The sequence below is a fragment of the Astatotilapia calliptera genome, chromosome 19 (genome assembly GCF_964374335.1).
Source record: "Astatotilapia calliptera chromosome 19, fAstCal68.1, whole genome shotgun sequence".
NCBI classification, from domain to species: domain Eukaryota; kingdom Metazoa; phylum Chordata; class Actinopteri; order Cichliformes; family Cichlidae; genus Astatotilapia; species Astatotilapia calliptera.
The window spans coordinates 21,021,184-21,499,248 of NC_137440.1; the positions used below are offsets into that span (position 1 = coordinate 21,021,184).

At 41.6% G+C, this 478,065-nt stretch overlaps 10 protein-coding genes and 3 long non-coding RNA genes across 24 annotated transcripts; 6 read left to right on the plus strand and 7 right to left on the minus strand.

The window, feature by feature from the left end:
• Positions 1–183,057: 183,057 nt before the first annotated feature.
• Positions 183,058–187,143, minus strand: LOC113012123 (uncharacterized). 3 transcript variants are annotated; one of them, XR_013903866.1, is made up of 5 exons: positions 186,827–187,143; positions 186,065–186,130; positions 185,559–185,714; positions 185,014–185,106; positions 183,058–184,715 (listed from the first exon to the last, which is right to left on the minus strand). It is a non-coding gene; the product is annotated as an uncharacterized LOC113012123 (long non-coding RNA). The 3 variants fall into 3 exon arrangements; XR_013903867.1 differs by lacking the exon at positions 186,827–187,143 and adding an exon at positions 186,671–186,815; XR_013903868.1 differs by lacking the exon at positions 186,065–186,130 and having other exon boundaries at positions 186,827–187,139.
• Positions 187,144–189,531: 2,388 nt separating this feature from the next.
• Positions 189,532–190,437, minus strand: LOC145422557 (uncharacterized). The gene is made up of 2 exons (XR_013903869.1): positions 189,860–190,437; positions 189,532–189,728 (listed from the first exon to the last, which is right to left on the minus strand). It is a non-coding gene; the product is annotated as an uncharacterized LOC145422557 (long non-coding RNA).
• Positions 190,438–192,374: 1,937 nt separating this feature from the next.
• Positions 192,375–195,069, minus strand: LOC145422558 (uncharacterized). The gene is made up of 2 exons (XR_013903870.1): positions 194,535–195,069; positions 192,375–194,110 (listed from the first exon to the last, which is right to left on the minus strand). It is a non-coding gene; the product is annotated as an uncharacterized LOC145422558 (long non-coding RNA).
• A 184-nt stretch (positions 195,070–195,253) lies between these two features.
• On the plus strand, positions 195,254–201,658 carry LOC113012395 (endophilin-B1-like). Of its 2 annotated transcripts, none has more exons than XM_026152567.2 (11): positions 195,254–195,473; positions 195,686–196,076; positions 196,235–196,376; positions 197,380–197,508; positions 197,754–197,887; positions 198,036–198,128; positions 198,242–198,325; positions 198,432–198,455; positions 198,734–198,823; positions 198,962–199,062; positions 200,017–201,658. In XM_026152567.2, the coding sequence occupies exons 2-11, from the start codon at positions 196,020–196,022 to the stop codon at positions 200,585–200,587; spliced, it is 1,425 nt and encodes a 474-aa protein (XP_026008352.2). In that variant the 5' UTR covers positions 195,254–195,473; positions 195,686–196,019; the 3' UTR covers positions 200,588–201,658. The 2 variants fall into 2 exon arrangements, with proteins under 2 accessions (XP_026008352.2, XP_026008353.2); XM_026152568.2 differs by having other exon boundaries at positions 195,766–196,076.
• Positions 201,659–208,768: 7,110 nt separating this feature from the next.
• Positions 208,769–210,824, plus strand: LOC113012545 (uncharacterized). Its single transcript, XM_026152822.2, has 2 exons — positions 208,769–209,069; positions 210,007–210,824. The coding sequence occupies exons 1-2, from the start codon at positions 208,880–208,882 to the stop codon at positions 210,609–210,611; spliced, it is 795 nt and encodes a 264-aa protein (XP_026008607.2). The 5' UTR covers positions 208,769–208,879; the 3' UTR covers positions 210,612–210,824.
• A 1,953-nt stretch (positions 210,825–212,777) lies between these two features.
• Positions 212,778–217,880, minus strand: slc35g2a (solute carrier family 35 member G2a). Its single transcript, XM_026152821.2, has 2 exons — positions 217,583–217,880; positions 212,778–214,369 (listed from the first exon to the last, which is right to left on the minus strand). Exon 2 carries the CDS (start codon positions 214,345–214,347, stop codon positions 212,986–212,988), a length of 1,362 nt encoding a protein of 453 aa, XP_026008606.1. The 5' UTR covers positions 214,348–214,369; positions 217,583–217,880; the 3' UTR covers positions 212,778–212,985.
• A 7,742-nt stretch (positions 217,881–225,622) lies between these two features.
• stag1a (STAG1 cohesin complex component a) lies at positions 225,623–264,546 on the plus strand. Its single transcript, XM_026151215.2, has 32 exons — positions 225,623–225,838; positions 250,869–251,063; positions 251,544–251,664; positions 251,871–252,026; positions 252,180–252,276; positions 252,363–252,439; positions 252,682–252,886; positions 253,231–253,382; positions 253,503–253,576; positions 253,668–253,791; positions 253,969–254,067; positions 254,231–254,310; positions 254,719–254,826; positions 254,918–255,032; positions 255,163–255,280; positions 255,517–255,620; positions 256,880–256,972; positions 257,318–257,611; positions 257,709–257,779; positions 258,044–258,212; positions 258,668–258,760; positions 258,930–259,104; positions 259,233–259,372; positions 259,717–259,818; positions 259,930–260,078; positions 260,543–260,671; positions 260,870–261,072; positions 261,197–261,365; positions 261,482–261,598; positions 261,739–261,853; positions 261,954–262,034; positions 263,027–264,546. Exons 2-32 carry the CDS (start codon positions 251,035–251,037, stop codon positions 263,048–263,050), a joined length of 3,783 nt encoding a protein of 1,260 aa, XP_026007000.1. The 5' UTR covers positions 225,623–225,838; positions 250,869–251,034; the 3' UTR covers positions 263,051–264,546.
• A 1,025-nt stretch (positions 264,547–265,571) lies between these two features.
• On the minus strand, positions 265,572–271,351 carry pccb (propionyl-CoA carboxylase subunit beta). The gene is made up of 15 exons (XM_026151216.2): positions 271,082–271,351; positions 270,418–270,537; positions 270,257–270,325; positions 270,108–270,164; positions 269,866–269,979; positions 269,542–269,652; positions 269,250–269,358; positions 267,916–268,036; positions 267,756–267,837; positions 267,535–267,658; positions 267,340–267,447; positions 267,031–267,131; positions 266,615–266,713; positions 266,429–266,528; positions 265,572–266,317 (listed from the first exon to the last, which is right to left on the minus strand). The coding sequence occupies exons 1-15, from the start codon at positions 271,325–271,327 to the stop codon at positions 266,196–266,198; spliced, it is 1,683 nt and encodes a 560-aa protein (XP_026007001.1). The 5' UTR covers positions 271,328–271,351; the 3' UTR covers positions 265,572–266,195.
• A 2,827-nt stretch (positions 271,352–274,178) lies between these two features.
• On the plus strand, positions 274,179–280,120 carry msl2a (MSL complex subunit 2a). The gene is made up of 3 exons (XM_026152277.2): positions 274,179–275,195; positions 276,407–277,812; positions 278,181–280,120. The coding sequence occupies exons 1-3, from the start codon at positions 275,054–275,056 to the stop codon at positions 278,481–278,483; spliced, it is 1,851 nt and encodes a 616-aa protein (XP_026008062.1). The 5' UTR covers positions 274,179–275,053; the 3' UTR covers positions 278,484–280,120.
• A 1,126-nt stretch (positions 280,121–281,246) lies between these two features.
• LOC113012218 (tumor necrosis factor ligand superfamily member 10-like) lies at positions 281,247–285,790 on the minus strand. Of its 8 annotated transcripts, none has more exons than XM_026152278.2 (6): positions 285,508–285,790; positions 284,426–284,557; positions 284,110–284,149; positions 283,935–284,006; positions 282,584–282,825; positions 281,247–282,045 (listed from the first exon to the last, which is right to left on the minus strand). In XM_026152278.2, exons 1-6 carry the CDS (start codon positions 285,619–285,621, stop codon positions 281,836–281,838), a joined length of 810 nt encoding a protein of 269 aa, XP_026008063.1. In that variant the 5' UTR covers positions 285,622–285,790; the 3' UTR covers positions 281,247–281,835. The 8 variants fall into 8 exon arrangements, with proteins under 8 accessions (XP_026008063.1, XP_026008065.1, XP_080150175.1 ...); XM_026152280.2 differs by having other exon boundaries at positions 284,110–284,146; positions 284,447–284,557; positions 285,508–285,764; XM_080294049.1 differs by having other exon boundaries at positions 284,447–284,557; positions 285,508–285,764.
• A 4,977-nt stretch (positions 285,791–290,767) lies between these two features.
• On the minus strand, positions 290,768–295,491 carry nceh1a (neutral cholesterol ester hydrolase 1a). The gene is made up of 5 exons (XM_026152720.2): positions 295,201–295,491; positions 293,724–293,979; positions 293,467–293,536; positions 293,168–293,339; positions 290,768–291,660 (listed from the first exon to the last, which is right to left on the minus strand). The coding sequence occupies exons 1-5, from the start codon at positions 295,339–295,341 to the stop codon at positions 291,040–291,042; spliced, it is 1,260 nt and encodes a 419-aa protein (XP_026008505.2). The 5' UTR covers positions 295,342–295,491; the 3' UTR covers positions 290,768–291,039.
• Positions 295,492–306,165: 10,674 nt separating this feature from the next.
• Positions 306,166–369,782, plus strand: ppp2r3a (protein phosphatase 2, regulatory subunit B'', alpha). The gene is made up of 13 exons (XM_026153017.2): positions 306,166–306,383; positions 338,664–342,191; positions 360,911–361,195; positions 361,456–361,559; positions 361,656–361,758; positions 364,851–364,925; positions 367,011–367,254; positions 367,480–367,528; positions 367,625–367,714; positions 367,826–368,001; positions 368,143–368,261; positions 368,524–368,630; positions 368,734–369,782. The coding sequence occupies exons 2-13, from the start codon at positions 339,423–339,425 to the stop codon at positions 368,825–368,827; spliced, it is 4,215 nt and encodes a 1,404-aa protein (XP_026008802.2). The 5' UTR covers positions 306,166–306,383; positions 338,664–339,422; the 3' UTR covers positions 368,828–369,782.
• An 18,122-nt stretch (positions 369,783–387,904) lies between these two features.
• On the plus strand, positions 387,905–472,719 carry fndc3ba (fibronectin type III domain containing 3Ba). Of its 2 annotated transcripts, none has more exons than XM_026152459.2 (27): positions 387,905–388,069; positions 409,665–409,810; positions 413,279–413,354; positions 432,212–432,288; positions 434,410–434,641; positions 434,814–434,973; positions 435,646–435,776; positions 447,451–447,509; positions 448,513–448,664; positions 448,769–448,828; positions 448,953–449,091; positions 449,517–449,570; positions 449,860–449,984; positions 450,689–450,863; positions 451,515–451,601; positions 452,558–452,693; positions 453,090–453,164; positions 453,939–454,057; positions 454,613–454,718; positions 455,412–455,578; positions 456,209–456,322; positions 457,090–457,239; positions 458,878–459,158; positions 462,079–462,297; positions 466,078–466,244; positions 467,830–467,957; positions 470,105–472,719. In XM_026152459.2, exons 2-27 carry the CDS (start codon positions 409,694–409,696, stop codon positions 470,414–470,416), a joined length of 3,618 nt encoding a protein of 1,205 aa, XP_026008244.1. In that variant the 5' UTR covers positions 387,905–388,069; positions 409,665–409,693; the 3' UTR covers positions 470,417–472,719. The 2 variants fall into 2 exon arrangements, with proteins under 2 accessions (XP_026008244.1, XP_080150162.1); XM_080294036.1 differs by lacking the exon at positions 387,905–388,069 and adding an exon at positions 388,345–388,473.
• The last annotated feature ends 5,346 nt before the right edge of the window (positions 472,720–478,065 follow it).

A 478,065-nucleotide genomic window follows, 5' to 3' on the forward strand; every position in this document is an offset into this window, starting at 1 on the left:
GTGTACTTTGTAAAAACCATGAGAAGGGCGGGCTGGCTGGCTGGCTGGCTGGCTGGCTGGCTGGAGAAGAAATGATAAATGTCCTTTTTTTTAACCGTTCTCTCGGCCGGCCGTTTGGCGTATGATGTGTGGCAGAGCACTCTGGTACAGAGCGCCGCCAGTTCGAACCCCCACGATCTCGCTGCCACGGCCCTAGCTTGGGGGGCGGGGATGCGCATTCGCGTTTCCCCTTTTGCCTTTTCCTGCTCCAGCCAAGTCCTCCGCCTGCTCCACATCTCTCCTATTACCTTTTATTAGGCTTGCACTCATGCCTTTGCCTTTCACCACTTCAAAACTGCGCCTACTTCAATATTACCTTCATATGCTCTCTTTGCTTTTCGCCTTCCTCACTACACTAAGTACCATTTTTTAACGCTGTGTACTCACTCTTGCTAAGTACATGTGAACAGATCTTGAAGAAAAAAAACAAAACAAAACATACTTTTCTTTTCTCTTTAATTCAAACCACTTTACAGAAAGTACAATTGTTTACAATGAACAAAGAAGTAGGTAGGTTTCCAATGCTTAATTAGTGTGTAAGAATATTGCAGAATCTGCTGTGCTGTGTACTTTGTAAAAACCACGAGAAGGACTGGCTGAAGAAGAAATGATAAATGTCCTTTTTTTTTCAAGCCTTCTCTCGGCCTGGCTTGGGGGGCGGGGAGACGTGCACTCGCCTTTCCCTTTTGCCTTTTCCTGCTCCAGCCAAGTCCTCCGCCTGCTTGACATCTCTCCTATTACCTTTTATTAGGCTTGCACTCATGCCTTTGCCTTTCACCACTTCAAAACTGCGCCTACTTCAATATTACCTTCATATGCTCTCTTTGCTTTTCGCCTTCCTCACTACACTAAGTACCATTTTTTAACGCTGTGTACTCACTCTTGCTAAGTACATGTGAACAGATCTTGAAGAAAAAAAACAAAACAAAACATACTTTTCTTTTCTCTTTAATTCAAACCACTTTACAGAAAGTACAATTGTTTACAATGAACAAAGAAGTAGGTAGGTTTCCAATGCTTAATTAGTGTGTAAGAATATTGCAGAATCTGCTGTGCTGTGTACTTTGTAAAAACCATGAGAAGGGCTGGCTGAAGAAGAAATGATAAATGTCCTTTTTTTTTCAAGCCTTCTCTCGGCCTGGCTTGGGGGGCGGGGAGACGTGCACTCGCCTTTCCCTTTTGCCTTTTCCTGCTCCAGCCAAGTCCTCCGCCTGCTCCACATCTCTCCTATTACCTTTTATTAGGCTTGCACTCATGCCTTTGCCTTTCACCACTTCAAAACTGCGCCTACTTCAATATTACCTTCATATGCTCTCTTTGCTTTTCGCCTTCCTCACTACACTAAGTACCATTTTTTAACGCTGTGTACTCACTCTTGCTAAGTACATGTGAACAGATCTTGAAGAAAAAAAACAAAACAAAACATACTTTTCTTTTCTCTTTAATTCAAACCACTTTACAGAAAGTACAATTGTTTACAATGAACAAAGAAGTAGGTAGGTTTCCAATGCTTAATTAGTGTGTAAGAATATTGCAGAATCTGCTGTGCTGTGTACTTTGTAAAAACCATGAGAAGGGCGGGCTGGCTGGCTGGCTGGCTGGCTGGCTGGCTGGAGAAGAAATGATAAATGTCCTTTTTTTTAACCGTTCTCTCGGCCGGCCGTTTGGCGTATGATGTGTGGCAGAGCACTCTGGTACAGAGCGCCGCCAGTTCGAACCCCCACGATCTCGCTGCCACGGCCCTAGCTTGGGGGGCGGGGATGCGCATTCGCGTTTCCCCTTTTGCCTTTTCCTGCTCCAGCCAAGTCCTCCGCCTGCTCCACATCTCTCCTATTACCTTTTATTAGGCTTGCACTCATGCCTTTGCCTTTCACCACTTCAAAACTGCGCCTACTTCAATATTACCTTCATATGCTCTCTTTGCTTTTCGCCTTCCTCACTACACTAAGTACCATTTTTTAACGCTGTGTACTCACTCTTGCTAAGTACATGTGAACAGATCTTGAAGAAAAAAAACAAAACAAAACATACTTTTCTTTTCTCTTTAATTCAAACCACTTTACAGAAAGTACAATTGTTTACAATGAACAAAGAAGTAGGTAGGTTTCCAATGCTTAATTAGTGTGTAAGAATATTGCAGAATCTGCTGTGCTGTGTACTTTGTAAAAACCATGAGAAGGGCGGGCTGGCTGGCTGGCTGGCTGGAGAAGAAATGATAAATGTCCTTTTTTTTAACTGTTCTCTCGGCCGGCCGTTTGGCGTATGATGTGTGGCAGAGCACTCTGGTACAGAGCGCCGCCAGTTCGAACCCCCACGATCTCGCTGCCACGGCCCTAGCTTGGGGGGCAGGGATGCGCATTCCCGTTTCCCCTTTTGCCTTTTCCTGCTCCAGCCAAGTCCTCCGCCTGCTCCACATCTCTCCTATTACCTTTTATTAGGCTTGCACTCATGCCTTTGCCTTTCACCACTTCAAAACTGCGCCTACTTCAATATTACCTTCATATGCTCTCTTTGCTTTTCGCCTTCCTCACTACACTAAGTACCATTTTTTAACGCTGTGTACTCACTCTTGCTAAGTACATGTGAACAGATCTTGAAGAAAAAAAACAAAACAAAACATACTTTTCTTTTCTCTTTAATTCAAACCACTTTACAGAAAGTACAATTGTTTACAATGAACAAAGAAGTAGGTAGGTTTCCAATGCTTAATTAGTGTGTAAGAATATTGCAGAATCTGCTGTGCTGTGTACTTTGTAAAAACCATGAGAAGGGCTGGCTGAAGAAGAAATGATAAATGTCCTTTTTTTTTCAAGCCTTCTCTCGGCCTGGCTTGGGGGGCGGGGAGACGTGCACTCGCCTTTCCCTTTTGCCTTTTCCTGCTCCAGCCAAGTCCTCCGCCTGCTTGACATCTCTCCTATTACCTTTTATTAGGCTTGCACTCATGCCTTTGCCTTTCACCACTTCAAAACTGCGCCTACTTCAATATTACCTTCATATGCTCTCTTTGCTTTTCGCCTTCCTCACTACACTAAGTACCATTTTTTAACGCTGTGTACTCACTCTTGCTAAGTACATGTGAACAGATCTTGAAGAAAAAAAACAAAACAAAACATACTTTTCTTTTCTCTTTAATTCAAACCACTTTACAGAAAGTACAATTGTTTACAATGAACAAAGAAGTAGGTAGGTTTCCAATGCTTAATTAGTGTGTAAGAATATTGCAGAATCTGCTGTGCTGTGTACTTTGTAAAAACCATGAGAAGGGCTGGCTGAAGAAGAAATGATAAATGTCCTTTTTTTTCAAGCCTTCTCTCGGCCTGGCTTGGGGGGCGGGGAGACGTGCACTCGCCTTTCCCTTTTGCCTTTTCCTGCTCCAGCCAAGTCCTCCGCCTGCTCCACATCTCTCCTATTACCTTTTATTAGGCTTGCACTCATGCCTTTGCCTTTCACCACTTCAAAACTGCGCCTACTTCAATATTACCTTCATATGCTCTCTTTGCTTTTCGCCTTCCTCACTACACTAAGTACCATTTTTTAACGCTGTGTACTCACTCTTGCTAAGTACATGTGAACAGATCTTGAAGAAAAAAAACAAAACAAAACATACTTTTCTTTTCTCTTTAATTCAAACCACTTTACAGAAAGTACAATTGTTTACAATGAACAAAGAAGTAGGTAGGTTTCCAATGCTTAATTAGTGTGTAAGAATATTGCAGAATCTGCTGTGCTGTGTACTTTGTAAAAACCACGAGAAGGACTGGCTGAAGAAGAAATGATAAATGTCCTTTTTTTTTCAAGCCTTCTCTCGGCCTGGCTTGGGGGGCGGGGAGACGTGCACTCGCCTTTCCCTTTTGCCTTTTCCTGCTCCAGCCAAGTCCTCCGCCTGCTCCACATCTCTCCTATTACCTTTTATTAGGCTTGCACTCATGCCTTTGCCTTTCACCACTTCAAAACTGCGCCTACTTCAATATTACCTTCATATGCTCTCTTTGCTTTTCGCCTTCCTCACTACACTAAGTACCATTTTTTAACGCTGTGTACTCACTCTTGCTAAGTACATGTGAACAGATCTTGAAGAAAAAAAACAAAACAAAACATACTTTTCTTTTCTCTTTAATTCAAACCACTTTACAGAAAGTACAATTGTTTACAATGAACAAAGAAGTAGGTAGGTTTCCAATGCTTAATTAGTGTGTAAGAATATTGCAGAATCTGCTGTGCTGTGTACTTTGTAAAAACCATGAGAAGGGCTGGCTGAAGAAGAAATGATAAATGTCCTTATTTTTTCAAGCCTTCTCTCGGCCTGGCTTGGGGGGCGGGGAGACGTGCACTCCTTTTGCCTTTTCCTGCTCCAGCCAAGTCCTCCGCCTGCTCCACATCTCTCCTATTACCTTTTATTAGGCTTGCACTCATGCCTTTGCCTTTCACCACTTCAAAACTGCGCCTACTTCAATATTACCTTCATATGCTCTCTTTGCTTTTCGCCTTCCTCACTACACTAAGTACCATTTTTTAACGCTGTGTACTCACTCTTGCTAAGTACATGTGAACAGATCTTGAAGAAAAAAAACAAAACAAAACATACTTTTCTTTTCTCTTTAATTCAAACCACTTTACAGAAAGTACAATTGTTTACAATGAACAAAGAAGTAGGTAGGTTTCCAATGCTTAATTAGTGTGTAAGAATATTGCAGAATCTGCTGTGCTGTGTACTTTGTAAAAACCATGAGAAGGGCTGGCTGAAGAAGAAATGATAAATGTCCTTTTTTTTTCAAGCCTTCTCTCGGCCTGGCTTGGGGGGCGGGGAGACGTGCACTCGCCTTTCCCTTTTGCCTTTTCCTGCTCCAGCCAAGTCCTCCGCCTGCTCCACATCTCTCCTATTACCTTTTATTAGGCTTGCACTCATGCCTTTGCCTTTCACCACTTCAAAACTGCGCCTACTTCAATATTACCTTCATATGCTCTCTTTGCTTTTCGCCTTCCTCACTACACTAAGTACCATTTTTTAACGCTGTGTACTCACTCTTGCTAAGTACATGTGAACAGATCTTGAAGAAAAAAAACAAAACAAAACATACTTTTCTTTTCTCTTTAATTCAAACCACTTTACAGAAAGTACAATTGTTTACAATGAACAAAGAAGTAGGTAGGTTTCCAATGCTTAATTAGTGTGTAAGAATATTGCAGAATCTGCTGTGCTGTGTACTTTGTAAAAACCATGAGAAGGGCTGGCTGAAGAAGAAATGATAAATGTCCTTATTTTTTCAAGCCTTCTCTCGGCCTGGCTTGGGGGGCGGGGAGACGTGCACTCGCCTTTCCCTTTTGCCTTTTCCTGCTCCAGCCAAGTCCTCCGCCTGCTCCACATCTCTCCTATTACCTTTTATTAGGCTTGCACTCATGCCTTTGCCTTTCACCACTTCAAAACTGCGCCTACTTCAATATTACCTTCATATGCTCTCTTTGCTTTTCGCCTTCCTCACTACACTAAGTACCATTTTTTAACGCTGTGTACTCACTCTTGCTAAGTACATGTGAACAGATCTTGAAGAAAAAAAACAAAACAAAACATACTTTTCTTTTCTCTTTAATTCAAACCACTTTACAGAAAGTACAATTGTTTACAATGAACAAAGAAGTAGGTAGGTTTCCAATGCTTAATTAGTGTGTAAGAATATTGCAGAATCTGCTGTGCTGTGTACTTTGTAAAAACCATGAGAAGGGCGGGCTGGCTGGCTGGCTGGCTGGCTGGCTGGCTGGAGAAGAAATGATAAATGTCCTTTTTTTTAACCGTTCTCTCGGCCGGCCGTTTGGCGTATGATGTGTGGCAGAGCACTCTGGTACAGAGCGCCGCCAGTTCGAACCCCCACGATCTCGCTGCCACGGCCCTAGCTTGGGGGGCGGGGATGCGCATTCGCGTTTCCCCTTTTGCCTTTTCCTGCTCCAGCCAAGTCCTCCGCCTGCTCCACATCTCTCCTATTACCTTTTATTAGGCTTGCACTCATGCCTTTGCCTTTCACCACTTCAAAACTGCGCCTACTTCAATATTACCTTCATATGCTCTCTTTGCTTTTCGCCTTCCTCACTACACTAAGTACCATTTTTTAACGCTGTGTACTCACTCTTGCTAAGTACATGTGAACAGATCTTGAAGAAAAAAAACAAAACAAAACATACTTTTCTTTTCTCTTTAATTCAAACCACTTTACAGAAAGTACAATTGTTTACAATGAACAAAGAAGTAGGTAGGTTTCCAATGCTTAATTAGTGTGTAAGAATATTGCAGAATCTGCTGTGCTGTGTACTTTGTAAAAACCATGAGAAGGGCTGGCTGAAGAAGAAATGATAAATGTCCTTTTTTTTTCAAGCCTTCTCTCGGCCTGGCTTGGGGGGCGGAGAGACGTGCACTCGCCTTTCCCTTTTGCCTTTTCCTGCTCCAGCCAAGTCCTCCGCCTGCTCCACATCTCTCCTATTACCTTTTATTAGGCTTGCACTCATGCCTTTGCCTTTCACCACTTCAAAACTGCGCCTACTTCAATATTACCTTCATATGCTCTCTTTGCTTTTCGCCTTCCTCACTACACTAAGTACCATTTTTTAACGCTGTGTACTCACTCTTGCTAAGTACATGTGAACAGATCTTGAAGAAAAAAAACAAAACAAAACATACTTTTCTTTTCTCTTTAATTCAAACCACTTTACAGAAAGTACAATTGTTTACAATGAACAAAGAAGTAGGTAGGTTTCCAATGCTTAATTAGTGTGTAAGAATATTGCAGAATCTGCTGTGCTGTGTACTTTGTAAAAACCATGAGAAGGGCGGGCTGGCTGGCTGGCTGGCTGGCTGGCTGGCTGGAGAAGAAATGATAAATGTCCTTTTTTTTAACTGTTCTCTCGGCCGGCCGTTTGGCGTATGATGTGTGGCAGAGCACTCTGGTACAGAGCGCCGCCAGTTCGAACCCCCACGCTCTCGCTGCCACGGCCCTAGCTTGGGGGGCAGGGATGCGCATTCGCGTTTCCCCTTTTGCCTTTTCCTGCTCCAGCCAAGTCCTCCGCCTGCTCCACATCTCTCCTATTACCTTTTATTAGGCTTGCACTCATGCCTTTGCCTTTCACCACTTCAAAACTGCGCCTACTTCAATATTACCTTCATATGCTCTCTTTGCTTTTCGCCTTCCTCACTACACTAAGTACCATTTTTTAACGCTGTGTACTCACTCTTGCTAAGTACATGTGAACAGATCTTGAAGAAAAAAAACAAAACAAAACATACTTTTCTTTTCTCTTTAATTCAAACCACTTTACAGAAAGTACAATTGTTTACAATGAACAAAGAAGTAGGTAGGTTTCCAATGCTTAATTAGTGTGTAAGAATATTGCAGAATCTGCTGTGCTGTGTACTTTGTAAAAACCATGAGAAGGGCGGGCTGGCTGGCTGGCTGGCTGGCTGGCTGGCTGGAGAAGAAATGATAAATGTCCTTTTTTTTAACCGTTCTCTCGGCCGGCCGTTTGGCGTATGATGTGTGGCAGAGCACTCTGGTACAGAGCGCCGCCAGTTCGAACCCCCACGATCTCGCTGCCACGGCCCTAGCTTGGGGGGCGGGGATGCGCATTCGCGTTTCCCCTTTTGCCTTTTCCTGCTCCAGCCAAGTCCTCCGCCTGCTCCACATCTCTCCTATTACCTTTTATTAGGCTTGCACTCATGCCTTTGCCTTTCACCACTTCAAAACTGCGCCTACTTCAATATTACCTTCATATGCTCTCTTTGCTTTTCGCCTTCCTCACTACACTAAGTACCATTTTTTAACGCTGTGTACTCACTCTTGCTAAGTACATGTGAACAGATCTTGAAGAAAAAAAACAAAACAAAACATACTTTTCTTTTCTCTTTAATTCAAACCACTTTACAGAAAGTACAATTGTTTACAATGAACAAAGAAGTAGGTAGGTTTCCAATGCTTAATTAGTGTGTAAGAATATTGCAGAATCTGCTGTGCTGTGTACTTTGTAAAAACCATGAGAAGGGCTGGCTGAAGAAGAAATGATAAATGTCCTTTTTTTTTCAAGCCTTCTCTCGGCCTGGCTTGGGGGGCGGGGAGACGTGCACTCGCCTTTCCCTTTTGCCTTTTCCTGCTCCAGCCAAGTCCTCCGCCTGCTCCACATCTCTCCTATTACCTTTTATTAGGCTTGCACTCATGCCTTTGCCTTTCACCACTTCAAAACTGCGCCTACTTCAATATTACCTTCATATGCTCTCTTTGCTTTTCGCCTTCCTCACTACACTAAGTACCATTTTTTAACGCTGTGTACTCACTCTTGCTAAGTACATGTGAACAGATCTTGAAGAAAAAAAACAAAACAAAACATACTTTTCTTTTCTCTTTAATTCAAACCACTTTACAGAAAGTACAATTGTTTACAATGAACAAAGAAGTAGGTAGGTTTCCAATGCTTAATTAGTGTGTAAGAATATTGCAGAATCTGCTGTGCTGTGTACTTTGTAAAAACCACGAGAAGGACTGGCTGAAGAAGAAATGATAAATGTCCTTTTTTTTTCAAGCCTTCTCTCGGCCTGGCTTGGGGGGCGGGGAGACGTGCACTCGCCTTTCCCTTTTGCCTTTTCCTGCTCCAGCCAAGTCCTCCGCCTGCTCCACATCTCTCCTATTACCTTTTATTAGGCTTGCACTCATGCCTTTGCCTTTCACCACTTCAAAACTGCGCCTACTTCAATATTACCTTCATATGCTCTCTTTGCTTTTCGCCTTCCTCACTACACTAAGTACCATTTTTTAACGCTGTGTACTCACTCTTGCTAAGTACATGTGAACAGATCTTGAAGAAAAAAAACAAAACAAAACATACTTTTCTTTTCTCTTTAATTCAAACCACTTTACAGAAAGTACAATTGTTTACAATGAACAAAGAAGTAGGTAGGTTTCCAATGCTTAATTAGTGTGTAAGAATATTGCAGAATCTGCTGTGCTGTGTACTTTGTAAAAACCATGAGAAGGGCGGGCTGGCTGGCTGGCTGGCTGGCTGGCTGGCTGGAGAAGAAATGATAAATGTCCTTTTTTTTAACCGTTCTCTCGGCCGGCCGTTTGGCGTATGATGTGTGGCAGAGCACTCTGGTACAGAGCGCCGCCAGTTCGAACCCCCACGATCTCGCTGCCACGGCCCTAGCTTGGGGGGCGGGGATGCGCATTCGCGTTTCCCCTTTTGCCTTTTCCTGCTCCAGCCAAGTCCTCCGCCTGCTCCACATCTCTCCTATTACCTTTTATTAGGCTTGCACTCATGCCTTTGCCTTTCACCACTTCAAAACTGCGCCTACTTCAATATTACCTTCATATGCTCTCTTTGCTTTTCGCCTTCCTCACTACACTAAGTACCATTTTTTAACGCTGTGTACTCACTCTTGCTAAGTACATGTGAACAGATCTTGAAGAAAAAAAACAAAACAAAACATACTTTTCTTTTCTCTTTAATTCAAACCACTTTACAGAAAGTACAATTGTTTACAATGAACAAAGAAGTAGGTAGGTTTCCAATGCTTAATTAGTGTGTAAGAATATTGCAGAATCTGCTGTGCTGTGTACTTTGTAAAAACCATGAGAAGGGCTGGCTGAAGAAGAAATGATAAATGTCCTTTTTTTTTCAAGCCTTCTCTCGGCCTGGCTTGGGGGGCGGAGAGACGTGCACTCGCCTTTCCCTTTTGCCTTTTCCTGCTCCAGCCAAGTCCTCCGCCTGCTCCACATCTCTCCTATTACCTTTTATTAGGCTTGCACTCATGCCTTTGCCTTTCACCACTTCAAAACTGCGCCTACTTCAATATTACCTTCATATGCTCTCTTTGCTTTTCGCCTTCCTCACTACACTAAGTACCATTTTTTAACGCTGTGTACTCACTCTTGCTAAGTACATGTGAACAGATCTTGAAGAAAAAAAACAAAACAAAACATACTTTTCTTTTCTCTTTAATTCAAACCACTTTACAGAAAGTACAATTGTTTACAATGAACAAAGAAGTAGGTAGGTTTCCAATGCTTAATTAGTGTGTAAGAATATTGCAGAATCTGCTGTGCTGTGTACTTTGTAAAAACCATGAGAAGGGCGGGCTGGCTGGCTGGCTGGCTGGCTGGCTGGCTGGAGAAGAAATGATAAATGTCCTTTTTTTTAACTGTTCTCTCGGCCGGCCGTTTGGCGTATGATGTGTGGCAGAGCACTCTGGTACAGAGCGCCGCCAGTTCGAACCCCCACGATCTCGCTGCCACGGCCCTAGCTTGGGGGGCAGGGATGCGCATTCGCGTTTCCCCTTTTGCCTTTTCCTGCTCCAGCCAAGTCCTCCGCCTGCTCCACATCTCTCCTATTACCTTTTATTAGGCTTGCACTCATGCCTTTGCCTTTCACCACTTCAAAACTGCGCCTACTTCAATATTACCTTCATATGCTCTCTTTGCTTTTCGCCTTCCTCACTACACTAAGTACCATTTTTTAACGCTGTGTACTCACTCTTGCTAAGTACATGTGAACAGATCTTGAAGAAAAAAAACAAAACAAAACATACTTTTCTTTTCTCTTTAATTCAAACCACTTTACAGAAAGTACAATTGTTTACAATGAACAAAGAAGTAGGTAGGTTTCCAATGCTTAATTAGTGTGTAAGAATATTGCAGAATCTGCTGTGCTGTGTACTTTGTAAAAACCATGAGAAGGGCGGGCTGGCTGGCTGGCTGGCTGGCTGGCTGGCTGGAGAAGAAATGATAAATGTCCTTTTTTTTAACCGTTCTCTCGGCCGGCCGTTTGGCGTATGATGTGTGGCAGAGCACTCTGGTACAGAGCGCCGCCAGTTCGAACCCCCACGATCTCGCTGCCACGGCCCTAGCTTGGGGGGCGGGGATGCGCATTCGCGTTTCCCCTTTTGCCTTTTCCTGCTCCAGCCAAGTCCTCCGCCTGCTCCACATCTCTCCTATTACCTTTTATTAGGCTTGCACTCATGCCTTTGCCTTTCACCACTTCAAAACTGCGCCTACTTCAATATTACCTTCATATGCTCTCTTTGCTTTTCGCCTTCCTCACTACACTAAGTACCATTTTTTAACGCTGTGTACTCACTCTTGCTAAGTACATGTGAACAGATCTTGAAGAAAAAAAACAAAACAAAACATACTTTTCTTTTCTCTTTAATTCAAACCACTTTACAGAAAGTACAATTGTTTACAATGAACAAAGAAGTAGGTAGGTTTCCAATGCTTAATTAGTGTGTAAGAATATTGCAGAATCTGCTGTGCTGTGTACTTTGTAAAAACCATGAGAAGGGCTGGCTGAAGAAGAAATGATAAATGTCCTTTTTTTTTCAAGCCTTCTCTCGGCCTGGCTTGGGGGGCGGGGAGACGTGCACTCGCCTTTCCCTTTTGCCTTTTCCTGCTCCAGCCAAGTCCTCCGCCTGCTCCACATCTCTCCTATTACCTTTTATTAGGCTTGCACTCATGCCTTTGCCTTTCACCACTTCAAAACTGCGCCTACTTCAATATTACCTTCATATGCTCTCTTTGCTTTTCGCCTTCCTCACTACACTAAGTACCATTTTTTAACGCTGTGTACTCACTCTTGCTAAGTACATGTGAACAGATCTTGAAGAAAAAAAACAAAACAAAACATACTTTTCTTTTCTCTTTAATTCAAACCACTTTACAGAAAGTACAATTGTTTACAATGAACAAAGAAGTAGGTAGGTTTCCAATGCTTAATTAGTGTGTAAGAATATTGCAGAATCTGCTGTGCTGTGTACTTTGTAAAAACCACGAGAAGGACTGGCTGAAGAAGAAATGATAAATGTCCTTTTTTTTTCAAGCCTTCTCTCGGCCTGGCTTGGGGGGCGGGGAGACGTGCACTCGCCTTTCCCTTTTGCCTTTTCCTGCTCCAGCCAAGTCCTCCGCCTGCTCCACATCTCTCCTATTACCTTTTATTAGGCTTGCACTCATGCCTTTGCCTTTCACCACTTCAAAACTGCGCCTACTTCAATATTACCTTCATATGCTCTCTTTGCTTTTCGCCTTCCTCACTACACTAAGTACCATTTTTTAACGCTGTGTACTCACTCTTGCTAAGTACATGTGAACAGATCTTGAAGAAAAAAAACAAAACAAAACATACTTTTCTTTTCTCTTTAATTCAAACCACTTTACAGAAAGTACAATTGTTTACAATGAACAAAGAAGTAGGTAGGTTTCCAATGCTTAATTAGTGTGTAAGAATATTGCAGAATCTGCTGTGCTGTGTACTTTGTAAAAACCATGAGAAGGGCGGGCTGGCTGGCTGGCTGGCTGGCTGGCTGGCTGGAGAAGAAATGATAAATGTCCTTTTTTTTAACCGTTCTCTCGGCCGGCCGTTTGGCGTATGATGTGTGGCAGAGCACTCTGGTACAGAGCGCCGCCAGTTCGAACCCCCACGATCTCGCTGCCACGGCCCTAGCTTGGGGGGCGGGGATGCGCATTCGCGTTTCCCCTTTTGCCTTTTCCTGCTCCAGCCAAGTCCTCCGCCTGCTCCACATCTCTCCTATTACCTTTTATTAGGCTTGCACTCATGCCTTTGCCTTTCACCACTTCAAAACTGCGCCTACTTCAATATTACCTTCATATGCTCTCTTTGCTTTTCGCCTTCCTCACTACACTAAGTACCATTTTTTAACGCTGTGTACTCACTCTTGCTAAGTACATGTGAACAGATCTTGAAGAAAAAAAACAAAACAAAACATACTTTTCTTTTCTCTTTAATTCAAACCACTTTACAGAAAGTACAATTGTTTACAATGAACAAAGAAGTAGGTAGGTTTCCAATGCTTAATTAGTGTGTAAGAATATTGCAGAATCTGCTGTGCTGTGTACTTTGTAAAAACCATGAGAAGGGCGGGCTGGCTGGCTGGCTGGCTGGCTGGAGAAGAAATGATAAATGTCCTTTTTTTTAACCGTTCTCTCGGCCGGCCGTTTGGCGTATGATGTGTGGCAGAGCACTCTGGTACAGAGCGCCGCCAGTTCGAACCCCCACGATCTCGCTGCCACGGCCCTAGCTTGGGGGGCAGGGATGCGCATTCGCGTTTCCCCTTTTGCCTTTTCCTGCTCCAGCCAAGTCCTCCGCCTGCTCCACATCTCTCCTATTACCTTTTATTAGGCTTGCACTCATGCCTTTGCCTTTCACCACTTCAAAACTGCGCCTACTTCAATATTACCTTCATATGCTCTCTTTGCTTTTCGCCTTCCTCACTACACTAAGTACCATTTTTTAACGCTGTGTACTCACTCTTGCTAAGTACATGTGAACAGATCTTGAAGAAAAAAAACAAAACAAAACATACTTTTCTTTTCTCTTTAATTCAAACCACTTTACAGAAAGTACAATTGTTTACAATGAACAAAGAAGTAGGTAGGTTTCCAATGCTTAATTAGTGTGTAAGAATATTGCAGAATCTGCTGTGCTGTGTACTTTGTAAAAACCATGAGAAGGGCTGGCTGGCTGGCTGGCTGGCTGGCTGGAGAAGAAATGATAAATGTCCTTTTTTTTAACCGTTCTCTCGGCCGGCCGTTTGGCGTATGATGTGTGGCAGAGCACTCTGGTACAGAGCGCCGCCAGTTCGAACCCCCACGATCTCGCTGCCACGGCCCTAGCTTGGGGGGCGGGGATGCGCATTCGCGTTTCCCCTTTTGCCTTTTCCTGCTCCAGCCAAGTCCTCCGCCTGCTCCACATCTCTCCTATTACCTTTTATTAGGCTTGCACTCATGCCTTTGCCTTTCACCACTTCAAAACTGCGCCTACTTCAATATTACCTTCATATGCTCTCTTTGCTTTTCGCCTTCCTCACTACACTAAGTACCATTTTTTAACGCTGTGTACTCACTCTTGCTAAGTACATGTGAACAGATCTTGAAGAAAAAAAACAAAACAAAACATACTTTTCTTTTCTCTTTAATTCAAACCACTTTACAGAAAGTACAATTGTTTACAATGAACAAAGAAGTAGGTAGGTTTCCAATGCTTAATTAGTGTGTAAGAATATTGCAGAATCTGCTGTGCTGTGTACTTTGTAAAAACCACGAGAAGGACTGGCTGAAGAAGAAATGATAAATGTCCTTTTTTTTTCAAGCCTTCTCTCGGCCTGGCTTGGGGGGCGGGGAGACGTGCACTCGCCTTTCCCTTTTGCCTTTTCCTGCTCCAGCCAAGTCCTCCGCCTGCTTGACATCTCTCCTATTACCTTTTATTAGGCTTGCACTCATGCCTTTGCCTTTCACCACTTCAAAACTGCGCCTACTTCAATATTACCTTCATATGCTCTCTTTGCTTTTCGCCTTCCTCACTACACTAAGTACCATTTTTTAACGCTGTGTACTCACTCTTGCTAAGTACATGTGAACAGATCTTGAAGAAAAAAAACAAAACAAAACATACTTTTCTTTTCTCTTTAATTCAAACCACTTTACAGAAAGTACAATTGTTTACAATGAACAAAGAAGTAGGTAGGTTTCCAATGCTTAATTAGTGTGTAAGAATATTGCAGAATCTGCTGTGCTGTGTACTTTGTAAAAACCATGAGAAGGGCGGGCTGGCTGGCTGGCTGGCTGGCTGGAGAAGAAATGATAAATATCCTTTTTTTTAACCGTTCTCTCGGCCGGCCGTTTGGCGTATGATGTGTGGCAGAGCACTCTGGTACAGAGCGCCGCCAGTTCGAACCCCCACGATCTCGCTGCCACGGCCCTAGCTTGGGGGGCGGGGATGCGCATTCGCGTTTCCCCTTTTGCCTTTTCCTGCTCCAGCCAAGTCCTCCGCCTGCTCCACATCTCTCCTATTACCTTTTATTAGGCTTGCACTCATGCCTTTGCCTTTCACCACTTCAAAACTGCGCCTACTTCAATATTACCTTCATATGTTCTCTTTGCTTTTCGCCTTCCTCACTACACTAAGTACCATTTTTTAACGCTGTGTACTCACTCTTGCTAAGTACATGTGAACAGATCTTGAAGAAAAAAAACAAAACAAAACATACTTTTCTTTTCTCTTTAATTCAAACCACTTTACAGAAAGTACAATTGTTTACAATGAACAAAGAAGTAGGTAGGTTTCCAATGCTTAATTAGTGTGTAAGAATATTGCAGAATCTGCTGTGCTGTGTACTTTGTAAAAACCATGAGAAGGGCTGGCTGAAGAAGAAATGATAAATGTCCTTTTTTTTTCAAGCCTTCTCTCGGCCTGGCTTGGGGGGCGGGGAGACATGCACTCGCCTTTCCCTTTTGCCTTTTCCTGCTCCAGCCAAGTCCTCCGCCTGCTCCACATCTCTCCTATTACCTTTTATTAGGCTTGCACTCATGCCTTTGCCTTTCACCACTTCAAAACTGCGCCTACTTCAATATTACCTTCATATGCTCTCTTTGCTTTTCGCCTTCCTCACTACACTAAGTACCATTTTTTAACGCTGTGTACTCACTCTTGCTAAGTACATGTGAACAGATCTTGAAGAAAAAAAACAAAACAAAACATACTTTTCTTTTCTCTTTAATTCAAACCACTTTACAGAAAGTACAATTGTTTACAATGAACAAAGAAGTAGGTAGGTTTCCAATGCTTAATTAGTGTGTAAGAATATTGCAGAATCTGCTGTGCTGTGTACTTTGTAAAAACCACGAGAAGGACTGGCTGAAGAAGAAATGATAAATGTCCTTTTTTTTTCAAGCCTTCTCTCGGCCTGGCTTGGGGGGCGGGGAGACGTGCACTCGCCTTTCCCTTTTGCCTTTTCCTGCTCCAGCCAAGTCCTCCGCCTGCTCCACATCTCTCCTATTACCTTTTATTAGGCTTGCACTCATGCCTTTGCCTTTCACCACTTCAAAACTGCGCCTACTTCAATATTACCTTCATATGCTCTCTTTGCTTTTCGCCTTCCTCACTACACTAAGTACCATTTTTTAACGCTGTGTACTCACTCTTGCTAAGTACATGTGAACAGATCTTGAAGAAAAAAAACAAAACAAAACATACTTTTCTTTTCTCTTTAATTCAAACCACTTTACAGAAAGTACAATTGTTTACAATGAACAAAGAAGTAGGTAGGTTTCCAATGCTTAATTAGTGTGTAAGAATATTGCAGAATCTGCTGTGCTGTGTACTTTGTAAAAACCATGAGAAGGGCGGGCTGGCTGGCTGGCTGGCTGGCTGGCTGGCTGGAGAAGAAATGATAAATGTCCTTTTTTTTAACCGTTCTCTCGGCCGGCCGTTTGGCGTATGATGTGTGGCAGAGCACTCTGGTACAGAGCGCCGCCAGTTCGAACCCCCACGATCTCGCTGCCACGGCCCTAGCTTGGGGGGCGGGGATGCGCATTCGCGTTTCCCCTTTTGCCTTTTCCTGCTCCAGCCAAGTCCTCCGCCTGCTCCACATCTCTCCTATTACCTTTTATTAGGCTTGCACTCATGCCTTTGCCTTTCACCACTTCAAAACTGCGCCTACTTCAATATTACCTTCATATGCTCTCTTTGCTTTTCGCCTTCCTCACTACACTAAGTACCATTTTTTAACGCTGTGTACTCACTCTTGCTAAGTACATGTGAACAGATCTTGAAGAAAAAAAACAAAACAAAACATACTTTTCTTTTCTCTTTAATTCAAACCACTTTACAGAAAGTACAATTGTTTACAATGAACAAAGAAGTAGGTAGGTTTCCAATGCTTAATTAGTGTGTAAGAATATTGCAGAATCTGCTGTGCTGTGTACTTTGTAAAAACCATGAGAAGGGCTGGCTGAAGAAGAAATGATAAATGTCCTTTTTTTTTCAAGCCTTCTCTCGGCCTGGCTTGGGGGGCGGGGAGACGTGCACTCGCCTTTCCCTTTTGCCTTTTCCTGCTCCAGCCAAGTCCTCCGCCTGCTCCACATCTCTCCTATTACCTTTTATTAGGCTTGCACTCATGCCTTTGCCTTTCACCACTTCAAAACTGCGCCTACTTCAATATTACCTTCATATGCTCTCTTTGCTTTTCGCCTTCCTCACTACACTAAGTACCATTTTTTAACGCTGTGTACTCACTCTTGCTAAGTACATGTGAACAGATCTTGAAGAAAAAAAACAAAACAAAACATACTTTTCTTTTCTCTTTAATTCAAACCACTTTACAGAAAGTACAATTGTTTACAATGAACAAAGAAGTAGGTAGGTTTCCAATGCTTAATTAGTGTGTAAGAATATTGCAGAATCTGCTGTGCTGTGTACTTTGTAAAAACCACGAGAAGGACTGGCTGAAGAAGAAATGATAAATGTCCTTTTTTTTTCAAGCCTTCTCTCGGCCTGGCTTGGGGGGCGGGGAGACGTGCACTCGCCTTTCCCTTTTGCCTTTTCCTGCTCCAGCCAAGTCCTCCGCCTGCTCCACATCTCTCCTATTACCTTTTATTAGGCTTGCACTCATGCCTTTGCCTTTCACCACTTCAAAACTGCGCCTACTTCAATATTACCTTCATATGCTCTCTTTGCTTTTCGCCTTCCTCACTACACTAAGTACCATTTTTTAACGCTGTGTACTCACTCTTGCTAAGTACATGTGAACAGATCTTGAAGAAAAAAAACAAAACAAAACATACTTTTCTTTTCTCTTTAATTCAAACCACTTTACAGAAAGTACAATTGTTTACAATGAACAAAGAAGTAGGTAGGTTTCCAATGCTTAATTAGTGTGTAAGAATATTGCAGAATCTGCTGTGCTGTGTACTTTGTAAAAACCATGAGAAGGGCGGGCTGGCTGGCTGGCTGGCTGGCTGGCTGGCTGGAGAAGAAATGATAAATGTCCTTTTTTTTAACCGTTCTCTCGGCCGGCCGTTTGGCGTATGATGTGTGGCAGAGCACTCTGGTACAGAGCGCCGCCAGTTCGAACCCCCACGATCTCGCTGCCACGGCCCTAGCTTGGGGGGCGGGGATGCGCATTCGCGTTTCCCCTTTTGCCTTTTCCTGCTCCAGCCAAGTCCTCCGCCTGCTCCACATCTCTCCTATTACCTTTTATTAGGCTTGCACTCATGCCTTTGCCTTTCACCACTTCAAAACTGCGCCTACTTCAATATTACCTTCATATGCTCTCTTTGCTTTTCGCCTTCCTCACTACACTAAGTACCATTTTTTAACGCTGTGTACTCACTCTTGCTAAGTACATGTGAACAGATCTTGAAGAAAAAAAACAAAACAAAACATACTTTTCTTTTCTCTTTAATTCAAACCACTTTACAGAAAGTACAATTGTTTACAATGAACAAAGAAGTAGGTAGGTTTCCAATGCTTAATTAGTGTGTAAGAATATTGCAGAATCTGCTGTGCTGTGTACTTTGTAAAAACCATGAGAAGGGCGGGCTGGCTGGCTGGCTGGCTGGCTGGAGAAGAAATGATAAATGTCCTTTTTTTTAACCGTTCTCTCGGCCGGCCGTTTGGCGTATGATGTGTGGCAGAGCACTCTGGTACAGAGCGCCGCCAGTTCGAACCCCCACGATCTCGCTGCCACGGCCCTAGCTTGGGGGGCAGGGATGCGCATTCGCGTTTCCCCTTTTGCCTTTTCCTGCTCCAGCCAAGTCCTCCGCCTGCTCCACATCTCTCCTATTACCTTTTATTAGGCTTGCACTCATGCCTTTGCCTTTCACCACTTCAAAACTGCGCCTACTTCAATATTACCTTCATATGCTCTCTTTGCTTTTCGCCTTCCTCACTACACTAAGTACCATTTTTTAACGCTGTGTACTCACTCTTGCTAAGTACATGTGAACAGATCTTGAAGAAAAAAAACAAAACAAAACATACTTTTCTTTTCTCTTTAATTCAAACCACTTTACAGAAAGTACAATTGTTTACAATGAACAAAGAAGTAGGTAGGTTTCCAATGCTTAATTAGTGTGTAAGAATATTGCAGAATCTGCTGTGCTGTGTACTTTGTAAAAACCATGAGAAGGGCTGGCTGGCTGGCTGGCTGGCTGGCTGGAGAAGAAATGATAAATGTCCTTTTTTTTAACCGTTCTCTCGGCCGGCCGTTTGGCGTATGATGTGTGGCAGAGCACTCTGGTACAGAGCGCCGCCAGTTCGAACCCCCACGATCTCGCTGCCACGGCCCTAGCTTGGGGGGCGGGGATGCGCATTCGCGTTTCCCCTTTTGCCTTTTCCTGCTCCAGCCAAGTCCTCCGCCTGCTCCACATCTCTCCTATTACCTTTTATTAGGCTTGCACTCATGCCTTTGCCTTTCACCACTTCAAAACTGCGCCTACTTCAATATTACCTTCATATGCTCTCTTTGCTTTTCGCCTTCCTCACTACACTAAGTACCATTTTTTAACGCTGTGTACTCACTCTTGCTAAGTACATGTGAACAGATCTTGAAGAAAAAAAACAAAACAAAACATACTTTTCTTTTCTCTTTAATTCAAACCACTTTACAGAAAGTACAATTGTTTACAATGAACAAAGAAGTAGGTAGGTTTCCAATGCTTAATTAGTGTGTAAGAATATTGCAGAATCTGCTGTGCTGTGTACTTTGTAAAAACCACGAGAAGGACTGGCTGAAGAAGAAATGATAAATGTCCTTTTTTTTTCAAGCCTTCTCTCGGCCTGGCTTGGGGGGCGGGGAGACGTGCACTCGCCTTTCCCTTTTGCCTTTTCCTGCTCCAGCCAAGTCCTCCGCCTGCTTGACATCTCTCCTATTACCTTTTATTAGGCTTGCACTCATGCCTTTGCCTTTCACCACTTCAAAACTGCGCCTACTTCAATATTACCTTCATATGCTCTCTTTGCTTTTCGCCTTCCTCACTACACTAAGTACCATTTTTTAACGCTGTGTACTCACTCTTGCTAAGTACATGTGAACAGATCTTGAAGAAAAAAAACAAAACAAAACATACTTTTCTTTTCTCTTTAATTCAAACCACTTTACAGAAAGTACAATTGTTTACAATGAACAAAGAAGTAGGTAGGTTTCCAATGCTTAATTAGTGTGTAAGAATATTGCAGAATCTGCTGTGCTGTGTACTTTGTAAAAACCATGAGAAGGGCGGGCTGGCTGGCTGGCTGGCTGGCTGGAGAAGAAATGATAAATATCCTTTTTTTTAACCGTTCTCTCGGCCGGCCGTTTGGCGTATGATGTGTGGCAGAGCACTCTGGTACAGAGCGCCGCCAGTTCGAACCCCCACGATCTCGCTGCCACGGCCCTAGCTTGGGGGGCGGGGATGCGCATTCGCGTTTCCCCTTTTGCCTTTTCCTGCTCCAGCCAAGTCCTCCGCCTGCTCCACATCTCTCCTATTACCTTTTATTAGGCTTGCACTCATGCCTTTGCCTTTCACCACTTCAAAACTGCGCCTACTTCAATATTACCTTCATATGTTCTCTTTGCTTTTCGCCTTCCTCACTACACTAAGTACCATTTTTTAACGCTGTGTACTCACTCTTGCTAAGTACATGTGAACAGATCTTGAAGAAAAAAAACAAAACAAAACATACTTTTCTTTTCTCTTTAATTCAAACCACTTTACAGAAAGTACAATTGTTTACAATGAACAAAGAAGTAGGTAGGTTTCCAATGCTTAATTAGTGTGTAAGAATATTGCAGAATCTGCTGTGCTGTGTACTTTGTAAAAACCATGAGAAGGGCTGGCTGAAGAAGAAATGATAAATGTCCTTTTTTTTTCAAGCCTTCTCTCGGCCTGGCTTGGGGGGCGGGGAGACATGCACTCGCCTTTCCCTTTTGCCTTTTCCTGCTCCAGCCAAGTCCTCCGCCTGCTCCACATCTCTCCTATTACCTTTTATTAGGCTTGCACTCATGCCTTTGCCTTTCACCACTTCAAAACTGCGCCTACTTCAATATTACCTTCATATGCTCTCTTTGCTTTTCGCCTTCCTCACTACACTAAGTACCATTTTTTAACGCTGTGTACTCACTCTTGCTAAGTACATGTGAACAGATCTTGAAGAAAAAAAACAAAACAAAACATACTTTTCTTTTCTCTTTAATTCAAACCACTTTACAGAAAGTACAATTGTTTACAATGAACAAAGAAGTAGGTAGGTTTCCAATGCTTAATTAGTGTGTAAGAATATTGCAGAATCTGCTGTGCTGTGTACTTTGTAAAAACCACGAGAAGGACTGGCTGAAGAAGAAATGATAAATGTCCTTTTTTTTTCAAGCCTTCTCTCGGCCTGGCTTGGGGGGCGGGGAGACGTGCACTCGCCTTTCCCTTTTGCCTTTTCCTGCTCCAGCCAAGTCCTCCGCCTGCTCCACATCTCTCCTATTACCTTTTATTAGGCTTGCACTCATGCCTTTGCCTTTCACCACTTCAAAACTGCGCCTACTTCAATATTACCTTCATATGCTCTCTTTGCTTTTCGCCTTCCTCACTACACTAAGTACCATTTTTTAACGCTGTGTACTCACTCTTGCTAAGTACATGTGAACAGATCTTGAAGAAAAAAAACAAAACAAAACATACTTTTCTTTTCTCTTTAATTCAAACCACTTTACAGAAAGTACAATTGTTTACAATGAACAAAGAAGTAGGTAGGTTTCCAATGCTTAATTAGTGTGTAAGAATATTGCAGAATCTGCTGTGCTGTGTACTTTGTAAAAACCATGAGAAGGGCGGGCTGGCTGGCTGGCTGGCTGGCTGGCTGGCTGGCTGGAGAAGAAATGATAAATGTCCTTTTTTTTAACCGTTCTCTCGGCCGGCCGTTTGGCGTATGATGTGTGGCAGAGCACTCTGGTACAGAGCGCCGCCAGTTCGAACCCCCACGATCTCGCTGCCACGGCCCTAGCTTGGGGGGCGGGGATGCGCATTCGCGTTTCCCCTTTTGCCTTTTCCTGCTCCAGCCAAGTCCTCCGCCTGCTCCACATCTCTCCTATTACCTTTTATTAGGCTTGCACTCATGCCTTTGCCTTTCACCACTTCAAAACTGCGCCTACTTCAATATTACCTTCATATGCTCTCTTTGCTTTTCGCCTTCCTCACTACACTAAGTACCATTTTTTAACGCTGTGTACTCACTCTTGCTAAGTACATGTGAACAGATCTTGAAGAAAAAAAACAAAACAAAACATACTTTTCTTTTCTCTTTAATTCAAACCACTTTACAGAAAGTACAATTGTTTACAATGAACAAAGAAGTAGGTAGGTTTCCAATGCTTAATTAGTGTGTAAGAATATTGCAGAATCTGCTGTGCTGTGTACTTTGTAAAAACCATGAGAAGGGCTGGCTGAAGAAGAAATGATAAATGTCCTTTTTTTTTCAAGCCTTCTCTCGGCCTGGCTTGGGGGGCGGAGAGACGTGCACTCGCCTTTCCCTTTTGCCTTTTCCTGCTCCAGCCAAGTCCTCCGCCTGCTCCACATCTCTCCTATTACCTTTTATTAGGCTTGCACTCATGCCTTTGCCTTTCACCACTTCAAAACTGCGCCTACTTCAATATTACCTTCATATGCTCTCTTTGCTTTTCGCCTTCCTCACTACACTAAGTACCATTTTTTAACGCTGTGTACTCACTCTTGCTAAGTACATGTGAACAGATCTTGAAGAAAAAAAACAAAACAAAACATACTTTTCTTTTCTCTTTAATTCAAACCACTTTACAGAAAGTACAATTGTTTACAATGAACAAAGAAGTAGGTAGGTTTCCAATGCTTAATTAGTGTGTAAGAATATTGCAGAATCTGCTGTGCTGTGTACTTTGTAAAAACCATGAGAAGGGCGGGCTGGCTGGCTGGCTGGCTGGCTGGCTGGCTGGAGAAGAAATGATAAATGTCCTTTTTTTTAACCGTTCTCTCGGCCGGCCGTTTGGCGTATGATGTGTGGCAGAGCACTCTGGTACAGAGCGCCGCCAGTTCGAACCCCCATGATCTCGCTGCCACGGCCCTAGCTTGGGGGGCGGGGATGCGCATTCGCGTTTCCCCTTTTGCCTTTTCCTGCTCCAGCCAAGTCCTCCGCCTGCTCCACATCTCTCCTATTACCTTTTATTAGGCTTGCACTCATGCCTTTGCCTTTCACCACTTCAAAACTGCGCCTACTTCAATATTACCTTCATATGCTCTCTTTGCTTTTCGCCTTCCTCACTACACTAAGTACCATTTTTTAACGCTGTGTACTCACTCTTGCTAAGTACATGTGAACAGATCTTGAAGAAAAAAAACAAAACAAAACATACTTTTCTTTTCTCTTTAATTCAAACCACTTTACAGAAAGTACAATTGTTTACAATGAACAAAGAAGTAGGTAGGTTTCCAATGCTTAATTAGTGTGTAAGAATATTGCAGAATCTGCTGTGCTGTGTACTTTGTAAAAACCATGAGAAGGGCTGGCTGAAGAAGAAATGATAAATGTCCTTTTTTTTTCAAGCCTTCTCTCGGCCTGGCTTGGGGGGCGGGGAGACGTGCACTCGCCTTTCCCTTTTGCCTTTTCCTGCTCCAGCCAAGTCCTCCGCCTGCTCCACATCTCTCCTATTACCTTTTATTAGGCTTGCACTCATGCCTTTGCCTTTCACCACTTCAAAACTGCGCCTACTTCAATATTACCTTCATATGCTCTCTTTGCTTTTCGCCTTCCTCACTACACTAAGTACCATTTTTTAACGCTGTGTACTCACTCTTGCTAAGTACATGTGAACAGATCTTGAAGAAAAAAAACAAAACAAAACATACTTTTCTTTTCTCTTTAATTCAAACCACTTTACAGAAAGTACAATTGTTTACAATGAACAAAGAAGTAGGTAGGTTTCCAATGCTTAATTAGTGTGTAAGAATATTGCAGAATCTGCTGTGCTGTGTACTTTGTAAAAACCACGAGAAGGACTGGCTGAAGAAGAAATGATAAATGTCCTTTTTTTTTCAAGCCTTCTCTCGGCCTGGCTTGGGGGGCGGGGAGACGTGCACTCGCCTTTCCCTTTTGCCTTTTCCTGCTCCAGCCAAGTCCTCCGCCTGCTCCACATCTCTCCTATTACCTTTTATTAGGCTTGCACTCATGCCTTTGCCTTTCACCACTTCAAAACTGCGCCTACTTCAATATTACCTTCATATGCTCTCTTTGCTTTTCGCCTTCCTCACTACACTAAGTACCATTTTTTAACGCTGTGTACTCACTCTTGCTAAGTACATGTGAACAGATCTTGAAGAAAAAAAACAAAACAAAACATACTTTTCTTTTCTCTTTAATTCAAACCACTTTACAGAAAGTACAATTGTTTACAATGAACAAAGAAGTAGGTAGGTTTCCAATGCTTAATTAGTGTGTAAGAATATTGCAGAATCTGCTGTGCTGTGTACTTTGTAAAAACCATGAGAAGGGCTGGCTGAAGAAGAAATGATAAATGTCCTTTTTTTTTCAAGCCTTCTCTCGGCCTGGCTTGGGGGGCGGAGAGACGTGCACTCGCCTTTCCCTTTTGCCTTTTCCTGCTCCAGCCAAGTCCTCCGCCTGCTCCACATCTCTCCTATTACCTTTTATTAGGCTTGCACTCATGCCTTTGCCTTTCACCACTTCAAAACTGCGCCTACTTCAATATTACCTTCATATGCTCTCTTTGCTTTTCGCCTTCCTCACTACACTAAGTACCATTTTTTAACGCTGTGTACTCACTCTTGCTAAGTACATGTGAACAGATCTTGAAGAAAAAAAACAAAACAAAACATACTTTTCTTTTCTCTTTAATTCAAACCACTTTACAGAAAGTACAATTGTTTACAATGAACAAAGAAGTAGGTAGGTTTCCAATGCTTAATTAGTGTGTAAGAATATTGCAGAATCTGCTGTGCTGTGTACTTTGTAAAAACCATGAGAAGGGCGGGCTGGCTGGCTGGCTGGCTGGCTGGCTGGCTGGAGAAGAAATGATAAATGTCCTTTTTTTTAACCGTTCTCTCGGCTGGCCGTTTGGCGTATGATGTGTGGCAGAGCACTCTGGTACAGAGCGCCGCCAGTTCGAACCCCCACGATCTCGCTGCCACGGCCCTAGCTTGGGGGGCGGGGATGCGCATTCGCGTTTCCCCTTTTGCCTTTTCCTGCTCCAGCCAAGTCCTCCGCCTGCTCCACATCTCTCCTATTACCTTTTATTAGGCTTGCACTCATGCCTTTGCCTTTCACCACTTCAAAACTGCGCCTACTTCAATATTACCTTCATATGCTCTCTTTGCTTTTCGCCTTCCTCACTACACTAAGTACCATTTTTTAACGCTGTGTACTCACTCTTGCTAAGTACATGTGAACAGATCTTGAAGAAAAAAAACAAAACAAAACATACTTTTCTTTTCTCTTTAATTCAAACCACTTTACAGAAAGTACAATTGTTTACAATGAACAAAGAAGTAGGTAGGTTTCCAATGCTTAATTAGTGTGTAAGAATATTGCAGAATCTGCTGTGCTGTGTACTTTGTAAAAACCATGAGAAGGGCGGGCTGGCTGGCTGGCTGGCTGGAGAAGAAATGATAAATGTCCTTTTTTTTAACCGTTCTCTCGGCCGGCCGTTTGGCGTATGATGTGTGGCAGAGCACTCTGGTACAGAGCGCCGCCAGTTCGAACCCCCACGATCTCGCTGCCACGGCCCTAGCTTGGGGGGCAGGGATGCGCATTCGCGTTTCCCCTTTTGCCTTTTCCTGCTCCAGCCAAGTCCTCCGCCTGCTCCACATCTCTCCTATTACCTTTTATTAGGCTTGCACTCATGCCTTTGCCTTTCACCACTTCAAAACTGCGCCTACTTCAATATTACCTTCATATGCTCTCTTTGCTTTTCGCCTTCCTCACTACACTAAGTACCATTTTTTAACGCTGTGTACTCACTCTTGCTAAGTACATGTGAACAGATCTTGAAGAAAAAAAACAAAACAAAACATACTTTTCTTTTCTCTTTAATTCAAACCACTTTACAGAAAGTACAATTGTTTACAATGAACAAAGAAGTAGGTAGGTTTCCAATGCTTAATTAGTGTGTAAGAATATTGCAGAATCTGCTGTGCTGTGTACTTTGTAAAAACCATGAGAAGGGCGGGCTGGCTGGCTGGCTGGCTGGAGAAGAAATGATAAATGTCCTTTTTTTTAACCGTTCTCTCGGCCGGCCGTTTGGCGTATGATGTGTGGCAGAGCACTCTGGTACAGAGCGCCGCCAGTTCGAACCCCCACGATCTCGCTGCCACGGCCCTAGCTTGGGGGGCGGGGATGCGCATTCGCGTTTCCCCTTTTGCCTTTTCCTGCTCCAGCCAAGTCCTCCGCCTGCTCCACATCTCTCCTATTACCTTTTATTAGGCTTGCACTCATGCCTTTGCCTTTCACCACTTCAAAACTGCGCCTACTTCAATATTACCTTCATATGCTCTCTTTGCTTTTCGCCTTCCTCACTACACTAAGTACCATTTTTTAACGCTGTGTACTCACTCTTGCTAAGTACATGTGAACAGATCTTGAAGAAAAAAAACAAAACAAAACATACTTTTCTTTTCTCTTTAATTCAAACCACTTTACAGAAAGTACAATTGTTTACAATGAACAAAGAAGTAGGTAGGTTTCCAATGCTTAATTAGTGTGTAAGAATATTGCAGAATCTGCTGTGCTGTGTACTTTGTAAAAACCACGAGAAGGACTGGCTGAAGAAGAAATGATAAATGTCCTTTTTTTTTCAAGCCTTCTCTCGGCCTGGCTTGGGGGGCGGGGAGACGTGCACTCGCCTTTCCCTTTTGCCTTTTCCTGCTCCAGCCAAGTCCTCCGCCTGCTTGACATCTCTCCTATTACCTTTTATTAGGCTTGCACTCATGCCTTTGCCTTTCACCACTTCAAAACTGCGCCTACTTCAATATTACCTTCATATGCTCTCTTTGCTTTTCGCCTTCCTCACTACACTAAGTACCATTTTTTAACGCTGTGTACTCACTCTTGCTAAGTACATGTGAACAGATCTTGAAGAAAAAAAACAAAACAAAACATACTTTTCTTTTCTCTTTAATTCAAACCACTTTACAGAAAGTACAATTGTTTACAATGAACAAAGAAGTAGGTAGGTTTCCAATGCTTAATTAGTGTGTAAGAATATTGCAGAATCTGCTGTGCTGTGTACTTTGTAAAAACCATGAGAAGGGCGGGCTGGCTGGCTGGCTGGCTGGCTGGAGAAGAAATGATAAATGTCCTTTTTTTTAACCGTTCTCTCGGCCGGCCGTTTGGCGTATGATGTGTGGCAGAGCACTCTGGTACAGAGCGCCGCCAGTTCGAACCCCCACGATCTCGCTGCCACGGCCCTAGCTTGGGGGGCGGGGATGCGCATTCGCGTTTCCCCTTTTGCCTTTTCCTGCTCCAGCCAAGTCCTCCGCCTGCTCCACATCTCTCCTATTACCTTTTATTAGGCTTGCACTCATGCCTTTGCCTTTCACCACTTCAAAACTGCGCCTACTTCAATATTACCTTCATATGCTCTCTTTGCTTTTCGCCTTCCTCACTACACTAAGTACCATTTTTTAACGCTGTGTACTCACTCTTGCTAAGTACATGTGAACAGATCTTGAAGAAAAAAAACAAAACAAAACATACTTTTCTTTTCTCTTTAATTCAAACCACTTTACAGAAAGTACAATTGTTTACAATGAACAAAGAAGTAGGTAGGTTTCCAATGCTTAATTAGTGTGTAAGAATATTGCAGAATCTGCTGTGCTGTGTACTTTGTAAAAACCATGAGAAGGGCTGGCTGAAGAAGAAATGATAAATGTCCTTTTTTTTTCAAGCCTTCTCTCGGCCTGGCTTGGGGGGCGGGGAGACGTGCACTCGCCTTTCCCTTTTGCCTTTTCCTGCTCCAGCCAAGTCCTCCGCCTGCTCCACATCTCTCCTATTACCTTTTATTAGGCTTGCACTCATGCCTTTGCCTTTCACCACTTCAAAACTGCGCCTACTTCAATATTACCTTCATATGCTCTCTTTGCTTTTCGCCTTCCTCACTACACTAAGTACCATTTTTTAACGCTGTGTACTCACTCTTGCTAAGTACATGTGAACAGATCTTGAAGAAAAAAAACAAAACAAAACATACTTTTCTTTTCTCTTTAATTCAAACCACTTTACAGAAAGTACAATTGTTTACAATGAACAAAGAAGTAGGTAGGTTTCCAATGCTTAATTAGTGTGTAAGAATATTGCAGAATCTGCTGTGCTGTGTACTTTGTAAAAACCATGAGAAGGGCGGGCTGGCTGGCTGGCTGGCTGGCTGGCTGGCTGGAGAAGAAATGATAAATGTCCTTTTTTTTAACCGTTCTCTCGGCCGGCCGTTTGGCGTATGATGTGTGGCAGAGCACTCTGGTACAGAGCGCCGCCAGTTCGAACCCCCATGATCTCGCTGCCACGGCCCTAGCTTGGGGGGCGGGGATGCGCATTCGCGTTTCCCCTTTTGCCTTTTCCTGCTCCAGCCAAGTCCTCCGCCTGCTCCACATCTCTCCTATTACCTTTTATTAGGCTTGCACTCATGCCTTTGCCTTTCACCACTTCAAAACTGCGCCTACTTCAATATTACCTTCATATGCTCTCTTTGCTTTTCGCCTTCCTCACTACACTAAGTACCATTTTTTAACGCTGTGTACTCACTCTTGCTAAGTACATGTGAACAGATCTTGAAGAAAAAAAACAAAACAAAACATACTTTTCTTTTCTCTTTAATTCAAACCACTTTACAGAAAGTACAATTGTTTACAATGAACAAAGAAGTAGGTAGGTTTCCAATGCTTAATTAGTGTGTAAGAATATTGCAGAATCTGCTGTGCTGTGTACTTTGTAAAAACCATGAGAAGGGCTGGCTGAAGAAGAAATGATAAATGTCCTTTTTTTTTCAAGCCTTCTCTCGGCCTGGCTTGGGGGGCGGGGAGACGTGCACTCGCCTTTCCCTTTTGCCTTTTCCTGCTCCAGCCAAGTCCTCCGCCTGCTCCACATCTCTCCTATTACCTTTTATTAGGCTTGCACTCATGCCTTTGCCTTTCACCACTTCAAAACTGCGCCTACTTCAATATTACCTTCATATGCTCTCTTTGCTTTTCGCCTTCCTCACTACACTAAGTACCATTTTTTAACGCTGTGTACTCACTCTTGCTAAGTACATGTGAACAGATCTTGAAGAAAAAAAACAAAACAAAACATACTTTTCTTTTCTCTTTAATTCAAACCACTTTACAGAAAGTACAATTGTTTACAATGAACAAAGAAGTAGGTAGGTTTCCAATGCTTAATTAGTGTGTAAGAATATTGCAGAATCTGCTGTGCTGTGTACTTTGTAAAAACCACGAGAAGGACTGGCTGAAGAAGAAATGATAAATGTCCTTTTTTTTTCAAGCCTTCTCTCGGCCTGGCTTGGGGGGCGGGGAGACGTGCACTCGCCTTTCCCTTTTGCCTTTTCCTGCTCCAGCCAAGTCCTCCGCCTGCTCCACATCTCTCCTATTACCTTTTATTAGGCTTGCACTCATGCCTTTGCCTTTCACCACTTCAAAACTGCGCCTACTTCAATATTACCTTCATATGCTCTCTTTGCTTTTCGCCTTCCTCACTACACTAAGTACCATTTTTTAACGCTGTGTACTCACTCTTGCTAAGTACATGTGAACAGATCTTGAAGAAAAAAAACAAAACAAAACATACTTTTCTTTTCTCTTTAATTCAAACCACTTTACAGAAAGTACAATTGTTTACAATGAACAAAGAAGTAGGTAGGTTTCCAATGCTTAATTAGTGTGTAAGAATATTGCAGAATCTGCTGTGCTGTGTACTTTGTAAAAACCATGAGAAGGGCTGGCTGAAGAAGAAATGATAAATGTCCTTTTTTTTTCAAGCCTTCTCTCGGCCTGGCTTGGGGGGCGGAGAGACGTGCACTCGCCTTTCCCTTTTGCCTTTTCCTGCTCCAGCCAAGTCCTCCGCCTGCTCCACATCTCTCCTATTACCTTTTATTAGGCTTGCACTCATGCCTTTGCCTTTCACCACTTCAAAACTGCGCCTACTTCAATATTACCTTCATATGCTCTCTTTGCTTTTCGCCTTCCTCACTACACTAAGTACCATTTTTTAACGCTGTGTACTCACTCTTGCTAAGTACATGTGAACAGATCTTGAAGAAAAAAAACAAAACAAAACATACTTTTCTTTTCTCTTTAATTCAAACCACTTTACAGAAAGTACAATTGTTTACAATGAACAAAGAAGTAGGTAGGTTTCCAATGCTTAATTAGTGTGTAAGAATATTGCAGAATCTGCTGTGCTGTGTACTTTGTAAAAACCATGAGAAGGGCGGGCTGGCTGGCTGGCTGGCTGGCTGGCTGGCTGGAGAAGAAATGATAAATGTCCTTTTTTTTAACCGTTCTCTCGGCTGGCCGTTTGGCGTATGATGTGTGGCAGAGCACTCTGGTACAGAGCGCCGCCAGTTCGAACCCCCACGATCTCGCTGCCACGGCCCTAGCTTGGGGGGCGGGGATGCGCATTCGCGTTTCCCCTTTTGCCTTTTCCTGCTCCAGCCAAGTCCTCCGCCTGCTCCACATCTCTCCTATTACCTTTTATTAGGCTTGCACTCATGCCTTTGCCTTTCACCACTTCAAAACTGCGCCTACTTCAATATTACCTTCATATGCTCTCTTTGCTTTTCGCCTTCCTCACTACACTAAGTACCATTTTTTAACGCTGTGTACTCACTCTTGCTAAGTACATGTGAACAGATCTTGAAAAAAAAAAACAAAACAAAACATACTTTTCTTTTCTCTTTAATTCAAACCACTTTACAGAAAGTACAATTGTTTACAATGAACAAAGAAGTAGGTAGGTTTCCAATGCTTAATTAGTGTGTAAGAATATTGCAGAATCTGCTGTGCTGTGTACTTTGTAAAAACCATGAGAAGGGCGGGCTGGCTGGCTGGCTGGCTGGAGAAGAAATGATAAATGTCCTTTTTTTTAACCGTTCTCTCGGCCGGCCGTTTGGCGTATGATTATGGCAGAGCACTCTGGTACAGAGCGCCGCCAGTTCGAACCCCCACGATCTCGCTGCCACGGCCCTAGCTTGGGGGGCAGGGATGCGCATTCGCGTTTCCCCTTTTGCCTTTTCCTGCTCCAGCCAAGTCCTCCGCCTGCTCCACATCTCTCCTATTACCTTTTATTAGGCTTGCACTCATGCCTTTGCCTTTCACCACTTCAAAACTGCGCCTACTTCAATATTACCTTCATATGCTCTCTTTGCTTTTCGCCTTCCTCACTACACTAAGTACCATTTTTTAACGCTGTGTACTCACTCTTGCTAAGTACATGTGAACAGATCTTGAAGAAAAAAAACAAAACAAAACATACTTTTCTTTTCTCTTTAATTCAAACCACTTTACAGAAAGTACAATTGTTTACAATGAACAAAGAAGTAGGTAGGTTTCCAATGCTTAATTAGTGTGTAAGAATATTGCAGAATCTGCTGTGCTGTGTACTTTGTAAAAACCATGAGAAGGGCGGGCTGGCTGGCTGGCTGGCTGGAGAAGAAATGATAAATGTCCTTTTTTTTAACCGTTCTCTCGGCCGGCCGTTTGGCGTATGATGTGTGGCAGAGCACTCTGGTACAGAGCGCCGCCAGTTCGAACCCCCACGATCTCGCTGCCACGGCCCTAGCTTGGGGGGCGGGGATGCGCATTCGCGTTTCCCCTTTTGCCTTTTCCTGCTCCAGCCAAGTCCTCCGCCTGCTCCACATCTCTCCTATTACCTTTTATTAGGCTTGCACTCATGCCTTTGCCTTTCACCACTTCAAAACTGCGCCTACTTCAATATTACCTTCATATGCTCTCTTTGCTTTTCGCCTTCCTCACTACACTAAGTACCATTTTTTAACGCTGTGTACTCACTCTTGCTAAGTACATGTGAACAGATCTTGAAGAAAAAAAACAAAACAAAACATACTTTTCTTTTCTCTTTAATTCAAACCACTTTACAGAAAGTACAATTGTTTACAATGAACAAAGAAGTAGGTAGGTTTCCAATGCTTAATTAGTGTGTAAGAATATTGCAGAATCTGCTGTGCTGTGTACTTTGTAAAAACCACGAGAAGGACTGGCTGAAGAAGAAATGATAAATGTCCTTTTTTTTTCAAGCCTTCTCTCGGCCTGGCTTGGGGGGCGGGGAGACGTGCACTCGCCTTTCCCTTTGCCTTTTCCTGCTCCAGCCAAGTCCTCCGCCTGCTTGACATCTCTCCTATTACCTTTTATTAGGCTTGCACTCATGCCTTTGCCTTTCACCACTTCAAAACTGCGCCTACTTCAATATTACCTTCATATGCTCTCTTTGCTTTTCGCCTTCCTCACTACACTAAGTACCATTTTTTAACGCTGTGTACTCACTCTTGCTAAGTACATGTGAACAGATCTTGAAGAAAAAAAACAAAACAAAACATACTTTTCTTTTCTCTTTAATTCAAACCACTTTACAGAAAGTACAATTGTTTACAATGAACAAAGAAGTAGGTAGGTTTCCAATGCTTAATTAGTGTGTAAGAATATTGCAGAATCTGCTGTGCTGTGTACTTTGTAAAAACCATGAGAAGGGCGGGCTGGCTGGCTGGCTGGCTGGCTGGAGAAGAAATGATAAATGTCCTTTTTTTTAACCGTTCTCTCGGCCGGCCGTTTGGCGTATGATGTGTGGCAGAGCACTCTGGTACAGAGCGCCGCCAGTTCGAACCCCCACGATCTCGCTGCCACGGCCCTAGCTTGGGGGGCGGGGATGCGCATTCGCGTTTCCCCTTTTGCCTTTTCCTGCTCCAGCCAAGTCCTCCGCCTGCTCCACATCTCTCCTATTACCTTTTATTAGGCTTGCACTCATGCCTTTGCCTTTCACCACTTCAAAACTGCGCCTACTTCAATATTACCTTCATATGCTCTCTTTGCTTTTCGCCTTCCTCACTACACTAAGTACCATTTTTTAACGCTGTGTACTCACTCTTGCTAAGTACATGTGAACAGATCTTGAAGAAAAAAAACAAAACAAAACATACTTTTCTTTTCTCTTTAATTCAAACCACTTTACAGAAAGTACAATTGTTTACAATGAACAAAGAAGTAGGTAGGTTTCCAATGCTTAATTAGTGTGTAAGAATATTGCAGAATCTGCTGTGCTGTGTACTTTGTAAAAACCATGAGAAGGGCTGGCTGAAGAAGAAATGATAAATGTCCTTTTTTTTTCAAGCCTTCTCTCGGCCTGGCTTGGGGGGCGGGGAGACGTGCACTCGCCTTTCCCTTTTGCCTTTTCCTGCTCCAGCCAAGTCCTCCGCCTGCTCCACATCTCTCCTATTACCTTTTATTAGGCTTGCACTCATGCCTTTGCCTTTCACCACTTCAAAACTGCGCCTACTTCAATATTACCTTCATATGCTCTCTTTGCTTTTCGCCTTCCTCACTACACTAAGTACCATTTTTTAACGCTGTGTACTCACTCTTGCTAAGTACATGTGAACAGATCTTGAAGAAAAAAAACAAAACAAAACATACTTTTCTTTTCTCTTTAATTCAAACCACTTTACAGAAAGTACAATTGTTTACAATGAACAAAGAAGTAGGTAGGTTTCCAATGCTTAATTAGTGTGTAAGAATATTGCAGAATCTGCTGTGCTGTGTACTTTGTAAAAACCACGAGAAGGACTGGCTGAAGAAGAAATGATAAATGTCCTTTTTTTTTCAAGCCTTCTCTCGGCCTGGCTTGGGGGGCGGGGAGACGTGCACTCGCCTTTCCCTTTTGCCTTTTCCTGCTCCAGCCAAGTCCTCCGCCTGCTTGACATCTCTCCTATTACCTTTTATTAGGCTTGCACTCATGCCTTTGCCTTTCACCACTTCAAAACTGCGCCTACTTCAATATTACCTTCATATGCTCTCTTTGCTTTTCGCCTTCCTCACTACACTAAGTACCATTTTTTAACGCTGTGTACTCACTCTTGCTAAGTACATGTGAACAGATCTTGAAGAAAAAAAACAAAACAAAACATACTTTTCTTTTCTCTTTAATTCAAACCACTTTACAGAAAGTACAATTGTTTACAATGAACAAAGAAGTAGGTAGGTTTCCAATGCTTAATTAGTGTGTAAGAATATTGCAGAATCTGCTGTGCTGTGTACTTTGTAAAAACCATGAGAAGGGCGGGCTGGCTGGCTGGCTGGCTGGCTGGCTGGCTGGAGAAGAAATGATAAATGTCCTTTTTTTTAACCGTTCTCTCGGCCGGCCGTTTGGCGTATGATGTGTGGCAGAGCACTCTGGTACAGAGCGCCGCCAGTTCGAACCCCCACGATCTCGCTGCCACGGCCCTAGCTTGGGGGGCGGGGATGCGCATTCGCGTTTCCCCTTTTGCCTTTTCCTGCTCCAGCCAAGTCCTCCGCCTGCTCCACATCTCTCCTATTACCTTTTATTAGGCTTGCACTCATGCCTTTGCCTTTCACCACTTCAAAACTGCGCCTACTTCAATATTACCTTCATATGCTCTCTTTGCTTTTCGCCTTCCTCACTACACTAAGTACCATTTTTTAACGCTGTGTACTCACTCTTGCTAAGTACATGTGAACAGATCTTGAAGAAAAAAAACAAAACAAAACATACTTTTCTTTTCTCTTTAATTCAAACCACTTTACAGAAAGTACAATTGTTTACAATGAACAAAGAAGTAGGTAGGTTTCCAATGCTTAATTAGTGTGTAAGAATATTGCAGAATCTGCTGTGCTGTGTACTTTGTAAAAACCATGAGAAGGGCGGGCTGGCTGGCTGGCTGGCTGGCTGGAGAAGAAATGATAAATGTCCTTTTTTTTAACCCTTCTCTCGGCCGGCCGTTTGGCGTATGATGTGTGGCAGAGCACTCTGGTACAGAGCGCCGCCAGTTCGAACCCCCACGATCTCGCTGCCACGGCCCTAGCTTGGGGGGCGGGGATGCGCATTCGCGTTTCCCCTTTTGCCTTTTCCTGCTCCAGCCAAGTCCTCCGCCTGCTCCACATCTCTCCTATTACCTTTTATTAGGCTTGCACTCATGCCTTTGCCTTTCACCACTTCAAAACTGCGCCTACTTCAATATTACCTTCATATGCTCTCTTTGCTTTTCGCCTTCCTCACTACACTAAGTACCATTTTTTAACGCTGTGTACTCACTCTTGCTAAGTACATGTGAACAGATCTTGAAGAAAAAAAACAAAACAAAACATACTTTTCTTTTCTCTTTAATTCAAACCACTTTACAGAAAGTACAATTGTTTACAATGAACAAAGAAGTAGGTAGGTTTCCAATGCTTAATTAGTGTGTAAGAATATTGCAGAATCTGCTGTGCTGTGTACTTTGTAAAAACCATGAGAAGGGCGGGCTGGCTGGCTGGCTGGCTGGCTGGAGAAGAAATGATAAATGTCCTTTTTTTTAACCGTTCTCTCGGCCAGCCGTTTGGCGTATGATGTGTGGCAGAGCACTCTGGTACAGAGCGCCGCCAGTTCGAACCCCCACGATCTCGCTGCCACGGCCCTAGCTTGGGGGGCGGGGATGCGCATTCGAGTTTCCCCTTTTGCCTTTTCCTGCTCCAGCCAAGTCCTCCGCCTGCTCCACATCTCTCCTATTACCTTTTATTAGGCTTGCACTCATGCCTTTGCCTTTCACCACTTCAAAACTGCGCCTACTTCAATATTACCTTCATATGCTCTCTTTGCTTTTCGCCTTCCTCACTACACTAAGTACCATTTTTTAACGCTGTGTACTCACTCTTGCTAAGTACATGTGAACAGATCTTGAAGAAAAAAAACAAAACAAAACATACTTTTCTTTTCTCTTTAATTCAAACCACTTTACAGAAAGTACAATTGTTTACAATGAACAAAGAAGTAGGTAGGTTTCCAATGCTTAATTAGTGTGTAAGAATATTGCAGAATCTGCTGTGCTGTGTACTTTGTAAAAACCATGAGAAGGGCTGGCTGAAGAAGAAATGATAAATGTCCTTATTTTTTCAAGCCTTCTCTCGGCCTGGCTTGGGGGGCGGGGAGACGTGCACTCGCCTTTCCCTTTTGCCTTTTCCTGCTCCAGCCAAGTCCTCCGCCTGCTCCACATCTCTCCTATTACCTTTTATTAGGCTTGCACTCATGCCTTTGCCTTTCACCACTTCAAAACTGCGCCTACTTCAATATTACCTTCATATGCTCTCTTTGCTTTTCGCCTTCCTCACTACACTAAGTACCATTTTTTAACGCTGTGTACTCACTCTTGCTAAGTACATGTGAACAGATCTTGAAGAAAAAAAACAAAACAAAACATACTTTTCTTTTCTCTTTAATTCAAACCACTTTACAGAAAGTACAATTGTTTACAATGAACAAAGAAGTAGGTAGGTTTCCAATGCTTAATTAGTGTGTAAGAATATTGCAGAATCTGCTGTGCTGTGTACTTTGTAAAAACCATGAGAAGGGCGGGCTGGCTGGCTGGCTGGCTGGCTGGCTGGCTGGAGAAGAAATGATAAATGTCCTTTTTTTTAACCGTTCTCTCGGCCGGCCGTTTGGCGTATGATGTGTGGCAGAGCACTCTGGTACAGAGCGCCGCCAGTTCGAACCCCCACGATCTCGCTGCCACGGCCCTAGCTTGGGGGGCGGGGATGCGCATTCGCGTTTCCCCTTTTGCCTTTTCCTGCTCCAGCCAAGTCCTCCGCCTGCTCCACATCTCTCCTATTACCTTTTATTAGGCTTGCACTCATGCCTTTGCCTTTCACCACTTCAAAACTGCGCCTACTTCAATATTACCTTCATATGCTCTCTTTGCTTTTCGCCTTCCTCACTACACTAAGTACCATTTTTTAACGCTGTGTACTCACTCTTGCTAAGTACATGTGAACAGATCTTGAAGAAAAAAAACAAAACAAAACATACTTTTCTTTTCTCTTTAATTCAAACCACTTTACAGAAAGTACAATTGTTTACAATGAACAAAGAAGTAGGTAGGTTTCCAATGCTTAATTAGTGTGTAAGAATATTGCAGAATCTGCTGTGCTGTGTACTTTGTAAAAACCATGAGAAGGGCGGGCTGGCTGGCTGGCTGGCTGGCTGGAGAAGAAATGATAAATGTCCTTTTTTTTAACCGTTCTCTCGGCCGGCCGTTTGGCGTATGATGTGTGGCAGAGCACTCTGGTACAGAGCGCCGCCAGTTCGAACCCCCACGATCTCGCTGCCACGGCCCTAGCTTGGGGGGCGGGGATGCGCATTCGCGTTTCCCCTTTTGCCTTTTCCTGCTCCAGCCAAGTCCTCCGCCTGCTCCACATCTCTCCTATTACCTTTTATTAGGCTTGCACTCATGCCTTTGCCTTTCACCACTTCAAAACTGCGCCTACTTCAATATTACCTTCATATGCTCTCTTTGCTTTTCGCCTTCCTCACTACACTAAGTACCATTTTTTAACGCTGTGTACTCACTCTTGCTAAGTACATGTGAACAGATCTTGAAGAAAAAAAACAAAACAAAACATACTTTTCTTTTCTCTTTAATTCAAACCACTTTACAGAAAGTACAATTGTTTACAATGAACAAAGAAGTAGGTAGGTTTCCAATGCTTAATTAGTGTGTAAGAATATTGCAGAATCTGCTGTGCTGTGTACTTTGTAAAAACCATGAGAAGGGCTGGCTGAAGAAGAAATGATAAATGTCCTTTTTTTTTCAAGCCTTCTCTCGGCCTGGCTTGGGGGGCGGGGAGACGTGCACTCGCCTTTCCCTTTTGCCTTTTCCTGCTCCAGCCAAGTCCTCCGCCTGCTCCACATCTCTCCTATTACCTTTTATTAGGCTTGCACTCATGCCTTTGCCTTTCACCACTTCAAAACTGCGCCTACTTCAATATTACCTTCATATGCTCTCTTTGCTTTTCGCCTTCCTCACTACACTAAGTACCATTTTTTAACGCTGTGTACTCACTCTTGCTAAGTACATGTGAACAGATCTTGAAGAAAAAAAACAAAACAAAACATACTTTTCTTTTCTCTTTAATTCAAACCACTTTACAGAAAGTACAATTGTTTACAATGAACAAAGAAGTAGGTAGGTTTCCAATGCTTAATTAGTGTGTAAGAATATTGCAGAATCTGCTGTGCTGTGTACTTTGTAAAAACCATGAGAAGGGCTGGCTGAAGAAGAAATGATAAATGTCCTTATTTTTTCAAGCCTTCTCTCGGCCTGGCTTGGGGGGCGGGGAGACGTGCACTCGCCTTTCCCTTTTGCCTTTTCCTGCTCCAGCCAAGTCCTCCGCCTGCTCCACATCTCTCCTATTACCTTTTATTAGGCTTGCACTCATGCCTTTGCCTTTCACCACTTCAAAACTGCGCCTACTTCAATATTACCTTCATATGCTCTCTTTGCTTTTCGCCTTCCTCACTACACTAAGTACCATTTTTTAACGCTGTGTACTCACTCTTGCTAAGTACATGTGAACAGATCTTGAAGAAAAAAAACAAAACAAAACATACTTTTCTTTTCTCTTTAATTCAAACCACTTTACAGAAAGTACAATTGTTTACAATGAACAAAGAAGTAGGTAGGTTTCCAATGCTTAATTAGTGTGTAAGAATATTGCAGAATCTGCTGTGCTGTGTACTTTGTAAAAACCATGAGAAGGGCGGGCTGGCTGGCTGGCTGGCTGGCTGGCTGGCTGGAGAAGAAATGATAAATGTCCTTTTTTTTAACCGTTCTCTCGGCCGGCCGTTTGGCGTATGATGTGTGGCAGAGCACTCTGGTACAGAGCGCCGCCAGTTCGAACCCCCATGATCTCGCTGCCACGGCCCTAGCTTGGGGGGCGGGGATGCGCATTCGCGTTTCCCCTTTTGCCTTTTCCTGCTCCAGCCAAGTCCTCCGCCTGCTCCACATCTCTCCTATTACCTTTTATTAGGCTTGCACTCATGCCTTTGCCTTTCACCACTTCAAAACTGCGCCTACTTCAATATTACCTTCATATGCTCTCTTTGCTTTTCGCCTTCCTCACTACACTAAGTACCATTTTTTAACGCTGTGTACTCACTCTTGCTAAGTACATGTGAACAGATCTTGAAGAAAAAAAACAAAACAAAACATACTTTTCTTTTCTCTTTAATTCAAACCACTTTACAGAAAGTACAATTGTTTACAATGAACAAAGAAGTAGGTAGGTTTCCAATGCTTAATTAGTGTGTAAGAATATTGCAGAATCTGCTGTGCTGTGTACTTTGTAAAAACCATGAGAAGGGCTGGCTGAAGAAGAAATGATAAATGTCCTTATTTTTTCAAGCCTTCTCTCGGCCTGGCTTGGGGGGCGGGGAGACGTGCACTCGCCTTTCCCTTTTGCCTTTTCCTGCTCCAGCCAAGTCCTCCGCCTGCTCCACATCTCTCCTATTACCTTTTATTAGGCTTGCACTCATGCCTTTGCCTTTCACCACTTCAAAACTGCGCCTACTTCAATATTACCTTCATATGCTCTCTTTGCTTTTCGCCTTCCTCACTACACTAAGTACCATTTTTTAACGCTGTGTACTCACTCTTGCTAAGTACATGTGAACAGATCTTGAAGAAAAAAAACAAAACAAAACATACTTTTCTTTTCTCTTTAATTCAAACCACTTTACAGAAAGTACAATTGTTTACAATGAACAAAGAAGTAGGTAGGTTTCCAATGCTTAATTAGTGTGTAAGAATATTGCAGAATCTGCTGTGCTGTGTACTTTGTAAAAACCATGAGAAGGGCGGGCTGGCTGGCTGGCTGGCTGGAGAAGAAATGATAAATGTCCTTTTTTTTAACCGTTCTCTCGGCCGGCCGTTTGGCGTATGATGTGTGGCAGAGCACTCTGGTACAGAGCGCCGCCAGTTCGAACCCCCACGATCTCGCTGCCACGGCCCTAGCTTGGGGGGCGGGGATGCGCATTCGCGTTTCCCCTTTTGCCTTTTCCTGCTCCAGCCAAGTCCTCCGCCTGCTCCACATCTCTCCTATTACCTTTTATTAGGCTTGCACTCATGCCTTTGCCTTTCACCACTTCAAAACTGCGCCTACTTCAATATTACCTTCATATGCTCTCTTTGCTTTTCGCCTTCCTCACTACACTAAGTACCATTTTTTAACGCTGTGTACTCACTCTTGCTAAGTACATGTGAACAGATCTTGAAGAAAAAAAACAAAACAAAACATACTTTTCTTTTCTCTTTAATTCAAACCACTTTACAGAAAGTACAATTGTTTACAATGAACAAAGAAGTAGGTAGGTTTCCAATGCTTAATTAGTGTGTAAGAATATTGCAGAATCTGCTGTGCTGTGTACTTTGTAAAAACCATGAGAAGGGCTGGCTGAAGAAGAAATGATAAATGTCCTTTTTTTTCAAGCCTTCTCTTGGCCTGGCTTGGGGGGCGGGGAGACGTGCACTCGCCTTTCCCTTTTGCCTTTTCCTGCTCCAGCCAAGTCCTCCGCCTGCTCCACATCTCTCCTATTACCTTTTATTAGGCTTGCACTCATGCCTTTGCCTTTCACCACTTCAAAACTGCGCCTACTTCAATATTACCTTCATATGCTCTCTTTGCTTTTCGCCTTCCTCACTACACTAAGTACCATTTTTTAACGCTGTGTACTCACTCTTGCTAAGTACATGTGAACAGATCTTGAAGAAAAAAAACAAAACAAAACATACTTTTCTTTTCTCTTTAATTCAAACCACTTTACAGAAAGTACAATTGTTTACAATGAACAAAGAAGTAGGTAGGTTTCCAATGCTTAATTAGTGTGTAAGAATATTGCAGAATCTGCTGTGCTGTGTACTTTGTAAAAACCATGAGAAGGGCTGGCTGAAGAAGAAATGATAAATGTCCTTATTTTTTCAAGCCTTCTCTCGGCCTGGCTTGGGGGGCGGGGAGACGTGCACTCGCCTTTCCCTTTTGCCTTTTCCTGCTCCAGCCAAGTCCTCCGCCTGCTCCACATCTCTCCTATTACCTTTTATTAGGCTTGCACTCATGCCTTTGCCTTTCACCACTTCAAAACTGCGCCTACTTCAATATTACCTTCATATGCTCTCTTTGCTTTTCGCCTTCCTCACTACACTAAGTACCATTTTTTAACGCTGTGTACTCACTCTTGCTAAGTACATGTGAACAGATCTTGAAGAAAAAAAACAAAACAAAACATACTTTTCTTTTCTCTTTAATTCAAACCACTTTACAGAAAGTACAATTGTTTACAATGAACAAAGAAGTAGGTAGGTTTCCAATGCTTAATTAGTGTGTAAGAATATTGCAGAATCTGCTGTGCTGTGTACTTTGTAAAAACCATGAGAAGGGCGGGCTGGCTGGCTGGCTGGCTGGAGAAGAAATGATAAATGTCCTTTTTTTTAACCGTTCTCTCGGCCGGCCGTTTGGCGTATGATGTGTGGCAGAGCACTCTGGTACAGAGCGCCGCCAGTTCGAACCCCCACGATCTCGCTGCCACGGCCCTAGCTTGGGGGGCGGGGATGCGCATTCGCGTTTCCCCTTTTGCCTTTTCCTGCTCCAGCCAAGTCCTCCGCCTGCTCCACATCTCTCCTATTACCTTTTATTAGGCTTGCACTCATGCCTTTGCCTTTCACCACTTCAAAACTGCGCCTACTTCAATATTACCTTCATATGCTCTCTTTGCTTTTCGCCTTCCTCACTACACTAAGTACCATTTTTTAACGCTGTGTACTCACTCTTGCTAAGTACATGTGAACAGATCTTGAAGAAAAAAAACAAAACAAAACATACTTTTCTTTTCTCTTTAATTCAAACCACTTTACAGAAAGTACAATTGTTTACAATGAACAAAGAAGTAGGTAGGTTTCCAATGCTTAATTAGTGTGTAAGAATATTGCAGAATCTGCTGTGCTGTGTACTTTGTAAAAACCATGAGAAGGGCTGGCTGAAGAAGAAATGATAAATGTCCTTTTTTTTTCAAGCCTTCTCTTGGCCTGGCTTGGGGGGCGGGGAGACGTGCACTCGCCTTTCCCTTTTGCCTTTTCCTGCTCCAGCCAAGTCCTCCGCCTGCTCCACATCTCTCCTATTACCTTTTATTAGGCTTGCACTCATGCCTTTGCCTTTCACCACTTCAAAACTGCGCCTACTTCAATATTACCTTCATATGCTCTCTTTGCTTTTCGCCTTCCTCACTACACTAAGTACCATTTTTTAACGCTGTGTACTCACTCTTGCTAAGTACATGTGAACAGATCTTGAAGAAAAAAAACAAAACAAAACATACTTTTCTTTTCTCTTTAATTCAAACCACTTTACAGAAAGTACAATTGTTTACAATGAACAAAGAAGTAGGTAGGTTTCCAATGCTTAATTAGTGTGTAAGAATATTGCAGAATCTGCTGTGCTGTGTACTTTGTAAAAACCATGAGAAGGGCTGGCTGAAGAAGAAATGATAAATGTCCTTATTTTTTCAAGCCTTCTCTCGGCCTGGCTTGGGGGGCGGGGAGACGTGCACTCGCCTTTCCCTTTTGCCTTTTCCTGCTCCAGCCAAGTCCTCCGCCTGCTCCACATCTCTCCTATTACCTTTTATTAGGCTTGCACTCATGCCTTTGCCTTTCACCACTTCAAAACTGCGCCTACTTCAATATTACCTTCATATGCTCTCTTTGCTTTTCGCCTTCCTCACTACACTAAGTACCATTTTTTAACGCTGTGTACTCACTCTTGCTAAGTACATGTGAACAGATCTTGAAGAAAAAAAACAAAACAAAACATACTTTTCTTTTCTCTTTAATTCAAACCACTTTACAGAAAGTACAATTGTTTACAATGAACAAAGAAGTAGGTAGGTTTCCAATGCTTAATTAGTGTGTAAGAATATTGCAGAATCTGCTGTGCTGTGTACTTTGTAAAAACCATGAGAAGGGCGGGCTGGCTGGCTGGCTGGCTGGCTGGCTGGCTGGAGAAGAAATGATAAATGTCCTTTTTTTTAACCGTTCTCTCGGCCGGCCGTTTGGCGTATGATGTGTGGCAGAGCACTCTGGTACAGAGCGCCGCCAGTTCGAACCCCCATGATCTCGCTGCCACGGCCCTAGCTTGGGGGGCGGGGATGCGCATTCGCGTTTCCCCTTTTGCCTTTTCCTGCTCCAGCCAAGTCCTCCGCCTGCTCCACATCTCTCCTATTACCTTTTATTAGGCTTGCACTCATGCCTTTGCCTTTCACCACTTCAAAACTGCGCCTACTTCAATATTACCTTCATATGCTCTCTTTGCTTTTCGCCTTCCTCACTACACTAAGTACCATTTTTTAACGCTGTGTACTCACTCTTGCTAAGTACATGTGAACAGATCTTGAAGAAAAAAAACAAAACAAAACATACTTTTCTTTTCTCTTTAATTCAAACCACTTTACAGAAAGTACAATTGTTTACAATGAACAAAGAAGTAGGTAGGTTTCCAATGCTTAATTAGTGTGTAAGAATATTGCAGAATCTGCTGTGCTGTGTACTTTGTAAAAACCATGAGAAGGGCTGGCTGAAGAAGAAATGATAAATGTCCTTATTTTTTCAAGCCTTCTCTCGGCCTGGCTTGGGGGGCGGGGAGACGTGCACTCGCCTTTCCCTTTTGCCTTTTCCTGCTCCAGCCAAGTCCTCCGCCTGCTCCACATCTCTCCTATTACCTTTTATTAGGCTTGCACTCATGCCTTTGCCTTTCACCACTTCAAAACTGCGCCTACTTCAATATTACCTTCATATGCTCTCTTTGCTTTTCGCCTTCCTCACTACACTAAGTACCATTTTTTAACGCTGTGTACTCACTCTTGCTAAGTACATGTGAACAGATCTTGAAGAAAAAAAACAAAACAAAACATACTTTTCTTTTCTCTTTAATTCAAACCACTTTACAGAAAGTACAATTGTTTACAATGAACAAAGAAGTAGGTAGGTTTCCAATGCTTAATTAGTGTGTAAGAATATTGCAGAATCTGCTGTGCTGTGTACTTTGTAAAAACCATGAGAAGGGCGGGCTGGCTGGCTGGAGAAGAAATGATAAATGTCCTTTTTTTTAACCGTTCTCTCGGCCGGCCGTTTGGCGTATGATGTGTGGCAGAGCACTCTGGTACAGAGCGCCGCCAGTTCGAACCCCCATGATCTCGCTGCCACGGCCCTAGCTTGGGGGGCGGGGATGCGCATTCGCGTTTCCCCTTTTGCCTTTTCCTGCTCCAGCCAAGTCCTCCGCCTGCTCCACATCTCTCCTATTACCTTTTATTAGGCTTGCACTCATGCCTTTGCCTTTCACCACTTCAAAACTGCGCCTACTTCAATATTACCTTCATATGCTCTCTTTGCTTTTCGCCTTCCTCACTACACTAAGTACCATTTTTTAACGCTGTGTACTCACTCTTGCTAAGTACATGTGAACAGATCTTGAAGAAAAAAAACAAAACAAAACATACTTTTCTTTTCTCTTTAATTCAAACCACTTTACAGAAAGTACAATTGTTTACAATGAACAAAGAAGTAGGTAGGTTTCCAATGCTTAATTAGTGTGTAAGAATATTGCAGAATCTGCTGTGCTGTGTACTTTGTAAAAACCATGAGAAGGGCTGGCTGAAGAAGAAATGATAAATGTCCTTATTTTTTCAAGCCTTCTCTCGGCCTGGCTTGGGGGGCGGGGAGACGTGCACTCGCCTTTCCCTTTTGCCTTTTCCTGCTCCAGCCAAGTCCTCCGCCTGCTCCACATCTCTCCTATTACCTTTTATTAGGCTTGCACTCATGCCTTTGCCTTTCACCACTTCAAAACTGCGCCTACTTCAATATTACCTTCATATGCTCTCTTTGCTTTTCGCCTTCCTCACTACACTAAGTACCATTTTTTAACGCTGTGTACTCACTCTTGCTAAGTACATGTGAACAGATCTTGAAGAAAAAAAACAAAACAAAACATACTTTTCTTTTCTCTTTAATTCAAACCACTTTACAGAAAGTACAATTGTTTACAATGAACAAAGAAGTAGGTAGGTTTCCAATGCTTAATTAGTGTGTAAGAATATTGCAGAATCTGCTGTGCTGTGTACTTTGTAAAAACCATGAGAAGGGCGGGCTGGCTGGCTGGCTGGCTGGCTGGCTGGCTGGCTGGAGAAGAAATGATAAATGTCCTTTTTTTTAACCGTTCTCTCGGCCGGCCGTTTGGCGTATGATGTGTGGCAGAGCACTCTGGTACAGAGCGCCGCCAGTTCGAACCCCCACGATCTCGCTGCCACGGCCCTAGCTTGGGGGGCGGGGATGCGCATTCGCGTTTCCCCTTTTGCCTTTTCCTGCTCCAGCCAAGTCCTCCGCCTGCTCCACATCTCTCCTATTACCTTTTATTAGGCTTGCACTCATGCCTTTGCCTTTCACCACTTCAAAACTGCGCCTACTTCAATATTACCTTCATATGCTCTCTTTGCTTTTCGCCTTCCTCACTACACTAAGTACCATTTTTTAACGCTGTGTACTCACTCTTGCTAAGTACATGTGAACAGATCTTGAAGAAAAAAAACAAAACAAAACATACTTTTCTTTTCTCTTTAATTCAAACCACTTTACAGAAAGTACAATTGTTTACAATGAACAAAGAAGTAGGTAGGTTTCCAATGCTTAATTAGTGTGTAAGAATATTGCAGAATCTGCTGTGCTGTGTACTTTGTAAAAACCATGAGAAGGGCGGGCTGGCTGGCTGGCTGGCTGGCTGGAGAAGAAATGATAAATGTCCTTTTTTTTAACCGTTCTCTCGGCCGGCCGTTTGGCGTATGATGTGTGGCAGAGCACTCTGGTACAGAGCGCCGCCAGTTCGAACCCCCACGATCTCGCTGCCACGGCCCTAGCTTGGGGGGCGGGGATGCGCATTCGCGTTTCCCCTTTTGCCTTTTCCTGCTCCAGCCAAGTCCTCCGCCTGCTCCACATCTCTCCTATTACCTTTTATTAGGCTTGCACTCATGCCTTTGCCTTTCACCACTTCAAAACTGCGCCTACTTCAATATTACCTTCATATGCTCTCTTTGCTTTTCGCCTTCCTCACTACACTAAGTACCATTTTTTAACGCTGTGTACTCACTCTTGCTAAGTACATGTGAACAGATCTTGAAGAAAAAAAACAAAACAAAACATACTTTTCTTTTCTCTTTAATTCAAACCACTTTACAGAAAGTACAATTGTTTACAATGAACAAAGAAGTAGGTAGGTTTCCAATGCTTAATTAGTGTGTAAGAATATTGCAGAATCTGCTGTGCTGTGTACTTTGTAAAAACCATGAGAAGGGCGGGCTGGCTGGCTGGCTGGCTGGCTGGAGAAGAAATGATAAATGTCCTTTTTTTTAACCGTTCTCTCGGCCGGCCGTTTGGCGTATGATGTGTGGCAGAGCACTCTGGTACAGAGCGCCGCCAGTTCGAACCCCCACGATCTCGCTGCCACGGCCCTAGCTTGGGGGGCGGGGATGCGCATTCGCGTTTCCCCTTTTGCCTTTTCCTGCTCCAGCCAAGTCCTCCGCCTGCTCCACATCTCTCCTATTACCTTTTATTAGGCTTGCACTCATGCCTTTGCCTTTCACCACTTCAAAACTGCGCCTACTTCAATATTACCTTCATATGCTCTCTTTGCTTTTCGCCTTCCTCACTACACTAAGTACCATTTTTTAACGCTGTGTACTCACTCTTGCTAAGTACATGTGAACAGATCTTGAAGAAAAAAAACAAAACAAAACATACTTTTCTTTTCTCTTTAATTCAAACCACTTTACAGAAAGTACAATTGTTTACAATGAACAAAGAAGTAGGTAGGTTTCCAATGCTTAATTAGTGTGTAAGAATATTGCAGAATCTGCTGTGCTGTGTACTTTGTAAAAACCATGAGAAGGGCGGGCTGGCTGGCTGGCTGGCTGGCTGGAGAAGAAATGATAAATGTCCTTTTTTTTAACCGTTCTCTCGGCCGGCCGTTTGGCGTATGATGTGTGGCAGAGCACTCTGGTACAGAGCGCCGCCAGTTCGAACCCCCACGATCTCGCTGCCACGGCCCTAGCTTGGGGGGCGGGGATGCGCATTCGCGTTTCCCCTTTTGCCTTTTCCTGCTCCAGCCAAGTCCTCCGCCTGCTCCACATCTCTCCTATTACCTTTTATTAGGCTTGCACTCATGCCTTTGCCTTTCACCACTTCAAAACTGCGCCTACTTCAATATTACCTTCATATGCTCTCTTTGCTTTTCGCCTTCCTCACTACACTAAGTACCATTTTTTAACACTGTGTACTCACTCTTGCTAAGTACATGTGAACAGATCTTGAAGAAAAAAAACAAAACAAAACATACTTTTCTTTTCTCTTTAATTCAAACCACTTTACAGAAAGTACAATTGTTTACAATGAACAAAGAAGTAGGTAGGTTTCCAATGCTTAATTAGTGTGTAAGAATATTGCAGAATCTGCTGTGCTGTGTACTTTGTAAAAACCATGAGAAGGGCTGGCTGAAGAAGAAATGATAAATGTCCTTATTTTTTCAAGCCTTCTCTCGGCCTGGCTTGGGGGGCGGGGAGACGTGCACTCGCCTTTCCCTTTGCCTTTTCCTGCTCCAGCCAAGTCCTCCGCCTGCTCCACATCTCTCCTATTACCTTTTATTAGGCTTGCACTCATGCCTTTGCCTTTCACCACTTCAAAACTGCGCCTACTTCAATATTACCTTCATATGCTCTCTTTGCTTTTCGCCTTCCTCACTACACTAAGTACCATTTTTTAACGCTGTGTACTCACTCTTGCTAAGTACATGTGAACAGATCTTGAAGAAAAAAAACAAAACAAAACATACTTTTCTTTTCTCTTTAATTCAAACCACTTTACAGAAAGTACAATTGTTTACAATGAACAAAGAAGTAGGTAGGTTTCCAATGCTTAATTAGTGTGTAAGAATATTGCAGAATCTGCTGTGCTGTGTACTTTGTAAAAACCATGAGAAGGGCGGGCTGGCTGGCTGGCTGGCTGGCTGGCTGGCTGGCTGGCTGGAGAAGAAATGATAAATGTCCTTTTTTTTAACCGTTCTCTCGGCCGGCCGTTTGGCGTATGATGTGTGGCAGAGCACTCTGGTACAGAGCGCCGCCAGTTCGAACCCCCACGATCTCGCTGCCACGGCCCTAGCTTGGGGGGCGGGGATGCGCATTCGCGTTTCCCCTTTTGCCTTTTCCTGCTCCAGCCAAGTCCTCCGCCTGCTCCACATCTCTCCTATTACCTTTTATTAGGCTTGCACTCATGCCTTTGCCTTTCACCACTTCAAAACTGCGCCTACTTCAATATTACCTTCATATGCTCTCTTTGCTTTTCGCCTTCCTCACTACACTAAGTACCATTTTTTAACGCTGTGTACTCACTCTTGCTAAGTACATGTGAACAGATCTTGAAGAAAAAAAACAAAACAAAACATACTTTTCTTTTCTCTTTAATTCAAACCACTTTACAGAAAGTACAATTGTTTACAATGAACAAAGAAGTAGGTAGGTTTCCAATGCTTAATTAGTGTGTAAGAATATTGCAGAATCTGCTGTGCTGTGTACTTTGTAAAAACCATGAGAAGGGCGGGCTGGCTGGCTGGCTGGCTGGCTGGAGAAGAAATGATAAATGTCCTTTTTTTTAACCGTTCTCTCGGCCGGCCGTTTGGCGTATGATGTGTGGCAGAGCACTCTGGTACAGAGCGCCGCCAGTTCGAACCCCCACGATCTCGCTGCCACGGCCCTAGCTTGGGGGGCGGGGATGCGCATTCGCGTTTCCCCTTTTGCCTTTTCCTGCTCCAGCCAAGTCCTCCGCCTGCTCCACATCTCTCCTATTACCTTTTATTAGGCTTGCACTCATGCCTTTGCCTTTCACCACTTCAAAACTGCGCCTACTTCAATATTACCTTCATATGCTCTCTTTGCTTTTCGCCTTCCTCACTACACTAAGTACCATTTTTTAACGCTGTGTACTCACTCTTGCTAAGTACATGTGAACAGATCTTGAAGAAAAAAAACAAAACAAAACATACTTTTCTTTTCTCTTTAATTCAAACCACTTTACAGAAAGTACAATTGTTTACAATGAACAAAGAAGTAGGTAGGTTTCCAATGCTTAATTAGTGTGTAAGAATATTGCAGAATCTGCTGTGCTGTGTACTTTGTAAAAACCATGAGAAGGGCTGGCTGAAGAAGAAATGATAAATGTCCTTTTTTTTTCAAGCCTTCTCTCGGCCTGGCTTGGGGGGCGGGGAGACGTGCACTCGCCTTTCCCTTTTGCCTTTTCCTGCTCCAGCCAAGTCCTCCGCCTGCTCCACATCTCTCCTATTACCTTTTATTAGGCTTGCACTCATGCCTTTGCCTTTCACCACTTCAAAACTGCGCCTACTTCAATATTACCTTCATATGCTCTCTTTGCTTTTCGCCTTCCTCACTACACTAAGTACCATTTTTTAACGCTGTGTACTCACTCTTGCTAAGTACATGTGAACAGATCTTGAAGAAAAAAAACAAAACAAAACATACTTTTCTTTTCTCTTTAATTCAAACCACTTTACAGAAAGTACAATTGTTTACAATGAACAAAGAAGTAGGTAGGTTTCCAATGCTTAATTAGTGTGTAAGAATATTGCAGAATCTGCTGTGCTGTGTACTTTGTAAAAACCATGAGAAGGGCGGGCTGGCTGGCTGGCTGGCTGGCTGGCTGGCTGGAGAAGAAATGATAAATGTCCTTTTTTTTAACCGTTCTCTCGGCCGGCCGTTTGGCGTATGATGTGTGGCAGAGCACTCTGGTACAGAGCGCCGCCAGTTCGAACCCCCATGATCTCGCTGCCACGGCCCTAGCTTGGGGGGCGGGGATGCGCATTCGCGTTTCCCCTTTTGCCTTTTCCTGCTCCAGCCAAGTCCTCCGCCTGCTCCACATCTCTCCTATTACCTTTTATTAGGCTTGCACTCATGCCTTTGCCTTTCACCACTTCAAAACTGCGCCTACTTCAATATTACCTTCATATGCTCTCTTTGCTTTTCGCCTTCCTCACTACACTAAGTACCATTTTTTAACGCTGTGTACTCACTCTTGCTAAGTACATGTGAACAGATCTTGAAGAAAAAAAACAAAACAAAACATACTTTTCTTTTCTCTTTAATTCAAACCACTTTACAGAAAGTACAATTGTTTACAATGAACAAAGAAGTAGGTAGGTTTCCAATGCTTAATTAGTGTGTAAGAATATTGCAGAATCTGCTGTGCTGTGTACTTTGTAAAAACCATGAGAAGGGCTGGCTGAAGAAGAAATGATAAATGTCCTTATTTTTTCAAGCCTTCTCTCGGCCTGGCTTGGGGGGCGGGGAGACGTGCACTCGCCTTTCCCTTTTGCCTTTTCCTGCTCCAGCCAAGTCCTCCGCCTGCTCCACATCTCTCCTATTACCTTTTATTAGGCTTGCACTCATGCCTTTGCCTTTCACCACTTCAAAACTGCGCCTACTTCAATATTACCTTCATATGCTCTCTTTGCTTTTCGCCTTCCTCACTACACTAAGTACCATTTTTTAACGCTGTGTACTCACTCTTGCTAAGTACATGTGAACAGATCTTGAAGAAAAAAAACAAAACAAAACATACTTTTCTTTTCTCTTTAATTCAAACCACTTTACAGAAAGTACAATTGTTTACAATGAACAAAGAAGTAGGTAGGTTTCCAATGCTTAATTAGTGTGTAAGAATATTGCAGAATCTGCTGTGCTGTGTACTTTGTAAAAACCATGAGAAGGGCGGGCTGGCTGGCTGGAGAAGAAATGATAAATGTCCTTTTTTTTAACCGTTCTCTCGGCCGGCCGTTTGGCGTATGATGTGTGGCAGAGCACTCTGGTACAGAGCGCCGCCAGTTCGAACCCCCATGATCTCGCTGCCACGGCCCTAGCTTGGGGGGCGGGGATGCGCATTCGCGTTTCCCCTTTTGCCTTTTCCTGCTCCAGCCAAGTCCTCCGCCTGCTCCACATCTCTCCTATTACCTTTTATTAGGCTTGCACTCATGCCTTTGCCTTTCACCACTTCAAAACTGCGCCTACTTCAATATTACCTTCATATGCTCTCTTTGCTTTTCGCCTTCCTCACTACACTAAGTACCATTTTTTAACGCTGTGTACTCACTCTTGCTAAGTACATGTGAACAGATCTTGAAGAAAAAAAACAAAACAAAACATACTTTTCTTTTCTCTTTAATTCAAACCACTTTACAGAAAGTACAATTGTTTACAATGAACAAAGAAGTAGGTAGGTTTCCAATGCTTAATTAGTGTGTAAGAATATTGCAGAATCTGCTGTGCTGTGTACTTTGTAAAAACCATGAGAAGGGCTGGCTGAAGAAGAAATGATAAATGTCCTTATTTTTTCAAGCCTTCTCTCGGCCTGGCTTGGGGGGCGGGGAGACGTGCACTCGCCTTTCCCTTTTGCCTTTTCCTGCTCCAGCCAAGTCCTCCGCCTGCTCCACATCTCTCCTATTACCTTTTATTAGGCTTGCACTCATGCCTTTGCCTTTCACCACTTCAAAACTGCGCCTACTTCAATATTACCTTCATATGCTCTCTTTGCTTTTCGCCTTCCTCACTACACTAAGTACCATTTTTTAACGCTGTGTACTCACTCTTGCTAAGTACATGTGAACAGATCTTGAAGAAAAAAAACAAAACAAAACATACTTTTCTTTTCTCTTTAATTCAAACCACTTTACAGAAAGTACAATTGTTTACAATGAACAAAGAAGTAGGTAGGTTTCCAATGCTTAATTAGTGTGTAAGAATATTGCAGAATCTGCTGTGCTGTGTACTTTGTAAAAACCATGAGAAGGGCGGGCTGGCTGGCTGGCTGGCTGGCTGGCTGGCTGGCTGGAGAAGAAATGATAAATGTCCTTTTTTTTAACCGTTCTCTCGGCCGGCCGTTTGGCGTATGATGTGTGGCAGAGCACTCTGGTACAGAGCGCCGCCAGTTCGAACCCCCACGATCTCGCTGCCACGGCCCTAGCTTGGGGGGCGGGGATGCGCATTCGCGTTTCCCCTTTTGCCTTTTCCTGCTCCAGCCAAGTCCTCCGCCTGCTCCACATCTCTCCTATTACCTTTTATTAGGCTTGCACTCATGCCTTTGCCTTTCACCACTTCAAAACTGCGCCTACTTCAATATTACCTTCATATGCTCTCTTTGCTTTTCGCCTTCCTCACTACACTAAGTACCATTTTTTAACGCTGTGTACTCACTCTTGCTAAGTACATGTGAACAGATCTTGAAGAAAAAAAACAAAACAAAACATACTTTTCTTTTCTCTTTAATTCAAACCACTTTACAGAAAGTACAATTGTTTACAATGAACAAAGAAGTAGGTAGGTTTCCAATGCTTAATTAGTGTGTAAGAATATTGCAGAATCTGCTGTGCTGTGTACTTTGTAAAAACCATGAGAAGGGCGGGCTGGCTGGCTGGCTGGCTGGCTGGAGAAGAAATGATAAATGTCCTTTTTTTTAACCGTTCTCTCGGCCGGCCGTTTGGCGTATGATGTGTGGCAGAGCACTCTGGTACAGAGCGCCGCCAGTTCGAACCCCCACGATCTCGCTGCCACGGCCCTAGCTTGGGGGGCGGGGATGCGCATTCGCGTTTCCCCTTTTGCCTTTTCCTGCTCCAGCCAAGTCCTCCGCCTGCTCCACATCTCTCCTATTACCTTTTATTAGGCTTGCACTCATGCCTTTGCCTTTCACCACTTCAAAACTGCGCCTACTTCAATATTACCTTCATATGCTCTCTTTGCTTTTCGCCTTCCTCACTACACTAAGTACCATTTTTTAACGCTGTGTACTCACTCTTGCTAAGTACATGTGAACAGATCTTGAAGAAAAAAAACAAAACAAAACATACTTTTCTTTTCTCTTTAATTCAAACCACTTTACAGAAAGTACAATTGTTTACAATGAACAAAGAAGTAGGTAGGTTTCCAATGCTTAATTAGTGTGTAAGAATATTGCAGAATCTGCTGTGCTGTGTACTTTGTAAAAACCATGAGAAGGGCGGGCTGGCTGGCTGGCTGGCTGGCTGGAGAAGAAATGATAAATGTCCTTTTTTTTAACCGTTCTCTCGGCCGGCCGTTTGGCGTATGATGTGTGGCAGAGCACTCTGGTACAGAGCGCCGCCAGTTCGAACCCCCACGATCTCGCTGCCACGGCCCTAGCTTGGGGGGCGGGGATGCGCATTCGCGTTTCCCCTTTTGCCTTTTCCTGCTCCAGCCAAGTCCTCCGCCTGCTCCACATCTCTCCTATTACCTTTTATTAGGCTTGCACTCATGCCTTTGCCTTTCACCACTTCAAAACTGCGCCTACTTCAATATTACCTTCATATGCTCTCTTTGCTTTTCGCCTTCCTCACTACACTAAGTACCATTTTTTAACGCTGTGTACTCACTCTTGCTAAGTACATGTGAACAGATCTTGAAGAAAAAAAACAAAACAAAACATACTTTTCTTTTCTCTTTAATTCAAACCACTTTACAGAAAGTACAATTGTTTACAATGAACAAAGAAGTAGGTAGGTTTCCAATGCTTAATTAGTGTGTAAGAATATTGCAGAATCTGCTGTGCTGTGTACTTTGTAAAAACCATGAGAAGGGCGGGCTGGCTGGCTGGCTGGCTGGCTGGAGAAGAAATGATAAATGTCCTTTTTTTTAACCGTTCTCTCGGCCGGCCGTTTGGCGTATGATGTGTGGCAGAGCACTCTGGTACAGAGCGCCGCCAGTTCGAACCCCCACGATCTCGCTGCCACGGCCCTAGCTTGGGGGGCGGGGATGCGCATTCGCGTTTCCCCTTTTGCCTTTTCCTGCTCCAGCCAAGTCCTCCGCCTGCTCCACATCTCTCCTATTACCTTTTATTAGGCTTGCACTCATGCCTTTGCCTTTCACCACTTCAAAACTGCGCCTACTTCAATATTACCTTCATATGCTCTCTTTGCTTTTCGCCTTCCTCACTACACTAAGTACCATTTTTTAACACTGTGTACTCACTCTTGCTAAGTACATGTGAACAGATCTTGAAGAAAAAAAACAAAACAAAACATACTTTTCTTTTCTCTTTAATTCAAACCACTTTACAGAAAGTACAATTGTTTACAATGAACAAAGAAGTAGGTAGGTTTCCAATGCTTAATTAGTGTGTAAGAATATTGCAGAATCTGCTGTGCTGTGTACTTTGTAAAAACCATGAGAAGGGCTGGCTGAAGAAGAAATGATAAATGTCCTTATTTTTTCAAGCCTTCTCTCGGCCTGGCTTGGGGGGCGGGGAGACGTGCACTCGCCTTTCCCTTTTGCCTTTTCCTGCTCCAGCCAAGTCCTCCGCCTGCTCCACATCTCTCCTATTACCTTTTATTAGGCTTGCACTCATGCCTTTGCCTTTCACCACTTCAAAACTGCGCCTACTTCAATATTACCTTCATATGCTCTCTTTGCTTTTCGCCTTCCTCACTACACTAAGTACCATTTTTTAACGCTGTGTACTCACTCTTGCTAAGTACATGTGAACAGATCTTGAAGAAAAAAAACAAAACAAAACATACTTTTCTTTTCTCTTTAATTCAAACCACTTTACAGAAAGTACAATTGTTTACAATGAACAAAGAAGTAGGTAGGTTTCCAATGCTTAATTAGTGTGTAAGAATATTGCAGAATCTGCTGTGCTGTGTACTTTGTAAAAACCATGAGAAGGGCGGGCTGGCTGGCTGGCTGGCTGGCTGGCTGGCTGGCTGGCTGGAGAAGAAATGATAAATGTCCTTTTTTTTTAACCGTTCTCTCGGCCGGCCGTTTGGCGTATGATGTGTGGCAGAGCACTCTGGTACAGAGCGCCGCCAGTTCGAACCCCCACGATCTCGCTGCCACGGCCCTAGCTTGGGGGGCGGGGATGCGCATTCGCGTTTCCCCTTTTGCCTTTTCCTGCTCCAGCCAAGTCCTCCGCCTGCTCCACATCTCTCCTATTACCTTTTATTAGGCTTGCACTCATGCCTTTGCCTTTCACCACTTCAAAACTGCGCCTACTTCAATATTACCTTCATATGCTCTCTTTGCTTTTCGCCTTCCTCACTACACTAAGTACCATTTTTTAACGCTGTGTACTCACTCTTGCTAAGTACATGTGAACAGATCTTGAAGAAAAAAAACAAAACAAAACATACTTTTCTTTTCTCTTTAATTCAAACCACTTTACAGAAAGTACAATTGTTTACAATGAACAAAGAAGTAGGTAGGTTTCCAATGCTTAATTAGTGTGTAAGAATATTGCAGAATCTGCTGTGCTGTGTACTTTGTAAAAACCATGAGAAGGGCGGGCTGGCTGGCTGGCTGGCTGGCTGGAGAAGAAATGATAAATGTCCTTTTTTTTAACCGTTCTCTCGGCCGGCCGTTTGGCGTATGATGTGTGGCAGAGCACTCTGGTACAGAGCGCCGCCAGTTCGAACCCCCACGATCTCGCTGCCACGGCCCTAGCTTGGGGGGCGGGGATGCGCATTCGCGTTTCCCCTTTTGCCTTTTCCTGCTCCAGCCAAGTCCTCCGCCTGCTCCACATCTCTCCTATTACCTTTTATTAGGCTTGCACTCATGCCTTTGCCTTTCACCACTTCAAAACTGCGCCTACTTCAATATTACCTTCATATGCTCTCTTTGCTTTTCGCCTTCCTCACTACACTAAGTACCATTTTTTAACGCTGTGTACTCACTCTTGCTAAGTACATGTGAACAGATCTTGAAGAAAAAAAACAAAACAAAACATACTTTTCTTTTCTCTTTAATTCAAACCACTTTACAGAAAGTACAATTGTTTACAATGAACAAAGAAGTAGGTAGGTTTCCAATGCTTAATTAGTGTGTAAGAATATTGCAGAATCTGCTGTGCTGTGTACTTTGTAAAAACCATGAGAAGGGCTGGCTGAAGAAGAAATGATAAATGTCCTTTTTTTTTCAAGCCTTCTCTCGGCCTGGCTTGGGGGGCGGGGAGACGTGCACTCGCCTTTCCCTTTTGCCTTTTCCTGCTCCAGCCAAGTCCTCCGCCTGCTCCACATCTCTCCTATTACCTTTTATTAGGCTTGCACTCATGCCTTTGCCTTTCACCACTTCAAAACTGCGCCTACTTCAATATTACCTTCATATGCTCTCTTTGCTTTTCGCCTTCCTCACTACACTAAGTACCATTTTTTAACGCTGTGTACTCACTCTTGCTAAGTACATGTGAACAGATCTTGAAGAAAAAAAACAAAACAAAACATACTTTTCTTTTCTCTTTAATTCAAACCACTTTACAGAAAGTACAATTGTTTACAATGAACAAAGAAGTAGGTAGGTTTCCAATGCTTAATTAGTGTGTAAGAATATTGCAGAATCTGCTGTGCTGTGTACTTTGTAAAAACCATGAGAAGGGCTGGCTGAAGAAGAAATGATAAATGTCCTTATTTTTTCAAGCCTTCTCTCGGCCTGGCTTGGGGGGCGGGGAGACGTGCACTCGCCTTTCCCTTTTGCCTTTTCCTGCTCCAGCCAAGTCCTCCGCCTGCTCCACATCTCTCCTATTACCTTTTATTAGGCTTGCACTCATGCCTTTGCCTTTCACCACTTCAAAACTGCGCCTACTTCAATATTACCTTCATATGCTCTCTTTGCTTTTCGCCTTCCTCACTACACTAAGTACCATTTTTTAACGCTGTGTACTCACTCTTGCTAAGTGCATGTGAACAGATCTTGAAGAAAAAAAACAAAACAAAACATACTTTTCTTTTCTCTTTAATTCAAACCACTTTACAGAAAGTACAATTGTTTACAATGAACAAAGAAGTAGGTAGGTTTCCAATGCTTAATTAGTGTGTAAGAATATTGCAGAATCTGCTGTGCTGTGTACTTTGTAAAAACCATGAGAAGGGCGGGCTGGCTGGCTGGCTGGCTGGAGAAGAAATGATAAATGTCCTTTTTTTTAACCATTCTCTCGGCCGGCCGTTTGGCGTATGATGTGTGGCAGAGCACTCTGGTACAGAGCGCCGCCAGTTCGAACCCCCACGATCTCGCTGCCACGGCCCTAGCTTGGGGGGCGGGGATGCGCATTCGCGTTTCCCCTTTTGCCTTTTCCTGCTCCAGCCAAGTCCTCCGCCTGCTCCACATCTCTCCTATTACCTTTTATTAGGCTTGCACTCATGCCTTTGCCTTTCACCACTTCAAAACTGCGCCTACTTCAATATTACCTTCATATGCTCTCTTTGCTTTTCGCCTTCCTCACTACACTAAGTACCATTTTTTAACGCTGTGTACTCACTCTTGCTAAGTACATGTGAACAGATCTTGAAGAAAAAAAACAAAACAAAACATACTTTTCTTTTCTCTTTAATTCAAACCACTTTACAGAAAGTACAATTGTTTACAATGAACAAAGAAGTAGGTAGGTTTCCAATGCTTAATTAGTGTGTAAGAATATTGCAGAATCTGCTGTGCTGTGTACTTTGTAAAAACCATGAGAAGGGCGGGCTGGCTGGCTGGCTGGCTGGCTGGAGAAGAAATGATAAATGTCCTTTTTTTTAACCGTTCTCTCGGCCGGCCGTTTGGCGTATGATGTGTGGCAGAGCACTCTGGTACAGAGCGCCGCCAGTTCGAACCCCCACGATCTCGCTGCCACGGCCCTAGCTTGGGGGGCGGGGATGCGCATTCGCGTTTCCCCTTTTGCCTTTTCCTGCTCCAGCCAAGTCCTCCGCCTGCTCCACATCTCTCCTATTACCTTTTATTAGGCTTGCACTCATGCCTTTGCCTTTCACCACTTCAAAACTGCGCCTACTTCAATATTACCTTCATATGCTCTCTTTGCTTTTCGCCTTCCTCACTACACTAAGTACCATTTTTTAACGCTGTGTACTCACTCTTGCTAAGTACATGTGAACAGATCTTGAAGAAAAAAAACAAAACAAAACATACTTTTCTTTTCTCTTTAATTCAAACCACTTTACAGAAAGTACAATTGTTTACAATGAACAAAGAAGTAGGTAGGTTTCCAATGCTTAATTAGTGTGTAAGAATATTGCAGAATCTGCTGTGCTGTGTACTTTGTAAAAACCATGAGAAGGGCGGGCTGGCTGGCTGGCTGGCTGGCTGGAGAAGAAATGATAAATGTCCTTTTTTTTAACCGTTCTCTCGGCCGGCCGTTTGGCGTATGATGTGTGGCAGAGCACTCTGGTACAGAGCGCCGCCAGTTCGAACCCCCACGATCTCGCTGCCACGGCCCTAGCTTGGGGGGCGGGGATGCGCATTCGCGTTTCCCCTTTTGCCTTTTCCTGCTCCAGCCAAGTCCTCCGCCTGCTCCACATCTCTCCTATTACCTTTTATTAGGCTTGCACTCATGCCTTTGCCTTTCACCACTTCAAAACTGCGCCTACTTCAATATTACCTTCATATGCTCTCTTTGCTTTTCGCCTTCCTCACTACACTAAGTACCATTTTTTAACGCTGTGTACTCACTCTTGCTAAGTGCATGTGAACAGATCTTGAAGAAAAAAAACAAAACAAAACATACTTTTCTTTTCTCTTTAATTCAAACCACTTTACAGAAAGTACAATTGTTTACAATGAACAAAGAAGTAGGTAGGTTTCCAATGCTTAATTAGTGTGTAAGAATATTGCAGAATCTGCTGTGCTGTGTACTTTGTAAAAACCATGAGAAGGGCGGGCTGGCTGGCTGGCTGGCTGGAGAAGAAATGATAAATGTCCTTTTTTTTAACCGTTCTCTCGGCCGGCCGTTTGGCGTATGATGTGTGGCAGAGCACTCTGGTACAGAGCGCCGCCAGTTCGAACCCCCACGATCTCGCTGCCACGGCCCTAGCTTGGGGGGCGGGGATGCGCATTCGCGTTTCCCCTTTTGCCTTTTCCTGCTCCAGCCAAGTCCTCCGCCTGCTCCACATCTCTCCTATTACCTTTTATTAGGCTTGCACTCATGCCTTTGCCTTTCACCACTTCAAAACTGCGCCTACTTCAATATTACCTTCATATGCTCTCTTTGCTTTTCGCCTTCCTCACTACACTAAGTACCATTTTTTAACGCTGTGTACTCACTCTTGCTAAGTACATGTGAATAGATCTTGAAGAAAAAAAACAAAACAAAACATACTTTTCTTTTCTCTTTAATTCAAACCACTTTACAGAAAGTACAATTGTTTACAATGAACAAAGAAGTAGGTAGGTTTCCAATGCTTAATTAGTGTGTAAGAATATTGCAGAATCTGCTGTGCTGTGTACTTTGTAAAAACCATGAGAAGGGCTGGCTGAAGAAGAAATGATAAATGTCCTTTTTTTTTCAAGCCTTCTCTCGGCCTGGCTTGGGGGGCGGGGAGACGTGCACTCGCCTTTCCCTTTTGCCTTTTCCTGCTCCAGCCAAGTCCTCCGCCTGCTCCACATCTCTCCTATTACCTTTTATTAGGCTTGCACTCATGCCTTTGCCTTTCACCACTTCAAAACTGCGCCTACTTCAATATTACCTTCATATGCTCTCTTTGCTTTTCGCCTTCCTCACTACACTAAGTACCATTTTTTAACGCTGTGTACTCACTCTTGCTAAGTACATGTGAACAGATCTTGAAGAAAAAAAACAAAACAAAACATACTTTTCTTTTCTCTTTAATTCAAACCACTTTACAGAAAGTACAATTGTTTACAATGAACAAAGAAGTAGGTAGGTTTCCAATGCTTAATTAGTGTGTAAGAATATTGCAGAATCTGCTGTGCTGTGTACTTTGTAAAAACCATGAGAAGGGCTGGCTGAAGAAGAAATGATAAATGTCCTTATTTTTTCAAGCCTTCTCTCGGCCTGGCTTGGGGGGCGGGGAGACGTGCACTCGCCTTTCCCTTTTGCCTTTTCCTGCTCCAGCCAAGTCCTCCGCCTGCTCCACATCTCTCCTATTACCTTTTATTAGGCTTGCACTCATGCCTTTGCCTTTCACCACTTCAAAACTGCGCCTACTTCAATATTACCTTCATATGCTCTCTTTGCTTTTCGCCTTCCTCACTACACTAAGTACCATTTTTTAACGCTGTGTACTCACTCTTGCTAAGTACATGTGAACAGATCTTGAAGAAAAAAAACAAAACAAAACATACTTTTCTTTTCTCTTTAATTCAAACCACTTTACAGAAAGTACAATTGTTTACAATGAACAAAGAAGTAGGTAGGTTTCCAATGCTTAATTAGTGTGTAAGAATATTGCAGAATCTGCTGTGCTGTGTACTTTGTAAAAACCATGAGAAGGGCGGGCTGGCTGGCTGGCTGGCTGGCTGGAGAAGAAATGATAAATGTCCTTTTTTTTAACCGTTCTCTCGGCCGGCCGTTTGGCGTATGATGTGTGGCAGAGCACTCTGGTACAGAGCGCCGCCAGTTCGAACCCCCACGATCTCGCTGCCACGGCCCTAGCTTGGGGGGCGGGGATGCGCATTCGCGTTTCCCCTTTTGCCTTTTCCTGCTCCAGCCAAGTCCTCCGCCTGCTCCACATCTCTCCTATTACCTTTTATTAGGCTTGCACTCATGCCTTTGCCTTTCACCACTTCAAAACTGCGCCTACTTCAATATTACCTTCATATGCTCTCTTTGCTTTTCGCCTTCCTCACTACACTAAGTACCATTTTTTAACGCTGTGTACTCACTCTTGCTAAGTACATGTGAACAGATCTTGAAGAAAAAAAACAAAACAAAACATACTTTTCTTTTCTCTTTAATTCAAACCACTTTACAGAAAGTACAATTGTTTACAATGAACAAAGAAGTAGGTAGGTTTCCAATGCTTAATTAGTGTGTAAGAATATTGCAGAATCTGCTGTGCTGTGTACTTTGTAAAAACCATGAGAAGGGCGGGCTGGCTGGCTGGCTGGCTGGCTGGAGAAGAAATGATAAATGTCCTTTTTTTTAACCGTTCTCTCGGCCGGCCGTTTGGCGTATGATGTGTGGCAGAGCACTCTGGTACAGAGCGCCGCCAGTTCGAACCCCCACGATCTCGCTGCCACGGCCCTAGCTTGGGGGGCGGGGATGCGCATTCGCGTTTCCCCTTTTGCCTTTTCCTGCTCCAGCCAAGTCCTCCGCCTGCTCCACATCTCTCCTATTACCTTTTATTAGGCTTGCACTCATGCCTTTGCCTTTCACCACTTCAAAACTGCGCCTACTTCAATATTACCTTCATATGCTCTCTTTGCTTTTCGCCTTCCTCACTACACTAAGTACCATTTTTTAACGCTGTGTACTCACTCTTGCTAAGTACATGTGAACAGATCTTGAAGAAAAAAAACAAAACAAAACATACTTTTCTTTTCTCTTTAATTCAAACCACTTTACAGAAAGTACAATTGTTTACAATGAACAAAGAAGTAGGTAGGTTTCCAATGCTTAATTAGTGTGTAAGAATATTGCAGAATCTGCTGTGCTGTGTACTTTGTAAAAACCATGAGAAGGGCGGGCTGGCTGGCTGGCTGGCTGGCTGGAGAAGAAATGATAAATGTCCTTTTTTTTAACCGTTCTCTCGGCCGGCCGTTTGGCGTATGATGTGTGGCAGAGCACTCTGGTACAGAGCGCCGCCAGTTCGAACCCCCACGATCTCGCTGCCACGGCCCTAGCTTGGGGGGCGGGGATGCGCATTCGCGTTTCCCCTTTTGCCTTTTCCTGCTCCAGCCAAGTCCTCCGCCTGCTCCACATCTCTCCTATTACCTTTTATTAGGCTTGCACTCATGCCTTTGCCTTTCACCACTTCAAAACTGCGCCTACTTCAATATTACCTTCATATGCTCTCTTTGCTTTTCGCCTTCCTCACTACACTAAGTACCATTTTTTAACGCTGTGTACTCACTCTTGCTAAGTACATGTGAACAGATCTTGAAGAAAAAAAACAAAACAAAACATACTTTTCTTTTCTCTTTAATTCAAACCACTTTACAGAAAGTACAATTGTTTACAATGAACAAAGAAGTAGGTAGGTTTCCAATGCTTAATTAGTGTGTAAGAATATTGCAGAATCTGCTGTGCTGTGTACTTTGTAAAAACCATGAGAAGGGCGGGCTGGCTGGCTGGCTGGCTGGCTGGCTGGCTGGAGAAGAAATGATAAATGTCCTTTTTTTTAACCGTTCTCTCGGCCGGCCGTTTGGCGTATGATGTGTGGCAGAGCACTCTGGTACAGAGCGCCGCCAGTTCGAACCCCCACGATCTCGCTGCCACGGCCCTAGCTTGGGGGGCGGGGATGCGCATTCGCGTTTCCCCTTTTGCCTTTTCCTGCTCCAGCCAAGTCCTCCGCCTGCTCCACATCTCTCCTATTACCTTTTATTAGGCTTGCACTCATGCCTTTGCCTTTCACCACTTCAAAACTGCGCCTACTTCAATATTACCTTCATATGCTCTCTTTGCTTTTCGCCTTCCTCACTACACTAAGTACCATTTTTTAACGCTGTGTACTCACTCTTGCTAAGTACATGTGAACAGATCTTGAAGAAAAAAAACAAAACAAAACATACTTTTCTTTTCTCTTTAATTCAAACCACTTTACAGAAAGTACAATTGTTTACAATGAACAAAGAAGTAGGTAGGTTTCCAATGCTTAATTAGTGTGTAAGAATATTGCAGAATCTGCTGTGCTGTGTACTTTGTAAAAACCATGAGAAGGGCGGGCTGGCTGGCTGGCTGGCTGGCTGGAGAAGAAATGATAAATGTCCTTTTTTTTAACCGTTCTCTCGGCCGGCCGTTTGGCGTATGATGTGTGGCAGAGCACTCTGGTACAGAGCGCCGCCAGTTCGAACCCCCACGATCTCGCTGCCACGGCCCTAGCTTGGGGGGCGGGGATGCGCATTCGCGTTTCCCCTTTTGCCTTTTCCTGCTCCAGCCAAGTCCTCCGCCTGCTCCACATCTCTCCTATTACCTTTTATTAGGCTTGCACTCATGCCTTTGCCTTTCACCACTTCAAAACTGCGCCTACTTCAATATTACCTTCATATGCTCTCTTTGCTTTTCGCCTTCCTCACTACACTAAGTACCATTTTTTAACGCTGTGTACTCACTCTTGCTAAGTACATGTGAACAGATCTTGAAGAAAAAAAACAAAACAAAACATACTTTTCTTTTCTCTTTAATTCAAACCACTTTACAGAAAGTACAATTGTTTACAATGAACAAAGAAGTAGGTAGGTTTCCAATGCTTAATTAGTGTGTAAGAATATTGCAGAATCTGCTGTGCTGTGTACTTTGTAAAAACCATGAGAAGGGCGGGCTGGCTGGCTGGCTGGCTGGAGAAGAAATGATAAATGTCCTTTTTTTTAACCGTTCTCTCGGCCGGCCGTTTGGCGTATGATGTGTGGCAGAGCACTCTGGTACAGAGCGCCGCCAGTTCGAACCCCCACGATCTCGCTGCCACGGCCCTAGCTTGGGGGGCGGGGATGCGCATTCGCGTTTCCCCTTTTGCCTTTTCCTGCTCCAGCCAAGTCCTCCGCCTGCTCCACATCTCTCCTATTACCTTTTATTAGGCTTGCACTCATGCCTTTGCCTTTCACCACTTCAAAACTGCGCCTACTTCAATATTACCTTCATATGCTCTCTTTGCTTTTCGCCTTCCTCACTACACTAAGTACCATTTTTTAACGCTGTGTACTCACTCTTGCTAAGTACATGTGAACAGATCTTGAAGAAAAAAAACAAAACAAAACATACTTTTCTTTTCTCTTTAATTCAAACCACTTTACAGAAAGTACAATTGTTTACAATGAACAAAGAAGTAGGTAGGTTTCCAATGCTTAATTAGTGTGTAAGAATATTGCAGAATCTGCTGTGCTGTGTACTTTGTAAAAACCATGAGAAGGGCGGGCTGGCTGGCTGGCTGGCTGGCTGGAGAAGAAATGATAAATGTCCTTTTTTTTAACCGTTCTCTCGGCCGGCCGTTTGGCGTATGATGTGTGGCAGAGCACTCTGGTACAGAGCGCCGCCAGTTCGAACCCCCACGATCTCGCTGCCACGGCCCTAGCTTGGGGGGCGGGGATGCGCATTCGCGTTTCCCCTTTTGCCTTTTCCTGCTCCAGCCAAGTCCTCCGCCTGCTCCACATCTCTCCTATTACCTTTTATTAGGCTTGCACTCATGCCTTTGCCTTTCACCACTTCAAAACTGCGCCTACTTCAATATTACCTTCATATGCTCTCTTTGCTTTTCGCCTTCCTCACTACACTAAGTACCATTTTTTAACGCTGTGTACTCACTCTTGCTAAGTACATGTGAACAGATCTTGAAGAAAAAAAACAAAACAAAACATACTTTTCTTTTCTCTTTAATTCAAACCACTTTACAGAAAGTACAATTGTTTACAATGAACAAAGAAGTAGGTAGGTTTCCAATGCTTAATTAGTGTGTAAGAATATTGCAGAATCTGCTGTGCTGTGTACTTTGTAAAAACCATGAGAAGGGCTGGCTGAAGAAGAAATGATAAATGTCCTTTTTTTTTCAAGCCTTCTCTCGGCCTGGCTTGGGGGGCGGGGAGACGTGCACTCGCCTTTCCCTTTTGCCTTTTCCTGCTCCAGCCAAGTCCTCCGCCTGCTCCACATCTCTCCTATTACCTTTTATTAGGCTTGCACTCATGCCTTTGCCTTTCACCACTTCAAAACTGCGCCTACTTCAATATTACCTTCATATGCTCTCTTTGCTTTTCGCCTTCCTCACTACACTAAGTACCATTTTTTAACGCTGTGTACTCACTCTTGCTAAGTACATGTGAACAGATCTTGAAGAAAAAAAACAAAACAAAACATACTTTTCTTTTCTCTTTAATTCAAACCACTTTACAGAAAGTACAATTGTTTACAATGAACAAAGAAGTAGGTAGGTTTCCAATGCTTAATTAGTGTGTAAGAATATTGCAGAATCTGCTGTGCTGTGTACTTTGTAAAAACCATGAGAAGGGCTGGCTGAAGAAGAAATGATAAATGTCCTTATTTTTTCAAGCCTTCTCTCGGCCTGGCTTGGGGGGCGGGGAGACGTGCACTCGCCTTTCCCTTTTGCCTTTTCCTGCTCCAGCCAAGTCCTCCGCCTGCTCCACATCTCTCCTATTACCTTTTATTAGGCTTGCACTCATGCCTTTGCCTTTCACCACTTCAAAACTGCGCCTACTTCAATATTACCTTCATATGCTCTCTTTGCTTTTCGCCTTCCTCACTACACTAAGTACCATTTTTTAACGCTGTGTACTCACTCTTGCTAAGTGCATGTGAACAGATCTTGAAGAAAAAAAACAAAACAAAACATACTTTTCTTTTCTCTTTAATTCAAACCACTTTACAGAAAGTACAATTGTTTACAATGAACAAAGAAGTAGGTAGGTTTCCAATGCTTAATTAGTGTGTAAGAATATTGCAGAATCTGCTGTGCTGTGTACTTTGTAAAAACCATGAGAAGGGCGGGCTGGCTGGCTGGCTGGCTGGAGAAGAAATGATAAATGTCCTTTTTTTTAACCATTCTCTCGGCCGGCCGTTTGGCGTATGATGTGTGGCAGAGCACTCTGGTACAGAGCGCCGCCAGTTCGAACCCCCACGATCTCGCTGCCACGGCCCTAGCTTGGGGGGCGGGGATGCGCATTCGCGTTTCCCCTTTTGCCTTTTCCTGCTCCAGCCAAGTCCTCCGCCTGCTCCACATCTCTCCTATTACCTTTTATTAGGCTTGCACTCATGCCTTTGCCTTTCACCACTTCAAAACTGCGCCTACTTCAATATTACCTTCATATGCTCTCTTTGCTTTTCGCCTTCCTCACTACACTAAGTACCATTTTTTAACGCTGTGTACTCACTCTTGCTAAGTACATGTGAACAGATCTTGAAGAAAAAAAACAAAACAAAACATACTTTTCTTTTCTCTTTAATTCAAACCACTTTACAGAAAGTACAATTGTTTACAATGAACAAAGAAGTAGGTAGGTTTCCAATGCTTAATTAGTGTGTAAGAATATTGCAGAATCTGCTGTGCTGTGTACTTTGTAAAAACCATGAGAAGGGCGGGCTGGCTGGCTGGCTGGCTGGCTGGAGAAGAAATGATAAATGTCCTTTTTTTTAACCGTTCTCTCGGCCGGCCGTTTGGCGTATGATGTGTGGCAGAGCACTCTGGTACAGAGCGCCGCCAGTTCGAACCCCCACGATCTCGCTGCCACGGCCCTAGCTTGGGGGGCGGGGATGCGCATTCGCGTTTCCCCTTTTGCCTTTTCCTGCTCCAGCCAAGTCCTCCGCCTGCTCCACATCTCTCCTATTACCTTTTATTAGGCTTGCACTCATGCCTTTGCCTTTCACCACTTCAAAACTGCGCCTACTTCAATATTACCTTCATATGCTCTCTTTGCTTTTCGCCTTCCTCACTACACTAAGTACCATTTTTTAACGCTGTGTACTCACTCTTGCTAAGTACATGTGAACAGATCTTGAAGAAAAAAAACAAAACAAAACATACTTTTCTTTTCTCTTTAATTCAAACCACTTTACAGAAAGTACAATTGTTTACAATGAACAAAGAAGTAGGTAGGTTTCCAATGCTTAATTAGTGTGTAAGAATATTGCAGAATCTGCTGTGCTGTGTACTTTGTAAAAACCATGAGAAGGGCGGGCTGGCTGGCTGGCTGGCTGGCTGGAGAAGAAATGATAAATGTCCTTTTTTTTAACCGTTCTCTCGGCCGGCCGTTTGGCGTATGATGTGTGGCAGAGCACTCTGGTACAGAGCGCCGCCAGTTCGAACCCCCACGATCTCGCTGCCACGGCCCTAGCTTGGGGGGCGGGGATGCGCATTCGCGTTTCCCCTTTTGCCTTTTCCTGCTCCAGCCAAGTCCTCCGCCTGCTCCACATCTCTCCTATTACCTTTTATTAGGCTTGCACTCATGCCTTTGCCTTTCACCACTTCAAAACTGCGCCTACTTCAATATTACCTTCATATGCTCTCTTTGCTTTTCGCCTTCCTCACTACACTAAGTACCATTTTTTAACGCTGTGTACTCACTCTTGCTAAGTGCATGTGAACAGATCTTGAAGAAAAAAAACAAAACAAAACATACTTTTCTTTTCTCTTTAATTCAAACCACTTTACAGAAAGTACAATTGTTTACAATGAACAAAGAAGTAGGTAGGTTTCCAATGCTTAATTAGTGTGTAAGAATATTGCAGAATCTGCTGTGCTGTGTACTTTGTAAAAACCATGAGAAGGGCGGGCTGGCTGGCTGGCTGGCTGGAGAAGAAATGATAAATGTCCTTTTTTTTAACCGTTCTCTCGGCCGGCCGTTTGGCGTATGATGTGTGGCAGAGCACTCTGGTACAGAGCGCCGCCAGTTCGAACCCCCACGATCTCGCTGCCACGGCCCTAGCTTGGGGGGCGGGGATGCGCATTCGCGTTTCCCCTTTTGCCTTTTCCTGCTCCAGCCAAGTCCTCCGCCTGCTCCACATCTCTCCTATTACCTTTTATTAGGCTTGCACTCATGCCTTTGCCTTTCACCACTTCAAAACTGCGCCTACTTCAATATTACCTTCATATGCTCTCTTTGCTTTTCGCCTTCCTCACTACACTAAGTACCATTTTTTAACGCTGTGTACTCACTCTTGCTAAGTACATGTGAATAGATCTTGAAGAAAAAAAACAAAACAAAACATACTTTTCTTTTCTCTTTAATTCAAACCACTTTACAGAAAGTACAATTGTTTACAATGAACAAAGAAGTAGGTAGGTTTCCAATGCTTAATTAGTGTGTAAGAATATTGCAGAATCTGCTGTGCTGTGTACTTTGTAAAAACCATGAGAAGGGCTGGCTGAAGAAGAAATGATAAATGTCCTTTTTTTTTCAAGCCTTCTCTCGGCCTGGCTTGGGGGGCGGGGAGACGTGCACTCGCCTTTCCCTTTTGCCTTTTCCTGCTCCAGCCAAGTCCTCCGCCTGCTCCACATCTCTCCTATTACCTTTTATTAGGCTTGCACTCATGCCTTTGCCTTTCACCACTTCAAAACTGCGCCTACTTCAATATTACCTTCATATGCTCTCTTTGCTTTTCGCCTTCCTCACTACACTAAGTACCATTTTTTAACGCTGTGTACTCACTCTTGCTAAGTACATGTGAACAGATCTTGAAGAAAAAAAACAAAACAAAACATACTTTTCTTTTCTCTTTAATTCAAACCACTTTACAGAAAGTACAATTGTTTACAATGAACAAAGAAGTAGGTAGGTTTCCAATGCTTAATTAGTGTGTAAGAATATTGCAGAATCTGCTGTGCTGTGTACTTTGTAAAAACCATGAGAAGGGCTGGCTGAAGAAGAAATGATAAATGTCCTTATTTTTTCAAGCCTTCTCTCGGCCTGGCTTGGGGGGCGGGGAGACGTGCACTCGCCTTTCCCTTTTGCCTTTTCCTGCTCCAGCCAAGTCCTCCGCCTGCTCCACATCTCTCCTATTACCTTTTATTAGGCTTGCACTCATGCCTTTGCCTTTCACCACTTCAAAACTGCGCCTACTTCAATATTACCTTCATATGCTCTCTTTGCTTTTCGCCTTCCTCACTACACTAAGTACCATTTTTTAACGCTGTGTACTCACTCTTGCTAAGTGCATGTGAACAGATCTTGAAGAAAAAAAACAAAACAAAACATACTTTTCTTTTCTCTTTAATTCAAACCACTTTACAGAAAGTACAATTGTTTACAATGAACAAAGAAGTAGGTAGGTTTCCAATGCTTAATTAGTGTGTAAGAATATTGCAGAATCTGCTGTGCTGTGTACTTTGTAAAAACCATGAGAAGGGCGGGCTGGCTGGCTGGCTGGCTGGAGAAGAAATGATAAATGTCCTTTTTTTTAACCATTCTCTCGGCCGGCCGTTTGGCGTATGATGTGTGGCAGAGCACTCTGGTACAGAGCGCCGCCAGTTCGAACCCCCACGATCTCGCTGCCACGGCCCTAGCTTGGGGGGCGGGGATGCGCATTCGCGTTTCCCCTTTTGCCTTTTCCTGCTCCAGCCAAGTCCTCCGCCTGCTCCACATCTCTCCTATTACCTTTTATTAGGCTTGCACTCATGCCTTTGCCTTTCACCACTTCAAAACTGCGCCTACTTCAATATTACCTTCATATGCTCTCTTTGCTTTTCGCCTTCCTCACTACACTAAGTACCATTTTTTAACGCTGTGTACTCACTCTTGCTAAGTACATGTGAACAGATCTTGAAGAAAAAAAACAAAACAAAACATACTTTTCTTTTCTCTTTAATTCAAACCACTTTACAGAAAGTACAATTGTTTACAATGAACAAAGAAGTAGGTAGGTTTCCAATGCTTAATTAGTGTGTAAGAATATTGCAGAATCTGCTGTGCTGTGTACTTTGTAAAAACCATGAGAAGGGCTGGCTGGCTGGCTGGCTGGCTGGCTGGAGAAGAAATGATAAATGTCGTTTTTTTTAACCGTTCTCTCGGCCGGCCGTTTGGCGTATGATGTGTGGCAGAGCACTCTGGTACAGAGCGCCGCCAGTTCGAACCCCCACGATCTCGCTGCCACGGCCCTAGCTTGGGGGGCGGGGATGCGCATTCGCGTTTCCCCTTTTGCCTTTTCCTGCTCCAGCCAAGTCCTCCGCCTGCTCCACATCTCTCCTATTACCTTTTATTAGGCTTGCACTCATGCCTTTGCCTTTCACCACTTCAAAACTGCGCCTACTTCAATATTACCTTCATATGCTCTCTTTGCTTTTCGCCTTCCTCACTACACTAAGTACCATTTTTTAACGCTGTGTACTCACTCTTGCTAAGTACATGTGAACAGATCTTGAAGAAAAAAAACAAAACAAAACATACTTTTCTTTTCTCTTTAATTCAAACCACTTTACAGAAAGTACAATTGTTTACAATGAACAAAGAAGTAGGTAGGTTTCCAATGCTTAATTAGTGTGTAAGAATATTGCAGAATCTGCTGTGCTGTGTACTTTGTAAAAACCATGAGAAGGGCGGGCTGGCTGGCTGGCTGGCTGGAGAAGAAATGATAAATGTCCTTTTTTTTAACCGTTCTCTCGGCCGGCCGTTTGGCGTATGATGTGTGGCAGAGCACTCTGGTACAGAGCGCCGCCAGTTCGAACCCCCACGATCTCGCTGCCACGGCCCTAGCTTGGGGGGCGGGGATGCGCATTCGCGTTTCCCCTTTTGCCTTTTCCTGCTCCAGCCAAGTCCTCCGCCTGCTCCACATCTCTCCTATTACCTTTTATTAGGCTTGCACTCATGCCTTTGCCTTTCACCACTTCAAAACTGCGCCTACTTCAATATTACCTTCATATGCTCTCTTTGCTTTTCGCCTTCCTCACTACACTAAGTACCATTTTTTAACGCTGTGTACTCACTCTTGCTAAGTACATGTGAACAGATCTTGAAGAAAAAAAACAAAACAAAACATACTTTTCTTTTCTCTTTAATTCAAACCACTTTACAGAAAGTACAATTGTTTACAATGAACAAAGAAGTAGGTAGGTTTCCAATGCTTAATTAGTGTGTAAGAATATTGCAGAATCTGCTGTGCTGTGTACTTTGTAAAAACCATGAGAAGGGCTGGCTGAAGAAGAAATGATAAATGTCCTTTTTTTTTCAAGCCTTCTCTCGGCCTGGCTTGGGGGGCGGGGAGACGTGCACTCGCCTTTCCCTTTTGCCTTTTCCTGCTCCAGCCAAGTCCTCCGCCTGCTCCACATCTCTCCTATTACCTTTTATTAGGCTTGCACTCATGCCTTTGCCTTTCACCACTTCAAAACTGCGCCTACTTCAATATTACCTTCATATGCTCTCTTTGCTTTTCGCCTTCCTCACTACACTAAGTACCATTTTTTAACGCTGTGTACTCACTCTTGCTAAGTACATGTGAACAGATCTTGAAGAAAAAAAACAAAACAAAACATACTTTTCTTTTCTCTTTAATTCAAACCACTTTACAGAAAGTACAATTGTTTACAATGAACAAAGAAGTAGGTAGGTTTCCAATGCTTAATTAGTGTGTAAGAATATTGCAGAATCTGCTGTGCTGTGTACTTTGTAAAAACCATGAGAAGGGCTGGCTGAAGAAGAAATGATAAATGTCCTTATTTTTTCAAGCCTTCTCTCGGCCTGGCTTGGGGGGCGGGGAGACGTGCACTCGCCTTTCCCTTTTGCCTTTTCCTGCTCCAGCCAAGTCCTCCGCCTGCTCCACATCTCTCCTATTACCTTTTATTAGGCTTGCACTCATGCCTTTGCCTTTCACCACTTCAAAACTGCGCCTACTTCAATATTACCTTCATATGCTCTCTTTGCTTTTCGCCTTCCTCACTACACTAAGTACCATTTTTTAACGCTGTGTACTCACTCTTGCTAAGTGCATGTGAACAGATCTTGAAGAAAAAAAACAAAACAAAACATACTTTTCTTTTCTCTTTAATTCAAACCACTTTACAGAAAGTACAATTGTTTACAATGAACAAAGAAGTAGGTAGGTTTCCAATGCTTAATTAGTGTGTAAGAATATTGCAGAATCTGCTGTGCTGTGTACTTTGTAAAAACCATGAGAAGGGCGGGCTGGCTGGCTGGCTGGCTGGCTGGAGAAGAAATGATAAATGTCCTTTTTTTTAACCGTTCTCTCGGCCGGCCGTTTGGCGTATGATGTGTGGCAGAGCACTCTGGTACAGAGCGCCGCCAGTTCGAACCCCCACGATCTCGCTGCCACGGCCCTAGCTTGGGGGGCGGGGATGCGCATTCGCGTTTCCCCTTTTGCCTTTTCCTGCTCCAGCCAAGTCCTCCGCCTGCTCCACATCTCTCCTATTACCTTTTATTAGGCTTGCACTCATGCCTTTGCCTTTCACCACTTCAAAACTGCGCCTACTTCAATATTACCTTCATATGCTCTCTTTGCTTTTCGCCTTCCTCACTACACTAAGTACCATTTTTTAACGCTGTGTACTCACTCTTGCTAAGTACATGTGAACAGATCTTGAAGAAAAAAAACAAAACAAAACATACTTTTCTTTTCTCTTTAATTCAAACCACTTTACAGAAAGTACAATTGTTTACAATGAACAAAGAAGTAGGTAGGTTTCCAATGCTTAATTAGTGTGTAAGAATATTGCAGAATCTGCTGTGCTGTGTACTTTGTAAAAACCATGAGAAGGGCTGGCTGAAGAAGAAATGATAAATGTCCTTATTTTTTCAAGCCTTCTCTCGGCCTGGCTTGGGGGGCGGGGAGACGTGCACTCGCCTTTCCCTTTTGCCTTTTCCTGCTCCAGCCAAGTCCTCCGCCTGCTCCACATCTCTCCTATTACCTTTTATTAGGCTTGCACTCATGCCTTTGCCTTTCACCACTTCAAAACTGCGCCTACTTCAATATTACCTTCATATGCTCTCTTTGCTTTTCGCCTTCCTCACTACACTAAGTACCATTTTTTAACGCTGTGTACTCACTCTTGCTAAGTGCATGTGAACAGATCTTGAAGAAAAAAAACAAAACAAAACATACTTTTCTTTTCTCTTTAATTCAAACCACTTTACAGAAAGTACAATTGTTTACAATGAACAAAGAAGTAGGTAGGTTTCCAATGCTTAATTAGTGTGTAAGAATATTGCAGAATCTGCTGTGCTGTGTACTTTGTAAAAACCATGAGAAGGGCGGGCTGGCTGGCTGGCTGGCTGGCTGGAGAAGAAATGATAAATGTCCTTTTTTTTAACCATTCTCTCGGCCGGCCGTTTGGCGTATGATGTGTGGCAGAGCACTCTGGTACAGAGCGCCGCCAGTTCGAACCCCCACGATCTCGCTGCCACGGCCCTAGCTTGGGGGCGGGGATGCGCATTCGCGTTTCCCCTTTTGCCTTTTCCTGCTCCAGCCAAGTCCTCCGCCTGCTCCACATCTCTCCTATTACCTTTTATTAGGCTTGCACTCATGCCTTTGCCTTTCACCACTTCAAAACTGCGCCTACTTCAATATTACCTTCATATGCTCTCTTTGCTTTTCGCCTTCCTCACTACACTAAGTACCATTTTTTAACGCTGTGTACTCACTCTTGCTAAGTACATGTGAACAGATCTTGAAGAAAAAAAACAAAACAAAACATACTTTTCTTTTCTCTTTAATTCAAACCACTTTACAGAAAGTACAATTGTTTACAATGAACAAAGAAGTAGGTAGGTTTCCAATGCTTAATTAGTGTGTAAGAATATTGCAGAATCTGCTGTGCTGTGTACTTTGTAAAAACCATGAGAAGGGCGGGCTGGCTGGCTGGCTGGCTGGAGAAGAAATGATAAATGTCCTTTTTTTTAACTGTTCTCTCGGCCGGCCGTTTGGCGTATGATGTGTGGCAGAGCACTCTGGTACAGAGCGCCGCCAGTTCGAACCCCCACGATCTCGCTGCCACGGCCCTAGCTTGGGGGGCGGGGATGCGCATTCGCGTTTCCCCTTTTGCCTTTTCCTGCTCCAGCCAAGTCCTCCGCCTGCTCCACATCTCTCCTATTACCTTTTATTAGGCTTGCACTCATGCCTTTGCCTTTCACCACTTCAAAACTGCGCCTACTTCAATATTACCTTCATATGCTCTCTTTGCTTTTCGCCTTCCTCACTACACTAAGTACCATTTTTTAACGCTGTGTACTCACTCTTGCTAAGTACATGTGAACAGATCTTGAAGAAAAAAAACAAAACAAAACATACTTTTCTTTTCTCTTTAATTCAAACCACTTTACAGAAAGTACAATTGTTTACAATGAACAAAGAAGTAGGTAGGTTTCCAATGCTTAATTAGTGTGTAAGAATATTGCAGAATCTGCTGTGCTGTGTACTTTGTAAAAACCATGAGAAGGGCTGGCTGAAGAAGAAATGATAAATGTCCTTATTTTTTCAAGCCTTCTCTCGGCCTGGCTTGGGGGGCGGGGAGACGTGCACTCGCCTTTCCCTTTTGCCTTTTCCTGCTCCAGCCAAGTCCTCCGCCTGCTCCACATCTCTCCTATTACCTTTTATTAGGCTTGCACTCATGCCTTTGCCTTTCACCACTTCAAAACTGCGCCTACTTCAATATTACCTTCATATGCTCTCTTTGCTTTTCGCCTTCCTCACTACACTAAGTACCATTTTTTAACGCTGTGTACTCACTCTTGCTAAGTACATGTGAACAGATCTTGAAGAAAAAAAACAAAACAAAACATACTTTTCTTTTCTCTTTAATTCAAACCACTTTACAGAAAGTACAATTGTTTACAATGAACAAAGAAGTAGGTAGGTTTCCAATGCTTAATTAGTGTGTAAGAATATTGCAGAATCTGCTGTGCTGTGTACTTTGTAAAAACCATGAGAAGGGCGGGCTGGCTGGCTGGCTGGCTGGCTGGAGAAGAAATGATAAATGTCCTTTTTTTTAACCGTTCTCTCGGCCGGCCGTTTGGCGTATGATGTGTGGCAGAGCACTCTGGTACAGAGCGCCGCCAGTTCGAACCCCCACGATCTCGCTGCCACGGCCCTAGCTTGGGGGGCGGGGATGCGCATTCGCGTTTCCCCTTTTGCCTTTTCCTGCTCCAGCCAAGTCCTCCGCCTGCTCCACATCTCTCCTATTACCTTTTATTAGGCTTGCACTCATGCCTTTGCCTTTCACCACTTCAAAACTGCGCCTACTTCAATATTACCTTCATATGCTCTCTTTGCTTTTCGCCTTCCTCACTACACTAAGTACCATTTTTTAACGCTGTGTACTCACTCTTGCTAAGTACATGTGAACAGATCTTGAAGAAAAAAAACAAAACAAAACATACTTTTCTTTTCTCTTTAATTCAAACCACTTTACAGAAAGTACAATTGTTTACAATGAACAAAGAAGTAGGTAGGTTTCCAATGCTTAATTAGTGTGTAAGAATATTGCAGAATCTGCTGTGCTGTGTACTTTGTAAAAACCATGAGAAGGGCGGGCTGGCTGGCTGGCTGGCTGGAGAAGAAATGATAAATGTCCTTTTTTTTTCAAGCCTTCTCTCGGCCTGGCTTGGGGGGCGGGGAGACGTGCACTCGCCTTTCCCTTTTGCCTTTTCCTGCTCCAGCCAAGTCCTCCGCCTGCTCCACATCTCTCCTATTACCTTTTATTAGGCTTGCACTCATGCCTTTGCCTTTCACCACTTCAAAACTGCGCCTACTTCAATATTACCTTCATATGCTCTCTTTGCTTTTCGCCTTCCTCACTACACTAAGTACCATTTTTTAACGCTGTGTACTCACTCTTGCTAAGTACATGTGAACAGATCTTGAAGAAAAAAAACAAAACAAAACATACTTTTCTTTTCTCTTTAATTCAAACCACTTTACAGAAAGTACAATTGTTTACAATGAACAAAGAAGTAGGTAGGTTTCCAATGCTTAATTAGTGTGTAAGAATATTGCAGAATCTGCTGTGCTGTGTACTTTGTAAAAACCATGAGAAGGGCTGGCTGAAGAAGAAATGATAAATGTCCTTATTTTTTCAAGCCTTCTCTCGGCCTGGCTTGGGGGGCGGGGAGACGTGCACTCGCCTTTCCCTTTTGCCTTTTCCTGCTCCAGCCAAGTCCTCCGCCTGCTCCACATCTCTCCTATTACCTTTTATTAGGCTTGCACTCATGCCTTTGCCTTTCACCACTTCAAAACTGCGCCTACTTCAATATTACCTTCATATGCTCTCTTTGCTTTTCGCCTTCCTCACTACACTAAGTACCATTTTTTAACGCTGTGTACTCACTCTTGCTAAGTGCATGTGAACAGATCTTGAAGAAAAAAAACAAAACAAAACATACTTTTCTTTTCTCTTTAATTCAAACCACTTTACAGAAAGTACAATTGTTTACAATGAACAAAGAAGTAGGTAGGTTTCCAATGCTTAATTAGTGTGTAAGAATATTGCAGAATCTGCTGTGCTGTGTACTTTGTAAAAACCATGAGAAGGGCGGGCTGGCTGGCTGGCTGGCTGGAGAAGAAATGATAAATGTCCTTTTTTTTAACCATTCTCTCGGCCAGCCGTTTGGCGTATGATGTGTGGCAGAGCACTCTGGTACAGAGCGCCGCCAGTTCGAACCCCCACGATCTCGCTGCCACGGCCCTAGCTTGGGGGGCGGGGATGCGCATTCGCGTTTCCCCTTTTGCCTTTTCCTGCTCCAGCCAAGTCCTCCGCCTGCTCCACATCTCTCCTATTACCTTTTATTAGGCTTGCACTCATGCCTTTGCCTTTCACCACTTCAAAACTGCGCCTACTTCAATATTACCTTCATATGCTCTCTTTGCTTTTCGCCTTCCTCACTACACTAAGTACCATTTTTTAACGCTGTGTACTCACTCTTGCTAAGTACATGTGAACAGATCTTGAAGAAAAAAAACAAAACAAAACATACTTTTCTTTCTCTTTAATTCAAACCACTTTACAGAAAGTACAATTGTTTACAATGAACAAAGAAGTAGGTAGGTTTCCAATGCTTAATTAGTGTGTAAGAATATTGCAGAATCTGCTGTGCTGTGTACTTTGTAAAAACCATGAGAAGGGCGGGCTGGCTGGCTGGCTGGCTGGCTGGAGAAGAAATGATAAATGTCCTTTTTTTTAACCGTTCTCTCGGCCGGCCGTTTGGCGTATGATGTGTGGCAGAGCACTCTGGTACAGAGCGCCGCCAGTTCGAACCCCCACGATCTCGCTGCCACGGCCCTAGCTTGGGGGGCGGGGATGCGCATTCGCGTTTCCCCTTTTGCCTTTTCCTGCTCCAGCCAAGTCCTCCGCCTGCTCCACATCTCTCCTATTACCTTTTATTAGGCTTGCACTCATGCCTTTGCCTTTCACCACTTCAAAACTGCGCCTACTTCAATATTACCTTCATATGCTCTCTTTGCTTTTCGCCTTCCTCACTACACTAAGTACCATTTTTTAACGCTGTGTACTCACTCTTGCTAAGTACATGTGAACAGATCTTGAAGAAAAAAAACAAAACAAAACATACTTTTCTTTTCTCTTTAATTCAAACCACTTTACAGAAAGTACAATTGTTTACAATGAACAAAGAAGTAGGTAGGTTTCCAATGCTTAATTAGTGTGTAAGAATATTGCAGAATCTGCTGTGCTGTGTACTTTGTAAAAACCATGAGAAGGGCGGGCTGGCTGGCTGGCTGGCTGGAGAAGAAATGATAAATGTCCTTTTTTTTAACCGTTCTCTCGGCCGGCCGTTTGGCGTATGATGTGTGGCAGAGCACTCTGGTACAGAGCGCCGCCAGTTCGAACCCCCACGATCTCGCTGCCACGGCCCTAGCTTTGGGGGCGGGGATGCGCATTCGCGTTTCCCCTTTTGCCTTTTCCTGCTCCAGCCAAGTCCTCCGCCTGCTCCACATCTCTCCTATTACCTTTTATTAGGCTTGCACTCATGCCTTTGCCTTTCACCACTTCAAAACTGCGCCTACTTCAATATTACCTTCATATGCTCTCTTTGCTTTTCGCCTTCCTCACTACACTAAGTACCATTTTTTAACGCTGTGTACTCACTCTTGCTAAGTACATGTGAACAGATCTTGAAGAAAAAAAACAAAACAAAACATACTTTTCTTTTCTCTTTAATTCAAACCACTTTACAGAAAGTACAATTGTTTACAATGAACAAAGAAGTAGGTAGGTTTCCAATGCTTAATTAGTGTGTAAGAATATTGCAGAATCTGCTGTGCTGTGTACTTTGTAAAAACCATGAGAAGGGCGGGCTGGCTGGCTGGCTGGCTGGCTGGAGAAGAAATGATAAATGTCCTTTTTTTTAACCGTTCTCTCGGCCGGCCGTTTGGCGTATGATGTGTGGCAGAGCACTCTGGTACAGAGCGCCGCCAGTTCGAACCCCCACGATCTCGCTGCCACGGCCCTAGCTTGGGGGGCGGGGATGCGCATTCGCGTTTCCCCTTTTGCCTTTTCCTGCTCCAGCCAAGTCCTCCGCCTGCTCCACATCTCTCCTATTACCTTTTATTAGGCTTGCACTCATGCCTTTGCCTTTCACCACTTCAAAACTGCGCCTACTTCAATATTACCTTCATATGCTCTCTTTGCTTTTCGCCTTCCTCACTACACTAAGTACCATTTTTTAACGCTGTGTACTCACTCTTGCTAAGTGCATGTGAACAGATCTTGAAGAAAAAAAACAAAACAAAACATACTTTTCTTTTCTCTTTAATTCAAACCACTTTACAGAAAGTACAATTGTTTACAATGAACAAAGAAGTAGGTAGGTTTCCAATGCTTAATTAGTGTGTAAGAATATTGCAGAATCTGCTGTGCTGTGTACTTTGTAAAAACCATGAGAAGGGCTGGCTGAAGAAGAAATGATAAATGTCCTTATTTTTTCAAGCCTTCTCTCGGCCTGGCTTGGGGGGCGGGGAGACGTGCACTCGCCTTTCCCTTTTGCCTTTTCCTGCTCCAGCCAAGTCCTCCGCCTGCTCCACATCTCTCCTATTACCTTTTATTAGGCTTGCACTCATGCCTTTGCCTTTCACCACTTCAAAACTGCGCCTACTTCAATATTACCTTCATATGCTCTCTTTGCTTTTCGCCTTCCTCACTACACTAAGTACCATTTTTTAACGCTGTGTACTCACTCTTGCTAAGTACATGTGAACAGATCTTGAAGAAAAAAAACAAAACAAAACATACTTTTCTTTTCTCTTTAATTCAAACCACTTTACAGAAAGTACAATTGTTTACAATGAACAAAGAAGTAGGTAGGTTTCCAATGCTTAATTAGTGTGTAAGAATATTGCAGAATCTGCTGTGCTGTGTACTTTGTAAAAACCATGAGAAGGGCGGGCTGGCTGGCTGGCTGGCTGGCTGGAGAAGAAATGATAAATGTCCTTTTTTTTAACCGTTCTCTCGGCCGGCCGTTTGGCGTATGATGTGTGGCAGAGCACTCTGGTACAGAGCGCCGCCAGTTCGAACCCCCACGATCTCGCTGCCACGGCCCTAGCTTGGGGGGCGGGGATGCGCATTCGCGTTTCCCCTTTTGCCTTTTCCTGCTCCAGCCAAGTCCTCCGCCTGCTCCACATCTCTCCTATTACCTTTTATTAGGCTTGCACTCATGCCTTTGCCTTTCACCACTTCAAAACTGCGCCTACTTCAATATTACCTTCATATGCTCTCTTTGCTTTTCGCCTTCCTCACTACACTAAGTACCATTTTTTAACGCTGTGTACTCACTCTTGCTAAGTACATGTGAACAGATCTTGAAGAAAAAAAACAAAACAAAACATACTTTTCTTTTCTCTTTAATTCAAACCACTTTACAGAAAGTACAATTGTTTACAATGAACAAAGAAGTAGGTAGGTTTCCAATGCTTAATTAGTGTGTAAGAATATTGCAGAATCTGCTGTGCTGTGTACTTTGTAAAAACCATGAGAAGGGCGGGCTGGCTGGCTGGCTGGCTGGCTGGAGAAGAAATGATAAATGTCCTTTTTTTTAACCGTTCTCTCGGCCGGCCGTTTGGCGTATGATGTGTGGCAGAGCACTCTGGTACAGAGCGCCGCCAGTTCGAACCGCCACGATCTCGCTGCCACGGCCCTAGCTTGGGGGGCGGGGATGCGCATTCGCGTTTCCCCTTTTGCCTTTTCCTGCTCCAGCCAAGTCCTCCGCCTGCTCCACATCTCTCCTATTACCTTTTATTAGGCTTGCACTCATGCCTTTGCCTTTCACCACTTCAAAACTGCGCCTACTTCAATATTACCTTCATATGCTCTCTTTGCTTTTCGCCTTCCTCACTACACTAAGTACCATTTTTTAACGCTGTGTACTCACTCTTGCTAAGTACATGTGAACAGATCTTGAAGAAAAAAAACAAAACAAAACATACTTTTCTTTTCTCTTTAATTCAAACCACTTTACAGAAAGTACAATTGTTTACAATGAACAAAGAAGTAGGTAGGTTTCCAATGCTTAATTAGTGTGTAAGAATATTGCAGAATCTGCTGTGCTGTGTACTTTGTAAAAACCATGAGAAGGGCTGGCTGAAGAAGAAATGATAAATGTCCTTTTTTTTTCAAGCCTTCTCTCGGCCTGGCTTGGGGGGCGGGGAGACGTGCACTCGCCTTTCCCTTTTGCCTTTTCCTGCTCCAGCCAAGTCCTCCGCCTGCTCCACATCTCTCCTATTACCTTTTATTAGGCTTGCACTCATGCCTTTGCCTTTCACCACTTCAAAACTGCGCCTACTTCAATATTACCTTCATATGCTCTCTTTGCTTTTCGCCTTCCTCACTACACTAAGTACCATTTTTTAACGCTGTGTACTCACTCTTGCTAAGTACATGTGAACAGATCTTGAAGAAAAAAAACAAAACAAAACATACTTTTCTTTTCTCTTTAATTCAAACCACTTTACAGAAAGTACAATTGTTTACAATGAACAAAGAAGTAGGTAGGTTTCCAATGCTTAATTAGTGTGTAAGAATATTGCAGAATCTGCTGTGCTGTGTACTTTGTAAAAACCATGAGAAGGGCTGGCTGAAGAAGAAATGATAAATGTCCTTATTTTTTCAAGCCTTCTCTCGGCCTGGCTTGGGGGGCGGGGAGACGTGCACTCGCCTTTCCCTTTTGCCTTTTCCTGCTCCAGCCAAGTCCTCCGCCTGCTCCACATCTCTCCTATTACCTTTTATTAGGCTTGCACTCATGCCTTTGCCTTTCACCACTTCAAAACTGCGCCTACTTCAATATTACCTTCATATGCTCTCTTTGCTTTTCGCCTTCCTCACTACACTAAGTACCATTTTTTAACGCTGTGTACTCACTCTTGCTAAGTGCATGTGAACAGATCTTGAAGAAAAAAAACAAAACAAAACATACTTTTCTTTTCTCTTTAATTCAAACCACTTTACAGAAAGTACAATTGTTTACAATGAACAAAGAAGTAGGTAGGTTTCCAATGCTTAATTAGTGTGTAAGAATATTGCAGAATCTGCTGTGCTGTGTACTTTGTAAAAACCATGAGAAGGGCGGGCTGGCTGGCTGGCTGGCTGGAGAAGAAATGATAAATGTCCTTTTTTTTAACCATTCTCTCGGCCGGCCGTTTGGCGTATGATGTGTGGCAGAGCACTCTGGTACAGAGCGCCGCCAGTTCGAACCCCCACGATCTCGCTGCCACGGCCCTAGCTTGGGGGGCGGGGATGCGCATTCGCGTTTCCCCTTTTGCCTTTTCCTGCTCCAGCCAAGTCCTCCGCCTGCTCCACATCTCTCCTATTACCTTTTATTAGGCTTGCACTCATGCCTTTGCCTTTCACCACTTCAAAACTGCGCCTACTTCAATATTACCTTCATATGCTCTCTTTGCTTTTCGCCTTCCTCACTACACTAAGTACCATTTTTTAACGCTGTGTACTCACTCTTGCTAAGTACATGTGAACAGATCTTGAAGAAAAAAAACAAAACAAAACATACTTTTCTTTTCTCTTTAATTCAAACCACTTTACAGAAAGTACAATTGTTTACAATGAACAAAGAAGTAGGTAGGTTTCCAATGCTTAATTAGTGTGTAAGAATATTGCAGAATCTGCTGTGCTGTGTACTTTGTAAAAACCATGAGAAGGGCGGGCTGGCTGGCTGGCTGGCTGGCTGGAGAAGAAATGATAAATGTCCTTTTTTTTAACCGTTCTCTCGGCCGGCCGTTTGGCGTATGATGTGTGGCAGAGCACTCTGGTACAGAGCGCCGCCAGTTCGAACCCCCACGATCTCGCTGCCACGGCCCTAGCTTGGGGGGCGGGGATGCGCATTCGCGTTTCCCCTTTTGCCTTTTCCTGCTCCAGCCAAGTCCTCCGCCTGCTCCACATCTCTCCTATTACCTTTTATTAGGCTTGCACTCATGCCTTTGCCTTTCACCACTTCAAAACTGCGCCTACTTCAATATTACCTTCATATGCTCTCTTTGCTTTTCGCCTTCCTCACTACACTAAGTACCATTTTTTAACGCTGTGTACTCACTCTTGCTAAGTACATGTGAACAGATCTTGAAGAAAAAAACAAAACAAAACATACTTTTCTTTTCTCTTTAATTCAAACCACTTTACAGAAAGTACAATTGTTTACAATGAACAAAGAAGTAGGTAGGTTTCCAATGCTTAATTAGTGTGTAAGAATATTGCAGAATCTGCTGTGCTGTGTACTTTGTAAAAACCATGAGAAGGGCGGGCTGGCTGGCTGGCTGGCTGGAGAAGAAATGATAAATGTCCTTTTTTTAACCGTTCTCTCGGCCGGCCGTTTGGCGTATGATGTGTGGCAGAGCACTCTGGTACAGAGCGCCGCCAGTTCGAACCCCCACGATCTCGCTGCCACGGCCCTAGCTTTGGGGGCGGGGATGCGCATTCGCGTTTCCCCTTTTGCCTTTTCCTGCTCCAGCCAAGTCCTCCGCCTGCTCCACATCTCTCCTATTACCTTTTATTAGGCTTGCACTCATGCCTTTGCCTTTCACCACTTCAAAACTGCGCCTACTTCAATATTACCTTCATATGCTCTCTTTGCTTTTCGCCTTCCTCACTACACTAAGTACCATTTTTTAACGCTGTGTACTCACTCTTGCTAAGTACATGTGAACAGATCTTGAAGAAAAAAAACAAAACAAAACATACTTTTCTTTTCTCTTTAATTCAAACCACTTTACAGAAAGTACAATTGTTTACAATGAACAAAGAAGTAGGTAGGTTTCCAATGCTTAATTAGTGTGTAAGAATATTGCAGAATCTGCTGTGCTGTGTACTTTGTAAAAACCATGAGAAGGGCGGGCTGGCTGGCTGGCTGGCTGGCTGGAGAAGAAATGATAAATGTCCTTTTTTTTAACCGTTCTCTCGGCCGGCCGTTTGGCGTATGATGTGTGGCAGAGCACTCTGGTACAGAGCGCCGCCAGTTCGAACCCCCACGATCTCGCTGCCACGGCCCTAGCTTGGGGGGCGGGGATGCGCATTCGCGTTTCCCCTTTTGCCTTTTCCTGCTCCAGCCAAGTCCTCCGCCTGCTCCACATCTCTCCTATTACCTTTTATTAGGCTTGCACTCATGCCTTTGCCTTTCACCACTTCAAAACTGCGCCTACTTCAATATTACCTTCATATGCTCTCTTTGCTTTTCGCCTTCCTCACTACACTAAGTACCATTTTTTAACGCTGTGTACTCACTCTTGCTAAGTACATGTGAACAGATCTTGAAGAAAAAAAACAAAACAAAACATACTTTTCTTTTCTCTTTAATTCAAACCACTTTACAGAAAGTACAATTGTTTACAATGAACAAAGAAGTAGGTAGGTTTCCAATGCTTAATTAGTGTGTAAGAATATTGCAGAATCTGCTGTGCTGTGTACTTTGTAAAAACCATGAGAAGGGCGGGCTGGCTGGCTGGCTGGCTGGCTGGAGAAGAAATGATAAATGTCCTTTTTTTTAACCGTTCTCTCGGCCGGCCGTTTGGCGTATGATGTGTGGCAGAGCACTCTGGTACAGAGCGCCGCCAGTTCGAACCCCCACGATCTCGCTGCCACGGCCCTAGCTTGGGGGGCGGGGATGCGCATTCGCGTTTCCCCTTTTGCCTTTTCCTGCTCCAGCCAAGTCCTCCGCCTGCTCCACATCTCTCCTATTACCTTTTATTAGGCTTGCACTCATGCCTTTGCCTTTCACCACTTCAAAACTGCGCCTACTTCAATATTACCTTCATATGCTCTCTTTGCTTTTCGCCTTCCTCACTACACTAAGTACCATTTTTTAACGCTGTGTACTCACTCTTGCTAAGTGCATGTGAACAGATCTTGAAGAAAAAAAACAAAACAAAACATACTTTTCTTTTCTCTTTAATTCAAACCACTTTACAGAAAGTACAATTGTTTACAATGAACAAAGAAGTAGGTAGGTTTCCAATGCTTAATTAGTGTGTAAGAATATTGCAGAATCTGCTGTGCTGTGTACTTTGTAAAAACCATGAGAAGGGCGGGCTGGCTGGCTGGCTGGCTGGAGAAGAAATGATAAATGTCCTTTTTTTTAACCGTTCTCTCGGCCCGTTTGGCGTATGATGTGTGGCAGAGCACTCTGGTACAGAGCGCCGCCAGTTCGAACCCCCACGATCTCGCTGCCACGGCCCTAGCTTGGGGGGCGGGGATGCGCATTCGCGTTTCCCCTTTTGCCTTTTCCTGCTCCAGCCAAGTCCTCCGCCTGCTCCACATCTCTCCTATTACCTTTTATTAGGCTTGCACTCATGCCTTTGCCTTTCACCACTTCAAAACTGCGCCTACTTCAATATTACCTTCATATGCTCTCTTTGCTTTTCGCCTTCCTCACTACACTAAGTACCATTTTTTAACGCTGTGTACTCACTCTTGCTAAGTACATGTGAACAGATCTTGAAGAAAAAAAACAAAACAAAACATACTTTTCTTTTCTCTTTAATTCAAACCACTTTACAGAAAGTACAATTGTTTACAATGAACAAAGAAGTAGGTAGGTTTCCAATGCTTAATTAGTGTGTAAGAATATTGCAGAATCTGCTGTGCTGTGTACTTTGTAAAAACCATGAGAAGGGCTGGCTGAAGAAGAAATGATAAATGTCCTTTTTTTTTCAAGCCTTCTCTCGGCCTGGCTTGGGGGGCGGGGAGACGTGCACTCGCCTTTCCCTTTTGCCTTTTCCTGCTCCAGCCAAGTCCTCCGCCTGCTCCACATCTCTCCTATTACCTTTTATTAGGCTTGCACTCATGCCTTTGCCTTTCACCACTTCAAAACTGCGCCTACTTCAATATTACCTTCATATGCTCTCTTTGCTTTTCGCCTTCCTCACTACACTAAGTACCATTTTTTAACGCTGTGTACTCACTCTTGCTAAGTACATGTGAACAGATCTTGAAGAAAAAAAACAAAACAAAACATACTTTTCTTTTCTCTTTAATTCAAACCACTTTACAGAAAGTACAATTGTTTACAATGAACAAAGAAGTAGGTAGGTTTCCAATGCTTAATTAGTGTGTAAGAATATTGCAGAATCTGCTGTGCTGTGTACTTTGTAAAAACCATGAGAAGGGCTGGCTGAAGAAGAAATGATAAATGTCCTTATTTTTTCAAGCCTTCTCTCGGCCTGGCTTGGGGGGCGGGGAGACGTGCACTCGCCTTTCCCTTTTGCCTTTTCCTGCTCCAGCCAAGTCCTCCGCCTGCTCCACATCTCTCCTATTACCTTTTATTAGGCTTGCACTCATGCCTTTGCCTTTCACCACTTCAAAACTGCGCCTACTTCAATATTACCTTCATATGCTCTCTTTGCTTTTCGCCTTCCTCACTACACTAAGTACCATTTTTTAACGCTGTGTACTCACTCTTGCTAAGTACATGTGAACAGATCTTGAAGAAAAAAAACAAAACAAAACATACTTTTCTTTTCTCTTTAATTCAAACCACTTTACAGAAAGTACAATTGTTTACAATGAACAAAGAAGTAGGTAGGTTTCCAATGCTTAATTAGTGTGTAAGAATATTGCAGAATCTGCTGTGCTGTGTACTTTGTAAAAACCATGAGAAGGGCTGGCTGGCTGGCTGGCTGGCTGGCTGGAGAAGAAATGATAAATGTCCTTTTTTTTAACCGTTCTCTCGGCCGGCCGTTTGGCGTATGATGTGTGGCAGAGCACTCTGGTACAGAGCGCCGCCAGTTCGAACCCCCACGATCTCGCTGCCACGGCCCTAGCTTGGGGGGCGGGGATGCGCATTCGCGTTTCCCTTTTGCCTTTTCCTGCTCCAGCCAAGTCCTCCGCCTGCTCCACATCTCTCCTATTACCTTTTATTAGGCTTGCACTCATGCCTTTGCCTTTCACCACTTCAAAACTGCGCCTACTTCAATATTACCTTCATATGCTCTCTTTGCTTTTCGCCTTCCTCACTACACTAAGTACCATTTTTTAACGCTGTGTACTCACTCTTGCTAAGTACATGTGAACAGATCTTGAAGAAAAAAAACAAAACAAAACATACTTTTCTTTTCTCTTTAATTCAAACCACTTTACAGAAAGTACAATTGTTTACAATGAACAAAGAAGTAGGTAGGTTTCCAATGCTTAATTAGTGTGTAAGAATATTGCAGAATCTGCTGTGCTGTGTACTTTGTAAAAACCATGAGAAGGGCTGGCTGGCTGGCTGGCTGGCTGGCTGGAGAAGAAATGATAAATGTCCTTTTTTTTAACCGTTCTCTCGGCCGGCCGTTTGGCGTATGATGTGTGGCAGAGCACTCTGGTACAGAGCGCCGCCAGTTCGAACCCCCACGATCTCGCTGCCACGGCCCTAGCTTGGGGGGCGGGGATGCGCATTCGCGTTTCCCCTTTTGCCTTTTCCTGCTCCAGCCAAGTCCTCCGCCTGCTCCACATCTCTCCTATTACCTTTTATTAGGCTTGCACTCATGCCTTTGCCTTTCACCACTTCAAAACTGCGCCTACTTCAATATTACCTTCATATGCTCTCTTTGCTTTTCGCCTTCCTCACTACACTAAGTACCATTTTTTAACGCTGTGTACTCACTCTTGCTAAGTACATGTGAACAGATCTTGAAGAAAAAAAACAAAACAAAACATACTTTTCTTTTCTCTTTAATTCAAACCACTTTACAGAAAGTACAATTGTTTACAATGAACAAAGAAGTAGGTAGGTTTCCAATGCTTAATTAGTGTGTAAGAATATTGCAGAATCTGCTGTGCTGTGTACTTTGTAAAAACCATGAGAAGGGCGGGCTGGCTGGCTGGCTGGCTGGCTGGAGAAGAAATGATAAATGTCCTTTTTTTTAACCGTTCTCTCGGCCGGCCGTTTGGCGTATGATGTGTGGCAGAGCACTCTGGTACAGAGCGCCGCCAGTTCGAACCCCCACGATCTCGCTGCCACGGCCCTAGCTTGGGGGGCGGGGATGCGCATTCGCGTTTCCCCTTTTGCCTTTTCCTGCTCCAGCCAAGTCCTCCGCCTGCTCCACATCTCTCCTATTACCTTTTATTAGGCTTGCACTCATGCCTTTGCCTTTCACCACTTCAAAACTGCGCCTACTTCAATATTACCTTCATATGCTCTCTTTGCTTTTCGCCTTCCTCACTACACTAAGTACCATTTTTTAACGCTGTGTACTCACTCTTGCTAAGTACATGTGAACAGATCTTGAAGAAAAAAAACAAAACAAAACATACTTTTCTTTTCTCTTTAATTCAAACCACTTTACAGAAAGTACAATTGTTTACAATGAACAAAGAAGTAGGTAGGTTTCCAATGCTTAATTAGTGTGTAAGAATATTGCAGAATCTGCTGTGCTGTGTACTTTGTAAAAACCATGAGAAGGGCGGGCTGGCTGGCTGGCTGGCTGGCTGGAGAAGAAATGATAAATGTCCTTTTTTTTAACCGTTCTCTCGGCCGGCCGTTTGGCGTATGATGTGTGGCAGAGCACTCTGGTACAGAGCGCCGCCAGTTCGAACCCCCACGATCTCGCTGCCACGGCCCTAGCTTTGGGGGCGGGGATGCGCATTCGCGTTTCCCCTTTTGCCTTTTCCTGCTCCAGCCAAGTCCTCCGCCTGCTCCACATCTCTCCTATTACCTTTTATTAGGCTTGCACTCATGCCTTTGCCTTTCACCACTTCAAAACTGCGCCTACTTCAATATTACCTTCATATGCTCTCTTTGCTTTTCGCCTTCCTCACTACACTAAGTACCATTTTTTAACGCTGTGTACTCACTCTTGCTAAGTACATGTGAACAGATCTTGAAGAAAAAAAACAAAACAAAACATACTTTTCTTTTCTCTTTAATTCAAACCACTTTACAGAAAGTACAATTGTTTACAATGAACAAAGAAGTAGGTAGGTTTCCAATGCTTAATTAGTGTGTAAGAATATTGCAGAATCTGCTGTGCTGTGTACTTTGTAAAAACCATGAGAAGGGCGGGCTGGCTGGCTGGCTGGCTGGCTGGAGAAGAAATGATAAATGTCCTTTTTTTTAACCGTTCTCTCGGCCGGCCGTTTGGCGTATGATGTGTGGCAGAGCACTCTGGTACAGAGCGCCGCCAGTTCGAACCCCCACGATCTCGCTGCCACGGCCCTAGCTTGGGGGGCGGGGATGCGCATTCGCGTTTCCCCTTTTGCCTTTTCCTGCTCCAGCCAAGTCCTCCGCCTGCTCCACATCTCTCCTATTACCTTTTATTAGGCTTGCACTCATGCCTTTGCCTTTCACCACTTCAAAACTGCGCCTACTTCAATATTACCTTCATATGCTCTCTTTGCTTTTCGCCTTCCTCACTACACTAAGTACCATTTTTTAACGCTGTGTACTCACTCTTGCTAAGTGCATGTGAACAGATCTTGAAGAAAAAAAACAAAACAAAACATACTTTTCTTTTCTCTTTAATTCAAACCACTTTACAGAAAGTACAATTGTTTACAATGAACAAAGAAGTAGGTAGGTTTCCAATGCTTAATTAGTGTGTAAGAATATTGCAGAATCTGCTGTGCTGTGTACTTTGTAAAAACCATGAGAAGGGCTGGCTGAAGAAGAAATGATAAATGTCCTTATTTTTTCAAGCCTTCTCTCGGCCTGGCTTGGGGGGCGGGGAGACGTGCACTCGCCTTTCCCTTTTGCCTTTTCCTGCTCCAGCCAAGTCCTCCGCCTGCTCCACATCTCTCCTATTACCTTTTATTAGGCTTGCACTCATGCCTTTGCCTTTCACCACTTCAAAACTGCGCCTACTTCAATATTACCTTCATATGCTCTCTTTGCTTTTCGCCTTCCTCACTACACTAAGTACCATTTTTTAACGCTGTGTACTCACTCTTGCTAAGTACATGTGAACAGATCTTGAAGAAAAAAAACAAAACAAAACATACTTTTCTTTTCTCTTTAATTCAAACCACTTTACAGAAAGTACAATTGTTTACAATGAACAAAGAAGTAGGTAGGTTTCCAATGCTTAATTAGTGTGTAAGAATATTGCAGAATCTGCTGTGCTGTGTACTTTGTAAAAACCATGAGAAGGGCGGGCTGGCTGGCTGGCTGGCTGGCTGGAGAAGAAATGATAAATGTCCTTTTTTTTAACCGTTCTCTCGGCCGGCCGTTTGGCGTATGATGTGTGGCAGAGCACTCTGGTACAGAGCGCCGCCAGTTCGAACCCCCACGATCTCGCTGCCACGGCCCTAGCTTGGGGGGCGGGGATGCGCATTCGCGTTTCCCCTTTTGCCTTTTCCTGCTCCAGCCAAGTCCTCCGCCTGCTCCACATCTCTCCTATTACCTTTTATTAGGCTTGCACTCATGCCTTTGCCTTTCACCACTTCAAAACTGCGCCTACTTCAATATTACCTTCATATGCTCTCTTTGCTTTTCGCCTTCCTCACTACACTAAGTACCATTTTTTAACGCTGTGTACTCACTCTTGCTAAGTACATGTGAACAGATCTTGAAGAAAAAAAACAAAACAAAACATACTTTTCTTTTCTCTTTAATTCAAACCACTTTACAGAAAGTACAATTGTTTACAATGAACAAAGAAGTAGGTAGGTTTCCAATGCTTAATTAGTGTGTAAGAATATTGCAGAATCTGCTGTGCTGTGTACTTTGTAAAAACCATGAGAAGGGCGGGCTGGCTGGCTGGCTGGCTGGCTGGAGAAGAAATGATAAATGTCCTTTTTTTTAACCATTCTCTCGGCCGGCCGTTTGGCGTATGATGTGTGGCAGAGCACTCTGGTACAGAGCGCCGCCAGTTCGAACCGCCACGATCTCGCTGCCACGGCCCTAGCTTGGGGGGCGGGGATGCGCATTCGCGTTTCCCCTTTTGCCTTTTCCTGCTCCAGCCAAGTCCTCCGCCTGCTCCACATCTCTCCTATTACCTTTTATTAGGCTTGCACTCATGCCTTTGCCTTTCACCACTTCAAAACTGCGCCTACTTCAATATTACCTTCATATGCTCTCTTTGCTTTTCGCCTTCCTCACTACACTAAGTACCATTTTTTAACGCTGTGTACTCACTCTTGCTAAGTACATGTGAACAGATCTTGAAGAAAAAAAACAAAACAAAACATACTTTTCTTTTCTCTTTAATTCAAACCACTTTACAGAAAGTACAATTGTTTACAATGAACAAAGAAGTAGGTAGGTTTCCAATGCTTAATTAGTGTGTAAGAATATTGCAGAATCTGCTGTGCTGTGTACTTTGTAAAAACCATGAGAAGGGCTGGCTGAAGAAGAAATGATAAATGTCCTTTTTTTTTCAAGCCTTCTCTCGGCCTGGCTTGGGGGGCGGGGAGACGTGCACTCGCCTTTCCCTTTTGCCTTTTCCTGCTCCAGCCAAGTCCTCCGCCTGCTCCACATCTCTCCTATTACCTTTTATTAGGCTTGCACTCATGCCTTTGCCTTTCACCACTTCAAAACTGCGCCTACTTCAATATTACCTTCATATGCTCTCTTTGCTTTTCGCCTTCCTCACTACACTAAGTACCATTTTTTAACGCTGTGTACTCACTCTTGCTAAGTACATGTGAACAGATCTTGAAGAAAAAAAACAAAACAAAACATACTTTTCTTTTCTCTTTAATTCAAACCACTTTACAGAAAGTACAATTGTTTACAATGAACAAAGAAGTAGGTAGGTTTCCAATGCTTAATTAGTGTGTAAGAATATTGCAGAATCTGCTGTGCTGTGTACTTTGTAAAAACCATGAGAAGGGCTGGCTGAAGAAGAAATGATAAATGTCCTTATTTTTTCAAGCCTTCTCTCGGCCTGGCTTGGGGGGCGGGGAGACGTGCACTCGCCTTTCCCTTTTGCCTTTTCCTGCTCCAGCCAAGTCCTCCGCCTGCTCCACATCTCTCCTATTACCTTTTATTAGGCTTGCACTCATGCCTTTGCCTTTCACCACTTCAAAACTGCGCCTACTTCAATATTACCTTCATATGCTCTCTTTGCTTTTCGCCTTCCTCACTACACTAAGTACCATTTTTTAACGCTGTGTACTCACTCTTGCTAAGTGCATGTGAACAGATCTTGAAGAAAAAAAACAAAACAAAACATACTTTTCTTTTCTCTTTAATTCAAACCACTTTACAGAAAGTACAATTGTTTACAATGAACAAAGAAGTAGGTAGGTTTCCAATGCTTAATTAGTGTGTAAGAATATTGCAGAATCTGCTGTGCTGTGTACTTTGTAAAAACCATGAGAAGGGCGGGCTGGCTGGCTGGCTGGCTGGAGAAGAAATGATAAATGTCCTTTTTTTTAACCATTCTCTCGGCCGGCCGTTTGGCGTATGATGTGTGGCAGAGCACTCTGGTACAGAGCGCCGCCAGTTCGAACCCCCACGATCTCGCTGCCACGGCCCTAGCTTGGGGGGCGGGGATGCGCATTCGCGTTTCCCCTTTTGCCTTTTCCTGCTCCAGCCAAGTCCTCCGCCTGCTCCACATCTCTCCTATTACCTTTTATTAGGCTTGCACTCATGCCTTTGCCTTTCACCACTTCAAAACTGCGCCTACTTCAATATTACCTTCATATGCTCTCTTTGCTTTTCGCCTTCCTCACTACACTAAGTACCATTTTTTAACGCTGTGTACTCACTCTTGCTAAGTACATGTGAACAGATCTTGAAGAAAAAAAACAAAACAAAACATACTTTTCTTTTCTCTTTAATTCAAACCACTTTACAGAAAGTACAATTGTTTACAATGAACAAAGAAGTAGGTAGGTTTCCAATGCTTAATTAGTGTGTAAGAATATTGCAGAATCTGCTGTGCTGTGTACTTTGTAAAAACCATGAGAAGGGCGGGCTGGCTGGCTGGCTGGCTGGCTGGAGAAGAAATGATAAATGTCCTTTTTTTTAACCGTTCTCTCGGCCGGCCGTTTGGTGTATGATGTGTGGCAGAGCACTCTGGTACAGAGCGCCGCCAGTTCGAACCCCCACGATCTCGCTGCCACGGCCCTAGCTTGGGGGGCGGGGATGCGCATTCGCGTTTCCCCTTTTGCCTTTTCCTGCTCCAGCCAAGTCCTCCGCCTGCTCCACATCTCTCCTATTACCTTTTATTAGGCTTGCACTCATGCCTTTGCCTTTCACCACTTCAAAACTGCGCCTACTTCAATATTACCTTCATATGCTCTCTTTGCTTTTCGCCTTCCTCACTACACTAAGTACCATTTTTTAACGCTGTGTACTCACTCTTGCTAAGTACATGTGAACAGATCTTGAAGAAAAAAAACAAAACAAAACATACTTTTCTTTTCTCTTTAATTCAAACCACTTTACAGAAAGTACAATTGTTTACAATGAACAAAGAAGTAGGTAGGTTTCCAATGCTTAATTAGTGTGTAAGAATATTGCAGAATCTGCTGTGCTGTGTACTTTGTAAAAACCATGAGAAGGGCGGGCTGGCTGGCTGGCTGGCTGGAGAAGAAATGATAAATGTCCTTTTTTTTAACCGTTCTCTCGGCCGGCCGTTTGGCGTATGATGTGTGGCAGAGCACTCTGGTACAGAGCGCCGCCAGTTCGAACCCCCACGATCTCGCTGCCACGGCCCTAGCTTTGGGGGCGGGGATGCGCATTCGCGTTTCCCCTTTTGCCTTTTCCTGCTCCAGCCAAGTCCTCCGCCTGCTCCACATCTCTCCTATTACCTTTTATTAGGCTTGCACTCATGCCTTTGCCTTTCACCACTTCAAAACTGCGCCTACTTCAATATTACCTTCATATGCTCTCTTTGCTTTTCGCCTTCCTCACTACACTAAGTACCATTTTTTAACGCTGTGTACTCACTCTTGCTAAGTACATGTGAACAGATCTTGAAGAAAAAAAACAAAACAAAACATACTTTTCTTTTCTCTTTAATTCAAACCACTTTACAGAAAGTACAATTGTTTACAATGAACAAAGAAGTAGGTAGGTTTCCAATGCTTAATTAGTGTGTAAGAATATTGCAGAATCTGCTGTGCTGTGTACTTTGTAAAAACCATGAGAAGGGCGGGCTGGCTGGCTGGCTGGCTGGAGAAGAAATGATAAATGTCCTTTTTTTTAACCGTTCTCTCGGCCCGTTTGGCGTATGATGTGTGGCAGAGCACTCTGGTACAGAGCGCCGCCAGTTCGAACCCCCACGATCTCGCTGCCACGGCCCTAGCTTGGGGGGCGGGGATGCGCATTCGCGTTTCCCCTTTTGCCTTTTCCTGCTCCAGCCAAGTCCTCCGCCTGCTCCACATCTCTCCTATTACCTTTTATTAGGCTTGCACTCATGCCTTTGCCTTTCACCACTTCAAAACTGCGCCTACTTCAATATTACCTTCATATGCTCTCTTTGCTTTTCGCCTTCCTCACTACACTAAGTACCATTTTTTAACGCTGTGTACTCACTCTTGCTAAGTACATGTGAACAGATCTTGAAGAAAAAAAACAAAACAAAACATACTTTTCTTTTCTCTTTAATTCAAACCACTTTACAGAAAGTACAATTGTTTACAATGAACAAAGAAGTAGGTAGGTTTCCAATGCTTAATTAGTGTGTAAGAATATTGCAGAATCTGCTGTGCTGTGTACTTTGTAAAAACCATGAGAAGGGCTGGCTGAAGAAGAAATGATAAATGTCCTTTTTTTTTCAAGCCTTCTCTCGGCCTGGCTTGGGGGGCGGGGAGACGTGCACTCGCCTTTCCCTTTTGCCTTTTCCTGCTCCAGCCAAGTCCTCCGCCTGCTCCACATCTCTCCTATTACCTTTTATTAGGCTTGCACTCATGCCTTTGCCTTTCACCACTTCAAAACTGCGCCTACTTCAATATTACCTTCATATGCTCTCTTTGCTTTTCGCCTTCCTCACTACACTAAGTACCATTTTTTAACGCTGTGTACTCACTCTTGCTAAGTACATGTGAACAGATCTTGAAGAAAAAAAACAAAACAAAACATACTTTTCTTTTCTCTTTAATTCAAACCACTTTACAGAAAGTACAATTGTTTACAATGAACAAAGAAGTAGGTAGGTTTCCAATGCTTAATTAGTGTGTAAGAATATTGCAGAATCTGCTGTGCTGTGTACTTTGTAAAAACCATGAGAAGGGCTGGCTGAAGAAGAAATGATAAATGTCCTTATTTTTTCAAGCCTTCTCTCGGCCTGGCTTGGGGGGCGGGGAGACGTGCACTCGCCTTTCCCTTTTGCCTTTTCCTGCTCCAGCCAAGTCCTCCGCCTGCTCCACATCTCTCCTATTACCTTTTATTAGGCTTGCACTCATGCCTTTGCCTTTCACCACTTCAAAACTGCGCCTACTTCAATATTACCTTCATATGCTCTCTTTGCTTTTCGCCTTCCTCACTACACTAAGTACCATTTTTTAACGCTGTGTACTCACTCTTGCTAAGTGCATGTGAACAGATCTTGAAGAAAAAAAACAAAACAAAACATACTTTTCTTTTCTCTTTAATTCAAACCACTTTACAGAAAGTACAATTGTTTACAATGAACAAAGAAGTAGGTAGGTTTCCAATGCTTAATTAGTGTGTAAGAATATTGCAGAATCTGCTGTGCTGTGTACTTTGTAAAAACCATGAGAAGGGCGGGCTGGCTGGCTGGCTGGCTGGAGAAGAAATGATAAATGTCCTTTTTTTTAACCATTCTCTCGGCCGGCCGTTTGGCGTATGATGTGTGGCAGAGCACTCTGGTACAGAGCGCCGCCAGTTCGAACCCCCACGATCTCGCTGCCACGGCCCTAGCTTGGGGGGCGGGGATGCGCATTCGCGTTTCCCCTTTTGCCTTTTCCTGCTCCAGCCAAGTCCTCCGCCTGCTCCACATCTCTCCTATTACCTTTTATTAGGCTTGCACTCATGCCTTTGCCTTTCACCACTTCAAAACTGCGCCTACTTCAATATTACCTTCATATGCTCTCTTTGCTTTTCGCCTTCCTCACTACACTAAGTACCATTTTTTAACGCTGTGTACTCACTCTTGCTAAGTACATGTGAACAGATCTTGAAGAAAAAAAACAAAACAAAACATACTTTTCTTTTCTCTTTAATTCAAACCACTTTACAGAAAGTACAATTGTTTACAATGAACAAAGAAGTAGGTAGGTTTCCAATGCTTAATTAGTGTGTAAGAATATTGCAGAATCTGCTGTGCTGTGTACTTTGTAAAAACCATGAGAAGGGCTGGCTGGCTGGCTGGCTGGCTGGCTGGAGAAGAAATGATAAATGTCCTTTTTTTTAACCGTTCTCTCGGCCGGCCGTTTGGCGTATGATGTGTGGCAGAGCACTCTGGTACAGAGCGCCGCCAGTTCGAACCCCCACGATCTCGCTGCCACGGCCCTAGCTTGGGGGGCGGGGATGCGCATTCGCGTTTCCCTTTTGCCTTTTCCTGCTCCAGCCAAGTCCTCCGCCTGCTCCACATCTCTCCTATTACCTTTTATTAGGCTTGCACTCATGCCTTTGCCTTTCACCACTTCAAAACTGCGCCTACTTCAATATTACCTTCATATGCTCTCTTTGCTTTTCGCCTTCCTCACTACACTAAGTACCATTTTTTAACGCTGTGTACTCACTCTTGCTAAGTACATGTGAACAGATCTTGAAGAAAAAAAACAAAACAAAACATACTTTTCTTTTCTCTTTAATTCAAACCACTTTACAGAAAGTACAATTGTTTACAATGAACAAAGAAGTAGGTAGGTTTCCAATGCTTAATTAGTGTGTAAGAATATTGCAGAATCTGCTGTGCTGTGTACTTTGTAAAAACCATGAGAAGGGCTGGCTGGCTGGCTGGCTGGCTGGCTGGAGAAGAAATGATAAATGTCCTTTTTTTTAACCGTTCTCTCAGCCGGCCGTTTGGCGTATGATGTGTGGCAGAGCACTCTGGTACAGAGCGCCGCCAGTTCGAACCCCCACGATCTCGCTGCCACGGCCCTAGCTTGGGGGGCGGGGATGCGCATTCGCGTTTCCCCTTTTGCCTTTTCCTGCTCCAGCCAAGTCCTCCGCCTGCTCCACATCTCTCCTATTACCTTTTATTAGGCTTGCACTCATGCCTTTGCCTTTCACCACTTCAAAACTGCGCCTACTTCAATATTACCTTCATATGCTCTCTTTGCTTTTCGCCTTCCTCACTACACTAAGTACCATTTTTTAACGCTGTGTACTCACTCTTGCTAAGTACATGTGAACAGATCTTGAAGAAAAAAAACAAAACAAAACATACTTTTCTTTTCTCTTTAATTCAAACCACTTTACAGAAAGTACAATTGTTTACAATGAACAAAGAAGTAGGTAGGTTTCCAATGCTTAATTAGTGTGTAAGAATATTGCAGAATCTGCTGTGCTGTGTACTTTGTAAAAACCATGAGAAGGGCTGGCTGAAGAAGAAATGATAAATGTCCTTTTTTTTTCAAGCCTTCTCTCGGCCTGGCTTGGGGGGCGGGGAGACGTGCACTCGCCTTTCCCTTTTGCCTTTTCCTGCTCCAGCCAAGTCCTCCGCCTGCTCCACATCTCTCCTATTACCTTTTATTAGGCTTGCACTCATGCCTTTGCCTTTCACCACTTCAAAACTGCGCCTACTTCAATATTACCTTCATATGCTCTCTTTGCTTTTCGCCTTCCTCACTACACTAAGTACCATTTTTTAACGCTGTGTACTCACTCTTGCTAAGTACATGTGAACAGATCTTGAAGAAAAAAAACAAAACAAAACATACTTTTCTTTTCTCTTTAATTCAAACCACTTTACAGAAAGTACAATTGTTTACAATGAACAAAGAAGTAGGTAGGTTTCCAATGCTTAATTAGTGTGTAAGAATATTGCAGAATCTGCTGTGCTGTGTACTTTGTAAAAACCATGAGAAGGGCGGGCTGGCTGGCTGGCTGGCTGGCTGGAGAAGAAATGATAAATGTCCTTTTTTTTAACCGTTCTCTCGGCCGGCCGTTTGGCGTATGATGTGTGGCAGAGCACTCTGGTACAGAGCGCCGCCAGTTCAAACCCCCACGATCTCGCTGCCACGGCCCTAGCTTGGGGGGCGGGGATGCGCATTCGCGTTTCCCCTTTTGCCTTTTCCTGCTCCAGCCAAGTCCTCCGCCTGCTCCACATCTCTCCTATTACCTTTTATTAGGCTTGCACTCATGCCTTTGCCTTTCACCACTTCAAAACTGCGCCTACTTCAATATTACCTTCATATGCTCTCTTTGCTTTTCGCCTTCCTCACTACACTAAGTACCATTTTTTAACGCTGTGTACTCACTCTTGCTAAGTACATGTGAACAGATCTTGAAGAAAAAAAACAAAACAAAACATACTTTTCTTTTCTCTTTAATTCAAACCACTTTACAGAAAGTACAATTGTTTACAATGAACAAAGAAGTAGGTAGGTTTCCAATGCTTAATTAGTGTGTAAGAATATTGCAGAATCTGCTGTGCTGTGTACTTTGTAAAAACCATGAGAAGGGCTGGCTGAAGAAGAAATGATAAATGTCCTTTTTTTTTCAAGCCTTCTCTCGGCCTGGCTTGGGGGGCGGGGAGACGTGCACTCGCCTTTCCCTTTTGCCTTTTCCTGCTCCAGCCAAGTCCTCCGCCTGCTCCACATCTCTCCTATTACCTTTTATTAGGCTTGCACTCATGCCTTTGCCTTTCACCACTTCAAAACTGCGCCTACTTCAATATTACCTTCATATGCTCTCTTTGCTTTTCGCCTTCCTCACTACACTAAGTACCATTTTTTAACGCTGTGTACTCACTCTTGCTAAGTACATGTGAACAGATCTTGAAGAAAAAAAACAAAACAAAACATACTTTTCTTTTCTCTTTAATTCAAACCACTTTACAGAAAGTACAATTGTTTACAATGAACAAAGAAGTAGGTAGGTTTCCAATGCTTAATTAGTGTGTAAGAATATTGCAGAATCTGCTGTGCTGTGTACTTTGTAAAAACCATGAGAAGGGCTGGCTGAAGAAGAAATGATAAATGTCCTTATTTTTTCAAGCCTTCTCTCGGCCTGGCTTGGGGGGCGGGGAGACGTGCACTCGCCTTTCCCTTTTGCCTTTTCCTGCTCCAGCCAAGTCCTCCGCCTGCTCCACATCTCTCCTATTACCTTTTATTAGGCTTGCACTCATGCCTTTGCCTTTCACCACTTCAAAACTGCGCCTACTTCAATATTACCTTCATATGCTCTCTTTGCTTTTCGCCTTCCTCACTACACTAAGTACCATTTTTTAACGCTGTGTACTCACTCTTGCTAAGTACATGTGAACAGATCTTGAAGAAAAAAAACAAAACAAAACATACTTTTCTTTTCTCTTTAATTCAAACCACTTTACAGAAAGTACAATTGTTTACAATGAACAAAGAAGTAGGTAGGTTTCCAATGCTTAATTAGTGTGTAAGAATATTGCAGAATCTGCTGTGCTGTGTACTTTGTAAAAACCATGAGAAGGGCGGGCTGGCTGGCTGGCTGGCTGGCTGGCTGGCTGGAGAAGAAATGATAAATGTCCTTTTTTTTAACCGTTCTCTCAGCCGGCCGTTTGGCGTATGATGTGTGGCAGAGCACTCTGGTACAGAGCGCCGCCAGTTCGAACCCCCACGATCTCGCTGCCACGGCCCTAGCTTGGGGGGCGGGGATGCGCATTCGCGTTTCCCCTTTTGCCTTTTCCTGCTCCAGCCAAGTCCTCCGCCTGCTCCACATCTCTCCTATTACCTTTTATTAGGCTTGCACTCATGCCTTTGCCTTTCACCACTTCAAAACTGCGCCTACTTCAATATTACCTTCATATGCTCTCTTTGCTTTTCGCCTTCCTCACTACACTAAGTACCATTTTTTAACGCTGTGTACTCACTCTTGCTAAGTACATGTGAACAGATCTTGAAGAAAAAAAACAAAACAAAACATACTTTTCTTTTCTCTTTAATTCAAACCACTTTACAGAAAGTACAATTGTTTACAATGAACAAAGAAGTAGGTAGGTTTCCAATGCTTAATTAGTGTGTAAGAATATTGCAGAATCTGCTGTGCTGTGTACTTTGTAAAAACCATGAGAAGGGCTGGCTGAAGAAGAAATGATAAATGTCCTTTTTTTTTCAAGCCTTCTCTCGGCCTGGCTTGGGGGGCGGGGAGACGTGCACTCGCCTTTCCCTTTTGCCTTTTCCTGCTCCAGCCAAGTCCTCCGCCTGCTCCACATCTCTCCTATTACCTTTTATTAGGCTTGCACTCATGCCTTTGCCTTTCACCACTTCAAAACTGCGCCTACTTCAATATTACCTTCATATGCTCTCTTTGCTTTTCGCCTTCCTCACTACACTAAGTACCATTTTTTAACGCTGTGTACTCACTCTTGCTAAGTACATGTGAACAGATCTTGAAGAAAAAAAACAAAACAAAACATACTTTTCTTTTCTCTTTAATTCAAACCACTTTACAGAAAGTACAATTGTTTACAATGAACAAAGAAGTAGGTAGGTTTCCAATGCTTAATTAGTGTGTAAGAATATTGCAGAATCTGCTGTGCTGTGTACTTTGTAAAAACCATGAGAAGGGCTGGCTGAAGAAGAAATGATAAATGTCCTTATTTTTTCAAGCCTTCTCTCGGCCTGGCTTGGGGGGCGGGGAGACGTGCACTCGCCTTTCCCTTTTGCCTTTTCCTGCTCCAGCCAAGTCCTCCGCCTGCTCCACATCTCTCCTATTACCTTTTATTAGGCTTGCACTCATGCCTTTGCCTTTCACCACTTCAAAACTGCGCCTACTTCAATATTACCTTCATATGCTCTCTTTGCTTTTCGCCTTCCTCACTACACTAAGTACCATTTTTTAACGCTGTGTACTCACTCTTGCTAAGTGCATGTGAACAGATCTTGAAGAAAAAAAACAAAACAAAACATACTTTTCTTTTCTCTTTAATTCAAACCACTTTACAGAAAGTACAATTGTTTACAATGAACAAAGAAGTAGGTAGGTTTCCAATGCTTAATTAGTGTGTAAGAATATTGCAGAATCTGCTGTGCTGTGTACTTTGTAAAAACCATGAGAAGGGCGGGCTGGCTGGCTGGCTGGCTGGAGAAGAAATGATAAATGTCCTTTTTTTTAACCGTTCTCTCGGCCGGCCGTTTGGCGTATGATGTGTGGCAGAGCACTCTGGTACAGAGCGCCGCCAGTTCGAACCCCCACGATCTCGCTGCCACGGCCCTAGCTTGGGGGGCGGGGATGCGCATTCGCGTTTCCCCTTTTGCCTTTTCCTGCTCCAGCCAAGTCCTCCGCCTGCTCCACATCTCTCCTATTACCTTTTATTAGGCTTGCACTCATGCCTTTGCCTTTCACCACTTCAAAACTGCGCCTACTTCAATATTACCTTCATATGCTCTCTTTGCTTTTCGCCTTCCTCACTACACTAAGTACCATTTTTTAACGCTGTGTACTCACTCTTGCTAAGTACATGTGAACAGATCTTGAAGAAAAAAAACAAAACAAAACATACTTTTCTTTTCTCTTTAATTCAAACCACTTTACAGAAAGTACAATTGTTTACAATGAACAAAGAAGTAGGTAGGTTTCCAATGCTTAATTAGTGTGTAAGAATATTGCAGAATCTGCTGTGCTGTGTACTTTGTAAAAACCATGAGAAGGGCGGGCTGGCTGGCTGGCTGGCTGGCTGGAGAAGAAATGATAAATGTCCTTTTTTTTAACCGTTCTCTCGGCCGGCCGTTTGGCGTATGATGTGTGGCAGAGCACTCTGGTACAGAGCGCCGCCAGTTCGAACCCCCACGATCTCGCTGCCACGGCCCTAGCTTGGGGGGCGGGGATGCGCATTCGCGTTTCCCCTTTTGCCTTTTCCTGCTCCAGCCAAGTCCTCCGCCTGCTCCACATCTCTCCTATTACCTTTTATTAGGCTTGCACTCATGCCTTTGCCTTTCACCACTTCAAAACTGCGCCTACTTCAATATTACCTTCATATGCTCTCTTTGCTTTTCGCCTTCCTCACTACACTAAGTACCATTTTTTAACGCTGTGTACTCACTCTTGCTAAGTACATGTGAACAGATCTTGAAGAAAAAAAACAAAACAAAACATACTTTTCTTTTCTCTTTAATTCAAACCACTTTACAGAAAGTACAATTGTTTACAATGAACAAAGAAGTAGGTAGGTTTCCAATGCTTAATTAGTGTGTAAGAATATTGCAGAATCTGCTGTGCTGTGTACTTTGTAAAAACCATGAGAAGGGCGGGCTGGCTGGCTGGCTGGCTGGAGAAGAAATGATAAATGTCCTTTTTTTTAACCGTTCTCTCGGCCGGCCGTTTGGCGTATGATGTGTGGCAGAGCACTCTGGTACAGAGCGCCGCCAGTTCGAACCCCCACGATCTCGCTGCCACGGCCCTAGCTTTGGGGGCGGGGATGCGCATTCGCGTTTCCCCTTTTGCCTTTTCCTGCTCCAGCCAAGTCCTCCGCCTGCTCCACATCTCTCCTATTACCTTTTATTAGGCTTGCACTCATGCCTTTGCCTTTCACCACTTCAAAACTGCGCCTACTTCAATATTACCTTCATATGCTCTCTTTGCTTTTCGCCTTCCTCACTACACTAAGTACCATTTTTTAACGCTGTGTACTCACTCTTGCTAAGTACATGTGAACAGATCTTGAAGAAAAAAAACAAAACAAAACATACTTTTCTTTTCTCTTTAATTCAAACCACTTTACAGAAAGTACAATTGTTTACAATGAACAAAGAAGTAGGTAGGTTTCCAATGCTTAATTAGTGTGTAAGAATATTGCAGAATCTGCTGTGCTGTGTACTTTGTAAAAACCATGAGAAGGGCGGGCTGGCTGGCTGGCTGGCTGGCTGGAGAAGAAATGATAAATGTCCTTTTTTTTAACCGTTCTCTCGGCCGGCCGTTTGGCGTATGATGTGTGGCAGAGCACTCTGGTACAGAGCGCCGCCAGTTCGAACCCCCACGATCTCGCTGCCACGGCCCTAGCTTGGGGGGCGGGGATGCGCATTCGCGTTTCCCCTTTTGCCTTTTCCTGCTCCAGCCAAGTCCTCCGCCTGCTCCACATCTCTCCTATTACCTTTTATTAGGCTTGCACTCATGCCTTTGCCTTTCACCACTTCAAAACTGCGCCTACTTCAATATTACCTTCATATGCTCTCTTTGCTTTTCGCCTTCCTCACTACACTAAGTACCATTTTTTAACGCTGTGTACTCACTCTTGCTAAGTACATGTGAACATATCTTGAAGAAAAAAAACAAAACAAAACATACTTTTCTTTTCTCTTTAATTCAAACCACTTTACAGAAAGTACAATTGTTTACAATGAACAAAGAAGTAGGTAGGTTTCCAATGCTTAATTAGTGTGTAAGAATATTGCAGAATCTGCTGTGCTGTGTACTTTGTAAAAACCATGAGAAGGGCTGGCTGAAGAAGAAATGATAAATGTCCTTATTTTTTCAAGCCTTCTCTCGGCCTGGCTTGGGGGGCGGGGAGACGTGCACTCGCCTTTCCCTTTTGCCTTTTCCTGCTCCAGCCAAGTCCTCCGCCTGCTCCACATCTCTCCTATTACCTTTTATTAGGCTTGCACTCATGCCTTTGCCTTTCACCACTTCAAAACTGCGCCTACTTCAATATTACCTTCATATGCTCTCTTTGCTTTTCGCCTTCCTCACTACACTAAGTACCATTTTTTAACGCTGTGTACTCACTCTTGCTAAGTACATGTGAACAGATCTTGAAGAAAAAAAACAAAACAAAACATACTTTTCTTTTCTCTTTAATTCAAACCACTTTACAGAAAGTACAATTGTTTACAATGAACAAAGAAGTAGGTAGGTTTCCAATGCTTAATTAGTGTGTAAGAATATTGCAGAATCTGCTGTGCTGTGTACTTTGTAAAAACCATGAGAAGGGCGGGCTGGCTGGCTGGCTGGCTGGCTGGCTGGCTGGAGAAGAAATGATAAATGTCCTTTTTTTTAACCGTTCTCTCGGCCCGTTTGGCGTATGATGTGTGGCAGAGCACTCTGGTACAGAGCGCCGCCAGTTCGAACCCCCACGATCTCGCTGCCACGGCCCTAGCTTGGGGGGCGGGGATGCGCATTCGCGTTTCCCCTTTTGCCTTTTCCTGCTCCAGCCAAGTCCTCCGCCTGCTCCACATCTCTCCTATTACCTTTTATTAGGCTTGCACTCATGCCTTTGCCTTTCACCACTTCAAAACTGCGCCTACTTCAATATTACCTTCATATGCTCTCTTTGCTTTTCGCCTTCCTCACTACACTAAGTACCATTTTTTAACGCTGTGTACTCACTCTTGCTAAGTACATGTGAACAGATCTTGAAGAAAAAAAACAAAACAAAACATACTTTTCTTTTCTCTTTAATTCAAACCACTTTACAGAAAGTACAATTGTTTACAATGAACAAAGAAGTAGGTAGGTTTCCAATGCTTAATTAGTGTGTAAGAATATTGCAGAATCTGCTGTGCTGTGTACTTTGTAAAAACCATGAGAAGGGCTGGCTGAAGAAGAAATGATAAATGTCCTTTTTTTTTCAAGCCTTCTCTCGGCCTGGCTTGGGGGGCGGGGAGACGTGCACTCGCCTTTCCCTTTTGCCTTTTCCTGCTCCAGCCAAGTCCTCCGCCTGCTCCACATCTCTCCTATTACCTTTTATTAGGCTTGCACTCATGCCTTTGCCTTTCACCACTTCAAAACTGCGCCTACTTCAATATTACCTTCATATGCTCTCTTTGCTTTTCGCCTTCCTCACTACACTAAGTACCATTTTTTAACGCTGTGTACTCACTCTTGCTAAGTACATGTGAACAGATCTTGAAGAAAAAAAACAAAACAAAACATACTTTTCTTTTCTCTTTAATTCAAACCACTTTACAGAAAGTACAATTGTTTACAATGAACAAAGAAGTAGGTAGGTTTCCAATGCTTAATTAGTGTGTAAGAATATTGCAGAATCTGCTGTGCTGTGTACTTTGTAAAAACCATGAGAAGGGCTGGCTGAAGAAGAAATGATAAATGTCCTTATTTTTTCAAGCCTTCTCTCGGCCTGGCTTGGGGGGCGGGGAGACGTGCACTCGCCTTTCCCTTTTGCCTTTTCCTGCTCCAGCCAAGTCCTCCGCCTGCTCCACATCTCTCCTATTACCTTTTATTAGGCTTGCACTCATGCCTTTGCCTTTCACCACTTCAAAACTGCGCCTACTTCAATATTACCTTCATATGCTCTCTTTGCTTTTCGCCTTCCTCACTACACTAAGTACCATTTTTTAACGCTGTGTACTCACTCTTGCTAAGTGCATGTGAACAGATCTTGAAGAAAAAAAACAAAACAAAACATACTTTTCTTTTCTCTTTAATTCAAACCACTTTACAGAAAGTACAATTGTTTACAATGAACAAAGAAGTAGGTAGGTTTCCAATGCTTAATTAGTGTGTAAGAATATTGCAGAATCTGCTGTGCTGTGTACTTTGTAAAAACCATGAGAAGGGCGGGCTGGCTGGCTGGCTGGCTGGAGAAGAAATGATAAATGTCCTTTTTTTTAACCGTTCTCTCGGCCGGCCGTTTGGCGTATGATGTGTGGCAGAGCACTCTGGTACAGAGCGCCGCCAGTTCGAACCCCCACGATCTCGCTGCCACGGCCCTAGCTTGGGGGGCGGGGATGCGCATTCGCGTTTCCCCTTTTGCCTTTTCCTGCTCCAGCCAAGTCCTCCGCCTGCTCCACATCTCTCCTATTACCTTTTATTAGGCTTGCACTCATGCCTTTGCCTTTCACCACTTCAAAACTGCGCCTACTTCAATATTACCTTCATATGCTCTCTTTGCTTTTCGCCTTCCTCACTACACTAAGTACCATTTTTTAACGCTGTGTACTCACTCTTGCTAAGTACATGTGAACAGATCTTGAAGAAAAAAAACAAAACAAAACATACTTTTCTTTTCTCTTTAATTCAAACCACTTTACAGAAAGTACAATTGTTTACAATGAACAAAGAAGTAGGTAGGTTTCCAATGCTTAATTAGTGTGTAAGAATATTGCAGAATCTGCTGTGCTGTGTACTTTGTAAAAACCATGAGAAGGGCGGGCTGGCTGGCTGGCTGGCTGGCTGGAGAAGAAATGATAAATGTCCTTTTTTTTAACCGTTCTCTCGGCCGGCCGTTTGGCGTATGATGTGTGGCAGAGCACTCTGGTACAGAGCGCCGCCAGTTCGAACCCCCACGATCTCGCTGCCACGGCCCTAGCTTGGGGGGCGGGGATGCGCATTCGCGTTTCCCCTTTTGCCTTTTCCTGCTCCAGCCAAGTCCTCCGCCTGCTCCACATCTCTCCTATTACCTTTTATTAGGCTTGCACTCATGCCTTTGCCTTTCACCACTTCAAAACTGCGCCTACTTCAATATTACCTTCATATGCTCTCTTTGCTTTTCGCCTTCCTCACTACACTAAGTACCATTTTTTAACGCTGTGTACTCACTCTTGCTAAGTACATGTGAACAGATCTTGAAGAAAAAAAACAAAACAAAACATACTTTTCTTTTCTCTTTAATTCAAACCACTTTACAGAAAGTACAATTGTTTACAATGAACAAAGAAGTAGGTAGGTTTCCAATGCTTAATTAGTGTGTAAGAATATTGCAGAATCTGCTGTGCTGTGTACTTTGTAAAAACCATGAGAAGGGCGGGCTGGCTGGCTGGCTGGCTGGAGAAGAAATGATAAATGTCCTTTTTTTTAACCGTTCTCTCGGCCGGCCGTTTGGCGTATGATGTGTGGCAGAGCACTCTGGTACAGAGCGCCGCCAGTTCGAACCCCCACGATCTCGCTGCCACGGCCCTAGCTTTGGGGGCGGGGATGCGCATTCGCGTTTCCCCTTTTGCCTTTTCCTGCTCCAGCCAAGTCCTCCGCCTGCTCCACATCTCTCCTATTACCTTTTATTAGGCTTGCACTCATGCCTTTGCCTTTCACCACTTCAAAACTGCGCCTACTTCAATATTACCTTCATATGCTCTCTTTGCTTTTCGCCTTCCTCACTACACTAAGTACCATTTTTTAACGCTGTGTACTCACTCTTGCTAAGTACATGTGAACAGATCTTGAAGAAAAAAAACAAAACAAAACATACTTTTCTTTTCTCTTTAATTCAAACCACTTTACAGAAAGTACAATTGTTTACAATGAACAAAGAAGTAGGTAGGTTTCCAATGCTTAATTAGTGTGTAAGAATATTGCAGAATCTGCTGTGCTGTGTACTTTGTAAAAACCATGAGAAGGGCGGGCTGGCTGGCTGGCTGGCTGGCTGGAGAAGAAATGATAAATGTCCTTTTTTTTAACCGTTCTCTCGGCCGGCCGTTTGGCGTATGATGTGTGGCAGAGCACTCTGGTACAGAGCGCCGCCAGTTCGAACCCCCACGATCTCGCTGCCACGGCCCTAGCTTGGGGGGCGGGGATGCGCATTCGCGTTTCCCCTTTTGCCTTTTCCTGCTCCAGCCAAGTCCTCCGCCTGCTCCACATCTCTCCTATTACCTTTTATTAGGCTTGCACTCATGCCTTTGCCTTTCACCACTTCAAAACTGCGCCTACTTCAATATTACCTTCATATGCTCTCTTTGCTTTTCGCCTTCCTCACTACACTAAGTACCATTTTTTAACGCTGTGTACTCACTCTTGCTAAGTACATGTGAACAGATCTTGAAGAAAAAAAACAAAACAAAACATACTTTTCTTTTCTCTTTAATTCAAACCACTTTACAGAAAGTACAATTGTTTACAATGAACAAAGAAGTAGGTAGGTTTCCAATGCTTAATTAGTGTGTAAGAATATTGCAGAATCTGCTGTGCTGTGTACTTTGTAAAAACCATGAGAAGGGCTGGCTGAAGAAGAAATGATAAATGTCCTTTTTTTTTCAAGCCTTCTCTCGGCCTGGCTTGGGGGGCGGGGAGACGTGCACTCGCCTTTCCCTTTTGCCTTTTCCTGCTCCAGCCAAGTCCTCCGCCTGCTCCACATCTCTCCTATTACCTTTTATTAGGCTTGCACTCATGCCTTTGCCTTTCACCACTTCAAAACTGCGCCTACTTCAATATTACCTTCATATGCTCTCTTTGCTTTTCGCCTTCCTCACTACACTAAGTACCATTTTTTAACGCTGTGTACTCACTCTTGCTAAGTACATGTGAACAGATCTTGAAGAAAAAAAACAAAACAAAACATACTTTTCTTTTCTCTTTAATTCAAACCACTTTACAGAAAGTACAATTGTTTACAATGAACAAAGAAGTAGGTAGGTTTCCAATGCTTAATTAGTGTGTAAGAATATTGCAGAATCTGCTGTGCTGTGTACTTTGTAAAAACCATGAGAAGGGCTGGCTGAAGAAGAAATGATAAATGTCCTTATTTTTTCAAGCCTTCTCTCGGCCTGGCTTGGGGGGCGGGGAGACGTGCACTCGCCTTTCCCTTTTGCCTTTTCCTGCTCCAGCCAAGTCCTCCGCCTGCTCCACATCTCTCCTATTACCTTTTATTAGGCTTGCACTCATGCCTTTGCCTTTCACCACTTCAAAACTGCGCCTACTTCAATATTACCTTCATATGCTCTCTTTGCTTTTCGCCTTCCTCACTACACTAAGTACCATTTTTTAACGCTGTGTACTCACTCTTGCTAAGTGCATGTGAACAGATCTTGAAGAAAAAAAACAAAACAAAACATACTTTTCTTTTCTCTTTAATTCAAACCACTTTACAGAAAGTACAATTGTTTACAATGAACAAAGAAGTAGGTAGGTTTCCAATGCTTAATTAGTGTGTAAGAATATTGCAGAATCTGCTGTGCTGTGTACTTTGTAAAAACCATGAGAAGGGCGGGCTGGCTGGCTGGCTGGCTGGAGAAGAAATGATAAATGTCCTTTTTTTTAACCATTCTCTCGGCCGGCCGTTTGGCGTATGATGTGTGGCAGAGCACTCTGGTACAGAGCGCCGCCAGTTCGAACCCCCACGATCTCGCTGCCACGGCCCTAGCTTGGGGGGCGGGGATGCGCATTCGCGTTTCCCCTTTTGCCTTTTCCTGCTCCAGCCAAGTCCTCCGCCTGCTCCACATCTCTCCTATTACCTTTTATTAGGCTTGCACTCATGCCTTTGCCTTTCACCACTTCAAAACTGCGCCTACTTCAATATTACCTTCATATGCTCTCTTTGCTTTTCGCCTTCCTCACTACACTAAGTACCATTTTTTAACGCTGTGTACTCACTCTTGCTAAGTACATGTGAACAGATCTTGAAGAAAAAAAACAAAACAAAACATACTTTTCTTTTCTCTTTAATTCAAACCACTTTACAGAAAGTACAATTGTTTACAATGAACAAAGAAGTAGGTAGGTTTCCAATGCTTAATTAGTGTGTAAGAATATTGCAGAATCTGCTGTGCTGTGTACTTTGTAAAAACCATGAGAAGGGCTGGCTGGCTGGCTGGCTGGCTGGCTGGAGAAGAAATGATAAATGTCCTTTTTTTTAACCGTTCTCTCGGCCGGCCGTTTGGCGTATGATGTGTGGCAGAGCACTCTGGTACAGAGCGCCGCCAGTTCGAACCCCCACGATCTCGCTGCCACGGCCCTAGCTTGGGGGGCGGGGATGCGCATTCGCGTTTCCCTTTTGCCTTTTCCTGCTCCAGCCAAGTCCTCCGCCTGCTCCACATCTCTCCTATTACCTTTTATTAGGCTTGCACTCATGCCTTTGCCTTTCACCACTTCAAAACTGCGCCTACTTCAATATTACCTTCATATGCTCTCTTTGCTTTTCGCCTTCCTCACTACACTAAGTACCATTTTTTAACGCTGTGTACTCACTCTTGCTAAGTACATGTGAACAGATCTTGAAGAAAAAAAACAAAACAAAACATACTTTTCTTTTCTCTTTAATTCAAACCACTTTACAGAAAGTACAATTGTTTACAATGAACAAAGAAGTAGGTAGGTTTCCAATGCTTAATTAGTGTGTAAGAATATTGCAGAATCTGCTGTGCTGTGTACTTTGTAAAAACCATGAGAAGGGCTGGCTGGCTGGCTGGCTGGCTGGCTGGAGAAGAAATGATAAATGTCCTTTTTTTTAACCATTCTCTCGGCCGGCCGTTTGGCGTATGATGTGTGGCAGAGCACTCTGGTACAGAGCGCCGCCAGTTCGAACCCCCACGATCTCGCTGCCACGGCCCTAGCTTGGGGGGCGGGGATGCGCATTCGCGTTTCCCCTTTTGCCTTTTCCTGCTCCAGCCAAGTCCTCCGCCTGCTCCACATCTCTCCTATTACCTTTTATTAGGCTTGCACTCATGCCTTTGCCTTTCACCACTTCAAAACTGCGCCTACTTCAATATTACCTTCATATGCTCTCTTTGCTTTTCGCCTTCCTCACTACACTAAGTACCATTTTTTAACGCTGTGTACTCACTCTTGCTAAGTACATGTGAACAGATCTTGAAGAAAAAAAACAAAACAAAACATACTTTTCTTTTCTCTTTAATTCAAACCACTTTACAGAAAGTACAATTGTTTACAATGAACAAAGAAGTAGGTAGGTTTCCAATGCTTAATTAGTGTGTAAGAATATTGCAGAATCTGCTGTGCTGTGTACTTTGTAAAAACCATGAGAAGGGCGGGCTGGCTGGCTGGCTGGCTGGCTGGAGAAGAAATGATAAATGTCCTTTTTTTTAACCGTTCTCTCGGCCGGCCGTTTGGCGTATGATGTGTGGCAGAGCACTCTGGTACAGAGCGCCGCCAGTTCGAACCGCCACGATCTCGCTGCCACGGCCCTAGCTTGGGGGGCGGGGATGCGCATTCGCGTTTCCCCTTTTGCCTTTTCCTGCTCCAGCCAAGTCCTCCGCCTGCTCCACATCTCTCCTATTACCTTTTATTAGGCTTGCACTCATGCCTTTGCCTTTCACCACTTCAAAACTGCGCCTACTTCAATATTACCTTCATATGCTCTCTTTGCTTTTCGCCTTCCTCACTACACTAAGTACCATTTTTTAACGCTGTGTACTCACTCTTGCTAAGTACATGTGAACAGATCTTGAAGAAAAAAAACAAAACAAAACATACTTTTCTTTTCTCTTTAATTCAAACCACTTTACAGAAAGTACAATTGTTTACAATGAACAAAGAAGTAGGTAGGTTTCCAATGCTTAATTAGTGTGTAAGAATATTGCAGAATCTGCTGTGCTGTGTACTTTGTAAAAACCATGAGAAGGGCTGGCTGAAGAAGAAATGATAAATGTCCTTTTTTTTTCAAGCCTTCTCTCGGCCTGGCTTGGGGGGCGGGGAGACGTGCACTCGCCTTTCCCTTTTGCCTTTTCCTGCTCCAGCCAAGTCCTCCGCCTGCTCCACATCTCTCCTATTACCTTTTATTAGGCTTGCACTCATGCCTTTGCCTTTCACCACTTCAAAACTGCGCCTACTTCAATATTACCTTCATATGCTCTCTTTGCTTTTCGCCTTCCTCACTACACTAAGTACCATTTTTTAACGCTGTGTACTCACTCTTGCTAAGTACATGTGAACAGATCTTGAAGAAAAAAAACAAAACAAAACATACTTTTCTTTTCTCTTTAATTCAAACCACTTTACAGAAAGTACAATTGTTTACAATGAACAAAGAAGTAGGTAGGTTTCCAATGCTTAATTAGTGTGTAAGAATATTGCAGAATCTGCTGTGCTGTGTACTTTGTAAAAACCATGAGAAGGGCGGGCTGGCTGGCTGGCTGGCTGGAGAAGAAATGATAAATGTCCTTTTTTTTAACCATTCTCTCGGCCGGCCGTTTGGCGTATGATGTGTGGCAGAGCACTCTGGTACAGAGCGCCGCCAGTTCGAACCCCCACGATCTCGCTGCCACGGCCCTAGCTTGGGGGGCGGGGATGCGCATTCGCGTTTCCCCTTTTGCCTTTTCCTGCTCCAGCCAAGTCCTCCGCCTGCTCCACATCTCTCCTATTACCTTTTATTAGGCTTGCACTCATGCCTTTGCCTTTCACCACTTCAAAACTGCGCCTACTTCAATATTACCTTCATATGCTCTCTTTGCTTTTCGCCTTCCTCACTACACTAAGTACCATTTTTTAACGCTGTGTACTCACTCTTGCTAAGTACATGTGAACAGATCTTGAAGAAAAAAAACAAAACAAAACATACTTTTCTTTTCTCTTTAATTCAAACCACTTTACAGAAAGTACAATTGTTTACAATGAACAAAGAAGTAGGTAGGTTTCCAATGCTTAATTAGTGTGTAAGAATATTGCAGAATCTGCTGTGCTGTGTACTTTGTAAAAACCATGAGAAGGGCGGGCTGGCTGGCTGGCTGGCTGGCTGGAGAAGAAATGATAAATGTCCTTTTTTTTAACCGTTCTCTCGGCCGGCCGTTTGGCGTATGATGTGTGGCAGAGCACTCTGGTACAGAGCGCCGCCAGTTCGAACCCCCACGATCTCGCTGCCACGGCCCTAGCTTGGGGGGCGGGGATGCGCATTCGCGTTTCCCCTTTTGCCTTTTCCTGCTCCAGCCAAGTCCTCCGCCTGCTCCACATCTCTCCTATTACCTTTTATTAGGCTTGCACTCATGCCTTTGCCTTTCACCACTTCAAAACTGCGCCTACTTCAATATTACCTTCATATGCTCTCTTTGCTTTTCGCCTTCCTCACTACACTAAGTACCATTTTTTAACGCTGTGTACTCACTCTTGCTAAGTACATGTGAACAGATCTTGAAGAAAAAAAACAAAACAAAACATACTTTTCTTTTCTCTTTAATTCAAACCACTTTACAGAAAGTACAATTGTTTACAATGAACAAAGAAGTAGGTAGGTTTCCAATGCTTAATTAGTGTGTAAGAATATTGCAGAATCTGCTGTGCTGTGTACTTTGTAAAAACCATGAGAAGGGCGGGCTGGCTGGCTGGCTGGCTGGAGAAGAAATGATAAATGTCCTTTTTTTTAACCGTTCTCTCGGCCGGCCGTTTGGCGTATGATGTGTGGCAGAGCACTCTGGTACAGAGCGCCGCCAGTTCGAACCCCCACGATCTCGCTGCCACGGCCCTAGCTTTGGGGGCGGGGATGCGCATTCGCGTTTCCCCTTTTGCCTTTTCCTGCTCCAGCCAAGTCCTCCGCCTGCTCCACATCTCTCCTATTACCTTTTATTAGGCTTGCACTCATGCCTTTGCCTTTCACCACTTCAAAACTGCGCCTACTTCAATATTACCTTCATATGCTCTCTTTGCTTTTCGCCTTCCTCACTACACTAAGTACCATTTTTTAACGCTGTGTACTCACTCTTGCTAAGTACATGTGAACAGATCTTGAAGAAAAAAAACAAAACAAAACATACTTTTCTTTTCTCTTTAATTCAAACCACTTTACAGAAAGTACAATTGTTTACAATGAACAAAGAAGTAGGTAGGTTTCCAATGCTTAATTAGTGTGTAAGAATATTGCAGAATCTGCTGTGCTGTGTACTTTGTAAAAACCATGAGAAGGGCGGGCTGGCTGGCTGGCTGGCTGGCTGGAGAAGAAATGATAAATGTCCTTTTTTTTAACCGTTCTCTCGGCCGGCCGTTTGGCGTATGATGTGTGGCAGAGCACTCTGGTACAGAGCGCCGCCAGTTCGAACCCCCACGATCTCGCTGCCACGGCCCTAGCTTGGGGGGCGGGGATGCGCATTCGCGTTTCCCCTTTTGCCTTTTCCTGCTCCAGCCAAGTCCTCCGCCTGCTCCACATCTCTCCTATTACCTTTTATTAGGCTTGCACTCATGCCTTTGCCTTTCACCACTTCAAAACTGCGCCTACTTCAATATTACCTTCATATGCTCTCTTTGCTTTTCGCCTTCCTCACTACACTAAGTACCATTTTTTAACGCTGTGTACTCACTCTTGCTAAGTACATGTGAACAGATCTTGAAGAAAAAAAACAAAACAAAACATACTTTTCTTTTCTCTTTAATTCAAACCACTTTACAGAAAGTACAATTGTTTACAATGAACAAAGAAGTAGGTAGGTTTCCAATGCTTAATTAGTGTGTAAGAATATTGCAGAATCTGCTGTGCTGTGTACTTTGTAAAAACCATGAGAAGGGCGGGCTGGCTGGCTGGCTGGCTGGCTGGAGAAGAAATGATAAATGTCCTTTTTTTTAACCGTTCTCTCGGCCGGCCGTTTGGCGTATGATGTGTGGCAGAGCACTCTGGTACAGAGCGCCGCCAGTTCGAACCCCCACGATCTCGCTGCCACGGCCCTAGCTTGGGGGGCGGGGATGCGCATTCGCGTTTCCCCTTTTGCCTTTTCCTGCTCCAGCCAAGTCCTCCGCCTGCTCCACATCTCTCCTATTACCTTTTATTAGGCTTGCACTCATGCCTTTGCCTTTCACCACTTCAAAACTGCGCCTACTTCAATATTACCTTCATATGCTCTCTTTGCTTTTCGCCTTCCTCACTACACTAAGTACCATTTTTTAACGCTGTGTACTCACTCTTGCTAAGTGCATGTGAACAGATCTTGAAGAAAAAAAACAAAACAAAACATACTTTTCTTTTCTCTTTAATTCAAACCACTTTACAGAAAGTACAATTGTTTACAATGAACAAAGAAGTAGGTAGGTTTCCAATGCTTAATTAGTGTGTAAGAATATTGCAGAATCTGCTGTGCTGTGTACTTTGTAAAAACCATGAGAAGGGCGGGCTGGCTGGCTGGCTGGCTGGAGAAGAAATGATAAATGTCCTTTTTTTTAACCGTTCTCTCGGCCCGTTTGGCGTATGATGTGTGGCAGAGCACTCTGGTACAGAGCGCCGCCAGTTCGAACCCCCACGATCTCGCTGCCACGGCCCTAGCTTGGGGGGCGGGGATGCGCATTCGCGTTTCCCCTTTTGCCTTTTCCTGCTCCAGCCAAGTCCTCCGCCTGCTCCACATCTCTCCTATTACCTTTTATTAGGCTTGCACTCATGCCTTTGCCTTTCACCACTTCAAAACTGCGCCTACTTCAATATTACCTTCATATGCTCTCTTTGCTTTTCGCCTTCCTCACTACACTAAGTACCATTTTTTAACGCTGTGTACTCACTCTTGCTAAGTACATGTGAACAGATCTTGAAGAAAAAAAACAAAACAAAACATACTTTTCTTTTCTCTTTAATTCAAACCACTTTACAGAAAGTACAATTGTTTACAATGAACAAAGAAGTAGGTAGGTTTCCAATGCTTAATTAGTGTGTAAGAATATTGCAGAATCTGCTGTGCTGTGTACTTTGTAAAAACCATGAGAAGGGCTGGCTGAAGAAGAAATGATAAATGTCCTTTTTTTTTCAAGCCTTCTCTCGGCCTGGCTTGGGGGGCGGGGAGACGTGCACTCGCCTTTCCCTTTTGCCTTTTCCTGCTCCAGCCAAGTCCTCCGCCTGCTCCACATCTCTCCTATTACCTTTTATTAGGCTTGCACTCATGCCTTTGCCTTTCACCACTTCAAAACTGCGCCTACTTCAATATTACCTTCATATGCTCTCTTTGCTTTTCGCCTTCCTCACTACACTAAGTACCATTTTTTAACGCTGTGTACTCACTCTTGCTAAGTACATGTGAACAGATCTTGAAGAAAAAAAACAAAACAAAACATACTTTTCTTTTCTCTTTAATTCAAACCACTTTACAGAAAGTACAATTGTTTACAATGAACAAAGAAGTAGGTAGGTTTCCAATGCTTAATTAGTGTGTAAGAATATTGCAGAATCTGCTGTGCTGTGTACTTTGTAAAAACCATGAGAAGGGCTGGCTGAAGAAGAAATGATAAATGTCCTTATTTTTTCAAGCCTTCTCTCGGCCTGGCTTGGGGGGCGGGGAGACGTGCACTCGCCTTTCCCTTTTGCCTTTTCCTGCTCCAGCCAAGTCCTCCGCCTGCTCCACATCTCTCCTATTACCTTTTATTAGGCTTGCACTCATGCCTTTGCCTTTCACCACTTCAAAACTGCGCCTACTTCAATATTACCTTCATATGCTCTCTTTGCTTTTCGCCTTCCTCACTACACTAAGTACCATTTTTTAACGCTGTGTACTCACTCTTGCTAAGTACATGTGAACAGATCTTGAAGAAAAAAAACAAAACAAAACATACTTTTCTTTTCTCTTTAATTCAAACCACTTTACAGAAAGTACAATTGTTTACAATGAACAAAGAAGTAGGTAGGTTTCCAATGCTTAATTAGTGTGTAAGAATATTGCAGAATCTGCTGTGCTGTGTACTTTGTAAAAACCATGAGAAGGGCTGGCTGGCTGGCTGGCTGGCTGGCTGGAGAAGAAATGATAAATGTCCTTTTTTTTAACCGTTCTCTCGGCCGGCCGTTTGGCGTATGATGTGTGGCAGAGCACTCTGGTACAGAGCGCCGCCAGTTCGAACCCCCACGATCTCGCTGCCACGGCCCTAGCTTGGGGGGCGGGGATGCGCATTCGCGTTTCCCTTTTGCCTTTTCCTGCTCCAGCCAAGTCCTCCGCCTGCTCCACATCTCTCCTATTACCTTTTATTAGGCTTGCACTCATGCCTTTGCCTTTCACCACTTCAAAACTGCGCCTACTTCAATATTACCTTCATATGCTCTCTTTGCTTTTCGCCTTCCTCACTACACTAAGTACCATTTTTTAACGCTGTGTACTCACTCTTGCTAAGTACATGTGAACAGATCTTGAAGAAAAAAAACAAAACAAAACATACTTTTCTTTTCTCTTTAATTCAAACCACTTTACAGAAAGTACAATTGTTTACAATGAACAAAGAAGTAGGTAGGTTTCCAATGCTTAATTAGTGTGTAAGAATATTGCAGAATCTGCTGTGCTGTGTACTTTGTAAAAACCATGAGAAGGGCTGGCTGGCTGGCTGGCTGGCTGGCTGGAGAAGAAATGATAAATGTCCTTTTTTTTAACCGTTCTCTCGGCCGGCCGTTTGGCGTATGATGTGTGGCAGAGCACTCTGGTACAGAGCGCCGCCAGTTCGAACCCCCACGATCTCGCTGCCACGGCCCTAGCTTGGGGGGCGGGGATGCGCATTCGCGTTTCCCCTTTTGCCTTTTCCTGCTCCAGCCAAGTCCTCCGCCTGCTCCACATCTCTCCTATTACCTTTTATTAGGCTTGCACTCATGCCTTTGCCTTTCACCACTTCAAAACTGCGCCTACTTCAATATTACCTTCATATGCTCTCTTTGCTTTTCGCCTTCCTCACTACACTAAGTACCATTTTTTAACGCTGTGTACTCACTCTTGCTAAGTACATGTGAACAGATCTTGAAGAAAAAAAACAAAACAAAACATACTTTTCTTTTCTCTTTAATTCAAACCACTTTACAGAAAGTACAATTGTTTACAATGAACAAAGAAGTAGGTAGGTTTCCAATGCTTAATTAGTGTGTAAGAATATTGCAGAATCTGCTGTGCTGTGTACTTTGTAAAAACCATGAGAAGGGCGGGCTGGCTGGCTGGCTGGCTGGCTGGAGAAGAAATGATAAATGTCCTTTTTTTTAACCGTTCTCTCGGCCGGCCGTTTGGCGTATGATGTGTGGCAGAGCACTCTGGTACAGAGCGCCGCCAGTTCGAACCCCCACGATCTCGCTGCCACGGCCCTAGCTTGGGGGGCGGGGATGCGCATTCGCGTTTCCCCTTTTGCCTTTTCCTGCTCCAGCCAAGTCCTCCGCCTGCTCCACATCTCTCCTATTACCTTTTATTAGGCTTGCACTCATGCCTTTGCCTTTCACCACTTCAAAACTGCGCCTACTTCAATATTACCTTCATATGCTCTCTTTGCTTTTCGCCTTCCTCACTACACTAAGTACCATTTTTTAACGCTGTGTACTCACTCTTGCTAAGTACATGTGAACAGATCTTGAAGAAAAAAAACAAAACAAAACATACTTTTCTTTTCTCTTTAATTCAAACCACTTTACAGAAAGTACAATTGTTTACAATGAACAAAGAAGTAGGTAGGTTTCCAATGCTTAATTAGTGTGTAAGAATATTGCAGAATCTGCTGTGCTGTGTACTTTGTAAAAACCATGAGAAGGGCGGGCTGGCTGGCTGGCTGGCTGGCTGGAGAAGAAATGATAAATGTCCTTTTTTTTAACCGTTCTCTCGGCCGGCCGTTTGGCGTATGATGTGTGGCAGAGCACTCTGGTACAGAGCGCCGCCAGTTCGAACCCCCACGATCTCGCTGCCACGGCCCTAGCTTTGGGGGCGGGGATGCGCATTCGCGTTTCCCCTTTTGCCTTTTCCTGCTCCAGCCAAGTCCTCCGCCTGCTCCACATCTCTCCTATTACCTTTTATTAGGCTTGCACTCATGCCTTTGCCTTTCACCACTTCAAAACTGCGCCTACTTCAATATTACCTTCATATGCTCTCTTTGCTTTTCGCCTTCCTCACTACACTAAGTACCATTTTTTAACGCTGTGTACTCACTCTTGCTAAGTACATGTGAACAGATCTTGAAGAAAAAAAACAAAACAAAACATACTTTTCTTTTCTCTTTAATTCAAACCACTTTACAGAAAGTACAATTGTTTACAATGAACAAAGAAGTAGGTAGGTTTCCAATGCTTAATTAGTGTGTAAGAATATTGCAGAATCTGCTGTGCTGTGTACTTTGTAAAAACCATGAGAAGGGCGGGCTGGCTGGCTGGCTGGCTGGCTGGAGAAGAAATGATAAATGTCCTTTTTTTTAACCGTTCTCTCGGCCGGCCGTTTGGCGTATGATGTGTGGCAGAGCACTCTGGTACAGAGCGCCGCCAGTTCGAACCCCCACGATCTCGCTGCCACGGCCCTAGCTTGGGGGGCGGGGATGCGCATTCGCGTTTCCCCTTTTGCCTTTTCCTGCTCCAGCCAAGTCCTCCGCCTGCTCCACATCTCTCCTATTACCTTTTATTAGGCTTGCACTCATGCCTTTGCCTTTCACCACTTCAAAACTGCGCCTACTTCAATATTACCTTCATATGCTCTCTTTGCTTTTCGCCTTCCTCACTACACTAAGTACCATTTTTTAACGCTGTGTACTCACTCTTGCTAAGTGCATGTGAACAGATCTTGAAGAAAAAAAACAAAACAAAACATACTTTTCTTTTCTCTTTAATTCAAACCACTTTACAGAAAGTACAATTGTTTACAATGAACAAAGAAGTAGGTAGGTTTCCAATGCTTAATTAGTGTGTAAGAATATTGCAGAATCTGCTGTGCTGTGTACTTTGTAAAAACCATGAGAAGGGCTGGCTGAAGAAGAAATGATAAATGTCCTTATTTTTTCAAGCCTTCTCTCGGCCTGGCTTGGGGGGCGGGGAGACGTGCACTCGCCTTTCCCTTTTGCCTTTTCCTGCTCCAGCCAAGTCCTCCGCCTGCTCCACATCTCTCCTATTACCTTTTATTAGGCTTGCACTCATGCCTTTGCCTTTCACCACTTCAAAACTGCGCCTACTTCAATATTACCTTCATATGCTCTCTTTGCTTTTCGCCTTCCTCACTACACTAAGTACCATTTTTTAACGCTGTGTACTCACTCTTGCTAAGTACATGTGAACAGATCTTGAAGAAAAAAAACAAAACAAAACATACTTTTCTTTTCTCTTTAATTCAAACCACTTTACAGAAAGTACAATTGTTTACAATGAACAAAGAAGTAGGTAGGTTTCCAATGCTTAATTAGTGTGTAAGAATATTGCAGAATCTGCTGTGCTGTGTACTTTGTAAAAACCATGAGAAGGGCGGGCTGGCTGGCTGGCTGGCTGGCTGGAGAAGAAATGATAAATGTCCTTTTTTTTAACCGTTCTCTCGGCCGGCCGTTTGGCGTATGATGTGTGGCAGAGCACTCTGGTACAGAGCGCCGCCAGTTCGAACCCCCACGATCTCGCTGCCACGGCCCTAGCTTGGGGGGCGGGGATGCGCATTCGCGTTTCCCCTTTTGCCTTTTCCTGCTCCAGCCAAGTCCTCCGCCTGCTCCACATCTCTCCTATTACCTTTTATTAGGCTTGCACTCATGCCTTTGCCTTTCACCACTTCAAAACTGCGCCTACTTCAATATTACCTTCATATGCTCTCTTTGCTTTTCGCCTTCCTCACTACACTAAGTACCATTTTTTAACGCTGTGTACTCACTCTTGCTAAGTACATGTGAACAGATCTTGAAGAAAAAAAACAAAACAAAACATACTTTTCTTTTCTCTTTAATTCAAACCACTTTACAGAAAGTACAATTGTTTACAATGAACAAAGAAGTAGGTAGGTTTCCAATGCTTAATTAGTGTGTAAGAATATTGCAGAATCTGCTGTGCTGTGTACTTTGTAAAAACCATGAGAAGGGCGGGCTGGCTGGCTGGCTGGCTGGCTGGAGAAGAAATGATAAATGTCCTTTTTTTTAACCATTCTCTCGGCCGGCCGTTTGGCGTATGATGTGTGGCAGAGCACTCTGGTACAGAGCGCCGCCAGTTCGAACCGCCACGATCTCGCTGCCACGGCCCTAGCTTGGGGGGCGGGGATGCGCATTCGCGTTTCCCCTTTTGCCTTTTCCTGCTCCAGCCAAGTCCTCCGCCTGCTCCACATCTCTCCTATTACCTTTTATTAGGCTTGCACTCATGCCTTTGCCTTTCACCACTTCAAAACTGCGCCTACTTCAATATTACCTTCATATGCTCTCTTTGCTTTTCGCCTTCCTCACTACACTAAGTACCATTTTTTAACGCTGTGTACTCACTCTTGCTAAGTACATGTGAACAGATCTTGAAGAAAAAAAACAAAACAAAACATACTTTTCTTTTCTCTTTAATTCAAACCACTTTACAGAAAGTACAATTGTTTACAATGAACAAAGAAGTAGGTAGGTTTCCAATGCTTAATTAGTGTGTAAGAATATTGCAGAATCTGCTGTGCTGTGTACTTTGTAAAAACCATGAGAAGGGCTGGCTGAAGAAGAAATGATAAATGTCCTTTTTTTTTCAAGCCTTCTCTCGGCCTGGCTTGGGGGGCGGGGAGACGTGCACTCGCCTTTCCCTTTTGCCTTTTCCTGCTCCAGCCAAGTCCTCCGCCTGCTCCACATCTCTCCTATTACCTTTTATTAGGCTTGCACTCATGCCTTTGCCTTTCACCACTTCAAAACTGCGCCTACTTCAATATTACCTTCATATGCTCTCTTTGCTTTTCGCCTTCCTCACTACACTAAGTACCATTTTTTAACGCTGTGTACTCACTCTTGCTAAGTACATGTGAACAGATCTTGAAGAAAAAAAACAAAACAAAACATACTTTTCTTTTCTCTTTAATTCAAACCACTTTACAGAAAGTACAATTGTTTACAATGAACAAAGAAGTAGGTAGGTTTCCAATGCTTAATTAGTGTGTAAGAATATTGCAGAATCTGCTGTGCTGTGTACTTTGTAAAAACCATGAGAAGGGCTGGCTGAAGAAGAAATGATAAATGTCCTTATTTTTTCAAGCCTTCTCTCGGCCTGGCTTGGGGGGCGGGGAGACGTGCACTCGCCTTTCCCTTTTGCCTTTTCCTGCTCCAGCCAAGTCCTCCGCCTGCTCCACATCTCTCCTATTACCTTTTATTAGGCTTGCACTCATGCCTTTGCCTTTCACCACTTCAAAACTGCGCCTACTTCAATATTACCTTCATATGCTCTCTTTGCTTTTCGCCTTCCTCACTACACTAAGTACCATTTTTTAACGCTGTGTACTCACTCTTGCTAAGTGCATGTGAACAGATCTTGAAGAAAAAAAACAAAACAAAACATACTTTTCTTTTCTCTTTAATTCAAACCACTTTACAGAAAGTACAATTGTTTACAATGAACAAAGAAGTAGGTAGGTTTCCAATGCTTAATTAGTGTGTAAGAATATTGCAGAATCTGCTGTGCTGTGTACTTTGTAAAAACCATGAGAAGGGCGGGCTGGCTGGCTGGCTGGCTGGAGAAGAAATGATAAATGTCCTTTTTTTTAACCATTCTCTCGGCCGGCCGTTTGGCGTATGATGTGTGGCAGAGCACTCTGGTACAGAGCGCCGCCAGTTCGAACCCCCACGATCTCGCTGCCACGGCCCTAGCTTGGGGGGCGGGGATGCGCATTCGCGTTTCCCCTTTTGCCTTTTCCTGCTCCAGCCAAGTCCTCCGCCTGCTCCACATCTCTCCTATTACCTTTTATTAGGCTTGCACTCATGCCTTTGCCTTTCACCACTTCAAAACTGCGCCTACTTCAATATTACCTTCATATGCTCTCTTTGCTTTTCGCCTTCCTCACTACACTAAGTACCATTTTTTAACGCTGTGTACTCACTCTTGCTAAGTACATGTGAACAGATCTTGAAGAAAAAAAACAAAACAAAACATACTTTTCTTTTCTCTTTAATTCAAACCACTTTACAGAAAGTACAATTGTTTACAATGAACAAAGAAGTAGGTAGGTTTCCAATGCTTAATTAGTGTGTAAGAATATTGCAGAATCTGCTGTGCTGTGTACTTTGTAAAAACCATGAGAAGGGCGGGCTGGCTGGCTGGCTGGCTGGCTGGAGAAGAAATGATAAATGTCCTTTTTTTTAACCGTTCTCTCGGCCGGCCGTTTGGTGTATGATGTGTGGCAGAGCACTCTGGTACAGAGCGCCGCCAGTTCGAACCCCCACGATCTCGCTGCCACGGCCCTAGCTTGGGGGGCGGGGATGCGCATTCGCGTTTCCCCTTTTGCCTTTTCCTGCTCCAGCCAAGTCCTCCGCCTGCTCCACATCTCTCCTATTACCTTTTATTAGGCTTGCACTCATGCCTTTGCCTTTCACCACTTCAAAACTGCGCCTACTTCAATATTACCTTCATATGCTCTCTTTGCTTTTCGCCTTCCTCACTACACTAAGTACCATTTTTTAACGCTGTGTACTCACTCTTGCTAAGTACATGTGAACAGATCTTGAAGAAAAAAAACAAAACAAAACATACTTTTCTTTTCTCTTTAATTCAAACCACTTTACAGAAAGTACAATTGTTTACAATGAACAAAGAAGTAGGTAGGTTTCCAATGCTTAATTAGTGTGTAAGAATATTGCAGAATCTGCTGTGCTGTGTACTTTGTAAAAACCATGAGAAGGGCGGGCTGGCTGGCTGGCTGGCTGGAGAAGAAATGATAAATGTCCTTTTTTTTAACCGTTCTCTCGGCCGGCCGTTTGGCGTATGATGTGTGGCAGAGCACTCTGGTACAGAGCGCCGCCAGTTCGAACCCCCACGATCTCGCTGCCACGGCCCTAGCTTTGGGGGCGGGGATGCGCATTCGCGTTTCCCCTTTTGCCTTTTCCTGCTCCAGCCAAGTCCTCCGCCTGCTCCACATCTCTCCTATTACCTTTTATTAGGCTTGCACTCATGCCTTTGCCTTTCACCACTTCAAAACTGCGCCTACTTCAATATTACCTTCATATGCTCTCTTTGCTTTTCGCCTTCCTCACTACACTAAGTACCATTTTTTAACGCTGTGTACTCACTCTTGCTAAGTACATGTGAACAGATCTTGAAGAAAAAAAACAAAACAAAACATACTTTTCTTTTCTCTTTAATTCAAACCACTTTACAGAAAGTACAATTGTTTACAATGAACAAAGAAGTAGGTAGGTTTCCAATGCTTAATTAGTGTGTAAGAATATTGCAGAATCTGCTGTGCTGTGTACTTTGTAAAAACCATGAGAAGGGCGGGCTGGCTGGCTGGCTGGCTGGAGAAGAAATGATAAATGTCCTTTTTTTTAACCGTTCTCTCGGCCCGTTTGGCGTATGATGTGTGGCAGAGCACTCTGGTACAGAGCGCCGCCAGTTCGAACCCCCACGATCTCGCTGCCACGGCCCTAGCTTGGGGGGCGGGGATGCGCATTCGCGTTTCCCCTTTTGCCTTTTCCTGCTCCAGCCAAGTCCTCCGCCTGCTCCACATCTCTCCTATTACCTTTTATTAGGCTTGCACTCATGCCTTTGCCTTTCACCACTTCAAAACTGCGCCTACTTCAATATTACCTTCATATGCTCTCTTTGCTTTTCGCCTTCCTCACTACACTAAGTACCATTTTTTAACGCTGTGTACTCACTCTTGCTAAGTACATGTGAACAGATCTTGAAGAAAAAAAACAAAACAAAACATACTTTTCTTTTCTCTTTAATTCAAACCACTTTACAGAAAGTACAATTGTTTACAATGAACAAAGAAGTAGGTAGGTTTCCAATGCTTAATTAGTGTGTAAGAATATTGCAGAATCTGCTGTGCTGTGTACTTTGTAAAAACCATGAGAAGGGCTGGCTGAAGAAGAAATGATAAATGTCCTTTTTTTTTCAAGCCTTCTCTCGGCCTGGCTTGGGGGGCGGGGAGACGTGCACTCGCCTTTCCCTTTTGCCTTTTCCTGCTCCAGCCAAGTCCTCCGCCTGCTCCACATCTCTCCTATTACCTTTTATTAGGCTTGCACTCATGCCTTTGCCTTTCACCACTTCAAAACTGCGCCTACTTCAATATTACCTTCATATGCTCTCTTTGCTTTTCGCCTTCCTCACTACACTAAGTACCATTTTTTAACGCTGTGTACTCACTCTTGCTAAGTACATGTGAACAGATCTTGAAGAAAAAAAACAAAACAAAACATACTTTTCTTTTCTCTTTAATTCAAACCACTTTACAGAAAGTACAATTGTTTACAATGAACAAAGAAGTAGGTAGGTTTCCAATGCTTAATTAGTGTGTAAGAATATTGCAGAATCTGCTGTGCTGTGTACTTTGTAAAAACCATGAGAAGGGCTGGCTGAAGAAGAAATGATAAATGTCCTTATTTTTTCAAGCCTTCTCTCGGCCTGGCTTGGGGGGCGGGGAGACGTGCACTCGCCTTTCCCTTTTGCCTTTTCCTGCTCCAGCCAAGTCCTCCGCCTGCTCCACATCTCTCCTATTACCTTTTATTAGGCTTGCACTCATGCCTTTGCCTTTCACCACTTCAAAACTGCGCCTACTTCAATATTACCTTCATATGCTCTCTTTGCTTTTCGCCTTCCTCACTACACTAAGTACCATTTTTTAACGCTGTGTACTCACTCTTGCTAAGTGCATGTGAACAGATCTTGAAGAAAAAAAACAAAACAAAACATACTTTTCTTTTCTCTTTAATTCAAACCACTTTACAGAAAGTACAATTGTTTACAATGAACAAAGAAGTAGGTAGGTTTCCAATGCTTAATTAGTGTGTAAGAATATTGCAGAATCTGCTGTGCTGTGTACTTTGTAAAAACCATGAGAAGGGCGGGCTGGCTGGCTGGCTGGCTGGAGAAGAAATGATAAATGTCCTTTTTTTTAACCATTCTCTCGGCCGGCCGTTTGGCGTATGATGTGTGGCAGAGCACTCTGGTACAGAGCGCCGCCAGTTCGAACCCCCACGATCTCGCTGCCACGGCCCTAGCTTGGGGGGCGGGGATGCGCATTCGCGTTTCCCCTTTTGCCTTTTCCTGCTCCAGCCAAGTCCTCCGCCTGCTCCACATCTCTCCTATTACCTTTTATTAGGCTTGCACTCATGCCTTTGCCTTTCACCACTTCAAAACTGCGCCTACTTCAATATTACCTTCATATGCTCTCTTTGCTTTTCGCCTTCCTCACTACACTAAGTACCATTTTTTAACGCTGTGTACTCACTCTTGCTAAGTACATGTGAACAGATCTTGAAGAAAAAAAACAAAACAAAACATACTTTTCTTTTCTCTTTAATTCAAACCACTTTACAGAAAGTACAATTGTTTACAATGAACAAAGAAGTAGGTAGGTTTCCAATGCTTAATTAGTGTGTAAGAATATTGCAGAATCTGCTGTGCTGTGTACTTTGTAAAAACCATGAGAAGGGCTGGCTGGCTGGCTGGCTGGCTGGCTGGAGAAGAAATGATAAATGTCCTTTTTTTTAACCGTTCTCTCGGCCGGCCGTTTGGCGTATGATGTGTGGCAGAGCACTCTGGTACAGAGCGCCGCCAGTTCGAACCCCCACGATCTCGCTGCCACGGCCCTAGCTTGGGGGGCGGGGATGCGCATTCGCGTTTCCCTTTTGCCTTTTCCTGCTCCAGCCAAGTCCTCCGCCTGCTCCACATCTCTCCTATTACCTTTTATTAGGCTTGCACTCATGCCTTTGCCTTTCACCACTTCAAAACTGCGCCTACTTCAATATTACCTTCATATGCTCTCTTTGCTTTTCGCCTTCCTCACTACACTAAGTACCATTTTTTAACGCTGTGTACTCACTCTTGCTAAGTACATGTGAACAGATCTTGAAGAAAAAAAACAAAACAAAACATACTTTTCTTTTCTCTTTAATTCAAACCACTTTACAGAAAGTACAATTGTTTACAATGAACAAAGAAGTAGGTAGGTTTCCAATGCTTAATTAGTGTGTAAGAATATTGCAGAATCTGCTGTGCTGTGTACTTTGTAAAAACCATGAGAAGGGCTGGCTGGCTGGCTGGCTGGCTGGCTGGAGAAGAAATGATAAATGTCCTTTTTTTTAACCGTTCTCTCAGCCGGCCGTTTGGCGTATGATGTGTGGCAGAGCACTCTGGTACAGAGCGCCGCCAGTTCGAACCCCCACGATCTCGCTGCCACGGCCCTAGCTTGGGGGGCGGGGATGCGCATTCGCGTTTCCCCTTTTGCCTTTTCCTGCTCCAGCCAAGTCCTCCGCCTGCTCCACATCTCTCCTATTACCTTTTATTAGGCTTGCACTCATGCCTTTGCCTTTCACCACTTCAAAACTGCGCCTACTTCAATATTACCTTCATATGCTCTCTTTGCTTTTCGCCTTCCTCACTACACTAAGTACCATTTTTTAACGCTGTGTACTCACTCTTGCTAAGTACATGTGAACAGATCTTGAAGAAAAAAAACAAAACAAAACATACTTTTCTTTTCTCTTTAATTCAAACCACTTTACAGAAAGTACAATTGTTTACAATGAACAAAGAAGTAGGTAGGTTTCCAATGCTTAATTAGTGTGTAAGAATATTGCAGAATCTGCTGTGCTGTGTACTTTGTAAAAACCATGAGAAGGGCTGGCTGAAGAAGAAATGATAAATGTCCTTTTTTTTTCAAGCCTTCTCTCGGCCTGGCTTGGGGGGCGGGGAGACGTGCACTCGCCTTTCCCTTTTGCCTTTTCCTGCTCCAGCCAAGTCCTCCGCCTGCTCCACATCTCTCCTATTACCTTTTATTAGGCTTGCACTCATGCCTTTGCCTTTCACCACTTCAAAACTGCGCCTACTTCAATATTACCTTCATATGCTCTCTTTGCTTTTCGCCTTCCTCACTACACTAAGTACCATTTTTTAACGCTGTGTACTCACTCTTGCTAAGTACATGTGAACAGATCTTGAAGAAAAAAAACAAAACAAAACATACTTTTCTTTTCTCTTTAATTCAAACCACTTTACAGAAAGTACAATTGTTTACAATGAACAAAGAAGTAGGTAGGTTTCCAATGCTTAATTAGTGTGTAAGAATATTGCAGAATCTGCTGTGCTGTGTACTTTGTAAAAACCATGAGAAGGGCGGGCTGGCTGGCTGGCTGGCTGGCTGGAGAAGAAATGATAAATGTCCTTTTTTTTAACCGTTCTCTCGGCCGGCCGTTTGGCGTATGATGTGTGGCAGAGCACTCTGGTACAGAGCGCCGCCAGTTCAAACCCCCACGATCTCGCTGCCACGGCCCTAGCTTGGGGGGCGGGGATGCGCATTCGCGTTTCCCCTTTTGCCTTTTCCTGCTCCAGCCAAGTCCTCCGCCTGCTCCACATCTCTCCTATTACCTTTTATTAGGCTTGCACTCATGCCTTTGCCTTTCACCACTTCAAAACTGCGCCTACTTCAATATTACCTTCATATGCTCTCTTTGCTTTTCGCCTTCCTCACTACACTAAGTACCATTTTTTAACGCTGTGTACTCACTCTTGCTAAGTACATGTGAACAGATCTTGAAGAAAAAAAACAAAACAAAACATACTTTTCTTTTCTCTTTAATTCAAACCACTTTACAGAAAGTACAATTGTTTACAATGAACAAAGAAGTAGGTAGGTTTCCAATGCTTAATTAGTGTGTAAGAATATTGCAGAATCTGCTGTGCTGTGTACTTTGTAAAAACCATGAGAAGGGCTGGCTGAAGAAGAAATGATAAATGTCCTTTTTTTTTCAAGCCTTCTCTCGGCCTGGCTTGGGGGGCGGGGAGACGTGCACTCGCCTTTCCCTTTTGCCTTTTCCTGCTCCAGCCAAGTCCTCCGCCTGCTCCACATCTCTCCTATTACCTTTTATTAGGCTTGCACTCATGCCTTTGCCTTTCACCACTTCAAAACTGCGCCTACTTCAATATTACCTTCATATGCTCTCTTTGCTTTTCGCCTTCCTCACTACACTAAGTACCATTTTTTAACGCTGTGTACTCACTCTTGCTAAGTACATGTGAACAGATCTTGAAGAAAAAAAACAAAACAAAACATACTTTTCTTTTCTCTTTAATTCAAACCACTTTACAGAAAGTACAATTGTTTACAATGAACAAAGAAGTAGGTAGGTTTCCAATGCTTAATTAGTGTGTAAGAATATTGCAGAATCTGCTGTGCTGTGTACTTTGTAAAAACCATGAGAAGGGCTGGCTGAAGAAGAAATGATAAATGTCCTTATTTTTTCAAGCCTTCTCTCGGCCTGGCTTGGGGGGCGGGGAGACGTGCACTCGCCTTTCCCTTTTGCCTTTTCCTGCTCCAGCCAAGTCCTCCGCCTGCTCCACATCTCTCCTATTACCTTTTATTAGGCTTGCACTCATGCCTTTGCCTTTCACCACTTCAAAACTGCGCCTACTTCAATATTACCTTCATATGCTCTCTTTGCTTTTCGCCTTCCTCACTACACTAAGTACCATTTTTTAACGCTGTGTACTCACTCTTGCTAAGTACATGTGAACAGATCTTGAAGAAAAAAAACAAAACAAAACATACTTTTCTTTTCTCTTTAATTCAAACCACTTTACAGAAAGTACAATTGTTTACAATGAACAAAGAAGTAGGTAGGTTTCCAATGCTTAATTAGTGTGTAAGAATATTGCAGAATCTGCTGTGCTGTGTACTTTGTAAAAACCATGAGAAGGGCGGGCTGGCTGGCTGGCTGGCTGGCTGGCTGGCTGGAGAAGAAATGATAAATGTCCTTTTTTTTAACCGTTCTCTCGGCCCGTTTGGCGTATGATGTGTGGCAGAGCACTCTGGTACAGAGCGCCGCCAGTTCGAACCCCCACGATCTCGCTGCCACGGCCCTAGCTTGGGGGGCGGGGATGCGCATTCGCGTTTCCCCTTTTGCCTTTTCCTGCTCCAGCCAAGTCCTCCGCCTGCTCCACATCTCTCCTATTACCTTTTATTAGGCTTGCACTCATGCCTTTGCCTTTCACCACTTCAAAACTGCGCCTACTTCAATATTACCTTCATATGCTCTCTTTGCTTTTCGCCTTCCTCACTACACTAAGTACCATTTTTTAACGCTGTGTACTCACTCTTGCTAAGTACATGTGAACAGATCTTGAAGAAAAAAAACAAAACAAAACATACTTTTCTTTTCTCTTTAATTCAAACCACTTTACAGAAAGTACAATTGTTTACAATGAACAAAGAAGTAGGTAGGTTTCCAATGCTTAATTAGTGTGTAAGAATATTGCAGAATCTGCTGTGCTGTGTACTTTGTAAAAACCATGAGAAGGGCTGGCTGAAGAAGAAATGATAAATGTCCTTTTTTTTTCAAGCCTTCTCTCGGCCTGGCTTGGGGGGCGGGGAGACGTGCACTCGCCTTTCCCTTTTGCCTTTTCCTGCTCCAGCCAAGTCCTCCGCCTGCTCCACATCTCTCCTATTACCTTTTATTAGGCTTGCACTCATGCCTTTGCCTTTCACCACTTCAAAACTGCGCCTACTTCAATATTACCTTCATATGCTCTCTTTGCTTTTCGCCTTCCTCACTACACTAAGTACCATTTTTTAACGCTGTGTACTCACTCTTGCTAAGTACATGTGAACAGATCTTGAAGAAAAAAAACAAAACAAAACATACTTTTCTTTTCTCTTTAATTCAAACCACTTTACAGAAAGTACAATTGTTTACAATGAACAAAGAAGTAGGTAGGTTTCCAATGCTTAATTAGTGTGTAAGAATATTGCAGAATCTGCTGTGCTGTGTACTTTGTAAAAACCATGAGAAGGGCTGGCTGAAGAAGAAATGATAAATGTCCTTATTTTTTCAAGCCTTCTCTCGGCCTGGCTTGGGGGGCGGGGAGACGTGCACTCGCCTTTCCCTTTTGCCTTTTCCTGCTCCAGCCAAGTCCTCCGCCTGCTCCACATCTCTCCTATTACCTTTTATTAGGCTTGCACTCATGCCTTTGCCTTTCACCACTTCAAAACTGCGCCTACTTCAATATTACCTTCATATGCTCTCTTTGCTTTTCGCCTTCCTCACTACACTAAGTACCATTTTTTAACGCTGTGTACTCACTCTTGCTAAGTGCATGTGAACAGATCTTGAAGAAAAAAAACAAAACAAAACATACTTTTCTTTTCTCTTTAATTCAAACCACTTTACAGAAAGTACAATTGTTTACAATGAACAAAGAAGTAGGTAGGTTTCCAATGCTTAATTAGTGTGTAAGAATATTGCAGAATCTGCTGTGCTGTGTACTTTGTAAAAACCATGAGAAGGGCGGGCTGGCTGGCTGGCTGGCTGGAGAAGAAATGATAAATGTCCTTTTTTTTAACCGTTCTCTCGGCCGGCCGTTTGGCGTATGATGTGTGGCAGAGCACTCTGGTACAGAGCGCCGCCAGTTCGAACCCCCACGATCTCGCTGCCACGGCCCTAGCTTGGGGGGCGGGGATGCGCATTCGCGTTTCCCCTTTTGCCTTTTCCTGCTCCAGCCAAGTCCTCCGCCTGCTCCACATCTCTCCTATTACCTTTTATTAGGCTTGCACTCATGCCTTTGCCTTTCACCACTTCAAAACTGCGCCTACTTCAATATTACCTTCATATGCTCTCTTTGCTTTTCGCCTTCCTCACTACACTAAGTACCATTTTTTAACGCTGTGTACTCACTCTTGCTAAGTACATGTGAACAGATCTTGAAGAAAAAAAACAAAACAAAACATACTTTTCTTTTCTCTTTAATTCAAACCACTTTACAGAAAGTACAATTGTTTACAATGAACAAAGAAGTAGGTAGGTTTCCAATGCTTAATTAGTGTGTAAGAATATTGCAGAATCTGCTGTGCTGTGTACTTTGTAAAAACCATGAGAAGGGCGGGCTGGCTGGCTGGCTGGCTGGCTGGAGAAGAAATGATAAATGTCCTTTTTTTTAACCGTTCTCTCGGCCGGCCGTTTGGCGTATGATGTGTGGCAGAGCACTCTGGTACAGAGCGCCGCCAGTTCGAACCCCCACGATCTCGCTGCCACGGCCCTAGCTTGGGGGGCGGGGATGCGCATTCGCGTTTCCCCTTTTGCCTTTTCCTGCTCCAGCCAAGTCCTCCGCCTGCTCCACATCTCTCCTATTACCTTTTATTAGGCTTGCACTCATGCCTTTGCCTTTCACCACTTCAAAACTGCGCCTACTTCAATATTACCTTCATATGCTCTCTTTGCTTTTCGCCTTCCTCACTACACTAAGTACCATTTTTTAACGCTGTGTACTCACTCTTGCTAAGTACATGTGAACAGATCTTGAAGAAAAAAAACAAAACAAAACATACTTTTCTTTTCTCTTTAATTCAAACCACTTTACAGAAAGTACAATTGTTTACAATGAACAAAGAAGTAGGTAGGTTTCCAATGCTTAATTAGTGTGTAAGAATATTGCAGAATCTGCTGTGCTGTGTACTTTGTAAAAACCATGAGAAGGGCGGGCTGGCTGGCTGGCTGGCTGGAGAAGAAATGATAAATGTCCTTTTTTTTAACCGTTCTCTCGGCCGGCCGTTTGGCGTATGATGTGTGGCAGAGCACTCTGGTACAGAGCGCCGCCAGTTCGAACCCCCACGATCTCGCTGCCACGGCCCTAGCTTTGGGGGCGGGGATGCGCATTCGCGTTTCCCCTTTTGCCTTTTCCTGCTCCAGCCAAGTCCTCCGCCTGCTCCACATCTCTCCTATTACCTTTTATTAGGCTTGCACTCATGCCTTTGCCTTTCACCACTTCAAAACTGCGCCTACTTCAATATTACCTTCATATGCTCTCTTTGCTTTTCGCCTTCCTCACTACACTAAGTACCATTTTTTAACGCTGTGTACTCACTCTTGCTAAGTACATGTGAACAGATCTTGAAGAAAAAAAACAAAACAAAACATACTTTTCTTTTCTCTTTAATTCAAACCACTTTACAGAAAGTACAATTGTTTACAATGAACAAAGAAGTAGGTAGGTTTCCAATGCTTAATTAGTGTGTAAGAATATTGCAGAATCTGCTGTGCTGTGTACTTTGTAAAAACCATGAGAAGGGCGGGCTGGCTGGCTGGCTGGCTGGCTGGAGAAGAAATGATAAATGTCCTTTTTTTTAACCGTTCTCTCGGCCGGCCGTTTGGCGTATGATGTGTGGCAGAGCACTCTGGTACAGAGCGCCGCCAGTTCGAACCCCCACGATCTCGCTGCCACGGCCCTAGCTTGGGGGGCGGGGATGCGCATTCGCGTTTCCCCTTTTGCCTTTTCCTGCTCCAGCCAAGTCCTCCGCCTGCTCCACATCTCTCCTATTACCTTTTATTAGGCTTGCACTCATGCCTTTGCCTTTCACCACTTCAAAACTGCGCCTACTTCAATATTACCTTCATATGCTCTCTTTGCTTTTCGCCTTCCTCACTACACTAAGTACCATTTTTTAACGCTGTGTACTCACTCTTGCTAAGTACATGTGAACAGATCTTGAAGAAAAAAAACAAAACAAAACATACTTTTCTTTTCTCTTTAATTCAAACCACTTTACAGAAAGTACAATTGTTTACAATGAACAAAGAAGTAGGTAGGTTTCCAATGCTTAATTAGTGTGTAAGAATATTGCAGAATCTGCTGTGCTGTGTACTTTGTAAAAACCATGAGAAGGGCTGGCTGAAGAAGAAATGATAAATGTCCTTATTTTTTCAAGCCTTCTCTCGGCCTGGCTTGGGGGGCGGGGAGACGTGCACTCGCCTTTCCCTTTTGCCTTTTCCTGCTCCAGCCAAGTCCTCCGCCTGCTCCACATCTCTCCTATTACCTTTTATTAGGCTTGCACTCATGCCTTTGCCTTTCACCACTTCAAAACTGCGCCTACTTCAATATTACCTTCATATGCTCTCTTTGCTTTTCGCCTTCCTCACTACACTAAGTACCATTTTTTAACGCTGTGTACTCACTCTTGCTAAGTACATGTGAACAGATCTTGAAGAAAAAAAACAAAACAAAACATACTTTTCTTTTCTCTTTAATTCAAACCACTTTACAGAAAGTACAATTGTTTACAATGAACAAAGAAGTAGGTAGGTTTCCAATGCTTAATTAGTGTGTAAGAATATTGCAGAATCTGCTGTGCTGTGTACTTTGTAAAAACCATGAGAAGGGCGGGCTGGCTGGCTGGCTGGCTGGCTGGCTGGCTGGAGAAGAAATGATAAATGTCCTTTTTTTTAACCGTTCTCTCGGCCCGTTTGGCGTATGATGTGTGGCAGAGCACTCTGGTACAGAGCGCCGCCAGTTCGAACCCCCACGATCTCGCTGCCACGGCCCTAGCTTGGGGGGCGGGGATGCGCATTCGCGTTTCCCCTTTTGCCTTTTCCTGCTCCAGCCAAGTCCTCCGCCTGCTCCACATCTCTCCTATTACCTTTTATTAGGCTTGCACTCATGCCTTTGCCTTTCACCACTTCAAAACTGCGCCTACTTCAATATTACCTTCATATGCTCTCTTTGCTTTTCGCCTTCCTCACTACACTAAGTACCATTTTTTAACGCTGTGTACTCACTCTTGCTAAGTACATGTGAACAGATCTTGAAGAAAAAAAACAAAACAAAACATACTTTTCTTTTCTCTTTAATTCAAACCACTTTACAGAAAGTACAATTGTTTACAATGAACAAAGAAGTAGGTAGGTTTCCAATGCTTAATTAGTGTGTAAGAATATTGCAGAATCTGCTGTGCTGTGTACTTTGTAAAAACCATGAGAAGGGCTGGCTGAAGAAGAAATGATAAATGTCCTTTTTTTTTCAAGCCTTCTCTCGGCCTGGCTTGGGGGGCGGGGAGACGTGCACTCGCCTTTCCCTTTTGCCTTTTCCTGCTCCAGCCAAGTCCTCCGCCTGCTCCACATCTCTCCTATTACCTTTTATTAGGCTTGCACTCATGCCTTTGCCTTTCACCACTTCAAAACTGCGCCTACTTCAATATTACCTTCATATGCTCTCTTTGCTTTTCGCCTTCCTCACTACACTAAGTACCATTTTTTAACGCTGTGTACTCACTCTTGCTAAGTACATGTGAACAGATCTTGAAGAAAAAAAACAAAACAAAACATACTTTTCTTTTCTCTTTAATTCAAACCACTTTACAGAAAGTACAATTGTTTACAATGAACAAAGAAGTAGGTAGGTTTCCAATGCTTAATTAGTGTGTAAGAATATTGCAGAATCTGCTGTGCTGTGTACTTTGTAAAAACCATGAGAAGGGCTGGCTGAAGAAGAAATGATAAATGTCCTTATTTTTTCAAGCCTTCTCTCGGCCTGGCTTGGGGGGCGGGGAGACGTGCACTCGCCTTTCCCTTTTGCCTTTTCCTGCTCCAGCCAAGTCCTCCGCCTGCTCCACATCTCTCCTATTACCTTTTATTAGGCTTGCACTCATGCCTTTGCCTTTCACCACTTCAAAACTGCGCCTACTTCAATATTACCTTCATATGCTCTCTTTGCTTTTCGCCTTCCTCACTACACTAAGTACCATTTTTTAACGCTGTGTACTCACTCTTGCTAAGTGCATGTGAACAGATCTTGAAGAAAAAAAACAAAACAAAACATACTTTTCTTTTCTCTTTAATTCAAACCACTTTACAGAAAGTACAATTGTTTACAATGAACAAAGAAGTAGGTAGGTTTCCAATGCTTAATTAGTGTGTAAGAATATTGCAGAATCTGCTGTGCTGTGTACTTTGTAAAAACCATGAGAAGGGCGGGCTGGCTGGCTGGCTGGCTGGAGAAGAAATGATAAATGTCCTTTTTTTTAACCGTTCTCTCGGCCGGCCGTTTGGCGTATGATGTGTGGCAGAGCACTCTGGTACAGAGCGCCGCCAGTTCGAACCCCCACGATCTCGCTGCCACGGCCCTAGCTTGGGGGGCGGGGATGCGCATTCGCGTTTCCCCTTTTGCCTTTTCCTGCTCCAGCCAAGTCCTCCGCCTGCTCCACATCTCTCCTATTACCTTTTATTAGGCTTGCACTCATGCCTTTGCCTTTCACCACTTCAAAACTGCGCCTACTTCAATATTACCTTCATATGCTCTCTTTGCTTTTCGCCTTCCTCACTACACTAAGTACCATTTTTTAACGCTGTGTACTCACTCTTGCTAAGTACATGTGAACAGATCTTGAAGAAAAAAAACAAAACAAAACATACTTTTCTTTTCTCTTTAATTCAAACCACTTTACAGAAAGTACAATTGTTTACAATGAACAAAGAAGTAGGTAGGTTTCCAATGCTTAATTAGTGTGTAAGAATATTGCAGAATCTGCTGTGCTGTGTACTTTGTAAAAACCATGAGAAGGGCGGGCTGGCTGGCTGGCTGGCTGGCTGGAGAAGAAATGATAAATGTCCTTTTTTTTAACCGTTCTCTCGGCCGGCCGTTTGGCGTATGATGTGTGGCAGAGCACTCTGGTACAGAGCGCCGCCAGTTCGAACCCCCACGATCTCGCTGCCACGGCCCTAGCTTGGGGGGCGGGGATGCGCATTCGCGTTTCCCCTTTTGCCTTTTCCTGCTCCAGCCAAGTCCTCCGCCTGCTCCACATCTCTCCTATTACCTTTTATTAGGCTTGCACTCATGCCTTTGCCTTTCACCACTTCAAAACTGCGCCTACTTCAATATTACCTTCATATGCTCTCTTTGCTTTTCGCCTTCCTCACTACACTAAGTACCATTTTTTAACGCTGTGTACTCACTCTTGCTAAGTACATGTGAACAGATCTTGAAGAAAAAAAACAAAACAAAACATACTTTTCTTTTCTCTTTAATTCAAACCACTTTACAGAAAGTACAATTGTTTACAATGAACAAAGAAGTAGGTAGGTTTCCAATGCTTAATTAGTGTGTAAGAATATTGCAGAATCTGCTGTGCTGTGTACTTTGTAAAAACCATGAGAAGGGCGGGCTGGCTGGCTGGCTGGCTGGAGAAGAAATGATAAATGTCCTTTTTTTTAACCGTTCTCTCGGCCGGCCGTTTGGCGTATGATGTGTGGCAGAGCACTCTGGTACAGAGCGCCGCCAGTTCGAACCCCCACGATCTCGCTGCCACGGCCCTAGCTTTGGGGGCGGGGATGCGCATTCGCGTTTCCCCTTTTGCCTTTTCCTGCTCCAGCCAAGTCCTCCGCCTGCTCCACATCTCTCCTATTACCTTTTATTAGGCTTGCACTCATGCCTTTGCCTTTCACCACTTCAAAACTGCGCCTACTTCAATATTACCTTCATATGCTCTCTTTGCTTTTCGCCTTCCTCACTACACTAAGTACCATTTTTTAACGCTGTGTACTCACTCTTGCTAAGTACATGTGAACAGATCTTGAAGAAAAAAAACAAAACAAAACATACTTTTCTTTTCTCTTTAATTCAAACCACTTTACAGAAAGTACAATTGTTTACAATGAACAAAGAAGTAGGTAGGTTTCCAATGCTTAATTAGTGTGTAAGAATATTGCAGAATCTGCTGTGCTGTGTACTTTGTAAAAACCATGAGAAGGGCGGGCTGGCTGGCTGGCTGGCTGGCTGGAGAAGAAATGATAAATGTCCTTTTTTTTAACCGTTCTCTCGGCCGGCCGTTTGGCGTATGATGTGTGGCAGAGCACTCTGGTACAGAGCGCCGCCAGTTCGAACCCCCACGATCTCGCTGCCACGGCCCTAGCTTGGGGGGCGGGGATGCGCATTCGCGTTTCCCCTTTTGCCTTTTCCTGCTCCAGCCAAGTCCTCCGCCTGCTCCACATCTCTCCTATTACCTTTTATTAGGCTTGCACTCATGCCTTTGCCTTTCACCACTTCAAAACTGCGCCTACTTCAATATTACCTTCATATGCTCTCTTTGCTTTTCGCCTTCCTCACTACACTAAGTACCATTTTTTAACGCTGTGTACTCACTCTTGCTAAGTACATGTGAACAGATCTTGAAGAAAAAAAACAAAACAAAACATACTTTTCTTTTCTCTTTAATTCAAACCACTTTACAGAAAGTACAATTGTTTACAATGAACAAAGAAGTAGGTAGGTTTCCAATGCTTAATTAGTGTGTAAGAATATTGCAGAATCTGCTGTGCTGTGTACTTTGTAAAAACCATGAGAAGGGCTGGCTGAAGAAGAAATGATAAATGTCCTTTTTTTTTCAAGCCTTCTCTCGGCCTGGCTTGGGGGGCGGGGAGACGTGCACTCGCCTTTCCCTTTTGCCTTTTCCTGCTCCAGCCAAGTCCTCCGCCTGCTCCACATCTCTCCTATTACCTTTTATTAGGCTTGCACTCATGCCTTTGCCTTTCACCACTTCAAAACTGCGCCTACTTCAATATTACCTTCATATGCTCTCTTTGCTTTTCGCCTTCCTCACTACACTAAGTACCATTTTTTAACGCTGTGTACTCACTCTTGCTAAGTACATGTGAACAGATCTTGAAGAAAAAAAACAAAACAAAACATACTTTTCTTTTCTCTTTAATTCAAACCACTTTACAGAAAGTACAATTGTTTACAATGAACAAAGAAGTAGGTAGGTTTCCAATGCTTAATTAGTGTGTAAGAATATTGCAGAATCTGCTGTGCTGTGTACTTTGTAAAAACCATGAGAAGGGCTGGCTGAAGAAGAAATGATAAATGTCCTTATTTTTTCAAGCCTTCTCTCGGCCTGGCTTGGGGGGCGGGGAGACGTGCACTCGCCTTTCCCTTTTGCCTTTTCCTGCTCCAGCCAAGTCCTCCGCCTGCTCCACATCTCTCCTATTACCTTTTATTAGGCTTGCACTCATGCCTTTGCCTTTCACCACTTCAAAACTGCGCCTACTTCAATATTACCTTCATATGCTCTCTTTGCTTTTCGCCTTCCTCACTACACTAAGTACCATTTTTTAACGCTGTGTACTCACTCTTGCTAAGTGCATGTGAACAGATCTTGAAGAAAAAAAACAAAACAAAACATACTTTTCTTTTCTCTTTAATTCAAACCACTTTACAGAAAGTACAATTGTTTACAATGAACAAAGAAGTAGGTAGGTTTCCAATGCTTAATTAGTGTGTAAGAATATTGCAGAATCTGCTGTGCTGTGTACTTTGTAAAAACCATGAGAAGGGCGGGCTGGCTGGCTGGCTGGCTGGAGAAGAAATGATAAATGTCCTTTTTTTTAACCATTCTCTCGGCCGGCCGTTTGGCGTATGATGTGTGGCAGAGCACTCTGGTACAGAGCGCCGCCAGTTCGAACCCCCACGATCTCGCTGCCACGGCCCTAGCTTGGGGGGCGGGGATGCGCATTCGCGTTTCCCCTTTTGCCTTTTCCTGCTCCAGCCAAGTCCTCCGCCTGCTCCACATCTCTCCTATTACCTTTTATTAGGCTTGCACTCATGCCTTTGCCTTTCACCACTTCAAAACTGCGCCTACTTCAATATTACCTTCATATGCTCTCTTTGCTTTTCGCCTTCCTCACTACACTAAGTACCATTTTTTAACGCTGTGTACTCACTCTTGCTAAGTACATGTGAACAGATCTTGAAGAAAAAAAACAAAACAAAACATACTTTTCTTTTCTCTTTAATTCAAACCACTTTACAGAAAGTACAATTGTTTACAATGAACAAAGAAGTAGGTAGGTTTCCAATGCTTAATTAGTGTGTAAGAATATTGCAGAATCTGCTGTGCTGTGTACTTTGTAAAAACCATGAGAAGGGCTGGCTGGCTGGCTGGCTGGCTGGCTGGAGAAGAAATGATAAATGTCCTTTTTTTTAACCGTTCTCTCGGCCGGCCGTTTGGCGTATGATGTGTGGCAGAGCACTCTGGTACAGAGCGCCGCCAGTTCGAACCCCCACGATCTCGCTGCCACGGCCCTAGCTTGGGGGGCGGGGATGCGCATTCGCGTTTCCCTTTTGCCTTTTCCTGCTCCAGCCAAGTCCTCCGCCTGCTCCACATCTCTCCTATTACCTTTTATTAGGCTTGCACTCATGCCTTTGCCTTTCACCACTTCAAAACTGCGCCTACTTCAATATTACCTTCATATGCTCTCTTTGCTTTTCGCCTTCCTCACTACACTAAGTACCATTTTTTAACGCTGTGTACTCACTCTTGCTAAGTACATGTGAACAGATCTTGAAGAAAAAAAACAAAACAAAACATACTTTTCTTTTCTCTTTAATTCAAACCACTTTACAGAAAGTACAATTGTTTACAATGAACAAAGAAGTAGGTAGGTTTCCAATGCTTAATTAGTGTGTAAGAATATTGCAGAATCTGCTGTGCTGTGTACTTTGTAAAAACCATGAGAAGGGCTGGCTGAAGAAGAAATGATAAATGTCCTTTTTTTTTCAAGCCTTCTCTCGGCCTGGCTTGGGGGGCGGGGAGACGTGCACTCGCCTTTCCCTTTTGCCTTTTCCTGCTCCAGCCAAGTCCTCCGCCTGCTCCACATCTCTCCTATTACCTTTTATTAGGCTTGCACTCATGCCTTTGCCTTTCACCACTTCAAAACTGCGCCTACTTCAATATTACCTTCATATGCTCTCTTTGCTTTTCGCCTTCCTCACTACACTAAGTACCATTTTTTAACGCTGTGTACTCACTCTTGCTAAGTACATGTGAACAGATCTTGAAGAAAAAAAACAAAACAAAACATACTTTTCTTTTCTCTTTAATTCAAACCACTTTACAGAAAGTACAATTGTTTACAATGAACAAAGAAGTAGGTAGGTTTCCAATGCTTAATTAGTGTGTAAGAATATTGCAGAATCTGCTGTGCTGTGTACTTTGTAAAAACCATGAGAAGGGCGGGCTGGCTGGCTGGCTGGCTGGCTGGAGAAGAAATGATAAATGTCCTTTTTTTTAACCGTTCTCTCGGCCGGCCGTTTGGCGTATGATGTGTGGCAGAGCACTCTGGTACAGAGCGCCGCCAGTTCAAACCCCCACGATCTCGCTGCCACGGCCCTAGCTTGGGGGGCGGGGATGCGCATTCGCGTTTCCCCTTTTGCCTTTTCCTGCTCCAGCCAAGTCCTCCGCCTGCTCCACATCTCTCCTATTACCTTTTATTAGGCTTGCACTCATGCCTTTGCCTTTCACCACTTCAAAACTGCGCCTACTTCAATATTACCTTCATATGCTCTCTTTGCTTTTCGCCTTCCTCACTACACTAAGTACCATTTTTTAACGCTGTGTACTCACTCTTGCTAAGTACATGTGAACAGATCTTGAAGAAAAAAAACAAAACAAAACATACTTTTCTTTTCTCTTTAATTCAAACCACTTTACAGAAAGTACAATTGTTTACAATGAACAAAGAAGTAGGTAGGTTTCCAATGCTTAATTAGTGTGTAAGAATATTGCAGAATCTGCTGTGCTGTGTACTTTGTAAAAACCATGAGAAGGGCTGGCTGAAGAAGAAATGATAAATGTCCTTTTTTTTTCAAGCCTTCTCTCGGCCTGGCTTGGGGGGCGGGGAGACGTGCACTCGCCTTTCCCTTTTGCCTTTTCCTGCTCCAGCCAAGTCCTCCGCCTGCTCCACATCTCTCCTATTACCTTTTATTAGGCTTGCACTCATGCCTTTGCCTTTCACCACTTCAAAACTGCGCCTACTTCAATATTACCTTCATATGCTCTCTTTGCTTTTCGCCTTCCTCACTACACTAAGTACCATTTTTTAACGCTGTGTACTCACTCTTGCTAAGTACATGTGAACAGATCTTGAAGAAAAAAAACAAAACAAAACATACTTTTCTTTTCTCTTTAATTCAAACCACTTTACAGAAAGTACAATTGTTTACAATGAACAAAGAAGTAGGTAGGTTTCCAATGCTTAATTAGTGTGTAAGAATATTGCAGAATCTGCTGTGCTGTGTACTTTGTAAAAACCATGAGAAGGGCTGGCTGAAGAAGAAATGATAAATGTCCTTATTTTTTCAAGCCTTCTCTCGGCCTGGCTTGGGGGGCGGGGAGACGTGCACTCGCCTTTCCCTTTTGCCTTTTCCTGCTCCAGCCAAGTCCTCCGCCTGCTCCACATCTCTCCTATTACCTTTTATTAGGCTTGCACTCATGCCTTTGCCTTTCACCACTTCAAAACTGCGCCTACTTCAATATTACCTTCATATGCTCTCTTTGCTTTTCGCCTTCCTCACTACACTAAGTACCATTTTTTAACGCTGTGTACTCACTCTTGCTAAGTACATGTGAACAGATCTTGAAGAAAAAAAACAAAACAAAACATACTTTTCTTTTCTCTTTAATTCAAACCACTTTACAGAAAGTACAATTGTTTACAATGAACAAAGAAGTAGGTAGGTTTCCAATGCTTAATTAGTGTGTAAGAATATTGCAGAATCTGCTGTGCTGTGTACTTTGTAAAAACCATGAGAAGGGCGGGCTGGCTGGCTGGCTGGCTGGCTGGCTGGCTGGAGAAGAAATGATAAATGTCCTTTTTTTTAACCGTTCTCTCGGCCGGCCGTTTGGCGTATGATGTGTGGCAGAGCACTCTGGTACAGAGCGCCGCCAGTTCGAACCCCCACGATCTCGCTGCCACGGCCCTAGCTTGGGGGGCGGGGATGCGCATTCGCGTTTCCCCTTTTGCCTTTTCCTGCTCCAGCCAAGTCCTCCGCCTGCTCCACATCTCTCCTATTACCTTTTATTAGGCTTGCACTCATGCCTTTGCCTTTCACCACTTCAAAACTGCGCCTACTTCAATATTACCTTCATATGCTCTCTTTGCTTTTCGCCTTCCTCACTACACTAAGTACCATTTTTTAACGCTGTGTACTCACTCTTGCTAAGTACATGTGAACAGATCTTGAAGAAAAAAAACAAAACAAAACATACTTTTCTTTTCTCTTTAATTCAAACCACTTTACAGAAAGTACAATTGTTTACAATGAACAAAGAAGTAGGTAGGTTTCCAATGCTTAATTAGTGTGTAAGAATATTGCAGAATCTGCTGTGCTGTGTACTTTGTAAAAACCATGAGAAGGGCTGGCTGAAGAAGAAATGATAAATGTCCTTTTTTTTTCAAGCCTTCTCTCGGCCTGGCTTGGGGGGCGGGGAGACGTGCACTCGCCTTTCCCTTTTGCCTTTTCCTGCTCCAGCCAAGTCCTCCGCCTGCTCCACATCTCTCCTATTACCTTTTATTAGGCTTGCACTCATGCCTTTGCCTTTCACCACTTCAAAACTGCGCCTACTTCAATATTACCTTCATATGCTCTCTTTGCTTTTCGCCTTCCTCACTACACTAAGTACCATTTTTTAACGCTGTGTACTCACTCTTGCTAAGTACATGTGAACAGATCTTGAAGAAAAAAAACAAAACAAAACATACTTTTCTTTTCTCTTTAATTCAAACCACTTTACAGAAAGTACAATTGTTTACAATGAACAAAGAAGTAGGTAGGTTTCCAATGCTTAATTAGTGTGTAAGAATATTGCAGAATCTGCTGTGCTGTGTACTTTGTAAAAACCATGAGAAGGGCGGGCTGGCTGGCTGGCTGGCTGGCTGGAGAAGAAATGATAAATGTCCTTTTTTTTAACCGTTCTCTCGGCCGGCCGTTTGGCGTATGATGTGTGGCAGAGCACTCTGGTACAGAGCGCCGCCAGTTCAAACCCCCACGATCTCGCTGCCACGGCCCTAGCTTGGGGGGCGGGGATGCGCATTCGCGTTTCCCCTTTTGCCTTTTCCTGCTCCAGCCAAGTCCTCCGCCTGCTCCACATCTCTCCTATTACCTTTTATTAGGCTTGCACTCATGCCTTTGCCTTTCACCACTTCAAAACTGCGCCTACGTCAATATTACCTTCATATGCTCTCTTTGCTTTTCGCCTTCCTCACTACACTAAGTACCATTTTTTAACGCTGTGTACTCACTCTTGCTAAGTACATGTGAACAGATCTTGAAGAAAAAAAACAAAACAAAACATACTTTTCTTTTCTCTTTAATTCAAACCACTTTACAGAAAGTACAATTGTTTACAATGAACAAAGAAGTAGGTAGGTTTCCAATGCTTAATTAGTGTGTAAGAATATTGCAGAATCTGCTGTGCTGTGTACTTTGTAAAAACCATGAGAAGGGCTGGCTGAAGAAGAAATGATAAATGTCCTTTTTTTTTCAAGCCTTCTCTCGGCCTGGCTTGGGGGGCGGGGAGACGTGCACTCGCCTTTCCCTTTTGCCTTTTCCTGCTCCAGCCAAGTCCTCCGCCTGCTCCACATCTCTCCTATTACCTTTTATTAGGCTTGCACTCATGCCTTTGCCTTTCACCACTTCAAAACTGCGCCTACTTCAATATTACCTTCATATGCTCTCTTTGCTTTTCGCCTTCCTCACTACACTAAGTACCATTTTTTAACGCTGTGTACTCACTCTTGCTAAGTACATGTGAACAGATCTTGAAGAAAAAAAACAAAACAAAACATACTTTTCTTTTCTCTTTAATTCAAACCACTTTACAGAAAGTACAATTGTTTACAATGAACAAAGAAGTAGGTAGGTTTCCAATGCTTAATTAGTGTGTAAGAATATTGCAGAATCTGCTGTGCTGTGTACTTTGTAAAAACCATGAGAAGGGCTGGCTGAAGAAGAAATGATAAATGTCCTTATTTTTTCAAGCCTTCTCTCGGCCTGGCTTGGGGGGCGGGGAGACGTGCACTCGCCTTTCCCTTTTGCCTTTTCCTGCTCCAGCCAAGTCCTCCGCCTGCTCCACATCTCTCCTATTACCTTTTATTAGGCTTGCACTCATGCCTTTGCCTTTCACCACTTCAAAACTGCGCCTACTTCAATATTACCTTCATATGCTCTCTTTGCTTTTCGCCTTCCTCACTACACTAAGTACCATTTTTTAACGCTGTGTACTCACTCTTGCTAAGTACATGTGAACAGATCTTGAAGAAAAAAAACAAAACAAAACATACTTTTCTTTTCTCTTTAATTCAAACCACTTTACAGAAAGTACAATTGTTTACAATGAACAAAGAAGTAGGTAGGTTTCCAATGCTTAATTAGTGTGTAAGAATATTGCAGAATCTGCTGTGCTGTGTACTTTGTAAAAACCATGAGAAGGGCGGGCTGGCTGGCTGGCTGGCTGGCTGGCTGGCTGGAGAAGAAATGATAAATGTCCTTTTTTTTAACCGTTCTCTCGGCCCGTTTGGCGTATGATGTGTGGCAGAGCACTCTGGTACAGAGCGCCGCCAGTTCGAACCCCCACGATCTCGCTGCCACGGCCCTAGCTTGGGGGGCGGGGATGCGCATTCGCGTTTCCCCTTTTGCCTTTTCCTGCTCCAGCCAAGTCCTCCGCCTGCTCCACATCTCTCCTATTACCTTTTATTAGGCTTGCACTCATGCCTTTGCCTTTCACCACTTCAAAACTGCGCCTACTTCAATATTACCTTCATATGCTCTCTTTGCTTTTCGCCTTCCTCACTACACTAAGTACCATTTTTTAACGCTGTGTACTCACTCTTGCTAAGTACATGTGAACAGATCTTGAAGAAAAAAAACAAAACAAAACATACTTTTCTTTTCTCTTTAATTCAAACCACTTTACAGAAAGTACAATTGTTTACAATGAACAAAGAAGTAGGTAGGTTTCCAATGCTTAATTAGTGTGTAAGAATATTGCAGAATCTGCTGTGCTGTGTACTTTGTAAAAACCATGAGAAGGGCTGGCTGAAGAAGAAATGATAAATGTCCTTTTTTTTTCAAGCCTTCTCTCGGCCTGGCTTGGGGGGCGGGGAGACGTGCACTCGCCTTTCCCTTTTGCCTTTTCCTGCTCCAGCCAAGTCCTCCGCCTGCTCCACATCTCTCCTATTACCTTTTATTAGGCTTGCACTCATGCCTTTGCCTTTCACCACTTCAAAACTGCGCCTACTTCAATATTACCTTCATATGCTCTCTTTGCTTTTCGCCTTCCTCACTACACTAAGTACCATTTTTTAACGCTGTGTACTCACTCTTGCTAAGTACATGTGAACAGATCTTGAAGAAAAAAAACAAAACAAAACATACTTTTCTTTTCTCTTTAATTCAAACCACTTTACAGAAAGTACAATTGTTTACAATGAACAAAGAAGTAGGTAGGTTTCCAATGCTTAATTAGTGTGTAAGAATATTGCAGAATCTGCTGTGCTGTGTACTTTGTAAAAACCATGAGAAGGGCTGGCTGAAGAAGAAATGATAAATGTCCTTATTTTTTCAAGCCTTCTCTCGGCCTGGCTTGGGGGGCGGGGAGACGTGCACTCGCCTTTCCCTTTTGCCTTTTCCTGCTCCAGCCAAGTCCTCCGCCTGCTCCACATCTCTCCTATTACCTTTTATTAGGCTTGCACTCATGCCTTTGCCTTTCACCACTTCAAAACTGCGCCTACTTCAATATTACCTTCATATGCTCTCTTTGCTTTTCGCCTTCCTCACTACACTAAGTACCATTTTTTAACGCTGTGTACTCACTCTTGCTAAGTGCATGTGAACAGATCTTGAAGAAAAAAAACAAAACAAAACATACTTTTCTTTTCTCTTTAATTCAAACCACTTTACAGAAAGTACAATTGTTTACAATGAACAAAGAAGTAGGTAGGTTTCCAATGCTTAATTAGTGTGTAAGAATATTGCAGAATCTGCTGTGCTGTGTACTTTGTAAAAACCATGAGAAGGGCGGGCTGGCTGGCTGGCTGGCTGGAGAAGAAATGATAAATGTCCTTTTTTTTAACCATTCTCTCGGCCGGCCGTTTGGCGTATGATGTGTGGCAGAGCACTCTGGTACAGAGCGCCGCCAGTTCGAACCCCCACGATCTCGCTGCCACGGCCCTAGCTTGGGGGGCGGGGATGCGCATTCGCGTTTCCCCTTTTGCCTTTTCCTGCTCCAGCCAAGTCCTCCGCCTGCTCCACATCTCTCCTATTACCTTTTATTAGGCTTGCACTCATGCCTTTGCCTTTCACCACTTCAAAACTGCGCCTACTTCAATATTACCTTCATATGCTCTCTTTGCTTTTCGCCTTCCTCACTACACTAAGTACCATTTTTTAACGCTGTGTACTCACTCTTGCTAAGTACATGTGAACAGATCTTGAAGAAAAAAAACAAAACAAAACATACTTTTCTTTTCTCTTTAATTCAAACCACTTTACAGAAAGTACAATTGTTTACAATGAACAAAGAAGTAGGTAGGTTTCCAATGCTTAATTAGTGTGTAAGAATATTGCAGAATCTGCTGTGCTGTGTACTTTGTAAAAACCATGAGAAGGGCTGGCTGGCTGGCTGGCTGGCTTGCTGGAGAAGAAATGATAAATGTCCTTTTTTTTAACCGTTCTCTCGGCCGGCCGTTTGGCGTATGATGTGTGGCAGAGCACTCTGGTACAGAGCGCCGCCAGTTCGAACCCCCACGATCTCGCTGCCACGGCCCTAGCTTGGGGGGCGGGGATGCGCATTCGCGTTTCCCTTTTGCCTTTTCCTGCTCCAGCCAAGTCCTCCGCCTGCTCCACATCTCTCCTATTACCTTTTATTAGGCTTGCACTCATGCCTTTGCCTTTCACCACTTCAAAACTGCGCCTACTTCAATATTACCTTCATATGCTCTCTTTGCTTTTCGCCTTCCTCACTACACTAAGTACCATTTTTTAACGCTGTGTACTCACTCTTGCTAAGTACATGTGAACAGATCTTGAAGAAAAAAAACAAAACAAAACATACTTTTCTTTTCTCTTTAATTCAAACCACTTTACAGAAAGTACAATTGTTTACAATGAACAAAGAAGTAGGTAGGTTTCCAATGCTTAATTAGTGTGTAAGAATATTGCAGAATCTGCTGTGCTGTGTACTTTGTAAAAACCATGAGAAGGGCTGGCTGGCTGGCTGGCTGGCTGGCTGGAGAAGAAATGATAAATGTCCTTTTTTTAAACCGTTCTCTCGGCCGGCCGTTTGGCGTATGATGTGTGGCAGAGCACTCTGGTACAGAGCGCCGCCAGTTCGAACCCCCACGATCTCGCTGCCACGGCCCTAGCTTGGGGGGCGGGGATGCGCATTCGCGTTTCCCCTTTTGCCTTTTCCTGCTCCAGCCAAGTCCTCCGCCTGCTCCACATCTCTCCTATTACCTTTTATTAGGCTTGCACTCATGCCTTTGCCTTTCACCACTTCAAAACTGCGCCTACTTCAATATTACCTTCATATGCTCTCTTTGCTTTTCGCCTTCCTCACTACACTAAGTACCATTTTTTAACGCTGTGTACTCACTCTTGCTAAGTACATGTGAACAGATCTTGAAGAAAAAAAACAAAACAAAACATACTTTTCTTTTCTCTTTAATTCAAACCACTTTACAGAAAGTACAATTGTTTACAATGAACAAAGAAGTAGGTAGGTTTCCAATGCTTAATTAGTGTGTAAGAATATTGCAGAATCTGCTGTGCTGTGTACTTTGTAAAAACCATGAGAAGGGCTGGCTGAAGAAGAAATGATAAATGTCCTTTTTTTTTCAAGCCTTCTCTCGGCCTGGCTTGGGGGGCGGGGAGACGTGCACTCGCCTTTCCCTTTTGCCTTTTCCTGCTCCAGCCAAGTCCTCCGCCTGCTCCACATCTCTCCTATTACCTTTTATTAGGCTTGCACTCATGCCTTTGCCTTTCACCACTTCAAAACTGCGCCTACTTCAATATTACCTTCATATGCTCTCTTTGCTTTTCGCCTTCCTCACTACACTAAGTACCATTTTTTAACGCTGTGTACTCACTCTTGCTAAGTACATGTGAACAGATCTTGAAGAAAAAAAACAAAACAAAACATACTTTTCTTTTCTCTTTAATTCAAACCACTTTACAGAAAGTACAATTGTTTACAATGAACAAAGAAGTAGGTAGGTTTCCAATGCTTAATTAGTGTGTAAGAATATTGCAGAATCTGCTGTGCTGTGTACTTTGTAAAAACCATGAGAAGGGCGGGCTGGCTGGCTGGCTGGCTGGCTGGAGAAGAAATGATAAATGTCCTTTTTTTTAACCGTTCTCTCGGCCGGCCGTTTGGCGTATGATGTGTGGCAGAGCACTCTGGTACAGAGCGCCGCCAGTTCAAACCCCCACGATCTCGCTGCCACGGCCCTAGCTTGGGGGGCGGGGATGCGCATTCGCGTTTCCCCTTTTGCCTTTTCCTGCTCCAGCCAAGTCCTCCGCCTGCTCCACATCTCTCCTATTACCTTTTATTAGGCTTGCACTCATGCCTTTGCCTTTCACCACTTCAAAACTGCGCCTACTTCAATATTACCTTCATATGCTCTCTTTGCTTTTCGCCTTCCTCACTACACTAAGTACCATTTTTTAACGCTGTGTACTCACTCTTGCTAAGTACATGTGAACAGATCTTGAAGAAAAAAAACAAAACAAAACATACTTTTCTTTTCTCTTTAATTCAAACCACTTTACAGAAAGTACAATTGTTTACAATGAACAAAGAAGTAGGTAGGTTTCCAATGCTTAATTAGTGTGTAAGAATATTGCAGAATCTGCTGTGCTGTGTACTTTGTAAAAACCATGAGAAGGGCTGGCTGAAGAAGAAATGATAAATGTCCTTTTTTTTTCAAGCCTTCTCTCGGCCTGGCTTGGGGGGCGGGGAGACGTGCACTCGCCTTTCCCTTTTGCCTTTTCCTGCTCCAGCCAAGTCCTCCGCCTGCTCCACATCTCTCCTATTACCTTTTATTAGGCTTGCACTCATGCCTTTGCCTTTCACCACTTCAAAACTGCGCCTACTTCAATATTACCTTCATATGCTCTCTTTGCTTTTCGCCTTCCTCACTACACTAAGTACCATTTTTTAACGCTGTGTACTCACTCTTGCTAAGTACATGTGAACAGATCTTGAAGAAAAAAAACAAAACAAAACATACTTTTCTTTTCTCTTTAATTCAAACCACTTTACAGAAAGTACAATTGTTTACAATGAACAAAGAAGTAGGTAGGTTTCCAATGCTTAATTAGTGTGTAAGAATATTGCAGAATCTGCTGTGCTGTGTACTTTGTAAAAACCATGAGAAGGGCTGGCTGAAGAAGAAATGATAAATGTCCTTATTTTTTCAAGCCTTCTCTCGGCCTGGCTTGGGGGGCGGGGAGACGTGCACTCGCCTTTCCCTTTTGCCTTTTCCTGCTCCAGCCAAGTCCTCCGCCTGCTCCACATCTCTCCTATTACCTTTTATTAGGCTTGCACTCATGCCTTTGCCTTTCACCACTTCAAAACTGCGCCTACTTCAATATTACCTTCATATGCTCTCTTTGCTTTTCGCCTTCCTCACTACACTAAGTACCATTTTTTAACGCTGTGTACTCACTCTTGCTAAGTACATGTGAACAGATCTTGAAGAAAAAAAACAAAACAAAACATACTTTTCTTTTCTCTTTAATTCAAACCACTTTACAGAAAGTACAATTGTTTACAATGAACAAAGAAGTAGGTAGGTTTCCAATGCTTAATTAGTGTGTAAGAATATTGCAGAATCTGCTGTGCTGTGTACTTTGTAAAAACCATGAGAAGGGCGGGCTGGCTGGCTGGCTGGCTGGCTGGCTGGCTGGAGAAGAAATGATAAATGTCCTTTTTTTTAACCGTTCTCTCGGCCGGCCGTTTGGCGTATGATGTGTGGCAGAGCACTCTGGTACAGAGCGCCGCCAGTTCGAACCCCCACGATCTCGCTGCCACGGCCCTAGCTTGGGGGGCGGGGATGCGCATTCGCGTTTCCCCTTTTGCCTTTTCCTGCTCCAGCCAAGTCCTCCGCCTGCTCCACATCTCTCCTATTACCTTTTATTAGGCTTGCACTCATGCCTTTGCCTTTCACCACTTCAAAACTGCGCCTACTTCAATATTACCTTCATATGCTCTCTTTGCTTTTCGCCTTCCTCACTACACTAAGTACCATTTTTTAACGCTGTGTACTCACTCTTGCTAAGTACATGTGAACAGATCTTGAAGAAAAAAAACAAAACAAAACATACTTTTCTTTTCTCTTTAATTCAAACCACTTTACAGAAAGTACAATTGTTTACAATGAACAAAGAAGTAGGTAGGTTTCCAATGCTTAATTAGTGTGTAAGAATATTGCAGAATCTGCTGTGCTGTGTACTTTGTAAAAACCATGAGAAGGGCTGGCTGAAGAAGAAATGATAAATGTCCTTTTTTTTTCAAGCCTTCTCTCGGCCTGGCTTGGGGGGCGGGGAGACGTGCACTCGCCTTTCCCTTTTGCCTTTTCCTGCTCCAGCCAAGTCCTCCGCCTGCTCCACATCTCTCCTATTACCTTTTATTAGGCTTGCACTCATGCCTTTGCCTTTCACCACTTCAAAACTGCGCCTACTTCAATATTACCTTCATATGCTCTCTTTGCTTTTCGCCTTCCTCACTACACTAAGTACCATTTTTTAACGCTGTGTACTCACTCTTGCTAAGTACATGTGAACAGATCTTGAAGAAAAAAAACAAAACAAAACATACTTTTCTTTTCTCTTTAATTCAAACCACTTTACAGAAAGTACAATTGTTTACAATGAACAAAGAAGTAGGTAGGTTTCCAATGCTTAATTAGTGTGTAAGAATATTGCAGAATCTGCTGTGCTGTGTACTTTGTAAAAACCATGAGAAGGGCTGGCTGGCTGGCTGGCTGGCTGGCTGGAGAAGAAATGATAAATGTCCTTTTTTTTAACCGTTCTCTCGGCCGGCCGTTTGGCGTATGATGTGTGGCAGAGCACTCTGGTACAGAGCGCCGCCAGTTCGAACCCCCACGATCTCGCTGCCACGGCCCTAGCTTGGGGGGCGGGGATGCGCATTCGCGTTTCCCCTTTTGCCTTTTCCTGCTCCAGCCAAGTCCTCCGCCTGCTCCACATCTCTCCTATTACCTTTTATTAGGCTTGCACTCATGCCTTTGCCTTTCACCACTTCAAAACTGCGCCTACTTCAATATTACCTTCATATGCTCTCTTTGCTTTTCGCCTTCCTCACTACACTAAGTACCATTTTTTAACGCTGTGTACTCACTCTTGCTAAGTACATGTGAACAGATCTTGAAGAAAAAAAACAAAACAAAACATACTTTTCTTTTCTCTTTAATTCAAACCACTTTACAGAAAGTACAATTGTTTACAATGAACAAAGAAGTAGGTAGGTTTCCAATGCTTAATTAGTGTGTAAGAATATTGCAGAATCTGCTGTGCTGTGTACTTTGTAAAAACCATGAGAAGGGCTGGCTGAAGAAGAAATGATAAATGTCCTTTTTTTTTCAAGCCTTCTCTCGGCCTGGCTTGGGGGGCGGGGAGACGTGCACTCGCCTTTCCCTTTTGCCTTTTCCTGCTCCAGCCAAGTCCTCCGCCTGCTCCACATCTCTCCTATTACCTTTTATTAGGCTTGCACTCATGCCTTTGCCTTTCACCACTTCAAAACTGCGCCTACTTCAATATTACCTTCATATGCTCTCTTTGCTTTTCGCCTTCCTCACTACACTAAGTACCATTTTTTAACGCTGTGTACTCACTCTTGCTAAGTACATGTGAACAGATCTTGAAGAAAAAAAACAAAACAAAACATACTTTTCTTTTCTCTTTAATTCAAACCACTTTACAGAAAGTACAATTGTTTACAATGAACAAAGAAGTAGGTAGGTTTCCAATGCTTAATTAGTGTGTAAGAATATTGCAGAATCTGCTGTGCTGTGTACTTTGTAAAAACCATGAGAAGGGCGGGCTGGCTGGCTGGCTGGCTGGCTGGAGAAGAAATGATAAATGTCCTTTTTTTTAACCGTTCTCTCGGCCGGCCGTTTGGCGTATGATGTGTGGCAGAGCACTCTGGTACAGAGCGCCGCCAGTTCAAACCCCCACGATCTCGCTGCCACGGCCCTAGCTTGGGGGGCGGGGATGCGCATTCGCGTTTCCCCTTTTGCCTTTTCCTGCTCCAGCCAAGTCCTCCGCCTGCTCCACATCTCTCCTATTACCTTTTATTAGGCTTGCACTCATGCCTTTGCCTTTCACCACTTCAAAACTGCGCCTACTTCAATATTACCTTCATATGCTCTCTTTGCTTTTCGCCTTCCTCACTACACTAAGTACCATTTTTTAACGCTGTGTACTCACTCTTGCTAAGTACATGTGAACAGATCTTGAAGAAAAAAAACAAAACAAAACATACTTTTCTTTTCTCTTTAATTCAAACCACTTTACAGAAAGTACAATTGTTTACAATGAACAAAGAAGTAGGTAGGTTTCCAATGCTTAATTAGTGTGTAAGAATATTGCAGAATCTGCTGTGCTGTGTACTTTGTAAAAACCATGAGAAGGGCTGGCTGAAGAAGAAATGATAAATGTCCTTTTTTTTTCAAGCCTTCTCTCGGCCTGGCTTGGGGGGCGGGGAGACGTGCACTCGCCTTTCCCTTTTGCCTTTTCCTGCTCCAGCCAAGTCCTCCGCCTGCTCCACATCTCTCCTATTACCTTTTATTAGGCTTGCACTCATGCCTTTGCCTTTCACCACTTCAAAACTGCGCCTACTTCAATATTACCTTCATATGCTCTCTTTGCTTTTCGCCTTCCTCACTACACTAAGTACCATTTTTTAACGCTGTGTACTCACTCTTGCTAAGTACATGTGAACAGATCTTGAAGAAAAAAAACAAAACAAAACATACTTTTCTTTTCTCTTTAATTCAAACCACTTTACAGAAAGTACAATTGTTTACAATGAACAAAGAAGTAGGTAGGTTTCCAATGCTTAATTAGTGTGTAAGAATATTGCAGAATCTGCTGTGCTGTGTACTTTGTAAAAACCATGAGAAGGGCTGGCTGAAGAAGAAATGATAAATGTCCTTATTTTTTCAAGCCTTCTCTCGGCCTGGCTTGGGGGGCGGGGAGACGTGCACTCGCCTTTCCCTTTTGCCTTTTCCTGCTCCAGCCAAGTCCTCCGCCTGCTCCACATCTCTCCTATTACCTTTTATTAGGCTTGCACTCATGCCTTTGCCTTTCACCACTTCAAAACTGCGCCTACTTCAATATTACCTTCATATGCTCTCTTTGCTTTTCGCCTTCCTCACTACACTAAGTACCATTTTTTAACGCTGTGTACTCACTCTTGCTAAGTACATGTGAACAGATCTTGAAGAAAAAAAACAAAACAAAACATACTTTTCTTTTCTCTTTAATTCAAACCACTTTACAGAAAGTACAATTGTTTACAATGAACAAAGAAGTAGGTAGGTTTCCAATGCTTAATTAGTGTGTAAGAATATTGCAGAATCTGCTGTGCTGTGTACTTTGTAAAAACCATGAGAAGGGCGGGCTGGCTGGCTGGCTGGCTGGCTGGCTGGCTGGAGAAGAAATGATAAATGTCCTTTTTTTTAACCGTTCTCTCGGCCGGCCGTTTGGCGTATGATGTGTGGCAGAGCACTCTGGTACAGAGCGCCGCCAGTTCGAACCCCCACGATCTCGCTGCCACGGCCCTAGCTTGGGGGGCGGGGATGCGCATTCGCGTTTCCCCTTTTGCCTTTTCCTGCTCCAGCCAAGTCCTCCGCCTGCTCCACATCTCTCCTATTACCTTTTATTAGGCTTGCACTCATGCCTTTGCCTTTCACCACTTCAAAACTGCGCCTACTTCAATATTACCTTCATATGCTCTCTTTGCTTTTCGCCTTCCTCACTACACTAAGTACCATTTTTTAACGCTGTGTACTCACTCTTGCTAAGTACATGTGAACAGATCTTGAAGAAAAAAAACAAAACAAAACATACTTTTCTTTTCTCTTTAATTCAAACCACTTTACAGAAAGTACAATTGTTTACAATGAACAAAGAAGTAGGTAGGTTTCCAATGCTTAATTAGTGTGTAAGAATATTGCAGAATCTGCTGTGCTGTGTACTTTGTAAAAACCATGAGAAGGGCTGGCTGAAGAAGAAATGATAAATGTCCTTTTTTTTTCAAGCCTTCTCTCGGCCTGGCTTGGGGGGCGGGGAGACGTGCACTCGCCTTTCCCTTTTGCCTTTTCCTGCTCCAGCCAAGTCCTCCGCCTGCTCCACATCTCTCCTATTACCTTTTATTAGGCTTGCACTCATGCCTTTGCCTTTCACCACTTCAAAACTGCGCCTACTTCAATATTACCTTCATATGCTCTCTTTGCTTTTCGCCTTCCTCACTACACTAAGTACCATTTTTTAACGCTGTGTACTCACTCTTGCTAAGTACATGTGAACAGATCTTGAAGAAAAAAAACAAAACAAAACATACTTTTCTTTTCTCTTTAATTCAAACCACTTTACAGAAAGTACAATTGTTTACAATGAACAAAGAAGTAGGTAGGTTTCCAATGCTTAATTAGTGTGTAAGAATATTGCAGAATCTGCTGTGCTGTGTACTTTGTAAAAACCATGAGAAGGGCGGGCTGGCTGGCTGGCTGGCTGGCTGGAGAAGAAATGATAAATGTCCTTTTTTTTAACCGTTCTCTCGGCCGGCCGTTTGGCGTATGATGTGTGGCAGAGCACTCTGGTACAGAGCGCCGCCAGTTCAAACCCCCACGATCTCGCTGCCACGGCCCTAGCTTGGGGGGCGGGGATGCGCATTCGCGTTTCCCCTTTTGCCTTTTCCTGCTCCAGCCAAGTCCTCCGCCTGCTCCACATCTCTCCTATTACCTTTTATTAGGCTTGCACTCATGCCTTTGCCTTTCACCACTTCAAAACTGCGCCTACTTCAATATTACCTTCATATGCTCTCTTTGCTTTTCGCCTTCCTCACTACACTAAGTACCATTTTTTAACGCTGTGTACTCACTCTTGCTAAGTACATGTGAACAGATCTTGAAGAAAAAAAACAAAACAAAACATACTTTTCTTTTCTCTTTAATTCAAACCACTTTACAGAAAGTACAATTGTTTACAATGAACAAAGAAGTAGGTAGGTTTCCAATGCTTAATTAGTGTGTAAGAATATTGCAGAATCTGCTGTGCTGTGTACTTTGTAAAAACCATGAGAAGGGCTGGCTGAAGAAGAAATGATAAATGTCCTTTTTTTTTCAAGCCTTCTCTCGGCCTGGCTTGGGGGGCGGGGAGACGTGCACTCGCCTTTCCCTTTTGCCTTTTCCTGCTCCAGCCAAGTCCTCCGCCTGCTCCACATCTCTCCTATTACCTTTTATTAGGCTTGCACTCATGCCTTTGCCTTTCACCACTTCAAAACTGCGCCTACTTCAATATTACCTTCATATGCTCTCTTTGCTTTTCGCCTTCCTCACTACACTAAGTACCATTTTTTAACGCTGTGTACTCACTCTTGCTAAGTACATGTGAACAGATCTTGAAGAAAAAAAACAAAACAAAACATACTTTTCTTTTCTCTTTAATTCAAACCACTTTACAGAAAGTACAATTGTTTACAATGAACAAAGAAGTAGGTAGGTTTCCAATGCTTAATTAGTGTGTAAGAATATTGCAGAATCTGCTGTGCTGTGTACTTTGTAAAAACCATGAGAAGGGCTGGCTGAAGAAGAAATGATAAATGTCCTTATTTTTTCAAGCCTTCTCTCGGCCTGGCTTGGGGGGCGGGGAGACGTGCACTCGCCTTTCCCTTTTGCCTTTTCCTGCTCCAGCCAAGTCCTCCGCCTGCTCCACATCTCTCCTATTACCTTTTATTAGGCTTGCACTCATGCCTTTGCCTTTCACCACTTCAAAACTGCGCCTACTTCAATATTACCTTCATATGCTCTCTTTGCTTTTCGCCTTCCTCACTACACTAAGTACCATTTTTTAACGCTGTGTACTCACTCTTGCTAAGTACATGTGAACAGATCTTGAAGAAAAAAAACAAAACAAAACATACTTTTCTTTTCTCTTTAATTCAAACCACTTTACAGAAAGTACAATTGTTTACAATGAACAAAGAAGTAGGTAGGTTTCCAATGCTTAATTAGTGTGTAAGAATATTGCAGAATCTGCTGTGCTGTGTACTTTGTAAAAACCATGAGAAGGGCGGGCTGGCTGGCTGGCTGGCTGGCTGGCTGGAGAAGAAATGATAAATGTCCTTTTTTTTAACCGTTCTCTCGGCCCGTTTGGCGTATGATGTGTGGCAGAGCACTCTGGTACAGAGCGCCGCCAGTTCGAACCCCCACGATCTCGCTGCCACGGCCCTAGCTTGGGGGGCGGGGATGCGCATTCGCGTTTCCCCTTTTGCCTTTTCCTGCTCCAGCCAAGTCCTCCGCCTGCTCCACATCTCTCCTATTACCTTTTATTAGGCTTGCACTCATGCCTTTGCCTTTCACCACTTCAAAACTGCGCCTACTTCAATATTACCTTCATATGCTCTCTTTGCTTTTCGCCTTCCTCACTACACTAAGTACCATTTTTTAACGCTGTGTACTCACTCTTGCTAAGTACATGTGAACAGATCTTGAAGAAAAAAAACAAAACAAAACATACTTTTCTTTTCTCTTTAATTCAAACCACTTTACAGAAAGTACAATTGTTTACAATGAACAAAGAAGTAGGTAGGTTTCCAATGCTTAATTAGTGTGTAAGAATATTGCAGAATCTGCTGTGCTGTGTACTTTGTAAAAACCATGAGAAGGGCTGGCTGAAGAAGAAATGATAAATGTCCTTTTTTTTTCAAGCCTTCTCTCGGCCTGGCTTGGGGGGCGGGGAGACGTGCACTCGCCTTTCCCTTTTGCCTTTTCCTGCTCCAGCCAAGTCCTCCGCCTGCTCCACATCTCTCCTATTACCTTTTATTAGGCTTGCACTCATGCCTTTGCCTTTCACCACTTCAAAACTGCGCCTACTTCAATATTACCTTCATATGCTCTCTTTGCTTTTCGCCTTCCTCACTACACTAAGTACCATTTTTTAACGCTGTGTACTCACTCTTGCTAAGTACATGTGAACAGATCTTGAAGAAAAAAAACAAAACAAAACATACTTTTCTTTTCTCTTTAATTCAAACCACTTTACAGAAAGTACAATTGTTTACAATGAACAAAGAAGTAGGTAGGTTTCCAATGCTTAATTAGTGTGTAAGAATATTGCAGAATCTGCTGTGCTGTGTACTTTGTAAAAACCATGAGAAGGGCTGGCTGAAGAAGAAATGATAAATGTCCTTATTTTTTCAAGCCTTCTCTCGGCCTGGCTTGGGGGGCGGGGAGACGTGCACTCGCCTTTCCCTTTTGCCTTTTCCTGCTCCAGCCAAGTCCTCCGCCTGCTCCACATCTCTCCTATTACCTTTTATTAGGCTTGCACTCATGCCTTTGCCTTTCACCACTTCAAAACTGCGCCTACTTCAATATTACCTTCATATGCTCTCTTTGCTTTTCGCCTTCCTCACTACACTAAGTACCATTTTTTAACGCTGTGTACTCACTCTTGCTAAGTGCATGTGAACAGATCTTGAAGAAAAAAAACAAAACAAAACATACTTTTCTTTTCTCTTTAATTCAAACCACTTTACAGAAAGTACAATTGTTTACAATGAACAAAGAAGTAGGTAGGTTTCCAATGCTTAATTAGTGTGTAAGAATATTGCAGAATCTGCTGTGCTGTGTACTTTGTAAAAACCATGAGAAGGGCGGGCTGGCTGGCTGGCTGGCTGGAGAAGAAATGATAAATGTCCTTTTTTTTAACCATTCTCTCGGCCGGCCGTTTGGCGTATGATGTGTGGCAGAGCACTCTGGTACAGAGCGCCGCCAGTTCGAACCCCCACGATCTCGCTGCCACGGCCCTAGCTTGGGGGGCGGGGATGCGCATTCGCGTTTCCCCTTTTGCCTTTTCCTGCTCCAGCCAAGTCCTCCGCCTGCTCCACATCTCTCCTATTACCTTTTATTAGGCTTGCACTCATGCCTTTGCCTTTCACCACTTCAAAACTGCGCCTACTTCAATATTACCTTCATATGCTCTCTTTGCTTTTCGCCTTCCTCACTACACTAAGTACCATTTTTTAACGCTGTGTACTCACTCTTGCTAAGTACATGTGAACAGATCTTGAAGAAAAAAAACAAAACAAAACATACTTTTCTTTTCTCTTTAATTCAAACCACTTTACAGAAAGTACAATTGTTTACAATGAACAAAGAAGTAGGTAGGTTTCCAATGCTTAATTAGTGTGTAAGAATATTGCAGAATCTGCTGTGCTGTGTACTTTGTAAAAACCATGAGAAGGGCTGGCTGGCTGGCTGGCTGGCTGGCTGGAGAAGAAATGATAAATGTCCTTTTTTTTAACCGTTCTCTCGGCCGGCCGTTTGGCGTATGATGTGTGGCAGAGCACTCTGGTACAGAGCGCCGCCAGTTCGAACCCCCACGATCTCGCTGCCACGGCCCTAGCTTGGGGGGCGGGGATGCGCATTCGCGTTTCCCTTTTGCCTTTTCCTGCTCCAGCCAAGTCCTCCGCCTGCTCCACATCTCTCCTATTACCTTTTATTAGGCTTGCACTCATGCCTTTGCCTTTCACCACTTCAAAACTGCGCCTACTTCAATATTACCTTCATATGCTCTCTTTGCTTTTCGCCTTCCTCACTACACTAAGTACCATTTTTTAACGCTGTGTACTCACTCTTGCTAAGTACATGTGAACAGATCTTGAAGAAAAAAAACAAAACAAAACATACTTTTCTTTTCTCTTTAATTCAAACCACTTTACAGAAAGTACAATTGTTTACAATGAACAAAGAAGTAGGTAGGTTTCCAATGCTTAATTAGTGTGTAAGAATATTGCAGAATCTGCTGTGCTGTGTACTTTGTAAAAACCATGAGAAGGGCTGGCTGGCTGGCTGGCTGGCTGGCTGGAGAAGAAATGATAAATGTCCTTTTTTTAAACCGTTCTCTCGGCCGGCCGTTTGGCGTATGATGTGTGGCAGAGCACTCTGGTACAGAGCGCCGCCAGTTCGAACCCCCACGATCTCGCTGCCACGGCCCTAGCTTGGGGGGCGGGGATGCGCATTCGCGTTTCCCCTTTTGCCTTTTCCTGCTCCAGCCAAGTCCTCCGCCTGCTCCACATCTCTCCTATTACCTTTTATTAGGCTTGCACTCATGCCTTTGCCTTTCACCACTTCAAAACTGCGCCTACTTCAATATTACCTTCATATGCTCTCTTTGCTTTTCGCCTTCCTCACTACACTAAGTACCATTTTTTAACGCTGTGTACTCACTCTTGCTAAGTACATGTGAACAGATCTTGAAGAAAAAAAACAAAACAAAACATACTTTTCTTTTCTCTTTAATTCAAACCACTTTACAGAAAGTACAATTGTTTACAATGAACAAAGAAGTAGGTAGGTTTCCAATGCTTAATTAGTGTGTAAGAATATTGCAGAATCTGCTGTGCTGTGTACTTTGTAAAAACCATGAGAAGGGCTGGCTGAAGAAGAAATGATAAATGTCCTTTTTTTTTCAAGCCTTCTCTCGGCCTGGCTTGGGGGGCGGGGAGACGTGCACTCGCCTTTCCCTTTTGCCTTTTCCTGCTCCAGCCAAGTCCTCCGCCTGCTCCACATCTCTCCTATTACCTTTTATTAGGCTTGCACTCATGCCTTTGCCTTTCACCACTTCAAAACTGCGCCTACTTCAATATTACCTTCATATGCTCTCTTTGCTTTTCGCCTTCCTCACTACACTAAGTACCATTTTTTAACGCTGTGTACTCACTCTTGCTAAGTACATGTGAACAGATCTTGAAGAAAAAAAACAAAACAAAACATACTTTTCTTTTCTCTTTAATTCAAACCACTTTACAGAAAGTACAATTGTTTACAATGAACAAAGAAGTAGGTAGGTTTCCAATGCTTAATTAGTGTGTAAGAATATTGCAGAATCTGCTGTGCTGTGTACTTTGTAAAAACCATGAGAAGGGCGGGCTGGCTGGCTGGCTGGCTGGCTGGAGAAGAAATGATAAATGTCCTTTTTTTTAACCGTTCTCTCGGCCGGCCGTTTGGCGTATGATGTGTGGCAGAGCACTCTGGTACAGAGCGCCGCCAGTTCAAACCCCCACGATCTCGCTGCCACGGCCCTAGCTTGGGGGGCGGGGATGCGCATTCGCGTTTCCCCTTTTGCCTTTTCCTGCTCCAGCCAAGTCCTCCGCCTGCTCCACATCTCTCCTATTACCTTTTATTAGGCTTGCACTCATGCCTTTGCCTTTCACCACTTCAAAACTGCGCCTACTTCAATATTACCTTCATATGCTCTCTTTGCTTTTCGCCTTCCTCACTACACTAAGTACCATTTTTTAACGCTGTGTACTCACTCTTGCTAAGTACATGTGAACAGATCTTGAAGAAAAAAAACAAAACAAAACATACTTTTCTTTTCTCTTTAATTCAAACCACTTTACAGAAAGTACAATTGTTTACAATGAACAAAGAAGTAGGTAGGTTTCCAATGCTTAATTAGTGTGTAAGAATATTGCAGAATCTGCTGTGCTGTGTACTTTGTAAAAACCATGAGAAGGGCTGGCTGAAGAAGAAATGATAAATGTCCTTTTTTTTTCAAGCCTTCTCTCGGCCTGGCTTGGGGGGCGGGGAGACGTGCACTCGCCTTTCCCTTTTGCCTTTTCCTGCTCCAGCCAAGTCCTCCGCCTGCTCCACATCTCTCCTATTACCTTTTATTAGGCTTGCACTCATGCCTTTGCCTTTCACCACTTCAAAACTGCGCCTACTTCAATATTACCTTCATATGCTCTCTTTGCTTTTCGCCTTCCTCACTACACTAAGTACCATTTTTTAACGCTGTGTACTCACTCTTGCTAAGTACATGTGAACAGATCTTGAAGAAAAAAAACAAAACAAAACATACTTTTCTTTTCTCTTTAATTCAAACCACTTTACAGAAAGTACAATTGTTTACAATGAACAAAGAAGTAGGTAGGTTTCCAATGCTTAATTAGTGTGTAAGAATATTGCAGAATCTGCTGTGCTGTGTACTTTGTAAAAACCATGAGAAGGGCTGGCTGAAGAAGAAATGATAAATGTCCTTATTTTTTCAAGCCTTCTCTCGGCCTGGCTTGGGGGGCGGGGAGACGTGCACTCGCCTTTCCCTTTTGCCTTTTCCTGCTCCAGCCAAGTCCTCCGCCTGCTCCACATCTCTCCTATTACCTTTTATTAGGCTTGCACTCATGCCTTTGCCTTTCACCACTTCAAAACTGCGCCTACTTCAATATTACCTTCATATGCTCTCTTTGCTTTTCGCCTTCCTCACTACACTAAGTACCATTTTTTAACGCTGTGTACTCACTCTTGCTAAGTACATGTGAACAGATCTTGAAGAAAAAAAACAAAACAAAACATACTTTTCTTTTCTCTTTAATTCAAACCACTTTACAGAAAGTACAATTGTTTACAATGAACAAAGAAGTAGGTAGGTTTCCAATGCTTAATTAGTGTGTAAGAATATTGCAGAATCTGCTGTGCTGTGTACTTTGTAAAAACCATGAGAAGGGCGGGCTGGCTGGCTGGCTGGCTGGCTGGCTGGAGAAGAAATGATAAATGTCCTTTTTTTTAACCGTTCTCTCGGCCCGTTTGGCGTATGATGTGTGGCAGAGCACTCTGGTACAGAGCGCCGCCAGTTCGAACCCCCACGATCTCGCTGCCACGGCCCTAGCTTGGGGGGCGGGGATGCGCATTCGCGTTTCCCCTTTTGCCTTTTCCTGCTCCAGCCAAGTCCTCCGCCTGCTCCACATCTCTCCTATTACCTTTTATTAGGCTTGCACTCATGCCTTTGCCTTTCACCACTTCAAAACTGCGCCTACTTCAATATTACCTTCATATGCTCTCTTTGCTTTTCGCCTTCCTCACTACACTAAGTACCATTTTTTAACGCTGTGTACTCACTCTTGCTAAGTACATGTGAACAGATCTTGAAGAAAAAAAACAAAACAAAACATACTTTTCTTTTCTCTTTAATTCAAACCACTTTACAGAAAGTACAATTGTTTACAATGAACAAAGAAGTAGGTAGGTTTCCAATGCTTAATTAGTGTGTAAGAATATTGCAGAATCTGCTGTGCTGTGTACTTTGTAAAAACCATGAGAAGGGCTGGCTGAAGAAGAAATGATAAATGTCCTTTTTTTTTCAAGCCTTCTCTCGGCCTGGCTTGGGGGGCGGGGAGACGTGCACTCGCCTTTCCCTTTTGCCTTTTCCTGCTCCAGCCAAGTCCTCCGCCTGCTCCACATCTCTCCTATTACCTTTTATTAGGCTTGCACTCATGCCTTTGCCTTTCACCACTTCAAAACTGCGCCTACTTCAATATTACCTTCATATGCTCTCTTTGCTTTTCGCCTTCCTCACTACACTAAGTACCATTTTTTAACGCTGTGTACTCACTCTTGCTAAGTACATGTGAACAGATCTTGAAGAAAAAAAACAAAACAAAACATACTTTTCTTTTCTCTTTAATTCAAACCACTTTACAGAAAGTACAATTGTTTACAATGAACAAAGAAGTAGGTAGGTTTCCAATGCTTAATTAGTGTGTAAGAATATTGCAGAATCTGCTGTGCTGTGTACTTTGTAAAAACCATGAGAAGGGCTGGCTGAAGAAGAAATGATAAATGTCCTTATTTTTTCAAGCCTTCTCTCGGCCTGGCTTGGGGGGCGGGGAGACGTGCACTCGCCTTTCCCTTTTGCCTTTTCCTGCTCCAGCCAAGTCCTCCGCCTGCTCCACATCTCTCCTATTACCTTTTATTAGGCTTGCACTCATGCCTTTGCCTTTCACCACTTCAAAACTGCGCCTACTTCAATATTACCTTCATATGCTCTCTTTGCTTTTCGCCTTCCTCACTACACTAAGTACCATTTTTTAACGCTGTGTACTCACTCTTGCTAAGTGCATGTGAACAGATCTTGAAGAAAAAAAACAAAACAAAACATACTTTTCTTTTCTCTTTAATTCAAACCACTTTACAGAAAGTACAATTGTTTACAATGAACAAAGAAGTAGGTAGGTTTCCAATGCTTAATTAGTGTGTAAGAATATTGCAGAATCTGCTGTGCTGTGTACTTTGTAAAAACCATGAGAAGGGCGGGCTGGCTGGCTGGCTGGCTGGAGAAGAAATGATAAATGTCCTTTTTTTTAACCATTCTCTCGGCCGGCCGTTTGGCGTATGATGTGTGGCAGAGCACTCTGGTACAGAGCGCCGCCAGTTCGAACCCCCACGATCTCGCTGCCACGGCCCTAGCTTGGGGGGCGGGGATGCGCATTCGCGTTTCCCCTTTTGCCTTTTCCTGCTCCAGCCAAGTCCTCCGCCTGCTCCACATCTCTCCTATTACCTTTTATTAGGCTTGCACTCATGCCTTTGCCTTTCACCACTTCAAAACTGCGCCTACTTCAATATTACCTTCATATGCTCTCTTTGCTTTTCGCCTTCCTCACTACACTAAGTACCATTTTTTAACGCTGTGTACTCACTCTTGCTAAGTACATGTGAACAGATCTTGAAGAAAAAAAACAAAACAAAACATACTTTTCTTTTCTCTTTAATTCAAACCACTTTACAGAAAGTACAATTGTTTACAATGAACAAAGAAGTAGGTAGGTTTCCAATGCTTAATTAGTGTGTAAGAATATTGCAGAATCTGCTGTGCTGTGTACTTTGTAAAAACCATGAGAAGGGCTGGCTGGCTGGCTGGCTGGCTGGCTGGAGAAGAAATGATAAATGTCCTTTTTTTTAACCGTTCTCTCGGCCGGCCGTTTGGCGTATGATGTGTGGCAGAGCACTCTGGTACAGAGCGCCGCCAGTTCGAACCCCCACGATCTCGCTGCCACGGCCCTAGCTTGGGGGGCGGGGATGCGCATTCGCGTTTCCCTTTTGCCTTTTCCTGCTCCAGCCAAGTCCTCCGCCTGCTCCACATCTCTCCTATTACCTTTTATTAGGCTTGCACTCATGCCTTTGCCTTTCACCACTTCAAAACTGCGCCTACTTCAATATTACCTTCATATGCTCTCTTTGCTTTTCGCCTTCCTCACTACACTAAGTACCATTTTTTAACGCTGTGTACTCACTCTTGCTAAGTACATGTGAACAGATCTTGAAGAAAAAAAACAAAACAAAACATACTTTTCTTTTCTCTTTAATTCAAACCACTTTACAGAAAGTACAATTGTTTACAATGAACAAAGAAGTAGGTAGGTTTCCAATGCTTAATTAGTGTGTAAGAATATTGCAGAATCTGCTGTGCTGTGTACTTTGTAAAAACCATGAGAAGGGCTGGCTGGCTGGCTGGCTGGCTGGCTGGAGAAGAAATGATAAATGTCCTTTTTTTAAACCGTTCTCTCGGCCGGCCGTTTGGCGTATGATGTGTGGCAGAGCACTCTGGTACAGAGCGCCACCAGTTCGAACCCCCACGATCTCGCTGCCACGGCCCTAGCTTGGGGGGCGGGGATGCGCATTCGCGTTTCCCCTTTTGCCTTTTCCTGCTCCAGCCAAGTCCTCCGCCTGCTCCACATCTCTCCTATTACCTTTTATTAGGCTTGCACTCATGCCTTTGCCTTTCACCACTTCAAAACTGCGCCTACTTCAATATTACCTTCATATGCTCTCTTTGCTTTTCGCCTTCCTCACTACACTAAGTACCATTTTTTAACGCTGTGTACTCACTCTTGCTAAGTACATGTGAACAGATCTTGAAGAAAAAAAACAAAACAAAACATACTTTTCTTTTCTCTTTAATTCAAACCACTTTACAGAAAGTACAATTGTTTACAATGAACAAAGAAGTAGGTAGGTTTCCAATGCTTAATTAGTGTGTAAGAATATTGCAGAATCTGCTGTGCTGTGTACTTTGTAAAAACCATGAGAAGGGCTGGCTGAAGAAGAAATGATAAATGTCCTTTTTTTTTCAAGCCTTCTCTCGGCCTGGCTTGGGGGGCGGGGAGACGTGCACTCGCCTTTCCCTTTTGCCTTTTCCTGCTCCAGCCAAGTCCTCCGCCTGCTCCACATCTCTCCTATTACCTTTTATTAGGCTTGCACTCATGCCTTTGCCTTTCACCACTTCAAAACTGCGCCTACTTCAATATTACCTTCATATGCTCTCTTTGCTTTTCGCCTTCCTCACTACACTAAGTACCATTTTTTAACGCTGTGTACTCACTCTTGCTAAGTACATGTGAACAGATCTTGAAGAAAAAAAACAAAACAAAACATACTTTTCTTTTCTCTTTAATTCAAACCACTTTACAGAAAGTACAATTGTTTACAATGAACAAAGAAGTAGGTAGGTTTCCAATGCTTAATTAGTGTGTAAGAATATTGCAGAATCTGCTGTGCTGTGTACTTTGTAAAAACCATGAGAAGGGCGGGCTGGCTGGCTGGCTGGCTGGCTGGCTGGAGAAGAAATGATAAATGTCCTTTTTTTTAACCGTTCTCTCGGCCGGCCGTTTGGCGTATGATGTGTGGCAGAGCACTCTGGTACAGAGCGCCGCCAGTTCGAACCCCCACGATCTCGCTGCCACGGCCCTAGCTTGGGGGGCGGGGATGCGCATTCGCGTTTCCCCTTTTGCCTTTTCCTGCTCCAGCCAAGTCCTCCGCCTGCTCCACATCTCTCCTATTACCTTTTATTAGGCTTGCACTCATGCCTTTGCCTTTCACCACTTCAAAACTGCGCCTACTTCAATATTACCTTCATATGCTCTCTTTGCTTTTCGCCTTCCTCACTACACTAAGTACCATTTTTTAACGCTGTGTACTCACTCTTGCTAAGTACATGTGAACAGATCTTGAAGAAAAAAAACAAAACAAAACATACTTTTCTTTTCTCTTTAATTCAAACCACTTTACAGAAAGTACAATTGTTTACAATGAACAAAGAAGTAGGTAGGTTTCCAATGCTTAATTAGTGTGTAAGAATATTGCAGAATCTGCTGTGCTGTGTACTTTGTAAAAACCATGAGAAGGGCTGGCTGAAGAAGAAATGATAAATGTCCTTTTTTTTTCAAGCCTTCTCTCGGCCTGGCTTGGGGGGCGGGGAGACGTGCACTCGCCTTTCCCTTTTGCCTTTTCCTGCTCCAGCCAAGTCCTCCGCCTGCTCCACATCTCTCCTATTACCTTTTATTAGGCTTGCACTCATGCCTTTGCCTTTCACCACTTCAAAACTGCGCCTACTTCAATATTACCTTCATATGCTCTCTTTGCTTTTCGCCTTCCTCACTACACTAAGTACCATTTTTTAACGCTGTGTACTCACTCTTGCTAAGTACATGTGAACAGATCTTGAAGAAAAAAAACAAAACAAAACATACTTTTCTTTTCTCTTTAATTCAAACCACTTTACAGAAAGTACAATTGTTTACAATGAACAAAGAAGTAGGTAGGTTTCCAATGCTTAATTAGTGTGTAAGAATATTGCAGAATCTGCTGTGCTGTGTACTTTGTAAAAACCATGAGAAGGGCTGGCTGAAGAAGAAATGATAAATGTCCTTATTTTTTCAAGCCTTCTCTCGGCCTGGCTTGGGGGGCGGGGAGACGTGCACTCGCCTTTCCCTTTTGCCTTTTCCTGCTCCAGCCAAGTCCTCCGCCTGCTCCACATCTCTCCTATTACCTTTTATTAGGCTTGCACTCATGCCTTTGCCTTTCACCACTTCAAAACTGCGCCTACTTCAATATTACCTTCATATGCTCTCTTTGCTTTTCGCCTTCCTCACTACACTAAGTACCATTTTTTAACGCTGTGTACTCACTCTTGCTAAGTACATGTGAACAGATCTTGAAGAAAAAAAACAAAACAAAACATACTTTTCTTTTCTCTTTAATTCAAACCACTTTACAGAAAGTACAATTGTTTACAATGAACAAAGAAGTAGGTAGGTTTCCAATGCTTAATTAGTGTGTAAGAATATTGCAGAATCTGCTGTGCTGTGTACTTTGTAAAAACCATGAGAAGGGCGGGCTGGCTGGCTGGCTGGCTGGCTGGCTGGCTGGAGAAGAAATGATAAATGTCCTTTTTTTTAACCGTTCTCTCGGCCGGCCGTTTGGCGTATGATGTGTGGCAGAGCACTCTGGTACAGAGCGCCGCCAGTTCGAACCCCCACGATCTCGCTGCCACGGCCCTAGCTTGGGGGGCGGGGATGCGCATTCGCGTTTCCCCTTTTGCCTTTTCCTGCTCCAGCCAAGTCCTCCGCCTGCTCCACATCTCTCCTATTACCTTTTATTGGGCTTGCACTCATGCCTTTGCCTTTCACCACTTCAAAACTGCGCCTACTTCAATATTACCTTCATATGCTCTCTTTGCTTTTCGCCTTCCTCACTACACTAAGTACCATTTTTTAACGCTGTGTACTCACTCTTGCTAAGTACATGTGAACAGATCTTGAAGAAAAAAAACAAAACAAAACATACTTTTCTTTTCTCTTTAATTCAAACCACTTTACAGAAAGTACAATTGTTTACAATGAACAAAGAAGTAGGTAGGTTTCCAATGCTTAATTAGTGTGTAAGAATATTGCAGAATCTGCTGTGCTGTGTACTTTGTAAAAACCATGAGAAGGGCTGGCTGAAGAAGAAATGATAAATGTCCTTTTTTTTTCAAGCCTTCTCTCGGCCTGGCTTGGGGGGCGGGGAGACGTGCACTCGCCTTTCCCTTTTGCCTTTTCCTGCTCCAGCCAAGTCCTCCGCCTGCTCCACATCTCTCCTATTACCTTTTATTAGGCTTGCACTCATGCCTTTGCCTTTCACCACTTCAAAACTGCGCCTACTTCAATATTACCTTCATATGCTCTCTTTGCTTTTCGCCTTCCTCACTACACTAAGTACCATTTTTTAACGCTGTGTACTCACTCTTGCTAAGTACATGTGAACAGATCTTGAAGAAAAAAAACAAAACAAAACATACTTTTCTTTTCTCTTTAATTCAAACCACTTTACAGAAAGTACAATTGTTTACAATGAACAAAGAAGTAGGTAGGTTTCCAATGCTTAATTAGTGTGTAAGAATATTGCAGAATCTGCTGTGCTGTGTACTTTGTAAAAACCATGAGAAGGGCTGGCTGAAGAAGAAATGATAAATGTCCTTATTTTTTCAAGCCTTCTCTCGGCCTGGCTTGGGGGGCGGGGAGACGTGCACTCGCCTTTCCCTTTTGCCTTTTCCTGCTCCAGCCAAGTCCTCCGCCTGCTCCACATCTCTCCTATTACCTTTTATTAGGCTTGCACTCATGCCTTTGCCTTTCACCACTTCAAAACTGCGCCTACTTCAATATTACCTTCATATGCTCTCTTTGCTTTTCGCCTTCCTCACTACACTAAGTACCATTTTTTAACGCTGTGTACTCACTCTTGCTAAGTACATGTGAACAGATCTTGAAGAAAAAAAACAAAACAAAACATACTTTTCTTTTCTCTTTAATTCAAACCACTTTACAGAAAGTACAATTGTTTACAATGAACAAAGAAGTAGGTAGGTTTCCAATGCTTAATTAGTGTGTAAGAATATTGCAGAATCTGCTGTGCTGTGTACTTTGTAAAAACCATGAGAAGGGCTGGCTGAAGAAGAAATGATAAATGTCCTTATTTTTTCAAGCCTTCTCTCGGCCTGGCTTGGGGGGCGGGGAGACGTGCACTCGCCTTTCCCTTTTGCCTTTTCCTGCTCCAGCCAAGTCCTCCGCCTGCTCCACATCTCTCCTATTACCTTTTATTAGGCTTGCACTCATGCCTTTGCCTTTCACCACTTCAAAACTGCGCCTACTTCAATATTACCTTCATATGCTCTCTTTGCTTTTCGCCTTCCTCACTACACTAAGTACCATTTTTTAACGCTGTGTACTCACTCTTGCTAAGTACATGTGAACAGATCTTGAAGAAAAAAAACAAAACAAAACATACTTTTCTTTTCTCTTTAATTCAAACCACTTTACAGAAAGTACAATTGTTTACAATGAACAAAGAAGTAGGTAGGTTTCCAATGCTTAATTAGTGTGTAAGAATATTGCAGAATCTGCTGTGCTGTGTACTTTGTAAAAACCATGAGAAGGGCGGGCTGGCTGGCTGGCTGGCTGGCTGGCTGGCTGGAGAAGAAATGATAAATGTCCTTTTTTTTAACCGTTCTCTCGGCCGGCCGTTTGGCGTATGATGTGTGGCAGAGCACTCTGGTACAGAGCGCCGCCAGTTCGAACCCCCACGATCTCGCTGCCACGGCCCTAGCTTGGGGGGCGGGGATGCGCATTCGCGTTTCCCCTTTTGCCTTTTCCTGCTCCAGCCAAGTCCTCCGCCTGCTCCACATCTCTCCTATTACCTTTTATTGGGCTTGCACTCATGCCTTTGCCTTTCACCACTTCAAAACTGCGCCTACTTCAATATTACCTTCATATGCTCTCTTTGCTTTTCGCCTTCCTCACTACACTAAGTACCATTTTTTAACGCTGTGTACTCACTCTTGCTAAGTACATGTGAACAGATCTTGAAGAAAAAAAACAAAACAAAACATACTTTTCTTTTCTCTTTAATTCAAACCACTTTACAGAAAGTACAATTGTTTACAATGAACAAAGAAGTAGGTAGGTTTCCAATGCTTAATTAGTGTGTAAGAATATTGCAGAATCTGCTGTGCTGTGTACTTTGTAAAAACCATGAGAAGGGCTGGCTGAAGAAGAAATGATAAATGTCCTTTTTTTTTCAAGCCTTCTCTCGGCCTGGCTTGGGGGGCGGGGAGACGTGCACTCGCCTTTCCCTTTTGCCTTTTCCTGCTCCAGCCAAGTCCTCCGCCTGCTCCACATCTCTCCTATTACCTTTTATTAGGCTTGCACTCATGCCTTTGCCTTTCACCACTTCAAAACTGCGCCTACTTCAATATTACCTTCATATGCTCTCTTTGCTTTTCGCCTTCCTCACTACACTAAGTACCATTTTTTAACGCTGTGTACTCACTCTTGCTAAGTACATGTGAACAGATCTTGAAGAAAAAAAACAAAACAAAACATACTTTTCTTTTCTCTTTAATTCAAACCACTTTACAGAAAGTACAATTGTTTACAATGAACAAAGAAGTAGGTAGGTTTCCAATGCTTAATTAGTGTGTAAGAATATTGCAGAATCTGCTGTGCTGTGTACTTTGTAAAAACCATGAGAAGGGCTGGCTGAAGAAGAAATGATAAATGTCCTTATTTTTTCAAGCCTTCTCTCGGCCTGGCTTGGGGGGCGGGGAGACGTGCACTCGCCTTTCCCTTTTGCCTTTTCCTGCTCCAGCCAAGTCCTCCGCCTGCTCCACATCTCTCCTATTACCTTTTATTAGGCTTGCACTCATGCCTTTGCCTTTCACCACTTCAAAACTGCGCCTACTTCAATATTACCTTCATATGCTCTCTTTGCTTTTCGCCTTCCTCACTACACTAAGTACCATTTTTTAACGCTGTGTACTCACTCTTGCTAAGTACATGTGAACAGATCTTGAAGAAAAAAAACAAAACAAAACATACTTTTCTTTTCTCTTTAATTCAAACCACTTTACAGAAAGTACAATTGTTTACAATGAACAAAGAAGTAGGTAGGTTTCCAATGCTTAATTAGTGTGTAAGAATATTGCAGAATCTGCTGTGCTGTGTACTTTGTAAAAACCATGAGAAGGGCTGGCTGAAGAAGAAATGATAAATGTCCTTATTTTTTCAAGCCTTCTCTCGGCCTGGCTTGGGGGGCGGGGAGACGTGCACTCGCCTTTCCCTTTTGCCTTTTCCTGCTCCAGCCAAGTCCTCCGCCTGCTCCACATCTCTCCTATTACCTTTTATTAGGCTTGCACTCATGCCTTTGCCTTTCACCACTTCAAAACTGCGCCTACTTCAATATTACCTTCATATGCTCTCTTTGCTTTTCGCCTTCCTCACTACACTAAGTACCATTTTTTAACGCTGTGTACTCACTCTTGCTAAGTACATGTGAACAGATCTTGAAGAAAAAAAACAAAACAAAACATACTTTTCTTTTCTCTTTAATTCAAACCACTTTACAGAAAGTACAATTGTTTACAATGAACAAAGAAGTAGGTAGGTTTCCAATGCTTAATTAGTGTGTAAGAATATTGCAGAATCTGCTGTGCTGTGTACTTTGTAAAAACCATGAGAAGGGCGGGCTGGCTGGCTGGCTGGCTGGCTGGCTGGCTGGAGAAGAAATGATAAATGTCCTTTTTTTTAACCGTTCTCTCGGCCGGCCGTTTGGCGTATGATGTGTGGCAGAGCACTCTGGTACAGAGCGCCGCCAGTTCAAACCCCCACGATCTCGCTGCCACGGCCCTAGCTTGGGGGGCGGGGATGCGCATTCGCGTTTCCCCTTTTGCCTTTTCCTGCTCCAGCCAAGTCCTCCGCCTGCTCCACATCTCTCCTATTACCTTTTATTAGGCTTGCACTCATGCCTTTGCCTTTCACCACTTCAAAACTGCGCCTACTTCAATATTACCTTCATATGCTCTCTTTGCTTTTCGCCTTCCTCACTACACTAAGTACCATTTTTTAACGCTGTGTACTCACTCTTGCTAAGTACATGTGAACAGATCTTGAAGAAAAAAAACAAAACAAAACATACTTTTCTTTTCTCTTTAATTCAAACCACTTTACAGAAAGTACAATTGTTTACAATGAACAAAGAAGTAGGTAGGTTTCCAATGCTTAATTAGTGTGTAAGAATATTGCAGAATCTGCTGTGCTGTGTACTTTGTAAAAACCATGAGAAGGGCTGGCTGAAGAAGAAATGATAAATGTCCTTTTTTTTTCAAGCCTTCTCTCGGCCTGGCTTGGGGGGCGGGGAGACGTGCACTCGCCTTTCCCTTTTGCCTTTTCCTGCTCCAGCCAAGTCCTCCGCCTGCTCCACATCTCTCCTATTACCTTTTATTAGGCTTGCACTCATGCCTTTGCCTTTCACCACTTCAAAACTGCGCCTACTTCAATATTACCTTCATATGCTCTCTTTGCTTTTCGCCTTCCTCACTACACTAAGTACCATTTTTTAACGCTGTGTACTCACTCTTGCTAAGTACATGTGAACAGATCTTGAAGAAAAAAAACAAAACAAAACATACTTTTCTTTTCTCTTTAATTCAAACCACTTTACAGAAAGTACAATTGTTTACAATGAACAAAGAAGTAGGTAGGTTTCCAATGCTTAATTAGTGTGTAAGAATATTGCAGAATCTGCTGTGCTGTGTACTTTGTAAAAACCATGAGAAGGGCTGGCTGAAGAAGAAATGATAAATGTCCTTATTTTTTCAAGCCTTCTCTCGGCCTGGCTTGGGGGGCGGGGAGACGTGCACTCGCCTTTCCCTTTTGCCTTTTCCTGCTCCAGCCAAGTCCTCCGCCTGCTCCACATCTCTCCTATTACCTTTTATTAGGCTTGCACTCATGCCTTTGCCTTTCACCACTTCAAAACTGCGCCTACTTCAATATTACCTTCATATGCTCTCTTTGCTTTTCGCCTTCCTCACTACACTAAGTACCATTTTTTAACGCTGTGTACTCACTCTTGCTAAGTACATGTGAACAGATCTTGAAGAAAAAAAACAAAACAAAACATACTTTTCTTTTCTCTTTAATTCAAACCACTTTACAGAAAGTACAATTGTTTACAATGAACAAAGAAGTAGGTAGGTTTCCAATGCTTAATTAGTGTGTAAGAATATTGCAGAATCTGCTGTGCTGTGTACTTTGTAAAAACCATGAGAAGGGCGGGCTGGCTGGCTGGCTGGCTGGCTGGCTGGCTGGAGAAGAAATGATAAATGTCCTTTTTTTTAACCGTTCTCTCGGCCGGCCGTTTGGCGTATGATGTGTGGCAGAGCACTCTGGTACAGAGCGCCGCCAGTTCGAACCCCCACGATCTCGCTGCCACGGCCCTAGCTTGGGGGGCGGGGATGCGCATTCGCGTTTCCCCTTTTGCCTTTTCCTGCTCCAGCCAAGTCCTCCGCCTGCTCCACATCTCTCCTATTACCTTTTATTGGGCTTGCACTCATGCCTTTGCCTTTCACCACTTCAAAACTGCGCCTACTTCAATATTACCTTCATATGCTCTCTTTGCTTTTCGCCTTCCTCACTACACTAAGTACCATTTTTTAACGCTGTGTACTCACTCTTGCTAAGTACATGTGAACAGATCTTGAAGAAAAAAAACAAAACAAAACATACTTTTCTTTTCTCTTTAATTCAAACCACTTTACAGAAAGTACAATTGTTTACAATGAACAAAGAAGTAGGTAGGTTTCCAATGCTTAATTAGTGTGTAAGAATATTGCAGAATCTGCTGTGCTGTGTACTTTGTAAAAACCATGAGAAGGGCTGGCTGAAGAAGAAATGATAAATGTCCTTTTTTTTTCAAGCCTTCTCTCGGCCTGGCTTGGGGGGCGGGGAGACGTGCACTCGCCTTTCCCTTTTGCCTTTTCCTGCTCCAGCCAAGTCCTCCGCCTGCTCCACATCTCTCCTATTACCTTTTATTAGGCTTGCACTCATGCCTTTGCCTTTCACCACTTCAAAACTGCGCCTACTTCAATATTACCTTCATATGCTCTCTTTGCTTTTCGCCTTCCTCACTACACTAAGTACCATTTTTTAACGCTGTGTACTCACTCTTGCTAAGTACATGTGAACAGATCTTGAAGAAAAAAAACAAAACAAAACATACTTTTCTTTTCTCTTTAATTCAAACCACTTTACAGAAAGTACAATTGTTTACAATGAACAAAGAAGTAGGTAGGTTTCCAATGCTTAATTAGTGTGTAAGAATATTGCAGAATCTGCTGTGCTGTGTACTTTGTAAAAACCATGAGAAGGGCTGGCTGAAGAAGAAATGATAAATGTCCTTATTTTTTCAAGCCTTCTCTCGGCCTGGCTTGGGGGGCGGGGAGACGTGCACTCGCCTTTCCCTTTTGCCTTTTCCTGCTCCAGCCAAGTCCTCCGCCTGCTCCACATCTCTCCTATTACCTTTTATTAGGCTTGCACTCATGCCTTTGCCTTTCACCACTTCAAAACTGCGCCTACTTCAATATTACCTTCATATGCTCTCTTTGCTTTTCGCCTTCCTCACTACACTAAGTACCATTTTTTAACGCTGTGTACTCACTCTTGCTAAGTACATGTGAACAGATCTTGAAGAAAAAAAACAAAACAAAACATACTTTTCTTTTCTCTTTAATTCAAACCACTTTACAGAAAGTACAATTGTTTACAATGAACAAAGAAGTAGGTAGGTTTCCAATGCTTAATTAGTGTGTAAGAATATTGCAGAATCTGCTGTGCTGTGTACTTTGTAAAAACCATGAGAAGGGCTGGCTGAAGAAGAAATGATAAATGTCCTTATTTTTTCAAGCCTTCTCTCGGCCTGGCTTGGGGGGCGGGGAGACGTGCACTCGCCTTTCCCTTTTGCCTTTTCCTGCTCCAGCCAAGTCCTCCGCCTGCTCCACATCTCTCCTATTACCTTTTATTAGGCTTGCACTCATGCCTTTGCCTTTCACCACTTCAAAACTGCGCCTACTTCAATATTACCTTCATATGCTCTCTTTGCTTTTCGCCTTCCTCACTACACTAAGTACCATTTTTTAACGCTGTGTACTCACTCTTGCTAAGTACATGTGAACAGATCTTGAAGAAAAAAAACAAAACAAAACATACTTTTCTTTTCTCTTTAATTCAAACCACTTTACAGAAAGTACAATTGTTTACAATGAACAAAGAAGTAGGTAGGTTTCCAATGCTTAATTAGTGTGTAAGAATATTGCAGAATCTGCTGTGCTGTGTACTTTGTAAAAACCATGAGAAGGGCGGGCTGGCTGGCTGGCTGGCTGGCTGGCTGGCTGGAGAAGAAATGATAAATGTCCTTTTTTTTAACCGTTCTCTCGGCCGGCCGTTTGGCGTATGATGTGTGGCAGAGCACTCTGGTACAGAGCGCCGCCAGTTCGAACCCCCACGATCTCGCTGCCACGGCCCTAGCTTGGGGGGCGGGGATGCGCATTCGCGTTTCCCCTTTTGCCTTTTCCTGCTCCAGCCAAGTCCTCCGCCTGCTCCACATCTCTCCTATTACCTTTTATTGGGCTTGCACTCATGCCTTTGCCTTTCACCACTTCAAAACTGCGCCTACTTCAATATTACCTTCATATGCTCTCTTTGCTTTTCGCCTTCCTCACTACACTAAGTACCATTTTTTAACGCTGTGTACTCACTCTTGCTAAGTACATGTGAACAGATCTTGAAGAAAAAAAACAAAACAAAACATACTTTTCTTTTCTCTTTAATTCAAACCACTTTACAGAAAGTACAATTGTTTACAATGAACAAAGAAGTAGGTAGGTTTCCAATGCTTAATTAGTGTGTAAGAATATTGCAGAATCTGCTGTGCTGTGTACTTTGTAAAAACCATGAGAAGGGCTGGCTGAAGAAGAAATGATAAATGTCCTTTTTTTTTCAAGCCTTCTCTCGGCCTGGCTTGGGGGGCGGGGAGACGTGCACTCGCCTTTCCCTTTTGCCTTTTCCTGCTCCAGCCAAGTCCTCCGCCTGCTCCACATCTCTCCTATTACCTTTTATTAGGCTTGCACTCATGCCTTTGCCTTTCACCACTTCAAAACTGCGCCTACTTCAATATTACCTTCATATGCTCTCTTTGCTTTTCGCCTTCCTCACTACACTAAGTACCATTTTTTAACGCTGTGTACTCACTCTTGCTAAGTACATGTGAACAGATCTTGAAGAAAAAAAACAAAACAAAACATACTTTTCTTTTCTCTTTAATTCAAACCACTTTACAGAAAGTACAATTGTTTACAATGAACAAAGAAGTAGGTAGGTTTCCAATGCTTAATTAGTGTGTAAGAATATTGCAGAATCTGCTGTGCTGTGTACTTTGTAAAAACCATGAGAAGGGCTGGCTGAAGAAGAAATGATAAATGTCCTTATTTTTTCAAGCCTTCTCTCGGCCTGGCTTGGGGGGCGGGGAGACGTGCACTCGCCTTTCCCTTTTGCCTTTTCCTGCTCCAGCCAAGTCCTCCGCCTGCTCCACATCTCTCCTATTACCTTTTATTAGGCTTGCACTCATGCCTTTGCCTTTCACCACTTCAAAACTGCGCCTACTTCAATATTACCTTCATATGCTCTCTTTGCTTTTCGCCTTCCTCACTACACTAAGTACCATTTTTTAACGCTGTGTACTCACTCTTGCTAAGTACATGTGAACAGATCTTGAAGAAAAAAAACAAAACAAAACATACTTTTCTTTTCTCTTTAATTCAAACCACTTTACAGAAAGTACAATTGTTTACAATGAACAAAGAAGTAGGTAGGTTTCCAATGCTTAATTAGTGTGTAAGAATATTGCAGAATCTGCTGTGCTGTGTACTTTGTAAAAACCATGAGAAGGGCGGGCTGGCTGGCTGGCTGGCTGGCTGGCTGGCTGGAGAAGAAATGATAAATGTCCTTTTTTTTAACCGTTCTCTCGGCCGGCCGTTTGGCGTATGATGTGTGGCAGAGCACTCTGGTACAGAGCGCCGCCAGTTCGAACCCCCACGATCTCGCTGCCACGGCCCTAGCTTGGGGGGCGGGGATGCGCATTCGCGTTTCCCCTTTTGCCTTTTCCTGCTCCAGCCAAGTCCTCCGCCTGCTCCACATCTCTCCTATTACCTTTTATTGGGCTTGCACTCATGCCTTTGCCTTTCACCACTTCAAAACTGCGCCTACTTCAATATTACCTTCATATGCTCTCTTTGCTTTTCGCCTTCCTCACTACACTAAGTACCATTTTTTAACGCTGTGTACTCACTCTTGCTAAGTACATGTGAACAGATCTTGAAGAAAAAAAACAAAACAAAACATACTTTTCTTTTCTCTTTAATTCAAACCACTTTACAGAAAGTACAATTGTTTACAATGAACAAAGAAGTAGGTAGGTTTCCAATGCTTAATTAGTGTGTAAGAATATTGCAGAATCTGCTGTGCTGTGTACTTTGTAAAAACCATGAGAAGGGCTGGCTGAAGAAGAAATGATAAATGTCCTTTTTTTTTCAAGCCTTCTCTCGGCCTGGCTTGGGGGGCGGGGAGACGTGCACTCGCCTTTCCCTTTTGCCTTTTCCTGCTCCAGCCAAGTCCTCCGCCTGCTCCACATCTCTCCTATTACCTTTTATTAGGCTTGCACTCATGCCTTTGCCTTTCACCACTTCAAAACTGCGCCTACTTCAATATTACCTTCATATGCTCTCTTTGCTTTTCGCCTTCCTCACTACACTAAGTACCATTTTTTAACGCTGTGTACTCACTCTTGCTAAGTACATGTGAACAGATCTTGAAGAAAAAAAACAAAACAAAACATACTTTTCTTTTCTCTTTAATTCAAACCACTTTACAGAAAGTACAATTGTTTACAATGAACAAAGAAGTAGGTAGGTTTCCAATGCTTAATTAGTGTGTAAGAATATTGCAGAATCTGCTGTGCTGTGTACTTTGTAAAAACCATGAGAAGGGCTGGCTGAAGAAGAAATGATAAATGTCCTTATTTTTTCAAGCCTTCTCTCGGCCTGGCTTGGGGGGCGGGGAGACGTGCACTCGCCTTTCCCTTTTGCCTTTTCCTGCTCCAGCCAAGTCCTCCGCCTGCTCCACATCTCTCCTATTACCTTTTATTAGGCTTGCACTCATGCCTTTGCCTTTCACCACTTCAAAACTGCGCCTACTTCAATATTACCTTCATATGCTCTCTTTGCTTTTCGCCTTCCTCACTACACTAAGTACCATTTTTTAACGCTGTGTACTCACTCTTGCTAAGTACATGTGAACAGATCTTGAAGAAAAAAAACAAAACAAAACATACTTTTCTTTTCTCTTTAATTCAAACCACTTTACAGAAAGTACAATTGTTTACAATGAACAAAGAAGTAGGTAGGTTTCCAATGCTTAATTAGTGTGTAAGAATATTGCAGAATCTGCTGTGCTGTGTACTTTGTAAAAACCATGAGAAGGGCTGGCTGAAGAAGAAATGATAAATGTCCTTATTTTTTCAAGCCTTCTCTCGGCCTGGCTTGGGGGGCGGGGAGACGTGCACTCGCCTTTCCCTTTTGCCTTTTCCTGCTCCAGCCAAGTCCTCCGCCTGCTCCACATCTCTCCTATTACCTTTTATTAGGCTTGCACTCATGCCTTTGCCTTTCACCACTTCAAAACTGCGCCTACTTCAATATTACCTTCATATGCTCTCTTTGCTTTTCGCCTTCCTCACTACACTAAGTACCATTTTTTAACGCTGTGTACTCACTCTTGCTAAGTACATGTGAACAGATCTTGAAGAAAAAAAACAAAACAAAACATACTTTTCTTTTCTCTTTAATTCAAACCACTTTACAGAAAGTACAATTGTTTACAATGAACAAAGAAGTAGGTAGGTTTCCAATGCTTAATTAGTGTGTAAGAATATTGCAGAATCTGCTGTGCTGTGTACTTTGTAAAAACCATGAGAAGGGCGGGCTGGCTGGCTGGCTGGCTGGCTGGCTGGCTGGAGAAGAAATGATAAATGTCCTTTTTTTTAACCGTTCTCTCGGCCGGCCGTTTGGCGTATGATGTGTGGCAGAGCACTCTGGTACAGAGCGCCGCCAGTTCGAACCCCCACGATCTCGCTGCCACGGCCCTAGCTTGGGGGGCGGGGATGCGCATTCGCGTTTCCCCTTTTGCCTTTTCCTGCTCCAGCCAAGTCCTCCGCCTGCTCCACATCTCTCCTATTACCTTTTATTGGGCTTGCACTCATGCCTTTGCCTTTCACCACTTCAAAACTGCGCCTACTTCAATATTACCTTCATATGCTCTCTTTGCTTTTCGCCTTCCTCACTACACTAAGTACCATTTTTTAACGCTGTGTACTCACTCTTGCTAAGTACATGTGAACAGATCTTGAAGAAAAAAAACAAAACAAAACATACTTTTCTTTTCTCTTTAATTCAAACCACTTTACAGAAAGTACAATTGTTTACAATGAACAAAGAAGTAGGTAGGTTTCCAATGCTTAATTAGTGTGTAAGAATATTGCAGAATCTGCTGTGCTGTGTACTTTGTAAAAACCATGAGAAGGGCTGGCTGAAGAAGAAATGATAAATGTCCTTTTTTTTTCAAGCCTTCTCTCGGCCTGGCTTGGGGGGCGGGGAGACGTGCACTCGCCTTTCCCTTTTGCCTTTTCCTGCTCCAGCCAAGTCCTCCGCCTGCTCCACATCTCTCCTATTACCTTTTATTAGGCTTGCACTCATGCCTTTGCCTTTCACCACTTCAAAACTGCGCCTACTTCAATATTACCTTCATATGCTCTCTTTGCTTTTCGCCTTCCTCACTACACTAAGTACCATTTTTTAACGCTGTGTACTCACTCTTGCTAAGTACATGTGAACAGATCTTGAAGAAAAAAAACAAAACAAAACATACTTTTCTTTTCTCTTTAATTCAAACCACTTTACAGAAAGTACAATTGTTTACAATGAACAAAGAAGTAGGTAGGTTTCCAATGCTTAATTAGTGTGTAAGAATATTGCAGAATCTGCTGTGCTGTGTACTTTGTAAAAACCATGAGAAGGGCTGGCTGAAGAAGAAATGATAAATGTCCTTATTTTTTCAAGCCTTCTCTCGGCCTGGCTTGGGGGGCGGGGAGACGTGCACTCGCCTTTCCCTTTTGCCTTTTCCTGCTCCAGCCAAGTCCTCCGCCTGCTCCACATCTCTCCTATTACCTTTTATTAGGCTTGCACTCATGCCTTTGCCTTTCACCACTTCAAAACTGCGCCTACTTCAATATTACCTTCATATGCTCTCTTTGCTTTTCGCCTTCCTCACTACACTAAGTACCATTTTTTAACGCTGTGTACTCACTCTTGCTAAGTACATGTGAACAGATCTTGAAGAAAAAAAACAAAACAAAACATACTTTTCTTTTCTCTTTAATTCAAACCACTTTACAGAAAGTACAATTGTTTACAATGAACAAAGAAGTAGGTAGGTTTCCAATGCTTAATTAGTGTGTAAGAATATTGCAGAATCTGCTGTGCTGTGTACTTTGTAAAAACCATGAGAAGGGCGGGCTGGCTGGCTGGCTGGCTGGCTGGCTGGCTGGAGAAGAAATGATAAATGTCCTTTTTTTTAACCGTTCTCTCGGCCGGCCGTTTGGCGTATGATGTGTGGCAGAGCACTCTGGTACAGAGCGCCGCCAGTTCGAACCCCCACGATCTCGCTGCCACGGCCCTAGCTTGGGGGGCGGGGATGCGCATTCGCGTTTCCCCTTTTGCCTTTTCCTGCTCCAGCCAAGTCCTCCGCCTGCTCCACATCTCTCCTATTACCTTTTATTGGGCTTGCACTCATGCCTTTGCCTTTCACCACTTCAAAACTGCGCCTACTTCAATATTACCTTCATATGCTCTCTTTGCTTTTCGCCTTCCTCACTACACTAAGTACCATTTTTTAACGCTGTGTACTCACTCTTGCTAAGTACATGTGAACAGATCTTGAAGAAAAAAAACAAAACAAAACATACTTTTCTTTTCTCTTTAATTCAAACCACTTTACAGAAAGTACAATTGTTTACAATGAACAAAGAAGTAGGTAGGTTTCCAATGCTTAATTAGTGTGTAAGAATATTGCAGAATCTGCTGTGCTGTGTACTTTGTAAAAACCATGAGAAGGGCTGGCTGAAGAAGAAATGATAAATGTCCTTTTTTTTTCAAGCCTTCTCTCGGCCTGGCTTGGGGGGCGGGGAGACGTGCACTCGCCTTTCCCTTTTGCCTTTTCCTGCTCCAGCCAAGTCCTCCGCCTGCTCCACATCTCTCCTATTACCTTTTATTAGGCTTGCACTCATGCCTTTGCCTTTCACCACTTCAAAACTGCGCCTACTTCAATATTACCTTCATATGCTCTCTTTGCTTTTCGCCTTCCTCACTACACTAAGTACCATTTTTTAACGCTGTGTACTCACTCTTGCTAAGTACATGTGAACAGATCTTGAAGAAAAAAAACAAAACAAAACATACTTTTCTTTTCTCTTTAATTCAAACCACTTTACAGAAAGTACAATTGTTTACAATGAACAAAGAAGTAGGTAGGTTTCCAATGCTTAATTAGTGTGTAAGAATATTGCAGAATCTGCTGTGCTGTGTACTTTGTAAAAACCATGAGAAGGGCTGGCTGAAGAAGAAATGATAAATGTCCTTATTTTTTCAAGCCTTCTCTCGGCCTGGCTTGGGGGGCGGGGAGACGTGCACTCGCCTTTCCCTTTTGCCTTTTCCTGCTCCAGCCAAGTCCTCCGCCTGCTCCACATCTCTCCTATTACCTTTTATTAGGCTTGCACTCATGCCTTTGCCTTTCACCACTTCAAAACTGCGCCTACTTCAATATTACCTTCATATGCTCTCTTTGCTTTTCGCCTTCCTCACTACACTAAGTACCATTTTTTAACGCTGTGTACTCACTCTTGCTAAGTACATGTGAACAGATCTTGAAGAAAAAAAACAAAACAAAACATACTTTTCTTTTCTCTTTAATTCAAACCACTTTACAGAAAGTACAATTGTTTACAATGAACAAAGAAGTAGGTAGGTTTCCAATGCTTAATTAGTGTGTAAGAATATTGCAGAATCTGCTGTGCTGTGTACTTTGTAAAAACCATGAGAAGGGCGGGCTGGCTGGCTGGCTGGCTGGCTGGCTGGCTGGAGAAGAAATGATAAATGTCCTTTTTTTTAACCGTTCTCTCGGCCGGCCGTTTGGCGTATGATGTGTGGCAGAGCACTCTGGTACAGAGCGCCGCCAGTTCGAACCCCCACGATCTCGCTGCCACGGCCCTAGCTTGGGGGGCGGGGATGCGCATTCGCGTTTCCCCTTTTGCCTTTTCCTGCTCCAGCCAAGTCCTCCGCCTGCTCCACATCTCTCCTATTACCTTTTATTGGGCTTGCACTCATGCCTTTGCCTTTCACCACTTCAAAACTGCGCCTACTTCAATATTACCTTCATATGCTCTCTTTGCTTTTCGCCTTCCTCACTACACTAAGTACCATTTTTTAACGCTGTGTACTCACTCTTGCTAAGTACATGTGAACAGATCTTGAAGAAAAAAAACAAAACAAAACATACTTTTCTTTTCTCTTTAATTCAAACCACTTTACAGAAAGTACAATTGTTTACAATGAACAAAGAAGTAGGTAGGTTTCCAATGCTTAATTAGTGTGTAAGAATATTGCAGAATCTGCTGTGCTGTGTACTTTGTAAAAACCATGAGAAGGGCTGGCTGAAGAAGAAATGATAAATGTCCTTTTTTTTTCAAGCCTTCTCTCGGCCTGGCTTGGGGGGCGGGGAGACGTGCACTCGCCTTTCCCTTTTGCCTTTTCCTGCTCCAGCCAAGTCCTCCGCCTGCTCCACATCTCTCCTATTACCTTTTATTAGGCTTGCACTCATGCCTTTGCCTTTCACCACTTCAAAACTGCGCCTACTTCAATATTACCTTCATATGCTCTCTTTGCTTTTCGCCTTCCTCACTACACTAAGTACCATTTTTTAACGCTGTGTACTCACTCTTGCTAAGTACATGTGAACAGATCTTGAAGAAAAAAAACAAAACAAAACATACTTTTCTTTTCTCTTTAATTCAAACCACTTTACAGAAAGTACAATTGTTTACAATGAACAAAGAAGTAGGTAGGTTTCCAATGCTTAATTAGTGTGTAAGAATATTGCAGAATCTGCTGTGCTGTGTACTTTGTAAAAACCATGAGAAGGGCTGGCTGAAGAAGAAATGATAAATGTCCTTATTTTTTCAAGCCTTCTCTCGGCCTGGCTTGGGGGGCGGGGAGACGTGCACTCGCCTTTCCCTTTTGCCTTTTCCTGCTCCAGCCAAGTCCTCCGCCTGCTCCACATCTCTCCTATTACCTTTTATTAGGCTTGCACTCATGCCTTTGCCTTTCACCACTTCAAAACTGCGCCTACTTCAATATTACCTTCATATGCTCTCTTTGCTTTTCGCCTTCCTCACTACACTAAGTACCATTTTTTAACGCTGTGTACTCACTCTTGCTAAGTACATGTGAACAGATCTTGAAGAAAAAAAACAAAACAAAACATACTTTTCTTTTCTCTTTAATTCAAACCACTTTACAGAAAGTACAATTGTTTACAATGAACAAAGAAGTAGGTAGGTTTCCAATGCTTAATTAGTGTGTAAGAATATTGCAGAATCTGCTGTGCTGTGTACTTTGTAAAAACCATGAGAAGGGCGGGCTGGCTGGCTGGCTGGCTGGCTGGAGAAGAAATGATAAATGTCCTTTTTTTTAACCGTTCTCTCGGCCGGCCGTTTGGCGTATGATGTGTGGCAGAGCACTCTGGTACAGAGCGCCGCCAGTTCGAACCCCCACGATCTCGCTGCCACGGCCCTAGCTTGGGGGGCGGGGATGCGCATTCGCGTTTCCCCTTTTGCCTTTTCCTGCTCCAGCCAAGTCCTCCGCCTGCTCCACATCTCTCCTATTACCTTTTATTAGGCTTGCACTCATGCCTTTGCCTTTCACCACTTCAAAACTGCGCCTACTTCAATATTACCTTCATATGCTCTCTTTGCTTTTCGCCTTCCTCACTACACTAAGTACCATTTTTTAACGCTGTGTACTCACTCTTGCTAAGTACATGTGAACAGATCTTGAAGAAAAAAAACAAAACAAAACATACTTTTCTTTTCTCTTTAATTCAAACCACTTTACAGAAAGTACAATTGTTTACAATGAACAAAGAAGTAGGTACACTCAAAAAAATGAAACGTTGACTTTAATTAAAATTATTTTGTCAACAGGTTCCACGAAATTGAATTATGTTAGTTTAAAGCAAAAATCTTTAGTTCATCTAATTTAAAAAAAACTACTTAAGATTAACAAGACATATTTAAGACTAACTAAATCAAGTTATGTTGTATGAACATAGATGATATATTTTCAGGTTAGATAGTTTAGATTAGTTACTTCAACACATTTCTTATTTGTGGCAGTGAAATGTTAAATTTAAGTTAGATTAATTCAAATATTATATTTTCAGCCACCTTGTGCTTTATTAATTAGTTTTACATAAATCTATTTTGTCAACAGGTTTCACACAAATGAATTAAGTACATCCAACTTATTTTTTAAAATTTATTTTATTGCCAACACATTCAGTGAGCATTTGTGTAAATCCAGTCCAAAATAAAACACAACAGCTCATTAGGGTTAGTAATTAACAGTATGTAGACAGATGCAACATCAAGACTTTAAATTAAATGTCTGTATCTACCAGAAATAGAAGAAAAAAAAAAACAACACATTGAAGATCACATAACACATTGATAAGATGACACTTGAGTTAGGCACATGTGATGCTAGTAAGGTCTGTGAGTGTTTTTTTTCTTTTAGTGTCTAAAATGGATAGCAAAGTTGCTATTTGCAATGATTGCTTAGGGTCAGTCCAGTAACACAATGCCAATGAAGTGCTTTCCTTTAACAATGCAAAGTGAAGTGTCCACCTCAACAGCCACAATTTAAAAAAAAAAAAAATTATGTAACAACAACAACAACAATAATAATAATAATAATAAATAGTCCACTGATATTAGCAATCAAAGAAAATTACATCACCATCCCAAATAAAACTTTAACAAAACATGCCAAGATTATGGTCTAACAATAAAACAGCTTGTCAGCGTTCAGTTTTTTTGCAACAGCACAGCAGTAACCATTTAACACTTGCCACTGTCAACATTTATTTTACCAGTGTTTGGGCAAAAAACTTCAGATGTAAACATTTTAACATGGAAACAATTGTTCGTCTTTAAAAGTCCACAAAATATACATTCATCCTGCATTCCCAACTTGGATGATCTGATATCCTCGTGTTGGTGTTGTTCCCAGACCATCATGAAAATGTTGTTCCAGGTTCAACATTGCAAGTGACCAATCACATTGTTGTGACGTTATTCTATTCCAAGCCATTTGTGCATTTATGAAATTCCAATGTTGCAAGGACAATATCAATTCTGCTTACTGTTTATTAAAGGGTTAGGGTTAGGGTCAGTTGATCGGCGGACAGAGGCGGTTTCACGCAGCTTAAGTACAGTTTTTTGTTTTACGCCGGTTTTTCCCGAAGTCGCAAAAGTATGACGTCACAACATTCTGATTGGTCACTTGCAATGTTGATCCTGGAACAACATTTAGTATGATGATCTGTGAACAACACCAACACGGGGATATCAGATCAACCTCCTAACTTACCCTTATTTTTAGTATGTATTGCAATTACCTTTACAATGCACACAATGTAACACAAACTGAATATGAACATATTTCCACCTCATAACAATATGCCTTGAACGCTAATATACACACCACCCTTCAACATTTCTGGTGCAGTATCATCTCTCAATTAAATCCTTTAAATCTCAATACTTTTGATTGTCTCTTAGCTTTCAGTCTTGAGGTTAACTGAGATTCAGTGCATATATCCCACCCATTAAGAGTGCACATGCAGAGGCCAGGTCTTCCAGGTCATGCAGGACACACTAGATGGTTATACCCACATCGGCTGGAGGAGTGCTGGCATCAGCTCTTTCGATGGTAAAGATAGCAAGGGTAATTTGTTCCAGCTCCCTCTGAACAGCTGTAGCTTAGACACAAAAACATAGAAAAATGGCATCCAGTTTTAAAAAAAAGAAAGAAAAAGGGCCAAAGCTACCCTTTAATGACGTAAACACAATATTAGGAACATGCACCCCAGTGCGCCACTATTTCAGACTACAGATTCAACGATAAATATAAATAGTTTGGGTATACAAGAAGATTTCCCAAAACATTTAAACAGGTTCCATGCAAATTACAACAACAACAACATTACAACATGCAACAACATTAGTTATTCAAAATTAGTTTTTTATCTGTATTAAACCAAAACTAAAATTACCAACCAATTATTCTTTGAAGAGGATGCTTGGGTCTTCATTCAGGTAAAAAGGTAGTGCCCTGAGGACACACTCCCTCCCCTTTTCAATGGTTTCCTTCTGTAGAGAGTGGCAGAGATACAGGAAGAGAAAACAGAAATACTTTAGGATGACAGAAACTCACATTATACGCAAAATGAATGACATAGCCACTGCACAGATAGACATGTACACAAGACCAACTAATCATCACATGGACATGAATAGTTAACCTGTTGGGAAGGGTTTCCACCACATTATATATGTCCATAATGGAGGTAAAGACAAACTAATACATCATCTTTTTTGCATTCAAAACATAACATAAAAACATTCACTTCTGGTTTAACCTAAATCAAGGGATCAGATTTTACATATGTTTAGGTAATTTAAATTTTCCAACGTTTTGAGTACCAAACTTTGTCTTGCTTAATATAAATGTAAGTGCACTGTGCAGCTACCATACACTAGCTGTTTAAATTTGAAAATGATCTTATTAGCCATAATATTTTGCTACCAACAGAATAACGCACCTGTGTGGCTGGGGCCAAAGTTTGTCTAATTTTCTTCCCTGCAACGCCTCCTTTTTTCTTGAAGACTTTTATGAGCTGGTCAGTGTATTGGTCAAGTTGTGTAAAAAGCCTTGGAACATGTGCAGCAGTAGTAATCCTCACATATTCTGCTTCCACCTGAAAATATGTCAACAAACACAACATACTGTACTGTAAATATACATACTATATGTACACATATACAAACTAAAACTAATGTAGAAAGACCTCATTAAAGCTATAATTTTAACACAAACATTTACACAAAATGCTAATGGAGCCATTACAGCTTTTATTGTTATTTATCAAGTTCCAAAAAATATTGATCACAGCTGATCTGAAAAGAATTTCATGCCTCAGGCCCTTGAACTGCAACCTTTACCATGGTTCAGATGTGGAGACGAAATAACAGGGGCATGGGATGGGTCACAAAAGAAAACTTAACTTATAAAACAGTTTTGTTTTTAAAAGTATAACAGTTCACATACCACATACAAGCTCAGCAGTACCACATACACCACATCAGTATAGGAGGGAGCAGGTAAAGGCAGGATCTGAGATTTATAAAGTAAAACAAGAAATTCATTACTTAATTTCAAGAAGCAAATTGTTTGAATTACAACTAAATAAAATACTACTCAGAAGAAAAGCAAGAGATTGACACTGCCATGTGCTAACTTTCTATAGAAGCAATTATCACCAGGTCTGTCGTCCTCCATTGTCTGTCCACTCATATGTCTTGAATAATTTTATTAAAAAAATTAAGTGTGTACTTTCACAAACTGTAATTTATAACTACATTGATATGTATAACTCCGCTAGGAAACATGCTGTATTTACAGACCATTTTTACATAATACAGATTACTGATAGAGCAGAACAATGGTGTCACAGTGGCTTTCGCCCTTGACTTTTTGGATTTTAAATGTCACTTTATGCTATCCTTGCTATCCTATTCGATATTTCCGACTCTCGGATTACAGAAAAGGAATCCCAAGAAAGCAAATGGAAAAATAACCCCTTGAAAGAATAACCCCATGAACCCCTGTAGCTAATCCCTTAATAAAACAAAAAACAATAAAAATGTTTCTTACACAGTCCACAAAATAAGCATGTCCAGGACCCAGTAAAACTAATGTAAAACAAGCACACGCAAACGATATAACATGTCTTGTAAGACAAACGCAAAATATAACCATGCTGGACATATAGATACTACACAACATAGTCAAAGAAAAAAGTGGTCTTACCTCTCAAAGAAACAGCAGCTTGGCGCCAAAACAGCCTTTTTCAGTTAAATTTGAAGTCTTGCGCATGAGCAGGCACAAGCCGTGAAACCTTCTTGTTCTGCGCGGTTTCATTACAACTGTTTTTGCATTACTGCCACCTTGTGGATATACAAGGTATATCGATCCTCATTGACTTAACTTAAATGTTATGCGATCAAGTAACACATTAGTATTATGTACGTTGAATAATAGACACAATTACGTAGACTTGATTAGAAAAACATATGTTAACTTAACAAAAACATATATTTTAAGTAAAATGAAAATAAATAATTAATATACACTGAACAATCCACCTCATTCATTTTTTTGAGTGTGTCTTTCTGGAGATGCTGGTCTAGAATGACAGGGTGTTCTAGATTCTCTGCCACTTTTTTGAGAAGAGTCTGACTCTGTATCTTTTGCCCGTGTCTGTGCTGTTGCAAGGAAGTTTTGGATATCTTTAATAGCATCGGACACTTTTTCGCTCTGAATAATTACATCAATTGCTTCATCATCAACCAAGAGCAGAATCTTTTGCAAAAACTTTGCAACTGCGTCTTCTATGATTACATAGAGGACTTCGGGAGAAAAGGAAACTCTTGATTCAGCTGCTGTCAGTGGTGTACTGGAGATAACAGAGTCTGATAGACTTCTACCCATAAAAGTATTGGGAATTTGGTATATACGACTTGTCATTAAATGGTCGTACATTTTCTCTGTTAATTCCCTTGAGAAATTTTTGATGTCCTCGCTTATTCTAATGTTCTCAAAGGTTTTTTGGATAATATAATGTTCTTCCTCTTTTGTGAACTTGTATATGTCAATAATTTCAGATCTGATGACATTAAAGTTAGCTGGAGTAGAACATTTTACCATGGTTTCCAGAGTAAATGAGCTTCTTGAAGGGGAACCCATTCCCTCAGTTTCAGGGGAGTGGCTTAGGTTTAACAGACTAATCAAATGTCTTTTGCTCTCCTCCACTGTGTTTTTCAGCCCCTCTTTCATCTTTTCATAATGTTTTTGTGCGAACTTCAAAAAATGGTGTTTGCGGGATTTTTCTGGTGCGCAAGGAGCACGTGAGTTGAAAAACTCTCTCACTTTATCGAAGATATGGCTCCCATAAATCCAGATTTGGGTGAGATACATTTCTCACTGTGGGAAGAAGAATCAGTGTCAGAAGAAAGGAGATTGTCAAATATAATATTTGACAATGTCAGCTGCAAATTTTTCTACTGTGGCATCAGGTTCCAAACGTGCCTGCCTTTCAGCTTCTGCACATTCCCCACTTTCTGAACTTTCTTTCTTTTCTGAAAGTTGCTCTATTTTAGCAGGTGACTCAGTTTCTATATCTTCGTCGTCATCTGATAATTCATCATCTGCAGAATATGATTCTCGACTATATCTGGTCAGAATATCACTAACCTCCCTGATGGCGAATTCGCGTGAGATGCCGGACTCACTGCTGTCTGTGCTGGATTCAGATTGACTTGAATCGCTTACCGATATAATGCGTGAGCTTCGCCGTTTTATTGCGCATAATTTCAAGCATGAGAGAGCAAGAGAAACCATGACACGGAGTCTTCCAATATTCGGAATTTTTCCGCTGATGTAAACAGCAGGGTTTAGCGGTAAATTGCTCTGCCTGACCACGGTGGCAATCGACTTTACCTTATCTGAAATCTCCCTCTCAATCATCATTGTCAGCTGTGTAACACTCACACAGTACTGCTCAGGGATGCTGAGCGCTTTAGCAAAAGTGACTGAGATGGAGTCACCAAGAAATGGATTTTTTTCTAAATCTGTAGATGCACCACGCTGAATGGCGGGAAGCGCAAGTATCAAGATTTTGGCTGTGGCGATCTGTATGATTTCAGAAATCATGTCGGCCAAAACTGCTTGAACATCAGAATCCAAAAGTCCATTTTCTATTAAGATCCACTGTTCGTCAGAGAGCTTGTTGAAGGCATTATTGATAGTCGGTAACTGTCATGGTCCTGCGGCCATGACTGAGTGACTTTGTGTTTGTGTCCCTTATTGTTATTATTCTCTTTATTATTCATGGGCTGTTTTGGGATGGTTTGTGTTTTGGGATTTTAGATACTGGGTTCTGGGTTTGTGCTCCCTCTGTTGGTCCCTGGTGTTAGTGTTCCCCTGTCTCGTCAGGTTAATCAGGTCCAGCTGTTTCCCCCACCTGTGTGTGATTTCCCAGTGTCTCTTTGTGTACTTATAGTGTGTGATTTCCTCTGCTCCTTGTCGCGTCGTCTGTGTTCATACCTGGTGTAATCCCCTGCGTGCGCTCCCTAGTGATGGGCAGATGAAGCCCCATGAAGCACTGAAGCTTTTCATCCAATTGGTTCACCCCAACGCGAAGCTTCATGAAGCTTCATTTGCTCTAGCAGGACACCTACTGGACGTAAAAATAATAGCTGGCATGAATTTGAAGAGTGTGGCATTTTGCACACAGCCTGTAAATGTCGACAACAAAAGGAGTGTGTAAAACATGTATATTGTAGTGATGGCAGTATACTGTGTATATTTATAGTGGCAGTATGGGAAATGATTATTTGGAAATGCTTGAAATGGAAATGATCATTTACTGTGAGGTGAGGTGTGGTTGGGGTGTGGACAGTAGTTGTGCTTTTGTAACGTTGAGGTATGGACAGCTACACACTGAGGCTTTGAGCCTCAGTCCTGCCTGTTCACATTTTATTCTGTAAAAACGAAATTTTCACTGCTTTTATGACCTTTTTAGTGGGGAGAACATAGCTAGGATTTAATGATTTAACAAATCTTTTGAATCCTTTGTCCTCCACAATGCTAAATGGCTGGAAGTCCTCAATCACCATGCTGACCAGGTCTTCATCTATTTGAGATTGTTCTCCTGAGGAAAGACAATAAAGATAAAGCACAAATATAAATATCACACACGTAACTTATAACAGTTGTATAATATTGTTATATCATTTAGTAACATTACTGCATCCTATATTATCATTGCATTTGATGGCTCACCTGGTCTTGCTCCACAATCGGTGTCCCCCTTATTCTCATGCAAAGCTCTGTAGTGCCTAAGCATGGATGAGGTGTTGTTATATCCCAGCTCCCTGGCACATAGCAAACACTTCACCTTGTACAAAAGTCAAGACAGCTCAACATAAATTGTATTGCACCATCAGTATCATGAAAATACATCTTCTGTAGAAATTTACATACCTTGTTGGGAGGAATAAGATCAAAATGTTCCCACACATGGGAGGACATCCTCCTCTTCTTAGCTGGCTCCATTCTCTCCTGACTTTCTCTCCTCACTCTCCTAAACCTCCAAACTGTCTCCAAACTCTCACTAACAACTCTCCATCAAACACCCACATTTTGAATGAAGTCTGAGGGGTTTATATCGCTGTCATATCTCGCGGCAAAGTTCGAACCACTTCATGAACCAGTCACGTGGTACAGCCGGGCAGCGAGGCTTCGGACGTCATCATTTTCAGCTCCTCCCATAAATGAAGCAAGCCTCGATACGCGCTTCGCGGAAACGCCCCCTCCATTACTCGACACACGCTCCGAAGCCTCGATACAGAACGTCCCATCACTAGCGCTCCCTGCTGTTCTCCCTTCATGCTCAGGTTTGCTATTTCTTTGTGTAGTTTCTCCCAGTTAGTTCATCCTTAGTTCTGTTTTACCATCACTTTATATTTGATATTATCAATAAATCACCCTCACACCTGAATAAGTGCTGCGTTTTGAGTCCTCCTTCCACTCTCCACACGGCCGCTGCCCCGGACCGTGACAGTAACAGCTCATCTGGTGATAGGACCAGAGGAATATGAAAATTAGAATCCGGTGTTTGAGACATTGTTGTTCCACAGGGATTCCCTCTGTTAAAATCTTCCTGAAATGCTAAACTTTCTGATTTGAAAGACTGGGGAACGTTTCACGTGTATAAACTGCCAGGCGAACTCTGGAAGCTGTAACCTTTTGACTTAGCTTGGGTCCTATTTGAGGACTGTCCCGGATCAAAGGCAGATCAGACTTTTTTTTTTTTTTTAATTAAACTTTATTTACAAACAACAGTTTAACATACAAGGCACCATCATTAATCCGATTATGTTACATCCTCGGTTGAGCATTATAGCAAAACAAACAAACAAACAAAACGAACAAAAAAAACCCCCAAAAACAACAACAATAAGCACAAAGTTAAAAGAGTTAGCACAAAAATAAAGAACAGTCATTGAAGGATTCGAACCAAAGGCAAAAACTAACGTGCAAAAAAAGGGCAGTCGTGATTATAAAATAGGGAGTTTTTTGTTTTTTTTAACATAGGTTAAACTCTTTAAATAAAACAACAAGTTTATGGGCTTTCTTGTTATTCACAAGTTTCAGCGATTTAGCCCAGAGTCTAAAGTCATTCAGCCATCTGTTTATACATGGTTTAGCTTTAAAGTATCTGCATTTGTGAATAAAAAATTTTCCCATTAACAAAATCGTCCTAATCAACAGGTCAAAATCTGCATTCTCAGCAAGTATTCCAAATTTTATTACTGTCACCGTCAAATGTGGTAACTGAATTCTCCTGGACTGTAGCCAGCTCCACATGTCAGTCCAGAAGGAGTGCACTGATTCACAGTTGAAAAACAAGTGATCCAGACTTTCAATATCATTTTCACAAAATGTGCAGGCGTTCACATCTAAATTAAATTTCCGTCTTAAGAATTCATTGGTTGGATAAACCTCATTAATGATTTTAAAGTGAACCTCTTTTGCTTTAGGGGAAAGAGGAAGTGAAATATACTTTTTTCTTATCAAAGGCAGATCAGACTTCTTCTGTGACGGCACTTGTTCGAATGCACGAATATTCACGCATGCGCAAAAGCACCCGAGTTCCAGACACGTCATAAAGGGTGCGCAATCTCGGCAGATCATCGCGCAAATAAATCTGCAACTGACAATGAAGTCCATTTTCTGAGAATGAGAAACTATGGTGCAGTGAGCTCTCAAGCCAGCCGCACTTTGGATTTTGTTGAATTTTTTTTTTTCCTTAATACGGTATGCGAGTTACTCTGAAACTACGGAGCTCCGCAGGGGACATGGGAGAAAAAAAATTAAGACGGACTTTTGCGAGATCCCGAGTTTGTTTTGCGAGATCTCGCAAAAGTCCTTAATTTTTTTTTTCTCCCATGTCCCCTGCGGGGCCCCGTATGAATGAAACACAGCAGAGGTCGTTTTTTTTTTTTTTTGTTTTTTTTTTAATCCTGCAAGTCTTTTCCTTATTTACTCCGGAGTGCAGCAGATGTTTTGCTGTGTTAACAAACACAATAGACTATAACCCTTACTTTAAATATTATATATATTTAAAAAACTATGTTAAAAATTCTTTAAGAGGTGACACAAATTTCACATTTTTGTAACGTGGCAATATGCTGAGTGGCAGCTTTTTCCTTCATCACTTCACAGTTTTTCTTAATAAGTTAGGACTGTAACAACTTCCAGAATAACCACTGCCAATTTTATCTATAAAAAAAGGAATGTCACATAAATCAATCTTTATTTGTATTTATTGACAACATCAAGTAATAAAACACAGCTTTAGTGGTTTGCTGTGGAAATTAAAACATTTTTGTCACTGTATACAGAAAACCAAACAAAATGCAGTCCTTTGCTCAAATTACTGCAGCAGTTCAGTACCGCAGCTGTACATGTGTTGAGTTTGTCGAGTATGCCTTTGTGCTTGTCCTTTTCTTTCCATCAAGTTTGCCAATACGAACACACACACACTTGATTTAAGATGGTGTGTGCTCAGTCTTCTAGCAGTATGTCCAGTTCTTCTAAAGGCAGTCGCACACTCACTTCTTTCTCTGTCAACAGGTCTACAAACCCCTCAGCTGATCGGGAAACAGCTGAATTGTATGTACCAGTATACATACATACTGATTTAGTTTGCAGAAGCGGTAACTACAGCAGGGTGATAAGTGTAATTGGTCAATTTGGTAAATATGTGCTGAGCAAGGCAGGATATTGATCAAGTGGCACCATCTTTATTTTTTATTTCTTTTATTTAACCAGGAAGATTCCAATGAGATTAAAAACCTATTTTTCAAGGGAGACATTTAATGAAATCATCTAACAAATAGTGTCGCCTACTGTGTGATTATTTGTTCTAATGTACCATCAAAGAAGTGCGTTTCAGTAAAAGTTTAAACCCTGTCTCATCTATAGTCTGTTCATCTTTTATATACAGGTTATCTTTTTACTGAATTGTAACCAAAAAAAAGATAAGGAGGAGTGGCTATCAGCTACTGATTCTTGTTATGCTCCTGTTTTCTCTTCACCTCTCTCAGTTGTCCGTCCCTAAGCTTAGTCCTTTCACAGGTTTCTTCCTCTCAACAGTCGCCAAGTGCTACTCACTAGGGATCCTCTCTAACACTGTTGAGATTTATACATATACACATTCAATGGTTGCACCCTTAACGGTTACTGGTATATGTAACATGACCACTTCTGTTTTCTTAAAAGTAAAATCATAGTCCTCAAAACACTAATGTTAAGGTTTCAAAGCCATTTCCTCTTTTTTACAAATCTGAGCACCCCTGTATAAAGTCAGTTGGTTGGTAAAACGAGCTGTTGTTCGTTATTAATTAGCTCAGTTTCTCTCGTATAACCGCACCTAATGAGTCTGCAGGGACTATAACTATAAATTGAGTTTTGGGAAATATCACTTTCACAGTATGTGTGTGCCTCACCAGGGGACCAGGGGATATTCTGTAAGGCCTTGAAGAAGATTACTGTGGCTTTATCCACTTTTCCTTCAGACACCTACAAATTCAAACTTACACACTTTACATATACAATGTAATCACTGTGATATTTGTGTATCCACAGCCACAGAAGCTGTTCTACACTTCTGTCTCCATGTTCAATATTTGTAAACTGCGGACAATTCAGTCGTTATTCCTGAAATGCACATATTAATATTCTCCTTCTTTTTTAATGATACTGACGCTTTCAGAGGCATCATTTCTTTTTCTTATTTAAGCAAGATCAGGTCTCTACTTTCTTCCTAACAGGTTTAGTGCTCCAGAGCAGAAAACAGCATCAACGTGAGTTTGTATGACCGGTCTCAACTAGAAGGTGTACATCCTCCAAAGTAAAGAGCAAAGAGCCCCGGTTTCTGTTGCTATGGCATTTTCAAAAAGTCCACGGATGCGGTTGCTGAGGCCATTCTCTGGCCAGACAGATAAGGGATCATCATGGAAATGTGATCTATAAATATTGCAGACATGTACAGTAAGTGCTAAGTATCGTTTGATAATGTGCAACCCTGTTTCTATGAAAGCTGTATTAAGTAAAACTAAAAGCAAGACTGCAAATCACTTAAATCTGCATTTAAACAACATTAAACACTGGGACTTTTTGAGATGCTCATCTTTCATCATGCTACTAAATCTTATTTGTGTTGTGATGTTCCATCAGATGTATTTATTTAATGCTTTTGAGCATTAAACAACTTTTCCAATTTTTGTTGTCCCTCACTGGACTTTTCTGAAATGTAGTTTTTTGTAAATACTTTCGAAATCATCACCTTCTGTTTTTATTTGCAGTTTTTTGGGGAAACAAGGATGTAAATTATGTGAATTTTGATGTGATCCTGCTATCTGATGCTTGTGATTATCGTCTGTTACCTTACCTCTGAGCTGCATCTACCAGCTGCTTCCTTTGCTATTCAGCAACTATGGCAAAGAGGCGCGGCACCAACTGCTGCAGTCTCTGGTTACAGAGTGAAAAAAAACGGCGAGCCCAGCGAGCAGTATGGCAACGGTACTCCACCTGAAGCACACATCACATGGAGGTCAGCCAGACCAAAATAAACAAATAAGCTTAGGGCTCAAAAAGCTTTGAGAAACACATCTAGAGAAGAATGGGGGAAAGGAGCTTTTATTAGCCTGGCCTGTACATAAATGCTTCAAAGAAGGGCGCTGGTGGTCCAGACTGAGAGGGCCGATGGCAGTACTAACACCTCACACTGTGCCAATGAGACAGGAGAGATTGTTAATAAAAAAGTGGGCATGTTTCTTGAATTTGAGTTATCTAGAAAAACATTGAAAAACGCAGCACTGTTGTACATTCCCTTGTAATAAAGCCATTTAGTTGGTAAACGTGCCGTAGTGTGTATCTTCTAATCTCTTAACCCTCCTTAGACTCACAGAGCTAGACAGGCTTGTCAGCTGATTGTTTTAATCCCGTCTCCCGCTGCTTCTTCACTCCTGATTACAGCCAACTGGTTCAACTTTTTACATAAAAAGAAATCGCCACTAAGAAATGTCTGCTTAAAAGGCTGGGTGAAGGCGTGAGTATAGCAGTAGTTTCCTTTTCAGCTAGCAATATTTTTCTTATCTAGTAATGAGTTCAGGCAGTCAGAAAATCACTGTATTTGTAATTATTACTTTTCTTCTTTTTGTTAATGCTTGGCTGTTGTTTCAGCTGGCTTTGGGATAGATCAGGATGAGCTTGGCTGTATTTATGTATTTACATATTTATAGTGGGAAAGCAAGATACATACATAGGAATATGCTTTTATTTTGAATGATCTGAACCGGAAGTGTGGATAAAGGCGCTCTCTTATCAGGTAAATCTTTTCTTTTTTTTAATATACTAATAATTTTACTGAATTTTCGACACCTATAAATGTCCAGTTTAATTTATGTAAAAGCTTAATATTATTTAAACCTGTCGGTATTCAAAATAATCCGTTTTATCGTTGTAGTGAAGCTTTGAAAAAAAAATCAAAAACGCTAGCTAATATTTAATATCACTGTGAATCTGTTGCTGTTGTCAAAGCCGACCGTTTTGGATAGCCGATGCGATGCTGTTATTTTCCAGGGTTCTGAAACACATGTTAAAGACATCCAACTCGACAGAAGACGCGCTCAGGATGCGGAGGAGGCTAAACGGTCAACATACGCACTTGCTTCGTCCTCTTGGGCTCGGCTGCTCGGTGTTAACGGACCGTAATCTTGCCAGCAGAAAGTGGGGCGGTTAGCCGGGAGGCTATGGCGAGGTCTTCCTCTTGTTGTTGGTTAGCTGTCTTTTCATAGCGTGGTTACCCCGGTCCTGCTTGGCCGCTGATTGTCAGTTGGTCCGCCGGAGACGACGCGACCTTGGGGACGCTGTCATGGATTTGACTCGGTTGGCCGTGGATGCTGGTCAGTTCATCAACCGCGCTGTTCAGGTAATAATAATAATAATAATAATAATAATAATAAAGGAAACTATTATGTGTTTTTCCTGGGCTTTAATCTCAACCCCAAATCAGCGACTGCCCTTACTAAAAGAAAAGTGCGCAGTTAAGCAGTTTGTTAATCAATGTTACCCTGAAATTCGCTCCAGTACACTGGAGAGAGTCTAGGACAGGCCGAGAGGACTGAGTTGGATCCCGGACTGGAGGAGCTTTTATCACGGGCGGACGCCACCAAGACGTGGACGGACCAGATAATCTCCCAGACTGAGGCTTTACTGCAGCCAAGCCTCGGTAGGAGAACATGAATTGATTTAATGAAGCTGCCCTGATTCATTGAGCAGTTACAGATGTATACATACCCACTTCACTAACAGTTGGTCCTGTTTTTGCCACAATTAGCCCTGTTTTTATGATCCTGAACTCTAACCTGTTCACTGTATCCAAATATATAAAAGGTGAGAAAAAAGATCTGAGCATTTACTCTTTTAAAGTAAAACATCATCTCATTAAGAGTAATGGAGATGGTTTCCCTCTTCCGAGGAAGGTATTCTATGGAGTATTTTTAAAGACATTTACAGTGAAGATGAGAAATATTTAGATGACCTGTAAATATTTATGAAGAAAATGCATCTGGGATGATATCAAGCAATTTCCAGCTGCCAACATACAGATAAAAGCAGAGTCATCAAATCCCATCAACTTACTGTTGTGGTCCTGAGTTAGCTGAGAGTCTTTACCTCTGGGACCAATCGTTTCAGCTCTCTTTGTCCTCCCACAGTACATGCATACATCTTCCTTGATGTCTCTTGTTTACTTTGGTAGCAATTGGCCTGTTCGGATGAATAGAGATGCTTATTCTTTAGCCTGTTTGAATCCAATTACGTTTTCTAATGGAGTTATGAGTGGATGTGGTCTGCAATCTATCAAATAAAAGGTACATTCAGCTGCCAGATGCATCCAGGATACATTTTCAGGTCATGTCTCGCTGAATTTATCTTCCAAGGGTTTATAGTCTTCTTGTAAAATCATTTTTACAATGATATTTATTATATGAAACAATATTTTAGGACCTTCTCCTTGTGGAAGAAACTATGAAACCAATGCATTACAGTTTAAATCACAGGGATGAACTATGTTTTGAGAGGTGTTGTGTGTGTATTGTTTATTACCATTTTTATTAATTGTATTGTCACAGGTGCATCCTTTAACAAATGTACATGATAAAAATTGTCACATGGTGTATAGAAAATGTAGCCACTGAATTTTGATGTGACCTTTGACCTCTGATACACAGGAGTGCGGTTAGAGGACCGGCTGTATCAGCATCTGGAGTGGAGCGTCCCACCCCGGCCTCGTGCCGTTGAGTTACTGGGAGATCAGATGACTCAGGCCGGGCTGGAGATTGGATCAAACACACCTTATGGTGAGTACACACTCACCAGCCATTTTATTAGGTACATGCAGTTTGCCAATACAGGGTTGGTTACCAAGCAGTTGAGCAGGAATACCTAATAAAGTGGCTAATGAGTACGTGCATTTTATTGATCTGCGAGGAGGATCTCAACTATTTTCACATGTTCATTTCTTTGCTTATTCTTGTCTTTTTTGTGTTATGAGTATATATTGAAAAGTTGTCACTGTGTTGTATTTTTATGTTTCTCTGCTCAGGTACTGGATTGATAAGGTGTGGAGAGGCTCAGAAGCAGCTCGGCGAGGCAGAGAGGAAGTTTGTCCAAAGCACTAACGTTTACTTTCTCACTCCCCTGCGGAGTTTCACTGAGGGGGAATACAAAGCCATACAGGTAAACACATGCCTCTGTATCACATGCACACAAACTCGCACCTTTATTGTGATTATCACAGCAGTGATTAGGTTATTTTACGCTGTCACCCAAAATAATATTTAGTTTATAGGTTATTTGTAAAGTAAACAAGATTGCTTGTTCCTAGAATGAACGCAAGATGTTGGTGAATAAACGTTTGGACTTGGATATCACTAAGGCCAGGCTGAGAAAAGCCCACGAGGCTGAGCAAGAGGCCAGAGTGAGTTACACCTTTACATTATTACATACTTTTCAGTTAGTCATACTCTGACTAAAAGCTAAACATGTTGATATTTGACATTACAGTTCTTGTATCTTCTGTCTTTTTGTCAGAACCTAAATGCCAACCCACTGGAAGATGACTACTTGTCTCATGTCTCCTACATGTTCAGCTTCCTGCGTGTTAAATGGCTAAAGGTCAGCAGTTCTGTGTAGGAACGTGCATATTAACAGACGCAGATGAAATTGTTGTTCAATCTTCAAATAAGGCATTGGTCTTCTTATGTCTCTTTCATGCAAACAGATCTGGGCTCAGGAAATCTCACAGGTGAGTTCCTTATCAGTTTAAAGAACACAGGATCTGAAATGGTCTTCATACAGTATATCAGTGAGGCTCTCAGCAGTAATTGATATGAATATGGAGCTGCTGTTAGCACAGACAATATTTCCTTTCTGTAGTTTTCTGTTTGTTTAGACTTGAGCTCATTTTAAATGTTGTATTATTTCGGCAGCCATTTTTAGAAAAATAAGAGAAAAACCATACGTGTGTGTGTGTGTGTGTGTGTGTGTGTGTGTGTGTGTGTGTGTGTGGGTTTGTATGTGTAGGCAGAGATGGAGCTGAGGATTTGTCAGAGTCTTTACAATCGACAGTCAGAAATCACAAGAGCTGTTGTGGAAGGACTCAGCAACACACATGTACGTACACTTAACGAGTTCAAATTTGTGTTTGTTTTTTTTTACTATCTGTTTCTTAAAGGAACTGTTGCTTTTTATATTTAATGCTTGTGGCTCTTTACCTTGTTGGATATGTTTTCCTGCTATCTACCTCTACAGACCAACCATATGCGGAGCCTCACTGACTTTGTGGATGCTCAGGCTAGCTACTATGCTCAATGCAACCAACATGCTCAGGAGCTGCAAAAACAGCTGGCCAGGTCTGTGTAGTCTCATTTCCATCTTCAGAAGAGGAAGAAGAATAGCTTCATTTGTATAGCGCTTTTTAACACACAGTTCCAAAGTACTTCACAGTTCGAATTAAACCATACATGTACATGTTTCAGCATACAGACACACAGTCAGGCATACAGTCTTATGCCCGACTGGCCAAAAATAATGGGAGAAAGCTTAAGAAAAAGCAGTTTTTTAAAACAAATGACTCTTTTGCCTGACCTGACAGGGCGAGGAAGACTGTTCCAAAATTTAGGCTCTCCAACATCAGAAGTATGGTCCCCTCTGGATTTAAAATAAGAGCAAGGAGCAGTTAAGATACATTGATAAGATGATTAGAGAGGCCAACTAAGGTTATAAGCTCTTGGTAGCTGAGCTGTATATACAGGAGCCTGGCCACGTAGGGCTCTGTATGTTATTTATTTCACTAGAAGCCAGTGAAGGAAAGCAGAAAGGTTGCATAAAAGGTTTCAAGATTTCATTTTTGCAGTGTTTCCTAGAAAAAAGATTGGATGAGCCTTCTGGTGTGAGATTAAATTTCTGTTTTTATTATATTTATACCTTGAGCTGTTTAGGTTTGTAATTTTTCATACAGCACAATGAATCTCCAAATCATGGCTGTCTAAGAAAACATGTATTTTCAGTTTTGGTGTTTAACAGTTATTTTATAACTACAGTGTGAATAAAACAGGTTATTTGCAAAATTTCTTTAAAAAAATACAGTTTGTAGTGAGATTTGGGTCAAATCCATTATATTTTTGTATCGTTTTTCTTTTAATTGAAACTGAATAAATTAGAAGTTTTAACGAGCAGATTATATAACTTCAGTACAAAGTAGAAAATATTCAGGACATTTGGTCTTCTAAAGAAACCAGGACTACAAAGAATACTTTATGATTTGAACATGAGTGGATTATATTTATGGTTTTATTTCTCTGCAGCATTTCAGCTGTCTTCTGTTCCAATAACTGGCAGTCTGCAATTAGTAATCCCGTTGGTCAGCCATCAACAAGCAACCACGAGGCGAATGAACCCATCAGTGCAAATCACGTCACTCCGTTACCTGTGCTTGTCCACCAGCTTCCAGATTTCGACCAGGACTCGTGGACTTTAAACTCACCACCCCAAACTGTGAAAACCACAGCAGATTCATCTTTCAGTGCACTTCTGACTCACCAGACAAATAACAACAATAACAACATCATCATCTCCACCACCAGACAAACACCCAGCAACCATGCACCAATCTACAGCCAGTCAACAACTGTTCGAGCGATTGATTGTGTCTCTACACCAAACCAAACGGATCAGCTCCAAGCACCCGGCAGGACGGCCAGGATGTCTGATGCTTCTCCTGCTTCTACCCAGGTACTAACATTCAATACAACATCTTCAATAAGCAATGGTGCAGCAACAGCAGCCTCCCCGCCTTTACAACCCAGTGCAACCTGTAGCATCAATGAAGGAGATGTCCAGGAGTCTTCGTCAGGCCATCAGGATGTGGGCCAGTAGAGACGGCAGGTTGGGAACATGGCATCAACCCAGAGTATTTCAGCTTTGACTTTAGGAATATACACAGTGATTATATCATGTTCCAGTTTAATTAATCCCTTAGGGATTATAATGTGAAGTTGTTGAAGTTGCTTATTTTTTAAAAGCGTAATATAGTGCCACAATCATTTTAGACTTGAGCTTTATCCATGTATTATTCATGCTGTGTGAACATGATGATGGTAGATGTAAAGTCTGTTCTGTGTGTAACATTTCTTGGTTTCAGGCTGGAAGACGAAGCTAACAGACTGTTATCATTTTGCAGTGTAAAGTTGTTTTCAGTTAGTGTCTGTGAAACTGATCTTTTTTTCTTTCTTTTTTTTACGTTCTGGTCAGTGAGAACTAAGCAAGCTCTGTGCCAAGTGTATGTGTTGGTGTGAATACATGAATTTTACTGTGTCTCAGTGACCGTGTGAACTTGTGGTAATACTTTGGCCCAAACATGTGACACCTTTAGAAAGAAGTGTATGTGCATATATGTGACTGCCACCTTCTGACTCTTGTTTGTTAAACATGAGGTCATTTTCCATACGAAACACAGTTTCACTTCTGTCTGAGCGCATTTGCATTGGGGAACCCAGAGGTGACTGGACCTTTGTGCTTCTTCATACGCGCGCTGGGTGTTTTCCCACGCATACACTCATTTTTCACCCTTTACCTTCTTAAAGCCCCCATTTGGTCAAATGGGTGGAAATTTCCACGTCCAGATGTTGTTAATTTTCTTCATGAGGGCAGACCTGCCTAACGTGGGTCTACTCTGGAGGGACTCTGGATGGAAACAAATATTAATGTAGCACTGGCTGTACTGAAATAATTGCCTACAAGCTCAATGCTTTTGTCCCAGTATGTAAAGATGTGTGTGGGTTTGTGTTGTCTTCATATCAGAGCTGCTGCCAGTTTCAAACTACACGCACGCAGTCATGATTCAGCCACGAGTCGTTGAGCTGACGTCAGTGTGGGTTTGAGTTTGCGCTTGATTCATGTGAAGATGTGGAAATAAATATGCAAACAGTGATGTCATGCCGGTCTAAATCAAGTGTGGCGTCTATCTTTGTTCTCCAGTCAAGGTGTTTCTGTAATTTCCTTGTTAAAACCACAGTTCATATAGCTCACTTTCCCATCATACCAGCCATCTGTCTTAGATTTACACGCAGTGACAATATTTTCAGACTGAGGTCTTGATCAAGCCTCCAAAAAATTCTGTTTGTTTCACTGTTTCTGACTCACTGCCAAGCTTGCAGTTAAGCTGGATTCGCTTCACTTTTTCTTTTTTACACAAGAGTGAGATCTCCTTTTGTTTTACATGAATCACAGCCTTTCAACACATGCACACAAGCTGTAATAGTTACCCAGAATTGCTGACAAAAGTGTGCATATGTGTGTCTGTTTTTCACTCCCACTTAACCTTTTTCCTGTCTAGAGCTGTCCAAATAGATTAGATCAATTAAGAGCAGTTGGTGTGATACTGATCAAAGCAGAGCCTGCGGTTCATTAACACTATAAACAGTTATATCTTACGTCTTTACAGGGGCTGAGGTGCAGCCATCGCTGAATGCAGATTCAGTTCTTGCTATTTTTTCCCCTACAACTCAGCAAGGAAAAATAAATCTGTCCCTAAATGTTCATGAGCGTTCTTCCTCTGCACCGACAAAACAAGTCCCTGTCACAATTCCAGCATATTTTTATATTTCCGGTTCGCACTTTGTCCTTGAGCAGATCTCTCATAAGTCTTGGTATGAATCTTTTGTTTGATACAGGAAGGAAAGGGACGCTTTGTTCATGATGAGTGAGTTGGGGAAATGGATAAAGGAAATTTTTATTTTTTTTATTTTTTTTTAGCTTATTTGGTTTCTTCTGATGCTACCTGAGGGGCACATGTTACAGATGGGTGCAAACCCTCATAGTTTAGTCTGTAAAGGCCTCATGCTAATGCATTGTTATTCAAAAATATAATTGAAATTCACTAAAGATAAAGGCCAGATTTTCCTACCCATGCTTAATAAAATAACAATAAAAAGAAAACAATCTGCATAATACATTTATTATCTTGTTATTTCTATCACATGATTTGTCTTCCCTTAAAAATATAAATGTCCCCAGTGTCTGTAAGAGCCCTCCTTATCTACATTCACCACGAGTTTGATTGCGAGACCAAGCAGAGAAAAATAATGAAGGTGGACTGATGTTTATTAGAAGATGTACTGATATTCAAAGCATCATGTCATCTGTGCAGTAAGAAAATCTAAGTGGACTGAGCTCATAACCTGGAACTACTCACCCAAGTACAGTAAGGTGCTCTAATTACTTTGATATTATTTTTAAACTATCTTAGCTATAAAGAAGATTGTTAGATAACCTATACATTAAAAAAAAAACCTTTTAAAACAAATTCTAATGAAACCCCATCTACCTTGTTTTACATTTAGATAACTACACCTTCAGGTGAACTACAAAACATGACATATTGTTCAGCCATTGTTTATCCAAAAAATAAGCCAAAATGCAGAAGCAGTGTGTGGAGAAACTAAGTACAGCCTTAAAGCTTACACAGCAATTAAGACCGTAAACAGCAGCCAGGTGCTGTTAATAAAATGCACTTGATTATCGATCATTAGCTGCTCTAGAAACGCAGACGTTTTGGCAGCTTGCATGTCTGAAACATTAAGGTCTGTGTCAACACGGTGCCCTGAGGAAAGACATGAGCAGTGATCTTAGACATTTTTTGCCCGTTATTCTGGAAGAGTTATTTGAAGTCCATCATTCTATAGTAACAAAGATTATTCACAAGTGGAAAACATTCAACACAATTGCCACCATTCCTTGGAGTCGACCTCAGAGCAAATTCACCCTGAAGCCAGACCATGTAATGCTCAAAGAAATAAAATAAAAAAATGAAATAAGAGTAACATCTCAGACTCTACTGGCCTCGGGTAGCATGTTAAATATTAAAGTTCATGACAGTACAATTAGATAAAGACCAAACAAGGATGGCTGTCAAGAGAAAACCTCTTCTCTTTTTAAAAAGAAGCAGCAGAACATCTGAAGTCTCCAAAGTTGCATCTGAAAAAAGACTTCTGTAACAATGATCTTTGGACAGACGGGACCAAAGAGGTCATAATGTACAAAAGCAAACACAGCACATATAAATGCTCTATCATGGTAGAGCAGGAAGGAATGCTGAGCGTGCTTTCTTTTTCATTCAATGCTTCTGTATTTTGGCTTAGTAAATATTAACATGGTGTAATATGTCGCATATTTTTGTTCACGCAAAATTGTATTTACCTAATTTTAAAACCCGCTAAGGACCAGATATTTTTTTATTATGTCCTGATATGTAAACCCTTGGATCTAGTTTATTTTTAGCATCACTGTATCCTGTGCGGTGTTTTATTAAATCATGCAATGATGACTAATGCAATCATTTTAAATGATTAGACACTATTATAAGTCTGCTATATGATTTCAAGGACTCTACTGTTTTACGGCATGCTCTATTTTAATAATAGCGCCATATTTGCATGTTTTCCTTCCCTCCCTGTCCCACATATTGGTAACAAAAAGCGTGTACACCCAATAATAACACTCAGTTCTCATAAAATGGTCTGTGTGATTTTGCACTGTTACCATGTGGTTTGCGCAACAGTGAAGTCCTGTTGCTGTTTTACATTGCCTGTTTAATGCAAGCTTAGCTGACAACACCCATTGTCCCATTTTCCCTAACAGCCCTGTTTCGTCAGAATGAGCCAAATCACAGGATCTGTTTTCTTCTAATTTCCCGGCTCTGAAAATTAGAGTCAGGAAAATTAGAGTGAGAAAAGCAAAAAAATGGGGGGAAAATGCTTTAGAAATCTAACTCATCACCATCTTTCTCTCACTCTCTCCCTTCCTTTCCATCTTTTCCCACATCTCTGTATTTTTTGTCCTCCCTTCATCTCTCATCACCCCCCCTCCCCCGTTGCCAGCTGGGAGTGTTTTACATGACAGCTAAACTGTCAGTGTGGTACGCATGTTGGGGTGGTAAACAGCATCTGGCAGTTGCTGATAAATGTAACTCCTTTCTGATGATTCATGTGATGGCTTACATGGAAAGATGACCTATAAAGAGGAAAAAAGAAGTGGAAATCCTTTAGATGGGATCGAAGAAGGAAGATGAAAATAGCGACACTATCGGTTTCATAAAGCTCAGTTGTTAGTTCTAACATGTAACTCTTCCAGGGAGCTTATTCAGTTCTGTTTTACAGAAATGGGACAAGGAATTGCATACGCAATAATGACGAAAGACAAACCTGACCTTCTGTACGTTTCCTCGCCCACAACTCAAAGTCTTTCATCTTTTTCTAAATCTTCAATCCATCTTTTCCTGCAGGTTCTCTGTTTTCCTGAAATAAATGTGCCAGCTTCACAGTTGTTGCTCCCACTGCTACAATTATAGCCGCCCAGACAGAGACTATCAGGAATAGAGACCGGCAGACGTGCTGACATGTGCAGTAAAGCGGTCACTCTGGAGGTCTGCAGGGAGAAGAGTCAGGGTTTTTCCTTTGACCTTGACCTGTCCTACTTCTGCTGTTTAGCCACAACACCTGTTGATCAGAGACCTGAACATGCAGCTGGTTTTACTAAGAATGCAATAATGCTATTTCACAAGCATATAATGAAATCCAGACCATTCAGTGTTGCAACTTTTCCACGTTAAGAGGTCTGATGGTTGTGCAAACTGTACATGGGGACTCAGTCTATCCATAAAAAAGGTACGTTTTACTAAAAAACACAGAGAAGCAAGTTTCTAGGAATGCCTTCTTCCACTTGCTCAAGGTCCCTGGGGGGGTTAACTCATTTAACTGGTGAGGCACTGAAAAAGGTTAGTCTCTGTGGAGCCTTGTTGGCTAAAATGACCTGTTCTACAGCCCAGCTGCTGTTGTAGACATGTTGTATATGCTTATCTGGACAGTTGTTATTGTGAGATTAAAATTTAATACATATGTTTATGTATTCATTGTTAATAGGATGTCCTTATAGGTCCCTGATGAGCTCCAAAATGCTGCAATGTTGGAATACTGACCGATCGCAAAGAGATCATGTTTGTCCAGTAGTAGTGTCTCTTCACCAGCTGCCTGAAAATCAAAATAGAATTTGCAATTTGTGGTCTTACATACAAAACTCTTATTGACAAAACTCTGTATTTCAGAGACATCATAGTACATTACCCTGATCTATGAACCTGTTAAAGCACCAAGGGCAATAAGGGAGGCAGAATCCTCTTCAGTGAAATCGGTTTTCAATCTGTGTTCAGAAGATAGCTATTGGAGGTAATTTAAGATTAAAACTTTAGGCTTATCTTAGTTGACCCTGAATTCCCCCTTAGTCGTGCTGCTATAGATGTTCAGGCATCTGGATACCTGCGCTGAGCACCTTCCCTCTGCTCTGCTTTGCATTTATGTCTCACTACTGCACACTTTCATCTCTATGCTTTCTCTCTGATTGTACCTGATATTTACCATGCTGTGTTTACTACATTTAAGCCATTTAAATTTTGTTTTGCTAGTTTAGAAATATTTACAGTGGGGCAAAAAAGTATTTAGTCAGCCACCGATTGTGCAAGTTCCCCCACTTAAAATGATGACAGAGGTCAGTAATTTGCACCAGAGGTACACTTCAACTGTGAGAGACAGAATGTGAAAAAAAAATCCATGAATTCACATGGTAGGATTTGTAAAGAATTTATTCGTAAATCAAGGTGGAAAATAAGTATTTGGTCACCTCAAACAAGGAAAACCTCTGGCTCTCACAGACCTGTAACGTCTTCTGTAAGAAGCTTTTCTGTCCCCCACTCGTTACCTGTATGAATGGCACCTGTTTGAACTCATCTGTATAAAAGACACCTGTCCACAGCCTCAAACAGTCAGACTCCAAACTCCGCCATGGCCAAGACCAAAGAGCTTTCGAAGGACACCAGGAAAAGTATTGTAGACCTGCACCAGACTGGGAAGAGTGAATCTACAATAGGCAAGCAGCTTGGTGTGAAAAAATCAACTGTGGGAGCAATCATCAGAAAATGGAAGACATACAAGACCACTGATAATCTCCCTCGATCTGGGGCTCCATGCAAGATCTCATCCCGTGGGGTCAAAATGATCATGAGAACGGTGAGCAAAGATCCCAGAACCACACGGGGGGACCTGGTGAATGACCTGCAGAGAGCTGGGACCAAAGTAACAAAGGTCACCATCAGTAACACACTACAACGGTAGGGAATCAAATCCCGCAGTGCCAGACGTGTTCCGCTGCTGAAGCCAGTGCATGTCCAGGCCTGTCTGAAGTTTGCCAGAGAGCACATGGATGATACAGCAGAGGATTGGGAGAATGTCGTGTGGTCAGATGAAACCAAAGTAGAACTTTTTGGTATAAACTCAACTCGTCGTGTTTGGAGGAAGAAGAATACTGAGTTGCATCCCAAGAACACCATACCTACTGTGAAGCATGGGGGTGGAAACATCATGCTATGGGGCTGTTTTTCTGCCAAGGGGACAGGACGACTGATCCGTGTTAAGGACAGAATGAATGGGGCCATGTATCGTGAGATTTTGAGCCAAAACCTCCTTCCATCAGTGAGAACTTTGAAGATGAAACGAGGCTGGGTCTTCCAACATGACAATGATCCAAAACACACCGCCCGGGCAACAAAGGAGTGGCTCCGTAAGAAGCATTTGAAAGTCCTGGAGTGGCCTAGCCAGTCCCCAGACCTCAACCCCATAGAAAATCTGTGGCGGGAGTTGAAAGTCCGTGTTGCTCGGCGACAGCCCCAAAACATCACTGCTCTCGAGAAGATCTGCATGGAGGAATGGGCCAAAATACCAGCTACTGTGTGTGCAAACCTGGTAAAGACCTATAGTAAACGTTTGACCTCTGTTATTGCCAACAAAGGTTATGTTACAAAGTATTGAGTTGTATTTTTGTTATTGACCAAATACTTATTTTCCACCCTGATTTACGAATAAATTCTTTACAAATCCTACCATGTGGATTCATGGATTTTTTTTTTCACATTCTGTCTCTCACAGTTGAAGTGTACCTCTGGTGCAAATTACTGACCTCTGTCATCATTTTAGGTGGGGGAACTTGCACAATCGGTGGCTGACTAAATACTTTTTTGCCCCACTGTAAAAATATTATGCATGTAATATTTTTATTTCAATTTATACTTATTTGATTTTATTGTATTTATTTTGACTTCAGATGAGTTTTTCCTTATTAGGTAGTTATTATGTCATATGTACACATATGGCATTCTGCTTCTGCTTAACTTGTTATATTTTTGTTGTAAATATAACAATATGACAGCTGCCTAACTCTGGGAGATATAAAATATATCTTCTGCTGAGGCAGATAATTCACCTCTCTGATTTCTGCTTCATTGTTGTCACTGGGAGTTTGCTCAGTGAGGACCACTGAAGGTCTTTATATAATATGAGCAAAAGTCATGGTGCTACACATATAAAAGTGAATTAAATTAGAAGAGCATACAAATATCTCTTCAAATCAATTTAAATATAGCCGTGATGATGTAATGTCGTTGTTAATGAATAAGAAGTTGAAGGCTATGCATTTATCTGGCAATAATTACACTGAACCTGGACATTTATACACTTAGATATTTTATTATACTACTGGTCTGTTATATAGAAAATATATATATATCAGTAAGATATCTTCTCTATCTATAGATATATCTTATCTATAGATATCAGTAAAGATATCTTCCATATCAGACTTTGATTAAACAAATAATATGATATAATAATAATATAATAAATAATAAACTGAGTTGGGAGACAAATTTTAAAATGACACAACATCTGCCAAATGGCATAATTGGAGTTATGTTAAATGTCAAAGCTACTGCAACAGTGTAAACGTGTCATTACATCAGCAGACTGACTCAGAGTCTAGAGATGGCTTAACTTTAACAAGCGCACATAGCCTGTCCATCTCCATCGTGCATGCTTTTTGTCAGCCCCTGTGAATTATGACATATTACCTCCGCTGGAGCATTACTCACTCATTCAACAGAACCAGCTCTGCCCCACCCCTCCCCAGCTTGGTCCCCCCTCCTTCCTTCTCTCAGGGTTTATAACCCAGCAGCTCCAATAGTTGGCTAACTCAGAGGTGCTCTACATATAGTGAAGTAGGTGACTAAGTAAAGACAGAGCAGCTGGAGTGTGCAGGAGCAGGAAAACTTGCTGATAGAGGATTCTGATGTTTTCAGATATATGCGCTGCAACCCAACAAATCTTAAGAAAAAACATGCATAAGAACTCCATCATGCATGTGTTTTGGATCTGCCTGGTGCTGTGTACGGGTCCATTGTTGTGTATAAATGACATCGAGTATGAAAGAATCTATGAAGACAGCTATGACAATGAGATCCCCCTGGACCAGCAGGAGGGTGAGTTTTATTTCTTTCTCTTTTTTTTCTCTTTTCTGCTCCCTGCTTGTTTGAACAGATAGATATTGTGATGAATTTCTCTTCAGTTTTACTACGCTTTACTAAACCGAGCTAATTAAAATTTTTACTGTTTAATTAAATTTTTAATAACACACTGATTTAGATATGTCTAAAGGTCAGCAGTTGTGTTTATTAAATTTGGTCTAGAGTATTTCTTGGTCCAGTTTACTATAATGCACCATATTTAAATATTTGATGTTGTAAAGTATATTTTTACTCAGATGATACCATCTTTGGCTTTCACAGTTTTATCAGGTGAGCATCAGACTTAATGAAACAGACTTACCAATAACTGGAACACATACCTCATACCGTGAACACAGAGCACAGGCAATAAGCAACCTCTGTGATTTGAGTCCACGTAAAGAATGCAAACTGGTAGCCTCAAATACCTACAGAAGGTGGACATTTCACAGTTTAAGCCCCCTCTGATGTTTGTCAGGTCCCTTTTGCATCGGTTTTCTTCGAGCGTCCAATCTCAAAGACTTCGTTGCTGTACCCCTAAATTAATGAGGTCCCCTGATGTCATTTTGGGATTGTAGCACGTGTATTTTATGTGTTCTTCATGACCTTTACATCTGTGTTGAATAACTCCCCAAAGCCATTTTCATACTTCACAGTGTGTCCAAACTTAAACTGGCATCATATCTGTGAAATACATCCAACTCTAATTACTGCTGTATGTTTAGCAGAAGTTCAGTTTTAACACCTTCTTGCCTTCTTTCCGTGTACTCGTTTCACTGATAAAGTCCAGTCAAATTATGACAATAAAGTAAATCTCCTTTTTTGGGGTTATATATGGCATGTGTTAATTCTATGTAATGCTTAAATTGCCTTTTGGAATGAATAATCGATGCATCTATGTGGTTGTGTGCAGGTGAGTCTCCAACTGCAGCATGCCAAACAGATTTCTCCCGCTGGGATAAACTTTTTATCGCTCTAGAGGACTCCAACATGAGACAAAACATGCTGCTGGAATCTGTGGAGCAGTGCTGCGGGGGAACGGCGTCTCTTAAGACCCAACTGGAGAAGCTGACGAAGGGGATGTGTCAGCAGTGTGCACCCAGCTTGGAAGCAGCTTGCAGGGTACATGCAGAGCAGGCAAGTCTTAGGCTGCAAAAGAGTTTGGTGGATCTCAGGGATGAGGAGGAAGAGAGGGAAAGAAGATTAAATGCAACCTTGCGGATGCTCCTACATGGTAGGCACCAGGACGATGCTTGGCTGAAGAGGCTAGAAGAAATCATTTCATCTGCATCTGCTGACAGCAGCATGAGAGACCAGCCAACACCAACACCTGACGGTTTGGGAATGAAGCTCTTCACATCTGGCCTGAAGGAGCAGGAAGTGACCTCGCCGGTGAACATAGTCACCGTGGAAAGTGCTCTGGCTGCCATAGCAACAGAGCTTCAGAGGATTCATAAGCAGCTGAACAAAGTGATAGAGCAGGTAGGCACGCTGGGAAAGGGCAGAGGAGACACATGAATTGCCCAAAGGAAAAATAAATAGTAAAAGCTTGACTGGAAAACTCCTATTGCAGATGATGATTTTGCACATGTTGTTTGTATTTCTACCGCTCTGCCTTTTTATAAAGCCTCTGTTACACATGAGATCGTTTTTGTCTGGTGACAATGAGTTTCAATGTACCATAAATGTCATGGGTTTGCTATAATGAATAAAAATTAACTAAACAACTGAGTCAGCCTCGTGGAAAGGTTTCCTCCCTCCTCCCACACAGTGTCACTTAATTTTAAACTGTGTATTTATGTTCACGTCCATGCCCACTCTTTCATTAGTCTAGGTTACTACATGTGCTTTATCTACAAGTGCCAAAGTTTGCACCACTTGCCTTGGTGTTTGTGTAGTTGTGGTGTGGTCTGCAAATCCCCAAACCCACAAGAAGGTGTGTCAGTGATTTGGGATTTTTATTTAATTCATAGCAGGTCTCTCCCACTCATTAACTGCTTTAAAAGTGTCTGAATAGAAAGAGGCCACGACTTATGATGCTCGGAGTGTTTATGATTTGTGAAACCCTGCCAGAAGTATTACACTGCCACCAGTGCCTCCTACAGCTTCATACACACACGTGAATGCGTGCTCATTATTAAAAACCACAAAGACTGACTGTTGTTATGGCTAAAGGGAGTTTCTGTATACTTTACAGTGTCTGTGTATCCGTTTTTGGTCTTAAATCCTATTTTCATTCATTTTTTTAATGTACTTGCACTTCTGTTTGGATGTTTTGTTAAGATGAAAGAGGAAATTAGGCAAAAGGTACATCAGTGCAAATTAAAGTCATACTAACCAAATACGTTTTATTGTTAGCTAAATTTATATTTAATTTATAGTCGGTGTGGTTCAAAAGCACTCCTAGGTGATAACAGCAGCATTTAAATTTGTAGGTGATCATTGAGCTTGAAATCCACCATCCATCGATGGATCAGTAGTAGGGCAAAACTAACTTGTTTCACAGTCCTCTTAATATGATATTTGTATATAAAATCACAGTCAGTCAAGTAAAAATTAAAGCTAGCAAATAAATTTAGCAGAACATGAAGCACTTTGTTTTTCTATGGTATTTACTAGTGTAGAATTAAAAGGCAGAAGAAGAATGTAAACATACGTTAAGTTTGTCCTTTACACAGTGCTTACTCACACTAAAGCACTGAGCAAAGTGCAGCAACAGAGTATTTTAATGAGGCCAACACACTGACATCACAGAAACATTTCACTAGTGAAACACTCATGAATGTCTTCAGATGCCTACTCCCGTTCCCAAGTGTTTGTGGGCATGAAAGCTTCTTTATAAATCTACAGCTGCCTCGAGAACTAAATGCAGGATTAGACTGTTTTTGGGGGGCGTTTCCTTGGATACAACTAACAAGATGGAGAGGAGTGTAGAAGTTATATCTCCTATCAATTCTTTTACACCTGTTTCACAGCGGTACCTGGCATACGCACAGAGACACGCTGGTCTGTTCAGTGTGGAGGCACCTGTTTTAATTAAAAGTCTCCATCTGTGCGATGTGTGATGGGGGAGTTTGGTGAATGGAAGTTATATCGAGAGAAAAAGAGCAACAAAGAGGAAAGCAGGAGGTTAATGATGAGGAAAATAGACGAGGAACGACACAGAAATGTAGTGATGGTGCTTATGTGTCATGCAGATCGTTATTAGACATAATAACCGTTCCCCAACACACGAAACAGTGTTTTTATCAGCCAGCTGGCCAGACACGCCACAATAACCAACCACCATCAGCCCTGCTTGCTACCCTGACATCCTCTCATTCTGCTGCTTCCCTTTCATCTCTGCTTTGTCATCGGCCATCACCCCTCCACCGCCCACCCACCCGCTCCTTATCTGTATGCCAATCCCATCATCTTCTCTCCCTCTGTCCCCATTTGTTTTCCTCTGATTGTGTGTCTTGCCCCTCTCCCGAGCCTCCAATCTTCCAGGGTTTTTTTCTGTTCTTTTCTCTAAGTCTTGCTGGCAGCCAAGAGGCAAATAGATGGCAGCAGTCCTTGGCCGAATCTCAGTTGGCAGCAAAAAGTGACTGACATCACATTGATTGTTAAATGTACTCAGTACACACACACACACGTGGGGTGGGGGGAAAAGAGGGTGATAGTGATTACAAGTGGCTACAGAAATGTGCTGTGTTCATCAGAGATTTTAATATCACATCACTTGGTCACTGTAACAGACAACACCATGTTGGCACTTTTCCAAAAGCAAAGAGGATGATACCAAAAAAAGCTTCAATAAACACTTAGAAGTCTCTCGTGTACACTGGAAACAATCTCATGAAGGAGCAAGTGAACGATAAGAGTGACAGTGCTGCAAGGTGAGAGGAGGTGTCTATTTGATGGGAGAGTCCAGAATCTCCTCATACTCCTCCCTCTGCCGACGCCCACCAACTCGAGAGGGGAGCAGCTTCATTGCTACCAGCCAACCGACACTCAGGATGACCATCACGCTCCCCACGACCTCTGGTGCAGTGGGAGCCAGTGGCAGTACAGCCAGATGCAGGAGCATGGCGATGGGTATCTCCAAGCTCTGAGAGGCGGAAACCAGAGCCGGGTGGAGTCGGGTGAGAGCGTGCGTCATTCCCAGGAAGGCTACGACCGAGCAGGCTGCGAGGCCCAAGACCAATAACCAGGCTTCAACACTCATTGGCCAGGACCAGCCCTCTTGTAGCAGGGCCAGAGAGGCTGGGGCAAGTAAGCAGCCTGTCCAGCTTACTGTGAACAAAGCAGTCCCAACTCCCACCCTCTCCTTCAGGGAACGATACCCAACCAACGCTAGTGCCATCCACAGCCCTGCAAGCGCTGAAAGAGACCATCCAAATGCACCCCTCCAGAACACAGCCGGATCAGTTGGCGAATCTGAATTGGTCTCATCTACTGCAGGAAGTAACACAAGCCCCAAGCCACACAGCCCTGCAGCTATGGTGATCCCATCAGCCAATCCCAGCCTCTCTTCTAAGAGCAGGAAGGCAAGGGTCGCTGATAGTGCTGTGGTCGCCAGACGCCAGGTTGTTGTAGCATTTCCAGGAGAGACGAATGTTAAGGAAGAGTAGGCGCAACAAAGGGAGAGGGAGTAGGCGATGCCGTAACAGAGTAGACGTAGTCGATAGCCCTCTGGCCCAAAAGGGTTCTCCCCCCTGTGCAGTGGTACAGCCAGAGACAGGAGCTGTACGATGGACCGAACCAAGAGTAGAAACAGGGGGCCGAGGCTGAAGCGTTCGGAGGCCACTCGAGTCAGAACAATCAAGCTGCCATGTGCCAGCGCCGCACCGAGCAGGCCCACCCAGGTGAGTCGAGATGCAGACACAGAAGCCTCACCGAAACTGGCTAGCTGTTCCCCAACCCCTTTCCCAGACCCCTTTGCTGCTTTGGCACTACCCTCACTCCCTTCTCCTCCCCCCACGGTTTGAAGTTTGTGGGCTGTATCTTTGTCGTTGTGTCTTGAGCCAAAAAGAGTCAGGGGCCACTTCCTGCTCTCTGTTAGTTGTTTCTTATCTGACGTCTCCTCCACGAATGAGCCAAAGTCCTCAAAAGACGGAGCATCGTCATAGCCATCATCCCCAGGTTGGGGAAAGTGTGTGTGTACTCCTGGCTGGGGGGCATAGGGTGTGTGGGTGGCATATTTGGCTGTAACAGTGTGAGGGTGGATCTTTACTCTCTTCTTAGAGCCACCCAAGAGGTGAGTGGACTCCATTTTGAAACTTTAGAGAAGACACCTGTAAGGAAAAACAAAACACTTTTAGCTCAGCACATAATATATAATTCACACGTGCACAAATCCTCTCTCCTCTTTCCCCTCTCACAATATCCCGCTGTGAGATTCTGCTTGATATCTCATATATCTTTAATATCCGAGATAATAATAGCAGTGACTCACATCTTCCCGTGTGCCTGCGTGTTTGGCAGGGAATGTACGTAAGCTCTACCCATGTGACCAATCATGACTTTATTGTTTTCTGTGTGGTGATACTTTGAATTATATAGAACAATTATGTCCTTGCAGCACTTCTACATCCTCATGGATAGCTCGACCTTCGTGGGGGCTCAGAGAGTGTTATGGCAATGACAGTTACATAAGCAAGTGCTTCCTGCCTCATTTGTCTTCAGTCTTTCTCTCTCTAATGACTTTTGCCTCATTCTGTCGCTTCCCATTGTCCTCCCTCACTCACTCTCGTTTGTCAATTTGTGAAAAATATTACGCTGGCATTTAAATAATGTTTGTTTATTTCCTTGTTCATAACATCATTTAACCACCCGCTTCGCCACCTTTTTATTTCTCCCTCTCTCTTTAACTCTCTCTCCAGGCTACACATATTTTTTTAGGGCTTTTTGGCATTTATTGTGTTAGGACAGTGGAGAGAAGACAGGACTGAGAAAAGAAAACAGGGGGCAGACATGCAGTAAATGCCCTCGGGGTGGATTTGAACCCAGGCCTGCCTGAGTGTTATGGTAAGCTCCACAGCCTCTTAAGTGTTGTGATTACTGTGGAACAATATTGCTATGCAAGTGCAAAAGCATAGAGAGCATATGGCTTAGTTATTTCCCAAGAGATATGAGGCAATTGTCCCCAAGTAAGTTTACAGTAGTAAAATGACTCTTTATTTTGGTGTATTTTATGAATAAAGCATCAGACAAGTATTACTAAGTATTACTGTACCCGCTCATTCAGCCTCAACCAGCTCATCTAACAAAAATGACTTGTGAGCACTGTTGACACAGACTGTAGGAGAATCACATTTCACAAATGACATTTTCCCTGCAAATTGCACATAAAATTGAAGTTGGCGCACGATTCACAGGTTTCTACAGCATCTGATTGCTTGGATGTGAAATATTATCAAAACTCTGATTTAAACAGTTGTTTGTTTTGTTATTTTTTATGGCAAAAAATAAGCAGTTTCTTTTAAAGAAATGAACTATATATGGACATATATATATATGATTATTTTTTCTTCATTATGTTAAATGTCATTTTATATCACTATATTACAATAATGATGTGACGGAATGAAACAAAAAAGGCCATTTATTGATAAATTAACTTAAGATAATTGTGTTTGGTTTTTGGTTATTCTGGTAATTTCTCCCAAATCAAGCCGATTTTAACCCTCTGACTCTGGCACCAAACAGTCCTGCAGCAGATGACATAATTCACCAGGAGATGTCAAGAGGAAAACTACCATCGGGTAAACCACATGACAAAAGAACATCTCTTCAGACCAACACAAACTACATTTCTGCATGACAAACGTCCTGAGCTCAGACTATAAAAAACAGCATTTCACTATTATTATAATTTCCTACTAGCAGACGGACTCAAAGCCAGTCGTTTTGGCAGCTCGCTGTTGTTTCTCTCATCATCAGTGATGCAGTCATTTCAATTTAGTAGTAGCAGGGGGAATTTGTTAATTTGTGGTTATGTGCCCTTCGTGCACTCTCTCTTCATGTATACAGATTATTCCACAGCACCTAACATGAATTGGTGTGTTTTAAAAACAGCTGGGGGGTTAAGTAAGGGCTGTTTTTTTTAGCTGTTTGCATCTCTCTGGTTAATAGCAATTGCCCATAAATAATTGAATATAAAGTGCTTTGCATATACCTTTTTTTTAAAGATGATCTTTGGAGCTTGTATAACATAAGTAAACTATACTTTAGACAAGTCCCAGGAATATGGCGAGAATATAGACTGAAATTAATGATTTCATGATTTCCCTATGTACTTCACAGTTTGCTGAATCAGGCAAAAAGCCACATATGTATTGTTCTGCTGATATTTTAGAAGCTCTCTTATCATGTATGCTAACTGAAGGTTATCGGTAACCTGATCAGCTCCTCTGTGAAAACACAAAGAGCAAAAAGAGATCCGGATATATTCCTGTCTGCCTTTTCTCTTTTCAGTCAGTTAAATATACTCTGCTGGATGATGCAGCCAGCCACTGCAATGCTGCTGCTGCTCCTGCTGCTGCTACTCCCAAAACCTTGTTTTACACCTTACACAACCATTAAAGTGGTTCGCTGAAAGACCTGCAAAATCTGAGAAAGGAAGCAATTAAGCTTGCATTTCCAGAGAGAGAGAGAGAGCCCTTCTGATTCAGTCTGACGGAAAAGATAAATCGTGCACAGTCCTCTCTGTGCATCTTGTGTATTTCATTTGACATCATCATCTTCTAAGGGCTTAAAATCAATAGTATCTTTGAAACTGACTATTTATAGAACAATCACTTAATGGATGGCACTCTTATACTGTAACTAAACAGACTGGAAAGCATATGCAGCTGTCAAAGGTAATACAGTTAAAGTATGACTGATAGGCTGCTTAATATTATAGAGGAAGGAATAAATGGCTTTGTGTTATTTTCTTAAGGGTTCATGAATGCTGGACTCTCTGTAACCTATGCTTTTCTCAAGGTTAGGCTCATCGATGATGCGCCCCTGTGACGCCAGAAGGTTGAAAAAAAAAAAAAAAAAACACGGGCGCGCACACACTCACACACACACATACACAGAGTCATAGCGAAAAGCAGAGGGTTTGTGCTACCGCATTTAAAGCCACTTAACCAATTCCTTTCACACTATGAAACACTATGTCCCTGCTTGTTCCGACATCATAAGCTGCTGTCAGCAGCTCCAGGGACGACTGCTCGATTCTTGGACCTGACGCAAGGAGATATTTTGGCCTACATGCATCAAAAATCTCAGTCTACCTTACAATGACAGCCCGACCAGTGACCCACGGCCAATTCTTGAATGGGGAGAAGCGCGCGCTCGCTTACACACTCTGCGTGCGCTCGAGGATTGGCACAACACAACCGAATCGATGTCGACTTCCCAATTAGCGGTTTACTCTATTCCCGGTAATAATGGGCTATAATTAGTAACCACCAGGTGGGTTATGCGTATTTTAAAGCTTTAGAAACACCTCGACTCACCTGCTTTCCCTCAAACCAGCTGACCACCAGGTTGAACTTCACTCTCGGGCAATCTCAGTCATTTACTGAGCACCTCCAACACTCCATCACCTCGTCTTGGCCATTTGTTCATCTGTTTCTTCCTCCCTCACCTCTCCTCTTCTTTCCCTTGGAGCAAACGGAATTTTCCGCAATGGCACCTGCGGTCCCTTCACCTCACTCTGCAAGCGGAAAACGCGTGTTTTATAACAACCTGCTGCCCTCCATCACTCTCTACACTGATACAGATGCTCCTCCTCGGCTTGTTCAAAGAGAGAGCGAGGGAGAGAGAGAAAGGTCTAATCATAACGTCTGAGCATGCGTGACATTCACCGCACATCTGATCAATCTGTTACCCGTGAGAGATAGAGACTGACAGGAAAATAATTTCATCGAGCACAATTATTATAAAGTTACGATTATGCTAATGATCGATTAATCGATTATTCAAGGCTATTTACATTGTAAGGTGAAGACCCTTCAATAATACAGAGAAATTATCATCAGCTTCACCCATCTTTTCTGGCTGGATGAGAGTTATTCCCCGGAGCTCCATTAAAGCCTTCACAGACAAGCCTAGACTTTTAGCATATTAATGGATTTTGGAATAGTATGTCAACATTTATAGATGGGTGTCTGACCACATTTTTAAGGTCTTGTCACGCATTTTAAAATTTAAAGTAATGATGATGGTAATGAAGAAAAAAAGATTAAAGAAGGTCAGCACAGTTTTCCTCCCCGCCTTTTTAATTCAAACGTTGCACAACCTCGCACATTTTCATCTTTCTGCAACCTGACAGTAATTGCTTTGACATTTTGCTGCAGAAACACTTGTGTGCTCTGTTTTCTTTTGAGCTATATTAACCTTTAGCAAATGTAGCTGATGTTGTATTGGATCTTCGTATTGTTTAAGAAAAAAGCCTCCAGCTGCTGTTTCGTTACACGCAAGGAGGATCCACTGGGACTCTAGGGTCAATATTAAGGTCAAATACACTGTGTACCCTATCTCCATGTTCACTAATTGACTCAAATTTTTAGATTATGGACATGACGCAGCCCAAAATTGGTCTCTTTTCTACTTGCCTCATTTTGTTCCTTTACTTTGTGATGAGGATGTGTGCGAAGACTTAAACACTAGTCTGTATGGTGCTATTGGATAGCTGCAAAAATCTGTTAAACTGTGATGCAGATTATTCTCTACTATTCACTGTTGCTGTAATTAGTCCTTTATTGCAAAGCTGTGATAGACGTTACCTTCTATTTGGATGCTTTTCAACCACTTGACGAGTAACAAGAAAGCAAAAACAATGCCGTGAAGCTAAACACTTCAGAGTTAATGATAGCAGATTCAATGTAGTTTGTTGCCACCAGCAACAGTAACCATATTACACAAATCATTTGATCCACAGTTATTTATATTCATGTGATTACTTTTAGTTTTATTTATGCATAACTGCAGACTCAAGGACAGTTTTTGTTGCGATTCACTGAGTGTGTCATGTATTTGATTGCACTGAAAGTTAAGGTTCAGTTTCTCAGACGTGGATTTAATGTAAAAAGAAATTTCACTGGACCTAGTCATTATATTTGTCTTTTAGTTTAGCACTAGGTTTAGCCAATGTCTTGGAAACTGGCTGTAAGAGCTTTGATTTCTTTCTCCTCAAAGAATGTTTTTGTTTTTAATTTAATGCACCCGCCCATGTGAAAAGCCAATTACCAGCGCAATATTTTGCCATGTAATAATTCATTTTTAAACATCATGTCTAGCTGGAACAAGCTGGACCGCACACAAAATTTTAGCTTGGTCTCACTGGCCCTGCTCACATTAAAAGTCATAAACAGCTCCATGAAAATCTAATCATTCAGACTGCAAATTTGTAATGTTTATTCATTAAAAAAAAAACAAAAATTATGCCCAGATAGCTCATTAAAATGAAAATAACAAAGCCAAATTGAGCCGTGGTTCTAAAAGTTAATTTTCTTTTACTGTTTTTTAAATTTTGAAATGTCTCTGTAACTGTTTTTATAGTGACCTCTTTTCTACTTTCTTTCTTTCTTTGACCCTCTCTTTCTCCTCACTCCTCTATGCATCTGGTTTAGGCTGTTTCACTGAGGATGAGGAGGACTATCTAGTGTTTCCATGGTTACAGTGAATAAGAGTGGATCGGACGCAGCTATTTGGGGCACTGTTTGAATCCAAAGGACTGCAGGTTTTGGGAAAAGGTTCATGATATCCAAAGACCTGCCCTCCAGGGAGGAGTTGGTGTGATGAGATGAGAATATGCTAAGAGAAGAAGAACTGAGCTGACAGCAGGGAGAGCATAATGGGTGAGGGGTAGCTGGGTTTGGTGGGAGCAGTGAAGCAGAGAGAAAAATTTGGGGATGATAGAAGGATGGAAAGTACAGGAAAGGATATGGATATATATATATATATATATATATATATATATATATATATATATATATATATATATATATATATATATATATATATATATATATATATATATATATATATATATATATAAAACACCCAGCACGCCCCTGCGGGCGGTTTATCCTTCAAGCTCGGGTCTTCTACCAGAGGCCTGGGAGCTTGAGGGTCCTGCGCAGTATCTTAGCTGTTCCCAGGACTGCGCTCTTCTGGACAGAGATCTCCGATGTTGTTCCTGGGATCTGCTGGAGCCACTCGCCTAGCTTGGGAGTCACCGCACCTAGTGCTCCGATTACCACGGGGACCACCGTTACCTTCACCCTCCACATCCTCTCGAGCTCTTCTCTGAGCCCTTGGTATTTCTCCAGCTTCTCGTGTTCCTTCTTCCTGATATTGCTGTCATTCGGAACCGCTACATCGATCACTACGGCCGTCTTCTTCTGTTTGTCTACCACCACTATGTCCGGTTGGTTAGCCACCACCATTTTGTCCGTCTGTATCTGGAAGTCCCACAGGATCTTAGCTCGGTCATTCTCCACCACCCTTGGGGGCATCTCCCATTTTGACCTCGGGACTTCCAGGTTATACTCGGCACAGATGTTCCTGTACACTATGCCGGCCACTTGGTTATGGCGTTCCATGTATGCCTTGCCTGCTAGCATCTTGCACCCTGCTGTTATGTGCTGGATTGTCTCTGGGGCATCTTTACACAGCCTGCACCTGGGGTCTTGCCTGGTGTGATAGACCCCAGCCTCTATGGATCTTGTGCTCAGAGCTTGTTCTTGTGCTGCCATGATTAGTGCCTCTGTGCTGTCTTTCAGTCCAGCTTTGTCCAGCCACTGGTAGGATTTCTGGATATCAGCCACCTCCTCTATCTGCCGGTGGTACATACCGTGCAGGGGCCTGTCCTTCCATGATGGTTCCTCGTCTCCCTCCTCTTTCTTGGGTTTCTGCTGCCTATATATATACATATATATAGGAGCTCTGCACTGTCTGTCTCTCTTGCTCCATCTCTGGACAAGAAAAAATTAATTATAGAGTACAGGGAAGGAGTGGCAGCAGAGGACGGAAAGCTCACTTTGAGTGCACTAAACTTGGGTTTTGCATTCTGGAAGCAGTCTGTCTGCTGCTTCCTTCTATGTATTTTCCTGTGAGAGTGTCTTTTTTCTCAGTCTCCCTTTTGAACACATATTCTCTCCCTCTGCTTCTTTATTAGGCTCATACGCACTCTCACACACACATTTGCACATTATGCCACATGTCTGCCAATTTCACAGTTTGATTCTCAGTCAGTTATTCTCCTTGGTTATTCCACAGACATTACAGTTCCACTTTGTAACAGTTTAATCCACAACTCGCATCCACAGTAAACAAACAAAAAATACTTCAGCATTAATCCTTCTTCCTCTTTCTCTGTAGACTAGGGCTCTTTTTTTTTAGCCTTGGCTGTTAATCGGCATGTCATTATTCAAAGCTAGGTTTCTTCGATGTTTGACAGCTTCGTATTAAACCCCGGGCTAATAAGTGAAGCACATCACCAGACAGGACACATTCATCAGCAGACCCCTGGTGTAGAGAGGACAAATGGGGTAATTAAAAAGAAAAATGGGAAAAAATCTTCAACTGAGATTCAGATGGGGATAAGATGCAAGAAACTGGGAGCCTGGGCTGTTGGTGTATGACACACAGGCTGCAGCAAAAAACCTTGGCTGTGTCCACTACCATCTGTGTGTGTGTTCCAGCGATGGAGGTGGATGTGACGGACGATGACGGCCTGATTCACAAGCGCTGTTGTGATAGACTCAAATGTTTGCTTTTTCTACTCAGCAAATATAGCACTCAGCCTCTCATACATTTTGCATTACCACAGTGGCGATAGAAAGAAAAGAGTAAGGGAGGGTGGGGATGACATGAACATGATGAGATAAGGGGCAAAGGATGAGAGGCGTTTGGAGAGTCTGGAAATGGATGTCAGAGAGGCAGTGAGTTAAATAAAATAGCTTCAGGAGTGAGAACGCTACAAGCAAGGTCAGAGGAAATTAAAAATAGGACAGGCGTACAGGCAAAGAACAGCCATATAAAGCTTTTCTGTTAGTCAGCCGCCCTAGAGATGAGATGAGACAGAGCTAAGAGTAAAAAAATGTCTTTGCATAACTCAATACGTCAAATGATTACGTCTCGGTCTAAAAAACATTCACCCTTGAAGCGCTCGGATTTCCAAACAGATAGAGATGCTTGTCACTGCTATTGGATACTGGTGTCATAACCTGAGATTACCTTGACAGTCTAAAAGGGTTTTCTCAACCGATGCTGCACCACACAGCCTCTGTTTCCATGGTTACAGCCCCAGAAAAAGTTTATAGATTATGACGGATGCTGTTGTCGGGTGTGTTATGAGTGTGCATCCATGTCGTGTGCGCGTATAGATACTAGTTACCAGACGTCCGTTGGTTATGTAACACAACACTGCGCCATGCATACAAAGGTTTTTCTCAATGACACAGCTTAAATATGGCAAAGATTTGAACTGGAATAACCCTGGCAAACGTCTGCACAATATGTTGAGATTTCTAATGTTGAGGATTTGGGCGGCCCAGAGGAGGAAAAAAAACTTGAAAAGCCAACGAAAAGAAATGCAATACGGTGCAACACCCTTCTCATACAGATATAATGTGAGTTTTTTCTGAAAAAAAAAGAAAAGGCTTAATACTCAGGGCAAATCAGCCAGACAGTATCTCATTTGTGGTGTTATAGTGTGTTTATATGTGTGTGGTTGCTGCCTGGCCTAAGATAATGCAGGAAAAAAACATAAGTAAGACATTGAATATCAAATAATTAGATTTTGAATGTGGAAGACTGTCATTCATCACTTCCTGTGTTCATTCACATTGAGCCAGTGCTGAGAAAAATAAGCAGGTCAAAAGGCAATGATGGTCCTGAAACCTCCTAAAATTAAACACACATCAGTTGAAACAATTGTACTGATCATATGTAGATTATATGCAAACTCAAAATAAACAACACAGTGAGAACATAAATTTGTTTTCTTTGTGGGCATCCACTGAAAATCTGAAGTTAGCAAAAATATGACATAGTATGCTGCTTCGCATCTCAGAAGCAACTGAAGGAAATCTGGATAATGACTGCCCCTGATCTGAGAGTCTGAGCCTTTGTAAGCAAAGAGTCATACACAGCAATAGTGAATATTGTACTTGTGACCTTTGATTGGTGTTTAATGCATGCTTGGGGTTATTAGATATACTTTCTTGCATTTTTTTCTCAAAATATGTGCACATATTTCAACATCTACACATTTATGAGCTTTATTTTGAAAAATCTGAAAAGCAATAGTTTGATTATTTGCATTGGCCTTTATCTTTGTACTCATTGTACCCCAGAGCAGCTTTATGATTGCATTGGCCTTTATCGTTGTACACACTGCACCCATGAAATTCCTCAAATTAAGAATAATAACAATAACTATGATGGGATGTTTGTGTGGGTGTACTTGTGTTCTTTATCTGTCTTTAGGAGCAAAGTTTTGGAGTGGAGAGTTTTTGGAAAAATAAACATCTTTTAGCTTCTTCCTTAGTTTTCACACTCCTTCAGTTGTTAGAATTAGCTTCTATCCATCCATGGATTGCACAAAAGATGGCATATACCCTGGAGAGGTTGCCAGTCTATCATAAGGCTAACAATAGCTTTATAAAGGCTGGTGTTTGTTTATCCTGATGCACACGAGTGTTCAAAGGTATTCTGTCTCATCTTTCCCAACCATACCTAATTTGTGTATTCATTCCTATCATAAAAAGTAATGTAAAAACAATCAGTGACAGGTCTATCAAAAACCATAAAGCCTGTGATGAAAACAGACATAATTCATTAAAAAAACAAATACGTGAATAAGCAAGACTGAAAAAACAGTGAGCTTGATTTAGAGAGAACAAGGTAGATGCAGTTATTTTGCCTGAAAGCAGTTAAGTGAAAGATTAAAGTCATGCGCCTTACCATCACCATTTTCATTTGGGTCAGCCTATAACTGATTTAGGTTATTTTTTAAATAAATACACAAAAGAAAAATGGTATTAAATTTATGTGTGGTTACATGAAAATGGAACTGATTTAAATTTGGAAGCCTAGAATGAAAAAATATATAAATGCATTAAAACATAGAGCGAATACGAGATATAAATGTAGCATGCTGTTGCACAGAATCTACAGAACGCTCTTTTTTTAGTCTGTTTGTTGAGTTTGGTGAGCCACATATGCAGAGCTTTCTTGCATTACCTGCTGGCCAGGGTTAGATTGTAGGCCTCTGATGATAAGAAGCTCCATAAAGTGCTGCAGTAATTCTGAAACAAAAGACACCCTTCCCAATGCATCCCAAGTGTTGTTAAGGTCTGAAAGAAAAACTGAGGCCTTTTGGGTTGGTTAAGGTTAGGGAATGTATTATGTCAGTGAATGAGCCACACAATCATGAGTGTGTGTATGTGTTTGTATGTGTGTGTCAAATAGCCCTGAGGGGAGGATCTTGCTACAGCTTTTATGGGCAAGATGTGGCGTTGCTATGGCAAACAGTGCATCCGTCAAATGAATAACCAGTTGGTCTGTTTGTGCGTGTGCTCTTGCGTCTATCTGTGCATTTGCAGACGCATCACTGCCCTATCTTAAAAGATGTAATAAAGGTTAAGCAGCCTTTCTTTTTGATTTATGCACTCACTCTCTAACTCTCACACACATGCAGTATGCACTGCTGGTGTTTGATATCCACTTAAAGACACTGATGTGGGAATAATATAATTAACTGAAGTAATTTCTTTTTCTGTCTGTGTGTCTCTATCACCCTCCCTTTCTGGCAATATCACGCCATGTTGAGCTGGAGTGAGTAATGTGAGTACATCCAGACTGTAATTGGGTTTATGCACATCCAATTTCAGCCCAAGGACCTGCTGTAGGAGTTCGGCCATGTGCACATGCACACTCTTATTTTTGTCACTCTCCATCTAGGATGTGAGTCTGAAAAGCATAAAAAAAATCTACAAGCCAAAGGTCATTAATGTAGAAGATTTATGCATGTGTGGCCTTGTCACACTTTGTCAACTTTAGAAACTAAGAAGTATCGTAGTCCCTTATCTATAGAGAATACACCCTAGAGTTTATCAGACTGCTTGTCAGCCACAAAAAAGGATATAAAAAAGGCTACTCTGGGCTCTGAAGAAAAAATGCCTGTCACTCACTTTTACTTAGGTGTACTGAATAACTCATATTTATTAAAAATAATTATAAGGAAGAAAGGAACTACATAAGGGTTTTGTGATGTAGCCTATTTGAACACAGAAAGGTGTAATGTATAGCTGTAATATTCCAGATGACAACCAGTAAGTGCTTGTAGTTTGTAGAATTTTAAATGGCTTCTTATATGCAATTCTCGCCAGACAAGCCCTTCAAAGTAGTAACTCAACTGGGAAAGAAGCGGGGAGTCTCGCTGCTCCTGTGCGCGTCCCCGTCAGCGATGTGTTGGCGGGGTCCCTCCCTTCTCCCCGCTCGCCCCCGGAGGCTCGTGTCCGCCGCAGCTCGGTGTGTCCGCCAGGGGGCAGCTGTGTCTCGGTCTGAGGCTGCGCCGCTCCCGCTGCATCACAGAGAGGAAAATACCACCAGATGGCGGTTTAGGATTGCTGCTCTTCTCTCAAGGCGCGGTTCCGCTCGCTCGGCCAACTTTCAATATTAAAATACGCACGATATTAAAACGAAAATCGATTTTTTAGTTCGGAAGGTGATAATCGATTTGGCGATGGTCGTTAAAGGTGAGTGTCTTGTGTTTTTGTCGTGTTTTGTGCGGTGGGAAGTGAGACGGAACACAGATTAAAGATGGTGGACACAGACAGGGAACACTGGTTGGTTGGGGGATGGGCGCTAGCGGCTAACGGAGGTGAATGTGCTTTCTCTCTCTTCCTCACTTACATTGTAGCCTAGCGGAGCCGTTAGCTTGCGAGCTAGCCCCAAAAATTTTCGGCAAGACAACTTGATGGAAGGGCAAGTGTGTGCCGCAGCACCGGCCTGTTTTGCCACCGATTTCCACCCGGCGGAGGAGTTTGGCTTGTCAACAAATAAAGAGCCATGCGGTGTGACGTGTTTTCATGGTCTTTGCAAGGCAGGATTCAGAGCATCACCTTCTCTCATTTGCAGAGCCGTATTATGATTGTACAGTATTGCCCTCCTGCCGTGCGCTGCTTTCTTTGCTTTGGTTTGTCACCAGCTCAAACGCTACTTGCCACGTTGTTGTTGACATTGTTGTTATCAACCAATTGGCAGTTTTTCCTTTTGCATACGCACAAGATACACAACGTGAGATATCCCAGTTTCTACTTTTTTCTTTTTCTTTCCCACCCCCTTGTGTCAACATCAGCATGCCTTCAAGTTCCTGGGAGTCGTGGTGACTTTCCAAGCAGCAAAATAAACATGTTGCTTTATTAGTCAGTGACAGCACATGCATGCTTTTCAGTGCAAACATGCAGGACGGACTCCTGCATGTTTTACATAATTATTATGGCGCTTCTTCCCCCCTTTCCTGCCCCCTTCTGTGCGGGAAGCAGGCAACATTGAGCGGGGAAACATGAGTCACATAAGGGGGGGGGGGATGGGCTCCACCAGCTACCCCTACAGGTTTAAACAGGCTTCGGTCCTAGCTTCCCTCCAACACTGACCCCTGTGCAGCTCACCCAGTGCAGTCTAGTTAGGCGATCGGTTATAGTGGGTCAGAGTGCCTGCTGGCAGTTTGCATGAATCTCAGATTGTTGCATAACTGTTTTGTTTACAGTCAACCATGTGATTTCTCATGCAGGCTGTGTTGGTTTGCTATCTGCAGCCTGCTTGCCTTCCATTATCACACTGCAGAAATATACACTACGAACAAATAAAACATGATGGGACCTGGAAAGGGTTTTAGCTGTTAGGCTCTTGACTCATTTTTCACAATAAACCAGTGTAACAAGTATATCATGGTCTGTTGTCATCTGCAGATGTTAGGCTAGTTTTATTTATTTGTCTAAAATCCAAGCACATTCTGGGTAGACATTTTAATAGCAAAACTCCATAATATTGTCTATATATGTGTATTTCATAAAATTGTCATGCATATCGTGCTGTATAGTTATAATAATCAGTCGCTAAAATATCTTATAAATCTTTTTTTTAGGACTAACCAACAAGTGAGTACCTGGGAGATTGTGTATATCATAGCATTAATGCAAAAATATTTCTGTAAGTGCTTCTTCCATTGATTTGAATCATTGTTAATCTACTATGTTTGGAGAGTTAGCCTTCAAGCAGTCTTACAAATATTATTAGATTGATATTAAACTAGATTTTTATTTGTGGCGGTGGGTGTTCTTTATCATTTTCATGCTGCCACCAGACAAGTGGAATAGGGAAACTACCACTTCTGTAAAAATGTATTTAGGCAATTTATACAAATGTACTACTTGAAATTTTGTGGGGAAATACAGCTGACGGCTGCATTTATTTGACTCTGTGCTATGACTATATCTGCCTGACTGAAAATCTGTCCCAGCTCTGTTTGTGAAATCCTGAGTACATTCCCAATGAATGTCCTCACAAATTACCTCTTGATTACATTATTAGGTTGCAGTTTTGTGGTAATGTACATTGGGAGCAATTTTCTTTTAGTGAAATGCACATACCAGGGTTTTTCCTGTTTAAGAAAGGTCCATTGGGGTGTGATTTTGTGTGTAAGGTGAATTGGTCAGGACAGTTTTGGGTTTCTTGTTGTTGTTTTTAATGAATGTGCGATACCTTACCTAACATAAGTTGAAGGATTTTCCTGTGATTTATGGCTATTTAATAAACAAAAATGTCTTTTATCATTAAAAAAATGAACTTAAAAATGGTTACACATATTTCTATTACAATCCTAGAGATTTTCCTTCAGAGTGAGGCCCAAACCTGTTTGCCAAAATTAAACACACATGCACATGCATAACCACACACAATCACACTTCCCTGTAAGGCCTCACAGACAAAACATGTTTCAGTGGTATTTGCACTACAGAGTTTGTTTACTTTTCCAGCAGAAGAACCCATATAGGCTGTTGCCTGTTCCTGTACTATCCTAACACACTAAAACACATTGTAGCTGTAGTAGTAGTACAAGAGTGTTCCTAGAACGTAAATAGGAAAAACTGTTCTTATTTGATCCCAAATTACTGGTTAACTTGTATCCACCTTAATGGAATGTGTTTAAATGGTGTAATACTAGACACAGAGGTGCTCTGTTTAATAAAAAGTAAAATTTTAATGTCCATAAAATTGTCATTTCTATTTGCGGAATTCAGTGAGTGCTAAAATATATATCCTTCCCTTTGGCTTCAGAATACAGCAATTCAAAGCTGACACTGGGTGACATTTCTTGAGCATGTCATTGTTTAAACCTTTAAATAACAGAAGATTAAGGGAAATGGTGAATAATCCTTCCTCTGTTCCTCGAAATCGCTTGGCTCTTTGCCCTAGCTAGAAAGCCAAAATAAAAAGGACTTGGATATTAGTTGTAATTAGTATTATGAACACATAATGCTGCTTGTTGTAATTTTTAAATTATGGCAAATGTGTTGCAGAACGATTTTACGTCTACACTGATCTTGACGATAAGATACTGTAATAATTCAAGCATATCAGAGTTTTGTTTTAGACCTTGAATCAAATTGTAAAGAGCAGACCTTGATTTATGTTATGAGCGCTTGATCATTTCTTAGCCAGAGGCTTTCACCACTCAAGTGCAGCGTGCTTTTTGTTAGAGCCATATTCCTATAATGTTACAGCTCAGGGGATTATTTAATGGCTTTGACATTTGTCAGAGCTTATTAAATGGTGACCTTGATTTAAGATGCTGGAAAAAAATGGCACTATCATTGAAAACCAGCTTTCAGTGGTTTGCAAGAGTCAAAAAAAAGAAGAAGAAAAACAAGTAGTATTGTCATATGTGCAAACTCTCAGCGATTAGCCATGTAACACCTGAGAAGTGAGAACAGCACTGATTTATCGTTTCACATTCACAACGATGTTTTACTGAAGATAATGGAAGATCTTTTATAGGTGTATTTGGTTCAAAGTTCTGAATGAATTCATCCTATCAGCAATCGCAGAAGTCTTTGTTTTATTACTTTTATTGCTATGGTGATAGTTGACATATTTACTGTAGTAGAATTCCACTGTGCACACGTTACACCTTATTTTTTGAAGCGTAAGTTGTGTCACTGTGGTTGTGCACTATAAGCCCTGCAGCTTGCTCCTGTCAATATGGAATAAACCTTTGGAAAGCTTTTGAAATAGTTTTGTCACTGCTGGTTCGTTGCAGGCGTTCCTTTTGCGGTTTGCTGGATTGTAATTAGCCTCATTGCTGTTGTCAGACCTGTTGACTGTCAAGTAGAATGATGTTCTTTCAAAGCCAAGCTGAATTTATAGCGTTATGGCACAAGGGTGCAGGCAATGTGGGCCTTTTGACTGGTTGGCAATAGACAATGCATATCTGTATTTTCTAAAAAGTAAGTAAGTAAAAAGATGATAAATGTTCAATTTCTAAGTAAAAGTAACAAAATGAGATGCAGACAGAGCAGAGTACACACATAGGATTACCTGTATTAAAAACACTTAGGCTTGCAGAGCAGCACAGGTGACTCCCTTTTAGCTTAGCATGCACCTAACAGTATACACTAGATATATTAGTTGGCCCTTTTTAACTCTATGACTAACTCTAAAAAATTGCAAAATTAACTAAAGTTAGTAAGTTAAAGGGTGGGGTCCATTTGGTTGGAAAAATGCATGCCTGTCAGTTTTCTGTCATGCCACATGGACTTGTCCATACAGACTTCAGTGCACCAACTCTGCTTGCACCCATCAGCCAGACTTTAAATGAGTATAACAGGAATGACTAGTTGGCTCTGAAGTTTCCAGCTGTTCATATCCACAACAGAATATAATTGCCACTGTCACAGGCGGCGAGAGTAGGCGGGGTCATGCAGAGTGCGAAAGGGGAGAAATTTAAAAACTGGCATGGCTTTATAGAGGAACTGCTGTGTGTTTGTGGACATTTGTAGAGGTGGGGGGTATATGCATTTATTCACAAACTTTGACACATCAATTTTCCTTCAAAGATTTATTATGTAATATAGTTTATAAAGTGCTCGTCTGGAAATACTTAACAACCAAGGTCTCTTAGGGAAGTTTCTAGTTTAACCTGATCCAACCCTACACTAGTGTCTTGGCTTAGCATCACTGAGTTCATGGTGGCAACACATGAACTGGCTCTCTGCCTGCTGAGCCCTTAACATTGAGAACAGGAAAAGGAGTGATGTCACGAGTTGCAGTTCAAGACTGTGGCAATTGAATCTGTCCAACCAAGGGATGAAAGAGTTTTCGGTAAGGCAGCGGAATGACCCTCAATGACGGCCACAACGCGACCTGCACACCCAGCCAGTGGGGAAGTTCAAGACTGCAACGACCGGGTTGGCTGGTTAGCAGCAACTGAACTTTGAGGGAAGAGATTATGATTAGAAAACAATCCAGAGGGGAATAAAATAATTGTATTTGATTGTCTGTTAATATACAAAGTCTCCCACCCTAGTAAAGTTTATGTGAGCAATAAAATGTCTGTAATGTCCAAGTCTAATTTCAGCGTGGCTCTGGACATAAGATAGATAAGTAAACAAAGTGAAATCATGTTAATATTTGAATATACCAACTGGACTTAATATGTCAAATGGCACAGTGGGTTTTGTTTTTTGTTATAAAATTACTTACTGGAGTCTGGAAGTAACAGTGAGGAGTCTAAATAGGCTAGAGCATGATCATAAAGAACAACTGTACATCTTTTGTTATGGGTTATGTAATGCAATATACATGGACATGGAATGGCACTGCATCGATTGCCGGTTTGATTACCCATTACACATGCACAAGGAAAAATGTTTTGAAAGGGTCTTGCATTGCATAGTGTTTTCTTCTTGAATGAAATAACAAAGAATTGAGCTGCTGGCTAGGAGTAAGCTTTATTAACATAGAAGTGTGTGCTTGGGCATGCTGATGGCATTTTAAATAAAGATATAGAAGGCCATTAGTCGTTTCAATATTCAGGGAGCTGTAGAGATATCAAAGCCCACACTACAAGTGAGGAAATCTGGAAAAAAAAATTACAAGTCAAAGCACAGAAATATGTAAAGTATGTGTTTGCACTATCAACAAGAAACAAGAGATTTTTTTTGAAGAACTGTTGCTTTTGTTTGTTTGATTTTTAACTATCCTAGCTCACATTAAACCAAGATGTTACAATACCAGTCGATGTATATGTATATTAACCCAGTATTTTTCAGTATTATCTATTCCCTGATATAGTGCGTACAAAGGAATACTAGGCTGAGTATCATTGCTAGACTGTTTGAAAAGGAAAATGGCATGTTTTATAAATAATATAGTAATGCAATCTTGACATAATGATGGGTTTAATGAGATGATGTCAACTCATGAGGTCTTTACCATAAGGCAGCAAAATCTGTATTCAGAATCTATCTGTTAAAAGCTCCTCAGTTGTCAGGGTGAGCACTAATGAGAGGAGATGTGCTTTGCTCTGTGTATGCGTGAGAGAGAGTGTTTGTGTGTGTTTTTGGAGGGTTGTGATCTCTCACTGGTATTACTATATAGTGGCTCAGTGCTTGCTAGCCCGAACAAGCTGATTTTACCTCCTGACATGCAAGCGTGTTTGCTGACACAGCTCAGCTGTTTGGCTGGCACTGGCTGTCAAGAGTCAAGAGCACAGAAAATAGTATAAACCATTTATTTCCAAGAGTCAAGATCTTAATTTTTCTTTTCAGGAAGAAAAATTGTATTCCATCCTGGATCTGAAAGGTTTTCTTTGCAGTGTTTCAACATATATAACATATATTTAGGCTATTTTGACTCCCTGATATGGGACTATTATAGTTACCCTGACAGTGTTTCTACATCAAAGGTTTTTCAGCTGTGTTTTACCGTCATCGATGTCACAGCTTAAGTGATGGAACGACAGGCTGAGTAATAGTTTCCATTTTACTGGCACTACCTGCCTGCGACTTGACGGCTGTTTTTTGAGCTTCAAGTCAGTTTTTCTGATTTTTTATTTTTTTAATTTTTTTATGTATAAGCTATTCAGCTGTTAGCAGCTGTGACTCTGCTAATGTTCTAACAGGGCTAAGGCTTCTGATAGACTCAATTTTCCACTCTTAGTGAATAGTGGAATGTATTATTTTCTCAAATAGGTCACATTTTAATACTCATCTGTATCTTTTGCAGGTGACTCAAATATATTTGTATTCTATGACACTTGGTCTATTGTCGATAAAGGTTTTACAGTGCCGGACGTTGGTTGTTCTTTGTATTTCCTGTTTTAATTTGACATTTTAAATCACCTCAGATTTTCCATTCTGTTTCCTTCCAGACTTTTGTGCTTGGTCTCCCCAACCTTATTCATTTAACCTGTGTTCACATAGCTTGTTACAGTTGTAGCCTTTTTGTTTTTCAGTTTCTGCCCTTCACTCTTAAGTGTATTTTTGCATTAAAGTGTAATTATGCTTGCTACTTCTACTTACCTAATGGATTTAATAAAATTTAAATTGGTAAATAAACTGTAAAATATGAATAACCTTTTACTTTTGATACATAGAAGATTGTAGTAGATCACAAATATCAACTGCATGATTGCTTGCTTCCTTATTTTTCAGTCAAGCTCTATCAGTGATGTGAAAATCCATAGAAACATGAGACAACAACAGCATAACAATGTGCCCCCGAAGTTTCCTCTTGCTGGAGGCATAACAGGTGAAACATTGTTTTATTTCCATCATTTAAAAAAAATATCCAGCAACAAAGTGGGGGTGTTTTTGTCACCTTTTGCACATCTGCAGTAATAGTTTGAGATTATTTCTGTGGGGGCTGTTAAATATTAAAAGTTCATAAACATTAAACAGCTAGATGACATTTTCAATACGGGCCATATTTTGCAGGAGGAGTAAAGAGGAAATCAGTTTAAAACATCATCTAATTTCCCACTCTATCACCTAGAATTACACATTGTTTAAGTAGATGTTTTGGCGTGCGTCATCTGTCTTCTGCTGTTAGGGCAGACGATTTTGTTCCTGTCTGATTGGATTTCTTGCTCTGCTGAAACTGACAGCAGTTCATTTTACATCAGCAATGTAAAGTCGAGCTTTGTGGACTGGAACACCTTATTAAAAACCAAGCCTCTGACAGCCAGCTTGAAGAAATGCCTGCCCACAGCACTTCTTCTCTCTCTGAATGCAGCAGAGAGTTCAAGGTGGCATTAAAAAGTAGTGCAAGCAGTGAATACTATATGGTGGCTATCTTATGAGTAAATTCCCCAAAATTATAATAAATAACTAATAATATGTAATAAAGAAAAGTTGTAAACATTTGCGTGACCTACCGATGCACAAACAAGCGTATGTTTGCTGGTCTACTAAAAAAGTAGGGCAACACTGTTATGTAATGGAGAAAAACGATATAGAAAACATCACAGTTCATAGTAAATTCTAGGTTAATATATTTGTAACAAGCTGCATATAATTGGAATATATTTTTTAAGAACATTTATTTTGTGCTTCTTTTTCTTCAAAAGAGGCATAGATTATTTTCACACAAGTTGCTGGTAATCAAATTGCTTTATAAGTGACTGGCTAGTGATAATTAGGCTGTAAAAATAAATGATGCATGTATGAATAATAAATAAATCAACTTTTTAAAAATTAGCTTCCAATTTTATCTTAAAAAACATCACCAGGTTAAGCTATGTTCGTATCCCCCAGGCAGCTGTTTCCACAGCTCAGGGCATAAAAAACAAAAATAAAAAAGAAGAAAAGCTTGCTGCACCGAATAGTCTGCGTTTCTCAGTTCCCTAATCCCTGTGTGAAAAATTTCTTTTAAAGCAATAGCCAGCAGTATAATAAAGAGAAAGTCCTGGATGTGCATAAACATTGATTGAGAGGTGTGAAATGTATCTGCGGCTCCTCCAGGACTGTAGTCCATAAAATGAAAAGAGAGATTATGATGCATTATTGACTCGTTTTGAGGCATTTAGTCTAACCTCTGTTTTGCTTCCTTGCTGTCCGGGACATGAGTAAATTCCCGCCTCGGCCCGGGGGGGGGTATTTGATTTGTTATTTACATTCAGAGCAGTCCGATCTAAATTTGACACCAGACCAGACCTGCAAATCCTTAAGGTGTCATTTATACGACCGAGGTTAACAACCAGCTTCAAGCGAGAGCAAACACCACCTCCTCAGTATCAGCTGCGGAAGTGTTTGTCTCAGCGGTCAGTGCTATTTGTACACAGTCTTACTTAATATTGATTCCCTGGCTTGTGCCAAGTCAATTCTCTGACTGTAGAGGGGGAAATTAAATGGTCACTACAATACAAGAATTGCAGCAACGTGAACTAATAGAGGGAGCTTTCCTGCAGGGTTGGAAGCTAAAACTAGTTTTAAAACCATGAAAAGTATTTTAGAACTTAAAAGTAAAAAAGTTATGGATTCATCCCTGCTTTAAACTCAACTGAGGCCTATAAAGAATCGAGATGTGACAGAAGATCTACTAATAGACGTTTGTTTGGTTTTGTTCTTAACTCTGCACTCATAATATTGGATTCCCATCTGCTCTGTGTGCTCTGGATTAGGAGCTGCCCTGCCCAATCTAGCTGATTATTTACAGATTATTTACCTGTAAACCTCTTTTTTTTTTTTTTTTTTTTTTTTTTTTTTTATAAATTTCCCTGCACATTGTCTTCCCAGTGCTGTCCACATACAAACCAAACCATCCAGTTCAGGCTCAGACAAACATTTCATGAACTGTTTCCTTAAACTTTTCAAATTTGTACTTGGACATGCTTGGATTACTTTGTATCAGCCAAAATGTCCAGGTATGGTCAGTGTTTAGCTCAAAACTCAATGTCAGTGAGCCCAAAAAAACAACAATAACAAAGATTTTTGAGTATAAAATCTAGTTTTTAATCTTTGCATGTAAATACAATGACAGTATATTTCTGAGTTATTCATTTCTTTGTTGGTAACTTGGTGGTGTTTGAATTCTTAATCTATCCTTATTTAAAAACCACAGATAAGAAAACGTGGCTGTTTTAAGTTCTGAACAGCAAATCTTCACATTTGAGGACAGTATTTGCCAGCTTTGCTTGTTTAAGCATGTAACCTTTCAAAAATATTGCAGAATGTGATTTATCCAGAGGTTCACAACCCTGAGCTCTAGTTCTGATTTACCAGCATGTGTTTTTCAGTACACTTTGATTTTCATCCTGGGCTTCTTGAACAGGATTTACTGGGCGGTCTCCCTTACTTGGCTTTGTGCTCAGAGCCCAATCAGAGCTGCCAACCACTACTAACAGCAATACGTTGTATGGGAAGAGCAGTGTCCTGAGAAGAAATGCAGCTTTTCCTGAAGCGAGAACACAACTAGCAAATGCTTTTAATAAATGTTCATACAGTTATTGACACAGTTATTTTATAAATTCATTCACAAATCACTATATCTACTATAATTGTGGTCATTAGATAAAGAACAGGAAAATATCATATATATATATATATATATATATATATATATATATATATATATATATATATATGAATGAGAGAGAGAGAGACTTTAAAGCTTTTCAGCTCTAAATCCAAGGGCTCTCTGAATGCATTATTATCTACCTAATCGTTTTCAAAACCACTGAAAAAACATCAACTGAAAGCCTGCACACTGTTTCTTTAAATAGTTTGTCGATGATTGCCACAAATACCAATGGCACAAAATGAAAAATCATTAGTTCTGCTCTTAGCAGTCATATAAACGAGCTATTGTCCAAATGTTGTCAGTAACGCGTGTCTGCAGTTTGACTTGCTGCCTAATGGACTTGGTGGCAGCACAGATATAAAGTAATGATCTCTTTATTATGTGTTTTCTAAAACACTCCACCGCTAGTAGAGAGAAAGCTTCTGTTCTTTTCTCAGCTAGTCTAAAAACATTATTGAATATACCACTGAGTACGAATCCAGCTAGCTGCTCTTTTCTTTGTGTTTTTGTTTTAAATGTCTATGTCTTGACATTTGTGTCAGACACCTGGCTGAGATTTACATACTCTACCTCCTTGAAGCTCTCTTTTAAATCGGCCATCTGCTTCAGTCAAAGCTCGCTAGCCTCTTCTTCTGAATCACTTAGCTGCAGTCTGTATCTGGGCAGTCATTTTCTCCTCAGCTGCCTGCACGTTATTGCAACATTACAGCATTTTTTTTCTTCCTTTTTTTTTTTTCTTTTTCTTCTTCTTATTTTTTTATTTGCTTTGACACACCTGCCTGCTTAGATTAGCAAGCTTCTCACTCCTGTGAAGTGTTCAACATGCCACTAGGATGATTAGGAAGTAATAATAGTTATCAGAACTAATAGCTTCCATAGGTTGTGTGTGTGTGCATGTGTGTGCATGTGTGTGTGTCCTGCGCCTGTCCTGCTTTTCTTTCCCACTCCATCAGAATATGAAGTATAGACTGTAAATCTGGGCCAAGGTGAGAGAGGGTGCCCAGACAGATGAGAGAAGAACAAATTAGACACTGTGCTCCCCTCCCTCTCCCCCCTCAGCACTGCTGTCACACTGTCTCCTTTTTTTCCCACCTTACCCCCTCCTCCTGTTTGCCCCCTGATCTCCCCCACCCTCTGTCCTCAGTTTCGTGGCTCCATTTTGCGTCCGCTACAACCGAGCAGGCAGCCATTGCACGCACAGAGGGAGAAACATTTATTGCCTCTTCTCTGCTTCATCTGTCTCTCTTAAGCTGTTCCACTGCCATGCACCCTCCCCCCTCTTTTTTTTTCTTTTCTTATGATCTGTTTATCCTTTATTCACAGAGGTAGTTCTCAGGAGATTGGGAAAGAAAATCTATTTTTCAGCAGAGATCTTATCAGCGAGTGCTGTTCACACAGCATCCTTCCCCTCCCCTCCTCTTTGCTAGGTTTAATCTTTGTGTGCTGCAGAAAACCAGCATACAGTAGTTTGTGGCAATAACAGATGGCTGTGCATGTGTGTGCTTGGTGACTGTGTCTCTGTGTGTGTGCAGGAACATGACCATGACTTTCTATGTTGGATAATGTCTGGTAATCTCCCGTGTGACATAATCATAATCTGGTTAAACCAGACAGCCACAGTTGGCCTCAAGGCTGTTCCGCATTATAAGGCCATGGCTCCTTGCTCTCAGTATGTATGGAGCCTGGCAGCATGATAAAGTGCAGTTATTGTCCTGGCGTTTCAGCTTGTAGACGTGGCCCACGGGGACCAATTTTGGTTTAAGCTTAAAAGTCCGGGGCTGTTTGGCCATCACTGGAGAAGTTTTAAAGGCTTGGGAGCTGCTGCTTTTGTCTTTATTGCAGCTGAGAGCAATAAAAAAAAATCACTTTTTGTTTACTTCTTTGACACTGTGATTATATGCTGGGCCTTATTCCCACAATCCTTGAGAGAACAAAAGCAGAGAAAAATCAGTAGGTGAGAAACACACTTCTATTCATCACTGTAAATCAAAAGAATCTCAAGGTAGCTGTATTTGTTTAAAAAAAAAAAAAAGAAGAAGATAGTTTTCTAAATCCAATGTACACTACCTGTCCTACAGTATAACAGATATGATTACCAATCCTCTGGTGACACTGTGGAACAGTATAGTCATATGGGACAAAACAAAAATGCTACAAAATTGGTTAAAATTTCATTAAATTTGATTAATCTACTAGTTTTACCTCAAGCACACCCACCTCTGTTAACAATTGTTTGATAATAGTAATGGCTCAAACATCAGCCTAATGTTTTTAAAATTAGGATGTGCTGTGCTTGTCAAATTTATTTGACCATCTGTCATGAAAATAAGAAAACACATGTTGTCAGAAATATGACAAAAATGTGTTTTTAACTGTTTGTACCTAAACTCAGAGAAGTCATAAATTGGTGTCATTTATTGATTTCAAAATGCAAACTCATAGCATACTGTTGAGTGTTAGTGAGGACACACTGTTTAGGTGCCAGCTCACATGAATTAAAAGTGTTGCTTGTACGCGTTGTACTTTTGCTTTGCTGAAACTACACATTTGTTGTTGGTTATTGGGTACGGCACGTACGGATCATGCAGGTTACTGCCTGCTGTTGTCATCCTTTGTTTATCTTCCTTGTTTTTCTTTTACAAGCATAGTTGTGTCTGGTCTGCCAGCGTACTTCCAGAAGAGTGGCTCTCTGTTTTATTTTCCATCTATCATAATTGTTTCTCGACTTTCGCTCTGGTGTTGTCTTGAATGCCGTGCAAGGTAGTAATTTAAATTGTAGAAAGCCAGCAAATTGGCATATTAAATCAAGGCGCAGCATTACTTTTTAAAAGATGAACCAGTGTGTGAATGTGTGTGTGAATGGGTGGATGACTGGATATGTAAAGCGCTTTGGGGTCCTTAGGGACTAGTAAAGCGCTATATAAATACAGGCCATTTACCATTTGTTTCTCTTTGCACCTCACACAGATAGATGTTTTCTGCTTTTGGTTCCTGTTTGAGGCCAGATTAATTTAGAAAATACCAAGGGAAATAAACGAAAAGTAATAGCTGTTGTAAAGTAGCCACAGTTACTTCAGTGCTTCCACAGTTCTATTTTTAGTGGTGGTAACTGCTACTTTTAATCACAATAAAAATACATAAACCTGGCTCTCTTTATATTTTTCATCTCATGTTTTATTATTAACATAACAGTTGCTGCAGAGTAGCACGTCTTTCTGTTGCTAATAAAGTATTAATCTGCTTTCTCCTTCTTCTGTCATAATTGTTTCTTGACTTTCATCTTGTATTTCACACCTTAAGTGTGAGAAGCTGGCAGACTGGATTAAATTAAGACTTAGCTTTACTTATTACAAGGCGATGATGGCTTTAAGGTCTGTATTTATCACAGAAACTTGCACCTCACACAAAAAAGATCTCATTTGAAATCTGATAATATCATAAATTTAGAAAATACCAAGAGAAATAAAAGATGTTTATAATTTCCCAAAAGTATTTGAGCAAACCCAAACCCCAACTTTGTAACGGATGTTTGCAGAAATGAACAGTGAGCTGCTCTATTGCGATGAGGTACCAGGGTATAGAAGGACTCCTCTATCTGATGCTCACTGAAGCATTTTCAGTAACAAAAAATAACTATTGCTGGGTCTGACAAGTAGAAGAGGTCTGGGCTAACTAAAATATTTAAAGCTGACATGTTTTCCTAATCATAATGTTGCATGGGCTCACTGGCCCTGCAGCTGCAAAGTCTTAAAACTGAGGAGCTTATTCAGAGTTGAACTGTTGACTGGGTGTTGGCCACTCGCCAAAATGTTTTGTACAACAGAAAACACCTCGTATTTACCAGATTTCCTCCAGTGGTTTGTAATTGCAGGCAATATGACGTTCTGTTTAATTATCCATCATACAGTACGTCAGTTACAACCGCTTGTTGCCATTCACAGATGACGCAAGTCGTTCCTGTAAGTGCTTCTCTCTTAATTACATTTGGGCTGTGTCTCAAAGCTTCTCACTGATCGTTGCATGCATTAGTCTTATGACCTTAGCCAATTAATGATTTTCGTCACTGCAGCTACTTGTACAGTGAATCTGCACTTCAAAAAATGCTTGTTTTTGGAATGATTATATACGTATCCTCAGCGAAGTCCAGTGGACTTTGAAGCAAAGTGAGCTAGATCTGCGCTAATGTTATTTTAATGGGTTTTTCATTTACCCACATGTCATCTCTCCTCTAGGATTTATGAAATTTTCCATTATGGTTTTTGCTTAGTGTTTCTGATTAAAAATAAAGACTTCAGCTCCATGATAATGTCTTACTTGATGCAGAAGAATGAAAGATCAGAAAGAGCAAAAAATAAGAAGATAATAACAAGATTAAGCAACTGACAGCTGTGAGAAAACGGGCACTTCCTCATTCTCTTCTCCAACTTAGAATGAAGCTGTCTGACTTGATGCAGGCTATTTGTCTTACATTCACCTGCTGCAGTATACTTGACACGTGCATACTGTAGATGTTTGCAGTGCTTTATGACACCGTCCCAGATCATCTAGGCAATTTGTCTACCTTGTATATTTTCAGGTGCTTGTAGGCAACAGCTTAATCAGCTCAACAGACATCAGGAATTTGTTATAGCCCTTTGGTAAAATCAGCATTTCATCAGTTCGTAGTGCTGTATGCACATTTTGCTTAATTTAGCAAAAGTGTACACACATACAGCCAAGCTTGTGAATCACATTTCCTTAGCTCTCAGTATGTTAGGACGCTTGTGTTACTTTGGTGTGCCGTCTGGGGGATTGATCCCTCTCATTTTCCCATCATTGGATGATCCCTCAGGCCACTAGGTCCACCAAGATTGAAGTTAATTGAATCCATTTAAACCCTGCCTGACTAAAGTAGACCAATATCCTTGAGCAGCCAGCATTCACCCTTGACACTGCTGTAGGACTCTTCAGGGATAAATCACGTATGACTAAAGAGCAGAGATACCTCACTGTGCCACTTTCTCTTTATAGCGTCTGCTGTCATAAAAAGTGGTGTCAAATGTATATTGTAGAGACCACATTCACGCAGAGAGGAGACACTGATGATGGTTTACAGTTAGAGATCACCGCTGAGGTGAATTTATAGGCCACATTCTTGCCCAAATTGAATCCTTTTTTCTTTTTTTTTTTTACAAAATAATTAAACTGCTAAACGGTCGTTGAGCAGAAAATTACTCTATTCCGAAAGCCATGTAGAGATCAGTGCTTTGCAGTCGTTGACAATTTGCATATACATAACAGTCCATTCAGTTTTAATAAGGCAGCATGCCCCACATTATTGTACAGACCAGTTTTGAACATAGTAACAGAAAGAAGTGTAAAAGCAAATCCATTTCAATCCGAGCTCTGTGTAACGGTTGCTCAGAAGATCAGTTGCTATAGTATACTGAAGAAACCAAGTTAAGCTGTTTGTCAGCCTGTTGCATAGTGGTGTGTTCGCTGAGCATTTGGCTGTAATATAAACAGAGAAAAACTCCTCTCCTGCTTCCTTCAGCTGGATTTTCTACTGTAAGGCTTAAACAAGATAGTTGACAGTCTTGTCTTGGCTTTGTCTTGTATACAGCATTTATTGATTCAAGAAGAGCAGTTTCTATTTTAATAGAAATTATGGCTTAAAATACGCCTAAATTGTTTATTAAAGTGATGTTAAATGCACCTTTTTACTTTTGTTTGTTTAGAAGTAGATGTGAGTTTGATTCGTTGAAGGCCACGGTCAAAAACGGAGGTAATAAAAGAGTCTTTTTAATTGGCTTGGTCCACTCTTGTCATCATAAGAGAGTCTAAAAATTGATCTAGAAGTGTCTGTGGTCATCATTTGTCCGGCTTTTTTATTTCATGGAGCTGGAATTATATATATATATATATATATATATATATATATATATCATTGTTTCTAATATTAGTGGATGAAATTGCTTAATGACACAAAGATTCTGTTTTAATGCTCTTGCCTTTGCTGCTCTCTTACAGCCATAGCAGAGGCATTTTACTCAGGTTCTGGTGCCCTGATAATAGTTCATATTAACTGTTTTACATTTAACTCATAAATAGTATAGCAGTTGAAATGTTAAAAGATGACTGAAAAGTACATGAAAGTACATTTTTGAAAGTACAAGTATGAATGGATTTTTTTAATCAGTAAGGACAAACAGGTTATAAGAAATGTCTAAGCTTTTGCAGAGCTTTCTACTTGTTGGTCAGCCAGGTGTAGTTTTGGAAGCACGAGGAATACCGATTATGTCAGGAGAAATTAAGCCATTATGAACTGATTCAAATGGCATGAGCTGGGAAGTAACCAGAGAGGAACTCTTAATTTCATACTCTGTACCTTTCAAATTGTTGTTTGACATCATTTAATGGCCCGGGCTTAATCTGTGAACACATGTCAACATAAAACGTAAACATTGTGATTGCAATCAGTCAGCTCAACAACCATTTTAAAATGCATTTTGTTGAGCTCCAGTGCCTTAAAGTAATTTCAGCCTAATCTTCATTCAAACATTCACCTCATCTCCAAAATATAAACTGTAACAGTACTTTTTCCATTGCTGCAATCCTGTGGATGTCTTCGTACTTTGACAAGCCACTTACTTTGTTTTGTTTCTTCCAGCTGTATATTTAAAGTGACAGAACCAAGATTTAAAAAAAAAAAAAAAGGGGGGGGGGGTATTATAGGTTTTATCTTAATTAAGGTAAGATTTAAACCCCATTGACTTGCAAAATGCCTTGAATCGCTTTCTGTTCTAATCACTGAATTAACTTAAATTCTGTTCTATTCTACAAATTACCTGTTCTTTCTTTGTTTGCTAGTGATGCTAATCCTATTTGTGAAATTGACATATTTCTCTCATCAGTGGGCCCAGCGAGATGCGAGATGTGTTAATAACCTGCACCTCAATCCCTGAAATATCTCAGAAATTGTAATATTGACCTCGGCCGCTCACTCAACAAGTTGTTCTCCATGCCACATTAAAGCAGTATGTGAATCCTCCAGGACATTCATTTGTGGACTAGTCTCATGAACATATATATATATTTATTTATTTATTTTTGAGCATAGAGACAGAAATAGCATGCAAGGCTGGATTGGTTATATTGGCTATATTATATTGGTTATATTATATATTCAGGCACTGCTCACAGCTCACGAGCAGTGAGCAGTGCCTGACAAGCCAGCCTTTATTTCTTTCATCCTGATGTTAGTAGTAGGAATCCAGTCTTGCTTTTTAAGTCTCATTGTAGCCTAGAGTGTTGGAAACTTGTCACATTATGTCTCTGGAGATAATGGCCAATTATAGCAGACACAGTGCAGGTTTTAGCTGCCAGAAGAATCTCCCAGCAGGGACCACCGTGGCAGTAAGGTGTATGTAACGCTTCTTTAAGTTTTTGGAGAAATATTTAGACTCTCTCAGTTGAGGTAAAAGCAATGATGAACCCAACTGTTAAAAACGGTTTTAAAGGCCCATAAACAATTAAAAGTGTAAAGAAAAACTTTTTTTTTTTTTGGTTCTATGAAAATACTTTAAAGGAGCAACGGAGAAAATCATTATCATAGAACAGTTGGTGCATAACAGAAAAGAACCTTTGTATTTAGAGAAGTGTGAGTGCTTCTCAAATTAATATATGGAGCAAAATAGTGCCATATTTCTGTTGTAACATCTGGGTTGACTCGCATTGAAGCCTCAAGTGGCCTTTTGAGGAACTGCATTTTCTGACACATCATTGGCTTCCTTTACTTTTAAGCCCTGGAGGATTCCTACCAGATGTTTATCTGTGTGATAAGTGGAAGCACTTTTTCTTTTAGCTATTTTATGTGAACTTATTTAACATTTACATTTCATTTGTGTGGAAATTTTATACGCAGGTGGTAAAAGTGCTGACATCCACACTGCTGAGTGATCATTGTAACAAGTTATTACAAATCATTACCAGCTACACAGAGACTGGCCTTGCACTCTTTTATGTTGCTGTGGAGAAAACAGTTAAATGGAAGGACAAGTTTTCTCTCTCTCTCAACCCTTACATGCTGTTCATATGTCATGCTTTCACGGTATGGCCTTTACCAGTTTGGGCATGGGCCAACTGTTCCCTCATAACTGTCTATACCAAATTTTAAACTACAGATGTATTTAGAATATATAAATAGCACATCTAACATTAATACATGGATGATTAACCCTTAAAAACACTTCAGAGAGCAGGTAGAGTGCTTTGTTTGGCTTTGGCTTTGGATTTTAGAGAAAATCTTCTACTGATGTGTAATAATATGACCCAAGACATGAAAACATAACCGCCATAATGATTCACATATTGTAAGTGAAAATGGCAAGCTGCCTGGGTTTATTATGTAATGATTACAACTGTTAAACACTACTCTCACTTCTGCCTCATATAAAAATCCTCATTTTGATTATCTGTAATGAGCAATACTAGCATTAGCTAACATTAATTGACACTGAAAACACAAAACACACTTAAAAACAATTCATTAAAAAGTGATCTATGCAATCATAGCAGTGGTTGGAAAATTTCTGTGCGTGTATGTCCTGGACACGTGTTTCTCGCACTCAGTGTAATGGCAGCTGTAGTGCCTTTATTATATTATGACACCCACCCAAAAACCTCTTTATAAATCCTGTTTTAATGTCAGTGATCTCAGAATAAATAGATTCTTATTTGCTTATTTGGTTATCCACTGCAGGCGCTAACAGTTCTTGCATTTGTTTAGCACTTTTCTGGTCTTTCTAAGCTCTCAAAGTGTTAACAATGGATTCATAAACCCTCGCGGGCATCGAGAGAACATGCAGAGTTTACCTAAAAACAGCCAGTCAGGATTTAAACCAGGAAACTTCTTACAGTGAGTTAACGCTGCCAACCCCTGCACCACTGTGCCACCCTAATACAGAGAGTATGTGTGAGAACACCATCTGTTCCTTGTGTGCATCATGTATGATCACTCCTATGTTGTTTTACCATTTTATTGTTTAAAGATTCCCAAAGACCAATTGGTCCCTGTCCCCGTAGAAACCTGGCCAGATGTGGAGACACAGTCAGTTGAACTCTAGCAACACGGTCCCATTAAAAAAGACACACAGGCATGACCTGTACAGTTTCAGGATTGTTCTTGATTTGACCCAAACTAGTAACTTTAAAGTCCGTCTGAGTAGATACAAATTTAGCCTGGAACAGGCTGACTGTACAAAAATTTGTAGCACCTTTTACGACAGTATAAAATGTTTTAATCTTTTCCGTTTTTGTGTATTTGGGGGAAAGGTAATCGAATTTCATTCTAAAAGAATGACATTTATGATATTTTTACTGCTGTCAGATGTCGAACTGAACCACATTTCACCTGAAAAATATGTAAAGGTTAATTCTTCAAAGAACATAATAAGTTTTCTGTTGTCATGGTATTTCATAAGACACTCTTCTGATGTTATGTAACATTGGTCATAGTAAAAGTGTTAATTAAAAATAAAAATCTTTCCCAACAGGCAGGTAAAAAGTGACCTCGAAAAACATTAGTTTGGAGAAAACTGCTTTGTGAAGCTTTATTGATGCTTCTCTGTCAAGGTTTTCCTCGCTGTAGTAGTCTCTGGCACTGGAATTGATTTATTACTCTATAAATTATACTAATATGATTTCAGCCCATCACTCGCTAGATGGGCTGTACGTTTTCTGGTTAAATTGTGCATCTGTTATACTTGGTGTAGTTGTGTTTTATGTTCTTTTTTTTGTGCAAATCGTCTGTTTTTGTAAGTTACAGAAACAGTGGGACACAGATCCTGCTAATCTCATATTGGTAAGGTGGAAGGGACATCCTTACAAGCAGTTTGGACAGAGTAGAAAGCCAGTTTATCTGCGCCTTATCAGAGAAAACGGCTCAACTTGAGCCGTTTACATGCATGAGTGCTTCGGAGAGGGTGTATGGCTTCAGGCACCGAGATCATACAAAAAACCCAGTTAGATGTCAGAAATATGCTGTATTGTTTTTTTTCACATGCATTTTTTCCAATCATTTAAATTGCAGTCTCACCAAATCAACCTAAAAGTTTTATTAATAAGGAATTGTAAGGCCATGCTGTGGTTTCCACATCCACATATTTACAGCGTGGTCTGCTCTGTGCAAAAATAAACTTTTAATCGTTTGCCCAAGTCTTTGCTGCATTATGAATGAGACTGAAAGCTGCCCATGAGGAAGGAGACGTCAAGCTTATTTTATGTGTGCGAGGGTACTTCAAAGTAGATGTCCCAGGGAGGGAGAGGCTAATATCAGAACAACTTTAACCAACACTGGAAGAGTGCTGAAATAGTCTTTAAATCAGATTTCATGGAGCACTCACTGGATATGTAACTGGTCCCGTTCTATTCTGCTCTCCCCTCTTAACTATGGTCCCTCCTGTCTCCACGCAGCCAATCAAATATGCCATCACCGCCGGGCTTATGACCCACACTAGTTGCTATAGCAACGCCGGCCTGCCTCCTAGAGAACATGTCATGCATGTTAAGTGGTTCTCAGATGCTCGCTCGTTGTCTTTCTGTCTCACACTCACTCATAAGTTCACACACACACACACACACACACACAGTGTTACACACACACACACACACACAGTGTTGCACACACACACACACAGTGTTGCACACACACACACACAGTGTTGCGCACACACTGAGGATAAAGTCACTTAACAGACCATAATTGTCTCTGGAGTAGAAGTCTTTACTTTATGGTTTTAGCGGCTTTACTTACATCCTGAATATGTTACATGTGTGTAGTTTTGTTTTGTTTGTTTTTGTTATTATTTTCCTTCTACGATAATTATACGTGATGTTCATGTTTGCCATGACGTCAATTTTTATTGTTTTTAAACTAGCATATTCTTATAGGGTGACCACCACCTTGTCCAGGAGCTCTGTAAGGGTTGTTCGGTACTTCTAAGCAGCAACTTTGAAAACCTCAATAAAAGTATTGTCAGACATTGTAATATTTAAGTTATTGTGTGGAAATACTTACAAAAGTTCATTACAAGAACTATGTTTAATGCAAAAAAAGAACAGTAAAAAATTGGCAACAATTTGTTCCCAGTTGTTGGGGGGTTACAATTTAAGGTTTTCATTGTCATGTGTACTGTCCAGTCCTGTAGACCTTGCACCACCTCTCACCTGTCCTGATGTCCTGCAATGGAAATCTGGCCACTTTTCCATTCCATGATCTTCCAGTTTACCACTAATACTTAAGGTCTCCTAGAAAATTTGTAAATGTCTAGTTTCCCCATTTTTGGAAGCTGTTTAATATATGCTCAACAGATCAAAACAAAGCTGTTCATACGTAATGCATTTTGAAAGGAGACGTCACTGTTATCTTGCATGGCTGTTATGGCTGGGTCAGAATTGCAGGTCGATTTGAAGTGGCTAGTAACTACCAAGTCTATTCCAAGCAAGGACAATCATTTAATGAGTAAATGACTTAAATCCGTTTAAGCTTCACCTCAAAAAAAAAAAAAAATCCCCTTGGCAACATCTTCATATGGTTTGCAACACCCCCACAGAGGACCTTATCAGGCAGCTGGTTATAATGTGGTGGCTAAGTGGTGTTTGCAGAACACCAAGCGTCATGGGACTAATCAGTGCCACTATCTCCCTGTAGTTAGCCTGCAATGGAAAAAATACTCATAACAGTTCATGCTGCGTACATTTATACATTTATTGTCTAAGTGGATTTCAGGAGAGAGAGAGAGGGCGGGATGCTGTTGGCAGCTTCTTTCGCGTCCTCCAAAACAGAGTAGTTGAGGAGACTCGCTGCAAATTATTCATAGTCTACTGTTGAAGTGTCTGCACTCTTGGGTGCATCTGTGTTTGTGCGGGTGTGAGAGACAGAGTGCAGAGAAATTGAGGAGCAAATGTGCATTGAGGATTATTTAGTTGTTGGTCGATAGTGGGTCAGGCAGGCTCCCAGCTCTCAGTAACACACACACACACACACACACACACACACACACACACACACACACACACCCTTTTCCTCTTCCTGACTGTATAGCTCACTGAGAAAAAACATGACAAGAGGATTGATTCAAATGAAGTTGGCTTCTGTCCCTTCGGAGGAAGATAATCTGATGATGAAAGGGAAGGAAAAGCATGTTGGGGTTTGGAAAAAAAAAAGAAGAAGAAGAACTAACAGCTGAGACATAACAGTCTGTGAAATTCAGAGGGACTGAGGTGGAGGTGGGGTTGGCGTCTCCGACTCTAGAGGGGAGAGTTGTTGGGTGGGGCAGCGGTGAAGTTACATAAGAGCAGTCCTGCCTTCTTTCTTCTATGCTCTGTCAGTCTGGATGTGGCTGCAGAGCTGTTACCTCGCTACATTTTGTGATCCCTTAGTAATAATAAGCTATATTTAGTTCCACTGATTACAAGTCTCAAGTGAAAAATAGCCTTTGCGGTGCACATCAGCGTTTTGATTATTTTCAGCTTCAGCTGGCACTCTGAATGATGTGAAGTGTTGTATTGAGATTAATCTGCAAATTAAAGTCACTCAAGATGATTGCGCTAAATTAAATAACAACTCATTAACGCCGCCGTCTTTGGTCAGTGCCCTGTCAATTACCGTCAGATTTACTGTCATACACCTCACACATGCCCATAAATGGTGGGGTTCCGTTTTTATTTTGCTCACAGCTTATTTTTTGCATTATTCCACTTGAAACCTTCAAGCACTTCATACCTAATGCTAAAGATTATAGGTGGAGATCGCCAGACAGCCCATGACATGAGGTTATCACAATACTTACAATACTCACAATATAATGTGATTTTTAACATTTAGTGATATGCTGAGTATTCATATAACATGTATTTATTTTCACCTGCAAAGTATATAACAAGATAAAGTCGTACTCTTAAGTTCTTTTTTGATGTTGAGTTGTCGTACATACCAACACTGTCATAAATGTTGCCATAAGATGGAGTTAGTATGACATCAGCAATTGAATAGGGTCAAGTTGGCAATTACGTGCAATCTGTTTCTGAAAATTCAGCAATTAACTGTTAAAACATTGAAAATCACATATCTGTTGCTGTCCGCATAGACAGAAATTCACATGGTAAGTGTATTGATCCTTATGTAGTGCTTTTCTACTCTCCCAGAGCACTTAAAGTACTTTACACAACATACCTCATTCACACACATTCATTGGCTGCATGGGAGAACAACTGGGTTTAGTATCTAGTCCAAGGATATTTGCAGACTGGACAGGGATTGAACCACTGACCTTCCGTTCAGTAGATGACCTGCGCTACCTTCTGAGGTACAGCTGCCCCATTACAGCGCGTACACATGAATACAGATCATTTTATACTATTCCATTCTATCAGTTGAAAGCTTATGTGCATGCAAGTATATCGAATACATATTAATTTAAATCATTTTATGCTATTTAAATCTATGGAGAGGAAACATTTACTATTTTGTAAGTTTATAAGTACTCCTTTTTTGTATTTGCATGCAGCATCTGACTTTTGCACATTAATTATAAATTTACTTTTACAGGATTTGCTTATCTAGATTTTTTTCAGCGTTTGCGTGCAAAAAAACGTTCAGGTAATTTATATGCACAATGATATGAACAGAATTAGGCTTCTTTTGTTTTGCTGTTCTGCGCCTGTGCAGCAGGAACGCAGAAGGCCAGAATCAATTAAAAGCTTATGTGCATGCAAATGTGCATGTAAATTCCCAGCTGTTAAAAGGCTTTGCTCACTGCTGTCTTTTGAAGTGTTACTATGTGTATTATATTTTGCAGCTAATTAAGCTACTTGGAGGGTTACACATTATCCTTATTTAGTTATTAAAATCCTTATTTGGCTGATCTAAATCAGCTGGTCTGTTTCTTGCAATTGTACAGTTTGTTCAGATCAGTGTGTGTGTGTATGCGTGTGTAGTTCATCATGGGGAAAAAGGGGGCTCTCCTGCCCATGCTATTCCACAGTACAAACACTGTGTGGAAGACAGTATTTAAATACACACTCTCTTAGCCTGCCCCCTACTGTTGCCCAGACCTACTTTCAAACACACATGTATGCGTTCACACACACTCTAAGGAAAATAGATCACTAAAACACTCTGTAGATTAACTGAACTAGATTGGAACTGAGCTGTGACTTAAATGAGTGTCAGTTGATTTTTCTCAACCCACTTTTCCCAGTTTAAACACAGTCAGGCAGTCTGGAGATAGATGCTGGGCAGAGGACTTTGTGGATCATACTGCCTCTTCAGGTTGACAGTGGTATTGCTCACCCTCTGCTCTTTGCTCTCATTAGCATATGAACAGGTCAACAAATAATGTTATAATTCACTTAGCTGCCTTTCTTCTGAATGAGGATCTAGCTTAGCTGTCAGCTCATGAAAATGAAATGAAAAGCATTTTTGGATTATTTGTTTATCTCCATCATTCACTGAATCCCAGAGGTTTTTTTTTTCCAATTTCTGCCATATTTTATTTGACATCATACTTTCCCCAGCTTTTGTCAAAAGACCATTTTTCTTTAACTAGAGGGTAATACATCATGTTTCTGCAGTGTTTTTAACACAACTCACAGAATTTAGGAGTTTATAAAGTTTTGAGCTGAGCTTTTCTTAAGTCAGTAGAAGATGTCCACTAAATTAATGAAATGCTCATTCTTTAAGTGTCAGTGGGTTGTGGTTAAATTGTTTGACAACAGCACTGTGTACAAATCTTTTCCACCCAACTTGAGATTTTGCTGTTGTTGTTCTCAAGTTGACCAGTTGGTGTCTTCCTCTCCCCGTTTCCACACTGACAGCTCATTTTCCACAGCAAGTGATTGAACAGCCTCTCTCAGGATTCAGTGACATTTTATAGTTGACTCTCTTTGGACAATGAACACTTAGACATCGTATAAAAGTATTCAGTGATTTAATATTCAAACCATTTAGATCCCGGTTCTATTTAATGAATCATAACTGAATGAAGCAATCACTTTAGGACCTCATCAGTATTGTGAGAGCTACCCTTGAATAATGCCTGAATGTTGCATATATGTATTTCTATATCTACACCAGAATGTCTGTCATTAATAGCGGTTACTGGTTAACAGGTTATCAAATCTGTATTATAACTATAACCATAATAAATCTCTCTTTCTTTTCAGGAGCTGAAGAAAGTTAACTTCAGTCCGTCCTGGAGCCTCTCCTCTCTGACCTTCCAGATCACCCCCCTTCCCTCCAACCAGTTTTGTCATATTGTACCACCTCCGTCACACCTGAAGAGACCCATAAGAAGAATTGCACGGGTCATCAGTCCCCCTACTGACCAGGATGATCACCTCAGAGCTCCCTGTCCTGCAGTGAGTTTTTATAAAGGGCAACTGTCAGTTTGGCAACAATCCAGCATTAAATTTGTTTTTTTAATTGGTTATTTTATCCATTCATCATCCACTCATCCAGAATCAGGCTAATTTAAAAGAATACAAGAGTAATTGTTTTAGATTTTTTTTAGGCTACCTGGCCTGGAAGTGAATAATGATTTCTTTTAGATTCCATGTTTTATCACATTTGGCCTTAAAGGTTTGTTTCCTGTAGCTGATGAAAGATATTTGTAGGACTGGATGCTACTTTAAAACGATCTTTGGGAAGACATGTTTTTGATTGACCTTTATAGTGTTCTAAACTCAAAGTGACATATGCATTAGTGGGTTTTTTTTGTTTGTTTTTAACTCACCCAATTCATTTGTTTGCCTGTCAGTGGAATTGAATATTTAATTTGACTAATGAATACAATCATTAAACGCTAATGAATGAAATGCATTTGTGATTTGCTCTTTCAGGGACTCATCCAATGAGTCTGGGGCAACAGACACTGTGGGAATAAGTATGAGCATAAGTGAGATGGAAGATCCAGAGATGAAAGGAAAAAAGAAGAGAGGGAGACCTGGCAAACAAGCACCGGTACAAGAGTTTGTTAAGAAAGGGGAAACTTGTGGAAAAAAATCTGGTTAACAGACAATGCATGTCTCTGATTTTGTCTGGTGGTTTTGAAGTGTGTGATGGGTGGTGTAGGAAGAAGCTGTTATATTTCCCATTGTGTGCAAGTCTGTGTTTGGGGATGGGTGTACATACAACGGTTTCTTTAACTGACATTTCCCTGATTTCAGACATCCAATAAGAAGCCACGGAAGTCGCCAACAGACAAGACTATGAGTGTGGCCAGAGGGCGAGGGAAAGCCAACGGTGTGGCTCAACATAACGGAGATGGGGGAGACCCAGTCACTCTATTTGAAGTGGTCAAATTGGGAAAGAGTGCCATGCAGGTCAGTGAACACAGGTTTGATTTCATAAGCACCAGTTTAAATAAAATATTTAAGTATGTAATCAGATATTATAATGTATTATATCTGTTTGAAGCTTTGTAAATTTATGTTTCTCACTGTCTTTGTCATTTGATTATTATTTTCTGTATACAGTCAGTAGTGGATGAGTGGATTGAGTCATATAAACAGGACAGAGACTTGGCGCTGCTAGACCTGATCAATTTTTTCATCCAGTGCTCAGGTTGCAAAGGTAGGCGTGTTTTACTTAAATCTGTCATCCTGTGTGCATGCATTATAGACAAGACTACCAAATCTGCTGTTTTTTGTTGTAACCAGGCACCGTGAGGATTGAGATGTTCAGGAACATGCAGAATGCAGAGATCATCCGTAAGATGACCGAGGAGTTTGATGAGGTAATTGTCTGCTAAAATAAGCAGAAATTAACATGATTTAAATAGTTGTGAGCGTGCTATTATTTAGTTATGCACATATATTACACTCTGTTGAAGACGTGTGGACAAATTTGATGATATCGAACTGACAGCTCAAATCAGTTTATTGTTGTATCGTGTTTCAGTTGAGCAAAAAAAATAAAGAACAAGAAGTTAAAATAACTGTAATCTGTCTGTTATTTGTTTTTGTCTTTTTTCAACAGGATAGTGGGGATTATCCTCTCACCATGCCAGGACCTATGTGGAAAAAGTTCCGTTACAACTTCTGCGAATTTATCAGCGTTTTGATCCGCCAGTGTCAGTATAGCATCATCTATGACGAGTACATGATGGACACTGTGATCTCCCTCCTCACTGGACTGTCTGACTCTCAAGTGCGAGCCTTCAGGCACACCTCCACGTTGGCGGGTACCAACAACATGATATTTGTTTGAACTGCAAGCAGTAATTGTTCCAAAAATACCTCCACATGGGCTGATAACACAAGTAATATTACAGTGGGAGATAATAATTACGTTTGCTTAACACCGATCAAAATAAGCTCGTTGTGGTGATAAAGACAGAAAAACAACTAATAATTTGCTGCGTCGAGGTCTGTTTTGTGTCTTGTACTAACAGTTATTTATTAACTTTCTGCTGCTTGACATTGCACAGCTTAATCTGGACTTGTGCACACTTTTGTTAGGTAGATTGAAAGTGTATTTCCTAGGACGAAATGTCTAAAGGTTTTGAATGCTGTTATCTCTCCATAGCAATGAAGCTGATGACAGCACTGGTAAATGTAGCGCTGAACCTGAGCATTCACCAGGACAACACCCAGAGACAGTACGAGGCTGAGAGGAACAAGATAGCTGGCAAACGTGCCAACGAGAAGCTGGAACTGCTGCTACAGAAGAGGAAGGAGGTGCGTTTGGGTTCGATATCACAGGATTTACTTTTTAAGTGTCTCAGATTATCATAGGTGGTTGTGTGGTACTACTTAGCTGTAAATCCGAGTGTTTAACTTAGAGTCTTTCTTGTACAGCTCCAGGAAAACCAAGATGAAATAGAGAACATGATGAACTCCATCTTCAAGGGCATCTTTGTGCATCGTTACAGGTACACACTCTAAATGTTCCCTTCCTTAGTGATGAGGATTTAAGAGCAATATTGAAAGTATTTTGGTGATTCTGTTTTTCTTACTTTGTAGGGATGCGATCGCTGAAATTCGGGCCATCTGTATTGAGGAAATCGGCGTGTGGATGAAGATGTACAGCGACGCATTTCTTAATGATAGTTACCTAAAATATGTTGGTTGGACTCTACATGATAGAGTAAGCAAATTTAGGAGTTTTTGTACAACCCTTGGCTGATATTTACCACTGGATTTAATGTAAGGGGATGAATGATATTTTCACAGATACAGAATGGTAGATGTGTAGTCCACCACAGCAGGATTTTATTTAAGATGTTTGGCCTGCTTGAACCAATTTATTTGTTTTTTTTTCTAGCAAGGAGAAGTGCGTCTGAAGTGCCTGAAGGCTCTGCAGAACCTGTACACAAACCGAGAACTGTTCCCCAAACTAGAGCTTTTCACTAACCGCTTCAAGGTAACGCTAGCAGCGAGAACTGAGGCTGCTTTCTTATAGCTCCACAGTAGACATGGGCAGTGTTTAGATTTTTTTTTTAGTTTTCTGAATTCTCTTTTGTTTCTCCTTATTTATTCTAGTTCTCTGCAGTTGTTTCTCTGCTCAACTTTATCTGTTTTGGCAGGACCGAATAGTATCAATGACACTGGATAAGGAGTATGACGTGGCTGTAGAGGCCATTAGATTGGTCACACTCATTCTGCAGTGAGTAGCTTTGATCTTTCTCTGTATTTTTGCATGCCTACATATGAAACTCTTTTTTTCTTTTTAGATTCTGGTCAGCATTTTAGCATAAGATTATATTTTGGCTATCATCACATGCTTAAGACGAGGATTATCATGTACTGAACACTCAGTTCCTGGGTTACTTTAGCTGAGGAGAGGATCTCAGTCACACTCACAAATAGATTTGGTAGTTTACTGTGAACTAGTTTAATAGTTTTTGATTGCTAATTCCTTTGACTTCTTTTTATATGCAATATTTTGTTAATTTTTAATTATTGCTTTCATCCTCTGGGCGTTTTCAGTTATTTCCCGTGTTTAATATTGTTCTCACAACCAGCTCTGATTGATTTAAACTTGATTAACCTGTGTGCAAATTGTCTGCTGCAGGGGCAGTGAAGATGCTTTGTCCAACGAGGACTGTGAGAATGTGTACCACCTGGTGTACTCTGCTCACCGGCCGGTCGCTGTTGCTGCTGGAGAGTTTCTTCACAGAAAGTGAGTCTAATTAGGGCATTTATGGTGTAATAACATTGTTAGTCTTCAATTTGTAAAACTCTTATTCTGTCTGTTTCTCACTCGCTGACAGATTATTCAGTCGCCATGACCCGCAAGCAGAAGAAGCGCTGGCTAAACGCAGAGGGAGGAGCAGTCCCAATGGGAATCTCATCCGTATGCTAGTGCTGTTCTTTTTGGAGAGTGAGGTAACGCTCATGAAAACACACATCTTATCAGCATACTGTGTGTTTTAGATGTTGGGCACTCACAAACACAAAGTAGTTCCAGAATGATGCCTGCAGATTGAAGTCTCTTTCAATGTGATTTTGTGTGTAGCTCCACGAGCATGCAGCTTACCTTGTCGACTCTCTGTGGGAAAGCTCTCAAGAGTTGCTGAAAGACTGGGAGTGTATGACTGAACTGCTGCTGGAGGAGCCCGTGCAGGGAGAAGAGAGTAAGGCACACAGTATTTCACACTGATCTTATTTCCTTTGGGAGAAGCTGAATCAAATAAAATACAACTGCTGAGAACCAGAGAGACGAGATGATGTAATAAAATCTTGTTCCCTGAAACTCTTCGCTCCCTTAATCCTTTTCTCTGTTTCCGACCTTTGCTGTCATTCGGTTTCTCTTTTGTTTCCTGTGTCTTTGTCTCTCCTCTGCTCAAACGTCTTCTGTTTTTCCCTGTAGTGTTGTCTGACAGGCAGGAGAGTGCGCTGATCGAGCTGATGGTGTGCACCATCCGACAGGCAGCAGAGGCACACCCACCTGTTGGCAGAGGCACTGGCAAACGGGTGTGTAAAGTATACACATATCATACTCCAGAAACACTCAGAGTATTCACTTTGAATGTTGCAGATGAAACCTTATACAGTCATGTGATAACCTTTACTGCTTCCATATGAGTTAACGGGGAGAGTACGAGCCAGGTGCTATTAATCAGATCCACTTGATTAATGGGTCATCAGCAAGTTTGAGCACATCTATAAAAGCTGAACATCTGGTAGTTTGCGGGTCTGGAGAATATGAGGTGTGTGTTAACGCTGCTGCAGTCCTCCCAGGATTGGGCATTCCAGAAAATTCATCCCAAGGTCACAGCATTCAAATCTCAGAGAGATTTCAAAAATTGCAACTCTAGAAGTACATCACAGGCAAAAATCGACAACACAATATGTAAAGACGTCTACACCTCAACTTGAATGAAATCCTGTGGCAGGATCTCAAGAAAGCTGTGCATAAAGAAATACCCGCAAACGTTAATGAACTGAATAAAGCTCGTAAAGACACGTGGGGCAAAATTCCCCCACAGAAAATGATTGCTTCAAATTACAGCTGCTAAAAGTGTTTCTACAAGCTTTTGTATCACAAAGTGAACTTAGGGTTTCACAGGACTGTATGGAGTCCAGTAAAAACCTGCTTTTTCACATGACTGTACCTGCCAAGTGGGCATGTTGAAGAGGAATTCACTGTGATCTGAAATGTGATGATGTATTATACTTAAGTGTAAAAGCAGCCACCTTATTTACCAGAGTCTGTGTTAATGTGCTCATCTGTACTTTTGATTCTGTTGTATTGAACTTTTGTTGTTCTCCACTTTTTCAGATTTTTTTTAAAATATGTAATTATGTGCATAAAACTACAGCAAATAATTTTAGCAAGACGTTATGTGAATATGTTATGTTGTTAAACACAGAAATAGTAAGAATTTTCCTACTCATTAGTACCTTTTTTGGTCATATGAAGAGGGGAAAATAATTCAGCTTTTGGTCCCAACAAAAGAATCATTGATGTGTGTGGGTGTGTTTGTGTGTGTGTATGTATGTGTGTGTATATATATATATATATATATATATATATATATATATATGTATATATATATATATATATATATATATATATATATACATATATACATATATATATATATATATATATATATATATATATATATATATATATATATATATATATATATATATATATATATATATATATATATATATATATATATATATATATATATATATATAATAATATTTATTTTTTTGTCCAGGTGCTGACAGCAAAGGAGAGGAAGACCCAGATAGATGATAAGAACAAACTGACAGAGCACTTCATCATGGCTTTACCCATGCTGTTGTCCAAGGTAAGGCTTTTCTTAGCTTGCCCATGGCCATCAAGGGAGAGACCAGTGATAAATGACCTGGCTAGAAGACCGATCACTTTGTCAAAATAAATGATCTGCTTGTGAGAATTGCTGCTGAATACTTTGCGCCCTCAATCTCTTAAGTCTGCTGGCTATATGTGTAAAATGTCACTCACTATTTCACTGAGAAACAGAAGCCAAGCGTTGCATGCTGATTGATGGGTCTTTCTTTCCCGTTTTAATCCTTCTGTGCTAGTTTTGTAACTTTTTTTTCCCTCATACACTATTTTTTTTTTTTTTTGTCATCTTTATTTAATTCTCATCTCTCCGTTACTTTGCCCAAAGTACCAGGCAGACTCAGAGAAGGTAGCCAACCTGCTGCAAATCCCCCAGTACTTTGACCTGGACGTGTACAGCGCTGGGCGTATGGAGAAGCACTTGGACGCCTTATTAAAGCAGATCCGTCTGGTTGTGGAGAAGCACATAGAGGCCGATGTGCTTGAGGCCTGCAGCAAGACATATAGCATCCTCTGCTCTGAAGAGTACACCATCATGAACCGTGTGGACATTGCCCGATCACAGCTTATTGACGAGATGACCGATCGTTTTGCACACTCGGTCGAAGAGCTGCTGCAAGAGGTATCGGGCAAAGTAGCTGGCTGGGTAGACTATTAGAAACCGGGCACTATTTGTGCCCATTTGAGTCTTGTATACTAACAGATGTTGGTTATTGCAGGCTGAGGAGGCAGACGATGACGATATCTACAATGTGTTATCTACACTCAAGCGACTCACAGCCTTCCACAAGTATGATCTGCAGCTGTTTCAAGATAAAAATATGGATTATTATCATTGGTTACTTTGGCTGACAATCATTACAGAATCTGAGATTATTAGCTTAGCATACCAGATAAGGTTTGTGTAAATCTGTAGGGAGACATTTAGTTCGCATTTTTGTATTGTAAGAATTATTATTCATTCATTCATTCATTCATTCAGTGTTTTGGAAGAAATTTTCCACCAAATAAATGTGATCATTTCAGTGTGTGCTCTTCTCGTTTTCTCCTTCAGTGCCCATGATTTGACACGATGGGATTTGTTTGGGAATTGCTACCGGCTGCTGAAAGCGGGCATCGAGCAGGGCTCCATGCCAGAGCAGATAGCTGTCCAAGCCCTGCAGTGCTCCCACTACTCCATCCTGTGGCAGCTGGTCAAGATCACAGAGGGGGTTCCCAGCAAGGTGCTCAACCGGCCTCACTAACAGACCGCACTCAGAGTTTAGCTTTATCATTGGTCAGTGGCTCAGAGTGAATGCTGCCATGTCTAAGCATCAGTGGCCCAGAGGGACAAGAGCTTATCTGTATTTCTGCAGAGCGGGGTGGCTTAGTGTAGAAATCCATCTCACTGTCAGACAGCCCCAGTCCTCAGTCTGGGACTCACCCCAAATCTGTCTCATTTAACACTTAAACACCTTACCAAGACTTCAGCTCCCATTATAGGATATAACTTATCTGGAACATTGTTGAAAACATCAAAAGTGTTGCTGAATTATTATTCATAATATTCCTTCATTCATACTGATAGGATGACAAAGACAGCTAGCCTGACTGTCACAGCTGTTCATTAGCGACTCTTGCTAAAGTACTCATTATTTTGGCTGATTATCAATGTCTGTGTGATGTTCCCTGTGTGCAGGATGACCTGGTGGCTCTCAGGAGAGTGGTCAAGTCTTTCCTGGCAGTGTGTCAGCAGTGCCTGTCCAATGTCAACACACCGGTTAAAGAGCAGGTAACAGATGCTATTGTGTCACGAGTAACAGAAGAGCTTTGAAATCAACGTTGTCTCTCGATTTATGTAAAGGATGCATGTTTTCTGTTATCTCTACATATCATTATTTTGTTTTTTGAAATATTGACTCTTTGGTCAAGCTGTGACAATATTGCTGTTTCTTGTTTAGGCATTCATGCTTCTCTGTGACCTGTTGATGATCTTCAGTCACCAGCTGATTTCTGGTGGCAGAGAAGGCCTCCAGCCACTGGTGTTTAACCCAGACAGCACTCTGCAAAACGAGCTGCTAAACTTCGTCCTAGACCACGTCTTCATCGACCAGGATGATGAGAGTCAGAGCATGGGTGAGAGAGAAGTTAGATCGGATCATGTTGTGGTTTCTGTTTCAGATCCAAGAAGATTTTAACTGTTAAGGTTGAGAGAAGGTAGGGAGCTTTGTCATTGTTGTCCACTACTGTCTTTGTGCCTGCAGAGGGAGATGAGGAGGATGAAGCCAACAAGATCGAGGCTCTCCATAAGAGGAGAAACCTGCTTGCAGCTTTCTGTAAACTCATCATCTACGACATTGTAGACATGCCTGCTGCTGCTGACATCTTCAAACACTATATGAAGGTTTGTGTGTAGCATGCATGCTGAAAAATAATAACCAGCTGATAGTTTAAAAGAGAGAAAACTTTGGAAAAAAACAAATATGGTGAGATAAAAAGCCATCACAACAATTTCAGTACTAGTAACAATATCTTTGTTTCGCTCTGATACTTATGTTAATGTTAGCATTATGATATAAATGTGGCTACTTCTGAGACAACAATGGAGCTGATTTACTGTGGAATTGAAAAAAAAATGGTTTTAATTCACCTAAATTTACCTTTGATGCAAATCTGAGTGTGATATGAGATTCAGTGCATTAATTCAGACAACTTGGGCGAATTAACAGTTTCGTTTCTCTGCCTCAGTATTATAATGACTATGGCGACATCATCAAGGAGACTCTCAGTAAAACCAGACAGACGGACAAAATCCTCTGTGCCAAGACACTCATCCTCAGTCTGCAGCAGGTGAGACAGTGATGGTGCTTTTTACACAGCTTCCTTCTGTGTACTCTTAAAGTTACAAGTGCTCTCCTGTGCATACCCACTAACTCCTATGCACTCATATGTGTGTTGCAGCTGTTCAATGAGCTGCTGCAGGATCAGGGTCCCAACCTGGACCGAACGTCTTCTCACGTGAGCGGCATCAAGGAGCTCGCCCGGCGCTTTGCCCTCACCTTTGGCCTGGATCAGATCAAGACCAGAGAGGCTGTCGCCACGCTACACAAGTGAGATCACGAGCGCTGTGGTGTCTCTGTAAACGGAAGCTGTAGATTGATACTTGTAGCATAAATTAAAAGAGTATGAGTGATTCCAATTTGTCTTTACATTGAAATACCAATAATTGATGCAGGATTTTGGTTAATTCTTGCATGTTCGGGATGTGAAATTAAATAATTTTAACAACTTATTCAAGCCTGCGAGCAAAACGTTAAGTAAACTTTTACCGACCAGTTTTAGAATCACATAGGAAGCATAAAGCAGACACAAGTTTTTATTTGCTTTTAAAGTTACATGAATTAAGTACAAAAAATACACCGTTAATAATTAATCAGGGTAGATTGAGGTTAAAAGAGTCTTTGTTATATACACCAACTGTTTGTAAAGTTGTAGTACTCGTGTAACTTTGTGTTACTTTCTTTATTGTCATCTCTCATTGTTTCTCCTCTCTGTTGTCTTTCCATTGTGTCAGGGATGGAATAGAGTTTGCATTTAAGTACCAGAATCCTCGAGGACCAGAGTTTCCTCCTATAAACTTGGCCTTCCTGGAAGTCCTGAGTGAATTCTCCTCGAAATTAATCCGCCAGGACAAAAAGACAGTGTAAGTACTTCAATCCAATTTATCATCAGCTAATACTCCAGCTTTTATATACCTATGTTCCCCTGCTCCACCACAGCTGGTAGCTCCACATGTTTGATTCGGCACAGTTTTTATGTTGGATGGCCTTCCTGACAAAACCCCAACGGGATTTGTGTCAAAGAAAAAGGATAATGCTATAAAATGCTGCTGCCTCCACAGCCACTCGTACCTGGAGAAGTTCATGTCAGAGTCGATGTCAGAGCGTCGGGAGGACGTGTGGCTGCCGCTGATTTCCTACAGAAACAGCCTGCTGACAGGAGGAGACGAGGACCACATGTCTGTTACGTCAGGCTCAAGCAGCAAGACCGGCTCAGTCCGCAGCAAGAAGGGTCGACCGCCACTCCACAAGAAACGTATTGAGGGTGAGCAGAGATGAAGGATTGCCCATTTTATTGGGGTGGCCTAACTGAACTTGATCTCTTAAAGGAGATGAGACACTTACTCCTGCTGCTGAAACTGAAATTACTCTGTTTGCTTCATATTCAGAGGAGAGTAGCGTAGAGGGCTCGTGGATGATGCGCAATGACACCCTGCAGACACCCGGGGCACTTCAGACTCCTCAGCTCACCTCAACAGTCCTCAGAGAGAACAGACCAGCAGAGCACATGCCTGACCCAGACTCAGAGCCAGGATCAGAGAACGATTACGTACACAAGTGGGTTCATGCACATGTTGTCCGTAGGTGCACATGCACATAAAAACGTTAGCCCAGTTTTTAAAGTTACAAGACAGCAGCAGAACTAATGGACATGTGTCTTCGTTTGTCCTCAGTCCTCAGATGCAGATGTCATGGCTCGGCCAGCAGAAGATAGAAGAGGTGAATAGGAAGGACCGAACAGGCATGAACTACATCAAGTCTCGCAGCAATCAGGGTGTCCGGCAGACTGTGTAAGTGTGTATTTTGCTCATAAACCGTAAGCGTACTGTGAAGATGTTGGGTAAAAGTGGAAACACAAATTCTGTCCAAACCTTTATCCACCCTAAAAGTCACAGTAACCAAAATATCGTAACCTGGCATTCCCTTTCAGGCGTGGGCTGATGGAGGATGACGCGGAGCCAATCTTTGAAGATGTGATGATGTCATCGCGGGGCCAGCTGGAGGACATGAACGAGGAGTTTGAAGACACCATGGTGATCGACCTGGTCAGTTATAAACTATTCATTTAGTTGATACGAGGTTTCAGGGGTTTTTTCTCGTTCTGGTTGTGACATGGCTTCTTACAAAATATTTGACCTTTTACAGCCACCTTCAAGGAACAGACGTGAAAGAGCGGAATTAAGACCGGACTTCTTTGACTCTGCAGCGATGATTGAAGACGAGTCGGTAAGTTATGATTTGCCAACTAAATATCAAAAAGAAAACTGAACAAAATAAAAATAAAATAGTAATAAGTTAGCCTATAGGTAATGAAGGATAAGAGGAGAAATTAAGCATTCAAAAGCACAGAAAAACTGATTTAAAGAAGTCCTTTCTCTAACAAATTTCAGCTTCTGTTTAAAATATATCTGATTGGCTAACATTTCCAAGATATATAATTTTTTCATACGTTACACTTATGTGCATTAATCACAGATTATAAGCTTATGTCTTCTATGTCATCTGTTTATGGTTACTTGTTTTTTGTTTTTTTTTACTTCAGCTGAGCACTTAAAGTTTTTTATGTAGTTTTATTAATTCAAACAAGGGCTTTCAATCTAACAATGCACACACAATATTATGACATATAGACATGCAAGTTTCACTTATAGATGTTCCACAAACAGACTATTTAATGATGAAAAGTATTATATTAGTATTTTTAAAAAATAAGTACTGTAAATTTGCACCAGCGGATTTCAGTTCCTGCTTCTAAGAAGGTCAAATCCAAAGCCAGAGTAGAGGTCAAATAGATGCATTTCATCAATCAGCACAATTGTTGGATGGATAGTTTCTGAAAAGTTGCCATTGGAACAATAACACCTGTTAACATTTGGAATATTTTTACCAAAATTCTGGCATCAAAGTGTATTTTAGTTAATTCTCGTGGTAATTAAGAACTTTTGATCTTAGAAATGGCTAAGCAAACCAACAATTTTAAGCATCAAAATCAGTTTCACTGATTAAAAATTAATTAAGTTATTCTGAAAGCATTTTGGCTTTTTCACAGTACAGCCAGACATAAAGGTGAGATTTTAAAGTCCCTGCATATAAAGTGAACTTCAGTAGCAAAAGAGCAAACACTGCCGCACTTTTTATATAGAGCATGTACTTTTTCTTCTTCTTCTTCTTTTTTTGGGGGGGAAGGTTTTCTGACTTTCTCCTCTTCATTGTTCCAGGGATTCAGCATGCCCATGTTCTGATCTGGAAACTGGAAAAGATCCTAAGATCAGGATGCTAATCAGGAGTAAACGGAAGAGGAAGGTTTAGCCCAGATCACCTGCCAATCAAGACTCGTAAGATGAAGAAAAAAATCATTTTTGAAGTACTTTTCTTTCTCTGTAAGACATGATGGAAGGATGCTTTTCAAGAGGATCTTCTGAAACTGCAGGATCTCACCTGGAGGCAAGGATCCGCCCTCTTCAGTCAGGCGGATCGGAGGATCCACAGTGTAGTCTGAACTATTCAAGAGCCTTGTCCTGCTTGTATTCTTCCTCCTCTTCCTCTTCAGCCTGTTGGTTTAGCATTTGTTAGCAGTACCTCTGATGGCGCTCTGGCTGCATAATCCTGCAGCCGGCCGACAAGTACTCGCAGTTTTTACAGCCCTCCCCCCTCGCCTCCCCCCGTTACACACATGTACAGTTGTTTGCTTCGGCTCCCAGTCTGCAGCGTAACACTCTGTACAGCCCCCACCCCCCTCTTTTGGTGTTGCACTTCACCCCATCTTAAATCCAACTAAATGTTCTATATCTTTGCTCTTAATACCACCCACTGCCCCGTCTCCTCTCTCTGCCATCTCTGAGTCGTCGTATGTGTTGGTGCTGGTGCGTGATATGCGTGTGAAGTGTTGGTGGTGACCTCGGTTAGGCAGTGGGATGTGCACACAGAGGTCGACAGCTGTACACCGACCTGGAGGACGTGATGCAGCTGCCGTGTGTGCATGTGGTGTCAAAGCAAAGAGAGAGTTGTGTTATTTAACAGTGAAGATGCACATCTGACCGACCACGGAGAGAATCCACACCTTAAATCTTCTGCACACACAACCCTCCAACCCCTAAATAGCGGCTTTTTGAACTAATTTTAAAAAAGTTAAAAAAAAAAAAAAGACATATTTTCAATTCTGTAGCTTTAGTACTAAAGTTTTAAATCAAGTGTGTTTTTGTTTTTGTCTGATGTTTGTACAGCTCTTTCTTGAATATGTACCTTGTTTGTTGCCAAATTGTGGCCTACATACTAAAAAGTATATTCTAGCCCCTCCCCTCCACACCTGTAAGTCATATCCAACGGATACCGATGATACCAGCTTCCAAGCGCTGTAGGTCTGATTGCAATCGTTTCGCAGTTCACTCTTCAGTTTGTTCATTTTACAGGTGAAAACATTTTGCTACCTGCAATCAGTGTTAACAGACTCAGAAGATGGAAAACTTGTTGTTCATATCCAGTGCAGTGATGGATCTTTATGTATGACAGATTTGTTTGAATGTGTTTTGAATGTGTTCAGCCATGCCGCCACCACCCCAGTTCAATATTTACAACCTTTATTCACTGGCTGGTTTGCAGTCCTGTAAAAATCAAAGACAATTGGATCTTTTCTGCAGTGCAGTTGACATCATTTGCCCCAAAATACTGTAAAAGCCTGTTTGTTTGTTTTTTTTCTGTGAACCTAAATTCTTTTTAATAAAATAAAATCTGTAATCAATTCATGGGCTGGTGTCTGTTGTTGTCAGATACAGCTTTCCACTTGTGTGTTTAATGTGAAGAATGAACAGTTAACCTTCCTTAAAACCACAATATGGATTTCTTTTTTTTAGATTATTGAATATATTAGGCCTTTGTCAGAGTCCTAGTTTTATATCTTATAGGTCTTCTGAATAGGCACACATTAACCGAAGGTACAATATATAGACAAGTCTTAAGCCACCTGAGCATGACTTTTTTGCCCATTCATCTAGAAGAGCATTTCCGAGGTCGGACCTGGATGTTAGACGAGACGTCCTGGCTGACGGTATCCATTCTAGTTCAAGCTGAAGGTGTTTGATGGGGGTTGAGGTCAGAGCTCTGCATGGGTCAGTCCGGTTCCTTCACATCAGACTCATCCAACTATGCCTTTATGGACCCTACTTTGTTTAGTAGGTTACAGTCATGCTACAATAGAAAATGTGTCTCCTCAAACTGTCTACACAAAGTTGGAAGGATACAATTGTCCATAATGCCTTGGCAAGCTGAAACGCTAAGATTCACTGGAACATAGAGGCCAAAGCCAAAACGGTGACCAAGAGCAAGGTTATTATAGTTAACTAAAATTAGATTTAAAATATTTTAGCTAACCCATATCCTTAATTTTAGTATTTGATAGTTTAGTAAAAATGTTATAGTTTGCCTGATGAGGTATTGATGGACACAAAGTTGACTATGGAAACTGAAACTAAATTAAATAAAAAACAGTCAAAATGTATCGATTAAGTGTAGTTCATCAATTTTGTACACAGGCTGGCCCTCAGACTTTATGCCCTTTAAGTCGTTGAAAACTGTGACCGGTTCAGCTATGACCATTTACCCTTAAACTATGAGACTACACCAGCTCCATCCCATTGTGTGTCTGTTGTGGGAGCTGGATCTGATCATGCACACTTAAAAGAATGGCTGAGATTCCACTAGATATGATCCAGCGTCTCTGGCAATAATGACTTTTAAAACAAAGAAAATGAATAAACACGCAGAATATTGAGGCCATGATTTATTTTACAGATGACAGTACAGAGCCTGCCACAGAGAAAAGGCACAGTTCCTGTTGGTAAGGACGTCTCCTTGACCTAAATGGAGGACATCAAATGCTTTAGGTGCCTTTTGAAAGCACCAACTGTAAAAAAACTGATATATAGTATATGAACAACTCTGAAAACATTGCACATGATAACAAACTTTAGTTTGTTTGCATTTGCTGCTAACACTAAATCTCTGGCCTCTTAGATAGCCATATCAACAGTAGTTGCCAATATGACCACTGTGTGTGACTACGGGGTCATTTATTTCAGATGTTTTTAGGGATTTAATATAAACTATAAAGTAGTAAAGATACACATTCTGATTTTGTTGCAAGTGCTCCAAATACAAAATCAATTATACTTAACAGAAATCAGGAGTGATCTTCACTTGCTGCTTTCAGTGGAGTGGTAAACTAAATCTAATAGACAGGCTCCCAATATCACGGGGTACCGTTAAAGGTGGGTGAGAGAAAACAGTGAAAACTGAGTTTGCTGATCTGCTGTCTGCAAAAACCCCCAATTTCATTTGAAATGTAAAAGTCAATACAAATGCCTTTCCATAGCGTTAGTGTGGAGAACATTTTCACAGAGGAATGTTGGCATGCTTCTTCCAGGGGTTGACCTGCTTCTTGCTGGCTAGCACCTCTAGATCTTGGCAGATCTTTTTGCGAGTTGTCGCTGGCTCGATGATGTCATCCACAAAACCTAAAACAAGCACAGTCGGATAAAGATGTACTCGGTTTGTTGCCGCATACACTGTCAGCAGATAAAGAGCAGGAACAGTCAAAAAAAAAAAAAAAAAAAAAGCAGATTTACCTCTGACAGCAGCTGGGAAAGGGTTAGCAAACTTCTCCACGTATTCAGCCTCTGCTTCTGCCTGGTTCTCCTTTCCTCTGAAGATAATCTGAACGGCACCCTGAGGAAAAAAAAAGAAATTAAAACTGTAAAAATAAAGGAAGCAGAGAGAAAGGGACAAACAAAAAACCTAGAGGTAATGTGTACCTTGGCACCCATGACGGCAACCTCAGCTGTAGGCCAGGCGTAGTTCACGTCTCCTCTCAAGTGTTTTGAGCTCATCACATCATAGGCTCCTCCGTACGCCTGGGATGCAAAGACCAAAATAAAAGGATTAATTCAGCAACAAGCAGCATTTCAGACAGTAAATGAATGCAGATGTAAAATAATCAAAACTGATAAAATGCTAAGTTAGCTGTTTGTTTTTTTGTAGCCGATTCAGACAAAAGATTCCAGTGAAATTATTACAGAGGCTTTTATTCTGAAAAAAAAAAAACACTGGGGTGTTGAGTTATCATCACTGCTCGCAGTTCAACGTGGCAGTGAACTTGGAGGTGCTTTTTGTAGGCAGGGCATTATACAACAAACAGCTGAGCCAGATGTGCAATAGAAACCTCACACACCTTTCTGGTAATGATGGTTATTTTTGGGACTGTGGCCTCTGCAAAAGCAAAAAGCAGTTTGGCTCCGTGTCGGATGATGCCTCCGTACTCCTGAGCTGTGCCTGTTGAGAGAAAACACAGCAGTTCTATTGGATAGGGGTTCAGACTATCAGATTTTCTACAGGTGGTCTGTTCAGTCTCATCCAACTCACCGGAGAATCACTGGTCGTTAAACTAAACCGATTAAATCATGAACTTCAGCATGGCAAACATGCCCTGCACATAACTGCAGCCTGTGTGTACATGCATGAGGATATTATCCAAGAATACCTGGCAGGAAGCCTGGCACATCCACAAACGTGATGATGGGAATGTTGAAAGCATCACAGAAGCGAACAAATCGGGCTCCCTTCACTGAGGAGTTGATGTCCAAACAGCCTGACAAACAAGACAAGTACAAAATGGATTGAATGGATTGAGGGTTTTTTTTTTTTTAACTGTTAGTTATTCACATATTTTTCTTACCTGAAGCTACTTTGGGCTGATTACCCACAATGCCCACAGTGCGTCCATTCATACGGGCAAATCCCACCACAATGTTTTTGGCGTAGTTGGGCATGATCTCAAAGAATTCCCTCTCATCTACTATCTGATTAAGAAAAAGAACTTTTTTTTTTTTTAAACACACACAAAAAGGAAATGAGATGTTGTGGTACATATTAGAAGGTGTATGTTTGTGCGCATACTGCATGAATTATGTCCAACATGTCGTAGGCTTTAGTTGACTCTAAAGGGACGATGTTGTCCAATGATGGTACCAGACGGTCGCTGAAAAACAAATGAGACATCAGACAAAAAAGGATGGGATTTGTGATTAGTTCAATGAGGGCAAAGGTTACTGCCTACCTAGAGTCATGGGACTCCCTGATAGGTGCGGGATCCTGATTGCTAAGTGGCAGGAAGTTGAAAAACTCTCGCAGGTTGAGCAAAGCCTCAATATCATTCTCAAAAGCACGGTGAGCCACACCTACGAAAAAGCAATAAGACATTTTAACGAGAGTTTCTCTCAGACGAGTTAAACACCCTGACTTGAGCAGTAATGCTTGATTAGATTTCATTTGCTAAACAGATTTAAAAAGATGCTGTGAAAAAGTCTTAAACCACCCCTCATTTCTGTATATTGTGCTGGGAAAATAGGCAAAAGAAACATGCAAACAAGAATGAAAACTGCATAAAGCAAAAGCAGGTTTGCACAATTCTAACAAGCCTGAAAGTCAATATTTGGTATGACTACCTTTATTTTTCCAACACAGCATGAACTTAAGTAAGGTTTCTTTAAGTAGTCTTCAGAATTCCTGAAGGACATTCAAAGCTCTTCTTTGGATGTTGGCAGCTTTTTGTTCAATTCTCTGTCAACATTCTCCCATACTCCTTCAATAAGGTTGAGGTCCAGCTTCCATTGTGTGTTGGCAGGGATCACTGTTGTACTAAAAAATGAAGTTCATGCCAATCAGATGCTTTCCAGATGGTCATGTACGATGGATCATGAACTACATTCTTTTTCTGTGTTCATAATTCCATCAATCCAGACAAAATCTCCAAAACCACTGGCTGAAATTCATCCCCAAACCACGAAAGATCCTCCACTGTGTTTTACAGATGGCTGTAAACTGTGTCAGGTCTCTTTTTTCCAATTTCTTAATGACTTTCACATACAGTTTATTTGCAGCAAATAGTTTTTAGGCCTGTTATTTCTTGTTTTGTTCTACACTTATTCAGTTTTTGGAAATCACTTCTTAGTGCAAAACATAGAATTTTATGCATGCCAAAGTGTTTAAAAGTGTTAAAAAAATTCACACACACATTCACACACTGGTGATGGCAAGTTACATTGTAGCCACAGCCACCCTGGGGCGCACTGACAGAGGCGAGGCTGCCGGACACTGGCGCCACCGGGCCCTCTGACCACCGCCAGTAGGCAACGGGTGAAGTGTCTTGCCCAAGGACACAACGACCGAGACTGTCCAAGCCGGGGCTCGAACTGGCAACCTTCCGATTACAAGGCGAACTCCCAACTCTTGAGCCACGATCGCCCCAAAGGTGGAAATGAAGGGTGGCTCAAGACAGGCTCACACTGGTAAATATGACAAACCTAAAGCCAGTGCTGGTAAAGCACCAGTGATTGCTACAGCTTAGTTTACAAAACTCTTCAACATCCACACATCTAAAAAGAGTCTGACCGGACACGGTGGTATGAGTTTTGGCTCCACCAAGCTCCTCCTGAGTCACATCTTCATTGGTGACAGACTTGACAACATCAGGCCCTGTGATGAACAGGTATGACGTGTCCTAAACACACAAACACAAATGTTTCTGTGCTTATTGGAATTGAATGCATCTCTTCTCTAAACACAAAATAGCATTTGCGTGCCAGTTTGGAAATATTTCAGGACTTTTTCATATTTCTTGCAGCTTAAATAGCATAAAACTAATATTTTACCTACAGTGGATTTTACTGTGTCAGCTACATACCTTAACCATGAAGGTGAAATCTGTGAGAGCAGGAGAGTACACGGCTCCTCCTGCACACGGACCCATGATGAGGGAGATCTGAGGGATGACTCCTGAAGCCATCACGTTCCTCTGGAAACAAGAACACGTACAGTGTCAGAAATACGACACCAGCTGTTGATGATGAGTTTACGGACATGACTCCCGCCATTTATGTGGAATGTTAAACCGAAAAGAATTTAGGGCTTCAAGCTTCTGAGCTCAAAAAATCGTCAGGTGCAAAACTTGACATTTTAAAATTGATTTACATGAAAAGGTCTGCACAAAAATATATAAATGAAATACCAGGAATATATCTGCATATCCAGCTAGAGATTCCACTCCTTCCTGGATCCGAGCTCCTCCAGAGTCGTTCAGCCCGATTACCGGAGCCCCGACCGTCATGGCCTGGTCCATGATCTGACCACAGATTTAAAAGTGGCACATCAAATGAGGAAATGACCAAAGACAAACACACCCATACAGATGCTAACTTGCTCACAGCTGACAAACACGATGTTTAATGTTACTGTGAAACATCTGTATACCTTACATATCTTCTGTGCGTGAGCTCCAGACAGACTTCCGCCAAAAACTGTGAAGTCCTGCAAAAAACACAGAGTGCAAGACAAAGAGATTGTCACATAAAATCGAGTTGCCACATATAGTTTTTCTGTACAATGAATGAACACTGTACCTGACTGAAAACATAAACGAGCCTGCCATTGATTCTACCTCGGCCTGTCACAACGCTGTCACCGGGGAACTATGAGAGAAAAAAAATGATCAAAATTCACTGAAAATGTCGCAAAATAAGAAACACGCTGCTGCAAGAGGTATTTGTGCACGACCTGATACCTTGTTTCTGTCCTGCTCCATGCCGAAGTCGGCGCAACGGTGTTCCACAAACATGTCCGTCTCTACAAAGGATTCAGGGTCAAGCAGTAGTTGCACTCGCTCCCTGGCTGTCAGCTTACCCTGGACCGCATCACAATGGTAAATTTATTACAGTCATGCATCAGATATGTCACCGATCAGAAAGTTTGCCTGCCACACTGCAAAAGCTATGGTTTTGAAATGTCTGGTTGCTTTAGATCAATGTTTCAAGTGTTGCATACCATAAGCAAAGCTGCCTCTTTATAGGAGTTTACTTCCCTAATTTGTCAGGTCTTATTATTTAATCCCTTACCAGTTTGTGAGCTGTTTAATTGTCAGAGGTTTATCCCAATCTCATAAAATAAATCATTACATATACCTTAAAAACATTTGTTATTGTGAAGTTTGTTGTTTAAATAAAATTAACCCTTTCAGGGCTAAAACAAATAATAACAATGATAATAATAAACTTTTGTTTAAGAGGTGTGAGAGAGACCAGCAAAACAAACAAGCCCCTGCGCCTGACATTTAAAGCACCAACCTCCTGGCTGCCAATGCATTTGAAGCATATGATATTATACAATTAAAAGAAATATGTGTTAATATATAAAAAATAACAGCCTCGGTCTGCGATAGCTGATTTTACCCTTTTATGTTGTGCCTCTATCCTTTGCTGACCTCCCCCCTGCAGTGCCGCCTCTCGCTTCTGGTCAATCCTCTCTTTAACGGACAGGTGGCTGACGGAGTACCAGCGGCACGACCGATGCAAACTCGTCTGCGGTACTGTTACCGATACTGCGCCATATTTTACTCGCGCCACGCTCCTTAAGGACACCTTAAAACCATTTATCAGTCCGCAACTGCTTCGAGCAACACTGATGGCCGCCATCATTGCTGTTCGTGTAAGCTCTTCTTCTTTAGTGTTTAATGTCTGTTGACAAGCCAGCGTTGGGGCGCCACCAAGTGGAATGGAGTGTGGCTCGGGAGACGATCAATAAAGAGGGAGGAAAAAGCCTTTCTGAGCTTAATTTTAAGTTAAACATGTTTTTTTTCACATCTTACTTGCTGTTTGTTATATCCGTTTACTTCAATAGAACTGTCAGGGGATATAGTGCATACTAACAAACGATCTGCTACACTGTTCTTATGTATTTCACTAAATTCATAGGAGCCATCTGTCAGTATCAAAACACTAGGCCTGCAGAATCTATATAGTTCTGAACTATGCACTAGAATCAGGAAAGACTGAAACCATTGAGCTATACTTGTAAATAGCACAGTTTTTGCTCTTTGCCTTTATATCACCCCAAACAAATGAGGTTTTATCTTAAGATGTGCCGAAGCCTTCAAATACTCCTGAGATGTGTCACAATAACATCTGGAATATAACTCAGTAATTCCATCATTTAATTTAAAGGATTCTTAAAGGGGCCTTTGTGTTTAGTTTGCATGTCTGAGTGACTCTGCAAGCCTCCAACTCCAGTTCAAAAATAGGCATGCTAGCTCAGCTGGTGTAGTTGTGGATGTGAAGGTGAATGGTTTCCTGTCTCTAAGCATCAGCCCTGCAATAGACTTACAAATGTCCTCTTGCTATAGATGTGTGGGAGAGAGTGTCCTGCTTTTCTGCATTATTGTGTGGCATGGGAGCTTCTCTGTGGTAGAGAGGAAGGCTCTGCTGAGGGTGGTGAAAGCTGCATAGACTATTGTTTGTAGCAGCTGCCCCCACCACCACCACCACAGACGTCACCAGCAGATGCAGGGAAATTGCCTCCTCTTTCTTGAAAGACTCCCCTTCAGGCAGGAAGCTGTGATCTAGAACAGAACCACCAGACTAAGGAAGGATCTTTTCCCCAGAGGCTGTAAGACTTTTAAACTCTGCTGGTGCTCTGTAATCTCTGCTACAGCCAGAGGTAACAGATGTGATAAATCACTTGTGTCTTTGCACTACCCTCTTCACATGTTTGTTTTATGTCTTATTTGTACTTAATATTTCCTATTTAAAATAATAAAAAGAAAAACCTGACATGATTGCAAATTTTAATTTCAGCTCATGAGAATACATGTGCTGGAAATACAATGAAAACCCTATAAATCCTTAAATCCTTTGCCCGATAACAGCTGGGATAGACTCCAGCCCAGCTGCAATCCTGACCTGGATGAGCAGTAGAGAATGGCTTCTTAAAAGCTTCCCCCCCCCCCCCCCCCCCCCTATTTCCAGGTGTATCCCTGAAACCCCAGAATAAAGTATATATTTTATATTTTGACATTTGTTCTCAGATTATTTATATAGTCCACTATATTAAATCATATGACACATAGATGTCTATACTTGCTCAAATGCTGTCCATGCCCCAAATAGGGAAATTTTTGTGATCTTCTGCTGCCTTGAAAAACAGATGACTTGAGGATTTTTGGTTTAGTTATTTCAGTTTAAATCCCCATTTGTGTGCATATTTTTTACTTCATCTACTGCAGCTGTGAGCTGATTTTTCTTTGTCGTGTTTTATACACTTTGCTCAACCTGGGAAAATAATGTAGTTGGTCATTATTTTCTGCAAGTTCTAGCACAACAGCGGGCGGGGAGTCAAATGATGAAATTTTGACCAATAGCGAAAGGGGGGCGAGCTCGTGCAGCCAATCAGAAAACAGAAAGTCCTCGCAACAGCTGGTGGGCAGGAGCTCTGCCCATCTTGGATGTCATGTTACAGGGAGTTTATATTGTAAAGCAGACCTTCCTGCCAGCTTTAGCGCTGTCACTCTACAATTGCAGGGTTATTTATGTCTCAACCACGAATTTGAAAATAATGAATTCACAAAATACATAAAAATTATACCTGCCCTAAACGTAGTTTTTAAGCGATTCCAAAATACGATTTAAATACAAAGTGGCATTTTTCTCTTACCCCCAACTTCATGATCACCAAATTGCATGTCAAGTATAACAGTTAAAATAAGTTGTAAATCCACCTTTTCTGTTTTTGTTTTGTTAATACATGTCTCTTCGAACAGTTACATACGTTTTTTTTAACATCTTCATATGCTCTGCACCTTGTGTATATGCGCATTCCCGTAAAACGAGGAGACAAAACAGTGAGATGGCACGACAAAGAAGAAGTAATTTGACATGAGTCTTGTGCTAACACCACGGGTGTACCAAAGGTCAGTCATCTTTGACATATTTTGTATTTTTTAGCTATATCTTTTCTGACTCGACTGAGTGTGACACTCTAACCAATGCAACCCTGTTACCCGTATTACCAAAAGAAGATATATATTTTTTAGTTTCCTTCTTTTATTTATATAATTATATTTCTCCAGTGTCCAAAGATACAGTCCAGTAACTGTATCAGTAATGACAAACATAATATATCCTTTCAGTCATGTTAACTTGAGAACCCGGTTACTCCAATTTTAACCCTCTTACATGTAATTTGTAATAAAATAATAATGCCTATGAATCAGCGTTTATTTGCGAATTAAAAATGTATTCTATACATATATGAAAAAACTGGTAAAATTCCCAAAAATGTAAATTGTTATGCATAAAGTAGCCCCGTGCTTAAGGAAGTTTTTCCACCCTCTTATTAAAATAAAAATACATTTTAAGTAGCGTGTTGCTACGTAGTTTATGACCAATTATAATCGTTACAGTGAGGAAATAAAGCGATGGAGGACACGGGAAAGGCGCTGCGGTAACCACGGTAACTAGTGGAAATCTCGCGTGATGATCATGCCTGTCGATAGGGGTTTATGCGAGGAAAAGTGGAAAATCGAATGATTGATGCATTTGCAAAACGGCAAGTTAGCTATGTTTCGGTCACCTCTCTCCGAGCATTACAGCAAAACGTACCAAAATTGCAGAATTTTTCTTAGCCGGTCGCATTTTGCTCCTACGTGCGACGTATAAAGCCACCCAGGGGGGTTAGTGATACGGTTGACTCTTCGCTAGCTAAATCGACTAGCCATGCTAACGCTAGCTGGTTAGCTTTGTTTACATCAAGTGCGCGCCTGGAATCTGTTAACGGATTTCTGACCCGGCGAATTCATGATCTCGCCAGTCCGTTGTTCAGTTAAACATCGACGAGGATACTGGGTTGTAGAGTAGATTGGCTCTATGGCTATCATCGATGATCTCTTGTGCAAAACGTCCGGCTGATGCAGTAAGCTAATGTTAGCTACGTAATGCTAACCTTTTAATTATGGGTGATTTGCTCATTCGAGTCAGCGTTTGCCCTTAGACTTTGTTGGAGATGAGTATAATTATAACTCTAATAGGTCCGAATTAACAGGAACTGTAACTGCGATATGAAAGAGTTCGCTGGTTAAATGTAATGACTGCGAACCGGTGATGCTAACCTTAGGTAGCCACCTGCCAAGCTAGCTAACGTGCTCGTTTAGCGATAACCGCCTCACCATGGTCGTTGTTTCATATTGTATATATTACTGATTCATGATTAACATCTCTTTTGACACACTGGAGTGACTGCTTGTTGCGTCGCTAGAACAATTTGCATCCCCTCCATCACCCTGAGGCTGGGCTCTCTTTACGTTGCGACGAGCCGCTGGATTTTTTTCCTTCCTCGGACCGTGTTTCCCTGAGGCTGCGGAGCACATCGCCATGAACCCGGTTAATGCAACCGCTCTCTACGTGTCTGCCAGCCGGGCCGTGCTGCAGTGCGACCCGCGGCAGCCTCATTCCTTCGCAGAGATGTACAAACTACTGCCCTTCTTCCGAAAGTCCCTCGCATGTCTTGTCTGTGGTAAGTGATTTGAGAATATTATAGCAACACAACACACTTTCAGTCCAGCTTTAATGTTATTTGCGACACTGTATTCAGTTTTGAGCCATACATTGGCTGAATTGTATTAAAAAATAATTACCATTAATATTGACTGAAGTGTCCGTGGGTGTGCGTGTGATCGCAGCAGTTGTGACACGATTTGTCGCTCTTGTCTCCGTGGTCTCCTTGGCAACCGAGGCTGGAGCACCAGTCATCCGTCCTCTTGACAAGACAGATGACTGCTCCGTTGTTGTGCCTGCTGCAGAGCCATGTGTTTCTTATTCATGCTTTATTTACCAGCCCGCTTAGCTAGTGGAATATATGAGCTGACACAGCTTGCACTGAGGAGACGGGCAATATTGACAGCTATGCGCGACAACATTTTTGACCTTTCCCTATTATTTGACAGTGGTTTTGCTATGCTTAATTCTCCTGTGAAATATTCAGTCAGAATTACATGTTTGGTTATGTAAGCAGTAAATATCAATAATATTTCTGTTAAGCTCATTTGGTTCTTATTTGCTTGGTGCAGATATGGTTCTGGCTAGTTCAGTTGATATCTAGATTCCGAACAAGTCGTTGATAAATTGGTAAAAGTTCATTAACTGAACTTTTTATCAAATATTTTGATACCAACTTAATCAATTAAGCACTTGTTCCAGGTTTTTCACCTTTATGAATTGCAGCTTTCTCTGATTCATTTCACTTTGACTGGATCATTTTTTTGGGTCCTTGACTGTTGATCAGACAGAGCAGGATATTTTCCATCTCTGTGATGTTGTGGTAGTGATATATCATTATAGGATATAATATATGCTTATGCTGCTCCCTTGTCACATTTTTAATTTGGCAAAGCCGGTGCCTTTCCTGACCCAACCCCAAAGGGATTTGACTTTCCAGCTGGAATTGAACTGGGGACCTTTTGCTTGCCAAGTGAAAATCCACTATGCTATAGTTGTTAGTTTATAGCTGTTGTTGCTTTAAAAAATCACAAATGTATCTGTAAGAATTATAATTAAGAAATGGTTATTGTAGCTAATTGAGAATACAGCTGTTTCTATAAAGCTATGATTACGTGAGGTGGAGCTGAGTATAAATGTCTCATGGCCAGCTATATACTGTGCCATAGTAACTGTGCCTTTGTTCAAAGGTACTAAACAGGTGGATTTTTTTTCTCATTTTTTTCTCAGGTAAACTGCTTCAGGATCCGATTTCTCAGACACATCCAGAGTGTCAGCATTATGTCTGCTTGGGCTGTAAAGGCCAGAAAATGCAGATAAGGCCATCATGCAGCCGTTGTAAGGACCACTCCTCCTTCCAGGAGAACAAACAGCTCTCTTTACTGGTGCAGTGTTACAGGAAGCTCTGCTTCTATGTAATTCATTCACCGTTGCTGTTGTGTGTCAGCAACCATGTAGGAGGGTCTCCAGAGGTAATGGCTTTGCTAGAAGAGGTGCTATTGTCGCACAAAGACGAGATGGAAGACCCAAGTCTAGTGCACGAAGATGTGAATCCCTCAGCTCCTGAGTCCCTTACGCCCACAGAGGCACCACCTGCTCCTGCAGAGCTCTCAGCTGTACCTCAGAGCTCTTCCTCTGATCCTCCCTGTTTCAACGGCCCACAGGAATGCAATGGAGACGTGCTGGAGGATGTAGATCCCTCTTCTCCTGAGCTGGAGGTATGCGAGCTGGTAGAGGAGCAGGCACAGGCAGGCCTGTCTGTATCCAATACCGGTTGTGGAGGACTGGAACTGAGTCTGACCACTGGACGTTTAGCCCCAACACCAGGCACTGTGTGCTCACTCAGGGATGGGGATTCAAGTAGCAGGGAAGTGGAGGAGGGGGAGGTGTTGCTCCTCAGTGTGGAAGAGGTGTTACAGACATTGGATCCCCTTCAACCTGGTCGAGACTCTCTTCATACACAGCCGGTTAGGACACATACTCACACACACACAGCTATGGACAGAGCACACACTCAGATGTACATACAGCTGGATGCAGCTCACAACTACACACAGATTCAAACAGGCAGGACTAATACAGTGGCAGGCCATGGTGCTCACACACATACATCTTCCTTTGACCCTCCTTCAGCCTCCAAGCCCCCACCAGTCCGCCTTAACCGCAAACGATCTCATTCAGAGAGTGACAGGGAAAAAGTGAAACCTCTCCCGATTGCTTCTATCCTGCAGGGCTCTTCCTCAAACTCACACACTCCTAATCCCTCTCACACATTGCACACACATCCACCCACGCCTTCCCTAACAGTACCAGCACACACATACTCATCGCTTCCCAACGGAGCACCTCCTAAGCCCAGTCGACCTGCGCCGAACCACAATAAAGGTGCCAGGAAACATCCGGAGCCAAGCCCTAAGAAGCCACATGTCAAGGCTCGCACTGGTGGCGCTTCCAAGACAAAGGAAAGAAGCAAAGACCAGCGGTTGATGGCAGGCTGCCTGGTACCTCCAGCACCTGCGAGGCCTCCATATAAGAAGCCAGTGGAGAAGAAGGGCTGTAAATGTGGAAGAGCCACTCAGAATCCGTCTGTGTTGACCTGCAGGGGACAGCGTTGTCCCTGTTATTCAAACCGCAAGGTAAAACCATTAATCTATTAAATGAGCACATTATACGCTTAAAGATTAATGCTGTCATTATGTGAGTTTGTGTAGATTGTTCATGCTGCTATTTTATGTGTTAGTGTAAACATATGACAACGATGTTTTAGTACTTTTGTTTCTAACCCAAAGAAAACAAGTAATGGAAAAAATAGATGATGTATTAGTCTGCTGTTAGATGATATATTCATGATATATGATATATATAAATATTCAAACTTAGTAAAGGCAGGTTTTTGTATTCTTTTGTGACAGTATCAGAAACTGAGAGCTTTGCATCGTTTGTGCCACACTGGCCCTGTGTAGCTAGAGTAACGCTGTTGTCTGTTTTCTCTGATCTTTCGCAGGCATGCTTGGACTGCATCTGTCGAGGTTGCCAGAACTCCTACATGGCCAATGGTGAGAAAAAGCTCGAGGCCTTTGCAGTGCCAGAGAAGGCCTTAGAACAGACGCGGCTTACGCTTGGTATCAACCTCACCAGCATCACAGCAGCCGCCGCCCTCCGCAACCCGGCAACCACCAGCATCCGCGCAAACACCCTCCTCAATGTTGCCACCGCAACAGGGACCCCCGTTTCGACAGCTTTCCTGTCCCCCAGCCCCCCACAAGAGCCCAACTATGAGGAGAGCCTCGAGTTGCTGATCGGCTGAGAGGCTGGGACTCCAAAAATAGACAGCATGGTGCTGATAGAATGTGACAACTCATCATTGTCTGTCAGAAAACGTGTACCTACCCCATTGAGGGGAAGGAAATTTAAGGCAGCTATGGGTCTGTCCTGTCCTGTAATCTGCTTTCCTTCTGTGTCAGAAAATGCTGAGTAGTACGACTAGCATGGGTGTGCCAAAGCCTCCTGTATTGTGCCTGTGTGCCAGTGTTTATTGTTGCCTGTCTCTAGTTAACACTTAAACTCGGTTCTTAGGCTGTTCTGTACATCACAGGTGCTTTTTTTTTTTTCCATTCATAGACCAGACATACTCTAAGAGGCAATAGAAACTTATTACAGGTTTTGTTTGTGTGTACACTCACAAGTATTCGAGTATCTGTGAATCCCCCCTACCCCCCACATTTGGTGCAACAACAACTACATCATCATCATATCAAGGTTACAGCATTTTTCATGTTTGAGTATTAGTCCTTAAGCTTTAGAAATACATAATTTGTGTCAGGACAGCCCTTACTAATCTTTAACCCTCTGTGTGTTCACACCATAATTGTGAAGGACTCTTGTGACTTATATATGTAGATCGTATGTCTCACACAAGACTGTATGCCTTTTCTAGCTCATTAATTCACTCAATCCAAGTACTGTCGGATGTTAACGAATTTGTCTTAATGAACTTGACTGATGCAGGCATTGTACAGGCAGCAAGATAATGTCAAAGCACTTGGCTGGTTCCACAGTTTGTGAGTGTAAGTGTGTGTGTGAGTGAGTGTGTGTAAGTGTTTGTGTGTATGTGCCTGGTGAGATTTACTGTAATGTCAGTGGGGAGGCGGTTGTTGGGTTGTGAGGACTTAGTCTGATTGATTGGCCAAATTACAACTAAAACCGTTCTTAGCATAGCAATAGGAGCACCAACACGGAGGCTCCCAGCTCCAGTGCACGCACACACAGTTGTTTACAGTATTGCCGTTTTAGACTTCAGCTGACTGTCTTCAAAAACAGTTACTGTTATGCTTTGGTTATGGGATTGTACATGACTCTGTGTGTATAGATAAACCGAAGCCATAGGTCATCATTTACAAGATAAAATATGCTCTGTCCATGGATTTTTTTCCCCCACACACTTGTAGTGTTCAGACTGATCGGAGACCAACTCAGAGACTATTTTTGATACCAAGCGTTTAAGATTTGGTACCACTGTCTTTCCTTTTGGTTAAATCACAATGAAGCCCTCCCATAACTCAACATGCTGTGTTGTCCGCGTTTGTGTTTACTGTCTCGGCTGTAACTACAATATGTTTGTTAGTCCAGTCCAGTGACCAAAAAGAGACTGCAGGCCACCCACACACCTTGGTGGTTCTTTATTGGCAAGAAATTAGAAGGCGGATTATAACATGACCTATCTTCCTGTGTGTGTGTGTGTGTGTGTGTGTGTGTGTGTGTGTGTTTCAAAATGTATTTCTTTTGGGCATTACTTGAACCCTGATTAAGTTTTTGGTATCGATTTTTTTTTTTAACTGTAAAAACTCTTGTTTGGGGAGTGACTATTATTGCTGAAACATTCACTGCCATATTATGGAAACATGTACTACAACATGAATTAAACGATAGTTTTTTACTTTTTCAGTATTGTCTTAAAATTTAATTAACCATGAACGTCTTCACTAACATTTATTGGCAATCCATCCAGTAGTTTTCAGGATACATGTAGTGATATAGTATGTGGGGATCACGATTTGTGTTTTACACTTTAGTGTAAAAATGTGTTGGAAAACACTTAAAATACAGTATAATCTGACACATCTCACATATTAGAATATCATGAAAATTCTTTTTAATGGTAATTTATTTTAATAGTGCGGGTTGCTACTAAAACTTGCTGCATCAGTGAATGAAGGGATTCATTTTTGTCACTGCTGAGGTGTTCCTGAAGATCAGGTTACTTTCATAGGAGCCTTCAGCTCATCTCTTGGGTATGCTATCTCCTACCGTTCTCTTCTTCCTTCTGACAATACCCCTGCGGGGTTTGGGTCAGGCAAGTTGGCTGACGAATAAGTCACAGCACTGACATGGTCAGCAAACTATTTTATAGTCATTTTGGAACTCTGGGAAGATAAGCCCTGCTGGAAATGAAAATCTGAAGCTCCATAAAGCTTGATTGAAGCATGAAGAGCGTTAAAATCTCCTGGTAGATCACCACCAGATCACTTTACACCCCAAATCGTCACAGACCACATAAAGTTTTGAGTGGACTTAGAGCACCTTGGATTTTTAGTTTTTCCAGACTTTAGGATCTTAATTTTCAAATAAAATGCAAATTTTACTTTTAGCTGAAAACTTTGGACCACTGAGCAACTTTTTAGCTCAGGTAAGTTCCTTTGATTCCGATGTGATTTGATATTAGGATTGAGAAAGCTGTAGTATCTTTCCAGAAGACACCTGCATGTAGTGGCTCTTGATGCGATTCCAGCCTCAGTCCAACACTTGAAGTTTTTTCACCGTTTTCCCTACTTTTTCCCTTACAATACACTTTCTATCAATAGGCTTTACTACAAAACTCTGTGAACCTCCAGTTTTTACAGGAATGACATCCTGGCTTATCCCTTTTGTAGAGAGTATCAATGATTATCAGATCATGACTGTCAAGTCAGCAGTTTTTCCCATGATTATTGTTGGGTGTACTAATTCTAAAGGGTGTTCTCATTTTCTGAGATACATCTGTGTTTTTGTTAAGGCATTGAGAACTTCAGAATCCCTTCATCTCTTTAATACCACATTGATTCGCTAGATTGCACAGCGATGACATAAACGAGTAGGAAGTTTCATTCATAATATTCAACATGTAAAATCTTGTCAGAATTTTTGATGTAAGACCTCTCATGTGCCCAACATCACTGCCCTTTCCAGTGACTGATAACTCACCTGGGAACTGTTTCACCTGCAGGCAAAACGGATTGGTTCAATAGAGGGCATTCACGCGTGACATTTAAATCTCTATCTATTGAATGGTTCCAAGTGCACCTCTATCTATCCGAATGCAAAACATAATCCACGTTTGCTGCCGTACATCAAGCTTCCATGAAGTTTCTCAGGCTTGAAAACGGAATTCATATCCTGCGTTAGGTCGACCAATTAAAAGGCCACTGATGGATTTATTTCGATGACATTATTTCCGGAATGTCATACATGACCCGCGGTCCCGAAGAAGTCCTTTTGCTATCCTTACAGTCTTTTCTTCTCTTCCAGTCCTGTTCCATCCGACTGCCACTTATGTTATCAAGCAACATTCTGCTTCACCTCTGCTCATGCCTTTTTAAAATTTCAGTCCTGGATGCTTATTTTTAGCTCACGAGGAAGGCCCCAAAGTAGTTTGCCCGACCGTCCATCTCTATGACACTAGCATTGCTAACAGTAATGAAGAGGCGATCTGCAGGCTGTAGAAAGGCAGTGCCAGCCTGATGCAGAGAGAAGAGGCCAGGCTCCTGACCCCGGGGCCAGCAGACACTCCTAATCGATTTCATCAGTAAGATAGGTGCCGTGTAGGAACTCATCTGTGGGCAACACCAAAAAGAAAGAAAACATGAATAAAGCATGGCATTATATATCAGCACATATCACTGATTTGTAAGCGTTCTACCTTTCGGTTTAAATTTACAGGCTATACTGACTTAGTTTCATTTTATCCTGATTGACACTGAGGTTATTTAAACCAACTCAAGCTCAAAGGAAATCCTGTAAGGATATATGCATCTCAAACAAGAGCAAATAAAGTAACTTAACACTTGAAGGCTGTGAGCTTTAAATGTTCTTTAATGTATTTGAAAGAAAAAGGAAGTGTGTACTTTTAAGAAGCCTTAAAGGACACAACACTACTTAAACGGAGGGACAGAGATATAGATATTGGAAGAAAACTAAGTAATATGGTTAATGATTTCTTGGATTAAAAGGTTTAGCTGCCTTTTTAATTCCATCTCTCACTTGAACGTCATGAAACCATATTTATTCGCTAAAACACTAATAGTATAATTTCTAATTATAGCTATAGCTAACCATCACCAGTTATCCTTTAATAAGTAAAAAAGTTTTGACCTTCTTGTAGATATACTGGACAAGCTGAGCTCCTTGCTCCTCTCTTGTTTCCCCGTCCATCTCCCCCATGGACGGGAGTTTGAAGTAGGTCTGGGCGTAGATGTAATAGAGGCCTGCTCTGGGTACCAGCAGCTCTCCTCCTCTCAGCTCTATGTTCTGCAAGAAGGACAGGCCTCTCTGGCCTTCCCACACTCTGATGCGCTCTCCCAGGTACCCCTTGCTGCTCTGTAAACCTGGAACAGCTACACGCGCATACAGAAAGTAAGACATAGTATATATGCATAGAAAAAGCACTGAAATACAAAAACACTTAAAGCTTCAAGACTGAGTTTTATTAAACACTGTTAAAACAGTAACTGCTAACCAAATTATAAACAAATGTTCATGACATGTACAGTGGGTAAGTAATGTTCACAGATGTGCCCACAGACCAGCAGCTATCCACAACTGCTTCTCTAATAGATTAAAATAATGTTCAGCCATGTATTGGTGCTGCATACTGTGGAACAATTATTTTTCCTCTAACATGGTGCCTAATCTAGAACTACTAAACCACTATTCAATAAATTAGACTGTCAAATAAGTCGTGCATCAGTCAGACACCTGCACCACATTTGAGTGGCTCCCTCTAGTGGTAGCATGGAAAAAAATAAGACAAAGTAATGCATGCTCCTAGCCTGTTTCCCCGTCCTCCCCACTTATTTACTGCGGAGATGTTGTTCAGCACAGTTATTAACATAAAGACCGCACCGGTTTTAATGCACCTTGCTGACCTAACATGCAAAAGTCCCTGGGTGGGCTGCATCCGGCGTAAAAGTCCACGCCAAATCAAAAACATGCAGATCCCTCCACTGTGGTTGAAAAAAGAAGATGAGCTCGCCATTTTTAAAGTTGCTTTTTTGAAGAGTCACAATGAAGGTACAAATGTGATTCTACACATAGTACCTTTAAAGTGAATTCCTTTCGCATGCTTCAAAGCTTTCCTTTTACATGCTATTCCTCTCAGCGGGTCTGTGTACACTGGATCTATAGTCCATTGCATACAATGCTTGGAAAGTATCTACGTGGGCAATATATGAGCTTTTTTTCTTTTTCATTTCTCAGACAAAGACTAATGACTCATCTCAAAAACACCATAGGAAACTCCAGGGTATGAGAGAGCGGTTGTACAAGCCCTGACAGACATGTAGGTGTGAGGAGGTAACAAAATCTGAAAGGAGCCTCGGAAGCCTGGAAGCAAAATTCTTAACCTATGGCCTTGAAAAGGTAAAGCAGTGTGCACACGTGTTATGTGTTTCAGGTGTTTGTTATGCATTTCAGAATCAAATGTAACTGATAAAATGATCCTCACTCTCTGAATTTGGAGGCTCTGCTGATGAGACAACACCAGTCACATGTGCACCAACTTTGGGAAGAGAGACCCCTGTGAAAAATGAAACAGAATACACACACATACACACGGGACATTTTCAGTGTAAGAAGCCATGCGTGACAGTGTGATTGACATTGAATGGTATGGTTCTTACTTCTCTCTGGAGTAGGTATCTGGAATCTTTCAGCAATCTTCTGACAAAAACAAAACAAAACAGAGGAATAATAAGAGAGGAGGAAGTGAAAGAGATTACCAGTTATGTAAAATACAAACATACAGAATCACTAAACTAACGCAATCAGAATCAGCAAGGAAGTCACCACCGTGAACCCCTCAGTACACAGTCTGCTTTAACCCAGCTGCGATGGCAGATGTCCTTTTTAAGGACTTCCAAAAGTGAACAATCAAAACAGTCAAATTAGAAGTAACCAACTCTATCAAATTTCAGCTGAACAAAGATCAATAAAAACCTTCTTTAAGTAGTAGTGGACCTGTTGCGTGACCTGCCAGCAGGGGTCGCTCTTCTTTTCTGCCGCGTCCAGGAAGTTCAGATTCGGGTTTACAAGACAGGACATGCTGCTCCTGGAAAAACTCTCCTGCATCTATGAGAGTAAAACAACAAGTAGAACAGGGTGAAACTAATCAGACACATGTGAAAATTCTTCTTACCTACCAACTGATCTGTAAATATAAAAGTTGAGGCACTGGGTATTAGGTTACATGTTCTCCCGGTGTAAGTGTCTGTGGCATAACCATCATTGATATACATGGACTGCGCACATTGGCTTCAAAATACCTGTTTTGGACGCAGCTCCATGAGGTGAACAACAGTGCTTAGAAGGCTTTTTAAAAAATTAACAGCTTTAAGTCTGCTGTAATCACCATAAGACATACTGCGTGTGTATGTGCGTGCTTGACAATTTGCTGGAAACATCATTACAACTAAAAACATAATGTCAGCAGGCTGCCCTTGCGCCACAGGTGTGTCTGAGCGGAGACGTGTGTGTGATTCCCGTGATTATGATATTTTAGAGGCGTTTTCAGCTCGTCACAATGTCTACCCGTCTCTGAAATGCGTTGCTTTAGGGTGTCACAACCCATTTCCTCCAATTGTTTAATGTTATCTCGCCCCAACTTTCTTCGCTCTCATTGTCCGGCGCTGGGTGCAGAAATTCCCGCAGGGATTATTACGGGACTTTTAGGAGTAACCTAAATAACCTTTCTAAATTTCTCTTTAAAAATAGATATTCCCAGCGCATTTATTTCTATTGCTTGTTTATTTATGAGGCAATTAAATCAAAGTGGTAAAGCAATTTTAATGTTTTTCTGACTATATCTGCGGTCCACAGGTCATTTGGAGTTCATGTTTTAATATGCAGTTCCTCTGTCCTCGATCATACTTATCTTGTTCCACAGGTATGAGCCGCATGCCTCAATGAAGATCTGTGTTCTTAGTAAGCTTAGCTTGTTCCCATGAAGCATGTCAGGACACCATGTTTGACGCCTCTCACTCACTCTCATGCGTTCCACGCAAACCAAACGCATTTCTTACCGTGTTCAGGACTTTGTTGAAGTACATAAAACTGACGGCGACCGCGATGGTCTGGAGGAGGACTGCTGCGAGTAAGATGAGCCCCAGACTCTGGACAGAAATGGACATGGCCATATCACACAACGACTGAATTCACCAAGAAAAAAAGTTAAGGATCAAGAAAGCGCTTGAGTGAGGCAGATCAAGCTCTGTTGCATTTCTTCTGTGTAGGACAGAAAGAGAGAGGGAGGGAGGAAAAGTGTGCAGGCGTCTGTAGGTGGAGCAGAAGGGAGGTATGGAGCATTACAACAGCCTCAAGATGTCACTGTTATTAGATAGAAAGGGGCAGGGAGCTGCTGCACATGCAACTTTAGGATGCCTTCAGTCAGTGTCGGAAATGTCAAAACTTGCTTCCTTTTTTCAATAAAATCTCCTTTTTGTCCCACTTCAAACATTTTTTTTTGCTACTAATAAAGTCACGTACTGTTATATTATGATATAATAAAGAAGGTCACAATCACAGACAGAAAAGTATGTATATGCTTAAACCATATAAAACTATATGCAATCTTGAATTAGTTCAAAATAGAGCCTAAAAATTCTTTCTTTGCATGACTCAGAATAGCTTTACGACATTTAATCCCAGTGTCCTCAACTTCACCCATATTTCACAACTCAATAAATCTGTCACTGTGTCCAAGAAGCAACTAATCAGTGCATTTTTACAACTTAATTCCCCAAATGTGGGGATAATCGAGGACAACATGAAGGCCCTGGAAACAGTCAGCCGTAACATGTATTGTGGTTTATGTACCCATGAAGCAATTTTGTTTTGTCTCTCTTTTATGATAGAAATAAGTTATCTTGGTGTCTAACTGTTAAACAGCTGCAGGTGAAGTCAGTTAAGGAACCTTGGTTTGCAGTTATCCTCTTGGCCTTGCTTGCGTGTTGCTTGATGAAGGAAATAAAGCGGTTATTGTTAAAACATGTGCTGTATGTCACATGTGTCGCAAGTAAGAGACTGTGCAAAGCAAATCAAAGCAGCAATAGGCTAACACTGTGAGATAGTTTTGGATAGAAGTACTGCGCAGGTAGCAGATCATCAGCATCTGAAAGTAATCTCCTTCCTGCTATTGTGTGGTGATCTGAGAGACTTCTATTTGATTAGTGCTGAATGACCTGCCATTTTTAGGGCTTCTGCGTACCCACATAGTATTTGTCACAGGGGAGTGATTTAATCGGGAGAATTTAACCTTGAGTAGTTCCCGTGCTTTCATTCCATCACCTCTAACCCTTGCTCTATTGTCAGTGTCAGGAAGTGAAAGTGGGGCTGAAGGAGTTCACAGCTCCAGGATGTGAGTGACCCTCCCAACAATCAAACGCTGAGGGAAAGCATGCAAAGCCCATTCAAAGCCGCACGCATGTAACTTTAATCTTCACACGTTTGCACATCACTGAATATTTCCCAGCAGGTTCACTAAAGCAGGCAGCACCAAAGTACATTCAAATATACTCAGAAGTTTAAATGAGGATCGCAGCAGAGATTAAAATATCAAAAATGCGGAAGGCAGAGTAAAGACTAATGTGATTCCCAGGCTTGTCAGAGAGAATGAATGGAAACGGTGAGTGATACCTGAAGACTATTTGGCCTCAGGCAAGCCAGACGACACCCTGAGAGACATACCTGTCAAAACTTCAACAGCAAACATGCATTTAAACATGCATTTTTATCAGCCTTTTTCCATTTGTCTTATTGTTATTTCTTCTCCTTACCTTGAGACATTTGGTGACCTTTGACCTGTGTCAGCTATTTTCTCATGCAGGTCTTGGCTAGCTTTAATCCTCTAGCAATTCGATGCCTAAAGGAATAGTCAGACATTGTGGGAAATATGCCCGTTTTCTTCAATGAGTGTAATCAGTAGTTTCACCTTCTTGTGATCTCTTTGTATTTCTATTCATGAAGGTAACTCTTGAGTGTAGACTTGGACAATGATACATCTACTTGCTCCAGCGTGATCCTGACTTGGTTAGACTGTGGTAAGGAGTTTTTCTTAACCAACGAAAGAATTCAGCAATAATCCACTTAAGCTGTCTTCCTGGTCTTTTAGTGTTGTTGGTGGGGACAACTAAGCAGTAGAGTTTGCACAAACCAAACAGTAATAACAACTAATCACTGTGCAATCGACTGACAATAGCTGAAATACTGTGACATTTGGCTGCTATATCTCATTAATGAGTATATTTAATTGCTTATTTGGTGTATTTATATATGTATTATATGCTATATTTATGCTTATATTAATATTCAAGGCATATGAACAAGGAACTTGCTTTATCTGATCATGTAAATGTTTGTCAGTCAATTTTCTACTTCGGAAAAGCTCAACAATTAATGATCATGTGGAAGATGTATATTTATATATACTTGTACTTACTAACCTAATTTATATAAGTTACACTTCAACTATTGTATTTTTAGTCAGTTCTTTATATGACATTTGTTGCTGTATAATTAATTAATTTGCTCATTTGGATGTAATTAATTACTGGTATATTTTATTATATACTACCCAACGGTAAAGGTTAAATCAGGGACTTTACTTGTATTTACTGTTTTGCTAATTTAAGAGATTTACTATAATGGAAAAGCATATAGCATTTATCATATATCCTTTCTTAGTAACCAAATTTAAAAGATATTTGATCGTAACCCTTACACTCATTTATAGTCATAGTGATAGTGAATTGCATGTTAATCTGTGTATCAGCTCTGTGTCTTTGTTCTTATATTTAGATGCAGTAGGTTCTTGTGAGGGGAAACACCTTTCTACGGAAGCCAGCTAAATCACTGGTGTCTCGATGCATTGTTCGACACTTTGTTTTCTGAGCAGCTGTAGTCCTCAGATGGGAATTTAGGGAGATTCCATGACTTCACTGAGAGGAACGCAGGGAGGAGAAGCCTCAGGGGAGGGACAAGACAAGTAGAGTGCAGAAGGGAGTAGATGGAGTGTCCTTTAAATCTATAAGTCTAAGCTTTGCTTCAGAGCTTTGCCCCATTTTTCTCATAACTGTCACAGTTTTATAACACCATGTATTCTTCACAGAGAGACAGATGTTTTTTCCCTCAGTATTAACTAGTAGGTTCCATTTGAGGTATTTGAAGTTCAAATCCAGATGATTTTATTCAATTAATGTTTTTGCAGTTTATGGTCAAAATTTATTCAGCAATGCCATTTTCCTTTTAAAAAAAATTGTCATCAGACAAAACAAATGAGTAACATCATGTTAAATGGGTGCTACTACAGAAGAGAAAGATAGTCTTGTAGTCCAGCAGGGGGCAGGATCACACTGATTATTAGGGCTGTAACAAATTATTTGTGTGGCCACCCAAAATATTCACTCAGTTCTCTTGAAACTAATTAAGATGCATGCATAGGCCGTCTTACTCCTTGTATTAATCGCACGTCTGGATAAATGAAGAGGCTATGTCACGAGCGGCGTCTAGTATAAAATCTTTCCCAAATCAGACACGTGGATCCAGACAAGAGATGGAGCAAGAGGCAGAGAGATTTTAAGATTTCGCTGGAGGGACAGGATTAGAGGTTAGTATGTCAGAGGAACATCTGAGGTTCAGTCTGGAGACAAAGTAAGAGAGGCAAGGCTGAGATGGTCTGGAGATATGTAGAGGAGGGATAGTGGATAAATGGGGCAAAGAATGCTGAAGATGCAGCTGCCAGGCAGGGGGAAAAAGGACATCCACGAACCTTAGTCTATCCCAGAAGCAGGGTACACCCTGGACAGATCGCCAGTCTGTGGCAGGGCGAGGCTATCTCTTAAAGTACAGAATATTATATGAGTATGTAGACTGGTTGACCATTCACATAATATTTGTGATTTCCAGCTTATAGTTTTGGCAAAAGGAAACACAATGAGTACATTTAGTCAACCTGATAATGCCCCATGTTCAACAGAGAAGTTTTTTTTAATTATATATATATATTTGTTTTGGTTTTCTGCAATAATCAGTGCAGTTCAGTCCAATGATCAGAACTTATGTAACTCAAGCTGAACATTAAGTCATCCAGAAAAACAACAAATGTGAATAATGAGACACACGGAAGGAAAATGCACCAAAATCATACTGTATTTATTGCACATCACAGGCTGATGATGTATGCTGTAGCTGTGAGCTTTAATTTAAAAAAGAAAAAAGGTTTAAAAGAAGGAGAAAATTGGAACTCGAAGCCTGCAAATGCATTTTATATACAACAATCTGGTCAGGATCGTGATGCTATCCCTGCACCTGGCATACATGCAGCTGCTTTCGGTTAACTGCTTCTGACAGGCAAACAAAATACCTTTCAGTCATTTATATAAAACCAATGAATTACTGTAAAAATACAGGAAGATGAGTGTAAAAATAAACAGTCATCAGACTAAAAGGAAATGTGCATTTTGTTAGCGATTGTCAAGAGCCAGAACATGTTAGACATTGTGTTCTTATGGTGCAAGCTGAACTCAAGAAAGGCAGTGAATACCTACTGAATACCTTGCTACTTAGATACAGCTTTGCTTTGAACTTAATACTATGCAAGCAGGCTAATATGCACGATCAGATCAGATTCATTCTTCAGATGAACACAGTGAAATGCTCAGATTTCAAATTTGGTATAAAATACAACTGAGGCTAGAATTTTGTTAGCTTTGCAGGTATCTGACCCCAAATATGTAGGATTCTACAAATTTATTTGGTTATGGTGATGATACAAAATCTAAATATAGCATTGTTATTATAAAGTATTGTGAGGGAACATGACCGTCTATACAAAATACCTTAAATATTAATATTTAAGGAGACAGTTCATTCAAAACCCAAAAAGTAAACCCCATAAAATTGCCAGACTAATTTTTATCCTTTGGGGTGCATGACAGTTTAAAAAATTCATGGCAGTCACTTTGATAGTCATTGAGCAACTGCAATATGAATAAAAGCGGCAGATCTACTGTATACCAGCCAACAGGGTAAAATACTGAGCACTGCTGAAACTGCTGACCTGACCTCAGCTGTTTTTAGTGAGAGGGGAAAAAACACCACAATTCAAATGATTGTTTTCGACTTTGGGGCCTAACTTGTGATGCTTTTGTTTTAATAGTGGAGTATAAATTAAAAAGATCTTGTGACATTTATTACTCATGTGTTTTTTGTGTCGCTACAAAACAGCACATGCACGATCCTTCGTATTGGAAACAGGCGATGAATGAATCCATTTAAGCAAAGCTATTGGCTGTCAAAGCACTTTAATGACTTTATAAAGTATCTTTATTAGTTGGTCACAGTGTTAGCTATGCTGATGTTGCCTGCAGATTAGACTGGTTCTAAGTATCACAAAACCTTCACATGTATTGAGCGTGTGCAGGTACACAAGGGCCCTGAGCTTAGATGTCAGATTTTTAAACAAAGAGTACATTTACTAGGCCTTCAGCCAAGCCTGTGATTCACAAAGACAAGGGCTTCCAACCATTACTCACTTGCAAAAACACACATACACACTTCTACAGGTTGTTCTGCAGCCAGCTGAGGTAACCCCTGAGTGCCTTCTTCCCAACGTCAAATTCAAGTGGCCAGGATGTTAAACTGAAACATCCATGGAAGCCATCCTCATAGTAGTCGCTGGTAACAGCGACCCCTGCATCCTGTAAGCGGCGAACATACATCAGCCCATCATCCCTCAACACGTCATGCTCACATGTTAGAATATATGCACGAGGGCATTTTGCCAACACTTCTGGCCCAGCCAGCAGTGGTACCGCTCGCACATCAAGCAGGCCTGGCACCTTCTTCAGAAACCCCTCAGATCCCTTTTCCACAATAACAGGCTTGTAGTTCTTCTTGTACTTCTGAGTAAGTAGCACATTCCAGTCAAGTCTTGACCTCAGCTCTGGGGTGAGTGAAGAGTGTTGCAAAGCGCTGTGGTTGTTCACTAAAAACTCGGGCATAAGAGAGAGGTCAATGTTCAGATACTGCAGCCAGAACTGGATCATGCTGGTCCGGTAAAGGACGGGGATATATTGGTTCTGCAAATAGGAGGGTGTATTGAAATCCAAAGCCTGGAGCACTGGATAGATCAAAGCCTGGACACTGAATTTCACACTCATGCTGTCATCTACAGAAATCTGAAAAAACAAACACACAATATGAGTAATGGCTGTGTACATTACAATGCAGACTGTGTGGTGATGTCAAATGGTTGGTTCTCTCCTTTTCCTTACAGCAAGATGAACGTGTGTTTTTCTTCTTTCTTTCAACTCTAAATTACAACCAACAACAATGTGGTGTTGGACTTTTTTTTGTCATGTTGCATATTAGAGCCAGGTAGTTCAATTCAATTCATTTTGTTTATTTATTCGCCTCAAGGCACTTTATATTGTAAGGTAGACCCTACAATAATACATACAGGAAAAAAAACAACAATCATATGACCCCCTATGACCAAGCACTTTGGCGACAGTGGGAAGGAAAAACTCCCTTTTAACAGAAAGGAATCTCCAGCTGAACCAGACTCAGAGAGGGGCGGCCATCTGCTGCGACCGGTTGCAGTGAGGGGAGAAAGACAAGACATGGTGTGGAAATAACAGCTTTGTAAAGATAGCTTTGCAATGCAACTAATTTACAGTGCTGTGAAATAGCATGTGCACACATCCTGTTTTCAACTAGTTCTGTGTGAAAAACCAATGCTCCTCCCTTGTTAAATAATTAATTAAATATCATGGATAACTTTTTATAGAAAGCTGAGTTCAATTTCACCAGCCACACTCGGCTGCCAGACCTGTTGAATCAGACGAAATTACTTTAACAGAACCTGTCTGAGGTGAAGGGTTTTGAAGCCATTTCTAATTCTTTGGTGTTCCAGCAAACCATTGTGAGATCCATTATTATATTAATGGTGAGCCTTAAAAGGAGTGGACAGCTTACCAAAATTACTCGAATAGTGTATCGACAACTCATTCAGGAGGTCACAAAATAACCAGAACAACATCCAATGCCCTGCGAGCCTCACTTGTCTCAGTTAAGGTCAGAGTTCATGATTCAACAATAACACTGAGCAAAAGGGCTGCTTTGCTGCTTCAGGACCTGGATGACTGCCATAACTGATGGAACCATGAATTCTGTTCTCTGCCAGGATCAGTTTGTGTACTGAAGCTCAAGTTCACTTAGATTTACAGCATGACAATGATCTTGAACACACCAGCAAGTTCACCTCTGAATGGCTCAAAAAATTAGGGTTTTGCATCAGCCTGGTCGACTTAAATCCAATTGAGATGCTTTGGCATGAACTTAACCAAGCTGTTCATGTTTGAAAACCATTCAAAAACAATGCTGCAAAGAAGAGTGAGACAAAATTCCTCCACAGCAACTTTTTCCCTTAATAAATTAAAATCATGATTCATAAACTGCATTTTGTATTACCTTGGGTTATTTTTGTCTAGTATTAAAAACTGTCTGATCACTTAAAACATCTAAGAATGACAAATATGGAAAAACAAAGAAATCAGGATATATGTCATGATCCAGAGCATTATACTAGCAGTCGTGGAAGGCATTTTATGAATTAAAACATTTGGCATTTGAGCTTGATATACGAATTGTCGCATGCATGCAGAAAATAGCCTCTGCCTTTACCTCCTGAGCAACTGCAGCAGCAAGGTTTCCTCCAGCGCTGTCACCTGCCACAGCCACACGATCTGGGTCAATAGAATACTTGGCAAGAACCTCTGGAGACAAGAAGTGTTTGGCAGCAGCAATACAGTCTAAATATGGCACTGGAAAGTGCACATCTGGATACAGACGATACCTACACACACAGAGGGTTCAGATGTAATTTACTAGAGGTTTAGAAAGCTTTGGAGTATATAATTAAAGGGACACTCCACTGATGTTGTGAATGGAGACTACAGTTTTGCAAGAGGAAACACACTTACTCAACAGAGACCACAACAGTATTCAGCTCATCTGACACCATTCGGTTGGTAATATCATATGGCCCCTTCTCTGAGGAATTGAAAGAGTGAGAGACGGTTAGATATATGCCTATTGTGTTATTGACACTTAAGAAACTTTGCACCTAAAAAGCAAAGACAGCTATAATTATCACAAGTAATGTCTCAAAGTCTATGATTCTGTTTAAAGTAGGCATATTATTTTTATTTCTAACTAGAGAAAGCAGTTAGAGACTCACTGGTGGTGCCGAGGGCCCAGCCACCTCCGTGGAAATACATCAACCCTCTCCTCAGATGACCCTCCCCTCCAGCCGGGGGCTCGTAAACTCGCACTGGGATGCCAGCGAAAGAGATGTCACTGACCTTCACACCTGGAACGGCCCCTGCACTGGACTCAGTACTCAGAAATTCCTTTAATATCCCTTCAAAGCCAAATGTGAACTGCCTGAAAGATCTAGTTTGATGGTCAAATCCCAGCCATTGCTTCAAAGAGGCCTGAAGACAAGAGTAAACCAAACTCCAGCTCAAACCCCTTGATTGGTACTTGTTTGTTTCAGGACACACATTAAGAATTGAATACATAGATTGAAAGGAAATTAGTGGAAACAACAGAAAGTCATAGGGAATTTGGCAAAAGGCAAAAATGTAGTCATCTCTTGGCAGGATTTTGAGACACAATTTCTCACAGTCACCTTTCTCCTCCTACACTATGCATTACTGATATGTCTGCCCTTTCCCTCACTTAGAGTGTCACAACAGCAGTGCTGAAGACACTGTTGCACTGTCACATGTGCAGATATCACATTTTCACTCTAATGAAGGATAAAGTCAGTTTCTGTTATGCATCAGCACACTGTTCACTAGTGGGTTTTAAAACTATTTAACAATATCAGTCACACTTGAGCACGTTCTTGTGCATAACGTCTGCTGTAGAAACAATGAAGCAATGCAAAATTAATATTAGTGATGTTTTCTTAAACAGTGTCCTCAAACTAGATAATAATGACTGTTTTAAATCTTAAAATAACACAAAAAAACCCACAATAAATCCAGATTTTTAGTAAACTCTCGCTCTGAGGATTAGTCTCGGCCAGCGTGCTAATAATCTAGCCATCTATTGTCTGCCACTTTCAAAATGTAGAACACAGGTGAGGGTGCAAAGTTCATGATCCTCTCACAGCCCCAAAATAAAAGTCTCAATAACTTTTGAAATCACACAGTGGGATTACTAAATGAGCTCTTTCACAGACTTGGTGCATTTCAACCCTGCTGTGAAATCAGATTTCATGACACAAGCATGAAAAGTCCTCTGGATATCTGGTCATCCAGTAAAACTAAAAACTGGACTATAGATACCTTGAATCCATGACATCCGTATTTATTTCAACAGCATATCATTTTGCACTGTTACACTGAATATCAACACCAAACGTCATATTCTAGCAAAGAAAGATGGTACCTTTTCCCCCCCTCTAAATAAACACAAGGTTCAAAGTCCAAGTCTGTGTTTGACTATGTTTTGTTCAGAGCATGTTTTTAATAATGCAAGCTTTTCAAAGACACAGTGCATGCAGCCAACCTGTAATAACACATTTAATTAAAACTTTGCACATAGAAAAGTCAAGATTCTGTCTAATGCGATCCTTCTCATTCGTCTCTTTTTGATGCCTTACGTGCACCAGCTTTTCTTCCTAGTGAAAATATCTACTCTCTTACCACATGAAATGCTGTCCTTAAATAGGCATCCAGTATCATCAACTTCCACGGCTGCTGAATGGCATCAGGGAGCGGGATGTAAATATAATAAGCAAGTGCCAGCGTTAATGACACAGTAAGCAGGAGTGACAGCAGCCTCATCTCGCAGCTGTGGGATGATGTTTCTTCAGTTACTGACTGGGCGGAAGACTGAGACAGACCCCGCCGCTTCAAGCTGTCTGATTCTTAATTTGTCACTGGCGCTTGGCACCAGAATACGTGGGCAATTAAGCACTTCCGCTGGAAATCTTCAAAATAAACCTACATTTTGAAAGTGACGTTTCTTTTAAAAATAAAACGTTTTGAATAAATCTATTTTAGTCACATAACTTTGAAATTGGAAAACATGAAATAGCCGTGGTTCATCTGGTCATATGCAGGCAGGTCGTATGAAAAATAAAACAAATAAACTAAAAAAACAACAACAACAAAACAAAACAAATACATTGAGGTAAAAATACCCTAGTAAAAATAAGGCATCACAGTATTTTTATTGCGCGATTTGCATGACTGGATTAGGGCTTTTATTTTGAAAGCTGGGTGAAAACAGCAGCGAATGGGCATCTGGGAAGTGGGAGGGTTTGTTTTGAACAGCTGTATGCGTGTGTAAGTTGTATTACATGTTTGTAACCACCGAGAGGCACAATGGAGCTGCAGTCCATTAGACATTAGATTAGTGTGGGCAGATTTTGGAATCACATTTTAAAGGATGACAAACAGAATGGTATTATATGAATTGCTTCTGTATTTTAGGCCTAATCAAACCAACTAGACGGAAACCGAAAAGAGAAAATAGCAAAAAGAACTAAATGCTTTTCTTCAGGAAACTCAGTGTTAATCCTTGAGATGTAATTTTTTTTTAAAATTCCTTTTGGATTTGGAAAGGGAGGATTTGCAGTTTGGGGTGGAGTCATGTTCCTGTTCAAACTAGGAGCTCCTTTCTCGCTGATTATTGATGCCTTTTTATCTGCAGACATCAGTGTTAGACCAAAGTCTCACTGGAAGGTATTAGTGGTGCAATTATGTTTAAGTTGGTATGAATCTTAGAATACCTAGGGTGCAGCTAAATCTGCATCAGATTGCCAGAAAGGCCCAGTACAGTCAACAGTGCCGCAGACTTCATTGCAGATTGGGGAAAGCGTCTTCTCCTGTCTCACTTTCTCTTTCTGTGCTATATAACTCTGTCTCTTCCCATGGTTTAATTTTAAATGGCCACTGTCTGTCCCTGGTGGCCCGGTGTGAGAATGTAAACAAACATCATGATGATGAGGATCTGACCTCTGCGCTGAGCTGATTTTCCAAAACATAGTAGCAAGACCACCTGACCGTGTCAGCTTAGTCTCTTGGAGGACCAGCGTGGGGTTGACAAGGTGGCTGCAGGAGGTGATACAGGAAAGCTGATTAGTAAACAGGGACACAGTAGATCAGCCTGCTTGTTCCTCCAAAGCTCATTAATTAACACGCTGTCGGAGCAAATTTAGAAAACGACAGGTTGTGGTTTTATTGCCTCACTATATTTTCATTCTACAGTGCTAATTATGACCTCTTTCTCACATTGTACACATGTTTTTGTTCCAAATGATAATTTGAGCAACTGGTGCATAATGAAATCACTACCTTATGCAAACCGCTTCATCTGTGCTTTACAAGCCTGCCTAACGGAAGGTATAGCCAGAGCACAAAATGTGATGCTTTTAATGCAGATTTCGTTGAACCATCACGCCAAAGATATGGATGAGCAGCAGAAAGCAGATTATACAGCAAAATCAGTTGCATATATATATATTTTTTGCACATCATGGTAATTTGATACCTTTGCACCTAGTTAAGTGTAAATGCTTCTACTGTTACTTGTGATGGACTTTTTTTGCAGTCATCTTGACATCCTAAATCCTGCGGTGTCAGTGTTTCACACTCAAAAGAACACTTAAGCCAGACACAGATGCCACGCTTGCTTACTTTTCAAAAATCCCTCTGAATGAGAGTGTCAGCAGAAAGCTTAAATTGTATGTGTGACATATGCACTTTTGTGTGTGTATGTGTGTGTGTGTGTGTGTGTGCGTGCACACAAACGTGTGTGGTATAAAGCGTGTACATTAAAATTCCCTTTTACTGCCCCCTTCCTCCCTCCTGTGTGTTGGCTTGGCGTCTCCCACCAGTCTGTGGTATGGAGGGCAGAGAGAGGGCCCCTCTCTCATGTCACTGACTGGAATTACACTTATGGTCATATAACAAGACTAAATGCACGAGGCAGAAATTGAGGTTTTCCATTTCAGGCAATGCTGCCTCATTGCTCAGCCTGGGTCTGACATTGCCTTTAGATATGTGTAGAAATTATGGTACTTGAGCGCTGGATCTAATATACTTAAAGTGTAGGAGTTAAAATTGAATTGCTTTGTTTAACAAGTTGTGTTTTAAAACAGAGATGTTTTTAAAGCAATCTGCTACAGGTACTTGAAACTCATATTAAGAAAGTGAGCAGGCAGTGATTTTCAGTCTGTCTGAAGCACAGATGCATGCATTATCTTGAACAGGATATTTTTAACTTCACTACTTTTGTTTTCTTTCATGATTCAAAAGAGGCTTAAGCACTCCTGCAATTTACAGGATGTGGCTGTGTGTTTGAAATCAGGAATGTTGTCCCTTTGATATGCCAGAAAGAGAAACAGTTCAGCAGTGATGCTGAAGGGACCCGGATGACACAAGTGAGTGGACACACATATGTAGGATTTGAAAACTGTTTCTGTGTGAGTGTGCATGTGTGCATTGCAGTAATGAGTAAAACATCAGGATCCAGGTAAAAAATCTAAATAAACAGCTTCTGTGAAAGCACTTGAGTTCATGACAAATTTTCCCAAGCGGGCAATAAAGTATCGTATCGTATCGTATCGTATCGTATCGTATCGTATCGTGTCGTGTCGTGTCGTGTTGTATCGTTCATTTATAGCAAGGGAATACACCAGAATTTCTCTGAATATAGCTCTTTTCACATTGAACTTGGGTGGAGGGTATTTCAGTTTCTCTTGAGACAAACAAACATTACAGTGAATGAAGACGGAATTCCATGTATCTGAGAAACTGTCATTGTTGACACCTGTGCTCTTTCTGCTAAGATAAGTCAGATCATCTGCTATGAAAGCTGAAATTTGGATGGATCGATAAGAACTGAGGATTTCCAAACAGGGTAACCTGCCACGAGTGGAAAGGTTTATAAGCAGTTTAAAGGAAATGATGTTGAACAACTTCAAAAATATTTAGACAGTAACCCATTTTAATTTGTCATTAAAAAAAAACTTTCCATACTTTTTAATTTCAATCATCTCACATAAGGAAACAATGAAGTGTGTGACTGGGCAAACACACTTACATGCAATGTCATTGTATGGTATTTAGGAATGTCATGGGGCCAGTTGGTGGTCGCGATGCTTCAGTTGCAACACAGACTATTTCTGAAATGACAAACAACAATCTGTTGTTATTATGTCTTCCCCAAAGCAAGGCGTCATATCAGAAAGAATGGCAACAGAAGCAGCATGCTCGTGTTTTTGTTGGGCGGCATGCTGTCGTTGACATTAGGCGTTCAAGTACACAGTGTTCTTAATTGGCTGAATAACTGACTATTTTGCTCTGCTGGTGATGAAACGCTGGAATCATTTCAATCTCTTATTATAATTATTCATCTGTTGCTGTGCTTCTGCTCTTATCGGCACATGTCTTGAAATTGGGTTTATCTGGGTTTTCAGCTACATGAAGCAGTAGCGTGGTCCTTGACATGTTCTGCTACTTGGGTATTATTGTTGTAGCTTAAGAGTATATGTGGAACAGCTGCAATCCCTGCTGCAGATAGATAGATATCAGAACCACCTTTAGAGAGTGTATAACTTGAAGTTTTTTGTATTGTACTATATTAGTGGAGGAATTTTGACCACTCTTTTTTTTTCTTTTACAGCGTTGCTTCAGTTCATTGAGGTTTGCTGGCATTTATTTATTTGTTTTAAGGTCCTACTACAGCATTGCTGTTAGGTTGAAGTTTTCACTGGCAGAGTCCATTGCAACAACTTGAATCATTTTAGGCCATTCCTTTGTAGATTTGCTGGTGTGCTTGGGATCACCGTTATGTTGCATGACCCAACATGGACTAAGCTTTAACCGTCAGATAAAAGGACTCACATTTGACTCTAGAATATTTTGGTATTCAGAGAAGTTCATGGTCAACTCAAGGACTGCAAGCTGCACAGGTCCTTTGACTGAAAAATAAATCATCACCCCTCCACCACCGTGCCTGACAGTTGGTATGAGGTGTTTGTGCTGACATGCTGTTTGGTTTCTGCCACTCATGGTGCTATGCTTTATGGCAGAACATCTTGTCAAACACTTGGTCATATCTGTCCAAAGGATATTCTTTCAGAAGTCTTGTGGTTTGCTCAAATGCAACTTTGCAAACCTAAACTGTGCGACTGGTATCTGCTTAGAGAGAAGAGGATTTCTTCTGGCAACTCTTCCAAACAAGCCATATGTATTTAGTCTTTTTCTAATTGTATTGCCATGAACTTGCTAACTGAGCCCTGGAGAGTCGGAGAAGTAGCTCTTACAACCTTAGGATGAATTTGCTGGGAAGACTGTGGCATTGTAGTAGACTGTCACTTATACAGAACCTCTCTACTCAAACTTTTTAGTCATTCTTCCAATCAAACACAAATTTATATAGTATTTTTACCTATACCTAAGTACTTTTATCTAACATGAACACACAACAGATACATCAGAGATAAGTCAGGGTTTAATATGTTGCTCAAGAACTACTGCCTACCTTCATAGACGGCCTGCTCTACCACAAGACCTGAATGCTCCAGACCAGTAAACTGCAAATACGTCTGCTTTAATAGATATGTTCACACACTTGCTGTTGATCCCTGAAATAAATGCATTTGATAAGCAGTATTTGGGTGCTACTTACTTTGTGAATTGCTATGAAAATAGTAAGTTTTTCCACAAACTGTGAAAACTTTTTTCTTCATATGCTTTTATACCTAAACAAGATCCAAACACATATATAAAGGTATTTAAAACACATTAACAAGTTAACAAACATAAGTAATTTTTGTATGAAAATAAAATTTTCCCTTACTAATTTCTTACTTCACTTATGTCTTAGTCATAGTTTAATGTACTGCATTAAATGGCCACACAAAAATTATGAACTAAGGATTTAATTAAAATCTTAGTAAACTGTAAATGATTGTTCATCTGATCCCTGCCAGGTAGGCATTTGTTGATTTATTAAATTGGAGGAGAAGAGATTAGATACTCACTCTAGTTTATAATTACTCATCGTTTTTTTTTTCTCAGACCCCCTCCTTTCATTTTCAAGCAAGTCTTTCCACCCATTAATAGCCAGCTCATTTCTTGTTCCTGTCAGACTCAAGTTTTCCCCTGGTCTCCTGGGGATCTTGCACCGAAGAAGGCAGATGGTATAGTCCTTCCACTGCAGTCAGCAGGAGACAGCACATCAGTTTCCTCGATTTATGCTTCCCACAGTTTGGAAAAAGCATCAGGCTGGCAGCTGTCCTGGGCAGAGATGAGTCAAGGGTCAAGTGTCACACTGATGTGGGCAACTGCATGGCTCAGCCCTGACCTTTAACCTAGACCTGCACGTGGACAGCCCTGTACTGTTATGTAGAGGAGAAATGCAGCTGTGCAACCAAACAAAAAACCTCAGCATGGCTCTTTGATGGAAACAGCGGTGAATATAAGCAACCACATTAGAGACAATACAGCAGAGCAACAAGGCAGCAGGGATTAACATAGCATCTATGATTAAACAGCCATTAGAACATGCAGATCAACATGAGCACACACATGACCTCCCACTTCCTCCCTGCCATATCCAGCCAACGCCCCATCAGACTCCCACGAGCCTGTCTCTGGTCTAAATGGGATCCTGATGTTCTGTTAAAGAAACCCCCACACCCACTCCCTGCCTTGCGTTCCCCTTAGCCAGAACCAAGGCTGTTAAATGCGGTTTTGCACTCCTCCCCTCGTTCTCAGCTGCTGCCGAGCGATGTTGACAAGAGGCAGCTGTTGTTGTGGTGAGAGGGTGCGAGTGATGCAGCAGGCAGCAACCAGAGGAGATACATAGATAAACCTGCAGATAACCAGACATATGGCCGGGGTCACCTTCAGCATGCGGGTATTAAATATGTGAGCGATTGCCTTTTTATCGGCACATAGGTCTGCGGTTGCGGCTTGTGGGGAATCTATTAGCTAATTAACATATGAGGATGAGAACATTTGGAAACAGGAGCTGCAGCTAAAGACCCTGACATGTTGAGAAGCTGCAGAATGTCTGCACACAAGCTGAGGAGCCTGCCTTAAAAGACAGGAAGGGGGTGTCTGGGTCGAGAGCTGGGAGCCAGTTTAGACAACTGGTATCTTGTAACGCTCTAATAAAACTCTTCCCTTTTTACTAATGTTTCCCCGTGGAGACAAGACCCAAACTGAGACCGAGAGTTTGGCAAGCTTGCTGATAATAAGCACACACAGACACACATACACACACACACACACACAGACACACACACGGCCAGAAGTAATATGGAGACAGGTAGGCTCACAGAGTAAAATATCTGCAATATCTTTTTTTTTTTCAAACTCTCCTTGGTAATAATGATTAATAGCTGAACGTAGCATGTATGTGCTGGGGTGACCCCACTGTCCCTGGCTTTATATGTGACGCTGTATTTCTGGCATCTGTTGCTTTCAGCAGAAGCTCAGATCCAGGTGTCTTGTCCTTAAGGCAAAGTTCTCATGTGCAGCACGTATTTGTAGTTTATCTATGCTGGTGTATGAGGTGCTGAGTGACACTCCCTGTTCCATTTTGTCAGGATGTGTCAACACCCTCATTGCCTCTACTTTTTATCCCTCTACACCTCTCCCTCCTGACTCTTTTTTAGATGTGTGTTGCAGCTCTCACAAGGATGACACTTATTTTTTTTTCTTTTCTTAGTCAAGGTGTTATTCTATCTTCAAGGTGAAGGCTAACTGAGAATGAGTTGAGTGAATTTCATGGAGAACACAAGACTTCAAAGTGGGTAAAGGCCTAAATGGTCAAGTTACATGCACTCATACAAAACAGATTCCTTCATGTGTGAGTGATGGAATGCAACATTTTGATGCCCTTTACCCGAAACCCTTTTGGATCCATTGTTGAAAACATGATAAGATTAAATAAATTATATCCATCTAAGGGCAGTCGCGGCTCAAAGAGTTGGCAGTTTGTCTTGTAACCGGAAGGTTGCCGGTTCGAGCCCCGGCTCGGAGTCTCAGCCGTTGTGTCCTTGCCGCCTACTGGTGATGGCCAGAGGGGCCGATGGCGCGATATGGCAGCCTCGCTTCTGTCAGTCTGCCCCAGGGCAGCTGTGGCTACAACTGTAGCTTGCCTCCACCAGTGTGTGAATGTGAGAGTGAATGAATTGTAAAGCGCTTTGAGGGTCCATTATTATTATCTATTTCTGAGAAAAGCCAACAGAAGGCTTTTTTCTCGTTTTAGTGGTAAGGAGTGGTGCTGAAGTAAATGCATCCAAACTACATGAAACAGATGCACAAATCCTGAGAAAATATCTTTTTTACAAAGTAGTTTTATAAATCACTGAAGCAACACATATGCCTCAGACACTTTTAGTGCAACTGCAACACATTCATTCGTTGCAAACATTTCAGATCATTCAGTCACAGGGGAATACGGTGTGGGTATGATTTCATTTATCACAAATCCATTGGCTCCTTCAGTGCAAAACAGGAATATAGCTGCAATAAATTTTCAAAAAATGGAAAACAGAGAATAGTCTGCACATGCAAACTATAGAAATTACACAAGAAATGGACTGAAAATCAGTAGCATGACGTCTTATGGAGTGATGAATCCAATTTGGAATTTTTTTTTTTTATTAAAGTGAGTCTCTACAGCAGGGATGCCAATACTCTGGGCCACATCCAGCCCAACATGTTCAACATCTGTAAAACATGGTGGAGGCTCTGTCCTGATTTGGGGCTGCATTCTAGCCAGTGGTGTTGGAGATCTTGTCGAAATTGATGAAATTATGAACAAAAACAAGTATCATCAGCTTTCGATCCACCATGAAATATCTTCTAGAAAGAATCTGATTGTCAGCAGCCTAATTCAAACACACTGCCAATGCAGTAAAAGCATACCTGGCTAGAAGAACACATAATGGAACACCATCAGTCACTGACTGGCCTCCACATTACTGAAACAGTATGAGATCATCTTGACAGAGAACAGAACAAAAGGCAGCCAACATCCAAAGAAGAGCTTTGAATGTAATTCCAGAAGCCTGGAGAACTTTTCCTGAAGATTTCTTAAAGAAATGACAAGAAAGCTGAGTAAGAGTTAATTGTGGACATACCAAATAATAACATTCAACCCCATTAGATTTGTACAAATTCAGTTTTTTTCCTTTTATCCTGCACCTCCATTTTTGACATGTGTAAAAAAAAAAAAACCTGCCGTACCTATTTCTCAATAAATAGAAGCTTTTGTGTAGCACTGCATATACTGCTAAAAAGCTGTTTCCTACTCTTTTTCTTATTTGTAATTTGGGTGAATTGAGATTTTTATATTTCACATTATTTTTTGTTGCTCACCGAGCATGAAAAATGTGTTAACCCAGATTTCCAAACACAGTAAACAAAATAAAAAGCATTAAAAAAAAAACATAGACTGCCGCTAAAGCTACATTCTGCTCTATTCTTTTATCAGCGACTTACTGCCTAAGTTTCGTGACATGTTTAAGGGACTTACTGTTGTCTCTCTGGCTGTAATTCTGGACTGGCTCCTTCACTAATTGAGTGAGAGTACTTATTTGTATCCTGTTGGCCAAACAAGGTGCTGTCACACACACAAAGACTTGGAAATATATAGCTGTACACACACATGGACACACAAAGTGGCTCCACTTGTCATGTGATGCAAACCTTGTGATAGCTGATATTGTTACAGGAGACACATTCCAGTAGGACTTGTTGGGAGATCTTAGGTGTGAGCGTGTGTTTTTGTGTGTGTATGCAAAAAGATGAGCTCCTTTAAACCAGTTTGTCCATCAGCAGGTCTCAATGGCATAACTTCACACCTTCAGCAGCAAAACCACAGAATACATCCTCTTACTGCTATTTTTTGCCCCTTTGAGTCATCTGCTAAAATTGTGGTTTCCACTATCAACTAGCGTCTGCAGCCTCATCAGCTCTTTTAACAGCAATGGAGGACACTGAAGTCCCATCAGCTGCTTTGACCATGTGGCTCTAATAACAGAGGTTTTTATATGTGGAGCTGGGGGAAGGGTCACTTGTTATCAAAAAAACAAGAAGTGTGGAAGGGCTGTGGGGAGAGTTCTCCGCTTAAATTTTCTGCATGGGTGTTACTGCCAGCCATCTGACTAACAAAAAAAATCTTCTTGTCTGCATTTATAAACTCGAATTGAGTCATAATCTGCAGTTCGTCATTGAAGCCGACTACCTGGTCTCCATAGAAACACAGATTTTGAGCATATTAATCTTGCACTTCACCAAATTAATTGTGTGGTTAATACCTGCTGCCTTATGTAAACACTATATTTCAGTTTTATCACTTATGAATTATTCAAAATGAAATGTATTATTAAAAGAGGCCCACAGAAAAAACATTCTTATACATTTAGACTCAGGCTGAACAACACTATCCCCAAATTATTCATGAAAAGGGGCCCTAAAAGCTCCACATTAGAGCTCATACACACAAATAATGCTGATATATTGTAAAATGGAAAAACTACCTTCCCTGCACTTGTGAGGAATAACAAAGAGAAAGGGATCTTTAAATCTAGTATATGATTATAATTCTTTGTGGATTCACTGTGAAGCCTCCCTCTCTGAGTACCAACCTTTTAGACTCCTATTTGTAAAAGGAAAGGGGGTTGGGGCTAATTTCTTGACTTCATTTTAGAAGTCTATCTTGGTTTGTTCAGTAGGTCTTAAGGAAACTGTTTTTTCATAGAATGTAGATACTAAAAAGTGAGGTTATTGACTCTAAACCCTACCCAGACTAATGCGTTATTCAATGTATCTTGAAATTTTATATGCTAGACCAGTGATGTCAAACTCATTTTAAATTGTGGGCCACATATAGGGGCCCACTCTGAAATTATGTGGGCCAGACACTATATGATAAATGTGTAAACTTACACTGCAATGACTGACCTGTAATTATAAAATATAAGGTTCTCATTAATTCACAGAAAATGTCCTTAAAGAAACAAAAAACAAAACACAACAAAAAACTGCAGTCTCACTGTAATAGTGGAAAAACAGAATTTTCCTGTTATTTAATTGTTTATCTGTTAGTTAATTACTTTGTTTAAAAGTTAAAAGTTCAAAATCTATGCACTCCCTCACATGAAGCTGTCCAGTGGACCGGATTGGAATCGTTGTCTGGCCCATTCTGGCCCTCGGGGCTTATGTTTGACTTTCCTGCGCTACCCCAAAGCATTAATCAGCTAAGAAACCTATCAGCATATGGATCATAAAAATACAGTGTGGTTTCAGCCCTGATTAAAAATGGGTATTATAATAATAATTTGTAATCTCATATGTTTTAACTATAGGTGCACATTAGATATGCAGAAAAGTGATAAAATACAGAAGAAAAAGAAATACGACGTAAAACAGCACACGTCAAAAGCAGATGCATGGATACTGCGTATACTTGGGTAAATACACGTATCCTGGCTACTTTTGAACGCTGGTAACCTGGGTTACTAATATCCTATCCAGGCTGCTAAAGAGCTGCAAACGTAAGCCAGCCGTCACTCTGCCGGAGCCTCCGCCCCGCCGGTATGTTCACGGGAACTCCCCCCTAAGTTCCCCGGCTCTCTTCTCTCTGCTCATTCTCTCCATGAGCGTTCACACACTCATACACACAATCCCTCTCTGTCACACACACGGAGCCTCTGCGTGTTGAAGCAAACCTCCGTATGCTTTCTCCGCTCTTCCCCGGCTACCCGAAAAGCGGCTGTTCGGTTTCGCAGTCTGCGTCGAGCCTTGTCGTGACAGAGTTTGGAAACGGCTGAAGGAGTTAAGGAGGGGAGACGAAGGTAAGCGATGCGGTCAGAATGAGCGCTTTCCCTTGTCCCTGTTTGGAAAACTTTACCGTGCGATTACCGCCGTCCCCGCTGCATTGTAAGGGTGGTGAGGGGGGGTCGCCTGTACCATCAGCTGCGGGGTTTTTCATAACTGGGGCGTGTTTATTGGGGGTATTTGTCTTTGCGCGCGCGTAATGGTGCGTGCAAATTCGCACAAGTGCCCTTTCACTTCAGTGGGGGATCCTCCAGTCGTGTGAAAGGAAGTTTGGAGATTGGACGCGCAGATTGTAGCGGATCTTTGAACCTGCCCGCTGCAAACAGCACGGAAGCTGTGAGCGAAACCTTGCGGGAAAGCTGCTGAAGCGCTCAGGTAACTTGACTTTGTGGCGTAAATGAACTTAACGTCTGGATTTAAAAGCAATTCTGTAAGTTATTTTGATCGTATTTATGATGCTCTGGGTACTATAAACGATTTCCCCCACGTTGGGAGTCCAAGAGCCTCACAGAGAACGACTAATTAAAGGATTTATGTAAAATGCCTTTTTTCTGAGTGCACAGTGCATAATTGTTAAATAAATGTTTACTCCTATAGCACCTTCCACGCGGAAATACACGCGTGAAACATTTTTAAACCAAAAATTGCTGTTTATTACTATGTGTCTCCAATATGGAAACGACACTCCCATAATGTGTTTGTTTGTGCGCATATATGTTTGTGTGTCCGTGCCACTGCGGCGATATCCTGTCATATCGTGTGAGGTGGGGGTCAGTCACAGGGTCTCTCCCCCGGTATTCTCCTAGAATAGATGTGACACACACACACATGCACATAAGCACACACACTATGAGAGGCATCTTCTGTTATAATTCCTGCCTTTTCTTTTAGTGATGACCCGTAATGACCTCAGTTCTTAGATTTTTGTGCCCTTTGAAGCCCGCTGTAGCTTACACACCTGAAAGACACTTTATTTTAAAAACCCACAAATAGCACTTTCCCACCTGTGACATTGTCAGTGTGTTTTTTCTCATTGATGCTTTGCAGTACATGCGTCATCTCCTTGCATCTACTTCACCATTTGATTTCAGTCCCGGCTATGCACGAGTGTGTAATTGTATTATCTTGTTTTCTAAGTAGTTCTATAGGTGTTTATCAAAATACTGATTCAACTTATTGCTGGAAGTGAACAGCTTAGATATAAAAGTGAATTAGTCACAGCAGAAAAGCTTTTATTGTTATATTCCTTATTCCAGGCTTTGAAAATTATTATTTCTTCATCCCTATGAGCACAGAGATGCTCATAGGGATGCATTTCTGAAGGACTGTATAAGCAATCAACACAGTCCAGGGCTTGACATATAGCCTGTCAGTTGTATAGCTATTCCTTTTATTGTAGAGTGGAGAGTGGTAGGAATGAGTCAGAGAGGGGAGCAACAAACCAATTCTTTCTTGTGGCTCCCTGGCCTGTTCACTGGATGTGTGTGTGTGTGTGTGTGTGTGTGTGTGTGTGTTAGAGAGAGAAAGAGAGAGGGAGAAGGAATGAGAGGATCTTGTCTGCCGTAACTCGAGCCTGGCTGGACACACTGACTCTTTAAAGGCCACAAAGACTGCTCTGCTTGAACTCTTGGGAATGTGGATGTTTGGGTGTGTGTGTGTATGTGTTGCATCACCAGACCTTGTCACATTTTCACATACTTATCTTGTTCTAATCATCAGTGACAGATGTAAAATATTTGTTTTTCATATATATCTTTTTAATTTAAGTTATTGTATTCAGTAAGTAATTGACTCCTTAAGAGTCTCAGGGCTTGGCTTTTCAAATGTAAAGATTTCCTGTTTTTTTTTGTGTGTGTTGTGAATGGAAAGGAGGCACTAATTCAGCTTTTCCTTTCTATGCTCAAGCAGATTTCGAAACTCCTTTAATGATTTAGTAAGTTAAGGTGAAGAAACACTAGCCGACCGCAGTAAATTCAAAACAGAACCGCACAGCAATGTTGGACTCATAACGTTTGGCAAAAAAATGTGCAGTATATGCACGAGATTCCTTTTGTGTTCAAATTTAGTTGGCATAACTGTAACTAAGCAGACCGGGAACTAGCAAATTTAGAAAGGACATTGATTTTTTTTAATTTTAAATATGAATTGTTCTCGTCTGATACTTGATCTGTTTCAGAAAAGAAGAGTCTGACTATTTTTTAGGGAGTTAAAGTTTATCGATACATTGGCCGATGTACCTTTGAAACATGCATGCACGTTGTTATAGTTATATGTGAGAGACAAAATTGTGGAGTCATTCTTTTACTTTACAGTAGTTTCTTTGTCATACTAATTAGCAGCTGTACACACTGAGATTGTGCAATAACATAAATTACTTCTAGTGTCTTTTCCTGCATCTTCTTTTGTTGGAAAGGTTCACAAACAGTTTTTATATCAGCATGCATTGGACAGCATATACATCAATACTATATATCTGTGACAGACCAGTGTATTAATTTAGGTCTAACTGGGACTGCAACAACGCATCACTTTGCTGATTTAATAAACAATATTTTTCATTTGTTTCAAATAATTGTTGAGTTCATTTTTAGAGCCAGCACATCAATTTATAACGTATCTCTTGTGTAAGCGTGTGTGTTAGAACACATTTAATAGAATGAATGCTATTGAGAGAACAAATAAAATTTGCATGTGCATGTTTTTCTTCTTGTCACCAGTGGGCTGAGCAATGCTTTCCCCTTGTGAAATGTGATGTTAAGTTAGCTCACGGCCTGAATCAATGGGTAAACTTACACTACATGCACAAAAGAACTGGGCCACCTACACATTACATGTACACGAGCTGCTTGGTCTTGAAAACCCGGAGATTTGGAGCTCTGTAGTTGTTGGGTCAGCAGTGATTTAATGACTTTTAGACACTATATGCCACACCACTCACTCTGAACCTGCTCTGCAACTTTACATGGGCTGCCACTTTGTGATTAAGTTGATCAGGCTTCTAATCACTTCCACCTTGTAATACCGCTTATTTTTGATCATAAAATATCTCGGAGGGAAGAAATTTCATGGACTATTACAATCTCTTTAGAATGGCCCTTCTTTCACAAATGTTTGTAAAGGCATTTATGATTTTATACAACTGAGGCAATGGGCCTGAAAACACCAACATTGGAAGATTAAGAGGTGTGGTCAAATACTTTTCAAATAGTGTGTCTGAGTCTCAACCCACAGGAGGATAATTAGTACATTCACACTTAACAGGGGAATAATACTTTATACATAACAGGTACTTTGTAACCGCAGACCCTTTTGAAACCCTGCACTATAACCTGACATGTACCTCCCTAGAAATGTAGCTATATGTTAGCGTCAAAGCCTGCACAGGTATGGCATCAGAGTAAACTGCATCGCAGGCTCTACATATATTCACCACTAGTATAAAGTAAGTGTGAGAGCGTGAGAGAGGCCGAGCAGTTTGGGTTCTTCTCTCTTCACTGATTAGCGACGGTTGTTTCCTTTTATATTAAATGATTCCAAAGTGTTACAGTTCTTGATACTGAGAAGCTGAGATTTCCTGTCCTATTCTTAATCCATCATTTGAAAGTGTACATTTGATGATTATTCAAGTGAATACAGTCCTGGTCCCTTCCTCTTCTTTCCTTTCACCTGCATATTGCAAAGGAGATTGGTTTGGTTTGTTATTATTCTAACTATTAATTATTTTAACTTCTCTGTAAGTTGATCACCTACTTTGAGTGGAACGGTGGGCGGATAGGCGAGAGAGAGTTTGGAACTGTATTTATGCGATTTCTCACCTCACAGATGTGTGTCTTTTCGCAGGTGCCTGTGTGTGTGGATCTTTGCCCGTGTGTGTGTGTGTATGTATTTTTGTGCGCACTACTAAGGGTGTGTGATATTAATCTGGTTTTCGTCCAGCTCTCACATAGGCGTAGAAGGACAGTAAGTGCCTAGCAACAATATCCCCATTGGAGTACTTTGGGAGTGTCCTGATGTAATTTAGTAATGAATGTGGTTGTGGTGGGTTCACACAGACAGATGTAGCTTGGCTCAGTGGGCTGAGTCACAAACTGCAGACTCACACTGTCCTGTTTGATTCTTGTTCATGTTTGGTCTATTTATAGCTGTTTTAGGTATTAAGTACAACATCTCTTGTTACCAAGGCAAAGGCAACAAATAACAGATTAACTCTGAATATAAATCACCTGTGGGAATTTGACAAAGAGAGTTTGATGTGAGCATATGATGTTTATATATGATGCTAATATTCCATATGTCTGAAAAGCACAAATATGACTACTAATTGTGTGAATTCCTCTACTTTCATTGATTATGTCTGTGCTTTATGAGCGATGCAATTATTATTATTTTTTACAGTACCTTGTTTTTTTCCATTGTTAGAGAGGATTTTTGAGGAACTCGTCATTATCAAAGCTGAGGATGGAAGGTGCTATTTTTGCAATTTGTTGAAAACTCAGATTTGCATTTGGGGATTTGCGCTATATAAAAATATGCAACTTTATTTGATTAAACTTGTCTCCGGGGCTAGATTGGATTTTAGGATTGTTTATTTTCAGAGGTGTGGGATGTGAGTGGGGTGTTATATTACCTATAAGTGTGTGTGTGGTTTTTTTTTTTTTTTTTTTTTTTTAAACTTTCTTTTCATTTGACTTTTTTAACAATGCATTCAGTGGGAATGTCCATTAAACCTTCATCAGGTGTCATGCGCTGTTCTTGTGCTGTTACTCTAGGGTTATTTTTGCCTCTTTCAGCTCAGGAGGGAGATTTTAGAGCTCTGAGAAACTAACCTTACTAATTTCATCAAGATTTAACTGAATTAGGATTTGGAGGCCTCTGCTGCAAAGTAAGATTGTGGAATTTGAGTAGCTCAAGGCATTCAGTAACCAGAAAGGTCTAAATAAAGGTGCTCCTGCAGTTTGGGGAAGCCTTTGTATCCTGTGTTTTAAAGAGAAAAAGTAGAAGTGAGGGTCTTTCAGTCTTTTGACTCTGTTTTGACCACTGGTTCTTTAACCCATCCATCCATGCATTCATCCATCCATCCATGGACAGGCTGTGGGGTTTGAGTCAGAGTTATTCCTACACCACCCTAGGGATTTATTCTCCAGGTTGCCTCCTGACTGAGGTGAGTCCAACTGGGTGGAGACCCTGGGGGCAGAACCAGGACACGCCTGTTCTTTAATCTGTTTTTTATAACTTTGTGAAAATACAACACGTTAAAGCATATTTTTTAAAAAAGTAACAGTAACACTGATGGACATAAAAAAAATGTGTATTGCACATTGCAGTTTTTCACTTTTGTTGTTTCTTCTCATGCAGAATTCTGTAAACCTACATCTCTTTTTAATTAGTGTTTTGTATTGTTAAATAGTGAAATTACCTCCAATAGTAGACACTGTTCTCTTAACAACATGCACTCAGTAAATGCATTTGTTTGGTGACTCTGTGAATGCTAAATCCTCACAAACATGCAAGATGGTATATAATAGGAGTCTAGTTGGTTATGTAACAGGAAAGAAATACAAAAGAAAACTGTGTTTGAACTAACATAGGCACGCAAAAACTTTTTTAAAAACGAGATCCTCATCCAGTGTTCGGCTCTCTGTCAGACAGCTGCTGTGTGCGAATCACAGTTTTTAAGCCATATAAAGAGAAGAAAGAATCCAGTGGCATGAAAATGTTAATCACATTTCATTTTTGGATTACTTTCATGCAAAATTATCAGTTGCATCACATCCACACCCAAACTCTCTGAGTGTTTGTGTCTGGCTTTAAGTCTAGATGTGTGTGAGTGTGTGCGCGCACGTGGTGGGATGGTGAGGGTGTGGTGTGTCTGTAGTCAAGCCAACATTAAACCGAGTACCAGGACACCGACTGCTGTTGGCCTTCTCACATTTATGCTTTCTAATTGATTCTGAGTGTGATTTATGTAGCTCTCTGCACCCACATGCGCTTGCCTGCCCTTGGTTGTGCAAGCACACACACCCACGTGCACACACACTAACACACAAAGCTGTGTAACTCATCATTGTAGCACAAGGCCGTATTGTATTGAGTGTCTTCATGGCCTTTTTTGTGACACATTCATTCACATTTCCCAGAAACATGTGTCTAGTGTGTGTGTGGGTAGGTGGGTGGTCGTCTCATATTCCGTGTAACACTGCCGGCTGCTAAAAATTAAGACATGACAGGGAAAGTGTGAGTGTGATAGTGAGAAGTGGGTGTGGGTGTTTTGGGGAAGCTGCATGTCAATAAGCTGAAGTTACTCAGTTTAGTAACCACAGCCTTTTGCCTTCAGGTGCTCAAGTGCCGCCCAAATAGTTAATTGTTTTTTGGGGTTTTTTTTGGAAGGCATACAATTATTTTATGGCTTGATTTCTGAAAGCTAGCAACTCAGAGAAATGAGGAAAGAGAAATCCAGATAGAAGCAACTGAGGAGATTGCAATCAAAGGGGTAAAGGTAGGGTTATACCAGCTACCGGCAGGTTTGTGTTATGGTGTAGTGTTTCCATGACAGTGGTCGTTATAATTAGACAACAGTATAATTACAAAGTTGATAACAATACTCGGTAAACCTTTGTGTGACTTAAAAAAAAGTCCTATATGCATGCAACTAGATTTTAACTTGGTCAATCTTGCGATACACATGGTGATATGCATTATTTACCTGTTTCTTATGACTGTTCAAACGGGGAACAACAATAAAAACAAAAACATAATTAGCATGTGGTTGTCAAAATAAGGCCAAACAGAAGAGTTCTAAAATTGAAAACAGCGTTAGGAATAGAGCACAGCCACAATGGAGTGATTCATGCACAAGCGAGTGGGAGGTGGACTGTGCCCAGTGGCCTCTCCTAGCTACCTTTAACCACTGAGAGATCCACCCTGGGAAAAAGGAAGTAGGACAAAATAAAAAGAGGTTGAGGGAGCGAGGATGAAGATTAGTGAGAAAGTGATGAAGATCCTGACACGGTAATTCAGAGATCTCCCACAATCACTCTACAGCCCCATTGACTGGCTCCATTGTAGCCGCAGTAAAGCACGCTCGTGCTCATTGGCTGGTTGGTTCTGAATGTCGCTGCTTCTCATCTGTGAACTCTGGAATTTGTGTGTGCGTTTGTGTGTGATGAGTTAATGGCTATCCATTGAGTGGTTGATTGTGTCCTGTTGTCCACACTGGAGCTCTTTGTCCAGACTCTATGCACTGTCACACATACGTGCATTTACACGCACATCTGAATACAAACCAGGCATTCCTCCAGTGGCAGGGCACTTGCCAAGCGAGAAAGTAAAAGAGAGACTAACAGGACCATTCATAGTCATGGTGGTGTGGTTCTTCTTGGCCCTAGTTCCAGACATGAATGGGTTTGAGGCTAAAAATATTTTATTGCAGCTTTTTATGCTTGTTTTGATTCTCCTGCTCTTTTCATTACCTCTCCTCTTTTAGGTTCTCTCACAGTGGAAACAATTGAAGCCTGTGCTGCATTAAGGTGCATTTATGAGAATTGTTTTGAGTTTATAGAGTGGTTGCACTCATTCAAGGTGTAAATTTGTTGAAATGACAGTCTTGGAAGGTAAACAAGACAGAGCAGGAAAAGACTGTCAAAATGTCATGAGGCACATCCGCGTCCGTGACATCATGAGGAGACTTTGTGCACCTTTGCCCCTTCATTCAGTGCGATGGCTTGGCCTGCGATACCCTGAGCTGTATAGCAGACAGGCTGACTAAGTGACAGAGGCAAAGGGGTGTTTAACTGGTCAGTGTGGGTAGACCATGCGTCTCACTGGCTACCACAGATGGACAAAGACAAGAGGGGAAAAAATGGAGAAATGGCGAGTTAGAAAGAGAAGCACAGAGACGTTAAGGAAAGGCTGCCAGAAAAACTCACAGGGTGAGGGAATTGGAAAGACAGAAATGTGGGTAAATAATTCGATCCACCATTGTGAATTTGCTTCCCCACTAAAATACCACCAGGGAACTAGGGGGAGAGATTATTTCAGGCTCTTGTTTATTATGCCAGCCTGTGTCTTGGGACAGAGTTAAGGTCCTGCAAGCTGTAAGTACATTAACATGCAAGTTTGGAAGAGAAGAAGGGGAGGAGGAGAAGGGCGGCAGTCTTTCTGAGGAAGAGACAACTCAAATGCACCAGTGCCCGCTCTTGTTTTTTCCCCTCAGTTTAATCTAAATCCATTCAAGAAGCTTTATTGGCAAGATAAGATCGCTCTGACATTGCCAAGGCTTAAGTGCACCTCTCCCTCTTTCTAGTTGTACGGAGGCGGAAGTAGGTTGGTGCTGAGAGAGGAATGACAGCCTTTATCCCGGTCAGTAAACACAAGCCAAGGGAGTCCCTATATTGTTTATAGTGTGTCTCTAACTCTCCACTCCCGTACATAGACACTTAGGACGCCAGCACAGTCACTCAGTCAGAGACACACACAGTAAATATAGATATCCAGGCCTGCGTACACACACAAATACGAGGTCGCATATACAGTAGGAGCGCATAGATAGACATGTACAGGCACACACACTTTGAGGTCGTGGTTGGATGAAGCAGGGGTATGTGTTTTAGTGTACGTGTGTGTGTGGTGGATTTTTGGCAGCCTGTATACGGTAAACTGGTCAAATCCCAGCACATTCAAGCTTCTTTCCTGCCTGCCAGTCTGACCACTAGTGGCTTTAAGTGTGTGTGTGTGTGTGTGTGTGTGTGTGTGTGTGTGTGTGTGTGTGTGTGTGTGTGTGTGTGTGTGTGAGAGAGTGAAACGGCTTCATAACAAAGTAATCTTTAGCAAACATTAGATAAACTCATGTAGATCTGCTGATTTTATGGCATTTAGAAAATATTTTACGTGACTTGATTTGCAGCAGCTGCGTTTCTGTGAGGAAAGGGTAAGCCTTCATTTCTAGACAGTGCTTGCATAATTTCCATCTGCTGGAATTTTTGCGTATATACAATTCAACTATAGCATCATGTTTTCCGTCTTATTTCACAATACAAAAAAGCTACTAGTGACTAAGGCTCCAAAATCCTCATTTATGTAAGCCATACGTCACATTTGTTGCTTAAAGTGTACCACTCATTTCCTGGCCTTTCTATGCCCGCTATATACTCTGACCACCTCTTTGCAACTTCAGCACTTAATTTGGTGCCTCCTTTTCTTCCTTTCTGTCTCACTTCTCACACTTCTGTCTTCCCTGTTGTTTTCACTGCTCTTATTGTCCTTAACCAAATCATTTTCCCACCTTCATAAAACCCTGTAGCTATTTTAATTTGACTGATTGACTCTTATACAGTATGTTGTGCAAAATGGTTTGTTTGCTACTAACAGAACTGTGTTGCCACAGCATTTCTGCTCCGTGAGGTAGAAGGTTATTACCTCTGTGGCTCATTTTTCTTGGCTGGGGTTCCCGGGGAGAAGTTTTTAAGGTTGGGTGGCTGTAGCTGTTGCTGTGGGTACATAACTACAAGTGAGCTGGTTTTAGAAAAGCAGGGGAAGACTGGGTGAGCAGAGTAAACAGCCATAAAGTAAACAGGTCAAGATGCCCTTGAGCTACTCGTTGAACTTGAACAACCCTTGTGGAGTTGCTTCTTTGCCAGCAGCGGAGGACTCAGCACTTGCATCAATGTGAAGCAGAGCTGCAGGAGAAGCACGAGAGATCATCCTGCCATCCAAAACAAATATGGTTCTAAAGTTTCTTTTAATACAACAAGTAAAGCGGCAAAGTCGCAGCAGACTCTCGAGGACACAAAATGTGACTTCGCTGTTACTTTGATCATTGGATTTTCCTTGTGAGTGTGCGTACGTGGTTGGAGGGAGGGGGGCATCTGTATAATAGTGCTATGACTGTCAGTGCTACATCCTTGTGGTTTCCATGGCTACAGACAGTGCTGGATCCCCACTGTGAGACAGACTTGCACAGACACCAGACAGATGAGAGCAACTTCAACTGATAGTTAGAGCTGTGTCGTGCTGAGAGCTGAGACCCACAAAATCCTCAAATCCTTTTTTTGTTTTCCGTCTTCCTCTTTCTTTCTAATGTATTGGAAAGCCATCAGAAGCGCTTCCCCGACTCTGTTAAGCAGAGCTACAATTTGGATAAAATCTTACCAGTGGTGGAAAATATTTTTCAGACTTTAAGTGGATTCATTTTAAAAATTAGATGGGTTTGGTGTGATGGGTAGCGCGGTAAGGCTCCGTTTTGCAAAAGCCCTGAAATTTCTTGTGATTTTTGCCTTTCACACTATTAAAAGAAAAACTCTGAGATGGGTCACACCTGTCGTTGCTTGCTTCTGTAAGTGTGCCTGGAAATGTGCCCTGGAGTTTCTTTGATTCTTAAACCTTTTTTCCTGAAATAATGAGTGACATTTACTGACAATAAAACACAATCTCAGCTTTTTTCTGTCCTTTTTACATTCAGGAAGCCTGTTTATTCGCTGGAGTCCATCTGTTGGGAATGAGGCATTTTAGCCTTACGGTCTACTTAAAATTCTCTTGGCAGCTGGATGATAGCTTGTCACTCCCATTTTTCTAGTTGGTTTACTGGTCTTGAAGCAGACTTAACAGATAAAAGGAAAGAGGACACACAAGTTTAACTGATTTCGACTCATTTTATATGAGTAACCATGTCTGCTATGCCCTTTGCTCTCTCACTCTTTCACTCTCATTCTGTCTGTTTCCCCCCCTTTCTGTGCTTCCTCCTGCTTTTTTATTCTGTCTCCCACATCTCCATCATCTGTTTTCTGACTGAACACTGTTAGTCCATTTAAAAAAAAAAAAATTCACCCCATATCTTCTTCCTTTTGACTTCTCATCTGTCTAGGCACAATCCCCTTAGGGAGATAAACAGCAGAGACCTTACAGTCACTGTCTTTGATCCAAGCTGAATAATGGTATGTGTGTATGTTACAATATCTGTCCATGTACAGTAGGGGATGTAAGAACTGCTGCACATACCTGCACCCATTCTCTTAATGCTGGTGTAAATATCTCCATGCTTTCACTTTTTTTTTTCTCTAAGAACTCTCAGTTTATTGTGTGTGTGTGTGTGTGTGTGTGTGTGTGTGTGTGTGTGTGTGTGTGTGTGTGTGTGTGTGTGTGTGTGTGTGTGTCACACCTGGGAGAGCCAAGATGTGGTAGTTTGATATCACTGGCGCTCTTTCATCAGTGAGGTGATTCTCCTGCTATGTGTTTGAACTGCAGTGAATCAAAGCTTGTTGTACATCTGCAGCTGTGGCTGTATCACCTGCACACTCACTGTACAGCCTGTACAATCTTTCTTTGCTGCCCATCTTTCTTTCATTTTTTTTGATTTCTTTGTAGCTTCATTGGCTTTGTTCTTTGTTCTTTTTTTTTTTCTTTTTAGGACGCATGATGTGGAAGCCAAATTCAAGCAGATCACCCTTTTATCTGTAGTCAGCCATTGTCACTCTTTGCACAGTTAACAGTACAGCTTGTAATATATCCAGTCCCAGCTGCAATGTGCAACAGAGAGTTTTGCAAACTCCCTCTTTGCTTAGTGTTTGCTTGCTGACTCATAGGGGAGGCATATTAACACAAAGGGAAGATTTTGCATCCACATCTGTTATTTGGAAGATAACCACTGGAGCTGTCTAACTGAGCTTTTTCCACACAAGACCTGACTTTATCAGTTTCTCACATCATTGTCAAGGAATTTTGGCCCACTCATCTTTACAGCACTGCTTCATTCCTTACAGTGGGCATTCGTTTATGCACGGCTCTCTTAAGGTCCCTTTACATTTCAGTCAGGCTGAGGTCTGGACTTTGACTGGGCTGTTGCAACACCTTAATTATTTTCTTTTTCAGCCAATCTTTTGTAGATTTCCTGGCCTGTTATGACCCGGTTGGGACAAAGCTTTTAAGCTGTCAGACAGATGCCTTCACATTTTATTCTAGAATACTTTGGTTTACAGAGAAATTCATGATTGACTCAATGACTGCAAGATGCTCGAGTACCGTGGCTGCAAAACAAACAGTCAGTTGTTGATTGGTATGAGGTTTTTATGCCGATATGCGGCGTTTGGTTTTCACCAAACATGGCACTGTGCATCTCTATTTTAGTGGTCATCTGTTCCTTCCAATCAAACCATAATTATTCAATCTTTTTCTGTATGCACTGTCATCAGCTTTTACATTTAACATGTGAACTCAGGCCTGTAGAGTCTAAGATGTAGTTCTTGATCAGTTTCTTTGAGCATTGCGCAGACTGACCTTGGCGTAAACTTCCTGTGACTCCTGGGAAGATTGTGACATTGTGTTAACACACACCTGAATGCTTCAGACCAGCAAAACGCCAAATCTGTATTGCTGATGACGTTTTTCTGGATCCCACTTACCCTTTTAATTCCTGTAGAGGCAGCAGAGGTGTAGAGAAGCATATGAAAACTTTCTTTTTCACATGTTGATAATTAATTTATATGTGCTCACAATATTCATGGAGCATGAAGGTTACAGCAGTAATATACACTAAGTATTTTCTCTGTTGTTATCAACCCTTCAGTATATCACCTGGTATTAAATACTAATCCAAAGTGAGGGCTCTAATTTACCCTAATTTAAATACTTCTGCCACATTTTGTGACACTAAAAGCTTGCTGTCCCTCGCAGCTGTTTGTAGCCATTAATAAAGGGAATTAGTGGCATTTACAGAGGCTTTTAATGTTGGACAAATGTGCGCACTGATCCTTTAGGAACAATAGACCTATTTCACAGCATGAAATTATAGGTAAAGACAGATGTGGCTAATCACATTAGCAGGGTTTTGTACCTAAATGGAACAGATCCTACATTAATGTCATTAGTAACACCTGCGTTTACCAATGTTTCATGCCAGCATGGCTGCAGCGAAATAGTTCTTTAAGGCTAGCAAAGGTTTTGTGTTTGTGGTTAATTAGCAACAGCTTCTTGATTGAAAACATCTAGATTTAGTTTTAGCCGTACTTGTTTTATGCAATAGTGTGCACATAAAATGGCTCTGTTTTTGATCAGTCATGTTTAGTGCCTTTTAGTTTAGTGCACAGACCCACTGCGGTAATTTGTAAAGCTAGATTGCAAAAGTATGTTTATAAGTCACAGAGAGTGTGGCATGCATACATACTAAACATTAAAATGACCTACAATTAGAATAATAATACAACCCCATGTACTTTCTCATTGCAACCTGATTAAAGACTGAGTTCTGAAGCGTTCATCTCAGAAACACTGAAGTGCATGTTGACTACATTGATGTGGCCCGTGTGTGTAATTACTCTGCAATTTCGTCATGGTAACGTTGTGATTAAGCAGTGATATATGGGTTTATTTGTAGCAACATTGTATAGAGTTTCACAATAGAAACCAACACAATCTAGTGACAGTATGCGTGGGCAGAGTGCTCATGGGAACCAGAGTGGCTTTTAACATTCATTTCCTCAGGGAGGGCTTGGATTGCGTCGTCGTTGTTGTTGTTGTTGATAAACTCATTCCCATAGTTCAAGGGCAAAACACACAAATACACAAAGAAAGAAAGTTCCTACTTTCCCTCACATGCACTGTACTCATACAAGATGACTCATCATAATGTAAACTGTAAAGATGCTTAAAAATTGTTTCGGCGTTTAAAATTCAGGCTCCTTCACATAATTCGTACAGTTTGTGTTCACATGCCCTGGAGTTCAGACAGTGTATGTTTAAGCACACGCATGCATATATGAATACAGCCAAACAAATGAAAGCTGAACTTTATTGTTAGGGGTCGGAGCGAAGAAACAGTCGAAACAGAAGATAGAGCCTTCTCATTTTCCGGCTCGTCTCCATCAACTTTCAGATCACGCGTGATCGCAGGGAATTTCTTTTGCTCTGCAGGTTGAAGGTGTTTTCTCAGTGTTGCATGTTGAATTTTTGTAAGATCACTCAAAACTATCTGGGTGAATTTGTATGTGTTTCTAATCCTTAGGAGTATAAATGTGTGTGAATGGGTGAATGAGGCAAGTTGCGAAAGTGCTTTGAGTACTCAGAGTAGAAAAGAGCTATATAAGAACCAGTGCATTTACCACTTACAAGGAAAATTAATTAAGCACTCAGCATTTTTATGCATTATTACTATTTACAAAGCCCAGAGGCAACATTAAAACTGCAGCCTAACTAGTCAAACCCACTGGAGTCTGTACACAAGTTGTCTGGGGGGCCCAGCGGTGTCTGGCACTAGGATGTAGCATATCTTTCATCAGACTTTCTCCAGCACATCCAGGATCCTCGATCAGATTGGGATCTGTGGAGCCTTGAGGCCAGGTTAATGCCTTTGGCAGACTTGCTAGCTGCTACCTTGCATGCCAATACATAGTCCTCGATTCACAGCAATACACTTCAACCCCACATCCAATTTTCAAAAGACAGGTGGACAATAACTGCAGAGGCAGACTGTTTTTATATTTAATGTGCGTGTCTTTGATGCTGTGAAATCATCAGAGTGGATTTTAATGGTGAAAAAAAACCTACCAGCTAAAGATCAATTTTGCATGCAGTGCTGAGGACACAGAGCAGCTAAAACTTGCCGTAGTCATTGTTGCTGGTCGAGAAAATCATCGACGGATAAACTTACAACAAGAGCAGTTATTAGTTTCAATCCTGATTTGTGTACCCAGCTGTGTAACACGTCGTGAATATGACCTAAACTAGAAAATAAACAAGATGAACAAGAAAATATTCTTATTTTTCCTTTGTTTTTTAAATAATTGAAGAAAAGAATTGACAGTCTGTGCAATGGGGAAAATCCATTGTATCTCTTTGTTTCTGTTGCATGTCTAGAAGAATGGGAATCGAACTGTATATTTTCTGGCTTGCATGGGTTTGAAGGGGCAAAGGAGGTGAGGATAGAAGTTGAGTGTTAAGATTCCCCCTCTGGCAAGGCAAGCTGTTAAGAACTAGAGACCATGACACTGAGTGTAGGTATCTAAGATATCCATCATTTAAGCTGCATCAGTGGAATGCAGACCACTTTACCCCCAGGCATCATATATATATATATGCTGAGCACTTGAGGATGCCAACGCTGCCCTCTGGATGCCCTCCTTTTCCTCAGCCTCCAATGGATGTGACATAAACTTAGAGCATATTAATCACACCCTAGCGCACTGTCAGACTCTTTTCTCATAAGTCATGTTATAGTGGCTTGCACACAAAGTCTTCTGTCTTTGTTGTTGTCTGTCTCCGGGAATCCAAAACCTTCCCTTTTTAGTCAAGATGAATGATTATAGATTGCCTCTGTTTAGCCAGTGGGTTCTCTTTTCATCCCTTCTAATTTTGCAATCTTTAGAGGTAAAGAAAAATAAACTGCATTGCTTTCTTTCTTTCTTTCTTTCTTTCTTTCTTTCTTTCTTTCTTTCTTTCTTTCTTTCTTGCATTTGCAGCTGTTTCTGAAGGGATATATGAATACATTAGGAACTGAGTAGCTATGACAAAAAGAACTGCATGTGTTGTTTTTTTCCCCCTCAAAATGTCAGAGTACCTCTCCTTTCCTTTCTGTTTCTCTAAGCATGATGGACTTCCTCTATTTCGCAGTCGGAATATCTCTTTTTGCTAAAACCCAGTCTTAATCCCAAACAGTGCAGTGTGTCATAGGGAGAAAGAGCTGAAATGATGGGAAGCTTTTATAGACTGAAACGAATGACTGATGCTTTTGAAGTGAGCCAGTATTTCCTAAAAGAAGATGAAATCTTTGGACTTAACTTGACACAAAGGCCCAAGGCCTTTTTGAATAGATCACTTTAACTAGAAGTTCCCCTCTTGACTTTATAATGAGGCTTTTTGGAAAGCTTCTCTGTAGTTGCAAAGTGAGGGGTGGAGACTGAGCGAGAATCGAAGCCAGTTTCCCAGAGGTTTACTGACTCCTGACTTCAAAGGCTAAAACAGTCACACTGTAACTGTTGCTCAAAGAGCCAAATCCTGAGGGACCAGAAGTGTGCGTTTGTGACTATACATTTCCAGTAGTGAGAAATTACACCTCAAGACTGTTAATGTATAAGGGAAAATGTGTAGAGTGTATACCTTTGTTTCCTGTTTACATGAATTTGAATACAAAGAAATATATATAAAACTTGTCATTCTGCCTGATTAATTTGCTTTTTTATACTTCTAAAACTCAGAAGTAGACACAACTTCAGCTGGGAGATTGAGACTTCTCCTCGATTTCAAGTGTTCAAAATTCATTTTCAAACTCCTTATTATATTTATTTGTAAATATTCACGCTCTTTTCTTACTTGCAGCTTTGGTCCATGAACTTGTGCGGGCGGTTTATGTGGGGTTTGCAGACCTCTCTTGCAACAAACTGTGCAAGTGTAGGTGTCAGTGTGTGCTTGTGCCTTTCGTACGGTCCGCTGCTTTGTCTGCGTGTGCTTGCATACGTGTAACAGCAAACAGATGTGAAGCATGCACTTGGAAGACTTGGCAGTATACTCACAGGATGACTGTGTGTCTGCCTCCAGTGTCTGTCTGGAGCTTAGGAACACTGACTGGAAATTTCGGAATCATAGTTCTCACTGCCTGTTCATGTTATATGGAAAGGTAACACGGACTCATTTACATTTATAGCATTTACTGGCAGCTAATATTTTGGGAAAGACAGGGATACGCCTACTTGACATATTGCATTTACTGCCTTCTCAACTTTTATGGGAACATGCGCACACACTTGCACATGTTGAAGCATTGAGGCATAAACCAACAACACGTCTTTGTAGTAGTGCACAAGGAGAGGACTTGACTTAGCTGTTAGAAACATTTGCTACTTGTGTGTGCTGCACTACTCCGGATAAGGGAGAGTTAACAAGTCTTCAGTGTGGTTAGTCGTTCTCTGACCTACCTTACGCAGTAGCTGCACACTGCAGAGCACGTCATTCCTCATAGTGATTCCAAATAGTGACACTTACTTCATACTCTTTGAGGTTTATATTTCAGTCCTTCTTTTTGTAGATTTTATTGCCAATTAAAAGCAGTAGAGTCGTCAAATAATGTTAAGAATTTAATGGTAAAATCTATTGATTTAATTCATAAATAATTGGTACAGTAGTGCAATAAAGTACTGCACGTGCAACCTCGTACATATTCACATTTTAGTCTGTGGTTGGTTAATCATCAGAGTTTTAAGTTTCACAGAGACTGGAAGGCTTCTTCCTTTGGGGAATGTGAGGTCTCTATATATAATTTAATCTTAGTGTCCTAGTTGCTGGAAGATCGGTCAAGGAGATCATTAAAATGATTAGGATTCATCCGTTGCCTATGATTATCCACAGCCCTGCTGAAAGACTCTTGGATGGATAGGATGGACCAGCACTGACAGTTCAGCCGGGGATTCAAGTGTGTTACGCCAGTAAATGCTAATGTAGCCTCTAGCTGCTCCCTCAAGCGAGGGGCTACAGAGGTCTGGTAAGCTCACACCTTTCTCCATACCCAGTCTAATTCTAAATTCAATTAAAAATCCTGTCTGTCACTTTCAGAGCTGTACATGCTGGTGCTACATTTTACTGCATGTTACCTAGTTACTACAGCTCTATTGTGGTACAGTGCTCTGAGAAAGGTTTGCAGGGGGTTTAACTTTATAGACTTGAAAATAGAGTTGGTGAGCTTTTGAGGTCGGTAACTCACTCCTACTTCACTTAAAAGAATCTGCTCAAGAGAAGCTAATTTACATGTATGTATATATTTTTTGCATTAGCTTTCTGTCTGCAGTTTAATGTTATTTTCATCTCTTATGGGTTTTTTTTGTCTAAAAAGATCTGCAAATCAACTTTTTATCTGAGCTCACTAAGCTCATGACTTGACACAGTCGCTTGCTGATGATCCACCGAGGCTATTCTATAATTGACATCACTGTTGGCAGGCAATGTGACTGTGTGCATGACTGTGTTGCTGGGCTGTTGGTCAGCGTGTAAGTATGATGAATTGTGACAGTAGTCACTGTGATGATACAGGCTTTAAGCCAGTTAGAGCCATAGTAACAGGACAGCGTTCCCACTTTGCCTTTGAACTACTGCTATGCTGCTATAATGAGGGAATTTTCTTTTCGGAGCCTAACCCAAGGGAGGTTGTCTGTGTGTGTGCATGTGAGTCACACATGCTGTAGCCATTGTCTTTATGTCTTGCTGGCCCATAACCAGAGGCTTTGTTGTTTTCTTCAGCCTCCAGGTGACAGTAAGAAACAGGAAGTGTGTGTGAGTGTGTGTGAGTTGCCCTTGATGCTGAACTTTTCTCATGTACAGAGTAGTCTCACATGAAATGACCTCAACTTTGTGAGCCTTTGCCTGCAGGACTGGGTAGCCTGTCAAAAAATTGTGTTTGTGAACACTTGTATGTCCGTGCGTGTGTGTATGTGTGCCTGAGGACAGCAGAGGCAGGTAGCGTCCCTCCTTAGCTCTATTTTAAGTCCTGGTTTGACATTGTTGAGGTGTAATAAGCCATAGTCAAGTCAGCTCATGTAGTAAATCTTTGCTTATTGTGCAGCCATATTACAACTAGATATGCACTTGCATGCACACACATGCACAAACCTACGCACACATGCGTGCGATCGTACACACACACACACACACACACACACACACGCACATACACTAGTGATACACATAAATGCAGTCTGCAGCTATATTAGGAAGACAGGAAAAATAGCGCTCTCAGCCTCTCCTTTTCTTATGTTTACTCTGAATCCTTGGTGTGACCAACCCAGTTTTCTAAACTGGTTGGACAAACAAGCTCATTGTGTGTTATTATATTATCTTTGTGTGTTTTCTTTGTGTGGGTGGGTGGGTGGGTGTTGGGGTTTTATTCTCTGTTTCTATTCTGCTTCAACCTTCTTGCTTTGAGGCACAGTTTTGCCTCTTTTACTTATTTGTTTACTCACCTGTAAGAAAAATCACAGTACTTATAACATTAATTTTCCTTGAAAGTAAAGAAATGTTTATGTAACGTTGAGGAAATGATCTAATGAAAAGCAAAAACGTGATACGTGCTTATATTTTGCAATTTCTGCTGATAATTGCCAAAGATTGCAAATAAAAGTGGCAAAAATTATTTTTTAATCTTCATTTTGAATGAATGTGCAGTGTTTCTCTCTGCATAAATGAAAGTACAGTTAATATGTCCAGTCAGTTTTCACCGTCGAAAATGGGGATCTATGTATAAAAATGGAAGCTATTTGTAAACAGTTTTTGTAAAACCCCCTGAATTACAGCTTAAAGTCTGCATTTCAATCACATCTTGATTGTTTAATGTAAAACCCACTGTGGTGGCGTCTATGCCCAGCATGATTCAAACTGAGTTGTATATTTATACCGTGGCAAATGCAATGTACAGTAAAGGAGGAGCTGCTTCTGAAGTCTAGACCTAAACCCTGAGCTTTGCCTCAGCAGCTCAACCACATGCTCAGATAAAGCCATATTCCAGCCAGCATGTGTTCCACTTGGCAGCCACTGAGGGTTCAGGGGTAAGTGAATGAAAAGCCCTGCTGCTGGTGTGCGGCTTCCAAGCAGATGAAATAAAATATCAAGTAAGGCCCCAGAAAAACATGAAGGAAGAGTGGACAGAAATGGAAAGATACTTTAGATTTTTAAGTTGTCTTTAAGGACTTTAAAGGATAGATAACACTAAAGAGAGGTTTATATGACAAGTAAAGGAGAAGGAGCGAGAAGGAAGTGGAGGTAGTAAGCAGGAGCTGGGAAGAAAAAGGGAACATTTTTATGTAGCTGTGAATGACGATTTTGAAAATTTATATGGATTTAAATGCATAAACATGGCCTTGTTTTTGCTTGATGCACTTACGTACAGAAAAACTCACAAACATGCGCTCTTGAGATGAAAAGGCATTCGGAGGGGTCACATACACAAACATGACTCCGAGAATAGACTCTAAACACTAGGGAAGAAAATAACCTGGTAACAGCGGATGTGGCGTGCATGTGTGTGTGTGGCTGTGTGTCTGTGTGTGAGACGGAGGCAGATTTGGAATTTTTTTTTATGTGTGTTTGTGCTAAAACATTTATTTTTAGGGTTAATTCCTTATAAAAGAGAAGTTCAGTTGCTTTGGTCCTACTTTCATCTCCAGCTGTAATGAATCCTGTAAGCTGTTTAATATCTGTTAATTCCTCATGTAGTGTCTTTATTGCTCCCACTACATGCACTAATTTCTTTTTTCTGTCTGTTGAGGTTTTGCACAACCGCTGGTTTAATAGAAAGGAGGGAGAAGGGTTGAGAGAGAGGTGAAGAGAGTCCAGTTTTATAGTCTCGCTTGTGTGTCGGGTTGTAAATACCCCCCTCCCTCCTAACAGGCTTAAAGTGACAGCTTGCCACTTGGCGCTAGATTCTGGTTGTGCTGAAAATGTGCAGCTAAACACTTTTTGGCACACCATAGATGTGGAAAAACAGCTGGACGTTACATCTTTGTGGAGGATTTACTGTAAGTCTGAAGATTTTTTTTATTAATCCAAAGAACAGCAATCCCTTTAGCTAATAGGTCAGTTTATTAATGACTCTTATGTAGAGCGGTTAGTCAGGGTCCTACCGGCTGACATAATCCACTAAATGATAAATTAGAGGATCATTTATATAATTTATACCACATTTGCCTTCCAAGTATGCATCATGGAAATCTTGATTATAGGTTTGGTAAAGTATTGTGAGGTGTGTTTAAAAAGGAAACCTTAGCCATCCTGTCCAAGCCAAAGACTCATTTGAGTTTTCATCTTGGGCTCATAGTATTTGGAAGGCTTCACAGTAAGATACCAAATTCCCTTCAGACATAAAATTATACATTTTTAGAAAATTAGACTACATCAGAATTTTTTATTTGTGTATTTAATTATTAATGTGTCTGATGGTTCTTTCTACAGAGTTGGTCACTTACTAAATGGTGAATAACTTTAAACAAATGAAACAATGCCTATACAGAATAATAAAAATGGGAGAATCGGGCCAGGATGCTGTTCGAGGTGCTCCTTTCTCACATGTAGCGCAGTGCGGGAGAAAGTCCACATCCAATGCGATCTCACCATTGGGAATACTCTGTTTGATTTAAGAGAGGGTATTAGCTGGCTAACACAGGAGACATATTGGCCACTCGCTCGATGTGAATTCACTAGACAGTTCCCATGAGCACAATCGGGCATTGTACAGGCTTTTTGCTCTAGAGCGGACATAGCAAAGGGTTGCAATGCATGCATGAAAACAGTTTTAGTTGTAGTCATACTTTAACTAATGGCAGTCATCAGTTCTGGCTCAAATCGACTTGTTGAAATGTTGGTCTTACCGAATGGTTGACGAACATGGGTTGTACCACTAAGTCCTGATTTAGATGTGGGGTTTTCTGTGTGTGCGTATTGGTGTGCATGTAGCGAGATGAGGAGGGGTGAGTCACCGGTGGTTCGGAACACGATGACTCCTCGCTGACTCGTGACGTCGGGGTTGTGGCGACAGGGATTTGCGGTTAGAAACCCTAATCTGCTCCTCATATGACCCTCTGATGGACAGGGACAGCAGTCAACACACACATACACACACATAAGCGCACATACCTACACACATAGACAACCCTCAGACTAGTTAGTCTAACTCTGGCTCTTCAGTCTAAACATGCACTTATATGGATTTCTGTTAAAATCTGGAGATCTCTACTCTTTCTCTCATTATAAACACAGTCGTGCTGCCTGCATGTATCGACCTAGATGAGTGCACAAATGTCTCAAAGACATTATGTTTGGACATCCAGAAGATGTCTTGAGGAAAGTGAGAATATATTGTTTTGTTTTGTTTTTTTAAATTATTTTTTATGTCTGCCTGTGAAATTATATACTTATATATATAATTATATACTTTACACCACTGATTTTATGCCTTTAAGATCCTTTTTTTGAGTCTATACTATATTTCCATGAAAGTCATAATGACAGATGTGAACTCTTTTGAAGGCTTTTTAAAGAGATTTGCAATTAACATTTAATATTTTGTGATTTTTAAAAAGCCGTGGGGTGAGCTTTAAAATGAATTCTAAGAACGTATTTAGTGAAAACATAAAATTTTTATTTCATTCTCTAATAAATCCACATTTTTTAAAAGCCAACTGATTTCAGTGAATTAGAACATCTAACACTATTGATAGTATGTTACTACTAAGTTTTAGGTGAATATAAAAGAGAAGACACTTATGTAAAGGGGGAAAAATAAATAAAAAATGAAAGGTGGTTTTATGTGGTTTGTAGCTTTTGCCTTTTGTTCACTGAATAATGGCGAAAATGATTGGAAATCAAATACCTGGCAGGATTTGAAAGTCTGCTTTTGCCTCTCCCTCACTTTCTCCTCTCTCAAGTCTGATTCACACTCACTAATGTGTGTGCTAATGTACAAACATGTCATTTCAGAAGCGCTAAAGGCACACCTCTCCACAACACCTATCACCGTAAGTCTATACTCAGCAATGGGTCATGCTGACCTCGTCACAATTAGCCAGTTTGCAGTTTAAGCTTTGGACTCTCATATGATGGTTTTGAGCTGTGTGTGCCTGCTGTGGCTTATTTGGAGAGATTTGGTCATTGTGTCGTTGTTGAATGATATGTTATTGTAGAAAGACTCTGGTATTTGGGGAATGTCTGAGTTCAGATGTTTCTTGAACAAGAAATTTATATCCAACCAGCGTTGGGTCTGGGAATGGGCTTGGGACTGGCTCCATGATGTGTAGTTTTGGACTGCTCCAAATATATATGAACACTCAGCTCCTCTTAATGACTGGCTATTTTTGTAGTGGTCTAGCTTTGATAATGCTTTACTGCATAGTAACACAGTCTCCATCAAGGTCGGCTAAAGCCTCTGTAAGCAAATAAAGATTGTTTGAGGCCAGTTAACTGTTCATAACAACTTCCTGAACACAGAATATTCATGCTGGATATCCTTGAGCTAGTACAAGAGTACTGAGTTTAACTACAAAACATTTAAACATTGATACTGAATTTGTAAACTTGATATATTTGGTATATATAAGCCTATTCTTTGGACCATTTGGGCTCTAAAAAGTTAAAAAGTTGCAAACTGAAATAACTAAATATGTTCACTAAGTGTTGTTTAACAAATTTTAATGACACATAATAACCTGAAAAACTGCAGTGCAAATGCATTGGGTTTTCTAATTTTACATTAAGCTTACTTTTTGGTATTATTGGGGAGTATATCAATAATCAATGACAAGAGGAACCTGGGCAATTCTGGCGTTACGTTCACTGGCAACGCTTCAAAGCTTTACAAAAGAAAGAAGGAAAAAAGGGACGCAGAGACAAAAGGAAAAAGGAGAAAAAAGCAAAAACAGTGATCCAGCTGTGTGTGAGATTGTAATAAACAAACTACTTCACTTGGATGCTGTTTTCCCACTTTACACCGACACTCCTACACAGATGGAATGAATTTGGTTTGAGAAGTCGCTTCATGTGTAAGGAATAAGCCAGAGATACATTACAGTGTGTTGTGTATTACTGTATTATTATTAGTAATAAGGGTAAAATGTGCAGTTTGGTTAGGATATATTCATGTTTTAAGTAAGTGATTTTAAGTCCTGTTGCTCCAAATGCAAAACATTTTCCTTTTCATATTATTTCCTTTGGTTTGTGTGTGATTGATGTTTGTGTTCAGCTGCCAGATTTCTTGTTGGAAGTAGGTGGTGTAAGCTAGTTGCCGTTGGGTCTTGGGCTGCAGGTGGTAGCAGGAATAAACTGACGACTAGTGAAATCCAGGTCAGCTGTCTTGGCACATTACATTACATTTATTTATGTGTCCTTTGTCTTTTTATCCTGTGTGTGTGTGTGTGTGTGTGTGTGTGTGTGTGTGTGTGTGTGTGTGTGTGTGTGTGTGTGTGTGTGTGTGTGTGTGTGTGTGTGTGTGTGTGTGTGTGTGTGTGTGTGTGTGTGTGTGTGTGTGTGTGTGTGTGCCTAATGTCCGATTTATGTGACTCCTTGTGCATTAGCAAAATCCAGCCAAAAGTGTGACATCACTACAAATGTGTTTGTTAAATAAGTGGCTATACAAGGACTGGGTCATTATGGGTTGCAGGCAAGGCATAATGGACAGGTGCGTGCGTGTGTGTGTGTGGTGGTCTATGTGCATCTATGCATGGATGTATTTGTTTGTTTGCATCTATTTTACACAGGTATATTTGACTGTGTTTGTTGGTATCTGCAGTTTTTGGTGTTTTGAAGCTGATGCCAGCTTTCATCATCTTCTCATGTGGGCTACAGTGTTGAATATTTACAGCTTGTTTTTTCTGCCCTCTGCAGTGGAACAGTAAGGTGTTCTTGTGTGTGTTTGTGTGAGAGAGAGATCAAGACTGTGTGTCTTAGCCTTATAAGGTCAAGCTGTTTTAACCAGGAAACATGTAAGGATAAGAGAAGATGTGAGTCACCGTTTTCCTTCATCTGCTCAGAAGCACAAAAACATCCTCTCCTCTGCCCTCAACACCTTCCCTAAGGGGCTATACAGTGCATGTGTGTATGTGTGTGTGTGTGTGTGTCCGCGTGTCCTGGGGTCCTAGTCGTTTCTGTTTTGTTCCTAATGAGGCGTCAAGCTATTCACATATCCCCCTTTTCATGAGAGATGCAGCTGGCAACAGCCGGTGCAGCACTGGAAGAGTCGGTGGAAGACTGGAGTGGAGTGAACCTTGCAGTACTATTGGACTTGATTGAGTATTTATCTCCTTAGTTGTATATGGTGGATTGATCAGAAAAAAAATAGTTACGTTTCAAATAATGTTATTCAGATAATTTATTTATTATGAATATTAGAATAACTAATGTCTTAAGTAAAATCAGATTGTATGACTCTGTGTACCTATGTGCGTGCTTCTATAAGGAACTGGCCAAAATCTTGTCTTTAGTGGTCTCAGACAATCAGCAATGACTCTGCAGAGAAAACTATCCAACCCTTACATGTTCATTAAATCTTATTTAATCTGCATTAACTATACAAACATGCTTCACAAAAGAAAGATGTTGGAGTACATACTGCCATGATATTATTCAAACCTATGAGTCAGCTGGTTATTGAACAACTAATATTTACTATTTCAAGCTCATGCCAGGACTTAAAGCTGTGTGTCTATGGTAAGAACACCAAGTAAGACCCTCTCGCAGCCGTCCATACTCTTACCTGCTTATCCCATTCAGGGTGGTAAGGGGTGGCTGGAGCCTATCCCAGCTCTTATTGAGTGTGGGTTTATTCTGTGCCTTTACCTTACAATATAAAGTGACTTTAGGCAGCTGTTGGCATCCAACAAATCCAGACATCCCTTCAGTTGATCCATCTACTGTTCACTGAAACTTAACCAGAAATGGTCTCAGTGTAGGGGTGGCTACCAAAAAGAAAGGGAAATGGGGAGAAAAGGTGGAATTACGCAAGAACTGACTGAAAATAAGTGGCAACAGGTCTTATGGAGTGGAAGAGAGTGAGAAATTCTTTTGTTTGAATCATTAATATTTACAGAGGAGGTCAGGAGAGAGGTAAAACAGCGAGTGCATGCAGCCATCTGTAAAACACTGTGGAGGCTCTGTCACGTCTGCACGCCAATGGTGTGGAAGATCTTGTCAAAGTTGGTGGAATTGTAAATGCAGAAACACAGATTTTAATCCAGCATGCAAAACCATCTGGAAAGCATCTGATTGGCAGTGGATTCATTTTTCAGCATGAGTTATCGCAAACACACTGCTAATGAGGTAAAAGCATACCTTGATAGAAAACAGTGGAGAACAAAAAGTCATCGATCGGCCTCCCCAGAGCCCCGAACTCAACATTACTGAAGGAATCGACTGTAATCTTAATATAGAAAAGAACAAAAGACAGCCAACATCCATAGAAGAAATTTTCTTCAAGATGCCTGGAGAACTATTTCTGAAAACTATGTGAAGCAATTACTTGGAAAAAGTAAAGAAATGAGGGGTGGCTCAAGTTTTGCACAGTAGTATACTCTGGAACGATCTACTTTTTTTCTTAGTCTTGCTCCTTGTCTACACAATCAAACATTATATATATATATATATATATACTAGATACACTACCAAGTAGAGATGGCACGATACCACTTTTTTATGTCCGATACCGATACCGATATCATAAATTTGGATATCTGCCGATACCGATATGAATCCGATATAGTGTTTTTTAATCAACAAAACTGTTTTTTAAAATATCTTGCTGCATTTTGCAAGTCTGCAAGTTCATACTCAAGTTTAAAACAACAACTACACTAAAGCTATTCTGTTATACCTGTATACAAAAAAAATATTTCATAGTTCAGCAATACTGATCAATCTAATAAACTTAGACCTACACCATCCTCCCTATTCTGGTATTTTAAAGAGTACTTAGCGTAAATATTAAGCAACCTAACTAATAGGGTTCCAACTCCCAGCAACAACAAAAATAAATAAATAAAAAATAGGGAACCACCCCTCACGCTCCACCTCATGATGCTTAATCAACGTAATCAACCTTAATTTGATGCAGTGTGAAAAAAAATGCACAGAAATCAATTATTTTTCAAGAAATATTAAATAGATTCAACATCTTTCTTCAACAAAATTGCAGACTGCACAGATGGTACCTTCCCAAAGGAAAAAGTACTATAGCTTACTAGGGTATATATATTAGACTTAATAGTTACTATATACAGTAATTGACTTCTATTCATTTTACATCAAATTAAAACTTTGGGTGTCAGATAATTATTTATTAAAAGCTAGACATTTTAAATGAGAATAAGAAAGAAAAGTATGTCTTTGTGCCCCCTTTTCCCTGTTCATGCCCTATCGGCCCCCCTGGCTAAACTTTGCTAGATGCGCCCCTGCACAGTTACCAGCCGTCAGCTACGTAGAAAAAGATCCTGGTGTAGAAAGTAATATTAAATAAATTGTAACAACAGCTTATCAAGCTTAAACGTGCTGCTGTTGTTCAGCCGCTGGTTTGCTCTTTCTGGCGCAAAGTGGACCAAAAACAAACAAGAGAGACTCACGACAGAAAAGCCGATCAGCTGATCATTTAAGCAGTTTCACGATTGAAGTAGCAGCCGGAGAGCGAGAGGCAGTCGCTCGTTAAGCTTAACGTGGGAATGCTTTACAAACATTCAGAGATGGACTTACACACTTGCTTTACTTCTCTCGGGGATAACTTTGTCGGAGATGAAATGCCAGGTTGCTAGCGAAGCTCCAAATGCTATCCAGACCACCGACAGGTCCCGCATGCCACAGCTGCTCTATCACGTGATGCATACTGCTCCGACGTTCTGAGGCGAGTTACGGCGTGTTGCAAGTTTTGTGAGGTGCTTTCGTGATATTTAATGGATCGGATTACATTTTTTATTTTTCTCCGATATCCGATCCAGTAATTTAGGTCAGTATCGGACCGATACCGATACGTAATATCGGATCGGTCCATCTCTACTACCAAGTGTTGGAAAAAGTTATCTTGGTAAATATTTGGTCCTTAGAATTTGTTACCTAGTAGGTCAAAGTAATCGAAAGCAAATTGATCAACTTTTGTCATATTATTAAGATGAATGGCATTATGTAACTATAAACCAAACTATAAGCCTTTCTTTGTGCTCCATTTCCGCTCCCCGTTGAGGAAAAAATACGCCTTCACAATGGAAACTCCCCCTACCTGAACCTGAGCAGGATCTTCTTGCATGCAGCTTACTTCTTTTCAGCTCTAGCTGCTGTTTTGACCTGTAAAAACCAATGCTGTTATTCTGGGACATGCTGTATCAAGCCTGCAGATGCGGTTTCGTATTGACAGCTGTATGTGCGTTTTTGTTTGTCTAGAGTGCAGTGATTTGTGCTGTAAGCCTGGTTCTCATCCAGACAATAATTTCGGCAGACATAACAAGAGAACCATCAAGTCTCTGCCAGATAGCACATACCACTTTACTCCTTCAAATTAATTATATACAATGTTGAAAATGAACACATGCTCTTTACGTGGTTCCTTTTCCATTTTCTCCTTTAAGAGCCTCAACTGTGTTGTGTAGGAGCGTTGGAAAATTTCACAAACTTTCTCCACAAATTAAAAAGCATCTCTGTGTTTGTCTGAGTTATTCCTTATACATAAATGTATGAAAACACTATCTTTTATTTAAACAAGCAGATATATTCTTTCTAACTTGAGGGCTTTGGACGCAAATACCTTAACTGTCCCTTAATCATTTATTGTCTCAGATATCCTCGGATTCTTCCCCTGTGTTTTGGCTTGTTTACAGACATCTGGTTTACATAGTATATCTTTTTTACAGCAACGAACTGGATCATTTTTTTTTCTCCATGCTCTAGACCATCAAAACACCAGCTTTTCTCAAGCTAATGGTCTTATGCTTCTGGCACAATCAGCAGAAATCTCCTGCTGTGTTTTACATATCTATATGTCACATTTAAAACATGCAGTATAAGTTACTGTAGATTTTCTTATTAGAGAAAATAGTTTAAAGTTTATTTCAGCTTTAATTAATACATGATGTCCCATTCTTTGCAGCTGACACAGAAAATGATAACTGAAAATGTAGCCAAGACTTTACATGGGCACTGCTGTCTGCCAGAGTATCTATTTGTCTCCACCTTTGTGCTCTTGCCAGAACATTACAGTTCAACAGTTGACTGGCGCAGAGCTGATGAACAAATGTGGATACAGAATAAGTTTGATTCTCTTTTCAAAGACATGACTCTGTAACTTGTGTGTGTGGATTCAAAGAGTTAGAGTAAATAATTTATGTGAGGATTACAGAGGGAGGCAAAGAAGTGGGTCAGAACTGCATTTAGTTTATTAGACATTTGCAAAGATCAAACAGTGAGTGAAATAGATGGAGACAGAAATTACAAAACAGGGAGTGGAGCAGGGGGTGTTTAAAACTGACACTTTGAACAATTAATCACATGTATTTATGCATGTGTTTGTCATCTTTGCATCTTTGTGTGTTTATGTTTCTGTGTATCTCATAGGGAAGTTATATTTTAAAAAATTCCAGTAACTCCTCTTTATTAGGCAACTGTTGTTCCTCATGGGGCAGAAGTCAGTACCCACACTAATCTGTCTCTCTCTCTTGTGTTTAGTATGAGTGTGGCATACCAGAGGTCTGTTCTCGCTGTGTGATCTCAATAACAACACTGAAATTGTGCCTCAGGATGTGTATGTGTGTCTGTGTAAGACCCGCTCCCCCAGGAGGCCCCTCGGGCCTATTGCTGTGACAGCCAATGACAGCACATGCACCCACACAGACAGAAAACAGTGGTATATTACACATGGGATAACAAATGAGGATTAGAGAGTGTGACAAGAGATTTAATGCTTCCTGGTGAAGGTCAAGTTGAAAAAATAACTATGTTAGGTGGAAGAAGGAGATGGGAGGAAGAGCCAAAGAAAGTCAGAGAGGATGGGAGAGAGAAAAGTGGAAAAAGGCAACAGGTTGCCACAAACATAAGGACTCAAGTTCATTACTTTCTACTTGTTGTGCTTTTTAATGCATAGGCCAAACAAACACAACAATCTAATCTCAGAAAACTTAAACTTGAGGGTTGTTCTTACCCTCAACTGAAAACATCATCCGGACTAAGATATTTCTCTATTTATAGATTTAGCATGGAAAAATAAAGCACCTACTTGCATTTGGTTAATATTTTGTAATCTTGTTTTTTTCCCCCTCAAGATGTTCAAGACACTTTAAAAACAAACCCCCACTTTTCCTGTACAGATTTTGACTCGGAGCTTTGGCTTGTTGATTTTGAGCTGGAAGCTGGCAGTGTACCTCTGTGCATCCTCTGCTACCTTGCCTCTAAAATATGTGCAACAGAAAAAAAATATTTAGCTAGTGATAAATCAGAGCAGGCCTCGAAAATAACTAACACTGTGTGTGTGTGTGTGTGTGTGTGTGTGTGTGTGTGTGTGTGTGTGTGTGTGTGTGTGTGTGAGAGAATCCTCTTTTTCTGAAATATGTGTCAGTGAGGCATGTGAGGACACTTGTGGGTGGGTGTATTCACATCCATGTATGTGTGCGCGTAGGCTGGTCAGTGTTATAAACACCAGCGGAGTTTGTTTACATGCTCAGTATCAGTTTGGGAAGCTGTCATTTACCAAGCTATACACACAGATATTTAACACAGTGTGCACAGTAAGGAGTGTGAGTGGACATATTTGTGTGGATGTGTGTGTGTGTGTGATTGTCATCCTGTAATCATGTTTTTCTAACTGACTGTCCACATTTCAAGAGCAGCTTGCCAGGAAATGTAACTTCCTGCCCAAGAGACTGATTCAGCAGCATCCAGCTGTTGCATGTGTTTGGTTAGAAACACAGGAGAGGAAAAAGTAAGACAGAGGTGTGTGTGTGTGTGGAAAGGGGTGGAAGGGGATTGCCTGTTTTTGTTTTTTGTTTTTCCCATACAGTTTCTTAATTGTTGTTTACCCAGACACCGAACACCCCCTCCCCCACTCTCCCCTACGCAGAAGCCCACCTCCTTCTCTTTCAGTTGTTGTTGTTGTTGTTGTTTTTGTTTTTTGTTTTTGACAGATTTAAGTAGGAAACTCCATCTCCTTAAGAACCCATTAAATATCATGTGTCTGCACACTCAGTCTAAGTTATTCTAACCTTTCTGTGCTTTTCCCCTCCTGTGGTCATTCTGAAAATCTTGAATCCCACAAGTATGCAGTCCTGAATTCACAAACGTGGGGTTTTGAGACACTGTTTTCATGTATGCTACGAATGCTTGTGGTTGTGACTGCAGTAGCACTATACTACTATTAAATTTTATGTCCGGACCATACAATATGTATGAGTACATATGTGTAAGATGTAATGCCTCTAAGCGATGTTCTTCTAGCACGGGAAAGAAAATGGAGAAATAGAAATTTGTGCATTAAATACAGAAACTAAGACATCTAAAACTAGAAAAGCGGAATGTAGAAAATGGAGTGGAGAGACAGAAATAATACTGAGCTGGGTCTTCACATGCCAAGTTATTTTCACTCTTGTGCATAGTCTTCAAATGATTTTAACAATCAGCCTTGTTTGCCATCCTACTACACAGTATGTTTGCTTTCTGAGACTGATATTTATTGCTTGACTTCCTTTACTGTACAGATCAATGTCTCCAGTAGCTCTCAAATGCAGAGATGAGCTGAGTTGGGTTTTTTTTTGTTTTGTTTTGGGTTTTTTTTAAGAAATGTTCCCAAGCAAATATGTTGAATATGAAGCAGGGAAACGGAGAACATAAAATCCCATTTTCAGGAAGATGATGAAATGAGCATATCACATAAAATATATGTGAAAATTAAAAAAAAATGGTGTATATATATCTATATCTATCTATATCTAGCTATCTATCTAGCTATCTGTAGAGATATCTGTCTATAAAATAAATGTTTTTAAAAACATATGTGTTAATAGTTTCTGTATGTGTGACCATGCAAACTTTTGCTCATTATTTAAGGAGAAGAAATGGTGCATACAGATATATGTGTGGATATATACATGCATAATTAAGATTACCAAGATGTATATCTTAGTTTAAAGAGTTCAACCTTTATTATTATTTCATATTTAATATTTCACTGTAAGGTTTAAATAAACAGTTATAGTCACTAAAATAAATCAGTCTGTCCTGTTTTATTTTTTTCATTTTAAACTCCTTATTAATTGTAAATATCCTCTGGAAATGCAGTGGTGCGTCTTTATTTCCTTGACAAACATGCAATTTGTGCCCAAGAATGGAGAAAAACAGCAATGGAAACATGAAAGCGCCAGGTGTTTTCTCCCCCGTACAACACCTGCTTCTCTTTAGCTGAGTTGTGATTTCTCAGCAGGGTCATAGTAAAGTCTTTGTTGATCTTCTCTGACGAAACAGGGAGTCACGACTGTCTGCTTTAACATTCTGCCCTACTTTTAACTTGGGTATGTCTGGTACCTTTCTGCACCGTTATTTTAGAATGGCGCTTCAGTTCAGATTTTACTGATATAGCCAATTCACGACAAGAATTATTATATTACCTTATTTTAAAGCAAAGATGCTACAGCTGGATACTAACTGGAAATTGTAGCATCTTGCACACACAAAACACCTAATATGTGCACATGTATGGAAACACTCAAATACACAGTTGTCTACTTCTTGATTATTGTCGTAATAATTTACTTTTTCTCATGTTTTCCCTTTCTCACCCTGACTCCTTTCTCCTCCCTCTTCCCCCTCTTCTCTTTGTTTACTCACAGGTGGTGTCCTCCTATCCAAAACACATGCTCATCCTAACAAATTGCTGACAGAACAAGACGGACGGGGTAAGGGAGTACGGGAAAGAGAGATCTCCCAGACGCACACTCATAAAGAGAAAGGGGCCATTGGCCATCTGTGGTCAGTCCCCTGCTATTTTGCAGCTGCGTTGGAGTCAGCGAATGGTCCTGAGCTCTGATAGGAAAAAGAGTTTTTTCTCCAACGTTGCCCAGGGGATGAGCCCAGGCTAGGGCAATGTTAAAGCCTCACTGGCCTTGGATTAAGCCCCTTGGGCTATTTTGTGTAGGGATGGGTGATACCCCAGCTGGATCCTCTGCTGTCACTATTCTCCACAGCTATCATTAGTGGCTAATGAGCTGCTGCTAGAGAGGAAACGGGGAAGGTGCCTGCGGAGAGAGGTGAAACATTACAGCTCTTATTAAGAGGCCCACAGAGAATTCTTTGCCTATTTAAAGCTTTGACTAGCATGACTTTGCCATTTATTATTGTAGGCATTTCTTTATATATTTTGATAGCCTTTTTTGTTACAGCATAAAAATGGCACCTAGAAGTTGAAAGACTTTTTTTTTTTTTTTTTTTTTTTTTCCAGGAACATGATTCAGTGTTTGGACATAAATTATTTTTCTCATGAAGCAGTTTCAAAAATATATTTTTATTCAGGAGGAATTTTGGTAGATTGTTTTTGTTTTACTCTTCCCGATAATTTTGACCTTCCTATTCCCTGAAGATCATTGGTCACCATGGCAGCAGCCTATCGTGTTGTTGTGAGCAGCGTGAGCTGTTACAACAGTGTGGTAGTAGACCGACGCACTCACTCCCATGCAGTACACTACTGCTCAGGGCCATGTGGAGCACTGTCCCAGGGCTTGGACTGCACTGTTGCACACCGTGGCACCTGTTCTGAGCTCCTTGTTGCACCTGACCCTCAATACAATGACCTTAACAGCTCGCCCATACACTCCCGCAACATTATTGCTCAGCAGCTTCCTAACCATGCTAAAGTTTGTCTTGCCATGGATAGTACTCATAATGGGAGCCTAGAGAGGGCAGGCAGCAGTGGCAATTTATCTTTAGGAGAAGAGAGCCCAACATGGCGTGGTAAGAAGACCTCTGGTGGTGGAGCATCGACTGGGAGTATGACCTCCTCTGGCAGTCTGAAGGATATTACCGAAGAAGCCATCAACCTGGCCAGTGGTAAACTCAAGGAGTTTTCATTTGATAAGCTCCGCCTCTCATCCTCCAGCCACATCACCTTCCGGAAAGGCCGTAAAGTCCGTCCTGACTCTTTTAGTCGTCGCTCCACCGACCTGGAGATTATTTATGGCCACTTCAGCTCCAACCTTACCACAAATGCAACTACTAACGGTATGACAAATGGCACGGCTTCTTCTAATGATGAGAACCTGCCACCATTTGTGCAAGGGAAAGGAACGGTGCTAGAGGAAACGAAGATTAAGGGCAACCCAGGCACCATGTCGTCCATCACCAAAGTTGCTGGTGGCTCAACAAACAGCCTCACGAGTATTGGGTCATTAGACCAAAGTCTGAACACAGTGGCCTCCCTGTACCGCAACACCCTAGGAGAAGAGAACTTAATTGCCCGTCTGCTGGAGAAGACGCGAGCGGAGGCAGCTACTGGCGGAGCAGGTGGCGAAGACATACGTGCCTGCCTTGATATTCTGCTTAAATGTTCTGAAGACCTTAAGAAATGCACTGACATAATCAAACAGTGCATCAAACACAAAGCTGGTGGAGGCCCAGAGGATGGGGAAGCAAGCCCTGACAGTGTGTATCGGGCTGTGATGACTCGTCTCAGTTCCTATCTTAAGAGATTGCCTCTGGAGCTGGAAGGAATTGGAGGTTTTGGAGGCTGTGGACAGGGTGCACCTGGAAGCGGGCACAGTGATTTGGCTGAACTGGTTAACACTCTTCACTCCATCCAGCAGGGACCTTATTCGCCGATATTTGGCAATGAACAACCTCCTCGCTATGAAGATGTGGTGCTCTCTCCTCCAATCCCAAAGACTGTTCCACATTCTGTTTCTGCTCCATCCTCTGTCTCATCTACTTCTTTATCTCTAAAATCAGATTCCATCCATACCAAACCAGTTCAGAGCTCAGCCCAGCTTAGAGCTACCCCACTTACTAATGGAGTTATCCAACATCCACATACTTCTTCTTATACACAACATACTCTCTCTCCTCCAACCATTATATCCTCTTCATCCAGCTCCTCTCCAACACACTCCTCCTCCCCTCTTCGTAACTCCCCGACCCCAGCTTATACACACACTCCCCCAGCATCTCCCATGGAGGCTCTTTATATTGAGGAGGAGGAAGCAGATATGGGAAAGACACCAGAACAAATCTCACAGCAGACACACACTCCATCTAGAGGGATGAACAGCAGCCAGAGCAAAAGTGGGACTATGATGGGGCAACACATGCACCTGTCCCAAACACACACGCTCTATAACTCTTCAAATAATTTGCCAGTCAGCTCTGGCTATGGCTCAAATTGGCCTTCCTCTGCGTCACTAACAGTCTCTGCACCCAAAGCTGCTGCACACAGGAATGATGACATTGACAAGCTGCTCATGGACTTGGAGAATCTCTCTCAAAGTATGACTCATCCCAGAAAGACAGAGCCTCCACTTCCAGCCAAAACCAGGAAGAGAGATGGGAGCCAGGGGATCACCTCCAGTGAGTCCTTCACTCAACCCAAAATGGCTCTGTTCCAAGTCTCAAAGCCAGACAGCCACTTAACCATGAACGGCATTAGCTCCAGAACTCTCCAGAGTTTCACTCCTCCTAAAGAGGAGAGGAGTGAAAATGTGGCAGGAGAGGAGGAGGATGGGGCATTGTTGCTGAGAATCCTTGAGAGCATTGAGAGTTTTGCCCAAGAACTGGTGGATTCCGGAGCAGGGAGCACAGGGAGTGCTGAGAGGAACAGTGGAAAGGAGCGGGAGGTGATGAGGCTCCTGCAGGATACACTGGCCACCGCTGGCAGGGCTGATACTCCTCTGGAGAGCACAAACCCACCAGCTGCTCCCACCGCTCCAACTGTACATACAGATGCAATCTCAGATACACTGATAAAACACACCTTGGCAAATACACCTGAAGTTTCACCTGCCCCAACACCTGCAGTATCTGATTCTGAAAGCAGTGCTTCAGCTGAACAAGCACCTAAATCTACACCTGAAAGTGCTCCCGAACCTTTGCCTACACCTACACCTGACCCTCCAGTCGAGTCTGTGGATAAAATTCCAGAAGCGTCTACAGATGAGGATGACTCAAAACCAGTCTCTGCCCCGATATCCTCTGCACCTGCAAACTTGCATTCCTCTACGCTTTCCGATGAAACCATACCTGTGGCCGCACCTGAAGCTCCAGCTCCTGTTGCTACGCCAACCACAGCAAGTGCTACCGTTGCTGTTGGTGAACATACTGCTTTGAGAGATGCTGGCTCAACCCTTCTTATCCAGCAGACTCCAGAGGTCATTAAAGTAAGTGTTCCAAAGTCACACTCACAAATGCATAATCTAACAGACAATCAAAGACATGAACATTTCAGAAAATAGTTTATTGGTGCTGTGAGATTTGTTTTATTATTATTGCATTTCAAGCTGCTGCTAGGAAATAAAGAAATGGGTGTTTCAAGGGCTTGAGTAATATGAAGTACTTATTCCAAGACGGTGCCATTACAGGTGCAGTCCACTGATTGGGAATTTGTCATGTTGGAAAGATTGCTACATGCAGTGCAACTCTGGGTTAATTTATGTTCATTGATGTATATAAAAATGTGCCATCTGTGCTTTTAAATGTTACTGTTGATCCATTTAGGTGCAGTATGAGGGCGCCTGACTGAGGGATAGACATAGAGGGACCACACAGGCTGATTAGCATTAGACTGAAAATAAACTGAGGATTTCATTGCTGTGGCACAACCGGACTGATGCTGCTGTAATTGGTGGTATTAATTAGCTCTAATTAACATGCTGTTACAGTTACTCTATCTTGGCTTGAATCAAAAAAGTTGAGGCTTTGGATCACAGAACAGAATAGCTCCTTGTTGTGGAGTGGCTCTTTGTTGGCTTTTCCTGGTTTTGAACTTGTTTTGTTCTGTAATTGTATGTGTGTGCAGGCGTATGCATGTGTGTAGACTTTGTTTTTCTTACTGTGGAAAATGTAACGGTAAATTGCAGTTGTGCTACAGAGGAAAAGAGAAGGGAACTAGAACTTGATAATTTTTTTGTCTGTGTCTGCGCGTAAGCTGGAGTTAATGATGATAAAAAGGCAGTGTTACCTCAGCCAGTCCCTAATGTGGATGTTCTACTGCAAATTGTAGATTTAGGTAATTATGCATGCCAGACAAACGCACATTATCATCAACACAGAGGAATCAAATCATTGTTGTCATTTATTCCCCTCTATATTTGACATTTTTCTCTTACTAATTTATTTTTCCTCTCTCGCTCCAACCATCCTTCTCCTCATCACGCTTCCTCTGCTGTTTATGTGTGTTTATTTACTGAGCTGTGTAACCTTATGCCCTGCTGATATGTAGGGCACCTATTTATGAGGTTACCATGGTAGCTGCCACAGTAAGAACGGAACAGCCAGCACCCGAACACATCATTACACAATCTCCTTCCTCCTCCATCTTCTGTGTCCCTATCCATCCCTTTTTTGTTTTTGTTTTTTCTGCTTATCTGCTCCCACATTTCTTGCAGTTAAACTCTCTCCGTTTTTCATTTTTCTGGCTTATAGGTCTACTTTTGTTTCTCTTCTCAGTGTCCTTCTTTCACCTGCGGTCAAGGATTATGTCCGTACTGATCACTTCTTGTCTTCCAACCCTGTGATTGGCTGTTGTTTTATTTTGGGAGAGGTGAATAACTGTTGTTGCTGCGTGGAGAGCAGAGAAACCCAATGGGAGGTGCTCATTGGAGCACTGGAGGAAGTGGGGGGAGGGTTGGGTTGTTGGCACAGCAAGCGTTAATGGTATCATTACCCTACAACCCCCTCCACCCCTGGCACAGCTAGGTGTGAGGGAGACCTAAATCTGTCCACCCCTCTGTACTATGGCATCCCGTTAACAGACTCACTGTCGCCACAGTGTAAATGGACCGGCATACGTGCATGTGTGTGCATGTTTGTGTGCGTGTAAGCATGTGAGCATGTGTTATGCACACCTAGGCTTTATTACATGTCCAGATGTTCATACATGTGTGCATTTACATGTGTGTTCATGCATGCATTAAATTTGTTTGAGTTAAACGTGATGAATATCGGAGTCTGATCAACTGTGCGTGTGTGCATCTGTCTGGCTGTCTGTTTGTTGGCCCATGGGTAAGATGACCCGGTGCTACTGTGGGTCACAGCTGAGTTTGGAATAGCTCTTCGACACCCAATACCAATTCTGGCACTCTGGGAATTATGTTAATATTCCTCAGCGCCAACCCCGCCCTGCAATGCATTAAACTGCCAATCAAACTGTAAACAAGACAAGCCCCCTCATGCACAAGTGAGAAAATGCACTCACACAACTGCAATGAACCACACACTCCACGTTGAACATTTGTAGCTTTGTTTCGCTTGGCACTGCCATAGCTTCACTGGGAAGTTCTGCTAAGCCCTCTATGGTGACGCAGGCCCCAGGCAGTAGTATCTTCATCTCTGCCTTACGCATGTTTATTGTTGATTCTGCTGCTGACAGACTAATACAGGGCTTTCTGCACCTGTCAGAACACACCCATTAATCTCCATCATGACAGGAAAGCTGACTGATATAAATCAGAGGCAAAGCCGTAACACTCATAGTGGGGAGATGTGATGGTGAGAGTCAATTAACTTTAAGGGCAATGGGCTTTGAATGGGCTTTCTTTCTATTCCTGTCTCTCTGTTTTTAGGTAATATAATAAAAGCTGCTTTCGGCTCCTCCCTTGTTCACAATGGGTTGGCCACAGTGAACGTTTGATTTGGCAGATTTTTACACTGGAAGCCCTTTGTTTCTCCTCCCATATTTAAACCAGAGGTCTTTTGCTTGTTAGGCATATAAGTAAACCACTACAGTATGGAGCCAAATTTTAGGTAACATGGTAAGATGTATTTTAAAATGAGACAACATTCACTGGTGGGTAAATGTAACCTAATTTTTGTTCTAGTGGCATTGCTTCAGTACAGTTAATGGTGGAATTGCTTGCAGACACTGACTGGATCTATAGCTGCCACTCTGATAGTTTAATTAACACACTGCTGGTTTAAGTAGTTTTACCAACTTCTGCAGATGTGTCACAGATTAACAAGATTAACATTGGTCTTTAGCTCATTTTAAATTTGATGGCAACAGTATGTCTCAAAAGAGTTGGGACAGAGCAATTTACCACTGTGTAGCTTCCCCATTCAGTTCAGACTTCTGGGAACTGAGATCAGCTGCTAGACTTTTTAAATAGGAATATTGTCCCATTGTCCCACTCTGCTATAGGATTTTGGCTGCTCAACAGTCCTAGATCTTCTTTGTCCTATTTTTTGTTTCATGATGTGCAGAATTTTTCAACATGGTCTGGACAGCACCTGGACTCTTCTACCATGAAGCCTTATTGTTGTAATAGTGCATTATGTGGTTTAGTATTGTCTTGCTGAAATTTGCAAGGCCTTCCCCGAGAAAGGCATCATCTGGATGGAATTCCAGTATTTCAGGATTGGCATGCTGCCAATTCCATAGCCATTAATACATCCTCATATCATCACAGATCCAGGCTTTTGAACTAGGCACTGATAACAAGCTGGGTGGTCCCTTTCCTGAGTATGGAGGATGCTAGATCCAAAAGGAATATTAAATTTCGATTAGTCTGACCACAGAACAGTTTTCCACTTTTCCTCAGTTCATTTTAAATATAGTTTGCAGGAAAAGACTGGACATTTCTTTGCTAATGGAGCTTTAACCTGGATTTCCTTATGGCACAGTGAACTGTGTTCACAGACAGTGAATTCTGGAAGTGCTCCTGAGCCCATGCAGTAATTTCCATGACAGAATCATTCTTGTTTTTCCGTGCAGTATTGTGTGAGGGCCTGAACATCCCAGGCATGTGCACAGAGTTTTCTTTCAATACTTGGTATCTTTTGAAAATATTACATACGGTAGAAATATTCAAAGTCTTCACAGGTTTTTAATTTTTTTAATGCACCTTTGGTCTGAGCTACATGTCTCCCTATGTATACAGTAGTTCCCAAAAGAAAAATCAGTGGGTCTAATGGGGTAAGATTTGATCGGTTTCTTCTTGACCCTTTTCGAGAGTCCTTTGATTACTGGACAGTCTCAAAAAATATGTGAGTGGTCTGGTTTTCCCACATTTCCTCCAACACAGTTCCACTTTAATTTCTTTCACATATGATGAGATTATGAGAGGTGTATTTAAATACCACATTTTTAGTTTAAAGTCAAATTCTTTCCATAGTAGACTATTACTTTCTCTATGCCAGATTGTACACACCTCTTCCCATACTTTGTAGAATTTAGTCATTTTCCCTTAATATTTGCCATGTTTTGCATGGTTTCATTTATAATCTATATTCTTTGTGATTTTTACTGACCATTTACTGACTTTCTTTATGACTTGAATTGTAAAACGTCTTATCTGAATGAATCCATTTCACAATTTATAAATGCAGATTTTGCAGATTTGTGAACTTGTGCTTAACTCTCTAAGATGCTCGTTTCATACCCAGTCATGTTACTAATCTGTTGCCAATTAAGCTAATAGTCGCACAATGTTCCTCCAGCTGTTTCTTTTTAGTATCACTTAAATTTCCAGACAATAGTTGCCTCCATCCCAACTTTTTGAGTTGTCTCACTCCTGTCAAAATGAGCTAACATTTTTAATGGAAGAGTATTGTGGATAAAATATGGCTTTATGACACTTGTGAATCCTTGCATTCTGTTTTAATTTACATTATACATAAAATGTAAAATGTCCATCCATCCATCTTCATCCGCTTTATCCGGGGCCGGGTCGCGGGGGCAGCAGCCTAAGCAGAGAAGCCCAGACCTCCCTCTCCCCAGCCACCTCCTCCAGCTTATCCGTGGGAACACCAAAGTGTTCCCAGGCCAGCTGAGAGATGTAATCTCTCCAGCGTGTCCTGGGTCTGCCCCGGGGGGCCTCCTCCCGGCGGAACATGCCCGGAACACCAACCCCAGGAGGCACCCAGGAGGCATCCTTGTCAGATGCCCGAATCACCTCAGCTGGCTCCTTTCGATGTGGAGGAGCAGCAGCTCTACTCTGAGCCCCTCCCGGATAGCCAGACTTCTCACCCTATATCTAAGGGAGAGGCCAGCCACCATTCGGAGGAAGCTCATTTCCGCCACTTGTATCCGCGATCTCGTTCTTTCGGTCACTACCCACAGCTCGTGGCCATAGGTGAGGGTAGGGACGTAGATCGACCGGTAAATTGAGAGCTTCGCTTTTACACTCAGCTCCCTCTTCACCACGACGGACCGGTGCAGCATCCGCATTACTGCAGCTGCAGCCCCAATCCGTCTGTCGATCTCCGGCTCCCTTCTCCCATCACTCACGAACAAGACCCCGAGATACTTGAACTCCTCCACTTGGGGCAGGAACTCATCCCCGACCTGGAGTGGGCACTCCACCCTTTTCCAGCTGAGAACCATGGCCTCAGATTTGGAGGTGCTGATCCTCATTCCCGCTGCTTCACACTCGGCTGCGAACCATTCCAGTGCGAGCTGGAGGCCCCCACCCGATGAAGCCAACAGAACCACATCATCCGCGAAAAGCAGAGATGAGATTCTGAGACCACTGAAGTGAAAGCCCTCCGCCACTTGGCTGCGCCTAGAAATCCTGTCCATAAAAATTATGAAAAGAATCGGTGACAAAGGGCAGCCCTGGCGGAGCCCATCACCCACCGGGAACGAGTCCGACTTATTGCCGGCAATGCGAACCAAGCTCTTGCAACGGTTGTATAGGGATCGAATGGCCCGTAGCAATGGGCCAGACACCCCATACTCCCGCAGCACCTCCCACAGGTCACCCCAAGGGACACAGTCGAATGCCTTTTCCAAGTCCACAAAACACATGTAGACTGGTTGGGCAAACTCCCAACTCTCCTTTCCAGCACCCTGGCATAGACTTTCCCAGGGAGGCTGAGGAGTGTGATCCCCCTGTAGTTGGAACACACCCTCCGGTCCCCCTTCTTAAAGATGGGGACCACCACCCCGGTCTGCCAGTCCAGGGGTACTGCCACGCAACATTGTAGAGGCGTGTCAACCAGGACAGCCCTACAACGTCCAGAGCCTTCAGGAACTCAGGGCGGACCTCATCAACACCAGGGGCTCTGCCAACAAGGAGTTGTTTAACTGCCTCAGTGACCTCGCCTCTGGAAATTGGCGGGTCATTCCCCTCATCCCCAGACTCTGCTTCCTCCTCGGAAGACGTGTCAGTGGGATTAAGGAAGTCCTCGAAGTATTCCTTCCACCGCCTGACAATTTTCTCAGTCGAAGTCAGCAGCGCTCCGCCAGCACTATACACAGTGCAGGTAGCGCACCGCTTTCCCCGCCTGAGACGCCTGACGGTTTGCCAGAATCTCTTCGCGGCAGTCTGAAAGTCTTTTTCCATGGCCTCTCTGAACTCCTCCCACACCCGAGTTTTTGCTTCAGCCACTGCCCGAGCCGCATTCCGCTTGGCCTGTCGATACCTGTCGGCTGCCTCCGGAGTCCCACAGGCTAACCAAGCCCGATAGGACTCCTTCTTCAGTCTGGTGGCTTACCACCACGGCAGGCACCAACCACCTTGCAGCCACAGCTCAATGCAGCAGCTTCGGCAATGGAGACACTGAACATGGTCCACTCGGACTCAATGTCCCCAGTCTCCCTCGGAATGCTGTTGAAGCTCTGCCGGAGGTGTGCGTTGAAGATCTCGCGGACTGGGGCCTCTGCTAGACATTCTCAGCACACCCTCACTACGCGTTTAGGTGTACCAGGTCTGTCCAGCGACCTCCCCCGCCACCTGATCCAACTCACCACCAGGTGGTGATCAGTTGACAGCTCAGCCCCTCTCTTTACCCGAATGTCCAGAACATATGGTCGCATGTCTGGTGATACGATTACAAAATCGAACATCGACCTGCGGCCTAGAGCGTCCTGGTGCCACGTGCAGTTATGGACACTCTTATGTTCAAACAAGGTGTTTGTTATGGCCAAACTGTGATTTGCACAGAAGTCCAATAACAAAACACCACTCGGGTTCAGATCAGGGAGGCCGTTCTTCCCAATCCCGCCCCTCCAGGTCTCGCTGTCATTACCCACGTGAGCATTGAAGTCACCCAGCAGGACAACAGAGTCTCAAGGTGGAGCACCTTCCAGCACCCCACCCAGGGACTCTAAGAAGGCTGGGTACTCTGAACTGCCACTCGGCGCATAAGCGCAGATGACAGTCAAGACCCGTTCCCCGACCCTAAGGCGCAGGGAACAAACCCTCTCATCCACCGGGAAAAACCCCAACGTACCGGCAGCAAGCCGAGGGGATATTAGAATACCCACCCCAGCCCGCCGCCTCTCACCAGGGGCAACTACAGACTAAGACAGAGTCCAGCCCCTCTCCAGTAGACTCGTTTCATTGCCCAAGCCATGCGTAGAGGTGAGCCCGACTATATCTAGCCGGTACCTCTCAACCTCACGCACTAACTCAGGCTCCTTCCCCACCAGAGAGGTGACATTCCATGTCCCAATTGCCAGTCTTGGCACCCGGGGATCAGTCCGCCAGGGCCTCCGCTCCTGGCCGCCGCCCGGCACACAATGCATCCGACCCCTATGGCACCTCCTGCGGGTGGTGGGCCTGCGGGAGGATGGGCCCATGTCCCCTTTTCGGGCTGTGCCAGACGCTCGCCCTCGGGCACCCTCCCCGGGCCTGGCTCCAGGGTGGGGCCCCAGTAACCCTATCCTGGGCAGGGTAAACTGTTCCCTCGATGTTTTCTTCATAAGGGTCTTCTGAATCGCTCTTTGTCTGGTCCCTCACCCAGGACCAATTTACCATGGGAGACCCTACCAGGGGGCAAAAGCCCCCAGACAACATAGCCCCTGGGATCCCTGGGACACACAAACCCCTCCACCACAATAAGGCAGCGATTCACGGAGAGGAATGTAAAATGTGTTTTTGGAATTGGGGGTTGTATATAAACTCATTCGCTGACAGCACAGTTAACATACTTAAAATAGGCTTGTGATTAGACTGGTGTTATGAGTACTCAGCTCAGTGTATGCAGATGGGAAGTAAAAATGCAATATTGCCTGCTATTCAGAGCCTTTGTGAAAGTATTCATCAGAGTACCGCTCAATGGTGATTCACCATATATCAGCTTATTATAAAGAGATGGCTGAGTGTTCCTATCTGACTTTTTAGCCAGAAGAGGAAAGTGCACTGTTGACCTTTTAAAACAGAAATCGGCAACTTCTTTTGGTTCAGACAGTTTTGAAAGAGTATGGAAGGAACGATAAGGAGAAGCATGGAGATATAAAGTAAATTATTTTTTGGTTTCCTGAGCAGTTGGCTTTGGGAAGGAGAAATGCAAAGTGCATCTAAAGTGGGGGGGAGGGGGGGGATCTGCAGCTCCCAGTTGTTGACTCTGGGTCAGCAGAGAGTGACATCATTCCTCAGCTCCTTCCACAGGAAATAAGGTCACAGCGGGGACCTTGGCCAAGGTGCACAAGCACACAGTTGAATGCTTTCATTTAAGCACGCATACAGTGCTCTTGAAAGACAGGATAATAGGTTGCTATGTGTAGGAAGAGTTTTCCCAATACAGTTCATACCACCAAGGTATAGACAATGGAATCAGATCATGTTCATACTATCAACTTGGTGGAGCTCATTTGGCTGGATGATCCTTTTTTTTAGTGCGCACATATGCACAGGCATACACACACTTGCACAGAGAGCACTTTTAAGCATCTGACATCATAATTCACCACTCCCTAGTGCAAGGTTGGCTGTGATCCAAGTGCTTTTGTCAGTGTGATGTCCTCAGCTGCAGTGTGCGTGTTCATTTGCACACATACGCACCAATCCACACGCCTGACTTTTTTAAGGAACTGTACTTATTCATCTGAAAGGTTTTAATCTCAGCAAGAGTCACCAGTGTGCAAGTTTTTGGGCCTCCTGCCGGGTCACCATGAAAACCAGCACAACATGTTTATTAGTATTAGGTAGGCGGTGGGATTCCCCTACCCCAGAATATCAGTTCTGCAGTGCGATTGGCTAATGGGGACTCCCTCTTAGAATCATGGCACCAGGGGGAGATTTAGGTTTATGTGACTGTGTTGATGTGGGTGTGACCGTGTGTGTGTGTGTGTGTGTGTGTGTGTGTGTGTGTGTGTGTTTCTTTCCTCTTGAAAGAGTTTGCCAATGTTCCAGAACACCATGACTCGGTGGGAGCTTGGGTGTCACCTACCCCCACCCATCTACTTCCAGTCTACCTATTTAGCCCCCACTCTTCCCCTCCCTCATTTTCCTTTGAACTCACCCTTCACCCAATTCCACCCAGAATGTCCTGTGGGATTTCTCCAGAAAACTCCCTCAGCGCTAAAATACTCTCACCGCTTGGCCAAAACAAACATGTTTGGATGTCTTCACTGAAAATGTATGTGTGCTTGTTAAGTCAGGAGGCACAGAAGGAATTCAAAAAAAGTGGAATGCAACCCAGAGATGTGTAGTATAACTGAGTTATTGGACTCCTTTTTCTTCATCCTGACCTCTAACTCCATCGGGTCATTTCACACATTTTGAAGCAGAGCCAAGAAGGTCAATGGCAGCAGAAACAAGCATCTTCTGTCAGGTGCATGGTCACAGTCTAATTTAAGTGACAAACTGCTCACAAGTGATAACCGTTAGACAGCTGCTACCCCCTAGTGACTGTAAGGCCCAACCATACCATAAAGTACTTTGTAAGCTTGCAGTCTGATTTCACCCTGGTTTGTTGAAATTAATAAGGCCTATAGCATCATCTACAGGAGGATCTGTGAACTAACTGATATATACAACTAGAAAATTAATTTACCAATGAAACTGCTATACTTAACTATTTTTGTTGCAATATTGCTTCTTTTTTAGAGAAAACTGCTCCATGTTTAAACATAATCTCCACTGATTGCGACATTTTCACAGTTATACAGTTGGAAGGACAGTGGTGCAATATACTTGGTATGAGAGAAATGTTACCTTTTGTCTGATATTATGTCGACACAGACTGATATATATATTTTCTTATGTTGCATGTTAGAAGAAAGCAGTTTCCTTTTCGCTAATGTTTCTTTGTTGGTTTTTAAATGAGCTGCAATTTAGGATTATATCCGTTGTGTGCATGCTATAGTGCTATCTGAGTGTCATGTACAGAGTTTTGTTTTTAATATTTCAAAATATTATATATTTAAATAATTATAGAGGAAGCAGGACTGATCTTCTCTGGTATTGGTGGTTTGAGGTCTCTTGCTGCACTCTAGTGACAGCTCCCTCACTGTAGCTCCATGCTGAGGACCAAAACTATTGCTGATGTAGGATTAGCTCACTTGCTCTAAATCCTAAGATAGCCATGGGAAATGTAATGCAAAACCTGCCCTGTTAGCCATATGTATAAAAATAAATGCCAGTGAAGGACTGGAGTTTGTTGTTATTAAGCATTAGTTGTTGACAGGCGGTTTTCCCAGATAAGGGAAATGGTTCACTGTGTAATTTTTCAGATGTAGCTTGTCTGGCAAGTTTCCCAGAAATAAGTAAAAAATTGACACTAAACCTCTATAAATATTTTCGTAACATTAGGAGTCCCCTTCTGTGACCACTCGGGCAGTTTATATTGAGTTAAAATTGCATGCTAATGTTTTACATTTCCATGCCATGTAACCATTTAGCGAGAAAGTGCATATAAGCATCACAGATCTAACACGTGGAAAATTATCTCTTTGTATCTTCTTTAATATCTGTTTATGAAGATTTGTAGACACTCAGAATAGAAAATATAGGGCTCTATTTAGTTTATAGGTAATCTCAGACATATCCAAATCTTATAAATACAAGTCCCTGTTATGTACGTATTAGGATTTATTTATTTTTTTGTTGACAAAAAATAACTGGACTTTTAGCTGTGTAATATCAGTGTCAGTGTCTGATTCCAGTCAGACAATTAGAGCAGCTGTGTTTTTAACTGCTCCCATGTTGCCTTCCTGTGATTGGGATGTGAGTTAGACCGTAGCCAGCACTGATTAACTTTGTCTATCACAGAAGCGGGAGTTTAACTCGGTTCATTCTTCCAAGTTTAGAGAGGAGGTTCCCAAGGTAACTGTATGTGTGGGCGTGCATGTATCAGTGTGTTTGTATGCATGCGTGTGTGTTCTTCTTGAGAGGAAGAGAGAATGGGTGTAAAGAATAGAGCAGCGATGTGAACTCTGCTTTCCACTGTTGGCACGGGAACCCTGGGAGCATTCCTCCCTACACTCGATCCAGGGAAAGGGTTGTCACCATGGAGATGGCATTTGGCAGGCCTGGTCTAAAGTGAGTGTGTGTGTGTATAATCAGATGGATGGAGAGGCGATAGTAGCCTGTTCCATGTGTATCGGGTTCAAGTTGAAACTTTATTTGTCCTAGTTGGTTTCATTGCAAGAATTAGAAATAACATTACATAAAATTATGAGACTGGTATGCATAACTGTGCACACTTGCCAATGATAAAATAATTGCTTTAATTCTCCTATGTACTTAAAAGTGTGCATGGATATTTCAGTAATTTAAGCCTTTTTTTAAATGCTGTATAAAGAACTATAAGGTCATTATCACATTATTATTATGATAGTAGTAAATTGTGTCAGAACATTTCCATATTAGAATATCTAAGCAGTCCAGTTAAACAGTAAATGGTTGGATAGCTTTACAAGTAAATTTAATTTTGACTTGACAAACATGTCTTTCTCAATGTTTGTTGTCGTGTGTGTGTGTGTGTTAAGTCTGCCTGGTGCCTGAAGCAGAAATAAACGTGAAATCGGTGGCTATATTTACACAGATAATTTTACACAGCGGACAGGCAGTTTCATAGAGCAGGTGTGTGTGTGTGTTTAGGAAGTTGACATGTTCACACTATTAAGCTGCTCTGAAAGACTTGGTTCCTGTTAAGTGAACACATCAAGGCGCACGTCCACACCCGCACACAACCACATGTGTAATATGCCCTGACAAATTAGAGACATGTATCAATGCACTAGTAAAGACTGCAGGAGCACACGTGTGCGTGTCAAGTGTGCCAACAGTCGGATGAAGGCGGCAGTTGTTGTTCGACAGCTGACCTGCTGTGCTTCCCATCGTGCATTTATTTGATCAGTGTTGTGAAGGCTGCTGACTCACCTGTTTCTGTGGCTGTGTGGCTGGATTAGATCTGAGGGGTGGGCAGAGAAAAGCTTGCAGACATAACACACACACACACACACACACACACACACACACACACACACCTGTTACGTTGCCTTTTGTTCCTGTTAAACTTCCATCAGCCGCCAGAGTTTCTTCACTGTTATGCTTCTTTTTCTCCTGTCTGTGTAAGAAAAAGTAGGTTCGAACCAAATATATTCAGGAAGGATGCAGGATGCTCAACAACAACAAATCCTTTTTTTACAACTTAGAACATATTCAAAGTGACATGTAAGGGGCTATGAGTAGATTGCTGATGTGCAACATACTTGATAAGATGACCAAATAGTCTTTCCCAATGGATCATCCTGTTGTCAGAGCAGTCTGTCTGATCTAACTGGTCCCACTGTTTGAGTTCAGAACCAGGTGGATACATTCTCTATTATTGCATTCATCTGATATTGAGTCAGTGTCAGAAGGATACATCTGATATATAGTCGGTATCAGATGTTTTGGTCCAACATGAGGGAAACATTTGCTTGTTTAGCTCCTTAATACTCAATTAAGTTCACCAGCTATTTGTTTAGAATATTGTGGTGTAATGAATACAATTTAGCTGTTCCTTTTTTAATTAAAACAACTAAATTAAAAGATGTGCACATGCTTGGAAAGAGAAACTACACAAGCACATTGTCTTGTCTATGCTCAGTTATCAGATCCATTTCATATAGATTTTCATATTCAAGCTGATTATAAGTACAGCTTGAATATGAAATTCTACGCTATTTAATTATTTAATTTAAGTTGAGTAATTAACTAGTCAAAATTCTGCCTTGACGTTGCATTTCTGTTGGCCTCATGTGTCCCTTCTTGTAGGAACAGTTTGTCCCAGTGAGTGTTTTCATGTCACCTGAGCTCACTAACTTCATACGTACTGCCATGGACCGTCACTGGAGTTTTACAGTTTGTATAGCTTAGTAAATTGGTTGTTTTTATTCATTTTTTCTGTTATTTTTTTAAAATCTTTAATAGCAGGCTAATCATCACAGAACATTCAAGATTCCAGGAGGAAAATTGAAGATTTAAGAACAAGGGTTTTAGGACCAAACGGAGCAATTTTGACAGGGCAGGGTTACACTGACTGTCAGTCACAGGAAAAGAGCACACAGCTGCCTGGTGGCATTCCTTTCTGGCTCCCATTACACTCTCACACAAGTACTGTAACTCTTTATACAGAGATTTATGATAACACAAGCTCATGGCTACAGCTGAAGAGGTTGTGCAGAGGAAGTGGAGAGAATGAACTCCCTTTCATTGACCAGGATGAAAGAAAGTAGAAAAAGAAAAAGAAGAAAGGGTCAAAAAGCAGGGTGGGATTTCACATGAGATAATAGGCTGGTGAGACTCTAGTGCACATTTGTTGAGTGATACAATATATTTGCTGTATAATGTTTCCCTCTGAAGCATGGAGGTAATAGGTAGCTAGCATTAGACAATGTGTGCATGTGACAGTATCTGTATCTGTGTGTGGGATCGGTATGCAACCCTGGCTTCAGTATGGATCCCAGCTGTTCCAAAGAATTCAGCAGGGCACACAGGGATCTGAGAGGAGTTACCCTAAAATACAAGGTGACTCATTTATTTTTCTGGAAAGCTACTCACACACATGCATGCACACTGAACCTTTCTGTATGCAGTATGGCTCAAACTGGAAGAAACAATAGTGTCACAAATGGAACAAATACAATAGTAGAAAAACGGTTAGTGGCAGTCATGATGCATCAAGTACAGTATGTGCAGATATCTTGTGTACTGTCCTAGACTTCTAGGTATTTGAGCTGGACAGATTTAAAATGGGTCACCCTGTACATCCTGAGGGATCCCCTCTGTGTTCGGCTTCAGATTGGTGTTGCTTGGCATCGAAAGGGTTTTAGCTCAGCCTTGGTAAATTTAAGGGAAGCCTTTCAGGGAGCATTCGAGGACACACTGCTGACAGTTTATGCTCTATTTATTCTCACTGTTAATTAGCTATTACCATCCGAGGAAATTTGTCTGTACTGTCCATGTATCTATTCAATCGCCATTCAGGAGCAGTAATGTGGTTTGATATTTCACATTTGGATATTGCTACTAACCGTTGGTGTCCATACATTAAAGAGCATAGAAACAGACAGCAGTAAATCTATTACTTCCAAAAATTCAACTGCTACTTCTGCATTATTGATTGCAGAAAACTAGATGCAGAGGTGATTACTTTAATACAATTTGATAACTGAAATCTTGGTTCCTTGTTTTTACTACTTCTCAAATGTAAGGATTTACTGTTTTGTTTTTTTTATATTAATAATTCATCTATTCTGAGAATCTGTAAGTCGAGTAAAAATGCCGAACGGTTCCTTTTTCATCCTCTCAGTTCTTAAGAGGAGCTGCTGTTTGTTCTTTCTTTCATGTGACAGTAAGCTGATGATTTTGTTTGAGAAACTTAGCGGGATAACCACATCACCTTGTATTATGGAAGATTGTCAGTAGTTGCTTTGGATTTGTGATTTTGTTTTACTGACAAAGGGCTGGATGAATGATTTAAACTCAGAGCAGTTGTGCTGTTAAGAGGGAATGTCGGAGGTGGAAAAAGGATAAACTGCATGTATCATTTCAAATTCTAAAAGACTGCTGGCATCGCTACCAGAACACTGTTAAAGAGGCAAAAAGGGAATATTTTGCAAATATTATTTCTTCCAACTGTCATAACCCACGTGTGTTATTTAGGACCATTGACACTGTTCTTAATACTCTTTTGAATGCCTGTTTGGAAGTTTCTCCTGAGATTTGCAATGATTTTCTGAACTTTTTTTATTGAAAAGGTTGTCACCACCAGGGCTCTTATCACAGCTCCTGACTCTGACCCCTCTGTCTCTGTCCCTTGCGCTGCTGTTTTCACTCAGTTTGAGCTTGTGACGCTCTCCACTTTAGAGGATGTGGTTCACCATATTAAGCCCACAGGTTCCCCACGGGATCCTGTCCCTCCACAATTCTTTAAAGAAATTTTTTCTAGTATACAACAGTATGTCCTTGACATTATTAACAGCAGTCTGTCTTCTGGTATGGTTCCTGCAAATTTCAAACATGCAGTAGTACAGCCACTGCTTAAGAAACCTGGCCTTGATCACAGTTTTAGCGAACTATAGGCCTATTTCCAAGCTGCCTTTAGTCTCCAAGGTTTTAGAGAAAATTGTTTTTAGTTAACTGAAAGATTTTCTAGATGAAAATGGAATCTTTGAGGTTTTTCAATCAGGTTTTAAAACCCTTCACAGCACAGAATCTGCATTATTAAGGGTTTTTAATGACATCCTTCTGGCATGTGATTCTGGTAACCATGTTGTTCTTGTCTTGCTTGACCTAACTGCTGCCTTTGACACTGTAGACCACAATATTCTAATTTCTCGATTACATGATGTAGTGGGTATTGGTGGCACTGCACTTAATTGGTTTAGGTCTTATTTGTCAGATAGAACTTTCTCTGTCAGCCTTCTCGGTTACGAATCGTCTTCTGCTCCTCTGTCATGCGGCGTCCCACAGGGCTCAATTTTAGGGCCACTGCTCTTTTCACTGTATCTATTGCCTCTGGGTTCTATCCTTAGAAGGCATGGGATCTCATTTCATTGTTATGCCAATGACTGCCAAATTTATTTGCCACTAAAACACAAGGACGGCATCTCCATAAAACCTCTCTTGACATGTCTAGATGACATTAAAGCTTGGTTGGCTCTAAACTTTTTAAATTTTAATGAAAAGTAAACAGAAGTGTTGGTGTTTGGACCCAGTGGTACCTCTGAGTCCTCCTCTGTTGTTTTAGGATCCCTGGAATTCTATTTTAAATCTGTTGTTACTGACCTTGGTTTTAAGTTGGACAGTGATTTTAAATTGGACAACCAAATCAGAGCAGTGGTGAAGTCCAGTTTTTATCATTTAAGGCGACTAGCAAGAGTAAAATCTTTTCTTTCGAGGCAGCACCTTGAAACAGTGATCCATGCTTTTATTTCTTCCCGCCTGGACTACTGTAACTCACTTTATGTGGGGGTCAGTCAGTCATTGCTCTCACGTCTGCAGCTGGTTCAAAATGTGGCTGCACGACTCCTAACAGGAACTCGAAAAAGAGAGCATATAACCCCCGTGCTAGCCTCTCTGCACTGGCTGCCTGTGTCTTTTAGAGTTAATTTTAAAATTCTTATGTTTGTTTTTAAATGCCTTCACAGTCTTGCCCCGCCTTACCTCTCTGAGCTTCTTCATCCCCACACACCCTGTCGGTCTCTCAGGTCAGCTGACCAGCTGCTCCTGGAGGTACCGAGATCCAGGAGGAAGCTCAGAGGGGACAGGGCCTTCTCTATTGTGGCTCCAAAATTATGGAATAATTTGCCCATGCATGTTAGAGAGGCCCCTTCACTGTCCACTTTTAAATCACGTCTTAAAACCCACTTTTATTCCTTGGCTTTTAACCTCAGTGAGACTTAGTTTCTCTTTTAATTGAAGTAGTTATTTAATTAATGATTTCACTCTTCTTTTATTTGGTTTTTATTTATATCTCATGTAATTTTATTTTACAGTTCCAATGTACAGCACTTTGTGTCAGCTGTGGTTGTTTTAAAGTGCTTTATAAATAAAGTTGATGATGATGATAAACTCTTTTTATTTAAAAAAAAACACACCGACTGGCTCTGAAGCAGGGTGACACTTGTGGATTTTCATTATGTTCAAAAGGGAATGCTGCTTTGAGTCTTTGAGCTAGCCCAGTGGAAATTCTGTCAACAGATATAACGACAGGTGTCTCGCCCGCTGATTCAACACTGCCTCCCAAATTACCGCTATGAAAATATTTCAGCTTGCTTGTCCAACCCACTCACCCTGAAGCACCAACTTAAGCTTCCTGTCTGCAGTGAAATTATTTCAATCACAGTCACTTTGAGTTGTAACTTCCCACTGGCTAACTTTAGTCGGCAGGAGGAGGCAGGAACAGAGGAGGGCTCATATCCTGCAAAGCACTACGCCAAGATATGCGACATGGTTGCACTTCCCCGCCTCCCACCACCCTAATGCTCAGGACAGCCGGTTTGTTATATGTGTATGCTTTGCCAGGCATGGCTCATGTTTCTCAGTGCAGTTTGTCAGAGCCCAGCTTGGAACAGCAGGCACCAGTGAGGCTACATCAAATACATACATTCAGAGCTGACAGGGGGACACCACAATGTTTCTTCCCCAGAAAGAAGCTACGATTTGGGATTGCATTGGGCCATAAAACAGCCCGGTACCATGTTTTTGCCTCCCGTCCTGCACTGTAGCACAGGACGTCTAAGGATCATCTTTTTACATAGAAACACTGCTGGATTACTGCCCCACAGGACAAAGTGTTGGGAGCATGAGTATAAATGTGAAGTTTGAAGGAGACCGATTTTGAGTGCAAATAATTCCTAAGGGACACTTTGCATGAAATGCCACACGTGCTGGATATTCTTTGTTTTCCTGAAGTGGTTTTCCAGTTTTGGCTCCTGGATATCTGAGCTGTTGGGTAAACCTATCATAGTCAATCCCTTTTCTTATCACTTGCTGGGCAAGCTGGTGAATCTGTAGTCGCCCTGTCGTTAGCCACATCAGTGTCCGTGTCTGGTGGGGTGTTGTGAGCCTCAGCCTCCACCATGATGATCAAGGAGGCATCGTTACGGAGGGACCCTGACCTCAGGGGGGAGCTGGCCTTTCTGGCCAAGGGGTGTGACTTTGTCCTCCCCTCACGGTTCAAGAAAAGAATCAAGTCTTTCCAGCAACAACAGGTCAGTCAGTTCAACAAGCAAGACAGGCAGGGTACAAGTGTGCATGCAATAATAATAAATAATAATTATAAGCGCATAAAGATGTGCAGATGCAAATGTATATCTGTGTACACACACATATATTAGATGCATCTGGTTCTCTAACACACACAGAGTGACATGCCAGGGACGACAAACTATTCTGAGGCAGATACCAGCTGGGTATTAATAGGCCAGGAGGTGCAGGAATAGAGTGACAGAATGAACGGTGTGAAGGAGAAGACTGCTACAGCTGTCCTGCTCAATACACAGAGTATGAAGGCCCAAGAGAAGAGACCAGGAAGTCCCTATGGGAACACAATGACTTTTGATTTAAGATGCAGTGTTGATTAAGCTCCAGTTTTGGTCTTCATATTTTAATAAGTAGCTCTGGAAAATTGGTTGCGTATCACATTTAGGATGTAGTCTAATATTGGGGTCTTGGGGTAAATTTGACCATGTAAGTTATTTGGTAATAAATTTTTTTCTGAGGACTGACTGTATGGATGTGTCTTCTGCCACCTGGAACTTTTCTTGCCAAAGGTTAAAATAAAAGTGCACTTGTGACTGCTTTTTACTCATCTATGACTAACAGAATGGCAGGAAAAAATAGTCTCTTGTGTGTTGTTTATGAGTCACTTTGAGTTTCCAGTTCAACCTTTTACGTAGGTTCTCTATCATACTACAGTGAAGTTGTATCTTATCTACAGCTCTGGGGAAAGTTATCTATGACAGTGATTAAATTCTTCATTCTTATTTGTGCTTTTCATTAAAATGCATACAAAGTTAAGGAAGCAAGGTACGTTTTACATCTAGACTAAGACAGGTAGTTTGAATCAGTAAGCCACCAAGACTGCAGTGTTTCAGTCATTGGAACATTGTCTCAAAAAAAGCTGAAATATGATGTTTAAAGTTAGGACCACAAACAGCTAATTAACACCCATCCATGCTTGTCCTTTCCCACACATGATCTCCCTTCTCTCTTTTCAGATCCAGTCGAAACCAGAAAAGAAACCCGGAACGCCTCCTCCCGCTCCAGTTGCAACCACAGCCACACCAGCCCCCACGCCACGCTCACCCAGCCCTCCTCCAGCTCCGGTGATAGTCACCCCTCCTCCTCCTGCCATTAACATTCCCAGGTTCTACTACCCTCGTGGGCTTCCTGCCCTGGGCCCGGCTGCCAACCACGATGCAGAAATTGCTGCCATTGAGACAGTCTTCACCGAGTTTGAGGAGGAGAAGGCTGATATTTATGAAATGGGCAAGGTCGCGAAGGTAAAATCACACCTTTCCCCCAACCTGTTTTTCAGAATAGAACAATCTACATTTAATTCCAGTAAGGCAGTTGAAATGCCAACGTCCATATTGAGACTTGAGACTTCTTTACATTTCCCAGAAGGCTTTTGTTTTTCCTGAGAAATCACTGTATGTAGTGGCCTTGTTAAAACAGTGCTCTTTCTAAGCAATGCAACTCTAGGAAGCAAACGTGTTGTTCAGAGTAAGGTCATACAGGCAGTTGTTGTGTTTCCATTCAGGCATGCGGGTGTCCACTTTACTGGAAAGCACCCATGTTCTACGCAGCAGGTGGTGAGAGGACAGGCTTTGTGTCTGTTCACTCGTTCATTGCAACTTGGAGGAAGTAAGACACGTGCATATTCTTTAAAGCCTTACAAATAGAATAAAACAGATGCAACTGGGCTTTGATATCATACGTCTCTCCTCTCCTTTCTTGCAGGTTGTTGCACAGTTGCCATGACGATGCCTCAAAGTTTGTTTACTTGCTGGCTAAACCTGGCTGTAACTACTTGGAGCAGGAAGACTTTATTCCTCTACTGCAGGTAAATATCGTACCACGAACACGCTGACCTCCACCAGGATTGGATTGGTGAACACTAGATCGCTGAGTAATAAAACTTTTATTTTAAGGGATTTATTTATGACCCAAGGACTGGATTTCCTCTGTATAACTGAGACATGGTTGAGGGCCGGTGAGTCCAGCGCTTTTACAGATCTCTTACCTGATGACTGCTGCTTCTTAAACTCTCCTCGAATATCAGGCAGAGGAGGAGGACTAGCGGTTGTTTTTAAGAAGCAGTATAAATGTAAACCACTGCCATTATTAACCTCACCTAGTAGCTTTGAACTGAGCATGTTTGAGCTAGGTCGGTCTCACACAGTGCTCTGTGCAGTGGTTTACAGACCCCCAAAATACAATAAGAACTTCTTAAATGACTTTTCTGATCTGTTGGCTGAAATTATGCCAAAATATGATCATGTCCTTATTATTGGGGACTTCAATATTCATGTGTGCTGCCCTGACAAGCCAATGGCAAAGGACTTTTTAAATCTTATTGACTCTTTTGATCTTGTGCAACCTGTGTCTGTGCCTACACAAAAATATGGGCACACGTTGGATCTTGTTTTAACTCACAATTTACCTGTCTCTAACTTAGAGGTTTGTGATGTTGTATGGTCAGACCATAGGCCTGTCCTGTTTGAGGTTTTCCTTCCTTGTACTAAAGTTAATCTTCCTCCTGTTGCTGCTAGGAGCTGTCGTATTTTTAACCCTTCCTCTGCTGGACAGTTCTCTATTGCTTTTAATCAGAACGGCGGCCTTCCTGATTTCATATGCAATGATACAGAAGAGCTGAGTACGTGGTTTTATTCTGTCTGCCAAACTGCTTTAGATTCAGTGGCCCCCTTTAAGCTTAAGCAAGTTAAAGCCAAATCTGAACCCTGGCTGAATGAAGACACCCGGGCTGCCAGAAGAAAGTGCAGGAGAGCTGAACGTAAATGGAAGAAGGATCAACTTCAGGTGTCATACCAAATGTTACAAGATTACTGGAATTCTTACCAGAAAACTGTAAAAGATGCTAAGAGGAAACATTTCGCTACTATTATTCAGGCAAACTGTCGTAAGCCTCATGTCTTATTTAAGACTATTGACATGGTCCTTCATGCTCCACAGACTGCTGGTGTCGAGTCTTCTCAGGAAATTTGTGAAAACTTCCTACACTTTTTTATTGATAAAGTGCTATCTGTCAAAGCACAGACTTCCCAGTCCGTTCCCGACCCTTCTACCCCTGTCCCTAGTTCTGCTGTCTTTGACAGGTTTGAGCCAGTTTCCATGCTCTGCCTGCAGGAGTTGGTTGCTCACATGAAGCCCTCAGGTTCCCCTTATGATGCTCTCCCTCCTCGATTTTTCAAAGAGGTTTTTCTCACTATAGCATCAGCTGTACAATCCATTGTAAATAGTAGTCTGTCCTCTGGTGTTGTACCTGTCAATCTCAAACATGCAGTGATTCAGCCTCTACTCAAAAAACCTGCTCTTGATCCTGATATTATTGCGAATTACAGACCTATTTCCAAACTGCCTTTTATCTCAAAGATTCTTGAAAAGGTAGTTTACAAGCAATTAATGTCCTTCCTAGAAGAACACGGTATTTTAGAAGTTTTCCAATCTGGTTTTAAAGCTTTACATAGTACTGAATCTGCCCTTTTAAGAGTTTTTAATGATGTGTTTTTGGCAAATGACTCAGGTGACTGTGTTATTATTGTGCTGTTAGATTTAACTGCTGCTTTTGATACAGTGGATCATAATATTTTAATTTCCCGTTTAGAGCAGTTGGTGGGTATGCGGAGTACCGCACTGCAGTGGCTCAGATCCTATTTGGCAGAGCGAACGTTCTCTGTGAAACTAGGGGAGTTTGTATCCTCTACTGCTTCTCTTCAATGTGGGGTTCCACAGGGTTCAGTTTTAGGCCCGCTTCTTTTCTCTCTATATCTCCTACCCCTTGGGTCTATTTTCAGGAAACATGGGATTTCTTTCCACTGCTACGCCGATGACTCCCAGATTTATTTCCCACTTAAAAAGATAAATGGCTTCTCAGTAGACCCGCTGCTCAGATGCCTTGATGAAATAAGGACTTGGATGGCTTTGAACTTTTTACATTTTAATGAACAGAAAACAGAAGTGATGGTTTTTGGTGGCGCTTCTGAGGCCACTATTATAGATCTTGGTTCACTGGCACAGTATGTTAAACCAGTCATCACTAATCTGGGAGTTAAAATAGAGGCAAATCTTAAACTTGAAAGCCAGGTCAGAGCTGTTGTAAGATCTAGCTTTTTTCATTTGAGGGAATTAGCCAAAATAAAGCCTATCTTATCGAAACAGCATTTTCAGACAGTAATCCATGCCTTTGTTACTTCTAGGCTGGATTATTGTAACGCACTTTATTTTGGGATTAGTGATGCGTCCATTAGGCGCCTGCAGGTTGTGCAAAATGCTGCAGCACGTCTTTTAACTGGAACAAAAAAGTTTGAGCACATTACCCCTATTTTAATTTCACTCCACTGGCTACCTGTACATTTTAGGATTGTTTTTAAAATTCTCTTATTTGCTTTTAAATCTCTTAATGGCCTGGCCCCCCCCTACCTCTCGGAGCTACTACAACCATATACACCTGCCCGTTCCCTTAGGTCCGCCAATCAGCAGCTCCTTAAGGTACCGAAAACTAAGTATAAATTTAAAGGTGATCGTGCTTTTGCTGTAGCTGCTCCAAAGTTGTGGAATGATCTGCCCTTGCATGTTAGGCAGGCCTCTTCTGTCTCTGAATTTAAAAGTCTTCTTAAAACATATTTATTCGCTGAAGCCTTTGGCATTGATTAGAGGGGTTGACTCAATTTGTTTTAACATGTTTTAATTTATTGTATCTATTTATTTTATCGTATCTCATTTTAATTTTCTTTACGTATGCTATTAACATGTACAGCACTTTGTGAAACCCTGGTTTTATGTTAAAGTGCTTTAGAAATAAAGTTGGTATGGTATGGTATGGTATAAATGAAATAAGCAACTCTGTTATTTCTGTGCTACACTATATTGTTATGACAACTCTATATACTAATTTTTTCCTGTTTGCCTTATTAGGACATTGTAGATACACATCCTGGGCTCACGTTTCTGAAGGATGCACCTGAATTCCATTCACGCTACATAACAACGGTAAATGGCAAAAACCAATGAGATCAGCTGTGTTTTTTAAAAAATATATTTATTTGTAAGATTGTGTTTTAGCGAATCTCACAAGCTCTGTTAACTGAAAAGGAATAGCAGTTCTAGACTAAGCGCCACAGTAATGAGGAAGCTCTTTATGGCCACATGTATCAATGACCTTGTTTGTTCAATAAATGTCCAAAGCTCATGACCAAAGGCAAGTAATGGAAACTAGATTAACTGGCTTCAAGATGAGAAAACTTCAAAAGTACAAGCACATTACCAGTGAATAACAGAAACATTTAAAACGTGACTGTAACAGTGAACAGCAATTAACTCTCTCAAGATCTTTTCTGTTTAATGACACTTTAATATTCTGTCCTAGGGGTGCCATTATAGTTCACCTGATTGAGTTATAATGACCCTTATACTGAAGGCTAAAGTCCTTCCTGCAGCAGCCTGAATTCACGTCTGTGCCAGACTCTGCTGTGAATACTATTCTTCCCACCTTACTATCTAGCCTCCTCTTTCATGCCAAATAAAAGCTAAAACATGCCCCAAATAAAATAATATTTTTCCATAACTACCATTTGGTCTAAAAATGATCCAATTATCCAAAAGAAATCGCTTGATGAGGTTATAAAATACAAAAAAAACCCAACAAATCATATATTCTTCCTTCACCTGCTCCTTTTCCTTATTCTTATGCCTCTGAGCAGCCCATATAGGGGTTGCCACAGTGGACATTTGCCTCCAACTCACACTAGCCTTAGCATCTTCCTCCATTATGTCAACCCTCTGCATGACCTTGATCTTTTCTGTGGTTTTTGTCTCATCTTCAACATCCTTTGACTAATATATCCACTCACCCTCCTCTGTGCATGTCCCGACCATATCAGCCTTGTCTGTCTAACTTTGTCTCTTAACCACTCAATCTGATTAGCATTATAGTCTTATCCATTCTGGTGACTCTCAGCCAAAATCTTAGGTATTTGAGCCCTGGTATTTGAACTCATCTGTCTTCACTATCTCTGCTCCTTGCAGGTTCACTGTTCCACCTGCCACCCTCTTCTGTCTTGCTTCTACTGGCTTTCATTTCTCTTATCTCTAGAACATACCTCCACCTCTCCACACTCTCTTCCACCTGCTTCCTACTCTCACTATAGAACAGTATCCATAATCTCCTCTTAAGTTGTCAGCAAAACAGCTTCTGTGTGCCTCAGCTGTGGAATATTAACAGTAGAGCATGTGAGTCTTTGAATGTAGACGGGGACAGCTGTGCAAGCTGAGGGTTTGCTTTTTAAAAGTACTGAGATTTCACTGCACCGATGCATCAGCCTACGGTGACTTCACGGAAACACTGATGCATTCCCTACCATCCCTTTCCATAGAGACACCCCCTGCATTCCCATTTTATGACACTTCCTATTCAGTTTAGACCAGCTGACGTGCTACTGTATGAGACGCTAGTAACCCATGGAGGTCCATGTACCAGAAAATGGATGATAATCCAGTGTTGTGGGTCTTCCTCTTGGCTAGATGGGGAATATTTTTAATATATCTGGATGACGGGGCTTGTACAGACCTCGTGAAAATGTCATCAGTTTTATTTTTAGTTTGACAGTTTCAGTTTTAGACCTTGCCTTGATTTTAACTTTTTAGAATCACCAATACAAAAACCACCAGATGTCAAATACATAAATTAAATTGGACAAATTAAGTTTCTATGATTAATTGAAGACAGCAAAGGCGATTGTAATTACTAAATAGGTTTATTAATAATTCTGTTAAAAGCCTTATCAAGAATTAATAATTCTCTACTCCACTGTTAAGGATATATTAATCATTCTTTGGTTAAAAGTTAATGTAAAAATTTCAGAAATTATGAGAGATGTCTCTCATAATTTAATAAACTCACCTCCTTTAGAAATATAGTGAGGTCTTGTTATTTGGAAGATATTGAATTATAGGATTAATCATGAAAAGTTTTCACATTAATCATGAGGCTTTACTTTCGTTTTATTAGCGCATTTTATGAAAACTATTATATAATAGAATTGTCTTTGTCGCTATTCTACTATAATGTCATCACAGGTGATCCAGCGGATATACTATGTAGTGAACCGGTCATGGAAAGGTCGTATCACAATGATGGAGCTACGCCGGAGTAATTTCCTTCAAACTCTGGCCCTGCTGGAAGAAGAGGACGACATCAACCAGATCACTGACTACTTCTCCTACGAACACTTTTACGTCATCTACTGCAAGTTTTGGGAGCTGGACACTGATCATGATCTGTACATTGACCCCAAAGATCTGGGGAGATACAACAACCACGGTAAGAAAACAAATCTCAGTTAAGGATTTACTTCCCCCAGCTGAAAGAGCTCCATAGCAGTTCAATTGGGGTTTTTCTAATCCTTTATATGAGCACTGAGCCAAAAATCTAATTGTCTGAATCAGTACTTAAGTGTTTGATTTTAATGTGCTTTCACTGATTTACAAATAGTGTCATCTTGTTTCTGTGTATTTACTTCGTCTTTTTATTCTCCCATTTTAACAGCATCCTCAAACAGAATCATTGAGAGATTATTTTCAGGGGCTGTTACTCGGTGAGTAAAACCCACACGTGAACAAGCATACGTAGCCAATTACTTTACTGTAATAACTGTAGAGCATCTAAATGGTTCTGCCTCTTTTCTTTCCAGGGGTAACGCTGTGCAGAGAGAAGGCAGGATGAGCTACGCTGAGTTTGTCTGGTTTCTGATATCTGAGGAAGACAAAAAAAATCCCACCAGGTATTTCAAAAGTTGTTCCGATATGTGTGTGATTGTTTAGATTAGTACACTGCAGGTATGCAACAAGTAATCTGAGTCTGTGCGTAACACATTTGTTACCTGTCTTTCCAGTATAGAGTACTGGTTCCGCTGCATGGACGTGGATGGTGATGGTGTCCTTTCCATGTTTGAGTTGGAGTATTTTTATGAAGAACAGTGTGAGAGGATGGAAAGAATGGGCATCGAGCCTCTACCCTTTCAGGATTTGCTCTGCCAGATGCTCGACCTGGTCAAACCTGAGAACCCAGGTTAGTGCTCAAACTTTCTTGCCCTTAGTCTTTTTTTTTTTCTTATTTCACAATTACGTTTTAATCAGTAGACGGCCAAACACAACCCATTGTGCTTTTGAGACATTACACCTGCATGTGTGTTTGTTTTATTTCCTTTAGGTAAGATAACTCTGAGTGACTTGAAACGCTGCCGGATGGCTCACATATTCTTTGACACTTTCTTCAACCTGGAGAAGTACCTGGACCATGAACAGAGAGACCCATTTGCTGTGCAAAAGGTGCAAATCTTCAAAATGTATTTATAATATTCAACTATAACTGTGGATCTTCTTGATATTGTGATGATCCACTCGAAGGCATGCTTGTTAGGTTATTAGTGATTCGAAATTGTGACTCCCCACAGTGTATAATCTGGCTGGATTTTTTTCTAGTGCCATATAGCTTCTTCGCTTCTTCTTCTTATTATTATTTTTTTTTAGTTTTATGTATTTTATCTAAAGCTATAAAACACCAATATGTATTGTGTTTGTGGCGCTCCAGGACATTGATAGTGAAGGTCCAGAACCATCTGACTGGGATAAATATGCCTCAGAGGAGTATGAGATACTAGTGGCAGAGGAGACTGCAAATGAACAGCTGCACGAGGGGTAAGGCGTAGACACGTTCACACTCATTCACGTTATTAACTAAAAGTTTATCATTTTTATTAAGAATAAAGGTGTATATTGGTTCTCTCTGTTGTGTTCCCAGGTCATTTGATGATGACTATGAATCTGAGGAGCTTCAAGTTCCTGGAGAAATTGGGAAAATGGAAAAACTGGTCATATCAGACCTGTCTGCATAAAACTTGGAATTCTTGGGCTTCTCTTTCTGGTAAACAGAAAGCAGCAAGGTGATGGAGAGCCACTCTGGATATATGCATCCATACATGGATCGAAAGACAGACAGAGAAAGGAATTCTGGCTCCTGTCTCATGATTTCTCTGTGGAGTTATTGTATTGTATGTGTGTGTGAGTATGGCCATAAACCAGTATTGTTCTGGTGTCTGGTGCAATAATGCATCTGTATTCACACAAAAAAGAATGTCCCTGCCTCCAGCTTTTTGCTCCACAGAAGCCAAAGACAGAAGTTTGGTAAGCTCAAGAAGGACTCAAAGAAAAACACTTAACTGTAAAATAATGTAATTATTGTGAATTCTCTACTGACAATCCTGCCAAAGGACAATCTTTTTAAGAATTTTGCTAAGCTCAAGTTAGACTGACGGGAAGCCTGCCATGCACACAAGTAGGCATCTAGTGGGAGAAACTGGCAGGTAGAAAAAATAATGACAATGATAGACACTGCCATTGAAGAGCAACAGTCCACTGCTTAAAAATATGACACACACTGCCTTGAGAAACCTGCTGTGTGAGCATCTTGTCACCATGTTTCTCGTAAAGGAAGCTGTTAGTCCCTTTAATTAGAGGTCATAGAACAGCTTGAGCGGTTATATCAGCACCTCCACTTAGTGGCCAGTATGTGGTACTGCATGCCATCCGTGGCCTGCACAGTGCTTGATGGCTGGCTGTCATTTCTGTGAAGGAGTTTAGTTCACCGCACAGCCTGAGCTGTTCTTTATTGTTGCAGCACTATCAGCGCTCCACCTCTGGACGCTCTCTGGAGTCATGGACAGTTATTTTCAAGCTCTACAATTTCAATGTATTAATTCTCAATCAGATAATGGTGAAAGATATGGGATATGCACATCAAGTGATGCACAATGCCAGTCATATCAAACTCTCCGGTAGAGTTGCCCAAACATTTCCACCTGTAACATTTTTAATGAAACAATAGATGTGCCTACGATTTGTAAGTTGTTCCTGCCAGTCTCATGCAACATCTCACTGTATGTTTTCCCACATCCTTCTTTTCTTTTCTTTTCTTTTCTTTGTTAAACCTTTATTTTTTTATGGAATTTTCAATTTGACAAGCAGAAGTGTAGAACAAAAACATTGGGCTTGAGTAAGCTCAGCGCACATCCAAGACAGACGCACCGATACAGTACATTACACAGAAAGCTGAGCTTTATTGTTTTAAGTTAAAAAGAGAGAACTGGGAAAAGTCATTCTGTCTTTTCATCATCAGAGTTATCTTCTCCGTTTATTCTCTCACATCCTTTTTTGAATTTGTGCACTGCCTTCTAATTCATGTGAACTGTTACTGTCGTTTAGTCTCTGCAAAAGTATCCCCTTTTTACATACCTGTTTACATCTCATCACTATTGATCATTTGTTTATCAGCGTTTCTGAAGTCCACTCTACCTATAACACACAAAAACACACCACTAAAGATGCCTTTTAATAAATAGGTTGCCTAAAGCAAATTTTAAACTCACATATGTAGTGGTATCATGCCGGCAAACCATTACGTAGATACATTTGAGATTTCAAACAGCACTTCACTACAGTGTTTGTGGCTTTTAGAAAAAATGATTCTCTGAGCATGTGTCCGTGTTATTCAAACAACAGAAGACATGCTGAAGAGTTTCCAGTAGAACTCTCTGTAGTGTACATTGTCCTGACACTACAGTTTGTGCTTTATAGAGACTAAGATGCATAGATGTGTCACTGCTTAATTGCTGTATAGATATTCAGAAATGTCCATTCTGTACTGATATGAAGCCTTTTTTTTTTTTTTTCAGGCACATTTTTCTTAAAATCTCTTAAAACCAGTTGTTATAGTACAACCCAATCAATGTTTATGGTTAGATGCCACTATGTGAGTTTGGTCTGTGAACCCTTTAACTCCTTTATTTACTGTAATAGCTAGGAGTGTGTTTGCACTGATAGAAGAGTGTGCTTTAGGAGCCTGTGTTGTGTAGCTCTGTTTCAAGCCGTTTTGTTGCCATGGGGATTGTGCTCCAGGATCGGTGGATGTGTGTGCCCTTGTATAACTCTGTAATTAGTAGTAGTCCTCAGTGGCTTTAAATTCACCGATATATATACATCCTTTTCTGGCATTTGCTGTACAGACTCACCATAGTATAGTTGCAGTTGAAGGGTAAAAAAGACAGCTTGCGGATGCTGCAAGGTTTTAAGGACCTTGATCACCCCACTTCTGCTTTATATTTGTTGTAAATCTCTCTAGCTTTGTAAGAAGCAATATTATAATATTATTAACAGTAATAATGAGCCATTATGGACATAACAACTGTAATATGATGGTTTGTATTACTGTGCCACTGTGTGGCTTTGGGATGGGGGGTAAATTATGTTAGCTGTGTGTATGCTTGTGTTAGACGTGCAGTGGATTTTATCAGCAGAAGTGGGTGAAATCCTCTTTTCTACCCAACCTGACAATCACAAAATTTGTAGATACAAGATATCATCTAATATAGAAACTGTTGAGACAGATTTTTCACTGCTGTGATCACATTCATTCACTCTTAAAGAGATTTCTTCACCTATACGGTATACAAGAAAGAACTAATTATGGTGATGAGACATCAAGTCTGGACGACGACTTTTTGGTTCTATGCAAAGTATCCTGGTGCATCAGGCAAGGAGCAAAGCCATGCAGGAGTTTTACTTTACTTTTAGAGGTAGAGAAAAGAGTTTATTTTTGATCTGTGCACAGAAAACTTGAGTAGGCTGAGATGTGATGCAAAGTCTGGTGGTTATTGTATTGGCATGGTTTTCCCTCTTTACATCCATCAATTCTTTCTTTTAGTCTTTCAATCTTTCTTTCTTTTTTCTGTCCTGTCTCCTGTTATTTGTTGCTTTCATTTTAAGTTTAAAAGTTAAAATAAAGATGTTTAAAAAAATATTTCCTCTTTGCTCTTTATGGTCTTATTCCATGACACACGTGTCACATTCAGACATCGTTATTCCCTCCTGTGTACACACACTTTGTGCTCTTAACGTGTTTGCATGCACTGGTGCTCAATAGCCCGTCTTGGATACTGGCTATTTTCATTCTTAAAGCTTAAGATTTTTCATGTTGTTGTTTAATTTCATCTGTTGTAGTTATTTTTAACAAATAACATTTGACCCTATATGGCTTGTATGACGCTGCAGTGAATCAATATGCTAGCATCGGAGCCTCCATGACAAGAGCAGGAGCTAAACAGGAAGTCTGTGGTCAATGAGTCACATTGTTGAGGTTTTTTTTGTTTTGTTTTTTTCTTTTTGGATATTTATGAGATTCCCAAATTGGCAACAACCAAAAATCTAGGGTTTATTGTGACTGTAGATTACATCAGCTGAGCTGTTTTCCAAGCATACTGTTTTTGCTGCCCCAGCTTAGAGGCATGATTATACAGGTGACAAGTAAGCCAATGAGCTACACAACCTTTTTTTAATCTGTAGTAGCAAAGACAATCTCCATTGAGCTTACAGTGTCATTGTTTCTGCTCTCAGCGAGTGTTGCATTGGCTCAAATGTGTCTAAAATACTGTAAGCAATACCTAATTTTATACAATAGAACAATGGTAAGAAATGCATTCCATGAATCAAAATTAGAATACTTTATTAATTCCTTAGGAAATTATGTGACTTACAGTTACTCCAAGACAGTAACAGATTAAACTATTTAAATAATACAATATGTTACAGAGTTTACAAATTTAATAAATGGCATTAATATATACAAATCGCTCAACTAAAAATATAAAGAATATGCAGGGTGGAATATATATGATTGACATTTGACTCTAACCTGTGAACTTTCTCATTTGCTATTTTACAGTAGCGCATGTGTAGGTATTGCATTGTTTACAGTGTATTAGATGAATAAGGGTGTGCAAATGAGTATGAAAAGAATATGGGTCTCTCTCTCTCTATGTTGGCGCTATGGTGGCCCCCAGCAACACTGAACTGGATAAGTGGTTAAAAAGATGGATGGAAAATGACATATATAAATGACATAGGCTTTGAACCCCTTGAATGCCATTTTGACAGTTATATTTTCATCAATTAAAAATTTAATAAACTAAAGTTTCTACAGTGATGCCAATCGCAGTGTTTGAGTTACAATGGTAACCAGCTCCTTAGCATGTTTGATGGCACTGTTGAAAAATGAGGTCAGCAAGGTTATTTTGTCATCCTTTGTGCTATATAGGTCTGTACCATGGCTCTCAAGTTGTCATGATATTGGACAAATCAGCAAAGTGACTGAAGATGAAGATGCATTTGAGAATGCAAGTATTTCATGCATCCCACTGAACATTGAAGGGTCTTTACCCTGCCAACTTCCTACTACACAGACTGATCTCTGATTGCAACCTTGCGTGAAAAAGATGGAGTTGTATCTCCTGGACATCCTACCTACCCAGTTAGGTTGCCTAAAACAGCGGTCCACAACCCCCGGGCCTCGGACCGGTACCGGTCCGTGAGTCGTTTGGTACCGGGCCGTGAGAGTTGAGGCTCAGGTGTGAAATGTATGGTTTTCAGGGTTTTTATCGGTTTTCAGCGTTATTTTGTTATCGTTTTTATCGTTAACTCTGTTTTCCTGGGTCTTTTCACGTGTGTTATGAATAAATCTTCTTTTTTTTTTGGTACCGGTACTAGTTTTATTTCGTTGTATTTATCCGCGACACCTTAAAGGTCAGTCCATGAAAATATTGTCGGGCATAAACCGGTCCGTGGCGCAAAAAAGGTTGGAGACCGCTGGCCTAAAACACACGAGAAAAGACATTTTTGGACTATTCCATGTACCCAATTCTTCTAATGTTTTTAAAAGTTTGTGAAAATGTCAGGAGGCTTCATCTTGTGGGGACCATAACTTTTAATTATAATATTGTTTTAATTCACAAGTTGTGATCACACAAATTAATTGCTTCAGCTAACTGTGCTTTTAGATGAAACTGTTTTTACAGTGTTTTAGTTCCACCCCTCTGTTTTCACCCATCTTGATAAAACTGATTTGTGTAAATAGCACTTAAGAAAACGTATGTTATATATTTCTGTGGGGATGTAATTCTTGGCAAAATGAGGGTGATTGCAGGCACCGTTTCTTCTGGGGGTTTATTGTTCTGAATGCACTGATTGTTCGAACAATGGTGTAATAGCTGGCACGGTGTCACATTGTGATTTGCTCACGAGCAATTGGCCTCCCAGCGAAGGTCAGAGTGGACTGGTCATTGTTTAAAATGGCACTCTGCTTGTTTTCCACAAATGTCAAGGACAAAGAAATTAGCCAACCAGATCGCTGGCCCACCTTCTTGAGTCACAGACATTCCATGGCTGTGATTGCCAACGCCCACCACCCTATGGTGGGGTGACCCAGCCAGTGTGAAATCCCCACCGTGATGTCATGACTGGAAGGTATTCTTTAAGATGGAACATATGACATGATTGGCAAAGATGGAACAAATACAAATCTCATCTAAACACTGTGTGGGGATAAAGCTGACTGGGAAACCCACAAAATGGTGAGGCGACAACTGGAACCAATTGATCTCATCAACGAGAAGTGCATGGGCACTGTAAGGCCTTGATTAATGTAGAGTGCGGTACTTGTTCCATGCATACCAGTGATGCCAGAAACATAAGCTTTGGATAAAGCTGTCTGAGAAAGTCCTGAAAAGAGGAAGGAAACAACTGGAAGCAATTCATCTTATCAAAGCGAGACAAAGAGATGAGCTTGGGCAAAGAAAGCCTTTGAAATCGCTTCTTGTTCCAGATGCTCCAGAGATACTAAATAGAATATTAATACTATCTATTTCAAGCCAAAAGACCCCCAAAACAAGCCTAAAATGGTAAAAGAGTCCAAATAAGAGAAAAGATATAATTTGTTTTAACATTATCAAATCAAATCACTTTTATTGTCACATCACATGTGCAGGTACATTGGTACAGCACATGTGAGTGAAATTCTTGTGTGCGAGCTTCACAAGCAACAGAGTTGTGCAAAATACAATAATGTAAACAAAAAATACAAGAATGGCTACATCTGAAACTAATAAATATATGTACAATATATAATAGTATATGCATTTCTGGATGTGTATACTAAATATTTTTCTACGTGTGTGTGTGTGTGTGTGTGTGTGTGTGTGTACACATATTTTACAAATTAAATAGAGTAAACAATAAATAAAATATATAAAATAAAATATACAGAGTGAGACATGTGCAAAACAGTGGCATTACTGTACAGTATGGAGTTGTAACGCGGTTAAAGGACCAGGGCGCCTGACTGCAGCCTCATAGACAATGAGCTATCAGAATAAGATTCGACTATGGAGCCTGAGGGTGTGAATAAAACACAGGAAACAAAAGTAGAGCTCAAATATATATATATTATGTTTGTTATGAGAAGTGTATAGACGGATGTACAAAAGAAATAGAAACATATGCATGTATATCACAAACAAAAATAATGTTGACAATACAAAACAGCTTAGTAGGTTCCAAAAGGAGGTGGGATGAGGTGTAGTCCAGTATGTGATTTAGTTTAGTTCCATGGACCTGTGATAGGTCATTGTCAACAATTTGTGATTTAGTCCATAGGTTCACAATTCCTACCGCAACGTAGCGGTGGTCGGGTGGCTCGCCATCTCGCGCTGATCAGGGCAGATCGCGGGAGAACAAAAAAAAAACCTGACCGTTGAGTCGAGTGTGAGGTAGTGTAAAGATGAATGAATCGGCCGGGTTATTGCACGCTGTTAACTGGCCTGTAGTGCAAAATTTGTCGATATCTGACAAGTACGCCAACCACAGGGACAACAGCAGCCAGAGGAGCAGGGACATGCAGCTGATTGACCCGGAACTTATACAGGATTCATTCCCGCCACAATAAAGGGACTGGCGGAAGTGGGGTCAGAAGTTACCGTAGTTACACTCTCCCCCCCTAATCTCATGGACGTCCTCGTACATGGACTAGGCTGGCAGCGAATGACTGGTTGGCTGAGGTGTGAAGGCATCGTCTCCTCTTCTTCATCGTCTTGAAGAGCGAAGGAGAAGACAGAACTTAACCCATGCAGGAAGGTCTGAACGCTCTTTAACAGAGGCTTACCAGGCTTGATGTATTGCAGCCGATCAGGAGGATTCCTGGTGCGGGTTGAATGCCTCAAAGGTGGTTCTGCCTCAGGACTGAGAGGCTCTGATTCAGTAGGTGAGTGTTGTGACAAGTTACTTCTGGATGCTTCCGAATCAGAAGACAGACTTTCTTCATCGTGAGAAGTTTCGACAAGATCAACTGGCTCAAAGCCAGCTTCCACGGTTCCGCTAGCAATAACTTGTTCCTCTTCAGCAGGTACAGGTTCCTCTGAGAGGATAGCATTCTCTTCCTCTGTAGCCAATACTACAGGGACATCGGGCTGGTTGATAAGTGGCACAGGTTGCGGAGTATTGGGTAAGTCGATGGTTGTTGTGAAGGTGACAGGTTCAGCAGAGAAGGGAACAGGTAGGTATGAAATTAGTTCCTCTTCATCATTGTTATCAGCATCATCAGCACGTACAGGAGACACGGGTAAGACAGGCATTTTCCTCTTCTGCTTAGTAAGCATTTCCTTTTCAGGTGGTAAATACCCACAGGGCAGTAGGAGGTCTCGATGTAAAGTTCTCAGGGGCTTGTCTTGGCCTTCGGGTCGAACTGTATACACAGGAAGAGTGCCGGCTTTCTTCACTACAATGTACACAGATGACTCCCATTTATCTGCAAGCTTGTGTTTGCCTCTTAGCCGCACGTTCCTCACAAGAACTCTGTCTCCAACATTCAGCTGTGATGCAGTGACATTTTTATCAAATCTGTTTTTGTTACGTTTCATCACCTTTTCTGAGTTTTCGATGGCCAGCTTGTAACTTTCTTCTAGGTGGGACTTTAGTTTGTCCACATATTGTGTGTGGGATGTTGATCCTTCTTTGGCAAGGGGTAGTCCAAAGGCCAAGTCCACCGGTAAGCGAGGTTGGCGGCCAAACATAAGCTCATATGGTGAAAAACCTGTAACATCGTTCCTTGTGCAATTGTATGCATGCACCAGGGGTTTTACAAAATCTTTCCAATGGGATTTCTGTTGAGCTGTGAGTGTTCCTAGCATATCCAGTAATGTTCGGTTAAACCGTTCAACAGGATTGCCTCTTGGATGGTATGGAGTGGTTCTTATTTTGTGGATCCCAGCCATTTCACAAAGCTCTCGGATGATTCTGGATTCAAAGTCAGGGCCTTGGTCACTGTGCAAACGTTCTGGGATACCATAATGCACAAGAAAGTTGTCCCATAAACATTTGGCAACAGTCCTGGCTTTCTGGTTTGGTGTTGGCACAGCAATGGCATATTTTGTGAAATGGTCAGTTATGACAAGTATGTCTTTGACTCCACGATCTGGTTCCACAGAGAGAAAATCCATGCACACCAGTTCCATGGGATGAGAGGTTTTGATATTGACCAGAGGTGCGGCTCGTTCAGATGGGGATTTGCGTCTCACGCATCTTTCGCACTGTCTTATTTTATTGACCACATCACTTGTCATCTTAGGCCAATAAAACCGGGAACGGACCAAGTCCAGCGTTCTGTCAATTCCCATGTGACCCATTTGATCATGTAGGTGGTTGAGTACAACTGGTCGATATTCCTCAGGTAGCACTAGCTGGTATGCGAAGTCACTTCCCACTTGTCTCTTCCTGACGAGAAGGGTGTTATGGAGCTCCAGTTTATTTACTTCTCGCAGTAATAGAGGTAGATCGGGAAGTTCTTCCCTCAGGAATGGCGGTGGTGACTCGCCTCGTTCAACCTGAGCTATGACATGCCGGATGACAGGGTCAAGGCGTTGTTTGGCTGCAAGGTCAGCTGTTGAGATTTGGGGGAGTACCATGGAGGTGAACTGGATGTCGTCCGTGAAACTGTCAGGCAGACTGTCGACATTGACAGACATGGATAACACCAGAGCAAGATCAGGATCCGTGCTTGAACTGTACATCAGATGACGGTCACAAACTGCTTTGATGGTATGCTGGTCAATAGAGACATAATCTGGTTCATTGAGATGTTGCCATGCAAATCTCCAGATTCGCTCACGTTCTTTCTGTGACAGAGGATCATCAGACAGTTCACCATGAGGTCGGCGAGACAAACCATCAGCATCCGAGTTCTGCTTTCCTGCTCTGTAGATTAATTTGAAGGTGAAAGTGGACAAAGCTGAAAGCCATCTGTAACCGGTAGCGTCAAGTTTTGCTGATGATAAGAGGTATGTTAATGGGTTGCTGTCTGTCACAACTGTAAACTGAGCACCATAAAGGTAGTCGTGGAATTTTTCAGTCACCGCCCACTTCAAAGCAAGAAACTCCAATTTGTGGGCGGGATACTTTGACTCACTCCGGGAAAGACCTCTGCTGGCATATGCTACAGCTCTGTTTTTTCCATCCTGCTCTTGATACAGCACCGCACCAAGACCTGTGGCACTGGCATCAGTGTGGAGTGTGTATGGTTTCTGGGGATCAGCAAATGCCAGAACTGGGGCAGAAGTGAGTTTGTCAATAATGGACTCAAAAGCTTGTTGACACATTTGCGTCCATCGTCCTCCAAATGGCTCTTTGGGGTTGAGGTAATTCTCTGGCTTTACAGTTCGTCTCAGTTTCCTCTGAGAAGGTGGATAACCAGCAGTGAGTTCATGTAACGGCTTGACAATGGCCGAATATCCCTGGACAAAACGTCTGTAGTACCCAGCAAAACCAAGGAAAGATCTTAATTCCTTCAAGTTTTTTGGCACTGGCCAAGAAGTGAGTGTGGAAATCTTGTCCAGATCAGTTTCAACACCAGCCTGGGACACTACATGGCCCAGATACTTCACCGATGTCTGGAAGAACATGCATTTCTCAAGTGAGAGCTTCAAGCCAAAATCTTTGAGTCTGGTGAGAACTTTCATCAGGCGAGCTTCATGTTCCTCAAGAGTTGGTGCAAAGACAATGAGATCGTCAATGAAAACCAAGACTTCTTTTAGATTTAATTCTCCCATGCATTTTTCCATCAGCCGTTGGAAAGTGCTTGGTGCGTTGGTAATCCCTTGTGGCATCCGATTAAATTCCCAAAATCCTACTGGGCAGACAAAGGCAGTCTTTGCCTTATCCTTCTCCTCCATTTCGATTTGGTAGTAACCCGACTTGAGGTCTAGCACCGTGAACCACTTTGATCCTGCAAGTGCGGAGAAGGTGTCTTCCAGTTTAGGCAGAGCATAAGCATCTTTGATTGTTTGCAAATTGAGTTTGCGGTAGTCAATACAAAGACGTATACTGCCGTTCTTTTTGCGTGCAACCACAATTGGAGAGGCAAATGGTGAGTCAGATTCTCTGATGACGCCAGAGTCAAGAAGTTCTTGCAGGTGCTTCCTGACAGCATCAAGATCTTGAGGGTGAATTGGTCGTGGTCTTTGCTTGAAAGGAGTTGGATCGGACAATTTGATTTGGTGTTTAACTTTGTTGGTCCTGCCGAAATCCAGATCGTGTTTGGCAAATACTTCAGGAATAGTGTTGAGTTTTTGAACAATGCGTTCTTTCCAGTCTGGAGTTAAGGGGGAATCTCCAAAGTTGTATGGTGGTTGAGATGGAGGTAACGACTCTATAGACTGGTCTGAATACTGGGTGGGTTGCTCTTTGGAAATGACCTCTTGGAAGGCGCTGATTTCTGCAATAATAGCTCGAGCTGGAATGTGGATTTCATGGTCGGACTCATTACTCACTACAACAGGCAGAGAATATGGCCGACGTTTAGGTAAGTCCACAAGGCAGGTTTTTACTAGGAGTCCACCAGGCAGAGAACTGGAGGTGGGGTGTTCCAGAATAACTGCTTTCTCACCTTGGAATAGCCTTGTGACCAGGCATCCCTCAAGGACAGTGGTTTGGCCGGCAGTAATCGTATGCGGTTGGTCTGACTTTAAGATTACAGGGGCATACTGGTCATTTGAATTCTGGATGTGGCGACACTGGAGGATTTTATAAACTGCAATGTAACCAGAACCAGATGGCAGGAATGACTGCTCAGAGAGGGTATCACAGTGTTTGCTGTACGCAACGTCAAGAGTGTTGGTACCAACAAGTATCATTGGGGGTGATTGCTGGACGTCAGGCACGACAAGCGCAAGTGTATCAACATTAATGGATGAACCAAGAAAATTAGCTGGGAACGTCATGTTAATCTCAATGTATCCCAGGTAAGGTACGGCTTGTCCATTTGCTCCTTCTACTTCCAACAGATCATCCAGTGGTTTGATTGGATGGTCTGAAAGGTAAGTATTATAGAAGGAAAAAGGAATCGTAGTAACCTGAGAGCCAGAATCAAGAAGACAGTTGAAATGGTTGCCTTTGATTTGAATTTGGCCTGTGCTTTTGGTCCCCACAAGCCCTTTTGGCAACAATGGAAATTTGTTGTGGTTTCTGGGACTGTTTGTGCACGCAGCTCCTGTGTGTCCCACCACAGAAACTCCTTCTAGTTTAAAGATGAAGTATTTCTAGCGTCCCACTCTTGCTGTTTTTTCCTTAATTGGCTCTTTTTCTGTTCAACAAGACTGGAGTTTGCTCTGTTGTTGCAGATGGAAGAAACATGGCCATCTTCTCCACAGTTAAAACAGTACCATGGCTTGGGTCTGGTATTTGACTGAGGTGAAGAATGACTGGATTTGGTTTGTCGTGGCTTAAACTTTGACTCGGTTGGACGTTTTTGGGACAAAAGTTGGGACATTTGCTGTTGGAGGGTTTGGAGTTGTTTTTTCATTTCTTTTAGCTCTTCATTGGCTGTAGAGTGCCCACAAGAACAAGTACTTTGGGATTGGATGTTAGCTTTTTGTTTTGATGAACCGATGTATTTCTTCATAAGTGACTCCTTAGCAATTTGTCTGTCTTCTTCTGTCCGTAACGACAACAACAAGTCAGAGAAAGGTGGTGGGTTGTCCTTTTGCTGTTCTAATTGTAGTTTGGTTAGTATAGTGTTATCCCAACACCCACGACAAAACTGCTTCAGCAGATGCTTATTCATGTCAGCAGCTGCAAGTCCTCCTTGCTTTACAACAGTGCTGAGGGTTAGCTGCAATCTTTGGAGGTAAGCGGATGGTCGTTCACCTGGATTTTGAAGAATGTTTAAGTATTGAGCATACAATTCTTCACCATCTTGAACTGTTCCAAAAGCGGAGTCAAGTACACTTAGTATGACTGAAGGCAATGTGTTGGGACTTAGACCTTTAACTAAATCAGCAGCAGGTGACAACAGGCTCTCTATAATACGCCTGGCGACGTATAGAGCTGACAAACTGGGGTCGGCAAGCAGTAGATCAATTTGGGAGCGCCATGATTCAAAATCTGCTTCACTACTTGGCTTAGGAATCCTTCCTGAAAAAGCACGGAGACGTAGTGAAGTTGTGGTGCTTATGTCTGGGTTTCGGACCACATGCTCAACAACAACCCTTTGTATTTGTGGTGGGTTGAGATCAGGGGCTGTGAGTGATACTCTTGGAGTTGGTCCAGTCTGGCTTTGACGAGGTCGTGCCCCCTGCTGGTCAGTGGAAACCTGTCTGGCAGGAGGTGAAGACAATTGCTGCTGCTCCAGTTCCCTTTCTTCTTCCTCTACACCAATGTCCTCATCTACTCCATTTTCCTCATCATATTCAACTTTTCCATCTTCACCTGCTCCTGCTTCATGCAAATGTTGACCAATCTGCCTCATTACTGTCTTCAAGACATCTTCAAACCGGTGCCCGCTGCGATCAGCAATATGCTTGAGCTCTTTGAGGTAATTGGGAGGGGGACTGCTGCTGTCCTCCGTGGCGGCGTACTCACAGGCCAAAGCTGTGACGCGGAAAACAAGGTCGGCAACACTTTTAGAACAGTGGGTGTATGGCAGAAACGGCTCTAGAGTTGTAAAAGCAGTGGTATCTACAAACTCAGCGATCAGGTTTTTGAAGAAAGTACTTGCGGGATCATTTACGTAAAAATGACGGCTAAGATTTCCATAAGTACGCAAGTAGTCAAGAATTTCATTATCAGATTTTGTGTTAGACACACCGGAGATCATCACAGACTGTGATATATTTATGCCAGAAAGTGCAACTGAATCCATTTTTGATTTTATGTTCAGCAAAAGCGAAGTAAATAAGTAAAGAAAATTGTACGTAAGACCCCAAAATATTCACACACAAAGGCTCCTGGCTGGTTCGCCACTTGTAACGCGGTTAAAGGACCAGGGCGCCTGACTGCAGCCTCATAGACAATGAGCTATCAGAATAAGATTCGACTATGGAGCCTGAGGGTGTGAATAAAACACAGGAAACAAAAGTAGAGCTCAAATATATATATATTATGTTTGTTATGAGAAGTGTATAGACGGATGTACAAAAGAAATAGAAACATATGCATGTATATCACAAACAAAAATAATGTTGACAATACAAAACAGCTTAGTAGGTTCCAAAAGGAGGTGGGATGAGGTGTAGTCCAGTATGTGATTTAGTTTAGTTCCATGGACCTGTGATAGGTCATTGTCAACAATTTGTGATTTAGTCCATAGGTTCACAATTCCTACCGCAACGTAGCGGTGGTCGGGTGGCTCGCCATCTCGCGCTGATCAGGGCAGATCGCGGGAGAACAAAAAAAAAACCTGACCGTTGAGTCGAGTGTGAGGTAGTGTAAAGATGAATGAATCGGCCGGGTTATTGCACGCTGTTAACTGGCCTGTAGTGCAAAATTTGTCGATATCCGACAAGTACGCCAACCACAGGGACAACAGCAGCCAGAGGAGCAGGGACATGCAGCTGATTGACCCGGAACTTATACAGGATTCATTCCCGCCACAATAAAGGGACTGGCGGAAGTGGGGTCAGAAGTTACCGTAGTTACAGAGTGCATAATGTTAAAGTTCCAGTAGTGAAGCTGAGGTGTCTATGACGTGTTCAGCAGTCTGATGGCCTGATGGAAGAAGCTGTCTCTCAGTCTGCTGGTACGGGACCGGATGCTGCAGAACCTCCTTCCTGATGGAAGTAGTCTGAACAGTTTATGGCTGGGGTGACTGGAGTCCTTGATGATCCTCCCCGCTTTCCTCAGGCACCGCTTCCTGTAGATGTCTTGGAGGGAGGGAAGCTCACCTCCAATTATCCGTTCAGAGCACCGCACTACTCGCTGGAGAGCTTTGCAGTTGTAGGCAGTGCTGTTGCCATACCAGGTGGTGATGCATCCAGTGAGGATGCTCTCAATGGCACAGTGATAGAAGGTCCTGAGGATGCGGGGGCTCATGCCGAATCTTTTCAGTCTCCTGAGAAAGAAGAGGCGCTGCTGGGCCTTCTTCACTGTTTTGTTTGTGTGTACTGACCACGTAAGATCCTCAGCCAGATGTACACCAAGGAACCGGAAGCTGCTCACTCTCTCCACAGCAGCGCCGTTGATGGTGATGGGGGGGTGTACTTCTCTGCACCTCCGGAAGTCCACTATCAACTCCTTTGTCTTTGCGACGTTGAGGGTGAGATGGTTGTCTTGACACCAGTGGGTCAGGGCGCTGACCTCCCCCTGTAAGCTGTCTCATCACTGTTGGTGATAAGACCCACCACTGTAGTGTCGTCCGCAAACTTCACAATGATGTTGAAGTTGTTAGTGGCCGTGCAGTCGTAGGTGTAGAGTGAGTACAGGAGAGGGCTCAGTACACACCCCATTAGTTTCTCTTTCTAGCATGTCATGTTGGTAAATTTGTATTTAAATTCTCACTGCATTACATATATATCCTGATGTAATGCAGTGAATTAAAAACCATAGATTAAACAGTGTCATGTGTACAAATAAGAAGTTAGCAAAGAACCAATTGTAGAACCAGCTGCATTTCTTTAGTTGAAATTATAAATAATCCCAAAGATTACGCAGTTTGACACACAGGTATTAGCCAAAAAATGTTATATCTCACCATGGCATGCATTGTTTCCTTAAAACATTGAGGAAACTGGACAAGTGAAAAACAAAAGGAGATGAACGTCATGTCCTTAAAAAAACAGGACAAAAACATCCAGCAAACACCTAACACGTGACCTGGGAGATGCATCTCACCATTCCATTTATCCACACACTCTTCACTCAAACCTCATCAGGAATGGTCTCAGTGGAAGGCTGCCTGTCAGGAAGTCATTCTTAAGGACGGGAAGCAGGAGGGAAAGACTGAGGTATGCTAAGTTACACAAGAACTGCAATGATAATCAGTATCATAAAATTGTCATCTGTGTGTATGGACGAAGTCAGGAGGCTTTTGATTGATCGTGGAATACCATCTGAAAAGAATGATCGCAAACAAAAAGGCCAATGCAGCAAAAGCATACACAATGGAACACGATTGGCTGAAGAATAAAGGTGGCAATATCAAATATTGATTTAAAAGGTCATTAGAAGTCTAAAAAGTCTGTTTTTGCCTTGTATACTATATTTCCATGTATTTTTGCACATCTTTTAATAAATCACTGCAACTATTACTCATTCGCCTTGCAAAATATGAAGAGCTCAGAGGTAGTTCAAGATTTTTGCACAGTACTATATTCCAATTAAATGCACAATTTAGGTCATGGAGGTACAAACACATGTCAGAGAAATCATTTTAGTATATAACGGTCCAACCAGCTGCCCTGCATACTGAAAAAGGAGGAAAAAAAGGTTTGGAGGGGGCAGAGAGAGGTGGGAGACATGTCTGCACTTGCTGGTTTGCTGAGAGCCTTGGGTTGACTCTTTTGAACTCATGATGAGGTAAATTCCATCCTCACATCTTTGGAAAGAAGTACCTCACATGCACACACACATGCACGCGCCATCATATTGCACCTCTCTGTTCCAAGGCGCCGATTATCAGCCCATTACCCGCTCTTAGACCAGCATTTCTGATAATGTGTACACAAACACTACATATGTACACGCAACATACACCCATAAATGCATACATAAACACACACACGTGCAAGATCTAAGAGTGGAGTGAGGGCATAATTAACATCTAGAAAACCACACTGAAGAGCTGGCTGCTGTCCAATAATCTCATTTCCTGCTTTCCCTTCTTTACTTTCTATCTGTTATAAGAATATAGAGTGCATATTATCATATGGCTGGACACATTCCACTTACTTCAAAGCCCTTTGGTGAGTGTGCATGATTACAGGGTGGGCTTGGTTTAAAGAGAATCAGAGAGAGAAAAAATCTGAGGAGGAGAGATGAGGAGAAAGAAGGCAAGAGAGAAAGCAGCTGGGTTGGTGGTAAACATCTGGCAGTTGTGGAGGCCTGGCCCTGACATACAGGGGAAATAGTTGCGTTGCTGTTCCAAGATCTGCTCCCTCCAGTCTTTCCTCATCCGCTCTCCTCCACAGATCTAATCTAATGTGACTAAATGTCTGTAATGGTCCAACACGTCACTGGAGGTTGGCCTACTTTGGCTTTGTTAGCAGAATTATTTAAATCAAGAAGGTATTTTTTTAAAATTCACAGACTGATTGTCTCCGACTACTATACATTGTTTCCACAGCTCAAAATTGTGGGAACAGCTTCTTGATTCTGAGTTACAGCCCCTGTTGCACAATTCATTTCTCTCTTGTTTTAAAGCTAAGCCCTTCCCTAACTCATCTGCTTCTCTTTATCTACATCCCCCCTTGTGAGGATGCATTTAAGACAGAGGAGCTTAGTGTGGTGTAAGGACGTAAACTCACAAGTCATTGGTGTTCATAAAATTGTATTTGTATTTGCTATTATATTTAAAAGGTACAAGAGAAGCGAGAACGAGATATGCTTAATGGGCTCAGAAAGCAGCATCCATATTTCCATGACAACTGTGCCAACTTGGTCTGCTTTGAAAAAGAACCTGATGTGATCAAAATGTCAAGAAGACCATTTAATGTGTTCTTGATGGTTTCTGGGAAGGATTCAATACCTAAAAGAACACACAAATATTTATTTTGATATGGCTTTACACAGTTTAAGTATTATTTTATATTGCATTATGGCTTGTACATTTAGGACATTATTTTTTGTGGGGGATTTACTATAGGAGCTACATAACAATATTTGTATCAAAACATCTAATAAGGTATATGAGGCAAAGAATTTTGTGTGTACAAGGCACAATAGTCAAAAGGGTGTCAAGTTTTTAGGGAACACTGTGAAATCTAAAGTGTTTTTGTGGAAATAACCTACATGAAAGCAGAAAAAGCTGAGCCGACATCTTATAAGGAGAGGAGTTCTCTCACATTGATCATCAGTCGTATTTTTGGTGGGCAAGTATGATTTGACTTTTTTGCCATATCAGTTGCCCCCTTGGGTTGATTTGTGTTCACTGAATTGAATCAAATTCCATTTAATTCCTCACAGGCACATTGTCCTGGTAAAGGACCATATTTCTTTTGCTGGATTCGAATTACACCGGTGACTATTTTCTAAGTGTCGTTGCTGGAATGTGTTTGTCTGTGCCAGCTGAGAGAAATGAAGAGCTCAGGGGCAACGAGTGTATTTGGCTCTGAGTGCCGGTTTGAAAATACAGTAAGAATTATCAATGTGGACAAAGATATACAAAACACAGACGTAACGAATTGAACGGCCTGTTTTTTGTTGTTGCACGTGCCAGGGTTAAATGAAACAATGTCATTCTGGTTTTCTGCAGTGTTGAATTTTCTGTGATCGAAGCCAATGAGTGGCTCAAAGTGCAGTAAAAATTTGTTGTGGATTTCAATTTAACAACAATTTTTGATCTGTGATTTTACTCCCATTTTTTTTATTGTCAGAGTAAAGTTACTGTTTTCATCAAATGATGGATTTATAGGTTTGTATTGAATCTATACAAATTATGTTTTTGGCCCTGAGACACGTTTTGTGTTCTAATTGTGACATGCACTTGTTGGCAATGATGTCTTAATTTCAAGCGCGAACATGCACATTTGTATATGTGTGGAAGTCTGCTATAATGAACCCCGGGGGAAGAAGGTGAATGCATGCACAGATGCAATATGGTATTGTGTAGCATATCATACACCGATCAGTATTGGAAAAGTCTTATTCTTTTTAAAACCTGTAGCAAATTCACCACATATGTTTTAGAAAATAAATCAGACCATTAATCGATGTCAGGTATCAATGCTGAACCTAAAACCCTTGAAACTGTGGGCTCTTGGTGGGCTAAATGATGCCGAGTTCAGCCACCAGAGGGACTTTGGTCTGTGGTTAAAGATGTTTTAGAGGCGCTGGAACAGAGCTTTGACCCACTTGACACTCTCAAAAATCTGCTATGGGTGAATTAGTTTGAATGTATGGTATAAGAAATTATTGTATATTACTTGAGAAGTTTATTTTATTTATTTACATTTATTGTTGAGTTCTTGGTGATTTTTTTTAAAATTTAATTGTAGTTTTTTAAAATTTATTTTTAACTTAAAAAATGTGAAATGACAAGAAACATGACACAGGTACTGGGTACTGGAATTAATATATTCTGTAGCATTATGACACATAAAATCAATTCAGCCTTGGGTTTGTTTGCCTTAGAGTTCACCCACCTGTTTGGGCTTACATAACCTATTAACGCAGATGTCTTAGGAGTCAACAACCAATAAAAAGCATATAAGGATCTCATATTTTATGCGTAGAATATTTTTTCATGTTCTGTGTTTAGTTTGAATCTTTTTCGTTGAATCACAAAGAGAATAAACTATAACTCAGTATTTGTGAATTTTGTATACAAAATGTTCTGATTACTGAGCTCTATCGGAATAAATAATTCATTAAAGGCACTTCAAAATTGTAGTCTACTTGATAGGCAAATTTGGCATTTAATAGCTTTAAAGTAACTAAAATATTCCTTTAAAACTTTTATTTCTTTAAAAAATAATCGTGCCCTAGTTTTTTTTTGTTTTTCTTTTCTTTTTCTTCATGACTGTAAACCGCTGTCCGCCCTCATTTATTCTATGCTGTGAGAGAAGCGCGCTATAGCGTTCTGTTTTGGCTTTCTCACTGCGCACTGTGCATTACGGTAGAGGCGGGATCTCGCTCCATGTGGGTCGGCTATGATTGACATGGCGGAGTCTCCCAGTACTCGTAGCGTCGAGCCAGCAGACAGGCAAGACCCGGCCCAGGGAATTAAAAATCGCGCAGCCACGTCTGTTTGAAGATTATTTTATTGCAGCGAGGTGAGTCCTTTTACAGTTTTTAAGCAGCATTCCCCACAAAGTGGGGGAATCGAGGCAACTGGAGTGGATGTTGAAAAAGTTTTAGAAGTGCGTGTGTCTGTGTGTGAGTTTGGAGAGCTGAGCGCTGACGCCGGCAGTCTGGGCCACTTGGCCAACGCAAAGGAAAAAGGAAAATTGCTTTGCCACTGCGGAGGAGGGTGAAACGAAACTTTTTTTTGTTGCTCAAAAATTCCTTTTATTTTGAAACAATAAGGAAAAGCAAAGCAGAGGGGATAGTCGTGCTAATTCATCACACTAGTCGCGTGAATGTGTCGGACTGTGCGTTTTGGAGTCTGCTCTTTGTGGTCCCGATTTCTCAGCTTTCACCAAAGAATGTGTTTTTGTCTCCGAGGACTTCAGATGGAGTGAGTGCGCAACAGAAGAAAACCGTTGTCTCCGTGGCTTGTTTCTAATAATCAACTGTTGGTGCGCTGTGACTTGCATTGTGGAAATCGTCGTTTTTGTTGTTGCTGCTTAAAATCAGGAAATGAGCACTTTTATAGCTGGAAAATAACTTGGAAAGGAAGATGCTGAGGCAGCCAGATTTGACAGAGGGGGTTGCGAAATCATTGAATTGACACTATAGGGGATTCTGTTGTGTTGGATAACTGTCGAGAAGCGTTGAAGGGGCCGTTTAAGATCGACTTTCCGTTGACTTTGTGTGCGTTTGCAGAATGCAGTGAAAAGCTTTGGAGGAGGAAAAAAAATCCCAACTCCAGCATATCCTAGCATTCCTTCCAGCCAGCCAGTCTCTCTCTCTCACCCTCTCTCTCCCCCAGAAACGACTACGTGTCTGTTTATGCAGGAGACAAATTTTTCTCTCAGCCTCTCTGATGCAGACGTGGAAATCAAACATTGGTCTTCTGCTCGACACGATCGATTATCTGACGTCCACGTAGTTACAGAAAGACTATAGGCCCTTGTCCCACCGCATTAGGAGAAAACTTCAGATGAGTTGGGCTGCAGGATCGTTGGTAGCTTGTCAGGTTTTTCTTTTTTTTCTCCCCTTGTTTAATAACGGGACTCAATAGTTGTCATTAAAATGTCATTACTGGTGGTGGCAGTATTGGTGAGGTGTAATTGGAGCATTGATTTGGGGGTTGCATATCTCCCCGTGTTGTGCGCTTCAGGTCCACGTCGGATGATATTGGTTACGGGCTTGGGGGGATTACCCAACGCATCACACACATGTACGCTTCTTCTACTTTTTCATGGGAGAAAGTGAAGGAAAGGGAGACGGAGAAATCCGATCCCAAATAGATGACGTCACGTGACATTCCTTTGGTGAAAGGCTGATGTGGCCATGATTTTTTTCCCTTTCTTTACCCCCCCGGAAAAAAAAGAAAAAGATATCTGACTTTTCTTTGAGGGGGATGAATGAGGTCGGCTTCCAGCTGAAAAGGTGTATTTGGGTTTAGAGTGTGAAGGAATTCTCCCTGTGCTGCTTGAATGAGCAATTTATCTTGCTTCCATGAGAGCATCAAAAACTTTTAGCATCAGACAGTTAAGTTGTGGACAGTAAGCTGAGAGGTGGACAGCTGGATGCAGGTAAAGCTTTAATCAAAGTGTGGCACTCTAACATGATTAAAAGCCTTTTCTGCTGAAAGTAGCATCTGTTGGCTCTAACTTAGATCCCAAGAGGAATCAGGTTAAAAGGTAAGATAGGCTTTCAGATTTGGGACCATCCTGCTTTACAGCTCCAGCATTATTCTTTGTGTTTCATTGGTGTCAGATTCAGCACAGCTTGTTGCCTGAAGCTTGTATTAAATGTGCAACATTGTACACAGCTGAAACTCCTAGGATATATGTAGCAAGGATTTGCCTTAAAACTGATGCAACTTTATATCAAATGATCCTTATCTTCTCATTTTCACATTTTCTCTGTGTGTCTTTAAGCAGACACAGTCAGGTTGGGGTTATACTGGAGTCACATTGATGGAGGGTAACCATTGTTGCTTTAGCTTTCCATGTATTTTGCACAAACAGAGAAAGAACAGAGGTTGAATAACACTTTATGTAAGTTTTAAATTTGTCACACAGGTGCAGCCCACACCTTTGTGCCACTAACTGTGATGGTGCGTCACTGCCTACACATGGGGTGATTTTTAACATTGCAGCTTCTGTGATCCAATTAATTAGTTTTTGCATGAGTGACAACCAAAATAATGAGGAAAAGGGAGGCTAAAATATCTTATATGTCAATTCACTGGTAAGTTCTTTTTATATGGCATACATTTTTCTTCTCTACTTCTCCAGCATCTACACAGAAAGCATACATGATATTAAAACAAGAAGCTTTGGGTCCAATATTCAGAATGTGGTTATTCTAAGAACAATAAGGAAGTTACTTTCATGTTACATGTGATTTCAGGATGCCAGGAGGATTCTCTTTGTCTTAGTACTCTGGTTCGCTACTGGCCTAATAAAACTCTTTGGTATGCCTGGTTGAAATGGGGTCAGGGAATGGGCAGCCTGGATGATGCTAGCCATTGTATGTGTGTACTTATGTGTCTGACTGGTAACCTAGAACACGCTATCAAATGGGTAGTGTTACCAAGTAGCTCTTGTTTTTCAGGAACACAGGCAGATGCAGCTATAGAGTTACATAGACAAAACAATGCTGCCCTGGAATGTGTGTGTGTGTGTGAGCATGTGAAACAGAGGCAAACATGAAGAAACTTATGATAAAACTTCTCATGAATTCCTGTTACTGTAGTTTTTCAGGCATTAGACTTTTTTTTATAGTTTTTATATAGTTGTAGACATTTTATCGACCAAATAAGCAAGATTAGATTTGAAAATAATTGTTGCTTTGCTGAATTAGTCGTTGCAGCACAGTGGTGATTTAGTTCAAGAGACAAGTGTGTCAGCTTCAAAGGCTTTAGAAAAGAAGAAAAACATGCACAGTCTGTGCAAATTTAAATTTGTTACATTTATGATCTGCAGTTCTTGTCATGTCTGCATATAATCAGTAGTAATTATTATTTATAGTACTGATTCCGACCATTTAAATACATCAGTTTGCTCTGAATATTTCCTTCTAGTAACTGGTGTGTGTTTGCTGTGCACTGTGCTTCACCGCTCTACTGTATGTCTGCAGTTTCTATGTATCCTGCTGTCTCTTCTGCCATCTGGTTCTCCGAATGCAACAGGTGTGCTTCCCAGAAAAATTGCTACCTTCACTGTTACTGTTTCGGAGGTGCATTTCCTTGACAGTGATGAGAGGTTATCTTATTTGTAAGTTGGATGTGATTAGGAGTTCCTCTACTGTGAGGTCAAAAGGTCAACACTTAAAGTGCAAAAGCAGGATTTCTGTAGATTATCTCCTTGCTGCCTCTCTGGTTTTTTAATTACTGTAAGTAACACTGTCTTTTTGTTCAAGATAACGTACGAGTGTGGGGTAATGATGTCCTACAGGATGAATTTGTAGTGCAGGTTTAGTGTGCTGCATCTCTTGATTTGTTTCATGAAGTGTGTATGCAAATATACAGTTACATTAAGTTACAAATGACTCATCTGATTCATGAGGTCAAACCCCGTGTTTGCTGCAGGATATTGTGCAAACAGACACTGAGAAAGAGATGCATGGATGTGTTATGAGAAAAAAACGCTTTGTCCTATTTAACAACAGCAGCTGTTTGTCTGACGCTCCATGCTTTCACTTTCCATTTCCCAGCTTTTGACTGGGTGTCTCTGCTTGTTGCCACACACTCGCATCTTCGCCCACTCTTTCTCTCTTGCTCCATCTTCTTCTCTCCCAAATGAACGGTGGCTTTTTGTTGAAGTATCCCAGCATCTAATGTTTGCTTGGCATAGAACTGTAATGTTTACCCTTCTCGGCCCTTTCTTTCGTCCTCCTTGCCTTCCTCCCTGCCCCTCTTGCTCTCCAGAATCCCGTCTCCCTTCTTTTTTTTTTTGTCTCCCTCGATAATTTCCTGTATTGTTGACAGTTGATTCAGATGTAGATGAAAGAAGCCTTTCAACTTCTCTTCCCCCATCTCCTCCCTCCCATCCCCTTTTCCATTGCATTTTTCTTTCCTCTTCTCTTGGCTTCTTCTTTTGCTAATCGTAGTGTTTGATAAAATAATTCAAACAATCTCAGTCTCAGAGTTTCAGTCTAAAATAAGACAGACAGGATTTCTCAAATGTGATGCAACTGAATGAATATTTTTGGAAATAAATATTTACAAAGACTGTCATGAAAGGTCATTGAACTTCCTCTTAATGCTTTTTTGCAAAGAAAATAGTAACAGTGTTCATTCACTTTTAAGTAAACATCTTTATAATGACTAAACTAAACAACCTAATAGGGCATTTAAAAAATGAAAACAAACTGCTGTTCTTATGCAGCAGATTTATTACATTTTGACAGTTAAAAGAAACGAGGAGCTCGTTAATGAATTAAATGATTGATGGTTATTTTCTTGTCAGTAATTTAAATAATAGGTTACCCTGGGTCATTTTCAGAACCCCTTTAGACTCCTGGTTAGGCAAAAGCTATTTCAAGGCATATACCTGGAAACTATACAAGTAATTTCCCCTTTGTTTTGATGTTTTACACACTGAATGTTGTGTGTTGGTGTCTGCCAATGTGCTGCATGGAATACACTCTAGCTTGACCCTTACAGCAGTCACTTAAAGAAAGTTATAATGGTTAATTAAGCTTTTGTACCATTTTAGTAACTTAGCAAAATTTGACCTGTTCTGTTGATATCCAAGCATCACTGCACATGAACAATGTTAAACATGATTCACTTCTCTCTTTGTTTAAGCAGAGCTAATGAATATAATCATTAGTTGCAGCCATATTTCTATATGAGGGTAGATGACGCATAAGCTGGAACAGTACTTAAAGTCGAGCCACAAGCAGAAATTTGAGCCACGTATATTCGAATACCTTACGTGCATTTCAATGCACAGCAATACTGGCACATGATTCAACTTGTGCCCTCGCTTAAATCTTTGATTTTACCAACTGGTGCTATTGAAACATCTCACCTGCTGAGACACAGACTAATAGTTAACGTGATAGAGTCAAAGAATTTTGACAAAGAGGTAAAAGTTTCACAACAAGAAGGCCGGCTGCCAAATTTATCATCAACTTAGTATCTAAGGTAAAAAAAAAAAAAAGGTTTGAATGATTCAAATGAGGTGTGTATCTCTCGGTCACCCTGCCCTCCTTTTGCCCTTTCACAGGCCCTAGGCGGTATCCATAGAAATGGCTTGTTGAAGAGATGCCTCTGTGTGAGCATGCACAGTCAGCTGGCCAAAGACATTAATTGTGCATATATATATAATATATATATGCACACAAAGACACAGACACAGCCTTGATTTAACACATATGCATGAAATGTACACACTCAGTTAACTTTATGTGCTTGTATTAGCATGCCAGGCGTGTTGGTGTTGCTGGTTGGCAGGCCCATGGAAAGTTCCGCCAGTCGTTAATGGCTGTTTTTATGCCTGGCTGTGAGCATTTTGAGTGTTTATCTCAAGTGTCTTAAATCTGCAGTTGGCTAAGTCTCTCTTGTGTGTGTGTGTGTGTGTGTGTGTGCACTGAAGTGGGGAACTGAATCTGTAACTAGTTATTTTCAGTTTCTTTTATGTTGTGAACCAAAATTAGAACTCATATAAGACTTCTTAGTATGCCTGTCTCTCTGTATGTGACCATCATTATTTGTATGTATGATTAATGCAACTGTGCGTGTGTGTGTGGCAGTGCTTCACATGTTGTCACTTCACATGGAGGATATATTTGGGCCAGATTTAAGGGTGAAGGGGAGGAATCTTAATTTGACTTCCGATCCGTTTCTTAGAGGATCCTGTCATTAAAACTAACAAAGAAACAGCCCCGTCCAAACTATCACATGAACTAAGCAAACTGATTGGTTGTGACACATTGGATGAATTATTTATATCGGAAGTGTCAGAAGTTATTTTTTAAACGGAAGAAAACATTGTGGTTGGAGTAATGGAAAGTGGAAAGCATCGTGAAATAACATGTTTAGTCAGCAGAATGAAATCATAGCAAAACCATGAAGCAGGGATTTGTGCGACTAGAAATGCCAGGCTTTGTATCCAAATAGCCATATGCACACTGTAGATTGTGACCTTAGAGAGTGATCTTACCCCAAAAGGTCATCGTGTGCAAGGTTTCTGCCAAGAAAGTTTTCGATCGGGCGGTTCCTTAAACTTCAGACAGAACAGTGGAGCTGCATATGTGCAACAACAGCAAAAGGAAAGAGACGGCGATGAACGATTTTAAGCTGAACTCGTAAATCAGTATTAGTTAATAACACTTTCCTGGCTCCTTATTCCCTGTTTTTGAACTTCTTTATAGTTTTTTTTCTCAAGCCGATTTATATGTGTAAAAATGCCTAACACGAGCAGAAGGCTAATAACTTACAGTGGCTACCTTGAGAGTTGCAGCTATTCTCCTTAAAGGAAAAGAAAATCCTGGCGCTCATCAACACCTGAGCTCGACGTAAGCTTAAATGGCCACACTGCTTGTAAAACACTGATGTTATCATTGTGATCTTTTGGCCATGTTGCTCACCATTAGTTTGGGGCTCAGCAAAAGGAGGAAATAAATGCTCAGTAAAAAATATTAGATTTATCAGCGAAATGTAAAAATGATGAATCTCAAAGCCTCAAGCTACGGATGCTAACGTAGCCTGCTAACACCCACAGGTTAGCCTGTCTTTTTAACACGATCTGTCATGTTGAATGCTGAGCTGTGATATTTCCTGCTCCAAGGTGCACACTTGACTTTTTGACCGTTTGTTTTAATAAATTAAAATAACCGTGACAACTTATTTGACATGGCACCAGTTATTTTGAAGCTCGATCTGACTAAATGTTTAGTGAACGGGGACGAGAAGGGGAATGTCTCTTTCCATTTTTCATAGCAGGCCTCTTCCTCTTGCTTTCAAATGTGAAAGATTAATCCTCGAAAGCTACTGATGATGCAGCAGTAAGACCTGCTACTGCCTGACCAGTGAGAAACTGATCAGAGGAGAGCATATTGGCCATTGACATATCCGTGAAAACAACTCTAGTTTTCATTATGTGTTACAAATGGCACCTGTAAATTGTAACAATGAGAAATCCTTAACTGCTTGGCCTAGTTACCTTAATAACTTATAAGTAATTAAGAGGGTGTTTTTAAAAAAAGATTGAAAAGTGTATCTTCAAATTATTTAAGCTTTGTGCACACATGGCCTCAGACCTCTGTTTTCTTGAACTTTTCTTCCCCTTACCTGCAAGCAGGATCACACACAAATCAATAAAATATTCCATACTGAAATCCACAGACACAGCACCCCCTCCCCTCCATCCCCTCTCTCCCCTCCCCAAAGTAGTGTGTGAAATCCTGAGGCTGATTGAAGAGAAGGAATGTGACCCTGTGACCCCAAGCTGTAGGGAGGGGTGTTATAAGTGTGTGTGTGTTTGATCGTAGGGAGCAAGTGATTGTATGTACACCTTCAACTGGCTTGCGATTCCCAGAAGTGTCTTCTCTCATTTTTCAGCCCAATTCAGTTTTCCTCTAATGGATTTAACACTGATGCGTGCACTCGCTCCCTCCTCTCTCTCTTTCACACACTCACACACATGCACATTCATAAACACAAGTACACAACAGGTTTCTCGTGTAGGTGTGACTAAATGATTTTTCTATCTCAGCGCCCACACAGGCATCTACACACTACTCACTGAGCAAGCTTTTCCTGACCCATAAAATCCGAGTCTCTCTTGGTGGTTTGTCTGCATCTACACACTCATCCATCTGCAAATGAGAGTTTGGGCTTCTCTCTGTGTGTGTGTGTGTGTGTGTGTGTGTGTGTGTGTGTGTGTGTGTGTGTGTGTGTGTGTGTGTGTGTGTGTGTGTGTGTGTGTGTGTGATAGGGGGATGGTGGTGGTTGGTTGGGGAGTAGAATTATTCACTTCTTGACTTTGCATGGCTGTCTTAATTAAGACTCATGGCATCCAGCCTCGATGGAGATCAGCATTAGTGGCTAAGACATGCTGTGTGTGCAGGTCTGGATGGCAGCAGGTCCACTGGCATTGAATGTGCGCTCTTTGTCTGGACTCTGCGGTTGTCCTCCTTCACCTCTCTTCATAGGCCGTTTGTAATGCAGAGCTAATTACAATGATTGTAGGTCACTTCATTGAAATACATAGTCTTTAAGAGGTCTTTAAGACAGAGAAGTTAGGTCTTTGGTAAAAGAAGAAAAAGTGATTTTTACTTGTCTAAATACAATTATGTTAATACTCATGTTTAAACACTCAGCGTGTTTAAATATCACAACTAACTCGTTTTTTTTTTAAATTGAGGTATTTTGCCATTGACATCATCAGACAGCCAGACCAAACTCACTAAATATGAAAAACATGGGAAAGAAAAATTGAGAAATCAATACATTTTTGCTGTGCTTTAGCCTTGAGGCAAGTGTTATGGTGAACTCCTGCTATATGAATGAAATATGAATTGAAATAAAATGGAAAAATCTTTTGAATAATTGATTGCCAAAGTAGCCAAGTAAGTAATATTTAGTTAGTAATATTGGTCATAAGGTATAAATATGCACAGGCGCTCTAAAAGCAGTTTTTAACACATTCCCAAATGTGCTGGTTTTAATGTAATTTTTTTTTTGTCTTTTCTGGCTGGAGTTTTAGAATAAGAGTATTGTCTGCTGCTTGCTAGGGTATACAATGTATTATGTTCATGTGTGCCCATGCTGTGTATACTGGAGTTTAAGCATGCCTGTGCACCCTGTTGGTGTGTATTGTGCGTGTGTGTGTATGTACATGCTCGCTTGTCTGTGTGCTCGATGTGTGCAGTGAGGAGGAAGTGGCTGTGTTTGTTTAAACTAAGCACGCTCAGCCATGTGGGACAATTTAGCGGGAATCAGAGACTTATACCCCGCCCCCCACACCTCCCTCCCACCCACCATTCAAACTTCCACAAGTCTGTGCTGCTCTCCTCCCCCATTCTAACCCAAAACCTTCTGAATGGGCGGCTGTCTTTTGAAGGCTGAGGGGTTGTTTGAGAAGTTGAGCCAATAGTGTGGGGAGGTAAGAATGGAGGGGGAGGAACAGGGGCAGGGGAGAGCTGCAATAGGTTAAAGCTGAAAGTAGGGCCCAGGATGAGATGAGAAGATGAGGGAGGGAGTACATGGTGCACGGAAATCAAAGTTTAACTGTTCATTAGCTGCTGATTCTTTCGTGCGAATCAGCAGCTGAGCCTCAAAAAGCATGCAACCGCAAAAGTTGTATACAACACACACCCAGCCCTATCTAATCTGTCAACTTGAAGAAGATCCAGCTCTGCAGGCAAAGAATCTGATTTATGCTAAAGCACTGTATTACATGGATCCAACTGCATTACATGGCAATAACCTGGAAAAATGAGAGGAGGTAGTGGATGAGAGATGAATGAGAATGTGGAGCTAGTGTCCTATAATGGCATGCTAGCATAATATTTGGCCGATCTGAGATGTAAATGAAATGCAAATAGTGTGTTTATCAGTTTTGCTGAAAGTCTGCAATGTGGATAATTTTATAAAACGCATGTCGGTTATTGACTCCAGCGCTATCTTGCTTTGTTTCATTGTTCTGTCACTTTTTCGACTTTGTCTTTCTCTTGTAGTCTTTGCGTTTAGAACTGTTTGACAAAGTAAAACACTTCTGAAAATGGCATGCAGTCTTACCTAAAGGTAAAGATCAATAAGGTTTAGTGATTACTTGCTTGCAAAACCTGGACTTGAGACTTAAGACATACAAGAATTTCTTAACCTTTAATAATCTTTGGGTTTTAGGAGTAGATGGACTTTAATCTGCTGATTTCCATTTAACTTGGGCATTAGCAGGTTAGCCATGTTAAGCCAGCGCCCAGACGGCCTCTGTGTGTATGACGCCTGTCATGCCCACCAGTCAGACCAATTCAGCCTTTAGTCTCCTGGCCTGTAGGTTGGCCTTCCCCGGCGTGGCCAGACTGAGCCTTGGAGATCCAAGGTGTTAGGAAAGAGATTGCTGTGAGCTGTCCTTGAGCTGAGTTCTCAATCCTCAGCTTCTTTGGATCTGATGGGGAAAAGTCTTAACTGTTGTGGGATGGGAGGAAGACGGCAGAGAGGGAGGGATGATAGAGGGAAAGAGAGATGAGGAGTAAGGGGAGAAAAGGACAAATGGAGAAGAAAAATCTGGAAGCGCTGGCATGAAGAAGAGTGAGTCATGTTCATGTGCTTGTGGGAGAATAGCCACTTCCTCTGTAACACACAAAAACACCAACAAAATACAGAATGTTCTTATAAGACGTCCGCCAATATGTTTTATTTTTCCAGGGCTCATGATGATTATTTGTAATCAAGGAGACTGATGTATTTTAAACTGATCTACGTTTACAGTTTTTAAATGTCTCAATGTCATTATTTAGGACAAAAAAAACTTTTTTCAAATGCTCTGGTTTAATTATGTTATTGGTAAATTATTATATATGTCAGCATATTATTTCATTGTGTTTATTTTATATTGAGGCAAAAAGGAAACTGCTAATTACGTATTTTTAGTATAAGTGGGAAACTGGTTGTTTTTGACATCATATGACAATTTGGCACATGAACTTTGGCCAATTTTGGGATAATCAGGTTGGAAAATATTCCACACTTTTCCTTGAAACAATTCGCTTCGAATGGGTTTGCAGGGAGCGTGAAGGAGGTGGTATACATTCATGCCCACTCCATAGCGGTGGGTGTATCAGACTTATTAGATGCACTATTTGCACAGTGATATATTACAACATCACCCTTTTATTTTGTACTAATAAGTCGATGGGCTATATGTACAAGCTAATGTCCTGTCACTTTTGCATTTAACTGTTGTGCTCTCATTTGTCGAGGGATGCCTGAGCAAGTCCAGGGCTGCAGGGCTGCTTGGATACAGCTATGAAAATGGATCATATGTAACACTGGCCAATTACATTTCTGCGCTCTCAAAAAAATCTTGTCACTGGGTTTCAAAATTCTTAGTTTCAGTTTCAGGCCACTAACATCTTTAAGTTAAAGGAGCTCTCAGCAGGAAGACAAGAGCGAGAGATTGGCGGTCTTGGGTGATGTAATTGATGGAAACATCTGACTGGGATGAATGGTATCACAGAGTCACTTTGTCTTTCTGTGTATGGCTATCTGCAATGCCTCTGTTTATACTCGACTCTCAGACAATGACCCACATTATTTCATTTATTAGTTCCTTTCTTACGCATACACCTTTTTTCTCACACACAGGAGAGTTTTTGGATATAGATCTTCTCTCCTCTGAAGTTACGTCGGTGCTACGTGGCAGGCGTTGGACTGTCAGGCCTCTACTGTGGGTTTACTGCCTACTGGCCAAGCACACAAACACACACACACAAAATCACACACACAAGGCCAACTCACAGCCGTACAGCTGCAAGAGGGAGGGCTTGCAGGCAGATGCACACATCTGCTGGAGCGGGCTGTGCTGTGCTAAAGCTAGCAGCAAACACATAACTCCCAGAGCAACACAGAGCTGATTGTAAACACTCTGCCTTCATAAATAGCCGGGGAAAAAGGGGAGAGCCTGTCTGAAACTCTTGGCTTGACCCTTAATTTACCGGATTCATTCAATTTTCTCTCCCTCTCCATCTCTTTCACTCACACAGTCTCTCACAGCCTGCTGTCTGCGGAATGACAGGCAGGACTAATGTTTGTTCTGCAGCAATAACACAATTAGAATTCCACACATTTCTCTCACCACACACTCAACCCTCGTCTCTCCTTGTTTTTACCCATCCCCATTCAGTCTCCTCGTCTCTCCCCTCTCTGGTCTTATCACTACCCCCACCCCTTCTTCTTTAACACCGCCTGTGCTGCCCTTCTCTACTTTAACAGATTACTATCAATACCTCCCTTTGTAAACAAGCAACAGATTATATGTATTTAATAACACCAAAATTGCTATTTTTTTCATTAAACTCCAGGCCTGTCTCAGCTGTTTGTGTGTGTGTTTGTCGGTGTGCTCTATTCTTGGCATAGTTCTCTTCATTCCACTGCTTTGCCACTTACGGCTTGATGCAAGTGATGTTCCACCATCCACCAATTAACCTTTCTCTGTCTTGCTCAGAGACACACAAACACACACGCACACACACCCTGGCTGGAAGTCCTCTCCCACAGCTCCTGACCTGAGTGTAAAATAGCCGTTTCCTCTTGATTTTGTTCCCAAGGAAAAATGATGCCTCACCTACACCCTCCCTCCCTCTCCCCCCTTCTTGTCATTCTCAGCTTCTCTCCTGTCTGTCTTTTTCGGCACTACCTCCTATGCTTCTTCACCTCTCTTTCTCTTAGACACTTTTTTGTGTTCCACTGTGTGTTGAGGGTGCTCTCCTGACATTGTGTGTGCTAATGTGCACAGTTATGTAACTGAATTCTCTCCTTGGGAATGGGCTGCCGCTTCTTGGAGATCAGCTTTTACTTCCCCGCCCAGTGCTCCGGCAACAGCCTATAAGGAGAGCTAATAGCTTCCCATCAGCCAGTTGGAAACATCGGTCGTATTTTGACAGGGTCGTGGAATGCGAGGAAGGCGGGGTCTTTCCAGGAAGCGCCTAGCAAAAGAGTCAAATCCTGGACTCCTGGGCTGAGCTACTTCTTAGGAACCCAAGTAGTCTGTGTGGCAACATGCAGATTAAAGGTGTAAGGATTTAGTTTGTGGTGCATTAGCTCTTAAAAGAAGTAGATGAGTTTAGGCAAAAACATTACATATCTTGCAATTCAAGTTATCTGAAGTTGGTCAGCATGCACACTGTCAACTTGAGTGACCATGTAAGAACTCCTTCCATTAACCCTTTTATTGAGGAACCATATATGGCTGCTTGGTTTGTAACATAAGACCATGAAAAAAGTTTAAAAAATCTTGTGTTAGAGTTGGCAATTTATTAAGAGTTAAAAAGCCTCAGTTTATGAGGGCACATGGGAGGAGAGTGAAGACTAACCTAAAGTCACTGAGTCATTAGTTTGCTGCCTATTTTACTGGCCTTATATGTGCATTGGGTATGTGGGTACATGGATGAGAGGATGACACAAGAGAAAGGCTTCGCTCAGGATGCTCAGTGTGTGTGTGTGTGTGTGAGAGAGAGAGAGAGTGTGAGTGCGAGTGAGGGAATGGGGAAAGAAGTGCTGAGGCCATCATTTACCAGGCTCCAAGTCTTGACTTGCCTACACTCTGGCTGCACGGTGATCTGCAGTATGCCTGGCATTCAGAGGAAACAGAAATAAATACAGGCAGACAGAAAATGAAAGAGAAAGAATGATTTTATTCAAGGTTTGAAACGGTGACAAGCATGTGATGTTTTTATGCAACATAGTAATAAAGTCCAAGATTTCCTCAGACACTGACATTAAGAGGAGCAGCATTCCTGCATTTCACATGAATAACTGCAAACTGTTAATAGTTTCTCATCTGCCTCTTGTTATGAGCAATCTGAAGCCAGTGACCGCAGTATAACCTTGGACACTTTTTTGGTATTCTCTAGGACTGCTTAAATGCACATCCTTTTGGGGATGTGGCAAGAAAAATTGCAGAAATTGCAAAGAAAAAGTGTTGCAGTAGAGACAGTAAAAGCCTGTACTGGTGAAGCTGAAGAAAGCTTTCAGGTCAGCATTAAAATTCAAGTTCTTCTCTACAGTTAGTCCTAGTTTTATTTTATTTCTTGTAGTTGAGGAAGACAGCTGCTAAATGCACACATTTTGGAAATGGCTACTTTCTCTCTACTTTCATTGGGTTGCGTTGTGTAGCAGACACATTTTTTCACCTAAAACGTTGTTATTTGTCATGATTTCTAAAGCCAACACTGTTTATAGCAATGTCTACGTATGTTGTGGCATTGAGGTAAATTTTGCCTGATTTAGGGTTTTAAAAGAGACTCGTTAAAAGTGAAATGCAGCATCTGGCTGGTTTAGCTTGCCATTAGATGTGGTTTCTCTAGGTGCCGGATCTCATCTGTTCTGAAGGAAAAAGGGTGCCCTAAAGGTTTAAGTTTAGGTAGTTTGGAGAGGAGCTTGTTCATACACGGTATGAAGTGCAGCACGTGTGTGCGCTTGTATGTGTCCATTGCATTCCAATCCACCCGTTCAGAGTTCTTCTGCGTGGATGACATGTCATTACTGCAATTATAGGGCAAGAGGACTTCAGCTATAAGAGCACGCACACACGCACACACACACACACACACGCACACATGCAAGCCAAATGCATGCAGTCAGATTGAAGAACAAGCTGAAACTCTGAATTTTGTTTGTCTGCTGCTCCCTCCCTCACATAAGCACACTGTCTGCATATGTGCAGCAAGCTGTCGGCCAATGTGGGACCCAAAAGAGGTTTCATCTTTTATAAATCCCCTCTCTGTCCTTCCCAAGTGTGTGTTCCTGTGTGTGTGTTTGTGTGTGTAAGCACAATCACAGCATTCCTTTTTGCCGTCCTCTCCACATTTTCTTTCTTTCTGCCCTCTGCTTCTCTCCTTCCCTGCACCCCCCTTCACTGTGTGTGTGTGTGTGTGTGTGTGTGTGTATTAGAAAGAGGGTGAAAGAGAGAGAGAGCAGGTTTCTCCTAGACTGAATACCTTTTGTAAAATGAGCTGGGGTTGAATGGGAGTGGTGTTTGTGGCAGTTTCCCACCATATGTAGAAGTCTCCCCCCCCCTTGCCCAAACGCACAAACTTGTATCAATGCATCTGTGTGTGTGTATTAAAAACCAGCACAGATTCAACTGATAAGATTGGTTTTAAAAGGCTTGGACCAATCCCAGTTGTGGTGGCTGTTTTGTGTGCATGTGTGATCCTGTGTGTGCACTGCGGTGAACACTCATTCATTTAGTTTCTAAGTACTGACACCTGAGTGCATTCCTCAGTTTAACACACCCAGCATGAGAAATAAGATACCAGGTCTGTGCGTCTCTTTTTCTTTCTTATCTACTCTTCATTATCACATTTACATACACATCTAGATGTAGATATGCTTGTGCTGTACTAAGCAAATGAATAGCACAATCTATGTTTTGTTTATATAGGAAACTTGTGAAAAAAGCATATACAAGACGTTTAGAGCTCACGTATTACACCCACCTATGAAACTATTGTCACAGGTTGATTTCTGGGTCATCACTGATACCTTTCTGCAAATGTAACATTTCCAAATGTAACAAGCACAGCTAAGTTTCAGTTCTTCCTCTCGATATTTCATGTTCAACTTTTTTTTTTTTTTTTGTTGTCCTCTCCACCTTAAATAAAATTCCCATCCCTAATAGAAACACAGAAGTGAGGCAGCAGCTGATGTTTAGAAAGTTAGGTCACATGATGTCTATTTATATATTTAGACACACACAGCAAGGACAAACCTGACATTGGTTGTTAACGGAACTGTTGTTGTGAATGTACAGTCAATATGCACGCCACATTTTAACACCTTTGTCACGAGGAAGAAAAATCAAAAAAGATTTGATGAGGTTTTTAAACTTCAGCAACATGAAAATCAGTTGAAATTTGTAAAACCTGGTTTATGTTTGTTTTGCCTCTACACACAAGGAGGACTTAAAGAATGAAGTGCGCAATAGTAGGGCAGGGTGATATGGAGAGAAAAAAAGCCTAACACATTATTTTTTTCAATATCGGTTGATATTGAGATATACCACAATATAAATGAGATGTGAATATAAAAGGTGAATTTTGGTTTAAATATTATTTTCTGTCAAAACTAGAACATGATAAATGTACTGTTGAATATTGTAAGACCCTATTTTAAATAAATAACATACTTATTACTATTATTACAAAACAAAATCTCAAAAAAAAAAAAAGAAACCCCAGACAGTTCAGTACATTTTCTCGTTATTTGGTATTTTTGATAAGTGTGTCAGACAGTTTCATAGTTCAGATTCCTGCTCAGTATTTTGCAGTTTGGTGAGAACTGCTACTTTGGCTGGAGGACACTTTTTGCACAAATAATCAAAACACCAAAATCCTGAATCAGCTTGAACTGTCTGAGACCCTGAAAGAGTTGTTCTGGATAATAGTGCTGAGATTCCATTTTTCTTTCTTTTGGGGAATACTGTGCAAAACTAGTCTGTGTGACAAACCGTTATCCAGGTCAGCACAAATGCTGGTTACTTTTAGTGTTCTTATCATAGCTGTTGGGCCATGATTGTTTAAACTGAGATAATCTAAAAATAAGTAGGGGTGTAACAAGTTTTGTAACCAGCACAAACTGTGATCAGTCGTAAGAATGATAGAAAATCTCTTTCTGGCCATGTTGTAACTGTTCATGCGAAACGTCTCTTAAAAGTCAACCTGCTTCCTGCCCAAGTGTCTTGACTTGTAGATTGCCTTCTCCTCCACTGCCTGTCCCATGATGATCGTAGTTTGGGGAACTGTGGGATTGCATCTGAAATCACTACTTATCTCTTTTTGTCATTCACGTCTAAAAAAGACTTGTGGTGTCAGTCATGTGTCACTGCGCGTCATGTGCTTTTAAAAAGACTGACTAAAAGCTGAACCTTTAGTTAATTTTAGAAGAAACCCATTTGTAGTGCATTACATCTATCAGTATGCTGTGACTTACATTGAGGCCAATGCCAAATTTCTGATTATACTTTTGATAAATTAATCTGGATGTTTGGGACAGAACTGAGTTGAAGGCAAATAAAAAGATAACAAGCCGGAACTTCCAACTGATTATATCTTAGTGTGTAAAAGAGTATAGAGCAAGGTTGTTTTGCTCAAGGTAATGTGCAAATTTACTTACAGTTAGTCAAAATATTCATTTCTTTGGTTACACAAAGCTCAACTTTTATTAAGACTAAAGGTTTTTACAACATTAACCTCTTTTACTATATAAGGCTGGGGATGTGTCTGGTAAGTTTCATTAACAGCTGATGAGTCAGGCACACTGATTTAGCGTTGCTGTGCAAGATGACTACCGGGACAAGGATGACATTGATTCTCTTCCCCCAGCTGGAGGAATAAAAGTGTCAGTTTGTGCAGCAGAAGTAGTAGATATTTACAGTCAGGAAGTGAATGTAGGTCCTGTGGCTTCTTTTACTTTCCTGGAGAAACCCCTTTTAGTCCCGCTGCTTTATTTTCTTTGCATCATAAACAAATGCGGTTCGGGAAGATGGAGAAGTAGAGCTGATCAGTTTCATCATGTCTTTTTAAATTCTTGTTTATAGGCAATTCATTCATAGAAGGAAAAAGAGAAGTGGAAGTTGGTGGTCTACTTTCTGCTGACAGGAAAAGTTCTCCGTTGGACTCTTTGAATGGGGTTTATTTTTTGCTTAATGTGATGACTTCAGTAGCTGTTTTCAAGACAAGATTTAATGCCAGGCTCTGGAGATTTTACCTGCGTCTGTTACACAAATGTGTGTGTATGTGTGTTTATATTTCCTTGGCTGTGTAAGTGATGGTAGGGAGAATGAGGTGTGAAGCAGACGACTGGAAGTAAATCAGACAGTCTGTTAGGTGGTTGTGAATATCCATTATGCTTCATCAGGATGGACAAACTGGAGTCATTGGGCGTGTGTGTGAATGATGAATGACTGTATGAGTAACGACTGAAGTTATGAGGTCAGTGCTGCCCCTGAATATCTGGGGTTTTACTGTGTGAGTGTGTATATATCTCAGCTCAGAGTATGTTTTACTCTATGCATCTTTATGTTGGAGAGGCAGTTTCCATGCTTACACAAGGCTTTCTGCCATACTGACACACGCGCACACATACATACACACAAACACGCATACACACGGACAAGTGGTTGATTGTTTTCTGGATTCAAGATGGAATTTTTCAATTTAACATTTTATCCCCGCTGGGAATCAACACCTTATTCCTCCTGCATTCCTTTGGGGAACAGAAACCACCGACTGTGTTTGTATAACTGTGCATGAGTGTGAGCACAGTGATGTCTGAAGCTGTCAGCAGCTAAATGCGCCTGGTAATGATTCCACTGTATAACAAAGGGTATTATTCATTCATCATTGCATTAGATTTCCAAATATGTACATGGGATTTGTTCGACAACATGCAACAGTTGCAAAACAAAGTGCGTATTCCCTCTCTTGTGTGTCTGAGGCGATTTTTACAGAATCAACAATGAAGCCTGCATCACAGTGGAAATAGTTTTGAGTTTTTTATTTTTTTCATAAAGTTGCTTCTACACTATGTAATTTTACACATCACTTCCTCCAAATTGCAGCAAAAAGGTTGTGTTTAAATTTGGAGAACGTCAATGCCAAGAAATGATATAAGACATCTGTAAGCTGGATAAAACACCATTGTATTTGTTTCCAGGCTGCTCTGTGAACGAAAGGTAATAATTTGACATTTTGGAAAATAAACTAACGGCATCTTTTTCAACAAGAGGAGGAATTTAATACCTTTGATATCGTATTTCTACCTCCAAAGGTGTCTAAAAAATGACCCTCACATGGACTAATGTAGGGATCCTGTTATTGCTGATCATAAACCATAACAAGATCTTTTTTTTTTTAGTTTTACAGTCTATAAGGAATAAATATGTCAGTTTTGAATTTTGTTAGTCAATTTTTGTTACATTTGGTTTCTGTGTTTCCACCTTCTTTCGGTTTTTTATGCTAAGCTAATAAGTCTTATGGCCCCAGATCGAGACAGAAACGTGAAATTGGTATTCACCTTCTCATCTTAATCTCAGGAAGATTTTTTTTAAAAAGTTCTCAAACACTCTTTGTGTTTGTATTTTTTTTTTTTTTTTTTTTAAAACAATGTGGATTTTCCAGCTGAAAATTCTACTATTATGCAGAAAACACTTCCTGCAAGTGATACCCAACGCCAGGTTTCTATTTGCATCGTTCACATAATGCACATTAGAATCTCATTTCTGCATGCGATGAATTTCCTTGGGAACTTTGAGTTTGTTTTAGGAACACAAGGTCATGTACTGGAATGTACTTCACCTAGTTTGCTCTCTATTTATTATCTGTGCTGATCTTACAGTTGCTTATCCCCTCTCTTCCTCTCTGCTAGCTTCTGTGTCTCGCTCTTCTTTTTCCTGGCAGAGCCGACAGTGGTGTTGCCATCTGTCTGTGATGTGTCCTGGACAAAACTCTGTGTGTGTGTGTGTGTGTGTGTGTGTGTGTGTGTGTGTGTGTGTGTGTGTGTGTGTGTGTGTGTGTGTGTGTGTGTGTGTGTGTGTGTTTTCAACGCAGGATGGCCAGGCTGAGCTGGGAACGGGGCTCAGATGGAGTCAGAAAGACAGTTAAAGGCAGACAAAGAAAAAAAAAAAGAATAATAGGAAGAGAAAGATTGAAAACTGTTAAAACTGTGTTCAAAGAGTGGTGTGAGTGTGTTTTTAATGATGCGACAGTATGAGCCACAGCTGTATGATCCACTAACCCTTCTTGTGACCTTGTCTGTGCTAGAAGACGACCAGCTGAAAGAGAAGTCGCACACTAACATGCAGCTGTTTTCTCTACAGTCCTTTTAGCGAGCTTGTGAGTGAGTGCAATGGATATCTCATAAGTTTCCTTCACTTAAAGTATTTGATCCTGTATGTGTATCATATGTGTGCTAATAGCAGCTTAGAGCCATTAGTCAGTAGCTCCTTAGCTGCGATTTCACTCAGCAGCCTTAAATTTAAACCTGTACGTCACTGAGAAATCCACCTCTGGCAATGAACCTGTGCACGTCTGTATGTGTGTGCTTATGTATGTGTTTATGTGTGAGCTTCGGTTGCTCTTGCAGAATATTTTGGCCGGGGTTCCTGGATTTACCTTTTGTATATGCGTGGGTGTGTATATATTTCCCCCATCTGCATGAGTTACATGGGTGATGTAACTGTACCTCAGTGGTACACTTGTGTGTTTATCTACGTGGTTTTCGCTGTGTGTACGTAGAAGTACATACATTTTGACTGTTAAGGTTAGGGTTTGCCACTTGGTTTTCAGCCCTAATGAAGACCACGTGCGCGGCTGACACATGTCGCTTGGCTTCCTTTAAATTCTCCCCCTGTAGCCATTTAGGTGATGCCATGTTATTTTCCACTTAAGATGAATGGCACTGGTTGTTGTTTTTATTTTTTTCATAGTTATGCTTTTTGGTTTTACTGCTACCGCTTTATTATGCAAGCAAAGAAACCATCTCCAGATTTAGCTCCCAGTTACTCTGCAAAGAGTGCCAGCACAGCTGACCTCAGAAGACCTGAAAAGACTTCCCATTCCTGCAGCCTCTTTGCATGTTTACATGTAATGCTCGTCTTCTGTGTTATATTTTCAAAGCTACGAGCAGGTGCAGTTATCCTTATTCACCTATAAGAGCCAGACCATATTCATTTAGTGTTTCTTTCATAAAAATTAATCCTCCAAACAGGATATAATCTCTCCTCTATTTTACCAGACTATTGCTGGTGGGAAGAGCTTTGAATTAGTCTCTCACTCTAATCTCCATTTCCTTTGCCTCTTTAATCTTTTACCTTTATATTGACATGATATGACTTGTTGTATTTTATGAAAGCTGATATGCCTGTGCAAATTCATTGTGAGCTGAAACAGTGGAATAATGCCCCTTTTCTATGTGTTTTCTCTTATGCAAAACTGTATTTTTTTGTTATACTTGCTAAAATCAATCTTGCTTTATCTCTGCGTTTGTCTGCAAACTTTTTAAATTCTTTGCTGTAGCTCATTCTAGTTTTATTCTTTTGAGTATATGTCGTTGTATCATTTTTCACCTCTACCTCTGTTATTAGAAATATAACACTTAAAAAAAAAATCCAAGATCTTATCCACATAGGAATGAAAACTGTTTTGGCTACAGTTAAACAAAGCAGACAAATTTAATAAAAGTGCCTCAAGAAGGTTTTCACGCTCACATGAAGTGGAAAATTGCTTTGTTAATCAGGAATCTGCACAGTAAACACTAATGCAAACACACTGGGAGGCTGGCAAAATACAGGTGGGGCACAGTCTAGATTTAATTTTAATTGCAAAATGGTTAAATATTTGTTACCGAGAGTTTAGTAGAAAGTCAATGTCTTTTTAGTGTCTGCCCATTCAGAATGAAGCTACATCCAGCAGCTCATAAGTTTACTTTAACATAAAAAACTCAAAGCCTTTTTTTATAACTCAGTTTATGTGAAAATTAAACAAACTAGACTTAATTTGTGACTTGGGGAGCTTTGTCGGTGGATTGTGTTACATTAAAATGGAGCCTATCTAGCTGCTTCAACCCGCTCCCAGTCATTGTGGCTAAGTCAGGCTAGCTGTCCTCTTGGTCCAGGTCAATATAAAAAGGAAAGACATTTTGCCAAGATGGACATAAGCATATTTCCCAAAAATGTCCAACAATTCCTTCCAAAAAGTAGGTTTGATGGTCTGAAACTAAAAATCTGGTCAGACAAGAAATGTGTTTGAAATATAGCCAACAGTAGCTTCAAAGGAAATCATTCAGCACAAGGAAGTTTCAGACTTTTAAATGAATGAATGCTCGTAACTAATGTATTTCTTATTTCTGTACTTTCCCAGGTAGGGCAGTTCAGTCAATTTCTCCATGAATGTACGTCACAATGATGATGACAGACCAGATTCCGCTGGACTTGGCTCCGCCCCCCCTCCTGAACGGGGAGGTCCCTCTCATGCCTCACATGGTTAACGGCGATGCGACACAGCAGGTAAATACTCGACACGAACAAACGCACACGCATGTCTGCAATGTGCATTTCCTGTACATCAAACAGTACAGCGCACACTTCTCTGTTGTCAGTTGAGCACCTACCACACGGATTGTTGCCATAAAAATTGCTAGAGAAAAGCCCTCGTGTGTCACAGAAGATAAACTACTAAATACATACAGGTATATTCAAATGCATTACTTATTCCTTTGGCGCAGCTTTAAAGGCAATATTTAAAACACTGAATGGCTTTATTGATAGATTTCAAACCTTTACGTGTGCAAACTTGCAATAGTTTGCACACGGACATCTGCTTCTCTGTGACAGACCGATCTTATCAGGTGCTGTAGAGCCAACTGGATCACCTTCAGAGTACAAAACCGCACCCGGGCTTTGCACAGGCAAAAGGAAGCGATCGGCGTAATGAAAAGCATCACAGTTAATTCACCTCGGTCTAATCTTGTTGTCACACACACACTTTTTTTTTCTTTTTTTCCCCCACACTGTGTGTTTTTGGTATATGAAGGATGATGATGTTTATGCACCATCCCCAGCCTGTTCCCTCACAGTCCAGAGGAAGCATCGTGGGAGTGTTTTGGCTGCAACACATAACAGTTATGGGGGGGTTTTGGCTGCGGCACACAGCAGTTAGGGCTCTCTTTTTATTCTAACACCCTGCAGTTTAAAACTTGGTTCCCAGTATGGAATCAGTGATCTAGACCGATGATTATATAGATTTGACTCTGCGTGTGTGTGTCTATTTGTTTGTTTCTTGGTCTGTCTGCGTGTACGTGTGTGTATTCGTTTCTGTGTGGGCACGCAAGTGTCTGTGTTGAGTCTGAATACATACTTACGTGTTTGTCGGCTTGCTTCAGTTTCAGCTTCCTTGTTTCTTTATCCACCTACCTTCACCTGTTTATGATTGTGTTTATCAGTCAGTGGCTTTGGTACATGCAACGAGATCATGTATACATACATGCCTGTTTTTGTATAAGAGCGTTCTGTCATAATATGTCTGTAAAAACAAAATTCACTATGGAGGCTCTCTCATCACATCAAATCCAACAGTGTGTTCAAATTCTTAGTTATATTTTAGAAAAATTAGTTACTATCTAATTATCTATTGTGATTAAAACAAATATCAAAATACTTTTAATTGTCCTACTGTAATAGTATTTAAATATATAGAAACCTGAAGTAGCTGAATAATAATGTGCATCAATGTAGTCAATGAGAGGCTCCAGTTACAACCTTCTATTAGCTATATTATTGGGATCTACAGTATTGGTCACATTTCTTTGTTGTAGGACGGTCAGTTAGTTTTACATGCCGAAGAAATGCCTATAAATCATTTTATTCAGTTTCAATTGGAGTGCTGGTCCTTCTGAGAGTTTGTAACCACATAATGGACTTAGGCACGCTAATTTATTATTGACTATTATTGCTTAAGCTATGAAATCCATCTGCAATCTGATTAAAGACATTTATTTTAGTTATTATCTGTAAAGCACTGTCCAAAACATTTGCAATAGTCAGACATTCATATCCATTTCCATATCTGGCCACTGTTGTGCATGAGACTTGTAAGCCATAGTGGAAGGGGTCTGTTTAAACCTGAAAGCCTAAACACAAATGTATTTGTGTTTAGGCTGTCTACTTCTTTAGTTTATGATCAGTGCATCAGAATTATGGGTCAGAGACTAGTGAGTAAAAGGGAAGGACACGCTTCCCTTCAATATTTCTGAGGAATTTTCTTGTTAACCTATGGCAGTGATAGTAGTGAGGAAATGGTGCAAAGCTTCTCCGCTGTACTTGTTATAGGTGCCTTTCCAGATAAATATCTAAAGAGAGAAAGAAACACTAAAAGTGGACCGAAGACAGTTCAAAACATAAAAGCTTTAGTGACAACCATGTTGGTGTGAAACCAGTGTACTGTACAAGATCTTAATGAACATATTCACAACAGCTCAGAATCACTTCAGACCTTAAGGAACATGAGAGCAAAGATGGTAACCCATGCAGTTAATGATATAGCTCAACAACATCACACTACCACTTTCACACCAAAGAGTGCCATTTGCATTCAAAACTATAAGGTGATGTAATTGCACTAGTTGTAATCCTGTTTCAGTTACTCTTTTGCAGAGAAAGTCTATGGAAGTGAAAATAGACCCTAAAACCTAGAACTGTGAATGATATCCTGTGGTCCAAAAGTGCCCATAGAAACATTGAGTGAAATGTTTTCAATATGCCACTTTTTATGTAAAATGTTGAATAATGTCAGTATGGGTTTGCTAATTTAACTTCCCGTGTTTAATAAAGAGCCCTGCTCTTGCACTTTTGTAATTTGTAATTGATGCCTTTTAAAAGGAGCTTTTAAATCATAAATCACAAGTGGTTACACTTAGAAGCCTTTTCTGGTTTTAATCTTAAAAAATATGCTTGTTTTCTATAATCCTAACTAAAGGTAGAAGAATTGGGTCACTTTGACTTAGTCACTACTGACTGAGTCATTATAGTCTCATTAATCAGTCATAATATCAAAACAAATGTGCTACATGATTATTTTGCGCATTGAGTGATCTTGACATGTGATGGTATAACAGTACACAGACACACACACACATACACACCTACATGGTCTAATGCAGGGGTTTTCTCAATCCTTGGGAAACATGGGTCACCCTGTGCTGGGGGTTCCCATAGCAACAGCAGCCGCTGCAGCAGACAGAGCAGGAAGTGTGTGAGTGTGTGTGACTGAGGGAGAGGAGCAGGTTAGCGCTGAGATGGGAGAAGATGCAGTCACTACAGAAGGAACGTAGGATATGAGGATTTTACAGCAGCACACCTGTAGAGCATAGACAGGGCTGTGCCTGTGTGTGCATGCGTGTGTGCCTGAATACGTGTATGTGTGTGTGTGTGTGTGTTTGTGTGCAATGGAGGGGCACCTGTTTCATGTGTACAGCCACGTGTACACTCTGAACAATCTGTATGCGGAAAATATGACGGTAAGGTGCATGCGTTCTCCCCTCAGGCACATTAGGTAGAAGCGCTGAGAAATCGAAACGATGTCATGTGTTTTGAATTCATTTGTGTGCGCTCACCTGTCTGTGTGTGCGTCCATCTGTCTGTTAGATGTATTTGTGCATACTTGTTTTATTCTTGTAAGAGTGGTTAAAAGATGAAGGCTTTTCTTAAATAAGAGTCTGTGAGATGGCAGCAATAGTGTCACCATTAGCTTTTCTAACACCTCATTCATATGTGTGAACTCTCTGCCGAACTATGAGAGCCGATGGTTATTGTGTTATGTCACTGCTGCAAGCTCTGCCTAGCTGAGTATCTGTCCTGTTCTGTGATTGCTAAAGAAAAATGTTTAATACATGTTTTTCCCCTTAAATTATAGATATTTTTGTCACAAAGTTTGATCGATTCTTTTTTTGTTGTTGTTTTTTTTATGTGTTTGTGCAGGTAATCCTGGTGCAGGTGAACCCGGGGGAGACGTTTACTATCCGGGCAGAGGACGGCTCACTGCAATGCATCCAGGGTCAGTCCTCTACGATATTATTACGTTATCATATTAACATGTAGCCTGGTGGCCGCTCTGATGTTTGTCACTGTGAGACAGAGTATTACCCATCATTTTAATTATATCCTGGCTGAACAAGATTTAAATGAGATCTTTGGGCTGACTCCTAAAAGTTAAAAACATTTACGGAAAAACAAATAATGTTAATGCAGTCTATGCTTAGAAATCTTTGATTGGTAAATGTGAAAGCAAATAATCGACTTTTACTTTGAGTATTGTCCATTACCAGAGAAAACCATAGCAATGTCAAAGGAGTAGCTGTCCAATAAAGTCTCAGAGAGTTTTCAAAAGTCTTCCTTTCTACCTGGTCAGACTTAAATCCCAGACAGTCTGCCAGTACATGGTAGAGCCAACACAGAGAGACAGACATTTCAGTTCTCATGTGTTTGCACATGCAGACCAGTAAGTTACTTATTTTTAAACAGTCCGTATTAGTGTGACTGTATCATTAACCACCACAATGGCTAATGGTTTAATGGTTTATTTTTCTAACCAGAAAGCCTGGAAATGAAGTGTTTTCAGCTGGATTTCAACCCTTTTGAAATTCCGAGTGTATATATAAGACTACAAATGCAGAAAATGCAGAAACTCCAGAAACGGTGAGACTTTTTAGTAGACTGGTCAATAATGCAGGAAGAACTTTGGAAGAGGAAACGGAAAGCAAGTGGAATGGGATCTAAGGGTGTTATCTCCAAATGAAGTACAGCTAATTGAAAGCATAGTCTACACAATGACAGATTTAGACAGAGTGGGCAGCCATGGCTTCACTGTGGTTGCATCTGATAGCAGTGCATGAAAAGACTGGAAATACAAGCCACTTAGGATCGCTCAAAGACGGAAGGAGGTGGCAGTAACACAACTCTGCTGAAATTGTGTCTCACTTTGATGATGTCAGAAATGTAACTTTGAAAGGACATCTTTGTTTTCTTCTCAGTCTTTTTCAATCTGCATCTTCTTCACTCGCTCCTTCTTCTTTTTTTTTTCAGCCTTTGAATTTTTTTTCTGTAAGAAAGAAAGACAGACAGCAGTCTCGACTCAGTCACTGTCGCCCATTTATTAAAAAAACAAAACAAAAAAGACGCATTACCACAACACTGTGTTGTAACAAATGGCATCCCACCACCTTTTCCTCCACCCGCCTTGTAATTCAATTTTCCCCTCAAATCAGAGAGACTGCTCCAGGCAGAGCTATGGGCACAGATAAAGCCAGATAGAAACGGTGCATGATTTAATGGATGTATGCAAAGATGGGAAGATACAGTTGCCAGATAAGATAAGTGAATTAGTGACTTGTAGAAAAACAGCTAAACGACAGACGAAAGAATGGTTTAATGTAGAAAGTGGATATATGAGAGGGATACCAGACAGTGATTTGCAAAAAGACACAGTACTGATGTAGCTGGGATCTGCCATCTTTCTGTTTGTTTGTGTGGTTGCGTGTTTGTACTTGAAAATTTGGCATCGAAGGCACAATGTGTGTCTTTGTGCACCTTTTTGGTGCCTTTTACTACAGTCGCAGACAGCAAATTAGGTGGAACATTACAGACTTTGAGCCCTCTTTGAATGCAGATATTATTAATGTGAAGGACCACACACGCACAAACACACATACGCACAAACTTTCTCTCTATCTTAGTCGGCAAGAGGTCACTGAGTTTAATGAAAGCTGGAGTGTGGCAGTGTGTTCCGAAGGATAACTGAGTTGCACTTTAGAGAGACTCAGTGTGATTAGTGAGACCTCAGAGGTTCGTGTTCGCGCATGCTTGTGTATTTGTGGCCCTGCTTGTGTGTTTGCATTGCAGTGTACTTGTGTGCAAGTGTGTGCGACAGAGCAAGATTACAGAGACCTCAGGGCACAGCCAGGAACCAGCTTTTATATAAAGTAACCTCTGTTTAGCTGCTGCAGTGTGGTACGTGCATGCATGCAAACATGCATATACGTACACACGCAGACATGGATGCTCTGCCAAGGCAGGACCAGCCTGAAGACGTCAACGCAGCAGCCAGAAAAGATTCTTTCATATGAACCACAAGACCTTCCTTCTCCTCTCCTCACTTCTCTTCCCTTCCTTCCTCTCATCATCTTTTCCTGCTACCTCCCTCCCTTTTCCTTTTTATTCCTCTCGTTCATCTGTCTTGACCTTAAGGCAAACCTGGAGCAGAGAAGAGGCTATTGTATTTGCCGGATTGATGTTAAGTACTGCTCATTAACCACACCCCTGCTAACTGCTACAGGCTCAATTATGTTCTTTTATTTTAGCTGAAAGTGTACATAAAATCTTACTAAGGTCCATGAATCCCATAACCTCAGGGCGTATGAAATCCTTTCAGAGCTTTTTTTGTGCATATTGAAATAATTCACAATGCTCTAAAATATATATTTAAAGCCATTTTTTTTACCACTTTTCAGATATGTTAGAGATCTGTCTTTACCGTCTCTTTTTTTGTGTCCCTTTCCTTCATTGATCCAGTGAAAGACTGTATCTTGACCTGAAATCCTTTCCAGCAACTTATTAGCATCATTTCTGCATGTGTATGACTGCATGTCTCCATCCCTTGTTGAAGCAGCATGACCCTTCAGTGATCCAGGGGCCAGATTCATCTGACCCCCCACACACACTCCTACCCTCTCACTGTTCCCACCTTCCCCCTCCTCCCTTTTGCCCCCCACCCCCCTCCGTCCCCCTGTCTGTCCCCCTCCCCCACTAAGACAATTCCCCTGAGCTTTCCCACACTCACATCAAAGGACAAGACTCGAGGGTGTGTTAGAGCACCCTGCTCTGGAATGTGAGTGTGTTAATATGCGTTGTGTGCGCGTGTGTGTCTGTGTGTGTTTTACAAGGCTGTGTTGGTTTACTGTGTTGTTTGGTCTTTGTTGGACTTTTACGAGGGATGATGAGGCCAGAGGGTGAAGAGCAGGAAGCTGTGCCCTGCCTGGGAGAATATGACATGAAGTTTGGGTGGCACCAGCTTAATTTCTTCTGAAATTTAGGGCGTAGTTGATAATAACCACAAGGTTTAGTTGATTAGTTTTCTAGTTAATGAGCAGTAATCCTGTAAGTCCTCAGTTTACTGGCCGCAGTGTTTTTAAAATGCATTTCAGTATAATACATGGGGTTTGTTTGCCTTGGTCTTCTGTGGACATTTGGAATTATTCTCTGTTGTAATATAATAAGTGTATATGTGAGGCTGAGAAGTATGAGTAGTAACTGTTAGTGTGTCCTTCACAGTGAATGGAGAACTTTCACCTCTTGTATTGCTTAACGCTATGATTTTATTTTGTTTTTTAATTGACTGTGCTTGGTGGAGCATGTGTGCTAAGGCTTGTTGTGTTGCTGCATGACCCGCTACCAAAGAACCAAACCGAACATGTTAAAAAGCCAGAGCCATCACCAATGTTCCCTCTAAGCTGAGCACGTGAGAAATCGCGCACTGCTGACACGGGGGAACAGTGGCCAGCACCATGGAACACCGCTCCTCTGATTGAGCATGCTTTGCAGAATGAGACACTCAAGATCCATTTCACCAGGTTGGTGGCAGTGCAAACAAGCAAATGTATCATAAAGAAAGCCTTTAAAGTGGAATATCTGTGAAAAAAAGTCTAATAGCCCCACAACCAGGATGTCTTGTTTCCACAGAAACTTTTTTTTGGCACATTGGTACTGCAACGGGATTTCAATCGGTAAATTCTTTCTTTAACACAAGAATGGTTGGTTTAGATCAACAAGAATGGTTGGTTTAGAGAAATAAAAGGCCTGTGGGCCAGAATCAGCCTGATGAAGACTTGAATCTGGTGTAGTTTAAAGATTTGGAAAATGTGAAGGTGTACAAAGATTTTGGGCTTTCGGCGGTGTTTTACAGTAGTAGCAGTAGTACTTCCCTTTTGGCATTCATACTACATGAGTAGTTAAGTAATAGTAAAATAGTTAAGCAATAGGATGACAATTAAATGACAGAAATGTTCTTGTTTTTAGAATCTACTATAAAAATGTTGGTTAGATAAAAGGAATTAACCAAAACTTTCTGTTTTATAAATACTGGACAGTCTGGACAATGAGCTGCCAAAATCTTTTCTGTAATTTACACACAGATCATGTAGAACATAGGTGTCAAACTCTGGCCCGCGGGCCAAATTTGGCCCGCAGCCTAATTACATTTGGCCCGCGAAGCCATACCAAATTACTATTAGATCTGGCCTACTGGTATTATACAGCTAATATATATATTGTTTAGTATTAAGCTTTGCTTGTTCCATATTCAGTTTTCCAGCAAAACTTATTTGAGTCCATAAGAAAAGATTCATTCTTATATCTGAAGGAAGTTTTTTTTTCAATAAATATTAATGTTAGCCCGCGACTTTGTTCCAGTTTTGAATTTTGGCCCACTGTGTATTTGAGTTTGACACCCCTGATGTAAAAAACTGGGACGTACTGCTGAAATTGCACTTCGTTTTCTGATATTAAGACATCTCAGGGATCAAATGTTCAGTTAAGTGTTCTTACAGTGAAGGAAAGTGGAGTTTCACTGGTCCAACCCACTTAAGAACAAACTGGGCTGCATGTGGCCCGTGATGTAAAGTGAGTTTGACATCCCTGGTTTAGAACATTCTCTGTGTTTTCAATTACATTTCTTTTCTGTCTGTGTTACATAATGCAATTCGGAGAGGTCTATGTGCAAAGTATATTTCACTTCCAACTTTTGGTTTGTGGAATTTTTTTATCTTGAAGGTATAGAACCCAAAGATTATCCTGCGATTCCACATGCTCTTATTTTGTCTTGTCCCTTGAGAGTAGAGAAAGCTCAAATCACACATTTTGTTCTTTTCTTTATTGCTTTTTCTTCCAATTTTAATGGGCCACAAAAAGATTAATGAAACAATTCTTCATATAAGAAATATAATCAAATATAAATGCAGGCTGTTGGGACTTCATATTAAGCCAAAAGAATTGGTTGATGTTTCTCCTTTTACGCTGATTTCTGAATTTGGAATGGATGAATTGCATGCAGTCCACTCTCATTGCTGTTATATTGCAGTGGCATAATGGAAAATGTGGTTCTGGTCTCAGCTGAGGCCTTGTTAGCCCAGGCATTTTTTCTTCTCTGAGAAACAATGGTTATGGTGGACCCTGCCAGTGTTTCTCTGCATCTGGACACAGCAGGGTACTGTATGAATCATGGCAAGATCTGCTGTCTTTTGCCATTAGAGGTGTGCGCTCTGCTCATACCTAATCTTTTTGGATCCCCCCGATTGTTACTCTCTTCCCCTGTTCCTTGCTTTTGTCTGTTGTCTTGGATCCAGTTTTGTAAAATTCGATGATTATATTTGTGGAAAAAATGTCGATTGATCATATTGTTATTTTAAACATGGTTTTGTCCTCAAATTTAACAAACCTAAACTGATATGGAAAAAAAGGGTTGATGGAGGAAATTTAGGTGTACCTCCTCTGTATTTGTTCTTTGTCTGACTACTCTCTTCATTTATCTCTCCATTTTCCTCAGTTTCAACTTCAGCTTTTTGCTCAGTCTCTTACTGGCTTCACTGTGTCGCTACATGGGGTTATCAAGGTTTTCTTTGACCGGCCTTCTGCACAGAGTGCACACTTCTACACTGCAAACCCTTTGATGTAAATGGAAATAGCTGGTTGAGAGAAATACGGTGGAAAGTCTCAGTCTGTGTTTACACCTTGCCAGATGGTTCTAAACAAGCTGGTGGAGAACACACAAATACATTTTTCACTGAAATCCTTAATTTACGGTACTGTTTCGGACCATCCTGGTGCTGCTTGTAAGCAGGTGTGGTTGTTCGAGGAACTTTTAACAAGCCTTCCTTGAAATCGGAATACTCAATTTTGTGACAGTAGACTGAATGAAAATTGCTGTGCAATGATAGGTTTGACTGATGTCTGTTATCTAGCTGAACTGTCAGCTAAAAGGATTTATTGTGTTTTTATGCCTTATTTTTGTAAATCTGATCAAATGGAAAGTGTTCATGCAAGTGTTTCTCAATCTGTTTGCCTTTTTGTCTGTGTGTGATTTGACAAATGAATGCATTTTTTAATTAATATTGCATTTGCATTTTGCCCAAAGTATAATTAATCCAATAGCCAATTTCCTGTACAGTATATTAATGCCCTAAATTCCCATTTTCTCTGCCTGTGCAGCCTTTCGAGACACTTGCATCCACAGCTTTAAATTTCCTAATGTACTTTTTTGAATTGTTAATCTGTCCCAAGAAAACAATATCTATATATAAGATCACAGCTTCTCACAGGGTAGAGCGATATGGCTTCTGTTCAACATTGCAAGAATGCTTTTTCTGGAAAATCCAGTGGTTTAAAAATGTTTAATGGAATCAAATATATGCTTCACTAATTAATTCTTCTTCTTCCTCTTCTGTTTAAAGATGTTTTTACTAAATAACGACTAAATCTGTATTGTTGTAGTATGCTTCATATTTCACTGAAAAGAATAAGGATAATGGGTTTGGTCATAAGGCCCCATGGTGCAGAGGGATCTAATAATAGAGAGCTCTTGTGTGTTTGGGTGTGTGCATGCCTTTGTATGCATTTCATTTTATTATTTTTACCTTGACAGCTGGGCAAAGGAAGACCTTTTTACCTCCAAGACTGTATGCCCTTAGGCAAGGTGTAAAACTAATTCTAGAGGTATGTTTAGTGTATGTATGTCTTAACTTGGTGTTAATTCCTCCTGGTTTTGGGAAACTGGTCGCCATGGGAACGGACTCTCCCTCCAGGTGGTGTGTAATGGAATGCGATCTCTTTGTGCCTAGAGAGATCACATTTGTGTGTGTGTGTGTGTGGGGGGGGGGGGGGGATACCTGCTTTTTTTCAGCATTTTGCACTGCAAAGTACTTTGTAAGTATCAAAAGGACAGAGATAATTGGTTTGGTTCATTTGATACACGGTGGCTAAAAGCTTGACTTTTCTATGCGTGGTTTAGATAGAGGCAGAGAGGGAGAGAGAAAAAGAGACTTAATTGTGTATGCCCTGCCCAGTCCTCACTTATAAACTCAATGCCCTCATACAGTAGGGCATGAAAAGGCAGAGGAAAGGAGGGAGGGAGAGATACAGCTGAAATAAAATAGAATGAAGCAAAGTAAATAAAGGAAGACAGGCAGAATGAAAACGAGGCGCAGAGGGAGACCGAGAGAATCACATGCTGCATGTTTGGTCGTGCCTGCTACCATCCATTCTGGGTGAGGCCACTTCCTCTATGACCCCAGCCACCCCTGTGCTGCTGCTGACTTGGTCTGGTCTGCCAGCTCTGGAGAAGGCTGCATTAGGGGAAAGAGAAGGGTGACGAAAACTCTTGAGAATACTGGTTTGTCTTTATATGTAAGACACTGTGAAAGCTGATGCGTGGGCAAACAGCAGCTGAGTACTCACAGATTTTTTCCGGAGAAATGGAGAAAAAGAAATATCTTTTCCAGGGATGAAATTCTTGGCTCTCTTGAAGCTCAGGGTACAGCTGGAGCACTTCTCCCACTCTCCAACCTTATTCCCTCCTTCTCCTCCTCTTCCCTCTCTTTTCAGGCTCGGTCACTTCCTCCCTTCTCTCTCTCTGATTCTTGCTGTGTTTCTATATTTTCTTTTTAATTTTAGTCTCATCTTCACAACAATGACACAAGTTTGCTGATTTGCATGTTTTTTATGTAAATAAAACCAATCATAACACTATTAGGAACATTAAAGATATTGCATCTTCTCCACGGGTTGCACATGCTGCTTTTCAGATTGGATTCAGTTAGTGTGAAAAGCACTGCACAGCTGCGGAAATTCCACATGTGAATGTTTACATCATGGTTTTTTTTTAATTTTGTAGGGAAACCCCTCTTTTTTCCCCTCCTTGATCTGGTGTTATTGGGCAAAAGTACATGTTAGTTAGTGGGACTTCCATTTAGGAATATAAGGAATAACCAGTTAAGTAATAACTTTTTTTTAAAAGATGCTTTTCAGTATTTTTCTTTCCTATGTACAGGTTATAAACAAAGTACCAACCATATCTTCACCTCTTTGGTTGTTTGATCAACTAACAGCCAGGGGACATACCCACCCTTGCACCACAAACACAGAAACAGTGGAATTCAGCGATGGAGAGCAGGGGAAAGTCCCTGCTAATCTAGGCCTTCCAGTCTCGGCTTCTTTCTTTCCATTGACATTCACACAACTTCTCTTCTCTTCTCTTCTCTTCTCTTCTCTTCTCTTCTCTTCTCTTCTCTTCTCTTCTCTTCTCTTCTCTTCTCTTCTCTTCTCTTCTCTTCTCTTCTCTTCTCTTCTCTTCTCTTCTCTTCTCTTCCACACTTTCTCTGCTCTCTGTGGTGGACACAAACTTGGTGCTGTTCAGACTGTGACTCATACAGTAGGAATGCCCGACATTAACATGTGGAGAGATAGGAGGAGGAAAGTGAGGGGAGGATGGGAGAGGAGTACAGCCGGGTACAAACGTAGCAGGTTGTGTACAGCAGGAGAAAAAATGGAAAAAAATATGACTCTTAGTGGGTCAAGGTTTAAGGCTTTGATGCATCATGAGTATTCAAGTGAGTGAGAATAAGAAAGAAGCAGGGAACCAGAGCAGGAAATGATTATTTGACGCTGTTTACACACAAGCAGCTGTTGCATTTCTCTTTTCTCTCTCTCACTCGCTCTCTCCTTAGAGAGAGCAGACATGTAGAGTTGATTAGAGAATGGATATAATGAGTCATCAGTGTCTGGATTGTGTATATTTGTGTGTGCACATGTATTATTGCTTATGCACATCAGAAGTGTTTGTGCGTGTCTACAAGCATGTATACTTCCGTGCACGACCGGACAAGTGATAAGTGAAGTATGCTGGACCCATGCAGTGTATGTGTGTTGCATGGTTACCAGTCCCAAAACAATTGTATCTAAAGGCATGCGAATAGTCTCGTGATAAAACTGGAAAAAGCAAGATTGGTGTGCGTGTTTGTTTGTTATTATGTCTGGCTTTCAATTAATGCATGTATGTCTTATTTTGTTGTTTGTTGCGTGTGCCAAGGTGACCGTGGTTTTGTCAGTGTGCACTATCCAAATGTCAGTGTGTTCTACAAATTAGTTGCGTATGAGCAATCATGTCTTTATGCGCAGTGCCCAGGTGGGTATCTGGCCACTTGCATGCTGTTGTTAAGATGTGTTTGCCATAGTTTATGAGGGCTTTTGCGTGTTTGTGCACATTTGGGTGACTGTGAGTGTGTGCACAGCTGCAAGGGTGTGTGTTTGCACATGTTAAGATCTTGAGAACAAAGCGTGGCTGGGCTCAGTGTCCCTCCAGACATTACGTTGCTCTCCTTTGGAGCAGACCCAGCAGCAGAAGTAGGTCGGCCGACGGCGCTCCTCCTCTAGGTGGGGGAGAACTGGCAAGAGATCTGGGTTGGGTGGAGGTATGGGCTGGCACACAGGCTACATACTCAACACTACACAGATTTAGGCTTGTATGCTTAGAGGCTGTTTACACAGTTATCAGGACAGGATAAGACGTAGATGTTAACATTATTTTGAAAAATGTAACCCATGGGATAAATTGGGGGCCATTCCCCCCCCCCAACATGTTATCACACTCAAGAAGATTTGGTCTTTAAAAGTTAAAATTGTCCCAGAGCTATTGTTCACGTTAAAAAATAAATTTTTTTGTCAAAGGAACAGTATATAAGATTTGATAACAAAGCTGAAAATTTGGAAAGTTGGAATAATAAAAAAAAGGACTATTTGATTTATAATAACGCACATACACTCAACAAAAATATAAACGCAACACCTTTGTTACTGCTCCCATTCCCCATGGGATGGACGTAGAGACCTAAAATTCATTCCAGATACACAATATAACCATCCCTCCCAAACAGTGGTCACAAATCAGTCCAAATGTGTGGTAGTGGGCACATCTGCTATATTGAGATAATCCATCCCACCTCACAGGTGTGCCACATCAGGATGCTGATCTGACATCATGAGTAGTGCACAGGTGTACCTCAGACTGCCCACAACAAAAGGCCACAGAAATTATTTTGTCCATGAAACCATAAAGCTGCACTTTCTTTTTGCCTTATAGTCTGATTTGTCATAACTTTTCCGTTTTGTGGTAAGCTTTTCTTTGGCTGTCACTTCTTCACCCTGACCTGTCTTATTTGGCTCAGCAGAACTAAAATATATATCCTGCTGCTTTTACACACGCACTCACATAACGCTCAGCGATTCTCTGCGCGATCAACCTCTTACATGTTTAAGCTTGCTGCGGGAGATTTCACTTGTCATGTTTGCATAGTAAGTTAACGATTAATAAGACGATGTCAGAGGAATTGGTGCACAAATTATCACCACTCACAGATCAGTGCTGTCGCTCTCTATACACAGTTCGCGCGATTGCAAAGTGAAAGCAAAAAAACAAGCGCAAATTCAAACGCGATTTCAATATGTCACATATTGACAGTGGCTCACCGATGCCAATGACATAATTACCCAGCTACATTTCCGAAAGAATGCAAAAGCATTGACATATATTTTTCCTTCCTACAATACCCCGACGGGCAGGGCAGAGATAGATTTTGGTAGCCCGACTGGAAAAATCGCTAGCCCCGGGACGTCGGGCTAGCGATATTGCGAGCCCTGTATCTGATTGAGGAATCTCTCATCTTTGGAAAAGAGAGTTTATTACAGAGAAATGTCTCTTTCCAAAATAAAAGCTATACTATACGCTTCTTCTGGGCTATATTCTCAGCAGCATATTAAACATATTAGGTCCCCATAAGGAGAATCATGTGCCAACGGCTGTCTAAATGACTCGGGTAAAGTTTGTAGCATGCATGCTTGTCGTTTTTGTCTGCTTCCACTTGTCTTTGCACTAGGATGATGTAAATGTGCAGTCATATTCGTTGTGTTCCCACTAGTGCTTTCAGGTTAATCTCGTTGAAATGACCTTAATGCCACAACACGGCAAATCTCCGTTAACGAGCTACTAGGGCTGGGCGATATGACCCAAAATTCATATCTCGATATTTTTTAGCTGGATGGCGATATAAGATATATATCTCGATTTTTTTTTTTTAAAGCCATAAGTTAAGAACAAAAAGAGAGTTCTTAGTAACACTGTGTCCCAGATGTCACACGGGCATTTTCTTTACATACAGCGTAGATGTACATGAAGAAATTACTCAAAAATAAATTATCAGCATTTATTAAATAATCATGGTCCATAAATAAAAGAAAACAATGTTGTTTTTGTGCATAACAAAAAGCTCACAATTGTGCAGTCAAAATGTAAACTAATAGACGCTGAGCATAATAACAAAGAGACAGATTTCACAGCTGCACCACGTCTCTGAACAGGTGCCATTTGTGGTCCTTATACACACACAGTACGTATCACTCCGCGAGGCTCCTCCTCGGTAGCCGTAATCCTCCGACAATCCATCAAGCGGTGCAGCTCCGTAGCTTAGCAAAGTCATATTAAAACATTTTTTGACAGATTGCCGAGCGCTGTGTACCACATAAAATCGGTTTGCGGTCAGTAAGCACAACCAGAATTCATACATAAGGCGCACTGTCGAGTTTTGAGAAAATGAAAGGATTTTAGGCCGTGCAGCTCCTCCGGGCTGCATGTCGTTAGCGCGGTTAGCTCGTTAGCGCGATTAGCTCGCTAACACGTTGACGCCGTCCAGCCCCACGCACGGTAACTCGCTAACGGAGATTTTCCGCTTTCATCTTGTCATTGCCTGCAGGTGAAGCTATGGGGGAGGCGGAGTTGTGTTCAGTGAAGGAGAGGCGAGGCCGAGTAACGTTGCGTAGAGACAAAAGTGGACGAAAGAGAGGCAAACCTGCGGCTCCACAAGTATAATTATAACGTAACATAGACTATATCGATATAAACGATATTGTCACATCTTATATCTCGTATGAAAATATATCGATATTTTTAAAAAACTCGATATATCGCCCAGCTCTACGAGCTACCCCTGATCGCCCCGTGCATGGGGCTAGACGGCCAACACGTTAACGAGCTAACTGCGCTAATACACTAGCTCCCACCCATGTAATTGAGCATTGCGTGGCACATCCAACATACTGTTTTACTTTAGTCCATGACGTGCTTACCTTCAGGGTCATACGTCACATGAAAACCAAAATAATTCCAAACGCCAGATCTGAATGAGGGTGGGAGAGGTTCAATTTGCCATGTTGCAAGGAGAGCTTAACTTCTGTCTCGCTAGCTTGCCCTGCGCTCTTCCTTCTGACGATGCTGTCTGTGTTGAAGCTCAGTGGATCTGCGCTCGACAGTGCAGCCTAGGCGGAGTAGTCGAACACAGATTCACTGAGCGCTCAACACAGGCAGCATCGTCAGAAGGAAAGTTGATAAAATAAATTACAAATTTTGTATTGTTCGATGCGTACCGAACCGAAAGCACTGTATTGAACGGTTCAATAATGATACAAATATCGTTGCACCCCTACATGATATATATATATATATATATGTTTTTTTTTTACAAATTATACATAGATTACTATTTAGATATAGCTGTGGATATATGTGAATATATTTTTGACATGTATGTTATTCTTATTACTGTCAGATTAGCGTTTATCTATTGAGTCGGATGCAGCATTAATCTTAAAAAAATCAAAGAATTGAAGCTGGATATGAGCACAGCCATAGGGTTAACTGGAGAGACAAAACTGAAAAAGCAGAAGGTTATACTTGGACTTCAATATTATCACAAATAGAGACAAGGATGACAACCTCAGCTAGTGCCTATGGGCAGGCAACCACAGGTGGAGCTGAAGAGCTCAGTGCACAAGTCTGGCTCTTTTGTTTCGCAGGAAATGTTCAAGCCATCAGATTCCAAAACCATTTAAATGAAAGCTTTGATAGGATTTTTTTTTTTTTTGTGTGTGTGGGGTGGAAACTTATTGGTTTATTATTTTATTTTTCCTATGTACGGACAGGAGAAACATGAGCTTGAGCCAATGGACTAATAAAATATAGTGCTGGTTTTACAAGCCTTATTGCTTCTACTTTACCTCATAATGTGCTGATGTCAGATCCTAATGAAGTCATCATGGCACTGATATTCATCAGCTGGCATAAGCGATAATACTTTCTGCTTGTTTTCTTATGATGCCATTATGCAACTTTGAGTTTAGAAGTTCAAAGAAGCTCAGTCATAATAAGGAATGTGCTTACACGTACCTGCATACACACTACAGTATGTACTTAAGATATGACCCAGTGTTCAAATGTAGAAACTGCCCAACTTTTGATTTACATTCCACAGCAAATCAGCAGCTTGCTTAAATTACAGTCTGTGCTGCAAACACAGAACATGGGCTCAGGATCAGAAGTGTGAATATGTGCTTCTTTATACTCGTTTGTAGAGGACTTTTTGGGGAGGGGTTTGACATGCAAAGCTAGTTTTTCTGTCACACTGTAGTGTGTAAGTGTCATGAGGGCAGAGGACTTGGGGCAGAGCAGCACAGGAAGTTCTGACTTCCTCCTCCATCACTGAGAAACCCTCCCCATGGCAAAGATGTCCGGTGGAGTTGACTCACCGGAGATTTATTTTAGGGCTGTAACTTGTGTATTAGTGTGTATCTTTGTACACAGTGTATATGTAGTACACTGTGTAGTTCTGAATCTTTCTCCCATGTTTCCACCTTAAGCAATCTCTCTCTTACTCTTCTTATTGTCTTATATTTTTTATTACACTTCCCATCACGGTCCAGGTTTCGATCCATCTTTCTCAGAGTCCTTTCCACTGTGGAAGCTTCTAGTACCCATATCAGCTGACTACAAAACATCTTTGGGCAGCTGCTGCTTGCTTTTGTGTGTTTTTTCTTTTTAATGCATAAATTAGCATTCAGCGTTGACATGACAATTGGCTCTTTAGTGTTCATGCATGTGTGTATTTTGTGTGCGCATGGATTGGCCAGGCAGTAGAGGAAGCTGTCGTGGGAGTGTCTTTTGCAGTTCCTAGGACAGATAACATTACCCCGCTGATGCTTACATAACTTCCAGGCAATGCCACGTCACAAGTGACCCAGACACACATACACAGTTGCTCCCACATAAACATACACACAAACTGGTACATTTGTACCCATGTAGATAAAACAGCTGCCTCCATGAGGCTCTGATTGTGATACAAAGGTTGTGTGTCTGTGACTGTGATGTACTTTTAAGATAAAGGAAAAGCATTCTAGAAATCTTTCTAGAAATGATTTGTGTGTGTGTGTGTGTGTGTGTGTGTGTGTGTGTCTCTGTTATCGGGAAATCCATTTGTGGCTAGTTGTTCTCTATGTAGGTCATGTTGCAAACAAGCTCCATCGGTTTAATACCAGTATCACAGACACACACACACACACACACTCGTGCACATATGCTTTCCCATGAGGGTCTGTGTTTCCTTCCAATGTGGTAACCACATGTTTAGTGATGAAGGGAAAGAGAGAAAGTGGTTCGCTTATTTCTAGAAGCTGATTATTGCTTCATTCTGCTGGAATAAGCAAGATGCTAATACACACTGTTGGGTTACACTAACTGTCAGCAGTGTTGGCCCATCAACAAATGTGTGTTTATTCAGTGTGTATAAGTTATTTCGTTACTACAGAGATAAGTAATTGATCGTGTGTCAGGCCACATTTTTGTCTTGCAGCATTTTTGTTGTGTTTAGGGGGCCCTGCCACAGCTGTTAAAGACAGCTGTAACATGGTAAACATCTGAAGTGTTGCATCATCTTCTTAGTCTGTGGCTACGTCCACACGTACACGGGTATTTTTGAAAATGGAGATTTTCCGTTTTCGTTTTAAAAAATAATCCCGTCCACACGTAAAGGCAAAAATGAAGGAAAACGCTGCTATGAACATGCCAAAGCAACAGGTGGCGCTATCCGGTTGTTCAGTCTGACGTCACTAGCCGTGTGTGGGTCTAAACTCCGCTGCAGGTCCATATATCAAACGATCACTATGGCATTACTGAGAGTTGAAAAACTGTCTAAAGTCTTTCATCTTTAATAAAATGATCAGCGTTCTGCTCTACCAGGTGTAACAATTGAGTTTAACATCCAGGCATCCATGAAAACGGAATTTAACAGTGATCACTGGCTGTTTTAGGAGCTTTTTGAGATCAAATAGAAGAAAATACACAACATTAAACATGTTAACAACACAAAAGCCATATTAAACGCAGACTACTTTAGACCCGGAAGTAGGATTCGTCGCGTCATCACTGAACAACCGGATATTCCTAACCGTGTAGAAATGTTGGCCAATCAGAAGTCTAGAAGCCTCGGTGGGAAAAAGTAAACAAAGCTGGGGCATAGAAGCAGAACCAAGTCGTCTGTGTGGAGGGACAGTAACTGTGTGTGTATATGTAAGCATTTAAACACTGCAGAGAGTACAATTAACAGTAACAGTATTGTAGAAATTCATTTCACCGAAACAATAACGTGGCGCACACTGTGACGTCAAAAAATGCGCACATCTTTGTAGCTGCGTTTTCTCCGTTTTTCTTGTCCACACATAAATGCAAAAACGGAGTTTTAGAAAATATCCACCCTGGCCGGAGTTTTTAAAAATCTCCGTTTTCAGTGACCAAAAACGCCGTTTACGTGTGGACGAAAGGTGCAAACGCATAGAAAAATCTGCGTTTTCAAAAATACCCGGGTACGTGTGGACGTAGCCTCAGTCTGTGTATGTATATGAATGTATGTATGAGGAGCTGCGCAAAAACACAAGTGTGTGTGTGTGTGTGTGTGTGTGTGTGTGTGTGTGTGTGTGTGTGTGTGTGTGTGTTTGTTTGTCTACATGTGTCTTTGTGAATGAGACTGTTTGTTGTGTGTGTGTGGATGAGACAGGATGCTTATTATGGGCATGTGTATATATTTTCATGTGTAATTCTTCAGTGACAAATACTAGACTTTTGAAGGTGGCACTTTAAAAATAAAGTCTCTAAATGTGTTTTAGACAGAATTAATTTAGTGATCTGAATATGTTCTGCTTTTTCAGTAAGCTTGAGTTTTTTTCGCTATGAATTTTTTATTTTCATTGCTTTTTTCTGTGTCATTAAATGTAATTATTTTGTGTTTCACTTCACTACACTTGTTGCTCATGATGACATTGTGTTTTGGGGTTTTTTTCTAACCATTCCTCTGTATTGCCCCGAGTGTGTCATGGTTGTGCTATTTCTATCTCTGTTCTGTGCAATACAAAACATACTTTGTATTAATTCCTGTGGTCCTCTTTGATTTCTTGAAGCAGAGTCTGTCAAACTAGAATATGTCATTGACCACCAGATGAACCCCCACATTAGACCACAGACCTCAGATTTATTTCATTAACCCTTCCAGTCAGGACTGCTTAGTTCCTGCTGTGGAAGCAACTTGTGTGCAGTGTTCTTTATCAGCAAACATAAGTAAGATATAAACCTACCCTCAGACACTGCTTTCCATTATGTGATGGCTTCTGAACTTGTTGGCTTCATGTCAGAATGACGACCATTGTCACAAAGTGGCAACTGCAGTCTGACTAGGTTGGGCATAGTAACATTTATGTCAATGAGCCAGAAATGTTACATATCACATTCCTGATTGCCTTGTATACATCAAAAATGTTAAGCTTTGCCCAACAGAGCAATATTTCCTCAGAGGAATTAAACTAGTCTTTGCAGCTCTGATTGTCTCTTGTTGTGGTTCATTACACGTGCTGATTCCTTGCTGTGGTGCAGGCAGAGTCATATGCATGCTATCTAGGATATGACTTGATATCTCATCTCTGCCCTGACCTCTTTTTAACTCAGAGGCGGAAGAAGCAACAGATGGAAGATGAGAAGCGGAAAAGCAAAGGGGAGCGGGGTTGGTTAGCTGTGTTGTCTAGGATTCCAGTAGGATTAGGTAGAGGAAGTTGTGACTCTATTCGTGGTGCTTAAAGGGTAGAGCTGGGGGTGAGAGCTGGGGGTGAGACCAGAGAGTGACGTTACCACAGTGTGAATCAAGGACCACAGTGACTTATTTGTACATTTGCGCACAAACAAACACGATTGAAAGCTTTTTGATGGACACATACAAACGTGTGATTATCTCGGGCTTTTGTGAATGAAAGTCAGTCTAATATTGTATGACTTGACAGCTCTGTGTGTGTGTGTGTGTGTGTGTGTGTGTGTGTGTGTGTGTGTGTGTGTGTGTGTGTGTGTGTGTGTGTGTGTGTGTGTGTGTGTGTGTGTGTGTGTGTGTTGAATAGCAGGACAAAGAGTGTCTTGTATTTTGGCAATGGTTTGGGAGGTAGTTAGGCTTGTTGGGTCCAGTCCTGGGGGCCAGGGATGGGAATGTTCAGTGTGTGTGTGACTGGAAGAATGTTGCTGTTTGCTGAGTGAAGAGCACAGAGGCAGCAGAGACTGTCCAAACACACGTCTGTTTGCCAAGTGTGTGTGCGTGTCTGAGTGACGATGCCTGAGATAGTGTGTGTGTGTGTGTGTGTGTGTGTGTGTGTGTGTGTGTGTGTGTGTGTGTGTGTGTGTGTGTGTGTGATTGGGGATTGGGGCAGTGTGTGAGTAAGAGGGGAAAGTGTGCTATGAGCAGTGGTGGAAAGAGGTGTAGAGCAGCTCTGTGTGTGTTTCCCCATGCTATGACCTTCTATTCAATGGAGACTTTCATATGCAGTTCTAGTCTCCATGGTAGGGGAGCAGACTAGACTGAAAGAGGCCTGTCTCTTCATACCTGTGACCTACTCACCGCACACACAAACAGACACACATACACATTAATCCACATTGCAGACTTTGCTCAGGTTGTTTTTCTGTGTGTAGGTGGGTGTGTGTTTACTGTACTGTTACCTGTTTGCTTGGCTGATGAGAGGTCAGTAAAGTGGGTGAGTAATGGAGGGCTGATGTGAAGGACGGAGAAAAGATGATAAAGATCATTGATGAAGTATGGAAAGGATAAACTTAGTAAGGAAGGCAAGGATCAGATGAGTAATATTGGAGGGAAGAAAGGATGTGAGTAATAACAGAAGCTGGGGAAAGAGGAGAAATCCCTGAAAACAGTCTGTGAAGTATGGAGTTAGAGGGTAAAGCAGCTGAAAAGATGAAAAATAGCCCTTTAACGGAGACTAGATTTTAGAATAGTCAACAAGTATGTAAGTGTTGTCAACTTGGGAAAAAAATGTTAATGTGTCTTCATAGTAGCATGTGTGCTTGGAGGTAGTGAAGGCCTCTGTGCAGTGTGATTTATTCTGAGGCTAGGTCTGCTTCCAGCTGTCCCGACGGGGTCCCAATGACTTTAACAGGCGCAGACCTCCATCACAGAAAGACAGAGGAAGAGGGAGACGGGAGATTTTTTTTGGAGGGGGGTATTTAGACAGTGGAAAAGTCAACATCATTTTCAGTCTGCTAATTCTATTTAGATTCGCATACTTCTCCTTCAGTGTAGAAACCTCATTTCTCAGTAAGCAGCCATGTACCCTTATTTTTTATACCTATAATTATCATAATAGTACTGCTGAATAGCCAGTAACAACGAAAAGGCTTGCTTATATTTATGTGTGAGCTGTTTGAGATTATACAAGCAGATTTGAAGGGAAGAGACTCTTATTTTTAAGTGGTTAATTACCTTTATTTCCTAGTATCTTCATACTGTGGGACTAAGTAACTATATAAAATAACACAGCCCAACCTTCAGCGTATCTGTCTACTTTATGTCCCCGCATGTGAACTGCCAACTGATGAATGTAAATGAGAATTTATCTAAGCATTAGTTGCCTGGTTGAGTAAATAATTCTTCTCCTTCCTCACAGGTCCTGCTGAGGTTCCCATGATGTCCCCAAATGGGTCGATCCCTCCCATCCACGTCCCCCCAGGCTACATCTCACAGGTTAGTTTATTTTTGTGTGTATTTTTCCTCAGTTTAATACTCTTTGACTTATTTTTTATGTTTATCGTGTTTGGGTTGTGTGGGAGCGTTTGAGTAAAGAAAAAAAAAAAATGGACTCAGGGGGAGATTTGTGCATGCACGACTACACTAAATTAGCTAGTGCTTCTCATTTCTCCACCAAAAAGAGGCTTCTTTTAAGTAATAAAAATGCAGATATTTCTTAATTTAATATATTTCAAGGTAAATTTACCCAGTGTTCATTTATTTTTTCAGTTCACTCAATTAGTCTGTCTGAAGACTGTTTCAGCATGTTGGTTCTTGTCACTGGAAAATTGTTATGATGCTGTAAATGGAAATAAATCCATAAATCAAACTCATGCGTTAACAGTAAAAAGTAGTTGCGTTAGTGTCCAAAACTGGAGAATATAGCAGCATAGCATATTTCTATGCACTGGCTGGTTGATAGACTAAGCAATTTGTACTTGTATAATGTTTTATTGAACAGCTATCAGAAGTGGGTCTAGTAGTCATTATTAAAGGATGCAGATGATAGGTTTTTTTTTTTTAGCCTGTGCTTGACTCCCACAAAAGTCACTTATTCTGTCTGTCATAGAGAAGCAACCACGCTGGTCTTCTTGACCCAACAGAGCACCAAGAATTTGGAGTATTAGGTTCAATTAATATTTGAGTCCTCTACAGGAAATGTGTATGCGCTTTCTCTATTAGATAACAACACCAGGACAATGAGAAAAAGAAGTCAATAAACTATCCTCACAAGATTTCAAAAAAATCCTGTGGTTTGTCTGTTGGCGAGATTGTGCTCTTACCCAACGGAGGTCGGGTCATTGGCTCACCGTGGGTGTGTGTTTGTGTGTGTGTGAGTGGGGACTGAGCCAAGCCTGAGCGGGAATCACTGTTAGATAAACAAGCATGATACGGGAGACAGGCATTCATTGGGCAAAATTTTTTTTGGAAGGGGGGGATTAGGGTTGCACGAAGGGGTGAAAGGAGAAAGAGCACTGCTGTGGTGGACAGTAGTGTGTTGAAGTAGTTGTGTCTTATGTGTCTAAAGTGCTCATGTGTATGTGTGTCCTCTGGGAGTTTTCACTAATGCCTGCAATGTGATGCCATGTGTGTTTGTGGGTGCTTCATATTTGGAATGTGCGTGTCCTTGCCAATAAATGTGTGCGCTTGTAGGCCTGGTCTGCACATACTCCTGCAGAGACTTTGCCCTTGTTTTTCTGTAAACACATCGTTTTTTCATGTGCAGCAGAGGGGATGAAAGGGCAGAGAGCGGGCCTCCTCCTCTGCATCTATTTGCTCCCTCTCAAGGTTTTTCTCACATCAGATTAGTTTTGTAACTCTCTTCCTCCCCTCCTGACCCTCTTTCATTCCCCACCATCTTTCTTTGTGTGGTGTCTGTTGCTTCTCAGTTTGTGTGGGGATTTCACGGTGGTGTTATTTAGTGTATGTGTGTGTGTGAGAGACAGTGTGCGGTGTTGTTGTTGTTAGGCACCAGCAGATGACTTCCCCCTCTCTGCAGGGAGTGTGTGTTTGCGCTCTTCTCGGAATGCAGGCCTGTGAAAGTATCTGAATAGTTGGAATGTGTGTGTCTGTATCTGTGTCCGAGTGAAAATGAATACAAGTATGGGATCTATGCTAATTTCAGGCAGTTCTCTGAAGCTTGTTGCCAGAAAAATGTGCAGGCCATCTAAGGACACATTTGTTTTTCATTGCTTTAAGGGACCGCACATCCTGTTGGTACACGCTCAGCTGTCAGATAAATCATGCAGTTAATTCTTTTATTAAATATCCACCATTTAACAGACAGAGCACCTGCTCTTGTAAAATAATGGGCAGTGAAGTACTCTTGGCATGATGGGCAATTCACTCAGTTCTCTGAATCACTTGACTTAAATTAAAGCCAGCACTATCTGAGGAACCTTTACTCAACAGTATATAAAGCAGTCAAAGGCAGTGTGCACTTTTCAAGTCTTGCGTGATTTGTAGGTACTAAAATTCAGGCGCACAGATGCACATTTCTTAGTCTTTTAGGCTTTTTAAAAATGTTATTTTCATGTTCTGTGAACCCATACTTAGCTTTTCTCCTCTCTCCCACAGGTGCTGGAAGATACCACAGGGGTCCGCCGAGTGGTTGTGACCCCCCAGTCTCCGGAGTGCTACCCTCCCTCCTACTCTCCAGCTCTCTCCCCCACACATCACCTGCCGCCATACCTGCCTCACCCTCACTTCATCCCCAACTCTCACTCTTTCTATCCTCCCGTCAGCCCTGGGGAGCTGCCTCCCCATCAGTACTACCAACACCACCTTCCCCCCATGTACGGCGATCCAGGTACTCGTGCTGACTGAACACAGGCCATCTGCAAAAACAAAAAAGAAAGCAAAAAAACAAAACCAAATCAGATTTTGACATTGAGTTAAAATTCAGTTACGAATATGCGTCACACAACCTGCACGGTACGAAATTTAACATGAAATATTTTCTATGCTCTTCTTCCTTGCAGAAATCATCCCAGTTTATGGGATGTCAAACTTCATAGGGAGGGAGGATACATACAGTAAGCCACAACCTAAAAAGTTAAAGGAACCGAGACAGAATCGAGTCAATTCTCCTCCCTCTACTCCCTATAAGGGCAGCTTTGGGCCAGCACACAATGGATACAGGTGATCATCATTTATGAGATGCACTTTAAGATTAGCCAACTCATTAATGGTTAGACTTCTGAAGGCACGATGTTGATGATTTATATATTCATTTCATTTTTTATGTCATTATATGGAGGTAATATAAAAATCAGTTAACTAAGCTGTGTAAAATTTTAATGTATTAGCTGTTCATTTGGAATAAGAATGGACCTGTTTTCACATGTATGCCTGAGTGCTAGTAATTACATGCTGCAGCTGCAAATGTCCAAATAAGTGAACTCTACCCACACCTTTCCTAACACAAAGTTAGAGCACACAGTTATTTGAAGCATTCACAGGGATTACATAGGCATCATGTGTTAACCTCAGCTGCAAAAAGTACACCCAATATTAGTGTGAAAATCCATAAACACAAACACAACCTTGCTAAATGTTGTTCTGTCGATTTTGCCCATGTGTGAAAACAGCTCATGTGAAGGAATCTTTTGCTAGGAATTTTTTTCTTTCTTTTGATCTATTTTCCACACCTTATTTAGTTAGTATTTTTATTGAAGAGAAAGGTGAACAGCTCATTTGGTCACTGCAGCTTTTGGTTGCAACTGAGCAAAGGGTGTATGATTTATATACTTCTTGTTTTATGTCTTTTATGTAAATACAATGAATTCTGTTGTGATTTTCTTCGGGATGCAGCAACAAATCACACGGCCCAACGCTCGGGTCAGCGGGGTCTGGTGGTGGAGTTGGCAGTCCAGGAGGGAAGAAGCCAGAGAGACGGCTCCGCAGCAGTCCGCGAAACAGTGAACCAGACACACACACACAAGGTAGGACTTGCACAAACACAAGGGCATGAGAGAGACTAGTACCCACTGTCAATGAATATTTTTCTGTCTTAAATGTATACGTCGATATAGTTCAAATAGTTTCAAATAGAAAAAAAATGACACTCAATAAGTAACATTAAACACGGATGTTGACATGAATGAGTCCTGACACAAACCTGCATCACAGACATACAGACAAGTATAAAAGAGTTAAATCAAAATATCATATTTCAGTGTATCCGCTTATCGCAAGATCCGAGACACCAAATCAAAAGAAAGGAGACAGTCTCAATGTGAGCGTTTTAAAGTTTAAATATCTGCTCAACAGAAAATGTCACTACAGTCTCTTTATTTTCCAAATAATAGACATGTCACCATGCAACAAGATCATCTTTTATATGTGAATAATTTGTGTTCTCTGTGACATTTCTGTCTTGCTCTGTGTGACTTACTTTGTCCTCTTTAACCTCAGTGCCCCTCTGCATTCAATTAAATCAAATAAAACAACCTTTGCTCCTCTCTTTCTATCACTGTCCTTTTTTTGTCACACAGAAAGAAATGAATGGATGAATGCAGCCTCACTGAGTTGAAGGGATAGGGGGGTGTGGGCAGGGAGGTGGAGAAAGGGGGTAAGGGTTGTCTGGGTAAGCACATAGCTGAATCTGTCCCTGAGCACTATCATTTTACCCTTGCTACAATACCGGCCTTGTTGGTGAAGGCTTAGCCGTGGGGGGGATGGTTGAGAGAGGGGTGAGAGAGATGGGGGAGGGTGGAGTCACATACCTGTAGAGCCCTGCTTGAGATGAAGGAAACCTTTGAGCGCTGAGATTTAGATACCGCAGCTTAGCCTTATCGCTCAGACACACATGAACATCAGCACATGTGCAAAGACATTAAGGCACACACACACACGTGCGGTTCTTCTTTAATGGCAGGTCTTTTGACGCATAAGATGAATGTCTGAGCTGTTAAAAATGACAGAATATTTCATTATACACACACACACACACACACACACACACACACACACACACACACACACACACACACAAAGTGATGTTTTTGAAGGTGATGACAGAAACAAAGTGAGACGTAAATTGATTGACTGTACTTGTCAGGCTCTTTTAAATTTACCCTCCCCATAAAACTTTGGCTTAGTCACTCACAGCATGGTGCAGGATCACAGGGATCTTCCAGCTAGGTTTGGTGTGGAGATGCTGATCAGGCACAACATTAAAACCACTTGTCCAATATTATGTGGGCTTCTTTTGTCATGGCAAAACAGCTCTGGCTTGTCAGGGAGTGAACACTGGATCACTTAAGGAAAGGGAGGGGGTGCCTTCAGAACAGATCTGGGATGTCAGATTTATTTTTACATTTTGTGCCACATGTAATCCATTGTGATTTTAAGTGGGCTAGATGAGCAAAACTCCACTTTCTGTCAGTGTAAAGATATTTATATACTCATTTAATCCTTGAGATATCTTAACATAAAATGAGAAAGTGCAATTTCAGCAGCACATCTCAGTTTTTCTACACAAGTAAATTAAAATTTGTTATTGCAAGTGTGTTTTTTTTTACACATGTATTGTAATTAAATGTGTAGTTTTACAATTTGCATGTGTGAAATTGCAGAGAAAGTTCCGGTAGCTCACTGCCCAGAGTTTCACATATTTATAAAAAAGTTTTTGTTTATTGATGACTTTATTTTTTTTTTTTAAAGCCAAATTTCTATTGTAGACAATGAAAAACAGGAACGTTGCTCTCATTTAATTTTTTATCTATTACTTAGCTCCTTTGGTATGTAGTATGAATGGCTTTGGATAGGTCTTTATCAGTGCAAAAAGCTGTACAAATTCTAAAAATAGAGTCCAAAAATTTATGCTTTTCCAAAGTCGTCCACCAGGCCACACTGGATGTCTTTGCTGGGGATGATTTTGGCTCCAGGCCCTTATGTTTGACACTCCTGTTTTAGATAGATCAGTTGCATCCTACTCATGCTCGATCCAATTGGGAATTGGGGAGTTTAGAGGCTGGGTCAACAACTTGAATCCTTGTTTGTGTTTCTGAGCCAATTTTTGGGGGGAAGACGTTGTCTGCTGAGATGACCACTACCATTGGTTAGTTCATTTAATAAACACAGATCTGCAGCATTGCTTAGGCAGGTGCTGTGTTTCAAAGAACCATGTTAGGAATATAAATTTACTGTCAGAATATTGCATTGAATATTGAGTTAGTTTTCCACATCCATGCAATGTTGGTGACTAGAATTTTGTTTTTGTTGCTCACAGCTCTGAAAAATGATCTTTAAAAAAATGTAACAGCACCACCAACTCCATCCAGGAAAATGTCCACATAACGCAATCAAATGTGTACACTGGACTTAATCAGTATGGAAACTACTTCCTTTTTACATTTTTTCACAATAATAGTCATTATAATAATTAAGAAAAGTGAAAAAAGTAAAAAAACGTACACACTAAAGTAAAGAGCTAACACATCTGTACACATGCAAGTTGACATCTGCAAATGCAAACCAAAACCAAACATCTTATTGCACTGCAACAAAAGGGAGATTGCACAGCTTACAGTACACACACACGTGTGCGCGCACACACTAGAGGGAATTAGCTAAAATCAGCCACAGGATGAAAAGGGAAGTGAGATCAACATCTCAGCTTATGGGATTCATAGTTTCATGTGCCACATACTGTACAACTCAAACAACCATAACACTCTTGACAGATAGGAGCATGTCAGCGTGTCATTTGTTGTTTGGTCTACCAGGGTCTCAGTACAGGGCTGGAGATCAGGCTGAGTCAGCTGGATATATCACACAACACACTTGCACACCAACACACAACCACACATATGCTCAAACACCCCGTGACTGAGCTTCCTGTAAAACAATCAGACCATGAGGCTCCAGAGGATAGGGGGGCAAACGGTGAGAAAGGGGGTGGAATGCTGGATTTGAAGGACAGATGCGAGAGGACAGAGATGGATGCAAAGTTTTCTTTATCGCAGAGAAGGCAGAGATGGAAAGACAGAGAGGCGCAAAGTTAAAGAGCAGAGTACAAACATTCCAACAAAGTTGCTCCTTGGCCCGATGCATCCAAGTCAAGTCCAATCCAGAATACCACACACACACACCACACATAGCCGCCTACGCTTTGCCCTTGATGCCCTTGCTTTATATGTGTGTGTGTGTGTGTGTGTGTGTGTGTGTGTGTGTGTGTGTGTGTGTGTGTGTGTGTGGCTGTTGCCCCAGTGCCAGCAAGGCAGCAGGCTTACTTGGCCAGCAGAGCGTCCATTCTCTAGTAAAGCCAGCTCTACAGGCCCTGTTCCTCAGAACTGAGCTGCTTGCTGAGCAGAAACAGATGTGGGCTCCGTCCCTTCTGTTCCTCCATCTTGCTTCTGCATCATCACCACCACAGATCCTGTCTCTCACTCAAAAAAACCTGGGATTTCAGCAGAAACAGATGGACCAGTTCCCTCAGCTCCTCCATCTTTTTCTTCTACGTCACTGCTAAGCACTGTGAAAGCAGGAGAAACCAGATGTGTGCTGCTTTGTCCACTATGTCGTCTCTGTGAATGAGGTGTGGAAAATAAGAAGGGTTCACAGTCATAGATATGGAAGTGGTCTGTTATCTTAAGGTATGTCTGTTATCTTAAGGTATGAGAGGTATGGAAACCCACCTTCTCTATTATGTGAAGAGATTTTTATAGGCTACCAATCACGACAGTGTTCCAAGAAAGACGTTTTAAAAGCAAAAAAAGCATGAGTGTAATTCAGCGTTTAACCATTTCTTTGCTTCATAACTGAAGAACATTTCTAAAATATTTACTTGAAAAATATTCTCCTTACATGTTCTACAGTGGCCTCCTTTTTCAGACTTTCGCCATGCATTTTTCAGGTTATAAAAGTATCAACAGTAGCGACTGAGCTTTATCATGGCCACTTCACTTTGCATGGAAAATTCACTCAAGTAAGCATTTTCACTTGACCTTCAGATATTACTGTCTCTGCGAAGTCAAAGCATGGCTATTTTTTAAGTAAACTGTACGAGAAGTTAGAATTATAGCATAATTTAAATGCTAAAACATTTATTACAAGAAACACTAGTAGAGAGAGTTAATAAGGCAAAGTATTAGCAATGTCCTTTGCAAAATAATCATTAAGTTTACATAAAGCAGAATTTTACCCCTGATGCAAGTCCCAGGACTCTTTCTCTTGTTAGACAAATATAAACCACTGCACTAAGTAGCCATCCTATCTAATTAAGTTAAAATGCCAATTAGTGAGAAATTCATAGCACTAGTACTGGTAAAATGAGGCATGTACTGCAGTTTTTTGTAAGGTTTTATAAGCTCGTGTGTCCTTTGACCGAGTCCAGTCGTGACTCATCAATTATGTATGTTAACCATCCAGCTCCTTCCAGCTTCTCCTGCTGTGATTGCAGAAGCGGGCCTGAAAATGTGTGAATACACACCCAGCCTTTCCTTACTGGATTGTTTTTGTGAGTTGCCATGGCAATAATCTCAGGCCCCCACCCTCCCACAGACACACAGAAAAACTCCTACCCCTTCCCACAAACCCAAATATGGCCATGTTTGTAGGGCAACCTGGAGGCCAGAGAGGTGGAAGAAAGAGACTAGAAGGTGAAAGTTGAGATAATAAAAACAGAAAATGCACAAGAAAAAAAATGAGAGTTGGAAATAAGAGTCAAAAGGAGACATGTACAGAAAACAGAAAGCGAGTGTGGGATGGCTTTATCAGCAGAGGAATGTCTTTCCCGCTAATATCGTGTAACAGGACTAATGGGATTAGAAGGGGAGGGTATTCTTGTTAGTCACAATGGGTACACCAGATATTTCACCATTCAGTTGAATGAATCTTGTGATACAAGTGATAAACTATAGCACCTAGTCATTCTACACTGACCAGACTTGTGCAAGTCTTGCTTAGAAAAACAAAATTATAGTTGATTTAAACTTGCTAAGTAATTTAGTGTCCTTGGTCGTCAGTTTTAGGAAAGGGAAAGACCTGACGCTGCTTCCCTTTAGATATTTTTTTCCATTTTATGTCACTCAGGTGGCCTTTATACCACTTACCCAAGAAACTTAAACGTAATAATTAAAGCTAAAAATGCAGAGTATAAAGCAGCGATCCATATAAGATGAAAGCAAGGTTGGTTAGCAAGCAAACACACTGTCTGGCAGCACTAGTTAAACACAGAAACCTGCTGTTAAGTGCTAAATAATATACAAACTCTGCATCTCACCCACCAAAACTGAAGACCAGACTGTAGGTGTTTGTACAATCAGCCACTCATAAGACAAATGCATTTAAAATTGTTTCAAAAAGTCCCAACGCTACAAACACTTTCAAGAGCTCTGAAATGAGCACAGTTAGAAGACACGTGGCAATTACAGTCACCTGTGTTGGCTTCCATCTCTCTGTTAGAGCAGACATGTCTGTAATTGTGTAAACTTTGATTGACCCCTGGTCTTAGGGGATTGATTTGTGTTTGACCTCAAGTGGCCAGTTGAGGAACTGCAGGCCAGTGTGGCTACCTGTAGTTTTGCTTGGTAGGTTTTGAATTTCTTCGACCATGTCTTACGAAATAATAAATCTAAAAGGGCTTCTTTAAAAAATATGTGAGAAGAGGCATGATTTAACAAACCAACATGAAACACATGAAAAAGGTCATTTGGGAATCTTGGGATAATTTTAACGTTTCATCAAAACCTAAAATTTCATTTTTGAAATTCACACACATGAAACCTCCAGTAACTCACAAATAAACTGGGATTTAGTGAGTTGTTGTTGTTTTTGTTTTTTTAATGGATGTTGCCAGTTTGTTTACACAAATTGCTTTTGGGAAATGAGTCACAAAAAACCATCAGATTTAAGTAAAACTATACAAATGACTGATATTGGAGCATGGACAGCTATCACCTTGCTTATTAATGTACTTATTGGTGCCATCAAATGCATGCACAGTATGCACAGTGGGTAAAGACAATTTCTGTCATTACTAAGAACAGCTTAACAACAGCCTAAGGCATTTAAATTTAAATTGAGGTATTTATTTTTAATTTGCCTTTGCAGTAAAGGAGACATTGCATTGATTAGTCTCCAACTATCTACCACTTTGTTGTTTGCCTTTTTGTCGCTGTTCCTGTTTTTAACCAGCCCTGCTATCTGTGGATTGTGTAATTCCCTCCCGCTGTCTGCCAGTCTGCACTCACTCCCTCAAACTTTTTTTTTTTTTGGCTGAGCAGGGTCAAATGGGGTCAGGGTTCTGAGAAACGCATCCCCCATAATCCCTCACTGCTTAGCCAGGTTGCTTTGTCACTCACAGCACGTACATTCTTTTATAAACACATGTGCATGCATGTGCAAATGGTATGAAAACGTGGATAGACTTTTTTGTGTCAGCTGGCAGTTGAAGTGTTCATTTTCTTCCTTAGTGAGAGGGTTGCAGTGGAAAAGGTCTCTGTGTCTACATTGGCATGCATGCATGCATATTAAAAGATAACAGGTTAGGAAAGGGAGTCAAAAAATGTGATTTTGAGTATAAGAGTATAAGAAGGCCTTTGTATTCCAATATTTGCAACACATGAGCTTTTATATATTATTTTTATGGTCTGGTAGCTTACCCTTCATTTTGCATAGTCTTTATCATTTACATGCACTCTTTCTAAACGGTTATTAATGACCAAGAGATTAGGTTGCGTATGCAGACATCCAGCAGTAGTAACCAAATTCTTCCCCAGGATGACCCCTTACCCTATTCTTATTTTTGTGAAGTCCATTAAGCAGGTTACAAGAGAAAGTGAGTCATAATCAAGATTCTTATTTGCAAGTGTCACTTCATCTGTGTTTTGATATTTGATTCTTGAATATACTTCTTGCTTCTTTACTTTCCACTCACCTTATTTGCTGCCTTTTTCTTTTTTACTCTCCAACTTTTCCACGTTACTCTGGACCAGTCCCTCTGTCCGTCTGTCCTTTTCTAATCCCTTTTATAAACCATAACGGCTCTGGCCATGAGAACCAAACCTTCACCATGACAACCATAAATTCAGGCATGTCCCAACAACTTCTTCACTTTGTGTGTGTGTGTGTGTGTGTGTGTGTGTGTGTGTGTGTGTGTGTGTGTGTTTGTGCGCTAGTGTGTGTAGCCCAGCTGTTGAACAGATGGAATGCTTGCTATGCAGTAGATGATAATAGTGTGGAATCTGAGGTCTATGCCCCTCTCTACCTCTATTTGCCTCTTTCCTCTCCGCTCTCACTTCTGAACCCACTCCTTCCCTTCTGGTCTTTCTCTGATCTCCACACCTCTCCCTGCTACAGATTGAGCGTCCATCACTTTGCTTTGTTCTCTCTGATTAGAGGCTTCTAAAGATGGGTATCATAGCTCACTTTGTTCCTTTTGAGCGACACACCACACGCACCCTGTGGCCCAGTACGTGTGTGGAGCGGGGGCTGAGTGAGCGGCCGTTGCCACATTTTTCACATTTTTTTTCTCCAGGCCTTAAAGGTCTTTTTCTGTCCCAGTGCAGACAGACTGTGTCTACGAGCCATAGGCCATCATGCAGGAGGAATGCAGTCTCCTGAATGTCAAAGTGACTCACATTTTACTGAAACGCTCTTTGCAAGTGACATAACTAATTTTGAAGTCTCTGGATGTGTAACATTTAAACATTTAGGAAAATGCTGTAAACAGGGAGGGAGAAAGCGGTACAATTTACAGCGCAAAGACAGGAATGAAGAGAGTCAAGCTTACTCTTTGCTTTTAAGTCGACTTCAATATATTTAAGAAAGAAACATCCAGTCATGAAGCTTCAAATTATATAGTGGGAAGTGCTTAGACTAATCTGAGGTTTTGTTAGTCAGAATAAAATGATGAGACTAACCAAGGCCATTACCACCAGGTGGGAATTCTGGTGGTCACTTTCTTAGCATGACTGTCTTCTCTCCTACGTTTATGACTTAACGGAAGTTTTAAGCTAAAATAGTTCCCTGTTTATTACATTAATTTACTCCAGGTCTCCATCGGTCCTAGTAGTTTGCAGTTGCTGTTGTGCCAGAAAGGCATGTTGCACCATGAGAAGAAGGTATGCGAGTGGTTATTAATCTCCCTAGGAGGCATATTGCTAGCATCTGGAAGAAACTGTCAATGCCTTTTGTCTGCTTCACAGGCAAAAATGATGCTATTAATGATTCAACTGTTTCTTTGTTTTTTACTATTCTTATTAATAAAGGGGAAAAATATTCAGATTGGACCAAAAACAAACAAACAAACAAACAAACAAAAGAAATCCAAGCGATGATCACAGTTAGTTATTTTAATAACATACCTACATTATCATTGCTTCTGTAGAATGTCTCATACCACTACAGAGCGCTGTTATAACAAAATAAAAATATGTACATACACTATATACTTCTGCTGTATTTTTGTAACTTTTAGGAAAAGCCAACCTGGATTTGTAAGTGAGTCATTACTTTATTTATCCGGCTGTTGAGATCAATGGTGTGCATCTGCTCTGCACCTACTGATGATGTCAGTAAAGTTTCTGTAATCCTTTCCTGACATCATCCTAATCCTTTTTCCCTCTTTCCACTTTCATCCCCCCTTTGTCCTCCTCTCCGTTGATCCCTGGCTTGCTCTTTGTCTCTCAATTTCCTTGTGTTTTTATACCTAATCTCTTACCCAGACTCATCTTTCCCATCCTTTCCCCTCTCTTTGCACTCTGTCTTTTAGTGTCTCTCTTTCTTCCTATAAAATCTGCCCGTCGCCTGGTCCCCTCCCCCCATCATTTTCCCTTATTCCTCTTCTTCCTGCTGTCCGTTGTGCTCCGTCTGACTGTTCTCGGTAATCAAACACAGTCGGTCAGACACAGACGGGATGTGAGGTCAGACGAGAATAGGAAGTTATGGTGCGTGGGCAGCGCCAAAAACAGAAGAGAGAGGAACAGTAAGGACACAGGAGGGTGTGGAGTAACACCGAGTAGAGGTTCCGTTTCAGATTTCAGCTGTCAGCATCATCTCCTGGTTCATCTCGGTATTAAACACTTAACCAGATGGACTCGCCAACGACCGCCAGTCATAACACTCAGTGGTGAGGTAAAGAAGTAGTGTTTTTCAAACGTTATTACACGTCTTCTGAAATATTAAATAAGTTCTCTTCTTATGTCAGAAGTTGAATTTGTTGAGACCACCTCTTAACTTTATGCTCTTGGTTACATGAGACCAGTACTGTAAATGTGGGGCAAAATCACTGAGCAGGCCATACTCCTGTCTTTTTTTCACTCAACGGCTGATCCGATAAGCTGGGTCAGCCTGTTTGATGGAGCTCTTCATGTCTGGAGCTGTGCTGTAATTCCATAAAAGAGAAAAAGTTCGGTTTTGTCCTAATGGAAGAATGGAAAGATAAGTGTATGTATAAAAAAAGGAGAGAAAAGAGCACTAATGAGCTAATGTGTCTAGCAGTGCATCTGTTGAACTCTATCCGTGCTGCCAGCCCCAACACACACATGTACAAACAGTAGCTTAAACTTCCCCCCCACTGCCCATCAGCAATCTCCTGTGACCTAATACTGAGACGCACACACACAGTCTCTCTTTTGCTCTTGCCCTTTTTTTCTCACACACAGGGAGGGCAAGTAGAGGTTGTGCTTCCATGACATCACTGTTGCCATGACTCATAAGTGTACCCCAGGCACATTAAGGCGCTCTCCTCCATAACCCGTCAGAGGAACCGACATACATGCACACACACACATGCACACTCCATCATTTGTGCCAAATATACATCGATCTTTGAAACCCAAACTGCGTTTTACACAAATATACTGCGCTTGTGTGTAAGGTCTCCATTCACGTGCATGCACGCATGCTTGCATGTTTGACAGTTTCCTCGCTCCTGTAGCACGAGCATCAATCAATCTTGGTTTCATGCAGGTCTAGCTGTTGCTTACCTTCACGCAAAGATTCATAGAGACATCCTGTGTGATCTCGAGTGGTCACACTGAAATGGAGAAAACAGATTCCCTTCAATCAGGAAAAACCTCAACTTCGGGGATCACACGGGGTGGGGGTGGGCGGCAGCGGTGGGGGAGTGGGAAGTTCCCACACGTGTGCGCACACATTCACTTGCGCTCACCCTCATAACAACCTCGAGCGTCTACTAAATCACCTTTACATGTGTCGGTGGACCAGTTTTTATATGCATGTGTTTATGCTGCTCACTTTCAAAGAGGCTGTGCAGAACCAGTGACACACTCAGAAGGGACAGTAAAAACAACAGCTCCACTCCCACCCTGAAATGCTTTCTAAGTAGCCTTTATCTTCATGTGGGTTACAAATATTCTCATTATAATTATTTTGAACAGATTATATTTGAGAAATGAAAGGAGTCATTGAAAAATGTTTCCCGCTATCTGTTAGAGACAGCTTCATATTCTAGGTCAAAATCGAAACTTTGATTTGTAATAGATGAAAAACTGCAAAATCTCAGTTCTAATAAATGGGAAATGTGCTTTTGTGATTTTTGCTTAATAAACGATTGAATGAATAATTGATTGTCAAAATAGCTACATGTGAAATGTCTAATTCTAAGCTTCAGAATTACTTTTCATATGAATATCACATGTCACTTCCAAGCTAAATCTGCTTAACTGCGTTTTAAAGAATGCACGAAACACAGTCATCATATACACATGTATTCAGTAGAAGTCGCGCAATAAAGTCAACAAACTGGGCTGCAACAACAGCCAAACTGATGTCAGACCTTCCTGGGAACAATTACTCACAGATGTAGATATAGTTGATGTGAAAATGGTGCATCATAATGATTAGAATTATTATTTCTATGAACTGTTTAATCTGAAAACAATCATCAGTTTTTATGTACAAAGCAGAGTAGCCATTGTGGAATATGAGTCATGTTTATTTATTTATTTATTTGTTTGTTTTGGTGATCCCCATATTGTTTCATAGGTCAGAAATTTATGAGTAATCCTTTCTGTGGAATGCATTTAGGTTTTTCCTCTCCTCCTCCCCAACAGCTGTGTAACGACTTGATGAGATGAAATAGGCACTTACTGAAGAAAACAAGTGTTGCATCACACACCATTTGGCAACAGAATTTCTAAAGAATTGATGGGGGTTTTTTATTTTATTTTGGGCTATTTTTGTTTCATTTTTCCACAGATGGTTGAATTATTTGATGGACTGAAAATGCCACAGAAAACATTACAGTTGATTAGGGAATGCAAATGCTTTTTGGTGACATTTTCAACCTTAATTCCCCCGTTTAAACGCAAACCTTGGCCGACCTTGTGTAATAATGAGCCCTCGATTTCTACATTTGACAGTACCGGTAACATCTGGGAGCTGAAAATGTTCTCATTGTCTCATTTTCAGCCATGCAGCCAATGTGGATGTGATTTGAAAGTTAGAATTTTCACTGGCAATCAAACTCACATTAAGAAAGGTAGAAACAGTTTTCATAGATTGTAATTATGGCCTGACATGTGGGGGAAAATGCCCTTGGGAATTCTCACCCCAGTTTATACACAGAGCCTCTCTTTTATGATGGAATATTTATTATGTCATTCTTGATAATTACTGTCTTTTTTTGTCTGTCTTTCTCCTCAGATCATGATTCAGAGGGGAAGCGTGTTCAAGACATGCTGTCTGCAATCGAAAAACCACAGGTTGGCATACCTCTTCCCACAACTGCACGCACACACACATTCAAACCGCTCTCATCAATCACTTCCCTGTCCGATGCAGTCACAGCTGGCTTAAGCAGTGATGACTTTTCCGTATGTTTATTTGGTCTCTTTGAGTCACATGAAAATGAAATGCTTACGTTTAGAATAATATCTATACTGACTTGTATATGCAGCACATTCCTCATTTTCAATGTTTTTTGGGGGGCTTGAGCAGCAGGGAGAGTAATTATAATTTACGCTGTGCTAATGCTGGCCACCTGAGGGCAGCATCTGCTCACCCAAGCTGCACACTCTGTAATAGCTTTTTTCCTTCCCTGAGGGGAATGTGATTGAATGAATGAGCTGCTTCTGTGCAGACATGGTTTACTAGAGAGGAACTGCTCATTCCAAGTTAAAACAGTTTGGTCAGCATGCTGTGCCCATTTAACATCTTTGAGTTTACGCCGCGGCTTGAGACTGTGACAACTGAGTGATGATACAAAGAGGATATTTAGTATAACTACAGATGGAGATGCTGAGAAATACATGAAATAGATTTTTGATTGATGTCCAGTAGTAGTGATTTATCTATGCTTAAAACCTCAGATAACTTATAAACTGATCAAGTTTATTATAGTTGAGAATGAGAAGTAATACAATTCGGAGGTTTCCTTGTGACACTGTCTATTTTTTCAGTGCCGATGCATGATGCATGTTCGATGTCCTATAACTTAAAGCGTTTATGATGAATGCAGTAGTCTGTTGCAAATGTACACATAGAGTTATATAAACAGCATAAATTCACCTGGATGGATGGATTCAGCTTTTTTTCAAACAGGCATTTAAACCACAAGATGTTGTGGTTTAAAATATTTAAAAAGGACTACTATTGGTAACATTGTATGCAAATCCAACAGTCATTTGTACAGTGGCTTTTAACTACCTGTTATTGACTTCACTAGCAATGCGGCTATAACTATGTGTATTCCTTTGTGTCCTGAAGGTTTCCAATATTCAGGCACGGACTGCACGGCTGTCCTGGGCCCCCCCAGCAGGGCTGGTGAACAGGCATAGTAACGGGATACCTGTGTCTTGCTCCTATGAGGTATCTCTCTCAGATAAGGGAAGAGATGGGAAATATCGCCTCATATACAGGTAGGAAACTTAGAAGTTGGGGGGAAAAAATACAGCGTCCAAATTTAATCCTTAAGGTCATCCAAAGGACACTGGTGACTTTGTATGTCTTGTCTGTGTTTCAGTGGTGAAGAATTGGAGTATCATCTGAAAGATCTCAGGCCAGCTACAGACTACCACGTACGGTAAGGCCTCAATCCTTTTAATATTAACTACTTGTGTGTTGCAGCGTATGGGGGTCCAGGAATCCCTGAAATGTTGGATAAAAACATCCTTTAACTGTTTGTTTCGTTTGTCTTTCTGCATCAGGGTGTCGGCAATGTACAATTTGGTTCGAGGCTCGTGTTCAGAGGCCGGCTCGTTTACCACAGAATCCACGGTCCCTGATGTCCCGTCATCACCAAAACTCACAAATCGTGCCAAGACCAGCCTCACCCTACAGTGGAAGGTACAGCTACTGACATCTTCTTGTCCAGATACTCCTCCATGAAGTATTTTCACTCCCAAGAAACATCACAGTGATTTGTCATTGTGACACATTTAATGATATTTTAAATTAAATATATTACAACTCCGATGCGTTAATAGTTTGAGTGCATCAGCCGTGCAGCACCGACAAGTAGTTGCACAACTCTGTTAGAATGCACCCCTGTGTCCTCTCTGACCTGTTATTTTAGTATTTTTTTATATCCTTGCACACTGTCATTCATAAAGAGTAACATCAGTCACCCAGACAGGATATAAGGCCAATCATAAAAACACAGCCGGTATTCTGTCTGTCTCATTGTCAGAGTCTTTTATCCTTAGCTAATCTCTCAATCTCTCTCTTCTCTCTTCTCTGCTTCCCTCGGTCCATTTCACTGTCACCCATAGCCCCCGGGTGACAACGGATCCAAAATTACAAACTACCTGCTCGAGTGGGATGAGGTAAGTCTGTCATCTGTCATGCTCTACCCTTACCTCAAAGCAGCACTTACACCTATCACCAGTGTCCCTAAACACATGTCAACATTGGGCTCTTCAGACAAGATGGAATAAAACTGTGAATTATGCTCTTGCAATGAATGTCTGGCTTTTCTTCCCATCTTCTATTTATACTTCTTTACTTTGTCGTGCTATTTTTTTCTTCACATTTAACATTTTGTTGTAGGTGAGCTTATCAATCCTAATGTCCGTTCTTGTCTTTATGTCTTTTCTGTATACGTCTTCTCTGCAGGGAAAGAAGAACAGCGTTTTCAGACAATGTTACTTTGGGAACCAGAGGCACCATAAGGTCACACGACTCTACCCCGCCTGTGACTACACATTCAGGTTGGCTGCACACAACGACATAGGCAGAAGGTAAAGTTCTGTTATTGAATGTGTATATATACGTTTTATATACGCACACCTGCATGAATACAGTGTCATGGGAGGCATATTGCATGTTTTTTTGTTGTTGTTCTTCATTGTATACCACTATGGCAGCAGGCAAGCACCGAACTGCTATTCTCCATGTAACATCAGTTACATACAGAAGAATAGACTTCCTCTTTTCCCATTTCCCTCTATTTCCACTCTTCTCTTGCCTCCTCTTGTCATTATAGCGTGGACCATCTCGCCTGCAGTTATTAGGGTGAAAGGGAGCAGAGAGGTCATAGAGGGGACTGAGAGTGAGGGAGGAGATATTAGCTCTGTGAACGAACTCAAAACAGCTTTAATGCATCCTTCAGTTTGGCAGATTTGAAGCTGGGTTACTTGCTTTTATTCTAACTTGAATATTTTTCCCCCCACTACAAATCATCCATCCTCCCTATGCGCTCCTTTTTTCTCTGTTTAACATCCTCTTCGGAACTCATATAACGTCTTCACTCCCAACGCCACGCACCTCTGTGATTAATCACCAATGCACTTCTGTCAGTGTCCTTTTCATTTTCGCTGATTTTTCTCCACCTTTCACTTTGAAAAATATTCATGCCTCCATCTCAGCTGAAATTGAAACCCATGGCAATCATTTCTTCAGCGTTTTGAAGGAAAGCTTAAAATGGAAATTTCTTTTTCGGCAGTGGCTTCAGTTCAGAGGTGGTGTATATCACCATGGGCACCCTGCCTGCTCTGCCTCTGGCACCACGGCTTGTCAGGGCAGGGGTGTCCTGGGTGACCCTGGAGTGGGGGCGTCCTGAGGGCAGTCCCAATGTGGAGCAGCTCAAATACACACTTGAGATCCAGGAGGACAACAGCGTGAGTACCGTCCATGTACAAAAACATTTGTAACTTTTATTTTTCTTTACATTAAAAATAGACCTCAAAGACTCTAGAACATCTTTTGTCTGTTTGTTAGTTTGTGCCCAGTTTACGAGTTTTATAAATCAGCATCAGGGTGTGTTGTACTACTCTGAGCATGTACAGCAGGGGCCCCCGATCCCAGTCCACGAGGGCCGGTATCCCTGCAGGTTTTAGATGTGTCCTTGATCCATCACAGCTGATTTAAATGGATAAATTACCTTCTCAACATGTCTCGAAGTTCTCCAGAGGCCTGGTAATGAACTAATCATGTGATTCAGGTGTGTTGACCCAGGGTGAGATCTAAAACCTGCAGGGACACCGGCCCTCGTGGACTGGGATTGGGGACCCCCGATGTACAGCATTCTTTGTTTACAGCATTTTCTACAACATTTTTCCACACCTGCCTAAAACCTTTGCACAGTACTGTACATATAAACCACACTATATGTTCCCACAGGTTCTCTGCTCTCTTTCTACTGTATCCATATATATATCTATATACAATAAAATGTGAGCTAAAAGTCAGCATTTATTGCATCCATAAACTCAATAATTTATGCCGATCCTAATGCACCCTGAGAGAATCAAACACTGTACCTCCCACAGGGAACAGACTTTCATCCAAAGTACACTGGAGAAAACTTGAGCTGTACTGTACAAGGCCTGAAGAGGAGTACACAGTATAAATTCAGGGTAAGCATTTGTGTTTTGGTTTCTGCACTTGTGTCCCACTTGTTGAAAATCAGAAGCTTTTTTACTAAGAGAGAATATGCAAAATATGTCATTTTGGCTATAGTTTAACGAGTTGTCTAACACTGCAAATCACTAACCATTTGTCAAGTACACAACATTCAGCTGTGGTTTTTGTGCCTGTTCATAATTTGAGGACATTGTACAAATCTATCAAAATCCTCTTGCGCGTACCTCACCAGGTGAGTTTGTGTTTATTTTGGGTTTTTCTACCTTGCCTCATGCACATTGTTTGATAAAGCTTTGCATCTTCGAAAACACAAAACACATGAATACACACAAAGAATCAAGTCTTTCTGCTGTCCCTGTGCTATCCATCTGGTGTAGACATAATGTAACAAAGCAAAATTATCTATTGGATGTAGCGACAGAATTAGATAATAGAAAAGAGAAGAAGGCAGAGAAGCCAAAACAACAACACGTGAAGGGGCAGAGACTAATGGCTCCTATTTATCACAACAATTGATTTAAGTTTTCAGAAATTCTTTTGTGTGTCTCTGCTTGGCTTGCTGTGGCTCTTTTCTCAGTTTTCCACTCTGTCTATATTCTTTTCGCCTTTTCTTCTTTCCTCTTTTTCTCTTCCCCTTCGTTTCATCCTTTATCTACTTTTTGGATTTTTCTGACTAGTATTAGACAAATTTAAGTAAAAAGAGAAAGGAAAGCAGGGAGAATGGGAGCAGTGATGATGTGCAGCAAAGGGCCTTGGGTTGGAATTGAACCCAGGCTAGTACAGTTTGGCCTTGCAGCATGCAGTCGCCTGTTCAATCACTGAGCCTAATTTAGGCCTTTCTATCAACCTATTCTCGATTTCTGATCTCCCACTACACTCTTTGTCTTTTTACCTTTGTTACGTGCTCTGTGTCTCTAATTGTCCCTTCTGTCCACCTCTCTTCCTGCAGCTCATAGCATCAAACATGGAGGGAAAGAGCAGTCCAAGTGAAGTTTTGGTTTGCACCACCAATCCAGACAAACCGGGCCCTCCATCTGCACCCTGTGTCACAGAGGCAACACCCTATGGATTTACTGTCACATGGGGTAAAGAGGCACACATCCATGCGCATATATCATATCATATACATACAGATACTCATTGAGATGCTTTCATACAAAATTGATTTGGTACAGACTTTTCAGCATTATCCAAGCCAAGACTACATGTGTGCAAGTTGACTTGATCCAGATCAAACTGAATCCTGACACTGTTTGCTGTTAGTGTGTTTCACACTTTCAGAAGAATTGCAAAGATACATAAGACTGCAACAGATAGATTTTTTTGGTATTGATATTAATGTCCCAGAGAAAATAATTTAGCTAACTAAAGTAACTAAAATAATAACAATTATTTTCTACATGTTGTCTCCTGCGAATTGGAATATTGTTTATGTGCAATAATATTCCAAACTAAAATCAGTTCATCAATTGTTTTGACAGATCCTCCAATGGACAATGGGGGATCTGAAGCTCTTACGTACCTGCTTGAGATCATCTCAGAGGGATGTTCTGAAGGTACCTGTGTTATATCTGTCTGTCACTGTATCTATTCAAACATACCATGAAAGATTTTCCAGCATCTTAGGACAGACCTTTTTCTCTTCGTGTGCTGTTTAACTTTTCTCAACTACCAGCCTAAAAAAAATAGAAGCCATAATTGAGTCTTTCTTAGCATCAAATTAAGATATTGAAGCACACAGCGTTGCTCACACCTGCCCTACAGGAAACCTAATCTTGTCTAGTTCCTTTCAATCTATAGTAAAAGATTGCTGTTGAGTGTCAGTGTACAGAAGAAGAGAATATCAAAAGCCTTTGTTCTTTTGTCAATAGAATCGACCTAAAAAGTCATCTGGATGATTTTATCTAGCTTGTATTTACACTGTCCTGTGATATCAAGACAGGCTTTTTAAAACCTTTTTCTTCTTAAAAAGATGTGGTCATTGAAACGAATGACTCTGCCATATTAGGTTTATTCAAACTTCACTTTTAGGTACATTCAGTCTGTAGAGATAACATAGTATTATGCATTACAGAAACACAATACACTTCTGCTAGGAAATTTACGCTGTGATGTAAACAAGGCCTATATTTGCACGGCATAGTGCTGCTTCACAGGGAGAGTATTATATTTCACAGGCATACGCAATCCATCAACAGCAGAACAGAAACAAAGCGTTGTCAGTGGGATTCTGTTTCTGGAAACTGCAGAAATACGTACAAAACAGCAGCTGATTATGTGTATGTGCTTTAGTGTAATTCCTTGTTTTGTGTGTGTGTGTGTGTGTGCAGCAAACCAATGGGAAGTAGCGTACAGTGGTCCGGCAACACAGTGTGTGTGTGAGCGACTGAGACCAGGGACCGTTTATCACCTACGTGTGTGTAGTATCACCACCGGAGGACACAGCCCAGTAAGATTCACATACATGCATGCATACACAAATTTCAGCAATACACACACACACATACATATATATACATACATATGTTTCTTTTTTCTTTAAGGCAATGGGGGCAGTTTCAGGCCCATCTAAGTTCAGTTGTGTGTTTTTGCACGTCCAATAATAAATTGTAGTCAATTTTTTTGAGTGAGTGTTGTAAACTGTCAGTCTGAGGTTACACTAATATGTACAGTTGTATGTCATCTGCATAACAATAATACAAAAATAGCAATATTCTATAATCTAAGTTAAAAAAAAAAAAGTCTGTTTGATAGGAGAGGTCCAAGAATAAAGCCCTGAGGAACTCCACAAACTTTTTGTTCATTCAACTCCATAGGTACCAAGGGACATGAAGTACCCGCTCACTAAATATGATGGGAATTTCAAAAGATATTTTGCACTGAAAAATATAGTTGTTGTTGTCAAACAATCTTTTCAGTAATCTTTCCTAAAATTATACATGTACACCAATAATTAAGCCTATCTGTAATTGTCTTTTGTACCTTTTATTTTTTGCTCTTTAAGTGCACTGGTAGTGTTCCAGTCCGTACATTAAGTGTCCCACCAGGGCCCTGCCAGCCGCCAAGGATTGTCGGTAAAGCCAAACACAAGGAGGTGCAGTTAGAATGGGGTGAGTTCAGGCATACACGCACCCTGTTTACTTTTATTTACTAGAATATATTCGAATTATTTTCGTATAAGGCAGCTAAATCACCTTCTGGCCGTTTAATATGTTTCCCTGGCCAATTCTAATGTAAGCCGAGTCAACCACGTTTCAGCCTAATTGAGCCCTAATTTAGCTCATTAAATGCCTAACCTAGCCTCATATTTGACTTAACTCTCCTAATGTCAGCCTATTATTGTAGATTAGTACTGTTATCTCTTGGCAGGAAAAGGTCTTCCAGCCTGCCATGCTGAGGAAGTTCTTTCTTTTACCAGTTTAATACAGCTGGTCATGTCTCTAATCAGCTCACATTCAGGCACTGCTGCAGCTGCAATTACTGGCTCGAGCTGAAGGTCAAACATAAAGTATTGGAGGGTTTTCCCCACTGTCACCATTATTTATTACTTTTGTCTTTCTGCAAGCAGAGAATAGCACCAGGTTTATGGGGAAAAACCCCTAGAAAGTATTCAAAATATTCCCTGTGTATTAATCTGTAAGCAGTATAAAAAGCTTGTGAAATACTGAATACATCATTAAGAATTTATGTGTAACAAGATATCGTGACATATGTATTGTGTATTTTCATCACAATTCATGTATTGTGGTTAGTTTCACTGTAAATGTTTCTTCTTATCGCTCTCTCTTATTTGATCTTCTTAGACTCCCCTGAGGGAGTGTGTGAGGAGTGTGTGTACAGTCTGGAGATGAGTGAGGGAGACGCCAAGCCAACGGAGGTGTATCATGGCTCGGAGCTACAGTGCACTGTCGCTAGTTTGCTTCCTGGTGCAACATATAGCTTCAGACTGAGGGCTGCCAATGAGGCTGTGGTAAGAAACTGTCTGGCTTTTCAAAGCAAGAGTGTGATCAATAATAAAAATGAAAATAAATAAATGAAAGCCATGACGATCTGGTAATTCACCAGGCTAGACCATAAAACTTATTAAAGAACAACAGAAAAGCGTAGCTGAAACCTTTTGAAGCTTGATCCAGCCACTTTAATAGGTCAGCCTATAAAAGAAGGGATGTTTTATAACAGCTAAGCATGAAATATTGAATTAAATAGCATTTGTTTACTTATGGCTTTGAAATTTGCTCTGCATATTGAGCACACAAACTTGGGAGCTCTTAATACACATCCAATATTAAGCAACAAGCAGAAAATTCAACTTAAAACCGTAGGTGTAGACACAGACACTGAGTAGTTGGATCAGTGTCCCCTAGAAAATTAACTTAATATTATAAGATTTGATTGTTTTGATTATCCGGTCACCTGAAAGTGAATTAGATGGCGCCAAAACCTCAGCACTGTTGCTTATTGAACAAGATGACTGTGTCTATATTTCACAGCTTTTCAGTTTGGGATTAGAATTTGATTTTCAGCTTTTGTAAACTTTTTACTGTCTAAATGATTCAACTTTCTCATTTATTTTGTGTCAATCGATCTGTGTCTCCCTTAGTACGGACCATACTCTGAGCCTACAGAGGTGACGACTGCAGCGGGTCCTCCTGCGCAGTGTGGAGTTCCCATAATCACACTCACCAGTAACACTTGTGTAACACTCAACTGGGAGGTGAGGCAAACCAAAAACACAGCTGCATTTATCAAAGGAAATAAACAGTGTATGGAAGGAACAAAAAACAGACAAGCAAATATAAAAAGACAGGCCACATTTTTTAACACTGCTAAAGAGCTCTAGCTCCCTTTTACTGTTTAAAATAAAAAAAAGTAGTAAAGTCATCTTTTGGGCCTTTTGGTGTTGCTTAGCAGGCTCATTCCTTCTTAAGAATATACCAGCTTGCTGATTTGGCCACTCCTAAAGTTTTTTTCCTATCACTTTAAAGGGTATCTTTTTTTGTTTTTCAGACTAATAGTCACATTCATCATTTTTTGGTCCCCATACTCCACATATTCCACTGAAAATATACCAAATGAAGGTTGCACACTTTTGATTTATATACCTAATTTGTCATTGGAAAATTAAGGAACAGGCCTCACCTGGCCAGTAACTATGCAACCATGGTATAACTATCAGACTATGCATGGTTATAATGGCTTTAATTTCTAAACAGTTAATGCTGTACTTTTGTTAAAACCTTTGAATTTAGTCTGCACTTTAATCAGATCTTGATCATTTGATTTCAAATCTGCTGTGGTGATTTACCAAGGTTAAATGACAATAAATGTGGGTCCAAATACTTACCTACCTCAATAGACTTAAGTTTAGATGGAAAAAAAAAAATCTTGTTTTTCATTTTGGGTTTGCAAAACAAGACCTGAATCCATTAACTTTCAGGTATCTGTTAATTCCATTGAGCTGATTTTGTGTTTCTATTGCAGAGCCCTGAGGGTTCGGGTACAGACATCTCTGAATATCGTTTGGAGTGGGCGAGGGAAGATGAACCCATGGAGCTCATCTACTGCGGATCTGCCACGCAGTGTGAACTGTCAGATTTGACACCTGCCACAAATTACTGCTGCAGGCTACAGGTAGTGCACACACTACTAGATATCCCTACAGTGGATTTAGATGAACATAGACAGGCATACAACATTCACTTTTGTTGAAGCCATGCATAGTTAAACTGACAATGAGAAAAGAAGAACGTACTAGTTTATGGAACATAAGCACTTCCAGAAACAAAAGAAATAACTGAATTGTGAGCGCGACAAAAATTCAGCCTGGAAACATGAAACCAAGATGCTGCAACACAAACACTCAGACTCCAGGGAAAGATTAATGGTCATTGATTCAGTTTGTATTCTGACCCTCAATGTGGTGCATAAATAAGTGCCGTCTTTCTCCTTCTCCTTCTGTTTGTCTAACTCTCTCCCTTACTCCCTTTCTGTCTTGTACCCTCTGAAGCTATGAATCCAATAACAACATGCTTTATGGCTCACATCTCTATAGGACTATTTATAATCGGTTAATAGTTAATAGGTTGACAATCCAAGGTCAACCTACCATCCTAATAATTGCTTTTCTACATGTATGTGATTTCTCTTTGTCTCTGTGCACTAGAAGTGTACGCCTGTGTGTTCATATCTGTACACCTTAAGAAGATTGCAGGAATGGATCACACCAGAGGCGCTGACTTGGTTGAAGTCTGTGTGACTCCATACGTTCTATACCTGAATGAACTTGTACTGGTTCATCTTCTGTAGCAGTGTTTCAAATCTGCACAACCTGACACGCACTTGTTTTATGAGAATGCTTTGAATGGGGGGACGCCAACGTAAGGATAAGTTAAATCAGTTTCTATGTGTTTTTCTAGCCTCTGCAAAATGAATTTGACAGCTGAGGATAAATCCGAGAAACTACTGAAGTATAACTTTTCTTGCTGGACCCAGAGTTATCTAGATAGTTTAATGCTGAGATAAACCGTCAAGGATTTATATATAAGTGCACATTGTAGATTCCTTCTCCTTGGTATCTACTCGTGAATGGTGCTTGGCTGTTTTTGGAAAGTGGCTACAGTGCATTTTTACAAGAAAACAAACACTGCTCATCTGCTTGGATTTGCTAAGTACATTTAATCCATGAATGTTGCTTTTTACATGTAACTATTACAAGGCTCAAAAATGGATGGAAGGAAGCAATTTATCTACATTTTTTATTTTTAGTTCAAGCTTTCCGAATGGACAAGATGTATATAAAATACCAATTTTGTCCTTCCTTCCTCCTCTCGAAGTCTGTAAGAGGCAATGAAGGTGACTATTACAACGAGCGATTGAAAGGCATTTAATAGTGGATACTTGAGCTGAATATTAATGTGTTTGACAGCACAAGTAAAGGATTAATGCTCTTTCAAACTAATTTGAATTCATGTCTTTCTGCTAGTTTTCTTGTCTATTCAGTTTTCTATATCAGTCCCTCCCATTTAACGTTGTCTTGCTCTTTGTCCTGTGCTTATTAATAAATCCCTTCATATTTATCTTCTTCCCTTCTTATTGTTAACCATCATCTGTCTGCCTTGGTTTTAGTCTTCACTTATCCCTTTCTTTTTATCCCTCTCCTCACCTCTGTTCTATCACCGGGATCCTCTATCTCAGCACTATCAATCACAGCAGTTTCCCCCCCTCTTCAATCTCTCTCACCCCCTCTGTGTTTCTGTGTCTCCCACTCAGGCGGTCAATCAGGCAGGTGCTGGTCCATATAGTGAGCAGAGCAGTTTCCAGACCCCAGCTACAAATCCTGACCAGGTATCATCCCTTACCCCCCTGGATCTCCCGACCTCCTCAGAGACAGGCCACTCCCCGTCTACCTGCCTCCACCTGAAGTGGGAGGAGCCAAACTGTAACGGGGCCGAGATTACCTCCTACGTCATCACCCTGGACGACCAAACCATCACTGTGGATTCACGGACAACTCACCTTGTCACAGGCCTGCAGCCAGACAGTGAATACAGGTAATGATAGCTAAACCAAAGCATTTATGCTTGTGTGTGGTGCATTACATGTTAATTACCGTGTGGTTGTGTCCCATTTTTTCATATGCGGTGCCAGCCCATAGAAAGAAATAAAATGCTGGTGCAAACATATTTGGCGCTCTAATTTTTCCACTTCTTTGTACCTTCCCTCACATCAGTTCCAATAGTTTCATTGATATCCTTCTACGAATTTGCTAATATTTATAATTCGTTATAGTGATCCTATAATTATCTATTATACTGGGGGGATGATTGCTATTTTATCACTGATGAATTCAAAAATCACAGCAGAAAAGTAGTGAGAATAGAGGACAGTTAGATTTGTCGGGAGGTCAACATCAAGTTATGTTGGAGATTCCGGCATTGGGTTCAGAGGGGTTTACAGTTATGTCTTAGGCTATGATGTAAATTTCCCACTGAAGCATAAATTGGGTGTAAGAAGCGGGTTCATTAGCTCATTTTACACAATCTGTCTCCTTTGGCCATTTGGAGAATGCAGGTTTTACAGCTTCTGCATTGGCTTCTTTTCATACAGACAAGCAGGCTACATCTATTTTTTTATACACATTCTGTATTTAAATAGGGGTAAAATGTTTGATGATTGCATGAGCTTGGATCTCAAACATGTACTCAAGTAGCAGTAAACAGCCCCTTAATCATCTTTATGCACAGCGTTGTTGTGATCCCGCTTGTCTGTGATTGCTTGTAATTGTGTTTGTGAGCATGCATATGATTGTGCAGCAAGTTCTTTGAATTCTAATTAAAAAAGACAAACAGGGAGAGGTTATCCAAGGTAAGGTGACATGTGCAGAGGCAGGGTGATCTCGCACCATTGTTTTCATTCTGAGGTTGTTTTTGACCCGGTGTCACTGTGCTCTGTTGCATAATGGCTGCCAGTGAGACAGAACATGTGTGAGCCCGTGCGTGTGTTTGTGTGCATTTGAGAGAATCTGTGGGAGTTTTTGTGTGTCCAAATAGCTATAATTCTGGTTGTTATTTACGACAGGAATTGTACTTCAGATATTCTTTGACTGTGTGGCCTTGTAAAGGACCACAGTAAACATTTGTGTGTTTTTGTGGCTGTTTGTGTGTGTGCGCACCCACATTTGTACAATTTTTTTTGCAGCTTGGAGGTTAAACACACTATTGTTATGTATTAGTATTTAGACTTCAGTTTTTGTTCTAAACCGATGAAAAAGGAAACATATGTTTGCTTTTTAAAACAAAGAAATTCGTTTTTAGTTTTTTCCCGCCAACAATACAATACGCTAAATTATAAAACATTAAATATAGTTACATTAAATATTTGTAAATTAAATATCTATATAGATTTAAGATGACTTGCATTTTCTGTCAATGGAGTTTAAAATATTTCCTTCAAAATACAAGATTTGAAAATCTTTCCTGCATCTTTGCCCCAAATAAATAACAAAACCATATTAAAGTAAAAAGAAAACCCCAAAGAAAACCCTTAAGTGTATACTTGTGGTCTAGTCATCAATGACAGAATACACATTAAGTAAAGCTGCAGTGCAAAGAAGGTGCATTCTGTATTATCAACAATGTCAACCTTAACTTCAAGTAAAGGAGAGAGTTCAATTTGTCCTCTAAAATTAGATGTGTATTTTCACTTTAGTGATTTTCTTGGAGTCATTGAGGTGAGATTTAAATAATTTACCAGTCAGAGGTTCTTGCACTGGTGAAATTATAGTCTCAAGATTATTCAATTACTTGTCCCCTAGTTTTTTTCTCTTGACAGTGTAAAAAAAATAAATCATAAATTAAAAATAAATAAATAAACTGCATCTGTTCTGAGCCTAAGATGAAAGTTTGTTAAGGTACAACACGAAGAGGTTGCCTGTCCATCACAGGGCTAACAAATAAACATTCACGTTCACTCTCATCATATCTAAATGTAGCCCCACCTATCATCAAAAGCTAAGCCTTATCTTTACGTTGTTCACAATCTCTTATTATCTTTTATCCATATCCTTAATTATCCACTGGATAGATACATGTTGCCCTTTACCTCACAGACACAAACACAAAAATGTTTACCTAAGCTGCATGAATTATAATGAAAGGTTGCAGTTACAAAGAATCAGTGGTTAAATGTCAGAAGAAGGATACCAACTAGCTGAGGACCTCTGATATTGATGCTAATAAGCTGATCAGACACTGACAGAAAAACCGCGAAGAACAGAGGGGGGGCTTCCTGGAAGAAAGGCGGCAGGGGAGTTTGAAAAACAGAAATCCATTTCTCCCAATTCTCTTTAATTAGCAGCTGTGTGTGTCTTTGTGTCCAGTTGAGTCCATATATTTTTGGCATACGAGTTCAAATGCATGTGCTTAAAATGATGTTTCTCTGTCATTTATAATCTTTATAATTATGTTTTAGGGAATACATTGTAGTATTTAAGTTCTCTCTTTAGCACAAATAGTCTAAAACACCCTGTAGCAGTGATAGCAGTTACCTAACTTGGTACACATTTAGGGAAAATGTGGACCAGGAAGTCTGACAAATTTAAGGCTTATCATGCAGAGTACGTAGGAGAATGGTAACAGGCAAAAGGATCCACAAACATCCAAGGTCAAAGCTAATATACCACATTAGTGTCCAGCATTGGACAGATAGGTCTGCAAATACATGGAGAGCATTCAAGGTTGCATGGTACAGCACTTTCACGGTCACGTACTTTGGCTTGTGATCTTAAATCAGTGCACACATGCTCAAGTAAAATTTAAATGCTGGCTTGTTTGGCTCTCATCTCTAGAGACATTTCCACAAAAATCCAATCAATATAAGATGATAAATAATAAAATAATAATAAACATTTTTACAGTGCAATATTCAACAAATAAATTCTATCTCTTTCTCGCTCTCTCCCATGATTTTTAGTGTGCAGATCCAGGCAGTGAATGCCATTGGCTCCAGTCCCAACAGTTTACCACTGATCGTGAGGACACGCCCTCTCCCGCCACCGCCGCCCCCACTCGAATGCTCAGCGGCTGGCCCTCAAAGCCTGAAGCTCAAGTGGGGCGAAAACACCAGCCACACACGTGCTCTGCTTGCTGATGACATGGTCTACACACTACAGATGGAGGACAAGAACCACAGGTGGAGTATACATGGACCAGTTTATACTGCTCCATCATCATTGTTTACTTGAGGGAATGGGCTGAGTCCAGCTTATTTAAACAACACATTAAAATCTTGGACTTGAAGCTTATATTTACCCATTTATAAACAAAAAGTGGAACACCGAATTAACCTACTAATCCTGTCTCTATGACAGCAATAGACAGAACGATAGTCTGCATTTATCTATGGAACCTCATGTGTAACAAGGGATTGAAACTATGATGTTGCCCTCAGAGGACTTCTCACCCTATAACTAGTCAATTGATCAAATTAGAACCCAGGTTAAAAATATGCACATCATTGAGAAGAACACACAAATACTAGGAGGACAAAACCAGAGCAGCTGAGGGGAGCCGAGGGAGTGTGTGCATTTAACATTAAAGGTACTTGTGGGGATCTGTGCCTTTTCCTCTGTGTGCAGTAACTAGATGTACCTGGGAGTAGTCATGTTGAGTGGAGCTGGACACAGCAGGGATGCAGCCCCCAACAATCAAGCCTTCATTGAATTGACTGGTCAGACAGCAGCGATAAAAAGAGAAATGGAAAGATAGTGTTAGCAGACTGAGGAGGAGAGGATGGAAAATAATCATGGACAGGGAGTCAAATACACATCTGGGGGCAAAAAAAGTTCAGGAGGAGGGAATTTTTGCAAGTAGCTAGAGCAAAGAGTATCTGTAATGCATCGCACCAGCCCGTCTGCCCAACTGTCAGTTTGTTTAGCTCCCTCCTTTATCCTTCTGGTTGGCCCTTATCAGTGTTTGAATTAAGGGTTGGCTGTATCAAGCTGGCACCTTGACACCCTTGGAATGGGTACCATAACTGACAGATGGGTCCCTAACTGGCAGGCTGTGGTCTGTTAGCTTCTGTGACACACATACACATAAACAAACATAGAGGTATGCGATCGCTCTCTGCCATACCAAATGCAAACAGCTTTCACAGTTTTGTTTACCCTTTTCTAACTGCCACAGTAATGTTTGTGCATATTTATGTACATTTTTCTTTCTTTGTAATCACGCTTGGATGCAGTTAGGTATATTATGCATGTGTCTGTATGCACCCGATGAAGTTATAGGAGTTGGAGTATTAAACATAGTTGGCAACTAAACTCAAGGTTAATTTGTCTTTTTTTTCCCCAAGTGTTTATGCTGTAGACTTAGGGATGAGGAGTGGCTCATTTAAATGAAAGAATGTGTATGTGTTAGTCCCCATAGGGAAAATACTTTTCTGCATTTAACCCATTCACCCAGTGAGGCAGTGGGCAGCCACCAGTGCAGCTCTCGGGGAGCAGTGTGTGGGGAGGGTACCTTGCGATCACTGGCATCTATATTTTAAATGTGTTTTTAAAAAAAGGTGGTATAAGTGGTTAGTGGTGCATCACAGTTTCTTGTACACTGTGTATTTGTGTGCAACAAGGCATATAAAATTAAGAATGGACGTAGAAGATTTACAGGGCACTCCTCCTACGCTGCTCTGCTTTCCCCTTTTCTTTCTCATCACGCTCTGTTAAAATGAATTAGAAGGGTTTTTATTTTTTAGTATGAGTTAGCCATGGCAACCAGAAGCTTCACTGCTGACATAATAAGCGAGATTGGAAGGGCACATTGAAAGCAGGGAACTAATGAAATCTTGAAGTATTTAGCTTTGTAAACAAACATATTGAATAGCCAGCAATAATCTGTGCAAATATCATTTCTGATATTACACTTATGTTTTTGACCTTGACTCCTCCCCTCCTCTGTCTCTTGCTGTCCTCTGATTTAATTCATGTTTATTAATCGGGGTTTATTGTTAGACAGGTGACTGCGAATGTGGAGATTCTGACAATGAATGTGTGCTTCCTTTCAGGAATTATTTCCCCTGCATTGGCATTTTTTACCCTTCCTTTATTTTTCAGTAAACCCAAGCATTCCTCTATTTTATGATGATAAAGAAAGTGTTCTCCGGTTCCCATTATTGTTGCCATTATTTATTTCTCATCCTTGTACCTTCCCATCCTCCTTTCCCTTGCTTGCTCAGACTAATTTTTCTTTTTCTTATCTCCCTGTTTGCAGACTTGTTGCTCATGCGCTGTCCTCCCTGAGTCAGGGCTTTTTATTTTCACTTGTTTCCTGTGCTCCATTCATTTCTCCCTCTTCTCATCCATGTTACCCACTGACATGCCTTGTGTCAAATCTGAGAGTTGCAAGAATGTCATGACAACACGGGGCAGTGTAGTTCAAGGGCTTTATTCTTCTTACACGATGACGTCTGCAGTAGAACAATAACAGATTGTTTCATTACATTCTGACCTCTCTCATCCTGCCCTCTGCTCTGCCATGTTGTAGTTAATTGGTCAGCTTTTGGTCAGCACCAGGGCAATTCATCTCATTAACTATGTCCTAGTGATTTTTTTGTGCAAGTGTATTTATTGTTTGTTTGTGCTGTGCTAAATGTTAATTATTTTGATATCTTACCATTTATGTCTGGTCGACTGCGAAGAGGTCATAGCTCCTGATGATGGAAAAGTTAATGCATTAGTTGTTTGTTTTTTTTAAGCCATGCAGTTGATCGCTGCACGTGTTAACTGTATGGCCCACCAGTAAGGCCAAGGTTTAATAACATCATATATCAGCCAGAGAAACACATCACTTCTGTAGTGCAGCTACATAAAGAGCTCATCTGGAGTTATAGCTTTCCACTAAACCGTGACCTCTCTCCTCTCCTCTTTGTCTCGCACTCTCTTTTCTCTCTTCAACATTATCATCATCTCCTTTAATTCTCAATCACCTATCCTTCTGCTTTAACTTCTCTCTCCCTTGCATCCTCCTGCGACTTTACTCTTCTATTACTGCCTCTTCTCTTGTTCATTAACCATTTCCCTTTGTCTTTCTTTTCTCATTCCTCTGCTTCATGGCTTCCTTTGCCACCTAGACATTTACCTTATTTTGCTGCAAAGCTGATTGCTGAGATAAATAACCCCTCTTCGGCTCACATTCACTTATCTCCCAGACTTTTCCTGCTTTTATCTCTCCCACTCCATGAATCTGTCCATCGAGCCAGCCAGGAATGCTTTTGGTGCTCATTTTCATCAGATTTGTGACTATAGCCTGCCACTGTTTGTCCTGCGTGTTCATCAATCATCTCTATCTTTTTTTTAAGGTGCTTTCTTTTCTTCTGCTGCTCCTCTTGCTTTTCAAGGTCCCCACATTTTATTTCTGAAGTTAATCTTACCTCAGGTTAACATATAATTGTGTTAAAATATTCACATTCACCGCTGAGCTGCTCATCATTTTTCTTGTGACGCCTGCTGTGCTGAGTTAAACTATATCAAGTCACAAACATGGTCTATCAGTCCTTATAACTAAGTTAGTGATTAGTGGGTATCTAAGTGTTTGTGCCTTACTTTTTACTGTTCTTGTTTGACCGTGCTCTGCAATAAGATGGCAACATGATCAGGCTGTAACCTGCCTCAGCCGTATTGACAGCTGGGATCGGCTCCAGCCCCCAACGACCTTGAATTAGATGGATAGATGGATGGATGTTTAACCATGTTTTTCTCTATTATCATAACTCTTCCCTTCTTATACCCATTCATAACACCATCACCTTCACTTCCCTTCACCATTTCTCCTTTATCTCTGATGGAGTGATCCTTCATGCCTAGGCCTGTCAGTGCTCCCTCTGTCACATTGAACCGTCCTTCCTTTTTAAAAAATTTTTTTAGATTTACATCTTATTGTTTATTTCTCCTTCTTCATTATGTTCCCTGTTTAGGTTTGTGACAATCTACCGTGGTCCCAGCCACACCTACAAGGTTCAGCGATTGACCGAGTCCAGCAGCTACAGCTTCAGAATACAGGCCATCAGTGATGCTGGGGAGGGTCCTTTTTCTGACACACATACGTTCTGCACCACCAAGTCTATACCCCCTGCCCTGAAAGGTAAACCGAAGCGGAGAAAATGTCTTTGTGCACAAACACATTTCACACAAAGAAGTCCTGTCTTCATCACTAGCTATACACCAGCTGCCTTTTCAGATCGTACAGTTGTGCCGTAGGGATATTAGTGGGGAATTATCAGACATATTAAAACGCACAGTCCTCTATTTAGGTAAATCTAACTTTAAATATCTTCAGGGGTCAGATCATGTGAAGATGTCCTACCAGTCCACCAGTGTCAGCTCAATTTCACATATGATGGCAGAGCAACGCAAACACACCAGTGCACGAGTATCCATGCATACAGTAATGTTTGCCACTTCTACGTGGATTAAATCAAGCTTTACGCATGCAACAAATGCATCTGTTTTTGGCTTTTAGTGATGAATTTTACTGTCGCCTGCCTGATTATTGCCTCCAGCATCTGATTGTTACTGTAAGAGAGGGGGTGGCTTATTACAGCTCCAATAATTGCAGTAAGGGGTAACCTCTCTGGATATATCTACAAAGTATGATGGTAGCTGTGCCGCATAGCATTGATATATCCATAAACCCACTCGAGGGACCGAATAGCTTCTGTAAAGCTCATAGCAGTGTACGCCATCTAAAAGGGTCAGGCATTCATTTGAAACTATAAAGAGCAGGTGATGTTGAGATGAATCAACATATAGATACTTGGTTATCAAAGCAGTTAGTAAAATGTGTTTTGTATTTAATGCAGCAGTTTATTGCAGTCAAAATGACATCGTTGTTGTTAACATTGTAATTTACAGTGTAAAATGACATTAATCCCCAAGGATTTGATTGCAGTGCATAACAAATGTTACAACTGAAAAACAAAATGAATTTCATGACTCACTTTGTTGTAGCTGATGTTCACTATTTATATTCATATATATGTTTCTCAGTTTCCTATTTTTGATTGATAGATTTCAGTTGTTTCTTCTGCTTTGTTTTAGTTCATCCTAAATGAACATTGGCCCTAAGATAAGCCTTACATTTATATGATGTATTTTTTCTATTATACATTATAATATCCCCAAAGTCGTTGCAGTTCCATATTGAAAAATGTTGTTCTTCAATCATAAGTGTTTTGCTGCACTGTTTCACGGAAGAATGAACCTTCTTGGGTATGCTCTTTTTATACCCAGTTTTATACCACTTTTTCTATATGCTGAATCAAGTTTCAGCTCTGGATAAGTTATCTTCTTAATGTTTTCAGTTAAATATAGGCTTTAAGTGTTTGGCAAATCACTGAACTGTGAGTTTATCTACACTTTACTGTTTACAACCTCTGTCAGTGCGTCCCAGGGCAGCTGTGGCTACAATGTAGCTTGCCATCGGCAGTGTGTGAATGGGTGAATGACTGAATGTAGTGTGAAGCGCTTTGGGGTCCTTAGGGACTAGAAAAGCGCTATACAAATGCAGGCCATTTACAACATTTTAAATGTTGTAAAATGATAACCACCATTTCTTGACTTCACAAGAGATGGTGTTCTAATTATAGTCTTCATCTGTTTGCAAGCGTCTTTTAACGATATGCAGTCATGTATATGAGATAATGATTTGTTATTATTAATTCCAACAGCTCCCAGAGTGCACCAGCTGGAGGGGAACATGTGTGAGATAACATGGGAAACTATTCCACCAATGAGGGGGGACCCTGTGAGCTATGTGCTCCAGGTGCTGGTGGGACGTGAGTCAGAATACAAACAGGTTTGTAACACACACATGTAAACGGGTCTTACATGAGAGCTGTCCAGTTCATCTAAACACTAGGAAGCTGCTGGAATTAATTAATTCAATTTTCTTTTGACATTTGATAGAAGAGTAAAATACCCATGTGTGAACACTTCCCTCATATACATCCCCCCTGCTGAGAGGTATTAAATACTTTTAATGAAAATTACAAAACAGAAGTATCTCAGGAAGAGTCTGCTGCACCTGGAAATATAGGATTTGATTGCTCACAGCTGCAGCGGTGGGCAGGCAGGTAGACAAAAAGTTATTTGTCTTCAGGGCCATTTCAACTTCTGTTATTGAATTACAGAATGGTTGGTGGGAAGAACTGCACTCTCATAAGTAGATAAAACCTGTGCAGACATATGTTATCAGATGCTGCTTTTAACATTTTGTGTTCTTTTTTGGGGGGGTTGTTTTTCCTTATTTTTGTTGGGTTTTTTTATTTCTTTATGAGAAGACCAGTAAATGCACTCAGTTATATTTACCTCTCGTCAGTTTGAGAGTCTAACAGCTAAAGTTCAGTGCACCTTTATCAAACCATTTCTTCTACTGCAGCACTAAAAATTAAATGGTGTTTTTTGTCTACACACATTCTCCTTTGACACAAACACCACTTACCTTTCTACAAGTTCAATTCCAAAGAAACTACCCTGTAAAATGCAAAGAAAAACACAAGGCGGTCATTTAAATGTCTTAAACATGTTTTTTAATCACAATAGAACATAGGAGACATGAAATTTTAAACGGAGACATTTTACTATTTCATCAAAAAATATTAGTTCATTTTAAAGTTGACGGCAGCAACAGGTCTCAAAAGAGTTGGGTGGAGATAACAAAAGACCGAAAAAACTAAGTGGTGCTAAAAAGAAACAGCCGGAGGAACATTTTGCAACTAGTTAGGTTTATTGGCAAAATGTCAGTAACATGACATCTTAGAGGGGCAGAGTTTCTCAGAAGCAAAGCTAGAAGGAGAATTCACCAGTCTGCGAATACACCCCCTCCCCCCAAAAAAAAAACAAAACAAAAAAAACGCATCATCAAATCGTGGAACAGTTTCATAATAATGTTCTTCAATATAAAATGGTGAAAACTTTTAGTATCCAATCATCTACAGTACATAATATCTTGAAATGATTCTGAGAATCTGGAGAATCTCGGTGTGATCCTCGCTTGTGATCTTTCGGCTCTCAAGCAGCACTGCAGTAACATCAATTACACTGTAAGGACTCAGGAACTCAGAAATCATTGTGAACACAGTTCCAATGCAGATTAAAACTCTATCGTGCAAAGAAAAAGCAAAATGTAAAAATGTTGTTAACATGAAAGTAGAAAACTGTTCTGTGGGAGGACAAATTTGAAATTCTTTTCAGGAAACTTGAATGATACTATGATACGTCCTCCACACTACAGAAGCGAGGGACCATTTGGCTTGTTATCAGCGCTTAGTTCAAAATCCTGTATGCCTGAGGGTATGGGAGCCCAATAATGCCTAGGGAAACTGGCACTTTGCTCATCTGGAAAGACAACATTAATGCTGAAAGGTGTATATATAGGTTTTAGAGCAACATATGCTCCCATCCAGGAGACATCTTTTTAAGGGTGGTCATTAAAAAGATGTCTCCTGGACAGCTTCTTGTAGAAGAGTCCGGGTGCTGAACTGGCCTGCCTCTTCACCAGACCTTTCACCAGCTGAAAACGTCTGGCACATCATGAGAAACAAAATACACCAAAGAAGACCTTAATGAGGACTGTTGCACACCTAGAAACCTATCAAATAAGAATGATAGGAAGAACATTCCTCTCCCAAAAATTGAGCAACAAATCTACTAAGTTGGTAAAAGTGGATTAAATGTTGCTACCATTAAATTCCAAATTTCTTAAAATTTTCACAGTTTAAACATCTAATTTGTTTTGTTTTTCTGTGTTCTTTGAATAAAATATGAGTTTACGTGAGCATGCATGTCTGTTTTCTAGCTAAAATGATTTCACTCAGGAGCATGTTATGCTTTTTAGTTGGATGAAAATCTGCGTCCTTTGCGCTTATCTTATTTCTTTCTTAAAATGTCTTTCTTATCCAAGTCAGCTGTAAAACTTTTTTCACCTCTTTCCTGCCTTCAAAGGTTTTCAAGGGAGAGGAGGGTGTGTTTCAAATCTCCGGTCTCCAGAGCAACACAGACTACCGTTTCCGTGTGGGTGCCTGCCGCCGTTGCCAGGATACGTGCCAGGAGCTGTGTGGACCACTGAGCCCTTCCTCTTTGTTCACGCTGCGTCGCCAGGAGGCAGCATCATCAGGAGAGCAGTGTGCCGTGGAAGCAGGCAAAGGAGCGGGCCTGATCTCGAGCGACGAGCGCTTTGCGGCGCTGATTGTGTGTGTGTTTGCAGGCTTCTCCATCCTCATGGCCTGCTTGCTACAGTACTTCTTCATGAAGTGAGGGAATTTTTAATTATAGGATAGAAAGAGAAAGCAAAATCGCAGAAAAAAAAACTTTAAAAAACATCTATGAAAGAACCGAATGAAATCAAAACAAACACTTGAGATGTACATTCAACGCTATCTATGATTTTTTTGGGTTATTTTTTGATTCAGGCTTTTCCCACCTTGTTCCTGTTGTCTTTTGCCTTCACTCACCTTGGACTTTTTCCCTCTCCGTCTCTGTTGTCTTCATACCATTGTCCGTCTCATTTGTTAAGGATTTCTGTCGAGGGAAGCCTTGTCTGAGTTGTACCTCGTTTGGGAAAGAAAGCTGATAATCAAGCCTTAAAATAGCTGTGAGCAAAACAGTTGCTTTCCAGACTGACTTGCATGTTTTTATTTTGTATCTTTTTAAAACATATTCACTTAGAGAACATATATTTCTTGATGGTCATTGCCTTACTTTTTTGGTTTATTTTTCAGTGTTTAATTTGCATTTTTTTTTGCTGTAGTCTTTATTCATTCAGCCATATTCCAGTGTAGGCCTTCAAAGCTTTAGTTGTTCTTACTTACCCAGTTTGTTACAACTCTACAGGCTGTCAGACATTTCACGCAATCTGCACCCGTTCTCACATGCAGACTGACAAATACCCAGTGCACAGACAAAGGTGCAGACTTACATGCATAACCTTGCACACATATCCAATTACACTAATGCAATGACAATGAGAAAGACATTTCATCCTAAGAAGTAAATCACATATCTGCTTAGCTTTTTACATTCACTCATTCACTCTTTCCGCTACCAAAGTGATGCAATCCATGTATGGTTTAAGATGCTGCTATCCTTTGATTTTATTATATCTACAAAAGAATGGAAAACCAGTAATCTAATATATGAACTCTATATATAGATATGTATATTATAGCAAATACTATGATGCTATAAATTGATGTAATATAAGTGATGGCAATGTAAGGTCTGAAGTACAGTGTAAAAGGGGGAATAGTGGACTCTAGGTGCTCATAGACGGCAGCTCTGAGGTCAGCTCAGCAGCTTGCACATTTAGTTGAAGGAGCCCTTAAACACTTGTCTTGGTTCAGAATATGAGCCCTTGAAGGTATTGGTTTGTGAGGCTTAAACTGGCTTTGGGGAGCCGGGCTGTGGTTGTGATCGGCTGCAGCAGACAAGGAAAGGGCTGGGCTGAGCATATTTTGGGCCATTGGTCAGTTCTTCTTTAATCTACCATCTCAAATACCATTGCTCCAGCCTATTTATCTGTAGCTTTACTAGCGATATGTACGTAGCTCCACTGACCCAGAGGTGCTAACAGTCTGCCAGCTAACCGGCCTTCTCAGAGCTGTATGGGTGTTAACTAGGAAAGCCATTAGGAGTTAGCTTGTGCTTTAGCCCCCACTAAGAATTAGCCAGCCAGAGCAATGCTAAAGCTGTTTCTCCTTCCGGCTAGCCTGTCAATTGATGCATTTAAAGTCTATTCTCCTCTTTTCTCATTTCCCACCCGTGATTATCTGTAATTACCCTTTTTGCTCTGGCCACTTTTCTCTTGCTTTCGATCCATCCCATCTGTCTGCCCATGCACTACTCTCACTTTCCCTCTCTTCTCTCTCGCTCTCTCTATTAAAAGGTGCTTTATTGATATGTAATCAGAGCAGTAGCAAGTCTGTGGTCTCTCCTCAGACGGACATGTTCTCTGAGGACTTGAACTAATGTTCACTAACCAAACAAGCCTTTGACAGGACACAACTCATCAGAACAGGGCATTCTAACACACATAACAGCCCCTCACCTCCCACCCAAGTCCCCAAAACCCTTTTTAACCCCAACCCGAAGCAACAAAGCCAAGGTACAACCCAATACATGCCCCGATAATCCAAAGAAGTCACCCTGACCTGCGTAATTAATGTGTGACATGTTTGTCGGATGGGGTGCAGGGAGTAAAAGGGATTGGATGGGAGACGGAGGTAATGATTAGCTCTGATTGGCAGCCTGTAATGTACCTCAGGGATAAGGCCTCACAGAGGGGAGATCTAATCTTGTCATCCCTATTGCTGTCATCATGATAATTTATCATTTTAGCTTCTTTTCTTCTTTTTTTCTCTCTTCCTTCCCTTTGTTCTCTCATTTTTGATGCTGTATCTTGTGCTCTGTCTGTGCTGTGCCTTGCTCCTGTTTGTGTCAGTAAGTAAAGTGGTTTACTAGCTTAAAAAACCTTTGCCAAAGTTGGTGGGAAAGTAAAGGTAGAGTTCTTTTCTAGGTTTTATTTATACTATATATTTGCATACAGTACTTTACATGCCAATTACAGTGCAATCTTCATTTATTTATTGTTAAAAGATTAAGAGACAAGTGTAGTTATATACTAATTTTTTCTTGTAGCATGTTTTTTTTTCTTTTGTTTTAATGGATGTATGTTAGATTGTATGATTAAGGCCAGCATTCCTTATCTCAGTAACCCTTTAAGTATTTTTCTTACAGCTGTTGGGAACCTGTAGCTCATCAGTCCATGAATTGCAGTTATCATTGCCGTTTCAAACATTTAACCAAATTGCCTATGTATTTTTATTTTATTTTATTTTATTTTTTACATTTCCTGTTTTGGCTGTGCACAGGCAAGCAGTTCTTGAAACGCTTAGAGAAACATGTAGCAAGCCAGGTCTTATGGTCAATTCAAGTCATCTGTTTTGGGATAAACGTTGCTGCCTTTGGCTTTTGTTCTGATTAGTGTTATAATGAAGCTTCTGATATCTATTTTTACTGTTTTAATGCCAAAGTGCAAACTTTTTATGTCCACTAGTTGTTGCGTTTTGAATCGTCTAAAGGGTTCTGAGATGTTCTTCTGCAGCGACACAGCATTACGACTATTATCATTATTCTTTCTAAAGGAAAAAAAAACATTAACTTGATCTGTGATATTTCTTCTTTTCATATTATCTTTTATTGTTTTGTTTTGTAAAGCAAAATGTGCCATTATGAAATGTGTAGCCCCTTTCGGTGGAGTTTTTTTTCCCGTTTTTTAATTTTTACACAACCTGATTTCACACTGAAAGGTAAAGAAAGCAAAAACAATCATACGATGGTTTCCGGCAGATGATGAAAATAATAATATTGATAAATCCTTTTTCAGGCTTGTGCTGGTATAACAGTAGTGAGCTTTTTTGTGTCCGTACATTGCTAAGAGATGATATACAGAGATATCTATAGAGCTATAGAAGAAGAGGGTAAATTCATTATGACTAACAGAGTTGAAGCACTTTTTTATGCCAAGCATTAGGCTTGATGAGGTAAATATGAGCGATAGGAAACGCGATCCTTTGCTCTATTCCAAACTCTACTGCCAACACTGTCTGTTACTTTTATTGGCATTATTCTGTTATTGGCATCACTGTGACATTGGCATTACTGGGGCGCTCTCTGCAGAATGCACAGTGCAGCCACAAAGAAAGGAAAGTTTATAGGGAGTATGGTGCCTTTGTCTGATGTGTTCATCTTGTGTCTGCCTGTTGCATTGTAATTGACAGGTGACTTGTGAGGTGTCCTTTCCTTAAACTCCTGATGTTATGTTGCCCAACACTACCCCCTTTTAAGCCTTAATTCCCCAGTGGAAGAGCAGAGGTTTGCTTGGTGTATGGTCATTGTCAGGCCAGTTATGCTAGTGTTAAATAGTCCAAGGTTAGCACAGTGTTAACAAAAAGGCACTGTGTTTGTGGGCAGGGTACTCCCTTGATGTGCATTGTTGGGTTTTTTTTTGCGTTTTTTCCCCTCAAATACAGGTGATTTTATAGAACCCCAGCCTCCCTACTCACCACCCTGCAGGTCCTGTACATTTGGCGGGTATGTCAAGAGTGAGAGACAATGTTTTGCCCAGCAACCCCACGTCTGTGCCTTCTGATCATTTTTTTTTTGAATGTTTTGTACATGTAGAGATTTTGACTGAGAGATTGGCGATTTGACAAACATACAGAGACTCACAGGTATTTAACTATTTTTTAAGTAAGACAAAAACAGAAACATATTTTTACCTCACAATTAAAAAATAAACATTCCAACGTTGTCATGGTCTACGAATTGAGGAAAAAAAGAAATTCATGCATTTCTTCTTGTATTGTAAATGTTAGACAATTTCATATGCATTATATAAAAGAAACTGCCATATCAATTTTAATGTATAGATTTTTGCAAATACTACCCTATGTATGTAAGACGTAACTGTATCGGTAGCGTATATATAATATATTTATGCCCAATAAATGTTTTAATTTTTTTCTGTCTTTAATTGCACTGTTTATTGAATGTCAACATTACGCTTCAACACAATGATGCTCTGCAGTTTGTTGGTTTGTTCTTTTTTTGGATAGGACTTCCCAAACCAGCTGAATACATCAATATAGGGTGGAGAAACAAGTATAAACACACTTCTGACATTCTCTGTGGCAGTATTGATTTGTATCTTTCAGATTTAATAAGAGGGTCATTATTGTCATTTCATCTGCATCATCTTTGTGTACTGTTGTAAACATAGAGGACTGATAATCAATATTTATAATATTAGGGTTTAAATTAGAATTACTCAGCTGGAGAGCTCATCTTACGAGCACTGTAATTCATTTGAAATTTCACCGCAAATCATTAATATAATAGTTTTTGCCTTTAATTTGTCACTTAGGGTTCAAGGATTTGAGGTGAGTGTAAATGTGTGTCTGTGAAGGTTTGTCATGTTGAGATTTACTCTCTGGTGGCCTTAATACTGTTTAACCAGAAAGCTGTGACAAGACTAAATCACAGACTTTATGCCCTGCTGGCCCTGAAAGCAGCCGGACAGAAACTGCAGCACTGCAAGGTCAATATTCCTCAATCACAGGCAATCCAAGGGCATCAGAGGAACATTAGTCTTTTTGTCTTAACAAAAAGACCATAGATTACATTTATGAAAGAAAATCAAACATTTATTTTCCTAGTCACACTACAAATCCTTTTTTTAAGTGCACTGCAGTAGCTTTTGTTGAACAATACCGTTCTATAGGTTAATATGGTATAAGTCTAGTGACTGGAAGTGGTAGGATTTCACTGTCGGGTGTTCCAGTTTTCACATTTTTAATGCAGGAACCTTTTTCCAAAGATTCCCGAGAAACAAAACAAAAAGTGTCACTTTGTGGCTTTCAAATGTTTGGGTCAAAATTGATAGCTTAATAATTAACAGTCCAGACTGCTAATACACTGATAGGGTTATGTATGTATTCCTCATGGGGAAAATCAACATTTCATATTCATTTCATGTTCAAAAGTCTATACTGAACTATTTAGACTTAAATTTTTAAGCAATTGTTTTTGTATTAACAAAAAACTGCAGGCTGGGGTTCTTTTGTACAGACTGATGTTTATAATGATGCCTTTAATGTTTTCACTTGACTATCGAATTAAATGTAAAATTTAGCACAGACACAGGGTGCTTGTCCCAACCAGGATGAAGGAGATTGACAATAACTTTAGGTGCCACTAGTGTGGACACAGATGCCTAATCTTATTTGAACGAAAGCTTCTTGGAGGATTCTTTTTGTCGTCATCATCAGGAGACTGATGAAAAAATATAGCTGCGTTTGTCCTGGTCTGAACCATCTGCACTATCCCATTTGCAGATGACTTCATTTTTGGTCCACCCCTGTGAGTGTACTTGTAAACAGTCAGTGTGTTGGTATACCAGCAAACATTAGCTTGTCTGAACTGGTATCAAAATAATAAAAAAAAGGTGCTGCATTTTTAAAAATACTTATTTAATTCCACTCTCATCCTAATTGTGTAATGTTCATTTATCCACACTCACAACCTTCATTTAAACAAGCTCTTATGATTTCTGACTCATTGTTACGCAATTTCATTGTTCTTGACAATGACAATAAATAAATAAATACTAAATACTAATACTGTTTGAGCCTCTTCTCTTTCACCTTGTGTTTTATTGTCCATTTCCACTGAGGTATTTCATGTGGACTTTTGTGTTTCAGATCTCTTCTTCTCTCCACCTTTCATCCACCCACTTCTCCTGTGAGTTACCAACTCAACTTTGAGCTTTAATTCCCTGTGAATCCTTCATTACCTTTCATAGTCATTCTAATTTTCAATCTGCTGAACATTTTTGCACTCAAAGGCTTTTGCTGACTCCCCTGTAAGTGTTTTGATCAAGTACCTGAGGGGAATTTAGTGATGAATGAGTGCTCTTTTGAGGTCTGCTTCATATTGGCAGCACCTGCTGTCTTATAAGCTATCTAATGTGATAGAATGGAGCCTGGTGGCACCAAGAAAATCCTGTCAGCTGAGATGGGAGAGGCACATTGCAGTGTCCCTTCGGCCAGTGTTAAACCCCTTTGAGGCCAACATTATATAGTGGGGTACTGCTGGGCCACATGGAGAAATGACTGCATACCCTATTGTTATCTTTTGTTATTTTTTTAATGTGACTGAGAAGGTGTTTACTGGTGTTTGTTGGTTTAATAACCCTGATTGCAGTTTGCATCTCATATCTGCTGAGGGCAACTTTCTGACTGTCGAGTCGGTTACACAAAGAATATGAATACTGTGTACAAAAGAGGAGGAAACTTTTTGTTTCTTTTACAAGACATTATCATAGACATACACATTAACTAAGTGAAGATAGTCACATAGATTAATAAAATAAAAAAAAAGCAATAAATTTTGACTGTTAATAAGTATGGATTGATAAAAGCATGTCATGTTATCAGTATATGGTCATAAACATTCATTTAACAGATACATTCTTCAAAGTCATGAGGCCATGTTTTAAATCAAGGAAGCTGCTGTGGTGATTTGGACTGCGTAAACCACCTGAGTGTACTGCATTACAAAGCATCTATATACAAATTATAGCAAAGATCTTTTCGACAAGGCTCTTTACAAATCACTTTACAAAATGTACCACTTTTACATTTCCACCTGTTGTGTTATCTTACACAAGCTCAAAGGAAAATCTATTTTAAAACTTTCTTATACATTGTTGTAGCACTTCATCAGACTGGAGAACATTTAAAATCACTTTACATGCCATGATCTGCTGTTTAATCACCCATGAAGACTTTTCATCTTCCAGGCTTTAGTAAATTGTTAAATGAGAAAAAGAAGACACATATTATACAGTTTACATCGTGTGAGAACTCACTTCTCTCGTTTGTCAGTGGAAAACCATGTCTCCTAAAGATAAGTGTGAAGCCTTGGGCTAGCTTACAGTGGAAGCTACTTGTATAGAAGCAGGACTAGTGAAAATGAATGTTTTTGTTGCCATAAATATGGCTGCAAAAAGCATGATTGCTATTGGTAAATTAGACAAATTTATAATAACGTTTTGTGTTTACAGCCACAGCAAAAGATAGCATTGTATGCTTAATCAGTGCAACATATGTAACTATAGCTGGTGACTGAAAACATGTGGATAACACTGCTGGAAAATGGTGCACAGTTCACATGGCCCAGAAAGTGACTGCTAACATGTTTATTTATACATTAACAGGCAGCTTTCTTTGTGTATGCACCAGACCTAAACTTGCAGAGTCATAAGACCTGTAAAAACCTTTTGCGTTGCTACCTTATAGGACCCCCCCACACCCCCTAATACACATTTCTGATGGTCCTACAGATTA

What these genes read in the sequence shown, in the direction of transcription:
- LOC113012218 (XM_080294045.1), bottom strand. Translation starts at nt 284,907, where the DNA reads ATGTTTTTAGTTGTAATGATGTTTCCAGCAAATTGTCAAGCACGCACA. An exon ending in TGGAGCTGCGTCCAAAACAG is followed by an intron (nt 284,558 to 284,751) that starts GTATTTTGAAGC and finishes TTACTCTCATAG; the next exon opens with ATGCAGGAGAGTTTTTCCAG. An exon ending in TCCACTACTACTTAAAGAAG is followed by an intron (nt 284,150 to 284,425) that starts GTTTTTATTGAT and finishes TGTTTTTGTCAG; the next exon opens with AAGATTGCTGAAAGATTCCA.
- pccb (XM_026151216.2), bottom strand. Translation starts at nt 271,327, where the DNA reads ATGATGGCGGCCATCAGTGTTGCTCGAAGCAGTTGCGGACTGATAAAT. An exon ending in TCGTTTATGTTTTCAGTCAG is followed by an intron (nt 270,165 to 270,256) that starts GTACAGTGTTCA and finishes TGTTTTTTGCAG; the next exon opens with GACTTCACAGTTTTTGGCGG. An exon ending in TCAGCCCAAAGTAGCTTCAG is followed by an intron (nt 267,448 to 267,534) that starts GTAAGAAAAATA and finishes CTTGTTTGTCAG; the next exon opens with GCTGTTTGGACATCAACTCC.
- LOC113012395 (XM_026152567.2), top strand. Translation starts at nt 196,020, where the DNA reads ATGGATTTGACTCGGTTGGCCGTGGATGCTGGTCAGTTCATCAACCGC. An exon ending in TGCGTGTTAAATGGCTAAAG is followed by an intron (nt 198,326 to 198,431) that starts GTCAGCAGTTCT and finishes TCATGCAAACAG; the next exon opens with ATCTGGGCTCAGGAAATCTC. An exon ending in AAGGACTCAGCAACACACAT is followed by an intron (nt 198,824 to 198,961) that starts GTACGTACACTT and finishes CTACCTCTACAG; the next exon opens with ACCAACCATATGCGGAGCCT.
- ppp2r3a (XM_026153017.2), top strand. Translation starts at nt 339,423, where the DNA reads ATGGCAGCAGCCTATCGTGTTGTTGTGAGCAGCGTGAGCTGTTACAAC. An exon ending in TTCATTGCAACTTGGAGGAA is followed by an intron (nt 361,560 to 361,655) that starts GTAAGACACGTG and finishes CCTTTCTTGCAG; the next exon opens with GTTGTTGCACAGTTGCCATG. An exon ending in ACTTTATTCCTCTACTGCAG is followed by an intron (nt 361,759 to 364,850) that starts GTAAATATCGTA and finishes TTGCCTTATTAG; the next exon opens with GACATTGTAGATACACATCC.
- stag1a (XM_026151215.2), top strand. Translation starts at nt 251,035, where the DNA reads ATGATCACCTCAGAGCTCCCTGTCCTGCA. An exon ending in GACCTGGCAAACAAGCACCG is followed by an intron (nt 251,665 to 251,870) that starts GTACAAGAGTTT and finishes CCCTGATTTCAG; the next exon opens with ACATCCAATAAGAAGCCACG. An exon ending in GGAGAGTTTCTTCACAGAAA is followed by an intron (nt 254,827 to 254,917) that starts GTGAGTCTAATT and finishes ACTCGCTGACAG; the next exon opens with ATTATTCAGTCGCCATGACC.
- LOC113012545 (XM_026152822.2), top strand. Translation starts at nt 208,880, where the DNA reads ATGTTTTCAGATATATGCGCTGCAACCCAACAAATCTTAAGAAAAAAC. An exon ending in CCCCCTGGACCAGCAGGAGG is followed by an intron (nt 209,070 to 210,006) that starts GTGAGTTTTATT and finishes GGTTGTGTGCAG; the next exon opens with GTGAGTCTCCAACTGCAGCA.
- msl2a (XM_026152277.2), top strand. Translation starts at nt 275,054, where the DNA reads ATGAACCCGGTTAATGCAACCGCTCTCTACGTGTCTGCCAGCCGGGCC. An exon ending in CCTCGCATGTCTTGTCTGTG is followed by an intron (nt 275,196 to 276,406) that starts GTAAGTGATTTG and finishes TTTTTTTCTCAG; the next exon opens with GTAAACTGCTTCAGGATCCG. An exon ending in CCTGTTATTCAAACCGCAAG is followed by an intron (nt 277,813 to 278,180) that starts GTAAAACCATTA and finishes GATCTTTCGCAG; the next exon opens with GCATGCTTGGACTGCATCTG.
- nceh1a (XM_026152720.2), bottom strand. Translation starts at nt 295,341, where the DNA reads ATGAGGCTGCTGTCACTCCTGCTTACTGTGTCATTAACGCTGGCACTT. An exon ending in TAAGGACAGCATTTCATGTG is followed by an intron (nt 293,980 to 295,200) that starts GTAAGAGAGTAG and finishes TCTTGTCTTCAG; the next exon opens with GCCTCTTTGAAGCAATGGCT. An exon ending in ACTGTTGTGGTCTCTGTTGA is followed by an intron (nt 293,340 to 293,466) that starts GTAAGTGTGTTT and finishes CTGTGTGTGTAG; the next exon opens with GTATCGTCTGTATCCAGATG.
- slc35g2a (XM_026152821.2), bottom strand. Translation starts at nt 214,347, where the DNA reads ATGGAGTCCACTCACCTCTTGGGTGGCTCTAAGAAGAGAGTAAAGATC.
- fndc3ba (XM_026152459.2), top strand. Translation starts at nt 409,694, where the DNA reads ATGTACGTCACAATGATGATGACAGACCAGATTCCGCTGGACTTGGCT. An exon ending in TGGATTTACTGTCACATGGG is followed by an intron (nt 452,694 to 453,089) that starts GTAAAGAGGCAC and finishes TTGTTTTGACAG; the next exon opens with ATCCTCCAATGGACAATGGG. An exon ending in GTGTAACACTCAACTGGGAG is followed by an intron (nt 456,323 to 457,089) that starts GTGAGGCAAACC and finishes TTTCTATTGCAG; the next exon opens with AGCCCTGAGGGTTCGGGTAC.